Source organism: Bubalus kerabau, chromosome 6 (genome assembly GCF_029407905.1).
Source record: "Bubalus kerabau isolate K-KA32 ecotype Philippines breed swamp buffalo chromosome 6, PCC_UOA_SB_1v2, whole genome shotgun sequence".
Lineage (NCBI taxonomy): Eukaryota > Metazoa > Chordata > Mammalia > Artiodactyla > Bovidae > Bubalus > Bubalus kerabau.
The window spans coordinates 109431077-110007792 of NC_073629.1; the positions used below are offsets into that span (position 1 = coordinate 109431077).

Here is a 576716-nt window from a genome sequence, read left to right on the forward strand (position 1 = left end):
GTCAGAGGGAGTGGACAGCCTTTGCAATCATCCAGTGAGGAAGCCACCTCTCAGCTTTTGTGCGCACATCTCAGAACAGTTCCCTTCTCTGACAGCCCCTCCCCTCCCACCTCCAGAAAAGCAAAACTTTGAGAAATTTCAGGTTAAAAATCAGCCCTCAAATTCCACTGTAGGTTATTCAAAGGAGAAAAAGAATAAAAATCAATGCAGGCCCAGTCTCCGGTTCTGAGGGAGCAGTCGCATCTTGTTTGTAACCTGAAAGGATCAATAAGAGATGCTTCTTCTGGTCCATTTTTTTAAGCTCGATACCATAGATGCAATTTGGTTGACAATTATGAACAATCAGTAATCTTGTACAGTCCTGCTCCCGTCATCAGCCACCCTTCGGGCAATCATGAGCTATTACCAAGGGGGTGGCATTGGCGAGGGGCCAGTTCCTGTGATGCCCTCTCCAATGATCACTCAGAAGTAAACGAAATTTGCCGATCAATTGAGTCATTGGGATGGAGAAGTTATGAATGCTTTGAGGCAGAAGCCTGGCTTCTCGAGTTTTCAGACCATTAGCCAGGGCATAGATTACTATTGATTAAATTATACATCTCCCTGGCATTGGCAGTCTCAGGGGCCAAGAGTCTAGGTTAGAACTTGTAGGAGGTCAGAAAATCAAATGCCTCTTATTATCATAGAGAATGCAGAGGGACAATTGTCTTCACAACACGGATATCTAAGTTGGGTGGATAAAACTCTGTGAGCTGCCCCTGGGTGTTTAGGTGCCCCAGACACAGACCTAGGCTAGAGCTTGGCAATCCCTTGAGGGGAACATTCCTCCAATGTTCTTGGCATGTGGTCACTTGGCTGCAGGAATCCACAGGAGCAGCCCTATGTGTGGTGGCTGACCACTGAGGATTTCACCCTCTTTCGGGTTGCTATCATTGTTGTTGCGGAGAAGGCAATGGCACCCCACTCCAGTACTCTTGCCTGGAAAATCCCATGGATGGAGGAGCCTGGTAGGCTGCAGTCCTTGGTGTCGCTAAGAGTCGGGGACGACTGAGCGACTTCATTTTCACTTTTCACTTTCATGCATTGGAGAAGGAAATGGCAACCCACTCCAGTATTCTTGCCTGGAGAATCCCAGGGACAGAGGAGCCTAGTGGGCTGCCGTCTATGGGGTTGCACAGAGTCGGACACGACTGAAGTGACTTAGCAGCAGCAGTCATTGTTGTTGAGTTGCTAAGTCCTGTTGGACTCTTTGAGATCTCATGGACTGTAGCACACCAGGCTTCTCTGTCCTTCGCTATCTCTCAGAGTTTGCTCAAACTCATGTCCATTGAGTCAGTGATGCTATCCAACCATCTCATCATCTACGGCCCCCTTCTCCTCCTGCCCTCAATCTTTCTCAGCATCAGAGTCTTTTCCAATGAGTTGACTCTTTGCATCCGGTGGCTGAAGTACTGGAGCTTCAGCTTCAACATCAGTCCTTCCAATGAATATTCAGGGTTTATTTCCTTTAGGACTGACTGGCTTGATGTCCTTGCTGTCCAAGGGACTCTTTGGAAAACTGATGCAGGCTCTTCATCTTTTCTCTAGAAAACTAATCAGATACTATGAAACCTGGGATACAAACGTAAAGCCAAGGGTTTGGGCTTTTGCAGAGAAATCTTAATATTTTACTTAGCAAACTGTGATACTGGGCAAGAACCTTAGTTCTCTAACCTGGAGTTTCCTCTTTATCATGGGAATGGTAATTGTATTAACCTATAAGACAATCCAGGTAAAGCAGTAATCTATATGCCTAGTGTATCAGTTCAGTTCAGTCGCTCAGTCGTGTCCGACTCTTTGTGACCCCATGAATCGCAGCATGCCAGGCATCCCTGTCCATCACCATCTCCCAGAGTTCACTCAGACTCACGTCCATCGAGTCAGTGATGCCATCCAGCCATCTCATACTCTGTCATCCCCTTCTCCTCCTGCCCCCAATCCCTCCCAGCATCAGAGTCTTTTCCAATGAGTCAACTCTTTGCATAAGGTGGCCAAAGTACTGGAGTTTCAGCCTTAGCATCATTCCTTCCAAAGATATCCCAGGGCTGATCTCATTCAGAATGGACTGGCCGGATCTCCTTGCAGTCCAAGGGACTCTCAAGAGTCTTCTCCAACACCACAGTTCAAAAGCATCAATTCTTCGGTGCTCAGCCTTCTTCACAGTCCAACTCTCACATCCATACATGACCATAGGAAAAACCATAGCCTTGACCAGACGGACCTTTGTTGGCAAAGTAATGTCTCTGCTTTTCAATACGCTATCTAGGTTGGTCATAACTTTCCTTCCAAGGAATAAGCGTCTTTTAATTTCATGGCCGCAGTCACCATCTGCAGTGATTTTGGAGCCCCCAAAAATAAAGTCTGACACTGTTTCCACTGTTTCCCCATCTATTTCCCATGAAGTGATGGGACCGGATGCCATGATCTTCATTTTCTGAATGTTGAGCTTTAAGCCAACTTTTTCACTCTCCACTTTCACTTTCATCAAGAGGCTTTTGAGTTCCTCTTCACTTTCTGCCATAAGGATGGTGTCATCTGCATATCTGAGGTTATTGACATTTCTCCCAGCAATCTCGATTCCAGCTTGTGCTTCTTCCAGTCCAGCATTTCTCATGATGTACTCTGCATGTAAGTTAAATAAGCAGGGTGACAATATACAGCCTTGACGTACTCCTTTTCCTATTTGGAACCACTCTGTTGTTCTATGTCCAGTTCTAACTGCTGCTTCCTGACCTGCATACAAATTTCTCAAGAGGCAGATCAGGTGGTCTGGTATTCCCATCTCTTTCAGAATTTTCCACAGTTTATTGTGGTCCACACAGTCAAAGGCTTTGGCCTAGTCAATAAAGCAGAAACCTAGTGTATAGTAAGTGCTTAATAAACATTACCAGTGGCACTATTAACATGAATGGTAACTATTAGTGGTAAATAGCTATAAACCATGTAATCTCTCTATGCTGTGTCTGTAAAACGAGGATATAAGAAAACCAACCTCACAGACACATTTAAGAAAGTGTTACTTAAACGGATGTGTGCAAAGCACTTAGCCCAGACCTGGCACATTTTAGGTTCTCAATAAATAGTAGCTGTTTATTGTATTATCTGGGGCTTCCTGGTGGCTCAAATGGTAAAGAATCTTCCCACAATGTAGGACACCTGGTTTTGATCACTGAGTTGGGAAGATCCCCTGGAGAAGGGGATGGCTACCCACTCCAGTATTCACGGGCTTCCCTGGTGGCTCAGATGGTAAAGAATCTGCCTGCAATGCAGGAGACCTGGGTTTGATCCCTGGGTTGGGAAGATCCCCTGGAGGAGGGCTTGGCAACCCACTCCAATATTCTTGCCTGGAGAATTCCATGGACAGACGCTATGGTCCATGGGGTCACAAAGAGTCGAACACGACTGAGCAACTAACACTTTCACTTTTCATTGTGATTATGCTCATTCATAGTTTTTTACTAGTAAATATTTCATTATTTCCTGGGTGCCTCCTATCTGCCAAGGACTATGCTGGGCCTGAGGGGGAGTCTGATGAAAGCCTTGGCCAATGACAAAGATCATGGAGTTCATGTTGGACTCTGGCAGGGTAGCAGGGGCTGGGGAGGCAACAAAGCAACCACATGATGCAAGCTACCCAGTCCCAACTCTGTAATGGATATGCTGTGTGATCTTAGCTAAGTCTCTTTCTCTCTCTGGGCAGCACTTCTCCAGATATATGGTAGAAATCGAACTTGATGATTTCCAGTGGTGTAGACTCTACATGGTTCAACCCAGTTGAACTAGTCAGCTAGTCAGTTGCTGGAGAGATTTCCTGTAGCTGACATTGGGTCTGGATGAGTGTGGTTTGATGCTGAGGCTGGACCAGGAGGAGACAACCTGGGCAAACCCATAGAATCCTCTTCTCTTACTCTCTCCTTTCCCTTGGGAAAGTTAGGCTCACGGACTATAGATGTTTCCCAAAACATCTGGGAATGTTTTCCTGGCCTCTGTGGATCATCTCTTTCCATCACATGCAAAAGCTTCGTGTTGGGCCAAGAATGCTGAGTATTGCTGGCCCAGCAGGCCAGGCAGCCAGGTCCATCTCTCCATCCTTCCCCACCCTTACCTGAGATCAGGAACTGTGGCTGCCTCATGCCTGATGCTTTGGCTGGGGTAGTGGGAAGCCCAGCCTGTCCCGCCGTCACCATTTGCTTACTGGTGAGGCCTTACTTTGCTTACTCTCCAAGCCTTAATTTCTCCTTCTACGGAATAGGATGGACAGCCCTTGCCTCCCCACCTATGATGAAGCAGGGCAGGACCTCTCCATGTAGAGCAGGAACAGCAATGGGCCGCCCACAAAGCCATTGTCCCTTTCCCCAGCCCTTTGAGCAAGCTGGTTCACTCAGCAATGTATCCTCAAGACCCTTATGGAGGAACTGCTGATGCCTGGGGTGGGAGGTGGGCAGGTGGAAGCTGCTGTTTCTCATTCTAGATTTGCACCCCCCCTCCAATGCAGAGCCTCCTTCACTTGAGTGTTTCTCCCCAGTTCCAAATTCCTGATGCCATATACCTGTCTCTCTCCTCCAGCAGTTGATCTGATGTTCATGTGGACTCTTTCTTGGTGCTGTCTGAGCTGCACATGGCTGCAGTTGGCCAGCTCCTGGCTGATCTTGCCCCTTCATCCCTGGACCCCTGGATCTTTCTCTGGCACCGTTTTCATTCTGATTCACAGGCAGTCACAGCCATCTTCCCAGGGGAAGTGGGAGTAAGAGGGACTGGGTGACTCCTAAAACCCGGGGCTGCAGGATTAAAGGCATGCTATTGAGGAAAAGGGAGGGGATAGTCCTGCCTATGGCCCTGCCACGTCACCCAGGGGTTGTATTCAAATCAGTTCTGTTATCAGTTCTCAGAGAACTGAGTGATCTTCCTTTAGGTCTCAAGGTTTGTAATGACTCATTTATTTATGTGATTATTTGTTCATGTCTAACCTCCTCACCAGACTGCATGCTCCCTGAGGCCAGGGGTCGTATGAACCGATTTAGTTCATCCTTGGTATTTACAGCTGCCACATTGTAGGTACTAAATATTGATTTACTGAATATATACATGGATGAATGTATGCTTGGATGGATGGAGGGAGAGTTTAAGAGGGAAAGCAGACTTTTATAGAACCTGCCCCTCACAGGTTTGAGTTCAAAGGACGTTAGGAGGGGGAACAGCCCAATATGCAGAGGATGGTGTTCTGTGCATGTCTATGAGGCCTCCAGCCTCTGAGTTAGAGCCCAGGTCTCCTCCAGGGTCAGGGCATCGACAGTAGGAACAGGATGGACCCAGGGGTCCTGGACACGCCCCTGCCCCTCCCCCAACCCCTACCCTTCTTTCCACTGGATGGCAACCTTGTACTCTTGTATGTCTTGTCCCAAACCATCTTGCTTTCAGGAAATGATGTGATCCTTTCAGGAGCACCTGAGATTTAACTGGATTCCATTCTTGGGGTTACTTGCATTTTAATAACCAGGGGAAAAATATGCAAACATGGCGAGACAGCCGAGGCTCTTCCAGGTGTTTAGAGAGAAGGTCTCTGGGTGCGAAGGCCTTAGGCCCTGCCACTCGACGTCCTACGGGCAGGTTTGTGGGCCATGCAGCTTTTATTCCTGCCTCCTACCCCCAACACCTCCTGTTCCAAAACTGTTGTTTATTTCCAGGATAGGACTGGGCTCTCAGTGGTGGGCATCATGGCAGGCTTTCAGAACCGGCTGCAGTCTTTTCTTACCCTCTCCTCCCCAGCCAAAGGTCCCGCTCCCTGCTCAGGCACCCAGCCTACCTGGAAGCTCCCAGTTCAGCACCTCCCAGAGACGCAGCTTCTATGTAAGCACTGGAGCTTCTGCAGGGGTGGGACTGAAAGAGCCAGGCTGCTAAGAAGCCAGAACCGGGTTTGCAGGCAAGCCCCACCCCGCCCTGTAATTAGGCAGGTGCTGGTGAGGAAGGGGAGGGGGAGGGGAGAGAGAACAGGCCTGCGGCACCAGAAAAACCGCTGCATGAAGTGCCTGCCTGCAGGATTCTGGGTTCAGACGGTCTCCCGACCCAGCCATGGTATCCCGAGCCATCCACGACCCAGATGGCTATCCGTGACCTCAGAGAGAACCCTGAGGGGGTAGGGAATGGGTTGAGATGGGCTGAGTGGAAAGGGGCCTTTTCCCAGCCTCCCCGGTGGGGAATTGCTCCCTTGATGAAAAGTAGGCCCACTTTAGAGTGAGTGGCTGGTCTACGCAGTGGCGCGTTCATCTGGTATTCATAAGCCTGGCGTGTTAGCTCTAATGGCAAGGCACCGCGGGCTCTGGCTGAGACACTCAGCACGGCTTTGCAGCTAGCTCCCTTTCCCGGCCCACTCTGTGATTTCCCGTTAGTGAAATGAACATGCAGAACTCAGATGACAGTAGCTTGGACTGCCAGGGGTACACACACGTGCACACATGTCTACGCACGCAGGCACACGGGGCTGGGTTCTGACCCAACGTCTGGGTGAAGGTGGCAGGACAGCTACTTCCCAACACAGCCGCACATCCTCGAAGGTCGGCTTGCGAGCCTCTGCATCACAGATTGCTAGAGCGTCGGAGACGAGGAGCACAGGCTGGAAGCCGAGAGACCAAGATGCAAGTCCCAGCTAAGAGCTGGTTGCCTGCGTGTTCCCATCCTCCTGGCACTGTGCGGTGTGCAGGGTACACCTCACAGCCTTGAGTTGCCACAAAAATGCTCAAGTGGTTATCATCACCCCATTCTGTGGATTAGGAAACCAAGGTGAGATAACTTGCTTGACGTCGTACAGCTAAGAGGCAAAGCTGGAATTCGAGCCAGACCCGCCAGAGCACAGGGAAACACAGACTGTCGCTGTCGCTCCATTTCTTACTAACTTCATGACCTTCTTGGAGCTCAGTTTCCTCATCTGCAAAATGGAAGCTCATACATCTTCTACCTCCTACACAGGATCGTGATGAGGCTACAGATTACGTACATACTTACTCATGAGATTTTTTTTTTAAGTCTTTATTGAATTTGTTACAACATCACTTCTCTGCTATGTTTTGGCTTTTTAGCTGCAAGGCATGTGGGATCTTAGTCCCCTGACTGACCAAGGATCAAACCCTCATTGCCTGCATTCGAAGGTTGAAGTCTTAACCACTGGACTGCCAGGACAGTTCTCAATGAGATTTTTATGTTGCTTGGTCAGCACTGAAAAATTGATGCTTTTGAACTGTGGCGTTGGAGAAGACTCTTGAGAGTCCCTTGGACTGCAAGAAGATCAAACCAGTCAATCCTAAAGGAAACCAGTCCTAAATATTCATTGGAAGGATTGATGCTGAAACTCAAGCTCTGGTACTTTGGTCACCTGATATGAACAGCTGACTCATTGGAAAAGACCTTGGTGCTGGGAAAGATTGAAGGCAGGAGGAAAAGGGGACAACAGAGGATGAGATGGTTGAATGGCATCACCAACTCGATGGACACGAGTTTGAGCAAGCTCCAGGAGTTGGTGATGGACAGGGAAACCAGGCGTGCTGCAGTCCATGGGGTCGCAAAGAGTCAGACATGACTGAGTGACTGAACTGACTGGTCCATGTTAAATTCCGGACCAGAGATTCAGACAGTCTTAGATAGCTGAGAGCATTCTGAATATCCCTTGTAAGAAAACCCCACTCCAACAACTTGGAAAATGTTCTTTTCATTTTCAGAAAGAGTGGAACTGATAGATCGTGGAAGAAGCACCCTAGCCAGAATTGGCAATGCCTATAAAGGACTCAAGGTGATACATTTCTCAGGACTTTCACCTTGACCACCACCCCCCCCCCCCGACTCATTGCCTTGAACTCAGAGAAAAGGACCAGTGATGATATCTAAGGCATCTGATGCTTCGGCCTCAGGGCTCTTGCTCGCTCAGCAAACACCAGAGCCACCCCACACTTTCTGCCTCTGACTGTCTTTGTCTGTTAACTATCTCCTAGGTCAGTTTTCTGGGTCTTAGACTAAAGGAAGACATTTACTTTTGTTTGTACTTGAGTCAGAGACCACCAGGAAAGCATGAGTTGGCAGTCAGAAGGCTGATTTCCCTGTGTCTTGAGGCCTGAACACAGGATGGATGAAGCCACTGGGTCAGACCTGGTCACATCGAGGTCACCGAATTTCTATTCCAGACAGCGGCCTTCTCCTTCCACCATCCTGCGTGTGAGCCAAGCCGCAGCCACTGGCATGGGGGGGTTGGAAGGCTGTCTGACTTGCCACTCTGTCACCTCCACACTGAGGTGTCCCAGCTATGGGCACACGGGGACAGGCGCATTCCACGTGAGCAAGGAGTCAGCAGGTGGTGTTCTGGGGTGAAGTGATCTGAGCCCTTCGTCCCAGACCCCGGGTGTGGGCACTGGAGAGCCGGGGGGAGAACCACAGGAGAGATGCTTGCAGGCCCCGGAGAAAGCTGCGCTTGCAGGGAGCCACCTTTTGGTTGAAGCTCCCTCACTCTCACCTTTTCCTGCTCAGGCCCCAGGAGCAAAGGAGCCAAGAGCCTCCTCTCCTCACTTTACCTGCAAGATTCTTCTCCCCACTCTGGGAGAGCTTCTGGTCACATGTGCTTGTGTGAGTTAGTGCACTTTTCTCAAGATGGATGTGTGTGTGTGTGTGTGTATACATGTACTCGAATAGTTGCATACATAGGCATTTGCATATGTGAACATGTTGATGTGTGTGTGCATATACGTGTTCAGTACAAGCACAAGCCCTCGTGTTTGCACGTACATGTGCATTCTGAGCCGCCTTGCCCCTGACTCCTTTCCCTGCCTGGGTAGGACACCTCCTGGGCCCCTGCTCGTGGCTTCTTGTCTCCTGAGTCTACACACTCCCAGGGGATCTCATTCTTGTTCATAGCTTCTTTTCTTCCCTCATGAAGACAAAACTCCCAGATCTATGCCTCCGACCTCTGACCTCTTTTTCAAGCTCTAAGGCTTTATTTTCAGTTGATAATCTGTGTACATCTCACCCAATGGTCCCAAATTGCCCCTTATCACCCTTTCCCCAAAACCAGGTCTCCCTCCAGCCCTAAGGGTGCCTGAGATGGGCACAGCTGCCCTCCCAGCCTCCTTCGCTCTCACACCTCACCCCACAGAGGCCGGGTGGCTTCTCCTTGTGAAACACGACTCTCTACTTCACCCCTGCTGTCCTGGGCCAAGCCCTTCCCATCACACACCTGTGACCTGGTCTCCCCGCATCCAGGCCCTCTGGCCCCAATACATCCAATTCAGAGGACTTGGGTTCTTTTTATAAGCATGAACCAGACCTTATCATTTCCCATTCCCAACCTGTGATTGGGTTCCTGTGGCCTTTGGAGTCAACTGTATCTCTTTTTTTGAAGTATATTTGATTTACAATGTTGTGTTAGTTTCAGTTGTATAGCAAGTGATTCAGTTATATACATATATGTGTATATATATAAAACTTTTAGATTGCTTTTCCATTAGAGGTTACTAGAAGATGTTATACAGTATACAATGCTGTACAGTAGGTTCTTGTTATTTATCTGTTTACTATACACTAGTATTTATCTGTTGATCTCAAACTCCTAATTTATCCTTCTCCCTCTTCTCCTTAGGTAACCAGAAGTTTGTTTTCTGGTCTGAGTCTGTTTCTGTTTTGTAAATGAATTCACTCATGTCATTTCCTTTCTAAATTCCACATATAAGTGATAGCAGATGACATTTATCTTTCTCTGACTTACTTAGTATGATAATCTCTAGATAATCCATGTTGCAGCAAATGACATTATTTCATCCTTTTTTATGGCTGAGTAGTATTCCATTTCACATTCTTCTTGATCCACTCCTCCTCTGATGGACACTTAGGGGTGCTTGCAAGTCTTGGAAGCCAACTATCCCTTAATCTGATTCTCTCCTCTGGTGCTCACTGCCTGTGGGTTCCTGGCCATGCTACTTGAACTCTGAGCCACACCAGGGTTTTCATGGTAGCAGGATGACAGCTGGGCAAACCAACATTTGAAAGTACCGCCAGTTGTCTTGTATGTAATATATATGCTTTTATGTGTTGTATAAATATGTATAAGTATTATATAAAATATGTATTTTCTTCAAGTTCCTTGGTTTGCAGGGAGAAGCAGTATGTATTTATGTATGTGCAAATTTGCAAATATGAAGGGAAATGAGTGTTGCATATAACTGCATACACTGAAATACTTTTATCTTTCTCATTCTTTCATTCAGCAAGCAGTCAAGTAAGTATCTGTTGATCCAACCATGGACCATGTGTTGGTTCAAATGCATAGAAAGACCCAAGTTCTAGTCCTTAGGAACCTGGCATCATATATGAACCTCCTCTCAAGTCAGAAGCCCCGAGAAAAGTCCAGATTTCAGCAGTCAAATCCTAACTCCCTTGCTCAGTCAGAGTTCATGGTGGTGTAATAATGTTTACAGTGTTTACACGAATGCCCGGCTGGCCCTCTCCCTCCATTGCTGAGGGGCCTCTCACCTGGAGTTACTTGCCCTGGAAATCACCAGGCTCCATGGAGTCCTCCCGCAACACAGCATGTCTGTCCTCTGCCCGGCTTTTTTCTGCTGAGCGTGAGTCCCTGGCCAGTGCAGACAGTGGCCTGGGCAGAGCTGGGGCAAGGCCCCAGCACACACACCCTAGGAAAGAAAGCCACACTTGCTTTTGTGGGGGGCAGGGAAGTGGAGGTCGCCGAGACTCCATCAAACTGAAGTCTCTCCAATTTACTTTCAGGAAGGAGCTCCATTAACACGAGCGTTTGGGGAAAAAAACAAAAACACTAATCACCATCCAAAATGTACATGCTATTTCCCATCTGGTGTGCAGAATTGGATCGTCTCAGGAGTCTCGGGAAAATGCAGCAGATGGGCTGGGTTTGGAGCGCATCTCCCCACAGGCAGTGAGGAGAGGAGGAAGAGACTTGGCACGGCAGCCAGCCTGAGTGAGGGATGCTGGGCCCCGCCGGGCCCCCTTCAACTGGTCCTGCAGGAACCCTCCCCACTGTCAAATGCCTGATGCCGCCAGAGCAGCTGTGTTGGCTGCCCCTGTGGCTTCCGGTCCATCCTGGGAAGCAGTGGCTCATGCTCTCGGTTTGCAGCAACTCTGCTGCAACTCAGGCCTCAGTGGTGCCAAGGAAAGATTCGAGGACATTTGCTGCTACTGCTTCTCTGTGCACCAAGGGCCAGCCTCTCAGCAAGGATCGTCGTTAGGGCTCCCAGAGTCACCAAGCGGGACCATTGCTGATTAGTGGGGTCAATGGGAAGCATCGAGTACTCTGCCTGCACATAGTATTGTTTGGTTTGGATGCCTCCAGGGAGGGAATTTAGGGGTGCTCCAGGGAGGATGGGGGCAGACAGATGAGGCATTGTCCTCAAGCTTCTGGCCAGCCAGACCAGGGCAATAGGTGACCGGGGTCTACAGGCTGCACCACTGCAAAAGGGGCTGTGTGTCCTTGACAGCAGCTTAGTCTGTGACCTTCGAGTGGACTCAGAAAGGAGAGAGGTGTGTGCAGCAGGCAGGAGGCTGGATCAGCTCCCAGAACATGGAAACAGAAACTGGGAGGGAAAGCACTGGGTGCAGAAACAGGGCCTCTGGAGAGAGGGACCATGGAGATGGCAGGGAGTGAACAAAGCTCTCCATTCCCTATTTACAGGGGCCTCTAGAAAGGGGATGGCCCCCTCCTCCTTCATCTGATCCTGCACATGACTGTTGTCCTATCAAATAGCAGGATGCCACCAACACCTTTCATCTCTGCTGTGAATTTAGATCCCACTCCCTGGGACAGCCCTACCCACCCACCTCCCCACCATCTAATTAAAGGGAAGAAAGTAATTAAGGAAGGACATGTAACGTTCCCTGTAACACTGAACTTAATAACGGCCCTCGGCCCCTCCCCCTTCTGATCCATAAATATGACATGGAGAACAACTCTCCACAACACCAAATTGTTTATTGCTTGCTAAGCTGGAAAGCACTTGAATTAACCTCCTGCATAAGTGGAGTTAGGAAAGATCCAGGCGTCTTTAAGTGGAAAGAGCCAGACAGCGTCCTTGTCAGAGAACCCAGAGGATGGGGCCTCTCTCACTCACACACTCACTCATTCATATAAGCATTCACTGAATGCCCACTATGTAACGGACCATTTGGTAGCGCTCAGGATGCAGAGGAGAATAAACAACATCGCCTTGGCCGTTGGAGTCATATAGTGTTTCCAATTTCAAAAGTGGCAGCTGTGACCCAGGAAGAGGAGGCCTTGATGCCCCAGGATGAGACCCTTGGAGCTGGTGGCTAAAATGAGATGGGAGGGCAGCACCCCAGGGCCCCACCTCCCAGTCCTGGCTGAACCATTGCTGATCAACACCAGGCACTACAGATATGCAGTGGATGGAGATAAAGCAGACACTGCCCACCCACTCCACCTAGAGAAGTTCACAGTTAAGGTGGGGAGACAGACTAGGACCCAGCATGAACTATAGCATAAGAAGAGCCACTCCTTAAACAAGATGTGCGCAAAGTGCAGGAAAAACACAGCGACAGCAACAGTTAACTCTGGGCGAGTTCTAGAAAGGATCACAAAGAAGCTGACCTTGAAGTTGGGTTTGAAGCATAGCTAGGAATTCCCAGGGGGGAAAAAGGCACAGGAAAATCTAGGTATTAGGAAAAGTTCGTGCAAAGACTCAAAGGCATGGAAAGGGAGGTGGCCTGTTTGGGCTGAAGTGGAGAGGGGTTGGGGGCAGGTGAGGGTGGGGAGGGGAGCCATGGAGACGGCTGAAGAGAGGAAAATAACCCACAGTCCATGAAAGGTGATGTAGTCTAGAGGTTAAGAGACCTGGAGAAGGTGGCCTGGATTCAAAACCTGGCCTCACTACTTCTACCGGCACCTCATGCAGTTTCCTCATCGGTAGAGCGGAGTGAATAATAGTACCTACTTTTCAGGGAAGTTGTGTGGATCAAAAAAGTGAAAAACCATAGAGTGCCTGGCACACAGCAGGAACCAATAAATGTATCTGATTACCACTGAATTCATATCACCATTCCATCTAACATACTTCTCCCTGAGCCACGGGGAGGGTTTGAGCAGAAGAGCAACACCCTATTTGCAGGGTGCACTTGGACTGATCCCTCCAACAGTGGTTTAGACTCAGTACGTTCCCAAACATCACCACAGTCCCAGAATGCTCCAGGATGCTTGTTCAAATACATATTCCCAGGCCTGCCCCAGAATCACTGAGTCCAAGTCCCCCAGATCAGAAGGGATATTTTGGAGAGGATAAAAAATATTCTAAAACTGGATCATGGGGATGATTGCACCACTAAGTTTACTCAAAAAATCATTACACTTACAACAGATGAAATTTAGGGCACGTAAACGGACCTCAACAAAACCATCATTTAAAAAATCCCCCAGGTGATTCTGTAAGACAGCTCAGCCTTGGAGGTCAGGGCAGGCTCAGGCAGGGAACTCAGAACCACAGGGCTGGTGGGCAAGCTGGGGGGAAAGAAGGACAGTGATGGTGGAGTAAATCCTGCAGCAGCCTGTGCCAGATCGCCTGGATTTGAGGCCGCTTCGCTGGGCTTAAACTGCTCTCTCATCTTTATCAAGGAGGCCATTGGATTTCGCTGAGGGCTCTCCCTTCTCCGTGGCTCCCTCGGGCACCAGCCCTGCCCACCTGCTATTGTAGGGCTTGGACCCATCGTCGAGTGTGCTGCTTCCAGGCCTGGCTCTCCAGGGGCCCTGAGAGCTCCTCCAAGGCAGGCAGACAGAGGGGCACAGATACATGGTCATCCAGCACACAGTGGGTGCCCCGTGCATGCACTGCCCAGGCTTCCTTTCTGTGTGGGGTGTGGATGGCGCTTTAGCACCTAGGTGGGGTCCCAGGCGCCTGGCTTTGCAAAGATCTTCCCAGGAGCTGATGCTAAGCTTGGCCTTCTGCTCCTAGTGGCTCCGAAGCTACTTTCGCTAAGATACTGCGTGTGTGCATGCACACTCAATCGTTTCTGACTCTGCAACCCCATGGACTGTAGCAGCCCACTAGGCTCCTCTGTCCATGGGATTTCCCAGGCAAGAATACTGGAGCAGATTGCCGTTTCCTTCTCTAGATCTTCCCGACCCAGGGATCAAACCTGCGTCTCTTTTTTGTGTCTGCTGCGTTCTCAGGCAGGTTCTGTACCAGCTAAGCCACCAGGGGAGCCTCTGCTAAGAGATGTCAGGTTTTCCTGTAACATCTGATGGAAAAATTGGAAAGAGCTTTTTGGCCAACCGCAAATTTATTCATCTCCTCCCTCTCCTTCCTCTCTGTCCCTCTCCCTGCTCCTGACATCAGTCTTCATCTGTGTTTCTTCTCCTCTTCAAGGCTGGGGGTGGCTTCTAGGGGAGGGTCTGCCTCCCAACCCCCAACCTCGCCCTTCTTCTCTTCCCTGGGTCACCACACCTCCTACCCATCTTTCTTGGCTGAGTCCCAGGAGCTCTTACTTTAGATGACCCCTCGTTTGTCCCTTCTGGGGGTTCTAAAGTTCTCATCTGTCTCCTCAAACTCTCTGTGTATTCCTCTGTCCTTTGCTGTGACCCCCACAATCCCTTCCTGCATCTCCTCATCACGCCCTGTGCCCCTTGACCTCCATCATTTATCCCATGGACCCCACCTGTGATCATGTGGTCCTCCCACGTCACCTCAGCCTCCTGGTCTCCCCATGCCAATAATGCTCGTTGAAAAAGAACAAACGAATGAATGAGGGAAGCAGCTGTGCAGATATTCAGAACTAGCTTGAAGTGTGATTGGTGCAAAGTGCTTTTCCTTGAATTGTCTGGAAAATTGTTTCTATTTTTTGCTCACTGGTATGTAACTCCCCACCAGAAACTGTGGAATTCTTGTCCATACTCCTGTCCTTCTGTCCTGGTCTCTGGCCACGGGATCGAAAATCAGGAAGATAATAACTCTCTGCCTAAGGGCTCCTGACTTCCTAGGTTACATCCCACACACTGGCTCTCTCAGGGGGCACCCAAGAGAGCCACATAAACAGCCAGCCAGGGTCCCATCCTAGCTGCTTTGTTGTGGGACCACCATCCAAGACCCCAGTGACCTAATGTGCAGGGAACCTCCTGCCCTCGGCAGGGAGAACCAGAGGGCCATCCAGAGTCCCCAGTGTCTGAATCTTGTTCTCTGTCCCCATCCCCTGGTTCTCATCTGTCCTCAAGCTGCTCAGAGCTTTGGGCTTCTCTGAGTATCTTTGAGCATCCTGGTACTTGGAAGGGATGGACATACATGTTAAGAGCAAAGGGACTCAGCCAGCTGAGTCAATAGAATAAAATGAAGCCGAATCAGAGAAATGAGGCTGTGGCCACTGGCACCTGTCCTGTTTACTCAACCCAACGCAACCCAGGTGGAAGAGGGGAGCCTGGGATTAATTGACTGGCAGAACCTGCTTCCCCATGGCTCTGTCTTCCTGGTGTCTGAGAGAGAGCACAGAGCGGGGTCTGGCTCCTGCAGCCTGGCCTCCTCCCTGCCCAGGCCAGGGCTCCCACCTGAGCCTCCTCTCCCTACTCTCATCTGCAGCTGCCTTCCTCTGTCCACAGGGAGCACAGAAGTGTTCACAGCTTGGGGCCTGGGCCCCCAGCCCTCCCTGAAGTCTCTGAAGGCTCCCTGCTCTGAATGGGGTGGGAAGGGTGTGTTCTCTTTTTAAATGGAATCTTCTGAATTATGTCTCTTACAGGCTGGGAAGTACTCCTGGGGATCAGAAGATCCTGGATTGAGATCAGAGACGGGTCAGGCACATCACCAAGGACAGGACCAGCAGGAAGCCCAGGTGAGTAGGGGTGGGGGCTTGCTGGGGAGGAGGGAGCCTGGAGAGTTTTCCAAACCTGACAGCAGGTTTGGGGATCAAGCTCTAGGCTTCCGTTTCCCCTGGCAGCCAGCCTGCCCATTGCATGAACACAGAGACTCACTCCCAGTGCACACACAGCTTCTGTGGGTGCTGTCCTCATAGTGGGAATGAGTGGGGGGAGGGGAGCAGAGGAATGGCCCGACCTGCATCATTCCTCTGAGCCCCTCCCACTCACACACATCCAGTGAACCCTGGGGGCCTGGAGCGAGGTGTGTGCGTATGTACTGTAGGCTTGCAGGAAAGAGGGTTATTTTTTCCCCCAGGGTGGACTCAGGAGTCTGGCATGTCCATGAAGAAGGGAGAGTTCATCACTAAGTATAACACGCCCTGACCGTGTGCTGGGTACATTTCTGAGGACATCACATGTATTAACTCATTTAATGCTGACAACAACCCTGCTGGGCAGATACTATTATTATCCCCATTTTATAGACAGGAAAGAGAGGCACGAAAAGTAAGGTAAACTGCCCAGGGGTACTCATCTGGCAAGAGACAGGGCACATGTGAAGCCAGCTGCCTGGCTCCAGTTCCCACTTTCGTTGGTACTAGGTAGATGCCAGCAGCTGAGCGTGCCGGTCTGTGCTTGCCTAGAGTAGTACAGGCACCTTTTTGTGCTCAAGTGTTTGTGTATGCAAAGCGCCAGGACAGGTGCGCTCTCGCGCTCGCCTGCCCAGCTTCGTTCAATGAAATCTTGAGGAATCTACCCCTTCTCCTTCCGCCAGAGGAGCCTATAGCTTTCCTCGTTCCAGGCTGCATCTGACCAGCCCCCTAAGGCTGGTGCTTTCCTTCTCCACGCCCTCCCTGCAGGGGACAAGACACTGGAAGGAAGACCAGCACAAAAGCAGAGCACACCCAGTGTTCAGATATGATGCCGGGTGAGCTGGATTTCCAGCACCGGCTGCAGCTGGAATTCTGGCCACCCCCAGCCCCATTCTGCACTCAAACAGGAGTACTTCCTTCCGCCTTTGACAGTTGCTGGAGGAAAATCTCTTCCTAGATCCAGGCAGGATAGGGGCTATATCCCCGGAGATCCTCTGTATTACGAGGTGGGGGCTGAGACTGTCTGGATCAGAGCCCAGATCTGACATCAATGGCAAGCTGGGGACCCAGTGGCCACACCCCTCTGGCCCTGGGGCAGGGAGGCAGCGTCTTGTCCCCACAGCCTGCTGTCCCCACCTTCCCTGGGGCCCTCCACCCAAGGGCATGTGCTCCTCTCCACTCCCAGCCTGGCTGCCTGCCGCCTCGCCTGTCTTGCGGGCAGAGCAGCGCCATACCTGCATGGTGGAGAAGCACAGGTGTGCCCGCGCCGCTCACACAGCGCACCACCTGCTGGAATCTTGGCGGAGGGCGGGCTTGGGATGGGATCCACGGGAGAGACAGTCTGTGGCATAATTAAGAGGGAGCAAAACACAAAACAGAACAATGTTTTCCTTCCTCTCTTTTCTACCACTTGCCCTAATTATTTTCCCACTTTAAAATTCTACATCAACTTTAATTAAGCTGGCCTCGGGCAGGGAAGTCTGGCAAACTTGGAGAAGTTCACTTGTTTATTTTCTTATCGCTCGGTGATTGGATTTTCGTGTTTCACTCTGTCGCTTTCTGAGGAGGGATGACGGCAGCCTCCTGCCCGTGGGGGCACAGGTGCAGACAGGACTGCCCACCACAGCCTCCAAAGAAGGTACTTCTCCAGAAAAATCTACTGATGGCTGACTTATGCTCTAGTTTTATCCCACCTCTTATTACACCCTACAAGGTCAGGGTGTGGGAGCAGGGTGTCAAGCAGCTGAGAGAGCACTGGACTTGAACTACAGAAACTTGAGTCAAAAGCTCAGTTTTGCTGCTTATCTGTTGGGCACAGGTCATTCATGTGTTCATTCATTCTTCATTCACTTGTTCATTCATCTGCTTTCTCTCACCTATTCATTCACGAACTCATTTGGTCTCCCGTCGTTCAGTTGACCATCTGCTCTCTAACACCGTGAGCCAAGTACATGCCTGCTTCTGCTCCACCCTCAACCCCAGCAAGCAATTTGTTCTCAAGTTATTTGGTTCCTTTAAGCTCATTTCTTCATCTTTTGGTTATTTCAAGGACAAAAAGATCATGTGAATGGAAGCCAGTGTGGCTTCTGGCTTGGTGTGGTGGCATCACAGTTGGGCTTCCCTGGTGGCTCAGATGTACAGAATCTGCCCACCATGCGGGAGACCCGGATTCAATCCCTGGATCAAGAAGATCCCCTGGAGAAAAGAATGGCAACCCACTCAAGTATTTCTGCCTGGAAAATTCCATGGATAGAGGAGCCTGGCAAGCTACAGTCATCAAGGGGCACCTCTAACGTTACATCCATCATCAGACCTTGGCTCTGGGGCATTCTGGACCTTGGTCTTCACTGGCAAGTCAAATGCCCAGACCATCTTCAGGGTTAGGTAGGTCAGGAATCCTGAAGGTTCCTGAATTTCATGATAAAGCAGGGAGCTAGGTGCTCTGAAGGAGTCACAAAGCTTGGGTAGCTAACTGGTGAGTTCAGCACAGTGCTGCGGCACCCTGGGCTGTACCATAAAGTTGGGTGGTATTTGATGCTCAGGCTGAAGGCTGAGGACAAGAGAAGCAGGCAGTGGCTGCCCAGGCTGGTGGGGAGGCAGCACATGAATGGCAGTTAATGAGCGAGTGACTGAGTGGATGAATGTGTGAGTATTTAAGGAAGTGGGTGATTGAGCAAAGGACTGAATACATGAATAGAGGAGTGAACAACGGAATGCCTGATGAGTGCCTGAATGAAAGAGTAGATGACTAAATGAAGGCATGAATACGTGAGTGAGTGGGTAAAGTGAATGAATGAATGAGTGAGGGCTGAAAGAGCAAATGAGTGAGGGATTAGTGAAGGAGTCCTTAGGTGACTGACTGAATGAATTAGGAACGACTGAATGGATGAGAGGATGAATGTATAAGGGGCTGAGTAAATGAATCAATGAACGAGTGAACGAGTGGATGATCCTACACATGGATGAATTAGTGTGACTGTATGAATGTCTAGTGGTGACCAAGGGATCTCACGCATAGATTAATTAGGGAATGACTGAGTGACTCTCCTCCCCACCTTTGGTAACGGGGCCTGGAAGGGGATGGTTTCTGATGGGCAATTCTCCTCTCCTCCTCTCCCGCTGTGCAGCAGAATCCCCCCTCAGCTTTGGAACCACTTGGAGACTGTTCCATTATGCATAGATACAAACAGGATTGCCTTAGCATTTACTTCGCCCCCAGAACTGCACCCAAACTATTGAAATGCAGGTGTCAGGAAAATAACAGATCTCTGGTGGCTTGCTTACCTGTCCCCCTGACTGCTGAGAAATAACTCGCAGCAGCAGGTTAAACTGACAATAAACATAGGAATTGACTTCAGTGGGAATGAACTTGCTTGACTGTTGACAAAAATTTAAGGTGATGCAACTGTCACAGGGCTTGCTGCTTGCTCAGATGGCAGCTGGCCGCTCTGTGCTTTTTCCTTCTCGGAGCAGGGACAAAGGACCCAGGATGACAAAAGGGTGCCCATCCCTGAACCAAAAGGCAGGTCACAGCATCTTGAGAAGCGCTGAGGCTTAGCTCTGGAAGTTGGCACAGGTGGACTTTGCCGAGGAGAGGATGCTGTTAAGTGAAGAGTGGGGATGAGGAAGGCCTCCCCTTCCTCCTGCCTCCCATTCAGGAAGGTGACAAAGATCAGGCGAGGGCTGGCAGCTTTCTGTCCTGGCCACCCTCCAGGTTGAGATGGGGGTGAGGTTAATTTCTCCCCGCATTCTCATCAGGGCTCCCTGAACACGCACCAGGCTAGTGGCTGCCACTTTAGAGAGTGGCCAGAGTCTGCCTGCAGCCTGCCCACCGGGCAGTCTGAAGGGAGATGAAGGTAGGCAGGCTTCGGCAGAGGGCACTCACGTCCTAGGAATCTGCACTCAGCAACCACACGCCTGTGTTCCATGGTTTCCTGGGGAAGCGGAGATCATGAATCTCGGTAACTCGAGCCCAGGGCCCCATCACTCACCGTGATTGTGGGGGGATTGAGAGCTGGAGTGGATCAGTCTAAACAAAACATGCACACAGGGGACTCTTCCAATGGGCCCGCTTGGCCATCACTGGGGGAGCCCTCCCGCCGCTGGGGGGAAGCAGGGGAGGCGCTCGGGAGGGGCCCTGCAGCTTAGGGTTTCCTCGTCCCCCATCCCCACCTGTGAGCCGGTGGGAGACATGAATCTTGCTGGCAGCAACTTGGGCCAGCTCAGCCGTTTTCAGGGATGTTAATGAAATGCAGGAGCACTTGTCCTTTCAGACAGCGGCCCCTTTTATTTTGGAATGAAAAGCTGCATTAGTCTGAATGAGGTTGGGAGGCCTCATAAATCCGCTCTGCCTGCCTCGTGGGGGAGCGAGGAGCGGAGGCCTGGCTGGTGGGATAGACTTGTTTACCAACAATTCAAGAAGCCAGGATTGGTGGCTCCCAATCCCCGGAGATGCCGCTTGAGATCATGCCAGCCTTGGTGCCTGCTGGTGGCAAGGCAGCCGGGAGAGGTGCACGACGGCAGAGACAGGGGGCTGCAGGTTCCTCCCGACGCGTGCTGGGGACAGTGGAGCTCCCCAGTTTGCTCAACTGAAGGACTCAAATCCTAGTCCCTCCTCAGCCTTTCTATAAGCAGCCAGAAGCCTAGTAGGTCTGCATAGGCGGTGATGAAGGTCCTCTGCTAGAGCCTGTCCCCTGCTCGGTCCAGGCGGGACAGGACAAGGGTCAGGCCTGCAAGCTTAGGATAGAGATGGGCCCCGGTGGGGGTCCTGGCTCCCCACCCACAAAGCCTGGCAGTGATGGCCAATACAATTAGAGGGAGGGAAGAAATTAGGAGTGAGGAGGAAGGAAGGGAAAGAGGGAGATTGGGAGGGGACGAGGGGAGGGGCAGGAGAAGGGTCACACACTAGCTGTGTGACATTGGACCTCCCCGACTTCTCTGAGGCTCGGAGTCTTCAACAGAAAAATGCAAAAATCAACCAGATCCTATCACAGAGGGCTGGGAGATGGTTAGACGAATGATGCACAGAAGGGTCGCTGAGTGGTACATCGTCTGGAACACAGAGAACATGTAATAAATACTAGCGGTCATTATTATCATTGCTGTTGTTTTTGTTGTAGTACATCCCAACCTCCCCTGACTGAGAGGGAGCTGGCTGCTGTCAGTTTGGGGAGACCTCTGCGTAACAAAATGGCTTGCAGCTAGGTCCAGAATAAGGCCTGGTCCCCCTCTGGGGGCAGCCGGCTTCCCGCTGACCCACGGTTCCAGCAGGATTTCCAGGCCCATGGACTGAGTCCCACAGCCTCTGCAGCTGGAGGCTTTTCCCAACACAGCCAACGTGGCAGCAGAGGAGAGCCTCCCTCTGCTGCGCTGGCTGACTCCCGCCCACTCTGGGATGCGGCAGGAGCAAGGCCTGGCGGATGCTGCTTCCCTGGGGGTGCTGAGGGGGCTGCAGGGCCACACCCTCGAGCCCCAGGGTCCTCAGATTGCCCCTCTGCCTTCCCCCACGTGCTTCTCCAGGGCCAATCTCTTTCTTGGGAGCTACTGCTTCTCCTCCTCCTGCTCCTCACCCTTCATCCCTCTGTCACCACTGGCCTTTCCCAGAGTTCTGGTCCAGGGCACATACCTACCCATTGCCTGCAGTCACACCTCTACAAGTTCCGCTCTTCAGTTTTCCAGCCAGGTCACTTGTTCCCTGCCCCTCTCATGGCAAGAGGCTGCCTGCAGGATAACCAATACAGACCTAGCATCCCAGCTCACCCCTCCTCCCCCAGCCCCTAGCCATTTCAGGGCCCAGCTGAAATTTTACCAAAAACATCCAAGGAAGATAAGTACCAAGCAGCTTGCAAAGGTTTTTGGGTTAGCTTGCCTTCTTGTTTTTTCTTTTTTCTTCTTGGACACTGTTGGCAATGCCTTTTTAGCCTTACATCCTTTGCCTTGAGTTCAGATCCTGCCATTGCCTTTTCCATTTCCCTCGCAGGGCACTGGAATTTCCTTCTTTAGTCATCAGCCAGGACTTTCTGGTTCCTTGGAACAACTAAACCAGCTGTGGAAGCTGCTAAGTGCTGGCAATGGGGTGTCTACTCTTGAAGAGGCGCCTTCAGCTTTACCCTAGAGGCTGGGGCCTTCTGCTTCCTTCTCTTGCACGTCCTCCTTGCTGGTGCCCACTGGGGCCCATAACTCTCTATCAAGAGGTGGCAGCTGCTGCTTCTCTGGCTCTGGTCTGCATGTCCTTCCCTCTGGTCCCTTGGGCCACATTTTTCAGTGGCTGCTTGGCAAACCAGCCACTCCTGCTGGAGGGTGAGGAAGGCCCAAAGTCTGGCAAAAAAAAAAAAAAAAAAAGGTAACCTTCATTTGCTGGCAGATCTTTGAGGATGTCCTCAAGACCTGCACACCTCTTTCCCTTCTGGAGAGGAAATCCTTGGGAATCTCCCTTCTTGCTCCTTCCAGGGTTGCCTCCATTTCAAGAGGGAGAGAGTACCTCCCCCGCATCCCCCAGTCATCAGGATTGGCCATGCAGTAATACTCACGTCCCCACACAATGCTTCCTATGCCTGGACAGGGAGGCAAAGAAAAGACCGGGAAATTAACAAGCCAGATAGAGCCCGACTCATAGTCTATTTGTAAGAAAATTAAAGATTTGTTTTTCAGATGTTGGGGGCCATGCTGTTACCAGACAGCTGGCAAATGGGAGAGATTGGAATGATGGAATAGATCAAATTATTTAAATGAGAAAAATAAATTCACACACAGCCTAGCCGCTGCCCGGTGACAGATTCGTTTATTTATCTACTGTATCGGCACCGCTTTGTCTCTGTCAAAAAGGTCATTAAACTCGCCTAACTGCGTATTTCGCAGCCTCCTGCTCCAGACTCGCTCCACAGCTCTTCTCTTCCCTCGACACCCAGCGCCACTTGAAAAAAAATTTATTATTGCTAATAAACAAGGTTTTTTTTTGTTTTGTTTTTTTTTTTTTTTTGTTAACCCTTTCTAGCATGCTCCCCCTCGGGTTCTGCTCCACCCCCAAGGAAAATTACAGTTTCTCTTTATTCTTTCTCAGGAGAAATGGGGAAGGGGGCCCGTCCTCCTGCAGGGTTGGAGAAGAGAGATGCGAAGTACCAGGGTGCATCTCAGCCGCCCCTCCGTATCTAAGGATTTAAGCCATCTTCCTCCGAAAACCCCGTAGTGGCTGTGCACGGTCAAGTCCGGCTTTCCACAGCAGAGGGTCTGGCTTGGGCTCTCCCACCCCCACCAGCTCCTGCAGCTCCCCTAGAGCAGCGCTGGACGATCCTCTTGGAATTTCGTCTCCCTCGAGTCCCGGGCCCAACTCTAACTCTGCTTCCACGAGGGATGGGGGTTAGGGAGGGAAACCGGTTCCTGGGTCAGTCCCCGGCCGCTGCCGTCCAGCCAGTGCCGGTTGCGTGGGAGCTGAAAGGCGCGACTCCGCCGACGGCGGGCTCCGGGTCCCTCTGCTCCCGGCGGGCGCGTCTCCTCCAGCTGGTCGGGCCGCTAGGCTGCCGCCGTCTCCCAGCTCGCGGTGCCAGCTCTCGTGCTCCACGCCCGGCTCCCGGGCTCCGTGCCCTCGTAGTCGAAGGGGACCGGGGGCCGCAGGGCGGATGGGGACGTCTGAGAAGCGAGGAGAGTCCTCGTTCTCCGGGCGTCCCCCTAAAGCGGGTCTCGGGCCCCCTTCCCCGCCCCCTGCGCAGGTGTGAGCTCGCGAGTGTACGCCTCGGCGGGTGTGAGTGTGAAATGTGTGTGCGCGGGGGAGTGCGCGGAGGGAGCGCGGGCGGCGCGGGAGGCGGGAGGCAGGGCGCGAGGGAGGGGGCTGGGAGGGAGTGTGTGCGCGCGTGCAACTCCACTCCGGGGCTTTGTGCGAGCCCGGGCGATAGCATCCGCCGCGGCTGGAGGAGGAGCGGCCGGAGACGCGCGTGCAGCCCGCCCGCCAGCGCCCGGCAGCCGGGGCAGGTGGGAGCCCGCGCGGTAGCAGAGCCGACGCGAGCCGCAGCTGAGTCCGAGCGGAGCCCGGGCGGAGCCCAGGAGCATTGCTCGCGGGCGGCCCGTGGGCGGCAGCCGGGCGGGGCGGGCGCCGGCGGGGCGGCCCCCCAGTAAGATGTGCGCGGCGCCGCGGGGCGCCCCCCACTCGCAGCGGCGCTCGGGAGCCAGGCTGCTGGGCCAGGCGGCGCCTCGGGGGCTGCTGCGCGCCCGCGCCTAGAGCTGCCGCCCCAGGGAGCCCGCCACGGCCGCGCCCCGGGCACGCTTGGCGGCGCCCAACGATGACCGCTCCCTGGCGGCGCCTCGGGAGTCTGGTTTGGGAATACTGGGCCGGGCTCCTCGTGTGCGCCTTCTGGATCCCAGACTCGCGCGGGATGCCCCACGTCATCCGGATCGGTAAGGGCTCCCGGGAGCCGAGGGTCTCCGTGCGCCCGGGCGGGGGCGGGAACGGGGGCCACTGAACGCGATCCCAAGAGATTTCCTAACGTCTCTGCGGTCTGCCGGGGCCGGGTGACCATCAGAAGCTCGACCCAGTGAGGACAAAGTTCCAAGCCGGGGTCACGGGCCTTACTTATTGGGAAGGAAGCAGCTGGGCTGCGGCGGGCGAGGGGCCCTTGGCGCACTCCTGGACCGCCAGACCTGGCGGAGTGTAGCGAAGCGTTCGGGTCCCAGCCTGAGTCGCGGGCGCATTTGCCCGCGACTGCCAGCAGGACCGGCCGCAGACCGAGGTCTGGGACCTGGCTCCTCTGCGAAGCGGGAACCCTGGGGAAGGCGCCAACTTCTCTTGTTTCTCCCCGCTTCCCGCGGGCCCCTAGCCTCGACCTGGGGCAGGGCTCGAGCGGCCGCGGCGGGGAAGCAGGGTCCGGCTTCGCCAGACGAGGACGGCCGGTCTCCTCTCCCGGTGGCCGCCCTCGGCCTCAGTGGCCCCCGTTCAGCCCCGCTGCGCGGGGCAGGGGAGGGTCGTCCCCTCCCCCGGTCGCTCCAGCCATCCATCGCGGCAGAGGCCTCTCCCCCGCCTGGGGCAGGGCAGAGCCTGACCGGCGCAAGCAGGGAAGGCGAGGAGAGGGATGCCAGCGGTTTTGTAAAGTTAGCCGAAATCCCTCAGCAGCTGGCGGCGGCTGGCGGGTCTGCGCGCGGCTCTGAGGCTCTCGCGTCTCCGCGTCTCTTCTCGCCAGGGACTCTTACTCCGGGCTTTAACTTTGTTGTGGCCGCCCCAGGCATCCCGTAGGCAGCGCTCAGGCCTGTGCGGGGAGGGAGAGTGGTGGCGGGGGAGAGGGTGGAGGGGCGCGTGTCCCAGGCCCGAGACCGCCAGGGCTGGGCCCGGCCTGGCCAGGCGGGAGCCTCGGCCACGCAGGCCCTGCGCCCGCCGCCAGACGGGAGACCTGGGCCGCCTGGGTTCGCGAGGCGCCCCCACCAGCATCTGGCTCCGGCGAGCCAGGGCCGCCTTCCTCCCCTGTGGCTCTAATCCAGGCGCGGACTCTGGGCTGCCCGCGGCGTGACCGGGTGCAGGCAACCAATATCGAGCTTGGCTTCCGTACTTGAGGTTTTCCTAGGAGGCAATCAGAAATCCCTTCTCTCTCCTCCCTGCTCTCCCCTGGATTCCAGGTCCTCTTGAACTGGACATCTGGACGAGGGTAGAACACAGTCCTCAGCTCTGCCCACGCTGGGGTCTTCCTGTTCCTGCCCAGGACCCCAGCAGGCAGATATTTGAGGCAGAGGAATCCAGGCACCCGACTCTGGGGACAGCCCTCACGACCAGGCTTAACCCTTTGCAGCCCAGACTGCTCCAGGCAAGCCAAAAACATTGTTTCTACCTCTGCACCTTTGCCTGTCCCACTGCCCGGTTTGGTCACCGTTCCAGGAGCAGGCAGCCCCTTAGTAGTGGGCCAGGACTTCCTTTATTCTGTTTGTTTGTTTGTTTTTGGGGTGTGTGTGTGTGTGTGTGTGTGTGTGTGTGTATAGGGGCCTGATTGATAGGGTGCCCTTGGGAGAAGAGAGGGGGACCCAAAAGGTGCTATGCACCCAGCCCACGCATTGCAGTTCCCTCTTCTGTGTTCCTTCCCCTGCAGGGGTGGGAGGGGCACTCTCAAAGCCCAGAGTCAGGGGGTGGTGGTCTTTGGGGGCCCAGGAAGACAAGAGCAGGTGAGGGAAGCCAGGCAAGGATGCACTGAGGAGGGGCGGGATGATGTATCCTCACCCGCTTCCTCTTACCGTGAAATTGACTTTCACCGGGGGACTCCTCACTGCCCTGAGGGGAAGCCCCAAGCTTGCCCGCCCTTTCTTGGGTTCAGCGTGTAATAATGCAATTAAGGATGGCAAAGCCCTCCTCTCTTCTAATCTTCTTCGTATTAAGCCCCAGGATTAATTAGCGTGTCGGCCCAAGCCATTTATATCCAAGAGCCCTGCCCCATTTGATTCCCAGCCCGAGGACTGGGGTGCTGTGCCAATGCCAAACGTGACCGCCGGAGCTCTGCCAGCTTGGATGGAGGATGGGTAGGCTCTGAGATCCCTGGGTTTCTCTGGAGCTCCCTGGGGAGCTGAATTTGCCTCCTTCTGAGCCCAGGCTGGAGTCTCAGCAGGAGCCAAGGGCAGTGGACGTGGTGTGTTGAGAGAGAGACACACACAGAGAACCGTGTGTTGAAACCCAAACACAACACCTTGGCTGGGCCCAATGCCCTCTCCTTTTTCTCTCTCTCTCCAGCCCTGAGATCTCAGGGCTCTGGCTGGGGCCACAGGAATTGAGGCCCTGGAAATTGGGTGTGCTGGATGGTTCTGGTTCCCAAGACGGGTGCCTGTGCTGGCTGTGTTGGGAGCCGAATCCTTCTCCAGTAGGCAGGCGTCGCCTAGCACCAGCCCAGGAGAGGGTTTTCCTGCAGGTGTGCAAGGGGCTCTCTGGACTGGGGAGCAGCGTACCCGCCCCCTCTCTTTGTGCCTTTTTGGGGGGCTTAAATTTCCTCTTAGACAAGGAGATGGATAGCTCAGCAGTGTGACAGAGTGTCCAAACAATCCGTCTTGAATAGATGAATTGCATTGCTCTGTCTTTTTGTAATTGTGTCTATCAGAGGGAGAGGTCAAGGCATTGATTGCTTGGATGGTTTGCAAGTAACAAAGGAGAGTGAGGGAGAGAGCGAGGGAGAGAGAGTAATTGGATTGTAGTCTGCAGGAAAAAAATGATCATTGATTATTTTATTTGAATATGTGGAAGATGTATTCTGTGTGTTGTTATCAAGTGTTGCTCATTGAAGATTTTCAAGACATATTGTTCAGCATTTTGTTATTATTATTATCATCGTTATTATTGTTCAGATGGATCCTAGTCTTAACTCACGGAAAGCAGCTTAATGCGTGGGTCCTTCCAGTGCTTCTGTGGCCTCATGTGGGGACCTGATTTCCTGGCTACTAGACCTAGACACTGATGCGGAGGGACCTTGGGCTGGGAACCAGGAGGCCTGGGTTTTCTACTCTGCCTTCCACCAATTTCCTGAGCCATCTTGGTCAATTCACACTCTCCCACCAACCCGGAGCCTCAGTTTCCTCATCTGTAAACTATTGAGCTGGCCATGATGCTTGGGATATTCTGTGATTTTAGGTTTCCTTTTAGTGTGGGCTGATGGGGACTGTCAATGCCTTGGTAGGTTTCATGTCTAGATCTCCCCTTGTTTTACATACATGTAGAATCGAGGGCCGCCTAGCATTTGAGAAGGGAACCAGACAGTGGTGGCGTTAGCTGGAGGGGTTCCAGCGGATGGTGGTGATCTCTAGCCAGCCGGGGGGAGGTTCAGAGCCAAATGACTGCAGAGACATAAAGCAGGTGTATGTGGCAGGGTGGAAAGTGGGCAGATCGGGCAGACTCGCGGAGCATCTACACTGGGAGCAAAACAGAGTTGCGAGACTCTGAGCCTGGACTGGGGGCGGGGAAGCCCAGCGGACGCTGTAGTCAGTCCCAGGGGCATGAGGTCCCCTCCCCAAGTCAGCCCTGTCTGCATCCCCTGTCATCAGTTCACCCAAATGGTCCTGAACGTTCATCTCCTGAGTTTCAGAGCCGCTGTGTGTAAAACAATGAGAAATTTCTCGCAGTGACTGGTGATGCGCTGAAACATCGCGGCCGTGTTGGAGCAGACAGGCACTGAATGAAGATCAATAGGGTTTCCCCCCCTGGAAGTAAATAGCTTCAGACAAGACCTGGGAGTGGCCCGAGGGGCCTTAGAAAGCATTAACTTGAGGAATTTCTGTCTCCACTTTCCAGCCCAGCTGCTCCTGTCAGCCCGGGCTTCCCTCCTTCTCGAGCTGGAGTTTATAATTTCTTCTTGATGCCTGCTTCGCACTGCGCTAAACCGTCTTTTGACGTCAGGATGATCCGGGGTTTTTAGAGGTGGCTGATGCGGGGTGAGCCAGCACAGCGTCCCGACTAGGCCCTCCCAAGGTCACTCGGGTCCCCCTGCCGCCAGCATGATAGCTGACTTCAGAAGTCCAATCCACTGCTTTCTTTTGGGCTTTGAGGAGCGACTCTTCGTTCCCACCCTTCCAAATGCAAAGCTGCTTGGTTGCTTCCTTTGTGGGGTCTGTGAGGGCCCCTGAGCCCCCGTTCCCACAGGCCCCTTGTCCTGTCCCCAGGAAACAGAGCCCACTTGGTGGGGGTCGGGGGAAGAGGCACAGATGCACTGTGGGTTCTAGGACGACCGCATCCTCAGTGGCAGGGGGTGCAAGGTCATATGCAGGGGAGGCTCAGGGCTTAGGGCTGCTTGGGATATCCATGCAGGGCAGCACCTGGCTGTGCTCCACCACTGGGACCGTTTCTGATCTGCCGAAGCCAGGCTTCCTCCAGGCTGTTACAGTCACCTGCCCCTGCCTTAGCCCCACACTGCTTCAGCCTGCACATCCCCATCCCCACCCTCCCCCTACCTGCCCCCCCCCCGCCTCCCGCCCAAGCCCCCGCCTTTTTGCTCAGGACCTTCCAGAGGGAACCGAGGGGCTCCCCAGGCCCTGCCTGGCAGCAGAGAGAACTGAAAGTCCAGAAGCAGAGCCCTCCCTTTAGGGCTGACACCCAGCAGGCCCTGGCGTGTCCTTGCCAAGGTGCTTTGATGGACAGACGGGCCAAGGGTGGGCCTGGAGCAGACGCAGACCGGCCTTGGGCTTGTTGGCTGGCAGCTCTTCTTGCAGGCGCCGATTCCCCCGCGTGAGCACCAGGGGGCAGTGTGCCTGTGCTGAGGTGGCTGCACCATCTCCTGCCTGGGACCCCACCTGGGTCTGGAACAACACACAATCGAAATATAATGGCTCTGGTTTACTGAGCACTTACTAGCTGCCAAGCACCGTGCTTTTCAAAGAATGACTAGTAGTGTGACTAGTAACTGCTTGAGACCAGTAGCTGTTGCATATTTTTTTTCCTTCGCCATCTGGTTTAGGCTTCACCAATCCTGCCTGCAGACATTGTCCTCATTTTGCAGATGAGGAAACTAAGCTTAGTGAAGTCACTTGCCCAAGATCACGTGGCCAGTAAGTGGTGAATGCAGGATAAGAACTCTCACCAGCCAGACCCCAGATCCTGCGCTTTTACTGTGTAGTCTGTGTAGTTGGAAGACAGGAGGCACTGATACTCAGGGGTGCTGAGTGTAGCGCCCCACCACTGTGCTTCTGGGTGCTGAGTGTGGCCTCAGAGTCCTGGGCTGTTAGGCTTTCTCTGGGGATGATTGCATGGGCTCTGTGACACTGAAACCTACCAGTAACTGGTGTTCAGCATCAAACTGTCCTTGTAGATGGACCAAGTGGTAGATAAGCTTTCCCGAGAGGAAAGGGATGTTTGGTCTTTCCCACCCCTTCTGCACATGCGATGTACATCCTTACATGTCTACACCCCACCTCGTCTGGGCTTCTGGACTCTGCTTAATTCTTTAATCCGAGTCCGAAATAAAGGTGGGACACTCCTTTGGGTGTGGCCAGTCCACCCACAGGAATCCCTCTGCTCTCCGGGAGCTCCAGCCTACAGTTCACCCTGGCAGCCCGCAGGCTGTCCTCAAAGACATCATCAGAGCCTTGAGGAAAGCCCAGGGCTCTGCGTTTGTGTCTCCCTCCCTGCTCTTCAGCTGGTGGCCTGGCCAGAAAAGGGGGTCAGCGAATTTGCTCTTGTCCTCCCTTCCTTCCCCACCCTGTCTCCCCTCCAACATCCTTTCCAGGCTGATAGGTTGTTTGGTCATTTTGTTTTTAAGCAAGAGTCACATTTTGACCTTCTAAATAGAGCCTGCCTTGCTGTGAGCTGAGATTGGTGGACCATCAGAGGGTAAGGTCCACTGATGCTGGACCCTGGAACATGTTGCTGTTCCATGGACACTGGGTGGGGTGCAGGGACCTGGGTGCAAGAGCTGCCCATTCCCCTTACCATGCCACCTCTGACAGAGCACAGGCAAATCCATGCTTACTCTTCTCCTGCACCATGTTCCTTCTTCCGGGGGCACAGCGAGATTGGGATGATGGTGGCTGCCGGGGACTGACCTGTTCTGGAAGTATGGGAAAATGCCCTGCTTAGAGTCCCCACAGAAATGACAGATGTGGAACAAGCACGATAGGAGGGGTCATGTTATTTTCCAGGGTCTCAGTTTCCCCATCTGTAAAATGGGATGAGACTGCTTGCTTCATAGAGTTAGACAGATGGGATATCATTTCAAAAAAGCTTGAATTCTGTTCCATTCCAAGATCAGCATTTCTTCTTGTTTTTGTTGGAGGAGAGGAGTCTAATACCAACAAACTGGGTGGGACTGGGGTCAGGGGAGTGTGGCCGCCAGGAAGCAGGATTTAAGGAGGCTCTCAAATGGTGGCCATACTCTTGGCGTGACTGACCGTGACAGTGAGCGCCTCCTTAAATTTTGTGCTCCAGATGCCTTGCTGGCCTATGCTTATTAGCACCTGTGCTTCCTCTGAAGTCCCTGTTTTCTTTGGCTTCTCTTTGTGCTCCAGAAACCAAACCTTGATTGAGTGTGATTGGGAGATCAGAGAAGACTGGACTGAGGGCAGGGGACCCGAGGACAGCAGATCATTCTGATTTTGCTTTGTTTCCCTTCAGCCACACTTCAAAGGTGCTGCACCCCAGAGCTCTCCACCCTCACCGCACTTTGGTTTATTTCCAGTTACCTCCAGAGTCCACACTACCTAACCTCCAGCCAGGCTTTCTGCTCCCCACAGAGCTTGCGTTCCCCTGTTCCTCTCCTTGTTTCCTTTGACCTTTGCAGTTTCTTCACTAATGCTCACTGACCTTGATTATAGCTATGTTTGTGGGTTTGTCTAGGGCTTTCTCTCACAGAGAAGTTCTGTGAGTCACTTAATATATCTCACTGATTCTAACATCAACTCTTCCCCTGACATTTTCACATTTCTGAAATCAGTCTGGATCTCACATCAGGTTTGAGTTTACTTGCAGGATTTTTTCTTTATTGGCACCTTTAAACATGATGGTATGTCTCAGGTTTGATGAAATATGGTGGATCTGAGCTTGAGTGGGAGTCTAAGGTGCTAGCTGTGAGACCTTGGGTGAGTCACTTCACCTCCAAGCCTCCATTTCCTCATCAACGAGGTAGATTTATTAATATTGAATTAAACCATTTTCAGCTGGTTTTGACCCATAAAAATTTCATATTGTTGAAACTCCTAGGGTCTTCACAGGGCTGTTGTGAGGATTAAAAGAAATAAAGTATATAAAGCTCTTTGCATAGGGCTTGGTGCTTAATAAATGTTAAGGAGAAAAAGATTCCCCAAGGATGGAGGCTCTGTCTCCACCCTCAGACTCTGAGCTGTGAGGTTATCTGCTTCTTATCTGCCCTCTGCCTGTGCCAACCATGTGCCTTGTGCCAACCATGTAACTAGTACCCCCTGCAGCTCAATATGTGGGTATTTGCCCATTTCTCACATACCCAGCAATGGAATGGATGTCTCCGGCAGCCTGTGATAGTTACCTGCCATGCTAGGGAGCAAAAGGGGTACTCTTCCTAGCATGCTCCTGTATGCCCAAAGCTCCCAGACACCTCCTGGCCTGTTATTTATCACACACGCAAAGCCCATGAGGTTCTGGTTCTTCCCTACATTTGCAGTGTTTTGATTGAAATGTCATTTGCACATATTCAGAGCTGGGAAGACCCTGGCTATGGGATGCCCTTGAGGGATTGGTCTGGGAGTCCTGATCAGTTCTTCTGGGATGGGGAGTCCAAGCTCGCTCCTGAAGCAAGCTGGTGAATCCTAGAGAGGATCTGTGGCTGGAGGCTGGGCCCCAGGGCATAGGCACTGCTGGTTCTGCTGGGAGACTCCAGGTAATGAAGCCATGGAGCGAATCCCACGGTGATCTTACAGATGGGAGACAATGAATGGGGTGAAGTCGGGGAGAGTGGAAGCTTCCACGCCAAATCCTTTGGTGCTATACTGAATGGGGGTTAAGGAAGACAGAGGGAAAAAGATGAGGGAGAAGGAGCTGAGACCCCAGTTTGTGTGAAGAGGGTTCCCATCCATGGGAGACAATGAAATCTTATGCTTTTAAAGGGACCGATGCAGACACGCTGTGTTGGAAGGGGGTTAAGAGTATTCTCAGAACTGCTGCAGAGATGAGCTCTTTAAATATAGGAATGAGGGAGACTTCTGCAAAGCCTTCCTGCATCTGCTTTGCAGAACTGAAATATGCTATTCCAAAAAGCCTGCCCAATTGGGCGGAAAAGCAGGAGCAGGGAGCCAGGGCCTTCCCAGGGCTCCAGGCATCACATTTCCTGTTTACAGTGAAGAATCACAGAATCCAGGCTGAAAAGAACCCCAGGGGTCAGTCTAGGCCTCTGCTTCTCCAATCTTAACATGCATCTGAGTCACCTGGAGAGCTCAATAAACTACAGACTGCTGGGTCCCACCCCCAGAGCTTCTGATTCAGTGGGTCTGGGGTGAGGCCTGAGAATTTGCATTTTAATGGATTCCCAGATGAAGCTGATGCTGCTCATCAGCCTACACTTTCAGAACCACTGTTCTAAGTCACTGGAGGACCCCTCCCCCATCCCTAGTAAGTGGATATCTAGTCTCTGATTGAATACCACCCATAACAGGAAACTCACCACTTTTTGATTGTGCTTTGTTCTTTCTCGCAAACATATTGGCCCACTCCAATCTTTGTTGCAAAATTTGCCCTAAAATTGGTTTTCCTGCAGTTCCAGGGAAGGTAGTGTGACTTACACGTCAACAGTGTAGGTTCTGAAATCCATCTGTCTTGAGTTTGAACCCTCATTCCTTCATTCCTTCCTTCCATGCTGTGTCACTTTGGGTAAGTCATTTAACTGCTCTAAGCCTCGACTTCCTCACCTGTAAAATGCGGATAGCAACAGATCTGACCTCCAGGGATCATTGTGAAAATTAACATGGCCCGAAGGAAGCTCTCTGTAGAAAGTAGAAAGTGAAGTCGTTCAGCCATGTCCGACTCTGCGACCAGTGCTCTTCTGTCCATGGGATTTTCCAGGCAAGAATACTGGGGTGGGTTGCCATTTCCATCTCCAGGGGATCTTCCTGGGTCTCCTGCACTGCAGGCAGACTCTTTACCATCTGAGCCACCAGAGAAGCAAACTCTCTATAGATTTTAGCAATCTAACATTGTGGATAAACTCACAGGGTCTGGAATCTGACAGCCTGAGTTTAAGGACTGCCTCCATCACTTCCCACCTGAGTGATCTGGGACAAATTATTTAATCTCTCATAATAATAATAGTAACACGTGCCTTACGGGGTTTTTATAAATCCTCATTTATAAGGATTAAATGAGTTAATGCACATAATGTGTTTAGACCATAGCGTTGTAAGCTCTCAATAAATGTTACCCATCATTCTTACTATTATGCTCACCCTGCCTGCCTGCATCTGGTTTGGATTTATACCCTGGTGCACAGTGCAACCCCACAGAAATGTAAAGGCATTTCTCCAGACCAACGACGCCCAGTTCTTTCAGTGTGGTGTCCAGAGCCAACCACAGTCCTGCTTATGTACCGAAAACAGTAAGCTCATCCCCTCCTTGCATCTCAGCATTGACGCAAGGTGTCTGCTTATACACCCCCAGACTATTTCAGCCTTTTCTGCAGCCATTTCACTCTGTTGATTTATACTGAGCTGGTGGTCTCATGAGATCACAAGGTCTTTTCCGCAGGTATGGCTGCTGATCTACCACTCCCCTCATCCTCTCTTTGGCAGTTGATCTTTTGAGCCTAAAGGCAGGACCTGTCATTTATCCCTGGTAAATCCTATCTTGAACCTTCAGGCAGTTTTTCTTGCTCGCTGTTTCTGGACCACCAAAGCCTGTTCCCATCTCTCTATCCTTAGGAGGTAGGCAGGGATTTCATGCTCTTCTTCCTCCTTGACCTCCCACCCACTGCCCCCCAGGGGTCTGTGGTAGAGAAGTAAGTGGTTATGGGCCTGCAATGTGGTTGTGGTTGAGAACCATGGGTCTGGACAGTGAAGCTTTTGTGCCTCCTTTTCTGTTGTCTGGCATGCTTCATGCCCTCTGAGCCTTGGATGAGCATGCTTGCCTTCACTTCATCTATCCATGCCATCAACGCATTAGGCAGGAAATGACCAGTGTCAGAGTTTGTCAACTTTATTCAGTGGTCTTGAATCCACCACCCACACTTTAACCAGAGTTGAAATCCTACTGGCTTCTTCATGCTTTCAGGCCCTTTACGACTGCTGGGGTTGATATCTGCAGGCTCATGCGCTGTCCCTCCTTGCCTCACACACTCCTTGCTCCTCTGAACTGAACATCCAAGTCCCTAGAAGTCACTATGTTTTCCCTTAAACTTGACCTCTGCTCTTGCTCTTCTTTCTGGCTAACTTCTTAGTCATCCTTTCAGTTCAGTTCAGTTCAGTTCAGTTCAGTCACTCAGTCATGTCCGACTCTCTGCGACCCCATGATTCACAGCACGCCAGGCCTCCCTGTCCATCACCAACTCCCGGAGTTCACTGAGACTCACTTCCATTGAGCCAGTGATGCCATCCAGCCATCTCATCCTCTGTCGTCCCCTTCTCCTCCTGCCCCCAATCCCTCCCAGCATCAGAGTCTTTTCCAATGAGTCAACTCTTCGCATGAGGTGGCCAAAGTACTGGAGTTTCAGCTTCAGCATCATTCCTTCCAAAGAAATCCCAGGACTGATCTCCTTCAGAATGGACTGGTTGGATCTCCTTGCAGTCCAAGGGACTCTCAAGAGTCTTCTTCAACACCACAGTTCAAAAGCATCAGTTCTTCGGTGCTCAGCTTTCTTCACAGTCGAACTCTCACATCCATACATGACCACAGGAAAAACCATAGCCTTGACTAGACGGACCTTTGTTGGCAAAGTAATGTCTCTGCTTTTCAATATGCTATCTAGGGTTGGTCATAACTTTAGGTCTCAGCAAACATATATTTTCTTCCAGGAAGCCTTTCTTGACTTCCATCTCCTTTTATGAGTCCCCACAGCATCCTGAACTTTCCTTGTCATAGCACTTACTGGATTGTAATTCATGGTTACCTCACAGAGAAGCTTTCTTAGAAAATCTTAGAGACAAGTGTGGACTGCAACTGACTTATTCACCACTTTGCCCAATTCACCTAGTACCACGTGTGGTACGTAGTAGGTGATTAATAACTATCTGTTAAATAAATGAATGCCTTGATACATACAGGTTGAATATAAGTCTATCTAGCAGCCTTGTCATTCAGCTCAACCCTTTTTCCATGTTGCCAGCAAGGATTTCATGAAAGACATTGTTAGATTCTTCCGTGAAGTCAGTGTTCTAATGCTGTCCATGGTGGTCTTCTGCCCTATCAATTCAGCACCTTCTACGCCAAGACCTTTCCTATGGGGTCTATTGGGCAGAGCTGGAGTGTTTAGGGGAATGGATCTTTCTTTTTTGGGCCTAGGATTGGTCCTTACATCCATTTTCTGGCTCCTATAGTGATGATTCTCCTCTTGAGAAAGGCACAAGCTGTCAACTTTAAGAAGAGGCAAAAGAAAAGGCCATGACCCTCCTGTCTTTTCTGACCTCAGCCCTCTCCTCTTCCCATCTGTCCCTCAGCATCTCTGCTGCTCCCTCTGGGAGCTGAACCGTAAAAGAGAACTTCTGCGGTTCCAGCCTCACCAGGCAGGTTACTCAGGGCAGCTGCCCGGCAGAACTGTGGCTGGACCACTTGCGCTGTCGCCAGCCATAGGTCAGGCTTCCCCTTTTCCTGTTTATGCCACATCACAGGATCCTGCTAGGATGTGTAGACAGCAGGTCTACATGACAGCTTTGTGTAAAGTGAGGTGTTGACGGTTAAACCTGGAGATTCAGGCTCTATAGACAGTCAGCTTGGGCCATTTAGCTTTGAGAGTATAAATGCCATCCACCCTGAGTCTGGTGAGCAAGAGTGTGTGCATATGTGTGTGTGTGTGTTTGTGTACTTGTAAGAGATGACCAATCGAAGATTCGCTTCTCTAGCATAGGCTTCCCAAACTGGGGTTCAACAGCCATTCTTTACCCAAGTCTGATGAGTGAATACAGTGACTTTACTTTGGATCACGGGGGAAACAGAGTAGTTTCCCACTGGCTGGCCTGACCTGTCTACCATGTAGCTGAGAGTGGGGGTGGGACAGGTTGCAGGGCAACCCTGAGCTTCCCCCATGAAAGTGACAGGACTGGGCTCTCCTATTAGACTAGGACCTCCCCTTTCTTGCTTCCCTCCCCCAAGGAAACAGATGACACATTATAAGCAGAAATAGCCTGTTGCCTACATGGCCGTTTTTCCTGCCCAGTTTAATAGAGGTGACAGCCGTCTATTTTACTTGTCTCGTAACATCGAATCAGTAAATAAAATATGGGTGAACTCTCAGGTTTAGCTGAATTATGGCTGGTCCATGGGGAGTGAGGGCTGGGGGGAGAGTTGAGCAGAGAGAGATTGAATCCCTGGCTTCTTACAAGAGAAGCTAAGCCTTGTCTCTTCCTCTGGATCCAGAAAATCTTCTGTGCTGGAGGAGGCTAGGCAAGGTCATCCTGTTTGACAGTCTCTGAGTCCCTGAAAGAGCCAGAACACAGGTGTAGGCACTCTGAATGTCAGAGCTACAGTACAGTACCTGCCCCAATCTTTTCTACCACAGATTGAGAGATGAAAAAGGGAAATGACTTGTGCCACATCCTTGGTGAGCCATGGAAAAATCAGATGAAAACATGGATCTCTGATCAGCACCCCCAGTCCATTAAGAAAATCCCATCCATTTTCCTGTCATACACACACAAACAAGCACACATTTGAAGCTTTAAATTTACAGTCTTAAGAGAGAGGAGACTAGATTTTTCCAGTGTTGCAAAACAGACCTACGAAACCGTTTTCACATTGAGGGAGAAATACAAATCAGATGCATGTGTGTTTATAAAAGCTCCTAGACAGTGAGAACAGTCTGTGTTGTCCGGGGAGCAGCAGGGAAATTAAGGTTCACCCCAGCCTCTGTGTTCAGCACCATGGAGAGCAGCCAAGCCCTGGGGGTGGTGAGTGGGCACCATTTGCATGCTGATTCTTATAGTAGGGGCAAAGTGGTTATTGTAAGGTCTTGCTTAACAGGCATTCTTTTTCCTAATGCTATTCCTCTAGGACTCTGGTGTTCATAAACCAGACTGAGGTGTTTAGCAGGTACACAGTAGGCTAGTAAGAACTATTATTTGTGGTCGTTCAAATAGAGTAGCTCACAGTAAAAGAAAATGGAGCGAATGGATAGAATTTTCTCCTTTTTTTTCTCTCTCTCACGTAAATTGTTCTTAAACCTTTGGTGCCTTGTACGGCTTGTATGCTCAGGAGCAGTAGCAGATGACAAAATGAATGAACATTCCATTGTCAAATATCACACCCGATACCGAGCATCTTTGCTCAGCTTGTCAGCATCATCTTTCACATTGCATTTGGTAAGTAGGCTTGTGTTATGTATTTTTATCCCACTAAATGTGATTTCTTTAAAGTATTTTGTGTGTTATTATTTCTTGAATCGTGGAGCCCTGCATACCTATAATAGAGCCGTATTTTCTTCTAGTAAATAAAATTACTCCTTGTTCAGGTGACAGGAATTAAATGTGTCACAGCTTTGTGGCATTCCCCAAAGAACCCCAGCCATACCAAGTGCTCCACCACCTGGATGTGTCTGAGAAGACTTGTGATCAGACTGGGTATTGACAAAGGTCTCCCCAGCTAGGAAAATTATGACATGGGTGACCTCAGCAGGCCTCAGAGAAAGGGAGAGTTTGCCCATCACTGGGGTACTGAGCGTGGCCAAAACACCTGGACTTGAAGCCAAGGGCATAGGAGGCTAAGAGTGTTAGAAAGATAGAGTCTGAAGAATTGGCTTTGGCCTCTGAACAAGGAGGGAAGCTTGGGTAAATGGGCTTCCAGGATTTAGGAGGCAAGATGGCACCTTGAAGTCATATTGAAGATAGAAAGGTCAGGAAAGACATGAGCTATGGTTTGTACAGAGTAAGGCTACTCCAGGGACCCTGGATTGAGATATTTTAGTGAAAGGGGATTGGAGGTTTTGCTGCTCCTGCTTGGATTCGCAGAATCAGAAGAATCTGCTTTGGAAATGGGGCTATTTTTATGCTGCTTGTAATTTAGTGTTTATTTCCTGTCTTTTTCGCATCGTCTCTGGGCTGACTCATTGATTCAGCAAACATTTCTGGATCACCCACTCTGGGTACTGCAGAGTACACAGGGCAAGGGATTGAGGGAGTCTGAGAGGTGGCACAGCATCTGAATGGCCTCATGGTAGGTCCAAGTGGGTGACCATAAGTAATAGCCACAGTTCCTTGAACATTTAGGGACGTGCAGTTCAGGCTAGAACCTTATGCTTAGATTGTTCTTTGTTCCTTGTTCTCCTGTGTTCTGGGGAGGAGTATGGAGGCTTAGAGAAGAAAAGAAACAAGGTGACCATCTCACAGAAGAGCCAGCTGGGAAGCCACGTCTCATCTTTCACGCTTCACTCCCCCCCCCCCAACCTTGTTCTTGCCTTTGCTCCTAAATCATTTCTTCACTTATATTGTTCTGAGAGTTCCCCCATGCCTGAGCTGTTACACCTCATCCTCAAGCCCCACCCAAGGTTCATTTTGGCCAGTTCTCTGTGTCTTGGTAGAACTGAGCCTTAACTTTCCTCAATGGAGTGGTGCATGTGTAAGTAGGAAGGAAAAGGTAGGGACAGGAGTAAGTATTCAATTTTTTTATGTCTCCAAGAGCTATAATTCTGTCTCCTTGGTGAGAAAGTTCTTCTTTCTGGCCAATTCAGATTCTTTCTGCTGCTATGTAAATCCATCTCATCCATGGTGTGATGTGGCCATTCATAAGGCTTGAGAGAAACCTCTAGATTGGTAAGTAGTAGCTTCAGGGACTCTTTCCCTGGGGCTGTAGCAAAGAAGGTCTCAGACAATTAAATTGAAATGGCTACACTTTCACTCACATGGGTTCAGACAGATTTATAATATTTTCTTTTTAAAAAAATTGGGATTGTTTTTCATGGAGAAAATGATTTATGGAATAATCAATTTCTTTATCTACCTAATCCATAGGAGTGATCTATCAGTGTATGCATCAATCTCCCCTAGAGGCTGGAGAGAGTGGACAGCCTTTAAGCCTGAGTCACCCAGCGGAAGGCAGCTTTTACCAGGAGCTACTAGAGAAAGGAATGGCAACCCACTCCAGTATTCTTGCCTGGAGAATTCCATGGACAGAGGATCCTGGCAGGCTACAGTCCATGGGGTCGCAAAGAGTTGGACACGACTGAGCGACTCACACACACACACACATACACACATACACTGTGATCCCAGATCTGGATCTGAGGCCTGTAGGAAGGAAGGGGTGGAGCTCCTGCAGCCTCCCTCTCTGAGCCAAGATGCTCATTCTCTCTCCTCATCAGTCTTATCCCCCCCAAAGAGGAGTAAGGTGCATCACGTGCTATTCCCACTGTACAGGCGTGGAGACTGAGTGCCAGAAAGGATGCTCAAAGACCAGATGTTGGAGACCTGACATCAAGAGGGGCTAGCTCTCTATCTCTGAGGACTGCAGCATAGAAGAGAGGGCAAACCTGAAAATTGGGACCAGTTGGGTGGTGGTCCCAGAAGGCAGAATTTGGTTCAACACCAGCTATCTTCTAGTCAGTGTTCTTTGAAGATTAAGTGAGATACCTTAGGAGTAGTGAGCTTCTTGCCATGGGGTATGTTCAAGAACAGATTGGCCTGGGATGTTTCAGAGGAGCTCTGAATCCCTTTCACTATGAAATTCTAGGCATCCTCAACTATGCAATTAGAGATGCCATAAAAATTCCAGCTTTCTGAGTTTCCTAAAAGACCAAGCTTGTGCCTGCTCTGGGTTACACAAAGTCCATGAAGGCTGAGCTCAGTGTGGTGGTTACAAGGAATATTCTTAAAGTCAGACGCTTCCCTGTCTGTCTTCTAATAGCAGTTCATCCCTTGGCAGTGCCCTTGGGTCAGAAAGGAGCCTGGTGGCTGCAGCCAGCTCCAGGCAGGGCCCATCAACATTTCTGAGCAGTATAATGCCAAACACACTGGCATGCCAGATGCCACTTAATTTGCACATCCCTCTCGTATAGGGATGGTGACCATCCTTTGCAGATGTAGAAAACCCATGTCTGAGGGAGGTGGCTGGTTCGAGGTCACATAGCTGGTTGGGGTAGAGCTTTGTCTATTCATTCATATGTACAGGTGGTTGTCCAGTGAGCCTTTACTGGGCACATGCTGTATGAGGCATTTAAATTGAAATGGCTACACTTTCACTCACACGGGTTCAGACAGATTTATAATATTTTCTTTTTAAAAAAATTGGGATTGTTTTTCATGGAGACAATGATTTATGGAATAATCAATTTCTTTATCTACCTAATCCATAGGAGTGATCTATCAGTTCTCCATGAGGTGCCAAGACTAAAGGGTGAGCAAGACAGACATGATCCTGGCCTCATGGAGCTTTCAATCTAGCAAAAAACAGACAGCAAAGAATCACTACAAACTCCACGCATGTCACAGAGGGACTTGCAGGCTACCAGGGGAACATCAGGAAAGGCTGCCCCAAGGAAGTGACACTTGGGGAGGAGAAAAGGAGTGGTTAGGTGATGGTGATGGTGGGGAGCAAGGGATACATTCTAGGTGGAGGGTACAAATGCCCAAGGCACAGGTGGTTGTGTTAAGTTGATGCCCTATAAGCTTTGGAGGTCAGTTCAGTTCAGTTCAGTCGCTCAGTTGTGTCTGACTCTTTGTGAGCCCATGAATCACAGCACGCCAGCCTCCCTGTCCATCATCAACTCCTGGAGTCCACCCAAACTCATGTCCATCGAGTCGGTGATGCCATCCAGCCATTTCATCCTCTGTCGTCCCCTTCTCCTCCTGCCCCCAATCCCTCCCAGCATCAGGGTCTTTTCAAATGAGTCAACTCTTCGCATGAGGTGGCCAAAGTATTGGAGTTTCAGCTTCAGCATCAGTCCTTCTGATGAACACCCAGGACTGATCTCCTTCAGAATGGACTGGTTGGATCTCCTTGCAGTCCAAGGGACTCTCAAGAGTCTTCTCCAACACCACAGTTCAAAAGCATCAATTCTTCGGCATTCAGCTTTCTTTACAGTCCAACTCTTACATCCATACATGACCACCGAAAAAACCATAGCCTTGACTAGACGGACCTTTGTTGGCAAAGTAATGTCTCTGCTTTTGAATATGCTATCTAGGTTGGTCATAACTTTCCTTCCAAGGAGTAAGCGTCTTTTAATTTCATGGCTGCAATCACTATCGGCAGTGATTTTGGTCAAATATCAGCAATTTCATATGTTTCAAACCAGTGTTTAAAAAGAACTCAAGCAAGTCTGCTGTGAATGGAGCAAACAGAAGGGATTGTGAAAAAAAAAGTAAGGTTTGAGTAGTGAGAATATGGAAGACTGAATAAGCAAGGTAAGGAGGCAGGACTTTAACCCCAGGGCACTGGGGAACCACTGAGGACTTTATGAAGGGGAGCAGCAAAACCACATTGTAGCTTTGAAAAGTCGACCTAGTGGCTGTGTGATGTGACTGCAGGAGGGGCAGGGGGGTGTTGGGGACAGGCATCAGGAAGCTGTTTAAGTAGTCTAGGTAGGAAAGGACAGGAAGATATAGTGTGGAAGGTTGTTATAGAACAAATGTCCTGATTCCTGGTCCAGGGCTCTCCCCAGAAGCCTGGCCATCCCCTTTGCCCCAGGTTTGAGCACTGGAGGCCGGACTGCATTGTGCATGAGTGGACCCTTCCTGGGGCCACCCATCTGTTTCCCGAATCAGCCATCAGTGGATGCCACATCCGCTGTCTGTGAGCTCAGCTGGGCCTCCAGTCCCATTTCATGGTTCCCTGGTTGGGCCGGAAAGCCCTAGGTGTGTTCCAAGGCAGCAAGCATTTCTTGAGGCGGGGAGGATGGGATGGGGTGGGATTAGTTGGGTGGTTGCTCCCCTGATAGACTCACCCAGCTAGGACTTCTGTGAGTCTTCAGTATCTATGACAACCCAGCAGGCAGACCCAAAAAATGGGCATTGTCTGGTCTCGACTTTTCCCTTAGAAGCCTCCACAGGGCCAGGAGCTTCCCTGTGGCTGAGCTGCAACCTCTTCTCCCAGTGAGGGTGGAGCCATCTTCCTGTTCCTTGGCAGATGTGGTGGGAGGGGGGAGACCTCAGCCTGTAGGACAGATGCAAGGGTCCCTGATACCTAGGACTGTGGCAGCAGGGGTAGGATGGCAGCCCCACACACATGTGGCTGGGCTCTGCTTCCAGTACCCTGAGCTAACCCAGTGTTACTATATTCGTGAAAATAATAATAGCGAACCCTGGATCCCTCGAAGGCTAACAATGTGCCAGATACGCTGTGCTAAGCAGCTTCCAGACATTCAGTCACTTAATGCAGCCAATCTAAGAGGTGAGGACTCTATTGCTGCTTTTTAGATGAGGAAGCAAAGCCTGGAGTGATGAACACAGAGGGAGCATTCCATAGAAAGGTGGCCATATCCTCAACACATCATCATGATTGCTGTTGTTTAGTCACTCAGTCATGTCCAACTCTTTGTGACTGCGTGGACTGTAACCCACCAGGCTCCTTTGTCCATGGGATTCTCCAGGCAAGATACTGAAGTGGGCTGCCATTTTCTACCCCAGGGGGTCTTCCCGACCCAGGGATCAAACTCACATCTCCTGCATTGCAGGTGCATTCTTTACCACTCAACCTGGGAAGCCCTATGATTGCTGATGTTATTTTAAATAATGGACATAGACACCTATCAGTGCCAGCACATAGTAGGTGCTCAGGAGTGTAGGTTGAATCTGTTTATTCAGATTTGGGCAGAAAATGGGGTGAGTCGGCTGGGCCTGGAAACCAGCACAGGACAAGGCTCTTCCCAGCCCTCTCAATATTCGTGGATCTCTAGTTCCCATTCCTCTAGCACAGGATTTTCTTAGCCCAGTCCCTCCTCTTTCTTTTGCACATAGCCTGTCTCCCATTTCTCTAGCCAGGACACCTGATTCTCTGGGCTCCCTGGGTACCCTTTCCTGGCAGCTGCAAGGAATGAAGGTTCAGCCCTCAGTACCCCTGATTTGGGTGGGGAGTGAGGGTTATAAAGAAAGCTGAGCACCGAAGAATTGATGCTTTTGAACTGTGGTGTTGGAGAAGGCTCTTTAGAGTCCCTTGGGCTGCAAGGAGATCAAAACAGTCCATCCTAAAGGAGATCAGTCCTGAATATTCATTGGAAGGACTGATGCTGGAGCTGAAACTCCAATACTTTGGCCACCTGATGCAAAGAACTGACTTATTTGAAAGGACCCTGATGCTGGGAGGGATTGGGGGCAGGAGGAGAAGGGGACGACAGAGGATGACATGGCTGGATGGCGTCACCGACTCAATGGGCTTGAGTTTGGGTGGACTCCGGGAGTTGGTGATGGACAGGGAGGCCTGGTGTGCTGCGATTCATGGGGTCACAGAGTCGGACAAGACTGAGCGACTGAACTGAACTGAGGGTTATAAGACCTCCATCCTTCAGGTCTTCCCACTGTGGTTAGCTCTGTCCAGCCATCAACTACTGGCAACTCCTCCCTTGCCCTGGCCCAGCCAGGACTCTACAGAAACCACTTCACCTACAGATCCGTTATCAACTCAAGGCAGGTAGGGCTATTTCTGACTCGAGTGCATCAGTATTCTGTGCTTCCCACCTGGAATGCCCTCCCCTCTTCGGCTTCTTGCCTAATTCCTTCTTCCTTTTTTCTATCGTACTTCATGTGCTATCCTAAGACTCACCTCTTCCAGGAAGCCTTCTCTGATGCACCCAGGCAGTGGTCACAACCTTCCCTGAGCCTCCCTGGGGCCTTGCTGTAGCCGCCTTTATTGATGCAGAAATGTCTCCTTCCCCACTCCTCTTCATCGTGACCCCCAGGGCTTATAATACTGAGGCTTGTAGATCTTTTGTATTCGCCTCAGATTGGTATATTTTTGTTTGTTTTCTTTCTTTCTTTCTTTTTGGCTGCATGGCATGTGAGATCTTAGTTCCCCAACCAGGGATTGAACCTGAGCCCCTTATAGTGCCGTGTCTTAACCACTGGACCACTAGGGAAGTCCCTAGACTGTTTTTAAAATCTTGTCATTAAAATAACAACAGTTTCTGATAGTTTATCCTCTTGAAAGACAAACTCCTTAGCCTGGAATTCAGGGAATTCTTTTTCTGAACTCTTTGGGGCTTTGCCCTTAACGTTCATCAATTTAATTTTAAGTTGCATTCATTGTTTTGAGTTAGCCGACATTCAAAAATGGGGATGTTTTATATAAAACTCTGGATTTCCAAGTTCTTTTCCCGCCATATCGCAGTCCCCACCTCTCCTTATCATGCCTCCCTTGTGGCAACACCGCTGACTGACGTGTGTGCCCTTTTACTTGCAGTGGAGTTAAGACAGAAAAGTAAAATGTTTTGTGTACCTGTGTTTTTATTATCAGGAATAAACAGAAGACAAAGAGGGCTGTTTATTTAGAACATTTCTCTCTCACCAGCCTTGCTTCTCTTTATGTTTCCTGTTGGAACTTCTCAGAGACAAGGACCTTATCGCATTCTTGTTTATCATGCTAAAAACAGCTAGTGTTCATTGAACCCCTTTCTGTCTCTTTTTTATTTTCTTTTTTCCCCAATTTCTTTTTAACCCTCCTGAGCCCCAGCCGGGTGAATGTACCCCTTTAATAAGTGATGGTGTGCCCAGGATTTGAACGTCCACCCACCTGGCTCCCACTCTGTTCCCTGTGTATTCCCAGCATCTGCCCCAAGTGATGCCCACAGTGAGTGATTAAAAAGTGCCGGACAAATCTAATTGAATTCCAGAGTCACAGATGGGATGGAGACGGGTGGGGAACCTCCACCCTTTTGAGAAGGGACACCTTCAGGATGCTCCAGTATCTTCCTTCTTTCTGTTGGCACCTGGCTCCGAGCTCTTGCTGTGTACCTCTAGGGTAGCATCACCCAAGTTGACACGTGCTGGGTGGAAAATCTGCTGTGGTCCATTTGCTTCACTATGTCTTTGAGGTACCAGAACCTGGTGCAGGCGTCAGAGCTCTGTGGGAGGATTTAACAAACCTCTATCCTTGTTCGCTCCCTGTAGGGCTCACAGTGGTCGCAGGCCCAACACTCTGACACAGACCCAGGGACTAATTGGGCCTGGATAATGGGCCATGGGCAAATATGCCCTTTCCCATCTTCCTCATACTCCGAGATGGGGGCTGCAAAGTAGGAGGCTCTGCGAAGCTACTGAGCTACTGATTCTGCTTGGTGGGGGTTGAGGGAGAATGGGGAGGGAGGAGGAGAATGTGCCCCCAACCAGGAAAGCATGAGGTGCTGGGCACCCTTGCCCTAGCCAGGTCTTGGGCAGGGCCCCCTACAGTGAGCATGCGGGCTGTCTGGTGCCCAGCATCCCCTGTGGATGTTGTCAGGAGGTGCCTGTAGGAGGAAGAGTTAAAACAGTGTCTGTAAAAACCCCCTCACAGAGATCCTGAGATCTCATTATGCCATCGGTCCCCTGGAGCCAAGTGGCAATGGGAAGCCTCAGGTTCATTTGGGAGATGTTTTCTTTGCAGAACCTCCAGCTTTCTGTACAAGTGGATTAAGTTCTGGACGCAGTGGGGGTGCTTACTGTCTTAGTATTTGGGGCTGGCTTTACCTTCTGTCTGCTGGGATGTGCTTTGGGCATATGGATTATCCCCCCAAATCCAGACTCAGGGATCCTGGGACTCAGACACACTTCTGGTATGAGATTCTAGACATCTAGTCGTCCTGGGCCTGGAAGTAGGCCCCTTTCCAGGGAGAAAGTATCCTTGGTTGAAGGTGTTGGGTGCAGTGTCTTGGCAGGGATGGGTGTTGTGGCAGGGATGAGGAGGGACTTGGTCCTGACACCACCCGGGGGGATGCCAGAGACCACTTCCTTGGGCCAAGTTCAGGCCTGCCCATGGGGGAAATTGAAAGGTCTTGACCTCCTGGAGATTGCAGTGGCCTGGAGGTCAGATGGGGGCTCAGCTTCTGTGAAAGTCTGTCTGCCTTCCTTCTTCCCAGCACCAAGTAGGTCATGCTGGGGTCAGCAGACCTGTCATGGGTCAGCAGCTCTTGTGTCTCTACTTCCTGGGATTTAGAACAAAAAGAAGACCATGAAACATACAACCACTCTCAGGCTCTGTGCTTCCTGAACCTGCTCAAAGTATCTCCATCATGGGCCAGGATGAGGCTCAGGTACCCTTGCAGGGTTTAGAGGAGAGAGTCCAAGCAGGGCTTCTCAGAAGACCGCAAGCTCTGTCTCTCCCTTAGGGGGTCTTTGCTTTAGCATGTGACCTTCAGGGAGATAGGGCTTTTCCTACTCAAGGTGGACCGCACTGCCTTTCCTCATTGTTCCAACCCAGAGGATGGGCTGGCACTGCAAACAAACAAATGAGAGCTAGCAGACTAAAGGCAGGAAAGCATTATTGTAAGGTGAGTGCAGAGAAAAAGGGAGTGAGCCGGGCAGTCAGGCAAGAAAAGGGAAATTTATTAGAGGGAAACGAGAGGGTGACTGGCCCTTGAGGAGAACCAGCGTCCTCCCTTTCTGACGAGGTCTTTCTTATAGCCCACCAATGAAGAATTCTCTGAAGAGATGGTTAAATTTTAGCTTGTAGTTGAGTCCTGTGGTCACGTAGCCGGAGGTCTGGAATCTGGTGGTCTCGTAGCTTTGAGAAGGTAGGCGCCAGTGATAAAACAGAATGCCATTTGGACAATTTGGTCAGTCTCAAGGATCACTGTGATTTTATTCTTTGTTTGTAAGGTCAACATAATGAGCCATCTTAACAATGAGATCCCATGTGGGCCTCATCAATTATAGCCAGTACTTACTGGACACTTACTATGCCAGATACTCTCTGCACATCTCTGTAGTCTTCTTTAATCCTCGCGATGCCCCTTATCCCCGTTTTGCAGATGAAGAGATTGTGGCTCAGAGCAATGGAAGGACATGCCTGAGGTCACACCGCCAGTAGGTGGCAGATCCTGGATTCCAACCTAGATGGCAGGCTCCAAGCCCTGGCCATTAGCCATCTCGCTCTAGGAAGGCTCTGTTTACTTAGAGAAAACCTACATTATTGTTTAATAGTAATTTTTTCCCACACGGACACAGAGATCAGACTTGTGGTTGCCAAGGGGGAGGGGAGGTGGGGGAGGGAAGGACTGGGAGCCTGGGATTAGCAGATGCGAACTGTCACATGTAGATGGATAAACGACAAGGCCCTACTGTATAGCGCAGGGAACTATGTTCAGTATCCTGTGACAGATCATAATGGAAAAGAATTGGTGACGTTTATGTATAACTCAATCACTTTGCTGTACAGCAGAAATTAACGCAACATTGTAAATCAACTGTATTTCAATCATTTTTTTTTAAATAGTATTTTTTTCCAGATTTCTGAACCCAGAGTCCTAAGAGAATGTGGGTAGGAGTTTCTTGGGTTTCAGGATCCCTTGATGCTAAGATGGAAATGGGATGTTTAGACTCTGTTTTGACTCCACTGTTTTCACACCCCTGAATGAGCCAATGTGGTTGAATTCTTACTGAGAGATAAATGGTGGGTCAGAAAGAGGAAGCCAGCGACTGAGACAGAGACACTCAGAGACAAGGAAATAGAAACAAAGAGTTGAGAGAGCGACAGGAGAAGAAAAGGAGACTAAATGGGTTGTGGTATGGGATGTTCAGGCTCCCTGGTGGGGTCAGAAGATCCCTGAAGTCCAAGCAGCAGGTCAGGTGCCCCTGACCCAGATGTCCACTTGGGATCACTTCATCCTGATCCCACCAGTGTTTCTGTACCCTCTGCCCACCTCCAAGTTCTTAGCAAATATGCCACTGGGTGTGGTCTATCTATTGGGGGGTGAGTACCATATGTAAAATACCTAAATTGTGCCAGCCTGGCACAGAGTGGGGTTCAATAAGTTATCTGAGACAGTTTTCCTGGAAGAACCAGATCATGTAAATGGGATCAATGTGAAGAAATGTCTGAGAAACTGCGAGAAAAATAACTCTATAGGTGGACACACCCATCCCTGTTGGCCTGCAGTTCATCTTGCCGGGTTTCTTTCCCCTCCTCCCTCCTCAAGTCTCTTCTTCCTTTAATAAATTCTGGTTGAGCACCTACTGTGCACCGGGTGGACTAGGAGCTGGGTCTAAAATGATGACCAAAGAGACGAGGTTCCTTTCTTCATGAGATCTTGTCTACTCTACTTGGGGTGACAATAAACAAGTAAGCAGACAAGGAGACACATAGTTGCGAATTGCAGCAAATGCTGCGCATGAGGACAGTGGGGAGGCCACTCTGGCTTGGGAGCAGGGAGGGCCTCTTGGAGGAGGTGACATTTAGGTTGAGGCTTGGAGAATGGGAAGAATTCAGCAGGGTGCATTCCAGGCAGACAGAAAGCGTGTGTGAGGGTGTTGAGGTGGGAAAGAGTGCAGAGTTGTCAAAGAACAGAAAGAAGGCCCCTGTGGCTGGGGCTTGGTGAGCAAGATGAGAGGCATGGCATAAGATGGCATGGGGGAGGTGTGTTTTCAGAAGCTCGGGGTCATTCCAGGGCTCTTACTCCAACCTCAACCTGCGTTTCACTCCCACCACAGACCATTGGCTCCTTTGGTGCTCAGCCACACTCTCCCTTCCCTGCATCCTTCCTTGAAGCTGCTCTTGGTGAATGACATCCCCTCCCAGCAAGGGGCCTCACACAAAGCCTGTCCTAAGCACATATGACCCAATGGTGGAGAAGCCATATTGCATCACTGGGGAGCAGAGCTCTCTGCAGGGTTGGGGGGGGTAACCCTCTCTTCCAGGGAGGTTTATGTCTCCTGGCAAATCTTTACCATCCAGGTAAGTGAACCCATGGAAGCCTGCAGGTGCTGATCATGCTGGGAGCAGGTGGGGAGTTAAGAAGCAAAGGTTCTGATTGGCTCTGTCCATGAAGCCCATGCCCAAATTTGTAGCTAGGCGTGGCCCACACATCTGGAGGAAGAGTACACAGCCATCACCCAGGTGTTTCAAGGATGGGATACCAGGCTGTCCAATGATGCTTCAATCCATCGATGAATTACTCGACATGTATTAGCATCTGGGCTCAGGCTAGGAGTTTTGGAGGGCTCTTGGAGGAGAGACCACTGACTGGAGGAGTAGAATTCTCTTCCATTTGTCAAGTGCATTCACCTCTGTGTGTAGTTCCATGCTCCCAGTTGTGAGCTCTGCAGACAGGGCAGGACGAGGCTCCCCCACATGCACGTACAGAAACTGAGGTTCACTGAAGCCAAGTCACTCATTCAGAGTCACACTAGTATGAGCTGGATCAGGCAAGTTCTGAAGTCAGATCTGAATGTGAATCGTTCCTTCACCCTTTAGTTACTCTGTGACTGTGGAAACACAAAGTTGTTTAGCTGCCAAATTGTGTCCAACTCCTTGTGACCTCATGGACTATAGACCGCCAGACCTCTGTCCAATGGATTTCCCAGGCAAGAATCCTGGAGCCGATTGTCATTTCCTAGTGCGGGGGATCTTCCCAGCCCAGGGACTGAATCCGTGTCTCCTACATTGGCAGGCAGATTCTTTACCGCTGAGCCACCAGGGAAGCCCTGGGAACACAGTTCCAGCCTCATTTTTCTCATGTTTCTCTCAAATACAGAGAAGCATGGTAAGTGCTACAGCATTTAGCTCTGGGTCTGGCAAACAGTGGGTACTTAATAAATGCACAGCTCCATTTGCTTCTGGCCTTCACCCTGACCCTGGGCTGGCGTTTCCTAACCCATCACCTTCTTCCAGGCTCATCATGGTGACCTTGCACGGAGACATCTTCAGGTAGACAGAACCTCTGAAAGATTGGCCCATCTTTTCCCTCCCCATCCCAGTGTTGTGATGTCATGAAGATAAAGCCACAGAGATGTAACTGCCAGGGCTCAGTTCCCAGAAGGCCATAAAACACGGGCGACTCTGCCCAGGCCTGCTCACCGCAATCCAGCAAAGTGCTCCTTGCCTCCAGCACTTGGTTATTTTTTACAAAATCGCTGAACTAGCCATGTTAGCTACATTGATCAATAAATTACTTTGATGAAAACTCAATAGGCATTGCCCCCCTTCCCCTGGCACTCATTCGCACACAAAGGAAGGATTTTACACTCTTCATATCTCAAAAACCTTGGTGCTAGGTCCTGTCCTACTTTTCTCCTCTACGTACCACTCCCAGGGGCCACTGCCCTGGCCAACACGGCCTGGACAGGGCTTGGAGATTTCTGGACCCACAGGCAGGGATTCTTTTGGGCCAGGGCACAGGGGACCCATGGAAGGAGTTGGTCCATCTACCCCAGCCTCAAAGAAGCATTTCACTTTCCAGGGCAGTGTGGACACCCAGCCACCACTGCTGCTGGGCATCCCCCATAATTAGCTGGCCTGCTGGGGGAGTGACAGCCAGTCGCCACACTGGCTTCCCTGCTGGAAAGAGCCAGGAGCCACAACAAGCTGACGGTCTTCGCTTAACTTACCTCCTTCGTTTATTCACTTGGCATTTTCTGAGACCCTGCTCTGTGCTGGGAGCTTTCTGTGTGTAATATTGAATCTATACCAAAAAGCAGGCTTTTGAAGTTAACTTTTCACCCCCTTAGACCTAACAATAGCCTGCATTGCATGCTTATTAGAAAAGGCCGGTGTGGGCCAAGGCATGGGCGTCGGATGAAGCAGAGGAGCCATGCTGGTTATGAGCCCAGACACTGAGACCTCACTGCTTGAGTTCACGTCCTGGCTCTTGACCTTGAGTGCAGATTTTGAACTTCTTTGAGCTTCAGTTTCTCCATCTGTAAATTGGGCATGCAATAGTGTTTTCCTCACAGATAGACTAGATGGAGTTACTGTGGCTATGCTCCATATGCCTGGCACATATAAGCACCAAGTAAGTGTTGGATGCTTTTAGCTGGTGAGGGTCAAACGAACTTGCTGCTGCTGCTGCTGCCAAGTCGCTTCAGTCATGTCTAACTCTGTGCGACCCTATAGATGGCAGCCCACTAGGCTCCTCTGTCCCTGGGATTCTCCAGGCAAGAACACTGGAGTGGGTTTCCATTTCCTTCTCCAATGCATGAAAGTGAAAAGTGAAAGTGAAGTCGCTCAGTCGTGCCCGACTCTTAGCGACCCCATGGACTGCAGCCTACCAGGCTCCTCCATCCATGGGATGGAGGCAAGACTACTGGAGTGGGTTGCCATTGCCTTCTATATGTGTGCAAAGTGTGTAGAACAGTGTCTGATACCTAGAGCTCAACATGCATAAGCACAGATCATCATCACCATGTATTATCTTCACAGCAGTGCGGTGAGGCAAGAACTGTTCCCCTCCCCATGTAACTGATGAGAAAGTGGAGGTTAAGCAGATCACCCAGCATTTCAGAACAGACAGTTAAATAGAGCTGGTCTGACTCCAGCCTCAGACGTCTTTCTATAGTGCTAGACTGCATGGTGCCATCCTAGCGCTTTGGAGTTGGAAAGCACCTAGAAGATGCCTGGACCAGCAGAATAAACATGGTATAGATGTGAAAAACTGATGCCCAGAAAGGTGCGGTGACCTGCTGAGAACACACAGACATTTGGGTTAGTGACTCTTGGGTGCTTCCTGCGTGCATTGCAGCTGGTGCTCACGTGTCCTGGGGTTGTCGGGCTGTCCTGGGGGATGAGGAATAGCATCTCCTTCAGTCCAGGAGTGTCTTTCAGAGCTGTCAGACTTGCTGGGTTGGAATCCTGCATCCACCACTTCCCATTGGTCATACTTCCTGTGCCTCAGTTTCCCAGCCTATAGAAAGGGTCGAGTGGGACAAGATGCCTGGTACTCAGAAAGCGCTTGGTTGACTTTACCCCCTATTTATTCTTCTCAAGAATAAGCACTAAAATGAAAAGAATAGATATTGATATGTAGAGCTCTAAATGTATGTACAGCTTGTTTGGGCCCTCTGGGAGATGGAAAGGGTAGAGTTCGTCTCTCCTAATTTGAGGCTGAGAGAAGAGAGGTCCAGCTCTCTTTTGGGGACTTGTCCAGGTCACACAGCTGGCTGGTAAGAGAGGCAAGACCCAGACTCACACCCGTGGATCTGCCAAGTGGCCTGCTCCCCTGCCCTACACCTGACCCCTTTGTAAAGACCTGGCTGCAGGGAAACCCAGCCACCTGCGAAGCAGCTAGCATATGGCAGCACAGGCCTCTCACACAGCTTCTTCCCTCTTCCAGGTGTAGGTGAACGCTCAGCAAGCATTAAGGGTGGTCTGCCCAGCTTAGCGCTTACCTTGTCTTCTTTATTATCGAGACATTATCCTAACTCTGCCTCCTGCCAGACCCTGACCTCTGGCCCCTCCCATCAGCCTTCTTGGGACTGTGGCTGCAGGCCAGGGGACATTTTTCCCAATTAGGGCGATCGCCCAAGTTCCTGATTCAGCCTGGCCGGGCCCAGCCCCATTTGCATACCATTAGCTATGATGCTATGCATTATGGATTCATATTTAATTTTAGTATTTTTTTAGAGGCAACTCTAACCTAATTAAATCTTCTCCAAGAACCTGACATTTCTCTGAACTCTGGTAACATGGGTTGTGCATGAGTGGACCACACACACACACACACCCACATCCTTCCAGCCATAGACACGTACTGCCATTTCAGCCCCAGTTCCATAGATTCTTTTTTAAATGAAAGGGGAAAAAAAAAAAAAAAAAAAAAAAAAGTCTTTTTTTCTCCAAGGTGATTTGTATGCAGACTTGGCTCTATGAGCCCCGTGGGGCTTGTGCCTAGAGAGGCTGCCGGAGCCAGGCTCCCTGAGAATCTGGGATAGCAGAGTAGTGGAGACCCAGGCTCTAGCTCAGCCTCAACGCATCTCCCTCTGGGAGTCATTGAGCCTGCCCTGGCCTCCGTTTCCCTTTTCTTGAGATTATTGAGTTAAAATTCTCAAGTCCCACACCAACCTATTTCCACTCAGGCAACATGAAATGAAGTATGTGAATTTTTTTTTTCCTTAATCAAATGAAAATAAAATAGCCGGGCGAGAAAGGGATGAATAGATGAGAGTACAGGGGATTTTATGGGGGTGAAACTCTTCAGTGTCATATGACAGTGGTGGATACATGTCATTGTATGTCAAATCCCATGGAACATACAACACCAAGAGTGAACCCTAATGTAAACTCTGGGTGATAATAATGCGTCAATGTAGATTCATCGATTGTAACAAATGTCCCACTCTAGTGGGGGATATTGATAGTAGGGGAGCTTGTGTGTGGAGGGGTAGGGCATATATGGGAATCTCCAAGCTTTCTGCTCATTTTTTTCTGTAAAAGCAAAACTTTTCTAAAAAAATAATGTCTTATTAAAATTAATAAATAACTTTCTTTAAGTGTGCACCATTTTACACGTGTCGAGTATTTTACACGCATTAACTAATTCCAGTTGATCCTTGAACAACGTCGGGGCTGGCGGCCCCCCACACACTTGAAAATCCTTGTACTGCTGTCTCTGCTTCAAGAACAAAGGATGTGATAAATGAGTCACCCAGGGGCAGGAAGTGGAAACACTTTGGATAGAATCGGAACTCAAACCCTAGTTCTCTTGATTCCACACATTGTGATCTCTAATCAAATACAAACATTCCCCCACATTTAATTTAAAGATCTCGGAAATGAAAAATACAGGTTTTACTTTGTTTATTGAGAAACAGCCACATATAACGTGGACCGATGCAGTTCAAACCCATATTGTCCAGGGGTCGACTGTAATTCTCACAACAACAATTTGAGGTTGGTGTTATTATTATAATTATTACATCTCCAGTTTACAGATGAGGTTCAGAGGCCCCATCGCTTGCTCAGGGTCACACAGTGGGAAGATGGTAGAGACTGGATTTGGACCCAGACAATCTGACTCCAGAGCCCAGAATGATAACACAGCTGCCTCATCCTTTTTACCAAAGGAGGAACCAGGAGTGATGTGCTGGAATTATTTCATTGTTCTAATTCTATGATAATGACTTAATTCTTACCTGACTCGGGGGCAAGATGTGGGCCACCAGTCATCTCCCTGACATTTCTCAGAAATCAGCAGGGCGAGCTTTCTGACCAGGCTCTACTGGATGCAGTGGAGCTCAGACCAAACCTGGGAGCTGGGCCATGATCAGCCAGGAGGTCAGGTGTGTTGGGTGGGTGGGGTATGGTGAAAGTGCAGAGCTCCTCAGGGAGCAAGGACCCTGGCCCAGTGCCGTCAAAGGCCCTCACCATCACCTATCCAATCCCTTTGTCGTTCCACACGTGGAACAACCAGAAAGATGCGTCTAGGTGGGTTGCTTTGTTTGGGTTTGGTGCTGGGTTTGCAGCATCCAGGGAAGAAAATGCAGTATTTTTTTGCTCCAGCATTTAATTATGAGACATTTGAAATGTACAGAAAAGTTGCGAGAACTTTGCAGTGATTGCCGCTGTGCTCACGTGGTATTTCTCTAGTTCTCATCTGCCTTGTGCTCTGGCACCATCCCGGATGCCCGTACAGTCATTTCAGTCCCCACACAGACCCCGTGGAGTTCCCCACATCACCCCCATGGTACAGATGAAGACACTGAGGCTCAGATAGAGGAAGAAATCTGCCTAGGGCCCCAGCTTTGCCGGGGTGGGAACACGAATTGCACTTAGAATTTTCTGACCCTAAGGCTGTTCTTTTTTCTACTCTGTCCTCTATTATCCCCACAAGATTTGGGAAGTCCTCTTGACAGTGGCAGGCAAAGCCCTCCCCACCCAGAGTGCTCTGGGTGCTGGGATGAGATGTGCATTGTGGTCAGATGGAGGAATGAGAGATGGAAGTGAGATACGGGGTATTACTCTCAGGCAAGCTTGCACCAGGCACATTAACAGCTCCCACTTCTGGGGCTGCTGGCCCACCAGGGACCCAGGGCTCTGAGGAGCAACTGAGCCCCTGTTGCAAGCTGGGTGGTTCCCAGGCTCCAGGGTCCTCCCTGCCAGAGGTCCACTCCCACCCTTCCATGGCCACCTGCTATGTCTGCTACTCCGTGAAGGCTGGGTGAGGGCTGTGTCCCATCACTGCCTTCTTCAGAAGACTTGCCTGGCTCCGGCCATGCTCAGCCCCCTTAGCTGGGTCTCTTCGGACAAGTCACTTCACCTCTTTTGCGGGACCACCATACTTCAACTGTGAAGCAAAGAGGTAATCATTGAACCAACTGCGTATGGTTGACAGTGTTTAGAAAATGCCTGGCAAGTGCTTACTCTGGCCCTGGTACACAGTAGGCATGTAGTGTCATGATGTTCTCGTGTTCTCCATCTGCAGCTTCCCAGTGAGATTTGTACCCTTGTCCCCAGCAGACCCAATGGCTCCCAAATGCCACCACACACTCGGTCCTTTATCATTTGGTCCTCTTGGCCTGGGATGCCCTTGCCAACATCCGTCTGGGTCAGCTCCCACCTCCTCCAGAAGGTCCTCCAGGTAGGAACTACTCCCCTCCTCAGACTCTCCCTGGCACCTGAGGTCTGTGGTTAGAGGCACAGAGTCTGGCACCAGCCTGTCTGGTTTGATTCTCACCTCTGTCACTTACTGGTTGCATGATCTTGGGTTAAGTTGCTTCTCTGTTCTAGGCCTCAGTTTCCTCATCTGCAAAATGGGCATGATGATAGTCCCTTCCTTGTTGGGAGATCTTAATGGGTTACAACATGAACGAGCATTCACACAGTGCCAGCATTCACACGGTGCCAGCACGTAGCATCTCGGAGCCCTGTGCATGGTGGGGTCGCCTGTGCTTGTCTGCCGAGTCAAGATGACTAAGGTCAACCCGCATGTGTGAGACTCAGCGAGGAGGAGGCGCTGCATTGACAGGAAGCTCTGAGAGGCAGAGCTCAGGGCAGCTGGCAGGCTGGGTGGGGAGCGGGCACATGGCAGGGCAGAGGCAGGGGCCTCTTTCCTGCCTGGGAGGTACCTCGGTGAGAAAGGCGCTTGCAGGGCCACTCTGCTAGTGGTTCAGGGCTGTAGAGCAGAGTCTTGGTCCAAGAAGTGGCTCTGGGGACACATAGCCCTGAGTTCCATTCCTGGCCACCCCAGGCCTGCAACATGACCTTGGCCAAGTTCCTTAGGCCCTCTCAGGCCTCAGTTTTCCTTCCTGTAAAGTGGAGACAGCGCTCGTCCCCACCTCCTGAGGCTCTTAGCATGGCGAAGCTGCAGCCCTTCCAGTATTTGTGCTGTGACTGCAGATGGTTTGTCTCAGGCCTGGTCTTGGCGGCCTGCCTCATCACACAGCCCCGCCAGTGATGGCGAACAGAGCTCTGACCGAACCCACATGCCTGGTTTGTATGGAGACTGCCTGCCCTTTGTCCAGAGGAGTTTAGGTTCTTAACAAATCAGTTCACCTGGGTCCTGCAGAGCATTGACCAGGAAGGTCTTTGACTCCAATCTCCCATTAGCTGTCTCCTCCTCTCCTGCCGAGGCTTTTGCAGAAAATCATTTAATGTTTTCTCTGTGTTTAAAGAAAGCTCCGAGGGGCCATCGGGCTCAGCCTGGCTGGCTTGATCTTGAAACAAAGTGTAGTTCCCAGTGGAACACGCCAACCTCTGCTCTTAAGTAAATTCAGGGGAGCATTTCTGCACATGGCCTGGCTGGCTATATTTAGGCCTTGCGAGGGCTTTGAGTTCCTCCCTCACTGCATTATTAAGGTGTCTGGCTGCCTGAAAGGGCTGAGGCCCCCAGGGCAGCGGGAGAAGCCCCACCTCGGTGAACACAGCTGGAGTTTGCCTTGCAAGGTGTGGAATTCATCTTCCATCTGCCAGTTGTGTGTTTAGAGACAAGCATCTCACTCCATCTCACTCCAGCCCCTCCCCCACCAACTCACATCCACGCCCTTCTCTGTTGCTTCCTCTTCGTTCCCATCTTTCTTGTCAGTGATTCTCAGTCTTTGGCATGTATTCACAAGTCACGAACCTCGCTCAGAAACCCTCGAGGGCTCCCCAGTTCCTGCGTGATAAAGCATAACCTCCTCAGCCTGGCCGTCAAGGCCTTCCACGATCTGGCCTTCACCTACCTTTTCATCCTCACCTGCAACCGTAACCCCTTTGAGAGTGAGCTCCGTGGAGATCAGGCCTTTTATCTTTTTTATGTACCACAATATGCCCAGGGCTTTGGAGGGTGTCTAGAAAGTTGCAGGTATTCAGTGAATATTTGCTGAATGAATGATTGAATGACTAAGCCAATGAATGAACGATACCATGATCTGCAGTTCCCCAACCTCGTGTTTTTGCTTTGACGGCTATTTGCCAACCTGTGTTCTACCCCTTACAGCCCAGATCCTGCCTGCTTCTTCTGTGTACCTCCCTGGTGGCCCAGCCCCTGTGATTCCTGCTGCTAACTTTGACATCTGTTGTCAGATACCCAATGCCTGCCCTGGTATCTGACTTTCCAGAGGCCACACCTGCATGCGCCCCTCTGAGGTCTAGAACGGGTGAGACTGCCTTTACCCCCAGCCTCCCAATACAGGAGACCTTGGGGACATTGTTGGTTGGGTTCCAGGCCAACCAGTATCACAGTAAAGGGAGTCACACAGGTTTTTGGTTTCCCAGTGCATATAGAAGCTACATTCACACTGTATTGTCGTCAGTTAAATGTGCAGTAGCATTATGCCTAAAAAAACTATGTACGTACCTTAATTAAACAATAGTTTATTGCTAAAAAATGCTAACCATCATCTGAGCCTTCAGCAAGTCATAATCTTTTTGCAGTAGTTACATCAAAGATCACTGATTACAGATCACCATGACACATACAATAATGAAAAAGTGTGGTATATTGTGAGAATTACCAAAAAGTGACACAGAAACACAAAAGTAAGCAAATGAGTTTGGAACACCGTGCTCATAGACTTTCTCGACGCTGGGTTGCCGCAAACCTTCAATTTTTAAAAATTGCAGTGTCTGCAAAGCACAGTCAATTGAAGCACAGTAAAATGAGGTCTGTCTGTACCTTGGAGAGTCCCTCTGTGGCCTTTAGTGGATGTAGGAGGGCAGAGTGGTCAGCTAGGAGGGGACTTGGACTGTCTGGGAGGGCAGAGCCACCCCTGGTGGGTTGGAGGCTGGGGCAGAGACGCAGCCACGAGTAGGGGGTGGGGTCCTCTCAGGACAGAGCATGACGGCCACAGAGGCTGCCAGCCAAGGTCAGGTGGGGATCCAGGCAACAAGGCCACCAGTGAGGTAGAACATGGGCCAGGGGAGTGGCCAGAAAGTGACAGAGCCCAGAGCAGGAATCCCAGGTGCAGGTCAGCTTTGGTGGTCCAATAGACAGCAGACAGAAGTGGGCCAGGACTGCAGGCCCTGTCATTGGATTAACTGTCCTTAAAGGGAAAAGGCTATGAGACAGGTATCTGAGACCAGCACTCCAGCCCAGGAAACAAGCAGGGGCCCTCACTACACCCAGGAACTAAGACTGGGGCTCCAGCCAGCCAAGGGGGCTCTTGATGGTGGGCCCACTCTCCGTAGTACAGAGTTGACTGGTTAAGTACTTTCTGTCCCTACCCCTACTGGGGTAGGGTCCAGAGATCTGAAGGGCCTGGACCTATAGGAAGATTCCAGGGGTCTAGAGGGAAGGAGATGAGGCTGCCCCGGTTACACTCAGTAGGTGTTTTGTAAACATAGGCTTCAGCCACTGCAGATAATGATGGTTCCTCTCTGTGGTCACCAAGCTTAAGTCATGCCTGTGAAATCTCCCCTATTGGAAAGCTTTAGAGGACACAAACATGCACACATACACAGGCACACATGTGCACCCAGACACAGAAATACACACAGACACACACACAGTTAAGTAACAACAAAGGAACACCCGGCCTGGCACCTGGGGAGGGACCAGATGACCTCCCGATGGCCCCTGGAGACTCCTGCTCTGAGCACTCAAGCCTGTTGATTCAAGGGGATAAATGAAAACAGGGTGTTTCCATTTGGGCAGTGGGTGCAGAGGCAGGGACCTCAGGCTACGCCCCGCCCAGATCTTGAAGCTCACTTTCTCCCTGGTTCTTCTGGGGTCACTTAGCTCTCAGAGGGAACAATTGCAGTAGCAATTCTCTACTTCTTTGTGTGGTCCTTTATCCTTTTCAAAGTCCTTTTGTGCAGCGTTTTCAATTTGATTCACCCTCTGTGAGATAGGCTGGGATCCTTATCTCTGCTTTAAAGATAAGGAAATCGAGGCTCAGAGAAGGTGCGGAGGCTTGTCCGAGTCCCGTTGGTGGGTGGGCTGTGAAACAGGGGATTAGAACCAGGAGCATATGACATTCTACCCTGTCACATTCTCCTCTTCCCTCTGATATGTGATTTTTTTTTTTTTTGGAGAGTAGTTTCCTCCAGTCATTCTGCCCTGGTGTTTCCTGGTGTGTGTGTGTGTGTGCATGTACTTGTGTGGATGTGTGTGTGCATGTACATGTGTGGATGTGTGTGTGTGCATGTACATGTGTGGATGTGTGTGTGTGCATGTACATGTGTGGATGTGTGTGTGTGCATGTACATGTGTGGATGTGTGTGTGTCTGTACATGTGTGGACGTGTGTGTGTGCATGTACATGTGTGGATGTGTGTGTGTGTGTCTGTACATGTGTGGATGTGTGTGTGTGCATGTACCTGTGTGGATGTGTGTGTGTGTGTCTGTACATGTGTGGATGTGTGTGTGTGCATGTACATGTGTGGATGTGTCTGTGTGTCTGTACATGTGTGGATGTGTGTGTGTGTGTCTGTACATGTGTGGATGTGTGTGTGTGCATGTACATGTGTGGATGTGTCTGTGTGTCTGTACATGTGTGGATGTGTGTGTGTGTGTCTGTACATGTGTGGATGTGTGTGTGTGCATGTACATGTGTGGATGTGTGTGTGTGTGTCTGTACATGTGTGGATGTGTGTGTGTCCATGTACATGTGTGGATGTGTCTGTGTGTCTGTACATGTGTGGATGTGTGTGTGTGTGTCTGTACATGTGTGGATGTGTGTGTGTGCATGTACATGTGTGGATGTGTGTGTGTGCATGTACATGTGTAGATGTGTGTGTGTCTGTACATGTGTGGATGTGTGTGTGTGCATGTACATGTGTGGATGTGTCTGTGTGTCTGTACATGTGTGGATGTGTGTGTGTGCATGTACCTGTGTGGACGTGTGTGTGTGCATGTACATGTGTGGACGTGTGTGTGTGCCTGTACATGTGTGGACGTGTGTGTGTGCATGTACATGTGTGGATGTGTGTGTGTGTGCCTGTACATGTGTGGATGTGTGTGTGCATGTACATGTGTGGATGTGTGTGTGTGTACCTGTACATGTGTGGATGTGTGTGTGTGCATGTACATGTGTGGATGTGTGTGTGCATGTACATGTGTGGATGTGTGTGTGTGCATGTACATGTGTGGATGTGTGTGTGTGCCTGTGTGTCGGATGTGGCTTTGCCTCTGTGCATGTCTGAGGGGTGCTGAAGCCCTGAGTCTGAAATCTGAGGCTGGCCAAGTGCTGCTTAAAGAATTCCATCCTCCCCTCTTTAGTGCTCCCTCAGGTTGACTTTGGGCTTCCTGATGGGCAGCAGGAGCCATTCCCAGCTCCCTCCCTCCTCACCCCTCCTCTGCCCAGCTGGGGAAGCATCCGCAGAAAAGTGGGGGAGCTTGGAAGCCAATAGGGTGGCAGTGTGGGGAGGAGGAGACTAGAAATGGCTTACTCAGTCCAGAAGGGTGGCAGCTGATGGGCCTGGGTTCAGAGTTTGTAAAGACAGAGGGACTAGAGAAGGAGAAAGCCTAACTCTCTAGTACCCACTGAAGGGGTCTGTCCTGGGACCAGAAGGGACACATTTTAAGAAACGTTCAAAGGAGACGTTCAAAGGAATTTGGAGAGAGATGTGGATTTATTGTCAGTTGTTCAGAAAGGCCAGGAGTTGATTCAGGGGACAAATGATAACAAAAAAAGTGGTGATTCCACTTGGGCGAGGGGCAGGGAGGTGTGGGGGCTGGGAGCCTATTGGCTGGACCCCAGACAGACTCCACCCCCATCTAGATCCTGAATCTCAAGCACCTTCACCTTGTGAGACTGGCATCATGAGGTAGAGCAGAGGACCTTTCTCTTTCTCGTGTCCAAGGCAGACTCAGCAGCTGAACTATCATGGCACTAACCCAGGAGGGCATCATTGATGTTTCCTCTTTGTGTCCAGAAGTGCTATTTGCACTCTCATTGGCTGGGCTTAATTTTTAATTGATGAGTTAGTAACTACTTCATCTCATTCCATGAAAGTAATTTGAAGTTGTTTACAAGAATTGCATAGTTCTTGTACGTCATATATCATAAGATAGCTAACTTATCGTTCAAAGAATTCAGGGCCAGGAAAAAAAAAATATATATATATATATAATAAATTAGAAACACCATGTTTCCTAGGAGGAAAAAGAAAATGCTATACTGAAGTCATGACATCCATAACAGTTGCTGTAATTGGCCCGAACATTTGACTCTGTGCTCCCTGGTGGCCAAAAGGAAAAGAGAAATACTACTAGTTATATACGTGTACGTTTTCTATGTGAAAAAAAAAAAAATCACCCTAGTATCTCTGAGACAAAATTAAGCTTTCATTAACCCTTCACTTGAAAATAACTATTTCATCTGGGGTTTTAAGAGGAAGATGCTGAGAAAGACAGTATCTTTCTAAAAAAATGGCAGTAGCAGATTTCCTAAGACGGTGCCTGGCATTCTGTCTGCTCTACTTCTCTGCCAAAGGCATAATGACAGAAGACACAATGAGAAAACGCCAGGAGCCTAGGCACACGGTTCGAGTGCACAGCTTCATCAAGGATGCATCTGAGAATAATTGGAGATATCAGCGGCCAGTCCGCTCTTCTGCCGGTTCTCCAAAACAGACTTTGGATTTGTGCTGGGCAAGAAGTAACCGTCTCTGGCAAGACCTGGCATCTGGGCTGCTGTTTGGTTGGATGGAGGCAGCTCCCGTTTAATTTCAAGCAGTGATTTCCAGGCTTCCCTGATTGATAATGATCACCCCTTAGTAACAAAATTTAGCATGTATCCCGATAAAGGTGATTTATCCCCTATAGATTGTCTACAAGTACACCCAGGTCAGTCTACTATGTATGTAATAAATCATACACCAGTATGTGTGATTAAAAAGGATGAGATGCAAATCAATGTAGGTAGAAGTTAATAATTTCCTACTTTCCCCAGTGGGTTGTCTTGAGTACTCCTTAACTGAGCGCATATACCTTTAGATCCTTCTGCAAGCCCAGGCTGCTCACTGAGAATTCCTGCAGTTCTTTCCATACAGGAGAGAACAAGAGTGGATCCACCAGGATCCCAGTTTCCTCTTCCGTCTGTTGGGATCACTCTGCAGCAGGCTCCACACCACCTCCCAGAGGTCCTCAGCAGTAGGCAGTGGCCAGACTGAGCTCCAGCTGCCCAAGTGCCGTTTGCTTGGTGAGCCACCCATCTATCAGCTGCCTTTCTTTCCCCGGCTCACTCTCCTCTTCCCTCTCAGATACCCTCAGATCTGTTGTTGTTTAGTCACTCAGTTATATCTGACTCTTCTGCAACCCAATGGACTATAGCCTGCCAGGCTCCTCTGTCCGTGGGATTTCCCAGGCAAGAATACAAGAGTGGATTGCCATTTCCTTCTCCAGGGCATCTTCCTGACCCAAGGACTGAACCCACATCTCTTAATTGGCAGATAGATTTTTTTACCACTGAGTCACCTGGGAAGCCCCAAACCTTGAGGTCACCTCCAAATAAACTACCAACAGTCAACTCTTGGTCTAGAGTACTGTCCCCAGGGAAATGCAAATTCCCTCAAAGTTTTCTTTTGAAGGATATTGAAACTTCTTTCTTTTCACTTCAACATGGAAAAGGGCCCTGGGTTTTTTCTTCAAAACCAGTCCTGTGTCTCTTCCTACAAATGATCAAACGGACAGATTTATTCCTGGTGTGATGATTCTGGGCTGAAATTTCCCTATCAGACATCATGGGCCTCCCTCTAGGAGCAGGGAGAAATTCCATAAGGTCCTCCAAGAGGGCAGGCTGGTAGAGCCCTGGGGCTTTCTGCCTGGGGATCAGGTGCAGAACATTCCCCATGTAACTAAGTTAAGCTCCCTGCTGTATAGAGTTATTGAACATAAACATGTTAAATTTAAGAGGACAACTGCCAAATGCAATTGATTTTTGCTTTAGAACAATTGATCTCAGGCAATTCTTTCTGACAATAGGCAGATGAAGGACCACTTGTCTATTTCAGTCACTCCTGGTCTGTGACAATAAAATGAAACCATTGGTTCATGGAAGCTCATCTTTCTGAGTGCAGTGGGCAGCAGGGGTGGGGGACATCATTCACAGCATCTAAAGGCATTTCAATTCTGTAAATCTGAATGAAGATTACTGGGTGGTGATCCCAGGAATATCCTTGTTATTTTTTGACAGATATTGAAAGTAGGATGTTACTTAGGCATTTTACTCCCTGACCTCTGCAGCCAGGTACCGCTGCCAGCTTTCCTGGCTGACGATTAGGTGAAATCAGGGCCCAGCACACTACTTTGTTATATATCAGTGGATATGTGTTACATGTGGATTTCAGAGATGGAAGACTCCCCACAGGCATTTTGACCCAAGAAAGGAATTGGGATCTAGACCACCCTTTTCAAGGCTCACCTTCCCTCCCACTCTGATTGCAGGTCCCTCTGAATGTCCACTGCTGATAGGAAGTTCCCTGTCCACGTGGCCACAGGGGGAAGGAGGCTGGGTTTAAATTCAGACAGATGTGGGGTTGAATCTAGCCACACATCTTGCTGCCTGTGTGATCTTTGTCAGACAGTTGCATCTCCCTGAGCCTCAGTTTCCTTTTGCACAAAATAGAATGATTGCCTTACAAGACAGGTATAAGCATTAAATGATAGGGTCCACGTAAATCACTCAGCTGTGCGACCTTGTGCAACTTACCTTACTTCTCTGAACTCCATTTTCCTCATCTGTCAAATGGGGTTAACAGCACTTACCTCCTAGGGTTGTTGTGAAGACTGAATTGATTAGATTTATGGGAGTGGACCATTTATCACAGGATCTGGCACATAGGGAGTGCTCAATAAAGTTGGCTGTTAGTACCGTAATTATTATTCACTCATATATATGGGCGAGATAATAAAAGTAACATCTGTCTTGTCAACCTTACTGACTGAAGGGCTGAAAGATCCAGTGAGACAGTGGATTTCTGAAGGTCATTCATTGATCTATTCAGCAAGTATTTCTTGGGAGTCCACTGTGTGCCAGGTACCGTTCCGACAAACACTGGGGAGTGAGCAGAGAGTAAGACAGCAGCAGTCCTCACCCTCAGAGAGCCTGCGTTCTAGCGGGACACTAACCATGAGCATTATCGTTAAAGTAAAATGTAGTGGGTGCTTGATAATATTGAGTTTTTAAAAGACAAAATGAACAGGGATGAGGAATAGGAGGGGGAAGGAGAAGTGGTGTGAGATTGTGGTTGGGTCCCCAGGGCCTCAGTGAGAAGCATGTTTGAACAAGATCTGAAACAGCACTTTGAACGTGTCAAAGGGACGTTTAAGGGACAGTGATTGGTCCCTGCTCTGCAGAGACCTTTTGCAGGCAGTGGACTGCGTGTGCTGCCCCGAGTCAGAGCCAGAGAACCCACCTGCACTGTGATGAGCCCGAGCTGCTGCGGGGAGAGCTGAAAACCCTGGGCTGTTGCAGGCTTGATTAGGTGACCTTTCCTTAAAGCCGCTTCCCAGCTGCTGCAGCCTCTTCAGGTGGGAGCAGGGAGATAGACTTAGGGCCTCAGGGTGCTTCCCGGAAAAGACCTTTTCAGAAGGCAATCCTGCAGATCAGATGCTGATACTGCGCTGTCTCCCTGCCCTGGTGCTCACCTGGCTCCCCATACCTGCGACCTGACTTTAGTTTTCTTCCTTCTGAGAAAGCAACATCCAGCCCTGGCCTGGAGAGATGATCTGCTTCTCCACTAGCCCCTGAAGCCGCCTCTCCCACCTTGGTGCACCTGGGCCGCTTCCCCATGCCATGCACCTCTGTTCCTGAACTCTGTGCTCTGATTATTCATACAAGTGTGAAAGTTGCTCAGTCATATCCGACTCTTTACAACCCCACGGACTATGCAGTCCATGGAATTCTCCAGGCCAGAATACTGGAGTGTGTAGCTGTTCCCTTCTCCAGGGGATCTTCCCAACCCAGGGATCAAGCCCAGGTCTCCTGCATTGCAGGCAGATTCTTTACCAGCTGAGCTGGTAAAAAAAAAAAAAGCCCCTGATTATTCCTGGGTTGTCCTAATACGTGGGCCTGGCTCACTTTCCCCTGCCCTTATGCAGTCAAGTCTCCAGCCTTGGGCACCTGAGCCTTCCACTCTGCATCCCACATCTCAGCAGGTCACCTGAGCTGCCCTCTGGGTCTGGTATCTGTGGGGTCCTCACCCCTCCTTTGTTCCCATCCCTAATACATACCACCCCACCCCTGCTTACTTCTGAAGTTCAGCAGAGCAGGGTTAGAGGGGATGTGATGGGAACTGCAGACCGTACAGACGGCTGTCAAAGGACGTAGCAGGAGCCTCAGAAGCCCCTTGGACTTGAGCCCCTGGGAAGGGTCCTTCAGTGGTTCTGGGGGCCCCAAACCTTGCCTTGCTTCCCTTACTGCCTAGAACTGAAATCCTAACTGCTACTCACAGACCGGGAAAGGGGGTCCCTTCAACACTAGGATGTTAGGGAGCTGTGGGAGGCTTCTCTGAGCTTCAGACTCCTCTCCTGTAAAATGGAGTTGATAACCCCACATCATAAAGACATTGGGAGGGTGGGGTGAGATGGTGCAAGTGAAGTGCTGAGGACAGCACTTGGCAAGTGATGGGGAGGGAGTCCAATAAATGACAGACAAGATGAAGAAGATGCTGCTGGTACTTGCCCATCAGTCATCTGCTTGTTCATGAATCATCCCAACAGACACTTATTAAGTGTCTTCTGTGTGTAGGCCTTGGCCAAGGGTGGAGACACACAGAACACTAGTTATGGGGCTTATCTTGGGGAGGCCATGGTCTTAACTGGTGAGGTGGTGTTAACTTACAAGGCCTTGTGGTCAAGCCTTAACAGCTGTGAGATGGGGTGCCTGGGAGACCAGCATGAGGGCACAGTCAGAGAAGGGTGCCCCCTAATGGTGGGGTTTTAGGCCATTTTCCAGCAGGAGGCAACATTTTTGACTCCATCCTCCCATTCCCCAAACCTGGATCAGGTTAAGAACTGCTTGTTTTACTGGTATCCTCCAATCAGAAACTTGGGCTTGAGGGAGTGGCATGGCCAGCTTTGGCCCTTGTAACCCCACGGCCTGGACCCCACTGCCTCTTCCCACTCATTCATTCAGCTATGCCTACTATGTGCCAGGCATTCTATGCTCTGAATTTACACCAGGGAGCAAAACAGATCCCAGTCCCTGGATTAATAGAGCTTCAGGTTTATCTTGGGAAGAGATGACCAATAAAAAGAAGCCAATTACCCCAAGCTCCTCCCAGGCTGGGCGTGGCCATCCCTGGCTCCTCTTAGCCTGGATTTGGTCATGTCCTTTCCAAGACTCAAGTCTTCCCTGGTGGCTTAGATGGTAAAGCGTCTGCCCGCAATGCGGGCGACCTGGGTTCGATTCCTGGGTTGGGAAGATCTCCTGGAGAAGGAAACGGCAACCCACTCCAGTACTCTTGCCTGGAGAATCCCACGGACGAAGGAACCTGGTAGGCTACAGTCCATGGGCTTGCAGAGTCAGACACAACTGAGCGACTTCACGTGCACTTTCTTTTTCAAGACTCAGGCTTGTTTTCCGCCCTTAATCCCACCCAGGTTAGGTCTGGTAATTCCTGGTCTTTCTTCGGACCTGACCTTCATGGTACCGCTCAGGCTAAGTTTGGTCATCCTGGCCCCTCCCATGCTGGGCCCGGCCACTCTTATTTTCCCCAGAAGCAGCCTGAGTAGCAGGAGTTGGCAAGGGCTTTGGACTGAGTCCCTCTACTGCCCCGGGCTCCTTTACTGTCAAGGTTGCAGCCTGCCGCCCCCCAGCCAGTGCTGTGGAGGGGGACCCTGGCTCTCCCTCACTGTGTGTGGTGTTGAGCTCTGGAATTATATTTCCTGATTTAACAACTGCGAGTGTTTGCTGCAGCTTTACTGCCTTAAAAATGTTTTCTAATAATCCCCAGGTGTTTCTCTCACATACAATAGTCTGGCTTGTTACAGCCCAATTAAATTCTTATTTGAGACGCTTAATTAAAACTCTGAACAGAACAAGCCATAAAGCTCTCTCCTTCCCAGCCTCATACCTGTCCCTTCCCCTATTTGCCGCCACCCCGTCCCACCCCCACCCCCCACCCCCGCTCTTTTTGGCGCCTACCCCTGGCATTTTCTATTTCCCGTAACTTGGTAGGGTGGGAATATCCAGTTTCCTGTCTGGGGGTTGGGTTGGGGCATGGATGCTAGGCTTTGTTCAGACACAGGGAGGGGGCTCCTTGAGCCCTTGGTTCCCACCCAGAATTAGCTTCTTCTGGGTCCCTGGAATGGAGTTCTGCAGCCTTTGCACTCTTGACATTGTGTGCCAGATAAGTCTTTGCTGTGGGAACTGTGGGAACTGCTGTGGGAACTGCTGTGTGTTGTAGGATGTTTAGCAGAATCCCTAGCCTCTGCTCACTGGACCCCAATAACATCCAACCCCTGAGTTACGATGACCAAAAATGTCTCCAGACGTTGCTAAATATCCCCCAGACCAGGGAGGGTTGTGAACCACTGTCTCAGAGGAAGGCACCATCTCAACACATCCCAACACCATGGTTCCAGGAGCCAGGACACAGCAGGGCAGCCCCTGGATGCTAATTCTCACCTCCTACCTCCTACCCATGGGGAAACAGTGGAAACAGTGTCAGACTTTATTTTTTAGGGCTCCAAAATCATTGCAGATGGTGATTGTAGCCATGAAATTAAAAGACACTTACTCCTTGGAAGGAAAGTTATAACCAACCTAGATAGCATATTCAAAAGCAGAGACATTACTTTGCCAGCAAAGGTCCGTCTAGTCAAGGCTATGGCTTTTCCAGTGGTCATGTATGGATGTGAGAGTTGGACTGTGAAGAAAGCTGAGTAACAAAGAATTGATGCTTTTGAACTGTGGTGTTGGAGAAGGCTCTTGAGAGTCCCTTGGACTGCAAGGAGATCCAACCAGTCCATTCTGAAGGAGATCAGTCCTGTGTGTTCATTGGAAGGACTGATGTTGAAGCTGAAACTCCAATACTTTGGCCACCTGATGCGAAGAGTTGACTCATTGGAAAAGACTCTGATGCTGAGAGGGACTGGGGGCAGGAGGAGAAGGGGATGACAGAGGATGAGATAGGTGGATGGCATCACTGACTCGATGGACATGAGTTTGGGTAAACTCCGGGAGTTGGTGATGGACAGGGAGGCCTGGCGTGCTGCGATTCATGGGGTCGCAAAGAGTCGGACATGACTGAGCGACTGAACTGACTGACTGACTGACTGACTGACCTCCTACCCCCAGCTGAGTTCTAACTGTTGTTCAGTCTCTAAGAGGTGTCTGACTCTTTGCCCACCCCTCCTCCCCACCAGGGACTGGAGCACGCCAGGCTTCCCTGTCCTTCACCATCTCTCAGAGATTGCTCATACTCATGTCCAATGAGTCAGTGATGCCACTGAACCATTTCATCCTCTGTCATCCCCTTCTCCTCCTGCCTTCAATCTTTCCCAGCATCAGGGTCTTTTTTGATGAGTTGGCTCTTCGCATAAGGTGGCCGAAGTATTGAAGCTTCCACTTCAGCATCAGTCCTTCCAATGAATATTCAGGGTTGATTTCCTTCAGGATTGACTAGTTTGATCTCTTTGCAGTGAAGGGACTCTCAAGAGTCTTCTCCAGCACCACAATTTGTAAGCATGAATTCTTCAGCACTCTGCCTTCTTTATGGTCCAACTCTCATATTTGTATACAACTACTGTAAAAACCATAGCTTTGACTATATGGACCTTTGTCAGCAAAGTGATGTCTCTGCTGTCTAGGTTTGTCCTAGCTTTTCTTCCAGGAGCAATCATCTTTTAATTTCATGGCTGCCGTCACCGTCCATGGTGATTTTGAGCCCAAGAAAATAAAATCTGCCACTGTTTCCACTTTTTCCCCATCTATTTGCCATGAAGTGATGGGACAAGATGCCGTGATCTTAGTTTTTTGAATGTTGAGTTTTAATCACAAGCTGGAGTCAAGATGGTGGGGAAAAATATCAACAACCTCAGATATGCAGATGATACCACGATAATGACAGAAAGTGAAGAGAAACTAAAGAGCCTTTTGATGAGGGTGAAAGAGAAGCATGCTAACTGAATGGGGAGTTATAGGTGACAGAGACACCTCTGTTCCCCTCCAGGAGTGGGGATGCCCTGATACCAGGAAAGTGACGGGGGAGAGGGGGGAGCTGAGAGGAGCCCTGCCTTGAATGCAGTCACAGACCTCTGCCTGAAGTACCTTCTTTGCTTCCCGTCTTCTTGGTCTTCCCCTCTCCTTGCACTAGTACCTCAGCTTCGGACCTAATGTAGCCAGGTTCCTTTGAGTAGACTTTCCCTCCAGGTAGAAGCTCAAGGTAGGGTGACCAGCTTCTCCCAGTTTGCTGGAGGCTTTTCCAGTTTTAGCACTGAAAACCTCACGTGCTTGGAGATTCCTTCTGAGAAAATCAGGATGATGGGGAAGGACTGTCCATTGCTCATGCCACCGAGTGGTCCTTGGAGCACCTGCCCTGGAATAATGAGTTGTTAGTTATAAGCCATGTGCCCTGCGTGCATCATCTCATTGCATCTTGCAGCCGGGAGAGTCTGGTGGTATGAGCTTCATCTTATGGGTGAAGGAAGTAGAACACAGAGAGACTTGCCCATGGTAACCCAGCAAGTGGAGAGAGGATTCAGCCAGCCCCACCTCTCCCCATTCTGCTCTCAGAGGCTTTTCCCACAAGATCCCAGAAAATGGGGAACCAGGACACCTGGGTTCCCATCTTCAAAGAGTCTGTCTTTGACCTTGGCTGTGGAGGAAAAGGGTCCGTTTTCCCGGTGCTGATTGTAGGCTGATGCAGAAGTAGAGTTGGCGGTGACAGGAGAGCCAGACCCCCAGACAGCAGCTGGGAGTATCCTTGGAGCTACACAGATCCTCCAGTGAGTTCTTGACTTGCCTGGTGACAGTTCCAACTTCCAGAACAAAGAATGTGATTGGAGGAGCTGCCTGGGACCTAATTCTGACCAGCAAGAAGGTGGCTGGTGAAGGGGCACAGTGGGGTCCAGCTCTTGTGTGATGTCAGAGCGGGTGTATAGCCTGAGCTTTAGCAACTGATGTATTAAAGCTCAGAGGAGACATCATGAGCAGCCTTCTGTGGCAGGAGACAGGGCTCAGAAACTAGGAGAAATTTCAGGTTTCTGTTTCCAAAGGTACAGTTGCCAGTTGATCCCAGGAAATAGAAGGCTGTGGGGTGATTCCTAAGGAAAACTTCCTGGTTGTATAAGGGAGCTCTCTGGAGAGACTGGATTTATGGGGGTCATTTTCCAAGGTTGGAAAGAAGGGAGGTTAATCGAGAAAGCACATCAGAAGGGGTGTGATTCCTGGAGCCCGTCATTCCCCAGGAGGAATTTCGAATGCTGAGACTTGATGGCAGCATACAGAATATGCCTAGAGAAAATAACCATATGTCATAATAATGGCTGTTATTTACTGAGTGCTTACTATGTGCCAGATACAGTGCTAAACATCCTTCTTATAATGCCAGGAATAATCCCCCCAACAGGCCAGGACTTAAGCAGTATTGGTTGCCCTGTTTTTTTCAGATGAGAAACTGAAACAGGCTATGGCACTTGCCCAAGTCAGACTGGTAGTTAGTGCTGGAGGCAGGGTTCAAGTTCAACAGACCAGGGTTGAAGTTGTGGTTTGGCTACTCTCTTCCTTGCTGTGTGGCCTTAGACCGGTTATAAAACTTCCCTTTTCTTAGAATGGAGGTTGTGAGACTTGAAGAATTCATCCATGTGAATGTTGATATGTTGACAATGATGGGTGTATCGCTCATGTCCAATACGTAGGAGTGCCCTTCTTTTTAAGAGACAAGGAACACTAGCCCTTGAATGGGCTGTGGTATGGAGGCAGAAGGGAGCAAATGGTAGGCCAGAAGAGAGGGAAAAGTCTCTTCAATTTCTATTGAGAATGAGAAAAGGGTTTCACGTTGATGGGTGATGAGGGACACAGGTGACACGTCACTCCTGTTTTGCTTTTGCTATTGAAGGGAAGTATTGTCAGCCTACAGGGGCAGCCCAGGCCTCAGGGAGAGAAACAGCCCCAGAGGAAGCTTTCCCAAATTCCCCCTGCCTGGGTACTGGGAGAATTTGCCACCGAGATTACTAAATCGCTGCTGGTGACTTCTGGCGCACAGAGGATGGGAGAGGCCTGGGAGCCCAGGATGGGCAGATTTCAAAAGGGAGAGTAGTTTTCAGAAACTACCAATCAGGGATCTTGCTTGAGGCTGATGTTGGTGAACACAGGTTCACCGTAAACAAAAACCAGGTTTTCTTGAAGCCCTATCACGTGTCACATGCTGTTAGGTGTAAGCCCGAGTTCTGCCAGCTGAAATTTTCTTGGAGGGGTCAGCAGACTTTAGATCAGGGGAAGGCATATGCCTGAATTCAGAAGGAGAAGCTTCTCAAGCTCTCCATACAGTGGAGAAGTGCAGATATCAAGGTGGGTCATACCTGCTCACTGATGGTGTTCTGTCTACAGGGAGGGGTCTCTGCTAGAGTGCCACTGGGCTCTGTCCTTGGCTCATAGGTCGAGTGTGTGGGTGGCTGCAAGCAGATTCCCTCTCATGATCTCAGGTCATCAGGGTTTATTGCCATGGCACGTGTGTGGCTGCTGCTGCTGCTAAGTCACTTCAGTCGTGTCTGACTCTGTGTGATCCCACAGACGGCAGCCACCAGGCTCCCCTGTCCCTGGGATTCTCCAGGCAAGAACACTGGAGTAGGTTGCCATTTCCTTCTCCAATGCATGAAAGTGAAAAGTGAAAGGGAAGTCACTCAGTCGGGGGACCCAGTAAATGTGAAAGAACCAGGACTCCAAACGCTGAAGGGTGCTTGGGGTCTGGAATGGCCCTGGGGACCTTCCGGAGCACCCCATAGACTGGGCTCAGGTTCCCCGGTGTCTGCCCCGCTTTCCTGACTGCCCATTGCCTTTTCATCCTGTTCTCTGCCTCGCCAGCCATGTCCATACATTGCACCTGTCCTCTGTGCCTGTCACTTGAGTGTGGTCTGTCATGACCTCTCCTTCCTCCTCCCTAACCTTGTGGCCTTTCAGCTTCTGCTACCCATGGCTTCATGCTTAGCCTGGCCTCGTTCAGATTCCCATGAGAATGGTCTCACGGGGCCATCGGTTTTTCACATGAGGCCACTCTCGTGGGCTTTGGGCAACCTGTGGATAGCTGCCAGTCTCAGCCAGTCATTTGAAGCCCAGGGGGAAGAGGGTTGCAGGGTCACAAGATACAAAACAGAGGTGCTCGAGGGCTGCACAGACGTGGTGGATGGAACGTGACCACCATGAACAATAGTGATAATTGTTATTATTGATGGTGTGGCTGATGTGTGGTTATTAATTTCACATGTAATGTGAAATTGTGGGAAATTGCAGTTACGTTGGACAGCAGCAACATTTCTAAGGATCTTGATGGCTCTCTGATCTTCATGAAACCACTCCCTCCCCTTACTGGGCACCTGCCCAGCTCCAGTCTTTGGAGGCTCCCTCTCTGTCCCCACTGCTCTGCAGAGGTCACTGGCAGGGTCTCTCTGTCTCATTTGTGAGCTCTCTCTGCTCTTCTATTTGTGAAGGGCTTTCCCCAGACTAGACGAAATCAAAGAAGGTTAACTGTCGCAGAGATAAAGCTGGTGCCTAGCACACAGATTGAATCCAGCAATAGTCAAAAGACAAAGACATGCTATGAAAGTATGCGTGAAAGAGTTTTAGAGGTGGGTTTCCCTCCCAGGAATCTGAGAATGACGCTTGGTGTGGTGTGGCAACTAGTGGCTAGAAAGAATCACCCTCCAAAAATTCTGGGCAGCATGATTAGAAATAAAAGAGCCAAATTGGGAGGTGGTAGCACCATATTTTCCCCAGTGGCTCAGCAGTAAAGAATCCACTGCCTGTTCAGGAGACGCAGGAGATGTGGGTTTGATCCCAGGGTTGGGAAGATCCCCTGGAGAAAGAAACAGCAAAAGAGACCATAGCCAATAGCATTGCATTTTAGCTCTCAGAACCGACTGATAAAAGAGTTCTGAAGACAACAGCCAACATCTATTGAAAACCTACTTCAGGTAAGGCACTGTTCCCCAAGTGTTCTGAGGATGAAGTACTCAATTTTATAATAACTCTATGGGACTGGAGCCATTTTTGTAGATAATAGAACTGAGGAAGAGAGAGATTAAGTAACTTGCTAAAGGTTGCTCAGCTTAAAGTAACTTGAAACTTAGTCGTTTATATAATTATTGGGGAAATTGGGAATGAAAAAAATTTAAGTCAAATGGTGTGAAGGCAGAGCCCATGTTACATAACCAAGGAGCACATGAATATCTTAAGAAATATTTTTTAGTCTAACACAATTCTTGTGTGAAGTGAGGGTTCCTATGCCCATTTGATGAAGGAAGAGACCAAGGCACAGGGAGGTGATTTAACTTGTCCTAGGTCACAGTGTTAAGTAACAGAAGAGGGGATAGCCCCGACTGTGGAACGCATGCTGGATGCTGTGTGGGATCCTCAGAGAGGTCAATGCAGCTCCCTGGAGGGAGAACCAGATAATGGCCAGCACTGTCCATCGATGGGCTTCCCAGGTGGCTCAGGGGGAAAGAATCCACCTGCCAATGCAGATGCCACAGGAGACTTGGGTTCAATCCCTGGGTCGGGAAGATCCCCTGGAGGACGAAATGGAAACCCACTTCCATATTCTTGCCTGGATCATCCCATGGACAGAGGAGCCCATGGCTTCATGCTCAGCCTGGTCCCATTCATATTCCCATGAGAATGGATCTTCTGGGGCCATCAATTTTGGCCTGACTGCAAAGAGCCTCTGCAAAGGGTCAGACATGACTACGCAACTGCACACACATGCACGCACGCATGTCCACTGATGGTCTGGGTGACACGTGGGCTCAATGACCTCCTGGCAGGCTATTTATTAGGGAATGCTCTCAAGACCCACCGCTGTGAAGGATGGGACAGGAAGCAGGTTTAGTAGAGAGAAACGTTGCTACAACTCAGTGGCACATGGGGCCCCTGCAATCCCATAAGAAGCTCTGGAGCTGGAATGGCCTTTCCGAACTGAACTGCACCGGGATGAGAGCGCCAGGCTGGTACATCCCTGGGCTGGTCAGTTCTATGTGGGCCACCCCTGGTAGGAGGCATGACCTTGGCTGAGGCAGTCCCCAGAGTGGGCTGCTGTCTAGGGAGTGGGGGGAAGTGAGAACAACCTTTCTTCCTAAAGGGGATTTGGGCAGCATGTCTCAGCGTCCACCATACCCCCTCCCCGACTTCCGTGTGTTATCTACACAGAGCTTGCCCAGGCTCACATCACATAACCAAAACTGTGAGGGTGCTTACAGATAGCCATCAGGTTTCCTGTTAACAAAAGGCTTTTGAAAGTTCAGTCACATTTTATCCTCCCAAATACCCTCTGAACAGAGAATTATTAATGTCCCCACTTGATAGAAAATGGGCTCGCATGCTCAGAGTTAAGATATTGGTTTAAGGATGTACAACAGCAAGAGGCAACATGGGGACTCATCAAATCCGGCCTCTTGAGCCCAGCCAAGTGCTTCTCACATAAGGTCCCCAGGGCTCTCTCACAGCATGTGCAGATGGCACCCTAGGTTTGCCACACTCCATCAGCCTTCCCAGCTCTTTCTCTGCAGCTGATCCATTAGACATCCCCCATGATCCCACCCCTAGGGCTTCATCACCCATGTCCCCACTGATGCCTCCAGAACTCCCATCTCCCCCCCGCCCCGAGATTCAGGTCCATGTTTGCTCCCTATTAGCCCACCCAGATGTCCTGAGTCACCTCGGACTTGCCATGTCCAGCCTTGACTTTCTCATCTGACCCCAGGGCTGCAGGGCAGGAAGGTAGCATGAGCTCAGGCCTCGAGCTCAGACTGGGTTCTAATCCTGGCTCGCCACTTCCTAGCTGTGGCCTTGGGAAGTGGCTTAGCCCTTTGTGCCTCAGCATTCTCATCTGTAAAATGGGGATAAAGATGGTGTGCCCACCTCCTTAGAGATGCTGTGAGGATCAACTGAGCAAATGCACATGAAGTGCTGACAACAGGGCCTGGCGCGCCGTCAGTGGTCCAGAGACTTGAGCTGCTTTGACAGCTCAAGATACAAAACATATTCATGGTGGTGCTTAAAGGTACCACCCGCCACCGAGTCCCAGGTTGAAACACGTGCTCCCTCAGCCCCCTCTCCTGATTGGTCTCTGCCTCCCCATATGCTGGGCATGTGCCCCCTCCTGGCCTTCCCCATTGCCACTGCCTCAGTCGTGGTCAGTTTCCCTTCCACCAGGACCCACTATTTCCTGGGATCCAGCCTGTTATTCAGCCACAAGAATTGGACTTCTCTGACATGACTATTTGATCATGGCCTTCTTCTGCGGCCATTCCTTCTATGACTCCCTGTCCCCCTCAGTTTATGGTCTGGCTTCCCAAGGAGGGTTTCTGAGGCCCCCTGCCAGTCCACTCACGCCTTCCTCCCCACCTCTCCCCGAGGCCTGCACATCCTGGGATCTTGCCTCACTCAACACCTAATATCTCCCTTGCACGTCCTGCCTTGTGACCTGTCTCCCTTGAGTGACCTTCCTTCCTTGAAGTCACCCTGCCTTACTTCCCCAAACTCTGCATGGGACAGAAGATGGCATCTTGTCCCTCTCTAGGCCCCAGTAACACCATTACTGTTCAGTGAACTTGACCACGAGGAGAGGCACACAGTGGGAGGTTTCTAGCTCCATTGGAAAGCAGGAGTCAGCTTTCCTTTGGGGGCCGTCCCAGTCAGTCCTCTGTTTTCCCACCAGACATTGGCCTACCCTGACTCCCAGATGCACTGCAGCCCCGCCTGCCCTCCCCGCCAAGCCACACCTGCTGTGCTGGAAGCGGCTGGGCCCCGGCTGCCCCAGCTCCAACCAGCCCGGGGCCTCTTCCACCAGGTGTGCCTCTCAGCCCACAGCAGGACACAAGTCCCCCTGGACCGAGTCTCTTGTGCTGGCCCCAGGCCCTCCCCACCACCTGGCTGAGAAGCTTCACCATTACTGTCACAGTTTTCCTGGGCTGGCCAAGGGCTGAACTCAGAAGCGGCAAACCACCTGAGGCTGCAGCCCCCAAGGATCTCAGTGCTCAGCTGCAGAAAGGCAGATTCCCGAAAGAGCGCCTTTGGACCTGAGCACCCTGAGACCTGGGTTCAAGCCCCCGCCTCTCCCCTTGTGTGGCCCACACTCCTTCCCCTCCATCGTGGTTTTTCCCCTGTAAAATGAGGGTTCTTGCTGGAAAGTTCATAAATCAGCCTCTTGTGCAGGTGAGCTGATGGGAGCAGCTGGGGCACCACGGGAAGGACCTCTGCCACTGCTCTGCCGTGTGTTTGGGGTTGCCCACTTCCTCTCCCTGGTCCTGTAAAGCTCAGGAGATAAAGAAGATGGTTTCTGTGGCCGCTTCGGGCTCTGGCCTCCGATAGTCTAGGACTCCTGTGAAAGGGAGTCTAGGAGAGTTGAGAGAAGGAGTAAAAGAAGTATGCTTACTAAGCGCTCCAAGGTATACAGCACTGTATTAGGCAAGCCTTGCCTGTGTGAGCTCACTGAATCCTCCCAGACTCTGGAGCGGTGAGGGCTTCTATCCTTAGTCTTAAGACGGGCTCAGAGAGGTAAGGTGACCTGCCTAAGGTGACACAGCAAGGGCATTGTATTGCTGACTCTGAAACCCATGTGCTTCTCTCAGGCAGCTCAGGGTAATCTACAAACCCCACTCTACTTTTCTCCCACACACACCAAGGACGGGGCAGCTGGGGAGCAGGGGATGGACAGGTGGGTGGGGGCCTAGCCTCCACAGCCACACGGACTATGGAGGCAAAGTCATTTCCCCTTTCCAGGAGGCACATGGCCCCAGCAGAGCCTGGATTTGAGTCTAGACCTAAGCAAGTCTCCATCTCATCTGGCCCCAGTGGCCCCCAGGGCCCACTCTCCCCACTCCCTGAAACTCTGGCTCTCACCAGCAGCCCGGGCCCTGGGCTCAGCGGTTTGTAACTGCCCAGTTGCTCCAGACCCCAAAACAGTCCCCTTTGATGCCCTCCATAAATGCCCTCCATTTGATGTTCACGTCCACACTTACAAAGGAATTGTGGCATCTATTCCTCCAACAGATCTCAAGATCCTGTTAGTGCCTTCATTTGCCGCTAGAGGAAACAAGTATTGTTCTTCTTTGTAAGCTGGGCCCCAGCCTGGGCAGCTCCCTGGAATTCAAATATTAAAAATAGTCAATTAATGGGAGTGTGCCTGGGTAGAGCCCTCCGGCCGTCCAAATGCTTCTCCAGAACTTCTGGCCTGTCCGCCCTACAGCCTCCGAGGCTGTCCAGAGCCTGCCCCAGTTCTCCCAGTCCGCAGGGATGCACGGACGTCACTGGTTCTTCCGTGCTGATAGGTAAACGAAGCAGGATCTCAGGATGTGGGACGGGATGATGTGGACCTGGCTTTGTGGGGAAAGCCTTGCCCAGTGGACACAGCCGACTGCGGTGAGGACAGATGGTGCCCAGGCAAATGGGGCATCATGATTGTCAGCGCCGGCTTATATTTCAGAACCAGGACACCAGGCCTAGGCTGGGCAGCTGGGAGGGCTAGGCAGGAGCTCAGGGCTCAGCCTGGCAAGTCTGAGGGCTGTGGTCAGGCCAGGGACCTGGAGGGCAAGCTGAGAAAGCCTCATTATAGTGTTGGGGTTAAGGTGTGTGCGCTGAAGCTGTGCTGCTGGAGTTCAAACCCTACTGCCCTGTTACCTGGTGTAACGTCTTAGACGAGTTCCTTGACCTCCCTGTGTCAGTTCCCCTCTCTGAAAATTGAAGATGAAAATAATGGTATGTAGTCTGCAGGATGCCAGTGAGGCTCAAAGGGGATACTGTCTGAAAGAGGCTTAGCATGGTGCCTGGGATGAAGCAGTTGCTCCAAAAGGGGGGTGTGGTTGCCCCCACACTATGGGTGCTAGGTGGGCCAGGCGAGGCTGTGAGTTAGGACTACTTCACCTGAGGCTGGGGAGAGGACAAACTCTGGCCCCAGAGGACATTCAGGAAGAAGACCCTACAGACCCCAAAGTGGGTGAACACAAAGGGCAGCCAAGCTTTTCTGGGCTGAGTGGGGACCTGGTCTGTGTCCACTGCGTGGTGGGCAAGGCTGTGCCGGGAAGCGGTGAAGGACTGGGCTTGGTCTCCCCAGAAAGATCCCAACGATCAGAGCATGTGATTCACAGGGGCCATTCTGCGGACAGCTCTCTCCGTCACACCAGACTCCAAGCAATTAACCAGCCAGGCCCCTGGGAGGAGCGCTCCGCGGCAACCAGAGAGTAACCTTGACCTCCTTTGTGCGCTGCCACAGCCGCCTCCTGCCTCCTGTCTCCAAGGTGCTCCGTGCTGTTGAAGGGCAACTCCTCCCCTGCCAGCCAGAGCGGTGAGCAAGGGCGCCTGGGCCCGGCCACAAACGCTGCACTCGGGTCTCCCACCTGGGACAGGTGGCCTCATTTGACCTTTACACGCTGATACACTGTTCACGTTCTGGGTATCTTTCTTAGAGATGTGCCATGTCCTCATCTTGTGTGTGTGCGTGCATGTGTGCATGGCCCCACATGTGTGCAAAGCAGAGAAGGGATGCAGGGCGTGTGTGTGCATAGGTGTGCAGAGGTGTTGACACCTGTTTGCCTGTGTGAGGGGAGAGGACGTGGGTGCTTGTGCTGGTGTAGGAAGATGGACCAGGGGTGCAGGAGCTGGGAGGGAGTCGGGTGTGTCTGGTGGGCAGGGGAGGAGGTGGGGCGTGTGTGGAAGGGGAGGAGGAACTGTGCTGGAGGGGCAGGGGGAGTGTGTCTGAGGATCACGTGAGACAGAGGCGTTGGAGGTGGGGGAGATGTTGCGAGGGGCGTGTGTGGCTTCGGTTTTAGGATGTAGTGACTGTACGCTCCCGCCACCCCCTCTCCACCAGCTCGGGCCTGTACGTTTCAAATACTTCATTGTCAGCCCTGGTAAAGCCTTTATTTATAAAGCGCGGGTGTTTCATTCAGCTTAACTGAAAAGGCCTTTAAATCACCGCAGCTGGGAGGGCTAATTACAGTTAGAGTTGTCAAGGACTCTCTTGTCTGCTTTTGCCATCTGTGACATAGTGAATGCAAAGATCATTTTAAACATAGGCAGTTAATGTAGAGAATAATTTGAGAGCTTTAGATATTTATGGTAAATTATTTAACTTTATAGTTGAGTTTTATTGCCTCATTATTCCATGTGTGAAGAATCTTGGCATTTTCTGTGACTCGGCACTTTGTGGAGTTTCACTTTGCAACACTCAGGAGTAAAGTTACTCCGCACTTAACAGGAGCTCTGGATCCATTACTAGTCCTCCCACATAAGGGACTCTGATCTTTGCCCGTCTGGCTGACAGCCACAGCTTCTCCTCGCCTCGCCATCAGGGTCTCTGGGTGGACTTGGGTGCTTAGCAGAGCTTTCTGGTGCTTGTTACCATTAAACCAACCCCTGCTTCCTGCTGCCCCATAGGTGGGAGGCGACTCTGCCCTCTGACCTCAGCCCTGCGCCACCCCCATCCCTGCCGGGGACTCCACAGTGATGCCCCTGGGGCCAGGAGGATGGTGCCCAGGCATGGGTTTTTATTTGCATTAAAGCTCTTTGGAACCTCTGTCCTGGCACATTTTGTATCCTACCCGAGTCCTATTAGGCAAGCACTTGTCATCTGGATGTCATCTATCTGAGTTGTCACTGATCACTGTTCAGAATTGAACCTTCCCAATTACTTAGATTTCTCTTGAGTGGCTGAAACTTAACACTTCCCTCACAGAAGATCGCCAGTCTCTCTCTCTGCCACGGTCCAGAGCAGAGGTGGTCCTGCCCTGGACACTGTAGCAGAAGCAATTGGTGCTGTGCCCATAGGCCCTTGGCACCCATCATTCTGTTTATGTTAGTAGGATTTTACTGCAAGTACCCAAGACTGCTTCCCCAGACCATAGAGCCGGAGTGCTGATGCTCCGGGAACAGCCCTTGGCCAATGGTGGATAGAAACTGGAGAAGTACCCTGGCTTCCTAGCAGCTCTGGTGGTTTAGTCGCTAAGTCAAGCCCGACTCTTGCAACCCCATGGACTGTAACTCGCCAGGCTCCTCTGTCCATGGAATTCTCCAGGCAGGAATACTGCAGTAGGTTACTATTTCCTTTTCCAGGCGATCTTCCCAACCCAGGAATCGAACCCGAGTCTCCTGCATTGCAGACAGATTCTTTACCAACTGAGCCATGAGGGAAGCCCTCCTAGTTCCTCTAGAGGGATCTTTCTGGGGCACTGTCTGCACGTCTCACAGAATGACCCAGCGAGCCTGAGCCCAAGTGGTCCTTGGTGGTATATACTCATCTACACTCTCATTTTTGGGCTTCCTTCCCTTCCCTGCCTCACATCCCCTTTCTTCACCAGTGTTTATTGGCATCACATTGCAATTAAATACTTGAATGCAAATCCTTGTCTCAGGTGAGATGTACAATTGAATCCCAGCCCTGCCTACCTGCTGGGCTTGGAGCTGTGACCCCTGAGCTCTGTGAGCTCTTCAAATCCCTGGCTTGACTTTGACTTTGGACAAGACATATCCACTGTTTGGGGCTCTGCTCTTGACGGTTCAACTTTGATCAGGATTTCTGTGAGAGGAACGGGGACTGCTCAGCTAGCCAGAGCTACAGTAGAGCCCCCTAAATGCATAGGCTGGGATTTCTAGGGAAAGGTTTTGCCCTTGGGAGGGGCCAGTGACTATTTTCTGTGAGGCTCCGATTCTTAGTTCAAGGTCTAAAATGACTGTGTCAAGTTTGAGCTCCGTGGCCGGGGAGGATTTAGTTGGAACCCTAAAGTTATTAGTTGTGGAGCTAAACCTGTCACAGGACACCTGAGAGATGTCAGGCCGAGCTCTCCCCCTCGTCTCCGGCTGGGAGCCTGCCACTCATTCTACAAGCGCAGTTGAATGTCACCTCTGCCAAGCCTTCCCCAGCTCCTCCAGGCTTTGGCCGGTGTGTTTGCACAGCTGTGTGTGTGTCGCCCGATAGTTGCAATTATCACACTGTCCTGTCACATGTCCGTGTCCACATCTGGTCCTGAGCCAGACCGGGAGTTCATCGAGGGCAGGGACTGTGTTGGTTCATCCTCTCTGTCCACAGGGCCCAGGGCCGGGCGCAGCTATAGCTGAGGGAACATGACCTGAACTAATGGAGGGATGAGTAGATGGGTGGATGGATGGGTGGGGAGGTGGGTGGATGGATGGACAGACTTGAGGAGAGGATGGATGAAAGGGAAAGGATGGGCTAGGTGGGTTTGTGAATTGATGGATGGATAGATGGACGGATGGACAGAAGACTTGTGGCATTCTGTGTTCGAGCTTCGGAATCAGTAAACATCCACTTTCGCCAGTGACTCCTTAGGGTCCTCCCTGGAAGCTCAGAGAGGAGGCCATAGTGAGTCTGAGTCTCTGGGGGTGTGGTGTGGGGTCCTCGAAGCAAACTGAAGGGTGAGGTCCCTTCCTCTTGCCTGGGTAAGGAATGGTTGGGATGGGAGCTGTGATCCAGGGAAACTTCTTTCCCAGCCTTCTTCTGGAGTCAGCATCTTCTACCATCTCGGCCCCCACAACTTTATGAAGACCCCACAGCAAGGAAAGGGGAGGGAAGTCACGGGGAGAGGGTCTGCCAACGCCCTCCATTGCGGGTCCTATTTTGGGAGAGAGGGGGCAGAGAAAGGTCCCAGGTGTGACATGCCTGGGGGGCGGGGGTGGGGAGGAGAAGCCCCACATACAACTCCAGCTCTGCAACACAAGGTCTGGGAGTGGCAGAAGCCGGCAGCAGCCCAGAGGGCAGGAAGCAGGAGTGTCTAACGACAGTAGCTGGGGGCTCAGGGTGCAGCCTCTGAAAAGCCACTGTCTGCCATTCAACAATTGCTGTCATGTGGGAGGAAGGCTGAGGTCCCAAAGCCTTTCCTCTGCCCTGAGATGCCGCAGGAGGAAAGGTTGCCCCATCACCACACTGAGACCATCCCAGCCATCCTGGGAATGGGCAGCACCCACACTTTTTGCCCAGGATGACACAGGAGGCCAGCAGGATCAGAGGCGTGTGTGCCCATGTGCATGCCAGTCTGCACACACGTCTCTGTGCAGGACGTAGTGCATTCAGGTATGGTGTTCACCCTGCCTGCTCTTGCTGCCCCACTCCGGACATCCACATGAGCTGCATGAAGATTGTGCTCGGGGCCCGAGTCCCAAAGTGATGGCAGCCCCTGGGGAGGCAGGTGGTCTGATGGGGTGTGGCTGGTAGAGAGGGTACATCAGGGGCCCTCGCTGCAGGGTGGCCCTAGCTTCCAGCAGCTTTATTAGGGGTGGACAGGGACATCCTGGCCTGCCTTGGAGCCTAAGGAGGGGGATGGGCAGAGCAAGGGCAACCCCTCCCCCACCCCTCCTCCCAGAGCTCAAAAGCCAGGTTCTTCCTGCTGCCACCCTGAGCCTCTGTCCTTTCCCCATTCCCTCCTTGTTGATCCCAGGCTTCTTCCTGAGCCCTCTGGCCTGCTTCATGGTCTCCAGGGCTAGACGCTGCCCCTGTCCCCCACATCCTGGACACCCACCGAGGGGGTTATCCTGTTTTGGGAGGCACTGTCAGTGCCCAGCATGTTCTTTCTGCTTCTGCCCTTGCTTCCAGGAGCCTGTGACCATCATACTGCTCCCTGCCTGATTGTAGCCCGTGTCCCAGCCTCCTTGTCCAGCCAGGTCCCTCCTCTATCCACTCTGCCTGCTCCGTGCTCTGCCTGAGATGTCCCTGAGGCCTGGCTCACCCTGATTCATCCTTAGCCTGCTCTCTGTGTTCACTGCGGCCCCGCTGACCTGGGCCCCACGCCCTCGCTGCCCACACGGCCACATGATTCTGGTGTGGAGGTCCTGCCCCATCAGCTGGGCTAGAGGGGGCCACGTAGAAGGGAGGGGGTTTGGTCCTCACCCCAGGTCAAGCCCCCGAAACCCAGTCACTGCCTCTGTCTCCCTTCCCTCCTGGCCACCACCTCCCACCCTTCCCACCCTGAAAGCACCCCGTTATCCACTGACCCCACCTTCCAGTTGCCTAGAACCCTTCAGTCCCAGAGCTTAGACAAGCAGGGAGTAGCCTCTTAGGGAGCTGGGGGCGGGAGCTCTGCTGTCCTCTGTCTCCTGCTGGAGCTCCTGGGTTCACCCGTCCCCACCAGTGGGGTGGGTGCTGTCAGTGTGCACGGGTGCGAACGTGCAATGAGAGGGTCGTCGGGAGAGTGTGTGTGTCTGTGTAAGCATCTGTAAGGCTGGGGACCCAGGGCTCCCTGCGGGTGGGCATGCAGGTGTGTGCAGACGTGGGAATGAGTTGTGGCAGTGTTGTCTGTCTTTTCCACACATCTGTTAATTCAGTCTAGACTCTTACTGAGGGCCTGCTCTGTGTCACAGGTGCCCCGGGGGCAGTGTGGACAGAACCCCCAGCGCCATGGGGGTGGACAGCAGTGGGAGAGACAGACCGGAACAGGCCTCAGCAGCCAGCACAGTGCCCGGGACCCGGGAAACACTCCACCAGCACTTGTTGAATGAATGAGTGCAAGTTAGACAAACTCATAAATATGTCATTAACTCTGGTAACTGACTTCAAGGAAAAGCCCAGCGTACCCCAAGACCATATGTCAGAGGAACTAATTTAAACCTGGGGAGGGGCATCAAGGAGGGCCTCAGCTTTGAAAGTTTCTTGTCGTGAGCTGAAACATGGGATGGAGCCAGGAAGAGTCCTGATCAAGAGCTCCAATTTGAGGCCTAGCTCTGCTGCTTATTAGCTGTGTGATCTGAGCCAGTGCCTTGACCTCTCTGTGCCTCCATGCATGTGAAATGAAAATGACCGTGGCTCCTACCTCCTAGGATGGCAGTGAGGAGTAAAGCCATGAAGAGCATTAAGACATGGCATGAGTGAGTGTTCCCCCACCCCGGGTGCTGAAAGAGGTGTGCACGCGTGTACCACCGGCACACGGGGATGTGAGAAGCACGCACACGGGAGAGTGTGGGTGACTGAGCAGGTGTGGGGATGTGGGCCCATCCATGCCAGAGTGTGTTTGTGTGACTCCCATGTGCGTGGAACAGGGCAAGTACACTGCGGCTGGGGAGGAGGCGGAGGTGCATGTATTTGGGTGTGCACCAGGCCTAGACAGGCCATCCCCAGAACTCTGGAACCCCCGGTGTGCAAGTAGGGAGGAATATGCCAGTCGCTTGGTGTGCGTGGCCATGGGTGCATACCAGCATGCGAGATTGGAGGGAATGAGTGATGCTGTAACTGGGAAAGTGCCAGCGTGTGTGTGTGTGTGTGTGTGTGTATGAGAGAGAGAGAGAGAGAAGAGGAAAAAGAGAGGGAGAAGGAGAGAGATACAAGCCGGGGTGGTGGGGGAGAGTGAGAGAGACAAGGAGAGAGGGAGAAAGAGAAGGGGAGAGAGAGAGAGAAGGGGAGAGAGAGAGAGAAGGGGAGAGAGGGGGCTGGACCTAGAGCCGCAGCAGCAGGCTGGCCCTGGACCGCCAGGGCTCACTCGAGACAGCCGGGTTTTAATTGTCCGTGGAGATGATGGGGCTCTGGGGAGATGTCAGCTCACTCTGAGGCTCTGAGAGCTGCAGTCGGCTCCTTGCCCTACTTGTTGGCCAGCAGCCTTCAGCTCGCCTGCCTGGCAGCGGCTGCGCCCCGGCTCCCTTCCTCCTTCCTCCTCCCGTACTTCCTGCTCGCCTCCCTCCCCGTCCAACCTCAGAGCTCCTTGTTTGACCCTTCACCCTCCTCCATGCTAATGGACACCCCGACACCCCAGCTCCTGGCTGCCTCTTCCATCCTCCCTGAGCAGTGACTTGCCAGGAACCTCCCTCCAGCAGCTCAACTCCATCCCCACAGACCCACTGGACAGCCGTCCTGAGGCAGCGCTCCTCCAACCTGAACACGAGGATCGTTTCTTCTGCAGATCTGATTCCGGGGCCTGGGGTGGAGCCTGAGACTCTGTATTTCTAACAAGCCCCCCTAGATCTGGTCTGAGTACCGTAGCAAGGTCTTGAGTAGCAAGGACTCGAGGCCTTCGGGGTCAGCTGTGAACCAAGGGCCCTTTCTCAGGAACTCCGTGTCCTCCCCACCCCTCCTCTCGGGTGATGGGCTGAGCCAGGCCGCCTCCTCTGGCAGCTGTAGAATCTGTAGCTGCACGTGAGAGCGCCCAGCTCTACATGGCCACAGCCCACGGCAGTGCTTCTGGCCGGCTGGTCTGGGCATCTGGCCACTGGTGTCCTCTTGGGGAGCTGCCTCTCACCAGCACCACTGACGCATTCCACGTGCCCCACCCGGTTCAGCTGGACAAACTGAGATGTTGCCCTGAGAGTCTGCAGGACACATGTCTTCTGGGGCTTCCTCACCTGAGCTGGCTGAAGGAGGGACTGCAGGGAGTGGGATTCAGGAGCTGGGGGCCTGGGGATGACTTGGCAACAAGGTCAGGAAGAACCCTGGGGAGGACTCCTTCCCACACACAGTGCCTCCTCTGGGCACGCTTGCCACTTCACATTCCTTTGCAGGCACAACCCAGAGAGCCTCAGACGCGTGGCTCCCTTGTAACTGGACTTGATGTTACGAGTTCATTCACTGGTTTGTGGTCTGATTTTCTCAATAGGACTCTAGGCTCCAGGACGGACTTTTTTCGGTGTCATATCCTCACTATGAGCACACTGCCCGGTATATAGTAAGGGCTTGAAAATATTAACTGCATGGATGCCCTAGGCCACCTGTATACCCTGCTAGAAAGAATAAATAGGAGTAATAAAGCAGAGGGACAAGTTGCCCCTCATCCTTATCCTTCCTGGAGGAACAACCAGGCTGGCTTCTGGGTGGTAAAATGGAGCGGATGACAAGCAGAGGCTGATCAGACAGGCCTGGCTGTGCTCCCTGCTTTGGCCACTATGAACTGTGTGAGTCTCCTAGGCTTAGTTTTCTCAACTGCAAAAGGGAAACAACAATCTCCATCTCACCGTAGCGATAAGGAGTCCGAGAACATCGTCCAAATGGAGCTCCAGTGATAGTCCCCTTTACTTTTCCTTTCTTCACCTCTGATCCTGGCTGGCTGCCTTACCACCCCACCTGCCTGGTCACTAGGCAACCAACAAAGGGGGTGTGGTGATGCCTGACTCACTCCCCCTCCTGGAGACCTAGCTCAGAGTCCCATGGTCAAGGCAGGTGAGCACCTTCTAGCCCCGTCTCTCTCCATGTACGCTTTTGCCACTTGCTTCCATTGAGAAGCCCCAAATTAGCCTGAGTTGCCTGAGACAGCTCAGGTTAGTGGAGCAGGCATTAGTTCTGGAGCTAGATTGCCTGGGTTTAAATTCAACCCTCACTTGCTAAGTGAGGGACTCTTAAAGCCTCCCTGAGCCCCAGTTTCTTCATCTGGTTAATGTGTTGTAAGAATGAAATAAAATCACCCATGTCAGATACTTAGCACAGTGCCTGGTGTACGGTCAGCACTCAATAGATTGCAGCTGGGGTTATTATCTTTGGATATAGCTCATTGTTCTTATGGCCAAGCCAATGGGACAGAAATGGGGGGTAAGGTGGAACGATGGTGGGAGCTTTAGTTTCCTCATCTAAAATTAAAAGAGCAAGACAATCTTTCCTATCATTTCCTGCTGCTATGGACCTTAAACTTAGTGTTCATATCCCTTGCTAGCTATAGTTTATACTGTCTTCTCTGGGGGGATGAAGGCTGGGGATGGAGGAGAGAAGAGCCAACTCCACAGAGGGAAGCCAGACCTTCCAGAACTGGGGTGGGCGGGGCTGGCCTCAGGTTGGCGGGGCCTGGAGCTGCCTGTTATTAGCTCCTGCAGATGTGGTGAGGTCAGTCCCTGAGTGTATGTGAGCAAGGCTTGTCCTTGAGGATGTCCAGGCAGGTCCAGTGTCCAAACCATATGAACTGATCCTAGGAGCCACGGGGCAAATGGCACCCCAGGAGGAGGGAGAGTGACCCAGGCAGAAGGAGCAGCAGGGGCAAAAATCCCATGTGAAAAGAAGCAAGGCCCATTCATGTCTACATGGAACCCAGCTAGTAGGGTAGGGGAGTGTGGTAGGAGATGGGCTGGAAGCCTGGCCACAGGCCAGACCACACAGAGCTCTGTAGGCCTTGGGAGGATTTGCAGTTTATCTTAAGAGCAATGGGAAGTGTCCAAGGGTTTTAAGGAGGGCTATAGCCAGATTTAAATTTTTAAAATATCCCTCTGGCTCCTGCATAGAGAACGGATTGGAGGTCCACGGTTTGGTCCTGCTGGTTCTGCTACAATGAAGTTGTATTCTTTAAAACGGAGCTTTCCTAGGAAACTGAGAAGGACATGAGAAGACCCAGACATGCTGGAGCTTGTGAGTTTGTAGAGTGTTGTGGTTAATAGGTTTTTCGAGTTGCAGGGAATAAAAGCCCACTTAGGAGAACTCACTGTCAAGAAGCACGTGGATTGGAACTGCAACTGGAAAGCCTTCGGGATCCAGGGGACCCTGGAGAGCAGCCTCTCTTTATCTCAGTTCGCCCCTCTGCCGCCACCCTGTCTCAGGGGCGATGTGGCTTGAAGCTTGTGAAGTCTGAGGCCCCCTGTTCTCCTCCTCCACCCTCTGTACCTCATGGCTTCTCCGTGCCATCACTTGGGGTCCTTTCTGGCCTGATGAAAACCTTATCCTCTTTCAGCTGCAGCTCCTGCCACTGACCAGCAAATTGTTTCTATTTCTTAGTTCAAATACTCAAGAGAAGAAATCTAATTGGATCAACTCTTCTTTATGAGCCAGGTCATAGATTATTTGTCTTTGGTTCAAGTGTCTGCCCTTTTGTCTAATCAACTGTGTCCAAGGAAGATGTGATCCAAAGCATGGCCTCCAAGGTAGCAAGCGCTTTGTAGGGGGAGCCCCGCTGCTCCCCTTGGAGAGGGTGCACATACTTGCTTATTCCAGACCTAAAGCATTACCATGTTATGCCTTCTATATCTGACTGCTCAACCGGTTGAGCTGGAAGACCAAACCCAGGCCTTTGAACTCTGGGTGAACCAGAACCAGACATGAATCTCCAGCTATAGGTTAAGACCTAACTCTGACCTGTTGGTTCGTGTGTCTATGCCATTGGTTCCAACAAGGGAGTGTGAATGGTTCTTGGCAGTCCAGTGCTACCATCAGACCACAAGTTGTAGTGAGGACTGGCAGATCTGGGGTCCCCTTCTGTCTCAGTGCCTAGCCTATTAGACTGGGGTTGGATACCACACTTAGAGGCACAATTCAGTTTATAGAGGTTATCATAACCAGTAGCAACCTATCTGTCCCTGACCCCCCCACCCACCCACCTCACTGGGCTACACTGCTCCATCATCATGAAATGGCACCTGAGCATGGCCAATCCAGCCTCTCTTGCTCTTCAAGTATGTATAGTTCAACATCTCCAGTAGTAGGGTGATGGCAAATGGCTATAGGTTTTCATCCCTCCCTGCATCCAAGATACAAGCAGTATAACTGCAGCATCTCTTATCAAGAGGTGAGGTCTATTTTAGCCAATAGAATTTGCAGAAGGGACATTGTGCCAGTTCTAAACCAGACATTAAGACTCTTCGCCTGCTTTTACAATCTCTCTCTTTCTCTCTGAATCCAGCTACTGCCATATGAATAAACCTGGTATGCCTGCTGGGTGATGAGAGATGGGATGGATGGCTAAGTCACCCCATCACCCCAGTTGATAGTCAGTCAATTGCTAGACATTAAATGAGCTCATCCTAGACCAGCTAGCCCCTGTAGACCACTGACACACTAGTGAGTTCTGCCTAGGTCTCCCTAGCCTGGCCCACATCAGTAGAGCCATTAAGTTGATCTGTAGACTGCTGAGTGAGTGAAGTCACTCAGTCATGTCTGACTCTTTGCAACCCCGTGGAGTGTAGCCTACCAGGCTTCACTGTCCATGGGATTTTCCAGGCAAGAATACTGGAGTGGGTTGCCATTTCCTTCTCCAGGGGATCTTCCTGATCCAGGGATCAGACCTGGATCTCCTGCATTGTAGGCAGATGCTTTACCATCTGAGCCACCAGGGAAGTGCTCAGTTCAGTTCAGTCGCTTGGTCGTGTCCAACTCTTTGTGATACCATGGACCACAGCACGCCAGGCCTCCCTGTCCATCACCAACTCATGGAGTTTACCCAAACTCATGTTCATTGAATCGGTGATGCCATCCAACTGTCTCATCTGTCATCCCCTTCTCCTCCTGCCCTCAATCTTTCCCAGCATCAGGGTGTTTTCAAATGAGTCAGCTCTTCGTATCAGATGGCCAAAGTACTGGAGTTTCATCTTCAACATCAGTCCTTCCAATGAACACTCAGGACTGATCTCCTTTAGGATGGACTGGTTGCATCTCCTTGCAGATCAAGGGACTCTCAAGAGTCTTCTCCAACACCACAGTTCAAAAGCATCAATTCTTCAACGCTCAGCTTTCTTCACCGTCCAACTCTCACATCCATACATGACCACAGGAAAAACCATAGCCTTGACTAGACAGACCTTTGTTGGCAAAGTAATGTCTCTGCTTTTTAATATGCTATCTAGGTTGGTCATAACTTTCCTTCCAAGGAGTAAGCGTATTTTAATTTCATGGCTGCAGTTACCATCTGCAATGATTTTGGAGCCCAGAAAAATAAAGTCTGACACTATTTCCACTGTTTCCCCATCTATTGGCCATGAAGTTATGGGATCAGATGCCATGATCTTTGTTTTCTGAATGTTGAGTTTTAAGGCAACTTTTTCACTCTCCTCTTTCATTTTCATCAAGAGGCTCTTTAGTTCTTCCTCACTTTCTGCCATAAGGGTGGTGTCATCTGCATATCTGAGGTTATTGATATTTCTTCCAGCAATCTTGATTCTAGCTTGTGCTTCTTCCAGCCCAGCATTTCTCATGATGTACTCTGCATATAAGTTCATTAAGCAGGGTGACAATATCTCAGCCTTGACATACTCCTTTTCCTATTTGGAACTAGTCTGTTGTTCCATGTCCAATTTTAACTGTTGCTTCTTGACCTGCATACAGATTTCTCAGGAGGCAGTTCAGGTGGTCTGGTATTCCCATCTCTTTCAGAATTTTCCACAGTTTATTGTGATCCACACAGTCAAAGGCTTTGGCATAGTCAATAAAGCAGAAATAGATGTTTTTCTGCTCTCTGCTTTTTTGATGATCCAGTGGATGTTGGCAATTTGATCTCTGGTTCCTCTGCCTTTTCTAAAACCAGCTTGAACATCTGGAAGTTCACAGTTCATGTATTGCTGAAGCCTGGCTTGGAGAATTTTGAGCATTACTTTACTAGTGTGTGAGATGAGTGCAATTGTGCGGTAGTTTGAGCACTCTTTGGCATTGTCTTTCTTTAGGATTGGAATGAAAACAGACCTTTTCCAGTCCTGTGGCCACTGCTGAGTTTTCCAAATTTGCTGGCATATTGAGTGCAGCACTTTCACAGCATCATCTTTTAGGATTTGAAATAGCTCAACTGGAATTCCATCACCTCCACTAGCTTTGTTCCTAGTGATGCTTCCTAAGGGAAGTGCTCAGTTCAGTTCAGTTCAGTCACTCAGTGGTGTCAGACTCTTTGCGACCCCATGAATTGCAGCACGCCAGGCCTCCCTGTCCATCACCAACTCCTGAAGCAGTAGCAAATGCTTATTGCTTTAAGCCACTGAATTTTACAGTGGTTGTTACACAGCAATAGCTAATTGATACACCTCCCTGCTGGGAGACCTCCAGGAATGTGTTAATTTACCCTTTTTAATTTATTCCCTGAGCCTGGGAGGTCCACTCCTAGAAGGCAGGACTTGAAACATAGTCAGTCTCAAGTTGCCATGATGACTCTGTATATTGATAGATGCTCCGTAATCTGGGTGCGGTGTGTGCCAGGCAGCTGCACTTCCTGCCACTTACAGAGAATTTGCTGTAATGCATTGTGATGCATTAGCATAATAATTGCTAAGCATTCGCAAATGAATAGCTCACTGACTGATGGATTTTGTACAGAATCTGTGAAGGTTACATCGAGGGTGAAAACATTTCACTGTGTCAATGAACATACTTAATTTTTCTGGAAGTGCTATTTAAATTGCGTCGTGCTATGACATTAGCATAACAAAGACATAATGCATTCGTTTACTCTGTAGTAGGGAACACTGCCTTAATCAGGGGACACAATGCGGGGGGAGGTGGGGGTGGGATCTGTAGAGAGTGGCCTGGGAGCTTAAGAGAGCAGCCCCATTGGTTCCCTGTGACCATGTAGGGGAGGTCCCAGCCCTGCAAACTCCGCCCCCAGCTTGGCTCCAAGGGCCCTGGGGGCTCTGGCAGTGGGTGGACTCTTTATTGGCTTGTTTTCCTTTCACCGATTTTCTCTTCTCACAGCACTGGCCACCAAATCCTGCTAATGGGTGGGTGGGTCTTGGCTGTCAGTGAAGAAATCCTCAGGAGAATTAGGAAGCATTCAAATCTGGCAGGATTCACCCACCCCCTTCAGCAGGGCAAGGCAGCCTCCCCAGAATCAACCAGCCGGTCCCAGGAAGCTGGGTCTTGGGCCCTTGGTCTCTCCATCCTCCTCTCCAAAAAGGGCCATCAGAGCTGCTGTAGAAATAGAAAGCCTCATGAGGAGGCTGGAGGATGGCTCTATTATGGTGTCTTAATTTCCTACATTTTCTGTGTATCTGGCTCTTCAAAGGGGAAGTGTTTGGGGGAAGAGACAGCCTGCTAATAGTATATGTTGCTCGGCAGGCCCTGAGCTCCCAACTTCTCAGCCAGCTGTGCACAGATGCTGGGTTTCATGGTCCAGCCCTGGGTTAAAGAGATTTTTGCACAACTTTCTAGAACCTTTAGTATAATAATGAATCTTATGTGTCTTGAAGAGGGAGACATAAAGGTATCAAAGCTTTAAAATAGTGGAATATGGTTTGGGAGAGGCAGGCATGATTTCATTTGTTGCTTTATAAGGACTCAGTGAGGTAAAGATTATCAACCCTATTTCAAAGCTAAGGAAATGGAAGCTTCACTGGGAGGTAATTTGTACCGAGCTGGCAAATGGCCCAGGTGGGATTTTAATCCACATCTCCCTGGTTCTGACACCAGAGGGATAATGTAAACTGGCTTCTTGAGGGGAAAGGAGATGATTGTCAGCCAACCTGTTGGAGGGACAGACCAAATTGAGGACCACCCACAACTGCTGCTGGTCACACCCCATTTGGACTCCTATGTATGACCCTGATTGTCTGAGGGAGCCGTTCTGGGGATGCTCAACTGAGGTCCAGGCTGAGAGAGGAGTAACTGTCTCTGTCCCATGGCCAGGGGCCCTTCTGGCAGAAAGCATGTGGCTCAGAAGTGTAACTTGGGAGGGGTCAATCAGTCCTCCCTGACCCCTGGGTTGTGGTTCACAGAGGAGGTCACTTGAGTGTCACTTGGGCTGGTGTGGAGTGGAGGGGGTGCAAGGAGGTTGCAACTCAGACCCAGGTGGTGACTCAGAGTCCTGGAAGGAGTGAAGAACCAGCAGATTCAAGACCCAAGGGGAGGGGATGGAATCAGCCCCAGCTCGAGCATAGCAGACCCTTGAAATACAGTTGATTTCACACCCCTGAGTCCCAGCTATCAATTCAGGTGGTTTTGAGGTTTGCACAGTGGCTGAGCTTCCTGGGTGGGCACCTCCACTTTCACCTGCCAAGGTCTAAGGCCCATGGGGAAGGGGGGACAATTTGAGTGGGTCCCACAGGCTTTTTCCTTGGAGCCAGGAATTTCTCACTCTTTAAGGGAGCACAGGTCCTTCTGGAATCTGATGAAAGTTATGGAGTCTTTCCCCAGAAAAACGCACATTCATATAATAAGTTATATACAATATGAAGGATCACAAGTATCATAAAGACCAACCCCCAGTAAGGCCTCCTGTCTTGGGGTGAAAGAATCTGAGACTTAAGACCCTGCCAAAGGGAAGAGGCAGGGAGCCTTCCCATTGGCTTACCAGGACTCAGCCAGTTGCCCTAGGTTGGCATTCCAGGGCTCATTTCACCTTCCATCTTCCTCTCTAACCACACATACCTGCCCACACCCCACATTCCTGTCCTCTGCTCCAGCCTGGCATGACAGATCACTGTCTCCAGAACATGCCATGGGTCTCTACTTTAGGTTCCCGCTTGGGCTGCTCTTCTATTAATCCTTCTGCTGCCAGAACAAAACTTGTCCACTTTTCCTGATAGCTTCTGATTCAATCCTGTTCAATGGAGCATGTATTTATGGAGTACTTTCCACATCCTCTGTGCTGGGATGCAGAGAGGAACAGGTAAGATGAGTCACTGATTCCATGTGACCAATAGGCCAGTGGGCAACCAGACAAGGAAATAAGCATTTACCGATGTGATGAGTTTATAAAAAGGCAAAAGTGGAGGGTGTTCTGGGAGCAATGGGGGGGCTTCATTTCATGTAGGGTGAGGTTTCCCAAATTCTGATCATTTAAATTCCATCCTCACAATTTTTGCTACATCAGCATATCATCTGTACTATTTTTTTTTTTTCCTTTAAACTCTAAATGGGCTCACTCATCTTCTTAGTCTTGTCCTAAGCAATATTATCTGTGAGGTCTTGGATGTTAATGTACTATTTATATATACATATATATGTATATTTAAAGTTTGAAGTTTTATTTATTGTGGTAAAATAGAAACTTCAGTAAAATATAAATGAATATAAATTTTAAGCATTTTATAATGTGTGATTTGGGGGCATTAAGTACATTCATGATGTTGCACAATGATCATTGCTATCCATTTCTGGGTTTTTTTCATCGTCCCAAACAGACTATACCCATTAAACAATAATTCCATTATCTCCTCCTTCCAGTCCCTAGTGACCTCGGTTCTACTTTGTGTCTCTATGGATTTGCTTATTCTAGATAACCCATAAGGGCAGAATCATAGAATATTGTCCTTTTGTGCCTGGCTTGTTTCACTTAGCATAATGTCCTCAAGATTCATTCATTTTTGTAGCCTGTATCTGAATTCCATTCTGTGGTGGTGCAGGGCTTAGGACTCCACATTTCCACTGCTAGGGGCCTGGGTTTAATCCTTCACTGGGGAATAAGACCCTGAAGGCTGTGTGGAGTGACCAAAAACAAGACAGACAAACAAATTCCTTTTTAAGGCTGAGTAAACGAAGATCATGGCATCTGGCCCTGTCACTTCATGGGAAATAGATGGGGAAACAGTGGAAACAGTGTCAGACTTTATTTTGGGGGGGCTCCAAAATCAGTGCAGATGGTGACTGCAGCCATGAAATTAAAAGACGCTTACTCCTTGGAAGGAAAGTTATGACCAACCTAGATAGCATATTCAAAAGCAGAGACATTACTTTGCCAAAAAGGTCCGTCTAGTCAAGGCTATGGTTTTTCCAGTGGTCATGTATGGATGTGAGAGTTGGACTGTGAAGAAAGCTGAGCGTTGAAGAATTGATGCTTTTGAACTGTGGTGTTGGAGAAGACTCTTGAGAGTCCCTTGGACTGCAAGGAGATCCAACCAGTCCATTCTGAAGGAGATCAGCCCTGGGATTTCTTTGGAAGGAATGATGCTAAAGCTGAAACTCCAGTACTTTGGCCACCTCATGCGAAGAGTTGACTCATTGGAAAAGACTCTGATGCTGGGAGGGATTGGGGGCAGGAGGAGAAGGGGATTACAGAGGATGAGACGGCTGGATGGCATCACCAACTTGATGGATGTGAGTTTGAAATGGTGATGGACAGGGAGGCCTGGCGTGCTGCGATTCATGGGGTCGTAGAGTCAGACACGACTGAGCAACTGAACTGAACTGAATATTCCATAGCTCAGTCGGTAAAGAATCTGCCTGCAACGCAGGAGACCTGGGTTCAATCCCTAGGTTGGGATGACCCCCTGGAGAAGGAAATGGCAACCCACTCCAGTGTTCTTGCCTGGAGAATCCCATGGACAGAGGATCCTGGCAGGCTGCAGTCCATGGGGTCGTAAGAGTCAGACACTACTTACCAACTAAACCTCCACCACCAATATTCCATTGAGTATATATAACACATTGTTCATCCAGTCTTCACTGATAGACATTCAGATCATTTCCACCCTTGGGTTATTATGTGTGCTATTTATATTTTAGTGTATGTTAAAACATATACATAGCTATTAAAGTAAGAAGATAGTTTCTTTGTGATCATTTGTCCTGAGAGCAGAGCCCAAGATAAGGTCTTCTAGGAAAGAACTTGAGTACAAATGGTTTATTTGTACTCAAGATAAGGACTTGAGTAGAAAGAAAGAAAGAAAGAAAGAAAGTGAAGTCACTCAGTCGTGTCAGACTTTTTGCGACCCCATGGACTGTAGGCTACCAGGTTCCACCATACATGGGATTTTCCAGGCAAGAATACTGGAGTGGGTTGCCATTTCCTCCTCCAGAAGATCTTCTTGATGCAGGAATTGAACCTGGGTCCCCCACATGGTAGGCATTGTAGGCAGATGCTTTACCATCTGAGCCACCATTTGGGATTGCTTGAAGTGGATCGTGGGTGGGAAACTGTCCAGTACAGCTGTGCTGAAATCAGGTGAGCAGAAAGGATGTGGTATACTATATCATAAAGACTGCTACCTCATCTAAAGACATTTCTTATACCTGATTCTATACTTTGGGAAGCTTGGCCCTAAAGAAAGTGATGTCTAAGCATCACCTGAAGAAAGAGTAAGAGCTAGTCAGGCAGAGAGTATGAGAAGGGTGTCCTTGGTGGAAGGAATGGCTCAGGCAAAGACCTGGAGTACAGACAAAGCAAGGTGTGTTTCCAGACCAGAGCTGCTGAAGCAAGGAGGAGGAGCAGAAAGATGGCTCGGTGGAGGTGAGCAGAGGACAGGCTATGGAGGGCCCTGAGTGCTGCAGTGATGTCTGTATGTTAAGAGCCATGGGAAGCCTAGGAAGGATTTAAACAAGGTTTGTGTGATGTGACCACCTGGTGCCTTGCCTTTCTTCCATTCTCCTGGGGCAGAGAGTAGATTGTCATGGGTCACTCATAATACCTATCTTTCCAAGGAACTACAATGGGAACCAGTCAGGGTTTTGCATTCCCAGGGTCCTTTAGCATCTGGTACATGATGAGAGTTGATAGTGATGATGGTGGAAGCCCTAAGCCTGAGACCACCTTGGCAGGCCACCAAGCCCCTATGTGTCTGGCCAGTTTCTTCAGTGTTAGAGAATCCTCCTGTGGACACACACATTCAACCCCATCCTCTGGCCTCCAGTGTAGTAGAGAGGAAAGGGTCCCATGGACCTGGGTCCCACTTCTGCCACCAGCTATCCAAAGAACCTTGAGCAAGTCATTTTCTTCCTGGGGTCTTAGTTCAGGGCTGTTAAGCAGGAGTAATAGTGTTTTTCTTGCCTGGTTTCAGGACAAGTTCCATGAGAAAAATTTACTAAGGGCACAGCAAGCCTAAGTGCTCAATTGCTCAAGACATGGGGATTTCTTTTGTCAGTACCCTTCAGTCATCTTGACTCCCTGAACATAACAGCCCAGCCTACCTGAGGGAAAGGCCACATAACAATGGCAGAAGGAATGTCTCAAGATAGTAAGATCCCTTATTAGGACAGGTCCCACCTCTCATTTCTCCAAAGTCTGCTTCTACCCCTTCCATTCTCTCTGCAGTGTACCCTCATCCAGGGGCTGACTAGGGTGGTACCCCGCTTCCAAGGTGTTGAAGCCAGGCAGAGCTGGGCCATTCCAGCAGGATCTGTCCACTTCCAGTCTGGGCTGGCTCTTTGGACGTAGACGGAGTGGAGTCCTTGGGGGCTCCAAAGCAGCTCCAGCCCCAGGGAGGTTCTGACAGGCAATTCCCAGGGGTCCCAGGCCCTGTGGATTTCCCTTCAGAAATAATGGCCTTGTTGGGATGCTGAGCACGTGGCAAAGCCCACGCCAAAGATGGATCGGGAGACTCCACGTGTGGCCCGGCTGGGATGATTATAGCCGCTAAGTATATTGCCAGAGCCTCCTCAAGCCCCATTCTGCCTGATTTTGTGATTCATTTCCGTTCAGAGAAGTTTAATAATTAGCAAAGGGGATTTCTAACAACAGATGGCGCCTGGCCCTGGGGAGTGGTTCTGCTGCAGACGTACTTCACAAAGAGGTAAGCTGGAGATGTTCTCTGCTCCCTCCAAACAGGTGTCTCCAGGGTTCTGTGACTGTTAGGTCTATTTGCATAATGTGGCTGCAGGATGAGTAGGAGGAAGGGAGGATATCATCTGGGCGCACATGGGAGTTCGTGGCTCTGCTGGAAAGGGGATGCCAGGCAGGGGTCTCCTTCACTCTGTTATTCATCTGAAGGTCTTCAAACATAGAAGGTCAGAGCAAGAGCCTTGAGAGACCACTCAAGAGCCCACTGGGATTGAAGCAAGATAGCACAAATGGGCTAGGAGCCTCCAGGAACCTGTAAGAGGCTTCTGATGTCCAAGCAGAAACTTTTCCTCCAACTGCTTCTGAAAGCAGAGCAATTTGCTCATCTCCCATCCTCTTCATGGTACAGAGGAACAGCTTAGACCTTGGTCTCAATTTTGGAAACCCAACTCAAAGTAGCTTAAATAAAAGGGGAATTGGCAGGCCCTCTGAATTGGACAACTGAGGGGTAGGCTGGCTTCAGACTTAACTATACCTACAAGACCAGGCTATGCCATCTTTGGCTTTGCTTCTGAAAGGCCTAGATGTTGCCCCATTCTCTTCTCTAGCATAGATTTTCTTCCACTGGTGTGGGAAAGACGTTTCCCCTGGTAGCTCTGTCATAAACCCTCTGATGGGTCTGGACTTGGTCATGTGCCCATCCTAGAGTTGATCTCTGTGGCAATGAACATGATTATGCTGACTGGCTAGCTTGAACATTTGCCCACCCTTGTGGCTGAAAGCGAAAACACTGTGATCGACAGTCCCACCAGAACCATAGGGGTGAAGGTTTTCCAAAGGAAGGGCTGCAGAAGAGCCAGACCAAACATGTTCTGGAGGTCCAAAAAGAAGTGAGCAGCCATGGTCACACAGCACAGAGCTGAGTAGAGAAATCAGGCTTTACTTGGCTAGTAGCGTCTCATGCCTTGGCATATCTCCCCACTGAGGGCTTGTTGTGATCCCATCATCACCTAGTGAGTGTCTCCTGGGACTTGTCCAATGAGCCAGGACTGTGTTGGAACAAAACACAGGGTGTTTATTTTTGTGGTAGTTGTAGGCTACTTGAAGAACAGATGTGAAAAATTAGTTGCAAAAACCAAGAGGAATTAAGAGATGTTGCAGGGTAGTTTGTGGAATTAAGGCATGATTCATTTCCTGGTGAGCACAGCAGATCCATTACCAGGAATTAAGATGAACAAATAATCACTGTGCGATGGAATGGGTTTGGGGGTGGGGGGAGGGGTCCTGGAGGGCTTGAGAGAGAGAGGTCTTACGAGTCAAATTTTCAAAGGTGAGCTGGACTTAGATAGGGTATTCCAGACAAAGCAAATGGCATGATGTAGGACCTATCCAACCATTAATCCACCCACTCACCCCTTTATTCATTCTACAAGATACTTATTGAGTACAATTTATATGCTAAGAATTGAAGTTACAATGGTGATCAAAACAATAGAGCATGTAAGGTGAACGATGAGTAGAATGACCCAGCTGGCTTAGAGTATTGTGAAAGAAAAGGCTGAAAATGTAGTTTGGGTCAGACTATGGGAGCCTCAAATACCAGACATAGGCATTTGAGAATTTTTCTGGGGCAGCCAGGTCTGGCATGATGAGGTGACCTTACTCAACACCCAAGGATGCCATGGGAACAGCCTCTTAGGTCAGACTAGAGGTTTCAGGAGCGTAGAGACCCTCCGCTGCTCTGACCATAGAGTGATCTTTTTCCAGATCACAGAAACTGTGCAGTCAGTTGATAGGATTTTCTCAATCACCCCAACCCTAAGGCATTTTAATTAATCATTTGGTGCCTGCTAAAACTGGTTCCCAGGAGTCAGTAGCAGATGACATGACCAATGACTATTCAGTTTTCAGATATCACACCTGACACCAAGCATCCTTGCCAGCCTGTTGACCTTACCCTTCACACTGTCATTGGTGAGACAACTTGTGTTATGTATCTTCTCCCTGCCAAAATGGGATTTCTTTACAGTACTTCATATTGTTTTGACACAATCATAATTTCCGTTGGCTGAATTGTTCTTAGCTTATGTGATAGAGTTCTGTCCAGCTACATTTTCTCAGTGTTCCACAGAGAGCACTGTGATTTCTGGGTATGCCATACCCAGAGGCACTTGGAAAGACTTGTGTTGCAGCCTGAAGCCAGGACCCCGTGACTTTATTGAGCTCTCTGAGCTCCCTGTCAGCCCTTGATGAATTCCTACTTATCCTTCTAGTACCTATGCCAGTGTTCTCTTGAATTTGAAACCTTTTCTGATGCCCTTAGAAAATAAGGAATCTTTCCCCACCACATGCTCATGGGGCACCTTGCACATAGCTCTACCCTAGTACTAATTTCATTATCAGGGTTTTCATATCTGTACCTCCGAGGCCTAGGTACCGGCCTGGTACATGGTTGGTGCCAACAGATGTTGAATGAGTGAATGAATGATTCTATCAGTGATTGTGTGTGGAGGAGGTTAAATTTTCAAGACCAAAACTCTGAAAACTCTATTCCTTAAAATCCCCAACAGCACAAAACCCAACTCCTGTTCCCATATGGCAGACTCAAAATAAAACAGATCCCACTCACCTGGTTAGCTCCTGCCACTGGTCTCACAGGGGACATACAGAATGTGGATGACCAGATGTAGCCCCCATGCTGGTTGCCAGGGTGGGGTGACCTCCCTGTATGAGTCCATTCCTTCCCCTTCTCCCTCCCTGGTCCCCTGACAATGTCAGGGACCTGCTCAGCCTTCAAGGAGGCTCTTTGCAAGAGAACCTCCAGGGCTGATTGAGGAGACGAGCTGGAGGATACTTGCCTGGCCTTCTGGAAAGTTTGCTTTGTCTTGGAAGCCAGAGTAATTTGGGGAAGAGAGGGTGGCATTTGCAGTCATTCCATTAATCTGGTTTCCCCATAGGAAGCAGAGGAGAATGGGGGCTGGCTCTGCAGTGGGCACTCTGGTGAGGCCACTTAATTAGTTTGCCTCCCTTGAGAGAGGATTGGAAAGGCTCGCTGCCTTGGTTTTGTCTCCAGGACGAGTCATTCTCTTTCAAATTGTCAATTGTCAAACCACAGTCAAGAGTGTGTCCTGGGTGAAGGGTCAGTGCCGTCCTGACAGGCATATCTGTTCCCAAGACACCTGCAGCTGGGAACTGAGGGCCATGCTGCTACCAAGTTACTGGCCTGGATGTCTCAGCAAGGGCTGCATGGAGACCAGGCTGGCCCCATATGGAGCTGTTTCTGGAAGATGGGAGGTGGGGGTTCCAGGCTGAGAGGAGGAGGAAGCTATTGAGACTGTGTCCCAGTGTTGGTGGACTGGTGAGATGTCTGTGTGTATATAAGAGAGTGAAAGTGAAAGTCACTTGGTTGTGTCCAACTCTTTGTGACCCCATGGACTATACGGTCCGTGGAATTCTCCAGGCCAGAATATTGGAGTGGATAGCTTTTCCGTTCTCCAGGGGATCTTCCCAACCCAGGGATCAAACCCAGGTCTCCCGTATTGCAGATGGATTCTTTACCAACTGAGCCACCAGGGAAGCCCAAGAATGCTGCAGTGGGTGGCCTGTCCCTTTTTCAAGGGATCTTCCTTACCCAGGAATCGAACCGGGATCTCCTGCATTGCAGGTGGATTCTTAATCAGCTGAGCTACCAGGGAAGCCCATATAAGACAGGGGTAGATAAGTCAGAGGCCTTTGAAAAGGCAAGTGAAGCTAGTGTCTGAGCTGCCCAAAGCTTGACTGGAAATAGGTTAAAATATTCCTTGTTCTTGGGGAGCCTCAATACCTGGGGGAAGGATACTTAATCAACCCCCTTAACAAAGAACTTCTCACTTACCTTTTGGGAACATGTGCTATTCTCAAGGACCACCGGTTATCTTTCCCTGCAGGGCAGTGGTAATGATGGAGGGGGCAGAGACAGAGAAGGAGAAAAATAATGCTAGAGAGAGAACATGACCAGAAGGAGACAATATGAAGAGACATAGATAGAGAGGCAGAAAGGGAAAGATGTATCAGCAGGTGAAACTGTGGGGAAGTGAATAGAGGTGCTCCCATAACCCATGATGAAAGTTCCTACCTTCAAGAGACAGATATAGATGGGGCAGGGTGGTGGGGAGTGGGGGGTCTGTACCATCACAGAACACCTGCCCTCTGCTCTCAGTGGAGTAAAGGGCCTGGAGCTGAATCTGGGTTTCTGTTCCCAGGAGCTTGGAAGCCAGGTCTTTCAGAACAGGCTCAGTTGATGAGTATATGTCATTCATATACTGACTCTTATTGATTGAGTGGTTACTATGGATCACAGATCCATTATCTCAATTAATTCTCACAACAAGGATATATTTTTGCCATTATTAGCCCCATTCTACAGATGAGGAAACTGAGCCTTGAAGAGTTGAAATAACCTTCCTATCAGTGGCAAAGTTGGGCTCTAACTCAAGCCTGTCTCCAAAGTGTATCTTCTTTGCCCTCCTGTCATTCACCTCTCATCATACGCCTTCCATGGGCACTGCCTAAAGACTCCTCTTGCCCATACCCCTCTGTGTCTGTCTGGCTGGATTTTCTCCTTGGTTTTCCCTCCTACTTCCTCTTTACCTCCTGTTCTGTCACCTCCCACACTGCCATACCACAGTCTGTGGTTCTGAGTCCTGGTGTTGTCTTTTCTCAGCTAGCCACAGATGACCCAGGGGTCTCTGCTTCCTTAGGTCCAATGTTAGGCCCCTCAAAGGCCTATAGCATGTACATGGTGTGACCCCCTAGGTGGGGGGCCAATCAGCTCCTGCTGGGCATGGAGATGGGAACAGAAAGCCAGAACAGGCTGGGCGAAAGCAACAGTCAGAAGCACTACTCAGGGCTTCGTGGTGCCCAGTAGAAGGGGCCCAGGACTGAGCACATGGCCCCTGGTATCTCAGCTTTCAGTAGAGAAGACACGACCAGGGGCTAGGAAAGGGAATTGAGGACCAGAAAGCTCTCCTATGCACCCAAAGACCTCTCTGACTCCATGACACTGCAGCTCAAACTGTACTATCATTTTCAACTCCTGCAAATTGGGTCTGTGCACAGGTGATTGGAGTGATAGAGGAAAGTTCACTGGTTTTCCTCGGTCTTTTATCCTTAATACTTCTGACACCAGTTACTCTCCACCCCCTCCCCCCACACCAAGTAATTATCCAGTTTTCTGCAGACACTGACTGGGTATCCTACAATTTAACTCAATTTTGACCCTATCTACTGGAGTTAGTATCAGATTTCGTGGGTTAAGGTGCTCAGTTCCAAAGACTGCCTCCACTTCAAACACCAGTCACAAGCAGCAGGTCCCCAGGATACCCACACTTCTGTTTGACTTGGCTATAAATTGGGGGTGCTCACAACCTCCTCCTCAGGTTAGATAGTTAGTTCTAACAGTTCACAGAACTCAAAGAAACTTACTTATGTTTAGCAGTTTACTATAAATTAAAGGATATGAGAAAGGATATAGATGAACAACCACAGGTACAGAGGACGAGAGCTTCTGTCCCTGTGGAGCTGAAGTGAACCACTCTGCTGGCTTATGGATGTGTTCACCAGCCTGGAATTTCTGTGAACCCACACTGATCCAGAGATTTTTATGGAGGCATCATCACACAGACATGATCAATTATTACTCAGTCTCTGGTGTTTTTCCCCTCCCAGGGCTGACCACTAGTGGGGCTGACCACTCCAAGTTTCTGATCATGGCTTGGGCTTTCTGGTGACCAGCCCCTATCCAGAAGCCCACCAAGAGTCATCTCTTTAGAACAAAAGACATTTCCATTGCCCAGGAAATTCCAAAGGATGTATAAGGTCTGTGTAAAATACTCCTATCACCTCCATCACTGAGGAAATTACAAGGATGTTAGGAATTTTGTCAGGAACTGGGGTCAAAGATCAAATATTAGTAGGAGGTGGGGGGCAGAGACCAAATAAATCTTATAAAGTCACAGGTGACCCCTCAGGACAAAAGATAATTACATTAATACACAGCTGGCTGGACCTGCACTCTTGCTGGGTGCCTCTCACCAGCCAGCATCCCCTATGGCCCAGCATCTATTGGGATCATGGGCCATATTTCTCTTTCAGAGCAAAACTTGTGTTTCGGGTGGGATTGAGAAGTGCCGTCTCAGCACGATGCTTCCCCGGCTAATATAGCAGTGTGAAGGCTCATCCCTGGAAGGGCAGATTAATCATTTCCGCCTGGAGTCACCATCCGGGCCAGATTTACGGTGGCGGGAGCAGGGGAGCCCCCGACTTTATGGTCTTGTAAATTACAGAGCTGCTTGTGCAAGAAGCAGGCTGGGCTGTAAATCATGTGTAAGTGCTTGTAAATTGGGAAACAAATAGTATTTTTGCTTAAATTACCCTCTTTGCCATGTTTCTTAGGGAATTGAGGTTCCATAAAGGACCTTTAACCTCACTGGGACCAAAATTCCCACTGGGACTCAATATAAACCATCTCAAAGTCTTTCAAAGCCACATCCCAGCTGGTCCGGAGGCCTTAGGGTCAAATGGAGAAGAATTGACTGCGGTTGTCATAAATCCCTCTTTTAGGCAGGCTTAATCCACATTCTCCTGGGACCTCCTCCCCACCCCCACTCGCCCCTGGCTTTGTTTCAAATGAACCCCAATCCCAGCTGGCCCCTCACTACAGCCGGTCCTCCCCAAGGCTCTGGGAGGACAAGCTCACGCGAGCTGCAGAGAATCCAATTTCATTCCTCTTTCTCCCCCACGCAAAGGCCGTGGCTCACCATGCACCGGTAAGCGTGGCCTCTGTGTTACGACGCTATCTTCTGGCTTTTCCTCATCTTTTCCTATTTCAAAGAAATTACATTTATAATCTTTTTGCCTGCTTTGGTCAACTTTGAAGAGTCATTAAATTTGCTGATAGGCAGCCTGGGAAACTTTAATTGAATCAGGAATCATGGGCTCCTAGAAGGTTCAGCCTTCAGGGGACCTTGGGGGCCACATAATTCAACTGTTTCATTTGACAGATGAGGAAATAGAAGCCTGGGGTGGTTAAGTGACTTGCCCAAGGTCGTACTCTGAGGGAGGGCAGCTCTGGGAGGAGAACTGAGCCTCCCGTCTCAGGTGTGGCTCGCTTTCCACTCGCAGGGCGGGGCCCCTTGGGAGGGGAACTGCGCCTCCGTCTCAGGTGTGGCTCGCTTTCCACTCCGCAGGGCGGGGCCCCTTGCATTTAGCTGTCGCTGGTACAGCTCTGCTGTGTGATGAACCCTCACAGGATCAACAGGCCTTTGTCTTATTACTGGGAGGATTAGCTCATTTCAAATCCTTCCCCAGGAGACTGGGGCTGTGATGGGGACCCCTGGCAGCTCGGGAGCTTCCTTATGGGCTCTGGCATATGATTTTTGTCAGATGCCTTGGAAACTCCACTTTGCGAAGAAGTGGCACCTGAGGCTTGACTTTGATGAGCTCTGTTATGGCTGCACCGATCACATCGTGTGGGGTAGTTGCAGGGAGAGGAGCGGAAAGGACATGAATAGCCTTGGATCCAGGTGCGGCTACTCACCATGGATGTGGTCTTGCCCAAGTCACCCCCTTGAGCCTTGGTCTCCTCAGCTGTCAAATGGGCCTCAGGAGCTTTTCCTGGCAGTGTTACTGTGAAGACAACAGATACAGCATGAGAAATCATCTAGGCACATGGAGAGCCCTCGTCCACGCTGGTTGTATCAGAAGGGCAGAGATATGGAAAGTGAAAGTGAAGGTCACTCAGCCGCGTCTGACTCTTTGCAACCCCATGGACTATATAGTCCATGGAATTCTCCAGGCCAGAATACTGGAGTGGCTAGCCTTTCCGTTCTCCAGAGGATCTTCCCAACCCAGGGATCGAACCCAGGTCTCCCACATTGCAGGCAGATTCTTTACCAGCTGAGTCACAAGGAAAGCCCAAGAATACTGGAGTGGGTAGCCTATCCCTTCTCCAGCGGATCTTCCCAACCCAGGAATCAAACCGGGGTCTCCTGCATTGCCGGTGGATTCTTTACCAACTGAGCTATGAGGGAAGCCCCCTGAGATGTGGAGCTTTGGGTTTTAAATGACCTGAACTTGTCGGCAGAGGCTGTATATGTAAGAAGAGGGAGAGGAATAGCTGTGTGGAGGGCATACATGCTCATGTGGAGCCTGGGGGCTGACTTCCTGTCTTTCGATCCTCATCAGCCATGCTAGTCGAGGTGCCAGGCCAGAGGTCATGAGCCCTCTCCACAGGAGGTCGCCTGAGCTCTGACAAACCCTGAACCTTCAGCAGGTACCTCTCTGGGCAAAACAAGGAGAGGGGGAATACTGTCTAGAGAAGGACTACGGGGTCATCCAGAGGGCCGACCCACCATGGTAGATGAGAAGCTCCCACAAAGGACGGCATTCTCCCACTGCTCTTTATACATCACAAGGACTAGAAATTTAAAGCAGAGGTTCAAATCCCGGCTCCACCACTTACCAGCTGAGCCACTTTGGGCAAGCTCCCGAACCTCTCTGAGCCTCAGATGTTCAAAGGGAGTGAGTCCCAGTACACAGCTCAGAGTGGCTGTGAGGCTCATTGAGATAATGCCAAGAAAGAGCTTAAAACGGTGTCTGCCACGGAGAAAGATTTCCTCGACATTGTGGTTATTCATGGAACTCCCAAGCCTCCTTCCAGGCCGGCAGGAAACCACTGGGAAGCGTGACGGGTGTGACTTTCATGTTCAGCCTGGCGTCCTGAGTGTCCTGGTCTCAGGAGGCTGAGCAGGAGGATTGTTTATTCCTGGAGCTGTTTTCTCCACCGCCTGCCTCCCCCAGACATACTTAAGGAGCCAAGTGGGCAGGAGGCACGAGGGAGCCCTGCCAGCCTGATGGAGTGGAAGACTGCGGACAGCTCCTGTGGACAGACAGATGGACCAGCGAACACTGGGCAGGCAGCCCCCTGCCCAGCGCCTTGACCCCAGGCCTGGCCTGGCCTGGATTGAGGCCCTCCTCCTCCTCCTCCTCTCCCCGTTCCTGCATCTCTCTCCTCCCTGACCCTGGCTGCTTCTGTCTCTTCTACCCTTCCTGTCCTTGCCTTTGCTCCCCGTCGCCTCCACCCACCCCACATAATTGTTGACTGTTTATCTGCTTCTATGCGTTTTTCCTCTTTCCTCCCTTCTGTTCCTTCCCTTTGTACAGTCTTTGTCTGTTTTGATCCTCCTCTCTGGCTCTCCATCTCTCTCTCTCTCTGATCTTCTCTTCTCTGCTGTCTCTCTGTCTCTTAGCCTCTCTCTGCTCATCAGTTGTCTCACTCGTCAATTGTCTGGCTCATTCTTTCTCTCTGTGTGTCTCTTTCTCGAATGTGTTTGTTTTCCCTCCTGCCTCCCCCCACCTGTCCCTTTGCATGAACTCCCTCTCCAGCCTTCGACCTGCTCCCCTCAGGGTTGATCAGCCTGCACTGCGGACATGCCTGGCTCTGTTCGGGTCTCCCAGGTTTTCTTTACCTGCTGGGTGGCTCAGCTCTCTTTCTCCTTCCCTGGGCTTTCCCCCAGAAGCCAGAAACATCACTTCAATTCTTTCCTAAGTGGATTCTGGGCTGTATCCTCCTAGAGCATGTATCTGGGGGAGACCTTGAATCCTTTGGAGCAGAAAAAACAGGGACGTGAACTTAGTACACTCTGCCCATGGCCGTTTTCTGAGCACAGACAAAGCTTCCATTTGATGAGGATTTGTGGGGCCCACTGTGTGCCTAGGACTGTGGGAGAGAGAAGAGAAATGGCGGAGTGCCCACTTGCAAGGATCTTTCTACTTAGTTGTGGCTGAGAAACTAATACATCCTTGTGGAATTGTTCAGAGGCAGGTACTGGGCAGTTAGGGAAAAGAGCCATCCACCAGGGGGTCTGGAGTTGTCAGGGCCAGCTCCAGCCCCTCCCCAGTACTTCCTTGGGTCTCCCTTCCTTTAGAAACCCTTTCATGTCTTCCCTGACAACCTGGATCCAGTATCCTTCATCCTCATTTAAAGTGCACCTGTACTCAGGCTCTGAGACCAGTGGTCCCAGCATATTGAAATCCCCTGGCTGGATTTCTCTGTCCTCTCCCACCAGGCTGGGAACTCCCCAAGAGCAAGGACAGTTGGCTTTTCTGGTCCCTGCCAGAGTCCCCTGTGCTTAGCACAGTGCCTGGTACAGAGAAGGGACACGTTCTGAGCTCTTCATGAGAAAAGCTGGGGAAATAAGGAAATGTGACTTGAAATACAGCAGGACAACCTTGTTGCAAGGGTCTTTGCATCCTTTGGCAAAGTGATTTTGTCTAGTACATCCCAGCTCTGCCATCTCCAGGCATTAGTGTCGGAGTGGCAGGACCTTGAGCTCGCTTGGTCCAGCCCTCCCAGGTAACAGAGGGGCATCTGATGCCCATGCTGGGCCTGGTGTAGAGGGAGTGGAGGAAGAAGGGCTCCCTCAGGGCTCTGCCTGGGGCCAGCATCCCTGCTTCCTCTTTTGTATGGCTGCTTCCCTGAAGATGCCACCTCTCACCATGCCTGTTGCTGTCTTTGTCTCTGCCTCTGGCTATCTCTCTGTCTGCCACTGTCCTCGTCCTCTCCTGGTTTTTTTTTTTCCCTCTCTGATGGGATAATTATGCTAATCAGCCTGTCAGAACAAAGATAATTTGTGGTGGGCTATTATTTCAGACTTTGGAATTCAGGCCGAGGCCCCTTTCCTGCCTGCCTCTGCATGCTCTTTGACCCGCGGCTCAGGGTGTGAGCCGGGCAGGTCTGTTGAGGGAGGGTGGTGGGCACTCGGGGGCAGATGGCAGGGTAAGGGTGTGGATGAGTGCGTCGGTGTGCACATGCAGCGTACGGGGCCCACTTCTGCACAGGCACACGCTGCATGAGATGCCTGCAGACACCAGCAGAACGTGGAGAGGCTGATCAGAGCCAGTGGCCCTGTACGCTGCATGAGTGCATCTACGCACTCATGTGCTTCTGGCTTCCGGCTTCCCCTCTGGGGTGGGTGACCACTGACTGCCCCAAAGCTGATAGTACTGACATGCACATGGTGGTCCCCTGATACAGGCCAAATCAATACCCTTTCTTCTCTGGGGCTTTGAACCCCATCCTCCACTCTAGCCAGTCCTGGGCTAGAAGGGGCCTTGGCATATTCACTCACTGGGTGCAATCGGTCATGACTGTGGGGAAACAGGGCTGGTATGCCAGGCAGCAGGGCCAGAGGGGTAGTTCTGTGTCCCTGGGAACTCCAGGGTCTAAAGATACAGATTCACAAGGACCCAGGTTTAGCAGCGGGAGTCCTGGAGGTGCCAATGGGGCGAGCCCAGAGACTGGACACAGAATTCTGGGCCACCCTGCCTGCTCCTGTTTCTCTGAGATTCTGAAATGGGTCAGGGGAGCATGTCCTCCACTGAGTATGGAATGAGAACCCCAGAGGCCATACATACCGCATTCTTGCCTTCAGTGTCCCCCTCCTTCTCCAGGGGCCACCAGTCCCCTCACCTTCCTCTCACATTCCTCCACTTGACAATATTTATTGAGCATCATGAGTTTGAGTAAGCTCTGGGCGTTGGTGATGGACAGGGAAGCCTGGCGTACTGCAGTCCATGGGGTCTCAAAGAGTCAGACACGACTGAGCGACTGAGCTGAACTGAGCAGGGGCCAAGAACTGTGTCAAGCGCTGGAGTTACAGAGGATGCTTGCCTGATGGAGCACAGTGCAGACTCACAGAGCTTCTCACAGCCACGCCACTCCCTGCCCCAACCTAGGAGTTCCCTGCAGCGTAAATGTCTCCTTCTTTTTTTTAATTTTTTTTATTTTATCTTTTAACTTTACAATATTGTATTGGTTTTGCCATACATCAACATGAATCCGCCACAGGTATACACGTGTTCCCCATCCTGAACCCTCCTCCCTCCTCCCTCCCCGTACCATCCCTCCAGGTCGTCCCAGTGCACCAGCCCCAAGCATCCAGCATCGTGCATCGAACCTGCACTGGCGACTCGCCTCATATATGATATTATACATGTTTCAATGCCATTCTCCCAAATCATCCCACCCTCTCCCTCTCCCACAGAGTCCAAAAGACTGTTCTATACATCAGTGTCTCTTTTGCTGTCTCGTATACAGGGTTATTGTTACCATCTTTCTAAACACCAATACAGTATACTAATGCATATATAAGAATTTATAAATGTCTCCTTCTGTCTGTCTTAGTAAGAGTGCAGGCCCCTGACCAGTCTTATTCAGGGGCTGGTTTGTTTGAGCCTCAGCTTCTATACCTGTCATGAGGGCATCGTGCTCCTTGCCTCCCAGAAATGTCAATGAGGCGGCAGAGGGATGGTGTCTGGTACTCTATGGGGCTCAAAGCATGGTGGCCCCACCCCACCCCACCACCATCACTCTCTTTCTCCTACCACCACCCCCAATACACCCAGCCTCCTCTCTGCCCTGTCCTGGCACTTGGATGTTATAAAAAACTCATCCAGCCCATCTATAAATTCACCTTTAAGGCTGGCCTCCTCTGCACCAGCCCAGCCCCTGTCCACTAGGCTCTTGGCTCCAAAGGGCTGATCCATGCTGGCCCCTCTGGGTGGAGTGCTACCCCCATCCATCCTTCTCCAAGCATCTTCCTGCTCATCACTCCAGACCAGCCTGAGTCCTCCTGCTCTGCAGCGGGTGGGGGATGGGTCTTGCCTCTCATACCCTCATAGGTGCTCAGCCTCACCCAGAGAGATGCAGATGAGTCCACTGGATAGTGAGTGCTCTCAGGGCAGGGCCTCCGAGAAAGGAATGGTTTGAATGACCGCATGATGGAGTAACTGAGAGATGGATGAGTGTTATCTCTAAGAAAGGGAATCCAGAACTTAAAAACAAACAAATGAACAAAAACTCTTTTATTTCAGAACACTTCAAACTATGCCAAAGGAGAGAGACTGGGCCAGTGAGTCCTCATGTGCTCATCACCTCAATTGTCAGCTCAGGGCCAGTCCTGTCTCGTCAATTCCCCACCTGCCTCTGAGAGACAGGAGCATCTGCAGGAGCTTTCGCTCTGTGCTCCCTGTCCCTTCCTAAGGATGCTGGGGCTCTGGGTCAGGCTCATTTTAGGAGTCTTCCATGACTGCCTAGGCAGTGGTGATGGGGTGCGCAGGCCGAGGGAGGGTGGCGGACGTGACCCCGGCAGCCCTCCTCTCAAAGACAGAAACCCGCCGGCCACCGGCCAGCATGGAAAGAGTTAGTGGCAGTCTTCCCTTTCTCTGGTGTGCAATTGGAATGCCGCCGTCCTGGTAAATTGTGGCGGTTTTGCAATTGAGGCTTTGAGTCATTTAAATGGCTGTGGGTGAGATGCTACACTGACTCATTTCATCTTCCTAAGTAACTTTCCTCTCTTGTGCTTGTGCTTACGCAGCACCGGGCGGTCTCATCAAGGCGGCTGCCAGACCCTGCTGCTCCCGGCCGCCAGCCTGCACCCCCAGCTCCCTCCTCCAAGGGCTTCCTCCCCCTCTGCTGCCCTGGCTCAGCGCAAGCTGGCTTAGCTGGAAAGGGGAGAGGTTGCTGTTGGAAAGGCGGGTGTCAGAGCTCCCAGTGCTCCACGCCCCAGGCTGAGGACCGAGACGGATGAGCAGGACGCCTTGACTCCTGCCCAGGGGTCTTCCACAGGACACGCTAGCTGGCGAGGGAGTCTGGGGGCCTGGGAGGGGAGGCAGCACCCAGACTCTGTGTCTGAGCCCTGTCGCCTAGCAGTCCTGAGAATCCTGCCCAGACGCCGGGCCTTGGCTGTGACAGCCTCGGTCATATCAGTCCCCCAGGGGTGACCAGCCGCAACCCCAGACCCTGGCCCTGCTGGCAATGAGGGGACCCTCGTGTGGAAGGCCTGCAGACACTCTGAGGTTGTGTGTGTGAATGTACGCGTGTGCACCGTGTGTCTGCCCGTGTGTGTCCTGGTCCTAAATGCCTTGGTGCTCTGGATGCGTCCACATCTGTACGGCATGTAGCAGGGTGTTCTGAGCCTTCTGCTGTTGTGTCCGCATATACGTGTGCTTCAGCATGTGTGTGTGTGTTGTGTGCTCTGGGTATATCTGACGTCTTTGAGCATGCGCGCGTGTGTGTGTGTGCTCTGTGTGACTGCTGGAGTCTGTGTTTGTCCTAATATGCCTGTGTGTGGTCGTATGTGTGGGTGACCCGAGTCTCTCTGTATCTAGGCAGTGTGTGTGGTGTGTGTGTGTGAGTGTGCACTCTGGGGTGTGTCTGTTGTGAGTCTGTGCCGTGTGTCTCTGCCTCTGTGTTTGGATGACGTGAGGGTCTGTGATGACTCAGTATGCTTGAGTTTCTGTGTGTGTCAGTGCCACGCGTGTGTTCACGCCTCCGTCAGCCTCTCTGCTTCTGTGTACGTTTGCATGCTTGCCCACATGTGCGTGTGTGGCCCTGCTTTTCGGGGTGAATGGGGGTGGGGAAGCACAGTCAGGGCAGTGACTGGTCAGGCCCAGCCCGGGTGTCCCGCGCCTGCCCCTTCCCATCCTGCTGTTGGGTTGAGGACAGGCCAGCCAGGTCCTGCCGTCCAGCCAGGTGGGCTGTCACTCAGCCACAGCCTCTACTTAGGAGGGGAAGCAGCTGACTGGCAGGCAGCTGGCTCACCCCGAGCTTCAGTGAATCTGTGAGCTCGAGGCCCATTCTGGGCACCCCTGCCTCTGCGGAGGGCTGTTGAGGGCTCCCCAGAGCTGGGGGCCCACGTGCGCCTCTGCCCATATGGCCTGAAACACCACCATCTAACAGAGAGCCAGCTTGGGCTTTCCTGCCTACTCTTGAAAGAATAGGGCCTTGCCCAGGGCTCCTATGGGCCCCTGCACACACACGTGTGTGTGTGTGTGTGTGTGTGTGTGTGTGCGCGTGTGTGTACACATAGGAGTGTGTCCCTCTAGGCATACCTGCAGGCCCTTGTCCATTCTCCCCTGTGTGCTGAAGCACCTTCATGTGGCCTGAACTTGTGTGTCCCTGCGTGTCTGTGCTTGGTGTTACCCGTGACATGTATGTGTATGTGTTTGTCCTCATGTGTATGCAGGATAGGCGTGTGCCTCTGCAAACGTGTGTGCATGGATCCGTCTATGTGTGTGTGGCTGGCGGGGTGGTTTGTTGTATATCCTCTTTTCCCCAGCTTCCTTATACTAGCCAGTCTGCCTTTCGGAACTTTGCTGTGGTTTCCTCCCCTGGGCCCTGGGAGATACAGGCAGGAGCGAGCACAGCTTGGGTTCCCAGGCCTCTCAGGCCAGCGCAGTGGCAGCATCCCCGGCCTGGGACGTAAGGCATGCTCGAGAGACAGGGGTTTTCTGCCAGGTCTGGGTCCTCTGTGCCTCTGGCCCTCTGTCTCCACCTGGAGAAGCCACCTCTGTCTTCAAGGATTCCTTCCTGAGCCCCCTTTTCAGGACTTCTCTTCTGATGGCCCAACTAAAGACACAGCCTTTGCCCTCCTCACGCCTACATGGCAGCATCGACATCGTGCTCCTGGGAGATCCCTTTCCTTCAGGGACAGTAGGTTCCCCGAGCCAGGGCTGGGGCCAGCAGTCAGCTCAGAAGACAGGGGCCAAGGGCCCTCTGACTGCAGGGGCAGCACTCTGTGGAGAGGGGGGCCTGGCTGTGGCTCCCTGGTGCCCGCAGTGCCATCCTGGGAGTCCTCTTGTTGCTCCCTGGCTGCACTTTCCTGCAGCTTTCCCATTCAGACTATTCATTCTCAGGGTCCCTCTTTGCATCGTCTCCAGGGAGCTCCTCCAGGTCCACACTTTGATTGTTGTTGAGCCAACAAAGCCCTCATGAGTATCTCCTTTGAGCTTGGAGCCCCAAGTCTCCCACAACTTGCTCCATGTCTCCACATGGAGACCACAGATGTGCCCAACCCCCAGCTCCATTTGCACAGACTGGGAAACCATAGTTTCACTGCTGACTCCTTCCCATCCATCTCCGCTCCCCCCACCTGGCCCATCACTGTCTCGTAGGTTTCACTTTCTAAGGGTGCCTGGGACAATTTTCTTCTCTCCATCCTTTCTGCCACCTCCTGCCCTGGGCCACTGTGATAGCCATCTCTGCTGCTCTCCTGCATCTGCTCTGGTCCCACCCCTTCATCTGTTCCACCTGTGGTATCTACACATTTCATGATGGAGACCCCCTGCTTAAAGCCATCAACGGCTCCCCATTGGTCTTACAATAAGACCCTAGTTCTGTGCTAGGCCCCCTAGTCCCTTCAGTCCAGTAATTTCTCTTCATCCTGCAGATCTCTTCTCAGCATCACACATCACACATCAGAGAGGACTCCTCTGACCTCTCCTCCTTCCCAACTTGTGCCAGGCCAGGTCATCCTGCCACCTGCTCTGACCACACTGAGCACCTCTTAGCACTTGCAGGAACCAGAGTGAGATGCTTATTGGGGATTATCTATTTCATCAGCTTCCGACTCCTCCTCTAAGGGCTCTAAGGCCAGGGCTGTGTCGGGGTTTGCCCAGTGCCAGCAGGGAGGTTCACAGTCTGCAGACTGAGAGCTTGGCAGACGTGTCTTGATGCATGGGTGAGTAGAAGGAAAAATGAGTGGAGTGAGCCCCATCTCTTCCTCCTTTCTCCTCCTCCTCCTCCAAGCAGTCCTGGGTCAGCCTGTAGAGCCCTTCAGTGGACAGTGTGGACACCTAATGGTTCACTGATGCTCCTGTCATCTTTCTCTACCTGGAGAGCTTTCCCTTGTCACCTGGCAAGGGAAAGCTCCCTTTGAAAATTCCCTTCCTGGGGAGGCCTTCCCTGGTACCACAGGTAAGTTAGACCCCTCCTACCATTCTCTATCGTGGTACCTTGTCTTCTTCCTCCTAGCACTTATGCAGTTGAATGTCATTCATGTTTTAATTGTCTGTTCGTCCCACCAAACCATAAGCTCTGTGAGGACACAGATCACATCTGTTTATTCCCCACTGGTTACCCAGAGCCTTGTTGGTACACAGTAGATGCTCAATAAGTGCACACATGAATGAATGAGAGATTGTGTTATATAATTTATTTTCCATCTCTGCAAGGGATCCATTTTAGAGATGAGAAAACTGAGGGCCAGAGAGGCTGAGAAGCTCACCAGTGGTCCGGAGCTCATGAGAGGTAGAGTAGGGATTCAAACGAATTTGTCCCATTCATTCATTCAGGGCCTGGCCTGTGCCGGGGACTGGGGCACAGAGGTGAATCATCAGACTTGCTGCTTGGGAGATGTCTTGGGCCAGCTGAGGGTCTGACCCAGATCATGGCCATTGGGAAGGACAGACAGCAGGAGGTTGTGGGGGCCCTGCAGAGACTTCTTGGAGGAGGTGTCTTTGAGTGGGGTTTTGAGGGATGTGTAGGCATCTGTCACTGCCTGGTACATATTGCACAGCAAAAAGAGCACCAGACGGGTCAGGAGGCCTAGGCTTCACTCATCTACCATGCCTCCCACCTGTGACTTTGGGAAACTCACTTTCTGCCCCAAACTGTTTCCATATCTATAAAGCAAGGTGGTTGGTCCTGTCTGCCAGTGAAAGGCTCAAGTGGCTGATTGGCAGGACATTGGTTTTTCTTCACTCCTCCCCTTACACAGGTCCTGGAGGGAGGGGCTGTTTGGTGGTGAGAAGCATGGGGCAGCGGCTGGGCTCTCTTCCTTCCCTCTGCCCTCTGCCCTCTGCCTCCCAGCCCCGCCACTGCCCGCTCTTCCTCCCTCCTGCTTCCCTGTTCCTACCCCCTCCTCTTCTTCCTCGTGCCCCTCCTCCTGTCCTCTCCTCCCTCCCCCCATCCTCCTTTTCCTCCCCTCTGGGCCTCCTCCCTTTCCTCTCCTTCTGCCCTGCCCTAGGGGGAGAGCACAAAGGGTAGTCATAGTTAATTTAGGCTCAAGTAGCTGGTCACCTGGAAACAAGGCCAGTCCCCCGGCACAGGGCCTCAGCCGTGGCCTCATTAATCTGCGCAAGACCAGCCTTGTCAGTGCTGATCTAAGTAGGGCAGAAGCCACGCTGCCGTGGAGAAGGGACCTGGCACTCCAGCCGCTTGGCCCCCAGTGGTCACATGGCCAGCCCCAGGTGTGCGGTGGAGGAAGACAAAGAAGAAGCAAGGAGAAATGAAGACCCAGGGGTGTCTGCTGTCCCTTCCTCCTTGTGTCCTTGCTGCTAGCTTGAGGGCTCCTGGGCTTCTACCGTGCCTTCCTTGTATGTGTCCGTGACCACAGTCCACTCCTCCCCACCCTCCCCTCCTCCCCGAATGCAGGGCTATGTTGTCCCCCCTTCAGAGGGTGCTGCGGAGCTTGGGGTCCCCAGTTCCCACCTCTGCTCGAGTGCACGGACCCTCAGACAACTCCTGTGTCCAGCCTCGCGGCTGCGAGCCTCTGCCACGGGAGTGCTGGGTGACCCCAAGCAGCTTGGCTCCCTCCACAGAGCCACTTCCTCCCAACTCCAGACCTTCTTCTCTGCTGGGTGCTACTCTGGGACATTTTCCCTGCAGGGCTGAGTATATTGCCTCTGTCCTGCCTTGGCTACTATGTTTAGAAGAACCTCTGACCCCAGCCTGCAGCGGAGGCTCTGCCATGCCCCACCTTAGGCTTCAACTGGCTTATTCACAGTAGCATCACAGGCCCCAGCATTCAGCATTCAGAGGAGGAGGGGAGTGGAGGTGGGGGGGAGTGTGTAATTGGTAGGTGAGAGCGCATGATCACTTGTGACATCAGCTTCCACAGATTGTGACCCCCCAAAGCCCTAGTTCGGCTCTGCAGTGGGGGAAACAGCAGGTTTTCATTCAGACAGCCCCTGAGGATAAACAGGCAAAGGTCGTGAAGGCTCTTGCCTTTCCCAAAGCCAACTGTGCAGCAGGCTGGAGGGTACCAGCTGGGCCACCATGTCCATCACACGTTCCTCTGCTCTGCGCAGCCCGCCAGCCACACAGCCTGCCCAGTCCAGCCCAGTCCAGAAGCAGATTGCTGAGTCTATTCTAGCTTTGCTTCTGAAAATCTGATCCATTCAGTGTGCAGGAAGATGGATGTAAACACTGGCCACAACCTGACTGCCCAACTGTTGGGATTTGTCAAGGGAATTATGAAGCATCTACATTTTTTTATGGGAAAATATTTTATTGAATGGAAAAATGTTATTTTATACATGGAGAAATGACTTGAAAGGACCTGCACCACAATACAGACAGTGATCTTTCTGGATGGTGCAGTTATAAGTGCTATTAATTTTTTTTCTATTATTCAGTGGATGTGTATTTTGTAAGGAGAGATGAGTATATTTCAGAGTCTGAGTTTGAATGCCAACTGATCTAGTCTCAGCTGTGCTGTCTTTGGCAAGCCAGCTCTCCTTTCAGAGTTCCAATTTCTACACCTCTAGGACTGGGTAATAAAAATCATTTCATATTAGCATTGTCCCGAGAAAGAAAATGAGACTCTGTGTGTGTGTGTGTGTGTGTGTGTGTGTGTGTGTGTGTGTGTACATACTGAAGCAGAAGCTGGTACATATTTAGAGCAACTCCAGTGTGATGGGCACATAGGTAGCCTGGATTCAAATCCTGACTGATACTTACCAGGTGTGTGAGTCTGGAAACGCTACTGAACCACTCTGCGCCAGTTTCTTGTCTGTAAAAGGGTTGTTATAAGGGACAACCCAATAGTAGCACAGTCATGTCGGACTCTTTGTGACCCCATGGCCTGTGGCCTGCCAGACTCCTCTGTCCATGGAGTTTTCCAGGCAAGAATACTGGAGTGGTTTGCGATTTTCTACTCTAGGAGATCTTCCTGACCCAGTGATTGAACCTATGTCTCCTCTGTCTCCTACATTGCAGGCAGATTATTTACCATCTGAGTCACATAAAGGGATTAATATATGAAAGCACTTAATATGGTGCTTGTATACAGCAGGTGCTCAATAAAGCCTCGCTGTTATTCTGGTTCTTATCATTTTATTATTGAATATGTATTCTTTCACTTTCTTTTCAGGCCATTAGGATTTAGAGGCTCGAGGAGCCATGGGGGTCACCTTTTTCAGAGAAGGTTCTTCCCACCAGTTTCAGAGTCAAGGAGACAGGGGTTAGGAACTTTAGTCAAGGGCCTGGAGGCCACCAGGAAAATTGGGGTTCTCTGTAATAGCTGGGGTCAGAGGCCAGATTGGGGTGATAGGGTTCAGTCTGGGCTCAGGATCAGGACTAATTTGGGGCCCAGATCTGTCTCGTGCTCTCCAGTGGAACCAGACAGTCTGGGGTCTGATCCGTGCTGCTGGCTGGACATCCAGAAAGGACCTTGCCGTGGGTCCCAGCCTCACTCTTCGAGTGAATCCATCCTTTAACTTGTTTCAGCCTCCCCACAGGCCCCGTGATACCTCCCTTCCCAGGCAGACTGAATCCCCCAGCAGTGCCCTTGACCTGTCCTCCCCAGGAGTTGCCCACTGGGTCCTGGCCTCTGAGCATCCTCCAGCGCAAGGAGCAGCCAGCTCAGCTTGGGCGGGGGGGAGGAGCATACCCGCCCGCACCCAACCCCATACCTGGGCCCCCAACCTCAGCTGTAGTTTTAGAATCGTTCCTGCCTGTCCACCTGGTGGGCAGTGGGCTGGAGACAGGGAGGTTGGCCGCCCCTTTCCCCAGGCAATGACAAGTTGATGGAAGGCCCAGATGCTCCCTAGAGCCGAGCTGGGCTCCTGCACTGGCCCTGGCTGGTGATGACAGGCACGGAGCTGTGTGCACAGATGGCCCTACATGCGCTCATAATTTGCCAGAATAAATAGTTATTATTAATCTCCCCTGTGCTTTCCTTCTTCCCCTTCCTCTCCTATTTACTGTTCATCCCAGGCTGATGAGGAAGCGCTTGAAGGCAGGGCCTGACTTGTACTCTTCTTGTTGCCCCAGAGCCTGGTTTAGGACTGGCACACAGTAGGTGTACTCTCAGCATGAAGCCAGGCACACAACTGCTCCTTCCTCATCCCTCCATCATAAGAGTTCTTCAAACAAGATCTGTACACGCTAGGGTTTTGGCCAACTCAGGTTGGCACATAGGAGATGCTTTCTTGGCCTGGAGCCTGGCATAGAGTAGGGCCTTTCCCAGCATGGGACCTGGCTCATAGTAGAAATTCATCCAGCATGATATTGGACACACAGTAGGGCCTCAGCCAACCCAGAGTTTGGTTGGGAACGGGTAGGTTTCAGACAAATATTTACCAAATCAAGTTTTCATTCTCTCTGCTATGCTCAGTAAATACTTACTAAGCACTTAGTATGTGCCCAGTTTTGTACCAGGTATTATGAGGATTGCTTCTTGAGAGAAAAGCTATGTCAAATCTGTGCTGGGCTAAGTTGCTTCAATCATGCCTGACTCTTTGTGACCCTATGGACTATAACTCAGGCTCATCTGTCCAGGGGATTCTCCAGGCAAGAATACTGGAGTGGGTGGCCAGGCCATTCTCCAGGGGATCTTCCCAATTCCGGAATCAAACCCACATCTCTTATGTCTCCTGCATTGGCAGCTGGGTTCTTTACCACTAGCACCTCCTGGGCAGCCCTATGACAAACCTAGACAGCGTATTAAAAAGCAAAGACATCAGACATCACTTTGCCGGCATATTAAAAAGCAGAGACATCAGACATCACTTTGCCGACAAAGGTGCATGCAGTCAAAGCTGTGGTTTTTCCAGAAGTCATGTCAGTATGTGAGAGGTAGACCATAAAGAAAGCTGAGAGGCAAAGAATTGATGCTTTCAAACTGTGGTGTTGGGGAAGACTCTTGAGAGTCTCCTGGACAGCAAGGAGCTCAAACCAGTCAATTCTGAAGGAAATCAACCCTGAATATTCATTGGAAGGACTGACGCTGACACTCCAATACTTTGGCCACCTGATGTGCAGAGCCGACTCATTGGAGAAGACCCTGATTCTGGGAAAGATTGAAGGCAGGAGAAGGAAGTGACAGAGGATAAGATGGTTGGATGGCATCGCTGACTCAATGGATGCGAGTTTGAGCAAACTCTGGGAGATGGTGAAGGATAGGGAAGCCGGGCCTGCTGCAGTCCATTGGGTTGCAAAGAATCAGACACAACTTAGCGACAGAACAGTGACAGCAAATTATGAGCGGAGCAGGGTAGGTTAAGACAGGGACCATTCATTCTTTTTTAAGGAACCTACAGCCGAATGATGAAGCACTAGCCCTATACAAAAACCCCATCACAAGGTGGACTGAGTTGGGTGTAAGAAGGGGGAGCTGCCTGGAGGAGGAGGTGCTGGAGATGGGTCACGTTTCCTGTGTCCTCTAAAGAGCAGAGGTGAGTGATAGAGTGGGTGGGGCCTGTTAGAAGAGCTGTTAACTGCCACAGCTGTAGGTTGGCAGGGTGGTCATTCATTTATTCAACAAGTGTCAAGTGCCAGTGATATGCTGGCCCTGCTCTGAGCCCTGACGGCATGGCTCAGAATAAAAGCCTCCCTGCCTGCGTGGGGACAGCGGATCGAAAATCCAGTGTATTAGATGTCAGCTGGTGATCGTGCTTTGAGGAAACATAAAGGAGGGAAAGGGGACGGAAGACGGGAGGGGGTGAGCTCTTTTGCAAGGTTTGACATGGTGTGATATGATGACACTTGAGCTGGAAGCTGATCCAGTGAGGGACAGAGCATGTGGGTTAACGGGGAGAGCCTGGCAGACATCGGGAAGGGGTGTCGGGGGGAGGCTGCTGATTAAGAAGGGCCTTGAACACCAGGGTGAAGAATCTGGACCTGATTTTGTCATGGCAGCCAGCATTTGAAGGCCTTTGAACAGAGGAGGGATGTGATCAGAGCCTTAGGAAGAAGAACTGGCAGAACTGGAGGCTGAGGCCAGGCAGGGGGTGCGTGGGCACGGTCTAGGTGGGAGATGACAGGCCAGGTGGTGATGGGGAAGGGGAGGGGCAGATGCCATAGGTTTTTTAATGGTGGGATTGGTTGTGTGAGATCAAGGGAAGGGGAAAAACAAAAAGGCAGTGAGAGTGAACTCTCACTGTGAACCCCTCCAGAGCCTCCCCTACAGCCTAGAAACTCCACAGTCTAGGTCCCCTTACCTCGCCTCTTCTTTCATCTCCCTGTATCTTTCTCCATCTCCTCTGTCCTTCACACCCCTTCTGAGCCAACCTCCTTGGAGAAATATTAAAAATCAAATTGTCAAGGTCTTTGCGGGGATCCCGGTGGCCTGATGGGGAATGACCACATCAGAAGTAGTTAGGGCTCTGTTTTTTGTGTCAGACAATAAAGGGTTTGCATCCCAGCTCTGCTGTTGACAAGCCACACGATGGTGGTTGAGTTAATATCCCTGAACCACTGATTCCTCAGCTGTAAGATGAGAAGATACCAGTGCTAGCCCAGAGCCCGGCACAAAATCCGAGTTCCGCGAGTGTGGCTGTTGCTCTTATTGTTGTTATTCATTAACCAAATGGGAGGCTGTTAACATAGGTGGGTCCTTCAGACACTACAGCCACCTTCAGGGAGGTATGACTGATTCGGAATCGGGCCGGTCTGCCCAGGTCGCTCCTGATGCTTGGGCTCACCCAAGCGTCCAAAGTCCCCACTCCAGGCAGGCTACCTGGAAGCCACTCAGGATGGCCTTTCTGCAGCCCCCAGCAGGCACCCGACCATCAGTCTCCCTGTAGAAGGCCCGGAGGACACTGCAGACCCTTTGATGCCCACTGGAGCTGCAAACTCTGGGTTGCCCCAAGGCCTGGACCTCAGCTTGTGCTGTGATGCCCCTGGGACCTGTGTTCCCTCAGTTCTCCTAGGGTTTGGCCCTGCCTCCCAGCCTGACATCTCAGTCGTCAGGGCTTCCGTGGAGGGTCTGGCTGCAGAACTCACTTCTGGTCTGGCCTGGGCTGGGCCCCGGGGCCAAAGCTTTAATGGTGGAACTTTTGGCATCTGTGCTATCCACTGACCACAGGCCCATGAATCCCTGGCTCTTTACCTTTACCCCTAGGCTGGAACTTCTTGGGGGCCAGGAATTTGTCACCCTGGAAACCAGGATACCCCAGATGGTAAGACTCTTTGGGGCACAACAAGGGTTCACAAGGACCCAAGGGAATGACAGAAGCATCCCCATCAAGCATGGGCTGGTAAGAGCAGAACATCCAGTGCTGCCACGCATCAGCTGTGTGACCTCGGGCAAGTCACATAACCTCTCTGAATTTCTTTTTCTTTATCTCTGAAGTTAAGACAAGTAATTCCATCCTTTCAGGGCCAGTGTACTGATTAAATGAGATTATAAACAGCAAAAGCACATTATGTACTGGGGAATATTGGTTGTGGATCAATACCTGAGTCAGTAGACTCAAGCCCTGCCTCTGACTTGATGGACAACTTTGAACCATCGATACACTCTCGGGTCCCCAGTGTCCCCCTGTCTGTTGTGTGAAGGATCCATTTAAATGATGTTGCAAGATGAGTCTTAATCATGTGACAAGTCCCTGCCAGTTCTGAAAGTCGGTGATGGACACCTGGACGTTTCCATCCCCAGTGGAAACCCCGATTCCTGGGAGCCCCTCCCTGCCCAGACCTGGTCCTCAAGACTGGTTCAGGCCCCTCTCTAGCTGGCCGGCCTCATCCACTCCCCAACTAGCCTCTCTCCACGCCTCTGCCCCTTTCCCCCTAAACGGATGTGTTGTCCAGAAAACTAATTGCTGTGACTCCAGTGTTTATTTGGAGACAATACAAGCCAATTGAAGCTGCCGCATCAGGAGAAATATGTTCCACTTAGATCTTTAAATTAGCTCGGCACCGGCCTTTGATGAGGCTGGCCTGGGAGAGGCATCTGCCCTCGTGCTCCGCTGATCATTGGCCACTGCGGACCATTTGCTTAATGAACAGTGTGGCCAGCGGCCAGGGGGCAGGACCAGCTGGGCACACCTGCTGCCCACGGGCTGCATTGGCTGGAGTGGCCTCGCTGTGCCCTTGCCTTGGACTTCTGCTCAGCATCCTGCCCTTCTGATCGAGGAGGACACTGAAGTCAGCTCAGTCAGTGCTAATGGCCCTGATATAAAGATGGTCCCATTACTGGGTGCTTCCTGCATCCCCTGCCACGTAGGCTGAGCTCTCTGCAGACATTACCTCGTTAAAGATTAGAGCAGTCTGTAGAGGTTGGGGCTGTTGTTCATCCATTTTGCAGATGTGGAGACTGATTTAGAAGTGCGTGGCAGTCACGGGGAAAGGACAGGAGGAAGGGGACTGAAGTGGAGGATGAGGAACCATATACTTCCTGCCAGAAATGCAAGGTCACAAGGACTGTTCCCTTAATGTCTCCAAGGCCCCCTCCTCTTCCCTTCTCTTCCTGTGGCCTCCTTCCTGGGAGCAGTCTCTGCTTCCCGACAGCATGCTCCGCTGCCTCTCCTCATCCCTGTCCTCCTCTGCCTTCCTCTTTTCTCCTTCCCACCTTCCATACCTTCCCCTGCCCTGATATCCCGCAGTCCTCAATTTCCTGCTCCCTCCCCCCAGATTCCTGTACTTGCAGACTATGGAAGGCAATGGAAGGCTGCGACCCTTTCAACCTGAAGGGCCTTCCAGCAAGATGCCCCTTTGCCATCTCCCATATCCATCTCCCGGGAACGACGAGCTCAGATGTTGGGGATTCACCTTGCCTCCCAGCTGTTCTGTTTACTAGCAGCCCGCTAGCCCTGGGAGTTGCTCTTGTCCTACCTCTCCTTGTTTCCTTCCGTGGTTATTCCCAGGGATGGGGGATGGGGGGAGATGTATGCATTAGGGCAGTAGCCCTTCAAGGGGCCCCCTGGTCTGGGCCAGCTGTGCGCCTCCCTAGGGGAAGGGGGTGGGGTTGTAAGTCCTGAGAGTCAGTCACGCAGTTCTGCGGATTCCTCTGATGCCTGTGTGAGATGCAGGTCCTGGGCTGGCCTTTGGCCTGATGAGAAGGTGTTAAGGGGGCAGAACTCTCAACTCTCCCAGAAATGCTGCACCTGCAGACCTAGCTGAGGTCTCTGTCTGAGAGTCAAGCCTTCACCTGCAGCCACTACCTGGCAGGTACCTGTGAGTCCCTCCAGCAGGTTGGGGCCAACACCTGAACCAGCCCAGCCCAGCTTTGCAGGGCTTCCTCCTAGACTGTGAGCTCCTCCAAGGCAGGGCACATGCCTCGTCTTCCTAAACCCCTTGACTGCTGTCCTGCACATGGTGTAGCAGTAGACCAAGAATGAATGAACGGGAGCTGACTATCATTCATTCAGCCACTCTTCATTCATTTTTCTTTCTTCATTTGCTCATTTATTGTCTACTCTTGCCAGGAAGTTTCTGGTCTGGATTCTTAACATGTAATTACCTCCAGGACCAGACTAGGGAAAGACTAATGAGGTGCCTCAGGCACAAAATTTAAGGAGACACTTACTCTCAGGGTCATGCGAGTACCTGATTAGCTCAGTTCCTGAAAATGACCTTGCTGGTAGGTATTGTAATTTCCATTTTAGAGATGAGGAAATGGAAGTCAGAGAAAGGCTAATTACTTCCGTGGTCACCTGGCTGGTAAATATTTGTTCCCAGGTCTGTGTGATTCTAATGCCTTTGTTTTTTCTTCTGAATGGCCCTCAGTTTCCTTGCCCTGCGTGACCTCTGGGGGGCAGGGGCAGCATTAGGGAGGAGGGCTGAGTTACAGCCCCTTCCCTCCCTGTTTTATGCTCACCTCCAGCCCGTCTTCTGAACAGACTGTCTGCCTGGAGTCTAGTCCCATCTCCTCTGCTTAGGGATGACAGTGACCTTGGGCAAGTTACTTAAACTCTCAGTGCCTCAGTGTCCTTCTCTGTAAAAAGGGACAAAATAGTAGAGCCTGTTTCATGGGTTGCAGCGAGGATGCAAATGAGTAGGGCTAAAGATATGCACAGCACTTAAGACGCTGCCTCCCACATAGCACGCTCCGTGGACATGCGAGCTGTTATTTTCAATAGCTGAGGAATCTATTATCACCTGGAAGTGGGTAGAGTCTGCAATGAGCCCCAAACTGTCTGCAAACTGAGCCCTCGGGGTTCAGTCCCCATTTCCCCAGGGTCAGCAGCTCTCAGGGTGTTACCTCAACTCTTTGGGAGGTGGAGCCAGTTTGGTCCCTGACACCCCAGTTCCCCTTCAGCTCTGGGAGAGCAAGCAGCTTGCCTGGCTCCTTCCAGCTTGAGCTCTCCTGGAATTCACAGAAGGTTTGAAGAGAGAGAATTCACACTTCACTGAAAATGTGTTTCAAACAATTAGCAGGTCTTTACCAGAGGAGCCTTTGAAGTAGAAGCCCAGACCCATCTCTGTGAAGGATTTCCCCAGAATTGACAGGCTGGCAGACAGCACCACCAGCTCAGCCCTTCCCTGGGTGCCAGGAGCTCCTGTGAGTCCCTCTGTGTGGCAGCTCCAGTGTCCTCTTCAGCACAGAGGCTGCTGCTGCTATAGGTTGTACCACGGGGTTGGACTCCCACTCGTGTCCTGTGTTAAATCCATGGGATTTTTCCCTTCTCCAGATCTTCCAACGTATAGGCCAGGGCAGCTGAAGCCTTTGACTGTGAACTCAGACCTCCTGCATCCTTAAACGATGCCTAAAACCATATGTAATTATTATTGAATAAATGTGTGCATTCCTCCAGTGATTGGCCCCGTGGCCTGGGGCCAGCCTCCATCTCCCCATCTGCAAGCTAGAGACAGGTGGGGTGGGAAAGGAACGGGCTAACTGACCTCTAGAACTCTCAGCTAAACCTCGGTGTCCTTAGAAGGGCCCTGGTGGCAGTGGAATGAAGGTTGGATCCTAATTCTGCTCCCTAAACTTTTAGCTGCATGAACTTGAGCAAGTCAGTGAATGTGTCTCAGTTTTCCCATCTATGGAAAGGGTAAAATAATCCCCTTTATTTTGTAGAGCCGTCTTGAAGATGAAATGAAGAAACACCTAGAAATTTCCTGGTACAATAAGTGCTCTGGATTTATTGAATACAGCTATGATTCTCATTGTGCCTTTTCTGACCTCTTCTTTCTGAGCCAAAGTGACCGGTTAACTATGGTGGGAGGGACCCTTTATGCAGTATCCCTCCCCCATAAAACTGAGGGGAGGAAGGGCAGAACGAGCCAGCATAATGGGAGCTGAAAGGGCCTGTCCGCATTCTCATGGCCCACGAAGATGCCCACCTCCTCCCCCCACTCCCCCACCGCCCCCCAAGCCTGGGTCTCTAGGCTGCTGTTTGATTCCCTCTCCCTGACATTCCATCCATCATCATAATTGCTTCTCCTGAAAAATGAATTTGTAGTTGATTTCTTCAAAAGAGGGAATCAGCCAACAGATAAAAGGCTTGTTTTATTTAATTTGCATGAAGAGGCTGCCTGCTGCTGCCCAGCTGTGCCAACGGGGCTTGTGGGGAGGGCGCCCGGCAGCGTGCAGTGGGTGTGCACAGGTAGGTATGGCCGTTCCCTGGCTTGGAGCCTGCCTCCCACGTTGTTGGGATCCTGGCCCCAGAGATCAGATCCTTGGTGGTCACTCTGAGCTGAAATCATTCTATTTTAGTAGGTCCCTCGCCTGCCCCACATCTGTTGTTCAGGGGCAGGACAGGGCTTCTAGTCCAGGAGGCTGAAGGTCGTGAAGCTAGATACTCATGAGGGCAAAACTCAGGAGGTCAAGGGCTCTGAAAGGCCAGGGGCTTGGTACACAGGACAAACATCAGTAAGCTTTCTCAGGAGGAAGGAGTATTTACATAGCATGTGTGTTCAGATCAAACTGGGGACCCCGGGCTCCCCTCTGAGATAGATTTCCTCTACAAGGGTGTTGTGTTTCCTCTCTAACTCAGCAAACACCCAGTGATTCTCCCTTGTGTCCAGGGCATGGCTGATTCTCTCCAGAAGCTTCTCAGGTAGTGAATATGAGCTCCATGTTCAGGAGAAACTCTTGGCAGGGGGTGGAATTTAATGACTAAGGCAGAGCCACCAAGGGATAGAAGTGGGAGCAGGCAGGGAAGGCATCTGAAGAGATGCTTTCTCCTCTGCCAAAGCACCTCAAGGGTGGAACAATGATCAGGGAGGTGGGCCCCGAGGTCTTCTGGGGCAGAATGTGGTAGGACCCCTCGTGTTGTTCCACATCTGGAGAAGATGTGAAACATCCATTCTGGCATCAGGATGCTCCAGGAATCCAGAGGCTTGGGTACTTCACAGATGGGGGATGGCGCGGAGCATATAACTATCTAAACCTGGACACTTCTGCAAGTGGAGATGGGTTCTATTTACAAGCATTTACAACAAGGACAACAAGTGTAAACTAGAATTGTCCCCAGTGAAGCAGACATATGATTACTCTAACCATGTGCTGAATGTGATGGGGACTTAGGCCAATAGGGCATCCTCCCAGGAGTTGCCAAAAAGAGCATCGTATATTTCTGGATAGAACCACAGCACATTCTTAGGGCCACAGACTGGAGGTAGAGAAGCAGCTGGGGTAGAGCAAGCAGGAGTTGAGTTTCATCTCCTGGGGCTGCTGATTAGAGCAAGTCACTTACTCTCCCTGGACCCCCGTCTCCTCTCCATGAGATGCTGAGGATCTTTTATGTTGATTACATCCTGTAATTGTCTGTTCCTTCATTTGTTTACTTGCTTCTGTCCCCAACTACCAGGTAAGTCTCTGAGGACGGAGACCTTGTCTGTCTTATTCACTGCCATGTCCCCAACTTCTAGAATAAGTAGACACTCAGTAAGGGGGACACAGATTTAAGGAGCCTGTGAGGGGGTCTCATCTGTACATTTTCAGGTTCAGGAAGATGACTGTGTCAGGGTGGTCCAGGACAACTTTGGTGAAGGCAAGTGGTAGACCAGTTGTCTTCTGGGAGCTCCTTCTTGGCCTCTGCTGCTATTTCCTTGTCCCCTTCTCTGACTCACATGGAATTCCTCTGCCTGTCTGTAATATTCTGTATATCCTCTGTAATATTCCAGATACAGAATCTTGGTTATAATTATTAAGGCAGGTTTAGGGGTGGGACAGAGCAGAAGGGTCCCTGACTTAAAACTGTGAAGATGACAACAGGGTTATCAACAATGACTAAATACTACCAGCAAACTTAAACAGCATTGTGAACAGCCGCTGTAACTCACCCTGGTAGGCTTCTAATACTCATTTCTACTTCTTTCTCCTTGAAGGCTTGGTGAGAACCCCTGCCTGAGATCTGCAATTGTACCATCCGAACTGCTCCTCTACCGGAGTCAACCCCCAATCTCTTTGTTCTCTGAGTGGTTCTTGTCCCCTGCGCTCTAAGCTGGGATGTGCAGCCTTGTGTCAGCTTAGACCTCTTAGTGTTTGCAGAACAGATTGGTCTTCCACTGGCAAAATGCACAAACCCAAGTGTGGGGTCGTTCTCTATTGTTCTTCTTGGGAGAGTTTCTTCCTTGGCGGCAATCCCCCAGGAGAAAGGCTGCTGTTCTGACCGTGTCAATCCCCATTGGGGTTGCGTTATTCCGCAGGCACTGGGCCTCTCCCACCGGCTCCCTCTCTGGCTGCACCATCAGCTTTGAGTGTCTGGCTTCTGTGTGGCGTGTGTTAGAGGGACATTAGGCCTTGATTACGAGTGGTGGGAGCCTTGTATCAAGCAGCTGACATATCAGTAGAGGCCATTATTGGCTCATGCAGCCAAATGCAGGGAGGCAGGGGCAAGTCAGTCCCCCCGCCTTTGTCTCTTTCTTTCTCTGTCTCTCTCTGCCTCCATCTCTCTGTCTCTATGTGTTTCTGTCTCTCCCTCTTTCTTTGTCTCTCTGTCTTCCTCTGTCTCTATCTCCCTTTATCTCTGTCTCTCTTTTTATTATGATTTTATTTACTTATTTATGTATATATTGGCTGCACTGGGTCTTCGTGGCTGGCGTGGGCTTTCTCTAGTTGTGGCAAGTGGGGGCTACTCTCTAGCTGCAATGCAAAGGCTTCTCGTTGCAGTGGCTTTTGTTGCAGAGCATGGGTTCTAGAGCACAAGCTACTCAGTAGTTGTGGTGCATGGGCTTAGTTGCTCTTTGGCATGTGAGATCTTCCTGGACCAGGAAGTGAACCCGTGTCTCCTGCATTGGCAGGTGGATGCTTTACCACTGGGCCACCAGGGAGGCCCTCTCTCTGTCCTTGTCTCTCTCTCTCTTTATCTCTCTCTGCGTCTCTCTCTCTCTCTCTCCGTCTCCTTCTGTCCCTGTATCTTCCTCTTTCTTTGTCTCTCTCTGTCTCCCTCCGTCTCTGACTCTCCCTGTGAGTCAACTTCATTCTTTCTAGCTGGTGTCTCCAGGAGGAGATAAATCACAGCTTCAGGGAACTCCAGGCTTTCAGCTGTTATGGTGTTATGTCAAAAAAAAAAAAAAAAAAAAAAGTCTCTTCTCTCCCTTCTCCTGTTTGAAAGACACCAGGAAAGGACTCAGTTGATTCACCTTGGAGCCGCTGACCCTATAACCAATGACTGTGGCCAGGGAGTTGACTCAAGAAAGAGGATAATAGCCCCCATCCAGAATGCTGGCCAAGAGTCAGGGGCAGGAGGCCGCTGCCTGAAGGAGGCACCAGAGTGTGGAGTGACACAGACGTTGCTACTGGGGGGATGGAGTGAGCTGGGCAAAATCACTCCAGTTTATGACTGACACACGAGTGGCGTTTCATCTCCTGGCCTCTCAGCAGGAAGAACGTGGAGAGTCAGTCCAGACTGCAAACACATTTCTGCAGTAAACAGAAATGCAGGCACCACGGAGTTCCCGACTAACACCATCGATGCCCTCCCCGGCAGCAGCGAGGCGAGGCTTCACTGTTTAATCAAGGCAACCCCTGCTCCTTGGTTCGTGATTCAGCTCTGGGCTCCATCGGGCCTGCCTGGGGCAGAAACACCCCAGCGCCTTTGAGGGAGAGGAAGTCAGGTCTGTACCCCCTTGTCTGGCCCAGAATGGGGGCTGTCTCCACCCACTCTCGGCCTAGGCTAGGTGAGAGCCAAACGCGGTGAACCCAGGAGGCACTGTCCATCACCCCTCTCTCATGCCCCACCCTCCAGACCCAGCCCTCCGTCTCTCTGCTGCTTTGCCTGGGATTGCAGCCTGCCTTGAAATGGTGTGTGTTTTTCTCTCCTGCTAGTCCTTGAGCACCTAAAGGCCATGGACTAGGTCTTGTTTATTGGTTTGTCCTAACGTGACATAGGGCAGGGCACCCCACATATCCTTAAGGGGATGCTTGGTTATTATTTATGAATAAAAGAACGTGTACAGGCTCGGAAGGTGTGCAGGCAGATGGGGTTAGCAGAGGGCGAGGTGTTCAGCAGAGACCACTCCGTGCGGCCTGACTAGCATTTATCTGAGGGCCTTCCAGGCTGCCTGCACAGTGCGTTGCCCTCCAGCTGGGTCGGCTCATGACTGTAATGGCCCTTGGACCGTTGTGAGTAGCTGTGAAACTTGACTGTTCATTATAAACCTGAAACGATCATAGTTGGAAAGCCTGTTTGTAAGAGCTAGTTTTGCCCTCCCTCCCTTCCTCTCTCTTTCTCTTCCTTCCTTGGAGCCTGACTCGTCTCCTCAGCTGGATCGTCAATTCCACAAGGCAGGAGCTAGGCCTTAGCTGTGTCTGCTCCCCACCTCCACCCCGACTCTAATCACATGGGGATGTGAGGGGTTAGGCATGACTCTGGGGTCATTTTTCTCCACAAGATTTCCCTTTCATTGAATCACAGTGAACTCAGGCTGAGTTTATTTATCTAGGGGATCTGAGACAGTCATCCCATGATGAAGAATAGCACACAAAGCCTGATAACAGCTCCATCTTCCAGCATCAAATGTTGGACCTCAAAATTGAGTCCAGTTCCATCTATGCCCCAGAGTGAAGTAACATCTCATCCTCCTCCTCCTAGGTATTCTGCTGATCTCCATAGCTTTCTGGGAAACTGATTCAAACTGGGCTGGTTGATCACTGAACGGGGTGTCGCTAAGGTACATCACCCCATCCTGCACTGTGGTCCAAGGATGGGCTTCAGTATCCTCCTGGGACAGCTCATCCCGCAGGGCTGGTCCATTGTTCCGGCTCTCCAAGATTCTTCTATCCTGATTCCTAGCCATCCCTCTGGCTTTGTGACATGTTTCTCATTTGATGACAAGTTGGGGGAAGAAACAGAAAGTCCACCTTGGTCTTTTGGCATAAGTTATATTTTCCAGTACAACCCTTCTAGGGAAGATACAGAAAGGGGAAAGAATGGAGGCGTCCGGGACACTGGAGCAGCTCCTCACTGGCTAAGCAGTGCCTCCTCTCCCGTACCCTTCCTTGATCAGAAGTTCAAGGCACCCCCAAACCCAAGGCCCCTTCGGTTCTATCACCCAGTTTTGTGGATTCTGGCTTTTTCTCGTCCTCCAGGCCTGTACGCCTCTCTCTTACAACCATTCAATATGGTGAGGAAGCAAGACTCTTTCATCCCAGGCTTCCTGGGGAAGGGTGTGTATCCAGCCTGTACAACCGCCCCTCCACTCCCCTCTCTGGGGCTTCCCTGGGTCTTCCCTGGCACACAGCCCAGACAAATGTCCAGGAGGCCTCTCTGTCCACTGTGACCCAGAGCCCCTGCTCTCCTGTTTGCCAAGTCCAACGATGTCACTCTTTCCCTGGTCACCTGAATACCTTTCTGAATCTCATCTGCTCCCTGATCCTGGCCCCACAGGTTTTCCTGCCCTGGCCATGGTGACTCTGTTTCAGGTTTTGAACAAACCAGGCTCTTCCCTGGCTCAGAGACTTCACAGTGCTGTTCCCTCCAATGCAAGGCTCTTCCAGCCATCCATTTTGGCTAACTTTTTTTTTTTTTTTTTAATTTAGCTGTGCTGGATCTTTAGTCATAGCATGCAGAATCTTCATTGCCACATGCAGGTTCTTAGTTGTGCATTCAGGATCTACTTCCTCAACAGGGATAGTTACCTCCTGCATTGGTTACTGGCCCACCAGGGAAGTCCCTTGGTTAACTTATGTCCCAACTCAAACATCACATCTTCAGATAAGCCTTCTCCTCCCTGCCACTTTTTGTTCTTTTCCTTCAGAGAATTTGTAACAAATTGAAATTATACGTGAATGCTGCAAAAGTAACAGATCTCCCCAGATCTCACCAGGTGATTCAGCCTCACCTGTGAGCCCCTCTCCAGTTTCCCTTTCCTGGTGTCTGTGCCTCCTTTTCTTCTCCTTATTTGGTCTTGATTTCCTACTGTATTTGGAGTAATTTTGCCTCTTGGTTCATAAATCCCTTCCTCCTCCCCACCAGCCAAAGAAACGGTGTAAAAGAAGCAAGAGAATATCTAATAAATGCATTTGTGTTGAATACATACATGAAAGTGTATTTGTTTGATGACATCCTACTACTATATTGCAAGTTTAATGACACTTTCATGTCTTCAGGGACACTTCATCACCACTGTATACCCAGGCCTAACATGGTGCCTGGCACACAGTACAGGGGTTGATAAATATTGTCAGGATGAATGAATATCATATTTCTGTAACAAAACTCATACTGACCTCAATTTGAATGTTGAGAACCCCTGGATATCTAAATCTGGGTGAGTGCCTATATACCAATTAGAATGTTCCTGTGGTATAATAACAAAGATATATGTGGTCTTTGTCCCCAGTTCTTGACACAGAGCTCCAACAAATCTTGGAATTTCCAGAGTGGTTAGGGTGTTGAGGGGCTTCCTTGGTGGCTCGGTGATAAAGAATCTGCTTGTAATGCAGGAGACTGGGGTTCGATCCCTGTGTCAGGAAGATCCCCTGGAGGGCATGGCAACCCACTCCAGTACTCTTACCTGGAGAATGCCATGGGCTGAGGAGCCTGGCGGGCTGTGGTCCATAGGGTCACAAAAAGTTGGACATGACTGAGCATACATGCATGCTAGGGTGATAGGAGCATCTTTCGTTCCAAAGAGGTAATTCTTGGGGGCCCCCTTGTAGCTTCAGGACGAGGGGTGATTGCCAGAAAGACCACCTTGATTAGAACCTTGATTAGAAGCTTGGAGCTTTCTGTCCCACCCCACCAACCTCCTCTGGGAAGGGAGAGGAGCTAGAGATTAAGCTAAATCACCAGCGGCCAGTGAGTCAATCAACCATGCCTGCATAATGAAACCTTTATAAAACCCCTGAACCATGAGGTCTAAAGAAATTCTGGGCTGGTTAATATAAGGAGGTACACTTTCTGAGTAGTATCCTTTGTAATAAACCAGTGACAGTAAGTCAAGAGTGTTCCTGAGTTCTGTAGCTGTTCTAGTAAATCACTGACCTTAAGGAGGCGATTGTGGGAACCCCTGATGTATAAGCAGTGTGTCAGAAGTCCAGGTAGCCCAGGATTTGCAGCTGCCATCTGAAGTAAAGCTTGAAGTAGGGAGAGACTTGTGGGAACCCTTAACCTGTGGGGTCTGCACTAATTCCGGGCAGTCAGTGTCAGAATTGTACTGAATTGTTGGACACCCAGTGGGTATGGGAGAATCAGAGAATTGGTTAGGTAGAAGAAAAAACCTTCAGAGTCACCACAGCCAGCAGACATTTCTAGTCTTCTTAACCTCTTGGGACAGGCATTAGCGTCCAGAACTCTCAACCACGTTTGGATTACACTCATCCCATTTAGGTAGGGGCTCCTCTGAATCTGGAATAACGGGAAAAACCATCTCCTCTCCTCCTCCCCTCCCCTATGGTCTCTCCCCCACCCTGCCCCCATTCCAAGTAAAGATAAAGAGATGACTGAACAAGCATGAAAGATATGGAAACTTCCCCCCTGAATGATCCTGCTAATGGTAAATTGATGGGATTGAATACATTCGAGTCGGAAATGATCCAAATATATGCTAATGAAGCTGAATATGCATTATTTAGACTAAAACAAACTAACTGCGAGTCAGGAAATAAAGTAGGTGAATTATTAGTTTGGCAACCCAAAGAATCGGAAAACTCAAGCACTATTCCAGAGACAGGCAGAGGCAGGCAGGAAAATGTGGTTAATGAATTCTAAACCAATTAACCGCAAATTGATGGCACACTCGAAGACTCGCCACCCCCGACTCAACTCCCTCAGATTACTTTCTGAAAATTTAAAAAGGAAACACTGTTGCCGCGTACTTTCCTTGTTTCACCTACCTACATGTGCTCCCCTGGAAACTTGAGTGAAACCAAAAAAAGAAGAAATGTAGGAAACTACAAACAGATTCCAGAGATGGAGAATAGGGCTATTTTGGCTACAGGGGTAGATAAATAATGCAAGGAGGATTTTCTCAATTCTTCTTTGTCAAAGATAGCTATCCTCAGACTGAAGAAAGGAAAGCAAGTCTTGATGCAGGAGAGCTAAAGTCCCAGATGGAGAAGAAAATATGAGAGCACACCTTGCTTGTCCAGACTAGACTGCCCTGGCTGAATTCTACCCTGGGGAACAAAAGATACACACGTTAGGTCCTGGTGAGACTGAGGAAGTCACAGGAAGAGGTTAGAACACAGAAGGTGGCAAAGATGGAGTCCATAAGTTTCAAAGCATTGGATGATCATCATCAAAAAATCTCAGGTTCAGTTCTTAAAAAGGTGTAGGTTGTGAGGTCTTAGGAAATTGAGCAGTGGTTAGCTGGAACCAGCATGGGTTCCTCAGGTACGAGATCTTGCCGAAAGGGCACCTTTCTTGGTGAAAGCTCTCCTGATCTCTATAGAAAATAGCCCTCCTCACCAGCCCCAACCCCTCATCTTGCTCATCTCCCATTGATTGCTTTATTTTTCTCCATAGCACTGCATGTCATCTAATCCACATAGATAGTTGGCCCTTGATGTGCTTGAGGGGCTGGTTCCAGGACCTGCTGCAGACACCAAACTCCAAAGATGCTCAAGTCCCAAAATCAGCCCTTTGTATCTGCAGTTCCACATCTAGGGATTCAATCAGCAGCAGGTCACATTATACTATATGTATTTATTGGTGGAAAAAAATCCATATATGAGTGTCCCGCACAGTTCAAACCCTTGTTGTTCAAGAGTCAACTGTATTTACTTGTTTATTTTCTTCTCCTCCCACTGGACTGAAAGTTCCATGAGGACCAAGACTTTGCCTGGCACCTGTTAGGGGCTCAATAAATATCTGTTGGATGAGTGAGACTTCTCCCTCATTTCACACTCACCCATATTGGCCACACCCTCAAGGCAGACCGGTCCCTACCCACCTACCCTCTCACAGACAGAAATTCTGGAACTGAGCTGGAGGGCAGCCCTGGTGCCCTCTAAGGCACATAGCCTGTCCACTAAGAAATATGGCTCAGTGGACTCTGAATACTCAGACTGACTATTCATCCTCATCCTATGTAGGGCATGGGGAGGGGGCAGAGGAGGACAAGAAGCCCCTGGGGAAGCTCTTTCTTCCTCTAGAAAGAAGCAGAAGCTTGAGAAGAGGGGCAAGGATTCTCTCTTCCCCTGCACTCCATCTAACCAATCGAGGAAATGGAGGAGAAGGCATAGCTAGTGAGTTCTGACTCTCAGCCCTGTGCCCCTTCTATACTCTGCTGTTCTGAACTTGGAAGTAATGTTGGAGAAAAGTGTGTAAGACATATGAAGGACTTCTGCTGCCTCAAGCCAGCCAGAGCAACTGGAGATATTCTGCCTTTGATTAGGAGAGAGTCACTCAGTTATCTGTGGGTAGATTAACTGGCTTGCAGGTAAACCATGGAAAAACACATCATAATACAGAAAATAATGGGGCAGGGGGCAGACATGGAAAAAAAAGTCAAATTGATTACCGATCAGTAACAACCTCCTTCTTTCAGAAGATGCCAACTGTGTGGAACACATGCTTACACGGAGGTCCACATTGTGCCCTTGGCAACATGGAAACCTCCCCTGCATCAGCAGTCCATTTCAGCAGCACATGGGTGAAGACAGAGAAGTGAGGACTCCATGAGTGACTCTCTGTGACATGTGTGGACTGAGGTCTGAAACCTTGAGCCCAGTGGGGTCACCTGGCAGAGGTGGGGGTTGGCATGGGTGGGGGAGGGGCTGCTTACTAAACCAAGCCCCCGAAACTGCTGGGCTTTGTCACCTTGGCCTGGGCAGGCTGCCAGAATGTTTAGAAAGCAAAGAGCTCAGCCTGCTCAGTGACAGACCGTGTTAGTGTAAGCTTTGTTCTCAATTCACACACAAAAAAGATAGCTCAGATAGAAGCAGACAGTGTAACAGACTGCACAATGAACGGTAAATGTGTTTGTACATATTGGATGTGACTGTAACGGAATCAGCTGACATCAAATGTGTCTTGGGCATGTTTTGGGTTTTAGTGTTAACAGTGACTTGGGGTTCTTTCTGGTCTCTTTCCCCCTCCATTATCCCAGGACATTCATTCAACATACATGTATGTGCCCGGCACTGGGCTAGATGCCCGGGTCCAGCCCCGGTGGATCCAGGGAATTCAAAGCGGGGATGGCATCAGCGAGGATCAGGAAACAACTGCTTAATTAAACGTTAATTAAGGATATAAAGAGTGGTTAAATAAGGATAGCTCAGTGAGGAAATTCAGTGGAGAAAAGAGGCTGAATAATTCAGCCAGAAGGTGAGAGAAAGAACGACATGGGGAGACCAAGTTTCGGTGAACAAGGCCCGCACTTTATTTTCCAAAGTAGTTTTTATACCTTAAGTTATGCATAGAGGATAATGGGGGAAGGGGTAGAGTCACGCAGTAAGCCAGGCTTTCTTCCTGCAAACTTATCATATGCAAAAGTTTAGGTGATTTGCATCATCTTCTGGCCCGGAGGCCTGTTAACATTTTAAGACCTTTTCTTCAGAAAACTTATTTTTCTCTAAAGGTGATTAGTCAGGCTACCCTCCAAAAGCATTAAAGTTGCATTCCTATAAGGCAAAGGTGTGGTGGGCTATAATAAGAAAAAGAATCAACTCAAGAGTCCAAGGTTACAAACATTAAAGCTACTACTTACACCAATCATATTAATCAATACACTGCCAGGGACACAGCAGGTAAGGGATATGGAGACTTAGCGGCAAACATTGGCCCAACAAGTGAAAAATCCTTCACCAATACAATTTCTAATCAATCTTTTAACTGCTCAAAGGAATCTGTATTTGACAGTTTAGAACATCTCATGCCTCTCACAGTTGGGAGGCTCTGAGCAATCACATGTGGCCGGAAAAACCTATTCAGGCAGGCTAGAGGACTTCCAAAGGAGTTTGTAGGTTGAAATACTCTTGTCACGCCCAGGAACTTTATTAACTGGAGCTGTAAGTTAACTCTTTTTTTCAGAGAGAGGTAGTGGGGGACAGCCCCCCATAAAGTCAGAGGTGTAGGTGAGAGCACAAAGCAGAAAGTAGGCAGACTCTGGTTTTGGGGGTAGATGCTCAAGAATTTCCAGGGGGACTGCTGAGGCTCGATCCTGCCTTTGTGTATGCCGAGCCTCCTTCCTCATGACCTTTGCCACGAATGGAGCTCCTCACCGCCGGCTCCCAGCAGCTAGAGATGCCACCGTGAGCAAACAGATATGGTACCTGGCCCTGGAGTGCTTACAGGCAAAACCTGATGACAGATGTGCCTGGCAGAGTGACCACGTGTGACCACCTCTCTGTTGTTTAGTCACTAAATCATGTCTGACTCTTTGTGACGCCTTGGACTCTAGCCCTCCAGGCTCCTCTGTCCATGGGATTTCCCAGGCAAGATTACTGGAGTGGGTTGCCATTTCCTTCTCCAGGGACTGCCTCTCTACTCTTGTGCAAAATGAAAGGAAAAGGGAGACTTCACTTAGGAAGTGGAGTGGATGGACGTGAATTGGCAGTTTGGAAAACAGCATGGATCTTATTTTAGCCAAGAAGCTTCTTAATGGAGGAGGTACCCCTGGCTGTAAAGTGGCCATCATGGTGACTGAACATTTGTTGAAGATCAAGGCCCTGAGAATATTGCCTCCATGTCCTCTGACTTCAGATTCCAGAAGCGAAAGGAGGCTGAACTCCAAGTGTCTGTGGTAGCAATGGGCAAAGAAAGGCAGGGAAGGCCTTTGAGGTGCTCAGGTATCTCCTAAACCCCCCTCTTGGGTGGAAGAGGGAACTTGTGACACATCTGAGTCCCAAGGGCCAGAACTGACTGCAGGTATCACTTGCTTGGGAGTGGCATTCACCGAGTTTCCAGAGATTGGGTGCAAACCACAACTCCGGGTTGGCTTTCTATGCCTGGAAGATCTATAGCATGATAAAAATTAAAATGAGGATTAGATTAAGTCACGTAGAAACTAATTCAGTCAAATTAGAGTTAAGGTCAGTCATTAGGAAATTGCCAGCATCGGAATCCTAGTCTGAAGATCCTTCATCTTTGCCCTGGAGAAGGAGGAACAAGCCGAGAGGCCAGTAGGTAAATGGGATGCTGGCCCCCAAAGAAGCCCCAAGCATAAACTGGGTTTACCCAGGAAGAGGAGAGAGCAATGAAGCCAGGCTGTCCCAGCAAACACTGAGGCCCAAGATGGGTCTTATCTCTGGTGGGGCTGGACAGGGTGGAGAGAGAGAAGTGGGCTGGCAGAAGGGCTGATGCCAAGCTTCTGAAAGATCCAACCAGAACCAGACAGGATGAAGGGGCAATGGACAGTCTACTCCTGAGAAGTAGGGGCTGACAAGAGTGGGGTCAGCCCCAGCCAGCCAGCTGAGGAGCAGGCAAGACTCCTTGCTGGATGCCAGAGATACAGCATCTGAAACCCAGACAGAAGGGGATGTGCATGCCTCTCTGTGGGAGTGGGTTGGAGAAGCTCTCATCTGGTCCTGCTGCCAAAATTAGGAAGGCGGACTCTCCTCCAGATGTCTCTACTCTTGGGCATATGGCAAAGGAAAACCCTCTCCTATTAAGGCGAGAACAATCATTCACAGAGTGAATGGGCACTGGGCTGGGCACTGGGGACAGAGCAGGGAATCAAACTGTTATTATCCACATCCTCATGAAACTTGCGGTCTACAAAGGGAGATAGTGAACAAGCAAACAGCACGTGGATAAGTAAATTAAGTGCTGTGAAAGAAACAAACAGGATTCAGAATGAAGATGATCAGAGTGACTAAACCTTTAAGAAGGTGATCAGAGAGGGCTCTTGGAGGAGGGTGATATTTAAGCTGAGGCCTGCAGAATAATGAAGACTCACTCTTGCCTCTCTTTAGGGGACACTGGGTCCGAGATGGAGCTTACTTCAGCAGTATGAGCAGGGTGGTGGTGTTTCTATTTCTATTCAGTCTTGCTCCTTATTGAATTCCCCGTTTATCTTGATTTTATCATCATCTCAGGTTTACTGTAATAATTTGACAAATTTAGTTTGTAGCGAGAAAACATGCTTATGGAAACTTGCGACAGTTTGAGTCCTAAAGACTGAGTGCAGGTGAGACCTTGAAACTGGCTCCACCAGCCACTCGTGACTGACCAGAAAGGCAGCCCCTGTGTCTCGAAGGACATAGTCCCTGTGAGTGCTTTGTATAGATTCAAGCTGGGCCAGAGATACAGGGTCAGCAGGCAGCCCAGTGTCCACAGCTCTCCCATCCACAGGGGCAATGGTTCCACTGCTGTGTGAGTGGCTGAGCTCCTGTTTGGAGAGGGGGGTGGGTCTCCAAATCAGGTTTTGAGAAGAATGCTCCTAGGGGTCCCAACCACAAGAACTTAAGAAGCCCTGAAATAAAGGAGCCTCTTTAGTTTTGTTGAACCCAGAGTTCTCTAAACTCACTTGACTATGGATACTTTTTTGTGCCTAATGTTTCCAGGAATTCATGCCCCATATCATACATTTGGGGAACTACTGTTCTAGGACAAATAGAAGATTTGAAATTTACTAATGCACTGTAATCTTAAACCTGTGTTACCCCAGGATCTGTTTGGGTTCAAAATATATCTAAATTCATTCATCTATCCATTTAACCACATTCCTGCCTCATCGCTGCAGGAACCCATCCTGGGTCCCAGGAGTACAGAAATGAATCAGGCAGTCCCTATCTTCAAAGGCTCACAGTCCAGTGGGATTTAGCAGGGTAGTTAGGATGAAGGCTCAGATGTTATAATGCCTGATTCTGAAGCCCAGTTCTGTCCCTTACAAGCTGTGTGACCTGGGGCAAATTCCTTCACCTCTCTGGTTTAGTCCTCCCATCTCTAAGTTGGCACTAATAACAGTGATATCTGGCCCACAGGGAAGGTTTTAGGATTCAGTGAAACAACAGAGGTAAAGCACTGATTGTGTGCCTGGCACATAGTAAGTATCGAATAAACACCAGCTATTCTCTTTACGTTTGTTGTCCTTTCTGCAGAGTTTAACATAGGTGCCATTTTCTCCAGGAATTGTTCTCTAGAAGCTGTGTCTTCAGGCTGATTAAGGTGCCCCTATTCTCTCCTTCTTTGAGAATATCATAACTTTACCTCCATCAAGAGCATTTTCCTGCTGCATAACTGGGGACAGCGAGGGGCCAAAGCAGAGAGTATAAGAGGATGAATGAAGAGGTAGGGGTGGGGGTTTAATTTTTTTAATTTTTATTTTTTGGCCAGGCTGAAGTCTCTGCTAGATTTGCTGGGAGATGGGAAGCCAGGGAGGGTTGCAAGTAAGGATGTAGACAGCCAGCCCTCCACCCCAAGCCTGGCTCAGCCTGTCATCAAAATGATGTCCCACAGGCAGTCCTTACCCACCGTGAGTAGGGTCCTGTTCTAAGCCCTGTGTTGGCAGCCAGTGGTTTTGCATAGCAAGGAGGGTAACATCATCGCTTTCACCGCCCCATGGCACGCCACTTTTGTTCAGACATGTCCAGTTTACCAGGTAACACACTTCTTTGTTCACCTGGGCATCCACAGTGAAAGGTTTGAGTGATGGTATGGAAACCACTGTGGTTCCTCAGGCCTGCATCCCTGGGGTGGAGGGAGCGGGCACTAAACCCTGGCTGTAGGAGTTCCTTGTCTTGTTACAGCTGCAGAGCACACTCAGAGGGGCTTTGCAGAGAACAGCTGGTAAATTCTCTTCGGTGTCTGCCTCCCCCAGCCCTTCCCTGCGCCCTGTGTGGGTGGCTGACTCTCCAGCAAGACAGTGAGCCTCCAGATGACTCTGAGGCCCTCCCACCTCCCCAGGGGCAGCTCCCAACCAGCAGGCCTGGCTCTGAGGCTCCCTAACCTCCCTCCCAGCCCATTCTCTTTGATCAGAAGCAGCAGCCCCATGCCAGCAGCTCCAGGGGGGTCCAGGCGAGGCCTGGTGTCTCCACCTCTGCTCTCTTTCCCTCACACACAATTCTGCAGGTGGAATTCTAGACAATCTCTTTTTCTTCTTAAATCTGTGAAATCAGGAACCAGAGGGCAAACTAGGGCTCTGGGTCTCCAATTATCTCTCTCCCCCTGCCTCTCGGGGAGCCTCACACTCTCCCGCTCAGCTCCAAGCAGTCAACAGCCTCTCGGAACCTGTTGAAATCTATTACCGACCTTTGGTCTCATCACCACAAAGGAGCTTTCTGCAGCGCGGAGATGGATTAAACAGAAATGATTTGGCCGACGAAGGCTTTACGACCCTCTTCAGTTCTTGCCTTCCTTTTTCCCCCCTTCTCTCCCTGTATCTCACTTTTATTTTTTATAGAAAGCCAGCTGGGCAGAGCTAAGATAAGGCAACGTGGCCTGCATGGACTGAGGTCACAGATACCTGAATGAAATTCACTTTGTTCATTTTGCAAACTAGGACACTGGCAGTTCCACGGCACGGGGCCTGTTAGTGCTAAATTCATCATGTCTGGCAAAAAAGAAAATAAAACAAAATGAAAAGCCCATAAAGTTGAACCGTTAAATATTTAGGGCTCGTGATGAACAGCATGTCATAATATTTGTTGAATTGCATTTGCTATTCAATGCATCTTTTCCACTTATGGCCCCAGTTTGGGGAGGTAGATGAAGGAAAACTAGAAGAATTGGGTTGCGTCAAAAATGAAACGTGGGCTTTAATTTAACCTCAAAAGACAAATCTCTCTGTCTGCACATCCTGAGCTGCACGGCTGTTAGCGCTCTTGAATGGGGGTCTTCGCCCCCCCTGAAGCCTGTCTCTTGGTGTTCACACACAGCTCCTCGTGTAATTAAGCAGATGCTCCTAGACGTTCGACTTAAATTATCAAATGTCAGGACATGACGCTTTATTTGTGTATGTTTTCCTTGCTTAGCAAATCAGGCAGTACCTGGGGAAGGGGGATGTGTTTGCTCAGCTCTAGGAAGGAACCTATTCCTGTCGCTCTGTGTCTGAAATTCTACCCTTAGAGTTTTACTTCTTGGCTTATTAACTCCTTTCAGGCACATTCCCCAGGAGAACCCAGGCAGACTCAGTTTCTTACCTGGTCAGAGGATGGGTTAATAAGATCTTTTCTTGACAGCAAAAAATAAGAGTGTATATGAGAACTTGGGGGAATCTAAGAGGTGATGGGGGGGCTGGCTCTGGCCCAGAGACAATGAAAGTGAAAATGTTAGCTGCTCAGTCATGTCCAGCTCTTTCTGACCCTACGGACTTTGGTCTGCTAGGCTCCTCTGTCCCTGGAATTCTCCAGGCCAGACAAAATAGTAGATTCCTTTTCAACAGGCCTGGGAGATCTTGCTGAAGAAGTTGGGGTGGTGACAGGAGAAGGAAGGAAGGGAAAGAGAGGGAGGAAGGAGGAGCCCTTCCTCTTCAAGCATGTAACTTGTATGTCAATTACCAAATTCCCTGGAAGCACACACCACCCCTCCCTGCCAGCACCATCCCTGCTCTGTGGTACTCACCATCTAGTTGGGAAGTTTGACTGCTCCGGACTTGCCTTTTTGTCAGGAGCCCAAAGGGCCAAGGCTGAGGACAGAGTCAGATCTTCCTCAAATAGAAGATTCGCAGCCTCAGAAATGCTTGGCCCTGACCCTAGGAACCACTCTGATCTCAGGAGTCAATCAGAAATGGTCTTAAGTGTCTATTTCCAATCACTACCCAAATCATCGTGCATGACCTTGGGAGTCAGTGAGGAATGACCTTGAAAATCACTGAGAAGTTGGTTGAGGGCATCAATTTTTAGTGACCTTGGGAACCAGGAAGTAGTGACCTTGAAAATCAGTGAGTAGAGATCTGGTGACTCAATGAGTGATGACGCCCAGTGGAGGGTGCTCAGGGAGGCCTAGAGGCAGTGGGTCAGGCCAGGTGTCCAAATGAGCAAGGCCAGTGGGGGCTGAGATATGGCTGATGCTTAGGGTTCCCTAGCCAGACTCCTACCACATGAGCACTGAAAGCCTCTCTGTCCCCTGCGTTGCCTAGACCCAAGTAGCTTTTTTGCTGAGCTGCCCAGGGCTCTGGAGAAGTCCAGGCACCGGAGCTGAGCCCTCCCTCTCTGTTGCCAGGCTGTTGTGCCAGGCTTGACTCATGGTGGGGGCCATACTGACTGCACTATGAGCAGAGCCCCAGCCTTTGGGAGGGCCACTCAGCAGGGCCTGGCTGTAGCTGAGCTCCCAATTTCAGCAGACTTGTTTGTTTCCATACAGCATCTGGGGCTTACTGCCACCATCTGGACTTGCTCCCTGTCAAAGCCCACTTTATCTTGCCGGCTGCCAGTGCTGTTATCAACAGCAGCCAGGTAGCCTGCTCCGAACCTGGGGAGGTTGCAGGGAAAGGACTCAGAGCACATGGACTGGCTCCCTGGGGGCAGTGTGTCCAGGCGCCTGGGGGCACTGAGGCAGAGGGTACATGGGTGGGGAGGGAAGTGCTTGTGCTATGTGTGTGTGCATACAAATGTGTTTCTGTGAATAAACGTGTGTGTGAGTCCAACTTTGTCTCTATGTGTTTGTTCACGTCTGTGTGTGTCTGAGTGTACACATGTATGTGTGTGTGGGGGCAGGTGTGTGATGGTGTAGTGAATGGTAAGAACTCTAGCTGTGGAGTCAGCCTGTTGGAGACTCAATTTTATCTGAAAAATGGGACCATGATAACACCTCTCATCTAGAGTTGTCAGGAGAGTTGGACTATATAACACCAATTAATCGTTTGGAAATAACACACATGGTAAGCGCTCAGTGTATATGACATATGGGTTTGTGTGTGCCTGTCTGCGTGTGCGCATCTGTTTGTGTATCGACGGTACTTGTGTCTCTGGGTCTGTGTGTCTGGGGAGTAAGTCTGCGTGGATGTTTGTATGAGTGTCGGCATGCTGTGCCGCATGTGAGCAGGTGTGTGCGCGTGTGCTGGAGGGCCCGGCGCCTGCTAAATATTTGCTTTGTTGGGCCCTAGGGAGCACAGTTGGCAGAGCTGCCAGCACTGCGTGCAGTGCTTCTGACAGCTCGAGCGCGGCCTCCCGAAGTGTGAACTTTCTCAGGGTAAACAGCTAATGATACTGTGATGTTAGTGCTGACCCCCTCTAGGGCCTCCTCGCAGGCTGGGAGTGATTGGGAGGCTCCTGGCTGGCGCCTCCCTCCCAGTCCTTCAGTGTGTGAGAGAGAATGGTGGGGCTCAGTAGTGAGCCCAAACCCCTGCCGCTCCCCACCCTGCCTACGGCTGGTAGCCTAGTGATGGAAGAGGATAGCGTCTCCTAGCCAATCTCTCCCTGCCCTCAGCCAGTCAGCACCTTGGAGAGCTCCTGAGCCACGTTGGGGGCGAGTGGGAAGGATACAGCACCAACCCCTGCTGGTAGTCCAGGCGCCGTCAAGACTGGGGTTGTGGGACTGCAGCCACTTCAGGTCTCTGGATCAAGGGAAGCCCTGGTGAGGATGTGATTACTTTTAATTTATTCAAAACTTCACTCTTGTCTAAATTGGGTCACAGCCTCTGGGAGCTCCTGAAACCCTGGCAAGAAACCTATTTCGTTGGTGAGAAAAGTGGCCCTTGATCCTCTGCCCTATAGCAGCACCCTCCCTGCCCCTCACTCTGCTGCTATCTCCTGCCTGCGCCTGGCCAGGACAGGGCTTCCTCTTCTACGCAACCGCGTGTGCACTCATATGGGAACTCTGAGTACATGTGTATGTGTGCACAGGCTTGCTTGTGTGCGTGGGTCCCTGGATGCAGATGTGTGCCGGTAGGGGTCAGCCAGTGCATAACAGCAGAGACATGTGAACACATTTTTGTGCTTGTGTGTCACAACAGGGGTTTTCTATAAGTCGTGCAAGGGCAGGGGATGTCTGGGGCTCAGCTCTTACTAGGTTATCTGCTAAGAGTAAGGACAGGGTAAACACCAGCATTTATCCTAGAAGCCGGTGATGTGGGAGAAGCAAAAACTGGGAGGAGAGTGTTGAGGATTGTTTCATTCTCTTCCCCAATTTACAGATGAGAAAACGGAGGCCCTGCCAGGCAATTGACGTGCGTAAAGTCTGCAGGAGCAGAGCCAGAGCCATTTCGATGATCCTACTTCCTGCACAGTGTCCTCTCCCCACAACCCCAGTGCCACCCCACCTCATGACTGGTCAACCACCTGGCCTTGAACCTCCCCCACAAGACTCCAGAAAATCAGGGTCAAAGACTCCAGAATTCTCAGGTCTCCAGTCAGGCCCAAAGAAGCCCCCTTAGGTCTCTCTTCCCTGCCTTGCCCCATGCCAAGCAGCTGAGGTCCCTCTAACAGATGGGTCAGGCCCCTACCCCAACCCCCTGCCGCTGCTGCTGAAGAGAGAGAACCTTTCCAGACAGCCCCTGTCTGTGTTTCATTATAAAGACGCAGCTATATTCCATTAATTCCTCATTTGCTATGGGCTGAGCGCTGATACGTACATTTTTACCTGGGGTGGTTTTAATCAGTTAATTTAACCAGAAGCATTAATAATGTATTTCTTTGCCACCCGACTGCCCATCTGTTGAACAACTTACCTGTTGGAGAGCAATGTCACCTCCTGTGACTCGGAGCCCTCGGCTTCCCAGGAACAAGATGAGATCCTGCATATTTAATGGTTTTGCAGACCAAGGGTGAGAGCTGGGAGTGCCTCTCCCTGCTCGGCATGGGCCCCAGGCTGCAGCTAGCAGCATGGCCTGCTTTTACCCCAAGGTCCGGATAAACACCATCTTCCCGCCTTTAATCATGCTTTGTGGATAGATTTAAGATTGCAGGAGAGGTTAAGGAGTGGAGGGGGCTATGTGAGCCAGGAGATACCAGCAGACAGATCCAGCACTCTGAGTGCCTCCTGGCCTCTGCTTGGGCAGGCAGCTGCACCCCTGAGCCTCAGTTTCCTCCTTCACCTCTTGGATCTGTTGGAAGGACTCAGGGAGGAAGTCTGTGTGAAGTCCAGGCTACAGGGCCAGGCACAGAGTGGTCCCCAGATAAGGTTTACTTCCTTGAGGCTGAGTAAGCCATGGCCCCATAGAGTCAGGACTGATCCCAAGGAAGCTGAAAGCTGGAATTACCTTAGGGGAGGCAGGGGTGATACTCTGTATAAGTAACTGCCAGTCTGGGAGGAGGAGCAGCAGCCAGTCAAAGTTCCTTTTAGGATTAGGCATGGTGGCTCAAACGGTAAGAAATCTGGCTGCAATGCAGGAGACCCAGGTTCAATCCCTGGGTTAGGAAGATCCCCTGGAGAAGGAAACGACAACCCACTCCAGAATTCTTGCCTGGAGAATCCCATGGACAGAGGAGCCTGGCAGGCTGCAGTCCACAAAGAGTAGGACACAACTGAGGGACTTTCACTTTCATTAACCATTTAGCTGCTGGTAAAGGATCCCAGGGAGGGGGTTGAAGCAGTTGAGGCTGCAGCGGCACTTTCAGAGGTTTGGGGGTGCTGTGTTGGCTGAGGAGGTCAGGGGGTGCCAGCCATAGGACAGAAAGTGTGACCTGGCCTCCCTTAAATCTCGCCTTTCCTGGGCTTCTCAGCTTCATGTTCCTTCCATTGAAACCAGGAAGCAGCCAGAGCTCTGGGTGCGCCACCCACTTCGGAACCCACCCCTCTGGGCTTGACACGCAGCCAGCTCAGGTCTGTGTCCTGTTCTCCTGCAGTCCTGGGGTCACTGGAGGGGGGTGAAGATGCTGTGTTCCCACCTGGTGGCTCAGGACCCCAGCGCACACTCACTGCCTGGCCATCAGCTCTCAGCCACCTTCACCTCTCGGGGCCCTCACGAGCAACATAAAAGCAGAGCAGATGCTTCTCTGTTTAAGAGCTTCCCTGTCCTGAAGGACATTGACCTCACTCCCGGAAGAAAGAGCAGGCAGGTGACGGAGAGGCAGGTGGGTTAGGAGGGGACATTGGGCCCCAGGTGGCCAGAAGAACTTGTTCCCGAGGGGGCCAGGGATGGGGGGCAAAACCAGTTGGATACCCTCAGGACACAGCAGGGCCAGGTCCTTGGTGAGACTCTCCTTGCCTTGGTCTGTTTTGATTTCATAAATACTGAAACACCACTGACGGTAAGATGCGTAATTTGATGTACTTCCCTAAGAAAGAAAAAAATGCCACCAATTAAACTATGACACAGTGCTTTCTTATCATCTATTGCAAGACTCATCTCCATTTCAGGGATGTTAAAATGCGGAGGAAAAAAAAAGTGTGATTTTGAATCAGTGAAATACGGTCATAGAAACAACACTCACTGCAGTTTATCAAGTTCTCTGCTGAGGGCTATCCGTGCAGCATCTCTTTCAATCCTCCCAAACCCTGTGAGTCGAGATATCGTTCAGAGAGGTTAAGCAACGTTACAAGGTCACATAGACAATCCTAATAATACTTAGTGTATGACTAAACTCAAATACCAGCATGATCGCTCTGCAAATCTGTAGTTAAGGAGTTTGAGACACCCAGAGCTTGACAAGCTTATCTGAGTGCCTGTGGCCTGTAGGTGGCGGAGGAGTTGGGGCTGGCTGACCTCCCTACCATCCTGTGAGCAGCTAGCAGGGGTGGAACTGGGCCTCAAATCCCGCCCCCTGGAACTCCAGGCTGTGCTCCTAGCCACTGGGCATCACCACCTCTTTTCAAGAGAAAAGGGCACCAAAGAGGATGGGTCTGCATAGGCGTCTACCTGCAGGACTCACCCTCTCTCTGGCCCTCCCAGGCCCCTGCGGGCTGCTCCTCACTGTCCACCCCCCTCCTCTGGATGGGCATTTGCTTTCCCTTCTGACTGGCCGGTAGAGGGTGATTCCCACCTCTCTGGCCTCCTTCAGAATCCTAAAAGCCAGTGGAATGAGAGGGAGCAGCAGGCAGGCAGAGATGAGGCAGAAACAGAGAGCAAGAGCAGCCTTCGAAAACTCACAAATTGGTCCCAGAGAGAAATGGAGTCTCTTTTTTGCCCATCAGCTCACTCCCCCAACCATTACCCAGCAAGCAGAGTGAGGGCCTTGGCTGGAGCAAAACCCCGGCATGGGTGTGGGGAATGGCATTTTAGGGCAGTCATGGCTCCCTCTCAGAGGGGCAGGGACACCCTGGGAGCCAGCCTGGGCCCAGCCTCCTCAGAGGAGAATTGGGCAGGAACACACAGCTGGTACCTGGGGAAGACTTGACCCTGCTAACTTCAGGTGGATGGGAGAGGCCAGGACCGGTTTGATGCAGGGAGCAGGGGCAGGTGCTGGAGAGACAGACACAGGGGGCTGGGGCCCCAAAATCCACCCCAAAGCAGACAGTGGCTTCTGGGGATCAGGCATGAGCAAGAGGTGGGGCTTGGAATTATAGATTCAGGAATCAGAGCCTTATCCCAAGCTACAGGCAGAGAGCAGCGAGAAAGGAGAATCAGAGGAACATTCACTATGTGCCCAGCACTGGGCCAAGAGCTTTAGGTGTATCATTTGCTCTAACCCATCCAGCAGCACTGGGGAGGTGAAATTTCCATTTCACAGATGCGAAAACTGACATTCAGAGCAGATGAGTAATGGCTAGTCAGTGGCTGAGCCTGGATGTGAACTGTACCAAAGCAGTCTGGCTCCAGACCACCGTGCTCTGGTGCTTCTAGAGAAATGAGGCGTTAGATAAGCAAGCCAGGCCGGACAAGATGAGCTCTCAGAGCTGGACACACAGTCAGTACAGACTAACCTTCAGGGGCTAGTACACCGTGGCTCCTGAATTCCCTCCCAGCCCTGCTCAGCTGTGGTCCTTAGTCCTCAGTTCAGGGTAGGGCTGAGTGTGGGGGAGGTAGGGGTGGGGACATAGGCCTTGCTTCTAAGAACTAGGAGCCAAGCAGGTTTCCACAACTGCAGCCTGCACACTTCTGCTGACAGCCTGGATCGAACTGGCTGTCCAGCTAGGAGGGGTGTTCCATCCTTTCTCCTGCATCACGTGCCTCTCTTCTGAAAATGAGGATGCTCGCCAGCCTGGGAGGCACTCCCACTGTGCTTCCCCACAAGACTCTCCACTCCCCAACGCTGGCCTCGCTGGCAGCCCCAGTGCCTGCTGAAAGATGCTATGGAGATGCAGTCACAGGGTGTCTGCTGTGAGCCGAGCATAGTGCTGGAGAAAGGAGCAGCAGTTCCTAGAGGCAGCATGTCTTTCTGAGTCAGGGACTGAGAAAACTGATACCTGGGCAGAGATGGCCTGGCAGGCGGGGCCATGACCACACCTGGTCCCTGCCTGCTTGCTACAATCACCAGACCCTTTCATGCTTCACTCCTGCTGTTCCTCTGCCCATTCAGTGCTTTTACTATGCTGCTTGATCAGCTTCTACTCACTCTTCGAGGCCTTGCTTAAAGATCACATCCTCTAAGAAGCCTTATAGGATTTCTCCTGGCCATTTTCATTCCTAAAGCACTTCATATTAATCACAACAGAACAGCCATCACCCTTATTGTTAATTATTTCTTTGACTCTACCCCTTCAATCTGTGAGCAACCAAAGGAGACAACTACTCTTATCCAATTTTTTTTTATCCCCCTGCACTGAGAAGGTAGCAATAAATGTTTGTTGCATTCAACTTCCCTTGGGAAAATCATTAAAAAAAAAAAACAAAAAACAGCCCTCTGTAGATACTTGTTATCATCTTACCTGTTAATTCTTCTCATAGCTTTTTATAACAAGAAGGTTAGTACTTAAAAGGCAGGAAGATTATTTGCTTCAGTTCAGTTCAGTCACTCAGTCATGTCCGACTCTTTGTGACCCCATGAATCACAGCACGCCAGACCTCCCTGTCCATCACCAACTCCCGGAGTCTACCCAAACCTGTGTCCATCGAGTGGGTGATGCCATCCAGCCATCTCATCTTCTGTCGTCCCCTTCTCCTCCTGCCCCCAATCCTTCCCAGCATTAGGGTCTTTTCCAATGAGTCAACTCTTCACATGAGGTGGCCAAAGTATTGGAATTTCAGCTTCAACATCAGTCCTTCCAATGAACACCCAAGACTGATCTCCTTTAGGATGGACTGGTTGCATCTCCTTGCAGTCCAAGGGACTCTCAAGAGTCTTCTCCAACACCACAGTTCAAAAGCATCAATTCTTCGGCACTCAGCCTTCTTCACAGTCCAACTCTCACATCCATACATGACCACTGGAAAAACCATAACCTTGACTAGACGAACCTTTGTTGACAACGTAATGTCTCTGCTTTTGAATATGCTATCTAGGTTGGTCATAACTTTCCTTCCAAGGAGTAAGCGTCTTTTAATTTCATGGCTGCAATCACCATCTACAGTGATTTTGGAGCCCCAAAAAACAAAGTCTGACACTGTTTCCCCATCTATTTTCCATGAAGTGATGGGACCACATGCCATGATCTTAGTTTTATGAATGTTGAGCTTTAAGCCAACTTTTTCACTCTCTTCATTCAATTTCATCAAGAGGCTTTTTAGTTCCTCTTCACTTTCTGCCATAAGGGTGGTGTCGTGTGCATATGTGAGGTTACTGATATTTCTCCCAGTAATCTTGATTCCAGCTTGTGCTTCTTCCAGCCCAGTGTTTCTCATGATGTACTCTGCATATAATTTAAATAAGCAGGGTGACAATATACAGCCTTGACATACTCCTTGCGTAGATCAACACTATCTCCCCAACTCTAGAAACAATCCTTTAATGGGGTCACAAAGAGTCAGACACGACTGAGCAACTTCACTTTTACTTTTCACTTTCATGCACTGGAGAAGGAAATGGCAACCCACTCCAGTGTTCTTGCCTGGAGAATCCCAGGGATGGCAGAGCCTGGTGGGCTGCCATCTATGGGGTCGCACAGAGTCGGACACGACTGAAGTGACTTAGCAGCAGCAGCAGCAGCAGATGTTCAGTAAACATTTGTTGAATTAATGCATGAATTAGAAAAAGGCTGCTCTGAGAGTTCAGACACACAGGGACTGATGTCGGTTGTATTCCCACCTGCTCCCTGGTAGCTCAGCTGGTAAAGAATCTGCCTGCAATATAGGAGACCCCAGTTAGATTCCTGGGTTGGGAAGATCCCCTGGAGAAGGGATAGGTCACCCACTCCAGTATTCTTGGGCTTCCTTGGTGGCTCACATGGTAAAGAATCTGCCTGCAATGCGGGAGACCTGGGTTCGATCTCTGGGTTGGGAAGATCCCCTGGAGGAGGGCATGGCAACCCACTTCAGTATTCTTGCTGGAGGATCCCCATGGACAGAGGAGCCTGGTGGGCTGCAGTCCATGGGGTCACAAATTGGACACGAATGAGTCACTAAGCATGGCATAGCACTGTACTGGACACAGGATGATACTTTCCTTACAGGTCCTGTAGTCTAGTTGGGGGACCAACATGGAAACAGTGACAGGTAAGTGTCAAGCCAAAGACTGAGCTGTAGTCAGGACATACCTGGGCACACCTGGGATCCAGATGTGAATGGAGAAGTTACTACCCTAAGTCTCAGTTTCCTCATTCATAATATAGTGAGAATCTGATATTTAGGGATATTGTAAAGATTAAACAAGATGATGCTCATAAAGCATTTGGCACAGTACCTAATGCCTGAGAAGGCATCAAATACTTTGTCACCGTTAATAAGGAACATAATGTCATGAGCAAATGCATAAAAGTGTGGAAGTTAATGGAGTAGTTGAGAAACTGATGGGGAGACATGTACATGGATAGACTCAAAGATAAGGCTGAAAAGTCGATGCGAGCCAGATTTATGAAGATGTTGAAAACCAGAAAGAAAACTAGGCCCTGATCCTCTGGGCAGGAGGGAGTCAGGGACACTGAAACTGAGCACTGGCATTGCTGAGTTTGTACTTTGGGCGTCCCTGGGGCTGATGTGTGGAGGGTGGACTGGGAAAAGAGAGGGTGGAGGGAGCAGGAAGGAGCTGGTGCCACAGTGCAGGGCATGGGCTGGAGGGTGACGATGGAGATGGCAAAGACAGATCCCAGAGTCTTCTGGGGGACAAAAGGTGATGCAAGAGATGGGGCTGGGAGGTGAAAATGATACCAAGGTTTCTAGTCTGGATCACTGAAGGGCATTGGTATCCTTCCCTGAGATGGGAAGCCCAGAGAAATCATAGTTTTGGGGAGAAGATGCTATGTTTGATTTCAGAAATGTTGGGTTGTAGATATCAGTGAGAACTTGAAGGTAGATCTTAAGACAGAGATCCTTAATGAGACAAAAGTCCATTTCTTACCCACAGCCTGGAGTCTGCCAACCTCTCATCAAAGGCCATGTGGAGGTAAGGGTGGTGGAGAAGAACCCTCTCCTGGACAAGGATGACAAGCAGCCCACTCAGGCATGAAGGGCCCATGCTAGAAGCGGGCACTGACTTGGTCTGTTTTTGTGGAAAATAAGCTCTCATCTATCTTCTTCTTCTTCTTCTTTTTTTAATTTTATTTTATTTTTAAACTTTACATAATTGTATTAGTTTTGCCAAATATCAAAATGAATCTGCCACAGGTATACATGTGTTCCCCATCCTGAACCCTCCTCCCTCCTCCCTCCCCATACCATCCCTCTGGGTAGTCCCAGTGCACCAGCCCCTAGCATCCAGTATTGTACATCGAACCTGGACTGGCAACTCGTTTCATACATGATATTTTACATGTTTCAATGCCATTCTCCCAAATCTTCTCACCCTCTCCCTCTCCTACAGAGTCCATAAGACTGTTCTATACATCAGTGTCTCTTTTGCTGTCTCATACACAGGGTTATTGTTACCATCTTTCTAAATTCCATATATATGCGTTAGTATACTGTATTGGTGTTTCTCTTTCTGGCTTACTTCACTCTGTATAATAGGCTCCAGTTTCATCCACCTCATTAGAACTGATTCAAATGTATTCTTTTTAATGGCTGAGTAATACTCCATTGTGTATATGTACCACAGCTTTCTTATCCATTCATCTGCTGATGGACATCTAGGTTGCTTCCATGTCCTGGCTATTATAAACAGTGCTGCGATGAACATTGGGGTACACGTGTCTCTTTCCCTTCTGGTTTCCTCAGTGTGTATGCCCAGCAGTGGGATTGCTGGATCATAAGGCAGTTCTATTTCCAGTTTGTTAAGGAATTTCCACACTGTTCTCCATAGTGGCTGTACTAGTTTGCATTCCCACCAACAGTGTAAGAGGGTTCCCTTTTCTCCACACCCTCTCCAGCATTTATTACTTGTAGACTTTTGGATCGCAGCCATTCTGACTGGTGTGAAATGGTACCTCATAGTGGTTTTGATTTGCATTTCTCTGATAATGAGTGATGTTGAGCATCTTTTCATGTGTTTGTTAGCCATCTGGATGTCTTCTTTGGAGAAATGTCTATTTAGTTCTTTGGCCCATTTTTTGATTGGGTCATTTATTTTTCTGGAGTTGAGCTGTAGGAGTTGCTTGTATATTCTCGAGATTAGTTGTTTGTCAGTTGCTTCATTTGCTATTATCTTCTCCCATTCTGAAGGCTGTCTTTTCACCTTGCTAATAGTTTCCTTTGATGTGCAGAAGCTTTTAAGGTTAATTAGGTCCCATTTGTTTATTTTTGCTTTTATTTCCAATATTCTGGGAGGTGGGTCATAGAGGATCCTGCTGTGATGTATGTCAGAGAGTGTTTTGCCTATGTTCTCCTCTAGGAGTTTTATAGTTTCTGGTCTTACGTTTAGATCTTTAATCCATTTTGAGTTTATTTTTGTGTATGGTGTTAGAAAGTGTTCTAGTTTCATTCTTTTACAAGTGGTTGACCAGAGTTCCCAGCACCACTTGTTAAAGAGATTGTCTTTAATCCATTGTATATTCTTGCCTCCTTTGTCAAAGATAAGGTGTCCATACGTGCGTGGATTTATCTCTGGGCTTTCTATTTTGTTCCATTGATCTATATTTCTGTCTTTGTGCCAGTACCATACTGTCTTGATAACTGTGGCTTTGTAGTAGAGCCTGAAGTCAGGTAGGTTGATTCCTCCAGTTCCATTCTTCTTTCTCAAGATCACTTTGGCTATTCGAGGTTTTTTGTATTTCCATACAAATTGTGAAATTATTTGTTCTAGCTCTGTGAAGAATACTGTTGGTAGCTTGATAGGGATTGCATTGAATCTATAAATTGCTTTGGGTAGTATACTCATTTTCACTATATTGATTCTTCCAATCCATGAACATGGTATATTTCTCCATCTGTTAGTGTCCTCTTTGATTTCTTTCACCAGTGTTTTATAGTTTTCTATATATAGGTCTTTAGTTTCTTTAGGTAGATATATTCCTAAGTATTTTATTCTTTAGAGCAGAAATAAATGCAAAAGAAACAAAAGAGATCATAGCAAAAATCAACAAAACCAAAAGCTGGTTTTTTGAAAGGATAAATAAAATTGACAAACCATTAGCCAGACTCATCAAGAAACAAAGGGAGAAAAATCAAATCAATAAAATTAGAAATGAAAATGGAGAGATCACAACAGACAACACAGAAATTCAAAGGATCATAAGAGAGTACTATCAACAATTATATGCCAATAAAATGGACAACGTGGAAGAAATGGACAAATTCTTAGAAAAGTACAACTTTCCAAAACTTGACCAGGAAGAAATAGAAAATCTTAACAGACGCATCACAAGCACGGAAATTGAAACTGTAATCAAAAATCTTCCAGCAAACAAAAGCCCAGGTCCAGATGGCTTCACAGCTGAATTCTACCAAAAATTTAGAGAAGAGCTAACACCTATCCTGCTCAAACTCTTCCAGAAAATTGCAGAGGATGGTAAACTTCCAAACTCATTCTATGAGGCCACCATCATCTATCTTATTCTCATGGCCTAATTCCCTCTGCTTGTAAATACTCAAATGTTTTTGTTTTTGTTGTTGTTAAATTATAACCTTTAAGGCAATGAAAGAATTAGTTGGAAAAGATTGAACCCAGACATAGAATGAGAACCCCACACCATAAATCTAGCAGTGCTAATTTGTGAATAACCTACAGACTTAAGGCCTCTCTGGATGCTGGTGTTAATTACCAGGTGAGATCCTTTCCCAGTTGAGGCTTAGGAAGGACATTCTTTCCTGGTTCTGGGCTAAATGCTCATTCAGTTCAGTTCAGTTCAGTCACTCAGTCGTGTCCGACTCTTTGCGACCCCATGAATCCCAGCATGCCAGGCCTCCGTGTCCATCACCAACTCCCGGAGTTTACTCAGACTCACGTCCATCGAGTCAGTGATGCCATCCAGCCATCTCATCCTCTGTCATCCCCTTCTCCTCCTACCCCCTATCCCTCCCAGCATCAGAGTCTTTTCCAATGAGTCAACTCTTCGCATGAGGTGGCCAAAGTACTGGAGTTTCAGCTTTAGCATCATTCCTTCCAAAGAACACCTAGGGCTGATCTCCTTTAGAATGGACTGCTTGGATCTCCTTGCAGTCCAAAAAAAAAAAAAAATGCTCATTACCAGTATGCTATTTACAATCTCTTCTTTTCACAGCTATTTGTAAGGCCTCCCCAGACAGCCATTTTGCTTTTTTGCATTTCTTTTCCATGGGAATGGTCTTGATCCCTGTCTCCTGTACAATGTCACGAACCTCATTCCATAGTTCATCAGGCACTCTATCTATCAGATCTAGGCCCTTAAATCTATTTCTCACTTCCACTGTATAATCAGAAGGGATTTGATTTAGGTCATACCTGAATGGTCTAGTGGTTTTCCCTACTTTCTTCAATTTAAGTCTGCATTTGGCAATAAGGAGTTCATGGTCTGAGCCACAGTCAGCTCCCGGTCTTGTTTTTGCTGACTGTATAGAGCTTCTCCATCTTTGGCTGCAAAGAATATAATCAATCTGATTTCGGTGTTGACCATCTGGTGATGTCCATGTATAGAGTCTTCTCTTGTGTTGTTGGAAGAGGGTGTTTACTATGACCAGTGCATTTTCTTGGCAAAACTCTATTAGTCTTTGCCCTGCTTCATTCTGTATTCCAAGGCCAAATTTGCCTGTTACTCCAGGTGTTTCTTGACTTCCTACTTTTGCATTCCAGTCCCCTATAATGAAAAGGACATCTTTTTTGGGTGTTAGTTCTAAAAGGTCTTGTAGGTCTTCATAGAACCGTTCAACTTCAGCTTCTTCAGTGTTACTGGTTGGGGCATAGACTTGGATTACTGTGATACTGAACGGTTTGCCTTGGAAATGAACAGAGATCATTCTGTCGTTTTTGAGATTGCATCCAAGTACTGCATTTCGGACTCTTATGTCTGAAAACAGAATGGGAAAGACTAGGGATCTCTTCAAGAAAATCAGAGATACCAAAGGAACATTTCATGCAAAGATGAGCTCGATAAAGAACAGAAATGGTATGGACCTAACAGAAGCAGAAGATATTAAGAAAAGATGGCAAGAATACACAGAAGAACTGTTCAAAAAAGATCTTCACGACCCAGATAATCACGATGGTGTGATCACTGACCTAGAGCCAGACATCCTGGAATGTGAAGTCAAGTGGGCCTTAGAAAGAATCACTATGAACAAAGCTAGTGGAGGTGACAGAATTCCAGTTGAGCTATTCCAAATCCTGAAAGATGATGCTGTGAAAGTGCTACACTCAATATGCCAGCAAATTTGGAAAACTCAGCAGTGGCCACAGGACTGGAAAAGGTCAGTTTTCATTCCAATCCCAAAGAAAGGCAATGCCAAAGAATGCTCAAACTACCACACAATTGCACTCATCTCACACACTAGTAAAGTAATGCTCAAAATTCTCCAAGCCAGGCTTCAGCAATATGTGAACCGTGAACTTCCAGATGTTCAAGCTGGTTTTAGAAAAGGCAGAGGAACCAGAGATCAAATTGCCAACATCTGCTGGATCATGGAAGAAGCAAGAGAGTTCCAGAAAAGCATCTATTTCTGCTTTATTGAGTATGCCAAAGCCTTTGACTGTGTGGATCACAATAAACTGTGGAAAATTCTGAAAGAGATGGGAATACCAGACCACCTGATCTGACTCTTGAGAAATTTGTATGCAGGTCAGGAAGCAACAGTTAGAAGTGGACATGGAACAACGGACTGGTTCCAAATAGGAAAAGGAGTACGTCAAGGCTGTATATTGTCACTGTGCTTATTTAACTTCTATGCTGAGTACATCATGAGAAACGCTGGACTGGAAGAAACACAAGCTGGAATCAAGATTGCCGGGAGAAATATCAATAACCTCAGATATGCAGATGACACCACCCTTATGGCAGAAAGTGAAGAGGAACTAAAAAGCCTCTTGATGAAAGTGAAAGTGGAGAGTGAAAAAGTTGGCTTAAAGCTCAACATTCAGAAAACGAAGATCATGGCATCCGGTCCCATCACTTCATGGTAAATGATGGGGAGACAGTGGAAACAGTGTCAGACTTTATTTTTCTGGGCTCCAAAATCACTACAGATGGTGACTGCAGCCATGAAATTAAAAGACGCTTACTCCTTGGAAGGAAAGTTATGACCAACCTAGATAGCATATTCAAAAGCAAAGACATTACTTTGCCAACAAAGGTCCGTCTAGTCAAGGCTATGGTTTTTCCTGTGGTCATGTATGGATGTGAGAGTTGGACTGTGAAGAAGGCTGAGTGCCGAAGAATTGATGCTTTTGAACTGTAGTTTTGAAGAAGACTCTTGAGAGTCCCTTGGACTGCAAGGAGATGCAACCAGTCCATTCTGAAGGAGATCAGCCCTGGGATTTCTTTGGAAGGAATGATGCTAAAGCTGAAACTGCAGTACTTTGGCCACCTCATGTGAAGAGTTGACTCATTGGAAAAGACTCTGATGCTGGGAGGGATTGGGGGCAAGAGGAGAAGCGGACGACAGAGGATGAGATGGCTGGATGGCATCACAGACTCGATGGACATGAGTCTGAGTGAACTCCAGGAGTTGGTGATGGACAGGGAGGCCTGGCATGCTGTGATTCATGGGGTCGCAAAGAGTCAGACACGACTGAGCGACTGATCTGATCTGATCTGATTTACAATCTTAGTATGTATTCTTTGAAAAATCAGAGCAGAGCATGATTCCTGGATCTGCAGAAATGTGCAGTTTTGGACAAATCACTAACTTCTCTGAGCCCCCATTTCCTCCTCTGAAAAAATTAGAGTAACAGTAGAATGCCCTCATCGAGTTGTTCCGAGGATTAAATGAGTTAATGAGTGGAGAAGGCTTAGAACATAGACTCAGTAGGTATTAGTGATTCTTGTTACTGTTATTATGACCCCTGCGCTGCTTTTGGTTCCCCTGCTAATTCACACCAGATGGTGATGCAGAAAACTCTGTCTTTGTGTTTGTTCAAAGTGCAGGGTTTAGAGGAGGATGTCTTTAAGTCTGTATTTTTTCTTCCAGTTTTATTGAGACATAATTGATATACAACACTTGTATACAAGTTTAAGGTGTACAACATAGTGATTTGACTTATTGTACATATGTCAAGAATTGTTTACCACAATAAGTTTTGCAAACATCCATAATCTCATATACATGTAAAAGAAATGAAAAAGTATTTTCTCCTTGTGATGAGAATTCAGTTTACTGTTTCAACAACTTTAATAGATAAAACTTTCTGCAGTGTTAATTATATGTCATGTTTTATGTTACATCACTAGTACTTACTTATTTTATAACTGAAAGTTTGTACCTTTTGACCACCTTCATCCAATTCTGCCTTCCCCAAACCCCTTGCTCAGGTAACCACATATCTGATCTATTCTTCCTTCTTTCTTTCTTTCTTTAAAAAGCTGAAGTATTGTTGGTTTACAATCTTTTATTAGTTTCAGGTGTATAGTAAAGTGACCCAGCTATTTTTTTCAGATTATTTTCCATGATAGGTTATTACAAGATACTGAATATTGTACCCTGTGCTATACAGCAAATCCTTGTTGCTTATCTATTTTATGTATAGTAGTTTGTCTCTGTTAATCCTATACTGTTATTTATCCTTCCTCTCCTCCCTTTCCCCTTTGGTAACCATAAGTTTGTTTTCTGTCTGTGAGTCTATTTCTGTTTTGTATTATATATCATTTTGTATTATATATCAATAATTCATTTGTATTATTTTTTAGATTCCACATAAAGTGATATCATATGATATTTCTCTTTCTCTGTCTGACTTAACAACACTTAGTATGATTTTCTCTCTGTTTTCTTTATGCAGTCTATCCATATTGCTACAAATGGCAATGTTTTATTCTTTTTATGGCTGAGTAATTTTCCATTGTGTATATCTACCTCATCTTAAACTAATTATCTGTTGATGGACACTTGGGTTGCTTTCATGTCTTGGCTATTATAAATCATGCTGCTATGAACATTGAGGTATATATATCTTTTTGAATTAGAGGTTTTTAATCTTTTCAGCGTATATGCCCAGGAGTGGGATTGCTGGATTACATCTTGGCTCTAGTTTTTGTTTTTTAAAGAACATGAACACTATTTTTCATAGTTTCTCCACCAATCTACATTCCCACCAACAGTGTAGGAGGGTTCCCTTTTCTCCAGCATTTATTATTTGTAGATTTTTTTTGATGGTAGCCATTCTGACTAATGTGAGGTAATACTTCATTGTGGTTTTAACGTGCATTTCTCTAATAATTAGCAGAGTTGAGCATGTTTTCATGTGTCCATTGATCATCCGTATGTCTGCTTTTGAGAAATGTCTATTTAGGCCTTCTTCCCATTTTTTTATTTTAACATTGAGTTTTATGAGTTGCTAGTATATTTTGGTGGAGAAGGCAATGGCACCCCACTCCAGTACTGTTGCCTGTAAAATCCCATGGACGGAGGAGTCTGGGAGGCTGCAGTCCATGGGGTCGCTAAGAATCGGACACGACTGAGCGACTTCACTTTCACTTTTCACTTTCATGCATTGGAGAAGGATGGCAACCCACTCCAGTGTTCTTGCCTGGAGAATCACGGGGATGGGGGAGCCTGGTGGGCTGCCATCTATGGGATTGCACAGAGTCAGACACGACTGAAGCGACTTAGCAGCAGTATATTTTGGATATTAATCCCTTGTTGGTAGAATCATTTGCAAATATTTTCTCCCATTCCATAGGTTGTCTTTTCATTCTAATGATTTCCTTTGCTTTGAAAAAGCTTTTAAGTTTGATTAGGTCCCATTTGTTTATTTTTGCTTTTTCTTTGCCTTGGGAAACTGATCTAAAAAAATGCTATGATTTATGTCAGAGAATTTTTTTTCCTGTGTTCTCTTTTAGGATTTTTATGCTGTTGTGTCTTATATTTCAAGTCATTTTCAGTTTATTTTTGTATGTGGCGTGAGGGGGTGTTCTAATTGCATTGGTTTACAAGTAGCTGTCCAGATTTTCCAACACAACTTGTTGAAGAGATTGCCTTTTCTTCATCGAATATTCTTTGCGTCTTTTGTTGTAGATTAATTGACCATAGGTGTGTGGGTTTATTTATGGCCTCTTTATTCTGTCCCATTGACCCATATGTTTATTTCTGAGCCAACACCATGCTGTTTTGATTATTGTAACTTTGTAGTATTGTCTAAGATCTGGGAGGATTATGCCTCCAGCTTTGTTCTTTTTAGGATTGCTTTGTCAATTCTGGGTCTTTTGTGGTTCTATATAAATTCTAGTATTATTTGAAAATTTTTAAGAATATCTTGATAAGGATCACATTAAATATGAAGATTACTTTGAGTAGTTTGACAAGTTTAACAGTATTAATTCTTCTAATCCAAGAGTATGGAATATCTTTCCATTCCTTTGAATCAGCCTTGGTTTCCTTTACCAGTGTTTCATAGATGTCAGTGTATAGGTCTTTAACTTCTTTGGTTAAATTTATCCCTAGGTATCTTTTTTTGGACATGATTTTGAGTGGGACTTTTTTTTAATCTTTATCTTTCTGATATTTCATTATTAGTGTAAAAAATGCAACAAATTTCAATATGTTAATCTTGTATCCTGCTGCCTTGCTGAATTCATTTATTAGTTCTAATAGCTTTTGTGTGCAGCCTTAGGGTTCTCTACATAAAGTGTCAATGTCATCTGCAACTGATCTCTTTCTCTATGAGCTTATTTTTGAAATACAGTTGACCTACAAGATGGTGTTAGTACCTGATGCATAAAATAGTGATTCAATATTTCTATATATTACAAAATTATCACCATGATAAGTCTAGTTAACATCCATCACCATATAGGGATATTACAGAATTATTGACTGTTATTTCCCATGCTGTACATTTCAGCCCCATGACTCATTTGTTTTGTAGCTGGAAGTTTGTACCTCTTAATTTCCTTCACCTGTTTCATTCATTTCTCAACCCCTCTCTCTGTCTGGCAACCACCTGTTTGCTCTCTATGACTATTTTGTTCTGTTTGTTGATTTGATTTGTGTTTTAGAGTCCACATATAAGTGAAATCACCTGGTATTTGTTTTTCTCTGTCTGACTTACTTTGCTTAGTATAATACCTTCTAGGTCCATCCATGTTGTCACAAATGTCAAGATTTCATTCTTTTTATGGCTGAGTAATATTCTATTATAAACACACATCACAACATTTTTACACATTCAACTATCAGTGGGCACTTAGATTGCTTCCATATATTGGCTATTGTGAATAATGCTCCACTGAATATTGGGGTGCACATATGCTTTTGAATTGGTGTCTTTATTTTCTTTATAAAAATACTCAGAAGCGGAATTGCTAGACAATATGGTAGTTCTATTTTTAATTTTCTGAGAAATGTCCACACTGTTTTCCACAGTGGCTGCACCAGTTTACATTCTCACCATCTATGCACAAGTGTTCCCTTTTCTTCACATTCCTGGTAACACTTATTTGTTGTCTTTTTTGATAACAGCCTTTCTGACAAGTGTGAAATGATAGCTCATTCAAGTCCTGATTTGCATTTCCCTGATGATGAGTGATATTGGGTTTCTTTTCATGTACCTGTTGGCCCATTTTTCAATTGAGTTTTTTGTTTTTGTGATGTTGAGTTGTATGAGTTCTTTGTATATTTTGGATATTAAGTCTGTGAATATTTTCTCCTGTTCAATAGGCTACCTTTTCATTTTGTTGATTGTTTCCTACACTGTGCAAAATCTTTTTGGTTTGGTGTAGTACTATTTGTTTACTTTTGCATTTGTTTCCTTTGCCTGAGGACACATATCCAGAAAAATGTTCTTAAGACCAATGTTAAAGAATGTACTGCCTATGTTTTCTTCTAAGAGTTTTATGGTTTCAGGTCTTATATTCAAGTCTTTAATCCATTTTGAGTTTACTTTTGTATATGGTCTGAGAATGCAGTCCAGTTTGATTCTTTTGCAAGTGGCTCTCTAGTTTTTCCAGCACCACTTATTGAAGAGGCTGTCTCTTCCTCCATTGCATATTCTTGCCTCCTTTTTTGTAGATTAATTGACCATATAATTGTTGGCTTATTTCTGGGCTCTCTATTCTACTCCATTGAGCTATATGTCTTTTGTGTCATTGCCATACTGTTTTGATTACTGTAACTTTGTAGTATAGTTTGAAACCAGGGAGTGTGATACCTCAAGCTTTTGTTTTTCTTTCTCAAAGTTGTTTTGGCTATTTGGTCTTCTGTGTTTCCATACAAATCTTTGAATTATTTTTTATAGTTGTGTGAAAAAAATACCATTTGTATTTTGATAGGAATTGCATTTGCTTTGGTTAGTATGGTTATTTTAATAATATTAACTCTTCCATTCCATGAGAATGGTATATCTTTCCATCTGTTTGTGCCATCTTCAATTTTTTTTATTAACGTCTTCTAATTTTCTGAATACAGGCCTTTTGCCTCCTTAGTTAGATTTATCCCAAGGTATTTTGTTCTTTTTTGATGTAATTGTAAGTGAGACTATTTTCTTAATTTCTCTTTTTGATACTTTGTTGTTAGTGTTTAGAAATGCAATATATTTCTATATATTAATTTTATATTCTGCAACTTAACTGAATTCATTTATTAGTTCTAATAGTTTTTTAGTATCATCTTTATGATTTTCTATATATAGTATCACGTCATCTGCAAACAGCAACAGTTTCACTTCTTCCTTTCTAATATGAATTCCTTTTTTTCTTTTTCTTGTCCGATTGCTGTGACTAAGACTTTCAATACTGAATTGAATAGAAGTGGTGAGGGTGGTCAGCCTTGTCGTCTTCCTGATCTTAGGGGAAATGCTTTCAGCTTTTCACCTTTGAGTATGTTGTCTGTTCATTTGTCAGATATGGCCTTTATTGTGCTGAGGTATGTTCCCTCTATACCCCCTTTGTTGAGAGGTTTTTTTTTTTCTTCTTTTTTATCATAAGAGGATGTTGAATTGCGTCAAACGCTTTTTCCACATTGATTGAGATGATCATGATTTTATTCTTCAGTTTGTTAATATGGTGTAGCACATTGACTGATTTGTGGATATTGGACCATTCTTGCATTCCTGGAATAAATCCTACTTGATCATGGTATATGAACCTTTTACTGTATGTTGAATTTGCTTTGCTCACGTTTTGTAGAAGATTTTTGCATCCATGTTTATCAGTGAAGTTAGACAGTAATTTCCCCCTTTTTGTGGTATCTTTTCCTGGTTTTGGTATCGGGTGATGCTGGTACTGTAGAATAACTTTAGGAGCATGCCTTCCTCTTCAGTCTTTTGGAATCATTTGAGAAGGATTGGTGTTAGCACTTCTTTAAGCATTTGGTAGAATTAACCTGTGGAGTTGTCTGGGCCTGGACTTTTGTTTTTTGGGGAGTTTTAAAATTACTTGTTCAGTATCATTACTGATATCTGGTCTAGTTCTATTTTTTATTTCTTCCTGATTCAGTCTTGGGAGATTGTACATTTTCAGGAATTTACCCATTTCTTCTAGGTTATCTATTTTATTGGCATATAATTGTTCGTGGTAATCTCATATGATTATATTTCTCTTTTAACTTCTCTTTCTGATTTTATTTATTTGGGCATTCTCTCTTTTTTCCTTGATGAGTTCGGCTAAAGCTTTATCAATTGTATTTATCTTTTCAAAGAACCATCTCTTATTTTCATTGGTCTTTTTCTATTGTTTTTTAGTCTCTATTTCAACAACAACAACATGATTAAAGACAGGGACTAAAATAACAATAGGAATATAGATAGCCTCACCAACACAATGGACATGAATCTCAGCAAGCTCCAGGAGATAGTGAAGGACAGGAGAGGCTGGCATGCGGCAGTCCATGGAGTTGCAAAGAATGTGACACGACTTAGCAACTGAACAACAACATGATCATTATTATTTCTTTTATTTTATTAACTTTGGTGTTAGTTTGTTCTTTTTATATTTCCTTTAGGTGTAAGCTTAAATTGTTTATTAAACCTGAATTTTAAAATAAATTTTAAAGTATTTCACCATGGCTGTTGACAGTCTATGCAGATTTTAGGATTGCAACTTTGTGTATGATGTGAAATAGAGGCCTAGTTCTATACTTTTGCATGTGGCTGTCTAGTATTTCCAAGACCATTTATTCAAGAGACTATCTTTTCTCGATTGTATGTTCTTTGCTTCTTTGTCATAAATTAATTGTCCATATATGTGTGGGTTTATTTCTGAGATTTCAGTTCTGTTCCATTGATCTATGTGTCTTTCTGGCCAATACTGGGCTATTTTGATTACTATACTTTTGTACTATAATCTGAAATCAGGGAATGTGATACCTTCAGCTTTGATTTTTTTCTCAGAATTGCTCTAGGTAATTGGCCTTTTGCAGTTCCATATAAATTTTAGAAATTTTGTTCTATTTTTTGTGGAAAATGTCACTGAGACTTTGATAGGGTTTACATTGAGACTATGTTTTGCTCTAGGTACTATGGGCATTTTAATTACCAATGGTAATTCTTTCAGCTCATGAGCATGAAATATCTTTCCATTTCTTGGTGTTTCTTTACTTTTATTCAAAAATGGCTTATATTTTTCACAGTACAAGTCTTTCCCTCCTGGTTAAATTTATTCCTAGATATTTTAGTTTTTGCAGTTGCAATCATAAATGGGATTGTTTTCCTAACTTCTCTTTCTGCTAGTAAATCAAAATGGATCAAAGAGCTGAATGTAAGACCTGAAACCATAAAACTCCTAGAAAAAAAAGTGGTTTGCCCTTTGACATCACTCTTATCAATCTTTCTGGATACCTTTCCTTAGGCAAGGGAAACCAAAGCAAAAATAAACACAAGGAGCTATATCAAACTAAAAATTTCTGCACAGCAAAAGAAATCGACAAAACAAAAAGATGTCTACCAAATGGTAAAAGATATTTGCAAATCACAGATCCAATAAGAGATTAATATCCAAAATACATAAAGAACTCAATGATTAAAAAAAAAAAAACTTGATTGAAAAATTGGCAGATTTGCACATGAAAAGATGTTCAACATCACTAATCATCAGGGAAATGCAAATCAAAACAATTAGATGTCACCACGTGCCTGTTAGGATGGCTGTGGATGAAAAAGTCAAGAAAAAAGCACTGGAGAGGATGTGAAGAAAGGGAATCCTCGTGCATGGTTGGTGGGAATGTAAATAGGTGGAGCCACTATGGAAAACAGTATGGAGGTTCCTCAAATTATTAAGAATAGAATTACTGGGGCTTCCTTAGAAGTCCAGTGGCTAAAATTCCATGCTTCTGCTATAGTGGGTAAGGGTTTGATCCTTGGTTGGGGAACTAAGATCCTGCATGCCACACATCATGTCCACAAAAGTGATTTTTAATTAAAAAAAAATAGAACTACCATATTGTCCATCATTTCCACTTCTGGGTATTTAACTGAAGAATAAAAAACCACTACTTTGGAAAGATATGAATGTTCAGTCACTCAGTTGTGTCCGACTCTTTGCAACCCCATGGACTGTGTGTAGCCCACCAGGCTCCTCTGTCCATGGAATTTTCCAGGCAAGAGTGCTGGAATGGGTTATCATTTCCTACTTACTCCAGAGGATCTTCCCAACCTAGGGCTCAAGCCCACAACTCTTGCATCTCCTGCATTGGCAGGTGGATTCTTTACCACTTACCACCTGAGAAGCCCATGGAGAGATCTATGTATTTCTATACTTGCCACAGCATTCATTACAATAGCCAAGATGTGGAAGCAACCCAAGTGCCCCTCAGCTGGTGAGTGGATAAAGAAGGTATGGTATATGTGATTGACCCTTGAACAAAGAGGAGACTAGGGACACAGTTGAAAATCCAAATATAACTTATAATCTACCCTCCATATAGATGGGTCCTCTGTATCTGCAGTTCCACGTCCACTGATTCAACAAACTGCAGATGCTGTATGTATGAGATGTACTATTGAAAACAATCTGAAAAAGAAAAAAGAAAACAATCTGCATGTCAGTGAATTCACACAGTCCAAACTCATGTTGTTCAAGGGTCAACAGTGTATAGAATGGAATATGACTCAGCCATAAAAAAAGATGAAGTCTTGCCATTTGTAACAACATTGAGGGTAAAAAGTAAGTGAGGTAAGTGAGACAGAGAAAGACAAACACTGTATGGTTTCACTCGAGTGTAGAATAAAATAAAATGCATAAGCCAAATCAAACAAGAACAAGTACATAGATAACAGAGTAGCAGTTACTAGAGGAGAAGGAGGGTTAGGGGGAGAGCAAAGTGGGTAAAGAAGGTCAACTGTGTGGTTATGAATGGAAACTAAATTTTTAGTGGTGAGCACACTGTAGCTTCCCAGTTTGCTCAGTGGTAAAGAATCTGCCTGCCAATGCAGGAGACACAGGAGATGCAGGTTTGACCCCTGGGTTGGGAAGATCCCCCGGAACAGGAAATGGCAACCCACTTCAGTATTCTTGCCTGGAAAATCTCATGGACAGAGGAGCCTGGGGGGTTACAGTCCACGGGGTCACAAAGAGTCAGACATGACTGAGCATGCATGTGCACACACATGAAACTTATATAAAGTTATAAACCAATAAAATGAAAGAGATTGCAATTTTTCTCTAGTCCTGGGAATGCACCTGCTGTCCTGCCTGTTACAAACTGCCTTGGGCTTTTCTGAATGCTGTAACTAGAAGGGATTATGAGTCTTTCTGGCTTTTGGCAAGAAGTGTTCAGCTTTCCGATCTCAATGCTTCCTATAAGGAATCTCCCCCCACCACTTAAAAGCCCCAGATTATGTTCTTACTTTTTGTGCTGTCCCCTTCTATCATTTGTTGTTCAGTCACTCAGTCATGTCCGACTCTTTGCAACCCCATGGACTGCAGCATGCCAGGCTTCCCTGTCCTTCACCACCTCCCAGAACTTGCTCAAACTCGTGTCCATTGAGTTGGTGATGCCATCCAACCATCTCGTCCTCCATCATCCCCTCCTTCTCTTGCCCTCAATTTTTCCCAGCATCAGGGTCTTTTCCAGTGGGTCAGTTCTTCGCATCAAGTGACCAAAGTATTGGAGTTTCAGCTTCAGCATCAGTCCTTCCAATGAATATTCAGGACTGATTTCTTTTAGGATTGACTGGTTTGATCTCCCTGCAGTCCAAGGGACTCCCAAGAGTCTTCTCCAACATCACAGTTCAAAAGCACCAATTCTTTGGTGCATAAAGAAAGCTCAGTCTTCTTTATGGTCCAATTCTCATATCCATACATGGACTACTAGAAAAACCATAGCTTTGACTATACAGACCTCTGTCTGCAAAGTAGTATCTCTGCTTTTTAATATGCTGTCTAGGTTTGTAATATCTTTTCTTCCAAGGAGCAAGCATCTTTTAATTTCATGGCTGTACTCACTATCTGCATTGATTTTGGAGCCTGGAAGTAAAGTCTCTCACTATTTCCATTATTTCCCCATCTATTTGCCATGAAGTAATGAACTCCGGGAGTTGGTGATGGACAGGGAGGCCTGGCATGCTGCAATTCATGGGGTCGCAAAGAGTCGGACATGACTGAGCGACTGAACTGAACTGAACTGAATGAGACTGGATGCCATGATCTTCGCTTTTTGAATGTTGAGTTTTAAGCCAACTTTTTCACTCTTCTCTTTCATCTTCATCAAGAGGCTTTTTAATTCCTCTTCACTTTCTGCCATAAGGGTGGTGTCATCTGCATATCTGAGGTGGTTATTGATATTTTTCCTGGCATTCTTGATTCCAGCTTATGCTTCATCCTGCCCAGCATTTCACATGATGTACTCTGCATAAAAGTTAAATAAGCAGTTTGACATACTTGACAATAAACAGTATTGACGACATACAACCCTGACATACTCCCTTCCCAACTTGGAATCAGTCCATCATTCCATGTCCAGTTCTAACTGTTGCTTCTTGACCTGCATCCATTTTTCTCAGGTGCAGGTAAGGTGGTCTGGCATTCCCGTCTCTTTAAGAATTTTCCAGTTTGGTATGGTCCACCCTTGCCTTCTATCTTGTCAAGGCGTAAAAGACACCATCCATGTGTCACCTCCTTGGAGTTTTGTTGTTTAGCCATTTCATGCTTGCTTCTGTCTGTTCCATACATCTTCCTTTACAGTTGAGAAGTACTAAGTGCTTGCTATGTGCCAGGCACTAGAAAGAAAATAATGAACAAGCTGTTCATGCTCAAAGAGCTTATATTATAGTGGTAGGGGTGGGGGACACAGGCAGACTCTAAGCTAGATAACAGATATTTGAGATCATGGATGGAGGAGCCTGGTAGGCTGCAGTCCATGGGGTCGCTGAGGGTCGGACACAACTGAGCGACTTCACTTTCACTTTTCACTTTCATGCATTGGAGAAAGAAATGGCAACCCACTCCAGTGTTCTTGCCTGGAGAATCCCAGGGACAGAGGAGCCTGGTGGGCTGCCGTCTATGAGGTCGCACAGAGTCAGACATGACTGAAGTGACTTAGCAGCATTAAGAGCTTTGGGAAATAAACAGGGTGTTTCAGGGGTAGAGGTCTCCCCTATTGTTTATCTGCTGTGTGCCTGGTGTGTGACACATGGGAGGTGCCCTCTGAGTATTTGGAGAAGGAAAGAAGGGCTGAGCAGATGACCCTCTCCATCAGTGGTGTCTGTGGGAGGTAAGGTCGCTTGGAATTCCTTTGTAGGATCTGAGAGCTTATGAAGATGCAAGCAGTCTCATTTTCTAATGATCATAATTAAGTCAGAATCTCTTAGTTCAACCCAGTGCCTTGGGGAGAGAGGCACAAAGCATTGGGCTGATGAATTGGCTCCCCATGCTTCCCTCCCTGCTGTGCTCCCCCAAGTTGTGTGCCCACACCTGCTCAGGTGCACACAAACACACATAGACACGTGCTAATGAGAGCCCAGCAGAGTAATCACACCCCTACGCTGTGTTAAAACAACCTGTCCCTGACGTCCGGAATCAATCCAGTGAAAAACCTAACCCATCACACTGGGCCCCTGGTGTTAAATAGATTGAATACTTTCACCATCATACTTTGTCATACAGTCTTCATTCTTTCTGGTGTGTCTCTGGTTCTCAGTGCTGGGGACCAGCTTCTGTGGGGCAGACTGACCTATGAAGGCTTTAGTCCTGAACATCAAATAGCTCACTCCTCGGAAGCGGGGAAAAAAAACTTTTGCCCAAATCACTGTAATGTAGCGATTCCCAAAGCATGTTTTCAGTGAGATGCTCTGCCAAAAAGGGTTTCCACGATTGTCAAGTAAGTTTGGGAGATGTCACTCACGCTCCCCACCTCTCAGAGGCAGCGCGCAAGCACAGTACAAGCCCAGAGAAGTTCTGCAGAGAAGAAACTGCTCAATCTTGTTTAACTTGTAGTTTCCCAAACATCAGGAGGATGGTGACCTCCCTGCACACTGACTGCAGTTTCCCTAAAACAGCAACGACACTCTTTCCCCTCCAGCCAAGGTAGAGGTGCCCATGCCCTGTTCTACCCGAGGCAGCCTGGTAGATGGAGCCAGAGCCTGGACAGGGAGGGAAGAGAAAGCAACAGGGCACGTCTCCTGAGTGGGAGAGAGGAAGTCACGGTTCCTTGGCTGAGGAACCCTGGCTCCCTCAGCTGTGGTCCAGGCACCACGGGGCCACAGCCCGGGATGATAAAGAGGGAGCTACGGGAGGGTCCAGAAGAGTGCCAAGGAGACCTGAACTGTACTGCCCAAATCCAGGAGGCCAGTCCAAAATCACGAGCTGAGACCCCAGAGGTCAAAATATGTGAGCGGAAAGTGGACTTGGAGCAACTTGGGCTGCATTTGTGGTTTTGGGGTTTTTTAAGCAGGGACAGCCACAGTGTGGGTAGGGTGAGAGCAGACAACAGTACTAATATTTTCAGCATCTTGCAGTTCTGCCTTTAAGAGCTTCCACCTGGGAAAGCTGTGCCCAGGAGGCCCACCTGGGAGAGCTCATCCCAGTCAGGGGTCTGGTGGGGGTTTGAAGGCGGGTGGGCAGGGCCTGCGGGGCCATGTTAGTGCTGCTTCCGAATCAAAACAACACGTGTTTTGCTCCACCAGACCCCTTTCTGTCACTCCAGCAGCATTGTCAGAGAAGAAACAAAACAAAATAGAGAAATGGAGGTTGATTCCATAATTAGTGCAGTTTCTTCACTGTTCATTCAGGATCTCCAGAGATCAATTAGCTTGCTTTTAAGCTAAAAGGCATCTGAATAAGTATTTAACCTGCATAGCAATTGATATTTAAAACAGATGAGGATGGGAGTAATAATGCAGAACGGACTGGCTCCTTCCTCCTCCACTAATTTCCCAGGTTCTGCTCCCCCTGCCCCTTGCCCCTGCCCACTCTGCATCCCAGTGGCCTTAGATTGGCCTGCTGGCATTCTCAGGGCCGGGCTGTGGGTGGGCAGGCTGGCACTAGGGGGCTGCTGGAGGCAGGGCGATCTTCCAGACGCTGACACCGCTGTGGAACAGGGTCCAGGGTTTGGAGAGAAGCTTCAGTTGGGGCTACATGTAGGGTTCACGCCCAGCCAGGGAGAATCAGGTCCTTTCTCTACAGCAATCCAGCCATGTCACTGGGCACATGACACCCTATCTACCCCTGCAAGGGGCAGGCACCTGGAAGTGTGCCTACTGAGGACACCTCAGCCTCAGCTTCCACCTCTAGTAAGAGCCAATCATGGCCAGAGCTGGGGAGGGAGGAGCTTGAAAACTGCAGGACTTGGGTGCCTGCCCTGCTGGGCATCTCCATGGCAGGTGGTCTGGAGGATGTTTGTGTGTTTTTTGCTTTGTCACTTAAGTATCAAAGTCCTGAATAGGAATTAGCTTTTAACAGCAAGTAGTGGGCTTCCCTTGTGGCTCAGCTGGTAAAGAATCTGCCTGCAGTGTTCGAGGCCTGGGTTCAGTCCCTGGGTTGGGAAGATCCCCTGGAGAAGGGAACAGCTACCCACTCCAGTAGTCAGGCCTGGAGAATTCCATGGACTGTATAGTCCGTGGGGTCGCGAAGAGTCGGACACGACTGAGCGACTCTCACTTTCAGTGCATCCCATGCAACATTTTGGATACACACTCAACAGTTACTCATCTTGGGCTTCCCTGGTGGCTCAGACAGTTAAGAATCTGCCCGAAATATGGGAGACCTGGGTTTGACCCCTGGATTGGGAAGATCCCCTGGAGGAGGGCATGGCAACCCAGAGGCAACCCACTCTAGTATTCTTGCCTGGAGAATCCCCATGGACAGAGAAGCCTGGCAGGCTACAGTCTGTGGGGTCGCAAAGAGTCGGACATGACTGAGCGACAAAGCACGGCACAGTGTGTGTGTGTGTGTGTGTGTGTGTGTGTGTGTGTGTGTACAGGCACACACTCATGTACTTATGTATGTATTTATTTAACAAATGTATCTTGACATCCTCTCTGTGCTAGATGGTGTTCGACATTGGGGGGCGGGAAAGAGATATCTGGCCAACTAAGCTGTGCCCCCCCACCACAGATGACCACAACCTGATGGGGAGGGAGTAGGGCACAGGATACTCAGCACGCGTGAAGGTAGAGAGGGATGCATTTGGACCTCAGGGAAGGCATCTTAGTTGGGAACCCCTGAGAGCAGGCTGGCAACAAGAGTTAGGATGCGAGTAGTTTATCTGGGAGATGATTCCAGGAAGCATGGTGGTGGAGCAGGGAAGAGAGACAGGGTAGGAGAAAAGCCAGTGAAGGAGTGTCAGCAGGGGGCATGTGCTGTGGGCGATGGGCTCAGCCTAGCTGTGGACCTTTGAAAAACTGCGTGGGTCATGCCCCGGAATTGCACTCTGAGGGGTGAGGATGCCAGGGTCCATTCACCCGCTCTGTGCGTCCTCCGCCAAGGCTCTGCTGAGCTCAGCTCCCTGGCTCTTGTGTGCTGCCCTTGCTGGTCTCACCTGCGCCATCGCCAGAGAATGTCCAGGACACAGAAAGCCCGGGGTGGGGGGGCAGAGGAAATGTCTTCAGGTGGCCCCTGGGGGTGGAAGGAGGACATAAAGGACAGTGCCTGTGACACCAGGCTCAGGAGAGAGATATGGAAGCCAGGTTTAGAAGGAGGAAATAGCAGGAAAGGCGAGCCAGGCAGAGAAGGAACACACTCGAAGGCAGAGTGGCATGAAGAGGTGGGTGACAAGTGCGGTGACAAGTGTGGTGGACGGAGGTGTCCTGGTGGAAGAGCTGAGGCTGGAGGAGGCCGGGCTGGACCAGGAAGGGCCTCAAATGCCAGGCTTATGGTGGGCCTTTCTGCTGTGGGCAGGCATGCAAGGGGCGGGGCGTGTGACGGCTCCGCCTGTCCAGGAAGTGAGAGAGCCCCACCAGGGCCTCGGAATTCAGGATCATCGTTCCTTCAGCCCCTCCAGCAAGGGCGCTCACGGCCCCTTGGGCCCCTCCACCGCAGCCCCGTTCCCAGCAACCCTGCTCCAGCTCCTCCGCCTGATGACAGCCCATCGGTCATCAGGGTCTCTGGGCAGCACGGGAGCCTCCGGCCATCCTCCCGACATGGTCCATCCTCCAGTATTTGACTTGTGCGTCCCCGAGTTGTACAGACAAAGCTCGGCATATCGCCAGATCAATTAAAACAACTGCCACCGGGCCCCAGGACTCCATCAGGCGCCCTCCCCTGGGCCCCCCACCAGGGTTGCAATCCTCTCCTCTCATCTGCTGTTTTTCTGGATACCTCCATCTCAGTTTTAAAGGCCTACCTCCCACAGCTTCCTTGTCACTACATAATAATAATTTCTTGTCTTTATGAGGGCTTACAATATGCCTAAGGTGATTTATGCCATTTAAGCCTTAAAGTAGAGCTATATTGTAAGTGCTATTAATATCCCTGTGTTCAGTTGATCAGACAGAGGCATGGGGCAGGGAGGGACTTGCACAAGGTCACACAGCTCAGAAGTGATGAGATCAATTCCAATCCAGGCAGGCTGGCTGTGGAGTCTGCAGGCTTGACTGCACTCCCACCCTGGTTCAGGATCCGGGGTCTTCTCTGATGCTCCCTCTGCCAGGCCCCCACCTCCCTTCATCACCTAATCCCTGACCAGTCCTGGTGACAGACAAGCAAACCCAGCAGCTCCCCTCCTGTCTGGCCCCCTGCTTCACTCCCTCCTCCCGGCCTGCCTGAGCCCAAGTCCTCATCCCGGGAACCCACCCAAGGCCATTCTCCCCCTCGCTGGTGCCACATTCCTTCCACAGCTCAGCTCTGAGCGGAGAGGATGCTGCCTCTTGCATGGAGACATCCAGGACTCCCTCTTCTGTTAGCTTCCCCAGCTTTCTGTTCACATGGACAGTTTTTACCCTTTTACTCCACAAATCAAAAAATGCTTTGATTTATGCCCCTCTTCTTATTTCTTCTTCTGAGCTGTGAGTTCCTGAAGACCTGGGAGTGTTGCTTAATCTCTCTCTGACTCATCTAGTGCCCAGTGGGGTTCCTTGTGAATGGCTGTAGCCTGTAAACTGTTTGGGGAATGAATGAATGAGTCAACAAACACACAGGAGGGAAGACATTCATACTCCTTGTCTCCCTTCCCTTGCCTAGGACCTCAGAAAGCCCATCCCTGGCCCTTTTCCACTGGGCACTGCTTACCTTCTATAAACCACCTACTATGCCCACCAGGGAAAGCCAGCCAATGTGTTCCCCAGCTCCTTCCGCTGAGACCACGAAACAGCCCCAGAAGCAAGTCCCCTGGCAATGCCGGGGCCCCAGGAGCTGGTGCAGCAGAGAGCAGAGCCTTGTTCTTCCAACCCACAAGCTGCACAGAGCTTCAGGGGCCCCGGCAGGGAGAAGAGAGAACCCTGATCAGAACAGACAGGGAGGCGGCCCCGGGAAGAAGCTGTTAGCAACCACCTTGCTGATCAGTGTCTCAATTAATCTCTATGACACCTTGGAAACTTCAGAAAGAGAACAAAGCAGATTAGGAAAAAAAAAAAAGAACAGACTCAGGCCCTGGAGGACAGATGCCTGGACAGGTGCCTGGGCCCAGTGCTGGGAATGTGAGTGTCTCCTGGGACTCAGCTGCCAGACAGTGGCAGCACGTTGCAGACCGTGCCTGAGTCTCACTGTGCCAGGGGCTGGGCTGGCTGGGCCAGCCTTTGCTTTGGCAAGGGCCAAATTCAAAAGCACAAAGCTGTTCAAGAGAAAGGAAAATCTCAAGATTCCAGACTGGCCCTAAACAGTCCTGATGCCGTGAGCTTAAGTCGGGGGCTCAGTCTTCTGCCTACATCTTCCCTGGGACCTGTGTGTTGGAGACTCTCCAGGGCCATCTGCCCAGAGGGAGTGTGTGTTGGGACAGAAGGGGGTGTGGGGTGCCTCCTGGCCCTTCACGATGAGACGTGGCAGGACAGCACCGGGTTGTGAAGGTCACACTCAGCTTAACACAGGCCTCCATAGCTCATCCGAGAGGCGATGATGCTACCATTTGGGCACATTTCCAGGGACAGAAAAAGCCATCTTAACAATAAGGGTCTTTATGCTCAGGGCAGTCAGAATGTTTCTCGAAACGTCTGACAACATGTCATGATATAGAAGGCGAAGTGTTGGTTGAGCTGGCCCAGCTAGTTCGAGTCCTCTGCTCCCACCCGGCTCTATGTTTCGCTGTCTGCATATGAGGTTAGTTTGGAGTGGTGGTTTTCATAATGTCCCTGGTGGAACCCTGGGAAGGGCTATGGAGCCTTCTCGATACCTGTGGCATCCAGCCTTTAAGAGCCCAGAGGACAGAAATGGGTTCGGGCAGGGTGGGCTGGTAATCAAGCTCTCCAGGAAAATGAAGCCCTCCTTTGTAGAACCTGCTTGTTCCTGCGGTGTAAACACACTCACCATGCCTGATTTCAAGCTGCCAATGGCTTAGTGACTTGCTTTCAAAACTCCTGAAAAGTTAACAATTGTCCCTAACAAGCTGCCTTTGGTTGCAGAAGAGAATTTACTGCATGGTAATTGTCACAACGTCTTTAACCTCCCTGGGCCTCCGTTTTCTCTTGTGTGAAATGGGAGGATAATAGTGTCTATGCAATGGGGTTGTAGGGGTTGTGGAGGCTCTTGTGAGTGTTAATGAAGGGGTTGGAATGCACTCAGCATCATGCCTGGCACATGATCAGTTGTGTTGCTGTTATTATTATAGTTGGTGTTATTTGTTTTACCCACTGGGCTTCCACTCAAGGTTTTCTTGGAAGAAAATGATCCAGCTGCACCCATGCTCCCCATGCTAACATCTTCTGGGACCCATGCACGCGCGCACGCACACATACACACACCCCATCCCATTTCCTCAGCAGCCCTGGTGTCTGCTCCATTTTATTAAAGCAGAAAGCAGTGACAATTATTTTCATAATGAACTGGCTCTTCAAATTAATGCCAATTACACTATGCAATCATGATTAAGATTATGCATTAATCAACGGTGCCAACCTACTTATTAGCCTCTTTAAATAACGATCGTGAGGAATGTATAACGATCGTGAGGAATGTATGGGAAGGAAGAGAATGGAGAGGAGCCAATTGGATGGGGGAGCTGCCTCAAAGCAGGACGGGGTGCTCTCTCCAGAAGCCAAGAGCCAGAGCAGACTTTCTTCCATGGGGTGGAGCCTGAGTCAGAACCCGAGCCCATCAGACCCTGAGCTTCCAGACTTCCTGCTCTCCAGAGCCCCCTGCATAAGCAAGAAAGATCAAGAAGACCAGAAAGGAGAAGGGAGAGGAACCCTCAACAGATGAGAGTTTTTCAATAGATGAGGTTCGGTGCCCCTGTCCCTTCCTCCTAAAGCACTGAAGAGTGAGTGTGGTTGATACTTGCCTTGGATCGATGTCACCCGTGTCTTTGGTCAGGTGTCTCAGATGCAGAGCCTGAGTCAAGGATTCAGGTGCCTAGGCTTGATCCGGGAAGGGTGTGCTTTAGGAAAACCCTGTAGGGGAGCGAGCACAGCAAAATAGAGAAGGGGACAGAGCTGGGCAGCCTTGGATAAGCTCTGGTCTCTGTCTGATATAAGGTGGCAGTGTTGGAAAGGTCTCGGAAGCATACACGCACCACAGTTATACCCACCCTGAGACAAGGGGACCACCCTTTATAGTGATACTGCACCCCAGTATCACTCAGTTAGGGCTTCCCTGGTGGCTTAGTGGGAAAGAATCCACCTGTAATGCAGAAGATGCTGGACACTCAGGTTCGATCCCGGGGTCGGGAAGATCCCCTGGAGGAAGGCATGGCAACCCACTCTAGGGTTCCTGCCAGGAGAATCCCATGGACAGAGGAGCCTGGCGGGCTACAGTCCACAGGGTCGCAAAGAGTCAGACATGACTGAGTGATTGAGCACATCATTCAGTTATTGCCTGCGTTCTGCCCCCAGGGCAGAGGTAAGAGCAATTCTCTAGAGAGAGGACAGCCTGTGAACAGAACTAAGATTCAAAACCAGGTCTTCTGCATCCAGAACCCACCCTCTGAACCTCTGTGCTGTATCTAAATATTTGCTCTCTGGGTACCCCAAGACATTCAAACTTTAGGGGCACTTTGCCCCTAATGTTCAAGCGGGATGACCCAAGCTTACACTGTGTTTGGGGGATAGACGTTGGAGGGCAGCCTCTCCCTAGCATCTCTGAGATGCCCTAGGGCTTAAGTTTCTCATCTCCTCTTGTTCCAACTTCCTTCTCTGCTGAATTTTCCATGGCCTCTCTTGTCCCAGCTCCTGCACCTCTTTTCCTCTTTCTGCCCCAATTCACCCTGTGCCAGGCTTTGCCCACCTTCCTTCACTGTCCCCAAAGAACACAAGCCAGGGGTAGTTTTCTGTGACTGGCTTTGGTAAACTATGAGGCTCCTGTAAGTAAGGAGATAACACCACAGCTCAGGCTAAATGGGCACTAAAGTGTTAGCATGGCCTTTCCTGCCGTGAGGTCACTTGCCTTTGCTCCTGGGATATACTGTCCTTTCCTTTCTCCCTTTTTGGGCACACTTCCTATCTACCCTCTTTCTCTTGGGCCCTTCTCACCTATCCTCCCCACACAAACAATCAACAGTCTACCTTTGCTTCTTTCACACAGCAATTCAGTACTATAAATGTCTTTTCTTCTCCATCCAGGTCTTAAGGTGCTTTTACCTCTAAGATAAAGACTGCCCTTCACTTGGAAGAGGGGACAAATTGCAGCCCCCACTGGCCAAATCCAGCCTACCACCTGTTTTTGTAAATAAAGTTTTATTGAAACACAACTGCATCATTATTTACATATTGGCTACCTCTCTCATGCTGCAGTGGAAGAGTCCAGGAGACCTTCTGGTCCACAAAGCCAAAAATATTTACTGCTGTTTCTTTACAGAAAATGTTTGTCAACTCTTGACCTAGAATGTAGAAGTTCAGAATTTGTTTTGTTTTTTCTAAATAGCATGGTTTCACCCCTCCTTTAACAACTACTAAGTCCTGGCCACATCCCATGCATTTAGCTACATTGTTTTCTTTCTTCCTCGCGGCAATCAACGTTGGAAGTATGTACCCCATTTTGCAGATGGAAAAACTGATTCTTGGAGAGTGTAACTTCCTCCTGTGACTAGAGCTGGGGTTTGCACTGAGGTCTGGCTGTCTCTGGAGCCTAAGTTGAGAACCACTCCACTCTTGGTTCTAACAGCTGACTACCACATGTATGTGCTCCTTATGGTCATCTGTTTATTGTCAGCTGAGTCCTCCTTGAGAGCAGCGGCCCAGGACTGACTTCTCTCATTCCAGCACCCAGTCACAGGTGGGCACATGGCAGAGACCAATGGGTATTCATGGAACCAAATGGTGTAGTCTCTGGGCTTGGGTCTCAGTGACTTGAGACCCCCTCTCTCCTTTCCCCCCCTCAACCTGCCACTGTCTGAGAGGCAGGCAAGGAAATGTGAAGCCCTAGGAAATGGCCCTTTCTCCCGTGACCTTTGACTTTCATTTGAGATAGGACTCCATAATGGCTAGTTTTCTCCCTAGACTTTCTTGGGAAAAGATTTTTTAATGTTTATGTTTTAAAATATTAAAAATAATACTTATTCACTGGAAGTAATTTGGAAAAATCAAGAAACTACAAACAGCAAGATTAAAAGTATCTATAAATCTCTCTTCCCAGAGAAGCTCACTGGTACCATGATACAAATCCTTCCAGTCTTTTTTCTATAACTGTAGTTACGTGCTTTTTATTTGATAAATAGGTTTCATACTGTAATATTACTTTGTTGCCTTTCGGAGGAAGCAGAATGAGCATTTCCGGTATCATTAAGTATTTTTTAAGAGCATTTTTTAAAAGCTTTTTTCCTTATTACCAAAGCTCTTCTTCATTGCAGAACACTTGAGGGAGAAAAGCACTAAAGCAAAAGGAATCCATTATCTTTTTACTTTCTAGAAAGAACTTCTGTTAACATTTTGGTGTATGCCCTTCTGGTATGTCCTTTTTGATTTTAATTGGAATTGCATTAAATTTATAAATTAATTTGAGGAGAACTGACATCTTTACAATATTGAGCCTTCCCTTCCAGGAGAAAGTTATGTCTCTCCATTTATTCAAGTCTTTTATGTCCCCCAGTAAAGTTTTGTAGTTTTCTTGATATAGGAATTGCACGTTTATTGTAAAGTATTTTATTTTTTTGCGGTTGCTTTTGTGAATAGGGTCTCTTTTTTCCCTTGTAATTCCTCACTGTTTATTGCTGATTTATAGGAAGGCTATACATTTTTCTATATACGTTTTTATGTGCTGGCCCCTTGATGAGCTTTCTGTTTACTTTCTACTAGGTTTTGATATGATTCTCTTGAGTTTTTAAGAAAATGGTAATAAGCATCTTCAAATGATACTGTGTCTCTTCTCTGATTGCATGACTGTGATTTGCTATTTTTACCTTATATATCACGATTTTGAAGGCAATTTTATCATGGAAGATATGCTTATATAAGCTTGTGCTTAGGAAGAATGGGATAGTGAATCCCTGTGTACTTACCACCTGGACCAACAACTCATGACTTTTCCTATCCTATCTGCATTCCCTTCACTTCTACTCCGCCCATATTATTTTGAAGCAAATCCCGGACATCACATCCTGCCATCCTATACCCTGACTGTTAATGCCTGCAAGTTGTTCTGCCATATGGGTGGATTTTAATACATTGAGCAGTCTTCTGCTTTTGAACATCGAGTTGTTTCTATTTTTTCAATATTATGTCAAAAATATCCTTATACATAAATGTTTATGTGTCTCTAACTCTCTAACTTTTTCTAAATTTGTATCTGTAGAAAGTGGAATTACTGGATCAGATGGTATTTTGATCACTTATTTTCCTTTAAACACATACACACCATCACATGATGGCTTTTCTGATTAGAAATATAACACATGTTCACTGCAGAACTTTTTGAAAATACAGAAAAACACAAAGAAGGAAATTAAAGTCATCCATAATCCTTCCCCTCAGAGAGACCTACTCAACATTTGAGGAGGTGTTCTTGTCTTGTTTTATGGATGTGCTGCACCCCCACACAGACTCACGTGCATGCACACTCTGTGTTACGACTGTACCCTGGTGGCATACCAGCATGGGGGTGGGGAGAACAACAGATTTATTTGTTCACTTTTTTAAACATTCAAAAAAATCATTTTTCAAAACAGTGAAACAACCTGGATACCCATCAACTGGTGGTGAATGGGTAAATAAAATATGGTACAGCCATAGAAAGTAGTACTGTTTAACCATAAAGAGAGATGAAGTACTGATACGTGCTACAACAGAGATGAGCCTCAGAAACATTATGCTCAGTGAAAGAAGCCAGATGCAGAAGACCACCCATGATATGATTCCATTTAAACGAAGTGGCCAGAAAAGACAAATCTCTAGAAACAGAAAGTAAATTAATGGTTGCCTGAGGCTGGAGCATGGAGGGGACTGAAAACAATGATTGACTGTTAAGTGGACACCGGGGATCTTATAGGGTTGCTGGAAATGTTCTGAAACTGGATTGTGGTGCTGGTCAGGAAATTTAGTAAATTTACTAAAAATCATTGTATACCTAAAATGGTGAATTTTGAGGAATTTCTCTATGTAAATAATACTTCAATGAAGTTAATGTTTTTTTACAAATAGAGGTTTATATGGGGAAAGTCAGCAGAAAGAACAAACTAAGAAATCTATTACCTAGGAGTGTTTACTGGTGTTGCTTTAAAATGTCTTCTTTTCTTTTGTCACTGACATAAATCCCTCCTCATCTTCCTTTTTATTCCTCCTTCTCTAACGTGGGGTCACACTGCATCTCTGCTTTATAACTTTTGTTTTTCACTTAAAGCTATATCATGGATATTGCCCAATCATTAAATGTTAGCTATTATATGGAAATATATAGCTATTTCCATGTAATAGTAAATGAATGGCAAAAAAAATTGCCACTCATTTACTATTTCTTTGGTGTTGAGTGTCTTTAGATCCACCTCCTTTCACATGATCTGTGTACCCATTGTTGAATTCAGTTACTAGAAACGGAGGTGTTGAGTCAAAGATCTGCAAGTTTTTAAGGCTTTTTATATATTTCTAACAGCCATCAAGGAAGGAGGATGTACTGGCTCCTACTTCTACCAACAGTTAAGCAAATGTCCATTTCCGAACGCCCTGGGCAGAGTTGAGTGCTGCCGTGTACTTCATGCTTGTCAGTGAGACAGTCAGAAAACAGCATTTCACTGTTGGGTCAAACTGCGTTTATTTGATTATTAGTGGGAATGTACATTTCATCATGTATGAACGGTTCCTTTGTATTGTTCTTTCTTTTTGTGCAAAGCCCATGCTTACTCTTTGCATATTTTTCATTTGAGTATTTGAGTATTTTCATTCGAGTATGTTCATTTCATTTGAGTATTTGTCTTTTTAAAGAATTTTAAGTGGTTTTTGTAAAATTAGAGCATCAACCTTTACATGTTACTGATATTATTTCCAAGTTTGTTTACCATTTAATTTTGTTTATGGGGGTTTTGAAATCTACACATTTTATATTGTCTCTATGAAGTTATCAGTCATTCTCGTACGATTTCTGACCTTATTGGAAGGCCTCCACCACTTCAATATTATATAATATTCACCTATATTTATTGTCTTTTTGGTTCTTTTATAGTGTTTCTTCCCCTTCCTTCCCTTACTTCCTTGCTATTTAATCTTACTCCATCTGAAACTTTTTTTTTAACTTATTTTATTTTATTTTTTAACTTTACAATATTGTATTGGTTTTGCCATATATCAACATGAATCCGCCACACGTATACACGTGTTCCCCATCCTAAACCCTCCTCCCTCCTCCCTCCCCGTACCATCCCTCTGGGTTGTCCCAGTGCATGAAACTTTTTTTGATATATGGCTTAAGATTGGAATCTTACATTTCTCCCAAATAATTGAATAATTGTCTCAGCACAATTAATGAATAATTCATCTTCTGCCTTCTGATTGGAAATAGCCATCTTTATCATGTCTTAAATATTTATCTCTACTAGAGCCTCTTTCTGGGGATTTTATCTCATTCTATTGACTTATCTGTGTTTTCATATGCCGTTAGGGCTTGGTTTTAATTATTTTGGCATCATGATATATTTTAAATCTGGCAGTGCAAGTCATCTCTCATCTCTGTGTAGGCTGTCTCCTGTTTAGTCTTCCAGATGTATTTTAGAGCTGTTTTGTCAAGTAAAAAAAAAGTGTGTATATATAAGTGTATGTGTGTGTGTGTGTGTGTGTGTACGTATATATTCTATGATTCTGATTGGAATCACATTAAACTGAAAAAGTAATTTAGACACCTCTATCCTTGACCCTGTCTACCCACCATGACATGGTTCCTCATTTAACATGCCTCCTATTTTTATGTCTCTCACCCAAAGTCTTTTATTTTGTTGCCATTTTTAATACTGGAGTTGGTTCGTGATTAGTTATTTAATATTTGCTGATATTGCAAAGGAAATCCTTTGGCCATTAAGGTTTTGCTGGTTGTTGTTTATTTAAAGTAACACTTAATTTGTGCTCACTGGTCACTGAACTTGAATCTCCTGCTAGTTCTTATTGGTTTTCGGGTTAAGGGATTATTTTAAGAGTTTTTAGGAAGGCATTTATATCATTTGCAAATAAGAGTGTTTTTCTTCCTAAGAGGTGTGCCTCCAAGTTATATTTCTTCTTATCTCAGTGGTTAATGGTGTAATGTAACTCTCCGCACACCTCCTCTTTTTTCCCTTTAATGAGCATGCCTCTTGTGTTTCACCATTAGTTGCTATTAAAGGCCAATTTGAGCTGAAGATGCTTCAAGTGAGTATCTTTTCTAGAGCTAGATTATTAAGCATTCTTAACAGCATTAGATATTGAATTTTATCAAATGCCTTCCTGCATTTTGTGAGTTGATCATGTTTTTCCCCTTTGAACTACTGATGCAATGGAATGATATTCATAGATTTCTTTATATTGAACCACACTTTACATTCCTGAAATACAACTCTATGATCATGGTATGCTATCCTTGTAATAATATTCTGGTAGATTCTACTTGCCAGCATTCTACTGAGAATTTTCATAGCAACATTCATAAGTTGGTCAGTTTTATTTGGCTCCGTTTGTCAGTGTCTGTTATCAGGAATTTGCCAGCTGAGTGAAATGAACTAGGAGAATTTTCATATTTCTTATGCTCCGGCACAATTTCTACATAGGGGGATTACCTGGCATCTTATTGAACATTTGGGGGAAGAATCTTGCCCATAAAACCTTCTGAGCCAAGCATATTTCTTCGCATACCTCTTCCTTCACCAGCACACACAGTTTTCCCCATCTCTCGCAGGAGGAATCTTTGAGTATGCAGATGGCCCCAATGCCCAGGTCATGAACGCCGAGGAGCATGCCTTTCGATTTTCTGCCAACATCATCAACAGAAACAGGACTCTGCTGCCCAACACAACCTTGACCTATGACATCCAGAGGATCCACTTCCACGACAGCTTCGAGGCCACCAAGAAGGGTGAGTGTGCTGCCCCCACCGTCCTCTTTCTGGCCTTGTGGGGCATGGGTCTGTGTTTGTTGTCCAAGGTCCTTAAAACATACCCAGTCTCTGGCTGGGTTTGGGGATTAGAGCCTTTTCTGCCTGGTTTTTGGACCAGCCTCAGGCCCAGTTAGGCTTAAGTTGAGTCACCTCCCAGGAGGAGTGGTTTGCCCATCAGGAGTTCCCAGGCCACAGGCAAAGGCCATGAAGAGCCTTGGGAAGGGGTGGGGTATTGAGGGATGGAGTCCGAGATGGGTGAGGAGGCAGCCCAGGTCTTCACAGCCTCTGAACCAAAGCCAGCATTTTCACATTTACTTTTTCTTTCATTGAAATCCTGCCCAGTAAATCAGTATTTAAAATATATATAAAACAGATTATGTAGAGATTCAAACATGCAACATTTACTTGCCATAAAAGGACTTGCTAAAAACAAAAACAGCTGTGTCTGTGGCTGCAACAATTTGACCCCAGTGATGGATGACACTTGAAGTCTGACAGTGACCTCAGCTTAAGTATGTTTCCTTTTTTTTTTTTTTTTGCTACATAATAACAATAAAACCATAATTCACAAAAATAATTGTAGTAAATCCAATCAAACAATTTTCACCATACCTGAGTTTTAAAAAATCAAAACTAAAATATTGGGCTATCTTCTTTCACGGTAGTGACATGTTTACAGTAAACTCTAATGTCTGTACAGAAAGGACTGGAGAAATTTATTCCAAGATCCTCAAGGAAAAATCATGGTAATTTGTCAATACATGAATGAGCTACCAGTTTCCAATGTGGCAAATAGCACATCTGAGTATACAAGTATGCTCTTTTGTTACTGTCTTTTAAAAATACCACATACATATATTTAAGTGGAATTTAACTTAAAGGCCTAAATAACTTTGGGAATAACTTCCATAGAACCCTAGAGGTCCATGGAACTCCATTAAAAAAAACCCTCAGACCTAAGGAGTCTTGGTTCCCAGAGATAGCTAGGTCATTCGTCCCATAATATGTTTTTATAGACCCTCGCTTTTCTTCTTCAAGGCCCTTATCACAATTTGTAGTTAAATCATTGTGGATATTTAATGTCTTTCCCCTCCTCGCCAACACCACTGAAAAGAAGTTTCTCTCTTGTTACCTGATATAGCCTGGCACCTAAAAGGCTGGCATATAGTAAGTGCTCAATGAAATGGCCATTGAATGAATCCGTGAATGAGAGGTATGAGGATAGGGCACGGGAGGCTGAGCATCACTGCCCAGGGCCACTGCCCAGGCTGAGCTGACTGTGATATCCGTGCATCTTGGGAAGACAGCCCATCCACACGATCCCCTTGGTCTTTCTAAGGGCTTCCCAGTAGCTAATCAAGGTCTCCTGGGCTCTCAAGTGCAGACTTGCCAAGGTGCTGCCTGCTCCCAGCTCTTTTGCAAAGCCCCATTGTAAAGTAAACCTCTCCGTACAGAAAGGCAGAGCAGCATGGGCTTGGAGCCAGACAGCCCAGAGTTGCACCCTGTCCACTCTTAGTTGTGTGACCGTGCACAAAATACACAGTGACTCCGTTTTTTTCATCTACAAAACGGGCACACCTCTGTGATTAGAGCAGTGCCTGGTTCATACAAAGTACCATCAGACTTTGTTCCTTTTACATTGGTTGCCTTGCTGTCCACCCACTGAACCATCAGGTCAGGGGCTTCACACCTTCAGGCACTTTCCCGTTGGTGGTCCCTGTCTCACCCACCCTGCTCCTCCTTGCCTTGTGCACTGAAGATCGAGGGGTCTCTGACATTGAACACAGCTGTCACTGAGATTTTTGAGGCCACTGCCTCAGGGCCAACCTGCACACAAACTACAGGCACCCACCCTGCTAGCCTTGAAGAGTGGTCCCTCCCCATCGCTCCATCACTCACCTTCTTTGGTGCTGGCGTGCTCTCCTCCCTACCTCCATCCTCCTAGCCATCTCCCAGCAAGCATTGCAGCCAACACCGTGTAGTCAGGTCTCCATCTCCCTGCTGAGAGTCCATGCTGGCACCCTCTGCCTGGCCTTGTCCAGCTGGAAAATGGTTGACCTCAATCAAAACTGCTCAGTGAAAAGGTCAAAACACAAAACCGATGCCTGGAGACAGAACACAGAGGCCTGTAAGCACACAACCACCCCAGAGCACCAGGCTGTGCCTTCTGTCCATTTTCCCTAAAATTCACTAAAAGGCTATGATGACTCTCTAGTGGTGTGCAAACCATTCAGTGCAGAGACCTTGCCCAGCAGTGAGCCAGGAGCAGAGTTTCAGAGCCTGCCGAGGAGCTTCCTCCAGTGGGAACTCAACAGTCCCACACTATGTGGAATTGCCTGGTGGCGGGTGAGCAGACCCGAGATGGAGACACTCAGCTACGAAAGTCCAATCAGATTGGTCCAAGTGACCAAAGCCACAGCCCCTCCCCATCCTACAGGAGGTCACATGACTTGTTTGCGGGCCTGTCTAGTCTACCACCAACATGGCCCACCAGCCACATCTGCGCCGCTTGCCCCTCAGTCTCTGGGTTCTAGTCGTCCCTGCTGTCCTCGGGACACCATGCTTACTCCCACCTCAGGGCTTTTGCACATGCTTTTTCCCTCTGCTTATAACTCCCTTTCCCCATCCCACCTCCTTGTCTAAATAACTCCTCCCTCTCCTCTTAGCCTCCTGGTCCTCAGGGAGCCCTCCCCAATCCCGTAGACAAGGTCAGATCTCCCTGCTTCCATCTCGTAACACCCTGGACCTTTCTATCATATCTCTGACCCCTGGCTGTGTGGATATGGGTGTGTGGGTATATTCTGTGATTGCTGTCCATTGCTTCCACTCAGTGGCACATCAATTTGCCTCCTCAGTGACGTAAATACAGAATCATGGTTCTGATGCCATACACTAGCTTTGCTTGTTTTCGAACTTTCCCTAAGTAGAATACCAATATATACTTTTCTGAGTCTCGCTTCCTTCACCCTTCAATAGATCTTGAGATTCATCTCTGTTGTCAGATGTAACAGTAGTCTCTTGTTATTCATTGTCACGTAGTATTCCATTATATGAATAGGCCACAATTTTTAAAAAGCAAATTTACTGTTGAGCATTTGAGCTGTTTCCATGTGAGGCCACAGAGTGGTCCTGCTGTGAACATTCTTGCTGATGTCTTTTGGGCACAAAAGCGCACATTTCTCACTGGATGCATGCCTTGTAGTTGTTCAGTCACTCAGTCATGTCTGACTCTTTGAGACCCCATGGAATGCAGCGTGCCAGGCTTCCCTGTCCTTCACTATCCCTCAGAGTTTGTTCAAACTCATGTCCTTTGATTTGGTGATGCCAACCAACCATCTCATCCTCTGTCGTCCCCTTCCCCTCCTGCCTTCAATCTTTCCCAGCATCAGGATCTTTTCCAATGAGTCAGTTCTTCGCATCAGGTGGCCAAAGTATTGGAGCTTCAGCTTCAGTATCAGTCCTTCCAATGAATATTCAGGGTTGATTTCCTAGGATGCATACCTAAGTGGAAATGTGAGGTCACCCAATGTGCATCTGTTTAGCCTAACAGTTTTTCAACTAATTGCTGTACCAATTAGCACCCCATGCCCCTGCAGTAAAGCAGGACAGTCATGGTTGCTGTATGTCTTTGCTAACTTGTGGTGAAGTATGTTTTATTTTTGGTGGTTTATGTGGTGGATGTCTCACTGTGGTTTTACTTTGTATTTCCCTGATGACCAGAGTTATTGAGCATCTTTTCATATGCTAATAGATCATTTGGAGCTTCTCTTTCCTGGAGTGTCTTTTGGAGGCTTTCAACCACTTTTGAAAATTGAATTGCTTGTCATTTTCTTATTGATTTGTAGGAGTCTTTATACATTCTGGATACGTGTCCTTTGTTGCATATACGTATTGCATATATCTATTGCCAATGAGCTTGCCTTCTCACTCTCTTAGTAGTATCTTTTGAGGAGCAAAGTTTTTCATTTAAAGGAGTCCAATTTATCAAGGTTTGCCATTATGGCTAATGCCTTTTGTGTTCTGTTTTTTTTCTATCCTAAGGTCATGAAGATATTCTCCTATGTTCTCTTCTAGAAGTTCGATTGTTTTATCTTTCAGAGTTAGCTTTATGATCTGTCTCAAATTGATTTTCTGGGTAGGGTGGGAGGTATGAGTTGAGGTATATTTTTTCTACATAATGCTGGTGGGAGTGAAAACTGGTTCAACTTCTCAGGAGAACTGTGTGAAAATATTTACTAAAGCGGAATATATGTGTGTAAGGATATTCCTAGCCACTTTCTTGATAATAGCCAAAGTTGGAAATAAAGGAAAGGTCCATCAACAGCAGAATGGAAAATGGGGGAGGGTACAGTTATACAATGGAATTGAATCAGCAATAAAAACAGAAGCAACTCTTGCTATGCATACCGTCATGGATGAGGCTCATAGACATTGTTGAGTGAAAGGACAGTGATTACTTTTGGAGGAGGGAGTCCAGTGGATATAAACTGGAAAGGGGAAGACAGAACCTTGTTAGGTGTTGCAAATGTTCTGTATTTTGATCTAAGTGGTAGTTATGTGAGTACAGTTATATGTAAAAATTCACAGAAGTCTGTGCTTAAAATTAATGCACTCCACTGCATTATATTATATCTCAATAAAAAAATTAAGTGGCTCCTGTCTACCATCACTCTCCCTTAATGTCCTTCTGATAACACACCTAAGACAGACCCCTGCTGTGGTTAGAGTCATCGCCGTCTGACCCCGAAGGCATTTCTGCTGTTGGATCATACTCCCCATTGGGTACCCTCTATCCCTCGGGGAACCCCGTGTTCTGTGATCTTTATTTTTCCTTTTGATCTTTGGTTTTTGAAAATGTATTTCTTGGGAGCATCATTAGGACTCTTCCAGGGGGGTGAACTTGGGCCTCATTCTAATTAACCCAATGATAATTCATTTTTTCTAGGCAGAGGTTCTCATCACAGCTGGACCCACCCAGCCACCTCAGGCCCTGTGGGTTGAGGGGATGCAGAGGCACAGAGCCTGGTACCGCCTGCCCGGCCAGCCCTGGTTGAATCAGTCCTTCCCTCCACATGAGGCCCAGAAGGTCTTTTCCCATTAACAGGGACATTCACTTATTGTCTTTATTTTTAAATGTTTTGTGGAAAATTAAAAGAAGAGTGACTGCCAGGCAGTGCCTGAGCCAACAACTCAGAGAGTGTCTGTGTTTTCTTCCAAGCCTGAGCGGAGTGAGCCTGGAATCGACCCAGCCCTCCCCAGGCTCCTCTGCCTTCATTTATTCTCTGGGCAGCTCAGTTCCTTTTAAGACACAAATTGATTGGGATAATTTTTGCTATAACTACAATTGCCACGGAAAGGGGGCGGGGGAACTGCATTCAGGCTGTGGACTCCTGCAATGACTGTGAAGCACTGAGTTACTGTAAAATGACCAGAAAATGGATTCAAAATTGAAGTCACAAATAATGTAATTACTGCTGTGTGTGTTCAGAGCTGCCAGAACAAGAGTTGGCTGCCGCCCTGGAAACATCTGGAGAGAAAGCTGCTGCTGCTATAACCCTACTCTCGTCCCTTTGGGGCAGCAGTATTCTTCCAGGCCGGAAGCCCCTCAGAGGGTGGAAGGAACGTGAAGGGGATGGGAGAAGGGATGTGGAGAGAGGCCACAGAGAAGGAATAGGTGAAAGGCAGGGCTTATACCTCCTGTAACCCAACAGGGGGATGCAGTCATTGCGTCTCGGGCAGAATGAAACCCAGTGTGGTCGCTGTCATCCTATCACACCGTCATCACCGCTATCAACACCTCCACACCAGTGCACACCGCCACGGTCAGTATTACCACCGTAGTCGTGGCATCACCTCCACTCCTGAAGCATCAGCACTGCCAGCAGCATCGCTGCCGTGACATCAGCGTCTTCATCAGCACCAGTCTCATCCACGCCAGCATCATCGCCACCATGGCTATCACCTCCTCTCTCATCAGCACTTGCATCACCATCTTCATCCCTACCATCGCCATCACCATTACTTGCGTGACATTGGCATATTTATCATCATCAATCCCCTCATCACCATCCCACCATTGTTACAGCATCATCACCGCTCCACCCCCACCATCACCATCATCATCAACAGCCTCACAACGTGGTCTGAAGACACCATCATGACTGTCGTAACTGTCAGGGCAGTTACCTTTACCATCGCACAGTCAAGATCAAAATCATTTCCTTCAAGATCCCTCTTACAGTCCTCTGCCCAGTTGGCTCTGTGCTAGCCTCCAGGCCTACATGTGCCATCCTCTGGAGGTACAGCCACGCTGCCATGGTCATACTCCTAGGCTCTGTCTAGGGGTAACCAATAGATAGCTCCTTGTAAGGGGTGTGGACAGAGCTTGGACCTAAGAAGTAGGCTGTCCATATGATGAGTTCAAGGCCCTTTATGGTTCAGTATGAAACCAGTGGTCAAAGAGGAGGGGGCGGGGAGTGGGGGAGCTGGTGCCACTCCTCCCCACATCACTGAGGAGGAGAAGTCTCCATTCTCACATGACTTTCCAGGTTGTTTTGAGCATATTTGCCAAGGTAGAAGGAAAGGGCATGTTTTATAAAACAGTTTGTTAGCTTGACTTAAAGTATTTAAATATTTAGCCACTTGGTACATGGGCCTCTATTTGATCTCTGGCCCTGGGCTTTGCAAACCTTAGGGGTGGGTCAGAGCCCAGAAGGTCTTTCCCAGAGGCCCTTGAGGCAGCCAGGACATGTGTGAATCCACTATTCATCCATGTCTTGCCTCCTCCCACATGCATCATGTGTTCATATATGTGCACACTGTGTCATTCCCATGGCCACAAGCTGGTGGGTGTGCTCATGCTGCATTGAGGGTTGCAAGTGACAGAAAGCCAATCCTAACTGGCTTAAGCAAAAAGAGCACGTATTGGTTCAGGTAACGGAAGTCCAGGGTGCCACTTGATCATGGGGCCCACATTTCTTTGTCTCTTAGCTCTGCTCTCCTCCACAATGACTCCATTCACAGAAAAGCACCGGGGTTTTTCTGTGAGCACTAGAGGCTACACTACCTCCAGGTCTTACCTCCTCCCTGGTCCAGTTATAGCAGGAAGTTTCCCCTTTTCAGTGAGAGGTCTCATGCCATCCCATTGGCTCCAACTAGTCACATGACCAGCCTCCAAACCAATGACTGGCCTGGGGGTGGTGAGTGAACAGTCCAGCTAGAGCCTGTAGCCCTACCGCTCAGAGGCTGGAAGTGGGAAAGGCAGTGGAGCCCAAAGGAAAACTAGAGATAGTTGCCAGAAAAAGGGCAGTGGCTCCTGGGGAGCCCTCCCCATGACTGCCCCTGAGGTCCCACTTTATGGCTTTTTTAGGCATGGTCCCTGCATGAGCCTATGCCCTGCTTTGAGTCCCAGCTGCTCTGGTTCCTGCTCATTTCATGCTTCTGCTTTCATGCTTCTGCTGTGCCCACTGTTTCTTGCCCTTCCCAGAAGCATCTGCCTTCTGACCTGCCTAAGCCCTTGGGCCTCCCCCAGGATGAGTAGCTGTTTGAAGGCAGGGATTCAGCCTCCATTCACTCAGCAGTTGTCAGTTAAGCACCAGATACTGTGTTAAGCACTGTTGATACAGCGATCATCATTTCTGTTTCATGAGTGCTGTGCTGTCTTTTTTTTTAACTGAAGTATTACAGTGGGGTTTACAATCTTGTGTTAGTTTCAGGTGCACAGCAAAGTGACTGAACTACACACACACACACACACACACACACACGCACACATACACACACACATATACACACACACATATAATATTGAGTATAGTTCCCTGTGCTGTACAATAGGTCCTTTTTGATTATCTGTTTTACATATGGCAGAGTATATCTGTTAATCCCAAACTCCTAGTTCATCCCTATGCCTCTTTCCCCTTTAGTAATCATAAATGTGTTTTCTGTGTCTGTGAGTCTATTTCTGTTTTGTAAATAAGTTTATTTGTATCTTTTTTTTTTCAGATTTCATATATAAGTGGTATCATGATATTTGTCTTTCTCTGTCTGACTTACTTCAGTTAGTATGATAATCTCTGGCAATTGGCATTATTTGCAATTGGCATAATCTCCACAAGTGGCATTATTTCATTATTTACGGCTGAGTAATATTCCAGTGTGTGCGTGTGTGTGCGTGCGCATGTGCATGCATGCATGTGCCTCTGTATGCCACGTGTTCTTTATCCATTCCTCTGTTGATAGACTTTTAGCTTGTTTCCATGTCTTGTTGTAAACAGTGCTGTGATGAACAATGGGGTACATATATCTTTTTGAATTAGAGTTCTCTCCAGATGCATGTCCAGGAGTGGGATTGCAGGGTCCTTTGGTGACTCTACTTCTAGCCTTTTAAGGAACCTCCATATTGTTTTCCACAGTGGCTACACCAACTGACATTCCCCTCAACGGTGTACACTCATTATCTCATCCAACTTGCCTATGATTCTCTAAGGCCAGGATTATTACAACCCCAGTGTTGAGATGCAGAAACTGAGATTCAGAGAGCTCATCAGTGACGCAGCCTCAGAGGGGTCAGTAGGATCACAGCCGCTCGTGCTCACAGTGCCCGGCTGCCTGGCGAGACAGCACTGACCCCTGTACTGTCCTTCCCTCCCTCCTCCTGCTGCAGCCTGTGACCAGCTGGCGCTGGGCGTGGTGGCCATCTTCGGGCCGTCCCAGGGCTCCTGCACCAATGCCGTCCAATCCATCTGCAACGCGCTGGAGGTGCCCCACATCCAGCTGCGCTGGAAGCACCACCCACTGGACAACAAAGACACCTTCTACGTGAACCTGTACCCGGACTACGCCTCTCTCAGCCACGCCATCCTCGACCTGGTGCAGTACCTCAAGTGGCGGTCGGCCACTGTGGTCTATGACGACAGCACGGGTGAGTAGCCACGCCTGGCTGCACCAAGAGCAGGAGGTGAGGGTGGCAGAGCCCCGCGATCGGGTTCTTGGCTGCTTGTTCAGCTCAGCCGCCCTGTCCACACTTACACCCAAGTCTCATCCAGTCACACTGATGCTCGCCCTGCACTCACCCACAACCCCGTGTGCACCAGCCACACTCACCCAAGCTGCCTCACACCTGCCCTGAACAGCTCCCACCCCAACCCTGGCAGCATGCTCCGATCTGCACTCACACCTGCATGGCCATGCCCACACCTGCCTACACCCTCACATTCACACATTCTCACCAGAGCACACACATCCAGCTCTGTGCTATGGGGCTGTGAGCACAGACTCTGGATTCAAACCAAACAGAGCATGATGTGGGCTGACCCTGCACTTAATAGCTGAGCAGCACAGAGCAATTTCCTCTCTGCCTCATTCTTTCCAAAGACTCAAGTCCCAAGACGTTTCTTAGCCCTGGCTCTTAGAGAGTGACCTTGGCAAATCACTTAACCCATCTGGCCCTGCTCTGCCATGTGACAAGTCAAGAACTATAGCAGCCAGTTTGGAGAGAGCCCTCCAGCTCTCAGCTCCCTGTGATTCGATGTCAGCTCTTGATTACCTCCTAATGGGGAGTCAGGGTATGGGGAGAGATTCCCTCAGAAGAGATGCTCAGAAGTTGTTTCATTAACTGGGATTCAACAAGCATCTCTTGAGTTCCTGCTCTATCCGAAGTGCCAAACGGTAGATCCTGGATGGCAGAGATCCCCCCGACCCCTGCTCACTGCCCCCAGCCATCGAGAGGCACTGCTGCCCAGCTCCAAGTCTCGGCCTGCATTGCCGCAGCCCTGTATTTTTGTCTGTCTTCATGCACCACTATGAATGATTGTCTGTCTTGAAGCCTGTTTCTGCCTCCAGACCATGAACCTTCTGTGCCTCCGGCGTTTACCGCAGCACCTGGTACAATGAATACTGTTTAAATATTTGTTGAGTTGAATTGAGCTGAAAATAAAATGGAAATAAACTATAATTAAATATGGCAGGAAACGGCATGTTGGGCCCTGGTAAGGAAGAAGAAATAAAGATGAAGTTATCCCATCTTCTTTTGAGAAGTTAGTCATACTGAAGGGGAGTGAGTGCCCACCCAGAGCTCACTGGTCTTTTCCAGGCCATCAGAGCTAAGAACCAAGTGACATGTTCATACAGTCAGAGCTAGAAGCACTTGGGGAGGGGAGGCTCCATGACCTTGGCTAGTGTGGCCTGACACCAGAGGAACAGCGACATGAGCCTGGCCTTAAGGATGGGTGGACAGGAAGAGGAGTCATGAGGCATTATACGAGGGAGGAACAGCAAGGGGTCCCAGTATGGTAGGTGGGAGGAAAAGGTCAGATACACGGTGTGTGTCAGGCTGTGGGCAAGGTCTCTGCAATCTAGCTTCAGAGTTCAGACTTTATCTTGTAAGTGGCTGAGGATCATTGTGTGTTGTTGAACAAAGACATAGAATAATAAAAGCAGAGTTTTAGAGGGTGGCACTAACAGCTAGGCAATTTGGCCACCTGATGCGAAGAACTGACTCATTGGAAAAGAGCTTGATGTTGGGAAAGATTTAAGGCAGGAGGAGAAGGGGACGACAGAGGATAAGGTGGTTGGATGGCATCACTGACTCAATGGACACGAGTTTGAGCAAGCTCCAGGAGTTTCTGATAGACAGGGAAGCCTGGCGTGCTACAGTCCATGGGGTTGCAAAGGGTTGGACACGACTGAGTGACTGAACTGAACTGATAGCAATGTGCAGAGAGTTAGAGGGAGAACGTGGAGCAAGAAGACTGGGACAGAGGTGGCCATTTTGGTCCAGGCAGGCACAACAGGGTTGCTTGGAAGAGAACTTGGGGCCAGCATGGGAGAGAAGTAGATATGAACAGATCATATTGAAATTATGTAGGAGTGTCATGGGCACGGAGTAGCCACAGTAGACACTCACATAAACTGCTGCCCAGCAGGAATGGGGCCTCCATAGGCTGGATGCAGGTAGAGAGAGAGGCTTTGCAGAGGAAGATCCTGTGGCATCAAGGTGGTCCTGGTGAGACTGGTCCCGGCAGATGCTGAGATCTGGAACCTCCTCTCCCTGTGGATATCTAGTTCTGACTGTACACTTGCCTCTGATGACCAGTGGCTTCTGGGTGGGCACTCACTCCCCTACAATATGATTAACTTCTTAAAAGAAGATGGGGTAGCATCTTCATTTCTTCACCTTTCCCAATGCCCAACACACTTTTCCCTTCAGTATTTATCATTTAATTCAATTTTGATATTTAATTCAATTCAGCAAACATTTTAAAACGTAGGGTAGTCAGTAATGGCGCTGGTTTAGTTAAGAAGACAGTACTAGGTATTCAGTGTTGGATTCAGTCAAACAGTAATATGGCTTTGATGAAGAATAGTATTAGTAGGAAGTGTGCTCCCAGAATCAGGATATTTCAAGGGGACAGCTTGCGGGTCATCAAGCCCATGAAGTGGGAAGCACTTAATAGCAGGCTTTGACCGTGTTTGCTTTGGGGGTTGTTTCCATTAGGGTATTTTGGCTGTAAGTAACAGACAGCCCAACTCAAACTGACTGGAGCAGTAGCCACTTAGTTATCTCACTGACAAGAAGTCTAGAGATGGGCCTTTGCAGGACAAGTTTAGCAGTTCATCAGAGTCAGGATGCTGGATTAGTATCACACTGCAGTTCCCTTGACTTCCCCCCTCATGGTCACAATAAAGATATTCCAGCTCCAAATATCAGATCCACACATGGTGATACCCCAGGAAGTGGGAAGGAAAGAGGTAGAAGACAAAGGGATTTTTCTTAATGTGATTTGTGCCTGTTCAGGGAGGAAAATCTGTCTCAGAACCTTCCAGCATACCACCCTATACAGTTCATTGAGTCTGTGTCCACCACCCTAAACATCCCATTCAGATACGAATGGGACTCCTACTGATTGATTTTGCCCGCTGCTGCTGCTGCTGCTAAGTCACTTCAGTCATGTCCGACTCTGTGTGACCCCATGGACGGCAGCCTACCAGGCTCCTCCGTCCCTGGGATTCTCCAGGCAAGAACACTGGAGTGGGTTGCCATTTCCTTCTCCAATGCATGAAAGTGAAAAGTGGAAGTGAAGTTGCTCAGTCATGTCTGACTCTCAGCAACCCCATGGACTGGAGCCTACCAGGCTCCTCCATCCATGGGATTTTCCAGGCAAGAGCACTGGAGTGGTGTGCCATTGCCTTCTCCGTGATTTTGCCTACCATGAGTCATTTCTTAGGGCTGGCACACAGCCACCAAAATCAATGGTTCTCTTAATATGCTAGAAGAGGGGACATCAGTTATCTATTTCGATAATAATTCTGTATAGCAAACCACCCCAAAACAATGTGGCTTGAAATAATAAGCATTTGTTTAGCTCACAAGTCTGTAGAGTCAGTGACTGAATGAGATTGGCCAGGCAGTTATTCTGGTCTCAGCTGGATTGCTCACCTGCCCGGGGGTCGGCTGAGTGTTGGCTGAAATAGGCCAGCTTTAGCTGAGATGATGGGGTAGCTGGGCTCTCATTCTCCAGCAGGCTAACCCGTGCATGTGGTCATGATGATGGCAGAGGTGAAAAGAACAAAACCAGTGTACAATTCCACTTCAAGCATTTGATTTCATCATGCCTGCTGATACCCCACTGGCCAAAACAGTTCACACAGTTGAGCCCAGCATCGTGGGTGGAGCAAGTCACCTGCCGCAGTTAGCGGGCACTGCAAAGTCACGCAGCAAAGGACGGGGTGTAGGGAGGGGTGAAAACTGGAGTCATCACTGCAGCCCACTACAGGTAGAACTGCTTTAAAATGCACCTGGGATCTAAGGAGTAGATATGACTAATTGATGACACAGAGAGGTCAATGGCATGAAAAGATGGGTTGTTACTTACAGTTCCCTAAAAGCTGAAGGGGGCACATCATGGCACCTAGGGCCACATGCAAGGCTGGTCAGGAAGTAGCAGCAAGGGGAAGACACAGGCAAGAGCCTTTATTACTTTAGAGCCTTTATTACTTATTCCCTGGTGGCTCAAGTGATAAAGAATTCTCCTGCCAATGCAGGAGATGTGGGTCTGATCCTTGGTCCAGGAAGATCCCATGGAGAAGGAAATGGCAACACACTCCAGTATTCTTGCATGGAAAATCCTGTGGACAGAGGAGCCTGGTGGGCTACAGTCCATGGGGTCGCAAAAGAGTCAGACATGACTGAGTGACTGAACAGCTATAAGATTGCCCCTATTACTACTAGGTGGAATTTGTTAGGTGCCAACATCCCATATGGGGTAGGAAGCAAAACCCAGATTTGGGAGTTTGTGACTGAAGAGTTTATAATATGATTTTGGTGTGCCCAGGAAAACACAGGTACTACAGATACAAACAACTTTGGTCATTAGCTTGGCCCGTGATTTCAGGATGCCAAGTCATCAGTTACAGAATATCAAGAATGATTATTCCAGGGACCAACGGTGTTTGCCCTTTGAGTTTTGCCATGCAAACCTAATCTGTGCACAAGCCAAATTTATATCAAGAATGAAAGGAAGGGGTCTAGAAAAAGCTGGGGTTAAAAAAAAAAAGGCCCAGCCTAAGAGCCCAAAAGATTGGGTCTTGAATTTGGATCCCATTGCTAACATTCTGCAGAATCTCGGGAGGATCACTTAACCTTTATGGGCCTCAGTTTCTTTATCTGAATATTGGAACCAAAGCAACTACTCTGTATGTCTTCTAGGACAGGGAGATGGTTAAATAGGGTAATGAATGCACAAGTGCTTTGTAAGTGAAAACCATGACTTCAACAACCATGATTCACTGCAGATATTTTGAGAGAGATTGATTAGGGAAGCAGCCAGGAAGGAGTGCTCATCTCAGGCAAACGAAGAACCTAGTCCTCTGCTGGGATGGGCTAGGATGAGCCTCTGGTCTCCTTCGGGAATACGCTGACGGGAAGGAGTTCTGACACTTGCTGTGAGAGAATGTGGGTCACTGTGTATCACACGCGGCGATGAACTTGGCTGACGAGAAGGCTCTGATGGCTGTCCTCCAGCATCCACACTGTCCCTGTCCTCATGTCCTGGGTCCCCAAAGCCCACGTGCCTACTGATGCTGTGCCTGAAAACTGAGCCAGTAGGAGCAAAGTGTGCGCTCAGAGCCTTGCAGGGTAACAGGTGTGAGCAGCAGCATTCAGCCAAACCAAGGACTTCCGGGATTCGTTGAGGAGGGAGGGTAAGGATGGAGGTGTGTGTTTGGGGGGAGCTTGTGGCCCTTCCCTCCTCTGCTAAGATTACCTGATATCCCCTTCCTGCCCCCATCAAGTCTGGTATTAGGAGGTACTGGGGCCCCTGTTTGGTCCAGATCCCTCCAGGACTCCAGAGCCCTCTCCCAGCCACACACCTGGATCTGAGACTATCCAGGGGGCCAGGGGTTCCTGATGCCCACAGTCATGGCAAAGCTTGTTTGGAAGCTCTTTGGGAGGCTTAGGTCCCAGAGAAATATCTCTGTCCTCCCCAGCAGAGATAACTCCCTGGTAGTTCAGGTGGTAAAGAATCTGCCTGCAAAGCAAGAAACCCAGGTTTGATCCCTGGGTTGGGAAGATCCCCTGAAGAAGGAAATGGCTACCCACTCCAGTATTCTTGCCTGGAGAATTCCACAGACAGAGGAGCCTGGCAGTCTACAATCACAGAGTCGGACACGAGTGAGTGACTAACACACACCCCAGCAGAGTGTAATGAAGGATACCAATCAGCTTGCTTTCCTGATGTCCAGCCTTCAGGAATGGGAGTAAGGGGCTCATCAGACCCAGGTGTGTGTGCCAGAAGTGGCTTTGGAAGCCCAGACTCTTTGTTGGAAGGCTGGCAGTGTGGGCTGTCTGTATATGAGGACTCTGTCCAGATAGGAACACTGAGACTGCTGATCGTGAACTTTAATCCATCGCAAACTAGCTTAAGCTAAAAAAAAAAAAAAAAAAAGCAGGGGATGGGGTTGAGGGGTGGATTCTGTTGATTTCCTTTACTGGAAAGTTCAGGAATGATTTTAGCTTTAGAGTTGCAAACAAGTATCTTTAGGGCTTAGGCCTCCCAAGTGGCACTATTGGTAAAGAACCCTCCTCCCAATGCAGGAAACATAAGAGATGTGGGTTCAATCCCTGGGTTGGGAAGACCCCCTGGAGACGGGAATGGCAACCCACTACTTGCCTAGAGAATCCCACGGACAGAGGAGCCTGGCAGGCTACAGTCCATAGGGTCGCACGGAGTTGGACCCGACCGAAGCGACTTAGCACACACACACACATCTATAGGGCTTAATTTCTTTCTGTGTCCTGACTTCTGCCCTGTTGGAATCCTTCTCAGGTTCTAAGTGGTGACCCCCAGACTCACTCCCCCCACCCCAATTTGAAGTTAAATTTAAAGAGAGTTATCTCTTACCAGTTGCCCTGGCACAACTCCTAGGAGTCATCTGATAAGACCAACTGGCATCTCACATCCGTCTTGTACCTATGCCTCAAGCAATGTGTGTGCTGATTGACTGGGGTGGGGTGGTGGGACAGATTCTGTGTCCCTAGAGTGGGAACAGATCCCTTCTGAGTCACGTGGACTGAGCATGAGGGAGGAGTTGTTCCCCGAAGGAAAACCAGAGTGCTGTTAGCAGGGAAATGGAGCATGGCTGAGTGGACAGGGCAGCCAGGATGCAGACACCAAGCCCTGCGTATGGGCAGTGAGCCCAGCAGGTGGGAGGGGCCGGCCTGCCTGGGACCCTGGCCGGATACTGCCACAGGTCTCCTTGAGGTGGGCGTGGCTGTAGAGACCAGCAAGCAGGCTTGTTTCCAGGCTAAGCACAGAGGAGTCAGCAAGAAGGGACCTCGAAACAGACGGAAATGAACTTAATTAGGCCTAAGCAAGCCATTTGTCTCCAGGAAGTGACATTCAGTTTTCCCTGGAAGTCCCCAGATTAAGTGGTTTTGCAAAATGCCAAGGTGGAGGATGGATTTTTCAGTGTAGAGAGAGGAAAAACAGTAGCCAGTCCAATTATGGAAATTGGTGCTGAGTACAACCAAAGGGCCAGGCCCTGTGCTGTGGGAGTGTGGAGACCTAGCCCCCCTGATGTTGAAGAGCTTGTGACAGGACAAGGAAAGTGAGATGAGGTCTGAGGAGGCGAGCACTGAGGGACGAGGCCCCCGAGTTGGTGGGGGGAGGGGCAGGATGGGAGTTGGGTAGAGAGATCTTCTCCAGGCAGAGCAGTAGGGGTAGGCTTCGTGGAGGAGGCGGTTGCGTTGAGCCTGGAAGAATGGGAAACGTTTACAGAGGAGCCTGCTCTTGGGGCTGGGGGTGGGGGCGGTGACTCAGCACGAATACCCTCTGGCCTTACCTGGTCCAGCAGTTGGTACAGCTGAGGCTGAGCTGCCACTTTTGCCGCATTCTGGCAGCCGGTTGCTGAGGCTGTTTCAGGAGATTATGTCCCGTGCTTTACAGTGTTGTAGGGGGCGGGGAAGGAGGAGGGGGTGGCCTCTAATTCAGGCTCCATAAGCCTCTACACCCACTGGACGAGAGAGGAGCAGGGGGGTGGAGTCAGTGGGGGTTTGCTAGCTGTCTGTGCCTGCTTTTGAATCTACAGGTGTGTACACGTTATCTGTGTGTGCGCACACCTTTACATGTGTAGGCATGTCTATCAACCCAAGCATATGTCCTGTCTGTGTCAACATGCATGTGTATGTGTAAGCATGTGTTTGTGTGTGCACACGTGTGTGTGCATATGCGGGCCTGCACAGCTGGGTGCACGGGTCTGTGCCCCAGTGTGCCAGGGCCTGTGTCTGCACACATGTGGCTGTGTCCATGCACAAATCTCTGGGGGCCACACATCGGTGTCTATGTGTGGTTGTAGACCTGTGACCACCCAAGTCTGTGGTGTCTGCAGCTGTGTGTCCATGCGCTCACGTGTGTCTTTTGTGCCCCGGGACCTCTCAGGGCTCATCCGACTGCAGGAGCTCATCATGGCCCCGTCGAGGTACAACATCCGCCTCAAGATCCGCCAGCTCCCCCTTGATTCTGACGACTCGCGCCCGCTGCTCAAGGAGATGAAGCGAGGCCGGGAATTCCGCATTATCTTCGACTGCAGCCACACCATGGCTGCCCAGATCCTCAAGCAGGTGTGTGGGCGCCGGCCAACGGGAGGGAAGGCTGGGATCTGCCTGCCATTTCTCCCAGCCACCCTCATTTCCCAAACACAGCCCTGACGTCAGCCAGATCAGAGTTCAATCCCTAGTCTGCCTCTTTCTGGCTGTGTGACCTTGGGTGGTCACTTTACCCCTATGAGCCTCAGTTTCACCAGCAGCAAAATGGGCACAGTGGTCTTGACACTCCGACTTGCTGTGGGGATGGGATGAGACAATGGATCAGCTGCCCAGCCAGGCCTGGAGCACAGAGGGTGCTGAGTAAATGATAGTTTCCACATCACCCTGATGCAAGTGGGAGGCAGGGGCTACTGAGGAGGCATAGAACACTTGAGGAAGCACAGAGACCTGGGGGTATCACAGCCTCCAGACTGCCTCTTCCAGCCACTAATTCCCTGCAGCCTGTGGCACTCAGTGTTACTCTCCGATCACTGGGAGGTTTATCGAGGCTCCGCATCCCATCTGCTCAGCTCTGCAGTGATGGTGGGGGAGGAGAGTGGCTTGCAGTCCTGGCCACGCCTCCATTCCCGGACGAGCCCAGCATGGCGTGCTGGGAACCAGACCAAGCTCTGCCAGCCACCCAAGAAATCAACAATGAAATTGCTCACAGCCCCCTCTGGGGGTGTCACAGCTGAAACCAAAACCACTCTGATTCGAGCCAGTGCTTTGTGTAAAAGGCAATTATATGGTCTCAGAAAGCGTCCCTGGTGATTGGAGGAGGCATTCTGTGGGGCCTTGATACATGACCCCGAGAGAGGCAGGTGGCAGGGAGGGGACGCAGGGAAGCCGAGGGAGAGGTGCCGAGCTGGGGCCAGAAATCTATTCAAGGCCTGACGCCCCCCACCCAATCCTACAAGGGGTGCCAAGAGGGATAGCAGCCTGTGTCTTCCCCAAGGAAGCCTCCCACCAGGCACCTTCACACAGCAGCTAAAAACTCGGTTGAGGGCATGAATCCTGTTCCTGCCCTGGGGCATGGTGTACCTGAGAGCGAGTGGCCCCGGGGTCATCCCCTGCTCTATAGATGGAGTAAACGATCGCTCCTTTATCTGGTTCTGGAGGATTTGGTGAGACGAGTGAAGGAAGGAGTTCATCCTTGTGCCCAGGGCACAGTCAGCACTGGATGTGGCACAGCTTTAAACTCAAAGTGGGAGACTCAAAGCTCCCGGAAGTCCCTTAGTCCTCGTTCTCTGGCCCATGGCGCCCAGCGCTCTCTCCTTTTTCAGGCACGTGGAACCAAGTAATAAAGACCACCACTGCTCATGTTCACTGAGGAGTGACTCTGTGCAGTGTACACACACCCCTGGGAAGTGGGGCGATTATCCTGCTTGATTTACCAGCAGGGAAACTGAGGCTCCAGGGGAAAGTCCTAGGCCTGACGTCACCCAGCCAGAAAGTCAGAATTGACTCCCTGGTCTGCTGAGTTGGAAACCCCTAGAACTGAAAGTGGAGATTCTGTGTTCAGCCTGACACTGAACTAAACCAAGATGAGCGTGACTGCTGACCGAGGACTGCTCCAGCCTTTCACCTGCGGATGCGGGCTGTGAATCCCCTCCAAGACCGGGAAGAGATGAGAGGCGTTTTCAAAGTATACTTGACCTCGTGACATTTCCCCCTGAGCACTATGTGGGCCCACATTCTGAAGAACTCTGTAGAAAATGCATTATGGTCATTAGTATTATAGATTATAGGCTTCTAATAAAATACATAATATAAAATGTAGACTTCACGATGGTGGGTGATAATAATTCACACAGCCACGTGGCCTGCTGTGTGGTCAGCCAGCACCCAGGAAGCAGGGATATCTCACTGCTTCCCATTGGGGAGCCTCAGACCAAGGATAGACCCTGCTCTTTAGGTCTGGCTGGGTTGGCGGGGCTCGGGCTCCCACAGACATCTTTCCAGAGCTAGGACAGTGGATTCAGCTGAGTGGAGTCAGGGGACTAGAGAAGCCAGTGTTCGGTGGATTCCATCAGCATTTCTCCGAGTGCACAGACCTGGAGATGCTTCCTAAAAACTCAGACACCTGGCCCCCACCTGGGCCTGCAGAATTTGGCATCTTTGGAGAGTGCGGCCCAAGATTCTGCAGTTTAACATGTCCCCTGTGATTTTGCCGCACACTCTGGTGTGAAGTCCTCTGCTGTCTGCCAGCCGGCCACTGTCATGGTCACAAGGTCTCACAGGACATCCCACTCTGAGCATCCAGCCTCCCCCAACCCACCACCAGCCAGCCTGTGATGCCCCCATCCTCATCCTGGCCCCCCACTGGGGTAGAGAGAAGGAGGGGCTTCTTGGATGTTCCCTGCAGGGCACTAACGCTTTGCTCTCCCACAGGCCATGGCCATGGGCATGATGACCGAGTACTACCACTTCATCTTCACCACACTGGTAACGTACCTTCGGGTCCTGGCATGGGTCAGGGTGGGGCTCCCTCAGAACAAGGTCAGCCTCGGGGGGTGGGGGGAGGACAGTTGCTACAGGAGATTCAGACTGGACTTGCTTCCTAAGGCTGTAGGCGTAACCCCAGACAAGGGCACAATTTGTCTCTGTGGCCCACCCACTTTGAGAAGGGGCATCATGTTGTGAGTAAGGGTAGGGACTCTAGAACCTGCCGGTGTGAACACAAGCCCCTCTGCCTGCTGGCAGAGAGACCTTGCAGAAGTCAGTTCTTCCTCTGCAAAATGGGCACAGTCGTGGCTCCTGCCTCCTAGGACTGCTGTGGGAACTGAGTGGGTTCACGCACTGATGCACTGAGGGCAGTGTCTGGCTCGTGTGAAGCGCTGTTATTAGGACAATGACCCCTGGCCCCTGGCCCACGCACCTCCACACAGGTCTCAGGCCTCATGCAACAGTAGAAGCCGCCACTTTGGATTCCTGCAGCATCCACGCCTAAGTCTGACCACTCACCGTCAGCCAGGCCAGCCCACCTGCAGGCTCCAGATGGGTCTTGTCCAAACCGTGAGAACATTTAGGACCATTTAAACCCATTAGGATAATTAGCTGTGGTCTGAGATCAGCAGAATAAAGAGATCCCTGTGCCAAACGGGCACCAACTCCCAGCCACCCTGTCTTGGAGCCAGATGCCCTCAGATGTCACTGGGCCCCAGGTGGACTCTTCTGCCCAGCCCAGGTCTGGGGCAGGTGACAGCATCTTTAACCATCCTGGTGATGCAACCATCTCCTGAAACCTACATCAGACTTGCTGCTGCAGTCCTGCAGGCCTCTAGCTGTGTTCATTCATTCATCCAGCACCTGGCTAACATTCCTTACCCAGGGCCTGTGCTCGGCTAGGTGTCTCAGGATGCCTGATCCTGAGGCCTGCCCTCAAGGAACTCCCATCCTGTCCAATCTGCATTTGTACGTCTAACTCATTCAGCAGACTTGTGCTGTTACACGCCTGGACAGATTGCCGTGGGGCACAGTAGAAGGAGGCATCAGATGCCACAGGGCTGGTGGAAGGTGGGGAATTTCAGACTGCCTTTATAGGAAAAAAAAATGCTTGAACTGGGCCTTGAAAGGTCAGAGGGAATTCACTAAGGAGAGAAAGGAATGATATTCCACAGAGAAGTTACAGCATAAGCAAAGGTCAAAGACAGGTTAGCTCTTCGAGGTTCATTCTGGTTGAGTCAAAGTGTCAGTTGCTCAGTCGTGTCTGACTCTTTGCGACCTCATGGACTGTAACCCGCCATGTTCCTCCATCCATGGGATATTCCAGGCAAGAATACTGGAGTGGGTAGCCATTCCCTTCTCTAGGGGATCTTTCTGACTCAGGGGTCTCCTGCATTGCAGGCAGATTCTTTACCATCTGAGCCATGCTCCTTTATGTACTAGTTGATTGCCAGCACCAATTGTGTTCATCTCTTCCCAACTCCATATTCAATGACATCACTCAGGTAGCTTGAAATTAGCCATGGCAGGAGTATTCATACTACAGAAGTTGGCAGATGCTACAAATAAAAGACACTTTCCTACCATCCCCTGACAGCTGGTTATTAAGCATTTCCCAGCGCACCAATGCCTCTCTGCACCCCCAGCCACTATACCCTGTACTCATGTCTGAGTCACCTTGCTCCCTCTCCTGATCCAGTGCTCAGATCTGGGGACCTGCCAGGAGCCATGGTGGGAGAAAGGGATTCTGGAAGCTGGTGACTGAGACCAGGCATCTTCTTTCCCAATTCCCTTTTGGAATTCTATTCACCCAAGCTGGCTTCTCTCCTGGGAAAGTCATCGGAGGCTGGGGATAAAGCCATCAGATCCCCAACATTCCATCTGAAGCTAGAAGCAGGGAAAAGGAGCAAGTCTGGGAAGGTGGGCACATTCCAGGGATCCCAGGCTCTCTCTCCAGGTGTGGCAGCCCTAGCATTCCCCGACTGCGCTCCTTGGGTGCTGAGACCTCTGCACCCATAGAGGTCCTCCCTAGCCCTGTGCTAGCTCAACACATTCTTCCCACACTTCCATCCTGCTGGCTCACCTCCCTGAGTCCTTGCCGCTCTGAGTTGCTCTAACAGAGCCTTGGAGTCCCCGTAAGAAAATACAAGGGAGGAACAGGCAGACCTCCCAAGGTGGCCATGGCCCCCCTACAGACCATGCCCATCCCCGCTTCACATTACTGTCCAGCGCAGTGATGGGAGAGCAGGCCTCAGAGGCACAGATAAGGATGAGAGTTGCTGTTCCACCACCTCTTGGCTGTGCCCGTGGGCAGATTGCTTAACTTCTCTGGACCTCAGTTTCCTTGCCTTTAAAATGGGAATAATTCTGATGCCTCTAGGCCTCAGGGGTTTCTTTGGTGGCTCAGACAGTAAAGAATCCACCTGCAATGTGGAAGACCAAGGTTCAGTCCCTGGGTTGGGAAGATCCCCTGTATTATTCTTGCTGCCTGGAGAATCCCCATGGATAGAGGAGTCTGGCAGGCTACAGTCCATGGGGTCGCAAAGAATTGGACATGACTGAGGGACTAAGCACAGCGCACAGTTAAGCCTGAGATCCCACATTTAGCCTCTTTTGGTCTCACTCAAGTAACCTCAAGTCACTAGGAACTCAGGAATGAAATATGAGGCCGAAGAGCAGACATGGAGAGTCGTTCTGGATCCAGAGCAACTCTGAACATCATGGGGTTTATGCTCCAAACCTCTGCCCTGAGGCTCAACCAAGCTTCTCCATTCCCCTCTCTCTGCCTGTTGCTCCCTCCCTCCTCTCTGAGCCTCAGCTCCTTTCTTGTGATCTCTGTTCCCTGGAAACTTCAGCTCATCTCAGCTGCCCTGGGATTGTCACATCCCAACAGACCATCCATTCGGTCTCTGTCACTTTTCAGCATCTCTTTCTCTGAGTGTTATCTGCCTTCCCCAGGTCAAATTTCAGACTGGCCAGGTGCCAGTCAGGGCAGTATATAGGCATTTGGGGCTGGACAGTTCCTTCTGGAATATCCTGCCCAGGATACAGAGTTTAGAATCCCTTCCCCACTTATTGATTTCCAGGCTTGATGACAAATAAATGCCATCCCCACAGTTTCTAAAGCCCCCAGGATAGGGACTGAGTCATCAGCCAGATTGTAGCAACCCCCCAGGAGGTGACCCCCTTGGCTGGTCAGCTGAGGTCTGACGGTGGGAGGCAGAGTGCGGTGGATTCACAGAATCCAAGGCTTGGCCACCAAGCAGAAGGACTGGGACACTGAGCAGTCCCTTTCAAAGTGGCAGGAACAAAATCCACAGATCTCATTCCCCGGCACTGAGTACTGCCCCCTCATCCACTGTGTCCACACAGGACCTGTGCTTAAGTCCTCTCTGGGCCTTGCTCCCAATCCTGGCTCCAGAGAGTCTATTAAAGGCATCTCCACCTGGCTCACGCCCTCATTCCAAGACCAGAGATGTGTCCCCTCAGGGAGCTGAAGCTTTGAACTCTCAGCCCCATGGTCTGACCTGACCTTCTAGGCAAGACTCTGGGGAAGGTACAACCCTGGTGACTCGGGTGGCTCCTCACATCAACCGCACTGCGAGCATGGGGTCAAGGTTGGAGGTCCCAGAGGGAAGGGCAGGGCCAACGTATCCTTGCACCCTGGGGCAGTATCCTGTTCGCAGAGAGTGTCTGCTTTCCCTAAATTTTTATGTTTTTGTTTGTTTTGGGGGGTTCGGGGGGTCTTTGCCTCAAAGCATGTGAGATCTCAGTTCTCAACTAGGGATCAAACCCACATACCCGGTAGCGGAAGCTGGAGTATGACCACTTGACCACCAGCGAAGTCCCTGCTTTCCCTGCTCTTACATATCCTCCGTTCAATCTTTCATTTACTCACTATCCAGCAGCCGTATACCTACGCTCTCAAGGCCCCAGGTACCGAGCTAGACTCTTAGGTGAGGGGTGGGGGTTGTCTAGAGGCGGATCCAACACAAAGTTCAGCAGCTGGTGGGCTCCCTTTGTGCATATGAGAATCAAGGATAGTGCCCAGTCTGCCTCTGTATCGCCAGTGATCAAACAGAGCCTGGAATACAGTAGGCGCTCACTGATGCCTGAATGAATGAATACAATACAAAGTAGAAAGTAATCGGTGAAATCAGCATCCTCATCATAGCAAGAGTGAAGACCATGCACTCTGGGGCCCATCTGCCTGAGTTAGAATCGAGATTCTTCCACTTACATGGGCAAGTTACTTCACTTCACTGTGCCTCATCCCCATCTGTAAAATGGCCACAGCAACAGTACCGCCTCGTACAACTGTTAGGCTGAGCATTAAGCAGGTATGTTGACATCAGTAAAGCCCTATGGAAAGTGCGTGGCATTTAGCACTACTGCTGCTGCTAAGTCGCTTCAGTCGTGGCCGACTCTGTGCGACCCCATAGACAGCAGCCCACTAGGCTCCTCTGTCCCTGGGATTCTCCAGGCAAGAACACTGGAGTGGGTTGCCATTTCCTTCTCCAATGCATGAAAGTGAAAAGTGAAAGTGAAGTTGCTCAGTCGTGCCTGACTCTTAGCAACCCCATGGACTGCAGCCTACCAGGCTCCTCTGTCCATGGATTTTCCAGGCAAGAGTACTGGAGTGGGGTGCCATTGCCTTCTCCATTTAGCACTATGTAAGAGTTAAATAGATCATTAAAATAACTCCTGCTTATATTTTTTATGTGCATACCCCATTTCATCCAAAATTCAGAACAACTAGGAAGGTATGACTTTTCCAGTTTTACAGACAAGTAGAAACTGCGACTCAAGGAGTCTACTCAGTAAGAAAGGGGAAGAGCAAGGATTTTGACCAGCTGGGGGCTGTCCGACTCCAAAGCCCTCTGCTAGGCTTGTAGCAAGAGCCTTCAGGCAGTGTTGCCTGGCTTCCTCTGGCTGGCTCAGGCTCAGATTCCACAGGCCATGATGGTCCAAGCATTACGTGATTAACACTAATGGGGGGGACAAAGCCTCCACAAATCCCTGCAGCACCCACACTTCACAGGTTCTAAAGCCCTTTCTCCATGTTGCTGATTTTCCTTTTCACAGGGCAGTTTGTGATTGATGGGGAAACCTGGGACCAGAGAGATTGAGTGAGCTGCCCCGAGCCCCACAGCAGATCAATGACAGAAACCTTGGCTCCTAACTTCTTTTCCAGCCCACTGCCCTCCCTCCCCTGACCTCTCTGAGGGTCAGGGAGAGCCGATCCTTCTAGAGACACAGTTGCTACAATATAAACAGTTCTGCAGTGGAATATGCATGTGTGTTGGAGGGGGCAGGTACCAGGGCATCTCCCAGAAGCTCCCCATATGCCAGGGCATCAGCTATGTTCCCTGGGTCCCCACGTTCTGCTTCTAGTTCCAGGTCCAAGGTCCTCCTTCCAGCTTCATTGGCTTAGGAGCCTACCTCGTGATTCTGCCTCTTGGTGCTCATTGGTCAGTCCTGGCTGGATTTGGGAGGGCAATGGCATTTGACATTTATCTTCTTTGCTTTAGGAAACCCATGTCACCAATTCCTCGCCTCAAAATAATTCTCCAAACTTGCTTCTCCCACGCAGAAGACATTTTAATTACCCCAGCTGCCATTATCTGTGCCAGCCAGCTTTGAGCCATTCCCAGATAACCCCACGTTAATCAGCCCCAGCTGAGCCCCTGGTCCATGTCATGTGTAGGTAAAAGCCTGGAGGTGAAAAAAGAATTATAATAAATTAATAGATAAGCAATCACAATTAATGCCACTTCCCGGCAATAACAGTTATATCATGGGAAAGATATTTTCATCTGTCATTCCTTAAGGCGATGTTTTCCGAGCTTCAGCTTCTACCCAGTCAGACCCATGGGGTGCTAATGAATTAGTCTATTATGTTATGCTGAATGTTTCTAAAAGGTCCCTCGTCGATACTGAATTCAATGTGTCAACATTTGGCATGGAGAACAGCAACTTTTTGCCAAGCAGCAAGGTTGTGCACAGTTCACTGTGTACAGCACATGGGGTCTCAGCCCAGGGCAGTTTGGACAAAAAATTGTAGCCAGACAAAGAGGCTTCTTTTCCAGCTCCCCGTTGTCACTGCCCTCATGTCACATGGATGGTGGCACTCGGTGCCACAAGCCTTGCAACACTTTGCAGCTGAGCCCAGGCTCAGAGTGACGGATGAAGATGACCCCAGCAGCGACACCCCATCATGCCCCCTCCCAGGCTGTGATTGGCCACAGCCACTGTGTGACTGTCAGCCAACCCAGCGCTGCATCTGGAAACTGGAAGGGCTGACGTCACCAGCACCCGAGCCCCACCAAAGCCAGAGATGCTGCCCTCCCCACTAAGTCCAGAGGGCCTCTGGTCCTCAGGGAGGTGAGCCAAGTCAGGGAGGCCCTAGGTAGACTCGTGATGGGCATCTTTCAGGCTTTGGGTATCAGCACTGAGTTGGAGAAGAGGCTGAGCCTCATTACAGGGGCAGAGGGAGAAGGGCGCCCCCTGGGGGCAGAGCTCAGCTTTTCTTCTGTGTCCCAGGCAATTCAGCTCTGGCCTCAAACTTGCATTCACCACTCTACAAAGCAAAATCCCTCCATCTCCCCAGACCCACCTTCTTCAAAGGCAGTTTAGGGAAGATCTGTCATTTCTAAAGCAGTCCCTTGAGGGACTCATCCACCACCCCAGGGAATTTACCAAATCACCCCTAACTTCTAGCCCCATAGAAAACTCCCTCTGAGAGTAGGTTATAAAATTCTACTCTCTCATTTCCAGGCTCTTCCCAGAGAGCTACCCAGCCAGCTGATCCTTCTATCCACTTTGACTGATGGGAGTATTTGGTATGGGAGCTTCTAGGGGAGACAGATGCAGACATAGAGAGTTCTCATGAGTGGGATGAAAGCCAAAATGTCCCAAGATAAGAGCAGAAGCACCTTTGACCCACCTGATCATGTGTATCTAGAGTAGTAATCACGGGAGGCTTCACAGAAGAGGTGACACTTGAGCTGAATCTCAGAGTGAACCCACTCAAGAAGGGTTGAGAAGACAGATGTTCCAGCCCAGAGATAGACAGAGCACACACAAAGACACTGGCACAGAGAAGCTGCATGATGGGGAAAGGGGCCACGAGGAATGGGGAAGGGAGGCGAAAATGGTTTGGTGCTCCTGGGGCAAAAAACTGAGAGGCGGTGGGAAGAAAAGCGAGGCTGGAGGGGTGCAGAGCCTGGCAAACTACACTAAGGAATTTGTGCTTTATTCTGAGAAGGCAAGAAGAAGCCATTGAAATATGCCAAGCAAGGGAGTGGCAGGGTTGGGTTTATCCTTCAGAAAGACCCCTCTGAATGCCATGTAGAGGGTGACTGGAATACCCAGTGGGTGGGAACTGAAGGCTGGTCATGGGACAGAGGGAGGGCTTGGGAGCTGGCAGACTCGTTTTGACACTGTTGCTCGCAAGTGTATAACCGTGAGCAAAAGACCTAACCTCTCTGTGACTGAGTTCCTTCCTCTAAAATGGAGTGATAATAACACCTTTCTTGTAAGGCGGAAATGTACATTTAGTGAGTTAGTATACATAAGGCACTTAGAAACTGTTCTGAGGTTTGTAGGTGCTCAGTAAATGTTAGTTCAATGTGATTGTTTTTATATTGCCAAGAGGGGTAAGGCAGGAAGGATGCAACTCAGGTCTGCTCCTCTCCTCCAAGAACCCAGTTGTGTCCTGGGGGGCAAGTCAATTAGCTTTCACAACCTGCTGCCAGAGAAGGCAGAATATGAATATTTATCAGCACTTGTGCGATGTCTGCCATGCACCAGACATGTTCTAAGTATGTCTATTAGCCCATTTCTTCTTCAGGATGACCCTATGTGGCAGGTACTATTTTCATACCCATTTTGCAGATGAGGCAGGTGAAGTAAGGAGAGTAGATGGCCTGGCCTCACAATCTATGCTCATAACCATCACCTGGGGCTGCCCAGTGAACCATTCTCAGGGAGCAGCTGTGGGAAGAGAGGCCTCTTTCCTGTGTGTCCCCTGCCTTGCTCTCCATCTCTGACTCCACAGGTCTCCGCTTCTAAGCCCAGAGCCATCTCTGTGTGTTTCCCGGTCAGGAGTAATAGCTTAGATGAGCGGCTTCTCAAAACACATGTTGCAGCCCCACCCCACATTCTCAGTGGCCCGTACTTTCCAAAACAAGTTCTCCAAAAGCAATTCTGATGCGTGTCTTGTGTTTGACAACCACTGGGGACATAAACACAGGAAGTTTTAAATAGAACAGATACTATGTACTGGTAAATGCATACTACCAGCTATCCAAAAGTGGGGAAAACCCAGGTTTGTAATGCTTGCCAATTTTCATTGTGTGCATTCTTGTACTATGGCCAATGTCAAGCTACCAACGAATGTCACTGAACATAGTTGGGAAGTGTTGATGATTAGCTCTTACAAGCCGATGGGAGCCAGCTCCAACACCCCACTGAGCTGGACCTGGGAACAATTTCTGCACTGCTTCCGTGAGCAGTGTGACCTTAAGGCGAGCCACGTCACCCCCTCTGGTCCGTGTTTCCTCTGCAAAAAGGGAATACTATTGAATACCTACTTTACAGGGGATCGTGAGAATCAGATGACACACTCCACTTGAAGGGCTGAGCACAGTGCTCACCCTCCACTCACTCCCCACTGAGACTGGGGCCACACAGACACCCTCTGGCCAATTCCATGGGGACTCCTCCATCTACTTCCGCCCAGCCCCTCCCCCATCCCAAATCCTGGTCTTGAATCAGGGCCCCATTTGAGCAAGGCTGGGACTAAACTTTCTTTCCTGGGCTCAAAACTGCCCCCAGCCTCTCCCCTAATCCCTAAACTCTTAAAGGGGAAACCAATACTGTGTATTTCAGAAGGAGGCCAATTGGAATTACAGGAGGAGTTCTGCATGAATTAGGAACATTTTGCCTGGAAAATCCCATGGATGGAGGTGCCTGGTAGGCTGCAGTCCATGGGGTCACAAAGAGTCGGACACGACTGAGCGACTTCACTTTCACTTTTCACTCTCATGCATTGGAGAAGGAGATGGCAACCCACTCCAGTGTTCTTGCCTGGAGAATCCCAGGGACAGGGGAGCCTGGTAGGCTGCTGTCTATGGGGTCGCACAGAGTCGGACATGACTGAAGCGACTTAGCAGCAGCAGCAGCAGCAGAGACCAGAGAAGACCAGCTCTGTGGGCTCCAGGTTTTATCCCTCATTATTTTTCCATGAACCATCATGGATTTAACTGAAGCTGGGACTGTGATGGGGCCAGATGTTTCTCCTGATGACTGCAGCCACGGACCATTCTGACCCAGCATTGGATGGATTGACTGAGTTGAGGGACCTGGGAAAGATGATGGGCCAGGTTGCGGGGGTGGGGGGTGAGAGCGGAGGAGAGAGAAGAACAGTGGAAGGCAGCTGGATGGGAGGAGAGTGTGGAAAAGAGCAGACAACAGATGAGGAGGACCTCAGACTAAGACCTTAAGACTCATTTTCCCTACTAGTGGAATGAGGCCCATCTAGATTATCAGCGTATATGTTTCAAAAAGTAACATGACTCTTATGCAAATATAGAATGAACAGGAGTCCAAGATGTATTCAAGTCATGAACAAAGGAGCCAGTAGGATGACAACACCTGCTCAAAGAGCATTTGAAGGATTGAGTATTTATAGGTATTCGGTGTAGGGAGAACATCAGATAAGTCAGCTAAGTTAGGTACAAAATGAATTAATGTCCTACAGGGCAATAAAACCACCAGCTTGGGGATTATCTTTTCTATGGGCAAAAGTCTACACATTAACTCAGGATCTGGGCCTTTAACCAGCGGCTGACAGTGCAGTCAAACCCAGGTGAATTCTCCCAGAGAATCGCACAGTCCCCGGAGGGCCTGGCGAGCGATGTGTCCACGTGACATTGGAAGGACGTGCTGGTCTCCATCTTCCTTATCTCCAAGTTTGGGAAGTTTTTCTTTCTTTTCTTCTTTCTTTTTTTAAAATTGGAGGATAACTGCTTTACAATGTTGTGTTAGTTTCTGTTGTACAACAACATGAATTAGCTATGCTGCTGCTGCTGCTGAGTCACTTCAGTCGTGTCCGACTCTGTGCAACCCCATAGATGGCAGCCCACCAGGCTCCCCCGTCCCTGGGATTCTCCAGGCAAGAACACTGGAGTGGGTTGCCATTTCCTTCTCCAATGCATGAGAGTGAAAAGTGAAAGTGAAGTTGCTCAGTCGTGTCTGACCCTCAGCGACCCCATGGACTGCAGCCTACCAGGCACCTCCGTCCATGGGATTTTCCAGGCAAGAGTACTGGAGTGGGATGCCTGAATTAGCTATATGCATACATAAATCCCCTTCCTCTTGGACCTCCCTCTCACTACCCCCATCACCCCTCGAGGTCATCTCAGAGGACTGAGCTGAGCTCCCCACACCACCCACCTCCTGCCATCCCTTCTCAGCCTAGCATCTGGCTCCGCCCTCTGCAGCCAACCCCCTTCTTCCCCCCTGCCCCCTCCCCTCACCAGCTCATGATGTCCCAGAGCTGAAGCTAGGTTGCCCCCATGCATTAAGACCTGTCTTCCCAGCTTTTAGACCCCTGCACCAAACAGGATGTGACTTGGCCAACATGCTGACTGCTCCTAGGATGCAGGGTGTCAGGGGGCCTGGCTGGTGATGTGAGGTCGAGGAGAGAGAAGAGGGCCCTGTACTCCTTCAGTCCCAGGCACAAGAGTCAATTTTAATTCTTTTTATTGAAGTATGGTTAATTTACAACATTGTATAAGTTTCAGGTGTACAACAGATGATTCAGTTATGCGTGTGTGTGTGTGTGTGTGTGTGTGTTTGTGTGTGTGAATCACTCAGTCGTGTCAGACCCCATGACCCCATGGACCCGTCAGGCTCCTCTATCCAGAGAATTCTCCAGGCAAGAATACGGGAGTGGGCTGGAGATCTCCAGGGGATCTTCCTGAGCCAGGGATCAAACCCTGATCTCCTGTGTTACAGGCAGATTCTTTACCATCTGAGCCACAGGGAAGCCACCTCAGTTATGCATATACACCTATATATCTATCCTTTTTCAGCTTCTTTTCCATTATAAACTATAAGACAATGAATACAGTTCCCTGTGCTATGCAGTAGATCCTTGTTGCTTATCCGTTTTATATATAGTAGTATGTATCTGTTAATCCCAAACTCCTAATCTATCCCTCCCCCGCTCCCCATTTGGTAATCATAAATTTTTTTTCAGAATAGACTATTTTAAAATATCCTCTTTGGGGAAATAAAATCTTCCCTCAGCTTCCCTCTGGGTAACTTGGAGATGCCCAGACCCAGTGCCCTTTGTCTTCCCAAAGGAGGCCTCCCCCATCAGAGGAAGTGACGGTCATGACCATTATCACGCTTCTTTGCTGTTCCAGGCTGGGCATTTCATATGAACTGCTTCACTGGGGCCTATAAAGGAGGCACAATCCCCGTTTTGTAGATGAAGAAACAGGCTGAGCCGTGTGTCTGAGGTCCGGCAGTAAGTCCGTGGGGTCAGCCACCAGGCAGCTAGGTCTGGCTAACTCCAAGAGCAGAGCCCCCATGAGTGCTCCATCAGCGCCCCCTGAGCCTCCACCCCCAGAACTCTGCAGGGAGCTACAGCTGCTCTGGGGCCCCAGTAGGGAGTGTGGGAGGTAGGGCTGGAGCTCACAGCTGTGTCACATCTCTGTTTATTGAAACTCTCTCTGTCAAGGATCTTTACGCTTTAGACCTGGAGCCCTACCGCTACTCGGGCGTGAACCTGACGGGATTCCGCATCCTCAACGTGGACAACCCTCATGTCTCGGCCATCGTGGAGAAGTGGTCCATGGAGCGGCTGCAGGCGGCTCCCCGGGCAGAGTCCGGCCTGCTGGATGGGGTGATGATGGTACTGACGCTGGATGCGCCAGACCCGGGGGCTCCCCTCCCTCCCTCCCTTCCTTCCCTTCTCTCCTTCCTCCCTGTTTCTTTTTTTCCCTCCCACCACTTCCCTTCTTAAGACTTACACTGCATCTGCTAGACCTGAGGCCAGGGGCCAGGGACACTCAGGAATCAGACGCAGGCCCCCTCCCCCCACCCAAGTACGGGAGTGCAGGCATATAAACAGGTGGTCACAGAGAGTGGGGACAATGTCCTGGATGCAGAGGACTTTTAGCTGTGGTGGGCAGGAAGCTGGGGAGGCTGGAAAGGTGAGCGTGTGGACAAGGCCAGGCAACAGAGAGACGCCGGGGGTGGAGGGCCTGGCAGAGAAGATCTGAGCTGCAGAGGGAGGGAGTCAGGTGTCTGCAGAGCTGCAGAGACACCCCAAGCCTGGCCTCTCATCAGGAGCCAGGACAGGGCCTTTCCCTCTCCAAGACACCATGCTTTTGGCGAGGGAGATAAAGGGAGACAGGGAAAGGTGGGCTGAGGACTCTCAGGGCCCGAGCCACTCTCAGGCAGCCCTGGGCTTCCCCTCCAGACGGACGCGGCCTTGCTGTACGATGCCGTCCACATCGTGTCTGTATGCTACCAGCGGGCACCCCAGATGACCGTGAACTCCCTGCAGTGCCACCGGCACAAGGCCTGGCGCTTCGGCGGCCGCTTCATGAACTTCATCAAGGAGGTGAGTGGCCCCTGCACTCACCCCCACCAGGGCCATCTGCTGGGGCCACAGAGCAGTCAAGGGCCCAAGTTTGGGAGTCTAGTCCATGTGAACTTGGGCCAGAGCTGTTTCCTCAGGTGCAAATGGGCTCAGCAGGGACCAGTCTTACAAAGTGACAGAGAGGTTGCGTCCTTGGCACACAGTAGGTGCTCAGTGGGTGGTTGGCATTGTCGGCAGGACACAGCCTGGGCCTTAAACAGCTGAGCGTCTTTGCCTCCAGCTGTGTGGCCTCAGGCAAGCTAGTGTACCTTGCTGAGCCGGGTATGAAGCATGCCCATCTCCTGCAGATGCTGTGAGGACAAAATGAGACATCATGTGGATGAGGCTTAGTGCTGAGGGCAGAGGCGGCTCAGTAACTCGTAATCAGCCCCACAAACTCCTCTTCACATCATGGGCCCATCAGCCTGTGGTCCCTAGTGGGACCTGGCTCTCCTGGCACCATGGCAACTGTGAAGTCCCATCCGGCTCAAAAAACCAGAGAACATGTCCTGCTGCTGAGAGGATGAGCATGGAGACGCACAGTGCCCACGTTTCCTTTCAGACTCTCCATCACTGTTGTCCTTACAAATGCAGAGTGTATTGTTCCCATTTTACAGATGGGGGCACACAGGTCTGGGTCTGTGCCCTGGCTCCAGGACAACAAGCTGTGTGACTTTGGGGAAGATGATTAACTCTTTGATCCTCAGTCTCCTCAACTAGTAAGAGTCCCTGCCTCAAAGCATTGTTGGAAAAACAGTGTAAAAAACTGTAAGCAAAGCACATAGCCCAGGACTGGGCAGAGTCAAGTCCCAGTAATGGTAGATGAGGAAGGCACATAGGGGTGAGATCTAGGTGTGTAGGGGCGAGATCTCTGGGTCAGAAGGAGCGACCTGTCCAGGGCAATGTCAAGTGCACTTAGGAAAAGCCCCCTAGGAGGGCTTTGCATAGACCACGTCTTTGTAGCCATCACAATGAACCAGGAATGAAGCAGACTGCCTTGAGAGTTCATTCAATTCATTTATTCACTAACTATGTGTGTGGGTCTGCTGAGTGGCCAGCACTGAGCCTGTGCTGGGGATCCAGCGGGGTTAAAACAGACTGGCAACTGCATGCACAGAGCTCACCGCCTAGGGAAACGTCAATCAAGGTATTCCATTAGTGAATGCAATCCCTTGACAAATGAAGGCAGCACAATGAGGGGAAATAACAAAGAAGTTCACCACTCAGCAGACAGGATTGCTCCCCTAGAGATCCCAGTTCACCATCACTGTTTGGGACAAGGGCAGTAACACCTCCTGTATTTTAGAACGACACTAAAAGGCATATGGCCTTAGAGTCTGATACACATGCCTTTGGGCTTGTCTCTGCCTCTTCCCAGCTGTGTGGTTTTATACAAACTCCTGGACATTCCCAAGTGTCAGTTTCCTCACCTGGCAAACCATGTCCTAGTCCCAGTGAGGGAGCAGTTAAGTCCTTGGCACGGGTTCCCTCACACCTAGAAGAGACTCCGGTGTCAGCTGTTTCGGTAGAAGAGGACCATGAGGGTTCCTTCTCATCCAACGCCTCAAAACTGTGGAGGCAGTCTGATGGTCCAATGCCCTGAGCGAGGCCTGGCTGGCCTGCACAGTCGTCAGCTTGTTCTTGGGGAGCACGGAGGCCTCACACCCCACCCCCTGAGCCTCCTACCTCTGCAGGCCTCCAACCCAGTAGCCAGAGACTGACGTGGGTTTCTCAGTGACCGGGGCCACAACTCTAAGACCCTTAGGAGCCACACATAAGTGACTCTGAAACTTAACCACTTTTCAGCGGTGTGATCTTAGACAAGCTACTGAACCTCTCTGTGCCGCTCCGGCACAATGGAGACAACAGCAGTGTGGTCGTAGGTGAGTCATGATGTGTGAAGCGCTTAGGGCAGTGCCTGGCACAGAGCAGATGCTGAGCGGATTGGCTGCTGTTACTATTTCTATCATCACGACTGTCTTCGCAGAGGCTTCTTGCTCCCCGGTGGGTTTCCAGCTACAGAGGATCTCCAGGCCACAGAGCTTCAGAGAACCCCCTGGAGTGCTCGAGGCTCAGTCCTGAAGCCCCAAAGGGAGCAGATGGCTTGCAGAGCAGAAAGGCGCCTCCCACCCCAGGACTGACGGGCCCTGCTGGAGTGTCCGCTCTCCTGTTTCCTGGCCCCAGCGCAGTGAACAGCCCTCACCACACACTCTCCTTCACACAGTACTTTCAGAAACATCTTTGTCTCAACTCCATGTGGGGGAAGTGGAGACTGAGGCCCAGAGCAGCTGTGAGGCTCCCCGATGGCCCTACAGCTGGCCACCCCCAAGACCCAAGCCCGCTGCCTGAGCCCAGCACCCGGTCTTCCTCAGACCATTTCCAAGTCTCCCGTCTCCCCATCTGACTGCGTGACAGTAAATCATTTTAAAGACTTGGCATTTCCGAGAGGAGCTGGAAAATACCAGGCCGGAGTTCAGAGCTTGTGAAGCATCTTTCATTTAGGGAGTCCTGCGCGGCAGCTGAAAGGGGCGGGAGGGCTGGGAAATGTCACAGGGCGGAGCTCCCGCGGCCCCCTGGCCTGGCCCTGCCCCTGCCTGCCCGCCCACAGACAGGCCGCACACCTGCTGACATTTAAGTCCTCTGGAGCTGACAGGGAGGAAGGCTTCCCTCCCGCGCAGGTCTGAAGACCTGCCATGATTTCCCCAGGGGCCCGGGGAGATAGCCTCAGGGGGCGGGGCCCAGGCAGAGAAGGGGGGAGGCGGAGGGACTGGGAAGCCTCAAGGGAGCGGAGCTTCCCTGTGAGGTCATACACAGTGGCCTTCACCTTCTCTGATGCATTTTTAACTGAAGTAAAATAGTGTATGCCCTTCCTGGTAGCTCAGAGGTAAAGAATCCGCCTACCAATGTAGGAGACGAGGGTTTGATCCCTGGGTCGGGAAGATCCCCTGGAGGAAGGCCCGGCAGCCCACTCTAGTATTCCTGCCAGGAGAATCCCATGGACAGAGGAGCCTGGCAGGCTATAGTTCATGGGATTGCAAAGAGTAGGACAGGACTGAGTGACTAAACAAGAACAAAACGGTGTATAACATGTAAGTTTCAGGCGTAGGACATTATAGCTCCACATCTGTGTATGTTACAAAGTAGTCCCCGCTGAAGGTCTGGTTACCATCCATTATATACAGTTGACCCTCCACACTTTATGCCCACCCCCAACCCGGTGCCTCACTGTTAACCACCAATCTGTTCTCTGAATCAGATGCATCTCTAAATCTCCATCCCCAAGTCCAGTCGGCAGTTTCCTGGGCTTCATAAACTGCCCCCACTCAGCTTGGACACAGTGACCCCAGCCCTTCAGCTCTGCTCAGCACAGAGGGGATCTGCCTGGCACCACCATTACTTGGGACCTGCAGAGCTCAGCCTGTCTTTGAGCCTCAGTGGCCATGACTGTAAAATGGGGACAATCATGACACCCACCTGATAGGACTGTGATGCGAACCAGATGAGCTCATGCAGGGAAGTTAATCATGGACGAGCCTTCTGTGATAGGTGTCTACGGAGGTGGCCCACGTGATCATCCTCCCCTCTGCCCCCAGCCAAGGGCCAGCCCTAATCCAAGGGAGCCCCACAGGAGGAAGGGACAAAGGAGAAATCATAGCTGGGGCTTTGTGTTCCAGGCACTGTGCTAAGCCCTTGATACACCTTTGTCACCGCCTGTGAAATAGGTTATTGTCCTCTTCCTGAAGCTCAGAGAGGTTGGATGCCTTATGCAAAGTCCATGTTCCACCCACTTTTGATTTCCAGCCCCCTGGAGCCCTTCGAGGTGCACCCCTCTGCCTGAGCTAGCAAAACACATGCCATCTACACCCTTATAAGACTTTACAGTGCCAGACGGCTGCCCAAGTGCTCGGAGATTCCCATGGATTTTAGCTTCGGTCTACAGATGGGCCTTCAGGGATCCAGGAACCCATAAACTTGTGTATTATATTCTGTAAGCTTGGGTGCTGGGGAAACTTCAGCCATGGAGAGGCTATGGAGCCTTCTTCAGAATCTGCAGGGATCATGACCCCAGTGGGGTGAGGCACCTACTGAGCCTGTCTCCCAGGGCTTCTGCAGAGGCTGCATGGGGTGAGTGGCAGGAAGGTCCTTATAGCACTAATGCTCTAGGCCCACAGAAGAGGTATTGGCTAGAAGGGCCGATGGCAAACTTTCTGTACAAAGGGCCAGATACTGAATATTTTGGACTTTGCAGACCAGGGCTTCCCAGGTGGCTCAGTGATAAATAATCCGCCTGCCAATACAGGAGACGTAGGTTCGATCCCTGAATCAGGAAGATACTCTGCAGTAGGAAATGGCAACCTACTCCAGTATTCTTGTCTGGAGAATTCCATAGACAGAGGAGCCTGACGGGCTACAGTCCATGGTGGTGGCATACGTACCATCTAATGGGTGTCACAAAGAGTCAGACACAACTTAGGAACTAAATAAAAGCAACAACAGACTAGACAGTCTCTACTGCAGCTATTCAACTCTGAAGCTACAGCACAAAAGCAGCCAGAGACAACAGGTAGATACACGGGTGTGAGTTTAACAGGAAATGGATCCATGTGTATCACCAGACATCATTTCCCAATCCTGGCTTTAGAAGACGGAGCCTTTCTCAGTTTAGACCCGTTCCTTCTCTGAACCTCTGCCTGCCTCTCTGTTAATGATGCTAAAAGCAAGAAAAAGTAGAGAAAGCTACCATTTATTCAGGGCTCAGGTTGTACCTATGGACATGAATCTGAACCAACTCTGGGAGACAGTGAGGGACAAGAAGTCTGGCATGCTGCAGTTCATGGGGTTGTGGAGAGTCGGACACGACTTAGCTACTGAACAACAAAAACAACAGGTTGTACCAAGCACCATTCTCAGTTTTTCATGAGACTTACTTCATTCTGCCCTCATAGTGTTTTGGTGAAATGGGTACTGTTATTAGTTCCATTTTACAGATGAGGAAACTGAGGCAGCAAGGCAGAATTAAATCCCCAGGTCACACAGCTAACTGAGGTTGGACCCTGTATTCTGACCCCAGTTTTTAACTGGGACATGAGTGGAGTTGAGGTGAGAGACCTGCTCTGTCACCCCTGGCTCTCTGGGGGTTATTCTGTCTGGTCCTACAGCCAGAGCTGGCTTGGCCTCTTGACTTTCTGCCCCTCGGTAGGTCTCACCTGCCACAGTCTACCCACTTGCCTCTTTGCCCCTCCTTGGGGACCTGACATGGACTGGACTACCCCCTTCTCATGGCTTCGAGGCGGGGGCTCATCTGAGCGCATCTGAGATCGATGTTGTACACGAGAAGGTGCAAGTGTAAAGCTGGCTAAAGAACATAATAGAATTTATGGAAATCGCTGGCTCGCACCACAGCCCTAGCAATGATGGAGGTGATTATTAATTAATCATGGTCTTGGGGGAACAGTATCAGTGCAAGGAGTAATTAAAATGAAGCATTATACAGTTGTACCGAATGATGATTTATGAGCCCGAGGAATTGCCGCTCTGCCCTCTCCCCTCCGGCAGGCTCAATGGGAAGGATTAACTGGACGGATTGTTTTCAACAAAACCAGTGGCTTACGGACGGATTTCGATCTGGACATCATCAGCTTGAAGGAAGACGGCTTGGAGAAGGTGTGTGAGCTCAGCAGTGGGGGGGCGGGCCAAGGAGCAGGGGCTGTTAAATCCCCCACGACAGATCCCAGGCAGAGACCCTGAGAAAGAGGGCAAGACCCCATCCAGCTGCCCCCTCGGGGCTCAATACGACCCGGTGTGGCCACTGCCTTGGCCCCTCTTGGCCTTCTCAGCCTGGAGGGGTGCAGAACCCAGTAGCCTGGCCGTGGCAGATATTCAAACGATCACCCTGTCAGCAAGGGCCATCAAAGAGATGCTTAACCTGGGAAAGGTTCATGGGACAGATGGATTGTCTCTAAGTCCTCTGTCATGGGGCAGAGGGACAGACGTGTCCTTGGGTAAGAGAAACTCTCTAATGACTTATGGATGCCTGCCTGGGGAGTAGTGAGCTCACTGTCCCTGGAGACATTTCAGCAAAATTGAACAAAGGGATTGCTTGTCTGGGAGACTGGAGGTGATTCTTATCCTTGGATAGAGGTTGAAGCACATGGATTCTGAACTCCCCATGCTAAGCTTCTAAGGCCTCTGTGATTCTGGGAATTACAAGGAAAGCAAGCCCACAGGGCTGGCCTCCCATCCGGCTACCATAGAAATATTCGTAATGGGGCCAGTTCTGACCCTTGGGAGACATAAGCAATATTGTGACAAAGTCAGGCTGCTGGGCTGAGAAGGAGATTTAACATCAGCCCTGATTCTCAGCATTTCCTTGGACCTCAGGGCCAAGGGCTCAGCCACACCCCCTGGTCCCTGGGAGCCACCAGGGCACATCTCCAACCCTGGGAGAGGGGGTGTATAAAATGCAGAAGTGGAGGGGCCGCCCCTGGTGCCTGTGATCCTTCAGGGGCCCTTGATTCCTCTCCTATCTTCCCCTGCCCTCCCTGGTCCAGGTCTCTTCTGTGGATTTTTTTAACACCCCAACCTGGCTTGCCACTTCCACTCCTGGACCCTCCATCCATCCCAAATGCACACAGAGATGAAGCTACCCGATGCACAGCTCCACTCTGCCCTGGGACTGTGCGTGGCTGCCCAGTGCCGAGGCATTCAGCATCTGCCTCTCACCCCAGCCTTGAAGACTCTCCAGGAAATGCCCCGATTTCCTCTCCAGGACAAGTCTCCACTGCCCCCCAAATATTCCTCAAGGCCCAGCCACATCCCTCCCTCCCGCACCTCCAGGCCTTTGCCCATGCCATCTCTCCGGTTATAGGAATGGCCTTTGTCTCCTTGGTTCGTTCCCACAGGCACAAACCCAGCTCTGCCTGGGTTGTACTTTGTGGCCAAGGTGATGCCATTTAGTCCTGAGTTTCCCACGGACTCGTGGGGCCACTGTCCTGGGGCCAGGTGGCCGGGACAACCTCACCACTCCCCTTATAGCAACAGTCCCCTAAGGACAAGGTGCTATACCCCCTCTTCCTAAGATGATCCAGCCCTGTTGGTCTAACTCTATTCACACTATAGCTTATCAAGCGCTCTGCCAGCTCCTATTTAGACTCCTGCAGTGCTGGGAGCCCGCTTCCCCCTCTGGCAGGACCACTGTAATAGTTCTCACTCGAGCAGCTGTCTCATTTTTGCTCTCTCAACTCTCCATCTCTGGGGATAGCCTAAAATTCTAAGGATGGCAATTAGATGGCATGTATGCCACCACCTCCCACTCTCGTATCTATGGCAGGCATCAGTAATCGCCCATCAGAGCACTTTTGCCATCTGAGCCTACCCGCAGCTCCTACCAGCCCTCCAGCAACTGCAGACAGACCACAGCTAATACTCAAGAAAACCTCTCTACTATACCTAGACACCGGCTGACCTGCAGAGGCCCCACCAGAGGCTCCTGGTCACAGCCTCCCAGATAGTGGGCAGAGAGTCTCTGAAAGCTGGGTCCTCCTCAGTCTTAACTGTTCTCCGATGTCCATGGGAGATAGGGTAGGAGTTCAATAGCTGCTTGCTGGAGCAAGGGTTCCTGCTGGTCACCAGGCTGCCAGCCAGCTGTTTGTTGACAGCTTTCTGCACCCAGACCTGCCACTAGGGTCCCTCATGCTGGGGCTGGGCTCTGCGCTTGGCCCCCTTGAGAGAAGAGCCTGTTTGATGCTGTCTGATTGTTTTCTCTCCTCTGGGCTCTGGGGGTCTGCACAGAGAAAGATGCTGCCCAGAGAGGGTGCTGAGCCCCCAAACACAGCCATTCTGCCTCTCGTCACTTCTCTCTCATCACTTCTATTTACTAAGCCGGGTCATAGCTGATCCAGCCAGCTCCAGCCAGTGGCTTTGGGGGGATTAAAGCAGAATTACCCAAGCATAATTACATGTCTCTCTGCTATCTGCTTTGCACAGCTCTCTTAATGGGATGTTTGCATTCGGCCTCCCTGTTTAATTGATTAGGTTTCCTGAGTGCCGTCCCCCGAGCCCCCAAGCAACTGGGCCAAGGACAGGATGGTCAGGCCAGAACCTTCCTTGAGAGGTGCTGATATGGGCACAGAGAGGGGCAGAGTTGGATCCCAAAGGCTCTTCAAGAGACCCAGGGCTTGAGAACCATTTGTAAACTTGATCTTCCCTTGCCTCCTTCCAGCCCCAGGCCTGACATCCACAAAGGCACTATGGGAACAGAGATTAGGCCACCTCAGCCAGAACATCTGCCAACTTTAGGTGTAAAACTACAAAACAAATTGCCTTCAAATCCAATGGCATCCACTGCCCTCTGTGAGGGTGTTCCATTCTGTCTGCCACCCCCTGAAATAGCCACAAAGACCAGCATCCTGCCCAGACTGAGTTCCTGCGCAAAACACATCTCCTTGTCCTTCCACACATGCCTAGGGAACATCTCCCTCGCTCCAGGCCCTGTCCTGGGCTCTGGAGGGCATCTGGCCCCAGAGCTGGCACAGGCTGAGACCCAGTGAGTGAGCAGCTGGTTCCCAACTCTTCCCTAGGAGGCGGGAGGCCGCCCCCCACCCCCAGGCTTGGAATGACTCTGACCCAGGGCAGGATCTGACCCTAACACTAACTTGACTTCATGGCATCCGCTCCACCCCAGGCTGACTTCCACTGTGCTTCCTGGGCTCTCCTTATATTCCTCTTCTCCCTCTGCATTTCCCTTCCATCTGGGATGGGTTTGCCAGCAAATGGGGAGGGAGGAGAATTCAGGAGACTCAACATCTCGGGGGCTTCCTCTGGGAAGGAGGAAGGCAGCAGGGCTGTCAGAAAAGTTGGCTCAAAACTTGTCAGCAATGACGATGCTCCTAAAAGGTGGGAACAAGATGAGTTGCTTGCTGATGTGAAGAGAGGGTGGAGACACTGTGGACTCAGCCCCTGTACTGCATCGTCTGTCCATCCAGGTGGGAGTGTGGAGTCCCGCCGAGGGGCTCAATATCACGGAGGTCGCCAAAGGCCGAGGCCCTAATGTCACCGACTCTCTGACCAACAGGTCTCTCATCGTCACCACCGTGCTGGTAAGAGCTGCAGCCCTGCAGGAGGCCCCCTGTGAGCTGGGAGATGGGCTGGCCGTTGGGGCTAGAGGGACCCCTCCATCACCCCGCCCCGCATAGACCAGCTGCCTCTTATGGGGCTGCTGAGAGGCTGGAAGATGAGGGAGGGGAGCTGAAGGAAGCTGGAAACACTGAGGGTCCCTCAGAAAGCCCCCAGAGAGAAGTTGAAACATAGCAATACTGCTCACAGTCACAGGTCAGAGACACCAGGAGGTAACTGGGCTGTCTCTTCCCAAAGGTAGAGCGGGCCAGCCCTCCTGCCTGGACCTGCTTGGCCAGCCCCTGCTCCAGAGGCCTGCCTGTTTGTATCCCAGCCCCACCTGCTCCCTGAGCCCCTGATGCCTGTGCGGGAGCTGTGGGAAGGAAGGAGGGGTGACCTGCTCTCTGCACCAGGACCTGAGTCTGCTTCTTCCAACCCAGTTCCCAGGAAAAAGGGCCTTCCCAGCAGTCCCCCACCCCAGCCTGGGAGGTGCTATGGTCATACCCAGGGAGCCCAGTGGGTGCGGTGGGCCCTCACACATGCCACCCCCACAGGGTCCTGACCCAAGTGCTCCTGGCCATGGCCATGACCATTCTCCCTGTCCTCCTCCTTCCACTGCCCGGGACTAAATAGTGTGTCCTTCTTCTGACCATTTCAACCCAAGGAATTGCTCCAGGGGTCTCCTGAGCTCCGTGCATCTTAGAGCTCAGGGTGAGCAGGATGCCCAGGCAGTTGGCCTCATTTGGCCACCACTGTGCCCACTCCATGTGCACCAGCCCCTCCTGGAAGGCCTCCAGGGTGTCCACAGGTTCAGGATGCACAGTCTCAGAGGCACAGCACTGCTCCTGGGACCCAAGCTGGACCAGGGGGCAGCCCGGTCACAGCCCAGTGGATTCTGACCAAAGACCCTTTGAGGACAGTCTGGCCCCAGTCAGCTTCTCCGTGTAATGAAGCAAATATGTTTGTCAGGACCACGTGCTGAGGATATTCTCAACCAAAAAGAAAGGAGCTCAACCCGGTTTGGAGCACTTAGAGTAAGGCTGTCACAGGATGGAGCCTGGGAGCAGGGCTGGGCCTCATGGCACTCAGACAAGGCTTGTCCCGCCTGCCTCCCACCAGCGGCAGCCCAGCCAGGCCCTGTGCCCTCTCTCTAGTGCTGGGTATATGCTCAGTGACTGGGTGTTGGACACCATGGACAAAGAAGGGATATCACATTCCATTCTCCCAAGAATCCAGTGAGCAGCAGACTCCAGGGGCACTATCAGCATCTGAGGAGCGATTTTAACCTCTGAATCTCATCCTCAGTCTCCAGGCTTATGACTATTAAGACGATCCACGTTAAAGGTGATGGAGACCTAAGAGTTCTGAACATGTTGCTGATGGGGCCAGAAGGAGAAGGCTGGGGAGACACCTCCCCACCCCCACCTTTTGGGAGTGAGACCCCCCACAGTATCTTCCCCAAAACCATACATCCTGCCTGCCTTTATTGATTGACTTTTGGTTAACTAAATAAAATACAAATATCAAACTATAAAACCAGTAAGTCAAAAGATCTCATCAGGAACAGGGGAAAAAGTATAAAAAATAAATTAAAGACTAAAAATAAAATAAGCTATAAAGATATATTGGACAGCACAGGGAATATAGCCAATATTTTATAATAACTATAAATCGGGTTTAACCTTTAAAAATTGTGAATCATCATATTGTACACTTATAAGTTATATAAAAATAAAAAAGAATAAAGCAAAAAAGATTAAAAATAAAAAGACATAAATAAAAGGAGCAAAAGGGATAGAAGGAAGAGTGATGAGCAATTAAAGGAATATTGATGTGGATAAAAATAGAAAGGATAAAAGGAGAGTTGAAAGAGGACAAAATAAAGGTTAAAAGGAAGGTAATAAAGAGAGAAATGAAAATAAGGGACGAGATTAAAAGGAAAGCTACCCAGAGAGAGGAAAAATTAAAATAAATAATTAACAGCTCCAGCTAGAGAAGGTGAAAAATGTAAAACCGAAATGTCAGAAAGCAAAAGGATAAAAGTGTGACAAAGCTAAAATATAAAAGGGTAAAAATAAAATAATAAAAAGGTGGTAAAAGATTAAAAGTGGAGCTGCATAAAATGTGAGATATAAATAAAACACTTTTCAGAAGACAAGATTAAAAAAAGGTAGAACTGGTATTCTTGGAGAGATTAGGAGAGATGATTAAATGAACAGAGATGATTCAGCCACAAAACAATACTCTCACGTAACAGGAGAGCTAAAGATAATACAGCAGAAGGATGCAAAATACACACCTTTCAAAGACCACAGGTTAAATTTTATTAAAGTAGCAGGAGCCTGGTTTAAAGGGTGTAAGACCCTTCCGCAGAGCCGCAGGACATTTATGTACACCCGCAGGGGCAGAATCCCGCAGACTTCCTGTGCTCTTCTCACAGCTTTTTAGCCAATACTATGGGGGAGCCTGGTGGGCTGCCGTCTCTGGGGTCGCACAGAGTCGGACACGACTGAAGCGACTTAGCAGCAGCAGCAGCAGAAGCTTCCTTGATAGATCAGTTGGTAAAGAATCCGCCTGCAGTGCAGGAGATTCCAGTTCGATTCCTGGGTTGGGAAGATCCCCTGGAGAAGGGATAAGTCTACCCACTCCAGTATTCTGGCCTGGAGAATTCCATGGACTGTATAGTCCATGGGGTCGCGAAGAGTTGGACATGACTAAGCGAATTTCACTTTGACTTTCAGAAGCTTCTTTCAGGGCTTCCCAGGTGGCACTAGTGGTCAAGAACCCCCCTGCCAATGCAGGAGACATGAGACAAGGGTTCCACCCCTGGGTTGGGAAGATCCCCTGGAGAGCGGCATGGCAACCTACTCCAGCATTCTTGCCTAGAAAATTTCATGGACAGAGGAGCCTGGTGGATTACAGTCCATAGGGTTGCAAAGAGTCAGACACGACTGAAGCAACTTAGCACACACATGGAAGCTTCTTGCAGAGGTCCCAACCTACTGCATTCAGTTGCTCACTGAGGGTCCCACCTGCAGCATCCTGCTGGCTCCCAGCACCCTCCAGAGAAGGAGAGAAGCCCCCTTGGCCGGCAGCCTGGACACAGCTCCATCTGTCCCCCTGCCCCTCATCTGGGCAAACATGAGCCCAGCAGTTCCTGGGGACATGCAAGAGTGACCAGAACACAGCAGTCAGACTGCGAGGTGCTTAAGAGACTCAGACCTTTGCATTTGAGTGCTGGCTGTACTGTTCTCTAGCTCTACGATCCTGAGAAATTGCTTAGTCGATCTGTGCCTCTCTTTCCTCATCTGCAAAGTGAAAGTGAAAGTGAAGTCGCTCAGTCGTGTCCGACTCTTCGCGACCCCATGGACTGCAGCCCACCAGGCTCCTCCGTCCATGGGATTTTCCAGGCAAGAGTACTGGAGTGGGGCACCATTGCCTTCTCCGTCATCTGCAAAAGAGAGGTGATAATAATTGTATCTACTTCATGGAGTTGAAAGAATGAATGATTAAATAGCATACATGGCCCAGGGGACTTCCCTGGCAGTCCCGTGGTTAAGATTTCACCTTCCCGTGCAGGAGATATGGGTTCGATCACTGATCGGGGAGCTAATATCCACATGACTCATGGCCAAAAAACCAAAACAGAAAACAGAAACAATATTATAACAATATTCAGTGAAAACTTTAAAAAATGGTGCACATCAAAAAAAAAAAAAAACCTTAAAAAAATAAAGAAAAATAAATAAATGGTACAGAGTGGATGCTGTCAAGTAATGGCTGCTGTTGGTATTATTGATTACAGATCCAGTCCCCAGTAAGCCCAGGTTTAATACAGTAAGCACAGTGAGTGTTCTAGAGAAAACCTCTGCTTCCGTCCACAAGCAGCGTCCTGAACGTCCCTGAAGATTGAGCCCTGACTGTGGTCACAGAGGTTATCTCTGTCTAACACAGGATGCATCATACACGTTGAGCTAGGGTTTAAATGACTTTGAGACCTGGATCACTGCAGACCCCACCACTCCCTCTTGCTTACTCTTGGCTGCTTCTTATACAGGCAATTCCTGACTGGTCCCTGAAAGCCCTAGGGTGTGAGCCACTCTCTAGGCTCTCATCTCCTGCTGATACATAAAACTCCGCATTCCAACCACCACCTCATCCCCTGCCCCGGAGGAGTTCTGAGCCCCTAGCACTGACATTGTGATAATCCCCTCCCTCAAACTCCTTTGCCTTGACCCGAGACGTGGCTACTGACCCACTTGAAACAGATATCCCACCATCTTAACCACATTATGCAGTGTCAGATATTCACATGGCCTGGGAGTGAGCCATGATCCAGCTGTCTCCAGCCCCACTGCCCAGAGATCATGGGGAATTGGGTCTGCTTCTTCCCTGAGAGAAGCCCAGTCTTTCCTGGAGGCAGGAGGGGGACAGAGGATGTGACACACAGCCTTCAACTGGTCTCCAAGAAACTCTCTGTGTCCAGCTGAAAATGTCCTCGGGGTCCCCTGAAAGTCTCAGCATGGTCTGCATGTCCCAGAGCCGGGGGTGGGGTGGGTGGGGCTGTGATGCTCTCAGCCTAGGCTTTGGAGGACAACACTACCAGTTGTGTGGAGTGGCCCAGGCTGGCCCAGCCCAGCTGCTCTGGGAAAAACCCCAACCCCAAGCTTGGCAGCCTCAAAGCAGGGCCAGCACCTTCCACAGAGAGTACTGGCCCCTGCCTCTCTGGAAGTGTGTTGTCAGGGCAACGGTGCTTTGAGTGACAGGCCGATACCAAGCCTGAGTAAAGGAACATCCGCCAGCTTTGCCCCAGAGAACATGGCTGTACCTGCACCCACGCTGAGGGGGTCTCTCCTCCTCTTCTGGTGCCTAAAATCTGGATGTGGCAAAAAACACAGGGAGATGTAGGGGCTGCCCCCAAGCTCCATCTTTTCTCTCCCATCCCGAATCCCGGGGTTAGGTGCTAAGGGCTCATTACCCTGGAAACACAGATGGACAGAGCCTGGATCCTGCCCTCTCTGGCTCAGCAGAGCCACAGGCTCTTCCCCCTTCTTGGGGCTGAAGCAGCAGCAGCAAGAGGCTGGAAGCCTGCCCTCCCCGCCCTCTCCTTGCCAGGCCCCAGCTTCTGCTCAGGTTTCCCTCTTCCATGAGCTCATGAAAAATTCATCTGCCCAAACCTCAGCTCACACACCTAGAAAACACACTCAGCTCTCTCCTGGGGGCCCTGCTTTGGAAGGTTCAGGGTTCTTGGGACCACTGAAGTGAGCAGCTGTGTCGGCATGTGTGCGGATACCTGTGCGGGTGTGGGGTTGGCCATACATAGGGGTGTCTGGATACAAACCGATGGGTAACGTGTTTGTGCCGTGTGTGCATTGTGACCATTTAGACTCAACTGCCAGGCAGGCCAGACCTGTGCATCTGGTGCAGGAGAGGGGAAGCTACGGAGACCAGAATATGGGCTGGGAGAACCATTCCGGGCCAGGCCAGGGACCTTTCTGGGCCCCACCTGCTGGGAAGACTGGCCGGACTCCTAATGCTCTGCCCTGGTTCTAACTGACAGAAGCCAAGGCCTGAGGGCCAGGGTCCTTAACCTCTGTCTCTGAGCAGGGCAGAGCATCCGAGAAAGTGGTGTCTTCATGCCCGTGGCATTGTGTGTGTACAGAGCGCATGTGCGTGCAGATGTGTGTTGAGATGGCCTAAGCCAGAAGGACTTAGGAACGCAGCTCTTAGGTAGCTAACCCTTGGCTCCCCGCCCCCCAAAACCCCTTCTTCCAACTCCACAGGTCCCATCACTGGGAGAATCTTAGCACCGGGCCTGGCTCTCATGATGGTGAAGCTCGACTAAGAAACTGAGAGCCCTAGCGATGAAAAGTCAGAAAAGGTTATTTTTCAGGACCCTTGTTTCCTGTGACTTGTTGCAGAGAAATATTACCCCTGTTCTTACTGCTGTTCTCCCAGAGCAATAGGAGAGCGTGAAGTTATGAAATTGAGGGCACCTTCACTGAGCAATCGATTAGCAGCCGAGAGAGCTTGTGAATTGGCTGTCTGGACATTTCCAGTAATAAATTGTGAAATAGTCCATGAATAAGTAGTTGGCGGAGTTCAGAATTACCCCCTAGGAAATGTTGCAGGTCTGGAGACATTACTAAGGCGAGCACCATTTTAATGCTCTGGGCTTTGGCTGTTAAATATGTATGCCATCCGCAAAGCACTTCCAGAAATTAATGGCATTTTACAGCTGCTCCGAAGGCAGTGTATTTATATGGAGATGTATAGATTCTGGGGCTTGGTGGCTCCACAAATGAAGTGCTAATTTTAGAGGATAGGGCCAGGGAGGGGCTGGGAGATAGGGTCAGGAAGTGAGCCATCTCAGGGACCTTTCCGGAAATAGTTTTCCGCCGCTAGCTATGATTTTTAACCTTTGGTGGCTTTGGGCATGGTCTCGAGGCTGGAGAGGTCACTGCAGTAAGAGGCCACGCAGTGCACAGAAAGACAATAATGATACTCATCATCATCATAATATTGCAGTTTATATTTGCCAGGCACTAAGTGCTTTTCACAGATTAACCCATGTAATCCTCCCAACAATTCTGTAAGGTAGGTTCTGTTATTATTCCCATTTTACAGAAGGAGGTCGATTTCACTTAGGAGTCTACGTGTGGCTGGTGATTCTCCTGGCAGAGGAGTTGCCTTCTCTTTAATTCGCTCCTGAGCTAACAGCAGGGCCAGCTAGTGCAGCCGTGTAGGGTGTTCACTGCGCAAGAGCATCTGACCTACAGTTGAGACAGGATTGAAATCTCCACCCTGGCCCTCTCACCAGGCCCCATGCTGGGGTTCCAGGCAGCAGGGTCCACTGTAGCCTAAGTCCCCTTCTCTCCAGGCAGTCCCAGCCCCTTCCCCGGCACCTCCTAGACTCTTTTCTCCAACCTTGTGAGCTGCCTACTTGGTTGGAGGCAGGGATGGGGGGCACTGAGCCTTAGTATGGAGTCTAGTCAAAGGACCCAGATTTCCACCCAGCTAGACTGCAAAGTGGTTTTCTCAGAACCCCTTAGGGGTACAGACACTCCCTTGCCCTTTCTCTGTAGCATCCCCAAGGGCTGTTGAAACTCTAGAGTAAATCAATCATGGGGTGGGATGGGATTTTGAGAACTAGTGTTGCTGGGGAAACAGGGCCAGACAATCAGCCCATCTTCTGGAGTAGGAGCCTGGCAAGAGGCTGCTGGTGGGTTTCTGCACCTGAGGACCCCTGATGAAGGTCCTTCAGGCTCAGCCAGTTCCAGGGGTCCACAGTGGCAAAGGAATGGCCCCATTTTCTCATCACCACTTGAGAGAATGATGTGCTTAGCCGTTCATCCGTGTCCAACTCTCTTGCAACTCCACGGACTGTAGACCACCAGGCTCCACTGTCCATGGGGATTCTCCAGGCAAGGATACTGGAGTGGGTTGCCATACCCTCCTCCAGGGGATCTTCCCACCCCTGGGATCGAACTTAAGTCTCCCACACTGCAGGCCGATTCTTTACCATCTGAGCCACCAGGGAGGTGCCTCCAAATGAGGTATGTGCTCTTCTTGTGGGTCCAAGGACATGAGCTTCCCAGAACAAGTGTGTTCTGTCAGCTAATGATTGTCACCCATCAGCTGAAGGCTTGAGGCATTCCGACAGATGAGGGTGCAGAGGTGGCTGAGGGGAGGGTTAAGGTCCAGAAAGGCCAAGAAGCTACAAGCAGGAAGGACTGAACCTGGACTCCATCTGATTATAGTTCAACTCCTGTGTGACCTTGAGCAACTTACTGACCTTCTCCTAGCCTCAGTTTGCTCATCTATCAAATAGGGATAATGTCACCTGTCTTACATGCTTCAATCAAACAGCTTATGAAAATGTTTGTCAGTGCCTGATGCATAGTAGGAACTCAATAAATGATTAGTTTGCTGAGTTCAGCCCATACATTGCAGTTCCTCACTCTGTGTATCTCATGCTAGACAAGGTCAACAGCTTTTTTCACCATTTTCCTGTCTCTGTTCCTAGTTATTGGGTTTCCTGGGTGGCTCAGCTGGTGAATTCGATTCCTAGGTTGGAAAGTTCCCCTGGAGAAGGGATCGGCTACCTACTTCAGTATTCTTGGGCTTCCCTAGTGGCTCAGACAGTAAAGAATCCTCCTGCAATGCAGGAGACCTGGGTTCAATCCCTGGGTTGGGAAGATCCCTGGAGGAGGGCATGGCAACCCATTCTTGACTGGAGAATCTCCAAGGACAGAGCAGCTTGACAGGCTATAGTCCATGGGGTCTCAAAGAGTCAGACGTGACTGAGCAACTAAACACAGCACATCCCTAATTATTCTTTACAGGGTTGTCAGTGTTTGTTTCTAAATGAGAAATCAGACAGAGGTGGGCCCTTTGAGAATCCATTAGTGGCTCCCCATCACCTTGGAGGGAGGGAACCTGACATGGGACGGCTGTCAGGTGTACTGTAGAACACAAGCCACCTCCTGAGGACCCCCCTGTCCACTAGGGAGAGGCACCATGTGACTCAGGGCCTCTGGCACAGTGAGCTGGTTAACAGCTCCCAGTCTGGGATCACACCAACCTGAGGCCAGATCCTCTCTCTATGGCAGCTGAGTGACCTCTCACAAGGCACCTTGTCTTCACCAATTTACTCTCTGCATCTATAGGATGGGGTTATTAGTATCTATCCCAGAAGGTTGAAATTAAGACTAACAAAGTGATACCAGCACTTCCACTGAACCCCACTGCTCCGCTGGGCTCTGCACTGGGCCCTCCACAGGAGCCACTTCATCTGCTGACTTCCTGGTGCCTGGTCCGTCCACATGTAAATGCAAACTGCCATAGTTGTCAGGAATCACCAGCAGATCCTAATGCTGGGGACTAGACCCTTGGAAAGAGAGAAAGGGAGCAGGTAGGTCTAGTCTTTTTATGCAGGAGTTGGGGGAGATGGGACAGGCTTCCCCTGGTGGCTCAGATGGTAAAGAATCTGCCTGCGATGCAGGAGTCCTGGGTTCAATTCCTAGGTGGGGAAGATCCCCTGGAGAAGGGAATGGCAACCCGCTCCAGTATTCTTGCCTGGAGAATCCCATGGACAGAGGAGCCTGGCAGGCTACAGTCCATGGGGTTGCAATGAGTCAGTCGGACATGATTGAGTGAATAACACTTTCATTTACTTTCTTGGGAGTCGGAAGAAACTTGATGAAGGCCTTCTGGAGCAGTGTGCTCACCCTTGAGCAGACATCAGAATCCTCTGGAGGGCTTCTCAAAGCACACATTTCCAGGCCCCACCTAAGGGTTTCTGGTTCATTATTTCTGGATGGGGCCTGAGAATGTGCAATTCTGACAAGTTCCCAGGAGACGCTGCTGGTCTGGGGGCCACACTGTGAGAACCATCAGCCTGTGCTGATGGTGCAACAGAGAGAAGGTGAGATTCAGAATCACAGTCTTGAGTTCAAATTCCAGTTCCACTGGCTTCTAGCTCTGTGAACACTGGGACAATCAAATCCATAAGGACCTACTAAGTTCTGCATGCATGTCAGTAGGTGGCCATCTGTGAGGCACTAACTTGGCTTTCCCTCTCCTGACTTAGTGGGCCATTCTTCTGAGCCACCCCCAAAGATGGCTTAGAACACCCTTGCCGAGGCCTGGGCGCAGGCCCTCTGACCCCAGGCGGCCCTGTCCCACCCACTCAGCCTCCATCAGCCCCTGTCCTATCTGTCCCCACAGGAGGAGCCCTTTGTCATGTTCCGGAAGTCTGACAGGACCCTGTTTGGGAATGACCGGTTTGAGGGCTACTGCATCGACCTGCTTAAGGAACTGGCCCACATCCTGGGCTTCTCCTACGAGATCCGGCTGGTGGAGGACGGGAAATATGGGGCACAGGACGACAAGGGCCAGTGGAACGGCATGATCAAGGAGCTCATCGATCACGTAAGTGGGGTGGGAGCGCCATGGACAGGGCCATCCGGGAGGTTTGGCCAAGTCCTCTATGCACATCAGGATGGGGCATCCTGGCAGACCGCAGCCCTGGGGCAGGGGAGATGGAGACAAAGGAGCCATTGGTACAGGCCCACCCAGCACATTCGAAACATTACCTGCCCTCCAGCTCAGGGCCTTTGCTTTCCAGAAGCATTTTTCTATCTGGGGCCTGCTAATGAATGCAAGAACACGATCTGTACCCCTTATTTCTTCTCTCGTTTATCCTTACAACAACCCAATGAGATGGGTACTGTTATTACCACCCATTTAACAGATGAGGAGGCTGAGGCAGAGAAAGACGAAGGCTCCCAGCTAGTAAGAAGTGGAGCTGGGACTGAGAGAGTCTTTTGGAGGCTCTCTGCTTCTGAAAGCCCTGGGCTCTGACGTCTGCAAAGAAGCCATCTGATCACCGGACCCAGGGTTCATGCAGTCAGTCTTTGCAACCTGAAAAGCATCAGCCAAAAGAATTATTGTCACTTTGCCTCTCCAAGTGCAGACAGCTAGCCTCAGGACCTTCTTCGGTTAGCCCTCTTGCCCCTGTCAGAGGGGAGCCAGGAAGAGAAGGAGGCTGGAGCTCAGAGCTAGAAGGCTCAAGTAGAGCCTCAGTGATGGAGTGATTTCCTCGGTCCTAGAAAATCAGTCCCCCAGGGAAGGCTGGTGGGAGAGGCTAATGGTCAAGAGAGTGAACCCAGTCTGGACTTGATTCCTACTCTCCCACTTACTAGCTGTGTGCTTCTGGACAAGTTTCTTAACCTCTCTGTTCCTCAGTTTCCTCATCTGTAAAGTGGGAATGATAATAATGGCCCCCTCCCCCACAGGCTGTGGTGAGGACTAAGTTCACACGTGCGCACTACACAGTCAGCACCGTGTCAGTCCTTGCTTGTATTACTTTTATCATTATGGCTGCTCCTTTGAGGCGGGGAGAGGGGTTTCAGGAAGTTTCTTTTTCTCCCTAAGCTCATTTCCTACCTCAACAGTGAGAATAACGATGCCTGCCCTGCGTTCTTCCCCGCTTGTTGGCGGAGGTGACGACTGCTGGGGAAGCAGCTCCCAGACTGTGGAATTCAGTCTAACCGGGAGGGAGGGGTGTTGTCAGCATTATTAGTAATAACTGTAATTATTATGGAAATTAGTCAGCAGGCCCCAGAGACATCTCCATTTATCGGCTCCCCCCTGAGCTTTATGAGTGGGGCTCTGGAGCGTGGGGCTCTGGGTGGGATATGAGCATGTCATTTGCAGAGGTGAGCTGGGCTGGGGAGGAGGGTGGGATCCCATGGACAGTGGAGGCCACATGTGGAGGGGAATAAGGCTAGTGACGCTCTTGCCATCCACAGCATCCCCAGCAGTCCAAGAGCTCTACTGAGCCATTTGCAAGGGGGAAGACCAGAAAACCCAGCAGCTTCTGAGGCTGACCCTCAGCTGGAGGAAAGAGGGGGTCTTGTTCGTGGCCTGCATGCAGCCCAGTATCCATCAAGACCATAGGCCCTGACGGCTCATGAGGGGACCTTGTTAAACCCAATTCCCTACAATTGATGAGCCTATTAATCCTAGCTTGGTGCCATTTTTAATAACATCATAACCATTTATTAGTGTCGTCAGATAATTAGTCTTCTCACTAGCTCATAGAAAGCGTGGCAAAGGCTTGGCAATATTATTACTTCCTTATTAGGGATCTGAACGCAGATGTAAAAATGATGAATGCCCACCTTTACAAGAATCTGCCCCCTGAGGGCCATTTGGAGTCCCTGGGTCGAGCCTCTGACCAGCAGGACTTAAAAAGTCCTTCACTGATACTCTCTGCTCGTCTCTGTCCATGCCACGGGCCATCAAAGGAGACAAGATTATGAGGGAAGGTGGGGGATCTAAAGGGTGTGTCCCCCTCCTGCTCACATCCTCGGCCTTCCTCCAAGTTGTCTCCAACTATGGGAGCAAAACAGATGATTGGACAGAGCAGTGGTTTCTCCCTCCATCTCCTGGTCTCTCAGATCATCACTGTTCCCACCTCTACTGCCCGCTCTCTCTCACTCCCGCCCCCCGCCCACCTTTGGAAGTCTCCTGCTGGAATCCATGCCTTAAATCACTCCCATGTGTTTTAATGTCTTTGGAATGCAAGAGAGATGGGTTCAAATTCAGGGTCCAGCACATTTTAGCTGACAGTAGGAAAGCTATTCAACCTCTCTGGCCTCTATTTCCACATCTAGGAAGTGGGAATAATAAAATAAGTCTTCTGCCCAGGGTTCATGGGAAGATTTAATGAGCTACAGTACAAAAATGCTTAGCCAAGTGCCTGGTGCTCAGTAATTGTGCAGTGCACAGGGCTGTCTTACTCCTCACCATTTCCTCCTGTCTTAAGTATGCACATGTCCTGTCTAAAGTATGTATGTGGGTGGCCATGATGATAATGAGGGAGTCCGCCCCTCAGCCATGGTCACCCTGGTGGGCCAGAGTGACCCGGGATCTGGATCTTGCCCCTCTGAATCTAAAAAGGAGACTCAGGGAACCGACTCACGTTGATCAGAGTCACAGGGAATTGAGGCACACATGAGACATCACCCGCTTATTGCGCTAGAGACCTTTCCCAACACCTGCTGTCCAGAGCTCCTGTTCTGGCACCGGGTACCTGGGACCTTGCTGGGGAGTATGGAGACAGAGCTCTAAGTGTGGAAAGCCTGGAAGCAAGCGGAGACGCTGCTGCTGGAGAAGGGGGCAAGAGATGGGCCTTGAAGGACCTTGGCTGCTAAAATGAGGCATTTCGTTTTAACCCCAAGAGCTACAAGGCACGGTTGAAAGATGTAGAGCAAGGGGGTGACATCAAATTGGGACTTGTGCTGCCAGGCTAAAATGGAGCCAGTCTGGAGGCCATCCCTGGGACCTGGGTGGAGGAGAGCATGGTGGCCTCCGAGGACTGTGGTCAGAAAAGAAAGTTGATGGCACAGGATGGAGCCATGAAGGTAGAATCGATGAGGTTGGCAGTTGACTGGATGAAGGAGGAGAAGGGCAGGGAGGAATCAAGGACATGGTGTGAAATCCTAGCTTGGATGGCTGGGGAGGGAGTGGCATCATCCCCAGAGACAGAGCCTCCTGGGAAAGCAGAGGATCCAGGAGAGGTTCTGAATCATGTTGAAATTGGGGTTCCTAGAGGCTGGGGTTCAGGCTGGACACTCAGAGGGGGGATTGATGGGGAGAAAAGAGAGGAGGACTGGGTGCAGGACCCTGAATGGTGACAGAATGGGATGAAAAGGAGGCCTCCACAGAATGCTGGCTCCTGCAAGGCCAGAGCAGAGGGAGGAGAGGCAGGGAGGGTGGGCTATGGAGCCAAAGGAGCAAAGAGGCTGCGGGAAGGTGTGGGCACAGGGTGTGAAGCAGCAGGTGGGGAGGTGGAGGCAGGTGAGGATGGACCTGCATCCATGGGTTAGCATGAGTGCCATCTCCCAGGGGTACAGGTCAGTCCCAACACGGGTTTTGTGACCACCCTAGCCTGGCCTCCCCAAGCTTTGTGCTCAGAGGCCAAGGAGTCCTGTCCTGGCTGCTCTCCCAGGCCCTTGAACAGTAGGGGAAGGAGAGGGAGCAGGAGCCTGGCCTCAAGGGGAGGCCTGAATGCCCTCTGGCCAAAGGAAGCTGTTCATTCTTTTTTCTTGAAATTGTTACATCTCACTATAGCATATAAGGCAGTTTCCCTGGTTCATGGAAGAGGCTGGACCAAAATGGGTTTGGACCAAGATGGATAGGAGTGATCCTGGGTAACCCTGATGTCATCCCTTCCCCTGTGAAAGAAGTAGCACTGCCCAGATGTGATTCCCCATAGGACGGAGAGCAGAGCAGGGGAGTGGCACAGCTCCACGGACCCATGTCCCAGCCTTACTCTTCTGGACAGACAGTGCCTTTGGATTATACTGGCACTTCCCGCACCTGGCGTGGGGCTGGGCTTGCAGAGCAGGCGTTGATGGGTGAGGGGCGTGTGAATGAGCACGTGGACTGGCACACCTTCCCCAGAGACAAGGCCGTGGGATCATGACTACTGAGCTTCCCATCCAAAGTGTGCGAGCGGGGGTGGGGGGGGCGGGTCTAGTGTCAAGGTCGTGACCCCATCATGCACTGTGTCCCCTGCCTCCGAAGCAGGAACCAGATCTTGGTTCTGGCCAGCATGCACTGGTGTTAGAAGGAGCCCCAGACTCCTGTTTGGGTGGCCAGGAAAGTCTATGCCAAGCCACCTCCTTCAGACTGGCCAGTGCACTTTGAAGCAAGGCATGCTGGGAGCTCGCCTGGGGCAGGTAAGAATCCTGAATGAGACAGAGCAGGTGAGGGCAAGGAAGCAAATGGATGAAAAGGTAGCCTCTTATCAGGGCATCCAGGTTGCCCAGAGCAATGACTGAGGCGCTCTGAGGAAGCTCAGGATCTACCTGGGGACAACCGGATAAGCAGATGAGGGAGGCAAGAATGACTTGGGTTCCGTTGAGATGCACCCCAGGGCTGTCAGCTGGACTCAGCAAGCAGAGACCAGCCTGGAAAGATGTGGAAAGAGCCTGGCAGGAGGTCAGGGTCTAGACAACCAGGTGTGAGAGAGGACAAGAAGCAAGGTAGCAATAGAGCTGCAGGAGCGAGGTGGGTGTTGAAGAGAAAGTGAGGTCACAGGGAGCAACGGGAACAAGCTAACCCTCCTGCTGAGGATTGTTCCTTCATTCTTTCCACAAAGCTTTATGGAGCCCTGTCTCAGCCTGGGCTCCTGGGGGCGGGGTCTGGGCTCCTGGGGGCGGGGCCTGGGCTCCTGGGGGCAGGGCCTGGGCTCCTGAGGGGCGGGGCTTGAGGAGGAGGCTTCGATGCCACTGCTGACTGAGTTCAAGGGTGTGATGCCAGGGAGAGTCAGGGCAGGGAAGTGGAGCAGAGGGGAGGGAAGGCCAATACAAGGATGTCATATTGAGCTGGTCACCACTGAGTGAGACTAATCCAAGTCGGCACCCCAGAAAAGCCTGACAAAGTGTGTCTCAGAGCCATCTCTTGGGGTGAAGGGAGAAGAGGAACAGGTGCATCCACTGGCTCATGACTTCCATGCATTTCTGGGTTTGGCAGGGCACGCATGGGAACCAACAGGACCTGCCGGAGCATCAACAGAAAGTTGTGGGGGCAGGGGGTGTCTGTGTGCAAGGAGTGCCCAGGTAGACAGGAGGCGAGATGCTGCCAGTTTGTACCTGTGTGAGGCTGGTGGTGGCCAGAGGGTCTGACCTGGTGCATGAGAGGGGTGAGCCAAGCACAAGGGACGCACCAGACCCAGGGCGGTGACAGGAAATGTAGGAGCAACCAAGGTCAACGTGATTCCTGCCCCTCTAGGAAAAAGCAATGAATCAGCCGAGTTAAATTTCATTAAAATTTTGATCAGTGCTGCAAGGGGGAATATGTATAGGGGACTTTGGGAGTATAAAGCAGGAAAATGACTCAGACTTCCCTGCAGAGGTGACTCTTGGAGCTGAAACTTGAAAAATGAAGGAGAGATATTCAGGGCTTGGATGTGGGTACTGACCTGGATGGGGGCACCTAGATTGCTGAAGTCTCTGCCCTCGTGGGGTCCTGTGGGGTGAGCAGTAAGGTTCCCCGGGCGGACCCTGGGCAGACACCAGCCTTGCAGATATGCAGGGCGTAGGGGAGGGAGTATATTCTACAGATGGGAATGGAGGTGTGGTGTATCCCCATAGTGTGCCACAAAGTGGGGAACGCCATCTGAGCCGTCCTGAAAGACAGCCCTGCAGGGATTCAGGAGCGGGCCGTTCTCCCAGGCCTGGAAAGGCACAGGCTTCAGGTCTCACTCTCAGGCGTCCATCAGCTCAGGAGACCTATGTGTGAATCATGGGTACACAACTCCTCGGTCAACACTTAGGAATTTTCTAGCACCTGTCCCATTTCTTTAGATATATACAAGCTTTCTGAGGTTATCGGTAGCTACATTGCTGATTGATAAGTGTGGCGCTGGCTGGCTGGAGGGACATCAGTGGACACTGCTCATGACTCAGTGCTCTTGCTTCCACAAGAATGGCGGTGCACCAGGCCCCAAGAGAAGGCTCACTGGGTGACCTCTTCTAAACCTCAGAGGGGGAATCCAGCCAATGCCTCCTTTGATCAGGTTATTCATTTATTTGTTCATTCAATTTATTCAGTTAAGTCCCATGCTAGGTGCCGTGGATACAGTGTGAACAAAAGTCAGGATCCTTTCCCTGAGCCTCAGGATCTTATGTTCTAGGGGAGGAAACAGGCAGTAATCTATGACTGTGTGAATAGATGTCACTGTTCTGTGAGAGGAGTGTGGTAAGTGAAAGAGCTTCCCTGGCTCCCAGGCTGGGGCCCGGGCTGAGAGATCCCGCCAATCAGAAACCAGTGGAAAGCTGCTGATGATCCATCCCAGGAAAGCCTGGAGGAAGGTACTGGAGACTTGTGAGAGGTGAGAGTAACTCAGGAAATGCCTTTCCCATGCCCTTGGCTGGCAGCATTCAGAGAGATCCAGGGAGGGGGTCTGGGTCATTTCTAACTACCTGGCATGCAGCAGAAGATGGTACGTGAGGGGCAGAGGGAGGAGGGGCATGGACTTGAGAAGATGTCCCCCAGTAACAGCCACGGCCTTAAGACTACGCCCTCGGGTCTCCCAGCCTCCAGGTAGGCTGGCATATGTGCCGGGAAGATCTGGTCTCACAGACACACCACTATCGCCCTGCTGTGTCCCATCTTCCTCCTAACTGGGACAGAGACCTTGTTTCTGTCCTGTATGCGTTGGACCCAACCCCTGTTTGCAAGGCCGGGGCTGTCACTGAGGGTGCCATGGAGCTGAAAATGTCGCTAGGACCTGACTGAAGAGGGCCGTGAGGACAAGTGAGGGCTATCAGTGAATGCTCGGGACCACTGATGGTCATCAGAAAGGTTGCCATTAGGGCAAGGATGCAGCACAGCATCCAAACTCTGGAGGGAGGCTGGTGAGAGACAGTCAGGACCTGGCAGACTGGCAGGGGTCAGCAGCGGATGCTGAACAGGGAAACAGGCCAGAGCTCAGCCCACAGGCTGGAGTAGGGGTTGATCAGAACTCTTGGGGGTACTTTGATGCTCAGTCTTCCATCAAAACTATACTGAGCCCCTTCTTTTTGCCTGCCTTGGTACTAATCCTAAAGAAGCATCAGAGAGTGAAATAAATGTAGTCCCTGCCCACCTCCCCCCACCACCACCAGAACTTATATACCAGCAGAAGAGCTAGATATTAAGCAGTGACTTACAAATCAACATTCAGCTGTGTGAGGACCAGGGCAGGGGCTATGGGAATGTACAACTCAGACCTCACAGCCTGTAGAGGGAGTGGCCTCCCTGTCCCCAGGTCCTAGGGCTTGACTGGGCAGGGCCTGTCTGGGCGGACACCACCTTTAGGGCCCTGTGGGATGGGGAAAGAGAACCACTAGAGATAGGAGACAGAGCCGTAGCTCATCTGTCCCCAGGGTCCCTGTGGCTACGAAGCAGGAGGACCTGCTCATGCTTCCTGGAGACAGAGGTGCAGCATGGTGCCTGCTGGGACTCAGGAATCAGCTCCTCTCCCAGGCCAGGGAGAAACACAGCATCATTCCGCACTGTCAGGCCCTGAGGCTGCCGTCAGCTCAGGAAGTTGGCGTGTGAATCAGAGGTGTTGGCAGCTGACCCGTCCGCTAACATTCATGAATTTACTAGCACTCCTTTCCCCTCTGTTCAGATGTGTGGGTTATTGAGGTTGCTGGCTGTCGGGTTAATGTCTAGGGCTTTTCAGGGGGCTCTGTGTTTTCTTCAGCTCAGAGTCGGGGGTTCATCAGCAGACACTGTCTGTGACTTGCTCTTAGAAACTGTGAGGTGCCCAGCCAGCTGGCTCTGAGAGCATGCTAGCCGATTTTCTCTTCTAAACCAGCAACATCCCATTCATTCAGTCCCCAAGTCTCTACTTGAAGGCCTGCTATGAGCTGGACACTGTGTTAGGTGGAGGGCATACCATAGTGAAAAGACACTGACTCAGGCCAGCTCTCAGGAGCTTATGGGCCAGTAGAGAGGAAATTACTCAAAACCTCTGAAATCACAACTGTGATCAGTGCTAAGAGAGCAAGTACCTGGTGCTGTGAGAGTCATCACTGGGGAGGCTTGATTTCATCTGAGGATTTTGTCTATGGAAGTCATGTTTGAGCTGAGATCTGAAGAAGCAAATATTAGCTAAACAAAGGTTCAGGGAGGAAGAAGTTCCAGGTAGAGAAGAGTATTGTGCAAAGGTCCTGAGGTGAGCATGGACTGGAGGGTCTGAAAGAAGCCAGTGGGAAGAGAACCAGGGGGAACAAGATGGGAGGTGAGACCATAGAGGCAGGCAGGACTGGGACTACACTTTCTAATGCAGGAGCCACCAGCCACATGGGGTTATTTAAATCTGAACTTTAATTAAAATCAACTGGTTACATTAATTTAAACTACTTAATTTAAAATGAATGAAATCAAAGTATAAATTCAGTTCCTTGATTATGCAAGCCACATTTCAAATTCTACTTGTGGCCAGTGGCTACCATACTGGACAGTGAAGATACAAAGCATTTCCATCATTGCAGAAAGTTCTGCTGGACAGCACCACCTAGATTGTGAATGGCTTCATGAACCCATAATAAGAATTTTCTGGAGGGCAGAGGGAAAAGTCTTAACATAGACTAAGCAGCATTGGGAATCAGAAAAGATTCTATTTGGAGAAATAACACTTTGGGAAAAGAATGGAAGGTGAATTCCATGGATCCCACACACTAGAGATGTGGGCAGAGAGCCGGCAAACAGAGGCCTGGATTCAAACCCTGCCTGTGTGGCAAAAGTGAGCCTTGTCTTCTTGGGTGGCTTTGGAAGTAGAAGTACAAGGACCTGGTGGAAAGTAGGGGCAAATCAGCGTGTTCCTGCAGCCACAGGCTTCCCAAGCATGATCAGGTGTCGCAAAGTGTATTCTGGGGAGGCCCAGGCAGTCATGGCCAGGAGCCAGAAGCAAGTTCAGGTCTCTGGGAATGCAACGTGGGCTCAGGAAGGGCAGTGCGGGCCCAGCCCTAAAACTTGCCTACCAGAATGGGTCCGGTGCAGGGGCGGGGCTGGCAGCAGGTGGCACAGGGAGTTGCATGCGTCCTCCCCAGAATCTAAGTAATATGTGTATGAGTGTCCTTGGCCTGTCACAAACCTGGAGACTTAAAACAGCAGAAGTTTATTCTGTCTCAGTTCTGGAGGCCAGAAATCAGAAATCAAGGTGTCTGCAGAGTTGGTCCCTTTGGAGGGAGCATTTGTTCATTGACTCGCCTAGCATCTGGTGTGGCTGGCAATCCTTGGCATCCTTGGCTCAAAGCTACATCGCTCCAGTCTCTACCTCCATTATCACATGGTCTCCTCTGTGTGTATCTGTGTATCCTCTCCTCTTTTATAAGAACATCCGTCATTGGATTTAGAGCTCAGCCTAATCCAGTATGACTTCATTTTAATTTGGTGACTTCCACAAGAGCCTAATTTACAGAGCTTCTGAGTTGGTGAACATGTGAAGATGTGAGGAGGATGGGACGCTCAGTGAAAGAGAGAAAGCATGGAAGCACCACACCCACTCCTGTATAACTTGCCCTATGTATCTCCTCCATCTAGCTGTTCCTGAGTTCTGTCCTTTTATAGTAACCAGTAACTTCAGTGGCTTCACCATTATACATCCCCACCAACCACCTATGAGGGATCCAGTTGCTCTGCATCCTCATTGCCATTTGGTATTATTAACATTGTTTTATTTTGGCTCTTCTGATAATTTGGCAGTAGTATTAGGGGGATTTTAAACCACGTGGGGTGTGTTGCTGGGGGACATATGAGGGAACTACTGTAATACAGAGAGTCTGAATAAAAAAACAGCCTTGTGCCAGGAGACTTCACAAGGCTGCACACTCAGGAGAGGCTGTTTTGCACACCAGTGGATTTAGGGGCACTTGGCAGGAGCCAGAGAGAAACAGATCTTTGGGGAAGTGAACAATCCCACTGAAGACAAAGAAAGTGAGTCCTTCCTTAGCAAAGTCCCAGTTACTCTACCCAGGAATTTCTCCAAGATTATTTAATCATAGTGGCAACAATGAGACACTGTTTTAGTGGGGAGTAGGCAAGGGGAATGGCACCCCATTCCAGAACTCTTGCCTGGAAAATCCCATGGATGGAGGTGCCTGGTAGGCTGCAGTCCATGGGGTCGCTGAGAGTCGGACACGACTGAGCGACTTCACTTTCACTTTTCACTTTCATGCACTGGAGAAGGAAATGGCAACCCACTCCAGTGTTCTTGCCTGGAGAATCCCAGGGACAGGGGAGCCTGGTGGGCTGCCAGACATCTATGGGGTCACACAAAGTCAGACACGACTGAAGCGACTTAGCAGCAGCAGCAGCAACAGGCAAGGGGAGGAGGAGCCTATTTCCTGGTAATGTCACATTCATAGGTACCAAGAGTTAGGACTTGAACATATTTGGAAGAGGATGCACAATTCAACTCATTGAATATGGCTGGTATGGTAGAGTGATAAAACATTTGAGTTTGAGGTCATGGTCAACGGGTCCATGCACTGGCTCAGCCACTCACCAGCTTGGAAGGCAGCTCTGCTCATTTCTGTATCACCAATGTCACTGACCACTCACAAACTTGACCAAATCTCCTAGCCTAATTGAATCACATTACCCTTACCTGGGATGTGGTGATCCTGTTTACTGCATCATGGGACTGCTGGGAGGGTCACATAAGGTAATATATATAGTACACATAGCAGTGCTTGGTATATAAGTGAAAGTAAAATTTGCTCAGCCATGTCTGACTCTTTGCGACCCCAGGGACTATAAAGTCCATGGGATTCTCCAGGCCAGAATACTGGAGTGGGTAGCCATTCCCTCCTCTAGGGGATCTTTCCAACCCAGGGATTGAGCCCAGGTCTCCCACATTATAGGCAATTCTTTACCAACTGAGCCCCTAGGGGAACCCAAGAATACTGGAGTGGGTAACCTATCCCTTCTGCAGCAGATCTTCCTGACCTAGGATTCAAACTGGGGTCTCCTGCTTTGCAGGCAGATTCTTGACCAGCTGAGCTACCAGAAGTATCCACAAAAGATAGTAGTTCTTTCCACAGAAGGTATACATAAACTATGACAGGTCACAGTCAGCAAGCTGATGCCCAGGGGAACCCCAATCAAGAGGCAGAGCACATAGATGGGGAATCTGGTTGAGATCATACCTAGGAATTAAAGTAGGCAGGTGCCAACAGGGACACCAGACACAGGTAGCAAGCTGAGGCTTTCCAGGTTTCACTCTCAGGTATGAGGCTAGTGTCTGACCAGCAGCCAAGGAGCCTGGATACTAATGGCAAAAATGTGGAGCTGTAGCTAGTTAAGCATTCTTTCCTTCAGTTTTGGTTGTGGACACGTGGTAAAGCAAGTGGTGCCAATCAACCCCATGTAAGCTTGGAGGAGAGTAGGACAGCTTCTTTGTAAATAGAAAGCTGCTTATGGTGATGGAGTCCTCGAAGTGCTATCCTGTCTGGTCCAGAGGTTTATAGAAAAAGGCATGGAAGGTCTTTGGTGAGGCAGATGGAGCTAACAAACCACCCATAAGACCAATGAATATGTCGGAGGAGTCAGAGGTTTGTTTTGTTCAAGGACATGATTACTGACAGCAAAGTCTTCGGACCATCTGTGAGCCTCAGTTTCCCTCCATAAATAATACAGGTTGGAATAGATGCGCTGAAGGTCTCTTGTCCAGCTCTGACAGCCTATGATTTTATGAATCATCCTCAAAGAAAACTTGCACAAGTAGGAAGAGCCTGCCAAGATTGGGCCTTTCATTCTGAGTAATGAGCTGAAACAGCAAAGGCTTGACATCTGTTTGGCTCTTTCAAGGGAAGTTGGACAAAATAATGCCTTTTTCAAAGAAATCGTAACCAACGGTGAAATGTAGTATTTCCTGCCTAAACCAAGTGGAGAACTCCAGCCTTGCTGAAGCCCAAGGGAGAACACACATCAAAACTTCTCATAAAGAAAGTCAGGTTGACCAGCTGTCTTGCTGCTGTAGACACAGAATGCCCAGACACCCCTGCCTTCTAACACCATTAAAACCAGAGAGCAGAAAGGCTGGTGGAGAGATTCTGAAGATTCTGAGACCATCTGGGGAAAGGAAGAGGGCCTGTGGTTGGCTTTCTGGCTAGCCCGGGAATACTGCTAGTTGAGATAAGCATTGGCCACAAACACCTTGATCCTCGAGTTACTGACATTCTCATCCAACCTGCTATCAAAAGCCAAAGGAAGACTTGCCACTGCTGACTTTGAGATTCTTCCCAAGAATCCATTCCAAGCCCCAGAAGCCAATCCCAGAGACCAGTTCCAAATGCATTCTGAGCAGTGATGATGACTTTGGAGTCAGAACAGAACCTCCCAAAGTGATGTGCTTTGAAAGGACAGGGCTAGGGGAAGCCAAGTTCTAGAATCATGACATGCCAACATTATAAGGGATCCTAGAACTTCAGGGCTTAAAGAGATCCTCCAGAATGTCCCACTGAAGTTCCCACTCCACTTGGAATCTTATCCAGTCTTCAATAGGGATTCCCTTGCCTGGAAGCTGCATGAGAGCAGAGCTGGGTCTCTTGCTCGCCTCTCTACCCAGACTGTTCCACAGTAGGTCTTGACCAAATACACACTAGTCACCGGGCACCTTCCCTGACAGTTCTCTCTCCTTTTGTTGCTTTCCTTTGAACACACCCCGAGATGAGAGTACTCCAGGGAGCCAAGGTAGCAGCAGCTGCCCATTTCTTCTCCCTTGCCTTCAAAGCTAGACAAGTTCCAACACACACGTTTAGAAATTTGCCAAAGAAAGATCCCAGTATCAAACAGCCTTTCTAATAGGCTCCCCTTCCTTGATGTTCCCAAGTAGTCCTAAGTTTCATTAAAGCCTTGGGCTCCTAATGTCAATAATCAGCCATGGGGGCTGGTGTTAGAAGGAGAAACATTGGGATGAGCAACACCAGGGTTATGCGTTTGCCAACGTCCCCCAGCCTGGGGCACCAACAGAGTCGTTTCAGAGCTGGGGTTCTACCCATAACAATCCTCCTTGCCTTGAAGTCTCATTTCAACTTGGTTGCTGGTTTCTATTCTAGGATTGGTGGAGTCAGAGGTGTGTTAACAGCTACCACTTAGAAAAGAATTTGATTAATGTCCATTTTCCCTACTAGACTGTAAGCCCCATAAAGGCAGAAACCACGTCTGTTTGGCTCCGCTGTGTATCCCTAGTGCCTAGTGGATCTCACAAAATAATTAATTAACTGTTTAATTAATCAACTAATTAAGCTAGGCAAAGTCAGAGGGTGACTGCCTAGGGACTGTTGTTTGGAAGGGGGTTCTCAGAGGCAGCTGCTGCCACCCTTAGCAAAAGGGTCTTTAGTGCTGATCTTTAGGACTCAGTCTCCCTTTCTGTTCTGCCCCATCTGAGGAAGGGAATTGATTATTTTGTTCACATTCTGGTAGATATCCACAGGAGCCTCTGAGAGGGAAACATTATTAATCAACAAACACTGCATAGGCTGAGATGGGGCTTGGTGGTAGAAAAACAGAGCAGTGAATCAGCCACAGTCCCAACTGTGCTTAGGAACTTACAGGTAAGTAGGCAGATATGACGAAAGGACATATGCCCGCACATACTGCCATTTCAACGGCGCAGGTTAGGGCCTTACCACAGGACAGAAGGAGCTTCACGGGCGTTTAGAATTGGAGGCTATCAGGGAGGACTTCTTGGAAGAGGATGCATGTGCAAAGGAATATTTAAGGCCGTGAAAGTTAGACAGCAGGGAGAGGCATTCTCAACAGGGCACAGTGTATGTAAAACACAGAGGTCAAGAAGGGAATGTGGTAAACAAAAAGCAGTTAAGCGGGACCTTGTGCTGGAGGAGAGCAGTGGGGCAAGCCTGCAAAGGTGGGAAGGAGAGATTGCAGATGTTTAATCAGAAAAAGCTCAGACTAGAGATATGAAACTTTAATTACTCCCCTCGTTAGAAGTGTGATGGGGTGAGCTCTATCGGCATGTGAACATCCCTAGCTTTCTCCAACCCCTTCCCTGCCTCCTCTGCTCTGTCCTCTTCCTGACCCTCTGCTACTAAAGAGGGCTCAAAATTTGTCTGTTTCATTTCTCCTCCTGCCCTTTCCCACCAAATAGAGTTTTATTTTTGCCCAACAGGTTTCGGGGGCTTTGAGGATATATAGAATATCCAAAATGGGGTAAAGCATGCGAGAAGTAGATAGGAAAGGAAAACGGATATAAATAAGGGGTGCTGTGGATTGTGTCCTCTTCATGACATTTGAAAGTCACAAAGAAAGAACACAAGCTATTTTTAAATGTTTGTAGATTGCTGAACTATATTTGACAAGGCACCGTTTTGAGAATGGACCACATGGGTTATAGCTGTAATAGTGTTCCTTTCTCCACATGTTGATACCACTGTCCTCTTCCTCAAGGCCATCAGCTCTTGGATAACAGGGGTTAAGTCTAATTCACCATTATCTCCCAGCACCCTGGGCATTGCCTGGCCCAGAAGAAGAATTAGTAAACAGTTCCAGGGTTCAGGCAACAAATTCCACTTCACTCCCTCATCTCTCCTCCTTTCAAGAAGGGATGTTCTGTCCCCTGCTAGTCTTAGGCTTTGCTCATAGTCTGTCTATGTCTCTCTCACTGCAGAAGGCAGATCTGGCTGTGGCCCCCCTGACCATCACCCACGTCCGTGAGAAGGCCATCGATTTCTCCAAGCCCTTCATGACCCTCGGCGTGAGCATCCTCTATCGCAAGCCCAATGGCACCAACCCTAGTGTCTTCTCCTTCCTCAACCCCCTGTCCCCAGACATCTGGATGTATGTGCTTCTCGCCTACCTGGGTGTCAGCTGTGTCCTCTTTGTCATCGCCAGGTAAGGGCAATGCCCTGGTCAGAGCTCTGGCCCAGGGTTAGGAGCTCAGGGAGCCAGGCAAGTCTCCCCATCCTCTGTGCAGTTGGCACAGAAGACCCAGGTTCAGACCACTGCTTACCTTCTCCTGTCTCTTTCCCTGAGGCTCAGATCCTTTCATATCCCCCAAGGAACATTTCATGGCCCTCTAACTTGAATCCCCCAGTCCTCACCCTGGTCTGTGTCCATGACTTTAAGAGGTATCAGTTGTATCCTAGGTCCTATGAGCAGGCTTGGAGAGGTTCAATCACTCCCCAGAGCTGGACCACTTGGACCAGGCACCCAGTACAGCAGACCCAGGTGGCCCAGCAGGTAACTTAAAACTCAGAAAACAGACTGTGTCCATCCACTCCACAACAACAGGAGGAACAATGCCACATAAACTCACTTGCACGCACACATGCAGAAACTTGACTTGCACACAGCCTTACCTGCCTCTGCCACATGCTAGCAATACTCTTGCATATTCAGCTGTTCACGTGAAGTAGGCGTAGCACATCCTTACTGGTGGGTCATACTAGAGGCCACTGGGAAACGGATTTAGCCCAGTGCTTACTGAGCACCTACTCTGTGCCAAGCACCATGCTCTGTCCTTTATAGCCAGTTATCTTATTTGATTCTCGTGGCCTCGCATGAAGGGGAGACAGCCGACACTCAGAAAGGCTCATACTCTCCCAGGCCACCCTAGCAATGAGGGACACATCCAGCTCGTTGAACTCAGGTCACCAAGTGTTTCATCTGCAGCCCACATCTCTGCCACCTGAACACCTGTGTTCTACTTCCGCCCCAAGTTGGTAGCTCCTGGCCCCCCGCCCTCTGCCGCCTCCCTCCAGGCTCCAGCCCCAGCCCTTGCCCTGCTTCTTTTTTCTCTAAATTCTTACAAGGTGTGATGCGAGACTTCTCCGGAGAAGCAATCTGAGATCCAAGGACTTGGTGTGTCGGCCTTTTTCTCTGCTGAGTCTTCTTTGAAAGCTTTCTCCCCACCCTGCTCCTTTTCACTCCCTCCTCCCACACAGACACAGACCAAAGGGAAGGATGTGAGAGAGGAAATTGTCCTGCCTGCTCGCCCAGCCGGCAGCCCAGCCTGCCACAGAGAGACCTTCATTATGCCTCTTGTCTCTAATGGTCTAACAAGCCTTTGAAAGCCAGGAGCCATTCTCCAGAGCTCTCACCATAATTTTAGCAGCGCCAGCCGGCCTCTTGGCTCCCCACCCCCTCGAAAACAGCTCGAGCTTTCCCAGCATCAGCTTTGCTCATTTGATGTGTATCCCATCCCCCTCCAATTCCTGGCCTTTCATCCCCTGCAGCCGAGCCTGCTTTCCACCCCTTACCTTCTGGCCAGGCAGGTAGGAGCCCCTCCTCCCAAGGTCAGGATGAGAAGATTTTCTGGAAGAGAAGGGATTTCTGGAGCTGCTGGAATGACACAGAATGCCTGGAGAGAGAGGAGAGGGCCAAGGGTCTTGATCACAGAGCCATGGATAGCATCACAGGACGATCATCAGTGTACCACTCACACAACACAATTCACACCCATCCTGTCAAATCCTTACAGCAGTCCTGGTAAGGTCAGTATAATTATCCCCACTCTACAGAAGCAGAAACTGAGGCTCAGAGGGGGTAAGTCTTTGCCCAAAGCCAGAAAGCCTTTTGTCGCAGAGTTGGGCTTCAAATCAAGACTTGCCGGACTTTGAATCAGGGGTGGCACACACAGGAAGCATGAGGGAGTGAAGCACGCTGGGTGGTAGGCAGCAGGGGGTGGTGGGGACTGAGGCAAACTCGAGCACACACCTGGAGAAAAGGGTCATTACCACTCAACTCCAACAGACCATGCCAAGCAGGAATGCAGGCCAGCGCTGTGGGGGTTCATGATTTTAGAGAGAGTTTCAGATCTTCATGTGATGCCTCATGGCTTTTATAAATAGCCACTAATTAGATTTTTTAGAATGCCGTTGAGGTCAAGCACAGCCCATCTGTAGTGTGGAAGTGGCCCTCTGTCCCCTCCCTGTGTATGCCCTGTGTCCTTTGGACCTCTGCTTGCTGGTTACCAGAGAGCTAGACACAACTGTGCAAGAGATAGGGTCTGCAAAGGGTGAGTAGGTGTCTAGATTCTTTCTGGGCAGCTCCAGCAAGACACAGGACTGTCCATCCTACAAACTGGCCAGCCTATGCCTGGCTAGCATTGGAGTCTAGGCATTGACCAAGGCCTTTCTCTATGAGAAGAAAAGGGAGGGAGGGAGGGAGGGAAAGAAGGAGGAAGGGAGGGAAGGCGTGGGGAGGGACGATGCTTGCCATCATGGAGACCAGGCCAGTTGGCACTCACAACAAGGAGATAATCCTAAGTGCTTGACCCTGGAAACAGGACTGAGGGAGAGCCGCCAGTCCAGCCCCCCAGGAGTCACATTCCAGCCAAATCCAGTACAGATGAGAGCCCCAGGGAAGAGGTGATCCCAGCCACAGTTGGTGCTCTGTCTACACCTGTCATCTGGGGCTGGAGTTTAGCCTTCACCCTTCAGGGGAGACAGAGTATCTCCAAGTCAGTCTCTCCCACTGACTTGCAAAACTTGGAGAACCTCTTGTAGCCACAAGCCATAAATCCAAGATCCATCATTCACTTCAGTGGCACCCTCCTTACTGTCCAGCAGCCATCCCACCCCTCTGTCCTCCTGGGGCACTGGAGTGGGAATCTGGGCCCCTCCACCCCCTGACTGCAGGACCACCGCCAGCTGGAGGGCCCAAGCTGCCTCCCCGCCTGTGAAGTGGGCATCTGCTGCGCTGTCTGCCCTCAAGGGGTAGTGAGGACCCAGGTCTACAACAAGACTTAATAACCCGGAGATCCATTCTAGACCAGTTATTTTTATCATGGTAAGAAATTCCACCTCCGGGAATGTATCCTGTTGAAAGCCACCACTGAGCCTCACTTTACATGCATGTGCGTGCTTGGTTGCTTCGGTCATGTCTGACTCTGTGTGAGCTACCCATGGACTGTAGCCTATCAGGCTCCTCTGTCCATGAGATTCTCCAGGCAAGAATACTGGAATGAGTTGTCATGCCCTCCTCCAGGGGATCTTCCCGACCCAAGGATCAAACCCATGTCTCCTGCGGCTCCCGCACTACGGGCGGATTCTTTACTGCTGAACCACCGGGGAAGCCCTGCCTCACTTTACAGTCCTCCATGAATCTAGAAAGCCTTCTCAGCAAGGCCCTAGACAAGGCTGCCCTTTGGCCTGGGGACTCATAGAAGTGTGGGCAAGGATGTTTCTTTCAGCAGAGTGTATCACAATGGGAAAAAGGGCCAGGCTGTGTCAACAAAAGAGGAGTGGTTAAAAACACCCATTAACTGAAAAATTATACAAACGAACTTATTCACAAAACAGAAAGAGATTCACAGGCATAGAAAACAAACTTATGGCTACCAAAGGGGATGGTGGGAAACTGGGGGGAGGGGAGGGTAAAAATTAGGAGTTTTGGATTAATACATACACACTACTGTACAGAAAGTAGAACAACAGGGACCTACTGTATAATAGCAAATGCTATACTGTAACACATGCTATACTCAATAGCTTATGATAACCTATAATGGAAAAGAATCTGAAAAAGAATATACATATAGAACTAAAGCACTGTGCTGTGTGCCTGAAACTGGCATAACATTGTAAATCAACTATACTTCAGTGTTAAAAATATTTTTTTAAAAAATCCTATTAAGTAGTTATAGAGAATAAAGGGCATTAGGAGTAAAGGTTCTAGAAAGAGGGTGGTGGCTTATTAAGTGACAAATCAAGACCTTAGACATTATTATGGTATGATGTGATTTTTTTCTATGTAAAAGGATGATTACATGTATCATATCTATCTATCTATATTCATATATATTGTGTGTATGTACATGAAAAAAGCAGGGCTCATGAGATCTCATCAGAAATCACCTTTGCTTTGTCCCTCACCCACTTTTCACCCACCTGCCAAAAGAAGGAACTGGCAACCCACTCCAGTACTCTTGCCTGGAGAATCCCATGGACAGAGGAGCCTGGTGGGCTAGAGTCCTCGGGGTCGCAAAGAGTCGGGCACGACTGAGTGACTAACTCACACACCTTTCAGTGTGTACAGAGGAGAAGTTCTTTGCCCCAGTGAAAGCTCTGCTAGGACCTGTCACTTTTTGGATCACTTCCAGAGCACAGAAACCCTAGGTCTCTCTCTGTAGCACAAACACACTTTCAACTCAGAAGTTAGAAGGCTGAGTCCGGTATAGTCCTCCACGTTTCTATCGTCATGCACAGTTCAGACTCCTCCCCTTGCCCCCTTGCGGGTCTGCTTTGGCAGTACCTCCTTAGTCTGCCCACGCCCTGTTCAATGCCTGGTCCTTCAGCAGCCCCCGCCCTATGGCTTCTCTCTGTTGGAGTCTCATTGCCTTTCTTGGATACGAGTCGCGATGGGTCTCTCTTCTGTATAAGCCCATCTGGTCCAGGAAAACAACCTCAGCCCTGACTGTGCCAGGCCTGCAGGCCAGTCCTGTGCAGCAAGGACTTACTCTCGTAGAAAACATGCATCAGCCCGACCCCTGCCCTCCAGATTTCCCAGCTAGTGTCCACCACATCCTTACAGAGCCATTTTCAGGCTCTCCCAGCCATCCTGTGGAAGCCACTCTCCCTAGACTTCACTGTGGGAATGCAGGGGCCCCTGAGTGCACAGCTCTCCAAAGGCTTTCTCTAAAACCCTTCTCACAACAGCCTCTCATCTCCGCTCTCTTCATTCTCTATCTCTTCCTTGTGGATTTTTAGAGCCTCTAGCCAGATCGTGGTCATTCCCTTTGAAAATCCCCATCTTGATTTGAAGCCTCACTTTGGAATTTCCTATTTGCAGGATCTTTCCACTTCATGAAAACCAAATTCTTTTCATGTGAGCATTTTGGTGATCAATGTTTAATTTACTAAAGCTTTTAGAAGAGAGATGGAAAGTCACAGCCTCACTCTTAAAACGCATCACACTTTACAAAACAAAAGAAAATTCCATCAGACATGTGTCTCCTTCCCGGTCTCTCATCTCAGCATCTGACCCTACACCAGCCACTCTGAACACACCGACATCAGCCACTTCAGCCACGTCAACCACACCAGTCACACCAACCACACTAGACTGGGGGGGACTTTCTCCAGAGTCTCTCAGTCTCTCCAGAGTGTTCCAGCTTCCTCCAACTTACATTTTCTCAACTGGAATTCACCCAATAAACAAAGACCCCTCCAGTTATCAGGTCTTCTCTTCCTTAGAAGGCAATGGGGCCGGGGAGGCTTAAATAACAGTTTTTTTTCTGTCATGCATGTATTTGTATATTCAGAGAGAAAAATCTGAAAAAAACGATAGAACACATTGTTCTTCCCAAGAGGTGGGATCATGGAGTACTTTCACTTTCTCAGTGTGTTTTATACCGTCTGAATATTTTATGAAGAGTGTATTTTACTATTTTTCTATTTCAAGGTTTTCAAAGTACACAAGTAATTTAAAAGCCTATTTTCATTTTTCAAAGTTCATGCAATACACACAAAGCAACAGGCTTCCATGAAATTTCTTCTGTGTTTCCCCTCCCCAGAGGTCAATAGTGGTTTTTTTTTTAGATCTGGATCCTTCCAGACTGTATATGCATTTGTATTCAAATGTATATAAGTAGGTACGCAACTATGTCTTCAGGAATCTATTTATGTAAATGTGATCATATTGTTCTTATTTTTATCACTTAAAAAAAAACAAACAATATGTGTTGAAGATCCTCCCTGTTGGTGCATCTCTTCTAACAGCTGCATGCGGTTTCAGAGTGTGATGGTGGCGTAGTCTATTTAATCATTCCTCTATTGAAGGACATTTAGCTTGTTTCCAGTTTTTTGCTATTACAAACAATGCTTTGATAAACACCCCCATGCACTTCTCTTTATGCTCCTGGAAGACTCTTTTTTCTACGATGGATAATGAGTCACAGAATTGCTAGGTTGAAGGGCATGTGCACTTTTAATTTCAAGAGATACTGCTGAATTACTTTTATCACCAGAAAAGGGCACTAACAATAAAAAATGAGAAGCAAAATGACTCTGGTTTCCCATTCCCTGACTCCTTAGCAGAACAATGAAGGAATTGATGCTAAAGTGGTCGGCACATCAATGTTTGCTAAACCACCAGCTTGTTAAGGCGTGAACACCCCTTCCTCCCATCTCCCCAAAGATTTGCCTCATTGCTCCCCTCTTCCTGCTGCAGGTTCAGCCCTTACGAGTGGTATGACGCTCACCCCTGCAACCCAGGCTCCGAGGTGGTGGAAAATAACTTCACTCTGCTGAACAGCTTCTGGTTCGGAATGGGGTCCCTGATGCAACAAGGTATGTGTGCCCTTAGAAGGGTGCAGACACCTTTCCCAGGTCCCCAAGCTCCACCTCTGCTGGAGCTAGCTGGACTGGCTCACCGTCTGAGGCTGAAGCGTATGCCAACACCTGCGGTGGGCAGGGCTCATCCCCAGCCCCTCCTGCCCCAGCTGGGACGGACATACAGCATCCTGCCTCCTGCAGTCAACCCCCTGATTCTCACCACCGCAGAATCTGCCTGAGCAAAGTTGGGCTGAGGATGGAGGGAGACTGGAGGCAGGGAGGCTGGATGGAAGGCCACTGCAGAAATGAGACAGTGAGACCTGAGCCAGGGTAGTGGCTGTGGGAGTTGAGGCCAGAGATGGACTTTAAGAACTTCAGGATGTAGCAGGGACTGGACTTGGTGACTGCCTAGCTCTGGGGAGCCCAGTAGAAGGAAGGGGGCACATTTGTGTTGGGGCCACTAGCCTGAGTGCATCAGACCTGGTATACCCAGAAGGATGCCATTTTTCTCACATCCTCCTGAGGGAGGTTTGGGATAGGGTACCTGCCCCACCCACCACCACCATTCCCCCCTTCCACTCCACCGCTGGTAGCCTAGCTTCTGGAAAGATTTGCATCTTTCCAGATTTGCATCTATCTCAGAAAGCAGAGCACCTGCAAGGAGCAGAGGCTGGAAGACAAGCAGAGCGGGAGGGGACCCCAGCCAGGAAAGACCCCCAGAAGAACCCTACCCCCACAGTCCCTGATGACCAGGAGCCAAATGCGGATTGCCTCTGTCTATGGAATCACTGTCAGAGCCTCTTATCTCAGGGAATGAGGAGGGAGGCAAGGACCAAAGTCTCTGCCTGGGTTAGGGCCCCACAAAGGGACAAAAGGGGGGCCAGGGAGGGAAGGAGATCCAAGAGGCAAAGAATGTCCCTGTCCCTCTCTCATGTGTGTATCCTCAAGGCCTGGCACAAACCCTGGTCCTCAGTGATATCTACCAGCAAGCGCCACAGGCGTGCACAACTGATGTTATCTCAGAGTGTCCTGAGTGCCCACGACCTGCCAGGCCCTGTGAATGAAGAACCCTGGACCCGAGCAAACTCTCAGCCATAACAGAGGCCAGGGGTGGGGTCCGACAGAGCCTGACCGAGCTCACCAAGCAAACAACTAAAATAAGTCCTTCTCCCTTTGGGGGTACCTCCAGCCCCTTGTTTGGGGGAGGGCCAGGCAGATGAGGCTGAGGTGGGGGTGGGGGAGTGGTCTCCAGCAGCTGGGAAGTGACAGGCAGCTTGAGGGGGAAGCGCCTCATTCTGTCCCCACGACTAATGAGCGTCCTGAAGCCTCACCTTGCTGCTCTGTCCATCATCTCTGCTCAGTGACAGTTAGGAAAGAACCTGAAGGCCCCTCCACGCAGTAATAGCTTCTCTTCCACCTCCTGCTGCTATTCAAAGCATTGGCCCCTGATGTATTCCCCGTGAGGTTTTGATTAGGAGGGAGAAAAATGGTTATGTATTTGAAAAACTCTCCCTTGAGTGATTTCTTTGAGAAAAAAAAAATCATCCATATCAAAGCAGACGCTTTTCAGATGCAGGTCCAAATATTCTGGAAAGTTCAGGAGTCACTTGCTATTTAAATCTCTTGAAAGCCGCCTAGTTAATTACTTCAGTTAGAAGGTTTCAGCTAAACTGTGCTCCGCACCCAAGGTCGGGAAGGAAGAGTGATCGGCACTCTTTCTATTTCAGCAGAGAGCTTCGAAAAATGTTGATTTTTCTCCGCCTGCAAAGCATCGTATAGCAATCTTATATTTGTATACCACTCGCATATCCAACACACTTTCCTCCTCAACTTATGTCATCGCAGCAGCACCGTGGTATTTTTGTGAGGCTGGGACAGAGGAAGGACGATGCTTTGCTGAGTTCCAAAGAGAGAAAATGACGGGCACAAGACCACACAGAGAGCTAAGAGCAGGATTTACTCAAGAACCCAGGGGTTCTTGAACCTGGGACATATTCAGGTGCTCAGAACCTGGGACCACACGTGTGGTTCACAGATACGCATCAGAGGGTCTGACATGCCTGTGAAATAAATATTCTGCTTGTGTGTGTTTTTGTCAAGCAGTGGTTCTTGAATTTTAGCCCAGATCAGAATCACCTAGAGGGCTTACTGAACCCAGATTGCTGGGCCTCATCCCTAAAGTTACTGATTCAGTAGGTCCTGGGTGGGACCTGAGAGTGTGCCTTTCTAACAAGTTCCCAGGTGATGCTGTCAGTCCAGGAGCTACACTTCGAGAACCACTGGTCTAAGGAAGAGGTCTCAGCTGTTACTAGATTATCAGTGGAGTCTGTGACCCAGAGGACCGAGCAGCCCTGGTTTGGGCATTTTCAGGGACTATTTGTCTCCTCCTTCCTCCCAGGGTCTGAACTGATGCCCAAAGCCCTGTCCACACGCATCATTGGTGGCATCTGGTGGTTCTTCACGCTGATCATCATCTCCTCCTACACGGCCAACCTGGCTGCCTTTCTGACCGTGGAGCGCATGGAATCACCCATAGACTCTGCGGATGACCTGGCCAAGCAAACCAAAATCGAGTATGGGGCAGTCAAAGACGGGGCCACCATGACCTTCTTCAAGGTGAGACCCTCTCCCTCCCTTCACTGTCCTTCCTTAGTCACACAGAGCCAGAAATCCCAAGGGCTCAGCCCCTCCCTATTTAGGAACAATTGACTTTGGGGAGCTGTAGTGATTTGACCAACTGGATGGTCCCAGCACAGATCCTAGAAGTTTCCATACCTGGGACAAGCAGCATGAACATGCTGTGTTTCCCCTAAATCATCAGAGGAGAACATCAAAGGAAGCTGGAGAAGGGGGAAGGAGAAGCATGGCCCAGAAAACACACAAACAGGCCCTGGGGCCAGTAGGCTCCCTGCCCTTGGCTTTGCATCTCAGGGGCTTTCATCTCCAGGAGGCTGACCTAAGCTTGGGGTGAGCTGGGAAACACCGAGGGGGCAGCAGGGGTGCATCCTCCAAGGAAGGCTTAGAACTTGAGCAAGCGTTTACGAATGTTTACCAGCATGTTACACTCGTGGAATGCTGGTGTCCAGGTAAAGCCTGTCACCTGCTCAGGTGCCTGCTTTCATGGGGATCTGGCCATGACTTCGTTGCGTCTCCTGTTTTGTAAAGCACTGGCTTGCTTCCTTACATTTTTTAACCTTCTACGAGCGTAGCTGAGGGTTTAGGACAGCGGCTGACCCTGGCTACCGGTAGCTATAAATGTTCCCCAGGAAATTAAAGTAATCATAACTGTAGCTGGCGCCACTAAGAGCTCACCGTGGGCCCGGCACTGCGCTGGGCTTCATTTAATCTTCGTGACAAATCCCGTGAAGTAGGTATTGCAGTTATTTCACACGTGTGGCAACTAAGGATCGGAGCCATTAAGCGAGTTGTCCCAAGGACTCACAGCTGAAGCAGCCTGGGTCTGGCCCAGGTCTGCCTTCCTCCAGAGCCCATGTCCTAAGCCGTGGTTCTCAGACTCAGTGTGTGTCCAGATCACCTGGAAGGCTCAGGGAACCCCAGGTTGCCGGGTCCCAGCCTCTGCAGTTACTGATTCAGCAGATCCTGGGGCAGGGCCTGGAAATGTCCCTTTCTAATGAGTTCCCAGATGATGCTGATGCTGCTGGTCCGGGGACCACACTTTGAGAATCACTACTCTAATGATTTCTCAGAAATGGTCAGGATTGGGACCTCTGTGGCTCTGAGTCCATTCATTCATGTATTTATTTAGTAGTCAATTGCACTCAGTCAGTGTGAAAGCCTAGGGTGTTTTCCCTTCCACTGGGCCCTGGTTCCCCATCCACTAGCCCTTGCCTCCTTCCAGGCTGAACCTCTGAGTGATGGATTGAGCTTCCAGTGAGGCCTGAGTGAGAAGAGAAGGAAAGGGTTGGGTGGAAAGCCTTCTACCTCCTGGGCATGGCCACTCTCCTCCCCCTCCCCTGCACCCGATTCCCCTCCTCTACATGCTACCCTGACCTCGCCTGTTATGGGCTCTCCCTGGTGGCTGAGGTGGTAAAGAATCTGCCTGCAATGCAGGAGAGCCTGGTTCAATCCCTGGGTCGGGAAGATCCCCTTGAGAAGGGAATGGCAACCCACTCCAGTATTCTTGCCTGGTGAATTCCATGGACAGAGGAGCCTGGCAGGGTACAGTCCACAGGGCTCCCTTCTCAAAAGTAGAAGCAGTTCCATGCTTAGTGAGGAGGAACAAGAGGAAACAGACTCCCCTCTGGAATGCTGCTACTGGCAAAGGCAGTGTTCCTGTGAGGTCCCCCCCATGTATTTATTTATAGTGAAGGGGAGATAAAGCATTGTCATAAGCGCACTGGGGGCTCTCTGGGACCCTGTGTATGTATTCATGAGGGTGAGCAAGCATGTGAGTATATGACTGCATGCACGGTGCATGTAGCAGTATATAATGTGTATACGTATATGCACATGTGTGCCTATGCACGAGTCAGCCTGTCTGGATGCTCGTGTGTCTTTCTGCTGGACCACAAGTGTCTGCATATATGCACTGGTGGGCACATGTGTGCCTGTGTCCCTGTGATCTGGGCATGTGGACACGTGACTATGACTGTGTGAAGTATGAGCTCGAGGGTCCACATGTATATGTATGTGGAGAGTACACTCATGTCTGTCTGCTTAAATGTCCCCATGGGTGTGCTTGCATAAGTGTGAGTGGGAGGATGGGCCCATGTATGTGTGTGTGTGTGTGTGCACATGCATGCACACGCCTGTTCCTGCCAATCCCCAGGCTGCGGCCCAGCCCTTTGACTATGCCAGAGCATCCCTCATGCATTACACATGAGCCCGTCTCTAAGCAGGGCTCCCGATCAAAGAGAAGCAGCATAAATAAGCCCAGTGCAGGCTCATTGGCGCTGATTGGATGCCCTTGCCTCCCTCCATGCTAAGATGCTCAGATTGGCTTCCAAGAGCCCAGTCCCTGCTCCCCACCGAGCTGCTGTCCTCGGCATCAAGCAGCACCTCCCGCAGCCCGCGCCGCCCTCACCCACCTTCCCTGCAAATGGTGCAGCGAGGAGGGCAGGGGAGGGACGCAGATGCTACCACCCAGCTGGGATGCTGGGGCGGAAGGGCCCAGGCTCACTGGGGCCTTGGGCCAGGAAGAACAACTGCACAGCCCCTGAAGAACCAGCTCCCCTTCCTCACTCTCCTGATCGCCAGTGAATTCTGCTTGCTGTCTGACCACCTTGTCTCCTGCTTTAATTCAAATGAAGTGCTTCTTGCCCAGCCTCCCTACCAATGGCACCAGCCATGGAACTGTTATGTAGGCAGAGAGGAACCTGAGTGTGGCTACATTAACCACACCTCGGATGATAAGCTAGAAGCAAAGATCCTCCCAGAAGGTCCCTGGACAAACTTACTTCCTCCCTGCCCCACCCCACCCTGCCTCACTTAGTCCAAGCCCTCCGCCTCCCCCACACCTGTACCGGGCCTGGGGGTAGCCTCCTTATGGTAGCTTTCAAATTAGAGCTGAAAGGAAACCTGAGCTAAACCTAGAGAATCAGAGGCCCAGAGGGGCTGGGTGAATTGATCAAGGCTCAGAGGAGCTGATGTACGGTCCGTTACTCTGTCTGCACACACACTGCCCTCTCCCTCAGCCCCTCTAGGGTCTTCTCCTGGAGGGGTGGGCCTCTCCCCTGCCCATGAGTGTGTACTGCAAGGTTGGCACTAGGGTTGAACAGGAATTGGCTCCAGAGGTTGCCGTTAGATGTCCTGGAGACACTGGCAAAGTCCACAATTACAGTAACATTTATTGAGCACTTCCTGTGTGCTAGGCAACGTTCTGAGCACTTTATCTGTATTCACACCTATCATCCTCATGACTCCCTAGAAGGCAGACACTATTACCACCCCCACATCGAACATACGGTGAAAGGAAGGCGCTGAAAGTAACCTGAGTTCATACTTCTTGCCTCATATCTAACAGCTGGTGAAACGCAGCATTGGGGTTTGAGCCCAAGTAGTCTGGCTCAAAGGCCTGTGCTCTTTGTCCCTGTGTCCATAGCATTTCTCCAAGGAGCCAACTACCATCCAGGAATTCCTTGGGGGAAGAATGAGGCCGTATCCTCCATAGCCTAGAACAGTCCTGGTACATCGTAGTTGCTTAAATACTGCATGTTGAGCGGATGCCGTTGTTGGATTAAAGGGTGGAATGAAAAGACGGCAGGAAGCAAGTAAAGCAAACACAGGAGACTGTGTTGAGGCTAGGAGCCCAGCAGGGAGCACCCCTGAAGGTTCCAGAGCCCAGGGCAGATGAACTTTGGTTCTGCGGTTAGCCTGTTTCCAGGTTAAGCTGCAAACCGTCTTAAAAAGCACCCCCTGATGGAGAGGAGCACTCGAGGGAGAGAATGCATCCCCATCCAAAGATGGCAACTGCAGGAAGTGGGGTGCCAGTCTCTTGGCGGTGGAGGGGGGTGGTGCTCCGCTCCAGATCCCTTGCCCCCTACTCTGTAGCCTGGGAGACACGTGGCTGGAGGCAGCCCGTCATTCCAAAGGAAATTTCATTTGAAGAGTTGTCAGGGAGCAGCAAGCATCACAAACAGCGTCTCCTGTGTTGTGCTCCCTCCGTCTTGGAAGATAAAAATTAATTAGGAGATAAAAAAGGAGGCCTTTGAAAGCACTGTTTGGCTGTAAAAATATGTAGGCAAAAATGTAAAGGAGGATGTGGGGAAAGCGTGTTCTCGGCAGGGCGGGCTGGGGAGCTTTGAAGAGAGAGGGTGTCGGAAGGCAGCTTCTCCAAGGATTTAGCCCTCTTTGGTCTTGCGGTAGGAGAGACATCACGCGTGGGAGAGACTGTGTGTGAAGCCACAGCTGCTTAGGAAAGCGACAGAGCTGGGGACCAAGACTTCCAGGCTCCCAGGGTCCCTGGCACCATCAGGCCCCACTGAGGGCATGGTGTCGCCCCATCCTAGCAACTGAGTCTGGAAGGTGCCTGGAGAGGCCATCCAGTCCAACTCCCACCTTCCAGCTGCTCAACAGACTCTGCCCTGGGCTGGAAGTCTCAGGAGGGTGCTCCCGAGCTCTGCCTCTAATTCCTCCTGAGCTGACTGCTGGCCTCTCTGATGGCACTTAGCAGAAGCAGAATAGGACAGAAATGCAGTGACCAGGCAGAATTGGGTGTGGTGCAGCCTGGCACAGTCAAGTCACATCAGTCTTAGAGTCAGACAGGCCAGGACTAGGGTCTTGGCTGTTGTCTCTGCTGGGTGACCATGGGGAAGTCACTTTATTCCTCTGAGCCTCAGTCTGCTCACCTGGATGACGGATTCTGAGTCCCACTGTGCCGCAATTAGCAAGGAGATTCAATGAACTACCGTGTATACAGTGGTTAGACCAGAGCCAGGCACACAGAGGCAAAGGCTTTCTTCTCTGATGTCCCTCCGTATGGCTGACCCAGAAGATGGGCAAACTGGCTGGCTCCTTTTCTCCTTTTTCCCTGTAGTCCCCTCCTGAGGCAAACAGGAGCCCCATGGAGAAACCACAGCCAGTAGACACCTGGAGAACCTCTCATCTTCCAGGTCCCTCCAGATTAGGTCCGGGGGGCATTGTGGAGGAGATTGGTGCCTCTGTCACAGGATGGCTGTCTACCTCTGCACAGAGCCGAGCACTTCAGGGGAGCCCAGAGGCCCTCAGAATAGAAGAGACACCGAGCAGGCGGCCCGAGGGGCAGCAACAGGTGCAGGGTCGGCCCGGGGATGATGGGATGTTATTGAGAATGACTCAGTTATGGTGAGCTCTCTGTGCCTCGGTTTTCTCACTTATGAAATGAGTATAATAATGATACTCCCCCCTGCCATAGAGGTGATTTTTGAGACGATTAAATGGGATAATTTATATAAGCAACTTCGAACCATACCTGACACAGGATATACATGCAATGAATGTCAGCTCTTTTTGTTGTTTATTTTCGGTGATACACAGCCCTGTTGAGCCCACAGATATAATTTTAGGGGCCAGATATTTCTTATATATATTATTTAGTGATCAGCATTTTAAAAAGGGAGATTTTTGCATTAAAAAGTCACATATCCAGCTTCTTGAAAACATGAAAGATGGAGTATCACTGAACCAGCGCTCATGCAGAGAGAGAGATTGTTGGGAGCCAAGAGGGCACTCGCCCTCTCAGCTTACCAGAACTCCATCCAGCCATCTTGACGTATTTACAGTATCCCTGCCTGGACCCTGTCAGCCCTGGAGTTTTCTACCACTGAGTCTTAAGTCATTTCATTTCTTTAGGAACTCTGCACTCTAGAAATTATTATCCCCAATTTCTGGATGAGAAAACCGAGCCTTAAAGAGAATTAAGGAGGCTTAAAAAGATAGAATGATGCCAGCCATTTATCAAGCACATCCTAGGAACTTAGCTCTATGCTAAATGTATCCCTATTTTACCCATGTGGAAAGAGAGGCTCAGAGATGTAACATCACTTGCCTGTGGTCACAGAAGGAGTTGGCATTTGAACCCAGGTAAGTGTGACACCAGAGTCCATGCAGTGGGGCCAACCTCTACCATTACCTCCATCCCCCGTCTGCAGCCCTCACCTCCTCACTTTCCCTACAGGGGCCAGTCTGCAACCCTTACCTCCTGACTCTCCCCTGCACGGGCCAGCCTCAGGGGATCATGCAGTCTGTAGAAGCAGCTGCTAGGCCAAAGGATCGGCAAGTCTGTGCTGGGAAGGTGGGCAGAGGTGGGGGCCTCAAGGAGCCCCCTGATCCCCATGAAAATAACCCAAGAGACATGATTAACTGCTCGAGTATGTGGATCCAATAAGGCCAAAGACTCCACATCCAGGGATAAGAAAGCCAATTAATCTGGGAAAAGGTCTCCTCTCCAGTATGGAAAATACCCGAGGTCTCGCATGGAATCACATTGCCACTGCCTCCCCGCATACATTGCCTGAGATTCAGCTCCCTTTGGAATTGATTTATGTTTATATATATATATATATATATATATATATATACACCTATATACATTTTCTTGTACAGAAATGTTAAATTCTCAAGATTAAATATCTTCAGTTGGGGAAAATCAATTTACTTCTTTGAGAAGGCTAGAATTGAAAGTCGTGAGCCTGAAACTTACTTTCTTGCCAATTTCACTGATAAAAAAAGCCTCTCCGTCCTGGCGTGTCGCCCTGTATCAGCTGCTCCAAACGATTCCATTAATTGATTGGGTGACTGGCCCTGAAACAGCGCTTCTTAAGGTTTCCACTGGAGCTGGGGGACAGGCAGGATTGCATTGGAGCCATAGTGATGTGGGACCATCTGCTGGGGTGGTGACTACTCGGGCCAGTGATGGAACTCGGACCGCTGGTGACCCGGCCCAGGAAGGTGGGAGAGGGGCTGAGATTCCAGGAAGGGCCCTGGCTGTAACCCTCCCTGCCTCAGAGGTACCAGAAGGAAGTTTCTCAGGGATGTACTCGGAATCATGGAATATCACTTAAGGACGGGACAGAATCTAAGGGGAATTAGAAACCATGAGTGGGTTTTGTGGAAAATGGGGATCCCAAGATATGAGACAACACAGGGGCTGGCCTTTCTGGGGAGGCAGGTTTCAGGCTCATCTGCCTGCAGGTGATGGAGATAGTGAATTTGTTGACACTGGAGCCAGGAGAGCAGAAACTATTGAAATCAGTATCACAGCCAGCTTCACGCTTTATTGTTACTTTTCACCTGAACTGGCCCAAGTTCTCTGGTGTCCTTTCCCATCTTCCTCATCCTGGCCCTTTATCTGCTGCGGTGTCTCTCCTCAAAGCCCATCAGCCCCAATACCAGTCCCTCCCCACTCCAGCCTCCAATGGAAATTCCTGTCTACATTTGTGATGGGGTGTTCCTGGGAAGAGCATATGTTTTGATGTCTGGCAGGCCTATGTATAGGAGGAACTAGGTGTTGGGGTGTTAAGGAAGAGAATTCAGGGAAGGGTTTCCAGAAACAGGAGAAGTTCTCCCCTTCTGACACAGAGGGAATGGGACAAGGCTCCCTGAGTGGTTCATTGTCAAGTTACTGATGGCTAGTTGTGGGGAGAATGAGTGGGTAAGCTGGGTGAGGAGCAGAGATGGCGGGATGGTTGGTGATGGGTAGGTGGACAAGAGAATGGGTGGGTATTGGATGGATGGATAAATAGGTAAAAGACTGGCTGGATAGTTGCATAGTTAGTAGAATGAATTGGCGTGTAGATAGTGTGAGAGGATAGGTGAGAATACAAACATGACGAAAAAGAGAATAGATGGGTGGTGGATGGGTGGGTGGATGGATATGTAGATGGAAGGATAGATAGTTGGATGGATGGACACATTAGGAGATAGAAGGGGAGCCCTGATGGGCTCAGCCACTCCTAATTCCCACCTCTAGGAGAAGAAGGAGAATTTGAAAGCAGGAGGGACTGGGATGGAAAAGGAGTTGAGGTGCTAAAATCACTGATGAGAGAATAGTATTTAGTTTTTATATATCTCCGGCTTCCCTGGTAGCTCAGGTGGTAAAGAATCTGCCTGCAACGTGGGAGACCTGGGTTCAATCCCTGGGTTGGGAAGATCCCCTGGAAGAGGCCATAGCAACCCACTCTAGTATTCTTGCCTGGAGAATCCCATGGACAGAAGAGCCCAATGGGCTACAGTCTATGGGATTGGAAAAGAGCTGGACACGACTTAGCAACTAGACAACAACAACAAACCAAGAAAGCAGAGTGCCTGAGGCTGTGTGTCCCTGGGAAGCAGGGATGACTGGACTTGGATAATCTTATTAGAGGAATAATTGCAACTGATTATCTGAGAAGCGACTATATTGGGAATAAAAGCAGCTTCTGTCAGCATGTGTGTAAGAGAGTATATCAGTTACCTGCTGCTACATAACAAATTACCCCAAACTTAGTGTCTTAAAACAACAATATTATGACCTCTCAGTCTGTGGGTCAGGAATCAGCACAGCATAGCTGGGTCGTCTGCAAAGGGCCTCTCACAGGCCAGGATCCATGTGGTGGCTAACGCTGCACCTCCAGGTCCAGCTTTCAGACTCACTCAAGTAATAGTTGGCAGCCTTCAGTTCCCCCTAGGCTGTTGGACTGAGGGCTTCCGTCTCCCCACTGACTGTTGGCTAGAGGCTGCCCTCTGATCCTTGTCATGTGGACCTCTCCACGGGGCAGCTCACAGCATAGCAGTGAGCTTCCATCAGAGCAGCAAGCCAGAGAGAGTACAAGCAAGGCAGAAGTCAGCCTCTCCTGTAACTTAATCTCAGATGTGAGATTTCCCATCACTCGTGGAAAAAGCGAAAGTGAAAGTCGCTCAGTCGTGTCTAACTCTTTGCGACCCCATGGACTATAAAGTCCATGGAATTCTCCAGGCCAGAATACTGCATTGGGTAACCTTTCCCTTCTCCAGGGAATCTTCCCAACCCAGGGATGGAAACCCGGTCTCCCGCATTGCAGGCAGATTCTTTACCAGCTGAGCCACAAGGGATGCCCAAGAATAGGGGAGTGGTAGCCTATCCCTTCTCAGCAAACCTTCCTGACCCAGGAATCAAACCAAGGTCTCCTGCATTACAGGCGGATTCTTTACCAGCTGAGCTATCAGGGAAGCCCATCACTCCTGGGGACAGGGGTTAAAAGCAAGTCACTGGGCCCAGCCCACACTGCAGGGGAAGGGATCTCACCAGGGTGTGAATCCCAGGGACAGGGATCATTGGAGCCAGTTTGAAGCTTCAGACTATGAGAATCCGGGCAGGAAAAGGGACAGAGTGAGAGCGGACCCGAGGGAGAAGCTGGAGGGGGCAGAGTCTGGGTAGCAGAAGTTATCTAGAAAATAAGAGACGTCTGGAGAGTCCGAAGAGCTGAAAATCAGGAATGTTCTTAAGGGCAAGAGCAGTTAAGTGTGGGGTTGGGGTGGGGAGCATCTGGGGCTACAGGAGGATGAAAAAGTTGAGAAGCAGGAATAGCTGATCATGGGACAGGCTGAGGATAGGCAGGAGTGGGATCAGCCAGCTTGCTGCTCCAGTGGAACCCACTGAGGGGCTCCAGGCATCTGAGCCCTCCCAGACCTTCGGCTTCAGGGCAGATAAACTCGCAGGAGGAGAGTGTCTGTGAGGTGCCCTCAGACCCTATGCCCAAAGGCGGCATCACTGGCACTCAAGAGATTCTGGGCTCAGGTGGAATCTCGAGTGAGGCACTGCCCGCTGCTCTGGGGCTCCCTCCTCCCCAGGCCCTTTTGGAGGGACAGCCCTTAAAACTAGGAGGCACCTGGAGAGTCGAAGGTCCACTGTCCTCCCAGCCCCCTCCCCCGCCACTCCTGACAGTCACAGCTTCTCCCTTCTCCTCCAGCCCCACACCAGCCTCTTGGAGCACACCCATGCCATCACGCACCCCGGAAATGGGCCAGGTGCCAGTCAGACAGGCCGATATCACAGACGGGCACAGCCAGACTCAGAAAAAGCCAGGGACAGTGGGGACTGCAGAGCCACCTGCTCCCCTGGGATGCATGGAGGTGGGGCTGATCCCTGCTGGGAGCAGGCAGCCGGCAGACATTAAGATCCCGAGAAATCTCATGAAGGCATGCTCCTTGTTCTGCCCAGTCCTTTCCAGCAGCAAGAGACACTGAACCTCTCCTGGCCCCCAGGCCCTCCCTGAGTTCCCCCAGCTGGGGATCAAGCACAACAGCCCGCTCACCAGCCTGTTCTCAAGGATGCTGGTTCCACCCAGGCAGCAGCATCCAGCCTGGGACACTCTGGAACCAGAGGGTGAAGGGGCCTCTGGACCACCTGCTCTGACTACCCCTACTCTCCTGCCCTCTCAGCAATTCTCACCCTGCTTCTCTTTCACTATATTGATGGAGAACAGACAGGAACCCTTGCCTGAGACAAACGTTCCCCAGGAACATGGTGCATAAGAGGGAATGCTTGAAGTGGGAGTAGGGGGCCCAGAATCCACCGAGCTTTGCCCTCCTCAGCATCCACCCACCTTTCCGGCCACCCTCACAGCGGTTTCTAAGAGGCAGGGACGCTCAGTGGTTAGGAGCATGGACTCTGGAGTCAGATAGCTCGGTTTTGCCAGTTTGTGTCTGAGTAAATCAGGCAAATTGAGGCACAGCTAAACTCCATTCTCTTATCTGTAAACTGGAGCTAGTAATAGTACTGGGTTGGCCGAAAAGTTCATTTGGGTTTTTCCATAAGATGCCATGGAAAAACCAAAACAAAATTTTGGCCAACCCATACCTGCCCCCTTTGACTATGGGGAAGAATCAGTGAGTTCATGCAGGCAAAACACTTGGAACATGACCTGCATGTGTTTAATTGTTTAATAAATCTTAGAGAAATAAAAAAGTTTTTAAAGAAAAGCCTGAAGACCTCTTGTGCCACGGCAAAGAGTCAAGGGTTTCCATGTGGGTGGGCCTGAGTCTGACTCTCAGCTTTACTATCAGATGCCACGTGTTTGAGGACATACCCTCCCAGGGCCTTAGTTTCCACATCTGAGCAGTGGGTGGAACTCACTCACTCTAAGGACTGTGCACAGGATTCAGTGACCCAGGCCCTGCTGAGAGTGAGCAGTGCTTGGCCCCTGTGTGGTCAGTAACTGTGTGTGCATCACCCCCACTGCTTCCCCGTGGCCCAGAAATCCAAGATCTCCACCTTCGAGAAGATGTGGGCCTTCATGAGCAGCAAACCTTCGGCGCTGGTGAAGAACAACGAGGAGGGCATCCAGCGGACGCTGACGGCTGACTACGCACTGCTCATGGAATCGACCACCATCGAGTACGTCACCCAGAGGAACTGCAACCTCACCCAGATCGGGGGCCTCATCGACTCCAAGGGCTATGGCATCGGCACGCCCATGGGTGAGCACAGGGGCTGCAGACAGGAGGGCGGCGGGGGACAGAGGTGGGCAAGACCCCCAGGTTCACTCTTGTGCACACGTGGTTTCCCACTCCCTCTCTCAGATCACCCCCTGAGCCTTGAAAGGGCTCAGCCCAGAAACAAAACGGCAGAGTCATAACCCTCCTGTGGTCAGCGCCGGCCTGAGCAGAGGAGACCCGGGGGCAGACACAGAGATGGGGGTCAGTTCAAGGTCTTGCCTCCTCTCTCTCACCTCATCCCTGCTGAGGCAGCTCAGATACACTGGGCCTTCCAGAGGCCTGCGGGGACAGGGATTCATAGGCAAGACTCTCCACCCTGGATCCGTGGAGACACCACTGATGAATTAAAAGAGGGGCCTCCTGGCACTGGGGGCCCCCTTCGGAAGAGTGTGCTGAGAGGGCTAGTGGCAGTGGCTAGCCCCTGCCAGGGTGTTGGCGGGGGCGCACAGATGGGCTGAAGGCCGCTGATGGCCAGGGCCCCCTCTCCCCCACCCAGGCTCCCCGTACCGGGACAAGATCACCATTGCCATCCTGCAGCTCCAGGAGGAGGACAAGCTGCACATCATGAAGGAGAAGTGGTGGCGGGGCAGCGGGTGTCCCGAGGAGGAAAACAAAGAGGCCAGCGCCCTGGGCATCCAGAAGATCGGGGGCATCTTCATCGTCCTCGCCGCCGGGCTGGTCCTGTCTGTGCTGGTGGCTGTGGGCGAGTTTGTGTACAAGCTCCGCAAGACCGCAGAGCGAGAGCAGGTAAACCTCCAAGAACTGGAGCAGGCATGGGGAACGGACAGAACAGATCAGGGACCACACTGGCTTCACCCTCCTTAGGTGCCAGGTGCAAGGTGGTGTCCGATCCCACCCCTCCACCCATAGCCCACTCTGCGTCCCATTCTCCAGGAAGCCCTACCAGCCCCATTCTGCATGCTTTCCCATCATGCTGGCTCCACGCCAGGCCATGCCCATCATCCCCAGCTGGACCACGCACTAGCCTCTGGTCGGGTCTTCCTGCCTCCTCTCTTCCTCTCCACCAGCTGCTCTCCATACAGCAGCCAGTGCCCTGTTTAAAACTTAATTCGAACCATGTCGTTCCCCTGCATAAACCCCTCCAGGGTAATTGTGGATGCTTCGTGATGCTTACATAGGGGTTCATTATACTGTTCTCTTTACTTCTGCATATATTTGGAAATTTCCATAATCAAAAGTTTAACAGAGAAAAAGAGTTAAGAGGGCTAGCCCAAGCTTGCTAGGTTCACCCCCTCTGATTAATTCACGTGTGGTTGGACAGTGGTTCTGGGTCCCAGTAGCAAATTGGAATCACAGGGAGAAAGTGTTTTAAGTGCTAATACCCTGGCCTCACTCCCAGAGACTGTGTTTTAATCAGTCTGTGGTGGCCCCTGGGATTGGCTTCTTAAGAAAGTGTACGGAGTGATTTGAATGTGTACCTTGAGTGGAGGGCCAGTGGTCTGTGGGGAAGCTCTTCTCACAAGGAAGTTGAAAGGGAGACAGGACAAGTGTAGAAGGAGATTGCAGTTAAGTCTTCTGTATAAGATGCACTTATACATCCAACCAAAATTCAGTGGAGTCGTTTCTAATCAGTAAGCTGGAGTGAGGAAAGAGGAAGGGCAAAGATAATTCTTGGTGTTCAAGTTCTCACAGGTGTGAGAAAAGGGACATGTTACCACATTGCTCAGGGGGAGTCCAAGAGGTTAAGTTTCTGGAAGGTAACTCTGCAGTATGGCCAGAGTCTTTAAAGGAGGCTACATGTTTTGATCAGTCAATTTCTACTTTTAGAAATGTACCCAGTAGAAGTGGCCAAAACATGTGCAATTTTATTGACAAGAATGTTCATTGACGTGTTCATTGTAATGTGAAAAAAAAATGTGAGAAAACCTAAATGTTCAATAATTGGGAATGGTTTTAAAAATTATGATTCATCTAAGAAGAACAATCAAATCCTTTAGGTTACATTAGAATTACATTACAATTGAAATGCGCTCCAAATTCCACTAAAAAGCCTACAGGATCTAGTCCTTACCCACCTCTCCAGCCTCCTCCTTCCCACTCTCCCCTCTCTTACTCTGCTCCACACACACTGGCCACGTTTTTAGTCCCTAACCAGCCAAGCACATTTCTGCCTTAGGGCCTTTGCACATGCTGTTCCAGCACCCTGCACTGTGCTTCTCCCAGAGCCCCATATTCTTAGAGTCTTCTGGTCATCAGCTGAAGCTCAAGTAGTCTTTCCCTCCTATCCCCACTCCCCACCCAACTCTATCCCATTTCAATGCTTTATTCTCTTAATAGTTATCTCTTTCTGAAACTATTTATTTGTTCACATGTTTATTATCTGTTTCTATCCCATCATCAGCGTTCCCTGAGCACTAGGACCTTGTCTGTATTTTTCACTGCTCTGTGCCTAACACCTAGAACATCAGTGCCTGGCACAGAATTCAGCTCAGTTCAGTTCAGTCGCTCAGTCGTGTCCGACTCTTTGTGACCCCATGGACTGCAGCACACCAGGCCTCCCTGTCCTTCACCAACCCCAGAGTTTACTCAAACTCATGGCCATTGAGTCAGTGATGCCATCCGGCCATCTCATCCTCTGTCATCCCCTTCTCCTCCCGCCTTCAATCTTTCCCAGCATCAGGGTCTTTTCAAATGAGTCAGTTCTTCACATCAGGTGGCCAAAGCATTGGAGTTTCAGCTTCAACATCAATCCTTCCAATGACTATTCAGGACTGATTTCCTTTAGGATGGACTGGTTGGATCTCCTTGCAGTCCAAGGGACTCTCAAGAGTCCAACAGTTCAAAAACATCAATTCTTCGGCGCTCAGCTTTCTTTATAGTCCAACTCTCACATCCATACATGACCACTGGAAAAACCATAGCTTTGACTAGACGGACCTTTGTTGGCAAAGTAATGTCTCTGCTTTTTAATATATTGTCCAGGTTGGTCATAACTTTTCTTTCAAGGAGCAAGTGTCTTTTAATTTCATGGCTGCAGACACCATCTGCAGTGATTTTGGAGCCCAAAAAGAAAAGTCTGACACTGTTTCCACTGTTTCCCCATCTATTTCCTATGAAGTGATGGGACCAGATGCCATGATCTTCGTTTTCTGAATGTTGAGCTTTAAGCCAACTTTTTCACTCTCCTCTTTCACTTTCATCAAGAAGCTCTTTAGTTCTTCTTCACTTTCTGCCATAAGGGTGGTGCTATCTGCATATCTGAGGTTCTTGATATTTCTCCTGGCAATCTTGATTCCAGCTTGTGCTTCATCCAGCCCAGAAATTCTCATGATGTACTCTGCATATAAGTTAAATAAGCAGGGTGACAATATACAGCCTTGACGTACTCCTTTTCCTATTTGGAACCAGTCTGTTGTTCCATGTCCAGTTCTAACTGTTGCTTCCTGACCTGCATACAAATTTCTCAAGAAGCAGGTTGGGTGGTCTGGTATTCCCATCTCTTTAAGAATCTTCCACAGTTTGTTGCGATCCACACAGTCAAAGGCTTTGGTGTAGTCAATAAAGCAGAAATAGATGTTTTTCTGGAATCCTCTTGCTTTTTCAATGATCCAACAGATGTTGGCAATTTGATCTCTGGTTCCTCTGTCTTTTCTAAATCCAGCTTGAACATCTGGAAGTTCATGGTTCACATACTGTTGAAGCCTGGCTTGGAGAATTTTAAGCATTTCTTTACTAGTGTGTGAGATGAGTACAATTGTGTGGTAGTTTGAACATTCTTTGGTATTGCCTTTCTTTGGGATTGGAATGAAAACTGACCTTTTCCAGTCCTGTGGCCACTGCTGAGTTTTCCAAATTTGCTGGCATATTGAGTGCAGCACTTTCACAGCATCATCTTTCAGGATTTGAAATAGCTCAACTGGAATTCCAACACCTCCACTAGCTTTGTTCGTAGTGATGCTTCCTAAGGCCCACTTGACTTTGCACTCCAGGATGTCAGGCTCTAGGTGAGTGATCACACCATCGTGGTTATCTGGGTCATGAAGATCTTTTTTGTACAGTTCTTCTGTGTATTCTTGTCACCTCTTCTTAATATCTTCTGCTTCTGTTAGGTCCATACCATTTCTGTCCTTTATCGAGCCCATCTTTGCATGAAATGTTCCCTTGGTATCCCTAATTTTCTTGAAGAGATCTCTAGTCTTTCCCATTCTATTGTTTTCCTCTATTTCTTTGCATTGATCACTGAGGAAGACTTTCTTATCTTTCCTTGTTATTCTTTGGAACTCTGCATTCAAATTGGTATATCTTTCCTTTTCTCCTTTGTTTTTCATTTCTCTTCTATTCACAGCTATTTGTAAGGCCTCATCAGACAACCATTGCCTTTTTGCATTTCTTTTTCTTGGGGATGGTCTTGATCCCTGTCTCCTGTACAATGTCATGAACCTCCGTCCATAGTTCTTCAGGTACTCTGTCTATCAGATCTAATTCCTTGAATCTATTTCTCACTTCCACTGTATAATCATTAAGGGATTTGACTTAGGTCATACCTGAATGGTCTAGTGGTTTTCCCTACTTTCTTCAATTTAAGTCTGAATTTGGCAATAAGAAGCTCATGATCTGAGCCACAGTCAGCTCCTGGTCTTGTTTTTGCTGACTGTATAGGGCTTCTCCATCTTTGGCTGCAAAGAATATAATCAATCTGATTTCAGTGTTGACCATCTGGTGATGTCCATGTGCAGAGTCTTCTGTTGTGTTGTTGGAAGAGGGTGTTTGCTATGACCAGTGCATTTTCTTGGCAAAACTCTATTAGCCTTTGCCCTGCTTCATTCTGTATTCCAAGGCCAAATTTGCCTGTTACTCCAGGTGTTTCTTGACTTCCTACTTTTGCATTCCAGTCCCCTATAATGAAAAGGACATCTTTTGGGGGTGTTAGTTCTAGAAGGTCTTGTAGGTCTTCATAGAACTGTTCAACTTCAGCTTCTTAAGCATTACTGGTCAGGGCTTGGATTACCGTGATACTGAATGCTTTGCCTTGGAAATGAACAGAGATCATTCTGTCGTTTTTGATACTGCATCCAAGTACTTCATTGGACTCTTTTGTTGATCATGATGGCTACTCCATTTCTTTGAAGGGATTCTTGCCCACAGTAGGAGATATGATGGTCATCTAGGTTAAATTCACCCATTCCAGTCCATCTTAGTTCACTGATTCCTAGAATGTCAACATTCACTCTTGCCATCTCCTGTTTGACCACTTCCAATTTGCCTTGATTCATGGACCTAACATTCCAGGTTCCTATGCAATCTTGCTCTTTACAGCATCGGACTTTACTTCTGTCATCAGTCACATCCACAACTGGGTGTTGTGTTTGCTTTGGCTCCATCTCTTCGTTGTTTCTGGAATTATTTCTCCACTGATCTGCAGTAGAATATTGGGCACCTACTGACCTGGGGAGTTCATCTTTCAGTGTCACATGGACTACAGCCTTGTATAACTCAATGAAACTATGAGCCATGCTGTGTAGGGCCACCCAAAACAGACAGATCAGGGTGGAGAGTTCTGACAAAACATGATCCCCTGGAGAAGGGAATGGCAAACCACTTCAGTATTCTTGCCTTGAGAACCCCATGAACAGTATGAACAGTATGAAAATGGCACAGAGTAGGTCTCAGTAAATAGTTGCAGAATGAAGAGGGGACGTAAGGAGGGAAGACATCCTGCATTTAGTGGAGGAGCAAGAGGAAGCTTGGTGAGGTCACACAGAGGGTAAGAGACAGAATTCAAAGCCTAAGTCCTCGTTCCCCAGTACCATATGACCTAACTACAACCTATCTGAGTGCTGATGCCCAGGCCTCCCCGGGCAAGTTGAGACATTGACAGCCTGCTGCCTTCTCAGCAAGCCATGGGACAGCCTCTGGCAGCTGGTCTCGTAGAAGCCACTGCCATCAGATACCTGTGGGCAGTGCTGCACTTGAGCTGTCCCTCTTGGATACCCACAGGGACCCAAGCCAGCAAAAGCCCTACAGGGATGTGCCTTCCCATTGAGAAATCTGTACTAGGCTTTCCTGAATGGGAGCAAAGTGACTCCTCCCTTCAATGGGAACCCCTTTCACAGAGGTCATCCATATATTCATTAAGTGTTTCTTAAGCCCTGACTCTGAGCCAGGCCTAGAGCTGGAGGCTGGGCTCATAGGATGAAACTGCTGGTTCCTGCCCTCAGAAGCTAGTGGAGAGAAGTCAAGCAGGTGAACTACTCAGACTTTAATGTGCATGCCAGTCAGAACCACAGTTTGTTCATCAGTAAAATGGGGCTAAGATGATATCACCTTAGATTCCAAACAAGGACGTGATGCTTTCTGGGGTGCTCTCCAAACTACCTGGGCTTCCCTAGTGGTTCAGTGGTAAAGAACCCACCTGCCAATGCAAGAAATGTGGTTCAGTCCCTGGGTTGGAAAGATCCCCTGGAGAAGGAAATGGCAACCCACTCCAGTATTCTTGCCCAGGAAATCCCATGGACAGAGGAGCCTGGCAGTCTACAATCCATGCGGTTGCAAAAGAGTTGGACACAACTTAGTGACTAAACAACAACAACCCACACTAATCACCTTGCAGGGGGCAGAGGGTGGGTGGCGTAAAGCTGTGAAGGAAACCCAGAGGCCTTAGCACAGGCTCTGGGAGGAAGGGGAGGAGTTGGCTGGAGTTCCATGGCCGGGCCTCACCCCTGTGCTCCTTTCCCTCCCACCCCCGACCCCAGCGTTCCTTCTGCAGCACCGTGGCTGACGAGATCCGCTTCTCCCTTACCTGCCAGCGTCGGGTCAAGCACAAGCCGCAGCCTCCCATGATGGTGAAGACTGACGCCGTCATCAACATGCACACATTCAATGATCGCCGGCTTCCAGGCAAAGACAGCATGACCTGCAGCACATCATTGGCCCCCGTATTCCCCTAGGCACAGGTGGGGTGGGGACTGCCAGCCTGGGGGCAAGGTGGAGGAAAGCAAAGGAGACTGGAAGAACATCCCCAAGCCCCACACTGGACTTGGGGACTAGAGCTGCTGCCTGCCTGTTGGGCCAAGAGCCCTCTGCCCTTACCTACCAGGAAACCAGCAGGCCCCCAGGCCAGCTGCTTGGTCTTCACCCTCCTCTTGTTTCTTCTATGGGTTTCTAAAGCTGCCAGCCAAGACAGCCAAGGCCAAAGGAAGCACATGCCTCTCTCAGGCCAAATTCACCTGCCCCTCAACTCTCTTCTATAGTCAGAAGTTTCTACCATGGCCCTGCAGGGGCCAAAGAAAACAGGAAACAGCTCTCATGTTGCCGCTCCTTCCCCACGAGGGCAGGCCTCCTGGAACTTGACTATGAGACCAGAGACACAGACCTTGGGTACCGAAAAGGATGTTATCGTTTGGCTGCCCATGTTGCCGCTCCTTCCCCACGAGGGCAGGCCTCCTGGAACTTGACTATGAGACCAGAGACACAGACCTTGGGTACCGAAAAGGATGTTATCGTTTGGCTGCCGATGGGAGCTGAAGCTGGAGGACAGCCACCCCACATGCCTGGTCAGAAGGAAGAACTCATCCCCCAGGGGCTGCTCACATGGTCCTCATCTCCTGGACTTGACACCACCCATGGTGGAGCCCCTGTTTGGGCAAAGTTAAAGGCAGGAGCCCCGCAGGGAAAAAGAGGAGTTTGGAGTCTGGGAGAGAGGAGGATGCACAGAGAATGCCAATTTGAATTCTTCCAGACAATGTCCCAAAGGGTCCTGCTCCTTTAGAAGGTCTCTAGGAGTGGGAGAGTGGTCAGAGCAAATTCTCCTCCCCATTGTGACTGGAGGAGAAAGGACCCGTGGGATCTCTCGCAAAGGATGCCCAGAGACTCGGCCAGAGGAACAGTGGATTCCATGGAAATCCCACAGGCCCTCAAGCCATTGGATTTTATTTTGCTGGTTTCCAAGCTGTTTTCTAAACCCCAGTGGCATTAGGACGCTTGAGCTCTTTGCCATCTACTCTTCAGCAACTCCCCATTCCTGGCCAGTTGACCTTGACCGTCTTCTGTCATCATGGAAGGAGAAAAGTAGCCTAGATTGAAGTGAACATTGTCACCTTCCTCCAAGGAGGATCAAGTCCACGGCACAGGCTCACTTTGGGGTAGATGGGGAAAGCTGGACTGGGGGGCGCTTAAAGAACTCCATGCCTCCTGGACTTGTCAAACCTGAAGATGCCCCCCAGAGAAAGAAAATTTCCAGGGAGCAGAATAGCCTCCCTGGTAGAGGCCTCTGGAGTGGGGAGGCTGAAGCTGCCTCCTGGAGGATTAACCAAAGACCCCACACAGAGATACAAGGTTGTGGTGGCCCCTGGTCTCTTGTCCAGAGGAGCTGGGACCTTGTGGGGTTTGGGGGTTCAGCAGAGGAGGTGCAGCGAGGGGTGGGCCAGGTGATATGTGGGTTCCAGCCAGCTGGGACAGATACTCTAGGTCTGAGACATAAGATTCTGGGAGGAGAATGAGACGTGGAGGGATTAGGAACAAAGTGTCCTTAAAGAGAGCATGATGAGGCCAGCAAGGCTGCCCATGGCCAAGGACAGAGGGCAGGCTTTGTGCCAGGGAAAGGGGGCTGGAAATCTGTACAGAGACCAGGAGACACCAGACACCCACCCCCTGCCACTCTTCTGCTTCTGCTTGGGACCCTGGTTAAGAAAAGAGCCACATTTAGGTCTCAAGAACCTTCTCAGCTGGGGTGAAGGGTAATCTCTAACTCTCCTCAGGAGTCCCAGAGCAGGAGAGCACAGTGGACGCATGTGATAACTATCGTCCCTTCTCCAAACTGGGCCAAACCAGCTGGTTCCCAGGGCCACAGCAGTTCCGACAGGCTGTGAGCACTGGAGGTGGGAGAAGAGGGATGGAAGGCCACGTGGCCAGCACGCATCATGATAGGAAAAGCCATGCTGTTGTGAGCTCCTGGATGTAGGAATGTATGTGTGTGTGTGTGTGCGTGCGCATATATGTGTATCTTCGTATGTCTGATCTTTGGGGGCTGGGCATGAAGGATAAATGAGGGCATGTAACAGAGTCCTGGGCATGCAATAATAGAAGAATCCTTTGGGTTCTGATGTGTGTGTGTGTGTGCACGTGTGTGTGAATTTGGGGTGAAGGAGATAAATCTGGACAAGCAGCAGGACCCCATACATGTAAAAACAGGAGAAGCCATGCCATATTGGGGTTCTGGTGAGTATACATATGTACACATACGTGAACAACTGTGTATGCTTATGTGTGTGTGTGTGTGTGTGTGTGCGCGTGCACGCTTTTGTGCACCTAATGGCAGAGGGTGGAGGACAAGATAAAATATGTTTTAATGGAGAAGCTACTGCTGCTGCTAAGTTGCTTGAGTCATGTCCGACTCTGTGCGACCCCATAGATGGCAGCCCACCAGGCTCCCCCATCCCTGGGATTCTCCAGGCAAGAACACTGGAGTGGGTTGCCATTTCCTTCTCCAATGCATGAAAGTGAAAAGTGAAAGTGAAGTCGCTCAGTTGTGTCCGACTCTTTGCGACCCCATGGACTGCAGCCCACCAGGCTCCTCTGTCCATGGGATTTTCCAGGCAAGAGTACTGGAGTGGGGTGCCATTGCCTTCTCCAATGGAGAAGCTAAATGTTTAAATGGAGAAGCCATGTCATCCAGGTGTCTGTTTGTGAGCACGTGTGCATGTGTGTGTGCAGTGGAGGGAACTAGACTGGTGCACAGCACAAGGGAGTGCATGTTGTATGTGAGGAGCCACGTGGGCCTGGAGTTCATGTGTGTGTTCACATATGTGTGTTCAAACGTGCACATATGTTCCAGCTCACAATAGGAGCAGAGATGGACAATCAGGAAGGGAACTAGAGTCTGGGTACACTTCTGCCATGGAGAGAGGTCATTTGTCACAAAGATTTGCTGAGATTACATTGGCCTGGGGAGACTGGGCCAAGTGGGGAGGAAACCCTGCAGGGACCCACAGCTCGTGACTTCTTTGCTCTCTGTGGAGTGTCCTATTTGAAGGGAAAATGACTGTTTTGGGCAATTTCCAGATAGCCAGATTCTGATGAAGGTATTTGCCAACTTTTTCTCACCAATCACAGACATGAGCCACTCTCTTTATCTGGTCTACTTTCATAGCACATGCCCACGTCCATGTTCGTATCACACACTCGACCGTGTGTGTGCTTTTGTGTGTGACACGCCATGAACGTGTCATTTCTTCTGAGGCTATGCACATATATAGACTGTGATGGCAGGAAGAGTAGGAGGTGGTGGGGTAGAAAGAACTTCATCAAAGGAGGGGAGGAAGGTGGAACTCAGTGGCACAATTCCATTAGGGAAATTCCCTGAAAGGGACTGAAATTATTTCTCAAGTCCTACATGGAGATGGGAGGACACACAGCCTGGTATCGCCTTCCATTCAAGCCTTATGTCCATGTGTGGATAATGGCTCCAACTCCGCCTGATGATCTGTGTTTCTCCAAGACCAGCCCAGCATTCAGAGTGCAGCGGAGGTCGCTTCCCTCCGAATGTGAGCTCTGTCCCAGGGGACGAAGGTGCTGCTGCATCTTGGGGTGGGAGCCAGGGAACTATTCCCAGCAAGGTGGGTCAAGTGGAAATAACGTTCAGGGCCACCTGCCTGTGGGCGTGGATCTGAGCCATGGCAAGTGTGCATGTGCACACACGGAGGCACTGAGGTCATGGCAGCTCAACACTGGTTTGGATAGAGAGGATGGGACTGGCCCAAGCAGGCACTGGACTGTTCCTGTCCAGCACATATCGGCCCTGAAGAGAAGAGCACCCCTACCTTCCACCTCCATCCCCCACCCCAAAACGCCAGTGCCTCCCCTCAGCCTGCTCCAACTGGCCAGATTGAGGGGCAGCACTGGATACATACACACCCTGCCAAGGCCCTGGGGGTGGGGCCACGAGGCCTCATTTTCTCTCTCCCCTTGACCTGTTACTGGTCCATCTTCTGTGGACAGATAAGAAAAACCTGAGAACTTTGTCACCATTCAGTGGGCCCCACGCTGGGCTTGTGTCTCAAGACAGGTAAGGCCCCCTTGGCCAAGGGGCTGACTCTGAGTCTCTGAAGGGTGGGAGTACCTCCCCTGCTCACAGCCAAGACTCTGTCTCCACTAGCCGAGCCCACAGGTTCCCCACAAGGCCCCAGGCATGGGCAGAGGGCAAGTCCAGCCCTGGATGGAGGAGGGCTGTGGCAGTGGAGAGAAGGCTCCACGTGGTTAGAAGGCACTCCTCCCTAAGCCCCAGGAAAGCAGAAGTCAGACACAGGCACCCGCTCAACCCAGAACAGTGGGAAGCTCCCTCCCCGACATCTCCCAGGTGGGCATGCCATGTGTGGGCTGGCGGCTGCGGCTTCATCACTCAGCATGAAGCCCATCCCTTCCCAGACCCTTCCCAGCTCTCTGCTCCGGCCCACATCTCTGGTCACATGTGGACAGTCATCTGGGAAGGCCTTAGCAATCTGGACAAACAGCTGTATGGACTTAACCTCTGAGATGGGCCCAGCCCCGTGGACAGACTCAAGAAGTGCGCCCAGCTCTGTAGACGGGCCTCTGGACTAGACCCATCAGGAAAAGCCCCGGGCTGGGAGGACCCATCTGGAACGGGCCCCAGTAGAAGGGTCCTGCCATCGGTCCCCCGGCCAGCCTGAATGGAGCCTTCCTCTCTGTCCTGGCTTTGCCCAGGAGTTAGAAGTTCAGAGCTGAGGCCATACATGAAAGTCACAAAACTGTTTCTGGTAGAAGGTTAAAGTTCTGTACAGTATATATATGAATGTAAAAAGATATATATATATGCTGTATATATATATATATATATATGCACAGTGTATATATGACCTGTAGCCCATGTGTATATGCACCCCTCCCCGCACGTCTGCACACAGAGTGTACATTACCCAGCCAGTGTGGGTGGGGACCAGGTGAGCGGCGGGGGCTGCAGCTGCAGAGTCTGGGATGGAGGCTGCTTGGGGCAGGGGCTGTGAAGAGCCCTGTGGGGGACGGGAAGGGCCCATGCACGTCAGAGCTGCAGAACCTGAGCAGGAAGGGAGAACCGAGGGGCTGGTGGATAGGCCTCCTGAGGACGACAGGAGTGGTCCAAGGGCCTTGTCTGCATCTGAGAGGCTCTGAGGATTGTCGGGCCCCTGTCTGGGGGGCAGTGCCGTACAGTACTGGGCTCCTGGGCCAATATGACAGCCGAAGCCCCCGGGCAGTTAGCAGGGAGCTGGAAGGGCTGGGAAAGAGGGGGCCACTCGCTGGACCAGCTCTCAATACCTGTCTGCCCAGCTGCCAGGGATGCTCCACCTGGAATACCCTAGAAGGCTGGAGTATGGCAGAGGCCATTGACTCACATTCTCAACTATACACAAAGACAACCCAGCTCCCAGCTAAGAAAAACCCTTTTTCAGGAGAACGGCCCCCTGGGTACTGCCAGCATGCCAGTCCGATGTCCCCAGCCCCTGTCTTATAGAACAGACTTCAAATCACCCTGCAGCGTCTCTATTTTACAGATCAAAACTCTGAGGCCTCCAGATGTAAGAAAACAGCTGTGGACCCAGCAATTCCAGCCATGAGTTTGTCCCACCCCAGACAATCTCCCCAGCCCCATTTAACGGCAAGGTCAGCTGTCAGGGAGTGACTGGGGAGCCAGAGATGTGAGCAGAGCAGTGACAGGAGGTGAAAGCGGGGAAGCCCAGAAGGCAGTCTGAGCACAACCTCGTGCCATCTGTCTACTCCCTCTCCCCTGCCACACCTCCCCTGCAGGGCAGTTGGCATAGAGCCTGGCCCCGCCCCTGCGGTACCTGCAAACCTCCATCCCTACCACACTCGGATCCGTCTGTTCTTTCCCTTCTAACCCTTCAGTGAGTGGTTCGGCTCCATCACCGGCGAGAGCATCTCTGGACCACGTGGGAAAGGGTCTGGAGTGGGCTTCCGTATGGTCAGCAGTCTGCCTTCTGCTTCAGCCCCATGCGTCAGACTGGTCTGCACTTAACTCTGGGTCTGCCTCTGTTTGGGGTCCTGACCGGAGCATACCTGAACCCAGCCTCCTGAGGATGGGCCTGTCCTGACTCCAGGACAGGAACAAGAGGCTCCAGGGGCCCCCTTGCCACTGTGCTCCAAGCCCCCAGCCCACCTCTGCATGGGCCAGCTTCCTGGCTGTGCCTCCCACGATGGGGACTTGGGTTCCCAGCCCCTTGGTGAAGCCCCAAAACAGCACCATGTGAGACCCCTGGCCTGTCCCACCACCCAGACCAGAGTGCCTGGACGCCCTCCCAATCCCACTCAACATAGTTCCCACACACTGGTCTCTGGGCCATTCAGGGGATGCCCTTTGTGGACATGCAGAATTTCTATGAATATAGTTTTTTGTAAACATTTTGTAACAATTTGGGTTTCATAGTAACTGTGTTACTTGCCAATCATTCTAGGCTGATGTAAATAAATTTCCAAACAAATCTGATTATTTTCCTTTTTAAGACACTGTGATATATCAAAGTGCACAGTTTGCTGTATGAAGTAATATGGTTTTAAATTTTAAATAAAGAAATGTTTCTAGAAAACAGGGCTCTCTTCAGATGCATTTTCTGCTTCTCTTGTCTCTTTAGAACCAGAGGGTCCTGAAGTTGTGCCATCTTCACCCAAGGTTGACTGTGTCCTGGGCAGGGGCCCCTGGTGGTGAGCAGGTGGGTGACTCCAGCCCAGGCTCCTGGTCCCCGTTTCAGACGTTTACATGGGACATCAGTATTGATATCATCTGACCTCCATCTTCCCTTCTCTTGGGCACATTCCTCTCCGTCTCCTCTCCATCCCATAGCTGCCTTCAAAGTCGCCACGACCCTGTGTAATCCTGTCCCTTTGGCAACAGCTGAGGAAGCGAGGTAAGCCTCTTATCCAGAGTTGGCCAATCAGAGGTCTTGCCTGAGCTTTTTCAAACTAGAAATTAGAGAGTGCTCCGTCGGTTACTCTTGGGTGATGGAAACTGTACACATAATAAAGGGTTCGGGGCAGGACACTTTAAGCAGGAAGAGGTTGAATACAGATGTTTACAAAACCAGTGAAAGATAAGGGAGCAAGGACATGCTGGGCTTCCAGTGGCTCTCAGAATACAGAAGTGACCCACCAGAGGAGCGACCCCTCCAAGACTGGGAGGCAAAACACACCAGACAACTATGCCCTCAATGCCAAGGCCTCCTTTCCCTTTGACCTTGGTCATCTCACCCTACCCAGAACCCTCCTGCTCCAAGCTCTGAAGACCCAGGCCCAATACAACAGCAGCAAGAGCTGGACCTGTCCCCATTTAACCCTTCACCTGCCCTATCTGAAATGCTTATGAATTCCACCTCTCACTGCACTGCCCTATTCCTCTGTCTTATCCAGCCCCAGAATGTGTAGGTTGGAGTGGACACAGATCACTCAGCATCCCTCTGCTTAGGCCTGATGACAAGCCCCACCAAGCAGTACAATCAAGGAGGCCGGGTTGAACTTGCTAAGCTCTGCCCACCCCCACCCCACCACCGCTGTGTCTTCTTCAAGCTTCAGTCTCCTTCCCTGCAGAGAGGAGAGGCTAAGATCCGCCTCCTGAGGTTGTCATAGGGATTCGATAACATTGTAGCTGCCTGGCACTGCTACAGCTCCTCATTTTCTCATGGAGGGAAAGTAACAAATGACCGGACCCCTCCCCAAATATTCCAAGAGTCAGAGTAGCCCAGGAACAGAGAAATAAAAGATGGCCAAATACTCACGTTTGAGTAACTTCAAAGAGGTGGGTTCTTGTCTCAAATACAAAACATCTGGAAGGACACATGATCCATCACCCCTCCACCACTTCCTCAATTAGGCCCAAGAGTCACAGGCTGGAGGAGGGAAATGGGGGAGGGACGGCCAGACAGAAACAGAGTCACGTGTGGAGGGCTCCCCAGATCGCCGGCGCTAGCCAGCTCCAGGGGGTGGACCCTAGTCTCCACCTGCACAAAGCCGGTGCAGACCTGGGGACATGTGCCAGGCTAGAACATCCTTCTCAGCACCGCCATAAAGACAGCTTCCTAAGCAGCCAGATGATGCCCCCTGGCCATCTTGCATGAGTGAAGAGCCATTTGTAGCCTGAGAGCTCCCCAGCCCACGTGGCTGAGTCCTCTTTTATTGAATCAGGAAATCAGAGCTTTGTCCTGAATACTTAGAGGGAGGGTGGCGGTGTGTTGCGGCACCTCCGCACTTCCAGCCAAGTGAGACTGGACTAGAGGCTTCCCTCTGAGTCGTGGAAAAGTCCCTCTCCACTGTTTTATTCATCACCGTCATCATTATTGTGGTGGTGGTTGTCACTTCTGCTTCCCAGGCGGTCGTCAGGAAGCCCTGGTGTCTTGGAGTTGATAGGCCAGGATGGTTCTGGAGCAGGTTCTGGTTAGGCTCCTTTTGGGCCTCTAGGTCTGGGGAAGTCCCATCCCAGATAACTATACCCTCGGTGTCAAGGGCTCCCTTCCTTTGACTCTGGTCATTTCACTCTGCCCAGAACACAGAGGTCTGAGACCCCTCGAGCTGGCTTTCACCTCAGGTCCCTACCATCCTCCAGGTCAGGGACACACCCTCCCCCCTGACATTTCCCATGGCAAGGGCCTCCAATCACTCATGTCCAGAATCAGGGACGAGCTTCAAGGCCCTTCTGCCACCTTAATTCGAGCAGGTGATCTTGGACCATTCACAAACCTTAGCTTCTCTCCTATACAGTGTGAATGCCCATTTTGACTGCCTCAGGGAGCTCATGTAAGAATGAAAGAAAAAGCTCCCACAAAAGCACATGTTAAGTGTGAGGCATCGGGCTCACTCTCTGTGAGGGTCCTCCGCTCCTCTGTCAGTTTCCCCTTCTCCCACAGCTGCCCCAGCGCCCAGGTCCAGCTGAAGTGAGCAGGAAGGGTTCAGGGACCAGGCACTCTTGGGGCTGCAGGTTGCCATTCCAAGAATCAGGCTGGGGCCAGGGCATGCAGCTCCCCCAGGGCCTTGATGGCACTTCCTTGGGAAACAGAAGCTGAGTGTTTAAGAAGCATCTGTCATTATGGAAACAAAGTTGCCAGGCCATTTTTTCTTTTACTATTTTTACTGCGGTTTCATTATCTTATGCAAATGAGGCCGCTGATGAAGCCTTTCTGCAGGGTGGCCCATGCTGGGACCAGCTCCACCGAGGGGATTTATTGCCTGCCTCAGCCTCCAGACTGGATCTGGGATGAGGAAGCCCTGTGGAGATGGCTTCCAGAGCAGCTGCCCCACCCTGGAACACACGACTTCCTGCCAGACAAGCCCCCAGGTCCTGCCTCTGTCCTAGGAGAGCCCTGGTCCTTTATTTCCAAAGACGTAAGTGTCAGCTCAGCCTGGCCCAGGACCCTGTCCCCACTTCTTCAATAGCTGGGGCTCCTTGAAGACAGAGTTGCCAGTACCCAGCAGGATGTAAGGGAAATGATGGGAAGCAACTGGGGCTCCATCCCTCTAGGAGCTCTGGGAACAGCATATAATAAGCAACTCAGTCTCCCATTCAAGGAGAAGAGAGCTGGGCGAGGTACACCCCCACCTGGGCTCGGCTGGTCTCTGGAGGCTGGCATCGCACACGTTTCTGGCACGCCCCAGGTGTAAGGTGGGCTCTGGGGTAGGATAAAGTCTCAGAGAAAGCAATCAGGTGGTGGCAACTGATAACTGGGTGGTAACTGTGCAATAATTGTGCAGACGTGGTAAGGGCAGGAGACATGTGGAAGACAGTGCCAGCATCTGCTATGACCCCATTTTAGAGACGAAAGGCCCAAGGCTCAAAGCATCCAGATAACTTGCCCACACTCCAGGGCTGTCTGCCTCCCCAGCTCTAGGATCCACAGTCGCTTACTATCTCCTGACTCTTTGCCCCTCCCTCACACATTTCCTCCCAGCTTGAAGTGTGCTGGCCAAGCTCACGTTCTTCCCGGTGAGTCCAGAGGCTCCCGGGTGTGGGGAGAATTTCCCCTGAGAGTGCCCATCCTCTGTCCAGTCCCTCTGGCCCCAAACTTTCCCTTGTAGTGTACCATGAGGACCAGCCTCCCCTCCTTTTGCCTAATTTAGTCCTGGAGACTCTCTCAAGTCTAATAAGGCATGTTCAGGCACCAGAGCAGGTCAAGCCTTCAATAAGAGCCTTCTGAACCATGTGGGCACTTCCCTTTATGAGGTGGTCTAACTCAGCCCATATTTCTTTCCCAAGAGTTGTGCATCAATGAAATGATGTGAAAAGTCAGAAGTTTCTCAGCCTCGCTCACCTGAAGTGCGTGTGGAGGGAATAAAGTCACAGCAGTTGCCGTAACCCAAATGTCCCTGGCTCTGTGCCCTCTTGCATTACCTTGACTTCCAGTCCCCACAAAATCTAAAGGAAAGGTGCCCCCTGCACTCAGAATCATCTCTCATCTGAGGACCAGAGGTTAAGAGCTCTTAGTGCTCAGCTCTTTCTTTTCCAGGAGAAGCTGTCATTAATAATAAAATAATAATAATAATAACACATTCTAGCTACCTGAGCAACAACTCCAGACCTGGGACAGTGTTCAGCAGTTTGCTTATCTCATCTTATAGAATTCTCACCATAACCCTATGAGCTAGGAGTTATTGTCCCCATTTTACAGATGTGGAAACTGAGGCCAAGAGAAGTAGGGTAACTCACCCACAATTACCCAGTCAGTACCAGAATGAGACTTTTCAGCTGGGACCTTCACATCATAGATTTAATAAATGAGTGAATAACTAAATGAATGAGTGAATCAGAAAGCAGTCAATAATCAATGGTGTTTAGAGACACTGGGGAACTTTCCTACTTATAGAAAAATAATCCAAACTTGATTGGGCCAAAAATGAGAATTACTAATTACAGCCGCTCACAGGAACGACCTACCATTTATGCCTAATTGCAGTGCAGTCCAATAACAATTATGCACATCAATAAATGTGTCAGATTAACTTGGGTTTAAGCTTTATTTGATTGCAATGCTAAAGCTGGTGGTGGCTCAGACTTGGGAGGCTGTGGCCCATCCTTGGAAGCCCATGGTCCCTTCTGGAAGCAAGGTTGGTGATAGAGGGGAAGTGGGAGGTGGGGGCAGAGAGGAACAGATCTCTTCTCTGCCGTGGCAGGTCTGTTCTGGCAAGCTCGGGAAAAATATTTGGCAGGGGGTCTTTGTGGGGTACACAACATCACAAAGCCTCCCCTCCCTCCCTCAATGCCAAAGGCAGCTTCCTAATTAGAACATCCATAACCCTCAGCATCTGCTCCAAGAGAATTCAGCTGCTCTAAGATGGAGAAGTCCATTAACTTTATTGCAAAAACGTCGGACGTGCTTTTAGACAGAGGATCACTGCCAAGTGAGATAAACTGCCAGGACCTGCCAGGGGACAGGCCAGAACTTCCTGCGGTCCCCAGTTGGGTCCTCCTGACTGCCTCCTCTCCCTAGCCAATGCCCTGGGTGGGACCGCGGCCTCCTGGGAGGCTGGAGCTGGGGAAACTGTGAATTTCAAATGCAGGTGCAGTCTGGGCATGCTGGCTTTCCCCGTGCAACTCACAGCCTGCTGGATGGCAGCGCCAGAATTGGCACCATCTAACTCCCAGAATGCACCAGGAGCCCACTCCATGGTCCGGCCCCTCATTCCTGCGTCAGCAGGAGTTGGATTTGTTGGTGTCCTTGGGAGCAGTGGAGCAAGGTGGCTAAGAACGGGCTTTGGAATTAGATATTCCTGGGGCTGAATCTCGATTTTGCCACTTAGGAGTCGCTGTGTGACCTTGCAACAGTGGCTTAATGTTCTGAGACTCCATAGTCACCTCTCAGAGGGTTAGACAAAATGACTCTGGGAACCTTCAACTCAGTGCCTGTCACGCAGCAAGGGCTCTACAAACAAGAGTATCCCTGCCAGGTCTGCAGTGTGGAAATGGAGAGGAAACCAAAACCCTGAAAGCGTGTCAGGGAAGGGAGTAAACACCAGGTTGGAGTCAGATGGTCCTGGCGTCTAATCCCAGCTCTGCCCTATGCTTTGTTAGCCTAGACCCTCAGTTTCCTCATCTGTAAAATGGGATTGATGGTCCCTGCCCTCCTTTCCCCAAAGGAGAATTAGAAAGATGTGAAAGTACTTGGAGGCCGCTAAAGGGATATTCAAAAGTGCCACTTTATTGCTCCTGTTACTCTGGTTGTCAACCTCATGTCTAGCACTCTCCCCAGACCCACCAGGCCTGAGGCTGGCTGTGCCCCAGCCTGGAATTCATCTCTGCCCCAGCACCCCATGCCACAGCCCTCCTGCCTTGTCCTGGGCGGCACAGTTCTCCACAGGGAACAACCACAGAGCTCCCAGGCTTTGCAAACGTCTTGCCAAGTAGGCCTCCTGGGTGTCCTTTCTCAGATTCGGATCGTTCTTAATATGAATAATTAGCAGAAACAATCCGAGGGAGAGGCGGCAGCCATAGCAATCGACCCCCATGATTTCCGAGCCACGGGGAGAGCCCAATTTCGCTCCAATCCGGATGCTGTAAATTCCCATCAAGCTAAGAAAATATAGTGCAATTTAGAAACACTGATACGGCAATAAAACACAGATCTCCGGCAAATGGAATTCGGCAACATCTAAAAATGGAGCCATACATTACTCCGCCTGCAAACTCCCTCTGGGGACACGCTGCTGGGAGAAGTTGGGGGAGTTTTAGGTCTAAGCTGATCTTTCCTTTCTGGATGAAGGCAGGACCACCCATGGCTGCATCCCAGGCAACCGTCTCAGGCAGGCCTCCTCCGTGGGCCCGGAGAAGGATCCCAGCAGAGTTCCCCAGCCAGAGGCCCTGTGGCCTGGCCTCTATCATCCAGGGGCCGCTGGAAGAAGCATTTCTGAAAGGGAGGGAGGGGAAGGAGGGAGAGAAACTTACCTCTGTTTAGTCCTCACATGTGGCCTTCAAGGGAAATGTGATTGTTCTATTTATCAGATGAAGATCCTGACATTTGGAAGTAAAGCGACATGTTCAAGGTCATTCGGGGACAAGTGGTAAAAGCTGGATTTGAACCCACATCTGTCAGCCTCTTTCTCTTCTATGTACCATCCCATTAAGCTCAGGACTCAGTTCATGACTCTACAAAAGCCAGAATTGAGCCAAGCATCACTGCTCACTGCCTTCTGGGACTGTAGATAGGAACACAGCCCACAAACGGGCTCACCACTCTGCTTCCTGGTGTTACTAGCCCCACTCTATAGCTCCTGAGCGCACGCTGGCACATATAACACGAGAGGCAGGAAGAGGCACACTGGCACAGTCCTCTCTCTGTCTCCTAAACATGTCAGGGAGACCTGACTTCCCTGGGAAGGATCGATGGACAGAGGGCAGACTCACAGCCCCTAGTAAACCCAGTATTTCACTTCCCCCCGGTAGGGGCTCAGGGGCTCAGCACACTGTCCTCTCTGAGCCAGGCCAGCCTCCTCGCTAAACCCATTCCATCTCACCCTCAATGATACTCATGCACACATGCATGCACGTGCGCGCACACACACACACACACAACATTCATTCTCACCTCCACACTGATCCCCATCAGACTGTGAGCTCCATGGCAGCAGAGTGGGCTTTCGGTCCTTGACTGACTCCACTCAGGAATTCCACCAATACCTGGGTCTCTCTGGAGACAGCTTTCAAATGCTCCCCTGGGTCCCACTACATCCTGGTGCCTAGATCCCAATAAGGGCAGAAAAACTAAGGTGGCCTTTCTGGAATATGTGTGTTAAGAATCCCAGCTCTGGAATCAGACAGACCTAGGCTTGCCTTCCAGCTCTGCCACCTACTAGCTGTGGGATAACTTGTGGAAATTACTTAATCCCTCTTAGCCTCAGTTTCCTCTCCTGTAAAACAGTTAATAATAGGCCCTGCCTGGAAGTACGGCTGCAAAGATTTCATGAGATTATGTGTATAAAGCACTTACCACAATACTTAACCCACAGTAGGTGAATAAGAAACTGCAGTTAGTTAGGCTAGCCTAGGTTAAGCTACAACAAATATCCCCACATCTTCATGGTTTAATACTATTCTGTTTATCTGTGGATCTGGCAACCACCTGGGACAATTGTCCTCCACTGTGAAAATCGGTGGTCCAGGCTGCTGCTTCTCCAACACCACAGTTCAAAAGCATTAATTCTTCGGCACTCAGCTTTCTTCACAGTCCAACTCTCACATCTATACATGACCACTGGAAAAACCATAGCCTTGACTAGACGGACCTTTGTTGGCAATGTCTCTGCTTTTCAATATGCTATCTAGGTTGGTCATAACTTTCCTTCCAAGGAGTAAGCATCTTTTAATTTCACGGCTGCAGTCACCATCTGCAGTGATTTTGGAGCCCCCAAAAATAAAGTCTGACACTGTTTCCACTGTTTCCCCATCTATTTCCCATGAAGTGATGGGACCAGATGCCACGATCTTCGTTTTCTGAATGTTGAGCTTTAAGCCAACTTTTTCACTCTCCTCTTTCACTTTCATCAAGAGGCTTTTGAGTTCCTCTTCACTTTCTGCCATAAGGGTGGTGTCATCTGCATATCTGAGGTTATTGATATTTCTCCCAGCAATCTTGATTCCAGCTTGTGTTTCTTCCAGTCCAGCGTTTCTCATGATGTACTCTGCATATAAGTTAAATAAGCAGGGTGACAATATACAGCCTTGACGTACTCCTTTTCCTATTTGGAACCAGTCTGTTGTTCCATGTCCAGTTCTAACTGTTGCTTCCTGACCTGCATATAGGTTTCTCAAGAGGCAGGTCAGGTGGTCTGGTATTCCCATCTCTTTCAGAATTTTCCACAGTTTATTGTGATCCACACAGTCAAAGGCTTTGGCATAGTCAATAAGGCAGAAATAGATGTTTTTCTGGAACTCTCTTGCTTTTTTGATGATCCAGCAGATGTTGGCAATTTGGTCTCTGATTCCTCTGTCTTTTCTAAAACCAGCTTAAACATCTGGAGGTTCACGGTTCATGTATTGCTGAAGCCTGGCTTGGAGAATTTTGAGCATTACTTTACTAGCGTGTGAGATGAGTGCAGTTGTGCGGTAGTTTGAGCATTCTTTGGCATTGCCTTTCTTTGGGATTGGGATGAAAACTGACCTTTTCCAGACCTGTGGCCACTGCTGAGTTTTCCAAATTTGCTGGCATATTGAGTGCAGCACTTTCACAGCATCATCTTTCAGGATTTGAAATAGCTCAACTGGAATTCCATCACCTCCACTAGCTTTGTTCGTAGTGATGCTTTCTAAGGCCCACTTGACTTCACATTCCAGGATGTCTGGCTCTAGGTGAGTGATCACACCATCATGATTATCTTGGTCATGAAGATCTTTTTCGTACAGAAAAAGCCAAAGAATTGATGCTTTTGAACTGTGGTGTTGGAGAAGACTCTTGAGAGTCCCTTGGACTGCAAAGAGATCCAACCAGTCCATTCTGAAGGAGATCAGTCCTGGGATTCTTTGGAAGGAATGATGCTAAAGCTGAAACTCCAGTACTTTGGCCACCTCATGTGAAGAGTTGACTCATTGGAAAAGACTCTGATGCTGGGAGGGATTGGGGGCAGGAGGAGAAGGGGATGACAGATGATGAGATGGCTGGATGGCATCACAGACTCGATGGACGTGAGTCTGAGTGAACTCTGGGAGTTGGTGATGGACAGGGAGGCCTGGCATGCTGCGATTCATGGGGTCACAAAGAGTCGGACACGACTGAGTGAGTGAACTGAAGTGAGGCTGCTTCTACCATGTGGCTCCAGCATCTCAACAGGAGGCCTTCTCTGTAATCACCTCAACAAAGAAATAAATGGACTGAAGCATCATATGAGTGCTTTTTACTGCCTCTGCCCAGAAGAATGGTATGATGTCCACTCACATTTCATAGCCCTGGTGGTTCAGATGGTGAAGAATCTACCTGTGATATGGGAGACCCAGGTTCTATCCCTGGATCCGGAAGATCCCCTGAAGAAGGGAATGGCTACCCACTGTACTATTTTTGCCTGGAGAATTCCATGGACAGAGGATCCTGGCAGGCTACAGTCCATGGGGTCACAAAGAGTCAGACACAACACTTCCACCCTTTTCATGTTTCATAGACCAGAACAGCCAGACCTAGACTCGGCCTAACTGCCATCAGCAGTTGGAGTGTGTCTCCCACGTACCCCAGATGGAGAAAAGAACTGGATGCCAGTGAGTCCCTGTAACTTCTTCCACCATCCTTAGCTGTTATTGTCCTTCTCCTGCATCTGTACCCAAGTTTTTTTTCTAGACCCAGAACCAGCCCTACTGCCCAAGAGTTTCTTCTTCCCCCTTTTCATTTCTGCCACGTGTGCTGCAGGCCACCCTGAGCCCCACTGGCTAAAGGCCAGCCCTGGCCCAGGGGAGGTGATTCTTGCAGAGGAAGGGCTATTTCTGAAGCCCTCCCTGACCCTCTCCCCGGCCCCTCTTCTGCTGACTGAAGAGCCCTCGTCAATTTGTTGACAACCCAGAATCAGGCCTCCGGCATCTGATTATGGCGGTGACTCTGACTGTCAGGGATAAATGTCTGTTGTCTTTAGGAAGATCTATGTTGATGGAGGTGTCAGCAGAGACAGTGGTGATGGAACCAGATCCCTCCCCAGTGAGATGTCATTTGTGGCAAGTCAGATATTTCCAGTTCCTGGCAGAACTCGGGCCTCTGAAGAGAGTGGAGGTAGGATGGCTGGCAGATATGTGAGGCTGCCTGGGGTGAAGGGCGGGGAACCAGAAGCCAGAAGTGAGCAGATCATGTGTGAAGTGGCATCAGCGGCCCAGAGGGGAAACTACTTGAAAGAAGCTAATATTCTGGGCTGCAGGAGACCACGAAGATCCCCCAAGCGGAATCCAGCAGGCCTGACAAACAGGAACCAGAACACGGTGCCGGTATGGTCTCTGGAAATTAGATCTGACTCCTGGTCCTATCACCAGACAGCTGTACGCCCTTGGAACAATGGCTCAGCCTCTCTGTGTCTCCTTGGTAAATGAGGCTCAAAAGCCCTGCCTTGTGAGCTTCTCATAAAACTGCAGTGAGCTGGATGCAATGTGTTCAGCACAGGGCTTGGCCACAGCAAGACCTCCACCAGGGGTGAATGGAAGCTCAGGGAGAGGGAAATGGGCCTATTCTGGAGATGCTGGGCCACTGTAGCATGTTCTTCACCCAGACTGCCTTCGCCTGGACGATGCACCCCTCCTCTCTGAGTGTTGGCTGCTAATGGCTCCCAGCTGTCCCCTTCCCAAGCGCCTCCTTACCACTAGCCTAGGTTTCCCATTTCCTGGCACCTGGGTCAGCTCACAGCCTAAGACCTGCAATGTGGATGTACAAAAGACCTCCTTGTTTCCTTAAGATGGGACTGACTCCATGTGCTCCAGAGCTCGGCAACAGGACCACCATGAAGCTAGACTTCTGCTGAGACCATAAGCTTGCCCTTATCTTATCCTGCTGCTCTCTGGAGAGCATCTTCTCAACACATTATGGGTTCTCAAGTCCCCATCTCAAGCTCTGCTTCTAGAGAATCTGATCAAGACAGACATCAAACAGAAGGCCAAAAAATGAGATCTAAGGTGGTCTCAGGTGGCCTAGAGCTGGTCATGACCTGGGTCTGACCCCAGCTGAGCAGCCAGACTGGGCTCCTGCACAGACACTGAGTTATGTGGCCTCTGGTGAACTTTGATCCCTTGCCTGGGGGCACTGGCCCAGAGCTGGTGTGGCATTTGGTCAGGGCATTTAGGATAAGCTTTAGGGAGATAGGGAGGCAAAGCAGGGAAGAAGAGCGAACTCCCAGCCCTTCAGATTTCTCTATTTATTGCCTCATTCATGGACGCCTTATCCCTATGTACTTAAACAGGATTTGAGGAGCTTAAAACTAAATGCACTTAAAAGGGAATGATCGTAAAAGCAAAACAGCACAAAAACCATGTCAAAGGAGTGAAATATTTTTATTTCCTTGGAGGTTAACTGGGATAATGAAGTCAGAGCTTCTTACTTAGATCACCAGGAAAGCGAGTTATTGCACACAGCGCCCCTGAAGAATCAACAGAGCCCTTACTTCCCTGGTAAGTTCCTCCAGGAGTTCTGGGACCCACACAGGTATCCTCCCTGTCCAACTCTGGAGCAACGCCTCTTGACTTCAACAGAGGAGGCAGAGGCTCCCACCCCATCCCCAGCACTTTGCAGGGCCTGGGGAACATCCCTCCCCTGTCCAGGCACTTGCCCCCTCTGCACAATGAGGGGGTTGAGCCTGATGATCTCAGGGAGGGAGTGCTCTCTAGCTCTGGGGCTCAAGAACCCCATCTAAGAAAACCAGAGGCCAGAGTTACCAGGTCTCAAGCAGGTGGAATGTGAATCTCACACTCCCAGGTGGTGGGAGATGCTGAGAACCCAGCGCTGGGTCTGAAGTGAAGTGAAAGTCACTCAGTCATGTCCGACTCTTTCTGACCCTATGGACTGTAGCCCTCCAGGCTCCTCTGTCCATGGAATTCTCCAAGCAAGAATACTGGAGTGGGTAGCCATCCCCTTCTCCTGGGCATCTTCCCAATTCGGGGATCAAACCTGGGTTTCCCATATTGCAGGCAAATTTTTTACCACCTAAGCCACCAGAGAAACCCATTGAGTCTGAAGCTGATGGACAAAAGTAAGGAGATTGGATACAAGGTCAAGCTAAACCCAAGACAGAGAAAGTACAGGAGAGGGACATGGAGGCGGGAGACCAGGACAACCTGCAAGCTCAGAAAAGGGCTGGAACAACAAGGGAAGTCTCTGTCCCACTGGGGAGGTTTGATATGAGCTAGGGTTAGAACCAAGAGAAACGAGCAGAGACAGACAGGAGACCCTGCCCTGGCTGAGGGGACCTGGGGGCAGGCAGGAGAGAACTTGGGAGCCCTGGACCAGGGGTCTTCAGAGTCTCCACTCGTCATTGGCCACTGTGCTAAGCCCTGGATGTGCGCTCCCTTTCCTATTTCATCTTTCCAATTCTCTTTGAGATGGATTCCACGGCAAGCTCCATCTTGGAGGTGAGGCCAATGTTAAGACTCTGCCTCAGGTCATCACCTGGTAAGAAGCAGAGTCAGGTTTTGCCTCAGTTACCTTTGACTCAGAGTCAGTGTTCTTCTGCCATAATGCCTCTCTCAGTGGGACTCAGGGCATTCTAGGTCCTGGGAGGACCCAAAAGAAGTCAGGTCCTGCTTTGCTAATCACATCACTTTCTAGTACCACATGTGTTCTCACTTGCCTTCAGGAGCTAAGCCCTTCACAGTACAGGCACTGATGGAGAGGGAGGGTGGCTATCAGGCACTGGATCAGAAGAGGATGGAAGAAGAATCTTAGCAAGTGGGGCCTTTCCATGTCCATAGACGTCAGATGGTCAGCCAGACCCCTATCTGATCTAGCACCTGACTGCACCCCACCTCAAGATCTCTGCCCTAAGCATTTGCATTTCCCAGGACCAAGGAGGTACAGACCTCCCAGGACCTGTGAGTTTCAGGGCACCTAGTGGTGTTGGCTTCAAGCACTCCTGGTGCCCTGCTGGCACAGGGGAGACGTCAGGGGCATCTGCCACCTAAAGAGCATTTCTGTGCACCAAGGTGCCAGGAGTGCACAGAACTGTTTGGCACAGTGGAGATTAGTGAGCTGAGCCTCTCATTTTGCAGGCAGCCCTGCTCCTCGGTGCTCAGAGACCAGCATTTCATGAGGAGCATCATCCAGGCGCAGAGCAGCTCTTGAAAGAACACCAGGGCAGGCAGTGAGAGATGTGAATGGTGTGTTCCAGGCAGGCTCCCTGAGCAGGGACCCTGAGGATCCAGAGGCAACCAGGCTCAGGTCTGGCATCGGCGGCCAAGAGAGCATCACCCCGATTTCCTGGCACTTCCAGGGCCCCAGAGAAATTCCACAGTTACCACCGTGCTGGGCATGAGGTTGATACTGTCATTATCCCCCTTCTATAGCTGGGGAAACTGAGGCTCAAATGAGAGGAGCTAGTTGAGAGTGAGGTTAAGAATGCGTTGGACCACACCGGTTGGTTAAATCCTGACTCTACCATCTTCCAGCTGTGTCCTTGGACAAGTTCCTTGACCTCTCTGAACCTCAACTTTTCCAGCCACAATGTGAAAGAAATACCAGTACTTCTCCTAGATGTCATCATCGAAATTGGATTAAAGGTGAGAGCATGAAGATCAGCACCCAAAGTCCAGACGTTTCAGGGAGAAGTGAGCAGGAGGAGATCAGAGCTGGGAAGTGAACCTCAGAAGGTAAGACATTAGGGGTGGGTTTAGGGGGAGCTACATAGGTAATCACGCCCGACCTAAGCTGCTCCAGCCTCTGCCTCACCCACCCTCTCCTGGCACCAGGAACAGACCGTCTGCTCAAGAATCTGCTGCTGGTCCTAGAGTGCTCAGCCAGCTTGGCTGAGGGTGGGTGGTCCTGTGGATCCAGGGGCAGCACAGACCCCTTCTTTACCACTTACTGCCACACCCTGGTGGTGTCTTCAGGATACTATGAACATAGAATGTAAGATCTAAGCATCTGGGAACTCTTCTCTTTCTATTCTGCCTAGCATCCCCAGTTCCCAGAAAAGGCTTTACCTGCAGTCAGCGACCAAGGAAGCTGCCCATGTGGTCCAGAAATTTGGCTTTCTTGGACAGTTCCTGAGCTGAATTACAATAAACTCTCTCTTTCCCTGTGTCTCCACTTCTCGATCTCTCTCCCTTTTCTTCTCCTTTCCCCCTCTCTCCTTCCCACCTTCCTTCCCTAATTTTTCCTACCACATTCAAGTCAAGAATCCAAGGCACCTTAAAACAATAGATGCATTAAACAAACATCAAGGGAAGAGGAAATGAAAGCAAGCAAATTCAGAGCATGGGGTCAAGACAGAAAATACAAACCAGAAGTTACTACAAGGAATTTGGCTCCAGGCCAAAGCAGAAGGAGCTGGGATCTGTCACTGGATCTGGGGGTCCACAGGGTAAAAGCAAACAGGCTGCGCATGTGTCCTGGGTCTAGAGACCACAGAACCATTTGATTGCCCTTGCCAACAGCTGATGCAAAGAGCTGACTCATTGAAAAAGACCCCGATGCTGGGAAAGACTGACAGCAGGAGGAAAAGGGGGTGGCAGAGAATGAGATGGTTGGATAGCATCGGCAACTCGATGGACATGAGTCTGAGCAAACTCCAGGAGATAGCGAAGGACAGGGAAGCCTGGCACAATGCATTCCATGGGTTCACAAAGAGTCAGACACACTTAGGGACTGAACAACAACACCTGACAACTGACTTAAAAATCCTGCCCTAAAATCTTGCCCAGGGCCTGTGAATTGGCAGTGCCCTCTGGGGCTGCAACCTGACCCCCTGGGAGGACAGATGGCAGGGATCCAGGCTCTGCATCCCAGCCTGAGGGACCTAAGCACACAGGGACAGCCTACTTCACCGGTCCTTCCAACTGGTGCCCAACTACTGGCTGGGGCCTCTTATCCAGGGCAACTGCCATCCTGCCTCCTCGGATTCACAGAGAATCAGAGGGGCTGGGGAGAGAAAGGCACATTTACTGAGCTCCTACTGTATGCCAGGCACTTGCTCACCCCTTTACACCTCCCACGGGCTCTTTCCCATCTGGGTCTTGGTTAATCCCTGTGCTTGAAATGTTCTTTCTCCCCTTTGCCATTGGACAAATCCCTCCCAACCTACACAGCATCTCTCCATTACAGGTCCTTTGCCATCCCTGCATCATGCTTCCTGTCATCCTCTCTCATAGCCATTTCCTCTCCCCTCGCAGCACGCATCACAATTTATGCTGCTTCCTAAATGCTTGTTAAACGTACACGTCTGCCTTCTTTTGTGCTGTGTTCTCCTGTGTGTCTGCGGCATTTATGACACCGCCCAGTGCCTAGTAGGTGCTCAATAAATATTTGTTGAAGGAGGAAGAGATTATTTCTACTTATCTGATGTGTCTGGGGTGGGGGGATTTAAATAATCTGCTCAAGGTCACACAGCAAGGAGGAGCTGGAGCCAGGATCTGAGCCCAGATGGTCTGGCTCTGAAGTCCACTCTCTTTTCTCAGCATTAGCTAGCAGACTCCAGCTAAGGATGTGGGTGAGGGGACAGTAGAGGGAATGGCTTTGGGGTCTCCAGCAGCTTGGGTGGTAGGAGGCAAGAGGTATTTGGCTTTGAATCAGTCATGCCACAGGAAAACGCGTTGCAAGGAACATTTCCTGCCACCTGTTATTCATAAATTCTAGAAACATTTACTGAGTCCCAAACGCTGAGCTCGGTGGCAAAGATTCAACAGTGAACAAGACAGAGGTGGCCCTGCTTCTGCAGACCTTGCAGCCTAGCAGGATCACCCAGACCTGTTCCCAGTGGGATGCTGGTACAGACTCAAACCAGCTCTCAAGGACCGATCGTTCATTTTTCAAGAATTTTCAAGCTGGCTGATAAACACTGGCATTGTTAAAAATTAAATGATGCAAATGTACAAACAAATAAACTCTAAACAAGTGTGATAAATGTTCAAAACCCATCGTGTGTGCGTGTGAGCTCAGTCATGTCTGACTCTGTGCTACCCCATGGACTGTAGCCCACCAGGCTCCTCTGTCCCTGGGATTCTCAGTGGAGCAGGTTGCCCTTTTCTCCTCCAGGAGGTCTTCCCCAACCAGAGATCAAACTCCAGTCTCCTTCATCTCCTGCACTGCAGGCGGATTCTTTACAGATGAGCCATCAGGGAAGCCCCAAAACCCATCTGGTCTTGGTTATTATCTATGACCCAGAGATTATTTTTATCTGTTGAATCTGGAAATACCAAATTTCCAGTGATGTCATATTGTACTTGGAAACTGGAAGTATTTACATCAGCTTACCTGGCAAACACTACATATCAGGGTGTGTTACGTTGTGTTGTGGTTGTTTGAGAGCCAGTGGCTAAGCACTCAGAGTTCCCCACTGCCGGGCCCCCATTACACAATCCAGATCATCTTAGACCACCTTGGCTCCTCATTGGAAGTTGCTGGGCCAGGATTCAGGCTGCAAGGTGAGGACCTTGGCGGGGGCACATTCTGCACCCCTCGTTCCCTCCTCATTGGCCTCTGGGTGAGTTTACATATGCAGGGCCCCGGCTCACCACCTCTTCACCTCCTCAGAAAAATATCTAAGCCTGGTCATTCCATCAGAAAACAGCTGTTCCCACAAAGCTTTCAGGCTTATTTCTGATCACAGACACAGCTGGACCGCAGCTCCCAGGCCGATATGTAACTAACTTTCACTTTACTCACATTCACAGGAAAATTGACGATTTTCTGCCGTTTTATTACACTTGACGATAATTTAAAAGGCAGGTTTAGTGCATCCATAAAACCAACTTTGCAACAAGCTTGTGATGATAGAAAAATATATGCAGCTGGGACCTATTGTTTGGAGTTCTAAAACCGAGGCCAGGGAGAGCCCTCTGGAGGGGCCGTGTCTACCTACGGCTTCTGCTTCCAGAACCTTGGCCCACCTCTGTCCTACTTCTGGAGGGGCCAGGCCAGCCTGGGGCTCTTTCCTGCACGTCCCCATGCCAGCCTGAGCAGAACGCTCCCAGCCTCCATCCCTGAGTGGCCGCTCGCTGACCACCGACGCCGGAAAACTTTACCCAAGTTCTGGGCCACACACACACCAAGTGCTCTGCTGAGGCCTCCAAGGGCAACACTGGCTTCCGAAAGGAAATTTATAGCCAGCTAATCAAAGCTTAATTACAGTAGCTCAGCGGGCTCCAGCAGGAACTCAGGCCAGAATGGTTTTGCTAGGAAACTTTTTACGAGCTTAAGCAGAAGCAGCAAATTAGCAGGAATGAGAGGAAAATTGTCCTGCCTTTGCCGTGTCCCCGAGCTGGGGATCTGCAGAGTCACCCGTAGAACGTGGCTCTGGGTGGGCCCGGGAGGGGGAGTGGGGGGTGGCGGCTGCCTGAGTGTGGTCCCCTGGGGTCAGCAGGTGGGATCCACGTGTCACACACACTCCTGCCACCCTGGTGGTGAAAAATACATGGTGACTGCACACCTCTCCACGCCACCGCCCACTAGCCCCCACCCTGTTCCATCTCCGTGGCCGCTGGACGTGGCTGAAGGTCACCCACAACCATGTGACCTGGAGTCTCCTCCTTCCCTGGCATACCCTTCATCTCAATCCTCAATTCCTTATAAGTGCTTCTGATCAATAAACTCTCCCACCTTCCCTCTCTCTCCATATTTCAAAATTCCTCTGCTCTCTCTCCAAAAGCCTCCAATCCGCCACTTAACTAACTCCTTCTCTCCTGCTCAAAGACCTGCCTCCAAGTTCCCAGAAAAACCAAAGCTATGAGTCAGGACTGTTTCCAAACCCTGACCTCTCTACACCTGGCACCCACACATTCCTTCATGCTCACCCCTCCTTTCTTCCTCCCTCACTTCTCTAAGGAAAGGCCACTTTAGAGCAAAGAGCCACACCTGGGTTTGACTCTTGTCCCCGCCACCAACCAAAATGTACTTCCTTAGGCAGATAATTTAGTGTCTCAGAACCGCAGTGTCCTTGTCTATAAAATGGGAAAAATAAAATCTTCAACGCGAGCTGAGGCACTACATTGAAAAATTCACGCACCATAGAACTCCACACCTGCGCATTGTAACATTCATAAGTGATGGTTATTATATTTAATTACAACATGGACAGCAGATATCCGAAGAAACTATAGTTGCCCCCTAAATCAAGGGTCTGGGGTTTGAGAGCTTCCAGATCCCTGTGTCTGTTATCAATGGTCAGACCCAAAAGACGCTGTCTCTGCAACTGAACTGGGGAGAGGGTGCCCCAAGAGAGGTGTGCACAACACTAAAGACAAGTAAATTGGAAGGATGGAGACCTCAGGATAGAGAAAAGCAGGGGCCCTGGAGCTGGGCAGGGGTTTCTGCCTGGATGAGTTGACCACGTGTAACTCCCAGGGGCACAGAGCAGGAGGGAGGAGGGTATACTGGGTTTTATTTCAATTTCTCAGCTGAAGCAGCCTTCGGGGATTAATCATTTCATTTACAAATTAAGAAAGGACTGAAATATGCCTGGTGCTGCTCTAGCCCATGTAGACGCTTGCTTTCGACTTTATGAACTTCTTTAACAATGAATAAAACCACTCTGGCATGACAGGCGCCTGTATTATTCTGTGCGGATTCCTTATTCCTAATGTCATCAATTACAATAATCAGAAAACTGTAACACCAGGTTGGAACAGGGATGTTGCTGGGGAGCGGAGCAGACGTGCGAGACCACGGCTCTTCAGAACCGCTCACTCGTGCTTTTAAAGCACCATAAGGTGGTGGGAAATGTGATTGCCCTTAAGTTTTAAATTACCTGCAATCATTAAAATAATCTAGTTCTTATTCATAAAGCTGTGATTATATTTTACATACCCAGTAAACACTTTATGAGACAAACCCACAATTCTGCAATGAAATAAAGAAACTCAGTCTGGTGGTGTCAAAATGCTAAGACATGTTGGTGTGAAATTAGCCCAACACACTAAGTATGGAGGGTGAACACTATTCATGGCCCACACTCTGTGTCTCTCTCTCTGGTGGGCGGTAGGGTGGGTTTTTGAAAGGATATTAAGCAGATGAGGAAGAGAAAGGACAGGAGAGGAGGAGGCAGCCCGTTTCTGAGCTTCTGGAATTGTCTTCAGTCCATGTCTCTGGGCGACCTCTGTCCCTCCGACCCCTCTGGTGCCAGTGGGGAAGGTCATTACCCATCATGCAGCTTGCCTGGCACTACAAAAGGCATATTGGGAATCCTTGAAGGAGAAACTCTTGTTTCTCTCATTTGATAGTTGAGGAACCTGAGGCTCAGAGAGGTCAGCTGATTTTCCTAAGATCACACAGTAAGTGGCAACGCCACACTCGAGCTGCAGGTCTGTGTGATGCCAAAGCCTACACTCCACACTTTTTTGTGGGTGCCTTGACCCAGGTCACATGGCAGTGAATGCAGACTGGCACCCTGCTGGCTGAGTGACTGGTCTGGCCTGACCCCACTCAGGCATTTTTTATTATGCTGAGTCATACTGTAATGTGGTCCAGGCAGCCTCAGCATTCAGTGAGATGTCAAGGACATCTGCCCCAGGGGGCACTGGATCTGAAGCCAAATGTTATGAAAAAAAAATCCCTGACTTATTAAAGAAAATTATCCATGTGCTTCCCAATTTTTAACAAGACATTTTTTGGATACTATTCATGCTTCGGAAAAGCCAATAAATAGCATCCTTCTTTTCCCACCAGAATTAGACAAGTGGAGATCAGAGTACCAGCCTTAGTACATACGAGAACGTGGTTTAGGTATAAGAGTCATGTGGCCCTGTCAAGTTGAGATCCTTACATTGAGCTTCCTCCCCTTGACTGCTGACCTGCTTCTGTGGGCAAAGCCCACCCCACCAGTGGACGGAAAGAGATGGGGAAACCTCTCTGCAAGCCAGCAGAACCCAGGGAGGAGGGGCCTGAGCTGAGCATGCTCAGTGAAGTTAGGTGACGTCAAAGTCGCTCAAAAAGTCGTGTCCAACTCTTTGCGACCCCATGGACTACACAGTCCATGGAATTCTCTAGGACAGAATACTGGAGTGGGTAACCTTTCCTTTCTCCAGGGGATCTTCCCAACTCAGGAATTGAACCCAGGTCTCCCGCACGGCAGGCGGATTCTTCACCAGCTGAGCCACGCATGCTCAGTGCCTTTGCCCAAACCACCAATCAGAAGAGTTCCTCCTCTTCCCAAAGGGATCAGAGGCTGAGCAAATGCAAAGTTAGGTCTTAAGCGTTGTTCCAAAGGAAGTGCCTCTACTTGCAACCCCAAGTTGTGATAAATGCGAGTTGCCCTTACCCCAAACAATAAAGGTAAAGAGAGTGAAAACCATTTCTAATCCCCTCTCTCCAGACCTTCTCTTTTGCAAGTTCCCTTGGGTGCTCTGCACAGTCACATGACTGCAGTCACTGGGCACATCCATGGCACTTCAGTGTCAGCTATCTCAGGGATTACTAAGGCTGCTCAGAATCATCACAGCCACGTCCACAGGCTGGGAGTGTTTCCATGGGGCAGGAGCCCACCATTGAAGCACCCTCCGCTTCTCAGTGATGGGAGAGGGGCTGCTTCCAGAAGGGGCATTACAAATAGCTCCTGGTGGTACTGAGCTTTCAGTCTGGCCTTGGCCATTCTTTCATGCATGTGCTGGCCACCCAGACCCCCACCAAGTCCCAGCATGACTTTGGTTGGGAAGTAGCTAAAGGGCTAAAGGAAGTCCCATCCCCTTACAGTTCCAGCGAGAGACATGTCTTTTCCAGGTGTGCACACACCTGGGGTCTTAGCAAACAGTGGTCATTAGTGAGAAGGGCTGGAGCCCCACTAGGCAAAAAATGGTTGAGCCTTAGCACAATCGCTGTAGTTCAAGAGCCACTCCGTGGTCTCATTTGTTAGTATCAACACCCAGTGTACATCGTAGACAGGTGCCTGACACTTCCCTGCACATCAGCCTCAGAAGCAAGTTTGACACAGCTCAAGAGCAACAGTCCAGCAACCATCTGCCCATAGGCTGTGTTAAGAAGCATTCTGAGACTACCTAAGGAACAAAGCAAGGCCCAGGTTCTCAGAAGTGTGCTATTTGAGAGCAAGGCCAAGATGCCAAGGAGCCTGAGCCTTCTGTACTCCCCTCTGTCCCTTACCTCCCTTAGCTCCTCACAGTCCACCACCAGATCCTTATGAGTCCACCTCCTAACATCACTCTCGGATTGGCTGCTTCTCCCCATCCCCGTGGCTGCCCCCTGCCCATCCCTCCACCCTCATCTCCATCACCTGCCCTTCAACACTAGGACAGCTCCTTGAACACACCACTGAGGCATGAGGGAAAAATGAATAGCTCTCTCTTTCTTTATATGTTCAGGCTCAGACTCCAATGGGAGTCTGGTGAGAGAAAAGGGGAGAATTGAGCAAAGTCACACTCTTAAACTCACAGATGACTTGAGTCTCTCCTTTTCCCTCAGGGAAGGCCAAGGAGGAGCAAGGGGACAGAAGAACAAGGTTCCTCTCCCTGGAGGAGACATCTTCTCCTGGAAACATGAAGACAGGAGACTCGGATTCTCCCTGACATGTTTCCACCCCAGGGCCCTCACACATGCTCTTCCCACAGTCACCAATGTGCTTCCGCTGCGAACATTTACCTCCCTAATCCCCTCCCCACACCCCCGCATCCTGTACACCCAGCTCAAGCACCTCTTGCTCAGAGGAGCCTTCCTGATACCCCTGTAAGGTGCTCTCATGGCTCTTCACACTCTTCCTCAGATCACTCGTCACAATTCCATTTAGACACATAGTTGAGGAAACTATTGTTTAATGTGTGGGTCCCTCTTACAGTGGAGGTGCCCTGAGTGGAAGATCCCTATTTGCTTGCATCTCCAGGCTCTTGGCCACAGGAGGCACTCATTCAATATCACTGAATGATGGAGCAGTGGAGTACTACCACCCCACCTATGCCAACGAGGATTGACCATGTTGCACTGCAGCAACAAACAACCCCAGGATTTCAGGGGGTTTAACAAGACCTAGCCATGAAATTAAAAGACACTTTCTCCTTGGAAGGAACGTTATGACCAACCTAGGTAGCATATTGAAAAGCAGAGACATTACTTTGCCAACCAAGGTCCGTCTAGTCAAGGCTATGGTTTTTCCTGTGGTCATGTATGGATGTGAGAGTTGGACTGTGAAGAAAGCTGAGTGCCAAAGAACTGATGCTTTTGAACTGTGGTGTTGGAGAAGACTCTTGAGAGTCCCTTGGACTGCAAGGAGATCCAACTAGTCCTTTCTGACGGAGATCAGCCCTGGGTGTTCTTTGGAAGGAATGATGCTAAAGCTGAAACTCCAGTACTTTGGCCACCTCATGAGAAGAGTTGACTCATTGGAAAAGACTCTGATGCCAGAAGAGATTGGGGGCAGGAGGAGAAGGGGACGACAGAGGATGAGATGGCTGGATGGCATCACCAACTCGATGGACATGAGTCTGAGTGAACTCCAGGAGTTGGTGATGGACAGGGAGGCCTGGCGTGCTGCGATTCATGGGGTTGCAAAGAGTTGGACACAACTGAGCGACTGAACTGAACTGAACTGAACTCTTGTTAAACCCACAGGTTCATCACAGACCATCTGGGTTACTGCACTCTCACTCATGTTGGCAGAGCAGCCACTGTCTGGAACACTGCTGGTCCCTGGCAGAGGAAAAGAGAGCGCAGTGACTTCCACCCTGGCTTGTTAAAGCTTCTCCCTGGAATCACACATCCACTCAGCATTACTGGTCAAAGTGAGTCATGCATTCACCTCCACCCTCGGGACTGGACAAGTAATAATCCTATCCTGTGCCTGAGAGAATGGTAACCTTTGACGTGCAACTGTATTGACCTCCACACCACCCGTTCAGTCCCTGATGCCACCCTGGGCTTGGCCCTATGCTGGTACTGGGTGGAGACATGAGTCCCAGACACTGAGATGTCCAATATAGTGACGGCATATGACTGTCAAGCACTTGAACTGTGATTAGTCTGGATTTAGACATGCTCCAATTATAAAGTACACACCCAATTTCAAGACCTGGCATCATGGAAAGATTTTTAAGTGTCTCATGAATAATTTTTAATTCTGATTACATATTGAAATGATGCCACTTGGGTTAAATAAAAGATATTATCAAACCTAATTTCACCTCTTTATTTTTTACCTTTTTAATGTGTCTATAGAAAACTTTAAATTATATATGAGGCTGGCATGTGTGGCTCACATTCTGTTTCTATCAGCCAGCACTGCTCTAGAACCTCTAATTCTAGATGTGGCCAAAAGTAGGACTGAGACTGCAAATGAAGTCAAGTGGGCCCACCTGTGGGAGGGAAGGGAGCAGAGCGGGGTGTGAGGGAGCCGGCAGGTGGGGTAGCTATAGCTTTCACTTCGTTTGAAACCTCACCAGCCCTCGGTGAAGATGAAGCCACTGCTCCATCCCCGGGTGGGGACCTCATTTACTGGTCTGCCTGGGGCTCCCTTAACACAGGCAAGCCCTGGGGTGTGGCACAGAGCATCGCTGCTACAGTCTGATGCCCCAGGAGCTGCAGCCAAGAAGGCGCTCTCGCCTGCAGAGGAGTGTTAATAAATATTTACCGAGCCCTTTGACAGCGCCAAGGGAGAATACAAATCAGCCCCAGCAGGCGCTGAAATGAGCCTCCCGGGGCTGGCAGCCAGAGCCGCTGGCCACACAGGGCCAGGCAGCGCACTGACCTTCGCCCGCCTGCCCCTACCCTGGAGTGGCCCAGCCATCCCCGTTTACAGAAGCCGTGAAATAGAACAATCTCTCACTATTGATTTTGTGCCTCTCCCTGTGACCGCCGCCCTGGATAACTCACAGCATATGGATTTTTCTATAAACCCCCGAATTAATATCTGCAGCGGGAGGGAATATACTGCTGTTGGATGTGGCAAAACCTCCTGGCCCCGCTGGGCTGGAGATTGGAGGACACGTGGCCTATGGTTAATTCTCATGGGTCTGGGTCCACAGCCTGACCTCTGCTTGCAGAAGTCAGCAGGCCAGGGGCATGGAAACTGCCCTGCTGGCCTATCCACCTAACCGCCAGGGGCTCTTGGTGTTCTCTGTGTTTGAATGAGGTTGGGCGTTGAAGAGTGTCATCTCAAGATCCTACAATTTTTAAACAGAGGAATAGAGAGGAAAGAGCAGTTTTTGTGTTCATTGAACTTTGGTTTACTCTCAGCTTCACCACCAACCTGCTGCGTGACTTTTGAAAGTTACTTAACCTCTCTGTGCCTCCATCTCCTAATCAGTAAAATGGGAATGATATGATATGAACATTACAGAGTTGTTGCGATGATAATTTACTCATTTAACAAGTGCAAAACAATAGAATTTCCACTTGGATAAAAGCTATAAGGAAATAAGCAGGGGGCTGATCTAAATAGTAACGGGAAGGTCTCTTGAGGTAGGGTTGTCAGGGAGGGTTTCTCTGAAGAGGTGACATCTGAGTTTAGACCTGAAGGGTGAGAAGAAGCCATGCAAAGAACTGGGGAAGAAAATTTCAGGCAGAGGGGACACAAGTGCAAAAGCCCAGAGAAGAAGGTGTGGTTAGTACACAGCACATTTCCCTGCAGGGAGAAGGAACCCAGGGATGTGAAGTCTTCTCTTTGCTTCAAGGGAAGGGACCTTTGTTAGGGCGGTGAGTGGGAGTTGGAGACAGTGGAGAGAGAGTTGGGCCCTGCTTACCTCCACCTCCCTGCTTCTGAGTTCAACGCTCCCTCCTGGTTATTGGGAACAGGAGAGTCAGGGCGCTGTCCTGGGTGCTGAAGTGGAAAGGCAGTGGCAGGTAAGATAAGAATGTAGGAGAGAGGCAGCCAGGGTGTGCATCCAGCCAGACAAGTGCTCCAAGGGCCAACAATTGACAGAAAGAGCAGACACATTAGTGAAAAATGAATAAACTCCCCCAGCTAAAGTCAAGTAAACGTTTGCTGCAGAGGCGTCTAATCCAATTGTCTTTAATAAAACCGTTAATCGGGTTTGGGAGTCTCCTCAGGGCCTGGCCAAGCCGGTTGGTTGCAGAGCCGCCCCTCAATTCCTCCCCATTCAAGGTCCCTCCTTTGCTTTCATGAATTAATTTGACTTGACACTTCAGGGCATAAAGATGTGGAGGTAAGTTAGGGCCAAAGGAACTCTCATGGCTAGGGCAGGCACGGGCACGTGCTTGGGTTTAGGTGTGCATGTGTGTGTGCTTCTGGATACAGGCATGTGCCACTGAGAAGAAAGTGGTTAAGGATGCCAGCTCTGGAGTCAGGCTGTCTGAGTTCCAATCTCAGCTCTCTACAACTTACTCAACCTCTGAGGTCTCGGTTTTGGCATCTGTAAAATGGAGATTAAAACAAGACTGGAAACCTCAAACTACTGCTGTGAGGATTTGATGAGATAACCCATGTAAAGTGCTCAGTGAGCACCTGCTCCCTGGCCCGCACTACTAACCGTGCCCCAGGCTGGGTCTTGGGCCTCAGTTTTCCCATCAAGTACTTTGGTGCCTCCTCTGCTGATTTTGAGGTATCCTGCTTGATCACATCCCTGAAGCCTGCAGAGCCTGTGCCTGTATCCTTGCTGGAAGCTAGATCCTGCTCCCAGTTCCTCACTGCTCTCCTGGGACAAACCATGTCCTCATCCTCTCACTTCTCAGACCAGGGGCTATAACTACATCAGGTCTTATCAGTCATACAACCTCCTCCATTAGACTGGTTCCCATGGCCTCAGCAGCTGGCTTTGTGCTTCCTGGCTCTTGGGCCAGTCTAGACTTCTTTCTCTTACAGGGTGGCAGGACCCTGAGCCCCTGAGCTGCCAGCCTCTGACTCCACTCTCTCCTGCCTGTGAGAGGGGGTGTCCCAAGTGTCCCAGGCCCAAAACTGTTCCCATTAATATCTCATACACTTATATGTGAGTGTGCATGTCTGTGCAAGAGAGAGTATATGGATGTGGGTCCATGTGTGGGAATGTAAGAGGGGAGTGAAAACGTGCTTTAGAGGTGAATTTAGTGGCAGATCCAGAGGAGAAAGGAAGCAAAGACCATACAATACAGGCTGGATGGGGTGGCCCAGGACAGGGAGGTAGGGCACAGAGGAGGGCCCAGTCCTACTGCAGAGGAGGCGATGCCTGAGCTGAAGCAGGAGACACATGCAGAATTAGGTGAAGGGCTGCCGGGGCAGGGACACAGTGAGCACACCAGGTGGTTGTTGGAACCACTATGCAAGCCACCACCAACGCTGGGGTTTTGCTGGAGCTGAGGACAGGTGAGTGGGATCAACAGCATCTGGGGTGCTGCTAGTCACAGGGAGGGATGAGGGGGATAGCTGGGCAGAGTCTGAAGAGAAGCGCAAGGAAGAGGAGTCTCCCCTCACCTGTGGAGGCAAGAAGGGGAGGCTGTATGTGGAGAGAGGACTGGAGCTGGGGCAGATACAGGAAGATGGACTGATGCTTGCCCACCGATGAGCCAGTCCAGCAGGCAGAGAGCTGGACTGAATGCAGTGAGGGGCAGGATCCATGGAACAGAGAGGAGACTGGGGATCAGAACTGACTCCTGTGGCCCCAGTGAGACCCGGGACCAAGAATCAGCAGAGTGCTTGGGCTCTACTGTGTGGTCTTGTCCAGGTGGCAGAGCCCCTGAGTAAAAGTGGTGGAAGAGAAGTGGGGAAGAATCCATGCAAGGCTGGGCCCTACCCAGCAGACAGAACATGGGCAAGGGGTAAAGGTACAAGCAGATGGTCCAGGTGGCTCTCTACCTGGTCTCAGGCTGAGCAGAACAAAAGTGGGGTCAGAAGAGGGTGGGGGAAAGAGGGGATGAGGAGGAGGCAGAATGGAGAGCCACCATGTAGGAGATCTACTAAGTGCCAGGCACTGGGCTAAGCACTTGATATACATCAACACTCAGAGCTCACAGCAGCCCTGCAAGGCAGGATTAGTAAACTCATCTTAGAGATGAGGAAGCAGAAGCTCAGAGGGATTCAGTGACCTTCCTGGAATCATACAGCTAATTACTTCCATGGAGTAACTTAAAAGGACACTGAAAAGATAGGAGGTTACAGTCAGAGAGAGCAGTTAAGATTGCAAAGCTGCATATGACTTAAGTGATGAGACAGTCCAAGGTGTGGCACCTCTGACAGAGAGGCCAGAGTGCTGGACAGCCTGTCCACAGGGCCAGTGAAACCCCGAGGATGGTGGCTGTTGAAAACAGCCAAGTATTTTACCAGCAAAATGGGCTTATTTGAATACAGGAGAGAATTGTGATCAGGGACAAGCATACTATAGCAAAAACTATAGGCAAACAAAGGAGAGGGACATTACATTATAGACAAATGAGAAAGTTGGGATGCGTGCTTTGAATGAAAGACCGTCATAGGGAATGAGAATTCAGGGTGGTGAAGGCTTCCCACGGCCTGACTTGCAATGGTTCCCATTGGCTGGGTTTGTTGCTGGGTAAGGAGAAATCTTTCTTTCTCCTGCTGGAATGGTAAAGTAGACACTTTCTGCTGGGAATGCAGGGTAGGTGTCTTCCTGTTGGGGTCTCTGGCTGGAGTGGTAGTGTGTGGGAGCTCCCTCTTCTGGCCTCCTGGTTCCATTTTGAATGAAGTTTCCTTTATTCAGTTTCACATTGCAGGACTTGGGGTGGGTCAGGTGCCAAAGTCATCATGAGATCTTCCTCCCATCCTTCTTCCCTTGCCTTCTTCCCTCCCTCCTTCCCTCTTCTCTTTCTTCCTTCCTTTCTCCCTTCCTTTCGTTCATTCCTTCAATAATTCAATATTTCTTGAGCACTGGGATTCAAGGTATGAACTAGATAAATTGGTCCCTCCCCTTTGAAGGAATTCTATTTCAGTAGGGGAAAGACAGGGGTTTCCCTGGCAGCTCAAGGGCAAAGAATCCACCTGCAATTCAGGAAACACAGGAGACTCGGGTTTGATCCCTGGGTCGGGAGGATCCCCTGGAGGAGGAAATGGCAACCCGCTCCAGTATTCTTGCTGGGAAAATCCAATGGACTGAGGGGCCTAGCAGGCTACAGTCCATAGGGTCACAAAGAATCAGGCATGACTGAGCTACTGAGCCTGCATACACAGGGAAGAGACAATTTTAAAATGCAAATAAATAAAATAATTCCATTAGTGATAAGTGTTAGTTGCTCAGTCGGGTCTGACTCTTCGTGATCCCATGGACTGTAGCCCACTAGGCTCCTCTGTTCATGGGATTCTCTAGGCAAGAATACTGGAGTGAGTTGCCATTCCTTTCTCCAGGGGATCTTCCTGACCCAGGGACGGAACCTGGGTCTCCCACATTGCAGGCGGATCCTTTACCATCTGAGCCACTAGGGAAGACCCATTAGTGATAAGTTCATAAAGAAAGTAAGAAGGTGATTGAACTGAGTGCCCAGGAAAGGTTTCCCTACAGAGAAACCCAAGGATGGGAAAGAGTCAGCTATGTAGGGGTCTCGGGGCAGAGCATTCCAGGCAGAGGGGCATCCATGAGTAGGGGACAACCAGTGGATTAGAGGCACAGCAAGAAGGTGTGGTGGGGTGGGAGTGCTGTGTGAGGGGGAGCAGAAAGGAGAGGACTTGAAAGGTTGCCAGGGCTTGAGCTGGAAGGGACTAGAAAGGGTTAGAATCTATTCTAGTTACAATGAGAATCTTCTGGAGGCTTTTAGCCAGGGGGAAAATATCCCTTATTCACATTTTAAGAAATCTACCTCTTCTCTGTGGACCATGGACTGTAAAGAGGAAGCAGAGTGGGCAGTGGGGAGACTCTGGTGGAGCCCAGGAGAGGGAGATGCTGGTGGTCTGCAGGAGCGGGCAGGGAGGAGTTGACATCAAATCTGGGAGATACGGGAACAAAGAGGGATCACCAAGAAGCGGGCAGTTCCAGTAGCTCCCTGTGTGCTGCGTGTCTATATCCACCCTTTACTCCTTTATGGTTATATTTAGTGAGCATCTGCTTGAACCAGATGCTGTCCTGGGAGCCAGGGGTACAGCCACAAACCAAGGAGACAAAGTTCCCTGTTCTCAGGCAGCACCCATTCTAGTGCGAATGAGACAACCAGCACCTTATAACATGGACTGTCAGGCAGGGGCATGTGCCGGGAGGAAAACAAACCGCGAGGCGGGCTGGGGAGTGAGCATGGAAGGGGTTGTCATTTCAGATCAGGGGCTGAGAAAGGCCGCACAGAGGTGAAGATCTGCATCAGCAGGAGGAGATCTGTGGAAGGACTTTCCGGGAAGAGGGAAAGGCAAGTGCAAAGGCTGGAGAGGAGAGTTAACTTGCCAGGACTGAGGAATAGTGAGGAGGCCCGTAGGAGTGGAGCAACGAATAGGAGGAGAGAAAAGGCAATGACGTGGGAGAGGAGACGGTGTCTCGTGGGGTCCCCTGTGCAACACTGAAGGCACTCACCGTGAGCTCCACTTCACAGATAGGGCGAGGGAGGGGTGGAGGGCCGAAGCTGGTGGCCAGCGGCCAGGACACAGCACGCCCCAGAGTCAGGATTTAAACCTGGCTGGCTCCATGGCCAGTGCACTGAGTACCTGCCTCTGCCAGCACTGGTTGGCATAATCAGGGAAGACAAGGTGCAGGATTGTGGTGTGGTCACTCAGCACCACAGAATATCAGCCAAATGCTATTATTCTAGTATTAGACCCATTTTACAGATGAGGAGATAGAGGCAGCTATCAGTTGCCTGAGGCCATGCTGCTAGGGAAGGGTGGAACTGGGCTTCAAACCGGATCAGTCTGACCCCAGTGCCATGCACACACCAGCTGCTTTAGCTGTTGATCCCTGAGCTTGGACAAGGGTGGCCCTGAGCCCAGGAAGAGGGGCCCGCTGGGACAGAATGAAGCAGACTCTGCCCACCCGTCCCTCTGTCCATCCGTCCTTCCATCCGCCAACACGTCCACTGGCTCTGCACTTGGACTCTGCTCCTGGGCTTCCCTCTGGCTCAGGGGCTGGCACCAGGGCTGACCCCAGGGTCACCTCCCTGCCATAGTCCACCCACCAGCTGCCCATCAGCGTGACACATCCTGGAACTTCTTGTCATTTGCCATCCAAGATTCCATCCCGAGGTGTGATTGCTGAACTAATAGACAGATAAGGGATCTGTCCAGGCCCTGCCTGGCGCACCGGGCAGCTGCCGGGTTTTTCCCATTAGCCACAGGGCTTGACGGACAGTAATGGATTTCATACTGATGCCAGAGCCTGCGGCGGATAATTCCATGATAACGGTTTATCAGGCGCTGACGGGAGGTAATGGGTAATCACCAGGCAGAAAGCGAACCCGTCAGGGAGCCCTGGCTTCCGCCCAGTCTGGCCCCACTTTTGATGCACCAACTGCCACCTTCCAACTCACGGGCCACCTCCCCTCTGTGTCCTGAAGGACAGCAGAGCACTGGTCCCGGCTGGGGTCCGTGGAACCGTTTGCAGACATGATTCTCATGGATGACGTCCTCCCAACAAGCCTCAGACACCTTGCCCTCTGGGACTTGAAGCAAACTCAGGAAAAGAAACATTAGGGGTTTCAAGGACAAAGTAACCCAGTGCAGCCCGCAGGTTCCAGTCCTCCTGGCACACAGAGCCCTGTCCCAGCTCAGCATTTCAAAAGGGGGACCATGCCCAAGTCAGACTCTGGCCACTCTTTGCATCCCCCGTGGAGTTAACCAACATCTATGCCTCCTTGGTGGCTCAACAGTAAAGAATCTTCCTGCCAATACAGGAGACGATGAGGGTTTGATCCCTGGGTTGGGAAGATCCCCTGAAAAAGGAAATGGCAACCCATTCTAGTATTCTTGCCTGGGAAATTCCATGGACGGAGGAGCCTGGCTGGAGGCAAGGGGTCGCAAGGAGTTGGACTACTGAAGCAACTAAACAGCAACTGCAGCCTGGAAACTACCCCCCCAACCCCAGACCCTGGGGACCCAGGAGTGTCAAGAGCCCCCTGCCACAACCTTGACAGCCCCCACACCCCATCCACACCTTTGCAAACATCTGAGAATGCCACCTGTTTCTCACCCTATAGCATCTGTCTTTTCCAGATCTGTAGAAGAAGAACAAAATGAAATGAATGGATACAATTTCCCCTACTTTAAAGTTTTCTGCCTTTTAATTATTTTTTAAACATCCAGCTTCTCCTTATCTCCCTGTGACTCCTGGAAGCAAAAGAAACAAATAGGGAATAATGGTCACTAATGAGAAAGCCCACGGCAGGCTTTTCATACCTTGGTCCACCTGGGTTTCCTTAACATGGTTAGGATTTTCCGGAGTGTTTTTTAAATGTATAGCTTATTATATTTAACATTTCTAAGCTCCGCCAACAAAAGATGCCTGAATTAAAACTCAGTGCAAAATCCCAGTCCCCTGACAGAATGTCAGTCACTAGAACGTGATCTGTGTCTGGGGATTCCCAAGACCCTCCTCACAAACGACCAGGTCTGGGATTCCTGATCTGAGCACAGGGAGGCGGAGAGCTCCAGCCACAGGCTGCAAATACCGGCCACAGAGAAGAGGAAGACCAAGAGTTCAAGAGGGTCCCTTCTAAAGACCGCAGGAGGAGCCTGGGGAGAGCAAAGGCATCATTCATTCATTCGTTCATTGCACTTGTGTATATAGCCTAAAGGTAGGCTCTGAGAAGACAGACCAAGTGCAAGGGGAGATGTAGACGTGGGAACAGACAGTAGCAGTGAGGGGTAAGGATGGGGGAGAGAAGCCCAAGCTGGCCCTGAATGAGCTCCTTCTTAAATTGTGAGCTGATCACACAGCCTGCCTGATCACACAGGCTTCCTGCTGCTCTGCGAGCCAAGACTGAGATGGACGCCCTGCCTCCTGCCCCAGTATCCTCTCAGCCTGATGCCCCTCTGCACCCCCAGACACAGGGGCCTTTCTTTAGGGTGCATTGTCCCTGGGGCTCAGGGCTCCCTTTGCTTGGAAATCACACATACACACAAACTCATCTCCCCTCACCTGGCGGATGTCCCCCCACCCTTCAGATGTCAGCTCAATGCCATTTCCTCAAGAGCCTCTAGACCACTCTGGGCCCCTCACCCCCACCAACTGCATCCAGCCCCCCACCCACATCTCTCTCTGAGCACATCCCACACCCAAGAATGAAATATGCTTTTGTATGATTATTTGGCCAATGTCTGCTGTCCACCTCCAGACTAAAACTGCAGAGACAGAGCCTTCACCTTTTCTGTGCCCAGAACAGGGGCCAGCAAACAGTAGGTGATCCATCACCACTTGATGGGCAGGTGAATGAGTGAATGAATGGAGGATGCAGGCACAGGTAAAGCCGGGAGGCGTGTGAAGGAGCCTCAGGTGGTTCCCTGCAGCTGGAGCCCCAAATGCAGTGAGAAGCAGGGGGTTCTGGGCTGTCCTTTGGGGGAGAGAGACAGCATGAATTCTCTCCACCCCTTAGCAACCCTGTAACTCTCGAGGGCTCAGCACAGTGGGCAGAAGGGCTAGGGTGGACAGACACACAAACAGGGACTGGCCTGGCTGCCCCAGAGAGGCCAACAGCTGAGCCAAGAGAAGCTGCCACCCTACCCGATCCGTCCCCGCCCCACCGGCTGGGCACCAGAGCTAATTAAACTGGGTTTGCTCAGCCAGGCCCTGGAGGGGCCCAGCTCCAAGCACTCCAGATGGGCTTTATTTGTCAATTTGAAAACTAATCTCTGACTATTTAAACAGCAGCTTATCCAGGCCCAGACCAGGATTAGCATTTGACACCTTGGCTGAAAAGAATAGGTGGCACTCCCCCAGGTGCGAGGGAAGGATTTGAGGGTGGATTTCCACGCAGAAAGAGGAAGAGCCCAGAGCACCCGTAACCTCCAGCCCCCAACCCCAAGCTGGTCAGTTACTTGCTCTGTGGAGCCTTCCAGCTCCGCCAACCACACCTTGTGCCTCCAGGGCGCACCCCTGACCTGGATCCTAGGGAGCCTGTGATTGTCTCTATCCTCACCTGGGGAGGAGGGGAGGGCAGGTAGAGGTTGTCTCCATTCACATCTTAGAGCCCCAGCTTCACTCCAAGAGAGCTAGGAAAGCCAACATCTGGGGTCCCTGGGGAACCCCAGATACCCCTTGACTATTCCTTGGGGGCTGTCACCCTTTACTCTCACCCCTGGGAGCAGGTTCCATAGGTCAGATGGTCACTTGGAAATGGGCGGGCATCTTGCAAAACATTGGTCTGGCCTCCTGGGTCCCACTCTCCCTTGGTGCGTCGGCCCTGCTGTCCCTCCCAGCAAGCCTTGACCTCCACTTGGGGAATTCATTGAAATGATTACAGAGACTGTCACGTTCCAGGCACTGAACTAGGTCCTGGGAATCCAGGGCTGACCAAGACAGACACGGCTCCCGCCCTCTGGGGGTCTCAGTCTGGAAAGGCAGGTAAGTATTTACAAATAGCTCTCTAGTTCCAGGACTGAAAAAAGGAACAGTGAGGGCTGCTTTGTGAGCTGTATCAGGGCCCCAGCTGACCTCTGTGAGGCCAAATCTAATGGTCAGTTCTTGGGCTCATCTTGACCTCTCTGTGGCATTGAACCTGGTCAAACCACTGCCCCCTTCCCCCAAAACATCTTCTCTGCTTGCTTCTAGGCCATTACTGGCCTCCCCTTATCTAACCACCCCCATCTCCATGCCTGTACCCCAGTAGTGAGTTGAATGGTGACTCTAAAGATAATGTACTCACATTCTAGAACCTGTGGATGGGACCTTATTTGGGAAAAATATCTTTGTAGATGTAATCAAGCAAATGATCTCAAAATGAAATAATCCTAAATTATCCTGTGGGCCCTAAATATAATGACAACTGTCCTCAGAAGAGACAGAAAGGGAGAAGAGACTGCCGTGTAAAGATGGAAGGAGAGATTGGAGCAATGTGGCCACAAGCCAAGGGATGTCTGGGCCCCCAGAAGCTGAAAGAGGCAGGGACGGAGTCTCCTCAAAACCCACTGTTAGGAGCTCAGCCCTGCAGACCCTTGATTTCAGGCCCATTCCCTCTAGAACCATCAGGGAGTATAGTGATTTAGGCAGTGTGTGGTACTTTGTTCCTACAGCTCTAGAAACCATACGGTAATACAAGCCCCTACTCGTCCTGGCCTCCAAATGCTGGCGGGCCCCAGGGCTCTCCTCTCTCCACCCTCTCTCCTTCAGTGATCTCGTCCAAGGACATGGCCCTAGAAGCCTTCTATAAACTGAGGACACCTGAATGTGTTGTCCAGCCCTAACCCCTTCCCTGATCTCTTGGGCTTCCCCATAAACCCACCTCCCCAAGGCTTCTGCATCTGAATACGCGTTACCCAGTTGCTCAGGCCAGAACCACTGCCGGCCTGCTTTCACACCCTGGATCCAGCTCATGGGCAAAGCCTGTGGACTCTGCCTTGAAACCATGTCCTTCAGAATCCACCCCCTGCCTCCACCATGACAGCTGCTGTCCCTGTTCCAACAACCACCACGTCTACTGGACCATTGCCTGGCCCTCGCCAGCCTCCCTGCTTCCAGGCTCTGCTACCACACAGCAGCCAGAAGGGGCCTGCAAAAATGAGGATCAGATCATCAAATCACCCCCACTGAAAACCCTTGGTGGCTTCTCACTGCAAAAGCAAGTAAAACCCCAAGTCCCTACTGGGACTCAAAAGGCCCTCCCTGACCTGAATCCCTGTCAACACCTGTGACCTCCATCCCTGCCTCTCCCTCAGCTCCCTGCTCTCCACCCTCTGGGCTCCTCCAAGCTCCTTCCAGCCAACTCCCTGACCCAGACCCACAGCTCCTTCGCCTGGAACTCTCCACCTTTAGATCCCAGTGGCTCATCCCTTCATTTGCTTCAAGCTTGTGCTCAGATGTAACCTCCTCAGAGAGTCATCTGAGCAGACGGCCTGAAACTCCTCATCCCCAGGCATCCAACACCCTGTACCTGTTTCACTTCTTTCCTTAGTTTGTATGTGTGTGTGAGTGTATGTCTGTGTGTACGTGTGTACATATATGTCTGTGTATGTGTGTATATCTGTGTGTGTGTGTGTGAGTGTCTCTGTGTATATCTGTGTATGTGTGTCTAGCTGTGTGTCTGAGTGTGTATGTCTCTGTGTGTGTGTGTATGCTCCACCTCCGCTTCAGGGGCAATATAATACAAGCTCCAATTTGTTTCCTCCACCAGTGGCCTCTAGAAAAGTAGCTGACATGTATTAGGGGTTCAAAAATATTTACTGAACTATTGAGGTCAGATAAGAACAGGTTTCCCTGAGAAAAGTGATATTTAAGCCAAGGCCTGAAAAATAAGAAAGAGATAGCAAAGCAAAGTAGGGGAGGGTGAACAGAGCTTTCCATGAAGATGAAACAGAATATGCAAAGTCCCTGTTGCAAAATGGCTGGCACATTCCAGAATCAGAGCATGCTAGTGTGGATGGAATACAGTGAGCTAACCAGGAAAACACAGTGTCCACCATGCTTAACTGGGCCTCAGCCTGTGGCCCTCCAACATCCTATGCTGACCAGTCCCACTGCCTCAGGATGCAGGTCCAGGTCTAGAATTTCCTCCCTGAGAGGCAGGCATCTCAGTGGTAGAAGGACCATTGTACTAAAGTCCAGAGATCTCATTCCTTGCATGTGTGACCTCACCTCTGGACCTCAGGTTCACCATTTATACAGTGAGGAGCTGGGGCCTTTCCATCAAGAGCTCTCTGCTCTTTCCCCCGAAGAGAGAGGCATTACCATTACCCAGGGCTGAATATCCAGGCTGAGTCTCAGCAAACCCACCATCAGTGGGGTTCTTTCATTTCAAACACAAACAGAAACACCAACCAAGACTGGCTTAAACATATAGAGAATACATTAGCTGATGTGTCAAAGAGTTGCAAAAATCTGATAAAGCTTTAGGTACGGTTTGATCCAGGTCTCAAACAATTCTTCAAGATATAATCTCCTCTCTTCTCTTGTCTTCTTTCTATAATACAGCTCTCTCTAGTTCTACTATCTTACTGGTAGCTCCCCTCATAGGCCTCTTGTGTTTTCAAAATGGTTACAGTATCTCCAACCCCTCCATCCTCCCTATAAAAGGAAGTGTGGAAAAGAGAGGAAAGAACAAGGTGGGGAGTGCTGAGAGAGGAGGCAGAATCAGATTAAGCAGGACTTCAGCCTGAGAGCAACCAGAGCCATGGAAAGTTTCCACAGGGGGATGGCAATGACCCAACATAGCTGAGTTTCCCAAGACCAGCCCTCCCACTCCTACCCCAACCCCAGGGCAGCAGCCGTAGCTGCAGGTTTATCCTCTGACCCACTGTGCTGCCCCATGGGTCTGTCCGACCTCTGCCAGGGCTCACCAAGACCAAACTGAGTCAGCTGGTCACCATACTGCAGGTCCATCCCAGGTCCATGGCTCCCCCATGAGCTAAGGCCTTTGTTGCATCTGCACCACTATTCAACCCCTTCCTCTGCCTAAGCCTGTATCCTTCCTGCCCCCACACCTCGCCAAACTTCCTGCCCACAACTCCCCATCTCAGAGTGTGCCTCCTCAGGAGCCCGACCTCAGCTAGCACCTCTCCTGTGCCCTGCTCCAGGCTGGCACGTGCCTTGCCCTGTTCACTCCTCAGCAGCAGCACTGGAGGCGGGCAGTGCTGTCCCCTAAGAAAACCAAGGTTCATGGATGCCAACTAACTTGTCCAAGTTCACAGAGCATGTCCACACCCTTGCCTCCGCCACACTGCAGCCCCGGCGCCTTGGCTATCTACTTGCTTTTCTGCAGATATCTCTCTACTGTGTCTTATCTGTTTTGAAAATAAATCCAACCACTTTGGGGATTAAATTCCTTTCTTTTAGCCAGGACGAGCAAGAAAAGCCAGAATGTGTACCTGGTGTGCAGAAGAAAGTGATGCGTCTGCCTGGTGTCACCTGCAGCAGGTAGAGCTGCTGGGGAAGAACAGCTGCAGACTGGTGGCCGACTTGCTTGCTTGCAAGGCTCCTGTAAACTCAGACCCTCCTCATCGCCTCCTGAGTTGTGTTCCTTTCTTCCTTTCTGTGAAAAGATGATGATGCTCTCAGGCTTCATTTGTAAACAAGCTCCCTGCTTTTCAATTTCTCTAAGAGGCAGCTGCCTCCATAGCTAGAAACAGTTCCCATTTGTTCATGGGCTGTCCCTGCTGCTGCTGCTAAGTCGCTTCAGTTGTGTCCGACTCTATGCGACCCCATAGATGGCAGCCCACCAGGCTCCCCCGTCCCTGGGATTCTCCATGCGAGAGCACTGGAGCGGGTTGCCATTTCCTTCTCCAATGCATGAAAGTGAAAAGTGAAAGTGAAGTTGCTCAGTCATGTCCGACTTTTAGCAACCCCATGGACTGTAGCCCACCAGGCTCCTCCATCCATGGGATTTTCCAGGCAAGAGTACTGGAGTGGGGTGCCATTGCCTTCTCCGGCTGTCCCTGCAGTAGCTCTCACATCACTGTCTAATTCTCATCTCCCCTGAAGATGGAGGGGCAGCTAACTCTTAGGATGAGAGAGAAGTGCCCCTGCCTCCCTTCTCCTCCCCTCTTCTCTTCCCACCTTCCTTTGCTCTGTTCCCCTCCTCCCTGTCCCCTCTTCCAATCTTCCTGTCCCATCTGCCTCTCGCTGCCCTCCCATCTCCTCCCCTTTTCTCTCTCCCCCTCCCTTCCTCACGCCCTTCTAGGCTCATGTCCTTCCTTCCTTCCTGGACTTGTACTATTTAAGACCATGGCACCCTGGAAATACCTGAGGCTTACAAATCAAACACACTCGGGCTCAAATATTAGTTTTGGTTTTCTCACCTATTGTTATTGCTGTTTAGTCACTAAGTCATGTCCCACCAGGCTCCTCTGTCCATGGGATTTCCCAGGCAAGAATATTCGAGTGGATTGCCATCCCCTTCCCTGGGGGATCTTCCAAACCCAGGGATCAAACCTGCATCTCCTGCATTGGCAAGTGGATTCTTTACCACTGAGCCAGCAAGGAAGCCCTTTCTCACTATGCTGCTGCTGCTGCTGCTAAGTCACTTCAGTCGTGTCCAACTCTGTGTGACCCCATAGATGGCAGCCCACCAGGCTCCGCCTTCCCTGGGATTCTCCAGACAAGAATACTGGAGTGGGTTGCCATTTCCTTCTCCACTTTCTCACTATACAAGACAACAAATGAGACCTACTTCTCATGGTGGTTGTGGAAATCAGTGTGATCACATAGGACATGGCACACAGGAGGGGCACCATCTATTTTTATTCCAACCTCCTCAAGGGACATAATACAGATTGGAGTTTCTTCCAAGAGGGAGAAGAAGATGGATGAGGGAGGTGACCCGGGAAGCCCTCCTCTTCTCGTTAGCAATTGGCAATTTGTTAGCAAACTTTGCAATTTGCTGAAAGGGAGGCTGCCCCCAAGACTCAATGCGACGCTTCCTCAGCACCCCCCACAATCCTCTCCTGGGGTTGAGAGCTACGTCTGGCATGGGCTCCTCAAGCACAAGCCATCAAATTGCCACCAGCACCATCTGGCCTGCCAACATCCTCATGCGGGATTTATTACCTATTCCTTTCCATTAGCATAAATAATATGGAGCTTGAGTTTCGTGATGGTTTACATAATAAATAAAACAGGTCAATTGCCCACAAAACTAGTCTCTGTGAACAGTAGCAGATTTAATTAGATTTATTTTACCCTGGGTTTTCTGGAGTGAAGCGGATGTCTCTCATGCCAGAGATATACTTCCCCATAAACTTCTATTTCTGGGAAGGCAGCTCCCCATCCTCCAAGAAGACAAAAGGGAAGAGAGATGAAAAGGGAGGAGAGGGAGTGAGAGAGAGAGAGAGGGAGTGAGAGAGGTCAGAGACAGGAGGGGAAGGAGGGAAAGGAAGACAGAGGGGGGCCTATATCACCCCATAGATGGCACCCTCCCCAGGCCATCTGGTCCCTTCCACTGCCTCTGTGCCTATCCGAATCACCTATAATGGACTGAATGTTTTTATCCCCCTAAAATGTATATGTTGAAGCCCTACTCCCCAGCGTGATGGTGCTCGAAGATGGGGCCTTTGGGACGGAATAGGGTTAGATGAGGTCATGAGGGTGAGGCCCTCCTGATGGGATTAGTGGCTTTATAAGAAAATGGCCTTGCACAGGCACCAAGGAGAGAGTATGTGAGGACACAGTCAGAAGACAGCTGCTTACGAGCTGAGAGCAGGGCTCCATCAAAAACAGGATCAGCGGACACCTTGGTCTTAAGCTTCCTAGACTCTTTCTGTTTTGTTTTTTTCAAGGTAAAGACAAACAATGTACTTTTATTTATGTCTAAATCAGCGAAACAAAGTGTTTTGTACTGCAAGGTACACATTTTTTAACTTGAAAAGTACCAAATCTTCTTATATTTGAACATAAAATATCTTGCTGAATTTGAAAAAATATGTTTTTAAGTGAAATTTATTCTTAATTGACAGTTATTCTGAAACACGCCCGAGGCCAGGGGCAGCGGCCGGGAGGAGCTACCCCATGTCCAAGGAGCAGTGGCTGCATGGGCACAGGAGGGCCTAGAGGAGCTATTCCACGTTCAAGGTTAGGAGGGGTGGCAGTGAGGAGATACCCCTCATCCAAGGTAAGGAGCAGCGGCTGCACTTTGCTGGAGCAGCTGTGAACAGACACCCCACGTCCAAGGTAAGAGAAACCCAAGTAAGATGGTAGGTATTGCAAGAGGGCATCAGAGGGCAGACACACTGAAACCATACTCACAGAAACTAGTCAATCTAATCACACTAGGACCACAGCCTTGTCTAACTCAATGAAACTAAGCCATGCCCATGGGGCAACCCAAGACGGGTGGGTCATGGTGGAGAGATCTGACAGAATGTGGTCCACTGGAGAAGGAAATGGAAAACCACTTCAGTATTCTTGCCTTGAGAACCCCCATGAACAGTATGAAAAGGCAAAATGATAGGATACTGAAAAAGGAACTCCCCAGGTTGGTGGGTGCCCAATATGCTACTGGAGATCAGTTGAGAAATAACTCCAGAAAGAATGAAGGGATCGAGCCAAAGCAAAAACAATACCCAGTTGTGGACATGACTGGTAATAGAAGCAAGGTCCGATGCTGTAAAGAGCAATATTGCATAGGAACCTGGAATGTCAGGTCCATGAATCAAGGCAAATTGGAAGTGGTCAAACAAGAGATGAGAAGACTCTATACATGGACATCACCAGATGGTCAACACCGAAATCAGATTGATTATATTCTTTGCAGCCAAAGATGGAGAAGCTCTATACAGTCAACAAAAACAAGACCAGGAGCTGACTGTGGCTCAGATCATGAACTCCTTATTGCCAAATTCAGACTTAAATTGAAGAAAGTAGGGAAAACCACTACACCATTCAGGTATGACCTAAATCAAATCCCTTATGATTATACAGTGGAAGTGAGAAATAGATTTAGATCTGATAGATAGAGTGCCTGATGAACTATGGAATGAGGTTCATGACATTGTACAGAAGACAGGGATCAAGACCATCCTCATGGAAAAGAAATGCAAAAAAACAAAATGGCTGTCTGGGGAGGCCTTACAAATAGCTGTGAAAAGAAGAGAAGTGAAAAGCAAAGGAAAAAAGGAAAGATATAAGCATCTGAAGGCAGAGTTCCAAAGAATAGCAAGGAGAGATAAGAAAGCCTTCCTCAGTGATCAATGCAAAGAAATAGAGGAAAACAACAGAATGGGAACGACTAGAGATCTCTTCAAGAAAATTAGAGATACCAAGGGAACATTTCAGGCAAAGATGGGCACAATAAAGGACAGAAATGGTATAGACCTAACAGAAGCTGAAGATATTAAGAAGAGATGGCAAGAATAAACAGGAGAACTGTACAAAAAAGATCTTCATGATCAAGATAATCACGATGGTGTGATCACTGACCTACAGCCAGACATCCTGGAATGTGAAGTCAAGTGGGCCTTAGAAAGCATCACTATGAACAAAGCTAGTGGAGGTGATGGAATTCCAGTTGAACTATTTCAAATCCTGAAAGATGATGCTGTGAAAGTGCTGCACTCAATATGCCAGCAAATTTGGAAAACTCAGCAGTGGCCACAGGACTGGAAAAGGTCAGTTTTCATCCCAATCCCAAAGAAAGGCAATGCCAAAGAATGCTCAAACTACCGCACAATTGCACTCATCTCACACACTAGTAAAGTAATGCTCAAAATTCTCCAAGCCAGGCTTCAGCAATACGTGAACCGTGAACTTCCAGATGTTCAAGCTGGATTTAGAAAAGGCAGAGGAACCAGAGGTCAAATTGCCAACATCTGCTGGATCATGGAAAAAGCAAGAGAGTTCCAGAAAAACATCTATTTCTGCTTTATTGACTATGCCAAAGCCTTTGACTGTGTGGATCACAATGAACTGTGGAAAATTCTTCAAGAGATAGGCATACCAGACCACCTGATCTGCCTCTTGAGAAATTTGTATGCAGGTCAGGAAGCAACAGTTAGAACTGGACATGGAACAACAGACTGGTTCCAAATAGGAAAAGGAGTACGTCAAGGCTGTATATTGTCACCCTGCTTATTTAACTTCTATGCAGAGCACATCATGAGAAACGCTGGGCTGGAAGAAGCACAAGCTGGAATCAAGATTGCCAGGAGAAATATCAATAACCTCAGATGTGCAGATGACACCACCCTTATGGCAGAAAGTGAAGAGGAACTAAAAAGCCTCTTGATGAAAGTGAAAGAGGAGAGTGAAAAAGTTGGCTTAAAGCTCAACATTCAGAAAATGAAGATCATGGTATCTGGTCCCATCACTTCATGGGAAATAGATGGGGAAACAGTGGAAACAGTGTCAGACTTTATTTTTTGGGGCTCCAAAATCACTGCAGATGGTGATTGCAGCCATGAAATTAAAAGATGCTTACTCTTTGGAAGGAAAGTTATGACCAACCTAGATAGCTTATTGAAAAGCAGAGACATTACTTTGCCAACAAATGTTCATCTAGTCAAGGCTATGGTTTTTCCAGTGGTCATGTATGGATGTGAGAGTTGGACTGTGAAGAAAGCTGAGCACTGAAGAATTGATGCTTTTGAACTGTGGTGTTGGAGAAGACTCTTGAGAGTCCCTTGGACTGCAAGGAGATCCAACCAGTCCATTCTGAAGGAGATCAGCCCTGGGATTTCTTTGGAAGGAATGATGCTAAAGCTGAAACTCCAGTACTTTGACCACCTCATGTGAAGAGTTGACTCATTGGAAAAGACTCTGATGCTGGGAGGGATTGGGGACAGGAGGAGAAAGGGACGAGAGGATGAGATGGCTGGATGGCATCACTGACTTGATGGACGTGAGTCTGAGTGAACTCCAGGAGTTGGTGATGGACAGGGAGGCCTGGCGTGCTGCAATTCATGGGGTCGCAAAGAGTCGGACGCGACTGAGTGACTGAACTGAACTGAACTGAACTGAAACTATGGAACAAAGAAAATAAAATTATGTTAATTAGGGCTGCTTAAATTGTATCTTTTGCAGATTTTTTTTCTTTTTTTAATTTTTATATACATATATATTTTTTCATTGAAATATAGTTGATTTACAATGCTGTGTTAGTTTCAGGTGTACAAAACTTCCGAGTTTCTAGAACTGAGAAATTCAAGTCTATTGTTTAAGCCACCCATCCTACGTATTTGTTATGGCGGCCCGAGGAGACTAAGACACGGCCCCAGCTACCTCAAGCCTCACATGCCTGAGGGAACTTCTCTCTTGCTCAGAACCCTCTACTGGCTCCAGATTGCCTGAGATCAAGTCCAAGCCCCTTGGCAGGACCTCCCTCCCCACCATTCTCCTTTAACTTGGCCTCATCTCTCACCACCTCTGCTCACAGCCGGTCCCCACATCAACCCTCCAGTCACAGGCGTCCACCTGCAGTTACTATTAATAAATTCTCTTTCCCCTCCCAGGTCTCCACACCTTTGCTTGGGCTGTTCATCTATCTGGAACACACCCCCTCTTCCAGGCCCCTCCTGTCTTTAACAGTCATCCTTTAAGTCTCAAAGCCCTGCACGTCTCATTCCCCTCTCCCCCTACCCCATCCTCTGATTTTCAGGGCACCTGTGACCTGCTGACTCTGAATGTCTGTTATTTCTGCACATGTGTCCCCTAAAAAGGATGAAAGCTCTCTGAAGGCAGTAACCACAGCGTTTACTCTTAGTCTCCTTGGCCCAGAACAGTGCCCAGCCCACAGACTCACTCTTTACCCAGAGTGCCCAGCCATTTCTGACCCACAGTGGTTTTCAGTCCATGCACAGCAGATAGATGATTCTCTCAAGGACTTCTGGCCTTCCTTGATCCTCTGCTCCAACAGCTTCTCTGCAGCCCTTGAGTGGGTGCTTAAGGTAAAGTTGGATGAAATAGAGTTGGCAAGGTGCCTTCTAGTAATGAGCATCTATGGGGCTTGCTATGCAGCGTCGTTTGATAAAAGGACCCCTTTAGCCCTTGAGAAGTCCCCTTCTCTCACTCTCTACCCACCGGTTTGGGAGGATAATACCTCCAGTTTCCAGGAGTAGGCATGTGGCCCAGGACTGACTGATACTGAGTCACTGCATCTCCCAGCCTTGGTGCCTGATTCAAGGACACCAGCTAGTCCAATGAGACTCAGCCCAGGGCTTGTGTGGACCAAAGAGGAGAGAGAGATGCTCCTTCTGGGCAGATAGCTGAATGGGCAGAATATAAGGTTGGAGTGCCCAGGGGCTGTGCAAGGAGAGAGTTGGGTTAGAATTGAAGGACATGAGAACAGTTCCCAATGACATTGACAGAGTTCTGGATCCCACCTGGAAGGAAGCCGAGTCTACTCTACCCTACACCATGGGCTTTTCCATTTTAGGTGAGCCAAGAAAACCCCCACTCAAATTTGTTTAGTCTTGATAAGCCAGCTTAAGGGGGTTTCTGTGCTACAGCCAAAAGACTTGATTGATGCCCTTACACTTTGGCACAGAAATTTCACTTCTAGGAATTTGTCCTAAAGAAATAGACTGACACAGACAAAGGTTTATTAACAAAGATGTTCACTGATGGTGTGCCTTCTGAGACCCACTCAGACCACAACCTCCCATCCAGAAAACCTCCCTCCAAACCCTAGACTGGACGAGACTCTCCCAGTTACCCTATGTTCAACCTCCTGCCCAGAGCTCCATGTGGTGAACAGCATCCTCTGCAGCCAGAATGTCCCCACGCCCTCAGCTTGCTAAAGGAGGTCACATTCCCAGGCATTCTTAAATGACAATAACTTGGACCATCCACCATCTCCTGCCCTCACAAGAACCTAGCTCACCTCAAAGTGCCCCCAGTGAGCTGCCCAATATTTCTACAGGAACACACCCCAGCATCTTCCCCTGACCCGCTTCCACAAGCAGCAACACCATCTCATGTCACCACTGCTGGGGGGCTGGGCAGCCGCTTCTAGCCACTCATACCAGCTCTACAAAAGCAGTCTCCAGCCTCCCCTTCGCCGTTCGGTCCTAACCAGGAGGCTCTTTTGTCCCAGCTGAGAGCAGATCACGGTGAGTTCTTTGCTGTTTCTTTGTTAGCTCAGATGGTAAAGAATCCGCCTGCAATGCAGGAGACCCGGGTTGGATCCTAGGTTAGGAAGATCCCCTGGAGGAAGAAATGGCAAGTCACTCTAGTATTCTTGCCTGGGAAATCCCATGGAGAGAGGAGCCTGGCAGGCTACAGTCCATGGGGTCACAAAGACCTGGACATGACTGAGCAACTAACAAAGTTGATTTACAGTGTTGTGTTAGTTTCAGGTATACAGCACAGTGAATATATATTTTTTTTAATTTTTCAAATTCCCTTCCCTTATATTTTATTACAAAATATTAAATATAGTTCCCTGTGCTATATGGTAGGTCCTTGCTGGTTATCTATTTTATATAGTTTTTTGTGTGTATAGTGATTAACAGAACTTGATGTTTAATGAAGCTCTGCTGAAGGTTCGAGGATACAGAAGGGAAGCTCCACACAGAGTAGCATACAGGTTGGATCTGCGGGATCAGTACACACATCCCTTAATGGATGTTTTCTGCCCGGCTTCTTCCTGTCTCCACCAGGCAGAGGTCAGCTCAACTCAGTCCGGACCCAACTGACATAAGGCCCAGAGGAAAAGGTAACCCTCTTTCCTTCTCTTCAAGACCCACCACCCCAGTCCTCATTTTCCCTCCTGGGGCCAGTCACTTCCCCAGTGGTTGACAGAGGAATGCTGAGCCTAGAAGAAGGTCCTTTTCCAAGATCACACCATCCAGGCCAAGCTGGATGCTTGGTCCAGAAAAGTGAGTGTTGTGATGGGTAAGGGAATCACAGCTGCAGCTGGGTGGACGGGAGGCTCTTTATCCAGGATAAGACGGCTGACAGCAGGCCCTGCTCTGGCCCTGGCTGGGCCCTGATGCTGCCACTACCCCATGGAGGCATCAGAGCCAAAGGTCAGCCCAAGGAGATCAGCAGGCTGCCTGCACACCCAGAGCAGACCATGGGCTGGAAGGAAGTCACTGATTGTCCAGGGATCATTTCAGGAACGAGTGGAGGAAGCCAGAAGAAGCAGCCCAGCCCATCAGCTGCCTTTGGAGAGCTCATCTCTGCAGAATTATGCAGCCTTCTCAGGCACACATCTGTTAATTATTAATGCGTTCTCTGCCTGCTGGGGACCCATGCTGGGGATGACAAAGAAGGGCAAGGAGTGTTTCAGTTAACAAGGAAATTGGGCAGAATGGGGATCCAAAAACTGGCAAGCCTATATAATACCTCCTTTACCCCCACCTTTGCCACACTCCTGGTTCCTCTCTGGGACAAGGCCAGGGGATGGGATGTCCCTGTCTGAACTCCTTCAGCCCTATCCCTTCAAGCCCTATGATTTCTTCAGGCTTGGTGGTCACCTAGCGTAGCCATATGGAGGCCTGAGTCCCCAGTGTCCTAGGCCCCTCTCCCCATGGAGTTCGTTCCAGTCTCTGGCACCCAGGTGGTATCTCTTGGACACTGTTCCTGGTGCCAGCAGAGCCTGCAGAGGTGTTAGCTGGGCCAGACCCAGCCATGACTGACAAAAAAACCAGTGTTGAAGACTGACCTTGTTTATAATCAGATAGAAAAATTACAAGCAGGTAGGCCCAAAATTTCCAAATATATTGTCACCTTGCTTATTTAACTTATATACAGAGTACATCATGAGAAACGCTGGGCTGGAAGAAGCACAAGCTGGAATCAAGATTGCCGGGAGAAATATCAATAACCTCAGATATGCAGATGATACCACCCTTATGGCAGAAAGTGAAGAGGAGCTAAAGAGACTCTTGATGAAAGTGAAAGTGGAGAGTGAAAAAGTTGGCTCAAAGCTCAACATTCAGAAAACTAAGATCATGGCATCTGGTCCCATCACTTCATGGGAAATAGATGGGGAAACAGGGGAAACAGTGGCTGACTTTATTTTGGGGGGCTCCAGAATCACTGCAGATGGTGATTGCAGCCATGAAATTAAAAGATGCTTACTCCTTGGAAGGAAAGTTATGACCAACCTAGAAAGCATATTAAAAAGCAGAGACATTACCTTGTCCACAAAGATCCATCTAGTCAAGGCTATGGTTTTTCCAGTGGTCGTGTGTGGATGTGAGAGTTGGACTGTGAAGAAAGCTGAGCGCCAAAGAATTGATGCTTTTGAACTGTGGTGTTGGAGAAGACTCTTGAGAGTCCCTTGGACTGCAAGGAGATCCAACCAGTCCTTCCTAAAGGAGATCAGTCCTGGGTGTTCTTTGGAAGGACTGATGCTGAAGCTGTAACTCCAATACTTTGGCCACCTCATGCGAAGAGTTGACTCATTTGAAAAGACCCTGATGCTGGGAAAGATTGAGGGCAGGAGAAGGGGACGACAGAGGATGAGATGGTTGGATGGCATCACTGACTCAATGGACATGGGTTTGGGTGGACTCCGGGAGTTGGTGCTGTGATTCATGGAGTTGCAAAAAGTCGGACACGACTGAGCGACTGAATTGAACTGAGGTCAAAAAGAACCAAGGAGGAGCCACTCTCTCTGTGTTTAAACACTAGATTGAGACACAAATTTTTTTTCTTACTATAAAGGAGAAAAACCCAGCAGTATAGGCTATGAAATACATTGCAATATAAAAAAGTGGTCATATCATGCTATACTATTAATAATAGTGTGATACGAAAGAGGACTCATATGAAAACGATTTACTAAGGGAAACAGAAGGTGATTTTAGAAAGGCTTGAGCTCTTGTTTTGAATCATTTTTTTTTAATTGACTCTCTCCTTTCTGTTCCTAGAGTCTTACTTTTTCCAGTGTGTCTTATAAATGAAATGAAATAGTTTGTAGTCTTTGAATCTGTATTCTTTAACTTAGCATAAGAATCTTCATTAGGAGACTATCAAGACCAAAAAAAAAAATCTGAAAATGGAATTGGTGATGTGACAAGCAGATTTTAAGGAAAAGACAACAGGGTTTAAAAAGTATTACAAAAGAGAAATGACAGATAAGGAAGATAAATAACTAAGATTTGATATATAAATCATTAGTATTTCTAAAATACATACAAAAACAGAACCAAAGCAATGATCAAAGACACAATAGATGATATGTGTTTTGTTAGAAAACTGAGTCTATAGTTTAAAATCTCTAAATAGTAATAAAAATATTGAAAAAAATCAAAGCCTACACATATCCTCATTAAATTTCATTTTTTACCATAAAAATATTATCCACAAAGCTGGCCTAAACAAAACAAAGTCGGTTCCTGCAAAGAAAAAATAAAATCAAGTTTTTATGCTCTAGAACTATGCTGTTCAATGCAGGGGTCTCTATCCACACACCTACTGAACACTTAAAATGTGGCTGATCTGAATTTAAATATGTTAAACGTATAAAATCACACAATGTTTGAATACATATTACAAAATGAAATACTGTAAAGTATCTCAAGAACTTTATTTTTATTACATGCTGAAATAACTGTATTTGGGATATGCTGAATTCAATAAAATAAATTAATTTTACCTGTATCTTTTCACTTTTTAAATATGTATACCAGAAAATTTTTAATTACATATATGGTTGCTCTAAAGCAGTGGCTGGCAAGCTATGGCCTGTCGTAAATATAGTTTTATTGCAACACTGTCACACTCATCTGTTTCCCTATTTCTGTGCTCTTCTAGATTATAGTAAGGTTGAGCAGTTGCAGCAGAGATCAGATAGCCTGCAAAGCATAAAGTATTTGTAATCGAGTCATTTTCAGAAAGTTTGGCAATCTCTGCACCAAAATATCGTGTGAAAATTTCAAACAAGTTTTGAGATTAAAAGGTAGTGTAATGTCTAGAGAGAGTCAAATTCTCATTTAAATGTGTTTTTCCTCTTTCAAATTGGCAGAGATCTATTTTCCTCCTTTTGTCTTTTTTCTTTTTCTTTCTTTCCTTTATTACTTTTTTTGTTATAAAACCTAGTATAGGTGACAGCTTTGGGGAAATGGATACCCTTATAGCTTATTGAAAACAGTATAAATTTAATCTCTACCTTTCTGGATGGCACTTTGTTAATAGGTATCAATACTGTAGATCTAGGATTCATGGGTGGAATTCAGGAAGATCTTTTATGAACCTGAGCAGGAAAGTTTTGCATCTTTATTTTTACCATATATGCGGGTCAAGAAGCAACAGTTAAAACCCTATATGGAACAACTGACTAGTTCAAAACTGGGAAAGGAGTACATCAAGGCTGTATGTTGTCACCCTGCTTATTTAACTTATATGCAGAATATATCATGTGAAAAGCCAGGCTGGATGAAGCACGATCTGGAATCAAGATTGCCAGGAGAAATATCAACAACCTCAGATATGCAGATGATACCACTCTAATGGCAGAAAGTGAAAAGGAACCAAAGAGCTTCTTGATTAGAGTGAAAGAGGAGAGTGAAAACTTTGCTTAAAACTCAACATTTAAAAAATTAAGATCATGGCATCCAGTTCCATCACTTCAAGGCAAATAGAAGGGGGAAAGGTGGAAGAAGTGACAGATTTTATTTTCTTGGGCTCCAAAATCACTGCGGACAGTGACTGCAGCCATGAAATTAAAAGACACTTGCTCCTTGGAAGGAAAGCTATGGTAAGCCTAAACAGAGTATTAAAAAGCCGAGACATCATTTTGCCAACAAAGGACCATATAATCAAAGCTATGGCTTTTCCCATAGTCTTATACGGATGTGAGAGTTGGACCATAGAGAAGACTGAGTGCCAAAGAATTGATGCTTTTGAATTGTGGTGCTGGAGAAGACTCCTGAGAATCCTTTGGACTGAAAAGAGATCAAACCAGTCAATCCTAAAGGAAATCAACCCTGTATATTCATTGGAAGGACTGATGCTGAAGCTGAAGCTCCAATACTTTGGCCACCTGATGCGAACATCCAACTCATTGGAAAACACTTTGGTGCTGGGAAAGACTGAAGGCAAAAGGAGAAGGGGTCGGCAAAGGATGAGATGGTTAGATAGCATCATTGACTCAATGGACAGGAATCTGAGCAAACTCTGGGAGATAGTGGGAAGCCTGGAGTGCTGCAGTCCATAGGATCACAGAGTCAGACACAACTTAGTGACTGAACAACAACAACATTTTTTACCAAACTCTAATTGAAATATATTAAATAGAATTTCCTTTAGTTAGGAATGTAGGCATGGTACACAGGGAAATAGCCCTGCCATTACCTTACAAGGTAAAAGGAACGTTGCAAAAGTGATTGAATCGAAGGTCAAGATGGAGAGATTATCCTGTATTATTTCAATGGACCCAATGTAATCACAAGGATCCCTATACGTGGGAGGCTGGGGAGGTACAATAAGAGAAGATGTGCTGAGGGAAGAAGAAGTCAGTGATGCAGGGCACAAGCCAAAGAATGGGAAGCCCCTAGAAGACAGGAAAGACAAGGAAACAGATTCTCCCCCAGGACCTCCAAAGGAAAACAGCCCCAGACACCTCGATTTTAGCCCACTGACACCAACTTTGGACTCTGACCTCCATCACATAAGAAAATAAACCTACATTGGTGGTCATCTGTCATAGCAACAATGCTGCGAGGCTTTGCAACGGCAAATACAGGAAACAAAGCAACAGTAGGATTAGCACCTTGTTACTGATAAACATCGGGGATTTTCTTGGCTCATTTGTAGAGATATAAATGGACCGAGAGTTTATCATCAGAGTGAAGTTGGTCAGAAAAAGAAAAACAAATATCATGTATTAACAGCATACACTGCTGTTGTTTAGTCACTAAGTCGGGTCTTTTGTGACCCCATGGACTGTAGCTCACCAGGCTCCTCTGTCCATGGGATTTCCCAGGCAAGAATACTGGAGTGGGTGCCATTTTTTCTCCAGGAGATCTTCTCAACCCAGGAATCAAATGTGCATCTGCTACATTGGCGTGTGGATTCTTTACCACTGAGCCACCTGGGAAGCCCCATTAATGCATAAATATGGAATCTAGAAAAAGGGTTAAGAGGCAAGGAAGGAACAGAGACACAGACGTAGAGAACAGATGTGGACACAGTAGGGTAGGGGGAGGGTGTGCAAATTGGGAGCAAAGCAGTGACACATATACTACTATGTCAATATGCATGTGTGTCAGTATGTGCCATGTCTCTCTATATACGTATATATATACACGTATACTGCTATGTCAATATGCATGTGTGTCAGTATGTGCCATGTCTCTCTATATACGTATATATATACACGTATACTGCTATGTCAATATGCATGTGTGTCAGTATGTGCCATGTCTCTCTATATACGTATATATATACACGTATACTGCTATGTCAATATGCATGTGTGTCAGTATGTGCCATGTCTCTCTATATACGTATATATATACACGTATACTACTATGTCAATATGCATGTGTGTCAGTATGTGCCATGTCTCTCTATATACGTATATATATACACATATACTACTATGTCAATATACATGTATGTCAGTATGTGCCATGTCTCTCTATATATGTATATATATACATATATACTACTATGTGTAAAATAGAGAGCTGTGGGAAGCTGCTGTATAGCCCAGGAAGCTCAGCTAGGTGCTCTGTGACAACCTAGAGGGGTGGAATGGGGGGGCAGGGGTGGTAGGAGGAAGGCTAAAGAGGAAGGGGATATATGTATACTTACAGCTGATTCACTTTGTTGTACAGTAGAAACCAACACAACATTGTAAAGCAATTATACTCCAATAATAAAATAAATAAAAATTAAAAATCAGATAAAAAGTCAGTTTTCCTTCCAATCCTAAAGAAAGGCAATGCCAAAGAATGTTCAAACTACCAGACAATTGCACTCATCTCACATGATAGTAAAGTAATGCTTAAAATTCTCCAAGCCAGGCTTCAGCAATACGTGAACCATGAACTTCCAGATGTTCGAGCTGGTTTTAGAAAAGGCAGAGGAGCCAGAGATCAAATTGCCAACATCCGCTGGATCATCGAAAAAGCAAGAGAGTTCCAGAAAAACATCTATTTCTGCTTTATTGACTATGCCAAAGCCTTTGACTGTGTGGATCATAATAAACTGTGGAAAATTCTGAAAGAGATGGGAATACCAGACCACCTGACCTGCCTCTTGAGAAACCTATATGCAGGTCAGGAAGCAACAGTTAGAACTGGACATGGAACAACGGACTGGTTCCAAATAGGAAAAAGAGTACGTCAAGGCTGTATATTGTCACCCTGCTTATTTAACTTATATGCAGAGTACATCATGAGAAATGCTGGGCTGGAAGAAGCACAAGCTGGAATCAAGATTGCTGGGAGAAATATCAATAACCTCAGATGTGCAGATGACACCACCCTTATGGCAGAAAGTGAAGAGGAACCAAAAAGCCTCTTGATAAAAGTGAAAGAGGAGAGTGAAAAAGTTGGCTTAAAGCTCAACATTCAGAAAACTAAGATCATGGCATCTGTCCCGTCACTTCATAGCAGATAGATGGGGAAACAGTGGAAACAGTGTCAGACTTTATTTTTGGGGGCTCCAAAATCACTGCAGATGGTGATTGCAGCAATGAAATTAAAAGATGCTTACTCCTTGAAAGGAAAGTTATGACCAACCTAGACAGCATATTAAAAAGCAGAGACATTACTTTGCCAGCAAAGGTCCATCTAGTCAAGGCTAAGGTTTTTCCAGTCGTCATGTATGGATGTGAGAGTTGGACTATAAAGAAAGCTGGGCACCAAAGAATTGATGCTTTTGAACTGTGGTGTTGGAAAAGATGCTTGAGAGTCCCTTGGACTACAAGGAGATCCAACCAGTCCATCCTAAAGATTAGTCCTGGGTGTTCATTGGAAAGACTGATGTTGAAGCTGAAACTCCAATATTTTGGCCACCTGATGCGAAGAGCTGACTCATTGGAGAAGACCCTGATGCTGGGAAAGATTGAAGGCAGGAGGAGAAGGGGACGACAGAGGATGACATAGTTGGATGGTATCATCGACTCAATGGACATGGGTTTGGGTGGACTCTGAGAGTTGGTGATGGACAGGGAGGCCTGGCGTGCTGCGGTTCATGAGGTCTCAGAGTCATCAGACATGACTGAGCAACTGAACTGAACTGAACTGAAATTTTCATGTCAGATCATAGTTATTGCAAGTATCTCAAAATATTGTTTACTCTTATCTTAACTTCAAACTGTCAATAGTTACAGACCTGCTTCTAGATCTTGATATAAAATACATTTCTCCCAGTCTATTTCTCCCAGCCTATTGTTTTACTTAGTTTGGTATAAGGTATTTTTGTCTTATAGAAATTTTAAATTTTGATATAACTAGAATAATCAGTCTTTTCTTTTGTGGCTTTTGCATTTTGTATCTTTCTTAAGAGACTCTCACCTGTATCACTGTCATAATCACACCTTCCTACATTTTTTCTAACATTTGTTTGATTTATTTTAAAGGTTGTTTTTAATTTACCTGAAATTTGTTTTTGTGTATGATATGAGGTAAGAGTCTCCATTTATTTATTTTCCCAATGGTGATCCAGTTGATTCAACACTGCTTATATTTTATTTGCTTATTTAAATGGCCATCTTTATCGTATACAAAATTCACATATCCCTTAACTTAATAAGCATTTATTGAATTCCTACTCTGCCAGGCACTGCTCTAGGCAGAAGAACAGCAATGGACAAGATAGACAAAGGAAAGCAGAAAAATAAAAGTGTAAAATAAGATGACAGTGCAGAATTACATGATCAGTTTTGACAACAAGTACAACTGGATTAAATTTCCCTAATTTAAAAGAAGGACTCTTGTTTTAGGTCAAAAAAACATAAATTCAATTGTACTCTAGTTCAAAAATAGTCAAATAAATCAGAGGGATCTAACAGAGAGCCTAGAAACAGATCCTAGCAGTGGGTCATAAGGTGGGTGCCCTTTCAAACCGTGAAGTAAAGGAATGGAAAAGAATTAGCTAACACAAAACATTGAGGGAACCGGTAGACTTCTTGTAGGGGAAAAAAGCTAGATCCTTATCTCACCCTCATCAAAATAAATTCTCAATTGCCAAATGAGTTTAAACTACTAAGTTTTAGAAGAACCAGAAGGACCTATGGGCAAACACTTATCTGATTTTGTGGCAAGGAAGGTATTTCTATGCACAATTTTTTTAGAAGAGAACACAGAGGGAGAGAATGACAAATCTGAAAACATAAAAATGAAACCATTATGTAAATCAAAATATCATAAATAAAATTAAGAATCAATCTGCAATCTAGGAAACTAAGAAATAGTGTTTGTACCATACCCAACAAAGTGCACGCATAAGTCTACAAATCAATAACAAAACCTGAAAATCCCATTAGAAAAATGAGCAGGGAACATAAAAATGAAGTTTATGATAGAAAACTACAACAGCAAATAAATACTTGGAACATTTCGGCATCACTAGTAATCAAAGAAATTCAAATTAAAACAATGAAACATGTATTTTGCTTGTCATCTTAGCCAAGCTTTTAAAAAATCACAGTGCTTAGAGTTGGCAAATGCTGAGTGCAAAGGAACCTCTTTAGCTCTATGAGGGTAGTGAGAATTGTCACAACCACTCTGTAAGGCAATTTATTTATATGGATCAAAGGCTGTAAAATGTCCATACCCTTTGATGTAGCAATTCCATTTATAACAATTTCTCTTAAGGAAATAATTAGAGATGTGCGCAAAGATTTATTTCCAAGGAGGTTCCTAGAAGTGTTGTACACAATAACAAAGAAATAAAAGCCAACCAAAAATGGAGACAATTTTTTACAATCCTCTACACTGCGATTTGTTGAATAAATCATATTAAACTCATATGATGGAATGCATTGAGGTCATTAAAAATCACATCTCCGATCATATTTCATTTTTAGGGATGATGCCCAAGGTGTAAAGTCAAGTAAAAATAAAAAGAACACTAGACTGCATTGATCATGTGATAAATCACAAATAAGTCTGTTCAATTATATGACACGTACCTACTTCCACCCACCTCCAACTTTCTGCTGCTTCTACCAGGTCTCTCCAGCTCTGCCTTCTCTCCTGGTGTCTCTAAGGATATCCCTACTTTTGCTGGTCACTGCCCCTCTCAGCAGGCACCCCTCTCAGCAGGCACCTTGGAAGCCGGGGCTTCCAATATCTCCAGCCAGATCCATTGTCAATGCACTGAAATGTTCTATACCAAAGTGTAGTTGGGACTTGGCAATTTGAAGTAGCCAGCTGAAAAGAAGAGTTTATGGGTTCACATGATCAAACCATTGGAAGCAGAGAGGTGTACGTGGATGGCAGAAATGACCAGAACCAGGACTGTGACTGCCCTCCAAGCCCTCCCTTACCCCACTTCTCACCTCTGCTTCTCTTGATGCCTGGTCTCTGCTCTCTCCTACACAGACTGAGCTCTCCCACAGCGGGGGAGAGGTTATCGCCAGTCATTTAAAGGATCATGTCGCATGCCTTTGCCTTCAAAGAACAATTGACTCCTTCCCCTTAGTTCCAAATTCTCAGGGAAGCTTCCTGAGGCTGGACCTATGTGGCTATCAGGTTGAACCCTGTGACTGGCAGTTTCCACATGAACTGTAGGGCTGGACGCAGAGATGAAGCAGTTTTCCAGAAGGAGGAAAGGCTGGAAGGCAGGCCAAACTCATCTCTCTCAGTGAAGTGCCAACAGAATGCTGCTGTGTCCCCAAGGTCTTATGGGAATTTTAGTGAAATGCTCCTTTTTATTTTTGCTGAAGTCCCCTGTATCCTTCCCAGGTATATACACAGGAGTGCATGGGGCTGGGCCATGAGAAAATCTGAGTTAGAACCTAGGAGATGCTCAGCCTCATCTCTTCCATGTGGCCCCAAGGCTTTGTAACTAGCTATCATTCATTGCATGCCTCCTGTATGCCAAGCACTCCCCAAGTATTTAAGGTGTCCACAACCAGCCTGGCCAGCTCAGCAAGTGGGGGGTGGGGTACAAAGGCAGACACACCTGTCAGTACGTTCCCTATTATTTAAGTGTCCACCAGTCTCAACAATAGGATCTGGTGGCTCCATCTTAAGGCCTCTATCCCCATCCCTTCTGAATTATTCAGAAGTCCTAGTTGCTCATGGAGTCAAAAGAGGTCAAACTTACTTCCAAGCACCAATAGAGAAAGAAACAGGATGCCCCTTCCAGCTGAAGGCTGGTCCTGCCTGCAGAGTGTAAACCTGTCTACCAGCAGGTCTGAATACTGCCAGCATCACCTGGGCATCCAGGGACCCAGGGCTTTTATTACACATATGTGCCTGACACGTGCTTCTGTGCATGCTAAGTTGCTTCAGTCGTGCCCGGCTCTTTGTGACCCTATGGACCATAGCCCACCAGGCTCCTCTGTCCACAGGATTCTCCTGGCAAGAATACTGGAGTGGGTTGCTATGCCCTTCTCCAGGGGATCTTCCCAACTCAGGGATCAAACCTGTATGTTTCATGTCCCCTGCATTGGCAGGCAAATTCCTTACCACTAGCACCACCTGGGAAGACCTGTGCCCCCCGCACACACACACACACACACACACACACACACACAAAATGTCTCGCTACCTCTCAGTAAGCTTACTCACTTGCCATGTATATACCTCATTATGTGTATTGTTATCTCACTTCATTCTCTCCACAACTGATGAGTTGGACCCCACTATTATCCCCCACCTTCTAGATTAGGAAGCCGGGGAATGGACCCAAGTTCACTCACATGTCTGTGGTGGAGCCAGTATTCAGACCAAGCCCTGTCTGTCTTGGAGGTCACACATGCTGAGCTGTCCCTACCTCGCTGCCTCTTCTGTCAGGGTGAGTTTTCTTCCAGGAGGCATTCAAGTGCTGGGAGAAATGGTGATGGCCCTATGCCACCAGTTCATCAGATATGCTAGAGCATGGCTGGATCCCAGTGCTGGACACAGCTCAATCCTAAGCCAGGAAGCCCTCGGAATGCCGCATATTAACTTAAAGGAAAAAAGCTTGGAAGAACCAGTACAGTGCTAATACTATTCATTGCTCGATGTTGAGGTCGTGGATCATTTTAATTTTCTTCTTTATGCTTTTCTGTATTTTCCTGGTTTCCAACAATAAACTCGGATTACTTTTATTGTTCAAATAACACTAAAGAACATATCAATATATGCATATGTTTAATTTTAGCTAAAGTGTCTGCACCCTAATATTAATGCTAGTGATTTTCTGTATCTTCCACATCTCAACAGTGTCCTTGAAAAGAACCTACATGTCATTCTGTCTCATTGTCTGTCTGCCTGCCTCAGAGACAACATATTTATATCAAACGCTCTAACTTAGTCTCTGCCTTCCTCGTGTTGGAATGATGGCCTGGACCCTCAGCCAATGAGAGCCAAGCAGCCTCTCAGCCAGGCAGCACTGCCCTTCCGTGGACTGTTTTCACAGACCCGATGGGGCAGGTGTCATCATTTCCTTTTTACGGATGAGAAAACAGGTTGAGGGACATTGTCACCTGCTCAGCTTCAACTTGTGAGCTCTGGCTTTCTATTACTCCTGACATGCGAGGCGGAATCGGCCATCAGTGAAGGTGGGACACACCACAGCCCCGTGATGAGGGGCCTTGACGTTGGAGTCAGCACACCTGAGTCCAAATTCTGATGCTGTCATACAAGTTGCGTGACCTTCCCCAAGTCTCCACTTTCTCAGCTGTGCAACGCAGTAGTGAAGGTACCTGCGTCATGGGACCACTGCGAGGAATAAAAGAGACAATAGCCTTCACGCCTCTGGGATAGCTGTAATTTTTTAAATTTTTATTGAGGTATAATTGACCCATAACATAATAGTTTTGGTTATATGGTGTAATGATTTGCTGTTTGTAAGTATAATGAAATGTTCGCCATGGTGTGCTTTGCGCTTAGAGCTCAGTCGTGTCCAACTCTTTGCGACCCCATGGACTGTAGTCCACCAGCCTCTTCTGTCCATGGGATTTTCCAGGCAAGAATACTGGAGTGGGTTGCCATTTCCTATTCCGGGGGCTCTTCCCAACCCAGAGATTGAAACTGTGTCTCTTAGATCTCCTGCATTGGAAAGCAGATTCTTTACTGCTGTGCCACTTGATCACCATAGTAAGTCTAGTTAATATCTGTCAGCACACAAAGTTATGAAATGATTTCATTTTTTTCTTATAATGAAGACTTTTAAGATCTATTCTCTTGGCAACTTTCGAATGTGCAACACAGCTTTACTAACTATAGCTACCAAGCTGTACGTTACGTCCCCAGAACTTATCTATTTTGTAACTGAGAGTTAGTCCCTTTCGATGCCCTTCATGTAATTTTTTCTTCATGAAAATAACAAGTGAAAAGGATGTACCCTGAACTTCTGAGGGTTCAGGAGTCTGAACCCTCACACACTGCTGGTGGGAATGTAAAATGGTGTAGAGCTGCTTTGGAAAACAATTTGACCATTCCTCAAAAATTTAAACATAGTATTACCACAAAACCCACAATTCCATTCTAGGATATGTATCAAAAGAATTGAAAATGGATGTTCAAACAAAACCATGTACACCCATGTTCATAGCAGCATTATTCATAATAGCCCAAAGCTAGAAATACCCCAAATGTTCATCAACTGATGAATGGATAAAGAAAATGTGGTATATCCATATATGAGTGAAAGTTGCTCAGTTGTGTCCAGCTCTTTGTGACCCCATGAACTATACAGTCAATAGAAATCTCCAGGCCAGAATACTGGAGCGGGTAACCTTTCCCTTCTCCAGGGGATCTTCCTCACCCAGGGATCGAACCCAGGTCTCCCGCATTGCAGGCAGATTCTTTACCAGCTGAGCCACAAGAGAAGCCCAAGAATACTGGAGTGGGTAGCCTATCCCTTCTCCAGTGGATCTTCCCAACCCAGGAATCGAACCAGGGTCTCCTGCATTGCATGCAGATTCTTTACCAACTGAGCTATCAGGGAAGCCCATATATCCATATGATGAAATACTATTTGGCCATAAAAAATGAAGTGTCATTTATGCTACACTATGAATGAGCCTTGAAACCACAGTAAGTTGAAAAAGTCAGAACATAGGAGCTTATATATTGTATGATTCATTTCCATGAAATAGCTAGGATGGGTAAGACCACGGAGACAGAAAGCAAAGTGGTTGCCAGGGGCTGAGGTGGGGGTGGGGTGCAGGGAATGGAGAGTGTCTACTTAATGGATATGGGGTTTCCTTTTGGAGTGATGGAATATCTTAGAATCTGACCTAGGTAATGGTTTCACATTATAAATGTACCAAATGCCACGGTACTGTACACTTGAAAACAATTTTATGCTGTGGGAATTTTTTCTCAATAAAAAGCAAGAGGGAAAAAGTGAGGTTTGTAGTATTGAACCCGGCATGTAGTCAGTGCTCATGTATTAGGTTGGCCAAGAAGTTCCTTTGGTTTTTAAGTAAAAATAAAAGACACATTTTTCATTTTCACCAAGAACTTTATTGGACAACGTACGCACTGTTTTGTTCCACCACCTTCTGCCATTTTTCGGGCAACTTCATAATTCCATCTTCCCCAGAATTTTTATTTTTTTGAGCAAAGAACTGTTCCAGGTGACTTTTACAGTCTTACAGGGAATTGAAATTTTTTTCATTAAAAGAATTTTGTAAACACCAAAATAAATGGAAATTCGAAGGTGTGTTGTCTGATGAATACGGCAGATGAATCAGAATTTCCCAGCCAAGCTGTGAGTTTTTGCCTGGTCATCAAAGAAACATCGGTCTTGCATAATCCTGATGGAAGATTATGTGTTTTCCGTTGACTAATTCTGAATGCTTTTTGCTGAGTGCTGCTTTCAAGGGGTCTAATTGGGAGCGGTACTTGTAGGAACTAATCATTTGGTTTTCCAGAAGGAGCTCATAATAGAGGACTCCTTTCCAATCCCACCATATAAACAACATCACCTTCTTTGGATGAAGACCAGCATTTGGTGTGGTTTTCGGTGGTTCCTTTTGCTTGCGCCATGATCTCTTCCATTTCACATTATTGTACAGCATCCACTTTTCATCACCTGTCACAATTTGCTTTAAAAATGGAACATTTTCACTACTTTAAGTAAAGAATTGTATGCAAGAATATGGTCAAGAAGGTTTTTTTAGTTAAATTTATGTGGAACCCAAACATCAAAGTGATTAACATAACCAGCTGGTGCAAATGATTTTCAGGGCTTGATTTGGATATTCTGAGTATGTCAGCTATCTCCCACATGGTATAACGTTGATTGTTCTCAGTGTCTCAATTTGATCACTATCAGCTTCAACTGGTCTACCCGACCGTGGAGCATCATCCAGTGCGAAATCTCCAACATGAAACTCAGCAAAACACTTTTTTTTTTTTTATTGAAAGACAATTGCTTTACAGAATTTTGTTGTTTTCTATCAAACCTCAACATGAATCAGCCATAGGTATACATATATCCTCTCCCTTTTGAACCTCCCTCCCATCTCCAACCCCATCCCACCTCTCTAGATTGATACAGTGCCCCTATTTGAATTTCCTGAGCCATACAGCAAATTCCCGTTGGCTATCTATTTTATATATGGTGGAGATCCAACCAGTCCATTTTGAAGATCAGCCCTGGGATTTCTTTGGAAGGAATGATGCTAAAGCTGAAACTCCAGTACTTTGGCCACCTCATGTGAAGAGTTGACTCATTGGAAAAGACTCTGATGCTGGGAGGGATTGGGGGCAGGAGGAGAAGGGGATGACAGAGGATGAGATGACTGGATGGCATCACTGACTTGATGCACATGAGTCTGAGTGAACTCCGGGAGTTGGTGATGGACAGGGAGGCCTGGTGTGCTGCGATTCATGGGGTCGCAAAGAGTCGGACACAACTGAGCGACTGATCTGATCTGATCTGAATGTAAGTTTCCATGTTACTCTTTCCATACCTCTCACCCTCTCCTCCCCCTCCCCATGTCCATAAGTCTATTCTCTATGTCTGTTTCTCCATTGCTGCCCTGTAAATAAATTCTTCAGCACCAATTTTCTAGATTCCATATATATGCATTAGAATACGATATTTATCTTTCTCTTTCTGAGTCCCTTCACTCTGTATATGATTCTAGGTTCATCCACCTCATCAGAACGGACTCAAATGTGTTCCTTTTATGGCTGAGTAATATTCCATTGTGTATATGTACCTCAACTTTTTTATCCATTCATCTATTGATGGATAGCTAGGTTGCTTCCATGTTCTAGCTATTGTAAATAGTGCTGCAATGAACAATGGGATACATGTGTATTTTTCAGTTTTGGTTTCCTCAGGGTATATGCCTAGGAGTGGGATTGCTGGGTCATATGGTGGTTTTATTCCTAGTTTTTTAAGGAATCACCATACCATCTTCCATAGCGGCTGTATCAATTTACATTCCCACCAACAATACAAGAGCATTCCCTTTTCTCCACATCCTCTCCAGCATTTATTGTTTGTAGACCTTTTGATGATGGCCATTCTGACTGATGTGAGGTGACATCTCACTGTAGTTTTGATTTGTATTTCTCTAATAATGAGCAATGTTGAGCATCTTTTCATGTGTTTGCTAGCCATCAGTATGTCTTCTTTGGGTTTATTTCTGGGCTTTCTTCTATGTCCTCTTGTTTAGGTCTTTTTCCCACTTTTTGATTGGGTTGTCTGTTTTTCTGGCATTGAGTTGTATGAGTTGCTTGTACATTTTGGAAATTAATGCTTTGTCAGTTGTTTCATTTGCTATTATTTTCTCCCATTGTGTGGGCTGTCTTTTCACCTTGCTTATAGTTTCCTTTGCTGTGCAAAAGCTTTTAAGTTTAATCAGGTCCCACTTGTTTACTTTTGCTTTTATTTTCATTACTCTAGGAAGTGAGTCATAGAGGATCTTGCTTTGATTTATGTCATCGAGTGTTATGCCTATGTTTTCCTTTGAGAGTTTTATAGTTTATGATCTTACATTTAGGTCTTTAACCCATTTTGAGTTTATCTTTGTATATGGTGTTAAGAAGTGTTCTAATTTCATTCTTTTACATGTAGCTGTCCAGTTTTCCCAGTGCCATTTACTGAAGAGGCTGTCTTTGCCCCATTCTATATTCTTGCCTCCTTTGTCAAAAATAAGGTACCCATAGGTGCATGGGTTTATTTCTGGGCTTTCTATCTTGTTCCATTGGCCTATATTTCTGTTTTCGTGCCAGTACCATACTGTCTTGATGACTGTAGCTTTGTAGTATAATCTGAAGTCAGGAAGGTTGATTCCCCCAGCTCCATTCTTCTTTCTCAGGACTGCTTTGGCTATTTGGGGTCTTTTGTGTTTCCATATGAATTGTGAATTTTTTTGTTCTAGTTCTGTGAAAAATGCCATTGGTAATTTGATAGAGATCACATTGAATCTGTAGATTGCATTTGGTAGTATAGTCATTTTCACAAAATTGATTCTTCCGACCCAGGAACAAGGAATATCTCTCCATCTGTTTATGTCATCTTTGATTTCTTTCATTAGTGTCCTATGATTTTCTGTGTGCAGTTCTTTTGTCTCCTTGGGTAAGTTTATTCCTAGGTATTTAATTCTTTTTATTGCAATGGTGAATGGGACTGATTCCTTAATTTCTCTTTCTGATTTTTCATTGTTAGTATATAAAAATGCAAGTGATTTTTGTGTATTGATTTTGTTTCCTGCAACTTTGCTAAATTCACTGGTTAGCTTTAGTAACTTTCTGATACTATTTTTAGGGCTTTCTATGTACAATATCATGTCATCTGCAAACAGTGAGAGCTTTACTTCTTCTTTTCTGATCTGGAGTCCTTTTATTTCTTTTTCTTCTCTGATTGCTGTAGCTGGGACTTCCAGAACTATGTTGAATAACAGTGGTGAAAGTGGACACTCTTGTCTTGTTCCTGATCTTAGGGGGAATGCTTTCAGTTTTTCACATTGAGAAAAATGAGCAAACCACTTTTGACACATTTGATCAGTCCCAACACCTTCTCCATACACTGCACAAAATCTATTTTTGCATTTCAGTTGCGTTTTTACCTTTCTTGAAGTAATAAAGCCTAATATGCTAAAAATTGTTGCGTTTTTCCCATCTTCAATGTTAAAACAGCTATACAAAAATTGACCGATTTTGATGTTTTTTTAAAAAAAAAACACACACGGATATGACAGGTGTCACAATACAATCTAACAAAATTGTTTCGAATGAAGTGAAAGACAGCTAAGCTCTACTACCGGCATCTTATGGAAAAAACTGAACGAACCTTTTGGCCAACCCAGTAATAGGCATGAATGTTTCAGATTTGGAGACACAAACACTGAGCCCTGAGCAGCCTGCTAACACCAGAGACTGGACCAGAGAGAGTGCAAAGGGGCTTCTCCAAGCACAAAGGCTCCAACCCCAAACCCCAGCTGGACCATAAGGACCTCAGAGGCTCAGTCTGCATCCCAGGCCAGCCCGAGGCTGACAACAGTGAACAGGCCCAGCAGTATCTTTGCCACCTTCTGTCACATTCTCCTAGCAAAACCCTGCCCCTGTAAATCTCACCCACGGCAGGAAAGAACTCAAGGAAAGAAGCAGGGCCTTGTCCCAATGGTCCCAGTACCTGAATCAGAGCCAGCCTGACGAGTCACCTGCACTCTGCTGGGAGAGGCAACACCTAAGCAAGAGGTCACCCCAGGCTTGTCTCACTATGTCAGATGCTCTAGAGATGCTTATCCAAGAGAAGCCCAAGAGTCTGTGCTCCCAAGAGGAGCACAGGGGGAGGAGCCTAGGAGAGGGAGACGGAGAGGGGCAAAAGGGGAACTTGGTGGAGGACTTGAAGCTTTGTTCCCGGCGTGGCCAAACTCCACACCTCGGCACTGTTGCTCTTTGTTGTCCAGGCACTAAGTCGTGTCTGACTCTTTGCGGCCCCATGGACTATAGGACACCAGGCTTTCCTGTCCTTCACCATCTCCCAGAGTTTGCTCAAACTCATGTCCATTGCTTCAGGGTCTTTATATCTGAGCATGGTGATGATAAAATCTCTCAGTCTTCCATCCCATCCCACTCTAGGATAATGGGAAGGTGATGTAGAGGGGGAAATGAAGTGAACCATACAACCAAGGTCATCTTTCACTGCCCCTTCAGTTCACTTCAGTCACTCAGTCATGTCCGACTCTTTGTGACCCCATGGACTGCAACATGCCAGGCTTCCCTGTCCATCACCAACTCCCAGAGCTTGCTCAAACTCAGGTCCATCGAGTGATGCCATCCAACCATCTCATCCTCTGTCGTCCCCTTCTCCTCCTGCCCTCCCTAAACAGAACTGAGCATTAAGTGAGGACCCATTAGAAACTAGTTTATCCAGAGGGTGGTCCCCTCCCCTCCCAGGACCTTGAAGCCCAGGCAGCCTACAGTTAATTGGAGGCTGAGCTTGCCTCCTTCCTTCCTTCCAGGCCCACTGCCCCTTTCTGCAAAGAGAAATTTAAGATATTAAAATGGAAGTATCCCCTCCCTCACCCCTACCCGCACTACAGAGCTCCTAAGCCCTGCCTGAAAACACGTGAGGAGGAATCTTGTCCTCAGGAAGCTGGTCCAACACTCACCCACCTTGAAAAGGACTAGGTTTCTTTCTGTTCAATTAACCTGCACATGGGAGGCAGAGGTGGTGGGGGCATCAGGGAGTAAGGAATAGAAAAACCCTGCGTGATTTCCTCCTTGGCTCTAAGATGAGGGAGAGCTTGCAATTCTGCCCCCAGGAGCCAGAAGCCCTTTTCCTACCTGTGATAATCGTGAGGATGTGTTTTCTTTCATTTAAACTCTCCCAAACTTAATTTAAAGTTTCTCTCTCCTTTAAATAAGTCCTGGCTGCAGAGTGAACAGCGATAAGCTGCCAAAGGGAAGTGGAAGGGGAGAGAGGATTGCCTGTGAGGATATTGCTGCTGCTTAAATGAAAAACTGTGTCCCTTGAGAGGACAAAGGTTGAGAGGCCGGGTGGGGAGCAGCCCTGGGACTTGGAGAGGGAGCACAGTGGTGGTGGTGGGGAGGGCGGGCGTTCTCAAGGGACTAGGCAGGCCCAAGGATTCTGATCAGTGCCCCCCACTCCCCTCCCAGCTCCCTCCTCTGCGAGGGGCAGCCACCTCCATGGGGCCATGTGCTCCACGGTGGGGCATGCCTGCTACCCCTGCTGCCACCACCTCTCGCCCATTCAAGACATCACACTGGAGGGTCCAGATTCTGCCCTAGCCACCCAGTCCCTATGAAGAAAGGACTTCTTCCAGGTAAACCAGGAGAGGAGGGGAAGGGAGGGCCAGTGCCAGGGTGTCTGCAGGGCCTCACACCCCACCTGTGCTCTCTCAGATGCCTCCAATGTGCAGATGTATCCGTCCTTGGAAGGGAAACATGATTAGACCATCAGCAGGGCCGAGGCATGAGGTTACTACGTGAGGGTGGGCAGGTGCCATCCCTCTCTGGGTCTCAGTTGCATCTAAATAAGAGGCCACCGTGAGTATCTGTTGGCTTTTGATTTCCCCAGACCCATTTTCCACCATCGTCTGGGTTGGGGCGGCTGAAAGCACTTCTCCCACTGGAGGACCGTGTCGTGTCGTTGTTGTTCAGTCGCTCAGTCATGTCAGACTCTTTGCAACCCCACGGACTGCAGCATGCCAGGCTTCCCTGTCCTTCACTGTTTCCCAGAGCTTGCTCGAACTCACATCCATTGAGTTGGAGATGCCATCCAACCATCTTGTCCTCTGTCGCCCCTTCTCCTCCTGACCTTCTGTCTTGGCAGGAAGAAAATCCAGGTGACTGCCTTCTGGTCAGGAAGATGAGCTTGTCTTCCTCCTCCTGAGACCAGCCTGGTGGCGTGGGACCCCCCACTCACCCTCCCCTGTGATTCTTGGAAGGCTGCCACTGCTGAGGGGACAGTGGAGGTCAGTCCTGACCCCAGCTGCACACCCCGCACTGTGGGGACACCATATTCCCCTCAGCTTGACCCCCCGCAACATCCTTCATCCCCTTCTGTTCCTGCGGCCAATTCTCACGTCCCTCTTGAGTCAGAGAACCTCAGAGACTTGCGGCCTATGCCCCTCTGCCATGTCTGTTCCTTTCAAACAAGAACCAGATTGGTCCCATATGCCCTGGGTGTTCCATCTTCGTATGAGGGTCTTTAGCTCTCACGGCTCGTGCGTTGACGAGATGAGTGGAGGTCAAGAGGCGGGGGCCAAGGCGCTTGCGTCAGGCTTGCTTTGAGAGAGGCTGGGCTGTGTCCTCCCCACCGTCACCCCGCAAACACCCCCACCGCCGCTAATTGCCGCTCACCCCGCCTCTCATAGAAGCGGCGCTCTCTGTGTCCTTGACTGCTCAGCTGTGTCTTCCCTTTGCAGTCCTTCAAAGGCCTCCTCCAGCTTTGTTGTGTCCTGCAGAGATCTCATTAGTTTCTGCTGTCTCCCTCGGAGCGCAATCGGAAGGCTTCACTCACCTTCGCGTCCTCGCGTCTTCTCCTCCTGACTCTGATGCGCTGGCGATACTGTCCCGGTCTGGGGAGGGCCGCGGTGGCATGGAGAGCCTCAGCAGGGCTCCAGGAGCCCCAGCTTTTTCGTGGGCAAGCCCCTGTCTCCCCAGCCTCTGTTTCTCCATCTGTAAAAACATGGGGCAGCGTCTCATCCAGATCTCATCCTTGGGAGTGGGGGGAGCAGGGGTGTGTGCCCTCCAGCAGAGAGACTGAGGAGCAGGCTGGGTCCAGGAACGGGGTTTTCCCGGGACTGTTGACTACAGCCTCCTAAAGGCCTGCCTGCCTCCAGTCTTACCAGGTTCCGCTCAGTCGTCCAGTTTCCACACCTAGTGGGTTTTGTTGTTGTTGTTTTTTTCCCTCTCTTTTCCTTCAGATCTCCCAGGAGCTTCACGTTGCTCCAGTCTGTTTCTGTTGTGGCTCCATTCACCCAGATGAGGAGTGCCGTCCAAACAGGGAAAAATCATTCATTGGAAGTGACACACACCAATCAGAAAGATGCCCTGGAGGGGACCCTGGAGGCTCCCTGCTGTGCCCACAAGTTATCCTTTTAGTGTGGAGGAGGGGGGGACAGAAAGGAGGGGCCAGGGGAGCACTTGCGGGCTGGGACAGCGGCTCTTGATCGAATGTCTTTCTGTATGTCTTGCGCTGGTGCTGCTTGGCTCCTCCACCCATTCTTCATCTGTGTAACCAAGCCCTGCATTAAATCTCTTCTGTCCAATAGGTTTCCCTTTGCCTGGCTGGATCCTGACTGATACAACATCTGACATCAGAATTCCTCTTAGGCAAGCACATGTCTTTGTATGAGAAAATACCTTGATAAGGCACTTGAGGGGAGGTGGCATCCTGGGGGTATGATTTGACAGGAGACAAGGAACCAAAAGCCATAGTCAAACTGCTCTGCATGGAAAATAAGTGAGAATTCAGAGGTAGGGGAGAGGAAGAGCGCAAAAGGGAAAATAATAAAACAATGTAGCGGGAGGTTGCCGCTCAGGTGGTGGAAATGGCTGAGGGCTTTTAGGAATGGAAATATCAAAGACAGGCTTTTATGTTGCTGGCATTCTAGCAACCTGTAAATCCCTTCTTCTCGCCATCCTTTGGAAATGTCTGCTACCCACAGAGACTTTGTGTGCCCAGCCATGCTTTGTTTTACGGGTTGGGTTTTTTTTTAATGGAACATTTTTTTAAAAAAAAGGATTGAGGTCCATGTCTGGGCTGACTCAGGGTGAAACTGACAGCAGCAGCAGGGGGGTGAGAAGATGCACAAACTGAATTAATTCCGTGCAAGCAGGAGCTCAGAGCTAGAAGTGACAATAAGAATAAAGCACTAATCTTTCGTAGTGTTCACCATGTGTCAGCCTCTGCTCTAAGCACTTGCGCTGAACTAACTCATGCAATTTTCACAACAACCCTAAGCAGTAGGTACTATTGCTATGTGCCTTCTAAGGATGTGAAAACGGAGGCACAGAGCAGTTGAGGAAGGCAGCTTCTTTCAGCAGATGGGTTGAGTTAGGATTCGAACTCGGGACAGTCTGAACTCCTAAGCAGTCCACGTGGAGAAGCCCTCTAGGAACATGTGCGAAGCTTGGGAGGCTTTCAGCCAGCAGTCTGCTGAATGGGAGGCTGAATCTGTCTGACCTGGATTTTAAGGAACAAGACGAGCCTACCTGGCACCTGGGTTCCTCTGTGTTTGCATCATATTTTTGTCTAGCTCTGAGCTCCCCCTGAGGCAGGGACAGTATTTCATTCCTCATCATCCTCAGATCTAGCACGGGGCCTTGCATAAAGCAGGACAAGGCTCAGTGGAAGCGAGGGAGGGAAGGAAAGACCCAAAGGAAGCTGGCACATTCGTCTAGACCAGACTGGGGCTGAATCCAGGGCCAAGGGAGACATTTGTTGCCTCCCCTCCCCTCCCTTCCTCGCTTCCCTCCTCCCCCTGCCCCCCAGTGCTAATTCCAGCTCTGCCACCTCCCATGCAGGGCGAGAAGCTGCGGATTTTTTCTAATTGAGAAGGAAAACATCTTCTGTCTAGTCAAGGCAGCTACATCAAGGCAGGACTGTGGCAGCAAGCAGCACGAGCTGGCAGCAAACACTCAAGGCGATTCGGAACCGCTTTTCCTGCCGCTGTGGCACGTTTAACTCTCCCTGTGTTTTAAACCACGACACCCTCTTTGAAAGCCCCAAAGAGAGAGAACGCTGACATTTCAACAGGGACAGTTCTTCGGGGAGGTGCAGAGGGGACGAGGGGACTGTACAGCAAAGGCATAGTCGCTCTCTGCAGTATTGTCTCTTCGGGTTTATTCCAGCATTCTTTATTTCATTTTCATGTGATAAAAATTGAGATGTACAACTCTTGTCTCAGCAAACATGAGCGGCAGTCAGCTGGAAAGAGCTTTGTTCTCCCGCGTGGGTGGGTGACGGGCAGGAGACAGGCTCTTGGGAAACATTCTAGGCACCGCGGGGAAAGAATTCCCTCCTTGATCACCCCAGGCAGCAGGCTGACACACAAGCATGCGATGCACACACACATGCACACAAAATACCCACATGCAGGCACACACACACGCACATATCTCTTCTCCCCAAAGCCAGGCCCCAATTCACAAGGAACCAGAACTCCAGATCTGCCCCAAGTTCAAGAGACCTCTCTCAGGGACACCTGTGGACACCTCCCGAGGACAGAGCACTGCTGATGTTGCTGGGATCAGGGAAGTAGAAGCTGGGATGCCACAGCGGGCTGCGTCAATGATCAAGGCAAGAGATACTACTGTCCAGGACTAGAGTGGTGGTGTCCACAAACAGAAGGAAAGAGCAGATTTCAAAGATGCTCGGAAGGGAGAGCTGACAGGACACTAGTGACTGAATGGGAAGTGTCTGTGCATGCTAAGTCACTTCAGTCATGTCCGACTCTTTGAGACCCCACGGACTGTAACAGCCCACCAGACTCCTCTGTCCAGGAGGACTCTCCAGGGAAGAATACTGGAGCTAGTTGCCATGCTCTCCTCCAGGGCATCTTCCCAACTCAAGGATCGAACCCGTGTCTCTTATGTTTGCTGCACTGGCAGGCTGGTTCTTTACCACTAGCACCACCTGGAATGGAAGCGGAAGAGTAAAAGAGATGAAGGAGTCCAAGTGTGGGGAGGAGTCACAGGTTTCTGGTTTGGGTGCCTGAGTCGCTAGTGTTGACAGAGAGCCCTGGGGAGGAAAACGGTGACCTCTGTGTTGGCCTCTGTGAGCTTGAAAGACATCCCAATAGAAATGGCCAGCGGGCAGTAGGATAAGCAGGCCTGGTGTGCAAGAGAGAGGCCAGCCTGGAGACACAGATTCAAGAGTCCCCGCACACAGGTGGCAATTGTAGTCACCCAGGGAGAGTGTAGAAGTGGAGAGCGAACAAGGTCAAGTGCAGAGCCATGAGGCTCGACAATACTAAACAGCCTAATAAGGAAGATGAGGTTGAGAACCTGGAGCCACGTGATGGGCAGAAAAGCAGGAGAGCACGTGTCTTCCGAGACAAAAGCATGTCCCAAGAAAGTGGGTGTGATCCTCAGCCCCAAGGCTGCTGTCATAAGGACTGAGGGGTGTCCACAAGGTCCACCATCGGGGTGCCACTGATGACCTTGGAGAGCTCTTTGTGGAAGCATGACACTAACTACCCTTGAAGCCTGGCTTCAAGGCAAGAAGGAGCGACAGGGTCAGAGCCATCAGGACTCTCAAGAGGGGTATTGTTATTGTTGTTTTCTTGTCTTTTTGGTGGTTGATCTTTACAATGGAAGAGCCTTCAGGGGGGTTGTAGGCTAAAGGGGGGGATGCAGTACAGAGGAAGAGGTTGTGAGTGCAGGAAACAGGAGTTACTGGTGGAGAAAAGTGCCAGGAGAGAATGTGGAAGGGATAGCTTCAAGGGCACAGACGGAAATTGGCAAAACAGTAAGAGGAACAGCTCCTAATCTGGGGGTCAGGGTGGGAATGGGGATAACAGAGGGAGAGGCTCCATCCGAGGAATGCTTCCAAGAGGGAGAAGGAGAGACTTCAGCCTTGAGAACCTGGGCAGCCCCAGGGGCCAGGAGCAGTGAAGAGAAGTGGAAAGCCCCCAAGCGGGGATGGAGGGGCCACTGGGGGCCCAGCAGTGGCCCTTCTTTCATTCCAGTCGTTTGCTGCTCTGGCACCCAATCTCCCCAAGGGTAGCAGGTTCTTAAACCTTGCCAAGCTTCTCTGTGGCCAGGGAAGCTGATGGAACTGCGGAGACAGAAGACCCCAGTCTAACTGAAGAACTCCCAGCAGAGCCTCTGGCAACGCCTTGGGCTACTGTGGGAGGCGGTGTGTTCCCCATCCATCAAGAAGTCTAAGCCAGGAATCTCAGCTGGAGTCTGCAGAGGGGATCCCCAAATGGGAGGGAAGCTAGGCGCCAGGCCTCCTATTCTATCCACCCCTGGGTTCTACAGGCATGGGGACAGGGTCCATTTCTCCCTCTGCTGTCCCCAGATTGGGAGGATGATGCTGAATCTGGGATTGTCCCCATGTCAACACTCTCCTCAACCCCCATGGCCCCACATAGCTGTTGGGAGTTCCTATGCTCCCCCCATCTTGGTATTCTGACAAGCCCTGCCCATTTAGGTTCATTTCCTATTAAACTTAAGTCTGTTAATGCCTCCCTCATCTTTAGAACATCCCAAGAGGCTCTGAATGTTTGTTTTCTATAATTTTCAGATGAAGAGACTAAGGGTCAGAGAAGTTAGGACTTTTTTCCAAGATCACAAAGCCAGCAGGGAGCAGAACTACACCCTATGGCTCTGGCTTGTGTCCCAACTATTACACTCCACACAGCTGGGCCCGCGGCCCCCACCATGAAGGCCTCCTGCCTAGCCCTGAGAAGATGCATCAGTGCTCCAGCCTCATGGCTGAGCACTGAAGTTGCCCCCTCCCCAAGCCTTCTCCATAGCAATCACTGAAACCGACCATGACTGGAGCCTCCAAGGATGGACCCCAGATGCTCAAGCACCCTCAAATCTCAGTTCTCCCCTCCCTCTGCGTCGAGTTGATCCAGGGAATCCACCACCTCGCTGAGTGTCCTGGTCCATCCAGCCAGGGAAACTGTTTTTCCTGACTCTTTAACCTCATGGGATCCTTGTAGAAGAGGTGTCTCTGCCTTGCAGATGAAGGAACTGAGGTTCAGAAAAGTGAAGTGACTTCCTCCAGGTCCCACACTCCAGGAGCATCCAGGCTGGCTCAGGGCTCCTGATTCTGAGACTAGTGCTGCTTGCCTTTATTCTGCTCCCTATCTGGTTCCCGGAAAATCAGACGTGACCCCCTCTCCAGCTAGCTGGCAGATCCCAGACATAAGGACTGACTCTCCTGGACTGTACAGGTACAAATCATCAGACGCAAGCTCTCCCTGCCTCTCTCTTGAGGTCTCTGTGGCAGCGCCTTAAGAAAGTTCTGGCCAAATGCCAAGGGAGCTAAGGACTGCCTAACATGGAGCTAGGAAGACATGATTACTTGCTGAACATCCCTAAGAGCTTTCAGGGGACACAGAATAGCCGCATCCTGAGTAATCCCAGGGACCAGAGCTAGAATCGCTGGGGGTTGGGGGTGGGGGGAGAGACGGAGATAGTGATAGAGATTTTAGCTCACTCTAAAGAAAAATTCCCTATAGCAAGGGTTGTTGCCCCAAGATGGGAAACCTGGCTTTAGTATTAGCATCCTGTCTGGTGGGGAGAGTAACCTTCTCCCAAACCAGGATGACCTAAAGAAATTCCTGTCACAGTTAAAGGTTAGACTGCTACCGCTAGGTCACTTCAGTCGTGTCTGACTCTGTGCGACCCCATAGACAGCAGCCAACCAGGCTCCCCCGTCCCTGGGATTCTCCAGGCAAGAACACCAGAGTGGGTAAAGGTCAGACTAAATGATCCCAAATGCCCTTTCTCACTCTGAGATCCTGTGGTTCCATTAAACATGGCAGGTGGATCCCAGTCTCTCTCTTTCTCTCCCTCCCCCACCCCTGGCCTACCAGTCTCACATCACATCTGCATCCTTTTTTTAATGAATATTTAAATATCATCTGATTGCATTATGCGTCACAAGTAGGAAAAAACTGGTCCTGAAAGGCCCTCCTCTGCCTGTCCCCCCTTCCTCACTGCCGTGTAGGAGCCAGAAAAAGAAATTCGTCCCTAATTACAGCTTCTGTAGCTCCTTTCTCCCCGCTTCCCACCCCACCTCACTCTCCTGGCAGGTCCACCTGGTCCCGAGCTGCGGGGTGCGGCGGGGGGGTGGGGGGGGGAGGGATGGGAGGGGAGGGCGGAGGCCAAGGAGAGTGGGAGGACCAGGGCTTGTGGGAGAGGGGCGGGGAGGTCTAGTCACAGGCGGCATGGCTTTGCTACTCCTCTCTGTTTTCTCACACAGAAGGCCCCACTTCAGTGTCATATGCCTCCTTCTTCTGACCTGTCTCCCAGCACATGACCTGAACATGATTCCCATCACCATCCATCCACCAGCCCTCCCTCTCTGCCTTAATCAACTCAGGCTGCTATAGCAAAGTACCACAGCCAGAGTGGCTTACAAACCACAGGCACTTATTTCTCACAGTTCTGGAAGCTAGAGTTCCGACACTAGGGTACCAGCTTTGCAGGACTTCTTTGACAAAGATCCTCATAGTCAAAGCTACTGTTTTTTCAGGAGTCATGTACGGATGTGAGACTTGGACCTTCAAGAAGGTTGAGTGTTGAAGAATTGATGCTTTTGAATCATGGTGCTGGAGAAGACTCTTGAGAGTCCCTTGGACCGCAAGGAGATCAAACCAGTCAATCCTAAAGGAAATCAAGGCTGAATATTCATTGGAAGGACTGATGCTGAAGCTGAAGCTCCAATACGTTAGCCACCTGATTGGAAGAGCTGACTCACTGGAAAAGATCCTAATGCTGGGAAAGATTGAAGGCAGGAAGAGAAGGGGATAGCAGAGGATGAGACAGTTAGATAGCATCACTGACTCAGTGGACGTGAACTTGAGCAAACTCTGAGATGTAGTGGAAGACAGAGGAGCCTGACGTGCTGCAGTCCATGGGGTCGCAAAGAGTCAGACATGACCTAGCAACTGAACAACCCCAGTGTTTGGGTTCTGGCAAAGGTCTTCCTCCGGTTTGCAAACTGAGAACTTCTCACCCTCACGTGATAGAAGAGGTGAGGAGCCCTGTGGGTCTCCTGATAAGGGCACTAATGCCATCCACAAGGGCTCCACCCTCAAGACCTGGTCACCTCCTAAATGTCCTACCTCCTAAGACCATCTCATTAAGGGTTAGGATTTCAACACAGGGATTTAGGGGGACACGACATTCCTTCTCTAACATTCTCTTTGTGGTGATTCCACACTAGAAGCAAACAGGAGCATCCTGTCCCCAAGTCTCACCCCAGCTGTAGTGAAGTCATCCCAGCATTGCAGTAAGCAGGTATGGCTGAGCTGGGAAGAAAGAAGCAGGACTGTATGTGGAGCCACAAAGCAGGGCCCCCCCACCCAAAGCACCTGGGACTTTGGGTAGAAATAGAAAAGGAGCCAGGAGAGTAAATACTCTCCTCCCGCTCTCAGATTTCCCATCAGGGTTTCCCATTGGCCGAACCCAATGGGAGGCCGAGGCAGAGGAGCCTGGTGGCGGGGTCAGGCTAGTATGGGGAGGGGTGTGAAGGAGGGAACAGACAGGATGTGGAGGGCAAGGGAACAGAGCAGATCCAGCCTGGCCTTCCTCCAACTGCCCCCTGCCTCCCCTGCCCCGCCCCCATGTCTTTCTCCTCTCCTTTCCTCTCAGGACAAAAACTAATTCCTCTAACTTTCTCATGCAGAACACTTTAGCCATCTTATTGCCTTGGCTCCTGCCATCATCCTGCCCTCAGCAGCTCACCCTCTTGCCCAAGCAGCTTATTAAAATATTTCCCTAAACAAAGAGCTTAAAAGAAATTGTGCTGTCAAGCTGTTAAGCAATCATTTTTTTCCCCATTCTTTTCACCTTAACTATTTAAAAAGGAGAGGAAGGAGGGAGAGGAGCATTCCCAAAGGCAAGAGTTAATAGTCCATCCCAGAAACCTCTCTGCCCAAGTGTGGAAGCAGAGGGATGGGCTTTTTGGGTCCTGCCAGGCCCCCATGGTCCTAGAGTGCTGACTGAGGTCCTGCTTTCTCCCATATGCTACTCAGAAAAAAAGTGGGGCGCTCCATTGGGTCCCCCATCCCTGGGATCTCTACCTAAAGGGCTGCTATTTCTGCCCACCCAGAGCTGGCTGGGGGCTTCCCTAGTGGCTCAGTCAGTAAAGAATCCACCTGCAATGCACGACACCTGAGTTGGATCCCTGGTTTGGGAAGATCCCCTGGAGAAGGGAACAACTACCCACTGCAGTATTCTTGGGCTTCCTGGAGGCTCAGTCGGCAAAGAATCCACCTGCAATGCGGGACACCTGGGTTCAACCCCTGGGTTGGGACGATCCACTGGAGAAGGGAACGGCTACCCACTCCAGTATTCTGGCCTGGAGAATTCCATGGACAGAGAAGCCCGGCCGGCTACAGTCCATGGGGTCGCAAAGAGTCGGACATGACTGAGCGACTTTCACTTTCACTCTTCAGAGCTGGCTGTGACCTAGCCTAGCCCACTGCTGCCCCTGGAGGTCTGTCCCCCAGCCCAGGAGACAGCCCCACCCCAGACGGAGTTGGCTGCTTCTCCACACCTCCCTCTCTTCTCCAGCCCCTGGGACCCAGGACAGCAAATGGGGCTGTTAACAAAGGCTCCCCACTGGGGGCTGAGTTTCCCCCTCCAGGAGCCACTTCCTTGCTAAATATCACCCTCTCGATATTTGGTAATGACCTTTTTAAGTCTCTACTTTCCTGCTTTGGTATTTAGAAAGCAGCTTGGTCTCTGGGGAGGGAAGGGAACCGAATACTTATTCATGGCACTTCAGAAGCTGGCTCCAAAAAGAGAGAAGAGAACAGCCTCCTCCTTCCCCACTGGAGGCTGGTGCTGCAGCCCCGGCCAGCCGCAGGGACTTGGCAGATGCCCAGCAAGGTTGTGGACTCACAGCTGTCACTCAGGCTTCAATACTAGCATGCCCAGGGTGAGCTCACACCAGCACGTTAGAACGTCGAGTGTCTGCCCGCATGTTTTCTGTAGGTACCAGCAGGAAGATGGGCACAGTGGATGGGGGTGGTGAGTGTGGGCCCTGGGCAGTGGGTGTGCATGGGGTTGTGGCATTCCAATCCATGTATGTACATACATGGGAGTGTGGACGTGCTTACTGCACACGAGTGGGGAATTGGAGGCTTGGTTCTGGGTCTGCGCACTAGGGGCACGGGTCTGTGGACACACATGTGTGTGCATAGGATCTGAGTATGATTCTGACTTTTACAGAGCCATCAGGGACTACAGGCCAATTCCCACAGCAGGAGAGCTGGCCCAGCAGGTAGGTGCCTGTGGGTTTCCCAGGAAGCAAAGCAGGGGTTATATGGGGTGGGGGTGTCCTGCTCCACTTTCCCCAAGGCCTACAAACACCTGGCCTGTCATCTGAGCCTCTGGCTGCCCCATCTCCCTGGGGCTCACTCCTGCCACCATCCCCTTGGGGCTTGACTAGGAGGCACTCCCAGGGTAGGTGAGCGTGGCTCTGCCCAGGTATGCTACATGCTACCCATCCTTCCACCAGCCGGGCTCCCCAGTCAGACTCCATGGACCAGGCAGGTTGATTCCAGGCCCAAAACTAACTTCCAACAAGCCCCTTACCGGTGCCCGGGTCCCACAGTGCCTTGCACAGAGTGCACACTCAGCAAACGTGTGTGGAATTAATGAACACAGACACAGACAGCACGCGAGAGGCAGAAGGGTCAGTGGTGGACACAGCTTGCAGCCTTCGGGGAACTGTACTGTATGAGAGCACACACTCAGCAGTGGTCGACTTCGTAAGTGTGGTCTTTGCACAGAAAAGGGAAGGGCTATAAATTCAGACTTGGTACTGTGCCAAGTTCCCCCAACTTCCGGACTGAGATGCTCACTTCCCTGCTGTCTGCTCCCACTGGACTGTTCTTCATGAATTGCCTTTTAGAAGGAGGCTACCTCAGCCACTCAAGGGGCACGGACCCTCCCAAGTGCAGGACACAAAGGCTGGTCTCCCTGGCTTCAACTCAGCAGTTCAGTTCTCCATCTTAGAGCCTGTTTTCTGATTACTTGATCTAAGATAGGCGTAATAGGCAAATAGTGTTAGGTAAGTGTAGGGGGACTGAATCCAAGTCTGCCTGCAAAGCAGGAGACACTGGTTCCATCCCTGGGTCGGGAAGAATCCCATGGACAGAGGAGTCTGGTGGGCTACAGTCCGTGGGGTCGCAAAGAGTCAGACACAACTGAGTGAGTAACATAACTACTACTAATTGTAGGGTGGAAAGAGGAGTGGAGAAAGAGCAAGAGCCTCGGGAGAGTGAGGCAAGAGAGGAAGAGAAGTAGAGAGGAGGATAAGGGGGGACCAAAGATGGACCTTCCAGAAACAAGGATTTTTTTTTTCCAAAATAATTAAGATATATACAGTTTTCTCACAAGAGTAAGATACAAATTGAAGTTCCCATCAACTGTAAACTGGGAGACATTGGAACATATCCAGGGACATAAAACAAGGTGGAAAAACAAAGATTGGTTTTAACCAAAACTGAAGAAAGTTTGGTCTGAGAGGTAGAGGGAAAAACCAAAAGATCATATTGTCAGAAGATCAAAAGAGGAGACAATTTAGAATATTTTAAGGAGAAAGTGACTGAGAAAGTGACTGATGGTATCAAACTCCAGAGAGAGGTCCAATCAAATAATAACTTCTTTTAAAGTCGTTGAATCAGGAACAGGAGACAACTGATGACTTTAACCAGAATAGTCCTCAGAAGGTGACCAGGGCGAGAGCAGGTCCCCTTGGGATGAGCAGTAAGAGGAAGCGGACATAATGAAGGGAGGGTTTAGACCTCTCATAGAAGAAATGAAAGCAAGGGATATCATTATCACCGTTGTCATTGTTTTTAAGACTGAACACACAAACCTTGAGAATTTTCCAGGCTGTATCCATTCATGGCCCCCAGAGAAGTCTTCACTATCTGACCATGTGGGGTTCTCTTTTCCGAAGGCAAAATAAATCCCAACCGCTCGAATGAGAGGAATCCATTACTTTGAACAGAAAAGACACTTTTCAATACAGGAATACACTTCACGTGAGTAAAAATTGGGTGCCAGCTGGTAACGGCCTTGGCAAACTTTTGGGGTCTCCCTGAGAAGCCCCTCCATTTGGTCATTGTTGCAGGCATTGTTTATCCATCCCTGGGTCTTGGAGGGCAGCCCAGAGAAGACACTCAGAGGCTACTGTTCTTATAGCGAGGTGACATATGTTAGTTCCCCAACCAAGAGACTTCCAGATTGCCCTTGCTTGGGTCAGTTTTGTCATTTCTGTGGAACTGGAAGATGGCCACTTGCTTAATTAGCCAGTCCAAGCATGTGCTCCAGTTGCTCATCCAGTGCCAAGAGGCCAGAAGGGAGTGAGGAAGCCAGCTTCAGGCGATATGGAAAGCTTTTACTGCAGCACAGACTAGAAGGCTGGGTGGGGGAATACACCCTGGCCTCAACACTGTATCAGCTACAGAAGCAGAGAACCATCAAAAAAGGGGTCTAATGGAATGTGGGTCAGGACTGGTGTGGTGGATCTACACAGTCATCTCAAAACCCACTTCCCATCTCCATCCCAACATGCTCGGTTTTCATCCTCAACATTTCCTCATGGCCCAATATGCATGAAAGAGCTCCAGCCATTACATCTGCATTCCAGATGTCAGGAATGAGGATAAGCAAGAGAAAAAAGGACTTGCCCCTCCATTTTAAGAATGTTCTTAAACGATCTGTCTGACACTGCTCACATGTTTTTGGCCAGAACTTATTCACACAGCCACACCTAACTGCAAAGGAACCTACGAAGTGTACTCTTTTACCTCGACACACTCTAGCCCAAATGAAATAGGGTTCTGTTTGCAAAGAAGAAGAGGAGAATGGATGATAGGATAATCAACTAGCAGTCCCTCCCCCAACCTGTGACTTTAAAGCAACTTGCTTGAGCCCTCTGGGTCTCAGTCTTCTTACTTGTAAAACAGCAATAATGGCCATTTTTTATTGTTGTTGATTGATATCACCAATAAGGGTTCAAACCTTAAATTTCTACTGAGCTCAAGAAAGTAATTTAAACAAGATGCAAAAGAGAATGGTAGGGACTAGTGCTAGCTGGAGTGGCCAGCTAGGTCTTGAAGGAGAAATTCCTATTCAACCCCAGCCTTCCATAACAACGGAAATACTAGCTCAGCACTTCCAAATCTTCTCATTTAAAAAAAAAAAAAAAAAAAGAACTGAAAATCAGGATTATACATTAAAGGTCTCTAACTTTAAACTTTACAATAATTCACACTTTTTACCCTCCTAGCACGAGAACACACAGAGGCACACACGTATCTACTGACTAAATACAGGCCTGGTTGCTCTGGCCAGGGCACAATACCATCCCTCTGCTCCTCCCTTTTCTCAAGACACCTTGATTTCCTTCTGGTACAATATACACCCTTTTCCTGGACAAAGGACAGTGTGGACGTGGCACACAAAATTCTACAAGGACAGAATCCAGGTGTTGTGGGTCTGAGAGTGTGTTCTCACTGAGTAATTGAAGCAAGCCTTGCAGGTCACGACACTCCATCTCTTGCTTTTTACAAACACTGAGCACCACTAAATAAACATCCTTTTTAAAAAAGTGAAAGTGCTAGTCACTCAGTCGTGTCCAACTTTTTGTGACTCTACGGACCATAGCTCACCAGGTTCCACTGTCCATGGACTTCTCCAGGTAAGAATACTGGACTGGGTAGCCATTCCCTTCTCCAGAGGATCTTCCCAACCCAAAGACTGAACCCAGGTCTCCTGCATTGCAAGTAGATTCTTTACCATCTGAGCCACCAGGGATTTCTCTTCAAATCATATAAAACATCCTAAAGAATAGTGCAATTCTACATGCACTCTCATCCTTTAAGCAAACCATTGGAGCAAGTCAACAAAAATGTGGACTGGAGATCTGGTTGCTGACCACAGTGTGTGAACCTCTGGCCATGTGACTTGATCCACATCTCTCTGTAAACCGTGCTGAAATTGCATGCATGCCAACGTCCCTGATGGGGGTAAAGGAGGTTCTCTTTGAGCTGGCCTCTGTGCACATTTCAATTTTCCCACAGGCATCTCTGAAAGCATCATTGCCTTCCAACCTCAAGATCCAGCACAGTTATCCTTCAGGGAATCCCTGCTTCCTTTCAGTACAAGGTGATTTGAAAAACTAACCCACAGTCCCCGTGGCTGCATGATTCTATCACAATACCTGGGGAAGGTGCATCAGCCCAGAGGCAGCTGGGGCTATTTCAGTGATGGAGCAGAATGTGAGTCACAAGTTCATGCTGTTCTTTGCAATTCAATTCCAGGGCTTCTAAATTCTTTCCTATCATGCTCTAATACGCTTTTCTCAATTTCCATTCTCCCTTCCCTTTCTAGCATCTAGCCCTCCTCCTCTCTTTTATGTATGACATGCTCATCTCAGATTCAACATATCGCACTAAATGTTGTCACACCAAACCATGTTTTGAATTACGACGCTGCCCAAAGCTTCAGGAACATCAACACTTAAATGCCAATCTGTTAATATCCCTTTGGGCCAATGGGCCCACACTTTTAAGGCGCCTACATTTAACTTCCCTGCATTATTCAATTTATTAAGAGCAGTCCTTGTAACTGATGGACTTAGGATGGTTTGTAATGGTGCCAATTTTACTCAAGGCTCTGTATCTTTCTTGGCTAGGATTGAACCTTGCCCACATGTCTTAAAACAAAATACATATGAGGTATGTGTCTGGGTATAATGACACTATTACCAAACTTTATGCATTTAAAATCATCTTAGACACAATGCGTCTGATACGGTCAGAACGGCTCCAGGATAAATGGCATTGGATATTCTGGGCAGGCTGTGTGTGTTGGCAGCTGGAGAAACGTGGCAAGTTTGGATTTTGCTAGTGGCATCTGCTCTCACGCAACCAGAGTAATCACCTCAAAACATAAATCAGAGCGCGACTCTCCCCTACTTTAAACCACAGTAGCATCCCATCCCACTTAGGATAAAAGCCAAGCTCCTTGTGCTGACTTAAAGAAGCAGCAGCCCTCGGTCTGCCTCGCCAGCCTCTGTCCCCTGCCACATCCCCACCACTCGCTCTGCTCCAGCTGGGGCAGCCCGTCTGTGTTGCTCCAGCGCCCTGAGCTCAGGCCCGCCTTAGGCATTCTGCACCTGCTGCTCTGTCTGCCTAGGGCTCTCCCCAGAGATGGCACCTGGCCAGCACTGTCTCTTCACACAGTGTCACCTCCTAAGAGACACTTTGCATGTTATGCTAAGTTGCTTCAGTCATGTCCAACTCTTTGCGACCCTATGGACCACCATTCCCCTCTGTCCATGCAATTCTCGAGGTGAAAATACTGGAGTGGGCTGCCATTTCCTTCTCCAAAGAAATACTTTCTTGACCACCTAAAGTGTCCCCTTGTTCACTCTCTCTTCATCTGAATTCCTTTCTTAGCCCCTCATCACTCCTGGGCTTTCTCTTGTTTCTTTATTGAATTTGTTGGTTTCTGCCTCTCACTTGCGGCTCCATAATGATGGGCACCTTGGGGGGTCTTCTATGCTCTCTTTCCCCAGCACAGTGCCTGCTAATAATGGATGCTCCATAAATGTTTGTTGGGTGGGTAGATCGGTTGAAAGAAGCAAGCAGGAAAGAGAGAACATTAAGACAAGTTGTGCCTGGACATTGTGCCTTGTGCAGAGATGGCATGCAGACGGTCAGGAGGGTGGGGAGTGATGGACATCAGGTTCCCAACCACCATGTCCCTTCTTCCAGTCTGGCCAGGGTCATGGCACCCATGCCCAGCCCTGCCCACTGACCAAGTTTCCCCAAAGACCTATAGCAGACATGTCCCGCCATCCACGGCACTTTCCACAGACTCACCTGCTCTGACAGCAGTCGGTGGAGCAGAGACTCAAGGAGCCAGTCCATCCATCACTCAGAGAGAAGAGCCACAAATTCTGAGATCTCTGTCTGCACCTGTCAGGCTCAAGGGTAAACTTGCCATGGTCGCGGCGCAGAGCCACTCCTCCCTCTGACAGCTGTGCTGGACCAGGACTCAGCCAGTGGCGACGCTGTTGTCAGCTCAGCAGCGCCCACGGACCGAGGCCAGGGCCAGGGCTGGATGGCCACGGAGTTGGGGAAATTTACAGCCAAGTTCTCCTTGGATAAACTTTGCTGAGGACGAGTCGGGGAAGTCCCACTGTGAATGCCAACCAAGGACAAGGGCTACCCAGCAGCAAGCAGCAGAAAGCGCTCCCCAGCAGTGCCACCCCGTCTCCCCCAGACAGACCAGGGGCTCCCCCTGGTCTCCTATCCCCCACCCAGCTGGGTCCAGGACCCCCAGGGCTTCCTCCTGCACACTCCCCTGTTGACTTAATTAAGGGATGGACCACTTCCACTTTATTTGACCTCGAGAGGTGTTCAAGAGCATCCACTTGAAGTGAGACCTGCATGTGCATTCCCCATCCTTTCTAGGCTCACCACATGACCCTGAACAAGCCGCGCCTCCATCTCCTCATTGGTAAAATGCGGTACTTGTGGGACCTTTGTGAGGATTACATGCAGCGCCTGTAAAGTGCCGACCAGCACCTGGTGGGAAATAAGCACTTAAAATGGCATTTGTTGCTGTCACTGTCGAGATGTTATTGTCCTTGTCACTGTTTTGCTACAGTCTATCTTCTCAGCCCAAAATGCATTAACCGGAAGGAGAGGGTACAGTTACCTTTGATGTTGCCAGTGGGGAAAAGACACCAAGAGGCGGGACTCACTCTCCTACATCATAAGCTTCTGTTGCAAGGGACAGTGGCTCTGAGGGAAGGTAAAGGGGGCACAGCCCAGGTCCAAGAGGACTCTGCCAGAGCCCCAGAGTGCAGCCCCAGGGCAGCATCTGAAGGTCTCAGGAGCACATAAACTTCATAAGGTGCATGCGGGATTCTGAAAACTGCAGACAAAAAGGATGCCTTCAGGCCACTCCTACCCTGCCCTCCTCCAGAGCCTGTACCCCTGCCCCAGAGGTCCCACAATGAGTCTGCTTCCCCACCTGTGTCATGCCTGACCACCCCCCGACACACACACACACACACCATCCTGACATAGCGGGACCACACCTTTTGCTCAGACCAATCCATCTCCCACTCATCCCTCCTCCACTCATCAACCCTCTCCTCTCTTATACTTAGGTACTCTCTAAGTGGCAGCAGCCAGTTTAATCAAATCACACACAATGACCTGCCCTCCCCAGGTAATATATACAGGGCTCTTCTAGAGTCAAAGCTTTAATCAAAGGAGAGACCCTGATGGTGGAATTCCAGGTCCGTGGCAGAGCAGGGAGTGAGAAGTAGGGCGGGTAGATTACGGTGTGGCTACCATCATGGATGGCGGGCGCCTGCCTCCTTGACCAAGGTATATGTGACCCTGAACTTCTTGAACAGAGGTTTTCTCTGCCGTTCCCTTCTCCTTTCATGAGTGCTTTAGCTGTAAGTCAGAGAGAGACACCCCCAACCCCTGTAAAAGCTGAGATGGGAACGAAGACATACCCTCCCCATCACACGAGGTAATCATTGGTCCTTCCCGACTTGGCCCCCAGAACCCGGGGCCACGGTCCTTTCCCGGGGTCCAGTCCCGGTGGAGTCAGAGGATTCGAAGGGGAGACGGCTTTGGCAATCAGGATATGATAGAATTAAAGATATAAAGAGTGGTTAAATAAGGATAGCTCAGTGAAGAAATTCAGTGAAGAAAAGAGGCTGAATAACTTGGTTTACGTGGAAAGCCAATAAAATTCCAAGACAAGGAATTTGCATCACCTACATAGGCCGCAGGCGTCCTCCCTTTCTCCCGAAGGAGAGGAGACACTAAGCCCTCCCCGGTCAGATCTTAGAAGCCCAGGCAAAATTAGTAGGCTTGACGAGCCTCCACGCTCCAGATGGGAATTCAGCCAGAAGGTGAGAGAAAGAACGACATGGGGACACCAAGCTTCGGTGAACAAGGCCTGCACTTTATTTTCCAAAGTAGTTTTTATACCTTAAGTTGTGCATAGAGGATAATGGGGAAAGGAGTAGAGTCATGCAAGGACAACAGTCCTTGATCGAAGCCAGGCTTTCTTCCTGCAAACTTATCATATGCAAAAGTTTAGGTGATTTACATCATCTCCTGACCAGGGGGCCTGTTAACATTTTATGACCCTTTCTTCAGAAAACTTATTTTTCTCTAAAGGTGATTATTCTAAAGTCAGGCGCCACCCTCCAAAAGCATTAGATAAAGTTGCATTCCTATAGGGCAAATGTGTGGTGGGCTATAACAAGAAAAGAATTAACTCAAGGGTCCAAGGTTACAAACATTAAAGCTACTACTTACATTCCTATACAACAAATATATTAATCAATACACTCCCAGGGACACAGTAGGTAAGGGATATGGAAACTTAGCAGCAAACATTGGCCCAACAAGTGAAAAACCCTTCACCAATACAATTTCTAATCAATCTTTTAACTGCTCAAAGGAATCTGTATTTAGACAGTTTAGAACATCTCATGCCTCTCACGGTTGGGAGGCTGTGAACAATCACATGTGGCCGGAAGAACCTGTTCAGGCAGGCTAGAGGACTTCCAAAGGAGTTTGTAGGTTGAAACACTCTTGTCACGCCCAGGAACTTTATTAACTGGAGCTGTAAGTTAACTCTTTTTCAGAGAGAGGTGGTGGGGGACAGCCCCCCGTAAAGTCAGAGGTGTAGGTGAGAGCACAAAGCAGTAAAGTAGGCAGACTCTGGTTTTGGGGGTAGATGCTCAAGAATTTCCAGGGGGACTCCTGAGGCTCGATCCCGCCTTTGCATATGCCGAGCCTCCTTCCTCATGACCTTTGCCACGGGAGGAGTTCCTCACGCTGGCTCCCAGCAGTCCATCCGCTCAGCCCTGATTCCCCGCAGTTTTCACTGAGGTTCAGACACAGGGGGGGCTGTGGGAGCTGGCTGTGCCGCAGTCATCCTGGGGGAGCGATAGCTTGGGTTCCCTTTGGGACAGGCCTAGTGGCTTTCATGCAGATTCAGAGCCCTCAAAGACTCCAGGGCTGTCACCCATGGTCACACAAAAGCAGGCGAATGGCCCACTCTTCATGCAACAAGGTCAATGAATATCTGCAGGATGGACATTTGCGACTCATCCCAACTCTGCACTCTGCCCCCCTTTTTCCACAGTAAGCACGGGGTCCCACCAGGCCAGGCAATGCCACACAGAACTGGCTCTGAGTCCTGCCTGTCACCAAGAACCCAACTCAAAGGACCCGAGAAAGATCAGCTGGTGCCCCCACTACCTCCAGTTCAAGCACAGCCATCTATCCCAGCCCCGGAGGAATCGGAGGAAGAAAGTTCCTTTGGTCATTCACCCATTTACCGAGACACTGCTGTGTGTCCTGTCACTGGGCAAGTTCCTTCCTCTGCATCCAGACCTGGGTCTCCTCACAGGCACGGTGGACGATAACCCAGGGTGACATCTGAAGTCCTTCACAGCCCTGACAGCCCTTCCGCTCTCCCAGGTCCACCACCAGCTTGTCTTAAAACAGTCCCCTCCAACACTCACAGGAACCCCCCACCCCAACCCCCACTTTGACCACTGTTCTAGGGTCCTGCTCACTACAGCAAGCCTTTTTCTGACTTTTGCAGCCACTAAGCACCATTTTGGTTTAAACGGTAAAGATTCCACCTGCAGTGCAGGAGGACCAGGTTCAATCCCTGGGTCAAAAATATCCCCTGGAGAAGGGAATGGCAACCCACTCCAGTCTTCTTGCCTGGAGAATTCCATGCACAGAGGAGCCTGGTGGGCTACAGTGCAAAGGGTCGCATACAGCTGGACACGACTGAGCAACTAACACACGTGCAAACACCATGTACTAAAATTTTCAGTTAAGACTCCATGCTTGGGCTGCACATCTGTTAGAAAGGCAAGAGTAGAAAATACTGGCAACCGCCAAGTGCTGGGAAGGCTGTGGAGGAACCGGAATTTTCCACATTGTTAGTAGAAACGCAAAGTGGCACAGCTACCCCAGAGAACAGTCTGGCAGTTTCTTGTAAAGTTCATCATATGACTCAGCAAACTTAGTTTTAAGTATTTATTTACAAAGAAATAAAAACTTATGTTCACACAAAAACCTGTGAACAGATGTTTATAGCAGCACTATTCATGATTACCAAAAACTGGAAACAATGCAAATGGCCTTTAACAGGTAAATAGATAAACAAAACATGTTATAACCCAGCTATGGAATATTACTCAGTAATAAACAGGAACCAACTATTGATTCACAAAACATCACAGGTGCATCTCAAATGCATTATATTCAGTGAAAGAAGGCAATCTCAGAAGACGACAGGCCAATGGTTATATTTATAGAACCTTCTGGAAAAGGCAAAACTGTAAGGCCGGAGAACAGATTTGTGGTTACCATGGGTCTGGGGTAGGAGAGGGACTGATTACAATAGGTCAGCATCACGGAATTCTCAGTGGTGTTGGAATCGTTCTGTACCCTGTTTACGGCCGTGGTTCCAAGACCCCATGCTGGCATTAAAATGCACAGAATTGAACAGAACATTTTAAAGTTAACTTTTCTGTGTATAAGTTAATTTTTTAAATAAATGGAAAACTACTTTTCTTTCTTAATTTTTATTGAAATATATATGTCTGAAATTATCTTTATAAAGAATCCATGCTTGCATTCTTGGGAGGTGAACTATTAATACCTGGGTTCGTGTCCATGGTCACCTTTCAGTTCGTGCCCATTCAGCATGCACACCTCTCCAGTGACACTCTGTGACTTTCCTCTGGCAGGTCAACCATCACCACACTTGGTCCATGGTGCTGGGAGGACTGGCCGTCTCTGTGCTCCGGGGTGGGCATGTGATCAGGCCTAATTAGCATATTCCCTTCCCTGGCCACAGGCGTTGGTTTAGCAGACAGCACAGGACCCAAGTCAGTCTGATATTAGTCAAACATGGGCCTTTTTCAGACTGCAGGGTAGGGAGGCTCTCTCCCCACTGGGAACTTTTAAAGGTAGCAGCAGCAGTGCACACACACTGAAGGTCAAGTCCATTTCCTAGCACTTGCTACTCATCTAAGCTGCCAACAACCCCACAAGGTAAGTACAGCTCTTATCCCCATTTCACACACAAGGAAACTGAGCCAAACAGGCTGACCCATTTGTCCAGGGTCACACAGCCAGGCTAGAGCTTGACCCAGGTACTCAGACTTCAGAAATGGAGCCTTTAACATCTACACTATTTTTCTTCTTGGAGTGGGCATTCCCCATGACACTGGTCATGTTGAAGTGATCAGGAGAAAGGAGAATTCCTGAAACTGTGATTTGGGCTCTTGGGTCAGGTCATCCTGGACTTTACAGATATGGAAACAATACCTTCTCTTTTATCCTCAAGGCTATGAGTTGCATTTCTGCCCCACGCAGCTGAAAGAGTTCTGAGTAATATCACCATTCTGTCTGTGGGGCAGAGCAATCCTCTGTGCCTCAATTTTCTCATCTGTGAAATGGGAACAATAACAGCACCTGTATCGTTGAGTGGTCACGAAGATTTAATCAGGAAACAAATGGGAAGCGCTCAGTACAATGTCAGGCACAGAGTAAACAGCCCATGAATGTTCAACTTTTTGTTAACTCTGCAGGTTGAAACAGCCTCATATGATAGATTTTTAAAAGTTATATATATATATATATATATATATATATATATGGAATATTACTCAGTCACAAAAGAGAATTAAATCATGCCATTTGCAGCAATATGGGTGGACCTAGAGATTATCACACTAAGTGAAGTAAGTTAGAGAAAAACAAATATCACAGATATCACTTTCATGGTGAATCTAAAAAATCATACAGATGAACTTATTTATAAACGAAAATAGACTCAGAGACATAGAAAGCAAACTTGTGGTTACCAAAGGGGGAAGTGAAGGAGGGATAAGTTAGGAGTTTGTGATTAACAGATACACACTACTATATATGGCTTCCCTGATAGCTCAGTTGGTAAAGAATCCGCCTGCAATGCAGGAGACCACAGTTCAATCCCTGGGTCAGGAAGATCCCTTGGAGAAGGGAAAGGCTACCCACTCCAGTATGCTGGCCTGGAGAATTCCATGGGTCTCAAAGAGTCGGACGCAACTGAGCGACTTTCACTTCACTCACTGTGCTTAGTCACTAAGCATTTCCGACTCTGTGTGACTCCATGGACTGTAGCCCACCAGGCTCCTCCGTCCATGAGATTCTCCAGGCAAGAATACTGGAGTGGGTTGCCATTCCCTTCTCCAGGGGATGTTCCCAACCCAAGGATCAAACCCTGGTCTCCTGCATTGCAGGCAGATTCCTTATCATCTGAGCCACCAGGGAAGCCCTAATAAGCAAACAACAAGGTCTTATTGTATAGCACAGGGAACTGTATTCAACATCTTGCAATAACCTATAATGGAAAAGAATCTGTAAAGGAATATATATATATATACACACACACACATATATATATATAACAGAATCACTTTCCTGTACACTTTATATAGCATTGTAAATCAACTCTACTTCAATAAAATGTTTAAAAAAAACAGCCTCACTTGTCTTTCAAAAGTCATCTGCCTAGATCCTGTCATCAACGTGGAACCACATTGACTCCCTCATTTACTCAACAAATATTGATTAGTTGTCTGCTGGTTACAGTCACCATCAGAGCAAGGAGCGACCTCAGAGGTCATCAAATGCAATCTCCCCACTATACAGATGGGAAGACTGGAGCCCAGAGAGAAGATGGGACCCTTCTTCTCTCACAGTTGTTCGGTGATGGAGCTCCCAGGCCAGGCTCCCCTCCCTATAGCAGTCTGTCTCTTTAAGTGGCAGTGCCCGTATTTACAGTCAGAGCTGCCAGTGGAGGCCACCAGGTTCTTTCCAGGAGACAAAGCGCAGCCTTCAGGGACATCCACTGCCCCACCTGAAGCGCAGGTCTCTGGGTACAGAAGACAGTGAGGGTGTCATCATCACCAGGATGCACTGGCTGTGTCAGGGACCTCTGAGAGAGGCCACCCCCGTGTAGGAAGCACCCTCCACCCTTCTTCTGATCAGCCCAGTAATAGGCCAGCAGGCTTTGCTCACTATCCCCGCCCCCCCCCAGCTTCCCAGGACCTCTGGACCACCTGTCAGCCATCTCCCATCCCACTCTGCCACCACACACCATGGAAGGCACACTAGAGTCACGCTGGGAGGGCCAGGAATATTCCTCCCCCACCGCCCCCGCTGAGGCCCGTGCCTGCATCTTATCATCTCTGCCTTCTCCCCATCTATTGGCTGCCTCCACACACTGTGGGAGGGTGTTCTCCCATCCTCTCTCTCTGATATTCTAGCTCCCTGCCCTGATGCTGCACTTTGAGGGTGTATGGAGCTGTCACACTGGGCCCCAGAGTAGGGGTCCACTCAAGGCCCTTTCCCCGGGTGGGAGCAAGAGGGTAGATGCTTCAGGACTGAGTAGAGCTGGCCACCCAGTTGGGAAAGCCTGGGTCACGCTCCTGGTCGACAGCAAAGAGAAAAAGACTTGGAGTCAAACCCAGGTTTTTCACTGGCCACCCCATGTGGCTTAGCAAGTCCCTTCTCCTCTGGGAGTCCCATGTTCCTTCTCTGTAAAGTGGAACTCACAATCCCAATGCCATAGGATCATTTAGTGGCCTAACATCACTTATTTATTGGGCACCTGCAGTGTGCCAGGTGGTGATGGGCACTTGGAATTCAAAGATGAACAAGTTGGACTTCCTTGTTGGTCCAGTGGTCAGGGCTCTGTACTTTCCACTGCAGGGGCCACAGGTTCAAGCCCTGGTTGGGAACTAAGATCCTGCATGCTACACAGCCAAAAAATAAATAAAATGAGGTGAAATTTTTTAAAAAGATGAACAAGCCATCGTCCCTTCCCTCTGAAACACCCATTCTCTCATGGGGGTTTGGAGGAGGAGATTGGGAGCCCAGAACCCCTTGGCACTGCTTCCATGAGGACTCAGGCTTTGTCACAATTATAACTAACAATCGTTTCCCTGATAGCTCAGCATGTAAGAATCTGTCTGCAATGCAGGAGACACAGGAGATGCAAGTTCAATCCCTGGGTTGGGAAAATCTCCTGGAGAAGGAAATGGCAACCCACTCAAATATTCTTGCCTGGAAAATCCCGTGGACAGAGGAGACTTACAGGCTACAAGTCATGGGGTTGCAAAGAGTCGGACACAACTGAGAGACTATGTATGCACACACGCAAACACTTCATACATGCCAGGCACCATTCTAACCTCACAGCAGCCATCTGAGGAAAGCTACTGTGGTTACCCCAGATGAGGGGTATGATTATTACAGATGAGGAAGCTGAGGTCCAGAGAGCTTAGGAGCCTGCCAAGTGGTCCAGTCCCAGAGTCCGTGCTTGGGTCCCTCTGCCATTCTGTGTCCACGATGAGGTTTGTGTCCTCTGTAGGAGGATCTTCATGATCATTTCCCTTTGCACTGAGCTGAGCTCTTTTGGAAAATAGCCTGCCTCTGTTCTGTTGAAGAAGACAAGGAGTAGAGCCACAATGGCAGGACTGGTATAGTGCCCATCCCCATCCTGGAAGGGCGAGGCTCCGGGAGCAGGACCAGAGTGAGGAGCCCCAAGGGGGCCCTTCTCTGCTATCATCGCCTGCGGTGTTTCCCTCTGGACCCTCAAGTCCTCAGAGCTGGGAGAGAGGGGTCCTCTGTGCGTGGTAAGGAAGCTGCTATTATTTCCTTGTGATGTTTGGAAAGTTTGCTCCCTAATGCTGCTAACTGGGCAAAGCTAATGACTGCTACCATTTGTGGGGGATTGCCAGGAGCTAGGCAGGGGCTATGCATGGGGCTAATCTCCAGTCCCCTCCACGTGGCTTGGAATGGCAGAGCAGGGATGGAAACCCAGGTTCCCCTGGCTGCAAAGCTCCCATCATCCCCCCTCCTCTGCCAGCGCTCTCTTCCATCATCCCAGAGACTTGGCCACGCCCCCATCAGCACTGGGAAGCCTAAGCATGTTCAGAGACCCAGGCCTGCGGTCCTGTGACCTCATAATGGTCCAGGTTCATCAAAAACTGCCACTTAGGGAGGTGGGCATTGGAATAAACATGCAAAACAAGCACCTGAGTACGTTGATTCAATGTTTGCCATCAGGTTGCTTTACAGACCAAAAAATCATTTCAACCAACTCCACAGTGTAAAACATCAGCAATGTGGAGCATGTTTTAAATATTAATGCCTAATTTTACTTCAATTATTCATGAGATTATATATGTATTAGATGATATGAGAAACAGATTCAGAAATACAATGCCTGGCTCTCAGACACACGTGAGCACAGATGTACATGTCCATGTATAGCCCACATGTCCGACTGTAAAAACATTTCTTGAGAGTTTATTCTGTATCAGGCATTGTGCTAAGTGCTTTGCATGTATTATCTCATTGAGTCTCCTCAAAGCCCTCTTTGAGGTAGGGTCTGTTATTATTCCTATTTTATAGAAGAAGAAACTGAGGACAAAGTTTCCTTAGGGCCCATAGGAAGTCAATAGCAAAGTGGAAACTGAGGTCAAAACCCTTTGCTGTTATCTTCATGTGCCAAAGCCAGGCCCTTACTTTAAAGGACATGAGTTTTCCTCTCATTTAACCTCAAAGGATCGTCAAACAGAGCATTTTCCAGAAAGATCAGAAAACTCCCTTCAGAAGCAGTGCCAAGGGATAGCTTTGGCCCCATTGACATCTTCGCCAGCTCCTACCTCCAGAGCTACTGCAAAAAAAAAAAAAAAAAAAAACAATAACAACAGTGTTCTTAAATATGAGCATGTGATGTTTTCTCTGTGTTGCATAAATTATAAATAAAGTCATCTTAATAAAATGTTTGCTGGTTGATTTGATCTGGGATATGCAACCTAAGTTAAAGTTGCCCGCTTTCTAGGCTTCAATACAAATCCCCCTTCCCCTCCCCAAACTGATTTCAACCCCTTCTTACCTCAAATCCCTCCCACTTGGGACCCAGGAGACTCAGAGCCATCCATGAGGGGTTTCTGCCTGAGATGGAAGCCTGCCAAGGAAGAACCAGTCTAGACTTACAAATGTTCATTAACCCAGACTTTGTACATCTGAAGCCTCCCACAGGGGTTTTCTGTCCTACCCAAGCAGGACTGATACAAAAGACTGGGAAAAACCCCAGCCATGAGCAAAAGTGAGGCAAGATCAAGGAGCTGGGTGGGGATTGGGGAAGACCTGGCAGCCATATCCAGAGGAGTCCCCAGCAACGACTTGAGTTCAGAGATGGTTTGCTACTTTCTCTGCTTTACTTGGTCTCTTGGCAGTAACTGGGAGCCCCTAGGAAAGCTCAAAAGAGGGGTGTGCTGTCCCCAGGAGCAGTGTCTTAGGTCTCCGGGTTTTCCAAGGACTCACCCAGGACTGGACACCTCGCAGATCCCCAGATCAGTGCAGGCTGGGTTGAGCTGAGCAAGGAGGGAAGTGAGACTGTAGCAGCCTTTCTCAACCTGGCTACGCATTGGGAAACACATTGGCAGTTTTTAAATCACCTCTGCCCAGATCCCACCCCCAGAAATTCTTATTCAATTGTTTGGCTGGAGCCTGAACCAGGTTCCTTAAAAAATAATTCCCCTGAGTAATTCAAGTGGGCAGCCAGGATCGAGAACCCCTGGGCTAGAGGAACGAGGTGGAGCTGCCAAGAACAACAAGAGGCTGGTACAGTTAAGCCCTAGAATCCACAGTAGAGGGGACCATCCGGGGCTTAATACAGAAACTGTGTGCTGGCCACCGTGCCAAGGACCTGGGGTCAATCAGGGAAATCTTCTGATGGGGAAGGGAGACATTAGTCAAATAAACTCTGGATGTGTGTGTGTGTACACAAACTCACAAACAGGGGGGAAAGCTCAGAAGGAAAAGAACAAGGACTATATGAGCCTTGACATGGTGTGGAAGATCATGGGAGGTTCCATGAGAGATGCAGAGGGTGAAACAAGAGGTTTTTAAGCCAAAGGAACAGTCTGTACAAAGGCCCTGTGGGAGGTGGGAAACTTGGCACATCCCCTTAGGGGACAGAGGGAAAGAGGACTGGAATCTAAAGGCAAAAACGCCAAGAGTCCCAAAATGAGACTGAAGAAATGGCAGTGAGCAGCTCAGACGGGCCTCAGGAGTGATAGGAAACCTGTAAAGGGATTTTAAGCTGGGAATTAACATGATCAGGTTTGTATTTTTCTTTGCAATTTTTTTGTTGTGGTAAAACGCATGTAACATAAAGCTCACCATTCTGAGATGCATAATTCAGTGGTGTTTAGTGAGTTCAGGAAGATCCCCTGGAGGAAGACACGGCAATTCACTCCAGTATTCTTGCCTGAAAAATCCCATGGACAAGGGAGCCTGGCTGGCTACAGTCCATGGGTTCGCCAAGAGTCAGACACGACTGCGCGACTAAGCATGCGCGTGCACACACACACACACACACACATCTGATTCCAGAACACATCCATCGTCCCATAAAGAATCCCTGTACTTGTTAGCAGTCACTCCTAATTTCCCCCTTCCCCTTGTCCTCTGACAACCACTAATCTGCTTTCTGTCTCTATGAATTTACCTACTCTGGGCATTGCACATCAGTGGAAACAGACTACCTGTAGCCTTTTTTGTCTGGCCTCTTCCACTTAATTTCAAAGTTAATCCATGTTGCAGCATGATCAGTGCTTTTTATTAATGGCCAGAGAGTGACCCACTGTGTGGATAGACCCCATTTTGTTGATCCACTCATCAGGTGATGGACGCTGGGTCGTCTCCACTTTTTGTCTACTATGAGTCTTGCTGCTTTGAACACTTCTGTACAAGTTTTCGTGGAAACATGCTCTCAATTCCCTTGGGTCTATACCTAGTAATGGAATTACTGGGTCATATGGCAGCTCTTTTTACCTTTGTGAGTAATTGCCAAACTATTTTCACAGTGGCCACACCATTTTCATATTCCCATCAGCAATGCACAAGGGTTCCAATATCTCCACATCCTTGCCAACACTTGTTATTTTCCATTTTGGCTTTTATAGCCCCCCTATAATATATATATTATATATAAGAGTTATTTCATTGTGCTTTTAATTTTCATTTCCCTAACGACTAATGATGCTGAGCATCTTTTCATATAATTATTGGCGATTATTTTATCTGAAATGTCTACGCAAATCCTTTGCCCATTTTCAAACTGGATTGTTTGTCATTTTGTTATTGAGTTGTAAGAGTTCTTCATATATTCTGAATGCTAGGCCTTTATCAGATATATGATTTGCAAACATCTTCTTGTATTCTGTAAGTTGTATATTCTCTCTCCTGACAGTGTCCTTTGCTGCTCAAATGTTTTAATTTTGTTGAAGTCTAATATATGTGAACCGTGAACTTCCAGATGTTCAAGCTGGTTTTAGAAAAGGCAGAGGAACCAGAGATCAAATTGCCAACATCCCCTGGATCATCAAAAAAGCAAGAGATTTCCAGAAAAACATCTATTTCTGCTTTATTGACTATGCCAAAGCTTTTGACTGTATGGATCACAATAAACTGTGGAAATTTCTGAAAGAGATGGGAATACCAGACCACTTGACCTGCCTCTTGAGAAACGCAGGTCAGGAAGCAACAGTTAGAACTGGACATGGAACAACAGACTGAACTTATATGCAGAGTGCATCATGAGAAATGCTAGGCTGGAAGAAGCACAAGCTGGAATCAAGATTGCCGGGAGAAATATCAATAACCTCAGATATGCAGATGACACCACTTTTATGGCAGAAAGTGAAGAAGAACTAAAGAGCCTCTTGATGAAAGTGAAAGAGGAGAGCGAAAAAGTTGGCTTAAAGCTCAACATTCAGAAAACAAAGATCATGGCATCTGATCCCATCACTTCATGGGAAATAGATGGGCAAACAGTGGAAATAGTGTCAGACTTTATTTTGGGGGGCTCCAAAATCACTGCAGATGGTGACTGCAGCCATGAAATTAAAAGACGTTTACTCCTTAGAAGGAAAGTTATGACCAACCTAGATAGCATATTCAAAAGCAGAGACATTACTTCGCCAACAAAGGTCCGTCTAGTCAAGGGTATGGTTTTTCCTGTGGTCATCTATGGATGTGAGAGTTGGACTGTGAAGAAAGCTGAGCACCGAAGAATTGATGCTTTTGAACTGTGGTGTTGGAGAAGACTCTTGAGAGTCCCTTGGACAGCAAGGAGATCCAACCAGTCCATTCTGAAGGAGATCAGCCCTGGGTGTTCTTTGGAAGGAATGATGCTGAAACTGAAACTCCAGTACTTTGGCCACCTCATGCGAAGAGTTGACTCATTGGAAAAGACTCTGATGCTGGGAGGGATTGGGGGCAGGAGGAGAAGGGGATGACAGAGGATGAGATGGCTGGATGGCATCACCGATTTGATGGACGTAAGTTTGAGTGAACTCCAGGAGATGGTGATGGACAGGGAGGCCTGGGGTGCTGCGATTCATGGGGCCGCAAAGAGTCGGACACGACTGAGCAACTGAACTGAACTGAATTTACCTATTTTTTCTTTTGTTGCTTGTTACTTTTGGTGTCATATTTAAGAAACCAAGATTACTAAGATTTACACCTTTGTATCCTTCTAAGAGTTTTATAGTTTTAATTCTTATAATTAGGTCTTTGGTTCATTTGTAATTCTTTTTTTTTAATTGTGTGATAGAGGGGTCTGAATTGATCCTTTCATATGTTGATTACCAGTTGTCCCAGCACCATTTATTAAAAATACTATTCTTTCCCCTTGAATGATCTGGACACCCTTGTCAAAAATAATAGATCTATGGAAATATATCCGGACTTTCAATTCTATCCTGTCAATCTATATGTCTATCCTTATGCCAGTACCACAACATTTTGACTACTATATCTTTGCAGTAAGTTTTGAAATTAGGAGCTGTGAGTCCTCCAATTTTGTTCTTTTTTTACAAGATTGTTTTAGGCTATTTGGGGTCCCTTGCGTTTCCATTAGAGTTTTAGCATAAGTTTATACATTTCTGGAAAAAAAGAAAGGAAAGAAGGATGGAGGAAGAGGAGAGAAAGAGATGGAAGGCAGTTGAAATTTTAATAGGAACTGCATTGAACCTGTAGATTAGTTTGTAATGTCATTTTAACAATATTATGTTTTCCAATCAATGAATTACATTTCATTTATTTAGGTTTTAGTGTACAATTCTTGCATTTCTTTGGTTAAATTTACTACAAACTACTTTTTGATGCTATTGTAAACCAAATCACTTTCTTAATCTCGTTTTCAGATTGCTCATTGCTACTACATAGAAATACAACTGATTTTTATGTTGATTCTATATCATTCAACTTTGCTGAATCCATTTATTTGCTCTAATACTTTTTCTCTGGATTATTCAGGGTTTTCTACATACAGTATCATGTCATCTGCAAATAGAGATGGTTTTACTATTCTCTAATCCAAATGCCTTTTATTTCATTTTTTCATTTCCTTGCCTAATTGCCCTGGCTAGAACTTCTACACAATGTTGAATAGAAGTAGTAAGAGCAGACACCCTTGTCTTGCTTCTGATTTTAGAGAGAAAATATACAGCCCTTCAACATTGAGTATGAAGTTCGCTGTGGGCTTTTAATAGATACTCTTTATCAGGTTAAGAAAGGTCTCTTCTATTCCTAGTTAGTTGATCTTTTTATATAATGAAAGGGTGTTGGATTTTGTCAAATGCTTTTTCTGTTTCTATTGAGATGATCTTTTAGCTTTTCCTCTTTATTCTGTTAATATGATGTATTACATTGATTGATAAGGCTTGCATTTTGAAAAGACCATTCAATTGTACAATAGTGCCATGTGGAGTTAGACACAACTGAGCAAATAACACACACACACACACATATATGTATATATATATATATATATATATACACTTTAGGGGTATATTGTTTAGAGATCATCTTTAAAGCAAGAAAGCAAGAAAATGACAAAGAGAAATTTCATAAGAGTAGGGTTTTTATGGGGGTAGAGGCTAGAGAATGAGCCTTGAGAAAAATTCAGAGGTAATTAAAGTGATATTGATCATGTCTCATTTTTAAAAACTCTCTGGGTAATCCAACTGGGCAAACATATCCCTGCTCAGATAGACTAAATATCCTTAGATTGATCATATCCAGAGTGAGTTACTGTCTTTATCCATGAAATGCTTCCTCTTCTTGTATGCTCCATCACTGAGCGTGTGTTAAGAAAAAGACTTACTATTTTACAGAACTCAAATTCTAGATTTAAGGAAATCTCAGAGTAGAGACAGAGAAGGCAATGGCACCCCACTCCAGTACTCTTGCCTGGAAAATCCCATGCGCAGAGGAGCCTGGTAGGCTATAGTCCATGGGGTCGCTAAGAGTCAGACAGGACTGAGCAACTTCACTTTCACTTTTCACTTTCATGCATTGGAGAAGGAAATGGCAACCCACTCCAGTGTTCTTGCCTGGAGAATCCCAGGGACAGAGGAGCCTGGTGGGCTGCCGTCTTTGGGGTCGCACAGAGTCCGCACAACTGAAGCGACTTAGCAGCAGCAGCAGCAGCAGCAAGGTAGAGAATTGCATATGGTGACATCTACTGGCAGAATACAACACTACACCCCAGCTCTCTTAGACACTAAATACTCCAGGAAAAATAAGTGAGGCAAAAGTTTGCAAGGTCCTGCTAAGAGTGTCATTAGGGAAAGTTCATTTGACCTGAGCAAAGCAAGGGAGTGTACTTGAGGGAAATCGCAATGACACTCCAGAAGTCTTCTGCACACCCACTGCAGTGATCTAAAGGAATCTAAGGGCTGGCTATCATTTGCTTGACCAACATTGATGGGATGCTTTGTAGAAAGATTTCCTTGAGTTCATTTACTCTAGAAGGACAACCTGAATGGCCTTCATAGAAAGACCAGGGGTCCTCTGCTCCCAAGTTTGAGCTCTGGGATGATTTCTAGAGAAACAATTGTGGTTGTGCTCTTTGATGTTCTCCCAGAGTTAAAGCACCAAGTCACAACCAGTGCATGGCTTACTGATTGGGGTTACAGAAGTTGGAGCCAGGCTGTCTGAGCTTTCATCCTAGTTCTATCACTTACTCTCTGTATGATCTTGGGCTTAACCTTTCTGTGTCTCATTTCCTTCATATAAAATGAGGGTAAATATTTAATATTGTACCAACCTTCTAAGATTCTGTGATGATAAAATGAGATAATGTATGTGAAGTACTTAGACCTGTGCCTGGTCTTAAGCTCACTCTGGCATCAGATCCCACAGGTCTAGATCTAACAGTCACCAATGACTCCATGGGAGACCCTGGGACAGTCTCTTCTTAACTGGGAGTATCTGAGCCTATTGACTCATCTCTCTCACAATTTTTTCTATCCTAGGCTTTCATGATCAGTCAGTTCAGTTCAGTTGCTCAGTCGTGTCTGACTCTTTGCAACCCCATGAATCGTAGCACACCAGGCCTCCCTGTCCATCACCAACTCCTGGAGTTCACTCAAACTCACGTCCATTGAGTTGGTGATGCCATCCAGCCATCTCATCCTCTGGCTTTCATGATACCACACAGCAAATGATCAATAAGTGTTAACTATTGGTTTCTTCCAGTTTCCTTTTCTATAGTAAGAGCAAAGCACTTATATAGTGTTTATTTTGTGGCAGGCGCAGTTCAAAGAAATTTACCCTTATTTATTCAATCCTCATTACAACCCTCTCAGGAGCCACTATTACGATCTCATTTTACAGAGGAGAAAACCGAGGCACACCAAGTCACATAGCTAAGACATAGCAGAGCCAAGATTCAAACCCAGGCAGTCTGGCCACAGAGTCTACTATGCATTAATAGCTGCACAATGGAGAGCTCTAATCCAAGTTGGGGGCATATAACAGGAGCCACCAGACTCCCCTGTCAGTCTCAAATCAAGCATGAGCTGCTTCTCCTGTATTTCTCCAACTCTCTGCCCATGGGCTGGACATTCTGCAGCTATCCACGCCCTCTCTGTGACACCACAGTTCTTCCCAAGACATCTTCCTCTCTGGCTGCTCTCAGTAAGCAAAAGCCACTCCAGAAAGTGTGGGGCCACCTCGCCCAGCTGGGATGAGCCCCCAAACTGTGTCCCCTGGAATTACAGAAAGAGGAAGGAGACAAAGAGGAGGGAGGGCAATGATGTCAAAGTGGTCACAGACACCCAGGACAGACAAACTGTGTGAAGCCCTTGAAATAAAACCTCAGGGGACTTTATCTCCTGGCTCATGGTTGATTTGAGACTGCTAGGGAGAATCTGGGGACCCTCCAACATTTACCTCAAATTCTGGGCAGAATTATTAGAAATGATGAGAGAATTTGAAACAGTTCTCAGCCTTGGAAAGCAAATGTTTCATCATAAGTAAAAACTCGAGAAGGACTCCAAGCACTTCTTGACTCCCATTTCCAGGCCTGACTCTCCACCCCAGACACTGCAGTGACGCCTCTGCTGGTCAACCCAGTTAGGACAGACAGTTGGAACTGCATGTCAGGAGCAGTTCTTCAATGCTGAAGGACATGATGGCTGAGATCCCTGCTCCACTGGACTCCAGGGAGTGGGGAGGGTGCTTTTTGACACTGCCACTGTCTGACTCAGAGGTTAAAGCATCTGCCTGCAATACAGGAGACCTGGGATCGATCCCTGGGTCAGGAAGATCCCCTGGAGAAGGGAATGGCAACCCACTCCAGTATTCTTGCCTGGAGAATCCCATGATGGACAGAGGAGCCTGGCGGGCTACAGTCCATGGGGTCACAAAGAGAGCAACGTGACTGAACGACTAACACTTTCACTTTTTTCACTTTTCACTGTCATTTCCATTACAGGACTCTGATTTAATTTCTCCTCTGTCTTTCTTCACCCAAAACTCCAAGTCCTTTCTTGTCTCTCTTTTTCCTTTTTTTTTTTTTTTTAAAGATAACTTTGTCGTTTCAGTAGGCAACTTGGGAGAATTCGCCAAATTGATAGCAATTCCTGGTGCTAATAAAGTGTCAATTAAGATTGATTGTGCTGCCGAGGGCTCGGGGGAGGCTGGTGGTTTATGCTAATGTTTTAAAAGTCTATTTCATATGCCTTTATGTTGAGTTGTTTCATTAGGTTTATTAAGAGCCCAATTGATACAACTCTTGTTGACTCCAAATATTCCTGAGGTGATTAATTCTGAACAATGGGGTTAATTAGTCTGCAGACTTTGAAACACTTCTTCAGGCTGGAGCTCAAGAAACCAGTTTCCAGGGAATGTAATCTCCAAAAGAATTACTTTCCTTTCTTCTAAAGGAAAGGGGGAGGAATTCTCCCTAGGGAAGAAAGGATGGCTGTGATCTCAGGAAGCGCATTAAATGAGTGTTCAGCCCTAATGGGACGCTGGGTTTTTTTGTTAACTTCTGCCTACTTTTACTTTCTGACTAGTAGGTAAATAGCTTGTATTGGGGAGGATGTATTGCAGGTGGATACGGGGATAGGATGCATGGACCCATAGGAAGAGACCAGTCTGGGGAAAGAAAAGGGTTTCCTCCTTCCTGTTTCCCGAATAGACGTGTAACCGCACCCCCAGCAGAGTCTGCAGCCTCTGGGGCTTTCCTTCATCCATAAAATGGGGACAATGACAAAACTGCCCTCCCCCAACACCCCAAGCTGCTGTGAGGGTGAAGTGAGATCATAACAGTAAAAAAACGCTTTGAGAATAAAACCCTTTTCTTTTCTTTTTTTAACCTTTGAGAGGTTAAAAAAAAAAAAGAGAGAGAGAGAGAGAAAGGATCCATTTTAGAAGTGGGCTTTTTTAAACTCCTTTTTTATATTATTATTCCCTCATAAAAGGGTTCCTTCTTGTAGCTGGGATTTTTCATCTCGTGTTAAAGAGAGAGAGGGAGAGGGAGAGAGTTTTAAAAATAGCTATTTTAATGAAAAGAACAGCTCCCCTGAAGAACTGGGCAGTCCTTTCTGCAGGCTTTGCTGCCGAAACTCACGGTCCAAATTGATTTTTTCCCCCTCTTCTTTAAAGGTAAGTGATGAAATACTGTGGGTTTGAAAGGGCTGACATTTTGGGTAGCAATTAAACTCAGTCCCATCTAGCCGCGCGGCAGCTGGTGGCGGGCAGGCTCGTTATGGCGGAAAGGCAGGCAGAGGATTACGCGGTGGGCCAAACTCAGGCCCACTGCCTGCAGCCAGGTAATTAGATCTAACAAGCTGGCCTGTCCCCCTTTCTCCCCCACCCACTCAGGGCAGGGCGGCCAGGCCCCGGGGACCCACTTCACATCCCTCGGCCGGTGAGATGGCAGGCAAGTCTAGGATCGTCATCGCTGCGGTGACGGATACGGGAGATATTAATGTTGAGTGACTAACGACCATACCGGAGGCAGTGATAGTTAGGAATTCAAGGCAAATGGAGATGGCAGGGCCCTCGGCGTCATTAGAATCAGCCACAGGGCGAGGCTCCTCCGACAGGTCAGTGGGATGTGACTGGAACCATGCACCAGGGAAGGACCAGCAGGGCCATGGGACACGTGTTTCCCGTCCCTGCCCTGATCCTGTTCCCATGGAAATACAGCTGTAACAAGTCACACTCCCAGCCTGCTCTGCTCCAGAAAACCCATTCCCCAAGCCTTACTCTGACAGGGAGTTTGTGATCTCCCCACGGAGCCTCAAACCACCTGTAGAGAGGGCTTCCCAGAGCCCGGTGGGCTGAGCACCTTTCTTTTGTTGGACCCTCCAGGGACTCTAATATGCAGCAAAGGCTGAGAACCTGCTGTCTGGCTCAGCCTAGCATCCAGACCCAGATGGTGCAATGCCTGGCAGACCCTGGCAAGACCATGTCATTGGCTGGAAGCTCCCAGCTTCACCCCAGTAGCTAAAAGCTTCAAGGGAAAGAAATCCAATATTAGCTACACTCCCCAACCCAAAAGGCAGCAGTGACTTCTGAGGCAGCAAGACTGAGCCACGGCTTTAGTTGGACATTCAAGGCCTCCAGAAGAATTAGAGGAACCTAGAGACATGGTCTCAGTGCTGAGCGGCCCTAATTCCCTTTACAGCACAGATGCCCTTGCCTGTCCTTCTGCAAGCCTCAGCTTGCCCATCTGTGGAAAGGGTGAATTGGCCCATTTGAGTTCTTCATCCTCCCTAGCCTGAAATGCCACTGGTTCTGCAAATCTACCCACCTTGCTGACTTCCCCTGAGTTTTAAACACACACGCCCACACCAGCAGTTTCCTGGAGAGGGAATCATTGCCCAGATTCCAGCCAACCCAGGCAAAGGGTGAGAACCATCCCCAATCCCGGTGGGGGTATGCAAGAATGAGGTAGGGAGCTGAGGCAAGGAAAGAAAGGAAGCCCAGGGAGGAGGTTGGGGTGGGGGGCATGGATTCAACCCTACCATTTGCTGGGTCCTTTATAGACATAACCTCCAGTGTTCCTGACTGTGGGGAAAGAGAAGATGGGGGCATCGTCTTCCCCCATGCTCCCCTCCCCTGGCTTAAGAGGGACAATAGATTCAGTTTGTTTCAGAGGACTCCAGGAGATTGGGTGGGAGTCAGAGGAAGGGGCAGTGCAGAGCAGCCTCTCAATAATTAGAGGAATTAAAGACAGGTTCCATCCTCCCCAGCCCACCAGCATGTGTTCAATGAATTGAGTGCTCACATCAGGCACTCCAAAAGGAGGTTATTTCTCATTTTCTTATTTCCTTGTAAGATCTCATCAGTGATGTGGGAGTCTGATCACTGTTCTATTTCACCTGGGCCAGGGCAGAGGGGAGAGCAGGCTGATAATTAAAAATCATTTACATTTCTGCTTTCACAGGCAGGTCTGGCTCAACTGTGAGGGGCCAAGAAGTGCAATCCTACCATGTCCCCAGGGCCGCTGAACTTATACAGCCTGTTGGCTCCTTCGGGAATGATTCATCTGGTGGGAGTTGGGGAGAAGGAATAAGGAACGTATACCCACCCCTGGGGCACCCCAAGAAGAAGCACCTGTGATAGTCCAGTTGTGCCTGTGCCTGGAGGGTGGGCTTGGAGAAGGGGCCTGGGCAGGGGGCAGTCGTGGCTGTTTCCAAGCCACATTCTCTGGGACTATGTGCCCAACTCTTGAGTTATTAACCAGTTGATTCCATGTCAACCTGGGGGGCTGAATGTGATGATTGCCTCAAGCATCCCCCCTCCATCATAAACAAATTAAACTCATTCTCTTGTCGTCTCCTCCACTTTGAGAGAAAAACAAACAAAACTTGAAGAAACACCCTGTGCTGATGAGTAAGGGATGGGATAAGATGGTGGAGGATTTGGAAATAGGAAAGGTGATGAGAATGGAATAGAGAGGAGACAGGCCGGGAATACAAAGGTGTCAAGTGATATTAGGATTGGATTGTTTGGGATGGGATGGAATGGAGTGGAGTGAGAGAGCCAAAAACCCAAAGCAGAGAGGCCCTCTGAGCAAAGCTAGGCTCCCATCTCAGGACACACCCTCTACAGCCCGTGTTCCTGGCCAACCCCCTCCCCAGTTGCTCAGCAGGTACCAGCACCAGGGGAGAGGGAGCAGACAGCTCCTCAGGAGGCTGGCACCGGTCCCGTGCAATCTGTTCCCAACTTCCTCCTGCGTGGGTGGTGGCGGCACGTCCCCAGCCAGCCCCCACGCCTCTCACCAGCCGTCAACGCGCCCTCACTCTCTCCTTGTGTGTGTTGTCAAATCTTCCCGATATAGCAGCCTGGAGTCTGTCAACAGTTCTGTTCCATGCCTGCTTCTCCTCCCCAGAGGACGCCAAGTCTGCCGTCCCCTCCCTCAATGGATGCCTCTCCCGTCATGCTTCACTTGCAGTGCTGGCAAGCAGAGGCTCCCCACCTCCCCAGAGGAAGTGCGCTTGGGAGAGCTATTCCAGCCCCCAGGGTCTGGGTTACCTGGCATGGGATGGCAGCTGTGCCAGGACATACTTGAATGACATTAAGGAAGAGGACAGGGAAGCCTGGTGTGCTGCAGTCCATGGGGTCGCCGAGTCGGACACGACTGAGCAACCGAACAAGGAAGAGGAGTCCGGGGGACTTGAGTGTGGATCAGATGTGGGGAGGACAGAGAGTCAAGTTGAAGGTGATGCTTAGATGTCTGACCCGAAGTGATTCAGGTAAGATGGTCCTAGTCACTGCAATGGGGGGCCCTGGAGAAGGAGCAGTTTGGGGATGGAGATCTAGGGAGTTGAGATGGCTGTGAGCTCCAAATGGGGCTGTCCTATATGCATATGCAAACTGGTAGCTCAAGAGAGGTCTGGGCCTGCAGAAGTTTCCAGAAAGTGGAATCCCATCTTCCACAGGAAAGGTCAACACATACCCATTTGCTCCAACAGCCTTCAGCAGCAGTGTGTTATCAGTAAGGCCACCCAATGACTCCCTTTACAGAATTCCCCTTGTGCAGCCTGTGGGCTTAGGTCTGGTGCTGCCTGCTGCCCTGTGGGTGGGCCTCCATCCCCGGAGGTAGGTGACTGTGTCTCGTCAGCTGCCTCCGCCCCACCCTCTGGGCATCAGTAGCCCTGGGCCCCAGTTCAAGCTCTACCCACTAACTTTAGGAATTAAACAAGTCACTTTCTCTTTCTCACCCTCAGTCTTCTCAGCTGTAAAATGGGACCAAAGACCATCAGGGTCAAACAAGACAGTGCAGGTAGATACTTTACACCAGTAAGGAATCTGGGTGAAAACTGCCCAGTCCTGTCTGCCCACCCCCACCCCACCACAGGATCCGCAGCAGCACCTGTGCCAGGCATGTGTGGTGGCTGCCTCCATCCTTGTTGCTTCCTCCTCCATGGGACTCAAGGATGCTGTTCTGGTCTCCTAAAGCCTCCATGAGACCCTGTCATCTATGCTTCACTGGATGGCCCCACAGGTCAGAAGACACCACTAATAAGGCTTTAATACTGACATTTATCACAGCACCAGGCACCCCCTGCTTAGCTTTCAGGGCTAGCAAGAAACGCCAGACACAGAGAGAACCACTGTTAGCCAGGCATCTTGGGTAGAAGACCTGAAATGATCCTTTATTTGCTGATCTTAACTGAGACCTCACTGAGGTAGTCAGATCCCTCCTCTCCTCTCCTGCCCTCCAGCTCAGAACTACTCATGATGACCCCTTCATCAAGCCCACCTGAGTGAATCTTCACCAAGGAGCCAGGAAGAGGAGAATTTTAGGTGGGGAAATAGCTGCCATCCTCCTGGGACATCTATCTTTTCATTTAGGAAGGAGCAGAGCGGATGAGAGCTGCTAACCCGAGTCCTGAAGGTTAACTCGTGAATCTGAGAAAGTGGTTGGTGCCTGTGTGTCAGACGGGGAAGTGTCACACACACACACACCACCAGTGGTAGGTGCATGTTGGGTCTGCTCAGCTCCCATCTACCCCTCCCCAAGAGAAAGCCCTTTATCTGGAGAACACTCCTTCCCCCATACCAGGCAGTCCTTGCTGCCAATCAGAGGACTCCACCCCACCCCTCCTTGACCTCTCCCCGACCCCCCAACCACACAGAAGGGCATAAACCACAAGGCAGGAGTTGCTGGTGCCATGGTTCTTCCAGTCCCTAGAAGGATCAATCTGTAGGAGAACTGAAAAATAAAAAAGAATAAAGCCAACGCACAAGAGAGGATCAACAGAGGAAGGGGATGGTCCTGATGGCTTTTGAGTTCCTAGTTGCAACTGTGCCTGAAAGCCAGGTCCGGGGAGCTGCCGTATGATAAAGTCCTCTTTTTGCCTTAACCTGTTCCCACTGAGTCTCTATCACGTGCAACCAGCATCCGATGACACTGTGGCAGATGGCAGGTTCTCTCCACCGGCCTTCTGAAGACAGTTCCCACATCTTTACTATCTACTCCAGACCACTCCAGACAATGTGGCCTAGAGACTCAGCAGGGCGGACTCCGTGACCAGACCTTCCTATCCGCGGCCCCTTTGCCCAACAGCTGCAGAGCCACCTGCCCTCCGCCTGCCCCTTCTGGTTCACACTCTGCTGCCCTCTGCTGCCCCCCGCTGGCCACAGACCACCAGGTGCTCAACTCCTTAGGCCCAGGACGGATTGGGGGCTACATGACAGGCACCCAAATGAGGAACCAAAGAATGCATAGATGTGAACAGAGACCGTCTCTCACAGCTCCATCCTCCAAAGAAACCTATCTCTGGAGGTGGGAGCTCAAGAAAACCTTTACCATTACGTGTGGGCTAAAAATACTCCCTCCTTCCCTGGGGTGAGAATAATGTAGTAACATAAATTGGGAGTTGGATATGCAGGTATTTTCTTCGGAGTGAGAAACTTTAGGCAATTTTCCCAGGAAGCTAGAAGAGTGGAATATAAAGACAGTGTTGAGAAGGACTTCCCTGGCAGTCCAGTGGCTAGGATGCTACACATGCACTGCTGAGGACCTGGGTTTATTCCCTGGTTAAAAAAGTAAAATCCTACAAGCTGCGTGAGGCAGCACCCCCACCAAAAATAACCGAGCTGAGGTTGGAGTCTGAGGAGCCTGAGGGAGAAAACGCTACGAGGAGATGCAGCCGGGGTTAACATTGAGGATGAGGCCAGGCAGGATGCCCTAGTAATTCCAGGTGCCTGAGAGGGCTCCAGAAAACTAGGACTGAGCCCCCAAGAGCAGAGCAGCCCCTCCGGAACCATCTTGACCACAAAGACGGAGGAAGGAAAGAATAATTCATTGCTTGCAGTTTGCAGATCATCTTAGCCCACAATATTGCATTTGATTTCGCACCACCTGATGCGGTAACTGCTATTGTCTTGATGGCTTTTTCTTCACAAGGTAATAGATTCTGAGAGATTTCATGGCTTGATGGAGGCAACCTCTCTGAACAGCAGACTATTCAACTCAACAGCAGACTATTAGACTCAAACCCGAGGCCAAGCCCCAGGCAGGGAGTTCTCTGCTGTGGATGGGGCTATATCTGTGCTGCCGTAACCACACAGTGAAAGCACAGGCTTCCTTGGAGTCAAGGAACAGAACCAAGGTTCAAAATGCTGACCCTGCTGTTATTTATAAGCTGCATGCCTTTGGACAAGTTACTTAACTACTCTGAGTCTCCTGCATAGGTGTATCTTATGGGTTTCTTTTAAATATCACACATATGGTTTAGTTACTAAGTCCTGCCCAACACTTTTACAACCCCATGGACTATAATAGCTCACCAGGCCCCTCAGTCTGTGGGATTCTCCAGGCAAGAATACTGGAGTGGGTTGCTATTTCCTTCTCCAGGGACTCTTCCCAACACAGGGATTGAACCCACATCTCTTGCATTGCAGGCAGGTTCTTTACCACTGAGCCACTAAGGAAGCCTAAATATCATACACACACAGACACACACACACACGTATGTAAATCACCAAAAGCAGAACTTGATACATAGTAGATTGTCACAAAACTTAGCATGTGCATATTTCTGAATGCAAGTTTTCCAAGATATTGAGTCTAATTTTGTGTTTTCCTGGTAAAATCAAATCCAAGGGGTCTACCACTTAGTCATCCTTTTAACCATGGGAGAGAAAACCCTGGAGACATCTCATCTCCAAAGCAAATTGAGTGCTTTAATCCTATTCTGCAGATAAGAAGTTAAGGCTCAGAGAAGTTAAGTCATCCCTCTAAGGTCACACAGATAATATCAATATGCAGTAGAACCAGGAGATAAAGCCACATTCATCTGACTTCGAAGCCCTTACCCTTCTAATAACCCTCGCAAGTTTGGTCTGTGGCAGTGGGGAGGCATGTAGGGGGCAAGGGAGAAAGTGGAGATGGTATTGCAATGGTCCAGGCGAGAGATCAGAGTGGCATGACAGCACAGGAGATGGCCACAAAGAGGTAGCTGTAGGCATCTGTAGGAATAAGCAGGACCTCCTGGTGGCTTGACTTGCAGAAGGATTTGGCTTGAGCAACTAAGGGCATAATAGTGCCATTTTCTGAAAGGGGAGATTAGAGAAGAAACAGGTTGAGGGGCAGGGAGAATCAAGGACCCTACTTTGCCCTTGTTAGGACTGGATGTCTATTAACCATCCAGGTGGAGCTTCTGGGTAAATGCGTGCAGATATCAGTAATGAGGGTGGGACAGGGGATAAAGCACAGAGATGATACTTAAGCCCAGTGGCTTAGATGAGCTCTCCCAGGGGGACAATAGCTGTAGAGAAGAGGCCCAGCACTGCGATTCAGCCTGAAAGGGGGGAGGACCAGTGAGCTGAATGTGGTGTCCTGGAGGCCAAGGGGAGATGGTGTTTCAATGAAGAGAGAGTGGATACCTCTGTCCAATGTCCATGAGAGGTCAAGTGAGATGAGGACCCCAAAGTGACCATGAGCGTGATGAGGGCAAATGCTCCGTGCAGCATCTACCCCGAGCCTCACCCACTCCCCCTGTTCACCCCATCCCTCATCCTCTCATGCCCTCTTTATTGGTAAGATAAAGAAAGCCAAGCAGGTAGTTGATTTTTGAGAATCAAAACCCACCAGAATGTCATCTATCACTTCCAGCCACTCTGGATGGGTTGGACCACAAAAGCAGAAGACAAGATTGGAAGGATGGAGATTTTCACTTCAGGTCTTGGCAAGGGAGCCTGGACCATCTCTTTCACTACAATTTTTTTAAATTTTGTATTACATTTTTAATTCATTGATTTATTTTAATTGGAGGATAATTACTTTACAATGTTGTGATGGGTTTTGCTATACATTAACATGAATCAGGCACAGGTTATAATTTTTTAATTTAATTTTTTTAATTGGAGGATAATTGCTTTACAATATTGTATTGGTTTCTGCCATATGTCAGCATGAATCTGCCATGGGTATACATATGTCCCCTCCCTCCCGCCTCCCACCCTCCCCCACCTCTAGGTTGTCACAGAGCACCAAATTTTAGTGTCCTGAGCCATACAGCAAATTTCCACTGGCTGTCTAGTCTTACATCTGGTAATGTATATGTTTCAGTGATACTCTCTCAATTCATCCCACTCTCTCCTTCCCTTCATTACAATTTTTAAGACTAGAAACACTTCCACTTCAACCCTCATTCATGCCCTTATTCAGCAAATAAATACGTATGCTCTTCCACTCTGTGCTAGGTCCTGCTTCGATCACTGAGGACGTGGCCATGAAGTGAATTTGACCTTGACCTTGGGACGTTTAAAGGGAAAAGAGGCACATCAGCAGCTCCGTGCCAGTATCTTTACTGTAAGTGAAAAAGTGAAAGTGTTAGTGGCTGACTCTTTGTGACCCCATGGACTGTAGACCGCCAGTCTCCTCTGTCCATGGAATTCTTCTGGCAAGAATACTAGCGTGGGTTGCCATTTCCTTCTCCAGGGGATATTCCCAACCCTTGGGATCGAACCCAGGTCCCCTGCATTACAAGTAGATTCTTTATCTCTGAGCCACCATAAGGCAGTTCAAATTGGGAATCATCAGGTTTCGCTATTTGGCGAAAATAACCCAGAGGAAAGAATTATTTGAAGAAAAATACTATATTAAAGATATTTTATTCATAACAATAGCTCCTTACAGCAGATCGTGGTCATGTCCTGGTAGAAGGATATATCAGGAGCTCTGGGAACGCAGTTGAAAGGTCAAGGAGAGCTTCAAAGAGGAAGCAATTAGTGGGTCTTGGCCTTGAAGAATGAACAGGAGCTCAGTCAGCAGACAGTAGGTTTACCTATGTCCAGACAGAGGGGGTGAGGCATGAGAGAGTACCTGGTGATTAGAAGACCGTTCTTCACTAGTTGGCTTGAGCAGAGAGTAGGGGTAGGGCATTGAGAGGGGCAGGGCCCATGTCTTTAAGGACCTTAAACATGAAGCTAAGAAATTTAGACTTTATTCTCTACGTCAGCACTCCTCCAAGAATTTCCTAGGAAGCGCAAATCCCAATTTTGCTTCTCCAAATCAATGAATCAATTAATTCTGGAATCAAATGCATTTGGGACCTACTGCAGAGTAGAACCTTCCTCCTGAAGCTTCTGCCATGTTCATTAGCATTTGAAAGTTCTGAGAGAACCTACAGAAGAAAGAAAAGAAAAGAGAGAGGGAGAGTGAGGGAGAGAGGAAGAATGAGAGGAATGCAGGGAGGGAGGAAGAGAGGGAAAGGAAAAAAACAAAGGAAACTTCCCTTTCAACTTCCTGAGTGTGCGTTCCACATTACCTTTCGTCCACTAATGTATTCCGGCATCCGCACACAATTACTACTCCTCAGTCACAGTGGGAAACGCTGAGCCAGAAAATGGGACTCTCTGCATTTTAAGCAGGTGAATGATTCACCTGGAGGCAGGAGGTAGAGATATGGCTGTTAAGGGAGCATCTCATAAATGCGATCCAAGTTTAGCCCTTTACCCTGGAACAAAAAATATCTTCCCTTATTTCTTCAGCAAATATCTAGTGAGCACCTTCTCAGGGCGAGCTGTGCTGATGCTGGCAGTACAGTGAGGGGCGTCGGGGGTGGGGATCAAATACGCTGCCCTCCTCAAAGTACTTACTGGCTAACAGACACTATTCACATAATCGCAGAGATTGAGATTTGAAGGAAAAGAAGCACAAACTGTAAGAAAGGAACCTGGAATGGAGAAGGATTTTCCTTAGCAAGCCACACTTGGGCTGAGATTCAAAAGACAAGTAGAAATTAATTAGGCAAGGAGGGGCAGTGTTGGGGGGTTGGCATTCTGAGCAGCAGGGGCATCATGTGCAAAGGTCCTGTGGCAGGAAAGGGAAGCCCTGTAGCTGGGGGCTTCACACATATAACCTCACGTTGCCAGGCACCTGGATGTCCCCCCCACCTGTCCAGTCTTGTGAGGTCACCCATCTTTTAATATATAAGTAAATGGCCCCAGCTTGCATCCCACATGGTAGAACACCCTGCAACCCCAACAATACCTACAGGGACTTGTGTTTCTCCTGAATGTCACTGGCTGAGTGCTCCGTCTCAGCTGGGTCTCGCCTCCTGCCATTAGAGTCTTCTCTGCACTTTGAACTAACCCAAAGGACCCTGCAACCTTTCCTTGGATTCCCCAAAGCATCCAGCAACACAATGTGGTTCCGCATGAGTGAGTTTTACTGTAGGTCTGAGGGTAATGACAGTGTTTAGACAGCCAAGTACATGACTTAGATCTGAGCTAACAGTCTTGAGCCTCAGCCATTCCCAGTAATGTTTCATTGCCATCATTTCTCTTCAAGCCCATGGGTTCTTGCCATGTTCTTCCAATTCCCTGTCTCTCAAAACCCTCCTTCCATCTCTTCCTTTATATCCTGGGAATGCACCCTTCAATTTGGATGTCTGGAGCTGGACTCACTGAGAAGCAGAGCTGAGATGAGAACTTAGGTGCAAGTGGTTCATTTGAGAGGAAGTGGAGGGAGGGGATGGGGAAGATGGGGATGGAGATGGGCTGGAGGAGGCCAATACAGAGCGTGATAACGAGCAGGTGACCACTGTGAGCACCAGTGACTCTGTCCCACTGGGGACCTCTAGGAAGTGGTGTGGGACACGCCTCACAGGTGGCCCACCTGAAGGTCAAAGAAGTATATTTAGCCTCCAACTTCTGCCCATTACTGGTTGAGGGCAAGGCAAGAGAAAGCCCTTATTTGGAGGGTCAAGGGACTACAGAAGGATGGCCCCGACCACTGGGCACATGGGTAGGGCAGCAGCAGCACCCACTATGATGAAACAGGCAAGGTAGCACACAGCACATTGACTCCATACCCTGGGTGGGGGTGGGGGTGGGGGGGCTGCCTGCAGGCAACTTTCACTCCAAAAACAGCCATCAGGTTATGTTGCTAAATATCATGGTCCATTGTTCCATCTACTCTGGATCAAAATGATGCCTCTGTCTCAAAAGATGGAAGAGTCTGTACACAGCTGTGGTTTGAAAACAGCGGTTGCTTCTTTATACCAGAAGGGAGGCACTATCACGACCTGCCTCTTATGAATCAGGGGCTGAGCTGGGCGGTGAGGGAATAACAGAGCCAAGGCTCACACTCTTCCCTCCTGCCGGGACCGCACACACTCCTAGCTGCTATGTTGTGTGGTCTCTAAGAGCCGCCTGGTGTAGCACCTGGGTTAACCTTGAAGAAGGACAAACACATCAACAAAACTTGGTACATTCACAATTACAACCCTCGCACCACCACCTGTGTGTTCAGGGTGGGATGCTTTCCTTGGACTCATCTTACTAGTGAGGAACCAGAGGCCCGAACAGCTTTAAGCCATGTGCCCGAGCTCCCACAGACTTAAACAACAAATTCCAGGTCCTGTAACTGACCCCCTTTAGTCCAGTGAAAACACCAAGGGTTGGAGGCAAATCCATTGCCGTCAAAGGCTGCAGCTATCTCAGAAGAGGAATCAGAGGCGTGACCTTCAGAGACAAAGGGCAGCCTGTCTTCCTAACTGTCCCCATCACCAGTGGGAGCACAATGAGGAGGTGCTGCCCAGCCTTGTGGTGTTGAGGGATCAGAACACTCGCAGAAGGAATTAGGATCTAAAGAGGAGATGGTCCCAGGCTAAGAGGAGAGGCTTCACGGTGATCAAGCTCAGAAGGGTTAAGAGCACAGGCTGCTTGGGCTTGAATCCCAGTTCTGACACTTGCCAGCTTGGGTAAGGTATTTCAGTTCTCAATGCCTCGGTTTCCCCATCTGTAAAATGGGGAGAATAATAACATCTCCCTCCAGGGTTGCTAGGAGAATTAAGTAAACCAAAGTGCAGAGAGACAGGAATGTAGAAAGTGCCTCGGAAATGTTAGCAGTTATGAGGCTGGTTGTCAGGGTAGACTCCTATCCCTTTAGCAGCTCAAGGGTTAAGCAGGGAAACTGAGGCAGGGTCATATGGGGTCACCAGGAGCCTGTAGGTGACCAGCCTAGTGGGGAAGAGAGCAGCATACTGAGAAGACGGCTTTGGCATCCGATGAACCCAGCTCTGAACTGCGCTGTGCCCTGGGTGAGGCATTTTATTGCTGTTGCCTGTGAAGTGAGAGGAGCACGCGCTTTCTCTGAGGGTGGACGAGGGGGTGGCCCTGGTGCCCACTGCCCCCCTGAAGCCCCCTCTCTGATGACCCCTTGTCTGACTCCTGCATGGCCTCTGCCTTGTGCCTGCCTCTTGGTGCCTGCAACTCTGATGGGGCCCTCCAGGGCCCTCCCCCTTCTCAGGCTACACGCTGCCCCTTGGAAACCACATCCACACTCAGGAGGGTTCACAGTGCGAGCAGCATGTGCCGCATCTTCTCTCCCTGCACAGACCTCCCACTGGCACCCCACACCCCCTTTCCAGCCTCTCCCTGCCCCTCTCGATCTCCCAGGAGCCTCCAACTCAGTACATCCACGACCAAGGCACCATGTATCCCAGCCTGCCCCTCCCAGTACACAGCACCGCTTCCCACCTAGCGTCCAAAGCCAAGTCTGCAGCTCCTGCCTCACTCCACTCTCTCCCTCAGCCCAGCAAACTCTCAAATCCACCCACTGCCCTAGACCAGCTGCCATCCTCTCCTGCCTCCTCCTGCATCTGTCCTTCATTCCAGAGCCACAATGATCTTTCTAAGACACAAATACAACCAACTTCTCCCTAAAGCCTTCAGTAAGTAACTTACCATGTTGGTCAGGACCAAGCACGGGGAATGAGATTCTCACCTCCCTTCCACCTCCCTTACCTGCCTCATCACTTGCTACCCCTGCAGACACACCCTGGAACCAGGGTTTCAGGGGAGCTGTGCTTGCATACACCCTCCCGGGGACCCTGCCAGATAGGGCTGGGATCTGAGTCATCCTTGTCTTCGATGAGCTGTAGGGAAAATGAACAAGTGAATGAGGCAGTTTCCGAGCTGTGTGTTTCTAGATAAGAGGGTTTACATCGACTGGAAGGCTGGCGGCGAGCCTCTTGAAGGTGGTGACTGGTGGGGACACAAGCACTTTGTGTCGAAGGAGAGCGTGCTGGTGTGGGAGGGACAGGCACTATCAGCAAGAATGCCACTTCCCTCTAGTGACCTTTACCGGAGACATTTTCCCTGAATGTCAGGTTCATTAGACACAGGACTGGGGGTGGAGGAATCTCTTTAAAACTGAATGAAAGACAGGACAGACAGACAGACATCATCTAGGCTGGCAACAACCAGTCCATCAGGAGGATGGGGAGACACACACTATCCATGAGCTAGGTTCGTCCTTCTTAGACCTGGGTTCTCCTGGCTGGGGCCACTATTCTCCTTCTGAGTGGGGTTCCCCTCCCCAGGGCAAGCTGTACCCAGAAAGCACCCTCAGTCCACAGAGCTCACCAACTGACACCAAGATCCAAGCCCTGGGAGGCCCCTGGGCTTGGACCCATGTTGCCTGCCCAGTCCCACCCCTCGGACCCTGTCAAGGATCTACATGGCTCAGAACCCACTCTGTCTCCACCCCAAGCTGGATACTCGGAACACAGAGGTAAATCAGACTTCTGCCCTACTCTCAAGGAGCTCCAAGTTTCATGAAGAAGACACAAATGCACAAATGTTACCAAAGGGTAGGCTCACTGCTGGGACAGCTTCAAGGTAGACGCGTGCCCCAGAAAAGACTCGTGAAGCACTTTCTGTTAGAAGGAACATCTGAGGTGGGCTTTGAGGGATGGATGGGAGTGCATCACCTCGTTTGTTCTTTCTGGGAGACACTGGTTTTCAGAAACAGAACAGGCTGCTTCTTTGAGCTGCGGGCTCCCTGCCATGGAAGAGGGGGAGGCGACTCTGAGTCCTTGACCCTCAGGTCACCATCAGTGGCCTGCAGCATGGTCAGGGCACGGGAGCGAGGAGAGCATCTCACTCCTGCTTACTTCCAGCTATCCTCCCAGCCCCTCTGGCATTACTGATGGTGCAGGAAGACGGGCAAATGCACCTGCTGCTCTCAAACTGGCAAGCTTCTCCCAGGCTCTGCCACTGCAGCTCACTGCAGTTAGGCTCCTATGCCATCTGCTATGACTCTGGGTGTCAGTGTCCTGACCCCTGTTGGATGAAAGTGGGCAGGATAAGACCCAGAAAACCAGTTTTTCCTTTCCTTCCAGACTCCACTCCTCCCCACTGTCCCTCTCCCGCACACACACACTCTTGCCATCCTCAGAACCTCACCCCCTCCAGCCGCTCTCCAGCTCCATACAGGCCTCAGTCCCCTCCTAGCGCTGGCCTCACATGACCCACAGCTCTCCCTGGTTCTCCCTGAAGCGCCCCCACCCTGAGCGCTGAGCACCTCCACCCAGGCTCCCAGCTCTCAGCCTCCACAGCTCCTCAGCTGCCAGCTCTGTCTTCACACCTCCCCAGGGGGCAGCTGTCAGCCCGCTCTGGTGGCCAGGGACTGGAGAGACAGAGACAGAGAGACACCAAGCAAGGGAGGGGGAGAGACAGAGAGGGGAAGCAGGGCAGAGGCCAGGGGACAGGGCCAGAGCCACTGTGAAGGGCTAGAGCGGAGGGAGACAGAGCAGGGAGAGGCCAGGACGAGAGGCGCCGCAAATCTGAGAAGGGAGAGCAGCTTCATCTGCCCAAGCGAAGCAAAGCCCATTCCTGCCACTCCAGGAAGCAGCGAGAAACCGAAGAGCCGAAACGTGGGCTTTTTCACACTATACTGAGGAGTCGAGGAAAGAGGGGACTAGAGTGTGTGCCAGAGGAGGCGCTAAGCCCATGCTGGGTTTCCAGGGTCTCAGGGCCAGGGAAGTGGGAAGGCAGGAAGAAGCATTCAGCTTAGTACATGGGCCGCACAGACATACACAGATGGACACACGTTAACACAGACAGACACATACATGCACACAGAGATGTCCCAGACATGTGTACAAGCACAGACACAAATGCAAACATACACCCTTCAGGGGCTGAGTGGGTGGGTGGTCCATGGCGTGTCAGGGGAGATGGGTTCCTTCTCTCCCACAGTCCCGCAGAAATCACAGAGGCAGGTCAGTTCAGGTCCCCTCATCCCTGAGGGAGTGAGAGTGTCTACACAGGGGCCATGGGGTGCCCTCAAGTTGACAATTTCACATCAATCTGAGGCAAAGCACCCGTTATGTTGTCATGACCCCCAAGCCCTCCTGCAGAGGCCAGGGAGGCCCAGACCGGGAGGACACCTGCCCCGGCCCCCTGGCCGAGCTGCATGGGTCTGGGACTAGAATCCAGGCCTCCTGGCTCTGCCCCCATCTGGTTCTGCAGCTCCACCCAGGGAGGCAGCCTTGGGGAGGGCAGTGGGAACTGGGATGATCCTGGGCATGAGAGCCTTTCCCTTCCTCTCACGCCAGCAGGACAAACCACTATGTCCAGCCAGGCTGCTTGATGCTTTGGCCCAGACCCAGCACAGCTCCCACAGACGAGCCCAGGCTCCCTGCAGCCTTGCTGTCTCCTCTTGGCCTGAGGCAGGCTGGGCCAGGCACTCCCGGGGCTGGGTGAGGTTGCCACCACTGGCAAGAGTGGATGAGCAGGAAGAACACCCATCCACCCAGGGATTGTCCCCCACAAGCCTGGATTAGTTCCGTCCTAAAACTGACTTTAGGTCCTCTGTCCCTGGAGATGCCAAAGATAGGAAGAGAGGGCTTTTAGGTAGGAAAGGACTCAACCAGAGGCAGAAACATGAACAGGAGGGAATGAAGAAAGACTGCACCTTAGGCCAGATGTGCAGACAAAAGTCACCCCTGAAGACAGAGAAATGCAACCCAACAAACCCTTTCTGGTGATACCAGCTGGGCCCCATGTCAGGGGGCTGGGGACAGAGATGCTGATCATAGTGGCCACCCGACACTGACCATCACTGACCCTCCCGACACCTTGTGTACTGTTACTAAGTCATTTCACAGGAGAGAAAACGGAGCCTCAGAGAAGTGAAGTGTCTGACCCAAGTGTCGGGCCCGGAATGCCAGTCTGAGCAGTATTGAGGCCCTCTTTCTTCCACACCCCCCTGCTTCCCTGTGGTACAGAGAGACAAATAAAGAGGGACACCTTAGCGCAGGGATTCTTTGTAAGGTGAGATCCCTGTTGTTGGGAAAAGACTTGTTTATAATCTCACGTAGATCTCAGTTGAGCCCCCAGAGCCTGGAGCTAAGGTTTCAGAAAAGCCAAGCAGCGTGGTGGATAGTGGAACTCTGGGCTCCGGGCCAGATCGCCTGATCGAATGTGTCACCCATTTCCTTGTCCCCACAGTGGGGACAGTAAAAGCACATACTCACAGATTTGCATGAGGTGACTCGGCAAAGTGCTTAGAACAGATCCTGGCCCCTAACAAGTGCTCCATAAATGGCAGCTCCTGGCGTGATTCAGGGAGAAGTCTCTCTGCTGAACAGAGGGAGAAACAGTTGGGAGACTCCAGGAAAGCAGGAGGATGAGCGACAGGGAGAGGAGCAGGGAGCCAGCTCCACGTGGCAAGCTGTACCGCATGACACCCATCACCATCACCATCGTTCCTGAGATGCTTGGTGAGACGGGATTTGTCGTGAAAATCAGCAAAAATAAAATCTGAATTCTCCAACCAAGTGGACTCGAAGTGAGATGGTGGAGACCAGAGATCTCAAGTCCCTCGAGATGTCACAGGAATCCTGGGGAAGGCACTGCGTTTCTCAAGTCATAGGAATTGGGACGCCCTCCCCCTCCAGATTTTAACAAAGGCAAGAACAGCGAGGGTTCCTGCTGACATCTGCGTTGAACAAACCTGAGGTTTGAACAGGGCCAAGGGGTTGGTGGTAATATTAAAGGAGCTGATGCTCATCAAGCATTCACTATATCCAGACATTGGGCAAAGCCTTTTACACACATGAGCTAATTTAATCCTCAAAAGAGTTCTACAGTGTTGGTACTATTGTTAGTCCCATTTAACAGACGAGAAAACTTGGGAACAGAGAGGTTAAACAACCTACCTGTAGTTGCACAGCTAATCAGTGGTGAGGCTGGGAGACAGGCCCAGAAATTCAGGCTCCAGAGTCCACATTTTCAGCCTCTACTCTTATTGTCTCACACAGCATGAGAGGTGGGTGATGAAGGATACCAATGAGAGCCTGGCCTCAGGTCTGCAGACAGGGTCAGAGCCTGAAGGTGAAGATCTGGCCTGGGGCCCTCATATGCCTGACTCCAGGGTCAGCATCTCTTAGGAGCTTAGCAAGCTCAGAGTCTACCCCACTTCCTGCCAGGCATTCATCCCGGATCCACATGAAATGTTAAGTACCCGGGTGGCAGCACTGGTACCAACTCAGTCCAACCTGTCCTGGGCCGGCAGCTCTGAACCTGCATGGCACCATCTCTCTGGCCTGGGCCATGCTCTTCATTGAACATTTGGTCAACCAAGCCTGGTCCCCACCCTCTCCAACAACCCCTCCCCTGGCTCCATCCCACTGCTCAGATAATGCCACCATCTGGGACCCATCTGGAGGGAGCCTGCCTGCTTGTTAGAGATGGGGTATCTTCTATCTGCATCCCACAGGAATGTCCTGGGACTCCATAAATACCAGGATGGACAGGGCAGCGCCTGTCAGCAAGAGATGAGGGCATAAAACACAGTCCAGGGAAGACGCAGGCTACACACTCAGGACCACTCCAGAAAGGTCTGTGCCAAGAAGCAACTCCATGTGGTGGAAGGATTATGGGATTTGGAATGATGTGGGGTTGAATTGTGAATTCACCCTCTTTGGTCAGGGGCTTTAGACCAGTTGATTCAGCTCTTTGAGCTGATTTTCTTATTCATAAGATGGAGGTAACATAGGAGAGTCACTAGAACTCCAGCTTAATCATTCATAAATACCTTGCACTTAGAACAGAGCATAGGAAGATGTTTGTGGAGTGTGCAGCCAACATGATAGCCATTCTGCCTTCTTACTTGCCTACAGAGCCCCATTTCAAGTCAGACAATTGGGCCTGATCACCCTAAAGAACTCATGGAAACCCTGTTCCTCTTTATGGTGACTGGTGAAGGGGTGAACATGTGACCCAGTTCTAGCCAATGAGATGTGAGTGGAAGTCAGTGGGGATTCTGGGAAAGGTTTCCATCCCTGATAAAAGGCAGGAGATGTTTTAGGAGAGCACCCTGCTCCTGTACTTTCTCCCTCATGCTTTCCAGGAGTGCTTTGGGACAGTAAGGTGTTTGGAGATGGCAACCAATCATCACCCATGGAAATGTCACCATTATCTGAGAATGGCAGGAAAGAAAGAGGAGGGCATGGATCCTAACAATACCTCTCAGCTGCCAAATCAATCCTGGGACCTCCCACCATGGGATTTTTTATTAACTAACAATAAATATCCACTAAATTCAAGCCACTTCTAGTTTGGTGTGTAGAATCTTGCAGCTATAAACATTCCTATCCAATACAGTGACCGGTGAGTGAGTGAATGAATGAGTGTGTCTCATTGCCTGAAAATAATTGTGCAAATGCTTGTCATTATCAATGATATTAATGCAGTAACACCTCATTTATTCAGCATTATCAGCAATGGGCTTTTGCTCAGAAGGAAATTTTCAAGATAATTGAAGTCTACCCCTTTCATCACCAAAATATTATTTTTATTTTAACTTGTTTTGATTTTTTTAAAAAATCATCTGAAATGGATCACACCTCATCTATCCTTTTTCTCTCTACACCCTCTCAACACACACACACACACACACACATACACACATGCTCACATGCTCACACTGACATGCAAACGCTCAGAGGATGCTGGGGAGAATTAATTAATTCTGGCTAAGATAATGTGCTCACTCATGAACACACATTGCTGAAATGAGGCACCACCCAACATTGCCCTGAAGCTGGCAGACATGGGGGTGACCAGATCTTCCTCCAATTTTTAGAGTCATCATCCCTCCCAGCCACTGCCCATCAAGCTGCCAGCTGTCACAAAGTGGCAACTCTTGCAGCCCTCCCCAGGCTGGACAGATTTCTCAATTCTGGGCTATGAAGCCAGATTTCAGATTAACTAGATTTTTGTGTGCAAAATGGATTCTTGGAAAGACCCTTGACCAAGACCCTGCTGTAAGGGTGCTAGATCCCAGAGGAGAAAGGTCAGGCTCCCAACTTAAAGAAAGAATCATTCATTTATTTGGCAAATATTTATTTACTGAGCTCTCACTAACTGAAGGCTTCCCTGGTGGCTCAGACAGTAATGAATCTGCATGCAATGCAGGAGACCTCAGTTCAGTCCCTGGGTCAGGAAGATACCTTGGAGAAGGGAATGACTACCCACTCCAGTATTCTAGCCAGGAGAATTCCACGGATGAAGAAGCCTAGAAGGCTACAGCCCATGGGGTCACAAAGAGTTGGACATGAATGAGTGATTAGCACTAACACTTTACTATTTGAGTCAGTAGAAGCTAAGAATGCAAGCTTTGGAGCCAAAGACCTGAGTTCAAATCATGACTCTTTTTACAAGTGGTGTGAACTTGTGCACGTTGCATCACTTGTCTGAGCCTCAGTTACCCTCGTCTATATAATGGAACTAATCATAGTACCTTCCACAAAGGGATGATGCAAGGAATAAATAAGATACTGTACTTAATGCTCCTGGAATATTGCCTTTTACTTTGCAAACCATCAACAGATGTGAACTATTGTCATCAGGCACTGGACTTTTTTCTGGGCACCAGAGAACAATGTTTAATAAGATGTCTTAGCCTCCGCCCCACAGGAAAGTAACAGCTAATCAGGTGGACCAGCCATATTCTAATACACAGGAATAAGTGCTAATAAGAGGGCCAACACGGGGAGGAATCAGAAGCCCAAAGAAGGGACTAGAACCCAAACTGGAGAAGCCAGAGGAGGCTTCCCAGATGTCCAAGATGGGTCTAAAATATCAGAGAGTGTCTTGGTTTCTTGGGGTTGCCATAACAAGTTACCACAAACTGGGTGACTTATGACAGCAGAAATGTATCCTCTTCCAGTTGTGCAGACCAGAAATTCAAGGTCAAGATGTCAGAGAGTTGTCCCTCTGAAGGCTCTAGGAGACAATCCATTCCTTGCCTCTTGCAGATGCTGGTGGCTCTTGGCTTTCCTTGAGTCTGCATCGATCCAGTCTCTGCCTCCATCTTCTCGTGGTCTTTGCCTCTCCTCTGTGTACATATGTCTCCTCCTCTTCTGACTCCTATAAGGAATACTCTCATTGGATATAGGGTCTACCTGGGCAATCCAGGATGATCTCAACTCAAAATCCTTTATTATAGCTGCAAGGACCTTTTGTCCAAATAAGGCCACATTCTTGTATTGTTGGGGTTAGGATGTAGACATATGTTTTTAAGGGCTACCATTCAACTCACTACAGTTAGGCAAAAGGGAGCAAGACATAGTCCCAAATGACAGAGATCTCCACATTCAGTGTGGATAGAACCCTCCTGGGAAATGCCATGTGAAATGGTATTCAGGGTGAGAGAAGAGCCCACCTGGCCTGGGTAGGCATAGAGACAAGCAACCTGAGGTTCCCCAGAGAAGCCATTGGGTGTTGTTGCCAAAATCAGTAGGGAAATCCCCCCTCCCGCCGCGTCCAGACTGGTTATGAGAAGTGGGGTTGTGGGGACTGCAACTTGGTAGGCACAGAAGTCCCAGGGATTTCTTTGAACACTGGTTTAGAGCAGCAGGCTAACTCCTAGACTCTTTTCCCCTTCATGAAACTGGAATGAAATTGGGTCAACAGTCTGACAGCAGTCCTGGCTACCTCCTTGGCACAGAGTCTGATATCTGGCTCCTGCCATAGGAGCCTGGTGGCTCTGACCACTTGTATCTTAGGCAGCTGCTCCAAGCCTCCATAGAGCTGCTGCCTACTCAGCACCCACCAGACACCATCTGTGGGTGTCACCATCCCAGACTGTCTTATCCAGCCGCCCCACCTATGCTTTTTAAATGAGCACATGCTGACACGCGGCAGTGCTCTAATACGTTACATCCACTGTAAAACGTAATTTACATTAAGATTAAAAACGATAAGACAAGATAAAATATTTTAAATCATTTAATTGTATTTATAATGGTTCAAAGCATTTTTGCTCTCACCCAAAATTTTAATGAGAGCCGTGTGATTGAAAATGTTTCATCTTTTAAAAGCAAGTCTTTATGATACAGAAGCTCAAAGGTCTGGTTTTTAATTCAGATTATTTTGATACTTGATTTTAATTGCTGTTATGGCTGGGGAAAGGAAGAGATACCATGGAAAGACGCATCGATCCAAATGGGAAAACTGTTAGGCTGGCTGTACTTACTAAATCCTATCGTTATTTTTCATTCCCATCCACCAATTATGCAAAGTTTTTTGTTGAAATTCAGCAAGCAAATTTCCATCTTCTCTAATGTCAATCAGTGGTTCTTGCAAACTAATCAAAAGGTGTTACATTTTTATATTTTTAGCAAATAGGTTCTGAAACACTTTGTTTGAAAGGTTTTTTTTCTAACAGGTTAAAAAATTCCTTTTCCAAGTTTTTTAAGCTTACATACAAAGAGGTTGTTTAGGTGATGTAGGGACATCATTTCCTATCACAAAAATCACAAAACAATGGAAATATTTCCAAATGTTTGTTTTTAAAAATGCTCTCTTGATAGCACTTGTTCCTTTCAGGAAGTAATTTATCTTTCAGTCATTGTTTATATATCAAACATACCCTGGAGAATCAGAGAAAATATGTTTGTGTGTTGCTTTCAAAATATCTGTTAAATGATGCTGAAGCTGAAACTCCAGTACTTTGGCCACCTCATGCGACACGTTGACTCATTGGAAAAGACTCTGATGCTGGGAGGGATTGGGGACAGGAGGAGAAGGGGAGACAGAGGATGAGACGGCTGGATGGTATCACGGACTCAATGGACGTGAGTCTGAGTGAACTCCGGGAGTTGGTGATGGACAGGGAGGCCTGGCGTGCTGCGATTCATGGGGTCGCAAAGAGTCGGACACGACTGAGTGACTGAACTGAACTGAACTGAAGAATGGAGACACAGACATAGAGAACAGGGTTCTGGACATGGGCAGGGAGGAGGAAGGAGAGGGTGGGACGAATGGAGACAGTAGCGTGGAAGCATATACACTACCATATGTAAAATAGATACATACATAAAATAGATATATATGTAAAATAGACAGCTGATGGAAATTTGCTGTATGACTCAGGGAACTCAAACTGGGGCTCTATCACAACCTAGAGGGATGGGAAAGTGGGGGAGGTGGGAGGGAGGTTCAAGAGGGAGGGGACATATGTACACCTATGGCTAATTCATGATGTATGGCAGAAACCAAAGCAAAATTGTAAAGCAATTATCCTTCAGTTAAAAATAAACTAATTAAATATATCTATCTGCTGCCTAAATGTAATATGGTATCCTGAAGTCTAGAACAGAAAAAAAAAAAAAATTAGGGGACTTCCCTGGTGGTCAATATTTAAGACTCTTCACTTGCAGTATAAGGGACGTGGGTTCAATCCCTAGTCCGGGAACTAAGATCCCACACACCTCAAGGTGCAGCCAAAAGATTTTTTTTTTTTTTAAGAAAGAAAAAAAGGACATTAGTGGGAAAAGTGATAAAATCTGAATAGAGTCTGGAGCCTTATTAATAGTAATAGCGTCCCAGTGTTAACCTTTTAGTTGGGACAAATGCACCTTGGTTATGTAAAAAGTTACATTATGGGAAACTGGGAAAATAGTATACAGGAACTCTCTGGACTATCTTTGAAACTCTTCTTTAAACCTAAAATTATTTCAAAATGAAACATTTTTTTAAAATCGGTTGTATAGCATACTGTTGACAGCCAGTTGTCATTATAAAAATAGAAAGTTTGAAATATTTCCTTTTTTAAAATATGAATAATTTATCTTTAAGTTCCCCCACATTATTAAAATAGTTTGCCATAAGATAGCCATCAAATCTCTATATCTCATTACAAAATAATTACATCTCTATATGCTTATTGCAAAATACTAAAAGGATTTTACTAGATATTAAAGGTCTTATTTTTATAATACAAGCCACATCAATGACATCCTGCATCATTTTGTGAACTTCTTGACTTAATTTCTTTGCTTCAACAGCTCATCTTTGGGTGAATTTCATGTTTGGAGTAATCTCTATAACCCTAACCTGCAATCCTTTGTGTATTGCACTTAAAGCATCCACTCTATCAGTGGTTGTGTTTATATATTTTCCCATAAAACATTGTTTTTATTACATAAATCATTGGTTTTTGAAATGATCTCTTCCCCAGTATATCTCATAAAAAAGTAATTCTTTGTGTACTTCATTTCTGGAACTTAAACCTGGCACATACCATAAGCTAAGACATGTTAGAAACATCTGTATTTTCATCCAGTTGAAGAGCAAAGCTCCCAAGTTGCATAATTTGTTCTAGTACTTGTTAACTCACATCTTCAGTGGTACTCTCTTTGCATCTTCTGACCACGTTTGCTGACAAAGGAATACATTTTAGTTTTTCCATGAATTGTTTTCTGTTGGATTATTTCATCCATGTCACCTGAGGAAAGAAGTACAAGCATTTTCTTGATGGTATGTGGCTTTTTAACTTTCACGATTAAGTGAGAAAATCTCAAAAGAGCCATCTAAATATTTGTCACAAAATATCAGAAGTAATATAAAGAACCAGAGGGAGCATCACATAACTTTAGACATCACTGGGGGGTGGTGCGGAGAAGGCAATGGCACCCCACTCCAGTACTCTTGCCTGGAAAATCCCATGGATAGAGGAGCCTGGTAGGCTGCAGTCCACAGGGTTGCTAAGAGTCGGACACGACTGAGCGACTTCACTTTCACTTTTCACTTTCATGCATTGGAGAAGGAAATGGCAACCCACTCCAGTGTTCTTGCCTGGAGAATCCCAGGGACGGGGGAGCCTGGTGGGCTGCCGTCTATGGGGTCGCACAGAGTCGGACACGACTGAAGCAACTTAGCAGCAGCAGCAGCAGCAGGGGGGTGGTGGGGAAGGACAGCTTTGTATCTGTGTTCTGAGTCTTTGTTTTTTTAAAGGCTGTTATTGTATCAGTAAGAAGAGGCTAGGTTACGCTATGGTAACAAATATCCCCATATCTGTGGATTAAAGAAATACAGGGTTTTTTGCATGTGGCAGGTACTTCACAGGTCAGCTGTGGCTCTGAGTCATGGTGTCCTTACTCTGAGACCCACACTGACCAAGCAGTTTCTTTCCAGAACATTCTCAGCCATTGTGACAAAAGGGAAAGACACTGTGATGAATCACACACTAGCTCTTAAAGCCTCTGCCTGACAGTGCCATCCGTCACTTCTGCTTACATTTCACTGGCCAAAACAAGTCACATGGTGGAACTGAACCCCAACCAGGCCAAGAAGTCAATTCCATCATATGCTTGTGAAAAGAATCAGAAATGGCTGGTGCATGGCACCAGTGACGTCCATCCTTGATAACTGCAAACCCTTCACACTCACTATCAAATATCTCAAGGTTTATCATTAATAGTCATGTGAATAAATCTGCACACCAGAATCTTCTTACACTTTTCTTCCTTTTCTGTCTAATTTCTTGTTGGATCTTATTGAATCATCCTTATTAACTCCGAACGTTTCCGTGTTCTAGCCATTTGCTTGTGCTTGCATTCATTAGCATTATCTTCAATTCATGGTATCCTTGCAAGAAGTTTTAAAGTCATGTGATCATCTTGTAAGGGCTACTTTAGTTAAAACTGAATTATCTCATAAAAAGACACATATAAAAATGTTCTTAGCTGCATTACTTATTATATTCAAACAATGGAGGCACCAAAAATGTCCGTAACAGGAAAATGGACATATGCATGCAATGAAATGTTATATAGCAGTGAGGATGGATGAACTACAATCGCAATGTGACATGAAGGAGCCTCACAAATGTGACACTGAAGGAAGGAAGTCTTTCAAATATACAATTTCACTTTATACAAAGTTCAAAAACATGCAAAACTCATGTGTGGTGCTAAAAATCAGGATGGGGTTACCAAGCGGCTGGTAGCGACTAGGAGGCATGAATGTGGTCTCTGGAGAGCTGACAACTTTATGTTTCTTAATCTGAGTGCTGGTTATATGAATGTGCTCACTTCATAAAAACCCACTGCCCTGTACCCTTGTAATGTGTACACTCTTTCTGTATATAAATGATACTTTGATTAAAACTTTACTTAAAATCAAACTGGGCGGCATAATCCATAGATCCCTTAACCAGCCACACATAAACTGGAAATATACAGCCGGAAGTGACAAATGAGGCCAAGCACCATCATTAACCCGGTTGCTTTATGGAGCTCCACTCTTCCCTCAGCGTACGTTGGCTCCTCCATGTCCTGTGGCTGTCTGACATATGACCGGACACTAGTGCCAATCCATATATTAATTATTAGTAAAGATGAACTTGGTTCTTATATTTAAATAGATTAACCAAGGTAAATTGCAGTTCTAATCTCTTCTTCCCACTTTCAAAACATCATCTTGAAAACCCCGCCTTGAAGATAGCTGTTTCTTGGTTCTAAGCCCATGTCAGGACCATGGACAGGTCCTACAGCGCCAGGTGACACAAGGCACGTTCTCTAAAATTCAGATCCTCCCCACCCCTGCCCAGTCAGCATATGATCACCACCTCCTACCTGACAAGAATTTCAGAGGCCTATGCACAGATGCTCTAATCATTTTAAATATGGGGAAACCATGGGCTTTAATAATGCAAAACTAGGGATTCTCATTAAACAAGATATACACCCTGGTAATGGCAACCCACTCTAGTACTCTGGCCTGGAAAATCCCATGGACGGAGGAGTCTGGTGGGCTGCAGTCCATGGGGTCACTAAGAGTCAGACCTGACTGAGCGACTTCACTTTCACTTTTCACTTTCATGCATTGGAGAAGGAAATGGCAACCCACTCCAGTGTTCTTGCCTGGAGAATCCCAGGGATGGGGGAGCCTGGTGGGCTGCTGTCTGTGGGGTCGCACAGAGTTGGACACGACTGAAGTGACTTAGCACACCCTGGTAAATATCTGGTGTCCCATTGATCATTAAATAAATGCTCTGATGAAGCAAATATCCTGCACACTAGAGCATATATACATGGGTTATCAATTTTAGAGCAATTGTATTAACATGAAATGCACTTTGCTCCAATAACACACTAATTAGAGGGTGGGGAGGGGACTGAATTTTATATGGTTCATAGGACACTTTGGAGACTTGTAATGTTTAAAACATGCAATTCATAAGAAATTGAGTTAGCATTTGAACCTGTATCTTTCTAGCTCCAAAGTTCCTGTTTTTACCACATTATGCTGGGTTTTTTAAAAAAAATAATACAACGGTTAAAAATAAGAAATTCAGAGGAATGCAAAGAAGGAGGATGAAGCAATTATACCAATACATCTAGGCTGATAGGTTTCCTATTTCAGATTGGGTTTCCTCCAAAACAGACACTGAAACAAAGGTTTAGATGCAAGGAATTTACTTGAGAGGTGATCCCAGGGCTCATCTGAGGAAGTGAGAACACAAAAGACTAGAGAACTAATAAAGATGTATCCATGAGTGGGTTACTGCTGGGAGTAACTGGATTAACCCTCCTGGGGATTCTCTGTAAGGCTATAAAGCATGCCTCAGAATGTCCCATCACAGGGGCAGGGAAGCTGAGGTGTGTATATATATATATATATATATATATATATATATAGTAGTAGGCTGAATCCCAGGGACGGGAGAGCCTGGTGGGCTGCCGTCTATGGGGTTGCACAGAGTCGGACACAACTGAAGCGACTTAGCAGCAGCAGTAGCAGGCTGAATAATGCCCTCCCATAATTATGTCCATCGAGTCAGTGATGCCATCCAGCCATCTCGTCCTCTGTTGGTGATGGAAAGGGAGGCCTGGTGTGCTGCGATTCATGGGGTCACAAAGAGTAGGACACGACTGAATGACTGAACTGAACTGAACTGATAATTATGTCCACATCCTCATCCCCAGAACCTGTGCATATGTTACCTTATATGGCAAAAGGGGACCTTATACTGCAAAAGAGACTTTGAAGATGTGATTAAGCTAAGGCCCTTGAGACAGGGAGATTATTCTGTGTTATCTTGGTGAGCCCAGTATAATCACAAACATTCTTAAGGGAGGGAGGCAAGGGGGTCAGAGTCAGAGAGAGATTGGAAGATACTACATTGTTGACTCTGAGGGCAGAGGAGGGCACCTGGAGCCAAGGAAAGTAAATTCTAGAAGCTGAAGAAGCATGAAAACAGATTCTCCCCCAGAACCTCCAGAAGGAATAAAGTTCTGCAAACACCTTCATTAGCCCTTAAGACTCAGTTCAGATTTTTGACCTCCAGAATGATAAAATAATAAATTTCTGTTATTTTAAGCTACTAAGTCTCTGGCAATATATTACAACAGCAATAGGAAATATATACACATGTAATTAAATATGTATGTGTATTGCTTTTGTTCAGTCACTAAGTCATATTCGACTTTTTGTGACCCCATGGACTGCAGCACATCAGGCTTCCCTGTCCTTCACTATCTCCCAGATTTTGCTCAAATTTATGTCCATTGCATCAGTGATGCTATCCAACCATCTCATTCTGTGCCACCCTCTTCTCCTTTTGCCTTCATTCTTCTCCAGTATCAGGGTCTTTTCCAATGAGTCAGCTCTTCGCATCAGATGGCCAAGGTATTGTACCTTCAACTTCAGCACATTTCAATGAATATTTCAGGTTGATTTCCTTTAGGGTTCACTGGTTTGATCTCCTTGCAGTCCAAGGGACTCTCAAGAGTCTTCTCCAGTACCACAATTCAAAAGCATCAGTTCTTCGGCACTCAGCCTTCTTTTATGGTCCAACTCTCACAACTATACGTGACTACTGAAGAAATCATAGCTTTGACTCTATGGACCTTTGTCAGCAAAGCAGTGACGTCTTTGCTTTTTAATATGCTGTATACACCGTCTAGGTTTGTCATTCACCATCTCACACATGACACCATTTGGTGATGTCCATGTCTGGAGTTGTTTCTTAGAAAAGGTGTTTTTTATGAAAAGTGTGTTCTCTTAACAAAATTCTGCTAGCCTTTTCCCTGCCTTATTGTGTGTGTGTGTGTGTGTGTGTGTGTGTGTGTGTGTGTATTTCTAGTCTATCAACTCTCATCCTTCACTGATTGAAGATTGCAAAGCACATTTCCACAGCCAAAGAACATTTCAGACAGAGAGACGTTGAAAACTATTGGGAACTTTCTGCAAGTGATTGTGTGGTAAATCTGGGTGTGAGCTTCCTGGCAACCATGGCAAAAAGAGAAAAAAAAATGGATCTCTCACTTATTACGAAAATGTTCTTCATAACTTTTATCTATTATTGAATTCTTAAAGAAATTGATCACATAGGACTTTATATAGAGAATATGTAACTGACAATGCTCTCTGTGGGAGTTTAAAAAGTGTAGAAATTATTTTCAGGTGTCAGTCCCATATAAAGGTAAAAGGAACAATATCCAAACCCTAGTTTGGAAAATCATCTTCGTGGTTAGTGAGTTATGTGGCTCTCTCCCTAAGGTAAAGTTCATAGTACATTCAGAAACGAGTATCAATGACCCTCTTACCAACTCTCTCTTAGATTTCAATTGTTTTTCTCATTTGGGACAGAAGGTAGATATAAAGAGTTCTTTCAAGACTGTGCTCTCAGTGAGACCCAGGAAGGTAGATGCTCTGGCATCTAGAAGAGATTACCTGTGAGCTGGGAGCTCCACCTGGGTGGTCTCCAGGTGTGCACTTTGCCAAAGAAGCTGTCTGGCCTGTCTTCTCTCCCAAAGGGTCCCATCATCAGTATGTTGGGTTGCAAAAAAAGTAGAACTTGCATCAGGTGAAAATGAGGAATGTTTTATAAGGAAATAGAGGTTTTACTGGCTTCAAAGACAGAAAACAATATTCACCCAAGCTTTATGGAAGCAGAACAACAAAGGACAGGGCTGCTTCTACCCCTCCACCTCCTTTCTGCTTCACGTGGCTCTCTCCTCTCTCAGAGAGAAGAGTCTGCTCTGTTCTCTCCCCCCAGTCCTGGCTCTACATCATGAGCTTCCACTCACCACTGCCTGTTCCAAGACCTCTGAGTCCAGATTTCAAATCTCCAGTAGGGAAGCATGGTCCAGACCGCTGTTCGGGGAAAAGCCTTCAAGGTGCAGGTCACTAGAAGCCAGTGGAGACACCCCTTTGTGTCTGAGTGGGGTAACCTAGGGCAAATCAGCCAAAGGAAGGAGATGCTTCTGAGGGGTAAGGACCAGATAATGCACCCTGCTGCCCACACAGAACAGGCATCAGGCATACAAGGTTGGAAATCTCTCCCAAAATGCAGTTTTGGCTCTGCTCAAGGATCCAAAGGAGGTCTTGCAGGGTTCCCAGCAATCATCCCTGAAAAGCAATGGCTCAGCCATGACAAAAATGTCTCCCACCCACGATTCCTCTCTATATCAATACCCTTGCCTTGTGATTTTTTCAGCTCCCTCCATCAAGTGGAATCTGTTTTCTCACTCCTTGAATATGGGCTAGCCTAGTGCCTTGCCGTGACCAACAGAAAGCGGGAGAAGGGACAGTGTACTTCTCTCTCCCTCGCCCCCTACTTCCCCTGTTCACCCCTCCCCTCTCTTCCCCTGTCTCTCATAATCCTGCCACTGCCATGTGAATAAACCTACTGGAATAACGTGAAAGACACATTGAAAGAGCCTCCACTTGGTCCAGTTCCCCTAGCCAAGCCTATCTAAGACAAGCCAGTTGAACAGAACAGATGGCTTGGCCCTGGTCAGAATAACTACCCACCTGACCTGTAAACACATGAGCAATGATGAATTTGCTTTCAACAAAACTTAGAGATATTTTGTTATGTAGCAATAGCTAGCTGACACAGCAAGTCAGAACTTGGGCTGCCAAACTGGTCCAGGTAAGTATAATTAGGAAGAAGAATATCACTTTGACTCCAATGGACAATAAGTAGTTACTCATCTTCCAACACTGCCCTATGCACCAGGAGCTGCCAACATCGCCATACAAAAGAAACAACTGGCTGTGCACAGGCTACTTGGAACTGCCCTTGGGGCTTTATAAGATATTGGTCAAAAGAGACTTTTGCTCAGACAAAGGTGATCTCCTCAGCAGAGGTAAGATTAGCAAACAAGAGTATCTGGATTTCAAAACTGTTATCAGTGTGAAAGAGAAATAGGTCTGTTTCCTCCAGTAGGTCAGAAGTCTGGGTCAAATCAATGCCAAATCAAATCAGAGTCGAGCAAGCAGGAAGAGGGCTAAGATACTAGCCTGAATTATACCTGCCTGTGGACTAAAGCCTGATCTATGGAGAGATTATTTCTCTTTGCTCTGATTCTCAAGCATTTGAATCCAGGACAACTAAATATTAGATATCAGACTAGAGCACAGAATTTTGCTATTTATAAGAGCATTTGGGAATGTTTAGGTTTGTTTGGGGGTTTTTTTCATGAGAATAATGGATTCTCAGAAAATCTCTGACCCAAAAAGTGTAAGAACCCCAACAGCAGAGAAAATGCTGGATACAACACTGCCCATCTGTATCAGTGTTCCTACAAGTCTCTAACTGTGTATTACTCTGTCTACATGTTACTGTATTTATACATTGCAATTCCTAGAAGATATTGGAACTATATTATAGGATTCATGTATTACTGTAGCTGTCTATCCCTTATAAGGAATTTCACTCTAGGTGTGACTTAAATGTAGCTACTTTTATCTAACTTAGTATGTCTATACACTACTGTAACACACATATTGCTGCAGTTGTGTAATGTTATATCTTGATTTTGTAGCTCTGTTACTTAAATAAAGTAATAAATAATCTACTTTAGTGTTGCTGAAAGTTATTATGTGTATACAAAACTGTGGCTGGGTTACTGCAGTTATATGACTACACCTATATGTTACTATATCCATGTAACTGCTTCTGTTATTGTGTGTAGAGTTTAATTGTATTGCTGTATCTATGTGTTACTGTATTTATATTATTGGTCTAGATGTCACTACATTTATTATTGAAGTCATGCTTTACTGCAACTAAATGTTACTGTGAATTTGTATTTACTCCAATAATAAAATAATAATAGCTACCATTTGTTAAGCAACTTCTGTGTGTGAGGCCCTCCTCTGCTGTGTGGTTTATACACAATTACCTTACTCAATCAATACAGCAGCCCTCAAAGATAGATCTTATCATACCCATTTTACAGATGAGGAAACTGAAGTACAGGTAGGTTAAAGCACATGCCTGAGGCCACTCAATCAGTATGCAGCAATGGAGGGCAAGGGAAGAACCTTGAACCCAGGTCTGTCTGTCTAGCGGAACCATTTGTGACAGCAGCCGTATAACACTCTAGACGACGTCTTTTACTGGTATGTTTAGAGCCTTAGTGTAGAAAATGCTTATTGTCTAAAGATGTGAAAAGGGACTTGCTGGGTATAAAAAGTTTTTTAAGCTATCAACTTCATTTTCTGACACTTTTGTTGAGTTAAGTGTTCCTGAATTCAGAAACAATTAAGTTACTAAAAGAACCATGATTGAGTTAGCAGACAATAAATTTAAAGAACAATGGAATTCATTCTTCTAACTTTCAATGAATTTATAAAGAGAGAGATGGTTACATGAGCTTAATTGTTGATGAGCTCTGTGCTTATGAACTTTATGGATTCAAAAATTGCCTGCAGGCTAGGAATCCCTTGGGAGCATGACAGATGTCCTCCAACAAAACCACAACTGCCAGGAATGGAGCCCTTTACTCACACCATTTGACTCTCCCCTCCTCCAAACCTTGCAACCTGTAACGACCTCAGGCTTCTATGGAGGCTCCAGGAAATCCCCCTCTACCCTCAGAGTTTTCCATCTTGAGTCTGCAACTCCCAATTCCAGTCAATTCTTCTTGGCTTTTGCTTCCCACTCAATTCATCTGTCCAGGAGTGAATTCTGTTAGTGTTGGTCACCCAGTCATATCTGACTCTTTGCGACCCCATGGACTGTAGCTCACCAGGCTCCTCTGTTTGTGGAATTCTCCAGGCAAGAACCCTAGAGTAGGTTGTCATTCCCTTCTCCAGGGGATCTTCCTGACCCAGGGGTTGAACCCAGGTCTCCTGAATTGCAGATTCTTTACCATCTGAGCCACCAGAGAAGCCCTCAAGTTCTGTTAAGATAAAGGCAATATGGCCACAGTCTGGAGCTGAAGTAAACAGGAAGAAGTTCCCAGAGAGGCCTACTATGTTCCAGCCCTACGTTGGCCCTGCTTTGAGAAGAACTAGTCCCAGGAGAAGGCAATGGCACCCCACCCCAGTACTCTTGCCTGGCAAATCCCATGGACGGAGGAGCCTGGTGGGCTACAGTCCATGGGGTCGCGAAGAGTTGGACACGACTGAGCAACTTCCCTTTCACTTTCCACTTTCGTGCATTAGAGAAGGAAATGGCGACCCACTCCAGTGTTCTTGCCTGGAGAATCCCAGGGATGGGGGAGCCTGGTGGGCTGCTGTCTATGGGGTCACACAGAGTCAGACACGACTGAAGTGACTTAGCAGTAGCAGCAGTCCCAGGAGACAAGGTTGGCTCCCTTGTCTCGTTGACTATGCTCCCTCTGACCCCAGGCTTTAAAACACCAATAACTTTCTCAGGCCTGCCTGCTCCCTGGAATTCCATGATGCTTGCCACCCGAACCCCTCCCAGGCTAGTCACAGCCCACTCACATGATTCTGCAGCCCCTGTATGGGTTCCATTCCCTAGAGTCAAAGTCTCTCTTCTCTTCATGGTGACCACCAGCTGTATTTATGGGTAACTGGGACAGGGCTATAGAAAACTCCTTTTCCCTCTCAAACTTGAATAATATGGACACATAGTGATGAGGGCTTCGTAGGACTAATGTCTAGATTATATCTAGACGTTAATGAGTCTCATTTTCAACATCTGTAACACTGAAAGCTTTAGATCAAGAAGACGGACCCTTAAGAAATCAAGCATGTAGCTTAAGGATGGTAAATACAAGGCACACAGAGCCCTGCTCCTCCTTCCTGTGTCCATTCCAGACATCACTAATCAGTCACAGATACTCTTTCCTACAGAACCTGGGCACACTTTCAGAATTCTTCTCAATCCAAGTATCCAGCCACCACCAGTTGACCTGAAGTGGCATATGAGTCAAATTCATTTCTCTTTGAGGCTGTGCCTTCATTGTACAAATGGAGAAACTGAGACCCAGAGGGAAAGCTGACTCACACAAGCCAGGTTCATACAAGCCAAAAGCAATACCAGCATGAGAACCCAGAGTTCCTGGCCTCTAATCCAAGCAATGAAGTTGCAAGATGCAGCTGCTCAGTGTGGCAGAGCTGGTGCGATTTGAGTCTCCCTTCCAAGGAGGCTCCAAAAGCACCAGCCAAAGAGGAGTCCATGAGAGCCTTGCTCTCCACCCCCATGGTTTTCATAGCAAGCCTCTGGCCCCTAGTTTGTGATGGAGAGAAGGAGAAGATGACTTCTCTGGATAAAAGATGACTTAAAGCAAGACTTCATGTATATTAACTTACCTGATCTCATGTGAGGAGGCACTACTATTATCTGCATTTATAAAATGAGAGAACTGAGGCACGGAGATGGCAAGGGACTTGTCCAAGCTCACATGGCTGCCAAATGTCAGTGCTGAAATTCTAACTCAGACTGGCTCCAAAACTTATGAACTTAATCACTCATACTACCCAACTGTACACCTGTGCACATGAATGCACACACACACACACACACCTACACACATCCACCCCACTGCTCACGGTGCATGTGGGTACCCATTTCCCTGGCAGCATCTCATATTATCCAACTTTTCAGTTTTTCCTTCTGACAGGTGAGCAGTGGCTGTCCCTGTAGGACTGGTCCTGGTCTCAGTCCAGGTCTCACCTGAGCCCCACCAGGGGTACCGTATCTGAGGCTTAACTGCAAGAAGGAAGGGGGCACATTCCTGCCCATGGGACTTTCTGCAAAGGAAGGCCAGACCGCCAGAAACCTGAGCTGGAAACAATAGATCATCTGTTCACCGGGATTAATGAGGCTTTCCCATGTTTGTGGAGAGCTGATTAAGGAGCTTGTAGCTGTTTCACCTCCTGTCAATAGAACAACAGGCTCAGGAGCAGTGTTTCCAGAGGCCTTGGAGAGGAACTCAGGCGAAGGGGTCAGGAGGCGGCATTTTGCTCTACTCTGTACTTTTCTAGGGAGGCACCCGATCCCTAGACATTTGTCCCACCCCTCCCCAGCCTAGAGTCCCTGCTTGCTGCCCATGCCCTCCACACGTAGTACTGAACCCCCAACATAGACCAGGCACCAGATACTGGGATATAGAAACAACCAAAACAGAAACAGCCCTGTCCTCACGGTCTGGGAGGAAAACAGATACTAAACAACTATATATATGCTGTGGAGAAGGCGATGGCACCCCACTCCAGTACTCTTGGAAAATCCCATGGATGGAGGAGCCTGGTAGGCTGCAGTCCATGGGGTCGCTAAGAGTCGGACACGACTGAGCGGCTTCACTTTCACTTTTCACTTTCATGCATTGGAGAAGGAAATGGCAACCCACTCCAGTGTTCTTGCCTGGAGAATCCCAGGGACAGGGGAGCCTGATGGGCTGCTGTCTATGGGGTCACACAGAGTCGGACACAACTGAAGCAACTTAGCAGCAGCAGCAGCATATATATGCTGATTTATTTAACTGCATGACTAAGTGCTGTCCAGGAGAAGAACAGAACTATAAATGCATGTGATAAGGGCTCTAGCTCTCTAGAGGGTCAGATAAGTTTCCTGGGAGATGTAGGAGGGGGAGATCAGGTCTCAACCCACTTAGGATATCAACTTGATAAGACTTGGCAACCGATTACATGCTGGAGGCAGAGAATATATTTCTGACCCAAGGAAAACGTGGAATGCACCACTAACTTATGTACAGAGTGCAAATGGTCGGACAGGTTTGGAGAGGGCAGAACAATGAGCTGGGCACTCATGAGGTGCCAGTGGGCAGTGACTGGATGGGCCTGAGGCACAGGAGCAAGGCTGGAGCTGAAGACATAGATTTGGAAGACAACAAAGAAGCCATGCAGTAGTTAATGTCATGCAGCCGGATGCCACCTCCCAGGAGGGAGACAAAGGGGGCTAAGGACTGATCCCTGAGAGGACCTGTAGGAATCAGAGGAAGGATCCAATGAGGGGGAGGGGAGACACCGGGAAAAGTAGATGTCCCGAAACAGAGGAAGAGAGAATTTGCAGAAAGCAAAGGACCTGACTGTCCTTTGCTGCCAAGAGATCTAGTAAGATAAGGGCTAGGATACATCACTGGATTCGGTAAGTAGGTCACTGGTGGCTTTGGCAAGAGTCGCTTAGCTAGAGACAGAAGCCAGAAGAGAGTAGGTGAGGAGAGTGTGTGGATGGTGAGGAAGCAGGAAATGTGGACAATAAGAGTGTTGCTGTGAAAGGAGGTGAGAAATGAGACTTCTTAGTTGGGAAAAGCTTGAGCAAATGTGCCAGCTGAGGTTTAATCCAGACTTGGAGAAAGAGGGGGAGATTCCAAATAAACCAACATGTGGACAAAGAAATAAAGACTTAAGGAGCTAATTGACAGAGGAGAGCCTTGGAGCTGGTTGGAGCCTTGGAACTCTGATCAAAGGCGCTCGGGGAGAGGATCAAGGGGACCTGACCAAGAGAAGGACCCCTTCCTTCTGAGACAAGGTGGGGGTGAGGACATTGAGTGGGAATGTGGAAATAGAGGGAGTCCATATTGATGACCTTGACCTATACAGTAAAGGTCCAGTTGAGGTTGTCTACAGTGATAGAAGTAATAGAAGAGAAAGGCGATGGAAAAGCTTGTGAGCAGCTGGGGGCAGGTGACAAGAAGACAGAGCTGGGTGTGATGATGACTATAGGCCCAGATGACACTGGAAACCATTCTCGTTACCCACATCAACTGCACTCATTATTTGTTGAGTGCTTCTATATAGATTATTTTACTCTTATGAGAGCCTAGTGAGGGAGGCCTCATTATCCCATAGGAACAGACAAAGTAACTGAGGCCCAGAGAAACTGAGTAACTTGTCCAAGGTCACACAGCTGCTGAGTAGCAGAGCTGAGGTTTAAACTTGAGGCAGTTAGATGCCGAGTCCCATGCTCTTTTTACTGACCTGTGAATCAAACTCTGGCATTATCCTCAGCACCACTTGGCAGCCAGGAGTGGAAGGGGAGACAACAGGTGTGGAGTCTGCTCAGGGCTGAGGTCTGTGCTGGCCAGGGGTGTCACGGGGCCGTGAGACCAGATAGGTAGAAGGTGAAGGAAAAAATGTCTGCCCAGGGGTCTGGGTCAGTGGGGAGGTGGGGCAGAGCTGGTGGTCTGCTAGGGACTGTGAGGGCAGAGACGAGCAGAGGGCTGGCCTGTAGTCACATGGACAGTCATGGGAAAGGAGGGAAGGAAGAATAGTCAGCACCAAAGAGCTTGGAGATGATCAGAGAACGTCAGACTGTGAAACTTGGGTAAGTGAACTCAACCCAAAGGGGAGGAATTCAGACAACAATTTAGTGTCTCAGACAGACCTGGGCATGATATACCCTGTCACTTTACTGTCTCTGTGATATTGGTCAACTTGCTTAAATTCTCTGGGCCTTATTTTCTCCCATCTGTACAATGGCATCAATAACCCCATCTACACCCAATATCTATAAAAGCAAAATTCTGCAGGGTTTCCCATCCAAGCTCCCTCCCATGCCTTGAAAGATGCTGCATCCACTCACCCTCCCCACCTCTCCAGCCTCATCCCAGCCCACTGTCCACATCATTCACTCTGTTTCAGGGAATCAGTTAGTGCCACAATAATGCAGCCTGACAAACCAGCCCCAAACTCAATGGCAACGGACATACAACAAGTATGTCAATGGGTTAGCTGGAGTTTTTCTGATCTAGTCTGGGCTTGTCAGTTTTCATTCCAATCCCAAAGAAAGGCAATGCCAAAGAATGCTCAAACTACCACACAATTGCACTCATCTCATCCACTAGTAAAGTAATGCTCAAAATTCTCCAAGCCAGGCTTCAGAAATACATGAACCATGAACTTCCAGATGTTACAGCTGGTTTTAGAAAATGCAGAGGAACCAGAGATCAAATTGCCAACATCCACCGGATCATAGAAAAAGCAAGAGAGTTCCAGAAAAACATCTATTTCTGCTTTATTGACTATTCCAAAGCCTTTGACTGTGTGGATCACAATAAACTGAAAGAGATGGGAATACCAGACCACCTGACCTGCCTCTTGAGAAACCTGTATGCAGGTCAGGAAGCAACAGTTAGAAATGGACATGGAACAACGGACTGGTTCCAAATAGGAAAAGGAGCACGTCAAGGCTTTATATTGTTACCCTGCTTATTTAACTTATATGCAGAGTACATCATGAGAAACGCTGGGCTGGAAGAAGCACAAGCTGGAATCAAGATTGCCGGGAGAAATATCAATAACCTCACATCACAAGATTGAAGGCAGGAGGAGAAGGGGACAACAGAAGATGAGATGGCTGGATGGCATCACCGACTCGATGGACATGAGTTTGAATAAGCTCTGGGAGTTGGTGATGAACAGGGAGGCCTGGCGTGCTGTGATTCATGAGGCCGCAAAGAGTCAGACACGACTGAGTGACTGAACTGAACTGAACTGGGCTTGTCTGAGCTTGACTCCAGGCCGTGAATTGAGCTCCTACACACATTTCTCATTCTTCTGGGGTATTCTGATGCAGCTCCTTTTCTTAGAAATCACAGAGCACAAGCCCAGCCTCAGGAGCACAATTCAAACTGCAACTTGTATCATGTCTACTGGCATCCCATTGGCCGAAGCAAGTCACGTGATCAAGCCCTAAATTAAAACAGTGGAGAAACATTCTTCAGCCATGAGGTCACGGCAAGTGTGTGGATGTATAAAACAATACAGGGGAGTGAGGAATTGAGACCGGTAATTCTGTCTACCAAATCCAGTCACTGGGCCTCTGGCAGTCCCAGGTCCAGCTGCTGTCCCCTTAGAGCCTTTTTCTCAGCTGTTCCCTCTGCCTGGGCTGCTCTCTCCCACCCTCTCCCATTCATCACATGGCTGGCTTTCGTTCATCTCTTGAGCCTCAACTTAATGTTATCCCTTTTAAGAGTCTTCCAGTTTGCCCAGGGAGAGAATAATATAGGATTTGGTGAACATGTGACATTATCTCTGCTATAGCCTTCTGATAACACAGAATAGAGGCTCCATCAGCTGATAAGACAGCTACCAAAAGAACAGAAGCCCCCCAAAGAACAAGATCTGGGGGGTTAGGGACAAGGAAACACCAAGAAGAAGCCAAAGGAGGGGGGCGGTGGGGAGACCAAGGAAGGATGCCTAAAATGCGGACAGACAGATACAGGCCAACAGGGCCCAGAAAGAAACAATGGCAAAGAAAGTTCACTGAGCCTGTGGCAGAGGCTGATGCAGAAAAATAAGGCCCAGAGGGGCTGCGGAGAGAGGATAAGCCCGCGCATCCTCAAGCAATCGCGGCGTCTGCAGTTTCCTCTCGCTGGTTCATTGCTCTCAGCCTGTCATCCACATAGTGGCATCTGAAATCTAATTTGGCCTTTGTCAGCTCCATGAATGTTGTTCTTTAGAGGTGATTCCCTTGTAAATGGACGAAAGTTCTAAACTGGAAGTTCACATTGGCCGTCAGGGACCCGTTCTCCCGAACTCTGGGCAGGTCACCGTGGGAGCGCCCAAGCTGGTGACAAATGGAAAGACACGAGGCTGCTTAGGCAGCGGCTTGAAAACCTGACCCACCAACGCTGGCTCAGGAGGTATAATCAGTCCAGGCCTGGCCCCTGATCACTGTAGCGGCTAAGGAAATAACTAGGTCTCGGGAGGATCAGAGCCTGGAGCTAATTATTAGAGCCGGGGAGGGGAGGGGCTTGGGGGTGAAAACAAGTCAGCTCCTGCCCTATCTTCCTGGGGTGATCTCTCCAGTCCTCACCAGCTGCCAGAGGGAAATCAGCGTGCAGAGTGACCCGACCCTCCCCTGCTCCGAAGTCTTCATGGCAGGTACCTCTCAACCTAGGGTCCCCTCCTCTCAGCCACCTCTGGTCACGGCCACATCTGTGTGACCAATGAACCACAAGGACCGCAAGACCCATCAGGCACGTGAAAGCCCCACCTCAAAGGGGCCATTCCTCGAGTCTCCCTGCTTCCACCCCAGAACCTTCTCAAACATTCCACAAGCTTGGGGGCTCACTTGGTTGCTGGAAAAACTCAGTTCAGACATGGGAGAAAGCCACTGTCTCCAGGTTCACCCTTTAGCCAGTGAGATGGAGACACGCCTCAGTGCCCCCCTATCTTGCAAACAGAGGCTTTGGGGGCACTCTCAGGGAGCCTATTGGGGTCGTGCTCCCACAGCCCCCAGAAGCCATCTTGCTAACTTAGCCTTTGGCTTCTCCTCCTTCCCTGCCTCCATCTCCCTGCTCTCTCACTCCTGCTCCCTGGGACTGTCCCCTGAATAAACCTCTTGCACCCAGGTCCTCACCTAAGGCTTCACTTTCAGTGTTTTTCAGGCTGTGTTCCTCGAGACCTCAAGGTACCTTAGGATGTGCCTAGCCCCTCTTTGGCCCACATTCAGTTGGATGCTCCATTGTCACCATTTTGAAATTTTTAATAATTTTTAAACAAAGAATTCTGCACTTTCATTTTGCACCGCACCCTGCAATTATATGGCTGATCACACTCTGAATTTCTAGTACTTTGCACTAGGACTGGCACTTATTAGGTGCTTCGAACTAAATTGAATTGAACTGAGCTTTGGGGCCTCTGTCCCTCCTTCTCTCCTCTCTTGCTCCCAGCTCCATCCCTTCTTCCCTCATGACCTAGGGTGTGAATGTTGCCAGAGGCCCAGAAGCAACAAGGGCAGTGTATGTGGGTTTTCCCTGGGGCAGAAAAAAGTGGGGTCTATGGCCCCCATCCTCAGCCCTCCTAAGATCCCCTCGTCTACAGCACACCCTCTCTCAGATCAGAGATTCCCTATGGTCACAGCTACCTATGAGAAAACCATGCGTTTTCATTTATAAATGTCATTACACAGTTTTCATCATGTTCCCAAAAAGCTAAGTCTGAAATAATTTGGAATTGCCCTAACTCTAAGCCATGGTAACAGAGAGCAGCATTCTACAAAGAAGAGGTTATATGCGCCAAAGCACTTCAAAGACACGAGGTTAATGGTTGACCTCAAGAATTAGAAGCAGGCTGGAATTGGATACAAGAGGCATCACCAAAGGTTGAGAAGTTTGACCAGGGGAAGGGATCAGGATGAGGAAATGCTTTTCTTAATTGGAAAAAAGACAGCCAGGGAAAATACAGCACATGTGTAGTCTGATCCCCTTCTCTCTCTTTCCCTCTGTGAAAGGGAGATGAGGAGGGGCTGTGAGCCCAGACAAAGGAGACCAAGGCCTTTCCAGGGATTTGCAGAAAGCAATCACAGATAAGGCTCTTTCACCAGGGCAGTTAAAGCCACAGAAAGCAAGGCGTGGGAGGCGTAGGGGTTTAACGTCTTGTCTGGCTGACCTGAGGCCTCAGGGGCTCAGACAAACTTCACAGAGGCCAAAACTAAATTGCCCTGAGCATGAGAGAAGTTAAAAATCAAAGTAAAATTAAGCTTATTTATTAGCAATTAAGGGCTAATGAGGATCCCTGATTCACCTAAATGGCTATTTCTACATCTTGTTCTAAACTAGCTATCACTTTTCGTATGCGATCATTAGAGATTAGTTAGTTGTTATGCTGTGTTATTTAATAAATTCGACTACACGTACACAGTTCCGGCTTTTTGTTTTCTTTTGCTTTGTTACTGCAACGGGTAGGTTTGGGAAAGCATTAAATGGCCACAGTGATTCACAACCCCAGAGAGGCTTTCTATTCAAGGTGACTCTTGCCCCGACTCCACAGCCCACCTAGTGGTAGCTATCCGAATTGCAGCACACTGTCCTGAAGGCCTGAAAAACGTTAGATGGGGCGAGTGCACTTAGCAATCGGAAAAGGGGGAAGGCAGGCGATAAGGCAATGGCATCCCACTCCAGTACTCTTGCCTGGAAAATCCCATGGACAGAGGAGCCTGGTGGGCTGTATAGTCCATGGGGTCGCTAAGAGTCGGACAGGACTGAGCGACTTCACTTTCACTTTTCACTTTCATGCACTGGAGAAGGAAATGGCAACCCACTCCAGAATTCTTGCCTGGAGAATCCCAGGGACAGGGGAGCCTGGTGGGCTGCCGTCTAGGGGTCGCACAGAGTCGGACACGACTGAAGCGACTTAGCAACAGCAGCAGCAGGCGATAAGTGCTATGGGGTGAGGTGGGGCCATGGGTGGGGACATAAGGCTGTCACCAGGGCCCCAGGGATAACTGCTTTGGGAGTGGGGAAAGGGGTTGTGGAGGCCAGGGAGGTCCCAGGGACAGGAAGAGATCAGAGGCCAAGAAGTGACCCAGAAACACAGGCAAAGGAAGGAAGTGGGCAGCCGTTAGAGCCCAGAGCCAGGGCAAGGGAATTTTATGTCCAGGAGGACTGCTGAGGAGCTCAGGGCATGAGGAGAGATACAAGAGGGGCAGAAACAGGGTCTGAGCAAGGTCAGGAGGAAGTGGATGGTGGAGGGAACCAACTTCCTCTGACCTCAATCACTCACACCATGTGCCCCAGCTCACCACACAGGTGAATGGGGAGACCCCACAGCCATCAGAAGAGAGCCAATAACACAGCTGAGCAGCCTCGGCTTCTGCTCAGAGCATGCAGCCTCCTGCATCTCACCTCATCCAGCAGGTGAACCCTGGCAAAGAGCAACATTTCAGGGGTACCTGGAAAGGCCTTCCTGGGTGGATGTCACTAACCAGCCCAAGCCTATCCTCACTTGGTGGCTCTTTTTCTTTTTCTTTTTTTTTTTTTTATTTCAATGAAGATATCATCTCTTGACTTGACTCCTGAACTGGGTCCAAAGCAGAAAAAAATCACCATTGGCAACCTGGGATGCAGCATGGGAGCTTAATGCGAGATTACACACACACACACACACACACACACACACACAGAAGTCACTCAGTCATGTCCGACTCTTTGCGACCCCATGGAGTGTAGTCCACCAGGCTCCTCGGTCCATGGGATTTTCCAGGCATGAATACTGGAGTGGGTTGCCGTTTCCTTCTCCAGGGGATCTTCCTGACCCAGGGATTGAACCTGGGTCTCCCGCATTGTAGGTAGACGCTTTACCGTCTGAGCTACCAGGGAAGCCCATCAAAAACACAGAAGAGTAGTAGCAAGCTTCAAAAGGATGTCAGTTGAGATCTTATATAGATGAAATCTACTTCCTAGAAGTCAACTTGCCAATTATATGCACAGCTGGAAACAAGAGGCTGAAAAAAAAGTCCAACTGGAAAATACTCAGGTACCCAATTAGATCCAGTTATTCTGAGTCTGTGGATTTAAAATGATCATCATCCACAGTGGAACAGATGTGTCCCTTGTTGCTTAGAAAATCCACAGATAGCTTGATTGAGGCTACGGACATATGTTGAAGTTGGTTCTTGAGATACTGAAAGTTCAATCCTTTAGGTCTTGGGCAATCCTTGATCAAAGTACCAACAATATAAGGAACTTGGAGCAGGGCAAGGATAATAAACCCCAGAGCCTGGTCCCACCAGAAATTCTAGCACATAAGCTCACAGAGAGATCTCTGGTTACAGGAAACCCTACCAACTAGATGGAAGATTTCCATGTGTTTGGGTTAAATTGAACGTGCCAGGGAAAGAACAGCCCCTTCTTGGCCTCCGAGCATGACATGTCAGCCTGGACCATAGAGCCCAGTCTCTGAGGGACCACAGCCCTTAGACCCCTCACAAGAACCCGGGAACCTCAGGGTCACACTTGGGTTGCTGAAGCACCGCTGCCTCCTCCCAGGACCACCTTAAGCCCACCACTGGGCCTCCACAGCTGCCGCCAGCTCAGGTCACAACTCCTTTGGCCCTTTCCAGGTCTCCCCTGGGGTCCCACTAAGCCCCTCTGTTCTCTTCTTGAGCAGCCTTTACCCTAGTACCAGGACCCCCACTTAGAACTGCCAGGGTGCAAGGGAGATAGGCCTGCGGGCTCCCAGTGACACATATAGGCCCATCTGCTCCTCTGAAAGATGAGGTGACCATAGCAGAAGCCCTCTAAGAACCTCTGCTCTGGCTAGACCTGCAGACAGCTCTGGGAATCCTGGGCCCAGGTCCCTGGGTAGAGTGTGGGCCACTCTGAGTTCAAGCAGGAGATTCCACAGCCAACATGAACCACCTCTGCAGGGCCTTCCCTCCATCCAATACCCTCTCACCAGCTCCCAAGACAGCTTCAGGGCAGACTCAAGGGAATCCTCTCCAAGGCTCCAAGAGCCATTTCAAGACCCAAGCCACTTCAAGAACACAGGCTCTGGGGCCAATCCAAGTTTAAATTCTGTCTCTGCCACTTCATAACTGCATTATTTCACCTACCTGAGTATCAGTTTGCACATCTGTTTACTTAGCTCAGTAGTTGGTATAGAGGAGAAAGAGAAGGAGTAAATAGTAGGAAATCAGGAGAGAGACATTCAAAGATATCCAGAGACAAGCCTCCTGAGGATAGAAGCTAAGTCAGGGGTTTAAGCCCCCAAGTCGGAGGCAGAGGTGGGCTGAAAGAAGAAGAGAAAACTGGAAGGCTTCAGAAGAAGGCAGAGTAGGGGGGTGAGTCAGTTCTCACAGCCGCTGAATAATTCACAGGGCAGCCGGGATAGCATATGTTTCCTCTAAGCCCTCACCAGTAGGAGCACCAGTCTCCCTCCTCCCCAACTCCCATCAGTCGTCGCCCAGGAAACCAGCTCCCTCCTCCTAGAGGAAGAGCTGCCCAGGGCCCAGAAACAGGGCGGGCAGGGTGGAGGGGACACAGGAAGGGAGTCATGGGGCTGGGGCAGGTGCAGACAGCCCAGAAGAAAGTTGGCTGTGCCAGTCACACCAGGTGAGAGAGTAAGAAACCTAGGGGAAGAGGAGGCAGGGTCCTGGGGACCCACCCTCCTCGGAAGCCCCTGGAGATGCTACAAAATACATAACAAAGGTACAGAAGCAGAAACTGTGGACAGTGATGGATCAGAAATGAGACTGGTTTAGACAATGTGTCTGGGGACCAAGGTGTGATCAGGACTTGGGTGTGCTTTGCCTCAGTTTCTTGGCTAACTTTTCTGTCGGATTTCCTTGGGAGTCCCTACTCTCTGCCTTCTCCTCTGCCTGGCTTTGTCCCTAGTGAGAGCCTGGGCATCTCCTAAGCTTGGAGTGGACTTTCAGGAGGAACTCCTGTCCAGCTCACCTCTGGTACACGTTCCAGCATCATCTTTAGCCTTGTATAGACCAACACAAAGAGACCCTGGGCCAGGTACGCCAGCATCTCCTGGGTCACTCCCTTCCAGCTACCTTTCTGGTGGGTACCTGCCCTTAGCACCCTGCCCATCACCTGAACCTGGCTTCTCTTGTCTTTCATCCTCAAACTGGCCCACAATGCCCAAGATCCTTGCCTTATCCCTGCACTAGCTCCTGGGGGCGAGGACGGGGGAGGGGGGTCCCAAGATGCCCTCATGTTCTCAAGTTACTTCCTAATGCAGAAGCCATCCATATCTGACTCACACACTAGACACACTGATCCAAGACATAGAAACTTCTGTGGCTTGGCCAGGGCAGATGACTTTATGTGTCAACAGAGAAAGTCTTTACTGATAATTGAACTGAGTGAGGCTCCACTCCTGATGCATCTGAAACCACAACAACCAATTACGGGTTGCAGAACCTTGTGCAAGTGGCTTAGCCTCTCTGAACCTCAGTTTCCTCATCCCTAAAACAGGGAGAGGCCTGGCTCATTGGATCAAGTGAAATGAGAGCATATAGTTTACCCTTAGGAAGTCATAGTTGTTGTTGTTATTACTGTTGTTTTTTATTCTTTTTTTTTTTTAATTTTGTTGGAGTACAGTTGATTTACAGTGTTATGTGAGTTTCAGGAGTACAACGAAGTGAATCAGTTACATACATACATGTTTCTTTTCCCATAAATGTTATTATAGAATATTGAGTAGGTTTCCCTGTGCTATACAGTAAGTCTTTATTTAGTTATCTATTTTATTTTATTTTTCTTCATTTTAAGAAGTTTATTGGCATATAGTTGATTTGCAGTGTTGTAAAGCTGATTTACAATGTTAATTTCAGGTATACAGCAAAGGGACTCAGTTGTACCTATACATTTGTCCATTCTTTTTTAAATTCTTTTCCCATTTAGGTTATTACAAACTACTGAGTTGAGTTTAATAGTATTGATACCATATTATATATTGCATGTGTATATACGTGTTGTGTTGTCCTTCTTCCAATCACACAGATTTTTTTTTTTTTTTTTTTTTGCTCACCTCAGAACAACTCATGCTTGGAGCTCAGCTGCACAGAGTTCCATTTGTCACAAAGTCTAAAACACTGAAAACTTGACTCAACAAATTTGTCATTATTGTCTGAGCAAGTTATAGCCTTTGATTGAATTTGTCAAACATGATAATTTTATTGAGCAAGCCAAATTACGTAAGGTTGCATTTGCACTCCTAAATTAAGAGAGTGACTTTAGATATGAAAAGGGTGCTACAAAAATAAGAACTGCATATGTTTCGAATTTTCCCGAAATTCCTATTTTTCCCCATACAGAAAAATTAAAGGTTTTGGTTAATTTTTTTTAACCTAAGCTTTCCAAGTTTCCAAAAATGTTATATCTCAGCCCCATAAGGTGAGGGAAACATGCCAGAAGCACAGCTCTGCATTTCTAGGACACCCTCAAGCTTGACAGCCCCATCTCTGAGTCACTCCACCTATAGCCCAGCTAGGTAGGATTGAGTCGGAAGCCCTATCACACTCCCCTCCCCAGGCTCTGAGCCAGAAGCTTCAGTCCCTTCCCCAGGTTCAAGCCCTCAAAACAAGATGCCAGATCTCATCTGGCCCCAGTCCCAGACGGATCTAGTGTTTCCTCCCTGTTTTCAGCTCCAAGCATTTTCCTGTCTGTTCTCCCTTCTCCTCCACCAGCTGGATAGTAGGTTGAACTGTATCCCCTCAAAAGACATTTTGAAGTCCTCCCCCTACTCCCCCCACCACTGAACCTGTGAACGCGACCTTATTTGGGAACAATAAGCTTGCAGATGTAAGATAAGATGGGGTGGATGGTGGGTCCTTAACCCAAGAGGACAGGTGTCCTTATAAGAGGAGAAGAGACATGAGGAGAAGGCCATGTGACGACACCGGCAGAGACTGGGTGAAGCAGCCACAAGCCACGGATGTCAGGGATTGCCAAGGGTGACCAGAGCCTAGGGGAGAGGCGATGGAATATTCCAGAATCTTCAGAGAGAGCAAGGCCCGGCTGACACTTTGATTTTGGACTTCCAGCCTCCGGAACTATGAGAGAATAAATATCTGTTTCGTTAAGCCACCCAGGGTGTGGTCATTCGTTATGGCAGCCCTAGAACAGTAATACAGCCACCAACTCCAACCCCAAGGGCGGCAGGCCAGTGTGACATCCCTCCTTCACTGATGGGCCATCAGAGGCTAGAGAGGTGGCCCAGGTCACATACTCCAGAGGAGCGGACAACCAGGATCTACTAACCACCTACGGGGGAGGGAAAACGAGCAATAGACTTCAATCAGAACTGAGTTCAAGTTCCATTGTTTTCTGCTCGTTTGCTGTGACCTGGGAAAAGTCGCATAGCGCTTGCCTCTCTTTAATGTCATCTTTTGGCTTATTTACTGTCTCCCTTCATCCCATGCTAGGATGTAAGTTAGGAGGGCAGAGATTTTTATCTGCTTCTGTTCACCCCTGTACCCTAGTGCCTCATCCTAGAACAATGGTTTGCTTATAGGCAGCCCCAGTAATTTTTTTTTTTTAATGAATGAATGACTGTCTCTGCCAGAGCTAGTCCTGAGCCCTTGGACTACAAAGAACATTAGACATGATCTCAGGCTCCTGAACAGTGGGAGAAACTGATGTAGAAAGATCCTTGTGGTACCTTGTCATGTGTGCTCTGGCAGAGAAAAGAGAAAGGGGACGTTGGGGCTCAGAGGAATGAATGGAAATTACTGGGAATGGGAGTCAAGACAGCAGCACTGAGACCAGTGAATGGGCCTTGAGGTATAAATAGGAGTCCCTGGGACCACATTCTGCCACACTAAATATGTTTGGCCTTTGCACTGGTAGGTGATAGAGACTCACCAAGGCTTTCAAACAGAGGGGTGATAACAGAATCAGAATTGGACTTCAGAACAATCTCTCTGGCTGCTGCAAGCAGAGGATAGGTTGAAGGCAATGTCGGAAAGCAAGAGGAGTTGTATCGAGTCTCTAGTAACAGGCCAGGTAGAAGCCAGAACCAGGCTGTGTTGAGATGTGTGTGTAGGATGGACAGGGGCTGATCCAATCACGTGTATGGCCTGTTAGACTTTGGAGAAACATATGCTCAAGTGGGCAGGAACAAAAGTCCATACAACAGATAATAGCTAGTGACATCATGTCCAGAAGCCTGGTGGGATGAAGGTGGGCTTCGGGTAGAGATGTCTGCTGATGGGCCCAGTGATTCTGACTGATCCATACAGGCATGTCAAGGCGACATCACATCTCAGTTCACATTTCCAGCGTCCAAGGTCCAAAGCCCCTTATGCTGGGCCCCTTATGCTGGGAAACAATCTCTACACTGGCCTAGTAAAGAGGAAAGGTGGTTTGCTTTGGGTGATCCTTCAACTGGGAACCCATCTGAAATGGATCCTCTGGGGCTGTCATCATGGAAATCATTGGTGAGCTACCAAGAGAAGTCTCCTGTTCAGGGGTGGGCACAGAAAAGCTGAAGAATCAGAGAAAGTGAGCACAGAAGGCTGATCAAGAAGTTTGCTTACAAAGGAGAAGAGGATGGAGGGGAGGAGGGAGAAGTAAGTACATGTCTTTAGGCTGAAGGGAGACGATAGAAGGGAGGCTACCACAGTGGAGTCCCTGGAGAAAGTGGATGGGAAAGGATACTGGGCAAAGATGAGGATGGTGGCCTGGGACAGAAGGATTCAGAAATTATGGTTCTCCCGCCACCAAAATGAGCCGTGAGAAAGGGCATGGTAATGAAGAGCATTCCCAAAATGACAGGCTCTTTTTTTTAATGAAGCTGCAGCTGAGTGTTACTGTAGAGAGTGAGGGGGCCAGTGAGGACCAGGAGCTCCAGGAAGGTCAAAGTGGTTGATATAGCCAGTGAGGAGAAGGGGCTGCTGGAGAGGAGGAGGCAGAAGGACTGACTGCGGAGGTCCTGAGTGCGCGAACCCTCCACCAGTGTTGGCACCCGGGATGCAGGACAGAGCAGCGATGCTGGCTTGATGGGCGCTGGGTCCTGCCTCCTACACTCACACTTGGACTTGTCAGCCCGTGTGTCCTAATTTTCAAGTGGGAAAATATGTTGCCTGCTGTACCAGTTAGGGTCTCAGCAGGAAACAGATGGCATGCTCAAATTGGGTAATTTAAAGAGAGTTTATGAAGGAAGGGTCTATTTACACAGGTGTGGGCGGAGCATAGGGGTACCACAGGAGTAAGACAATTTCCTCAGGCTTGTCCGGGAGACAATGGTACTGTTTCCACTGTAAGGCTACAGGGGCAAGGAGAAAGATGACAGAGAGAGAGCCTTGAGGCGGGCTAGCTGGCAGAGGCCGGAATCAGGGAGGAGTTAGGCAAAGACATACCCCAACCTCACTCTCCTCACCACATCCAATCTCCTGCTGAGGGTCCCCACTGGCTGAATCCAACAGGAAGCCAGAGAGTGAAGGAGCCCATTTATGGGTTCATAGGGGTCAGCAGAAGGCTAGTGGTAAAGAATTCGCCAGCCAGTGCAAGAGACATAAGGGACACCAATTCGATCCCTGGGTCCTGACAATCCCCTGGAGGAGGGCACAGCAGCCCACTCCAGTATTCCTGCCTGGAGTAACCCGTGGACAGAGGAGCCTAGCAGGCTACAATCTATGGGGTCAAAAAGAATCAGACGCGACTGAAGCAACTTAGCAACATGCCCAGATCAGCAGAGTGGTGAAGGGCAGAGTGGTGATGGGTCTGGAGGGGCAAATGGAAGACAATGAACCTAGCTATAGGGATCCCCCTCTTCAGAAATGCTGGGCTACCTATGAAACAGAAGCAGACTCTCAAGGGACTCAGATAATGAAGGTATAAGGACTTCCCTTAAGCGTGGCTAAGATTCCTCGCTCAGAACGCAGAGGGAACGGTTCGATCACTGGTCAGGGAACTAGGATCCTGCATGTGGCACGACCAAGGCCCAAAAGAGGAAAAGGCCATGAAGGTGTGTTTTTCTATGTGTCAGGAGGGGAGAGCGTCGGGGGAGAGGAGACACTTCTCATCAGGTTTGCAGCCTGTCCCCGTTCCTCTTCCTCCTGCAGCCCCTGATTTCTCTGGGTGACACTCCTGTTTAGAAAGAATTAGTGATCAGATTCTGAGATTAGGAGAAAAAGGGTGGGAGAGAAGTGGTGGGAAGAGAAATAGAGGGAGAGAGAATTCTACAGGGGCTTGGAACCTCTGGACTCAGCATACATCCAGATGGACAGGCAGACGTATCAGGGACCACACCCCCACCCCCATTGATCTGTGTCCTGCTTCTTGTCCTATGAAGTACAATTGAGTCAAAGGTGCTAATAGATCCCTGAGAAAGATAGATGGAGTAATCAGGGTAAATGAAATTAACATGCACAGGGTAATCAACACTCATTAAGCCAATTTAGTCAAGTGATGACCTCAGTCAGCTTTTATTTAATCATATACTTAAATGTCAAATCAATATGCAAATCTCACCCAGGCCTTTTCCAATTATAGCCCATTAAAAACTTTCAAGTAAATCAATGCAGCCAGGCAAGGCGGGCAAGGCAGGAAGAGACACGCTGGTCCCCAGATGACTGGACAGGGGGCCTTTTGTCTATAGCAGCACCTCTGCCCCTACTCCCATGGCCCTTGCTGGTCCACCCTGCCCTTATCACCATTGACCATCACAGCTTACCCCTCCTGGGTCCCATTCCAGGCCCCCCAAACAGCTGTAAGGAAAGGAAAGGAAAGATGCTGAACTGGCTCTCCCCTAAGAGTCACAGGACAACCACATTCACATCTCCATGCACTCAGCACTTTGTCTTTTGCAGGGAATATCTGTGCCCATCATCTTGTTGGAGCTTGGAGCCCCCAAAACCCTGATGGGGTAGACATTAATATCCCCACTTACCAATGACCAAATGGAAGCTCCAAAAAAAACTAGGGGCTTCTCCCAAGACACTAGCCCACCAATAGAAAAGGGAGACTCTTGACAGCATCCTGAGGCCAAGCCTAGCCCCTAGGTTGGTGAGCCACCCCAAGAATCAGGCAAAGAAGGGAGAAGGGGAAGGGGGTGTGAAACAGGTCTCTCTCCCTCCCAGGACTCTCAGCAGTCTTCACGCCCCACCACCATTACCCTAGTGAATGTGGTGTGAGTGATTCCCATTTAAAAGGCTGTGTCATGGGGGTGGGGAGGGAAGAATGAATTAAGAGAGTGGCATTGACATATATACACTGCTATGTGTAAAACAGACAGTTAGTGGGAGGCTGATATATAACAGGGAGCTCAGCTCAGTGCTCTGTGATGACCCAGCAGGATGGGATGGGGAGGGTAGGAGAGAGGCTCAAGAGTGAAGGGATATATGTATGTATATGGCTGATTCACATTGTTGTTCAGCAGAAACTAACATAACACTGTAAGGCAATTATCCTCCAACAAAAAAATAAATAAAACTAAAAATAATTTGTATTGAAAATAAAAGACTGTGTCAAATTTGGCTAACTTGTCCCAGGCCTGTGAAAAAGGAAGTCAAATCATGACCGTCTTTGCTTATTATCATCCCATCGGCCACTGACGCTGGCAGGGCCGGTAACACCAGTGAACACAGACAGACAGACCGTGTTCCCAAGGGAAAGAAGGAAGAAAGGACCAGTCCTCACTGGATTCTCGCTGGGTACTGCTCATGTCCTGTGCTGACTCATCTTCCTTCAGCGGTTTTGTGTGCAAGGTATTGCCTCATTCCCTCTATAGATAAAGAAGGGAGAAAGATCAGAGAGGGTGGTTAATGGTTCTGAGGTTGCACAGTGAATAAATGGTGGACTTGGGAATGAAAACCAGGACCTTCTGAGTCACAGGCAGAGTCCACAGGTCATCCACGCCCAGGGGAACCTTGGGACCTGTTCACATGGGCCCTTTATCGGCTGGCATAGTCCAGGTTGCTAGGCTATAGGCCTGGCTTTATGTTGCTGATATGAAGGATTCAGAGAAGCAGTATGAACTCCTACCCCTGGCCCAGGAAGCCCACCTCCAGCTGGTGCAGCAGAAATGACAGCTGCTTCTCAGAAACCTGCTTCTCAGGGTCAGCCAAGAACTGACAGGTAAGCTCTGGAAGAGTCTTGATAACCCCACAGCAGAGCCAGATTGAAGATGCGTTCCTGGGGAGATGCTTGGTAATTGACTTGCATATGGCACAGTGGAGTCGGGCAACGACCCGGAAAGTGATTGGAAGTGTCAGTGACCACTGGTATGAAGGAACCAACGCTGGTGCCTCCGATAGTTCCAGGGCCAGTACCCAGAGCTCGGAGCCATTCCCAAGGGGATGAAGATAGAGGCCCCTGACTGAGTAGGGGGAGAGAGGAGAACACAGGAACCCAGCTGGCAGAGCCAAGAACTGGAGCCTCTGGCCAAGGCTGGAACCATGAGGTTTAGAAAGGGGCCAGCCCTGCACTCCTCATCCAAGACGGGGTTGGAATAGACAGTGCCTGTTTCTGGGGTTGGCACTGAAGTCCCATGTCTCAGAAACCCCTTGGTTCTGAGCAAACCTGGACGATTCGTCCTGCTGTAGATGAGCCAGCTTCTCTCCCTGGCTGTCTGCGGGGAGGGAAGATCACCCATCTCCCACCCACCACCCAGCAGAATCTGGGGTGGTTTAAGTGATTGCTGACAGTGTCAGAACCTGAAGGCCAAGGAAGAGGAGCAAGGGAATTAGAAGAACAGAAGGGAGGACCCGATGAACCCTACTCAACGTCTGCAAGTATCGGGAACTGTGCTCTGAGCATCCACCTCTTCGGGCCCATTTAATCCTCGAAATAACCCTAGCAGGTAAGTGTTATTATTCCCACTGTATAAACGAAGAAGCTCAGATCAAAGACCTGACAAAATATATAAATATAAATCAACGTGTTGTACGCCTTAAACTTACCAGGTGTTATATGTCAAATCTATTTCAATATTTTTTAAGAAGGAACTATTTCTCTGGACAGAATATAACCAATAAATCATTGCCAGAAGAGTGAGAGACAAAAAGGGCTCGGCTTTCCCAGGCCCTGTGGGTCCACGAGGGAGAAAGCAGAATTCAGTCTGAAAAACGCCCCTCCTCTAGGAAAAGAGGCAGGTTTTAAAGCATTTTCCTTGTAGAGAGATGCAAGCTCGCTTCTGAGTCTTCAAAGGAGAAGATGGTTCCAGGAGGGGCAGATGGGACTGTGAGGGTGAATCAGGACCTGGAGTGACCCTGGTAAAGAAGGGCGAGGAGGTCCAAAGGTGTCTAGGGAGACAGCCTCCGGGCAAGCCTTGGTTTAAAGGGGATTTTGCAGAAGGGAGGGGAGCAGGGCTGAAAACCCCACAGACCCACAGCAACTGCCAAAGCACTGAATCGCCATGGCCGCCAAATGCTAAGGGGGCTGACACAGACCAGGAAAGAGCTTAAGATGCATTTTCAAACCCCAGAAAAATTCCCATCTAGGAGGATGAGAAAGCCCAAGAAATCCTGGAGAGCAGAAGGGTGGAAAAGGACTTCCCTGGTTGTCCAGCAGTTAAGACTCTGCACTTCCATTGCAGGGGGCACAGGTTTGAATTCCTAGTCTGGGGACTAAGATCCCATGTGCCACACACAGCACAGCCAAAAAAATTCTAAAAAAGAAGAGAGGTGAGAAAACTCCATGCTGCACGTGGCATGGCCAAAAAAAATTTTTTTTAAAGAAGAGAGATGAGAAAATGTTTGCTCCAAACGAGCAAAATGTCTTTGCTTTTGCCAAATGATAAGCAGGTATGCTTTTCCAATTTGACCTCCCTCTCAGCCAGGATCTAGGCTTGTGTGCACATGGAAGGCAAGTCAGGTGCGTGACCACAGGGCCCAGCACAGGTTTCCCCACAATGACACGTGCCAGATGCGCCTCGCTTCCCACCCTGCCAGTGACCCACCAACCTAGTCAAACTCCAGGGGCTTGAAGAAGGCTGTCAGCCTCCCTGTGGACAAGAATGTTAAAAAGAGCTGGCTGGCAGAGCTGCTCAGGAGGTTCGGACCAGCTCAGAAGGAAGGAGGAGCAGGACTGCCCATTCGGGTCTGGGGTTTGGGGGTGCAGCAGGGAATTCCAAGCAGAGGAAATGGAAGGTACAAAGGCACTGTGGTGGGAACCCAGAAAGGGCCAGAGAGCATTCCTTCCTGGACAGTAACCAGGTAACTTCCTCCCCACACTCTCACCTCTGCCTCTCTTGACCTAAGCAACCCCTACAACACTTGTTTATCTCATTCCTCAAATGAGCATTTATGGAGCACCTACTGTATCCCAGGCACTGTCCTAGGTGCTGGTTCCCAGCCATGCATGAGGCAGACAAGGGCCCCCGCAATCATGACATCTTGAGCCCAACAGAGAGGACCACGCTGGGCAAGCATCTCCAGCTCCATCCTCCTGGGAATGCTCACCCGGACACCAGGATGTAGATGCTCCGAGTTCACGGATGACTCCTGAGTGAATATCTCCAGCCCAAACCTTTCCCCCTGAACACCCAGATGCATGGTTTCCACTGTTTCCTTGATAGCGACATTTGCATTTCTACCAAGTATTTAAATTCAACGTCTCTGAGACAAAATCATTCCACACCTTCCCCTCCACAAAACCTGTTCTTGCTTCTCCAGTCTTCCCACTTACTCAGGCAAAAATCTGGAAATCATGCTGCACCCCCATCATGGTGTGTGTGTGTGTGTGTGTGCACACATGCGTGCGCACACACACAGTCACACATAATCCAATCCATAGCCAAGTCTTTCGGGTCCTGATGTCACTAAAAGAAAATTCCTGAACGTGATGACTTCTTCCCTACATACACAGCTACCACCCTGCTCCCTGTCATTGTCTCCCTCCTGAACCATTAAACTAAGCCTCACGAGTCTCCCACCTCCCACTACTCACCACCCTACAATCTACTCTTGCCCAGAGGAACATTTTTAAAAGATAAATCAGACCCTTTCTCTCCCCAGCTCAGAACCCTGAACTACAAATCATGCTCCGGTTTGTCTTAATAAAAAGCAATGTCCCAGTCCCATGGCCCCTTCTCTGCTCCCCTCTACATCAGGCGTCTTGAAAAGATGTCCCTTAATTCATTCTATCCACTGCCTCGCCCCTCATCTCACCTCAAGCCATTTCCATCTGCCTGTGAAACTACTCTCACCAAGGAGACTCAATACCCACCCTAGGCTCACACTACAGTCTCCTTGGTCCTCGTCATCCTTGGCATTCTGGCCCTGACCCTGCTGCCAGTACATTCCCTCCTCCCCCAAGCGATGCCCTCCTCCCCCGGGGTTCTGGACACCAGCAATGCTCTGGTTCTCCTCTTTCTGCTCTGACTTCTCTTTCATTGTCTCTGGGACTCTTCCTCCAGCTGGTGGGGTTCCCAGAGTTCAAAACTTGACACTCCTTTATATTTGCTGTAAACAGCCTCAACCTCTTTCACTAACTCATAGCTAATTCACTATCACTAATTCTCCCAGGCTTCCAAGTCTAGCCCAGACTCTAGCCCCAGACTTGTAATCAAGCTTTGTCCTGGCCGCAGCCCTGCAAACCAACACATCAAAGCTAGTCAATACTTATCACTTTATCCATATGCAGACCTTATTCCAATCCAATTTCTCAAGTCAGAAATTTTGGCATCATCCAAATCTCCTCTCTCTCTCGACCCGTGTCTAATTTATAACTTAGTTTTGTGGTCCAATCTGCCTCTTCATAGCGCTTGGATCTGTCTCTTCCTCCTACCACTCCTGCCTTGGGGAAGGCCCTCATGACCTTCAGGCTCACCTCCTCCACTACATCCTTCTCAGTCCCAATGCTGAAGAGGTTTTTCTAAAATGCAAGAGGTTTTTCTAATCTGGCCCGGTCTCGCTCTTTCTTTGAACGCTTCACTGGCATATCAACTAGCTAATGCTGCATAACAAATCACCCCAAAATTTGGTGGCTTAAAATAACTGTCATTTGTTATAACTCATGCATCTGTGGGCTGGCTGGGGTCACTCGACCTTGGCTGGGGCCACTTGTGGTCTATGAGTAAGCTAAGTGCTCACTCAGTCTTGCTTCTCTGGGGCACATACACTCCTGGGGCCAGGAGAAATGTGCAAGGTTCATAATTGACGCATGGTCAATTTATTTTAATTCTACTGTCCAAAACAAGATACATGGCTGAACTTATGTCAAGAGGTGGGAAAACAAACTCTGTGCTTGGTGAATGGATATACAAAGTCACCTAGCAAGGGGCATAGGTACAGGGAGGGGTGAGGAACTGGTTGCATTAATATGCAACTCATCAAAGAGCTTCCCATTGCCCTCAGGGTCACATTCCCACTCCCTGACGTGCAGACCCTCCAAGAGCTGACCCATCTACCTCACCAGCCACATCTCCTATTGCCCTGAACTTCTAACCACTTCCCACCTTCCACAGCTCTGCAAATGAGTCATTTCACACTCCAGGTTTGTCTGTGCATGTGCTCTTTTTCATGCTGATTTTTTGAATCCCTACCCATTCTTCAAGATCAGGATCTAGCTCAGCAAGCAGTTCCTCCTGGGCTTACCTTCCCATCCCAAGGCTGGGTAACAGCCTCTGTTACACCCCTCCCCCTTCTATTATATCCCTTTATTGAACTTATCCCTGTGCAAAGGTGTCCATTTCCACCCCTAGATATTGAATGCATTAGGGTAGTATATTACTTTGCTATTACCACTGTGGGATTCCCAGGTGGTGCAGCGGTCAAGAATCTACCTACCAATGCAGGAGAAGCAAGAGACTCAGGTTCGAACCCTGGGTCAGGAAGATCCCCTGGAGTAGGAAATGGACCCCTACTCCAGTTTTCTTGCCTGGAGAATCCCATGGACAGAGGAGCCTGGCAGGCTACAGTCCATGGAGCCACACAGAGTTGGACACGACTGAGCACGCCAGGCCATGCATTACCACTGTAACAAGTTGCCACAAACTGAGTGGTTTAAACAACATAAATTTATTCTCTTACTGTTCCGGAGGTCAGAAGTCCAAAATCAGTTTCACTGAGCCAAATCTGGTTTTTTCTGGAGCCTCTGAGGGGAGAATCTATTTCCTCGCCTTATTCATCTTCTATTGGCCAATTGGATTCCTTGGCTTATGGCCCCCTCCTCTGTCTTCAAAGAGGGAGAGCATCACTTCAATCTCTGCTCACATCACCTTCTCTTCTTGCCAAATTTCTGTCTGCCTCTATCTATGAGGACACTTATGATTACCCTTAGGGTTCACCTGGATAATCCAGGATAAACTCCCAGCTTAGAATCCTTAACTTAATCACATCTGCAAAGTTCATTTTGCCATATAAGATGACACTCACAGGTTCTGAGGGCTGTTGTTCAGTTGCTAATTTATGTCTGACTCTTTGCGACTCCATGGACTGCAGAATGCCAGGCTTCCCTGTCCTTCACTATCTCCCGGAGTTTGCTCAAATTTATGTCCACTGAGTCAGTAATTCATCCAATCATTTCATCCTCTGTCATCCCCTTCTCCTCCTGCCCTCAATCTTTCCCAGCATCAGGATCTATTCCAATGAATCAGCTCTTCTCATCAGGTGGCCGAAGTAGTGGAGCTTCAGCTTTAGCATCAGTCCTTCCAGTGAATATTCACGGTTGATTTCCTTCAGGATTGACTGGTTTGATCTCCTTGCTGTCCAAGGGACTCTCAAGAGTCTTCCCCAGCAGCGCAATTCAAAAGCATCAATTCTTTGGTGCTCAGCTTTCTTTATGGTCCAGCTCTCACATCCATACATGACTACTGGAAAAACCATAGCTTTAACTAGATGGATGGGGGCTAATATTTAGCCTACCATAGACAATTCTCATGATTCTTCTTCTTGCCTCCCTTCCACCTGACTCAGGACCTGGCCCATGATGGGCCACTGGAGGAAGGAAAGAATGAATGAGTTAGAGAATGAATGCAGTACCAGAGGGGCCATGGAGGTGCCAGGGTTCCCAACAGGCTGGCAAAATCAGTGAAAACTCAAGCTCCTAAAATTCCCTATCCCCTGTGCTCACCATAACAGAGAATATTCTCTATAATAAATAAGAGATCAAACCAGGCCCTCTATGCAATGCAGGAGCCAGGCTGCCTGAGCTAAAAAGGAAGAAGATTCCTCCCCAGAACTGCAGAGCCAGAGCTATGAGCTCACCCCACAGAAGCATTAACCCCCTGTTCCTTGTCATAACTGCACAGACTAGGCTGTGTGCGGGTTCCATGGGAACCATTCACTCCCATTCCTGTGTATTTAACAGAAACTTGTGGATACTACTCTGTGCTGCTGCTGCTGCTGCTGCTAAGTCGCTTCAGTCGTGTCCAACTCTGTGCGACCCCACAGACAGCAGCCCACCAGGCTCCCCCGTCCCTGGGATTCTCCAGGCAAGAACACTGGAGTGGGTTGCCATTTCCTTCTCCAATGCATGAAAGTGAAAAGTGAAAGTGAAGTCACTCGGTCGTGTCCAACTCTTAGCGACTGCATGGACTGCAGCCTTCCAGGCTCCTCCATCCATGGGATTTTCCAGGCAAGAGTACTGGAATGGGGTGCCATTGCCTTCTCCGCTACTCTGTCACCTAAAACATGATGCCTGCCCTCAAGGAGCTGCCAGTCCAAATTTTTTAGAGCACCTTTGAAATGACTGACCCTCCACCCTGCACAATTTCCAAACACTCTGGAGCTCATGAAATCTTGTTCCTTACACTTTCAGAGCCCCTCCTGGGAGAGGGGCTCTATTCATTCAACAAACATTGACACCAAGGATATGGCAAGCCCTATATCAGCCCTTCCATTCATTGTGGGGCTACCCTGAGTTTCCTACTGGCTGCAGGTTGACATTCCTCTGTAGGACTTTTGGAGCCTTCCACCTGGCCCTGATAATTCCCACACAGTGCCAAAGACTGCAGAGAAGTTGGGAGGCTGCCTGGGATGGGAAGTGGGGAATGGCTATTGCAAAATCACTGGTGATTCAACCCAGAGAGGGTTTTGTTCAGGTAGGGGAGGGAGTCAAGCTGTAGCTTGGCTACATGGATAATGTGGGAAACGGGACTATCAAAACCACCACAAAAATAGCCACTAATTATTTAATTAGCTCTAACTGTGCACCGGACTGCACTGGGTACTCAATGCAGATTATCTCACTTGACCCTCCTAACATTCCTGTAAGGTAAATATTCTTAGCCCTTTTTACAGATGAGGAAACTGAGGCACGGAGAAATACAGGAACTTGGCCTAGGCATACAACTGCAAGCAGAGCCAGGATTGGAGTTCACTATGCTTAGACTATTCCTTCCAAAAGTTGACCATGAAAGGGAAGGTAAGCCATGTGTGAAGAGGGAAGTGCCATGATCAAGTGACCTCATGGTTAGGGGAAGTTGTTTTTAAGCAGAAAAACATAAACAGGTTTGTGCGTAAAATAACAGACTGGAACATGCAGTGACGGATGGGGACTCAACTGATGGAGGAGGCAGGATCCAGGACCTGGATGAGGACGGTGCCAGGTCCAAGAGAGAAGGAGGAGAAGGTGGCCAGAGGCCAGTACGGTGTCAGAGGGCCTGGGGCAAGCGTCAGGTTGGAGGCAAATGGCTCCAATATTCACTGTCTCCAAACATGCCTCGTCATCTCTCTGGTAGATGGAGCCTCACGATGAGCTAAGTACGAGTTTAAGTGAAGCAACAGAGGTTTGGGGAGGTGATACAATTTGCCCAAGATCAAAAAGTTGGTGGAAGAGCTGGAATGCAAACCTACTTGTCCACAAATACAACTCTGACCATGTGAGGCCATGTGTGGGGATTCAACCTCACAATGTGGGTAGATAAGGAGACTAGACCTCAAGCCCAGACACCCCAGAGGGACACAGAAATCAGGACTAGCCGGCATCAACAGGCGAGGCTGCAGAGTCTCTGCAGTCAACTCCACCCCAAGCACCGCAGTGGTGCTTAGAACATGCACTGTGCTCAAATTTTCAATTCAAGACTGAAAGGTGGAACCAAGGCCCCCAGAGACTTCCTCCCACCCCTAGACACTTCTAGGAAGACAGAGCCCTACTGGAGAACATCTGAAGTCAGATGATTAAGCAGAAGAAGGTGGGCAAGGAAAGCAGGAAGAGAGCCCAGAACGAGGGGCATGAGGAGAGGCCAGCTTAGGATGAAAGAGACCGTCTGCCACCCATGCAGAGCTGAAAGCGCTGATGTGGGGAATCTTCCTGGAGGCGCTGCTTCTGGCCTGCATGTTTCTCTGTGAGTCCTGTTTGCTCCTCTGGCTCTCTTCCCATCTTTGGAGCTCAGTTCAGCTCAGTTCAGTCGCTTAGTCATGTTAGAGACTGGACTGAAGGCCCAGCTCCCATGCAGACACCAAGCAGAGGGAGCCCAACCAAGGGGCTGAGGAACGAAAGGAGGAAGAAGGTGGCACCAGACCTCCAGGCATTCAGTCATTCATTCATTTACTGAATCTTTCAATCAACAAATATGTATTGGGTGCCTACAAAGTATCAGCACAGAAAGCAAAAAGATGAGCAAAGGGACAGACACATCCGTGATCTCAGGGAGTTTATGGTCAAGAAAGGAGAGAGACTTGAATCAGACAATCACAGAAACAGAGGTAAAGTGATTATAATCAGTGCAATGTGCATAAGGCACGTGATCTCACGAGTGCGTGTAACAGGGACTGGCTTATCAAGGGCTCAGAGTGGCTTCCCTAAGGCAGTAGGCTGTGGCCTGCCACCAGAAACATGTGGAGGACTATCCAGGTGACAACAGGTAGAGCGCCCAGGCAGAGGGGACAAGGGCCACGTGGAACACTACGGCAGGACAGTGGCTCTGGCATCGACAGAGGAACAGAGCATGTGCGAGCCGTAATGAGTAAAGGATTCCAGCAACATGGTGTCACCTGGAGGGAGCCCAAGCAGCAGTAGCTAACACTCGAGCAACTATAACCAGTAATATATGCGATGGCAATATAACTAATAATAATAGGACCAATCATAGCTAAAAGCTGTACAGAATCTACATCATTCACAATAACCAAGATACGCAAACGGCCTAAAGATCTGTCAACAGATGGATGGATAGAGGCTGGACACACTCATACACACACACAATGGAATATTATTCAGCCACAAAGAGGAAAGTCCTGACATTTGTGACAACATGGATGAGCTTGGAGGGCATTATGCTAAGCGAAACAAGCCAGACAAAGACAAACTCTGTATGGTATCATTTACATGTGTAATATCTAAAAAAGAAAAAAAAACTAATTTATAGAAACAGAGAATAGAAGGTGGTTTCCAGGGGCTAGGAGGGAGGGAGAATGGGGAGATAAAGGTCAAAGCATATAAAATGCCAGTTACACGATGAGTAAGTTCTGAGAATCTACTGTACTACATGGTGATGATAATTAATCAAGTTTGAAAGTAGCTGAGAGAAAAAAAATTAAACCTTGTGTAGAATGTACTCCATGACAGACACTGATCCAAGCCCTTTTCACATTAAGCCATTTAATTCTCACAGTAATTCTGGGAGGTAAATACCATCGATATATCCATTTTACATAAAACACCCAGAGATATTAAGCAACTTCTCCAGGGTCACACAGCTAGTAAGCGGTGGTACCTAGATGTAAACCCAGGGAGTCGAGCTGCAGCATCTGACTGCAGGGCCTGAACCAGCACCCTGATTACTGAGCACCTACCCTATGCCATGTCCCTGCTTTACACACATGTCCAGTTGGCCCCTCAAGGCAACGCTGTGGAGTGAGTACCATTAGTACCATCTTGTGGATGAGGAAACTGAGACTCAGAAACAGGTGGGGCTTCCCCAAAGTCACACGATTAGTACACGAACAGTGAGTTCAGAACCCAGGACTCCAGAGTCGTAGGGATGGGTAGAGGGAATAAAAAAGGGTTAAGGATGTCAGCACAAGAAAAGGGGCCACTTGGGGATCTTTCAGCAGCAACAGACAGACTCATTCACTATTTTAGGGAAAAAGGGTATTTGTTGAAATTGCTCGTGTGCATGGGTATGAGGGGTATGATACAATACAAAATAAATATTTGCCTCTGTGTCCTGGTTCCTTGCACACAACTCTTCAAGCCATTGGCGTCTCCAGAGTATTAGGAGTGGCTTTTGTATGGTAATGAGGTGATTGGTGGCTGGGGGTCCCTAGAGAGTTGCAGGAGAGGGGCTGGCTGCTGAAAGACCTAGGCAGGATTGGGGGGCTGGAATTTTCAGCCCCACCTCCACACAGACTCCTATCTTGGCCCCTCCAGGGAGGGGAGACTGGCTAGAGACCACCAACGGCCTGTGATTTAATCAACCACATCTACATAATGACATGGAGGTTACCAACTGGTTTTGGAGAGCTTCTGAGTTGCTAAATCAAGATGCTGGGAAGGTGACAAGACCAGAGAAGGTACTGAAGCTTCGAGCCCCTTCCCCATATCTTGCCCTGGGCATCTCTTCCATTTGGCTGTTCCTGCATTGTGTCCTTTGTAAGAAATCAGTAAATGTAAATAAAGTGGTTTTCTGAGTTCGTGAGCTGTTCTAGCAAATTATCAGACCTGATGAGGGATTACAGGAACCCCTAATTTATAGCCAGTCAGTCAGAAGTACAGGAAGCCCGGAACTGGCAACTAGTATCTGAAGAAGGCCTGGCGTGCTGCAGTCCATGGGATCGCAAAGAGTCAGACACGACTGGGCAACTGAACAACAGCAACAGCAATCTGTAGGAGAGGGGACAAGTCTTGTGGGATGAGCCCTTGAACTTGTGGGGTCTGATGCTAATTCTGGGTATTTAGTGTTAGAATCAAATTGAATGGTCGGACACACAGCTGGTGCTGGAGAATCAGAGATTTGGTTTTGGTGTTGGAAGACCCCACATACTGGGTATCAGTAATGCTGCGAGTAAAAACAGTTCAACAGGTGGGTCATGGCCGAACCGCGGAATGGCCTCCCTTATAGCCAGGGGCGGCTCACATGGCCCTCGGCGCACTCAACAGGGGCTTATATATCAGTATACCACAGGAAGCCAGTGCCTCCCCAGAAGGTGGTGAGGTTGGCCTGAAATTTGTCTAGTTTAATCTGGGTTAAACGGAAGCTGTTAGTATTGGACATCAGTGGGGAGAAAGTGGGGGTCAGGGGTCTGATCGGGGGGAGGTTGCGTGGGGCAAGGTCAGTGCTCAGGGTTACAGGTGAGGATGAACAGAATAAAGTCAGGGGGTGGAGGGCGGAGGGGAGACTCACGTTCATGATACAGAGAAAGAAAGAAATACACAGAATTCTCATTAGCTGCTGGACGAAGAAGGCTGACCAGCTCTGACATTTTGACAGGAAGGAAGGTCAGGACACTGAGGGGTCGGTTTAACCAAGCACCGCAAATGTCCACGGGGCCAGCTGTCAGCGCGGCAGAACGTGGCCAGGGAGGAGCAGGACTGAGGCCAATCTATGCCTCTGAGTGTCAGTTCCGTGGACTTTCTCAGGGGCAAAATGTAAGCGAGGCGGACAGCCGACAGCTCAGAATGACAGGGTAGCGGGGTGCCTGTGTGTCAGAAGGGCAGCGTGGCGGAAGAGCTGCATATTGCAGTGTCAGTTGTGGGAAAGGTTGCTTTGACGGGCTGTCTGTGAATGGGAATGTCAGCGTGGCCTGCGGCTGAGGCTAGCTAGCAATCTCGACCTCTATTCCCTGGGATCCAGGCCACGAAATACCAGGTGGTGGGAGCTTGGCACTCTCCTGGCAGGGCAGAGGCACTGCTCTCCCATCCACATCGTGAATTACAAAAGGGGAAGGAGGTGTGTTAGTCTGCTAGAGCTGCTATAACAAAGTACCACAGACTAACTTAAACAACAGAAAATTTTTTTAATTTTTATCTGTTTATTTCATTGCTGTGCACGGGCTTTCTCTAGTTGCATCAAGCAGGGACTACTCTTCACTGCAGGGCTTCTCATTGCTGTCGCTTCTCTTGCTGCAGAACACAAGGTCTAGGTGTGTGGGCTCAGTGGTTGCGGCTCCGAGGCTCTAAAATGCAGGTTCACAGTCGTGGCGCACAGGCTTAATTGCTTTTTGGCATGTGGAATCTTTCCAGACCAGGAATCGAACCCGTGTACCCTGCACTGACAGGTGGATTCTTAGCCACTGGACCACCAGGGAAGCCCAAGAGCAGAAATTCTTTATGTCACAGTTGTGGAAGCTAGAAGTCCAAGATTAAGGTGTCAGCTGGTTTGGTTTCTTCTAAGTCCTATTTCCTTGACTGATACATGACTGTTTCCTCCCTGTGTCTCCACGTGGTCTTCCTTCTGTGTATGTCCCTGTCCTAGTCTCTTCTTACAAGGACACCAGTCATATTGGATTAGGGACACCCACATGACCTCATTTTACCTTAACAACCTCTTAAAGGCCCTGTCTCCAAATCCAATCACATTCTGCAGTACCGGGGACTTGAGACTTCAACATATGAATTGCAAGGTGGGAGAGACACAATCCAGCCCATTACAGGAGACAGTTAGGGAAATGAGACTAAGGAGCTACTCAGTGTCAGGACTGGGCAGAGAAAGAGACAGCCACCAGATGTCAAGGGCTCAATCAGGGAAGTCTTCTTGGTGGAGGAAGAACAGTAGACAGAACTTGATGCAGACTCATGGAGACTTCAAGCAGCCCACAGGTATCTAGTTCTGTGGAAAACTAGGGTAGAGACAAGGAAAATTCAGGAAGGAGAAATCTCCCAGAAAGCTCTGATCCAGAGGTTACCTTCTAGAGGAAACCCCGGAAGACTGAATTCAAGTCTCCCCAAAGTAGGGCCAGGTTTAATAGCTAATAGGCACTTTGTTCCCATTTTTTGAGAGACTTTGGAGTTTCAAGAGTATGCCATTTGAGGTGTGACCAGTCTGGGCTCCAATCAAGGCTCTGTCATGATGTGCGTCACCTCGGATACTCACATGACTTTCCTGAGCCTCCACTTGCTCATCCGTTCATTGGGAATGATCCTAATGCCAACATCCCATGCTTATTGTGAGACAGTTAAAATGCAATGTGGAAGCACCTAGAACTTGGCCAGTAACAGGGCTCCACAAACAGCAGTGATAGAACTCCCCTTAGTCCTGTGGCTAAGACTCTGAACTCCCAATACAGGGGCCTGGGTTCGATCCCTGGTCAGGGAACTAGATCACGCATGCTGTGACTAAGACCTAGCACAGTCAAATAAATAAATATTTTTTTAAAAAAATAATAATAAGCAGCAGTGAGATGACGAATCTGCAGGTCTTTGATTTTATAATGCCCTCCTCAGACACCAGCCCCTGATGGAAGGGGCTCCCCTCACCATGTGCCCTTGAATCCGGGGAAACTGCCAGTTCCTACCCGGTCGGTCCTCCCCTCCCCGCACAAGTCATGCTTTCCTCTCCTTCAGGTTTTGGCTCATGTATCTCCTCCCTGGACCAAGCTAATTAAAATCACAGCCCTTCCCACTCTCTGCCCTTTGTCGCAGCTTCATTTTTCTCATGGAACTCATCACATCTAACACACTCTCTATTTGACTCATTAACATTTGTGGTCCATCTCCCCGGTCTTGAGAATGATAGTTCCAGGAGTGCAAGAATTCTTATGTGGTATTCTCCAACTCCTAGAAAGACACCTAAATCAAAGGAAATGCTTAATATATGCTTGTCGCCTGAGTGCGTCAAAGCCATGTGCCAATGCCATGGAGCAGGGGCTGCAGGTCCAGCCAGCTCTGCGAAGGGGCTGAGTCCTTAGGTTTGTGGGAACTAGATGAGGTGGGGTGGCACTTCCGCCCTGTCTTTTCCTGGGGTTAAGGATGACCTAGAGGTTGTGACCCCCAACCCTGCCCAGATCTCCTGGGATCAAGCCAGCCAGCTTTCCAGAGAGGACGGGAGAAGTGGCCGCTCAGGTATAAAGCCTCCAGCTGGAGCAGCTGTATCTGAAAAGTAAATCGCTCTCTCTGCAGTTTGCCCATTTCTGGCTCAGGAAACTGAAACACCTCATTTCACGGCCTCTGATTACCAGGGGGAAGCCCAGGGGTGGGGGTGGGGTGGGGGGGAGGCTGCAGTGGTCTCTGTCCAAGACACACACACACACACACACCTTCCCCCGACTCCTGAGCTAGGTAGAGTACTACCCTCTGCACACAGAGCTAGTGACCACTAGGCCTGCTGTCCATGGTGCTGAGCATCTTCCCCAGGCCCGTCCATCAGATGTACACTCCTCTGGGCACACTCCAGGTTGTGCATGTCCTTCCTGCAGCCAGGGCTCAGGAGTAGACATAACCCCGGGTGTGCTCCAAGCAGTGCAGATTCAGGGGCACACTTGAAAACACCTGTGCAGATATACATGTATATGCACACATTTAGGTTTGCACATATGTATGTAGAGTCACACCAAGGCCCATATGCTACACTGGTCCTCAGCAATATCAAAGGGCAGGCTTCTGCAGAGGAGGGCTGGCCCTCACAACAGAAGGATGCTTGGAGCAGCTCCAGGCCCTGGGCTCCCAGGGAAGGCTGGGACTCTGAGAGTCCCCTAGTAGAGCTGGCTAGACACAGTCTCAGTGTTCCCAGACAGGCCCTTCGAAGGATGACCCAGGACTCCCCTGTTTGCAGGCATGGCTACTGTGCTTATGGGGCTGAGGAGAGAAGCCAGTACTCAGGTGAACCCAGAGAAAGCTAAATCTGAGCCCAGGGCCCCTAGGGGACTTTCCTCGTACCTTCAGACTCTAGAGCCTGGGGAGGGATGGGCTAGGGCTGGGGCTGGGACTAGGATGGAGCTGGGCAGGGGCTGAGGTTGGGGCTGGAGAAGGAGCTGGCCTGAGTCGACACTGGTTCAGGGACTGAGGTTGACACTGGGGCTGAATCAGGTAGGTGGCTGCCCCGGGGAGCAGACATAAGCTCCCGAGGGTCTTCAGCTCCAACAGAGCTGGAAAGTCAAGAGACAAGGACTTGGTTGCAATTGGTCCAGGTCTACATTAAGCAGCAGCTGATGGATGACTTGCTTTTTTGGTTAATGAGGTGAAATAGGAGTGAGGCGGTGGCAACCTGAGCCTGGGGTCTGCCCTAAAACATTGACAGCAAGAGTGCCAACCCTCCAACCAGCTTCTTGCCTATCCTAGCAGAGTGGTCTTCCCTGAAGCAGGGGAGGGACAGGATGGTCCCTAGAGTGTCTGTGACTGAGATGTCAGCCTAAGGTCCTCAGACCCCCTCCACCTATGCCTATGATAAGGGCCTCCATTTCTCCCCTCCCCACCCACCTCCTGCCCAAGACTCAGCCCTCTCACCAGAAGGGCTCTGTGTAAGCTGGAATCCACAGTCCCAGCATGGGCCAGGGGAGGCGGGGAGGAACTAGATAGAACTGGAGTCAGAAAGAACTGACTCAAGTTGTGAAAAACCTCTTTGAAACATGAACAAACCAGCTATGTGGCCTCTGGCAAGTCACCTAGCCCACTGAACCTCAGTTTCCTCATCTGTAAAATAGGAACAGTACACTTTTCTTCACAGACTCTGAGGCTGAGGTGGAATAACCACATTCAGCTCAGGGACTCTGGGTCCTGCCATCCCACTTGGTCCTCCAAGGGTGGTCTTGAGTCTCAGAAGCAGGCAGACAGAGCTAGAGCATGGATCAGGGCAGAAGAGAGGAGAACCCAACTGCTCTTCATATCCTCTCTCCAAAGCGCCCAAGGTCTACTCAGAAAGGAGGCAGGACCAAGTTTAGCAGAAACTTCCCAGAGTCTTGCCTGGGGATAACAATTAGTGTCCGTACCATACCAAGTGGCATTTTCTGAGCACCTTCTGAGCCTAGTGTGGCATGTATATAAGCAACAATGCAAAAGTCTGCCCTGTATGCAAGAGCATCCCCCAAAGACAGGAGAGACACAGACTTAAACCACTACCATACAAAAGAAACCAAGAGATGTGGGCCACAGCGTTGCCAGGTAAAATACAGGAGGCCCAGTTAAATTCAAATTTCAGATAAATAACAAATAACATTTACTACAAGTCTGTCCCATACAATATTTGGGACACATTTATACCCATTAGTAATAGTTTATCTGAAATTCACAATAAATTGGGTATACTATACTTTTATTTGCTAAATCTGACCACCCTAGTCATAGGTGAGGCAGCTGTGAAATGTGCACTTGGGTCAGACGATCTCAAGTTCAAATTCCAGTTCTCCCAACTATGGACTGGGTGAGCAGGGGATAATAGTTTAACCTCTCTGGGCCATGTGGCCTCATCAATGAAATAAATTCTATTTCTTGACCTGGGTGGTATTTACATGCTGGATGCTTTATAATTACTTGTTGTACTGTACATTCATACTTTACATACTTTTCTGTGTGTTTGTTGTATTGCTCAATAACAATAACAAAATATTAAAATTTTAATATATACATTCAGTTCAATCGCTCAGTCGTGTCTGACTCTTTGCAAACCCATGAACCGCAGCATGCCAGGCCTCCCTGTCCATCAACAACTCCCGGAGTCCACCCAAACCCATCTCCATCGAGTTGCCATCCAACCATCTCATCCTCTGTCATCCCCTTTTCCTCCTGCCCTCAATCTTTCTCAGCATCAGGGTCTTATCAAATGAGTCAGCTCTTCGCATCAGGTGACCAAAGTATTGGAGTTTCAGCTTCAGCATCAGTCCTTCCAATGAACACCCAGCACAGATATCCTTTAGGATGGACTGGTTGCATCTCCTTGCAGTCCAAGGGACTCTCAAGAGTCTTCCCCAACACCACAGTTCAAAAGCATCAATTCTTCGGCGCTCAGCTTTCTTTATAGTCCAACTCTCACATCCATACATGACCACTGGAAAAACCATAGCCTTGACTAGATGGACCTTTGTTGGCAGGGTAATGTCTCTGCCTTTTAATATGCTCTTTAGGTTGGTCATAACTTTCCTTCCAAGGAGTAAGCGTCTTTTAATTTCATGGCTGCAATCACCATCTGCAGTGATCTTGGAGCCCAGAAAAATAAAGCCAGCCACTGTTTCCCCATCTATTTCCCATGAAGTGATGGGACCAGATGCCATGATCTTAGTGTTCTGAATGTTGAGCTTTCAGCCAACTTTTTCACTCTCCTCTTTCACTTTCATCAAGAGGCTCTTTAGTTCTTCTTCACTTTCTGCCTTATTAAATGAGATAAAGTATGTGGATGGCCCCTGGCATAGGGCCTGGTAAGTGGTCAGTTTTTTGTTTTTTTTCTGTTACAGAAACACAAATGTTACTAGAAGCTCCAAAGCTTGTGACAGCACAGAGTAGACCAAGAGTCCTTCCCGCTGGAAAAAGCCCCGCGGGCTTCACGGAGGAGGTGATATCTGGACTCCGAAGGAGGAGCTAGATTTCATGAGGGAAGGCAGAAGCAGGTAATGTCAACACATGACAATACTGTACTGTATGAAAAGTTCAGTGACGGGAGTTTAGAAAGCTCATGCCGGCAGCTGTGAAGGGAAAGACACAGACTGGGGCAAGCTGAGCCAGGAGTCAAGAAAACTGCTGGGAAGCCGGATGTAGAGGTGACATATGACAGCAACCTGGACTAGGGTGGGGCAGAAAGCCAGAGAGACGGGAACAGAGCTATGGGGGTAAAATCAGTGATATGGGGGGTGCTGAGGTAGAGAATGGCTGGTGCGCCTCCCAGGGTACCAGTGCCCTAAGAAGAAATGCAAAACAACAAAGGGATCGACTGTGCAATGGAATCCTGCCCACATTCCCCCAGCTTACTGCCAACATCTACAAGTCTCTTCCTGGATAAGGGAGTATGCTCAGACCGCACACAGGGCCGGCTGGAAATGTCCGAAGTTGCTGACAGCCAATGACTGATGGCAGTTGGTGGATAAACCACCCCTTTTCTTCATCCTTATTTGGGATAACTTGGAGACATGTTCTATGCTGTCTGCAGCAGAATTACACTCCAGTTGTAACAGCAGCCTGTTCACATCACATTCTGCATTGGCTCCTTTCCCTTCCCTGTCTCACTTCCCTTCCCTCTACCATTATTTTCCAGGTCACGTCCCCAATAAGCTAGGTGTGCTTGAATCCTTGCTTCAAGGTCAACTTCTAGAAAACCAAACTAAGATCTGAAACTTGATTGGGTAGTGACCTCCCCATCATAGGAACTATGCAAGATCACAAAGTACAGCGCACTCTAGCACTGAGTGAAAACCAGCTTTTATTCCTGCAAGTTCATCAGACATTTGCCTGAGCACCTAGTCAGGGCATGCTTGGCTCTGCAGAGAACGTGGTCCCTGCACCTTTGCCCAGGGCTCATGGCTGGGACAGGGTCAGGATGCTGGATTCCAGGCATTCCCTGGGTCAGGCAAGACAGAGTCCAGCAGGAGAAATGTTGGGTGCATCTGTCCAGTCTCTGCTCCCTTTGGCCCACCGGCCCTAGGGTCCCCATTTCTGAGTCCTGTTCCCCACTCCTAAGCCTCGGCTTTCATTAGAATGAGTGTGAGGAGGCAAATGTGATCTCGAGAGCTTCTGCTCAGTTCTACTTCCGGGAAGGTCACTCACAAAGTGGGTTGTGAGCATCTCAAAGCAGTTTCTGAGTCAGGAGATGTTGGGAACATCATGGCCCAGGGGGCTGGGGCCGCACTGGTCAGATCACTGACCGTGACCAGCTCAGATGCTCCCAGCCTCCTCAGGCTCTGCAGGAGGCCCATGGTGCTCTGTCCCACACTCAGCGGAGAGGGGCCAGGCCCCATCACCTGAGAGACCAAGGGTTGCCTCCTGGCACTGCTGCTGACACCAATGAGTCTCCTCCGCTCCAGGCTCGGGTTCTTCATGGAGACAGGCCTGGCTCTGCTGAGCTGGGAAGACTGGTGAGAAGGACCAATGTAAGAAAATTAAATCCCCTGGTGTATACTGAGAACCCACCACAGGCCAAAGTGTCTCTGGAGACTTGAACCCAGACATTAATGAGAGACCCCGGTCCTTTTGGCATCCCCCTTTGGTGAGAAATCAAGCCCCAAATGAACACAACACACAGGCCTTTTCTCTAACAGAGGTCTGAATGAGGTCCTCTGGGAACACAGAGGAGTGGGTGATCTCTTCAGTCCGACAGGCCAGGAGGGGGTTAGGGAAAGCTGAGTGAGTAGGAAGCTGGCATGACTTGTATATCCCACAAATGTTTTTTGCTTGTCTGTTGCATTCAAACACCACATTGGGTACATAGAAATAAAACAGAAAGCCCAGCAAAACATCCCTGCCTTCATGGAGCTTGTGGTCTGGTGGATAGAAAGCTAAAAATAAAATTATAAAACAAAATACACAAAATGTGTCGGTGATGCATGCTATGGAGAAAAATAAAGTGGAAAGAAGGAAGCAGGAAGTGCTAGAGGAAGAGAACGTTGGCAGCTTTAAAGAAGAAGGTCATGAAAGGTACTCCTGAGAAGGTACAGAGAACTGGGAGGGGGAGGGGTGCAGAGCAAGAGAAGAGCAAGTGCAAAGGCCCTGAGGCAGGAGCCTGCTTGGTGTGGTCAAGAAAAGGCCAGGAAGCCAGTGCAGCTAAAGCAGAGTGAGCATGGGGGGAGCAGCAGGGAGTGCAGTCAGGGAGGCCGAGGTGGGCCAGAGTGTGTAAGAGCCTCAAGGCCACAGTGAGGGCAGCAGTTTCTCTCTAAGTGAGATGGGAAGCCAGCAAAGGGGTTTTCATCAAAGGAACAGTGTGCTCGGACATGCGGATGATAGATGGGAATAGGGAGAGGAAGGACAGAGTCAGGGTGCCCCGTGATGAGCCCCCTGGGACGAGGCTGGTGGGAATGGTCAGATTCTTGCTATACTGGGAAATTAGAGGCAACAGATTTGGTGACAGATCAGATTTGGGGATGCTGGGTATGAGAGAGAGGAGAAAAAGATGAGGTTTAGGGTTGCACAGCCTGAAGGGCAGGGTACCACCCCCTGTGATAGGGAAAGCCACAGGGGCAGCTTGCTAGAGCAGGTCCGGATTTCCAAGGATGGAAGAATGGCAAGGGCTTTGGGCTTCCATGGTGAGTAAGGAAGTAAAGAATCTGCCTGCAATGCAGGAAACCAGGGTTCGATCCCTGGGTCAGGAAAATTCCCTGAAGAAGGGAATGGCTGCCCACTCCAGTAGTCTTGCCTGGAGAATTCCACGGATGGGCTACAGTCCTTGGGATTGCAAAGAGTCAGACATGACTGAGTGACTAACACTGTCACACTCTGCAGGCTGAGGGAACAGCACAGAAAACGGTGAACACACCCAGTGTGGCCTGGGGCCCCCGTGTGCTCCTGAGGACTGCAACAGCCTGGAATACATGGTGCGGCCAGGGTGGGGTGGCTGGAGGCGGAGCAGGAAAGGTCGACTGAGGCTGCCTTGGCATTTGGGACTTATCCCGGGAGAGCCCACCAAGACTCCAAGAAATAGAATGAAGAGGGTGCGAGTCACTGCTTAGAACAATCACTCCAGCCACACTGTGGACCCCTCATTGCAGAGGGAGAGGCTCGAGACAGGGACTTCACAGGGCAGCCAGCCGTGGCTTGGCTGAGTGGCAGGAGAGGGTGAGCCTGAGTTTGGGCAGCAGTCAGGGGAGGGGAGAGGAGACCTCTCTGGTAGAGACCCCTGGTGGGGAGCCTGGTGGCCAACTGGCGAGTAATGGAAAGAGGGTGTCAATGACAACAACCAGATTCCTAATCAGGGCACTGAGTGGTCTGAGACCATATAAAAGAAAGGAGGGATGGGCAGGCATCTGGGGGTCACAGACCATAGGTGTGACGAGGGCCAGGGACGGGCCCCAAGCTGAGCGATGCCAGCGCCCAGCTCAGGCCCAGGTACAACAGGCCTTTCCACTCTGTCCACCAGGGCAGGATGCAGCACGGGCCTCAGTCAAATGGACCCTCAGCCCCAGAGGGCCCCAGGCCTGTGGGAGATGCCAGACCGGGCACCCAAGTGGGGGAAGCAGCTCTATTTCCAAGGTCAAGCCCCGGGCCCGGCAGGACCCCGCTCCCCTCGCTCCCATTTCAGCTGATATAAAACTAAGCGGCACTGGGCCTGCATGCTCTTCACATCAGCACAACAAGATGCTTAGTCAATAAAATAGTTGAGCCAAGTGAACTCAGCATGCAACTCCAAGAGGAGTTTTTTTTCCAGGGGAAATGTTATCATTTTCCATTCCTGTTTAATGAATCATGGGAATTATAGCAACATTACAAATGGCTTTCTGTGCAGGCTATTACTTTGTTTCTGCAGGGTTCTAATGGCAGGCCCGCTTCACTGAAGGCTCAGCCTGCCCCCGGCTAAGAAGAATAATGGTATTATTATAAGCACTCCCCTTACAAGGCTCCAGCCCAGGAGGGGTGGTCACCCAGGACCTTATGAATTGGGTCTAAAGTGGGAAGCCCCGAGTGATTGATTTGGGAATTTCCCAGGGAGTCTGCACAGGGCACTGTCTGCTGAGACCGGGCACAGCTAAGCCGTGTCTCCCAGGGCTCAGGTCGAAAAATCGGTGAGGGGGTTGGAGAGGGGGAGGATGGGTGAGCGCTTTTCCTGAACTGAGTGTGGAATGGAGGGAATGGAGGTGAACAGGCTAAATTCAGTCTTCAAGGGATGTGGGGTGCTCAGAGATGGGGACCACAAGAGCCCACTAGCATGGGCCCTGTCCATGGAAGCTTCCAGACAAGGCAGGGACAGAGGAGAGAAGAAGGTGGGGTGGAGGGAGGCAGGCGTCCAGTCCTCACCCGTAACAGCCAGCTGAGTCAGGCACAGTGCACAGAGAAAGCTGTGGGTGCAGCTGGGCCTCCCCCAGCCTCCGGCCCCCTCCCACTCCCAAGCGAGCATGGGCCATAGCCGGTGGCCTCCTTGAGAACACCCAGTCTGCCCAGAGCAAAGGCTTGCTGCCTAGCTGTAAGAATAAGCTCCACAGTCTTGCTTCTTTTAAGCCCATCTCCTGCTATCTACAATGTCATTCTTTGTGTGTCTTAAAGGGCGATTTGACCACTGTAGTAGGATCCATTTGGGGTGGCCTCCTGGCTCACGAAAACCTGCCTGGCCACAGTTGATTGGCTTAGGATGGACCCCCAACCCAAACTGAGCCATCAGATTCTGCCCCCCACAATGTAAGGGAAGTTTCATTTGATCACTGCTGTCCCTTCAGCACCTTCCTGAATCCTGCCTGTTGCACAGGAGGGGCTTAATAAATATTTATGGAACAAATGAACCAACCAACGAATGAATGAATGAGCCTCTGTGAGGAATTTGGAATTCTTAACTGGGAAACAGAGGCTGGGACCTGTGGGACTGAGTCACATTAGTTCCAGGAGCTAGCTACTGAGCACATAAGCTGCTCCCTGGAAAGAAGAGCCACCTCTCCTGACTTCCAGGATCCTTAGGGCTCCTTTGGTCCTGACCTCTCAAAGCTGCCGGTTCTCCTCTGTCACCTCTTAAACTTTGAGGTGGCCCAACACCCGACCGTAAATTCTCTCTCTCTTTTTAAAAAATATTTATATATGCATGTGTTTATTTGGCGGCCTTGGGTCTTCGTTGTGTCAAGCAGGACCTTTCATCTTGATGCATGGCCTCGCTAGTCGCGGCTCGTGGGCTCTGGAGGGTGAGGACTCAGTAGTTCTAGCACACGGGTTTAGCTGTCTTGCCGTATGTGGGATCCTAGTTCCCTGACCAGGGATCGAATTCATGTCCCCTGCATTGCAAGGTGGATTCTGAATCACTGGACCACCAGGGAAGTCCCTAAATTCCCTCTCTTGAGTCAGTCTATTTCTGTTGCTTGCAACCAAAAAGCCTTGACCAACCTGATGGGAAATCTTGCTCCCTGACACGTCCTGTTCCCCACCTGGCTGCTTCTCTCAGAGTCATACCTATCCTAGCTGTGCCTGGGGCGGAACCCAGCTGTGCCCATGGTCACCATCACCAGCTCTTGATGGGCTCTGGCTCTGGGGCTGCAGGGACCCAGAGGCAGGGAGGGTCCACGGGGGGATGTGGGAGGTACTGATCTCTCCCTAAAGGGCCCTCACCGTGGCCCCCAGTCTCAGATGTGGGCTCTCAGGGGGCAGGGGAGCCTCACTCAGGTCAGAGACTCCCGCTGTGTACACCCAGGGCACAGCGGAGCAGTGCCTGACTCCTCGACCACCTCCCACCTTGCACACACAGAGGGGAGGGACGTGATGGAATCAGAGTCCTGAGAAAATCTGAGTTAGGAGCTGGAGCAGGAGGAAAGGCCGCCCCAGCCCCCAGAGGCTGCTGCTCTTCGCCTGGCTGGATCAAGTCTTTTCTTTCCTTTCTTCCGCCCTCGCCCCGGGCGCCGGGATACTAATTATAATGACCCGGTGAGTTACAAGACGGTGAAATTGCTTCCACCTGAGGTTGTCACGGGCTGGGGAGAAATACCAGGAATGGAAATTAAACTGTGCCAGCAGGCCTGAAGGGGCGGGAGGAGGGGGCGGAGGTGGGAGAAGCCCCCGCAGCTTATCAAGTAGTGCTTACGAAGTGTTGGGAAGATGCGTCCTTGACAGACACAGAAACGACTGGAGCCTGCCAGTCGGCTACTGGTCGCGGGACACAAGGTGCTGCAGCGGAGGGCAACCAGGGTCGGCAGAAGTACCACGGCCGCCTGGACCCCCAGGACAGAACAGCAGAGAGCTGCGGCGGAGGCTGGGTCGGGGAGTGACCCAGCTGCCCAAACAGACAACAGACACATACACTCCGACATGTGATCCTCCTCTCTGGCGGGCTCTGGGAGAGATGGAGGAGAGGCAAGGGGTAACCAGAGCCCAGCCTGACCTGGCAGCCACCCTGTCACAGAGCCCCGGCCTGAAGAAATTCTCCCTCTAAATCCAGCCCATCTCTCCCTGGGTCCTGTCTGCCCACCAGCTCCGCTGTGACCTTTCCAGGTGAAATTCTTACAGGCTCACCCAGCAAGAAGATCCAGGATGGAGGGAGGAAGAGTCCCACGGAGGGAGGAAGAGTCCCACGGAGGGAGAGTCCCACCCCAAGGACGTAGGAGTCTGCATCTCTGAGACTTATGGTCGGCTTCAGGGAAACTGTCCTGCTGGATCAATCATCTGAGTCACTGAGGCCTTCTTTCCAGATGCCAGCTGCAGGTTGAGGTTGGCCCCTTAGGCTCCACCAAACCTTTAAGGGAAGGATCACCCCAGTGCTGTTTAAACTGTGCCAGGATATAGAAAAAGAAGGAAAGTGTCTAGATTACTTTTATGAAATGAGCATAGCACTGATAGTAATACCAATACCCAAATGGAGAAACAGAAAAATGACAGGTCAATTTCACATTAATCTCTCTGTAAAAATTCTAAATAAAAGAGTGGCATGCAGAATCCAGCAACACAGGGAAAGAACAATATATTGTGATCAAGTGGGGTTTAAGAAACCCTAGGTCGTTAGTGTCAAGACATCTATTAACATAATTTACCACATTAGAGAATCTAAGCATAAATTATCTGCAAAAATCAGCAATCATTCTTAATTTTAAAAATTCTTAATGAAATAAGAACAGCTTCTTTTCTTTTTAAAATTTATTTTATGAAGTATAGTTAACTTATGATATTGTGTTCATTTCTGCTGTACAGCAAAGTGATTCAGTTATACATACATATATTCATTTTCATATTCTTTTCCACTATGGTTTATTACAGGATATTGATATGGTCCCCTATGCTATACAGTAGGGCCTTGTTGTTTATCCACTATGTATATAATTGTTTGCATATGCTAATCCCAATCCATCCCTCCCCCATTCCCCCACCCCCTTGGCAACCACAAGTCACACAGCTTCTTCTTAACATGATAAATTATTTCCATCTTAATCCCAAATGAGGAAATTCTAAAAGCATTCTCATTAAAGTCAGGAACAAGACTGGGACATCCAGTATCTTCACTATGACTGACTTTGTTCTGGAAACACCATCTAAAATGATTAAGAGAAATCACTTAACTATATGAAAATTGAAAAGGGCAGGTAAAATTATCATTATTTGCAGAAGACAAGCATTTATGACTGGTACAGCCAACAGAATCAACTGAAAAACTATTACCAACAATAAATTCAATAATGTGGCTAGCTACAAAATTAATGTGCAAATATCAACAGCCTTCGTGTTTAAAAATGAAAGCCAGTTAAGACATATAATGAAAGAGCATAGGGTATTTACAATTACAACAGAAAAGATAAAATGTCTAGGAGTATGAAGCAAACATTTATAAAGAAAACCCGAAAATGCCACCAAGGTATCCAAAAGATGACTTGAACAAAGAGAAAGGCGTATCATTCTTGGACAGGAAGAACAGACGTTATAAAGCCATACTGGCTTTCCCTTAGTTAACTTATAACATTTACGTGTTTCAGCGAAAGTACCAAGGGGAATTTTTAATGAAACAAAGTGACGTTGATGTTCATATGGGAAAATGAACATGCAAAATAGCCAGGAAAATTCTGAAAAGAAGAGTAATGAGGGGAGGCTAGTCCTATCAATTATGTAAGTACAGCCTAGAACAGCAGTCATTTGAATAATATGGTAGTGACTTATGAGCAGACAACCATGTCAACAGAACAGAAAGCACAAAAACAAATCCAAAAGCTTGGGAGCATTTAGTCTATGAGAAAGGTAGCCTTGAAGGCATTGAGGGGAAGATGAACTACTCAGTAATGTTACTGGGACAACTGTGAAGCCACTGAGAAAATGTTAAATTAGTTCCATACCACACACCTATACTAAAATCAACTCTGGATGGATCATAGATTGAAATATTTTTGAATGAAATAAGTAGCCTAGATGAAATAATAAGGGAATTTTTTTTTTAATGATGTTAATTCTGGTGCTGGAGAAGACTCTTGAGAGTCCCTTGGACAGCAAGAAGATCAAACCCAGTCAATCCTAAAGAAAATCAAATCCGATGAATATTCATTGGAAGGACTGATGTTGAAGCTGAAACTCCAATACTTTGGCCACCTGATGCGAAGAAACAACTCATTGGAAAAGACCCTGATGCTGGGAGGGATTGAGGGCAGGAGGACAAGGAGGCTGTCGAGATGGCTGGATGGCATCACTGACTCAGTGGACAGAGCTTGAGCAAACGCTGGGAGACAGTGAAGGACAGGGAAGCCTGGTGTGCTGCCGTCCATGGAGTCACAAAGAGCTGGACATGACAGCAACTGAACAACAACACGGGAAAGGCCTTTGACAAGACACCCAGAAGCCAAAGGAAATTCCTGATAAATCTGGCTATATATTAATAAAAATAGAATACTCCTTGCTGGCAGACAGCACCATTAGTGAAATCAAGACAAGCATCAAACGAGGAGAAATACCTGGTGCCAATCACAAACAAAGTGTTAATTTCCCACTTGTATAAAAAGCTCTTGTGAATCAATAAGAACAAGACCTATAACATGGTAGAAAAATAACACACACACACACACACACACAAAAAAAACCTCCCTGGTATACAAATGTGGAATCTAAAAAAAAAAGATACAAATGAACTTTTTTACAAAATAGAAATAGACCCATAGGCATAGAAAACAAACTCACGGTTACCAAAGTTGAAAGGGGCAAGGAGAGCAATAAATTAAGAGTTGGGGATTACCATATACACAGTACTGTCTAGAAAATAGATAACCAACAAGGACCTACTATATAGCACAGGGAACTGTATTCAATATTTTGTAATAACATATAAGGGGAAAGAATCTGAAAAAGAATGTATGTATATATATAAAACTCAATCACTGTTTTGTACACCTGAAATTAATACAACATTGTAAATCAACTATATTTAAACTAAAAAAAATGTTTGGACTTCCCTGGTGATCCAGTGGTTAAGAGTCCACCTGCCAATGCAGGGGGGCACAGGTTCAAACCCTGATCTGGGAAGATTCCATATGCCCTGGGGCACCTAAGCCCATGCACCACAACTACGGATACCCGCATAGTCTAGAGCCCATGCTCTGCAACCAGAGAAGCCACCAGAGTGAGAAGTCTGTACACCACAACGGAAGGTAGCCACCACTTGCCGCAACTAGAGAAAGCCTGTGCGCAGCAATGAAGAAGACCCAGCACAGTCAAAATAAACAAATAAGTTTTTAACTACCCGATACACTTTTTACCAATCATATGGGTGAAGATCAAAAGGCTTGCTAACACACTGTGTCAGTGAGATTGAGAGAAAATTAGTGTCTCATACATTCCTTCTGGTACAATCTCTGTGGGGGAGCAGACAATTTGGCAACATCTATCAAAATTACAAATGTATATGCCCTTTGGCACAGCAATTACACTTCTGGGAATGTTACAAAAAGATATATATGGACATGTGTGAATTGGAGAATGTACAAAATTATTCCCCATATCATTGCTAGAAAGAGCGAAAATGAATAAGTAAAAGGGGGAGGGGAACTAACAGTCCATCAACAGCTGATTGCTTAAATAAATTATGGTCTATGCTTACAATGAGATATTAGGTGGACATTGATGACAACAGGTGGCAAGCAATTCCACTCCTAAGTACACACCCCAGAGAACTGAAGACCTCTGTTCCCATAACAACTTGTACACAAAATTTCATAGCAGCGCCATTCATCATAGCCAAAAGGTAGAAACAACCCAAACATCCATCAACTGACAAATGGATAAACATAATATGGTAGAGCTTTAAGAATACTATTAGCAATAAAAATGAAGTAAATGAAGTACTGATGTCCATGCTATGGCATGGATGAACCTTGAAAACACTGTGCGGAGTGAAAGAATCCAGACCCAAAAGGCCACACATCATACAATTCCATTTACAATAACAGTCCAGAATAGGCAAACCCATAGAGACAGAAAGTCGATTAGTGGTTGCCAGGAGCTGGAAGGTAGAGGAAAAGTACTGAATAATGGGTTTGAGGTTTCTTTGGGGGATGATGGAAATGTCCCAGAATTAGATAGTCATGACAGTTGCCCAACTTTGTGAATATATTTAAAAATCACTGAATTTCATGGTCTGTGAAGTATATCCGCCCCCCGCCCCCGCAAGAAAAAAAAAAGGAATGAGGAAATTCTGTCTTGCTAGGGGGTGATCTCTGAGATACTGTGTAAAACAAAGCACGGAGCCCTGTGGATTACATGGTACCATTATTATTACTATATTATTATCATTATTATATGGTACCATGTGTGAACTAAAGAGGGGGAAAGTATAATTTATAAAAATATGCGTGAATGCCCATATATAATCTTTATATGCCAAGGCTGTCCCTGGAAGGACACAGGAGACACTGGTAATACTGCCTCCGTGGAAGGAGCTAGGAGGCTGGGCTGTGGTGGGAAGGAGGGTGATTTTTCACTGTAGCTACCCTTGAAATATGATAATTTATTACCTACTCAAATTTAAATTGAATTAATTTTTTTAAATGAAAGTGACCCCTCTGTCTGTCAGAAGTGGGACCAGAAGTCATTGTCATGACAATGGGGGTACCATCAGGGGCCTTAGGAAGACAAAGGCTGGGGCACAGGTACCTGTGTCCAGCTGTTTGGCTGCCTGAGTGGTGGCTTGCTCCAGGAAAGGTGAAGGGATGGGCAGGGACTCTGCAAGGCCCAACAGGGTTTATGAAGAAGGGAGCCAAGGACAGAGGGAGGGTTGAGGACCGGGAGGGTCCTTCTGCTTTTTTCCTGGAGATAGGAGCCAGCTGCTCAGAGCTGTAGGAATAGCAGTGGCCTGGATGAGGAGGGAGGGCGGGGAAGCGCAAAGAGAGAAACTGGTTAGTGGCCATGGTGGAACCAGCCGAGTCTCTGTCAGTGGCAGTAAAGTACACGTGTCCTCCCCATGCTGAGCATAGCGTATGGGGATGGGTCAGTCATGGTCCCTGCCTTCCAGGAGCCTCTAGTCCAGCGGTTCTGAGTGCTGTGACCTGCCTGTAATTTGTCCCTAAGTTCCCCCGTGGACAATGAACCAGGGCTGCCAGCAGTGAAACAACATCAAGCGAGGTTCCCGGCGGCAGCACGCAGTGCTGAGACAACCTGGTTGGTGAGGCGAAGGGAGATGACCTGGGGCAACCTGCGTTACACAGCCAGGGGCACTGGGGGCCCCAGTCACCCTTTCTCCCTTTTCCCGTGGGGCTGTTGGGAGGTAGGAGGGCCAGTGGGAAACCCCTGTACCATCTTGCTTTCGGCTCCATGTCTTCAGTGCCACGTTCAGCCTTTTCTGGGGGCAGCCAGAAAGAGGACCCCATTCATGGTTAGTCCAGGGATTTGAGGAGCCAGGGGAAATCCTCAGGGAAAAGATGCTGAGAATCCCAGGAGTGAGAGCCCCAGGGAGCCAGAAGAACTTTGTCTATGTATTGGGTGTAAGTAGAAACCATCCTGTCCTCACCTCCCTGTGACTGAAAGCCCAGATGTGGCCTGACACTGGTGGAGAAAGAGAGGGCTCAAAAGAAGAAATCTCCAAGATCCCAGAAATTAAAAGTCTTAAATAAATAACCATTTATTACTTTTCATGAGTCTGGGCTTGGCTGATCTCACCTGGCTTACATATCTTTGACAGATCCATTAAACACTGGCTGGTCTAAGAAGGTATCACCTGGGATGGCTTAACTCTGTTACACATAGTCCATCATCTCCCAGGAGGCCATCTCTGGACTGCTCTCATGGGGGTGGCAGGGATCCAAGAGAACACTTTATCAAACTACAGCTTACATCAAGTTGGTTACTGTCCCATTGTCTAAAGCTGGTCATATGGCCAAACCCAGAGTCACAGTAGGAAGGGCTGCAAATTTGCAAGACACCAATGTGGATACAGGTAGATGACTAGTTAGAGCCATGAAGGCAGTAGATCTCTCATAATGCAAAGCAAGGAAACAGTACCTCCACCCAGGTGAGAAACAGGGGGTCTGTGATACCCTCCCAAATTTACCTGTGTCTAGTTCTCTGTAGAGAGACAGGGAAGGGAAGGGAAATCAGCTCTACCACCTGGGCCTCTCCCCATGCTGAGTAACTGGTTTCATGAAAACTATCCTTTGCTGATTCCAAGGCCCCATGCTGGCTACTGGGCCTGACATTGCTTCAAATGCCCCATGAAGGCAGGCAGAGAAGATACAGGGATTAAGAGCATAGAGAAACCTGAGATTGAATTCCAGGCTGTCATGCTCAGACATGAACTTGAACAAGGCACTTCTCTCTGAGGCTCAATTTGCTCTTCCATCAAACAGGGATGCCAAGAGAAGTCACCCCACAGGGCTTCTGGGAAAGCTAATGATGCTGTGCACACACAGGTCTTAATACAGTGCCAGCAGTTGGTCGCTGCAGTTATCCTTACCCCCATATTACAGATGAGAACGCTGAGGCCTGAGAAGAAACAAGGAAAGGAAGGGTCTCCCGCCCCTGCTCTCTGACCCCCAGTAGTGAGTCTCTCCCTCTGCCCCAAGGTTGGCCCAACCTGCATAGGCAGAAAAGCAGCCTACGGAAACCCAGACAGCAAACCCCTTTCCATTGTCCCTGTCCTGATAGCCAGTTTGGGGAATATCCATGGGAGGGCTTTGTGAAGGGGGCTGAGGGGAGAGGGAAGGTGTCCATAAAAGACTTCATTGTTTCCATTTGGTCCATCGCTTGGGAGAGGGCTCCTGCGTGGTTAAAAAGCTGCCTAGTGGCTTTAGGAAGATGTTCAGGCAGAAGTCCTGACACCAGGGGCATGCAAGGGGTCCCCTCAGAGGCAGCTGGGCTGCAGGCGCCGAGCCCTTCTTGAGTTGAGGTTGACCCCTCAAAGGGACACTCGCCAGCCCAACGGCAGCCAGTCTGTCAGGTGGATGCCCAACTTCTTGCTGAGTTTCACCTCCTCATCTGTGAAGCGATTCTCCAGGACGTCACAGAGACAGGGGTCTGCACAGGCAGAACCAGGGTATGAAGATCCAAAAGGGCTTGGTTCAGGTTCTTCTCCATGACCACAGCAATGTCCACGGTGTCCAGGGTTCTACCTCACTCATCTTGGGACAGCTTCAGCCACCCTGGGAAAGGGCACACAACCCTCACCAGTTTTGCATCTTCAAGAGATTCTCGACACCCTCTCCTCCACCAACCTCCAGAACAAGCAGTCCATACCCTCCAGAGCCACATTGTCTGGGTTGAAACAGAAGCCCAGAGAGAGGTAGGTGTAGGAGGCCTGGAGATATGGGTTGATGAGCTTGTGGAATAATTCTGACAAACCAGGGAGCTCATGGTTGGTTGGCAATAAGAACGATGAAAGTGAAAGTCACTTAGTCGTGTCCAACTCTTTGCGACCCAATGGGCTATACAGTCCATGGAATTCTCCAGGCCAGAATACTGGAGTAGGTAGCCTTTCCCTTCTCCAGGGGATCTTCCCAACCCAGGTCTCCCATAGTGCAGGCGGATTCTTTACCAGCTGAGCCACAAGGGAAGCCCAAGAATACTGGAGTGGGTTCAGTTCAGTTCAGTTCAGTCGCTCAGTTGTGTCCGACACTTTGCGACCCCATGAACTGCAGCATGCCAGGCCTCCATGTCCATCACCAACTCCCGGAGTTCACCCAGACTCATGTCCATCGAGTCAGTGATGCCATCCAGCCATCTCATCCTCTGTTGTCCCCTTCTCCTCCTGCCCCCAATCCCTCCCAGCATCAGAGACTTTTCCAATGAGTCAACTCTTTGCATGAGGTGGCCAAAGTACTGGAGTTTCAGCTTCAGCATCATTTCCTCCAAAGAAATCCCAGGGCTGATCTCCTTCAGAATGGACTGGTTGGATCTCCTTGCAGTCCAAGGGACTCTCAAGAATCTTCTCCAACACCACAGTTCAAAAGTATCAATTCTTCAACGCTCAGCTTTCTTCACAATCCAACTCTCACATCCATACATGACCACAGGAAAAACCATAGCCTTGACTAGACGGACCTTTGTTGGCAAAGTAATATCTCTGCTTTTGAATATGCTATCTAGGTTGGTCATAACTTTCCTTCCAAGAGTAAGCGTCTTTTAATTTCATGGCTGCAGTCACCATCTGCAGTGATTTTGGAGCCCCAAAAAATAAAGTCTGACACTGTTTCCACTGTTTTCCCATCTATTTCCCATGAAGTGATGGGACCAGATGCCATGATCTTCATTTTCTGAATGTTGAGCTTTAAGCCAACTTTTTCACTCTCCTCTTTCACTTTCATCAAGTCCTCTTCACTTTCTGCCATAAGGGTGGTGTCATCTGCATATGTGAGGTTATTGATATTTCTCCTGGCAATCTTGATTCCAGCTTGTGTTTCTTCCAGTCCAGCATTTCTCATGATGTACTCTGCATATAAGTTAAATAAGCAGGGTGACAATATACAGTCTTGACGAACTCCTTTTCCTATCTGGAACCAGTCTTTTGTTCCATGTCCAGTTCTAACTGTTGCTTCCTGACCTGCATATAGGTTTCTCAAGAGGCAGGTCAGGTGGTCTGGTATTCCCATCTCTTGAAGAATTTTTTACAGTTTATTGTGATCCACACAGTTAAAGGCTTTGGCGTAGTCAATAAAGCAGAAATAGATGTTTTTCTGGAACTCTCTTGCTTTTTCCATGATCCAGCGGATGTTGGCAATTTGATCTCTGGTTCCTCTGCCTTTTCTAAAACCAGCTTGAACATCAGGAAGTTCACGGTTCACATATTGCTGAAGCCTGGCTTGGAGAATTTTGAGCATTACTTTACTAGTGTGTGAGATGAGTACAATTGTGTGGTAGTTTGAGCATTCTTTGGCATTGCCTTTCTTTGGGATTGGAATGAAAACTGACCTTTTCCAGTCCTGTGGCCACTGCTGAGTTTTCCAAATTTGCTGGCATATTGAGTGCAGCACTTTCACAGCATCATCTTTCAGGATTTGGAATAGCTCAACTGGAATTCCATCCCCTCCACTAGCTTTGTTCGTAGTGATGCTTTCTAAGGCCCACTTGACTTCACATTCCAGGATGTCTGGCTCTAGGTCAGTGATCACACCATCGTGATACCCCTCATCCAAGGTAAGGAGCAGCGGCTGCGCTTTGCTGGAACAGCCGTGAAGAGATACCCCACACCCAAGGTAAGAGAAACCCAAGTAAGACGGTAGGTGTTGCAAGAGGGCATCAGAGGGCAGACACACTGAAACCATACTCACAGAAAACTAGTCAATCTAATCACACTAGGACCACAGCCTTGTCTAACTCAATGAAACTAAGCCATGCCTGTGGGGCAACCCAAGACGGGCAGGTCATGGTGGAGAGATCTGACAGAATGTGGAGAAGAGAATGGCAAACCACTTCAGTATTCTTGCCTTGAGAACCCCATGAATAGTATGAAAAGGCAAAATGATAGGATACTGAAAGAGGAACTCCCCAGGTCAGTAGGTGCCCAATATGCTACTGGAGATCAGTGGAGAAATAATTCCAGAAAGAATGAAGGGATGGAGCCAAAGCAAAAACAATACCCAGCTGTTGATGTGACTGGTGATAGAAGCAAGGTCCAATACTGTAAAGAGCAATATTGCATAGGAACCTGGAATGTCAGGTCCATGAATCAAGGCAAATTGGAAGTGGTCAAACAAGAGATGGCAAGAGTGAGCATCGACATTCTAGGAATCAGCGAACTCAAATGGACTGGAATGGGTGAATTTAACTCAGATGACCATTATATCTACTACTGTGGGAAGGAATCCCTTAGAAGAAATGGAGTAGCCATCATGGTCAACAAATGAGTCCAAAATGCAGTACTTGGATGCAATCTCAAAAACGACAGAATGATCTCTGTTCGTTTCCAAGGCAAACCATTCAATATCACAGTAATCCAAGTCTATGCCCCAACCAGTAACGCTGAAGAAGCTGAAGTTGAACAGTTCTATGAAGACCTACAAAACCTTTTAGAACTAACACCCAAAAAAGATGTCCTTTTCATTATAGGGGACTGGAATGCAAAAGTAGGAAGTCAAGAAACACCTGGAGTAACAGTGGCCTTGGAATACGGAATGAAGCAGGGCAAAGGCTAATAGAGTTTTGCCAAGAAAATGCACTGGTCATAACAAACACCCTCTTCCAACAACACAAGAGAAGACTCTACACATGGACATCACCAGGTGGTCAACACCAAAATCAGATTGATTATATTCTTTGCAGCCAAAGATGGAGAAGCTCTATACAATCAACAAAAACAAGACCAGGAGCTGACTGTGGCTCAGATCATGAACTCCTTATTGCCAAATTCAGACTTAAATTGAAGAAAGTAGGGAAAACCACTAGACCATTCAGGTATGACCTAAATCAAATCTCTTATGATTATACAGTGGAAGTGAGAAATAGATTTAAGGGCCTAGATCTGATAGAAAGAGTGTCTGATGAACTATGGAATGAGGTTCATGACATTGTACAGGAGACAGGGATTAAGACCATCCCCATGGAAAAGAAATGCACAAAAGCAAAATGGCTGTCTGGGGAGGCCTTACAAATAGCTGTGAGAAGAAGAGAAGCGAAAAGCAAAGGAGAAAAGGAAAGATATAAGCATCTGAATGCAGAGTTCCAAAGAATAGCAAGGAGAGATAAGAAAACCTTCCTCAGCAATCAATGCAAAGAAATAGAGGAAAACAACAGAATGGGAACGACTAGAGATCTCTTCAAGAAAATTAGAGATACCAAGGGAACATTTCATGCAAAGACGGGCTCGATAAAGGACAGAAATGGTATGGACCTAACAGAAGCAGAAGATATTAAGAAGAGGTGGCAAGAATACACAGAAGAACTGTACTGGAGTGGGTAGCCTATCCCTTCTCCAGCGGATCTTCCCAACCCAGGAATCGAACTTGGGTCTCCTGCATTGCAGGCAGATTCTTTACCAACTGAGCTATCAAGGAAGCCCTTGGCAATAAGATGTAAACCCAAAAAATTGTGTGGACAAGTCTAGGAAGCAAGGTGGGGCCGAGAAGGTGGTTGCAGAAGTTGTAGCCGGAGAGAAGGTCGGAGGGTGGTCAGAGGCTAGAAGACAAGGCGGCCTTGGGTCTGTTCCTTCCACGTGGTGCTGAAGCAAGGGAGAGTCGCAGGACCACCAGGGAGCACCTTCTTCTCATCAAGGTTAACGGATCCACTAGGATCCCAAAAGGAAAGAGATGTTACATTTCAGTTACCCAAATTAATGAACAGACTGTGTACAGAGGTGAGGGCAGGATGGAGAGAAATCAATAAGGTGTGGGATAGGAACCTCAGGCTTGCAAGAATGGGAGCTGTTACTACCCCAGACCTGCAAGGGATGAGCATGGAAGATCAGTTGTAGGGAGAAGGCTGCATGGCGGGATCTGTGGCCTCATAGAGGGTTGCAACCCACTCCCAACTGCATGGCAGGGAAGGAGGGAAGGAAAGGGTGGGAGTAGGGGATGGAAGCCATGACCCCATTCTCCCTGCTTCCAATACCTCCGATTGACCAACCAACCAGCCAATGGAGAAAAGAGCCTGTTGAAGAATTGCACTGATCAGCCTCCTCCAGCACTGAGCAGGACAAGAGAGCAGAAAGTGGATCTGAAGATGCATGTGGAAGACAGCCAGTGGTCCAGCATGTTCAAGTCCCTTTGTCTGTGAGCACCAAGGAGTCAGACTTCTTCCCAGAACAGAAGCAAAGGCAAGCCCAAAAGCTTATCGTTGCTGGGGCTGATTCCAAAACACACCAGCCTGGGAACCCGGCCTTCTGCAGCAGCCTGGGCAAGGTGACCGCGGCACAGCCACCTCTCTCCTCCGGCACTAAGACCCAGTCTCCTGACTCATGGACTCTTCAAAGTCAGAAGGCAGAAAGCAAATGGCCCTCTCTGATCCTCCTGTCAATCCTGTATCTGGGCTCAGGACTTATTTTCAAACCAACCAAGCGTCAGAAAGTCACACATCAGGCTTATCTCTCCTGCCACTCATCTCCAGAAAGCCCTTCTCCCTGTCCCTGTCATTCCCAGACAAATAGACTCCCTCCCCCACCCCAGATCCTAATAAATGTCTGCACTTAGGGAGCAGTACCCAGCCCTGCAGAGGCCCCCGGCCGGCCCAGCTGTGCTCAGCTTTGATTGCAGATGAACCCTTGTCTGGCTCTCCCAGCCAGGAAGAAATGAGCAGCCCAGTCCATGGATGCAAGGAGGGTCACCATCCCTTGCCCAGACATCTCCCTCTGCCCCAGAGACTCGAAACCGGTTTCCATCTCTCTCCGCTATCCACAACAGCGGCTGGATGTAGCATCTATGACTTCTTCCTGGAATCAGGCTGAGACAGGTCTGCTGGGATCCCAGACCCAGGGCATCCACCCTCCCTCTACACATCACTTGCCCTTTGACAGTGACAGGTGGTGTTGGTGCAGGAACTCGCAGCAGGTAGTGATTTTGAACCCACTTCCTGATTGGAATCTTTGCTCTGCTGTAATTAGCCCTGGAGCATTCGTTCATTCACTCCCTCAATTGTTCACTCAATGAACACTCATCATTCAAAGCACAATTCTAGGTGCTGCTCTGGGCTTGGAGGGGAACAAGACAGATAAGGTTTCCTTTCCGCTTCTGTGGAATCCCCACTTTAATAGGGGAGGCAGGCAATAAACAAGGAGAAAATGAACTGACGAGATGGAAAGGACAAGGGGTGGTGGATGGGCCAGGGGGAGGGAGGAAAAGAACAAAATAGGTGATGGGGAAGAATTCTCTGAGGAGGTGACGTTTGAAAAAAGATCGTGAGCAATGATCTGGGCTCTTCGAGCCCATTTCCCAAAAAAATTGGGGTAATTTTAATCATGGCTGTCTCTCCAGTTTGATAAAGAATTCAACAAGTTAATATACATCAAGCACTTGGCCCAGGGCCTGGCATATAATAGTGCCCAATCAATTGTAGCTCTGTGTCTAGCTAAGGAAACGGGGACTTGGGGAGGCACAGCAGACCAGACAGGACGCCTGGCCCAAAGGTTTGCTCGCCTGGTCGCATGCAGGAGGGCTTCCTGGAGGAGGCTGTCAGCACTGGCCAGCTGTTTGCCTGAGGCTGGCCCACACATCTAAATCAAGAAAGCTCATGCCTTAGCTGAGAGGACCCCAGCATCTTGGACTCCTGAGCCAGGGGAGAGCCTGGACCTCCGTACTGCCTGAGTCACAGCCTCTACTCACCCCTACTGGGTCCCTAAGCCAGCACCTTAGTTTCCCATTGAGGCTGGAATCTACCACCAGCCCCCACATTTCTGCTCTGAGTCACTCAGAGCCCTAACATTGAATGAACCTGGAATATTGATGACCTACTTCAGGAAAGCCAGCCCACCCAAAACTCACTGCCCTTGTGACCGATGGTCCCCACTGTACTGCCACCTCTCCAGGCTCAGCTCCTCCAATTAGCCTAGCCCTGTTCTCTGCCCCAGGAAACAGAATCCCATTTCTCCTCCATCCTAAGGGTGGGAGAGCCTCGCTGGGGCCAGAGGGAGGAACAGACAGACCCGAGGAACAGAGGTCAGCCTGGGGCAGGCAGGACAGAACACTCAGCGCCAGAGCACCACGTGTTTCCCTTCCCCCCACCCCCAGGCCTCCACGCTGCCCTACAAATGCCACCAGTCCTGACTGATGGCAGGAAATTGGTCCCTGCTAAGCGCATCTCAGGAGAACTGATAAATCCTCATCGGAGAGGGGGAGAGAGACGGAGTGAGGGGAGAGCTGGGGGGGCTGATGGGAATGGTGGGGGAGCGGAGGGCTGCTGTTCTGCTGAGACAAGGCCCATCACTCTTAGCCCTGGGCCCCTCTTCTGCCTCTGGGGTACCTGTGGGCAGGGGGACAGTGATGAGCAGACAGCAGGCTTCTATGTCTCTCTCCATGTGAGGCCTTCCCGTGCCCTTTCCACTAACGAGAGTCCATCTCGTTCCTCCATCAAGGCCCAGCTGGGGCCTCCCCTCCCCCCAAGAAGCCTTCCAAGATCCTTCCAGTAAGATGCCAGTTCCACTGGTGGGCACTTCTGTATGCCAAGCCCAATGCTAAGCAAGTTATATGCAGTATCTCATCAATTTTCATAACTCCCTAAGAAGTAGGAACTGTTACAGCCATTCGGCAGGTGAGGAAAGTGGGGCTCAGAGAGGTTAAGTGACTCATCAAGGACACACAGCTGGTAAACGGTGGTAAACTGCTGGTGAGACTGGAGTTTGAAACAAGGTCCCACTGACTCCATGGCCTGCCTGCTTCACCACAGCGTTCTCCCACCTTTCTCTCCTCTCAGCACCTGATAGAGACTCTGCTCCGTTCCTAGACAGGCTACAGGTTGTCCTGTCTCTGTCTACCTCCCCCATCAGACTGTGAGGTTCTCCAGGGCAGGGCCATGTCACATGATCCCCCTTGAGTCTGCTCATCGCAGGCATTATACTCCTTTAAAGGACTCAATTCGACAAGACCCAGAGCAGAGACTGCCCACTGGCCCCTCCTCCTGCGTTTCTGCACCCTCACCTCACCAAGCAGGAGCATCCCCACCCACTGATTCTGCCAGGCTCCATCTCAGGGCCTCTAAACGTTCCTCCTGGCATCACTGAGCCTCTCCTTACAGTGTTTCCAAAATCTCGATGAGCCTTTGCATTTTAAGCAGCTGTGATTGTATCAGATTCCACCCCGCCTCCCCTGGTCTTTCCAGCCGCTCAGCTCTACCCAAGTTTGATGAACTGATCTCGGTTAGATAAATCCCCTCAGCTGTCGGCTTTGCTCAGACTCTGGGAATGACATTTCTCTGGTTTGTTCAGTTTTAATGCAAAGGAGACACTCGTTCCTACTGAAAACCTTCAAGGCCAGGTGAGACTAATAAAGAGTTTTATACAAACGGCCCCACTCCTCCAATCTGGGCCAAACGGCTGGCTTCTGGCTCCCTGTGGTTTCTGGAAGGCAGGAAGCCGGCAGACAGCAGACCACGGAGGGCGCCAGCGAGACAGCCTTTCTCTTGGCTTCATGGTAATTGGCAGCATTTCCATGCATTTCCATGTGGGATTATGCCATAAATTTACTTGGCTCCAAATGGGGATGCTCACAGCAGGGAATGCAGGAGGAGGCTGGGAGGGGGGCAGCAGTGAGAAGGGGTAGGAAGGGCCCCCAGAGTCTAGGCCCATCACCCCACAGCCAGTCCTCTCTCTGAACCCCACAGGCAGCCCTGTTGAGGGCTGACTCTCCCTGAGGGGGAGGCCTGAGAATCTGCAGCCAGGAACAGCTCCCCAGAAGCAGAGGAATCCAGGGGGGACAAGCAAGAATGGAAACCCTGGGCATCAGGGGACAGTGCAAGTGTAAGGGACACCCAGAAGCTATGTCACAGCCTCAGACTGGACACAAAGGACGGTCCCCACAGTGGGGACACTGCTGTCCCCCTCCTGCTCAGCTGACTAGCTGACCGTTAATCTTTGCCTCTGAAAGCTAGAGCTGGGGGCACTGGGGAAGCAAAAACAAGCAGGACCGAGGGGAGTTGAAGGCTTATGTTTCCCTAATACTTGGGTGTGTTAGGGACTCCTAAGCAGGGGAAGGATAACCTGCTTGGTGGGGGTCCCTGGAGATGAGGTGGCCATGTGGCCACAGACACCACAACACCACAGACGCACTCACTTGTGAGCTTTCTCACACGTGCACATTGGCTGAAACCTCTGTGCATGAGCACGCCCACCACTCACCATCACCCACAAGCTCACAAACATATTCTCACTCACGGCACAAAGACACACGCCTGTGTACCCACAGCCACAACCTTCACAGGGACCTGCATTTGCTATGTGATGAGTTTGGAGTTTTTTTCTTTTTTTGTGACTATCGTTTGCAAAACTAATTAAGAGGGATTGAAGCCCAGAGCAGAGCTAATGAGCTATTCAAATACCCTGGCGTCAGCCCCACTGGTGAGGTTCCGGGATGTCTTGAGTTAGCATCAGAAGGAAGAGATGCCCCCTCCAGGGTTCTCGTTTCAGCAGGGAGATTCAACTGTGGTCTTGCAGCCTCCTCTCCTCCAAGGGGCCTCCAGCTGGGATGGGGGGAGGGTGGGAAGGGGCACCCTGCAGAAGGGACACTGCCTTGGAGCAGCTGTTCCCAAACTTCAGCATCAGGATCATCTAGAGACTCAGGCCCTACTCCCTGAGATGGAATTGTCAGAGGAATGGGTAGTTTCCTCGGTTCTGTCTCATCACAACAAAAATTTGAAGCGATGGACATTAAAGCCCTCGGACAGACTGTGTCTCAGCTCTCGGACAGATCAATGTCACAGCTCCGTGTTACAGCTCAGTTTTATTTAGAAAATAAAGGAAAATACATCCCTGAGGCATGGAAGGGATTCCCCTTCCTGCATCAAGGGTATGCTGACTCAAAAGACGCGAAGAGAAGAGAGAGAAGAGAGAGCGCGCAAGAGAGCGATCCCTGGCCCTTTGGCTCCTCTTTTTGTTTTTCTCTCCGTGGGCCTGCCCTATGGAAACTGGGCCAGCCAGGAGTGCTGTTTGTTCTTACTGAGGTCCCCACTCCGGTGTTCGGACCTTCCTTTGTTCTATTTTCACGGGCTTTTCCCTTCTTTGTCTTTTAGCCACCGCCATTCTGGATTCCTTTTTCCTGTTCTAACTACCTAACAGATTCAACGGTCTGGGATGGAACCTGAGGATCTGCATTTCAACAGGCTCTCAGGTACGGCTGCTAGACCTTGGGAGCAGGTCCACACTTGGAGAACTTCTGCCTTTGAGGCCTCTGCTCTAAGAGGCATCTGCCTGGACTCCTGCAGTCACAGGGTTTGAGCTTACAAGGGGTTGTCAGGGAGACAAAAAAACCTCCAGATTCTGCCCTCAACCAAAGGTCCCATCGCACCAAGGGATAAAACCCCACCCAGGATTCCAGTGAGAACCAGACTCCCACCCTCACTGTGATCTCTTATCTCCACATAGCGGTCACAGCTCATCCACAGGCACTAGCCCACCTGTCCTTACCTGGCCCTGAAGCCTGACATTCCATTTCACAGGTGAGGAAACCAAAGCACAGAGAGTTGAAGTGATGCGCCCAACCCTAACCCAAAGAGAGCCAGGACCCTACCTCAGGCCTCCAGGCCCCTTTCCAAAAAGCATCCTGCTTTGTCCCACAGGAAGCAGACAAAGTACAATGAAGTCCTATGGAGGGTTCGGAGATTAATGATAAAACATGACTCACAGATAAAGTTGCACCAGCAGCATTAAGCCAGAGGAGCTTCCACTTCTTCCTACTTTGTCCCTCTAAGACAGAACTGACAAAAGCCCAAAAGGTGGCCCGCTCCCCACAAGCCCCCACTGTGCCTTGGAGTCACATGAAGCCAGGGAAGGAGGACATGCCGAGTCAGCACAGAACCTGCCCAGCAAACACAGGCAATTTCCCTTTGAACTCCCTGCCTCCTCTCTCAGCCCAGCCTCCAGAATGAGCCTGGCTGGGACCCAGGTTCTTCTGCTTGTAATTAACCATTATCAGCTGGTCGAGTCAATAATACAGTGAACTAAATCAGGCTAGGGCAAGAGACAGGAAGGAATTTTAGCCCCTTGAACATGAGGGAGCCCACATAGAATTTCCCTCTATACTCCAAACATGGCAGACCCTTCTGGGCCTCAGACTTTTCAACATGGATGCCCCCAAAGAAGAATTTTTTGCTTATTTATTGAACATCCAGTCTGCCAAGCAGCTCATAGGCCCTATCACCAATCTTCACAATAAGCCTGGTGCAGCTCTCACTATATTATCCCTAATTTATACATAAGGCGACCGACACAGAGAGAGGAAGTAACTTGCCTATGCTCACACAGCTGGCAACTGAGTCACAATTTTGACGCATTTCATTATGACTTCAAAGACTGTTGCTTTTCTCAGAATTCTCTTTCTCAAGAACTCCTATTTACCCATCAAAACCCAGTGTCACAGTGTTATTTCCTACGTGATGCCCTCCCTCATTCTCTCTGTTCACCTCCCCCAAGCAGGGTGAGCCATTCTTACCAGAATTCCGAATGAAGTTTTGACTTAGTGGCATTTGACTGGAGGGCCTAGGAGCTCCTGCATTTTGCTCTGCTAATTATCCCTTCTCCTTAAGCTACACATCCAAGGAATAACAGGGGAAAAAAATGGCACTTGTTATTAACTAGGTCAATGTCTGATATCCCCAGGGCATAACTGCTGTGCACAACCCTAAATCCAAGAGATAACTAAACCAGTGGCCAACCCCAAAGCAATGGACTCTAGAATTATTTGAAAAGAGAATGAGGCTTAATATCTGGCTCCAATCTTAGTTCCAGAATTTTTATGAGTTTGAAAACCCAATCAGAAGAGACAACCAGGGGACTTGTCTTAAAGGCATGTTGGAATCATAAGCCCAGTTTTCATTTCAGTTTTTGTTTCATGTCATTTGGAGGGTGAGTACTAATGGAGATGGGGGGTGGGAGCTAAAGTCCCCCAGAGCCACCCCTTCACACTGACCCGGGTGAGTACTAATGGAGACTGGGGGTGGGAGCTGAAGTCCCCCAGAGCCACCCCTTAACACTGACCCGGGTGAATACTAATGGAGACTGGAGGTGGGAGCTAAAGTCCCCCAGAGCCACCCCTTAACACTGACCCTGCTTGGCTTGGGTTTAGTTGCACCACAAGGACTGAGTGAGTGAGAACACAGCCCCCCTGGCAGCAGGTAAGCAGGACCCAGCCTCCTGAATCTGGCCTCCTTTGGGGGACGTGATCCTGGTGGATCAGACTTTTCCCTCCCCCACAGTGCTCTGCTCCCACAGCACCTGTTCATTATGCCCTCGCTCTGCCCATTTGCCTTGCCCTGGCCCAGCTCTAACCCGCCTGCAGGTCCTCAGGGTCTGGCCCAGGGGCTACTCCAGATGCAGAACAGACAGGTGAAGACAGGGTATGAAACACAGGAACAAAGGGTTCTGGGTAAGGGATCCTCCCAAGAAGTCAGAACCAGAATCTTCAAAAAAACACATGGAGAGAAGGAGCAGGGAAAGGCTGGAGACCAGTTGGAAAACAGAGAGCAAGACTGAAATGCCAGCAGGTGGACAGGTGAGCTGGCTAGGAGGTCAACAGGGCCTAGAAAGTAATAATGAGAATGTGATATTCATCCTGGAGCAAAGGGGAGTGACATGATCCGAGCCATGCTTGGAGAGATCTCTGTGGGCCTTGATGGGAAACAGATGGGGGGCAGCCAACACTGCAGGGAGCGCTTCTGAGGCCTCCTGCGTGTCCCCAGCCAAGGGCATGAGAATCACTTCCTGTGATGGTTCATTTTACGTGTCAATTTGACAGTGCCACAGGGTGCCCAGCTAGTTGGTCAGACATTATTCTGGATGTTTTTGTGACGGTGTTTTTGGATGACATTAACATTTAAATCCATGGGCTTGAATAAAGCAGGTTGCCCTCCATAATGTGGGTGGGCCTCATCCAGACAGCTGAAGACCTGAATAGAACAAAAAACCCTCCTCATAGAGCAAACAGGAGTTCAGCAGGCCGCCTTTGGACAGGAACTGCACCATCGGCTCTCCCGGGTCTATAGCCCACATTGTAGATTTAGACTTGCCAGTCTCTGTAATCATGTGGGCCAATTTTTATACTAAATGCCTTTATATGTGTGTGTATGCGCACACACATACACACACACACATACACACACATCCTATTGGTTCTGTTTCTCAGGAAAACCCTAACTAATAGAGTTCCCATCACAGAAGCTCACCCAGATTGGCTGTCCAGCCATAGTGCATAATAGGAGTGCTAAGTTGCTTCAGACTCTTGGCGACCCTGTGGACTATAGTCCAGCAGGCTCCTCTGTCCATGGGATACTGAAGGCAAGAATACTGGAGTGGCACATGAGGGACAAGACACAAAAGCAAAGTCAAGTCTGGTCCATTCTACCTGCCCCAAGGCATTGGCCCCGCTTCTCACCCCAAGGTTCTGGTCTGCTGCTAAAGGTAATAATAGCCACATAAAGTGTATACTAAGTTGATAACATATCACACATATTAACTCATGTAATCCTTCAACAACCCTGAAGATAGGTATTATTATGATATCCATTTTATAAATGAGATAACCAGGTCACAGACAGGCTCGGTAGCTAGCCCAAAGTTACAAAGCTTGTAAGTGAGACAGCTGGAACTCAAACCCAGCACTCTAGCTGGCTCCATAGTCTGGGATACTTTCTTTCATTGTAGGAAAATATACATAGCCTACAATTTACCATTATAAGCATTTTAAAGTGAACACTTAAGTGGCATTAAGGGCGTTCACATTGTTGCACAACCATCAGCACCATCCATCTCCCGAGACGTTTCATCATCCCAAACTGGAACTCCATACCCCTTAAACAATAACCCTGCATGTCCTCCTCCCTCAACTGGTAATCTCTATTCTATTTTCTGTCTCAGTGAACTCCAGCTTCTTCACATAAATGAAGTCATACAGTTTTTGTCTTTTTGTGTCTGTCTGATTTCACTCAGCAGAATGTCCTCAAACTTCATTCGTGTTGTTCTAAGTGTCAGAATCTCTTTCCTTTTTGAGACTGAATAACATTCCATCATACATGTATATTACATTTTGTTTATCCACTCATCCATTGATGAATGAACATTCTCCCTTTGGGCTATTGTGAATAGTGCTTCTGTGAACACTGATGTACAAATATCTGTTCGAGCCCCTTCTTTCAAATCTTTTGGGTATATACCCAGAAGCAAAGTCTGGAATCTTGAGTACTATGCAGAACTGTCCCTAAACAGTTTTAGACTTCTCTACAAAGGCAAAGAAAGCCACCTCCCTCCCTGGCTCTTCCCACCCTAGCTGCTTTCCCTCCCACTGTTGGTCTCCACTCTCCATATATCCCTGTCTCCAGCATAAGCCTTCCCTAACTCCAGGCTTTTATCTATCCTTCCACCCCTGTGTCTCTCAGGCATCTCAAACTCAACACATCCAAATTAGAATTTTCAGTTCATCCTCCCCCAGGTGTCACCATCTAGTCACTGGCACCTACAGCAAGCCTGAAACTGGAACCAAAATCCTGGGTGTCATCCCAGACACCTCCTTCTCCTGCCCTCACTTAACACGCACCATCCACTGCCAAGGCTTGTCAACCCTAACCTCCAAACAGCCCTGGAATCTCTTCACTTCTCTCCATCTTCAGTCTCAGCAGTCTCACCTCCCAGGCCAATGCCATTCTTTGCCTGGACCACTGCATCAAACCTCCCCTCCAATTTCTTTGCATCCACTCTCTGCAGACTAGCAATCAATTCTTGACACGGCAGGCATGCCCACAGGCAAACTTTCCCTGGTCTTCTGTTGCTTGTAGGATGAAGTCCAAAGCCTTTAAGATGGCCCAAAGCCCCAAAGATCCACTGCCTGCCACTTTTCCAGCCTCCTTTTATGCACCCCCAGCCCTGGAGGAACTTGCAATTCCTCCAAGGAACTTGCTCTGTAATACCCCAGAGTCTTTGCACCCACTGTTCCCTCTGCCTGTAACACTCTTCCTCCCCAACACGTCTTTGCCTGGACCAGTTCATACTCACTCTTTAGGCTTCAGCCAAAATGTCACTTCCTCAAAGAATCCTCCCCTTAACCTTGAGCCCCAGGATGAATCAGGACCCCTTGTTGGTCTCACACAGCCTGAGTTGTTTGCCTTCATAGCAACTAGTTTTAAAATTATGATATAATTATTAGAATAATTATTTCTCCCCTCTCCATCTCTTCCACATGACCATGAGCTCCATGGGTGCAGGGTCTTTGCCCATCTAGTTCCTCATTGTATGTGCAACACCATTGCTCAAAATATTATGTTTCAGATGAGTGTTATTGAACATCAAAGTACCTGACATCAGAAATGACCTTCAACTATTGGTAAATCCCACCGCCACCCATCCTGCCTCTACCGAGGTATGGCTATTCACCAAAACACACACCAGCAGTTCCACACAGGTGCCTGGTGACACACACAGGCACTTTCATAGGCACCTGAGACACACTGACACCCACAGCCACCACACACGGGCTTATGTGTGTGACACAAGCAGTACACGCACCCCCAGGCCACACACTCACACACTCACAGACATGCACATAGGTAGACGTGTGACACCACCCCCAGGTTTCACATGTGCACGCTGCCATACGTTGTCACACGGATGGTCACGCACCCACAGCCTTGGTCACAGACTCATATGCAAACTCTAGCACACACATGGCCTTGCACGCAGCCCATAGTGTCACTCACAGCCTCACACCCACACAACCCCACACTCCTACACTCTCAGCCAGCTTCCAGGTGACAACTGGGGTGGCTTCTAAGAGCCCCAGGGCTGGGACAGCCCTTCTCAGCTCCTGGATGTGACTCTCTCCCCAAAGCCCCCCAGAAGCCTTCGAGCCCTTTCCAGCTCATTCCAGCCTCTCTCTCAGTCATCTGCCCACCAGCCCAGTCCATCTCGGGTCCCAGACTGCAGGTTCAAGGCTGGAGCAGATGTGAGAGGCAGGGCTGAGGGGATAGGACCCACGCAGCAGAACTGATCACTACTCCAGCACCGCTGGGAATGATTTGCTCTCACATTTTTTATATATTTCCATATAAAATTGCTCGCTCTGATTCTTGGGAAGAATGCAAATGAGAAAAGTCCCGCAAACAATGAAAGCGGCTGGGTAATAAGGAGCCATTGTCATTTCTTGGGCTTTGAGCACTTCTCATCCCAGAAAACAGGAACTTAATTACATACAGGAGCTTGGTGTTGCTATAGGGGGTGATGGAAGAACTGGACTCAAAAAGGGATCTACATGGATGTGAATGTGTGTGTGTGTGAGCAGGTGCGTTTGTATCGTGTGTGTGCGCTGATGTGAATGTGTGTCTATTCCACTTTCCTATATCTACCTAGCAAACTACCCTCGAAACCTAGTGACTTGAAGGGGAAAGGTGGAGGAGGGATGGACTAGGAATTTGGGGTTAGCAGATGCAAAGTGTTACACATAGAATGAATAAACAACAAGGTCCTAGGTATAACACAGGGAACTCTATTCAATATCCTGGGGTAAATCATAATGAAAGGAATATAAAAAAAGAACATATGTATGTGTATAACTGAATCACTTTGCTTGACAACAGAAATTAACACAAAATTGTCAATCAACTACACATCAATTAAAAATAAATTTTAAAAATTCGTGGCTTAAAATAACAATCATTTTATCATAGCTCACAATTTTGTGGATCAAAATTCAGGCTAGGCTTGGCTGGGTAATTCTCCTGGTCCCTGGAGTGGGAACAGAAATAGTGATTTTCAGCTGGAGAGCAAGATGGTCTTCTCCAAGATGGCTTCATTCACGTGTGCGGTACCTCAGCAAGGGGATGAAGGCTGGGCTCCACCAGAACTTTTGACTAGAGCTCTTCACCAGGCCTCTCCAGCAGGACGGTCAGGGTGTCAGACTTCATATGGTGGCTCAGAGCTCTGAGGGGGTCCCTGAGGTAGGGGGAGGCGGCAAGGGTTCTTATGGACTTGATTTGGAAGTCTCAGAGCCTCACGTCCACCACATTCCTTTGGTCAAGTAAGTCTCCAGGCCTGGCCAGATCCTCAAGGAAGGGAATCAGCCTCCATATGTCTCAGTAGGAAAAAAATGGGACTGTAGTCCATGGAATTCTCCGGGCCAGAATATTAGAGTGGCTAGCCTTTCCCTTCTCCGGGGGATATTCTCAACTCAGAGATCGAACCCAGGTCTCCCACATTGCAGGCGGATTCTTTACCAGCTAATCCACCAGGGAAGCCCAAGAATACTGGAGTGGGTAGCCTATCCCTTCCCCAGCAGGTCTTCCCAACCCAGGAATCGAACTGGGGTCTCCTGCATTGCAGGCGGATTCTTTACCAGCTGAGCTCCCGGGGAAGCCCCAGGAAAAGTCGCAGTGCATCTCTAATGCACCGCTGTGTCTATCACACTCCGAGAAGCCATCATAGAGTAGTGAGAAGACCCTGCATTTACATGCGCATTAGTGGGACCTCTCTGGTGGTCCAGCAGTTAAGACACTATGCACCCACTGCAAGGGGCACAGGTTTGATCCCTGGTTGGGGAACTAAGATGGCACGGGTTCCATCCCTGGTCAGGGAACTAAGATCCCTCGTGCCACACAGTGTGGCCAAAAAATAGGACACAAATGAACTAAAGAGTGCATTAGAGGTGGTATGCTGCAGTCCATGGGTTCACAGAGAGTCGGACACGACTGAACAACTCAACAACAAGAGGTGGGTTTGAATCCCAGTGCCTCTGCTCACAAGCTGCATGGCCTTGAGCAACCTAAATAATTCCTCGCGGGCTCAGTCTCCTGATCTGTCAAAGGCTGTTGTTGTGAGGACTCATATGCAAGATTCAGGCAACAGCATTTAGTGAGCACCTACTGTATGCTAGATGGCCAGTGCCTGCGCCTTTCCCCTTGCTTTCCTCCCCCACTCTCCTGCCCCAGCACGCGCCTAAGGGGACTCTAGAGATGAGGGGGAAGGGTAGGAGAGAGTCCAACAGCCTCTGAGGTCACATTAGAAGCTGACCAGCAGCAGCCTGGCTCCTGCCAGCCTCCTGATGGTCCTGTCTGCTCCCGTGCCAAGGCCCAAGGTGAGCCCAGGAGCATCAGCCATCTGGTCCAGCTGGGCCAGCGAGAGGCAGCTTTGCCAGCTCAGGGGCGGCCCTGGCTAACAATGGTGTTAATTTTTCATTTGTTTGTTTGATTTTCTGCAGTGAATGAGGAATGCTGCAACAACATCTGGAGCCGCCCCCAGCGGAAGCCTGCAGAGCGGCGGTGGCAGCGGTGACAGCTCAGAACGCAGCCTCTCACCGTGTGGACATCCACGCATACAGCAGCACACGCAGACTACGTGCACGTGGCCATGTCTGCATGTCCACACGTACACATGAACATGCATGTATGTTTGTACACCACACAAGCATGCCCTGTACATGTGTGCTTGTGTGTGCATGTATGTTCTGACATGTGCATTCACACCTATGACCCATACACATACGGTCATGCCTGCGTGCACGGATGCACATGCTCAGATGCACAGGCCTGGCCACAGACACAACCACGGCACAGCACTGGGACTGAGATAAGGGATCCCAGTTCTGGGCTGGAGCTTGGGAAGGCCACAGCCCCAGGGAGGCCCCAGGAATCTGCGCTCTCTGTGCCCCATTCAAGTCAGCGAAAGCCAACCCTGTCCTTCGATCTGGAACTGGAGCCCAGCTTCCCAGCCCCTCTCCTTGGCGACACAAATTTCCCTGCCCCTGCCCTGCTGCCTCCCCAGACCTGGCCCTGCCCCAGCCTGATCACAGCTCCCCATCCCTATCCTGGAGGCTGATGTGAACAGCTTCCCCCTCTGCTCCCAGCAGCCTGCTCACCACACCCCCTCCCAGTGCTTAGAGACTGGTGCTTGCGGACAGTCACCTCCCCTCCTTGAATGATGCGTTCTCTGGTTGTGAAATTGGAGGGTTATCTAGTCAATTTATTGACTAGACTACCACAGCCCAGGGGCACATCTGCATGGAGCCGCAGGGCTGTGTGCCTACACGTGTCTGTGCCTGGGTGGATCTACACACGTGCTTACGTTCATGTATTTGTGCCGCCAAGTCTACCTTTGCATGTCAGCGAGTATCTACACGTCTGTCTGCACACATCTGTGAATGTCTGTGTCTGTGACTCTGTGTGTAACCCTGCATTTGTAAGTGTGTCTGTGTGTTTGTATATCTGTGCTTGTGTGCTTCTGGGTCATTGTCTGGTCATTGCGTGTCCTTATGTCATGAATGCCCTTACATATATGTGAATCTGCAGAGCTGTGTGTGTTGATGTACAGGTGTGCATACTTACGTCTCCGTGCTTTTACACATATGTCAGTGTGCCTGTGTGTCAGTATGTCGGGCTTCCCGGGTGTCACCAGTGGTAAAGAACCCGCCTGCCAACGCAGGAGATGTAAGAGATGCGGATTCGATCCCTGGGTCGGGACGATCCCCTGGAGGAGGAAATGATAACCCACTCCAGTATTCTTGCCTGGAGAATCCCATGGACAGAGGAGCCTGGCCGGCTATAATCCACAGGGTTATAAAGAGTCAAACATGACTGAAGCAACTTAGCACGTGTGCAAGACAGAGCATGGCTGTGTGTATGTCAGTGTGTGCCTGTGTCTGCATGTATGTGTTGGAAGCCGGGATGAAAGCAGGAAGCAGGTCAGTGTCAGGACATGATCCTTGGTTTCTTTCAAGCTCCGGCTCCATCCGGACTCAGCCATCCAGCTGGGTGGGAAGCAGGCAGCGAGAGAGAACAGAGCTCCCCAGACCAGAAGCAGGCGTCTGCCCAATGGTGCAGTGTGGTCACAGAGGCCAGAAGGCACAGGGGCAAGTCTGTGTCCCTGAGGCCCCTCGCCCCTCACCTGGCAGCAGGCCGAGGATCTTCAGAACCAAAGGACAATGGGGAAACCTCGCAGTTTGTTCCCTGTGTGCCCCTGCGTCTCCTGTGGGTCTCCGTGCGGGCTCCTCCCCTGGACCCTCTCCCTGCACACAGGTGTGTGTCACTGATCAGCTTTATCCTTTCTCTCATTCATCCCTTCCCAGGCAGAGTGTCCACATCTCTCTCTCTCTCACACACACACACACACTCACAGTGCACAGGCCTTGGTCTCCATCCTACTCACACTCCTTGTGAAACACTCTGGCACACATTTCCCTGGGTCTCCATGATTCTTTCCTTCTCTATCCCCTCATGCCCTTCTCCCAGTGTTGGTAAGAACAAGGTCTTTGTCCTAACTGCTGGAGTAAGGTTCTTGGGTTGCTAATAATAGAACCCAATGAACAGCATGGGATTTTTAAAGTGGGATGTTATGAGGATACAGGGGTGTCTTGTGAAACTCAATGGCAGAACCAGAGCCCAGCATCCAAAGGACTATAAATCTAATGGGAACACAGAACCTTCTGTCTTCATCTTCTCTCCCCTCTTCCTTCTCTTTCAGCTTCTCCATGTACTTGAGTAACCAAGGATGGCTGCTACCCCACTCCTGAGCTCAAGGTACCTCATTTCCAAAGACTAGCCAGGACTGGCCAGCACCAATGGTTCCATGACTGTGAGAGAGGAAATATGAGTGGCGAAGCTTGCGTCAGTTATCGACTGGTGGTCCAATCAGTAATGACTGGGAGAGGAGTCACATAGAAACATGGCTGCCAAGCCCCACCCCCTGGGGATGCCCAGCAGTTCTCAGACAGAAGATCTCAAGTTCAGTGCCCCGCAGGGTGAATGAGGCACCCAGGGTCAGTAGGTAAGGAGTCCTACGGTACTGGATGTGCAGGCCTGGGTCTCAAGAATGCAGATGGCAATGGGTGCTATGGATTGAACTGTATTCTTGTCCAACTCATGTACTGAATTCATCGAGTGAATGCTGACTCTCAGTGTGGCTATATGTAGAGATGGGAAGTAATTAAAGTTAAATGAAGTCTTTAGGGCGGGACCCCCATAGACCAGAAACTTGATCTGGGACTTCTAGCCTCCTTAACTATGAGAAAATTAATTTCTGGGGTTTAAGCCACGCAGTCTGTGGTGTTTTGTTATGGCAGCCTGAGCTGACTGATATGGTGGGTTTATCCATTTCCGAGTCTTCAAAAGGTAGTGATGTGAAATCTACAGGACACCATGAGATCTCCCGGGGCCAAGGATAGGACCTGGGAGTAGCCCACACTACGATCTGTTCCCCAAGAGCACCCTGTCTTTCTGATTGGATCTGCACTGCCCACAACCCTCCGAGCCCCAGCTTAGGGGCAGCACCCAGCAGCAGCCCCTCCTCTGTCTCCCTTCTAGGTATACAGCTCCACCCTCCCACCACACCCGCAAGCTGGCAGTGACACTTTGCATGCCGTGTCACCTCTTCCTGGCTTTATTCTTACCTCTACCTATCCTGGTCCTGCCCTCCTGCACATCACCAACTAAGAAATCCCCCAGGTTGGGGTCGCGGACAGTGGTGCTCATATAAGCATCAGCACCTCCCCCTTCCCGAGGCAGGTGACCCTGTTAATGGAACCAGAGCTCCAAACCATGGTGAGAATGGGAAGAAAGGCTTCTCTCACTCATCGATCCAGTTATTGTGTGTCCTTTCTTTAGATAAAGCAAAGACACTGAGAGACTCCAGGTCCTGCTCATGGGCAGGAGCACAAACTCATCAGTCCGGGCTCCTCCATCACTTTTGCTCCGAGACACAACAAAGGCCTCTCAGCCTCAGAATAGCTAAACCAGCTGGCTGACAGTGTGCTTTCAAGGCATGCCTGAGAGCACTCATTTCAAAGCACGTGGTCTACCCAGCCTCAGGTTAAGAACTGGGTTCACAGTCTGCTGGGAATCTGCTGGCAGCTGACAATAATCATTCTTTTCTCTGACATTTAATGAGCACTTACTATGTGCCAAGTACTATGCTAAGCACTCTACAGACATCATCTTGTTGAATTCTCAGCCTCTCTGTTCAGATAGGTCTTATGATACCCATTTTTTTAGACAAGAAAATGAAGCCTCAAAGGTTAGATAACTTGCCCAAGAATCACTAGCTAATTAGTGGCAGAGCCAGGATTCCAATATAGTCTGTCCAACTTAAAAGCCAGAACTCTGAGCCTCTGTGTCCTGTTCTCACTACCAGGACAGGCATGTGTGGCTGGGGCAGTGGTCAAGGGGTAACTGTGTGTGACTGAGCGGCCTACCCTTGCCTGCAGCTGACAACTACAGAGACCAAAAAGACAAAAGCTGACCAACCCCTATGAGAACAAAAAATTCTGAGATTCTTCCAGCGTCTGTCCTCACATACCCAATAATTCTGCACTGCCTGGTTTCCTGCTTCAAGTGCGTGTTCTCACTTCAACTGTACACCTCTGGAGGGCGGGACCTGGGTCCCCCTCTTACCCACATTCCCCAGGGCTGCACAAAGTGGAAATTCAGTACCAGCTTTCCCTATGGTTGTCTTCTGGTTGGTTAAGTGGGTGGTGGATTTGGTTGTTTGAATTGTCAGGTGGTTGCTTAGATGGTGGGAGGGTCAATTAGTCAAATGTTGATACAGTTGGATGATGTCAACATGTGGGGTGAGTCTAGGGGAATTTTCTGAGTGGGCCACTTACCATTTGATCCCAACGGGAGTTTCCTTGGGGCTCAAAAAACTCTCCCCAGGAGGAAATACAAAATCTTCTAATGCTTCTCGCTTCCTTTTTCCCCTCCCCCTGCCCAATCCCAGGCTTGCAACAAGGATCGGGGTGGTCTTCCTTCCTCTCATCAGCTCCAAATTGTCAACTAAAGAGGACCCGGTCCCTGGGAGGGGCACTGAGTAGCCCGGCATGGTCACCCCTGGAAGCACATGGGTAACTGGACTTCCTTGGTTGACTGCGTGGGCCATGGGGTGGCTTCCTGAAGTCTGGAATGCTGCAGCGTAGAGAACAAGGGGCCCAGCACTTGGGAGAAGCTCTGCTCCTCCTGCCCAGGAAAAAGGTCATGTGCTCCGATATGAGTAATTAATTTTCTCCGAGCCATGTTGAAAAGGTTAACCTGATTTATGGCACGCAATTGAGTGTAGAATGGGTTGTGTATCTTGTAAAAGGTCCGTTCTGGTGTCTGAGTCTATAGATTCGCCCGCAGCTAGGCATCAGCTGGGAGCTGGCCCTTCTTTTATGCCTTTATGCGGAATTCACAGGAAAATCCCAGAGAGAGCCCCACTTGGCCAGAAAGTTGCTTCCTGGACTCCAAAGCCTAGGGAGGGGTCATTGGCAGGTACAAAGGAGGGAGTCTTCTGCTCCTGTCACAACCCGCAACTCAGCTTCAGCCTCAGCCTTAATTTTCATGCAACCCAGGGTTCAGAAAGAAAAGCCCATCTCTGGGCTTGAGTTCTGAGTTCAAAACTAGGTTCCTCCACTGACCTGATTCTGAAATGGGGTGAAGACTTCTTGCCCTCTGACCTTTCTTCTTGCCATTTACTAGCTATGTGAGCCTAGGCAAGTTACCTAACCTCTCTGCACCTCCGTTTCCTAATCTGCAATAATAATAGTACCTATCTCATAAGGTTGTTATGAGGATTGCTTGAGTTGACATTTACCAGGTCATAGTATATGGAGCACAGTGTCTGTTAAATAAACAAAATGTGAAGATGAAAGAGGCTCCCTTCTCAGGGAGGTGTCAGGCAAGCACCATCACCTGAGTCTTGGCTCCAGCTGAGAAGGGTGCCAGTAGTCCTAGGGCTTCAAGGACAGATGGGACTATGTTGAACAAAAAGGGAGCTGATGGAGATGGAACACAGTGGCAAGAAAAGTTTTCTGCCTGGTGTCTTTGTCTTCTCACCCAACATGTAAACTTTGCTCTCCAAAGCCAAAGATGCAGGTCAAACCCAAAGATGCTAGTCTAGCACCACCTAGTGGAAAGACTGAAGTCAGCATAGGGGTGGCTTCTGGGCCCCTTCTTGGGGCGGAAAAGAAGTTGCTAGGAGGGGAGAAACACTCCACCAGAACCCTCCCTAAGAAGCCGATCCAGCTGAGAGCTTTTCACTTTGTGCCCCTGTGGAATATGTTGTCGTTGCTCTTGTTTAGTCACTAAGTTGTGTCTGACACTTTTACAGTCCCAAAGACTGTAGCCCACCAGGCTCCTCTGTCCATAGGATTTCCCAGGCAAGAATACTAGAGTGGGTTTCCCTTTCTTCTCCAGGGATCTTCCTGACCCAAGGATCGAACCTGCGTCTCCTGAGGTTCCTACATTGCAGGCAGATTCTTTACCGCTGAGCCACAAGGGAAGGCCCCTGTTGAATATAGTTGTATAGTATTTTACAGAAGATAGGTGGTCTGGTATGTAGGTCTGCATGGATATATCATGTGCATGCTTCAGTCTGTCTATGTAATTATTGATTAAATGGGTTAATAGGTATGAAGAACTTAGACCACTGCCTGCACATAGAAAGCATTCAATAAATGTTGATTATCATTATTATTCATGTACATGTGACTATACTGTCTGAATGTTCACGTAAACATGGATGCCTATATCTTTGTTTACAGATGCAAGCATGTATATATACATTTAACTCAAAATGCATATGTGCTTATGCATGTGCATATGTTTATGGATATGAATATGCTTGTATGTCTGTAAGCATGGTATGCACGTGAATGGAGATGTGGGAAGGTTTGTGCATCTGCATATTTGTCTGTGTACCTATGGATATCTTCTGGTATATTTGTGTACCTTCACTGAATGGAATTGCTGCATAGAAGTACCAATTACTACAAACTTAGTCACTTAACACAACACCCAATTCTTATCTCCTGATTTTTGTGGGTCAGGAATTCAGGCACAGCCTAGCTGGTCCTCCACATAAGGTCTCACAAAGCTGCACATAAGGTGTTGTCTGGGGCTGTGAGCTCGTCTAAGGCTCAGGGTCCTCTTCCAAGCTCATGTGGGTGTTGGCAGAATGTGTTTCCTTGTAGCTCATGGCAGCACGCATGGTCAAGCCAGCAGGAAAATCTCTCTCTCTCTGACCTCTAAATCTTCTTTTAAGGGCTCACCTGATTAGGTCAGTCTCACCTAGGATAATATTCCTTTGATTAACTCACAATCAACTGATTAGGGACCTTAATTACATGGGGGGGGGAGGGGAAATCCCTTCACTTCTGTCATAAAACATAAGCTAATCATGGGGTGATATCCAATCATATTCACAGGCTCCGCCCATACTTAAGGGGAGGGGATTATACAGGGCGTGTAGGCCAGAGGGTGGGGCTCTTAGGGGCCATCTTAGAATTCTTCCTACCATAAAGTATGAGTGTGTGTGTGTGGGCTCTATATACACATGACTGTATACAGGGGTCTGAATATGTATGCATCTATGAGTGCTTCTTCTGTGTGTTGTATCTTCCCAGTGGAATTACATATTTCTATAAGACTGGGAGACTTCTCAAGGCCAGAACTGCCTACTCCATCAGTCCAGGGACTTTGTCAGTGTTAGGATTTTAGCTCTTCTACTTGATGAGGAACTTCCCGAAGTGGGGTCTGTGTTATCTGCCCCACTCCCCACACCCCATACAGTGTCAGGTCCCTACCTTAGAGGTGCTGAATTATCATATTTGTGCCACTGGCTCACTCGCAAGCATGCACACGTATGCACCTTCACACACACACGCGTGCGCACATGCCTGAATCACTCTTTCAGGCAGGGCCCAGGAACAGCTCTCACTGCTCCTCCTTGAGGGAAGCCACCTCCCCTCCTTTCTCCTGCCTGCCATGTGATTACAAAGTCACTGCTCTTTACAAAATAAGACTGGGACAAATCACCCCCCACTACTCCAACCTGAGATCCTGCTTGGAACCCAAATGGTCCCGCAGTCAGATAATGGGCCTCATGTCCTTATACAATTACCGAGGGACCATCAGCCCCAGGGGATGCTGGAGCCCCAGTGAGCTGTAGCTAGAAAGTTGCCTGTGGCCAAGTAAGTTTGTGAAACTCCTGCTGGCTCCTACCCTCTCTTGGAATTTTCCACTAAAGATGAGCACAGGAAAGGCTCTGAAGGGCCTGCAAGAAAGAAACCTTTCTGCCTTGGTTTAACCAGCACTGCCTAAGCTTATTTATCCACACACCCATTTTTCTCCAAACACATTCAACAAAGCATACCTTGGATTATGATTGTAAGCCATTCTTCAGCTTCCTAGGAGGCTCATGTGGGCCCTTGGGGTGATGGTAAGGATTAGAAGGGTGCTGCTGTGCAGGGATCCCACCCAGACATGGACTGGCCTTCTGGGAGGGAAAGCAGGGAAACTATGGAGGTAATTTTGCTGCATGTGGAGGTCGGTGGTTAGTCCAGAGGCAATGGAGACTTGGACATGGGAACTCCTGGATCCCACAGAGACATTGGTTTGAGAAGACAAGTGGATGTTGGACTTCCCTGGTGGTCCAGTGGTTAAGAATCTGCCTGCCGGTGCAGGGGACACGGGTTTGATCCCTGGTCTGGGAAGATTTCATGTGTTGCAAGGCAACTGAGCCCATGTACCACAACTACTGACCCTGTGCCCTAAAACCATTGCTCCCCAACAAGAGAAGCCACTGCAGTGAGAATCCTGTGACTGCAACGAAGAGTAGCTCCTACTCACCGCAACTAGAGAAAGCCCACGTGCGCAGCAGTGAAGACCCAGAGCAGCCTAAATAAATAGACAAGTGGATGCTGACAAGGGAGGCTTGTCCCTGTAAACCCAGAGTGCAATCTGGAGGACACAGTCTGAGACCATGGGACTGGGGAGCACCCCCAAAGACATAGCTTAGCTGTCGGGACAAATTGTTAAACCTACGGACTTTGAATCTCAAATCACCTACTTATGAGCTGTGTGACCTTAGGCAAACCAGTTAAACTTGCTGAGGCTCAGCTCTTTCATCTTCAAGGCTATGACTCATGTGGAATAAGGATTAGAAAGGTAATAATAACTTATGTAGTGTTTTCTATATGCTAGGCACTGTCCTGAACATTCAATCCATGCTAATTCCTTTAATCCTAGCATCAACCCCATAAGGTCGGTACTATGAGTATCCCCATTCTACAGAGGAAGAACTTGGCTCAGAGAGGTGACGTGACTTGCCCGAGGTCATAGAGCTAGCAAATTGCAGAGCTGGCATTCAAACTCAGGTGGTCTGGCTCCGGCAAGGCTGGAATGGCATTCAGCACAGACCTGTTTAGTAAATAAGAGCCTATGGGTCTGCAGTGGGTGGAGGAGTTGGCTTTTCCAGATTCATTCCAACCAACAGTCTATGCCCAAATGAACAGCTAAGGTAAGATTACTTCCGCCAAGAAGGCATGGGGCAGGAGGACGTGGGACAGGAAGGTGAAGGGAGGGATGTGGAGGCTGCAGTGCACCATCAGAGACACTTAGGGTTAACTTGTGTGCAGAGAATAAATCTGGGAGTGGAGCTGTGAGCCAGAACAGGGGGTGCGTGGGGTCGGGAACGCAGCAACACATCTGTGCATCTCCCTGTCATCTCGAATTTCATATTTACTTCTGTTGATGAGATTTCGTCATGCTCGATTACAATTCATAGACTCGTGTTTCCAGATTTTATGCATCAAAATGCTCTGATTTACAGAGTCACCCTAAGCCTGACACTGCCCGCCCCCCCGCCTCCCCCCGCGCAGGTGCCGCTTCTGAGCGTGGGCACTGAGGCTTGTCCTGGGTCACAGAGAAGCCTTGTTTCTGGGTAACATGGCCTCTGGTGAGCCTCAGGAGGAAGGCAGTAGAATTGGAGAGGACATCAAAGATCTGTGTCTGGGCCATGCCGGGGGAGAGAGGAGCAACAGAGCTGTGGGGGCAGCCACCTGGCAGCCATGTACTGACTCTATATCTTGCCTTTCCTTCCTGCCCCTCCTTCAAACCCCTCCCATTTGGTTCTGAGACTCTCTCTCTTGCTGGTTTCACTCAAGTAAGCACTGCTTCTAACCAATACAGTATGGCAAAGGTGACAGGGTGTCACTTCTGTGATTATATTTCATAAGATGGTTCTATTGCTTAGAAGCAAGTCACAGGTCCCACCCACACTCATAGGGAAGAGTTTATGCAAGGGCATGAATTCCAAGAGGGTGGGATCTGGGGGGCTACCCATTGAGCATCTGCCACACAGTCAACAAAGCAGCCTATAACACTGGTAACACCATCCCCATTACACAGGAAAGGCGACTGAGTTTTATCAACACTAAGGACATGGTCCAAGGTCACCCAAGTAGAAAGAGACAGGTCTAGGACTTGAACCCTGGTCTGTTTGCTTCTACAACCTGAGCTCTTTACCACAGGACAATGTCATGAAAGGAAAACCAGGTAAGGGCAACATTACCTTCCTGATAGATTGGGGCTTTCACATGGGACTGTGCAGAAACCCTCCTCTAGGACACTGGGCCCTGGGTCTATTTGGGAAGCAAAAGAGGCACTCAGGTCCTTGGTCATTAATCTGATCTTGACACCAAATTTCTTTGGAGGAGCCAAGGTTGCAAAGGGCTAGAAAAGCCCAGAGCACCAGGGTTGGAGCTATAGAGGATGCCAAGTCCTCTGCATGGCAAGTCCCTGAAACCAGCAGGGACTTGTTTGGTGAGATGGGAGTATGTCACCCCATTCTCAGGCTGGTATCTTGACCATGGCCTCAAGAATGGGCTCCTGTTAATGGTGCTGACTGGGAGTTCTTCTTGCCAGCTCTTCCTAGAAACAAGATTAAGAGCCTGCCCCTTGGTTCCTGTGTCCCCGTCTGCATTTTGGGTCCTATAGCAGATCCCCTTTTCTCTCCTGTGCAGGTTTGAGCACACCTGGGAAGGAGGGTTGCCTTGGGGGAACTGAGGATAAGTCATCTCTTCTGGGCACCTGTTTTGCACTTTGACACACATTACCTTATTTAATCCTTTCAACATCCTTTCAAAGTAGGTATAATTTCCAGTCTGTGTGAAAGACAACCAAATCTCAGGATAAGTCACTTGCTTGGGGTCATGTAGCTGATGAGAATCAGGACTCACACACAGGTCTGTCTGGTTATCAAGCCTGTCCTCCTTCCAAGCTACCAGTCATCTCTTTGAGTTTCCTCTCATCTCTCTCTCGTGTCCTGTTCATCCAGGTTCAGAGCTGCTATTCTCTCTGACTTATTTAGGGCAGGGTTCAATGCTATTCTGATCTACAGAATCCCTGCCCCATACCCAACCAACACAGGGTTTGTACCCCAGCCATGGTCCCTATCCTTTATCATTGGTCTCTGTCCCATGGTGCTAATCTGTAGGTCTCCAATTCCCAAAGCCCAACTAGAATATCTTCTTGACCCCTGGATATGGTACCGAAGTCTGGCCTCCAGCACCCTGCACAACTGGCCTTTGAAATTCCTGCTTACCCGCCTATTACTGACCACTCTCCGTGCTTGGGTTCTTGGCAGCTAAGCAGTCTCTTTCGGGACCCAAGCCTACAGTATCACTTGGCTACTAGACGTGTGACCCTCTGCCTAACTTTGCAGACGGTCACACGTTTAGTAACTCTGCACCAGGTCTTCCCTGGTGGCTCAGTGATTAAAAAAAAAAAAAATCCGCCTGCAATGCAGGAGCCTCAGGAGACACAGGTTCGATCCTTGGATTGGGAAGATCCCCTGGAGGAGGAAATGACAGCCCACTCCAGTGTTCTTTCCTGGGAAATCCCATGGACAGAGGAGCCTGGCAGGCTATAGACCATAGGGTCGCACAGAGTTGGATACGACCGAAGCTACTGAGCACGCCTAACTTTAGCCAGTGGCACCATACCACATCTGCTCCCACTGCGGGCAGCTCACTTGGTTCAAATTGGCTCCCTCTTGACCATCACCCTCAGGCTGCATATCTTTCAATTCCCCCTCCTTTATCCCCTCAGCACCATTCTTATGAGTATTGCCCACACCCAGACTTCTAATTACTTTCTCAAAAGTCACTACCATCCTTTGTTACACTATCCATCACCAATATCAATCATAATTACCATCTCACCTCTCACAGCACCACCCTTACCACCACCACCTTAACCGTCACCACCAATAAAATTGCCACTCTCATCACAATCCCCCACACACACCATCAATGCCATCACCTCTCACTCCACCATGGCCATCACCACCTCCCTTTCCTCCTATCACCGCCCATGACAGCATAACCCTAACACCACCAGTCATCCCCTCATCGTCACCACTCTTCGGACTATATCCATCACCACCACCATCAACATCACCATTGTCAACCACGAAAGCCTGTATTTAGCACTGAATCAGGGCCCAGATATCTTAATTGGGAATGCAGTAGTTCCCAACTGAATTGAAGTTAGAAAGGCGGAGATCCCAATCTGCGACAAATCCTAATTTGTCACTGAACCAAGATTAGTTTGCCCACTCCTGTGCTGCCCTCACCACCATCCCGACCCTTTCCCACAGTCCCTCAAAGCCTTTCCTATGTCCTCAAGCTTAAAAAACGCCTGTCCCTTCTGATGCCACAGCCAACTCTGTCCGTGTGCATTTCTGGGAGGCAGTTGCTCGAGCACCAACCCTCTCCCTCCCAACTTCTCCCCTGTCTGAGTTGGAGGCTATTTCTAATCCAGGTCCCCCTGATCCCAGCTTTTGCTACCACTTCCAGTCTTTCCTGGAGCCCAGGGAAAGCTGGGCCTCTGCCACCCCCACCCTGGGCAGCTGAGAGTCTGGCATTGATTACCAGCCCCATAATTACCCTGCAGGCACTGGCAGGGATTTCAAGCCTGATTGACTTCAAATGAGAAATCCATGGGGATTCGGGAAGGGTGGGGGACCTTGGTTCAGGAGAGAAGCAGGGAGGAACTCGCCCTCACCTGCAAGGGCCTTTGTGTCTAGAAGCACAGCTTTGAATAGGGAGCTCTACCTGCCTAATTGATACCTGGAGGCCTCACCTGGAGGCCTCACCTGGAGGCTGTGAGCTCCAGCCAAGCAGGCCCCTTGCCCACAAACGTATCAACCCTCAGAGAAGACTGAGGGAGCCTAGATAGGCTTGGCAGAGAAGGCAATGGCACCCCACTCCAGTACTCTTGCCTAGAAAATCCCATGGATGGAGGAGCCTGGTGGGCTGCAGTCCATGGGGTCACTAGGAGTTGGACATGACTGAGTGACTTCACTTTCACTCTTCACTTTCATGCATTGGAGAAGGAAATGGCAACTCACTCCAGTGTTCTTGCCTTGAGAATCCCAGGGACGGGGGAGCCTGATGGGCTGCCATCTATGGGGTCGCACAGAGTCGGACACGACTGAAGCGACTTGGCGGCAGCAGCAGCAGATAGGCTTGGGGACGAGGAGGGATGCTGGAGACACATCTCCAGAGTAGACAAACTGAGGGCCTTTCCTTTCCCCTGGGGTGCGCAGAGAAAAGCTGGAGGGTTATGATGAAGATTTGGAGGGGTAAGTAGCAGTTCAGTAAGCTTCCCAGGTGCTCCAAGTGGTAAAGAATCTGCCTGCCAATGCAGGAAACTCAAGAGATGTGAGTTCAATCCCTAGGTCAGAAAGATCCCCTGGAAAAGAAAATGGCAACCCCACTCCAGGATTCCTGAGAAAACCCATGGACAGAGGAGCCTGGCAGGCCACAGTCCAAGGGTTGCAAAAGAGTCAGACACAGCTGAGCATACACATGCTGGATGCTAATGTCACCTGGGCGTTGAAATACACTGTCCCTGGGCCCAGGAGAGTCCAGAGGGGAAGACCACAGGGAAATGCCTTCTGAAAGGAGATGCATAAATATTGCATCCTCTGACCCCACACACATTTACAAGCCCGTGAGTTTACCCCGGGCACCGGTACACTCACACTTATGCTTGTGAACACACTCACCCATCTCTGACACGCATGCACTAGCAAGCCCAGAGGCAAAAATAAACACAAAAGGAAGGCGATCACCCTTGTGTCCAGTCACACACACACACGCACACACATCTTCCCGCATACTAACCCACACATACTAACACACTCCACACCATCACACTCTCACACATCCTCACACATATATACGCTCACACATCTTCAAGCACATTTTCACATACTCAGAAGCCAAATACCCAGAAAAAAGAGAGAGACATCGCCTCCACACTCGTATGCTCCTTGAGAAATTGCAGAGAGAGGTGAGGCACTTGTTCTTTCCTCTCTCTCCCCCCTCACAGAAGGGTTTTCATTTAAAAGTTGCCCGAGCCCAGGCTTTCAGATTACAGTCTAGACTATATAGGTTTCCTAAAGATAAGGCTGAGAAATTGATTTCAATTACCAAAGTGGAGAGGCAGCACTTCTCAGCCTTCTGAACGGAGCATTAACCCTGGAGATCCGGGAGCTGCAGGAGAAGAATCTGGCACGCCAGGCACACAGGGAGCCCGTGCACGTGCTCTTGGAACTCACACATGCACACTCCCATGCAAAAATCTCACTGGCGCCAGCTTGGGCAGAGTCCAGACCTTTGCGTTAGGAGCCTGGGTTCCAGCTTTCATTCTGCCAATATTTTGCAGTGTTTGAAGACCTGCCTTTCTCCTCTCTAGGCTTCTCCTCATAGACCCCATTTCTGCTCCCAAGGGCTCATGAAGCCTGTGCTTGCTCCTGGCTGAGCTCCTGTCTGTTGAGACTGGCTCCCCAGGAGATCTAAGCAGGTACTCAGATGCCCTAGAACCCAGTCTCTTATCCACGCTGCCTCCCAGCCAGTGTGGACAGCCCCACACACCAGAAGCTAATGGGCCTTGCATTAGTTAGAGTAAGCATCGTTAGCTGCTACAACCAGCAGGCTCTGCAATCAATGGCTTGCAGGATTTTTTCTTAGGCATACAAAGCCCTATGCAGATATATTAGTTTTCTATTAATACCATAGCAAATTGCTAGAAAATTAGCCACCTATTAAAAACATCATTAATTATCTCATAACAGGTGACTTGTCCAAGCTGGCATTTGGCTAGATCCGCTATTTGAGATAACACAAGGCCAAAATCGCGGTGTTGGCCAGCAAGGCTCTTATCAGAGGATTCTAGGGAGAGTTACTTCCAGGCTTACTGAGGTTGTTGGCAGTTTATAGGATTGAGGTCCCCATTTCCTCGCTTAGCTGTTGGTCTGGAGTCATTGTCAGTGTTTAGAAGCTGCCCACGTACCCTGGGTCATGATATCTTTCATCTTCAAAGCCAGCAATGGCACATCAAGTTCTTCTTACACGACAGATCTCTCTAGCTTCCTCTTCTGCTGTTAAAAGCCCACATGATGACATTCAGTTCAGTTCAGTTCAGTCGCTCAGTCATGTCCAACTCTTTGTGACCCCATGAATCGCAGTACACCAGGCCTCCGTGTCCATCACCAACTCCTGGAGTTGACTCAAACTCATGTCCATTGAGTCAGTGATGCCATCCAGCCATCTCATCCTCTGTCGTCCCCTTCTCCTCCTGCCCCCAATCCATCCCAGCATCAGGATCTTTTCCAATGAGTCAACTCTTCGCATGAGGTGGCCAAAGTACTGGAGTTTCAGCTTTAGCATCAGTCCTTCCAAAGAACACCCAGGACTGATCTCCTTTAGAATGGACTGGTTGGATCTCCTTGCAGTCCAAGGGACTCTCAAGAGTCTTCTCCAACACCACAGTTCAAAAGCATCAATTCTTCGGCGCTCAGCTTTCTTCACAGTCCAACTCTCACATCCATACATGATCACTGGAAAAACCATAGCCTTGACTAGACGAATCTTTGTTGGCAAAGTAATGTCTCTGCTTTTGAATATGCTCTCTAGGTTGGTCATAACTTTCCTTCTAAGGAGTAAGCATCTTTTAATTTCATGGCTGCAATCACCATCTGCAGTGATTTTGGAGCCCAAAAAAATAAAGTCTGACACTGTTTCCACTGTTTCCCCATCTATTTCCCATGAAGTGATGGGACCGGATGCCATGATCTTCGTTTTCTGAATGTTGAGCTTTAAGCCAACTTTTTCACTCTCCTCTTTCACAAGAGGCTTTTTAGCTCCTCTTCACTTTCTTCCATAAGGGTGGTGTCATCTGCATATCTGAGGTTATTGATATTTCTCCCGGCAATCTTGATTCCAGCTTCTGCTTCTTCCAGCCCAGCGTTTCTCATGATGTACTCTGCATAGAAGTTAAATAAACAGGGTGACAATATACAGCCTTGACATATTCCTTTTCCTATTTGGAACCAGTCTGTTGTTCCATGTCCAGTTCTAACTGTTGCTTCCTGACCTGCATATAGGTTTCTTAAGAGGCAGGTCAGGTGGTCTGGTATTCCCATCTCTTTCAGAATTTTCCACAGTTTATTGTGACCCACACAGTCAAAGGCTTTGGCATAGTCAATAAAGCAGAAATAGATGTTTTTCTGGAACTCTCTTGCTTTTTCGATGATGACATTGGGTTTGCCTAAATAATCCAGGACCATCTTTCTATTTAAGGTCATCTGATTGGTAATCTTAATTGTGCCTGTGAAGTCTCTTTTGCCATGTGATGTAATATATCCATGGGCATACCATGGGGCAAAGGGCATGGGGCCAAAATTCTGCCTGCCGCAGTGGGTCAAGTAGATGTCCTAAGTGCTTCTCCTGCAGTGGCAAGTCAGGGGCCCAGGCTCCTGTGCCAGGCAGTGCTGTCAACCTCAGGTTGGGCCCCCCATTGTTGCCACAGTTAATGCGGGATGGTTACATGGGGGTGTCTTCAAGTACCATCCTGGAGGTAACGTATATCAATTCTGCCCTCATCTCATTGGCTAGAACCAGCCACATGGCACCAACTTAACTGCAAGGGAGCCTGGGAAACACACAGGAATACATGGCTATTTGGAGCACACAGTTGATCTCTATCTCAGGGCCCAAGTTCTAAAGACTCAAAAGGCAGAGGACGAAGAGAGAGAGAAGAGCCTGCCATGTTGGTTCTTTACAAAAAGAAGCAACGGGAAACTGTGTCTCAGAACCTTGGAATGGGGTTCTCCTTTCCAGAGTCTCCCAATGGGCTCTGCAAAAGTGCACCAGTCTGCCAATGGCTGAAGATCCCTGAGATGAAGGGAAGGGAGCCACCCCACATACTGTTATCCTCTCCTGAGTTCACAGGATGGAATATGAGAGACTTGCAAACGCAGAGCCACATCCAGGTCACAAGCCAGAGCTGTGAGGACCTCTCCCTACTGTGGAGTATCTGGGAGGTATCTGACAGTACCAACCCCCTGGGGAGCCCAGTGGGATCTTTTCAGAGTCAGCCCGGCCCTGCTATGGAGGACTGTTCTGTTGACCATGACCATTCCTCTTCCCTGTGCCTTCCCCAGGGTCCCGATGATCATGACCTCTTCTCTCTCTTCATTCTTCCTACCACCCTACCCCCAACTGAGAACTGATGACGAGGGGCCCACATCTCACATAGCTGTGTAGACCAAATGGAACTGTCTTGGGCAAATGCTTCTGTACTTCTAGGGTTGACATTCTTTAGTAGATGGACAGGGAGGGACAGAATGCCCAGTCCTCCTTCATCCTGACATGACCTGGTTTTCTTGGGATGTGACTGTCTCAAGGAGACAAGCATGAGGATTGCCATAGCTTCTGTTCACGACCCAGTTCACAAGCAATCTCTCCAACCCTGACCCAACCTGCTCAGCTAAATACAACCCACACAATTCTGCTGAAACAACAGAAACCTGAGTCAGGGGTCAGACCATTCAATGATCAGCAGTGGGCTGATTTTGAGGCAAACTGGGGCAAATGATTTAGATTAGAAACCAGAAACAAAATTGTATGTGTGTGTACAGTTGTGACCAATTTTTTGTGATCCCATGGACTGTAGCCCACAGGCTCCTCAGTCCATGGGATTTTCCAAGCAAGAATACTGGAATGAGTTGCCATTTCCTCCTCCAGGGGATCTTCCTAACTCAGGGATCGAACAACTTATCTCTTGTGTCGCCTGCATTGACAGGCAGATTCTTTACCAACTGCGCCACCTGGGAAGCCTGGAAACAAAATTAAGACATATAAAACCCATTTGGGGAAGAACTGGGAAAATGATTTGAGGCTGAAACCCCCAGCTTTAAGGTTCCTGGACAGCTGTGATGGCGGAATATGATGGAGAAGTCTAATCATGAGGAGAAGACACAGGTGGTGGTTATTTTGCAAATGAAAACTGAAATCACTCACAGAGGAGAGTTAGAGAAACAGGCGAGAGACTTGCAGACAGCTCTCAGGCCAGACAATGTTCTTTTTGCTGCCTAAATCAACTGAATATTTTAAAAATCATTTCCACTGCTGCAGAAGATGTTCCAAGGCAAATCAGGAGTCGTTGCTCTGGGAAGACTCTGTACAATCACAGCTAGACATGGGAATAGAAACCACAGGGAAAAAAGTGCAGAAATGATACACTCCGGGCAGGGGAAGCAAACGGAGTCTGTACTTAAAGGAACAGTCTTAACTTCCACATCTCCCACCCCCAAACCCTACTCCCTCCCCGACAAAAGTAAAGTCTGACCTAAGGATTTACATGCAAGTAGTTTATTTTGAGAAGTATCCCAGGGAATAGGGGTGAGGGCTGGAGAGGAGGATGAAAATCCAAGATAAGGGTGCTTTTTCAGACTAGCCACTGCTGTGGGCAACTGGGACTCTACCCTGCTGGGACCTTCTAAGATACACTTCAAAGAGTTATCCATCTGCAGATGGATGGAGAGAGTATGTAACCACCAGCCCTCAAGCCTCACTGGCCAAGGGTTGCACCATGAGTGGCTATGAACCCCTTCTGGTAGTATGCGGTAAATCGGCTCTGGATAGGGTGGGGGTCGGGGAGATGCCCTGGTTTGCAGCATTCGGCAATTCCCATGGCATATATCCTCCCACCAAGGCTGATTTCAAGCTGCCAATGGCTAAACAGCTGGCTAGAAATTGTTCTGGTTATGTAACGATCAACTCTTGCAAACCAGTCCAAGGTACCGCTCACGGGTTTGCGCGTATGTTGGGTGCTGTGTCCCCACGGGAACTTCAGGGCCCTGGCAGTGAGTGAAAGATACGGGGTACACCCACACAAGGTGCAGTGGCTGGGGTAAAATTTGAGCCGGAAGTTTGTAGGAAAGGCACAGGAGCAGTCCAGCACAAGATTATACTATACCTGACCTAGAGCAGACACAGGAGCAGCAAAGCTGCTACGAGCTTCTGAGGAAGTGGCCAGGCCATGTCAGATGCGAGTAACCTGAAAAAAAAAAAAGAGAAACCCAGTCCCTGGGGGTAAGAGGAGGGGAGGTAAGATAGTCATCAGAGTAGATACTACTCTGGTGAGGAGAGGCCGGTGGTTAGAGCCAGACCCATCCTGTGGCTCTACCTGTGGGTGACCAGCAGGGGGTGCTAGGTCCCTGCACACTCAGTCCAGTTCAATTCTGTCGCTCAGTCATGTCCAACTCTGCGACCCCATGGACTGCAGCACGCCAGGCTCCCTGTCCGTCGCCAACTCCCGGAGTTTACCCAAACTCATGTCCATTGAGTCGGTGATGCCATCCAACCATCTCATCCTCTGTCTCATCCTGCACACTCAAATGAACTTAAAAACTCAACATGGCTCATGCCCTAGGTGGGATCAGTTCTCTACTCTTTTATTACCTCAGGAACAGTCACTGAATTATCCAGTCATCTCCAGAAAGTTCGCTTTCAGTGAGGCACCAGCCTGGGTCGCACTGAACAGAGCACTGAGTCCGCCCATCACCGGGTGGTGAGGAAACAGCGCCCCCTGCAGGTAGAGTCAACTTTTCCCCAAGCAGCCGCTCTCAGTTCCCTCAATTTCCATCCCTGAACCCGTTAGCACCAGAAACACCAGACCTCCGCAGGCCTCCCAGAGCAAAGCAGAACAGGATGGGTGTCTTAATCCATTCTGCTGTGATCCAGCCTGTTATTACAGGCTGCTGTAATACAGGATAGTAGATCGGTGGCTTATAAAAACAGACATTTATTTCTCACAGTCCTGGGCGCTGGCAAGTCCAAGATGAATGTGCCAGCAGGTTCAGTATCTGGTGACCACCCACTTCCTGGTCCATCGATGACTATCTTCTCACTGTGTCCTCACATCACCAAAGAGGCAAGGAATCTCTCCGGGGTGTCTTTTACAAGGGCACTAATGCAACTCACCTGGAGAAGGAAATGGCAACCCACTCCAGTATTCTTGCCTAGACAATCCTGTGGACAGAGGAGCCTGGTGGGCTGCTGTCCATAGGGTCGCACAGAGTCAGATATGACTGAAGCAACTTAGCATGCATGCATGCATTGGAGAAGGAAATGGCAGCCTACTCCAGTATTCTTGCCTGGAGAATCCCAGGGTCGGAGGAGCCTGGTGGGTTGCCGTCTATGGGGTCGCACAGAGTCAGACACGACTGAAGGGCCTTAGCAGCAGCAGAATGCAACTCACCAGGGCTCCATCCTCATGACCTATTCACCTCCCAAAGGCCCCAGCTCCAAACAGTGTACCTTGGGCGTTAGGTTTCAACATATGAATGAGGTGGGGTGGGTGGAGAGCTGTGGACACAGCTATTCAGTCTGCAGCAACTGCTCCTCCATCCAGGCCCAGGATCCTCTGAGAATGGCCTTTGCCTCATTTGTCCTCCCACTGTGGGTAGGGTCACACAACCTCGAAGGTGCCCCCTCCTGTCCCGGAACTGATTGTGAAAGACTGGAAGTGGAAGTGTGACAGGAGACGTACTGGGAAAAGCCAGAGGCAAGGGTCCCATCCAGGCCAGGAGGCACAGACAGAGTGAAAGTGGATGGTTTGACATTAATCGGGACAGAAGGTTCCAGGAGCACAGGGAACAAGACACATCCAAGTGTCAATAGCCAAGTTCATAAAGGACATGAGAAGCTCATGAGACAGCAGAGAAGAACCTCAGGGGGAAACTTCTGAATGGCCCAGAGAATTCTGGCAAATGGGTCTTCTAAGTGCACGGATGCTTTCATGTGTAGGCACTCACCTTCCCAATTGTTTCCTAGGGCTGTTTTCTAGGCACTTTCCGGGGCCCAAGAGAAGGGACAGTGTGGATAGTGAGGTCCAGCTCTACCTCCTGAAGCCTGTAAGCAGAGCTCCCTCTGAGAGCGCTGGTGATGGGGGTAGAGAGCCAGGAGTGTTCTCCTGACCTCAACGGATACACCTTAATGATAGAAATTCAGGCCCGGGGAGGAGGTTTTTCCGGCAGAGTCCTGGCCACTCACCACACTCCCCACTGCCCATGGCCAAGGCCATGCTGCTGGGGGCAGGGGGTTGGGGGAGGGGCGGGCAACAAACAAAGCTCCAGCTCAGGCCCAGCCTGCAGGGCCCCCTCTAGGGTCTTGCTCAGCTTCAACACGTCCTCCTCTGTCCCCTGAGCAGACCAGGTCTCGGTGGACTCTGCCCGCTGCCCTGGGAGGGAAGACAGGGAAGGCAAAGGGAGAGCTGGGAGCCAGGGAGGACGCAGTGTTCCCTTTCCGCTCCTCTGCGTCTTAATTAAGTGCTTTCATTTCCCTCCTTCCTCCCCACACAGGCCCGGCTGAGATAAGGCATTGATCCCCTCCCAGAGGAGGAAGAAGCCGGCAGGAGCCCTGCAGTTCTCTCTTCGTGGAACAAGATGGATGGTTTATTAGTGAGCCCTTAATTGTGTGGTTTGTAACTTGGGGAAGTTTAAAGAGAAAAGAAAAGAAGTCTGAACTAGGGGCTGCCTCGGGTCCATTTCTCCCCTCAAGGAGGGTTCTACCCAACATTCCTGTCCGAGAGCCCAGCCCAGATTAGCCCAGCCCAGCCCAGCCCCACCAAGGGCAGACTCAGGAATGTTCTCCACAGAAAGAACCAACAAGATTGCAAAGAGCCAGAATGATAGTCTGTGTTGCCCAATCTAGCCAAGGACAGGGCCCTGAGCTGAATGTAGAGACCAGCTCTGCCACTGGCTAGCTGAATGACTTTGATCAATCTTCCCACACTGGCCCTCAGTTTCTCTTTTCATCAAATGAGAGGGTTGGCCTGCATCCATGGTGTTTGACTATATGGGAGGACTATGTAGCAGAAAGTGGTGAGAGAGGAAGCCAGAGCCTCAGCCTCTTCTTCAAGGCCCGCTGACACCTTCTTTGTGTATTGGAATTTCATGTAAGCTCTGTGACATTGAGCATGTTAGTAACCTCCTTGTCTCAATAGCATCAGCTGTAAAATGGGCAGAGTAATAGAATAACAGGATTGTCAGCCCTAACATAGTTCCCAGCACATAGTAAGAATTCCATCATTATGACTTTTTTTTCTAAATGATTTGATTCAATCTCACAACAGCCCTGTGTCAGGTTCTTGTCCCTATTTTAGAGGTGAAGAGACCTGGCCTAGGCCAGTTGTCTTCACAACAGACACACAACTGCCCCCAACAGCCCAAGGTGAGACCCCTGGATCCTCCCCTTATGGAGCTCAGAACGGAGGGGTGGTGGTCTCTCACAGACTGGCTTCCACCACTCACCAAGATGAAACACTGATCACGTTATTGTTCAGTCGCTAAGTTGTGTCCAGCTCTTTGCAACCCCATGGACTGCAGCACGCCAGGCTTCCCTGCCCTTCACTATCTCCCAGAGTTTGCTCAAACTCATGTCCATTGAGTCGGTGGTGCCATCCAACCATCTCATCCTCTGTCACCTCCTTCTCCTGCCCTCAATCTTTCCCAGCATCAGGGTCTTTTTCAGCTAGAAAAAAGACACTTTCCAAAAGTAGATTTCAACTCACTGGGAAGCTAGGTCTATCCTTGACCTTTTCTTGTGCAGCAGGAGGGCAGGTGCCCTTGTCCAGTTTTAGTTAATGCCCATACCAGAAGGGGCCAAGCAGCATCTCAAATCTCTGTTTCAGTTTCAAAGAACTAGAATCCAAAGCTCCAAACTGCCTTCCCCCAAATGCAAATGTCAAAAATCAAGACAACAGAAGTTTACTGCAGAAGTTTTCAAGCAAGGCGCCATAGAACCCTAGGGTTCCTTAAAAGGAGTTTTAAGAGTCAACCTGGGTGTGGGAGGTTGCTAAACTGGGCTTCCACTCCCCCCACCCCCACCCCACCCCACCCCACTGCCCACTCTTCAACAAAAACAGAGTTCCTTGTTATCTATTTTACCTTTGGGGTTTCCATATGATTTCAGTTTCTAAAAGATTCTGGGGGTGGGGGTGGGGTTAAAGTTTAAAAAAATCCCCAGTTAGTGGAAAAAGCATGGAACAAAGAGCCAGAAAGCCTAGCTCTAGCTCCAGCTTCGTTCTATGAACTTGAGCACATCCCTTCCTCTACGTATACAGAGGATTGCACCAGGAGGTTTGTCTCCACGGGGCAATTTCAGCTGTGGCTCTCAAGTCCAGCTTGACTCCCTGGGCTGCTCTGAAGGGTGGGAGTGAGATCAGGGGGAGGGGAGCCACATCCCCCACGATCTTCACTGCATGACTCCCTGAAGCCACCAGACAACTAATAAAGACGGGTTGTTTTCATCCTCATATGACTCTGGAAATATTGATACTGGCTTGCCAAATAGAAAAAAAACAATTCTTCCCTCCTTATGGTGGGAGGAGAACAAGGAAAGTAAGCCTGCTCATTAGCGAGGCTGCCGAGATGTCTCCCCACCCCCCACCCCACCACGCTTCTGATCTTCAGGATGACTTGGAGACTTGGACTAAAACACAGATGAGAGCTTTGCGTCTGTTTGCATTTAATTTGAGGCTGAAGTTCACAGCTCTTGATGATGGAGAGCTGCATTCCAATATCCAGGACCAGGACAAGGGTAGTGTAGGAGTGATTATGCCTGTGAGGGGTAATAATTATAAGTCAAGGGCCTCTCAGTAATATCTGGGTCCCTTCAGTGTTTCCCCGGTGATTAAAGCAGCACAAGTAAGTCAGGGCAGAGCAGCTGATTGAAAGGGGCGTGGAGGGAGGGCTGGGGACTGGCACTTCATAGGCCTCCAGGGAAAGCTACCTCCATCATAATAGAAACAAGGCCACCCTTTATCAACCTCCTCAGTTCAGTTCAGTTCAGTTCAGTTGCTCAATCGTGTCCGAATCTGCGACCCCATGAATTGCAGCACGCCAGGCCTCCCTGTCCATCACCAGCTCCAGGAGTTCACCCAAACTTACGTCCATTGAGTCGGTGATGCCATCCAGCCATCTCATCCTCTGTCGTCCCCTTCTCCTCCTGCCCCCAATCCCTCCCAGCATCAGAGTCTTTTCCAATGAGGCAACTCTTCGCATGAGGTGGCCAAAGTATTGGAGTTTCAGATTTAGCATCAGTCCTTCCAAAGAACACCCAGGACTGATCTTTAGAATGGCCAACACCACAGTTCAAAAGCATCAATTCTTCGGCGCTCAGCTTTCTTCACAGTCCAACTCTCACATCCATACATGATCACTGGAAAAACCATAGCCTTGACTAGACGACCTTTGTTGGCAAAGTATTGTCTCTGCTTTTCAATATGCTATCTAGGTTGGTCATAACTTTCCTTCCAAGGAGTAAGCGTCTTTTAATTTCATAGCTGCAATCATCATCTGCAGTGATTTTGGAGCTCAAAAAAATAAAGTCTGACACTGTTTCCACTGTTTCCCCATCTATTACCCATGAAGTGATGGGACTGGATGCCATGATCTTCGTTTTCTGAATGTTGAGCTTTAAGCCAACTTTTTCACTCTCCACTTTCACTCTCATCAAGAGGCTTTTGAGTTCCTCTTCATTTTCTGCCATAAGGGTGGTGTCATCTGCATATCTGAGGTTATTGATATTTCTCCCGGCAATCTTGATTCCAGCTTCTGCTTCTTCCAGGCCAGCATTTCTCATGACGTACTCTGCACAGAAGTTAAATAAGCAGGCTGACAATATACAGCCTTGATGTACTCCTTTTCCTATTTGGAACCAGTCTGTTGTTCCATGTCCAGTTCTAACTGTTGCTTCCTGACCTGCATATAGGTTTCTCAAGAGGCAGGTCAGGTGGTCTGGTATTCCCATCTCTTTCAGAATTTTCCACAGTTTATTGTGAACCACACAGTCAAAGGCTTTGGCATAGTCAATAAAGCAGAAATAGATGTTTTTCTGGAACTCTCTTGCTTTTTCCACGATCCAGTGGATGTTGGCAATTTGATCTCTGGTTCTTCTGCCTTTTCTAAAACCAGCTTGAACATCTGCAAGTTCACAGTTCACATATTGCTGAAGCCTGGCTTGGAGAATTTTGAGCATTACTTTACTAGTGTGTGAGATGAGTGCAATTGTGCAGTAGTTTGAGCATTCTTTGGCATTGCCTTTCTTTGGGATTGGAATGAAAACTGACCTTTTCCAGTCCTGTGGCCACTGCTGAGTTTTCCAAATTTGCTGGCATGTTGAGTGCAGCACTTTCACAGCATCATCTTTTAGGATTTGAAATAGCTCAACTGGAATTCCATCACCTCCACTAGTTTTGTTCATAGTAATGCTTTCTAAGGCCCACTTGACTTCACATTCCAGGATGTCTCACTCTAGGTGAGTGATCACACCCATCATGATTATCTCGGTCATGAAGATATTTTTTTTTTTTTTTTTTTTAATTTTATTTTATTTTTAAACTTTACATAACTGTATTAGATTTGCCAGATATTTTTTGTACAGTTCTTCTGTGTCTTCTTGCCACCTCTTCTTAATATCTTCTGCTTCTGTTAGGTCCATACCATTTCTCTCTTTTATCGAGGCCATCTTTGCATGAAATGTTCCCTTGGTATCTCTAATTTTCTTGAAGAGATCTCTAGTCTTTCCCATTCTGTTGTTTTCCTCTATTTCTTTGTATTGATTGCTGAAGAAGGCTTTCTTATCTCTCCTTGCTATTCTTTGGAACACTGCATTCAGATGCTTATATCTTTCCTTTTCTCCTTTGCTTTTCGCTTCTCTTCTTTTCACAGCTATTTGTAAGGCCTCTCCAGACAGCCATTTTGCTTTTTTGCATTTCTTTTCCATGGGGATAGTCTTGATCCCTGTCTCCTGTACAATGTCACGAACCTCCGTCCATAGTTCATCAGGCACTCTATCTATCAGATCTAGGCCCTTAAATCTATTTCTCACTTCCACTGTATAATCATAAGGGATTTGATTTAGGTCATACTTGAATGGTCTAGTGGTTTTACCTACTTTCTTCAATTTAAGTCTGAATTTGGCAATAAGGAGTTCATGGTCTGAGCCACAGTCAGCTCCTGGTCTTGTTTTTGTTGATTGCATAGAGCTTCTCCATCTTTGGCTGCAAAGAATATAATCAATCTGATTTCGGTATTGACCATCTGGTTATGTCCATGTGTAGAGTCTTCTCTTGTGCTGTTGGAAGAGGGTGTTTGTTATGACCAGTGCATTTTCTTGGCAAAACTCTATTAGTCTTTGCCCTGCTTCATTCCGTATTTCAAGGCCAAATTTGCCTGTTACTCCAGGTGTTTCTTGACTTCCTACTTTTGCATTCCAGTCCCCTATAATGAAAAGGACATCTTTTCTGGGTGTTAGTTCTAAAAGGTCTTGTAGGTCTTCATAGAACCGTTCAACTTCAGCTTCTTCAGTGTTACTGGTTAGGGCATAGACTTGGATTACTGTGATATTGAATGGTTTGCCTTGGAAACAAACAGAGATCATTCTGTCGTTTTTGAGACTGCATCCGAGTACTGCATTTCGGACTCTTTTGTTGACCATGATGGCTACTCCATTTCTTCTAAGGGATTCCTTCCCACAGTAGTAGATATAATGGTCATCTGAGTTAAATTCACCCATTCCAGTCCATTTTAGTTCGCTGATTACTAGAATGTCAACGTTCACTCTTGCCATCTCCTGTTTGGCTACTTCCAATTTGCCTTGATTCATGGACCTGACATTCCAGGTTCCTATGCAATATTGCTCTTTACAGCATTGGACCTTGCTTCTATCACCAGTCACATCCACAACTGGGTATTGTTTTTGCTTTGGCTCCATCCCTTCATTTCTTCTGGAGTTATTTCTCCACTGATCTTCAGTAGCATATTGGGCACCTACTGACCTGGGGAGTTCCTCTTTCAGTATCCTATCATTTTGCCTTTTCATACTGTTCATGGGGTTCTCAAGGCAAGAATACTGAAGTGGTTTGCCATTCCCTTCTCCAGTGGACCACATTCTGTCAGACCTCTCCACCATGACCCCCCGCCCCCATCTTGGGTGGCCCCACACGGCATGTCTTAGTTTCATTGAGTCAGACAAGGCTGTGGTCCTAGTGTGATTAGATTGACTAGTTTTCTGTGATTATGGTTTGTGGATCTACCCTCTGATGCCTCTCGCAACACCTACCGTCTTACTTGGGTTTCTCTTACCTTGGACGTGGGGTATCTCTTCATGGCTGCTCCAGCAAAGCACAGCTGCTGCTCCTTACCTTGGACGAGGGTATCTCCTCACTGCCACCCCTCCTGATCTTGAACATGGAGTAGCTCCTCTTGGCCCTCCTGCGCCCGCCCAGCCTCCGCTCCTTGGACGCCTACCAATGCTACCATATGCTAAACCCTGAGCTCAGAGCATCAAAGACTTTATCTCAATAAAACCCCACAACAGCCCTGAAGCAAATGGGGACAGCGAAAGCTCCATTTTACAGCTGTGCAAACTGAGGCTCAGAGAAGGTTAGTAATTAGCTCAAAGTCACAAAACTTGAAACCCATTCTAACCAAATCTCACTCCAGGTTCCACACCCTTGCTCTTAACCATTCCCCATTGCCTCCCAAGTTTCAGAGTTCACAGATAATAATAATAATTTGTTGTTTCAGTTCAGTTGCTCTGTCCTGTCCGACTATTTGTGACACCATCATGGACTGCAGCATGCCAGGCCTCCCTGTCCATTACCAACTCCCAGAGCTTGCTCAAACTCATATCTGTTGAGTCAGTGATGCCATCCAACCATCTCATGCTCTGTCATCCCCTTCTGCTCTTAAATGTTTTCAGTTATCTCATTTTATTCTACAATATATGGGGTAAGGACTACTGTCCCCACTTTGCAGATGACAAAACTGAAGCATGAAGAAGTTAAATCAGCTACACAAGGCCACACACCTACTTAAGAATGGAGCTAAGATTCAATATTCTAGAGTTTCTCCAGATTGACTATTTCCCATCAGTCTGATGGCTGCTGAAAGGGGAAGGGCTGAAATGGAGCCTTGGGCAGATGGATCCAGCTAGCACTGCCCACCCTCTTGCTGATTTTCTTAGTGATGGGCCAGAAGCCGAACTGTCCTCTGACAGGTGCAATGGGGAATTTTAAAAGTTTTCACAGAAGTACCAAGATACAACAGACACTGCTTGCCAAGTGAGGGGCCAGACCAATACTCAGTCCATCCTGGTCAGGAGAGGGCAGGTGGAGGGGGAGGGGTCCTAACTCCCATCTGGGAAATCTAACCAGTGAAAGACTACAGTGGAGAGCTTCCCTGGTGGTCTAGTGGTTAAGAATCCACCTGCTAATGCAGGAGACACAGGTTTGATCCCTGATCCAGGAAGATCCCACATGCCAAGGGGCCACTAAGCCCATGTGCCCCAACTATCGAACCTGTGCTCTAGAGCTCATGGGCCACTACTAAAGACCATGTGCCTAGAGCCTGGGCTCCGTGACAAAAGAAGCCATCACAATGAGAAGCCCGTGCAATGCAACGAAGAGTAACCCCACTCACCTCAACTAGAGAAAGCCTAGTTGAAAAACAAAGACCCAGCACAGCCAAAAATAAATCCTAAAAAAGACTACAGTGGAGAGGAAGCTGCTGCCCTGGGAGTGGCTTTCACATCCAGAGCAGAGGGGGCCAAAGGCTATGCAAGGGTCTGCTGTAGACCTAGGGAAGGGGAAGGACCCAGGGCTACATTAAAGGCCGCCAGGTGGGAAGAGACCCGTAGAGCCCCAGGAGCTGAGAGAAAGCAGAGGAGATGGTCACCAGCCAGTCTCCCACAGAGCGAAGCTTTATTCAGACCAGAGAAATGAAGGCATTTCACTGCTCCTCCTTCTCTTCCTCCATCCTTTCCCCAACCCTGGGGGCAGGGCGGGTGGAGTTGGGGGTTGTCAGTTACAGCAGCCTACTACCTGTCAGTTGCCCTGGTTTGGGGAGGAAAAAGGTTGGACTTTGAATCAAAGTTGAAATGGATATTGGGCTCTTTTTCGTGGCGCCTCGGAGGCTGTCGGCGGCTTCAGAATGAAGCTGAACATCTCTTTCCCGGCCACTGGCTGCCAGAAGCTCATTGAAGTGGACGATGAACGAAAACTTCGTACCTTCTACGAGAAGCATATGGCCACAGAAGTTGCTGCTGACGCTCTGGGTGAAGAATGGAAAGGTTATGTGGTCCAAATCAGTGGCGGGAACGATAAGCAGGGTTTCCCCATGAAGCAGGGTGTCTTGACCCATGGCAGAGTTCGCCTGCTACTGAGTAAGGGGCATTCCTGTTACAGACCAAGGAGGACTGGAGAGAGAAAGTGCAAATCTGTACGGGGTTGCATTGTGGATGCCAATCTGAGTGTTCTCAATTTGGTCATTGTGAAAAAAGGGGAAAAGGATATTCCTGGACTCACTGATACTACAGTGCCTCGTTGCCTGGGTCCCAAAAGAGCCAGCAGAATCCGCAAACTTTTCAATCTCTCTAAAGAAGATGATGTCCGCCAATATGTTGTGCGAAAGCCCCTAAACAAAGACGGTAAGAAACCTAGGACTAAAGCACCCAAGATTCAGCGTCTCGTGACTCCACGAGTTCTGCAGCACAAATGCCGGCATATTGCTCTGAAGAAACAGCGTACTAAGAAGAATAAAGAAGAGGCTGCAGAATATGCTAAACTTTTGGCCAAGAGAATGAAGGAGGCCAAAGAAAAACGGCAGGAACAGATTGCCAAGAGATGGAGGCTGTCTTCTCTGAGAGCCTCTACTTCTGAGTCCAGTCAAAAATGAGATGTTCTAAGAGTAACAAATAAATAAGATCAGACATCAACTCTCAAAAAAAAAAAAAAAAGAAATGGATGTTGGTATCTGGGACTATACATTCCAATTTTAGAACTGAAATCTGTTTTATGCCTGAAAGTGACTTTTTAAAGTGGACTTATTACTTAAAAGTGAGCCAATAGGCCATGGGGGTAGAATTTATAAGGACGATGGGAGACACAAAGTTGCACTTGCCATTGGCCATTTTTCAATGTCTCCATCATACCTGCCAAATGCAGGCTTCTGTGGGATGAGGCAGCCAAAAGCACAGAGAGATTCTGAAGTCCAGCTCAGAGCAAAAATAAAACTAGGACTCATCCCTTAATGGAACCATGCAGATTAGTCACACTGTCTCACCCAGAACAGGTGTGTCAGGAGAAATAACAATGGAACCTTTGAATCGGATCCGTGTTAATAGCAACACTGTTCAGGGGCCCAGGGAGGCTGCACATCCACGGCCCTTGCCTGGTTCTTTGCTTGAGTCTGCTCAGACCTCTCAGGAGCAAACTTGGGAGTTTAGGGACTTCCCTGGCAGTCCAGTGGTTAATGGTCTGTGCTCCCACTGCAGGGGGTGCCAGTTCAAGACCTGATCAAGGAACTAAGACCCCTCGCAGCCAAAAAAAAAAAACAAAAAACACTTAGGAGTTTATAACAAAGCCTAAACTGAACCCGTTCTAAACATTGAAGGTAACTGCCTAGGACTTCAGATGCCTGAGAGCCCAAAGGTCAAGGAGCTGGAGAGGGCCCCAGGGCCTCTCAGGGAAACCGTTTCTGGCTGCTTCAGGGCGACAGCCGCCCAACCCCTGGCTCCAGGTCGGGAGCTTTTGTAGCTTCCCACAGCCCAACTTTAGATTCTATCTGGACCCCTGGACCCAGGAACATAGTACTGACAGGACCCCAGGAGTCCTATTCCTGTTGCAGCCGCCCTCACTGCTTCTACTCCTGAGACTTCCCTGGTCCAGCAGGAGAACCTCAGCCCAGACCGAGCATCTCCCCAAAAGCCCGAGACGTCTCTGCCTGGGCCTCGGGGCAGGGAGGGGACCAGTCATCCAGGCAGAAGTGAACCAGAAAGGGTGAAAGTGACACAACTCCCAGATCCCATATCCCTTGAGACTGCGAGAAGGAAAAAGTGACCCTGGCATCTTCCCCAGAGACCCACTGTTCACAAAGAGCCGAGAGCATCCTCTGCGGGCATGAGCTCCAGCTGGCTCCCAGCCACCCAGCTCCAGCCCAGCACTCAGCACGGCACCAGCTCCAGCCCAGCACTCAACATCAGCACCAGCTCCAGCCCAGAACTCAACATCAGCACCAGCTCCAGCCAAGAACTCAGCATCAACAACAGCTCCAGCCCAGAACTCAACATCAGCACTAGCTCCAGCCCAGCACTCAACATCAGCACCAGCTCCAGCCCAGCACTCAACATCAGCACCAGCACCAGCCTGGATCCACTGCCTACTCTAGAACCATGCTCTGGAGTTAAGCTGCCTGGATTTCTGACCTATCATTAGCAGCCATGTGACTTCGTGCAAGGTACTTAAGCTCTCTGTGTCACTTTTCCTCTTGGGTCCAATAGGCATGACCACAGGTCTGGCGAGGCTGAGTGAGTGAGAACTGTGGGGAGGTGGCCCCATTCACTCTGGGGAACTGATTACCCCCAGTCTTCTCACCAGATCCGGCCCTCACTGCTTTCCTGGCTTCCTGAGCTCCGAAGGCTGATTTAGTGCACTCACAGCCCGTCTCCCTCCAGGGTGGATCGGTTTGAATGCGATCTGTAATCTCCCGAAAGACCCCGGAGGGACCCATCGGCTCCTTCTAAGGAGCATTAACTCAAACCGTAACCAGCTCTCCGCGCCTGCCTGGAGGCCAGGTCCTTGGGGAGCCCTCCTGACTGTCACGGAGGAGCAGGCGGCCTCATTTTCCAGCTCAGGAGCGGGAATCCCAGGGCCGCAGCCCCCCATCCAGCCCCATGTGTGCCCAGGAGCCCACCACCCCCTAGAGGCCTTCGACTTCATCACCCACTGAGTCCACCTCGTAGCACTGGTTTCCAGGGCGAGGGGAGATGGCAGTGGGCCAGCTGGGCAGGGACCACAGGATGGCCCGAAGCTTCCTCTCTTCCAAGAGTTGGGAGCAGCCCTCAACCTCCCAGCAGATGATTCCCTAGCAGTTTGACTATAAACCCTAGCCCAAGAGGCCTCGCTTCTCCCGTCCTCCTGCTGGGTGAGACAAGGGGTTCCCTGGGAATGAACTCAGGGGGGCCTCATGAGCGGGAAGCAGAGAGAGGCTTACTGAGGAGTCTGGTCTGGGAAACGCTGCTGGAGCCGGGAGAGCCCCCTCGTGAGGACCAGCAGGAGCTGGGCATTGGGGGAGGGGAGAGGTCTGACCACAAGACCTGCCAGCGCTGACTTGAAATGAAAGTCCTCACTCTCAGCTGAGGACATCTTGTCCATAGCATCCCCTCCCTCACGTGTGAAATTGAACCTGGACTCCGAGAGATGTAAGGGACCATCCAGGTCAGAGGCCAAAGAGCAAGGCCTGGTGCCAGGAGAGGGAGAGAGAAGGAAAGTTTCTACCATGCCTCCCCTCAGACTGGGGCCCCTGAGGAAAGAGCTGGGTCTCCCCCTCAGACTGGGGCCCCTGAGGACAGAGCTGGGTCTCCCCACTCAGACTGGGGCCCCTGAGGACAGAGCTGGGTCCCCCCCCCCAGACTGGGGCCCCTGAGGACAGAGCTGGGTCTCCCTGCTCAGACTGGGGCCCCTGAGAGCAGAGCTGGGTCCCCCCCCTCCTCAGACTGGGGGCCCTGAGGACAGAGCTGGGTCTCCCCCTCAGACTGGGCCCCTGAGGACAGAGCTGGGTCTCCCTGCTCAGACTGGGGCCCCTGAGGACAGAGCTGGGTCCCCCCCCCCCTCAGACTGGGGCCCCTGAGGACAGAGCTGGGTCTCCCCCTCAGACTGGGGCCCCTGAGAGCAGAGCTAGCCTCTTCTCAAGCAGAGCCTCTCGCATCCTTTACTGGGCAGTCCTACCCCCTTCTCCATACCCAGACTGCTGTTCCAGACTTTCTCCACAATCCTCACCGACCCCAGCCTGGCGCCTCTCCCAGCCCCCCACCCCTGCCCCCTCTCTCAACTTGAACTGCCTTTCAAGTTCACTGGGAAGAAAGCAAGGCTGGCAGGCGTGATCTGCCCCACCTCCCACCCTATCCCAGTCTGCTCTCTGAAGCAAAGGGGACTGGGCTGCTCTGACTCCGTGCTCAGACCAGTTCTTGCCCCACTGAGGTCCACTCTTTGAGAAGCCCCTTCCCCTCTCTCTCAACTCCCCTCTCCTCTGCTTCCTTCCATCTGCACTTACCTGTGGGCAAGAAGTCTCCTGCATAAGAACATAGCAAATCTTCCTCCTCTAACAGTCACCCCCTCCTCCCTTTTATAGACCTGCAACTCAAAAAAAATGTTGTGTGGATTCTAATGGAGTTCAAAGAGGGGGACATGAGATAGCTGGTACCTACATCATTCGTTCAAAACCACTTACTGAGAGCCTAGTGGGCTGGACCTAGGATTTGGCCATGAGCAAGGCAGGCGTGGCCCCAGCCCTGGTGGACCATCCAGCGACAGACCAGTCACAGGGCTTAGGAATCCCCTCTCCTGGGCTCCTCCCTAAGACCAGCAGTCATGGGGGCAAAATAATGGCCAGTATCCCGGGGCCCTTACCATAGGCCAGTCTGGATTCCTACAATCCCCTCTAACAACCCTCTGAGATAATACTTCATTCCTGGTTTACAACCGAGGCAACTTCCCAAGGGCTCAGAGCACCAGGATGGGGGTGTGGGCCCCATCTGTGAACTCCTGACTAAGCCTTTCAGGGCTTTTCCGGCCTCAGCATCACTGATTCCTCAAACCTCCCCATGCCGTTCACTATTATGTTGCCATAAAACAATGAGAAAGTTGAGCTGAAGTTAAGAAACAAATTCCTATGTAAACTCCATGAAGGCAGATATCTCAAATTTAATTCACTCCTGTATCCCAGGCTCTAAAATCATAGCTAGTGGGAAACACTCCAAAAAAATGTCTTGTATGAATGAATGAGTGAATGAACAAAGAAACAAACGAATAATCACTTCTGGGGTCAGTAGTTGCCCCATTGCAATCACCCTGGTTGACAGATTATCTCCTGTCAGCCCCAACCGCACAGCTGGAACGCAGAGGCCCAGCCCATGGCCCCAGAGGGTCTAGCACATGAGGAAACCTATGCCAGCCGGGGCCTCGCTGGGATCTGATGCGTGTAGCTGAGATGGAAGAAAATGCAGTTGAATCAATGCCTGAAAGTCAGTCTAGCAGAGAAGCACTGAAAGCTGGGCCCCACCAGCTGGTTGGCCTGACCCCTGACTCCCTGGCCAGGGCCTGCTAGCCACGCCCTCGGCTCCCCTGGAGAAGCCCCACTCTAGTCGACCCTCAGCTCTGTCCAGAGCCCCCTACCTCTTACTCTAGGCCTGAGCTGGGATCCTGCTGGGCCTGGAAGGGACTGAGACCCAGGGAGGAGAGAGAATGGAGGAAAGTAAGTGATTCCCCGCCCCGCCCCCTCCTGATATGCACAGATGCAGGTTGCCACTCAAAAAGCAATCTCTCCCAACATTTAAAAACTGCCTGCAATTTATATCTTGTGCTTGACAGAGCATCTCCAAGTTATTTCCTGGCGCACAGAAGTGCGCCCTGAGCCCAGGGGGCCGCTCCGCCTCCAGTCTGGGTCAGTAAGTTGGGTACTCCCCCGTGGGGGAGGGGAGGGGACAAAGTGGGGAAATCCCCTTTGAGCCCCTTCCCACCTCGGAGGGGGCCAGAGGAACGTCCCTGAGGCCAACAGCCGCAACCACAACCAGGAGCCCCTGAAAGTTATTGAACGAGACCAAAAAGGGGCATGTTCGTTAACAGACATTTATGAGACATTTGTGAATAAGGCCCCTCCTCATTAGAAACAGGTAAATCGAACGCAGGGTGCCCTGTGCTCTCAGGCAGGAACCGAGAGACTCAGGGGAGGGGTGGCAGGCGTCTCTTGCCAAGCTGAAGCAGAGAGAGGAATTCCAAGTGGAGGGCACAGCTTGGGCAAAGGCTTCCCAGGCGGCTCAGTGGTAAAGTATCCGCCTGCCAAGGCAGGAGATGCAGGAGACTCAGGTTTGATGCCTGGGTCAGGAAGATCCCCTGGAGAAGGAAATGGCAACCCACTCCAGTATTCTTGCCTGGGAAATCCCATGAACAGAGGAGCCTGGTGGGCTACAGTCCATGGGGTCACAAAGAGTCATACTGAGCATGCACACACGTGGAAGTGTGGAGGAACCTGTGTTGTGTGTGTGTTGGGGGAGGAGAGTTGCAAAGCCAGAAAGGGCAGTCAGAGGGGGGCCGGCCAAGGGGATAGGCAGGGATGGGGGGTGCCCTGGCTCCAGAGTTAGCTGTGCTCTTCAAAGTATTTCCACAAGGCCTTCAAACAGGAAGGAACATTGATGGGGATGCAAAGAGAAGCAGAGAGGCCAACAAAGAGAGGAGAGAGGCCACTCAGAAGAGGTGGTCACCGTGGAGACCAAGACTGATCTCGCTCCTCTCCTCCCACCAGGGGCTGGAGCCTGCATTCCCCACCCATCTCCTTCTACCCTCCCCAGCTCGCCACCCCCTAGCCACACTCAACCTTGGTTCTGTTCCTATAACCTGCCAAGCTCTTTCCCTCCCCCAGAACATCTGTTCCTCACTGTTCCTGCAGATCTTCCAGTGGCTGGCTCCATCGTGTCACCATTCAATGTTACCCCCTCTGACCTGAGTATCTAACCACACCTCCCTCTGCCTCATCAGCCTTTGCCACCATCTTCAGAGCATTAACCCTCTGCAATAAAATTATTATGGCTTTATGTCATTATTCTTTGTCATCTGCTTAGAATGTAAAACTCCTTGGGAACTGAGCTTTCGTCTGACTTGTTCCCAGAGAGAGCTCCAAACACCTAGAACAGGGCCTGGCACATAGTAGGCACTCAATAAATACTACTCAATGCATGAATAAGCCCTTCATCATGGCCTCCAAGACTCTGGCTCTGTTCTGAGCGGGGCTCTCCCACCTGCAAACTCCAGCCTGGCTGTTGTCTGTGTAGTTCTTTCTGCAATTAATCATGTTCTTTCGCTGATACCCTTTGTGTTGTCACTGGAGGCTTCATCTCATTCATCTCTGTCTAGCCCCAGGACCTGGTGCATAGTAGGTGCTCAATCAGAAGTTCCCTGTCATTAGCTCTCCCCCCCACCCCGGGGTGAGTGATGGGCTGGCTCAGCAGCAAACCTTTCTGAGGGCAGAAGCAGAGGGAGTGAGCAGCTTACCCCTCCCTGCAGGTCCCTTTTGGCAGAGGGAAGGAGCGCAAAGAGGGGCAAATTGAGAGGGGAGGCTGCTGAGAGTGGCTCAGAGAGGGAAAAACTCCCATCTTGGGCAGGAAAGCAGCTGGTACAGCTGGAAAGACACAGGTCTTGGTCTTTAAAAGACCCAATTCCAGCTCAGGAAACAGCATCACCACTCAGGAGCTGGGTGACCTCCGGGAAGCCAATTCACTTCTCTGAGCCCCATATCTCTCATCAGAAAAAACAGTGTTGTTGGGAAGATCAAATGGATGAATGGAGAATGCTTAAGCACAGACCTAGCAGCTAGTGGGGGCTAGTGGGGGTGCAGTAAATACTAGCAATAAAAAGAATAGGAATTATTAATACTATTAGACATCTAATAGACATCTGGAACTCACTCAGTGTTAATCACTTCGCTTTCAGTGTTGTGTTTAATCTTCACAACAGTCCTCTATAGGCACTATAATTAATACCATTTTGCAGGTGAGGACGGGAGAATCCAGAGAGGTTAAGTAACTTGCCCAAGGACACAGAGCTGGAAAACAAGAGCCAAGATTCAAACCCAGGAAGTTTGGCCTTGGAGTCCACTCCCTTAAGTTTATTTTTATTATTATTATTGCTGCTGCTGCTGCTAAGTCACTTCAGTCGTGTCCGACTCTGTGTGACCCCATAGATGGCAGCCCACCAGGCTCCCCCGTCCCTGGGATTCTCCAGGCAAGAACACTGGAGTGGGTTGCCATTTCCTTCTCCAATGCATGAAAGTGAAAAGTGAAAGTGAAGTCGCTCAGTCATGTCCAACTCTTTTCGATCCCATGGACTGCAGCCTACCAGGCTCCTTCATCCATGGGATTTTCCAGGCAAGAGTACTGGAGTCCAGAACAATGCAAAATGAAAGCATAGCCTTAACTTCTTTAAGCCTCAGTTTGCCTGTCCATAAAGTAGCTGTCATAACACCGCCTGCCCACAGGGGTATTACGAGAATTCAGGAACCAGGAAGTGTCGAGGTGCAAACATATATTTAGGATGGATAAACAACAAGGCCCTACTATATAGCACAGGGAACTATATCCAATATCCTGTGATAAGCCATAACAGAAAGAATATTAAAAAGAATGTGTATGCATATATGTATATATACACGTATGTATGACTGAATCACTTTGCCATACAGCAGAAATTAACACAGCATTGTAAATCAACTATACTTTAATAAAATAAAATTTTAAAAAAGCATCGGGCACACAGTGGACACTTAGGAAATGTCAGGGGTCTCTCCTTCCTCTGCCCGAAAGGCCAGCAGCCCATTCGGAACACGCTGAGCAGAAAGCCGCATGGAGAACAGAGCCAGCTGATAAAACAAGTGTCGGCTGCTCATTTGGTAAATGGGATTTGGTTAGAAAGATGAACGCTGCCACTTCTGGCTAATGTGTCATGTAAATTCTAATGATAATACAGCTCCCGCGCCCGCGCCCGCCCCCTGCCCGCGCCTCTGCCGCCGCTGCTCAATTATCTCCCGAGGCTCCTGGCAGAATCCATGCTTCACTGGGATCCTCGCCCCAGCCTGCCTTCCCCAGCCGCAAATAATGAAAACCCGCCTCGTCCGCGAGATTGCTCACTTACATTTTCTATTAATTTTTTCCTTTCAGAGGAAAAATGAGAAGAGCTGAAAAAGGAGGAGGCAAGGTGGCGGGGCAGGGGCGAACTGCAGCCTTTCCAAGCCCAGTCGGCTCTGTTCCAGGGACCAGGCACACGGATGGTCTGGGAGGAATGGTCAGGGTGGGGAAGGTGTTCACATCATGGCCTCAGTCATCACATCCCTGAGACAGCAGAAGCTCCGCAAGTGAGACCCAGAGGTCAGAACCAGGACCCTTGGGTGGGAGAAGGAGGTCTGAACTAGGAATCCGGAGCATGGGTTCCAGTCTTCTATTCACTTGCTCTGTGACTTTGAGCAAGTCACTTAACTTCTCTGGAGACAGTTCCTTCATCTGTTAAAGGCAGGGTGAGCTGGTTGGCTGGACTGACTGGCTGTGATTCTCAGTCTCAGGGACAGATTTCAGCTCTTTGCAAGGAAGGCCTTCTCAACAAGCAGGAAGGAGCTTTGTGGGCAGTGGTGAGTTCCCCATCAGAAAAGGTATTCAAGCAGTAACAGAGATGTGCAGAGGCTCACCATACTCTCTGGCAAGGTTCTGAGTCCACCTTCAGATATCTATGCAGAATCTGGTGGTTGAGGCAGGATGCAGAGTGAGGGAGGGCAAGGAGAGCTATTCCCATCCTAGAGAAAGAGAAAGAAAAGCGGGGAAAAGCTCCCACCCCAGGTACCACCCAGGTTCCCGAGTCTACAGTAGCAAGCTGTAGTCATTTTTGGAGCCAGTGTTTTCCATGTGCTACTATAGAAATGGTAGTGAAGTGAAGTCGCTCAGTCGTGTCTGACTCTTTGCGACCCCATGGACACCAGGCTCCTCCGTCCGTGGGATTTTCTAGGCAAGAGTACTGGAGTGGGTTGCCATTTCCTTCTCCAGGGAACTTCCCGACCGAGGGATCGAACCCAGGTCTTCCACATTGTAGACAGACGCTTTATCGTAGAGACAGCCTTAAACCTGAGCAGTCTTTGCCCCAGGGAGCTGTTTATAGTTCTGTGTAGAGCAAGTCTCTCAGAGCCTGATACCACCAACTGCTGCTGCGCTAGCTGTTGTTATTCCACATTGTTATCTAATCTTTCCCAACAAGACTAATTATTTTTGGTGGTGGTTTAGTCACTAAGTCGTGTCCAATTCTTGTGAACCCCATGGACTGCAGGCTTCTCTGTCCGTGAGACTTCCCAGGCAAGAATACTGGAGCGGGTCGCCAGTTCCTTCTCCAAGGGATCGTCCTGATCCAGCAATTGAATCCGGGTCTCCTGCATTGCAGGTGGATTCTTTACCAAGTGAGCCACCAGGGAAGCCCCAGTGTGGAGGGGGGCACCCACAAACAGGTCACTTCTCTGAGGAGGACGGAAAAAAGCACAGGGGGTCAGAGCAGCGAAAGCGAGCCGCCAGGGAAGGTCTCCTGGAGCACTTAATCCAGGTACTCCTACAAGGGGCAAAGACAGCCTAGAGGATTGAACAGCACGTCAGAAAGCCTCTAATATACAGTGGGCACTCACTAAATGTTGTCACCCACCACCTGCCTAAACCAGAAACCCAGGACATCTGGTTTCAAGAATCCATGAAGCAGATTCCATCCTCATGACCAGAGAAGGGAACCTCCGGGCTGCCCCAGACCCCATCGGGCCTGGATCCTGTTTGCTACACACACGCTTCTGACTCGTATCAGAGAGACCAGCACCACCTCACTGCCCTGTGACGAGACCAGTACAGCCTCCTCACCCCTCATGTCGGCTTCAGACACTGCCTGCTGAGGCCACTCCTACAGTGCCCTGGTCGAGCAGCCTTCTCCAAACAACCAGCCCCTCCTAGAGTCAGCCGTGGCCTCCCCTTCAGTCACATCAGGGCATCCAGGCAGGGAGTCTGTGCGACAACCTGGGACCCCACACAGGGCCAGGCACACCGCAGGGGCACAGTACATGCGTGAGGAGCGAGTGCAGGTGAGCAGGTGACAGAGATGTATCTATAAGCCTACCACGATCCCGTTTTTGTAAAGAAGAATAATGAAACCTTATGCATTTGTTTGTATGTCTATGGGGAGAGGTCTGGAGAAATACACTCCCAAGTGCTGACTGTGACTTCCCCTTGAGTGTAGGCCTGCAAGAAGGAAGGATGTGTGTACACACACACACACACACACACACACACACACATCTTTTTTTTTTTTTTTTTTTTTTGGTCACAAGGCTTGCAGGACCTTAATTCCCCAACCAGGGACTGAACCAGGCCTGGAAGTCAAAGTGCAGAGTGCTAGCCACTGGATAGCCAAGGAATTCCCAAAGGAACAATGTTTACTCTGTACTCCATACTAGAGTGGGTTTCCACTTCCTCCTCCAGGGGATCTTCCTGACCCAAGGATCGAACCTGGGTTTCCTGCACTGCAGGCAGATTCTTTACCACTGAGCCACCAGGGAAACTCGTACTTTATAACTTTCTCTATTTTGTTTTTTTTTTATAGTAAGGATGTATTACTTTTTAACAACGACTTTAAAATGTAAGAAATGTTCAAGCTTGGTAGACTAATTAAAAATTAAATATATATCAGAGAAGATTCCTCGTTCTCCCTTACCCCATCCAGTAACTGGCCTTGCCAGGAAGTCCTTCCAGATGTCAAACCTAAATCCCTAAAGATACGAAGCTCATTTCTTGGGTGGTCTCCAGGTAGGTGGGAGAGGAGCTGGCAGAATTCTCTGCCCACAGCCACAGCCTGATGTGCTGGCCATCCCACCCCCAGCCCGTGGAAGTGAAGAGGAAAGAGACAGTCTAGGCCTGGCCCCTCTCTGGGGAGAGCTCCCCCCCTCCAAAAAGAGATTTTTCCTGGCAGAAGCAGCAGCCCCTTCAGCTCCCAGGACGCGTGGGATGTCTCCAGGCCCAACATATGTGGGATCTTCTAAAACAGGGACAGGAAAGAAGGAAAAATAAAGTCTGTTCCCCCAGGTCTGTTGTCTCAACACGCAGAGGCCTCCAGGAACGCTTCCCACAAGAGGCAGGGTGGTGGTGGGGGAGGGAGATGCTGAGATGCAGAATCCCAGCATACAGATGGGCAAACTGAGGCCCACTGGATGAGAAAGGGTTGACTTGGGATCACCATGCACAGTGGGTTATAGACAAAGCAGGATGGACTTTGAAACTCCTGGACTGAAACATAAGGAGGAGACTGTGAACCCAACAGGGGATGGGAGTAGAGAAGGAAGTGCTGGGGAGACCAGGAGTTTCAGGGACAGAGCTGGGGAGGCAGGGACTGGGTTGAGGCAGGGAATAAAAAGGGTAGCCCAAGGCCATCACTCGTAGGCCCCCATCCAAGGGCACGCCAGAGCTCCTGGGCCCATGTCACATGCAGTTGGCACAGCAGACACGATAGGCACTGTTCACCAAATATTTCCTATTCTCCCCACCTCCCCATCCCCGTACCCGCCGCTTCCGGGCAGATGGAAGGATTGCACTTCTGTAGTTGGGAGTGAGGCATACGACTAGTCCTGCCCACTTGTGTTAGTGGTGTGGTCACTCCTGGGCCAGAGCATTTAAATGCAACACGCCCTCCAGAGCTCCCTGTCCCTCTGCCCAGCAGCTGGCAAAATCCAAGATGGCAGCTGCTCCATCAACCAGGTGACTAAGATGAGCAGGTGGCCGTGATAAATGGAGGCTCCGTGGGTCCCTGTTGGACATGTAGCAGAAGTAAGATATGAGTTTCAGCCACTGAAACTTGGGGGTTGTTTGTTATGGCCCCTGCTGACCGATACACGAAACATGAGCTTTGAAACCTGATGGCCCAGGTTCAAAAACCACCAACTTCAGGGACTAGCTGAATGGCCTTGGGCAAGTCCTTTCATCTCTGGTTCTCCGTCTCCTCTTTTACAGAAATAGAGGACCCAATATATGAAAAAAAAAAAAAACCCACTAATTCAAAAAGATACATGCACCTCGGTATTCATAGCAGCACTTTTTACAATTTCCACGGTATGGAAGCAAACTAAGACTTAATTAATAGATGAAGGGATAAAGAAGATGTGCTGTATATCAGCCATAAAATATTGGACTATTACTCAGTCATAAAAAAGAATGAAATTTTGCCATTTGCAGCAACATGGATGGACTGGAGGGCATTACGCTAAGTGAAGCAAGTCAGAAAGAGAGAGGCAAATACGGTATGATATCATTTATACGTGTAATCTAAAAAAATGCAACAAACCGGTGAACAAAGAAAAAAGAAGCAGACTTCCAGATATACAGAACAAAGTAGAGGTCACCAATGGAGAGAGAGAAGGGGGAGGGGCAATACAGGGGTGGGAGGAAAAGGAAGGTCATGATGGGAGCATATGAAATCATGTGTGTGAAACTTTTGAAAACTGCAAAAATTCCAGGACTCTGTACCCTGGCCTTAGAAATCTCCCCACTTCTAGCCAAGATGGCACAGGGTCCTAAAGGCACCCGGGAGATAGCAAGTCTCCGGGGAGCCCAGAGAGAAACCTTTCTCCCGCAGTCCCTTGTCAGGGGCTCCAAACCTTGCTGCTTATCAGAATCACCTGGAGAACTTGAAAAATGCAGATTCCTCAACCTAACTCCTAGAGATTCAAATGCCGGAGATTTGACGTGGCACCAGTGAGGCCAGTTTCGGGAAACCCAGGGGGCACTAGTGGGAAAGAATCTGCCTTCCAATGCAAGAAATGCAAGAGATGTGGGTTTGATCCCTGAGTCCGAAGAAGCCCTGGAGTAGGAAATGACAACCCACTCCAGTATTCTTGCCTGGAAAATTCCCTGGGCAGAGAAGCCTGATGAGCAACAGTCCATGGGGCTTCAAAGAGTCAGACATGACTGAGTGACTGAGCACGCAGAGAGACCAGAGAACCCACAGTAGGTCTCCCTGAGTCTGGCAACCAGGAGGCAGGACAGAATAGGTTAAGCCCAGCCCTGGATCCCCACAGAGCCCACCGCCCCTTTTCCTTTGGGGAGTTGCTACCCCCACCTCCCTCCTGGAGCTCCAGAAGGGCGGTCTCCTCAGGCAGTCCTGGCTACATCTTAGATAAAAGCAGAACAGGGCACTCAGTAATGCAGTTGGAACCCAGCTCACCTGCACCGCCACCCGCCTCCCCAGCCGGGTGCCAGCTAAATGAATCTAGCCTGGAGGAGGTCTCCTGCCTCCAGGTCCCTCCCCATCCTCCCTCCTCCTCCCTCCATCGTCCTCCCCAACCGCCCGACTGGGCCGAGGAGAGGAAAGCACCAAAGTATGAATTTCTGATTTAAAAAAAACCACCTATGCTTATTGCCTTGGCTGTTCTCACAGGAGGTGGGGGGAAGGTTAATCTTGTGTGTGTGTGCATGCGTGTGCTCAGGCATATGTATGTGATGTGTGTGTATGTGAGTTACTGATTGGGCGCAGGGTGACTATGAATAAGAATGTATGAGCACCCTGTGCCCACTGGAGCCTGTGAGAGTAGGAGTATGTGTACTCATACATCAGTGCATATGTTCATGATTTAGGGGGAGAGTATGTATCTGTGTATATTTATATGTGTGCAGGACTGTGTGGTATGCAGGGGTGGGTGTGTGTGTACATGGATACACTTAGGAGGGTGGGGAACAGTCTCCAGATATGTCACTTAGCACACACAAGGAAAGCCTTCTGCTTAAACTAATACCATGAGTTTGGGATATTGAGTTAATGTAAGAAATTGGTTCTGGAGAAATCGTTTTAAAAACACACACTTTCACAACCCCATCATTTTATTTCAACTTACAGCATATAAGTTTTCTGCCTTTTTAATTTCCTTTAGTGCAGACTAAAGACTTTGCTTTGCCTACGGGTCTGCTTTGGGGAGCTGAGCCATCTTCCTTGGGTAAACTAAACTACGACACATCAGCCTCAATTTCCAATTTCAATTTCTCTAAAGTGGAGCCTGAACTTAAAAGACACTTGTAAAGTGATGTGAGTGTCGAATCTTTTGGATTTTTACAATTTTGTCCCCACCTTATCTTACAGTCGCTTATCCACACTTAATTTGACAGTAATTTTTTTTTTTCTGTAGCAATTACCTCGATGGAATCTTTCTAAAGACTTCAATTTAGTTTTACAAAAACAACAACTTTTTTGTGTGTTCACAATATTTTGGTTCACTTGTTCTTTCATTAAATCACCAACTTCAATAAGTGTCGCTGGCATAAGTGAATTGGGGAACAATGCAAGTGACTCATTAAATACGTGCAGTTCTTTGGGTATCAGTTACATCTCAGTAAAGCTGTTAAAAATTGACACTTGAACAAAAGGGAAGAAAGGCAAGTGACACTTTGTAAGCCTGTGACTCAGCCTCTGGGAGCAGAAGCCCGTAGACCAGGACATTGGAGGGAAGACTTGCTGATGGGCAAGGTCTGTGCTCGGTGGACATCAGGCTGTACCTTTTATGGAGAAAAAGTTGTGGGCTTCTGTAGACCAGGGGATGGGGTGGGCATGGAGGCTCACTGGTGGGTGCCCAGGAGATGGGGAGGTGCCTGGGGACAGACTGGTACCCACTACCAACCAGACCAGGGCTCATCCTGGCGAAGCGCTCTGGATTCTTCAAAGCCACCCACATCTGAGAACTTCTCTGTGGTCCAATGGCTAAGACTCTGCATTCCAAACACAGAGCTCCCTGGTCAGGGAACTAGATCCCACGTGCCTCAACTAAAGATCCTGCACACCGCAATAAAGAGCGAAGATACTGCATGCTGCAGCTAAGACCTGGCACCACCAAATAAATAAATAAATTTTTTTTTAAAAAAGCCACCTCCATCCTTCTGGCCATTGGATACTCCAGTTTGGAGGAGGACAGGGTTCTTCCTCCATCTTACAAATGAGAAACCAGAGCCCAAAGAAACACCCCTAGGAATGAATGAAACTTGGACATGGCCCCTACACCCCTCTGCTCCTCCCATTCAGACTCCTGATGTCAGGCAATAAGTGCCCAGTAAAATGCATTCTTCTGACTAGGGCTGTCAGATAAACAACAAATAATTTATTAATATAGGTATATTCCAAATATTGCATGGAATATACTTATACTTAAAATCTTAGTTGTTATTTTATATTCAAATTTAACTAGGCATCCTGTATTTTTATTGGCTGAATCTAGAAACCCCACAATGACACCCACACACACACACTCACCCACACACACACTCACCCACACACACACTCACCCACACACACACTCACCCACTCCTAAGCGTCCTGTGAGACATCAGAGAAGGAGTGGCAGCCCCCAACCCACCAGAGAAAGAGCTGACAACCAAAAACAAGGACTTGGGAGGGCTTGTTATTGAACTCAGACAGCTCTGGGTCTGATTTCTTGCTCCTTGGTCAAGTCACTAACCCCGTCTAAGTCTCCATGGGCTGGTGGTGGTGGTTTAGTCGCTCAGTCGTGTCCAACTCTTCGCAACCCTATGGACTGTAGCTCGCCAGGCTCCTCTGTCCATGGGATTTTTCAGGCAAGAGTACTGAAGTGGGTTGCCATCTCCTTCTCCATAGGCTGGTAATGAGCATTAAATAAAATAATACATATGAAGCACTGTGTCCGATGTAGATGGTCAATGGAAGGGAGTTATTTTATTATTATTATTTACCAGGTGGTGAAATTAAGGCTGAGAGAAGGACCTGTTCTAAGTCACCAGGAATCAGTAGCAGCCGATCAGATGGATGCCCATACTCGGGCCCCCTGCGTCCTGGGCCTGGGCACTGCCCAGCTGCTTTACTGCTTCACCGCCAAGACACTGGTACCTGGTTTGTGGGGGGGGCAATCAGGGCTCAGTGACTGTTCTTGAATGTTCTCCATCTCAAAGCAGCTCCTCTAGCACCCCGGGGGGCACAGCAAGCAACTCAGAGTCCCACTGCACTCTCCCCAGAGCACCCATGGACCGAGGATGGCCCTTCGTCCCCCCTCTCCCCTGTGATCTGAGGCTGCCTCCCAGCCCCCAACTCTGGGAAGCTCAGAGATGTGCTAGGGAGACAGGAGTGAGGAGCTACCTCCAGGAGGCCGCTCCTCAGCCCCCACCCTCACACCCACCTCCGAGGCTGGCACTTCTCCTGAGTCTTGCCTGGGGGTGGGACATCCCTGGGCCCTGCCTGAGGCTTCACAGGGCAGGGGGGGCCTGGCAAGAACTCTGCTCCCTCCAACTCCCTTCCTCCACCCAACTCCGCTCCACGCCCAGCTCCCCATATGTAACCCTAATGAGCTGCTGACAACTCCCATCTGCTCCTCTCTGGCTTCCTGGGGAAAGAGAGACAGGAGGGGATGCCAAGAAAGGTGGAGCCGAGTGAGGAGGGTGGGTTTTGATGCTCAGCCTTGGCCTATCTCATGGTGGGGGCCGCTGCTCTGCATCTCCGGCCTGCATGGGTAGACCCTGCCCTGCTGCCAGGGACCTCCTGTCACCCGCATCCCTGGAGGCCCCACTCCTGAGAGTGGAAAGGTCTCTGACAAAAGAGGCTGCAGCCACCTCCTGCCCTGCTTGGACCCCCAGACCTAAGCCCTGGAGATCTTTAGCTCCCAGAGGAGCTGTCTCAAGAAGAGAAGGAGCAAGCCTTCCTCCCTAATCCAGGAATTCCCAAAGGATCACCTCCCACACCACACTCAACCCCTATCACTCCGCTCTCAATGGGAAAGAGCGGGGTCTTGACCTGGGAACAGAGGCGCGCAGCCTTAGTCCCCCTGACTCAGCCCAGCCCCCTCCTGTCTCCTCCTACTTGGCTCCTGCTCGCCAATGCTGCCATCTAGAGGTAATGTGGGGTTCTGCAGAAACTAGTGCCTGGTCCAGGAGCCCCAGGGGTCCTTCGCTCCCAAGCCCACCACGGAAGGATGGACCAAGTGTGGGGACGCTCATACACCTTGCCCTGGAGGTGCTGGGGGAGGTCATCTCATCCATCCCTCTGCTTCCAACAGCCATATGGCCATGAACTATTTTCTGGCTTCTTGTGTGTTCAATAGCTCAGTTGTGTCTGACTCTGTGACCCCATAGACTATAGTCTGCCAAGCTCCTCTGTCCATAGAATTTTCCAGGCAAGAATACTGGGGTGGGTTGCCATTTCCGTCTCCAGGGGCTCGTCTCAACTCAGAGATCAAACCTTTGTCTCTTGCATCTCCTGCCTGACTTCTTGCTCACTGCATAACCCCCATTTGTGGAAACCCAGGGTCCACAAAAAGAGAAAACTATGTACCAGGCACTTCTTCAACAGAACCTCCTTTGAAATTCACATCAGCTGCCAGATGGATAAAGTGCTCCATTTTAAGAATGAGGACACAAGCACAGGCAGGTAGAAGGAACCATTCATTTAGAGCAATTGATGCTCACACTTGGATGTAAGCAGTTTTCTGGCTTTATTTTTTTCTGGTTCAGTACCTCAAAGATTCACCAACATGCTGGCCCTGTGCTGGAGGAGCACCTAGTGCCTGCCCGTCAGTGCCAGGTCCTGGGCAACCCAGAGACATAACAGACCTGCCCTCGCCCTGGGCAGGCTCATCATGGTGGGGTGGGGGGGATGAGCAAGACCCCTGGTCTGGCCCACTCACTCGGGAGTCACCTGCAGCATAAGCCACCATGGCCAGGGTGGACCCTTTGGCAGCTGGTGCGTCTTAGGAGTGCTGTGTCCTGGGATCTGCTTCCAAGCTGCCACCATCCACAGTTCTCTCCTTCGGAGGACCCGGCCTCTCCCACAGGCACCTGCGACCAATCCCCAGCCCTCAGCCAAGCAAGAGAACCCACGGGGCCTGACACACAGTAGGTGCTCAGTCTACGTTTAAAGAATGAGTAAGTGGGCTTCCCAGGTGGCTCCGTGGTAAAGAATCTGCCCGCTAATGCAGGAGACATGGGTTCCATCCCTGACCCAGGAAGACCGCTCATGACGCAGAGCAACTAAGCCCATGTGCCACAACTATTGAGCCTGTGCTCCAGAGCCTGGGAAACGCAACTACTGAGCCCACATGCTGTACCTACTGAAGCCTGAGCGCCCGAGAGCCCATGATCCGAAACAAGAGTAGCCACTGCAATGAGAAGCCTGCGTGCTGCACCATGGGAAAAGTCCACGTAGCAACAAAGACCCAGCACTGTCAAAAACAAGTAAACAAAATTATTTTTAGAAAAAAGAGTGAGTGAATTAGAGGTTGTTCACATGGGAGTTCCCAGCAATATAAGGTCAGCTCTATCCCCCTTCTCCATCCCTGGCTGCCCTCCTACAAATGACCAGTGATGTCCCTGGGGCAGAGGAAGCCCAGGAGACCAGAATTCTAGCCCCAGTTCTGCTTCTCATTTGCTGTGTGAGCCATGGCAAGACTCTACTCTCTGAGCCTCGATTTCACATATGTATAAAGGGGAGTTAGAGTAGCCAAGAGGCCCCTAAAGTAAGCAAGAGGAAGGCCTTGGTGGAAGAGAGGAGACCTAAGCCCACCTAGCCATCCTGACTCTCTTTCCCCTTCCACTCAGGGTCAAAAGTGAGGCCAAGAGCCAGTGCCCCATGGAGACACACTTTTGTGTGTGTCCCCCACATACACAAAACATGCACGTGTGTGTGTATAGATAGATATGAACATGCACCACGCATGTGCATCAAGTCCATGCACACACGCATGTGCAAGGGCCTTCGTACACACAGACCTGTGTCTGCACACTGCACTCTCCAGTGCACGCCCTCTGCTCGGCGCTGCAGAGCCTCAAGAGCAAACTTAGGGATGCACTGAAGTTATGAAATTGATTTCTCTGGGAACAGTTGGAATTAGTTTTAATTATCTTTATCTTTCTTCCAATTGTGCTCTCTGTCTTCTCCTCACTGTTTAATCCATTGCTATCGACTTCCCCGCGGGCGCTAGGGAGCAGAGATGCAGGGTGGGGTAGGCAGCGTGTTCACTTTCAGAAAAGATAAACAGCAACAACACCCCCCACCCACCTCTTCCGCATCGAAGAAACCAGCCTCTCCCAGGCAGTGGGCTTCCTGCAAGCACACACCACAGCCAGACCTCATTCTCCAAGGAAGCCTCGTCTGGAAGCCCTCCCTGCCTGGGATGGGGAGGAGCTGTTGTATTCAGATCTCAACATCTCACAAGTTTGGTTCTTCAAAGTGGTCCCCTTGGGAGGCTGAGCTTCATTCAGGCATCTCAAACTCCCTATTCAAAAGCCCTTTCCATTTCATTCTCTATATCCCCTTCCCACCACCAGCACCTGAAGCCTCCCTGACTACCACACTTACCCTGGTGAGGGCAGGGCTTGGGTCAAGTTCACCTCTGAGATCAGGCACACAGTAGGGGATCAGTAAACATTAGTATTTGTTGAATGAATGAATGAAAAGCCTCTGTAGGTAGGAAACCTACCTTCAGAGTCTAGCACAGTGACTCATCCATCCATTCAACCAATGATGCTCTGGGCACTGGCCAAGTGCTGAAGATACAGAAATGAATGCGACCTGGCCCCATCTTTGTGGACCACTCCACCTAGAGATATGACAATAGGCAGGAGTCCCCACACTGAGCTAGGGTGAAGGATGTACCTAGAAGAGGGAAAGAAGAGGGCAAAAACTTTTATTCTAAACATCCCTGATGAAGCCAAACCTCCTTTCTATGAGGATGAGTTGATTTCCTTCTGCTCTGCTTCTAGAACTGGAGGGACTGATAGTAGGGCGCTCTCTTCTCCAGCCTCTGCACTTAGTCACTCAGTCGTGTCCAACTCTTTTTGACCCCATGGACTGTAGACCACCAGGCTCCTGTCCATGGGATTCTCCAGGCAAGAATACTGGAATGGGTTGCCATGCCCTCCTCCAGGGGATCTTCCCAACCCAGGGGCTTCCCCAAATGTGCCTAAGTCTGGGCCAATCCCAGGGCAGGCTCCCAGAGACTCTGCTGTCCAGGGTGTATGTGTGTCCGTGTGCGTGTGTGTGCCTGTGTGTGTGTGTGTAGCAGGATACTGGCCCCTCCTCTTTGGGGCGCTCCCCTTGGAGCTGTGGAGGGGGGCGGGGGAGCCATCCCTCACCAGCGAGGTGCCAGTGCTAAGTACCCTGCGGCGCTAATATTTTATGATTAAAAACCATTAAGGTTTAGCCCGTGAAAATCCAAGGGACACAAAATCAATGACCCAATATTGCTTCCCCCAGTAAGTTGTGTAAATATTGTGTCTTTTATTGTTTGGCCGATGGCAAGAGCAGAGATACAGGTACAGATTACATCAACAAATCCCCTCCTGTCCCAGCCCTGATCTGGTAGAATTACCATCCTGGCCTGGATAGGCCTGGAGAGCTGGTCACAGGCAGGTCCTGGGCTGGCCGACTGTGGAAGGTCATCACATACCCTCTTCCCTCTTGCGAACTCCGCGCCAGCTCACCCCGCCTCGCCCCGCCCCGCCCATCTAGCCCCATTGGCCAGAGGCAGCGCCACGCCCCAGGCTCCTCCCCCTCCTTCACACAGTATTTTTTCCCCTCACTAATCACACAGAAACACATACACACAGGCACAGACACACATACACACAGGCACACACATCACATGGTGACATGCTCTCCTGACAGCCTGTCCATCACCATGTTCCGCCATCTGCTTGAATTTGCATATTTAATCAGGATCTGTCTTTTCTTCTCTGGGGTTCAGATTAAGGTGGGGAAGATGATTCCAGGGGTTGCTCCTGTCTCTATGCAGATGTGGATGATGAAGGTTTGTCTTTCCTATCCAGAGCTGGGGTGACTGTAGAATGCCTCAGCCTCCTCCTGCCTCTCTGGGGATAGGGTAATGCCAGGCACTCCCCCTGACTCTGGGAAGGGTTAGAGATGATGCTGAGGTCCCTCCTGTCAGTAGGGTGATGATTCTCTCCATCTTCTCCCAGTCTTGGGTGCCTCCTCCTCCCTACCCTGTGCCTCTCAGGGAAGAGCAGGGTATGAGCCCAGGATTAGACAGCCACAGGCCGTACCCCTGCTTACCACGTGGGTGAGGGAAGCTGGAACAGAGCAGGGGAAACCATCTAGCAACGTCAGAGAGACTGCCCTGGGGGGACCCAATATAGCCCTGCCACTCCCTGTGAAAGTGCCCAGAAAAGAGAACCACTGAACTGATACAAGAAGAGAAGAACCAGCTGATGGGGGGAACAGGGAAAAACAGTTGGGTTGATGTGCTGGGGGAAAAATGCTGAACAGATAAGAGGGGAACAGCTGGGGTGATCTGGGGAAGAAGAGCCAGCTAGATGTTGAGGGGAGACAGTTGAGCAGATGGGACAAAACACTTGGCCTGATGTGAGGGCAGAACCACTTGTCCAATATGTACAACAGCTGGGTGACATGGGCAACACCTGGACAGATATGGGGTAACGGGCAGTAGATATGAGAGAGCAACTGTGTTCATACTGTGAAGCACCTGGGCTGATACAAAGGTCATCTGGACTAAAGGAAAGAGTAGTAGCTTAGAGTAATATCTGATACTTGGAGAGTAGTTGACTGACTGGAGGAAGAGCTGGGCTAATCTGAGGGAACAGTTGTGCTGTTCAAAGGGACAGCTGGACTGATGTGGGGGAACAGCTGGGCTGAGGTGAGGGGTCAGCTGGGCTGAGGCGGGGAGACAGCTGGACTGATGTTGGAGATGCAGCTGGACTGAGGTGGAGGACAGCTAGCTGGCCTGAGGTGGAGGGACAGCTGGACTGATGTGGGGGAAGCAGCTGGGCTGAGGTGAGCTGGAGGACACCTTGGCTGGTGGGGACAAAAGAGAGCCCCAGGGCAGTGTCAGTGAGTTCCCAGGTCCCGGGGACCCTGGATGGAAACCATTGTCTTCAGTGTTCTGACCCACATCCTACTTTGCAGAAGTGCCTTGGGAAGGCCTGACCATGGTGTCGCCCTGATGCCCCCAGTCCACAGACAGGGAGGGTCATAGCGGGGAACATCCTCCCCACCCACTGACCCCACCTCCCACCACTGCAAAGCCACAGCTCCAAGAAATGGGGTGAGGGGAAGTAAGGTCTGCCTTCCACTACTCTCCTCCAGAGACTCACCAGGCAGCTGGGAAAGACTTTGATTCCAGACTCACATGGTGTCAACATGGGCCAGGTCTTTGGAGAGAGTCCAACCCAGGACCCCACTTTACAAGTGAGAAAGAGACATAAGACAAGTCCTGGGCTGCAGTTGGTCAGTGAGACCCAGGTCTCCATGCTGGTCTAGCTGCCTCCAGCAGCCTTCCATCCCAGTCCTGGTCAGCTCAGGCTGCCATAAAGAAATACCACAGACTGGCAGTGAGGGTGGGGCTTCAAAACAGAACTTTATTTTCTCACAGGTCTGGATGCTGAGAGTCCAAAATCAAGTCCAATGTGGTTTGGCTCTGGTGAGAACCCTCTTCCTGGCTTAGGCTGCTGCTATTTCGCTATATGCTAACATGACCTCTTCTGCATGCTAGGCAGAGGAAGGGAGACAAAGAGAGAACAAGTGCTCTGATGTGTTTTTTTATAAGGGCACTAATCCCATCATGGGGGCCCCACCCTCATGACTTCATCTAAACCTAATTACCTCCCAAAGGCCACACCTCCAAATACCACCAAACTGGGAATTAAGGCTTCAGTATATTAGTCTGGGGGTTGCCCTGGTGGCTCAGAGGGTAAAGAATCTGCTTGCAGTGCAGAAGACCCAGGTTTGATTCCTGGGTTGAGAAGATCTCCTGGAGAAGGGCATGGCAACCCACTCCAATATTCTTGCCTGGAGAATCCCATGGACAGAGGAGCCTGGAGGGCTATAGTCCATGGGATCGAAAAGAGTCAGACACAACTGAGCAACTAATACTTTCCCCAGGGTACTGGAGATTTTAAAAGTGTACCCCTGCAAAGTGCTGAGAACGGCAAGGGGCGTATGCTAACACTACAGAAACTAGCTTTACGTCTCTGGGTGTCGTCTCGCCGACTGGAGGCAAAACTCCTTGAGGAGAGGCACTGAGCCTCATCTTCCATCCAGCCCCAGCCCCTGACAAGGACACAGCAGGGACATTTCACGCTGACCAGGGGCCTGAACCAAGGGAGCTGCCGGTGGGCTTATGAGTGTGTGTGTGAGAGAGAGACTCTTGTGTATACGTGTGTACGTATTACATGCACGCGCATCATTAACTTGTGTGTCAGCAGTAGATGCAAACCCACGTGCCAGCATCATGCTGTGTTTGTGTCTGTCGATATCAGGCTATACGTGCAGCACAGACGTGTCACTTGGACGTGGATGCTGGTGCATACTGGGTGTGTCTGTGGAATGTAGGTCAGTGAGGGTGCGTTCGTGTGCGCATCCATGCTGGGCATGTGTCCGCACCATGAGCAGGAGCTTGTCGGCAAGTGATGTTAGCCTATGTGCCTAGCACCGTGTGGGTGTGTGCACCAGGGTTGTGTGCCTGTGTGTGTCGGCACTGAACATATGTATGTCAGGATTGTGCATTACTGTGTCAGCACATGGAGGATATGTGTGCAGTAATGAGTGTGCATGTATCAGCGTTGAGTATTTGTGTAAACATGTACCCCCGGTGTGTTCATGTGTGTGTCAGCAATGGATATCTGCTTGACAGTGTACTTGTGTGGCTCTATGTCAGCAGTGGGATGTGGGTGTGTCAGCATGCTGTGAGTGTCAGCCTTGTGTGTACATATGAGTGTCTATATGTGTCAGCACTGTGTGCATGTGTGTGTCAGTGCATGCATGAGTGCGCCCATAATTCATTGTTGGATGTATGCTTCAGCTTTGGGTGCACACATTTGACACTCACTCCCCCTTGCCACCTCGGGAGAGGGGATAAAGAGGAGCTCCCCGGGACCTGGGTCTGAGCCTGTATCCCCAGTGTCACCGGCATCTGCAGTACATCCCGCCCAGCACCTGCCCCCATTCCAGCCTCTCCCTGACTGGCACCCGAGTTAATAAGTGTTGCTTTTCTCCTAGTCTACTCAGGCCTGTGATGGAAAATCCTCGGGCTGGAAGTGAGCCCCGAATCGATAGTCCATTCCATTTAACAGGGTGGCTGTCACCATAACGAGATAAAAGTGGATTAGCTTCTGCGCTGCTGCAGCGTCCACGGGAAGCCCATCTGCTCCCTGCACACAGCCGGCCAGGCTCGCAGCAGCAGTTTGGCCAACAGGATGTGGCCGTGGGGTCTCCGGCCAGGGCCTGGCATGGGTCAGTGGGAGCCAGATGGTCAAGGGGAAGGCTAGAGAAGGTTCAGAACAGGGTTCAGGACAAGGCCCAGAAAGGATCCTGGTGGGCTCAGGACAAAGTAGCGGATGGGGAGGTAGAATGTGAGAGGAGGACCCGCTGTGGACACATGTGAACAGGCTGAAGAGCCAATGAACCCTCCAAGAAACCTGAGCTCTCCCAGACCTTGCCTGTGGCTGAACGACATCCCCCAGTAAAGGAAGGCCCTGAGGTCTCCTGGCCAGGACGCCCTGGAGCCACACGAGGTGCCTAAAGTCACTTCAAGGAGAGGCCCTAAGGACAGAAGGATGGTGGTGGTTTAGTCGCTAAGTCGTGTCCGACTCTTGCAACCCCATGGACTGTAGCCCATCAGGCTCCTCTGTCCATGAGATTTTCCAGGCAAGGATACTGGAGTGGATTGCCATTTCCTTCTCCAGGGGATCTTCCTGACCCAGGAATCAAACCCAGGTCTCCTGCATTGCAGGCAGATTCTTTACCGACTGAGCTACCAGGGAAGCCCCAAGGACAGAAGGATAGAAGAAGCTCTTGTTGCAGCAAGACGGATGCAGGTTGGACACCAGAAAGAACTTCCTGATCATGAGGGTCAGCAGGTTCACGAGCAGATGACCGAATGTAGGCCTTTTCAGGACTTACTTTAACTTCTGCTGATTTTTAATATTATGTGTCAGGAGCCAACTAAAATGGAGATGAATTCAATTCAACCTTACTCAGTTTCTTCTTTTTTCTTCTATAGTACACACTGCCAGTATATTTTCCCATTGGTCTGCTTTTTAACGGTGGGATTCTGTATTTTTGTTTTTTCACCTCTCACAGTTTCGTTTTTGGTTTCTTTCCTTGTTTCCTGGGGAAGGGCCACCTCATCCTGAGATCACCACCTTAGTTTCTTCCAGTTCTTTTATGATTTTATTTTTTCTATCAACATTTTCATCCATCAGGAATTTGCGTGAGGTAGGTGTCTCTTTCCCCCAAGTGATTAATTATCCATCTCCATTTCATGACTAACCCATCCTTTCTACACTAATTAGAACTGCCACTTTTATCATTTATTAGAGTCCTATTTTGGACATCTCTGTTAATTTGTTAATTCTTGTGCTAAACAAAACTAGCTTTATTTGGGATAGCTTTGTGATATATTTTGATATCTGGGAACATGTTTCTTGCTAACATTCATGGCCCTATAGTGGTATTATTAATGGCTATGTAAATGGAAAACTTATCTAATGAAAGTACCAGAAAAGCATACTATTTGAAGCCTGTGGCGATTGCTTTTGAAATGTAAATAGCAGCTCCAAACACTATGTACATTCAGATTTTCTGGATCTAGGCCACGGCATGGGGAAGGGCTCTCTTTACTGATGGAACAGGAAGTGAAGAACTGAGGACACCTCCTGCCACCCAGGGAAGGGAGTGTAAGAACTGGGCCTGCATGCCCCATGGCTCACCCTTGGGCGTGCAGGAGAGACAGACCAAGAGTCTGGTCTTGGTTTGGGTTCCCCTAGCACCCAACTCTGAGCAAGGTTTGAGTGCAAGCAGTTTCTTTGGAAGACTGTCCCCGGAAAGCAGGCTGCAACCTCAGAGAAATGCCACAGGCTTTCAGAAGTAGGTCGGGCCTGCACCACTTGGGAGGGCCTGTGGGATCTGGGGTGGGCACCAAAACTGGGGGGATGCGGGGGGTGGGCGGGGAGGCAGCAAAGAGGACGAAGCCTATCAAGCCAGTTACCACGATGAGGAAATGGAGCTTCATTCCACAGGGGACCTCAGGGCCTCATGTAAACCAGGTCTCAGCCATCGGCTTTATGCACCAACTCCCCTTGGCAATTGGCCAGAGGGGCCCTGAGAAGCAGGGAGGTCACTTCTCTGGCAATCCCTGCCTGCCTGGGTAGAGGCAGCACACTGCACCCCCAGGGAAATGCTTTTGGAAGATGGGCACACCCTACATGGGAGGGCCCAGGGGATCTGGGCAGGGCAGCGGCCAGTTTAGGTACAAGTGTGGAGACCCAGACTAGGGCAAAACAACAGCTTTGCCTCCTAGGGCAGGAGAGGGGAGAGTCGAGGATTTTAGGAAGCAGGATGGACAGAGCTTGGGGACCAGAGACTGTGGAGGTGTGTGAGGGAGAAGAGATTAGGACAACCCTCGGATTTCTGGCCTGGAAGATAAGATGGGTGATGAAGCACAGCATCTAGATGGGAGGAGCCAGGATGCTCCGAAGAGACTCTGGAGCATCTCCAAAGAGACTTTGGAGCATCAGAAAAGTGATGTCCAGCAGGGAGATGGTATGTGGGTCTGAGGCCGAGCTGGGAGGTAAATGGAACATTGGGAATCATCACTAAAACCACTGAAGCCAGGCATGTGGATGAGGAAAGATCTAGGTTAGGACACGGGGCCTCAGGAACATCCCAGAGACGGGTAGGAGCAATTGTGAGTGAGCTGTTTCCTCCTGGCTCCCCAGTGACTGGGGGCCCTTCCCATCCTCCTGCAGGAGGAGGGATGATGCCGAGGGGGAGAGAGGGAGGGAAGGGATGAGACAGGGGTGATGTGGATTCCAAAGGAGCCGACAGCTGTCAAATAATATAAAACCTCATATGTTAATAATTCTTACAATTTTGCCAAAGACTTAATGGCTGGCCTGTCAAGAGCGATGACAGAAGCTATTATGGAAACAAGACAGGAAGATTTTTGGAGGCAACATCGACAGCACAGCCTCGCCATCGGCTTCCAAGGACCAGGAGGAGGACAGCCTGGCCTCCCGCCATCCCCAGGAAGGCCACGTGCTCAGCTCGAGAGGAGCTGGGTCATTGCGGATTCAAGCCACTGACTATGGATTGATCACCTGTGAGGACATTTTAATTAACCGTCAGATCCCTGAGCTGCCCCATCGTTTCTGTCCCCATCCTCTCCGCGGTCTGCAGCCACCTCCAACCCCAACACATGAAAAAGAAGTAGTCAGCCAACAGCACCGAACAGCCAGAGGCACCCTGAAGGTTTCAGCTGTGGGAGGGGCAGAGGGGAGGTCCCGTGACCCCTGCAGGCTGGTCTGGTGGATCTGGGAGCTCCCAGCGGGGTCTTGCACTGCTCATGGCCTCAGGTCCTGAGGCTAGACCCAGTTCTATAGCTGATTCACTCAGTGAGCTTGGACCAATCACTTGGCTTCAAAGTGCCTCCATTTCTCATGTTTAAAATGGGAACAATAGCAGGAAAAGCAAATAAAACTTGTGCAAAAATGCTTTTAGAGCTTTGGTATCTCAGAATCTCTTTCCACGACTCTCTGAAGCACCTCTGCTTGATCCTATTTAACTCTCCAATCAGCACCAGGAGACAGCATCATAATCTCCGTTTCTGCCGGTAGGGGATGGGAGGCAGGGAGCAGGGCTGACATGGGCCCGCGATATAAATACACAGAGCCAGCACTGAGCCCCAGCCTTCTCTTCACACCAAAATCTGCCTTAATATCGGGACTCTTATTAGACTAACAACAATCAGGGCAGCTACCACTGTCCTGTGAGTGCGTCCCTTGTGCCAAGACTTGGGCTAAATCAGAGCTTCCCAAACTTGACTGTTGACAAGGAACCCTTGGGCATCCTGTTGAAATGCAGATTCAGGTTTGCAGGTCTGGGTGGGGCCTGAGACTCTGCATTTCAAACAAGCACCCAGGTCCAAAAATCATAACTCGAGTGCTGTGCTGTAAACACCAACCTTCTTTGTCCATGGGATTCTCCAGGCAAGAATCCTGCAGTGGGTTGCCATGTCCTCCTTATAACTTGAGTATCAAGGTGCAAAAGTGCTTTTTCTCATGTATTGGCATAGCACTCCTAGGAAATGGGTATTCTTATTATCATCCTTATTTTACAGAGGGAACTGAGTCTTGGGGAGATGGAATAAGTTGATCAGGTCACAGCTGGAACCCAGATTTCCCAACTTGAATCTGCCCACTCAGCCAGAGAGCTCTCCCATGTCCCCAGCAGTCGCCCGAAAAGTCAATGACCTGGAATCATACGAGCCACACCAGGGCCCAGGCTCTGTGGATGAGCAGGATAGTTCCCATGATGCAGGCGGTGTTAGAAAGGAGCTGGGATCTTTAGCTGGGGAGGAAGTTGCAGTTTGGAAAGCAGGTGTTGCTGTTTCCACCAAAAAAAAAAAAAGAAAAGAAAAGATGCTGATTCTGGAAAATTCTCCTGCTTTGGTGCTCAGGATGGTTTACCTTGAAAAGAGAACGTTTTAACAGGTCTGGGAAGAGGCCCTGAAGCCAGGGTGAGAAGGAAGAGTCCCCACCCTCAAGGATAAGAGTCTGGGAGGACTTACCCTGGTCTTGGGTTTAGGGGATGACCTTGCACGTGCCGAAAAGACACAAATGTGAGAATGCTCACCCCCTTTCTGCCTGCTCACCTGCCCAGAAGGGTCTTTGCCTAGCCAGTCCCTCAGGGTTCATGGTAGCAGTGACAGGGAGAGCTGAGAGGCCCCAGGAACTGGCTATCAGAGAGAACTTCCCAAAAGGGGCATGGGAAGACAAGAGCAAGGATCATGAGCTGAAACGTGGACAAAGCCAGGTGGGCGTCAGGGGGGAGAGGGGCAGACCAGGTGGGGAGCTGGAAAGCAGACAGCTTCATCAGGATTCAGTGCTGCCAGAGCTGATTTTTCCAGTAAAGCTGCAAATGAAGATCTTCTTGTGAAATCCCCACTTTTTTAAATGTTACCCACTATTGCAAAAAAAAAAATTTGTGTAATATTGTGCAGGCTTAATATTATCTTAATGAAAAAGATACACCCTTGGGTCACATTTTGCAACCTCGGGAGCAGAGTCAGCACAGACTGGGTTTAGGGGAGGGTTTGGGAGAGTCCTGAGAGAGGGTCAAGCCACAGCAGCCATGCCTGTCAAACAGATATATCGTGGTGATGAGAGAGAGAGAGTGCACAGAAACTCGGGTTTTAAGATGCAGGGCTGTTTGTCATGAATAGAATCTTCCTTAGTCTTCTTCAAAAGACTTTAATGAACATTCAAGTGGTTTTTCCGTTTTTGGCTCCCAGACTGGAGCGGCTTTGACTGTGACAACAGGCAGAGACTGTGCCATACGGCTTCCCAATACTAAGTGGTATTTCCCAATACTAAGTGTTTTTATATGGGCTAAACCCATAGGAGGCAGAGGGGAACTGCCAGGCAGGGGCTGAGGGCAGGACCAGGAAGAGGCTGCCAAGTGGGCTGAGCAAACAGACCTCCTGGGCTGAGCGGGTGAGACCGCATCCTGCCCATTAAACTTGGAGTGGAGGGTTTCCCGGGGAGCCGACAAGTACATCCTGTACCCTGAGCCACTAAAGACCCACAGGCACCAAGGGTAGAGAGGCCATTGGTACAGGATACAAGCAGCTGTATCCTGTACCAAGGCATACCGCCCAGGTGGTCCTGGGAGATTTCTGTTCACAGGTACAGGTCTAAGGCAAAGGGTCTGAACAGACAGAGGGGCAGGTACAGGTGGGACACCAGACTTCTGTACAGATGTAGAGGAAAAGAAGGAGAAAGGCGAACTGACGTTCCTGAACACCAGGCACTGTTCCCCACAGCAACCCTTTGAGGCCCTTCATCTTATTGGCCCCACTTCACAGATGAGGAAACTAAGTCCTGAGAAGATGAACATGAATGGTCTAAGGGCACCCTGCTAGGAAGGGGCCCAGCAGGACTGTCACTCCAGGCCTGTCTGGTTGCAGAGCCCAGGCTCAGACCAAGTTTGGGGGCCCTTTCCTGGTGTCATAGACTAGATGGCTTAAACCAGCAATCATTTCTCCTAGATCTGGAGGCTGGGAAGTCTGAGATCAACAGACCTCAGTGACTGGGCCAACAGATCCAGTGACTGGTGAGGACCTGCTTCCTGGTTTGCAGATGGCAGCCTGTATCCTCAAAGATGGAGAGCAGAGAGGGAGCGAGCTCTCGTGTACCTTTTCTTAGAAACACACTGATCCCATCATGAGGGCTCCATTCTCATGGCCTAATTACCTCCCAAAGGCCCCATTGCCAACCCCATCACCTGGGGGCTTAGGGCTTCCACATAGGAATTTGGGGGACATAAACATTCAGCCCAGAGCACCTGGAATGGGACAAAGGTGCCTCCCACTAGAGAGGCCCCCAGGATCCACTTTCCCACACAGAACAAAACCACGGAGCCCCACACAGTGCCCAGAGCTCTCTGTCCGGGGGCCAGGAAACACAGAGACCCTTTCCCTAGGTCCTCCTGGTCCCAACCCGCCTCTGCTCCCAGGCCACTGGGCTGCGAGCCCACACCGCCTGCAGCCACCCGCTCAGAAGCATTAATTGAAAATTAATCCGCTCGGTACGTGCCGATGTGCAAATCAAAGCTAAGTGTCTCAATTAGGAAGAGAAATGGAGTCGGGCGCTCTTCTCCGGCGCCAGCTTATTTATAGGGATAATATCATTTTTAATGAGGGGAGCTACTAAAAGGCACAACAAATGCAACATTTAATAGAAAAATATTACAGCATTCCATCAGCAGAACACTGCCGGGAGGGTGGATTCCAGAGATACACAAACCACCGGGAATCTACCTGTGGTTGTGTGGGTGCCTTGTACAAGCATCTGCGTGTGCACATGTGCCTGTGTCAGCATACATGTCCACAGCTGAACATGTGAGACTGTGTGTACATGTGAAGGAGCCTGGGGGAGGATGGGGAGGATGAAGCATTTTTGCTACTGAAGGTGAATTTCCCAGCTGTTGCTCCAAGTCCCCCCATTAGGGTCCTGGGCCAGGCAAATAGGAATTTAGGGTATTTCCCAATACTAAGTGGAGGGGGTGGTGGCGCAGAATCCGTCCAGTCCCTGGAGAATTGTAGGTCTCTGTCACCCACCTCCTTTTTTGTTGCTGTCGTTCAGTCACTAAGTCATGTCTGACTCTGCAACCCCATGGACTGCGTGTCGTTCAGTCACCAAGTCATGTCTGACTCTGCAACCCCTTGGACTGCAGCACGCCAGGCTTCCCTGTCCATCACCAACTCCCAGAGTTTGCTCAACCTCATGTCCATTGAGTCGGTGATGCCATCCAACCATCTCATTCTCTGTCACACCCTTTGGTGGTTCATAAAACGGAAAATTAGACCCCTAGGTTCCAACTGATTCTGAGCTCTCCTTGCCGACGTGGACGATGGTAGTCCCAGCCAGCCTCATCACCACCAACTGTAGGACAAGGCCCTCTGGGCACCAGCCCATGGCCCCACACTGGCACTTAGGTCCAGCTGCCCCCTTCAGCCTTGGTCTCAGGCTCAAGAGCCAAGGGCTCTGCTTGCTAGGCTCAAGTCCAAGTTCCCACCCCCACGGCCCCTGCCGCTACCCAAGTGCAGCACAGCCCCAGACCCAGGCTCTGCAGCCCCAGCTCAGAATGGGCTCAACTTTCCCATCTGTGGAATGGGGAAGCAGTTGAGACGGCCAGCTTGGAACCCAGCCGGCCCTCCCAGCCCCCCACACAGCCTGCACACATCCTCACCGCTGCACATGTGGGACCCCTCCTGAACGCAGGTACCAAATCCTGCTCTCACTTCCCTGCCCGGAGCCACACCCTGCTGTCCCCACCACACCCAATAGGCAGTATCTCTGACCACCCACCCTCCTAAGTCCGCTCACCCATCCGATGGGAATGACAAGAGGGCCCACCTCACAGGGAGGCAGCTTGCACAGGGAGTGAAGGAGACACACGGTACACGTGTACACACGCAGCGTGAGCCCATCAGCATGCGGTCCAGAGGGGCTCACCTTTAGAGTGGGCTTTCCCCTGTGATCAGGATCACAACATCTACCCCTGCCCCCTTGTTGCCACCCCATTCAAACCCTGGGCTGCTCAAAGTGGGGATTTTTATCCCTAATTCTCAAAAGAGGAACCTGAAGTTCAGAGAGGTGGAGAGACTTGCCTGAGGCCACACAGCAGGTGTAAAACATCAAAAGGTTTGCAGAGGTTCCAGAAGACACTGAAACCCAGGCCTCCTGGGGCCAAGACTGGGCTCTCCTGTCTCCAAAGAGCCTACAGGCTGTAAGCGGGGGGGAGGGGGGTGGGGGTGGTAACTCAGGTCTAACTTGGCTATGCTTCCAACAGCTGTGTGACTTTGGATTCCTTACTTAGCCTCTCTGTTTCTGCTTTTTCCATCAATAAAATGAGGTGATGATAGCTCTTACTTTGTGGGGTTTTGTCAGCGCTGAATGAATATGAATACCCATAAATGAGGTATTTAGAATGAGCCCTGCCATGTGATAAACGTTCAGTATGTATTGAGATGTTGTTACTAATAATAGGCTATCCTACTCCCAGATCATTCTCTCCCTGGTGAGGTAGCAAGACTCATCCATCAAGCAGTCTACCAAGGTCCTCCAGGCAGGGCCTTCCCCTCCTCCAAACACCCAGCATGAGAACTGACGTTGGATTCCTTGACCCGGGCAGCGTGCCTTCCTAGACATTGCCATCACTCATTGAGCTGCATGCTTACGTTTCGTGCATCATCCTGTGTGTGTATCACACTTGAATTTTTCTAAGTACAATGACAATAATAAAGTAAAACCAAGCAGGGGGCAGGAGGGTTTGTGCCCAGTAGACGGGTTCTAACAGGGCAGTGGTCGTGGTGGTTATTCATTTGATGTCTGTCTCCACATCGCCTTACTCTCCACATGAGGAGCATCTGTCTCCTTTCCCGTGGTACCCCAGCTCCAGAAAAATGTCTGGACGCGATAGATAATCAATTAGCATTGAAGAGAGCAAGGGGACTGAGGAGGTGCTCTGGCCTGAGTGGCCATCTGAGCCCGTGGGCCCTCAATCTCAGGATTGGAGACTCCCCACCCCAGATCAGGAGCCCAAACTGGGGGCTTCCCCCTCCCTCCCAGACCCCAGACACCTCCAGATTCACGACATCTGAAAGTTAACTTCCCGCAAAAGTCACTCTCCAAGATTAATATTTATTTCTTATGAAATTTAAATTTTTCAGTGTAATTAAATTTTTATTCCTAGTGAGTTATAGATAAAAATATTTATAACTTTCCCTTTCGCGCCACTGAGGATGAGGCTTAGATGAAACCAATTACCCAGGCCTCCTCCTGGTGACTGCTCGGGGGGTCAGGGGCAGGGAGGGGGTCAGAAGGGCTGGTGGGGTGAGAGCCAGCGTCTATCACCCCAGGTAACAGTGTCAGCCCTGCCTCCTGCATCTGAGCAGTAAGGGGTGATGGGTAAAACAGGAGGTCTCAGACCCACCCCACCCCCAATTTCCCGGCAGATAATTCTGCGGGCACTGAAAATTAGGGCCAGAGAGAGAGACCAGAGGAGACTGGAAGAGGACCGAAAAATAAGACCAGAGAATGAGCAGAAGAGAGGAAGGAGAAAGAGCAGAGAGAGAGGACCCACATCCTCCCACTCCAGCAAAGAACATGGTAGAACAGCCTATCAAAGGCAGCCCATGTTGCCAAGGAGATCGTGGTTCTGGGGCCTTTCATCATTTATGCCCAGAATCATCAAGAGTGTCCCTTAAGTGAGGAGCAGTCTGAAGGGCATATCTTTAGCAGAGAAGGGGAGGAGGGTAAGGCCGGGGAGCCACAGGTTCTGAAGCCAAGCAGGCCAGCATGTAAATCCTGCTTCCAAATGACCTGGGACGTGTTTCATAGCCCCTTTGAATGTCAGCTTCCTTGTCTGTAGGATGGAAGCCCAAAGATGGCATCAGATGATGTGTGAAGAGCCTAGCACACAGCTCAGGCTCCGTTACTGGCAGAGGATCCTGGACTATCTACTGACAGGAAGCTCACTACTTCACAAGAATAGTCAGCTTGGTTGGAAAAACCCATCTTCTCACTAAACCTGAGATGTACACTCTTAAAAATGGGCTCTTTGGACCCCCTCTGATTTCACATAATTCCCTTAGGTACCAGGAGGCCAAAATCTACCCTCCAAACCTCCCCTACCCACCACACAGGCTATCAACCCAGCGTCAGATCTGCCCACAAACGTGGTGTCTTGCCAGGAGACCCCTTGGGTCCCACATGGCTCTTGATGCAATATCGTTACCAGGGGCACACCATCCAGCAGCCTTCCCCGAACAGTGACACGCACTGGGACCCACCACCAATCAGGCTGCATTAACAAAGGAGATCAATCAGGCACTTGCCATGCCCTCCTTGCCCCTTCCCCACAAGTCAGAGCCCCAAGGTCCAGATGGGACAAGGGCTGGGTCTCATGTCCCTAACACCCCCAGGGTTAGGACCAGGCTAGCTCTTCCTCCTCACCTTGCCCGGGATGCAGTTTGTGTTCACTAATTAGACCTGTCGCCGGCCCTGAATCATTCCCAGACCGGGCCGAGGAGGTCATTAAGCCGGAGATGGATAAGTGCTAAGCCTGCCCTGCTCTGGAGATTTACAAGGCTCAGACTGGGGAGGATTTATAAGGTTTGTTAAATTTCTAATTGAGTTTAGAGTGCAGTGCCATGGTCTCAGTGACCAAGCCGCATGGGCAAGAATTAAAACAAGTGCACCCATCCCTCATGCTCTGGGAAGACAGTGGCCTCCCCCACCAGCCTGGTGACACAGGCCAAGGGCTGCCAAAAGACAGTGCGGTCGAGTGGGCAGCCCCAACCGAGCCACTCAGCACACCCCGCCCAGCTCCAGGCCCACAGACCTGCCTGGCAAAGAGCTGCAGGTCCAGCAGATGTTTGTGGTTGATTGCTGGTCTGGATTTGTTGTTTGTTTATTAGGAAGTTTTTTAATAGTTAATATACTCACATGGCTCAAAATTCAAAGAGTATAAAGGATACTGGAGGAAATTCTTCTCCGATCCTGTTTCCCATCACCCAATCCCCCTCCCTGGGAGAAAGCAGTGTTAGTTTCTGGCAAGTCCTTCAAGATTCACATACACAAGCAAATATATACATCCAAACATCCATATTCTTTTGTATGTGTGTTTACTCTTTTTTTCCTTTGATATACACCTTATGTACTTTGCTTTTTGTTCACGTAGGACCAGATTTTAGGACTCTAGAAGAAAATGCCTATTGGTCAGCCTCAAACAGGCCTAGGTTGGAATTTCAGCTTTGCCCCGTGATTACTGAAGCTGCCTCATACCTGCTCTCAAGAGCCAGTTGTGCATATCTCTTCCCACCTTCAAGTTCAGTGATGCATGCTGGTATTTTGAAATTCCATGGGAGTATCAACACCCATAGAAATTGGCAAGCACCACAAACTGAGGCTTTTCTTTTGTTTAGAGAGCTGGTGGTTTCATATTGACCAGCACACAACTACCAGCTTTGCCACTTGTGTGCCTTGTGACGTCAAGCAAGTCACTTGACCTCTCTGAACCTCAGTTTGTTTATGTCTAAAATGGGTATGAAATAGTACCAGAATGTGGCCACCAAATCTTTGGCCTGCCTGTCCCCACACTGGGCATGAGTGTTGCAGAAATGAACCTAGCCCCAGGCCTTTCCAGAAGGGGTTCTGGTCTAGTGGGAGGGGGACAGACATCTAAACAGACAATGCCATCATGCTACAGAAGCAGGCAGAACAGAGGGACTCCAGGACAAGAAGAACCTGAGTCCCCAGATGGGGATGGAGGCGGTTTCCCAGAGGAGGTACACTTTATGCTGGGCATTGAAATATGGCCAGATATATATATACACACAATGGAATATTACTCAACCATAAAAAGAATGAAATAATGCCATTTACAGCAAGATGGATGGACCTGGAGATTAATACAGTACATTAATACAGTACTGTACCAAATACAGTAAGTCAAAGACAAACATTATATATCATTTATATGTGGAATATAAAAAATAATACAAATAAATCTATATATAAAATATAAATAGACTTATAGAAAACAAATGTATGGCTACCCAAGGGGGAAGGGAGAAAGGGAGGGAGAAATTAGGAGTTTGGTATTAACAGATACACTACTATATATAAAATATATAAGCAACAGGATTTACTGTATACCACAGAGGAAAATATTCAATACCTTGTAATAAACTATAATGGGAATAACCTAATATATATATATATACATTTGGAGAAGGAAATGGCAACCCACTCCAGTACTCTTGCCTGGAAAATCCCACAGCCGGAGGAGCCTCGTAGCCTACAGTCCATGGGGTCACAAAGAGTTGGACACAACTGAGTGACTTCACTTTCCACTTTCATGCATTGGAGAAGGAAATGGCAACCCACTCCAGTGTTCTTGCCTGGAGAATCCCGGGGACGGGGGAGCCTGGTGGGGTGCCATCTGTGGGGTCGCACAGAGTCAGACAGGACTGAAGCGACTTAGCATATATACATATATATATGTATAAACACTTTGCTGTACACCTGAAACTAACACAGTGTTGTAATGCACCATAATTCAACTTAAAAGAAAGAAAGAAAGGTGGCCAGGAACCCCAGACACAAAAGGCTGGGCCTGGAGGGTAGAGTTCCAGGGTCGGTGACAGAAAGCAGGCTGCATTTGTCCCTAGCTCAGAGACAGGAAGTCACTCACCTAGAGCTGCACAGCATGGAAATGACCGAATCAGAACTCTAATTCAGATCTCCTTGACCTAAAGCAAGACTCAATCTCCTGCTACATTTTCTGCTCTGCACCCAGTCACTAGGCTCTCCTGCAAGATGGCACAGGTGGCACCGGGAGGGCTCTCAGGGGCATTTCATGCTCACATGGTAAAGGAAACACCCTCCGCAGCATCCTCACAGGGAACACACACCATGACCCAGCAGTCGGCATGCTCAGAAACCCACCCACTCACTTAGCTTAAGTTTGGAAAAGCAAAGGCAGCCAGCACCTCCACCATCCCGGGGTTCCCCTCCCCAGAACCAAGGGCTGGACCCCACCACAGATCCACTCTCTCCTTCCTCCTCCTCCCATTTCTTAAATCGAACCCTCCATGACTTAGTGGCTGAGGAGTGTTCCCACTCATGGGGAAACAGATGGGGTAATAAGAAGCCCAGAGAGGCATGGGCACATCAGCCCCAGAGCGTCCAGAGCCTGGCACCTCCAGGAAAGGGTCAGAGCGACTCTGCAGCGCTGTCCAGAGACCTGTGTGGGTGACAGGCAACTCTCCACCTCCTTGTTCACTCATCCAGCAATGCCCATGGGGCACCTCCCACTGTGTGCCATGTGAGAACCAGTCAAGCAGGGTCCCTGCTCTGGCACTTCATTCTGCCAGGGGAGACAAAGTGCAAACCATAAACCAGGAAACTGGCTAGTTTCAGACGGTCAGAAGTGCTCAGGAGAAATAAAACAAGCTGGCGAGATAGAGAGGGACCAGGTGTGGTCAGGGAAGCCCTCTCTGAGGAGGTGACATCTGGCCTGTCACCTGAGTGACAGGAAGGAATCAGGCCCGTGAATATCAGAGGGCAAGACATGCCAGGCAGAGGAACAGCAAGTGCGAAGGCACAGAGGCTGTGTTTGAGCTGGAGGAGAGAACTCTCTGGAAAGGGGATGGCCCGAGGGGCACTGGGCACACCCACAACAGAGGGTGCGATGGAACCGAGCACCCCAGATGCTGATGTGTGACCCCAAACTGTCCTTCCTACTCTCCGGGTCTCAGTTTCCCCACCCACCTGTGGGTCCACAGCCAAAACACTCCAACTTATTGAGAGAATGAAATGAGCTTGCATATGTGGGAGCCTCTCCGTTCAGACGGCACCTCCCCACTCTTCCTAGGATCACCCTGGAGCCTGGGGAACAATCTGAAGTCCAGGGTGGGGCCTTCCCTCCCTGACCTGAGGAGGGGCAGCAAAGGGCTCAGCACTGGAGGAGGTCAAGGGCTGGGCCAGGTTTGCCAAGTTTCTGGCTCCTTGGAGGGATCCCAAGAATAATAGGGTCACCCTGCTCAATGATGCCAAAGGGCTGACTTGTCCAAAGCCACAAGGTGATTTCTGGGTCCAGGACATGTGAGAAGCCACTGAACATCCACACCGAGTTTCCATCCTAGTGAGCCCACTTCTTTCTTTCCTTCCCCAGGAAGACACAGGTGAATCATTTTCTGGGGTCTGTCTCTAGGTGGAGAGCCATGAGAGAGTGATCAGCAAGAGCTGACTCCATACCCTGAGCCCCGGAGGCAGCGCTCCTGGAAATGTCTTCCTGCTCCCCACACACATTTACACCACCTACATACAGGGGTCCTAAATGATAGTCAATCACAGTGACTTCCACCAATCCAAACAGGAGCTGGAGTCCCTGGTCCAGAATCTAAGCATCGAGCGCCCCCTGGTGGTAATCATGGCAATCCAAAGCTTGGCGCCATAAAGCCTAGGCTGGAGAACACTTGGCCCAGAGCAGGAAGAGAAAAGCCCAAGGCTCATCTGGCACCGTGCACAATAGGAGATTTGAGGGGCTGACATTCATTTAGTGGGCCAGTGCCCACGAGAAAAGGTCATGCCATGAGATGGTACAGGACTTGTCCACAGTCACACAGCGAGTAGATTGTACCTAGTGGCCAGAAGAGCACTCATTCAGTCAGTCTGCTTCATTGAGTATATGCCATATGTCGGGCACTCCTCTAAGTATAGACAACCCGAGAGTGACCAGGAGGAAGTCCCTGACCTCATGAAGCCTGCATTCTACTGAGGGAAAGTGATGATCAGCCCATGAACAAACAGAGATGCAGGGTGTCAGGAGGGAATAAGGTCTATGATGGAAAATAAAGAATAAGAGGAGAAGCAGCAGGGTGCTCTCTTGGATCAGATATTCATGGAAGGGCTCTCTGAGGAGGCGATATTTGAGCTGAGATCCATGAAGAGATTGACACTAAATATCCAGGGGGAAGCATTCCAGGCAAAGAAAGAGTATTCTCCAAAGGAGGGGGGTCCTTGGCATGTTCTAGTAACTGAGGAGACAGGTGGCCAGAGTGTAGGGTGGAGTGAGCAAGGAAGAAAGGGGAGATGGGGTGAGAGAGGTGGTGGAGGTCATATCCTATAGGGTCCCGAGAACCACCATAAGGACTTTGGGCTTTATCCTAAGTCGTGTTAGAAAAACATTGGAGACTTTTGAACAGTCACGATGGGACTGGCATCTTTAAGGGCTCACTAGCTGCTGAAGGAAAAACAGACTGTAGAAGATGAGAAATGAAAGCAGTTAGTTTGGAGTTGGGAGGCTACTGCAAGATTCCAGATGAGTAATGACAGCGGCTTTAATCAGCAGTGGGGATAATGGAAGGGTCTCAGAAATGAGACACATTTTGGAGGTCAAGCCAAAATGAGTTTCTGAGGTACTGACAGAGGATGTGAGGGAAAGAGAAGGAAAAAGGATGAGATCAAGGCTTTTTTCCTGAACATCTGGGTGACTATTTGCTGGCATAAGGAAGTCAGGTAGGAGAGACTTGCGAGAGGAGAATCAAGAGTGCCATTTTGGACATGGTGAGTTTGAGTTGCTAACCATGACTATTTAAGACTCTGAAGTTCAGGAGGGGATGTGGGAGCCATCAGCATATAGATGGTGTTGAAAAGCAGGGAGAAACTTCTGCTTCCATCCGAGATGAAGAAATAGAGACCAGATTTATCCTTCTGCCTGAAACAACAAAAATAAATGATACAAAGTACATGGAACAATGGTTTTCAAGACACCAGACATCAGAAAACAAAGTGCAGTATCCCTGAGAGACAGGAAGCAAACAAGGCAAGCCCAAAATAATCTTATCTTACTGTTTTGGTAAGTTTCCAGATTGCAGCAGGAAATTTTAAAAAATGGAAATGAAGGTGGAGCCTGGAAAGCCCTAGGACTTGAGGAGACAGAGTTGAGAAACCAAGGAGACCGAGACAACCAGAGTTTGCAGGACAGAGTACTTGAGAGGAGAGACCTACTTAGAGAGAGAACCCTAGAGATGCGGAAAGGGTCCCCCTTAAGTATTCACGAGAGTACTGATCAGCATGTGTGTATAAGAAAAATAGCTAAGGTCAGGCCAACAACAATTCAAAGGTATTAAAAGGAATAGCATCCAAGACTCATACAGGACCTGGAATAACATCTGTTCTCACCAAGACCAGAAAACCTCAAAATTCATGCAGCATTGGGTAGAACACTTGAAGAATCTTCCCTCAACAATGAAGAATAATTATCCTTAGCCTACTCTGGTCCCATCTAACAAATCTTAGAAGCAAAACCCAAACAGATCAAACTTCCTGCAAATAAATTGCATTCCAGAATAGAGTTCAGAACATTTATAGGAATACACAAATAACCAGGAATACAAAAACACTTAATGTGTGTAATTGGAGTACCCAAAGGGATACAAAAATGCCCCCAAAAGTTAAAATCACAATGTCTGGCAACTAATCAAAGATTACCAAGCATGCCAAGAATGAAGAGAAAATTCGAATGAAGAGAAACTGACCCAGAACTCAAAGATATTAGAATTAGCAGACAGTGACATTAAAACTATTATTATAGCTGTGGTCCACAGATTTACATTGCTAAGTTGAGGCACTTAATATATTAAAAAGACCCAAATCAAACTTATAAACATGAAAACCACAATCTGAAGTAAAAAATACAGTGCGTGAGATTAATGGCAGATTAGACATTGCAGAAGAAAATAACGAATGAACTTGAAGACAGAAATAGAAACTACACAAAAGGAAACACAGAGAGAAAAACAAAAAAATGTTAAGGTGGCATCAATTACCTGGGAGACAACCTTAAGCAGCCTGACATGTGTGATTGTAGAGTTCAAAAGTAGGGATTAGCATGTGATTCTAAGTCCAGCAAAAATATCTTTCAAAATTAAGCGTATTTCAGACCTACAAGAGCTTAAACAGTTCATCAATAACAGACTTCCATTGTAAGAAATAATAAAGGAAGCCCTTCAGTCAGAAGAAAATGATACCAGATAGAAATATGGATTCAAGAAAAACACCAAGAATGGTAACTACACAGGGAAATACATGAGTTTCAGTATTATTTAAACCACTTTTTAAAATAATTGATTATTTAAACAGGAATAATAACAATGTATACTGTGTGATTTATAACATAAATAAGTTAAAGGTATGACAATAGAATAATGGCTGAGAGATGGGAAGGGCCGCACACCCCACTATAAGAGTCTTACACTTTATGTAAGTAGGACAATTCATGTGAAAGCAGACTGTTATGCTAAAGACATATACTATACACCCTAAAATAATGACTGAAATAATAATGAATAAAATGAAATTTCTAGCTAATAAATGAGATAAATTGGAATCATTAAAAAATTCCAAAAGAAGAAAGAAAAATATTAAAAAGGAGACAAAGAACAGATGGTACAAATATAAAACAAGTAGCAGGATGACAGACTTAAGCTTAACAACATGCAATCGCATTAAATGTAAATGACCCAAACACCCCCATTAAAAGGCAGAGACTGTTAAATTGGACAAGAAAGCAAGAACCAATTAAACACTGCCTCAAAAAAGACACATTCGATATAAAGACATAAATATGTTAAACGTAAAGGGATATTAAAAGGTATGCCATTTTTGTATAAACAAAAGAAAGTTGGAGTAGCTGTATTAACATCAGACAAAGTAAATATCAGATCAAAACTATTACCAGAGATAAATAAGTTCATTCCATAACAATAAAGGGATCAATTCATACAGAGGACATAAAAAATCTAAAATGTTTATGTATCTAATAACAGGGTTTCAAAATACACAGTGCACAAAGGGATAGAACTGCAAGGAGAAACAGACAGTCTACAATTATAGTTGGAGATTTCAACATTCTCTAAACATTTGATAGACCCAAGTAGACAGAAAATCACTAAGGAGATGGAAGACTTGAACAACACTATAAACAACTTGACCTAATTGACATTTATAGAACACTCCACTCAACAATATTAGATTAGGCATAAGTTTCAAGTGCCCATGGAAATTTTAAAAGATAGAGTCATAAAACAAGTCTGTATAAATTTAAAAGGATTCAAGTTATACAAAGAATGTTCTCTGACCATAATGAAATTAAATTACAATCAATAATAGAAAGATATGAGGAAAATTACCAAATACTTGGAAACTAAATAACACACTTTTTAATAACCCTTGAGTCAAAAAAAGTAATCAAAAGGGAAATTATGAAGTATTTTGAACTGAATAAAAATGAAAACATAACACAAAAGAAAAACACAAAATTAGTAGCACTCCACTGTAATCATACGTAGGAGAAAATTTATAGCAGTAAATGCTGATATTAGAAAAGAAGAAAGGTCTCAGATCCTTGGCTTTCTACCTTAAGAAACTGAGTGATAGAGGGAGACGTGAACGAAAAGAATCAAAAGGTACAAATTTCCAGCTATGAAATAAACAAGTCCTGGGGATGTCACATACTGCACGGTGACTATAGTTAATAAAACTGCTACATATTTGAAAGTTATTAAGAGAGTAAATCTTAAAAGTTATCAAAAAAAACTTATAACTGTATATGGTGACAGATGTTAACTAGACTTACTGTGGTGATCATTTTACAATATATGCAAAAACCTAATCATTGTGATGTACCCTTGAAACTTGTTATTGCTGTACAGTCATTAAGTCATGTCTGATGCAATCCCATGGACTGCAGCACACCAGGCTCCTCTGTCCTCCACTATCTCCCGGAGTTTGCTCAAATTCATGTCCATTGAAACTAATATAACATTATATATAAATTATACCTCAGTTTTTAAAAGAAATAAAATAAAGTAATGGAGGGTAGCAAATTAAGCCCAAAGTAAGCATTAGAAAGGAAATAAGATTAGAGCAGAAATAAATTTAAAAAACAGAAGAAAAACAGAGAAAGTCAATGAACCCAAAATGTGGTTCTTTAAAAAAAATTAATAAATTTGATAAATTTCTAGCTAGACTGATAAGAAAAAAAGAGAAAAGATACAAATTACTAACATCAGAAATGAGAGAAATGACATCATTACAGATTTTACAAATATTAAAAGAAATAAAGAAATATTATGAACACTTTTCTGCAAATAAATTTGACAACTCAGATGAAACGGAGAAATTCCTTGAAACACAAACTACCAAAGCTCACTTGAAAAGAAACAGATCACCTGAAGAGCCCTATATCTCTTAAATAAATCAAACTTATGACTAAAAACCCTTCAACAGAAAGACAACAGGACCAAATGATTTCAGTGGAGAATTCTAGCAAACATTTAAGGGAGCTGTAATATCAGCAAAAACTCTTCCAGAAAATTAAAGAGGAAAAAATGCTTCCCAACTTACTTTGAGTGGCCAGCATTACTCTGATAACAAAGCCAGTATGGTACTGGCACAAAGACAGAAATATTGATCAATGGAACAAAATAGAAAGCCCAGAGATAAATCCACGCACATATGGACACCTTATCTTTGACAAAGGAGGCAAGAATATACAATGGATTAAAGACAATCTCTTTAACAAGTGGTGCTGGGAAAACTGGTCAACCACTTGTAAAAGAATGAAACTAGAACACTTTCTAACACCGTACACAAAAATAAACTCAAAATGGATTAAAGATCTCAACGTAAGACCAAAAACTATAAAACTCCTAGAGGAGAACATAGGCAAAACACGCTCCGACATACATCACAGCAGGATCCTCTATGACCCACCTCCCAGAATATTGGAAATAAAAGCAAAAATAAACAAATGGGACCTAATTAACCTTAAAAGCTTCTGCACAACAAAGGAAACTATTAGCAAGGTGAAAAGGCAGCCTTCAGAATGGGAGAAAATAATAGCAAATGAAGCAACTGACAAACAACTAATCTCGAGAATATACAAGCAACTCCTACAGCTCAACTCCAGAAAAATAAATGACCCAATCAAAAAATGGGCCAAAGAACTAAATAGACATTTCTTCAAAGAAGACATACAGATGGCTAACAAACACATGAAAAGATACTCAACATCACTCATTATCAGAGAAATGCAAATCAAAACCACTATGAGGTACCATTTCACGCCAGTCAGAATGGCTGCGATCCAAAAGTCTACAAGTAATAAATGCTGGAGAGGGTGTGGAGAAAAGGGAACCCTCTTACACTGTTGGTGGGAATGCAAACTAGTACAGCCACTATGGAGAACAGTGAGGAGATTCCTTAAAAAACTGGAAATAGAACTGCCTTATGATCCAGCAATCCCACTGCTGGGCATACACACTGAGGAAACCAGAAGGGAAAGAGACACGTGTACCCCACTGTTCATCGCAGCACTGTTTATAATAGCCGGGACATGGAAGCAACCTAGATGCCCATCAGCAGATGAATGGATAAGAAAGCTGTGGTACATATACACAATGGAGTATTACTCAGCCATTAAAAAGAATACATTTGAATCAGTTCTAATGAGGTGGATGAAACTGGAGCCTATTATACAGAGTGAAGTAAGCCAGAAAGAAAAACACCAATACAGTATACTAACGCATATATATGGAATTTAGAAAGATGGTAACAATAACCCTGTGTATGAGACAGCAAAAGAGACACTGATGTATAGATCAGTCTTATGGACTCTGTGGGAGAGGGAGAGGGTGGGGAGATTTGGGAGAATGGCATTGAAACATGTATAATATCATGTATGAAACGAGTCGCCAGTCCAGGTTTGATGCACGATACTGGATGCTTGGGGGTGGTACACTGGGATGACCCAGAGGGAGGGTATGGGGAGGGAGGAGGGAAGAGGGTTCAGGATGGGGAACAAAGGTATACCTGTGGCGGATTCAGTTCGACATTTGGCAAAACTAATACAATATTGTAAAGTTTAAAAATAAAATAAAATTAAAAAAAAAAAAAAGCCAAAGACATGACAAGAGAAGAAAACGCCAATACAATATCCCTCGTAAATATAGATAAGAAATTCTAAACAAAATGTTAACAAATTCAAACTAACAATCCTTAAAATGACTAATCTATCACAACCAAATGAGGTTTAGTGCAGGAATACAAGTTGGTTAAACATTAAAAAAGAAGCCAGTGTATGGCATCATACTAATGAAAGCATTAGTGTTTTATTGCTGCTTTAACAAATTACCACAGCCTTTACGGCTTCCCCGGTGGCTCAGATGGTAAAGCGTCTGCCTGCAATGCGGGAGACCTGGGTTTGATCCATTGGTCGGGAAGATCCCCTGAAGAAGGCAATGGCAATCCACTACAGTACTCTTGCCTGGAAAATCCCATGGACAGCAGAGCCTGGTAGGCTACAGTCCATGGGGTAGCAAAGAGTTGGACACAACTGAGTTACTTCACTTCACTTCACTTTTGGTGGCTTAAGACAATACAAACTTGCTGTCTTGCAGTTCTGGAGGTCAGAAGTCAAAAATCGTTTCAGTAGACTAAAATCAAGATAACAGTAGGATTGCATTATTCTGCAGGCTCGAGGAAGAAAACACTTGCTTGCCTTCTATGGCTTCTGGAGCAGCAGGCATCCCTCGCTCCCTTTCTCCATCTTCAAAGTCAACAGCAACCTCTGTCTCTCAGGTCCTCACATCTCTGACTTTTCTAAGGATCCTGATGATTACACTGGGCTCACTTAGATAATCTAAAATAATCTTATCTTAATCCTATCTGCAAAATCCCCTTTTTATGTAGAATAACATATTCACATATTCATTCATATTCATATTCATGGGGCCAAAGCAAAAACAATACCCAGCTGTGGATGTGACTGGTGATAGAAGCAAGGTCCAATGCTGTAAAGAGCAATCTTGCATAGGAACCTGGAATGTCAGGTCCATGAATCAAGGCAAATTGGAAGTGGTCAAACAAGAGATGGCAAGAGTGAATGTCAACATTCTAGGAATCAGTGAACTAAAATGGACTGGAATGGGTGAATTTAACTCAGATGACCATTATATCTACTACTGCGGACAGGAATCCCTCAGAAGAAATGGAGTAGCCATCATGGTCAACAAAAGAGTCCGAAATGCAGTACTCGGATGCAGTCTCAAAAACGACAGAATGATCTCTGTTTGTTTCCAAGGCAAACCATTCAATATCACAGTAATCCAAGTCTATGCCCCAACCAGTAACGCTGAAGAAGCTGAAGTTGAACGATTCTATGAAGACCTACAAGACCTTTTAGAACTAACACCCAAAAAAGATGTCCTTTTCATTATAGGGGACTGGAATGCAAAAGTAGGAAGTCAAGAAACACCTGGAGTAACAGGCAAATTTGGCCTTGGAATACAGAATGAAGAAGGGCAAAGACTAATAGAGTTTTGCCAAGAAGATGCGCTGGTCATAGCAAACACCCTATTCCAACAACACAAGAGAAGACTCTACACATGGACATCACCAGATGGTCAACACCGAAATCAGATTGATTATATTCTTTGCAGCCAAAGATGGAGAAGCTCTATACAGTCAACAAAAACAAGACCGGGAGCTGACTGTGGCTCAGATCATGAACTCCTTATTGCCAAATTCAGACTTAAATTGAAGAAAGTAGGGAAAACCACTAGACCATTCAGGTATGACCTAAATCAAATCCCTTATGATTATACAGTGGCAGTGAGAAATAGATTTAAGGGCCTAGATCTGATAGATAGAGTGCCTGATGAACTATGGAATGAGGTTCGTGACATTGTACAGGAGACAGGGATCAAGATCATCCCCATGGAAAAGAAATGCAAAAAAGCAAAATGGCTGTCTGGGGAGGCCTTACAAATAGCTGTGAAAAGAAGAGAAGCGAAAAGCAAAGGAGAAAAGGAAAGATATAAGCATCTGAATGCAGAGTTCCAAAGAATAGCAAGAAGAGATAAGAAAGCCTTCTTCAGCAATCAATACAAAGAAATAGAGGAAAACAACAGAATGGGAAAGACTAGGGATCTCTTCAAGAAATTAGAGATACCAAGGGAACATTTCATGCAAAGATGGGCTCAATAGAGGACAGAAATGGTATGGACCTAACAGAAGCAGAAGATATTAAGAAGAGGTGGCAAGAAGACACAGAAGAACTGTACAAAAAAGATCTTCATGACCCAGATAATCACGATGTTGTGATCACTCATCTAGAGCCAGACATCCTGGAATGTGAAGTCAAGTAGGCCTTAGAAAGCATCTCCACGAACAAAGCTAGTGGAGGGGATGGAATTCCAGTTGAGCTATTCCAAATCCTGAAAGATGATGCTGTGAAAGTGCTGCACTCAATATGCCAGCAAATTTGGAAAACTCAGCAGTGGCCACAGGACTGGAAAAGGTCAGTTTTCATTCCAATCCCAAAGAAAGGCAATGCCAAAGAATGCTCAAACTACCACACAATTGCACTCATCTCACATGCTAGTAAAGTAATGCTCAAAATTCTCCAAGCCAGGCTTCAGCAATATGTGAACCGTGAACTTCCTGATGTTCAAGCTGGTTTTAGAAAAGGCAAAGGAACCAGAGATCAAATTGCCAACATCCGCTGGATCATGGAAAAAGCAAGAGAGTTCCAGAAAAACATCTATTTCTGCTTTATTGACTATGCCAAAGCCTTTGACTGTGTGGATCACAATAAACTGTGGAAAATTCTGAAAGAGATGGGGTTACCAGACCACCTGACCTGCCTCTTGAGAAATCTGTATGCAGGTCAGGAAGCAACAGTTAGAACTGGACATGGAACAACAGACTGGTTCCAAATAGGAAAAGGAGTACGTCAAGGCTGTATATTGTCACCCTGCTTATTTAACTTATATGCAGAGTACGTCATGAGAAACACTGGACTGGAAGAAGCACAAGCTGGAATCAAGATTGCCGGGAGAAACATCAATAACCTCAGATATGCAGATAACATCACCCTTATGGCAGAAAGTGAAGAGGAACTCAAAAGCCTCTTGATGAAAGTGAAAGTGGAGAGTGAAAAAGTTGGCGTAAAGCTCAACATTCAGAAAATGAAGATCATGCCATCCGGTCCCATCACTTCATTGGAAATAGATGGGGAAACAGTGGAAACAGTGTCAGACTTGATTTTTGGGGGGGGCTCCAAAATCACTGCAGATGGTGACTGCAGCCATGAAATTAAAAGACGCTTACTCCTTGGAAGGAAAGTTATGACCAACTTAGATAGCATATTCAAAAGCACAGACATTACTTTGCCAAAAAAGGTCCATCTAGTCAAGGCTATGGTTTTTCCTGTGGTCATGTATGGATGTGAGAGTTGGACTGTGAAGAAGGCTGAGCACCGAAGAATTCATGCTTTTGAACTGTGGTGTTGGAGAAGACGCTTGAGAGTCCCTTGGACTGAAAGGAAATCCATCCAGTCCATTCTGAAGGAGATCAGCCCTGGGATTTCTTTGGAGGAATGATGCTAAAGCTGAAACTCCAGTACTTTGGCCACCTCATGCGAAGAGTTGACTCATTGGAAAAAACTCTGATGCTGGGAGGGATTGGGGGCAGAAGGAGCAGGGGACGACAGAGGATGAGATGGCTGGATGGCATCACTGACTCGATGGACGTGAGTCTGAGTGAACTCCAGGAGTTGGTGATGGACAGGGAAGCCTGGCGTGCTGCGATTCATGGGGTTGCAAAGAGTCAGACACGACTGAGCGACTGAACTGAACTGAACATATTCACAAGTTTCAAGCAGTAACATAGCCCTGACAAGGATGGTGGAAGGAGAGATCAGCAGGTTTCAGGGCTGGGTCACACGGTGACAAATTATGGGGAGACCTAGAGGAGTGTTAAGTGTTTCCCTGCCCCAGAGGAACCCCAATGCCCCAGACACTGCTCAGAGCCCACTGTCCCTCACCCCACTCAGCCCCATCCCCACTCACCCTCTGGTGGAGCAGTAGAATGTCCTTTATAACTTTGCCCCCAGGGGCGGTGGGCTCCCATTGGACGCCGCCTGTGCAGAGAGAACTCCGGCTTCAGAGTCAACACACCTGGGCTCGAGGATCAGCTCCTTCTCTCAGTAGGTTCCTGGGCAAGTCCTATTGCTACCTTCAGCCTCCGTTTCCTCTTCTGTAAAGTGAGGGCCTAATCCCATCCCCCCAACATGGTGGTGAGGATGTCAGGAGATAACACACATGCAGCTCCGGGCACACAGCAGGGCCCAAGCACGGGCGATGGATGGCGGAGCCTTAGTCCTCTTCCTTACAGCCTCCCCAAGTTTCTCCTCCCCTACCTAACTCCCATCCTGGGTCCCCATTTGATCCCAGGGGTCTCCAGGCCCTCCCTGCTGCTGCCCTGATATGACAATGTCCCACCTTGCAGACCGGAACAGCAACCTCTGCCAAGGACATGCCTGAGAAAAGAAGTCTCCCAGCTCACCAGTGCCTCCAGGACCCCTGTAAGGGAGGGTGGGAGATGCAGGAGCCCCGCCCCGGGGGATGTTTAACAGAGTGGTTAAGACTCTCGCAGAACCCTCATTCGAATCTAGGTTTCCCATTTACTTGACCCTGGACAAGTGGCTTCACCTCCGTGAGCCTCGATTTCCTGTTCTGTAAAAGTGTCCACTTCAGAGCTTCAGGAGGATTCATTGAGATCATGCATGAAAGTGCTTCACCCCATGCCTGGCCCATCACTGTGGTTACTTGCTCCCTCCTAGCTCGTCAGGAAGGTGGGTGCCCCCACCCACCTGCAGCCTGGGTCCTGTGAGCCTGAGTTCAGAGAGCCAGGACAGCACGAGGGTCCGATAATGCCCCTTCCCCTAACAGTCACGCCCACCTCCCTCAGCTCAGCCATGGGCTTCACAATAGAGCCCCCTCATCCTGCTAATCCCTTCTCTAGTGCTGGGATTCACTCTGAGATCTCCAGCCCAGCAGCTGCTTCTCTCCCAGCAGGGCCCCTGGCTCCTTGGCCCTGCTGCGTCTGGCTTGTGAGCAGGCGGGGACCGAGCAGAGGAGCGGTGGGCTGAGTGCAGATTCTGGAGCCCAGCTGCCTGGCTCTGCCTTCTAGCTTTGTGACTTCAAGCAGGTCACTTGATCTGTCTGTGCCTTAGTTCCATGACCTATAAAACAGGGCTAAGAATGGTATCCCTTCAGAGGATTATTGTGTAGGTTAAACCAGTTAATAAACATGAAGTGCTTGCAATGGTGCCTGGCCCCACTAAGTGCCATGTAAGTATTTGCTATTCTTATTATCGTGGTTATCTTTTTCCAGCATGTAGCCACACACACAGTGGGTTTCAGGGCATGCTTATTGAATGAGTGGATAGATGGATGGATTAATTAATGAACCAACCAATCTCTAAGGGTCCTCAGCTCACAGATAATTGATAACAGCAGCTATGGGTTTTAAGCGCCTAGCAGGTGCCAGGCGCTTTGTAACACTTGATCTGACTGAATCTTCACAACCCAAGGAGGCAGGTACCCTGGTGCCTGCTTCATAGATAAGGAAATCATGAGCCTTAGAGGTTAATGTATCCAAGATCACACAGTCATTTCTTTTCCTCCCTTTAATTTTTAATTATACATAATACAAAATCACTGAATAAAAAATATAAATAGAGAGGCAAAATAAAACCAAGAAAGATTAAACCACCTGAGATTCCACACCCAGAAATTTCCATCGCTAAGTGCTTGCAGAGTATCATACAGACTTTTTTCATGCAAATATACATTTTTTTTTTAACAAAGATGGGCTTACATTATGCATCCCTCTGCACTGCAACAGAATGTAGCTCTCTTTCTGTGTCAATAAATCCGTGCCACCAGCAGCAGCTAGTGCTCTATTGTAGAGCTGGATCACAATTTATTTAACCAATTTGCTGTTGTGGGATATTTAGGCTGATCCAATTTCTCACCATTTTGTGTGATGAATATCCTCTTTATCCATACAACTTTCTGAACTTGTCCAATTATTTCCTTAGGATAAATTCCTAGAAGTGAAATTTCTGAGTCAAAGGCAATACACTTATTCAGGGCTTTTCATATATACACCCTGCCAAATTGTCTTCCAGAAAAGTTGTGTTAATTTACATTCCCACTGGTGGCGCATGAGATATGGGCCACAATATTGAAGATGTACAAAACAGATCAAAAATGGTGCATTAGTCAGGAAAAGCTAAGCCAAGCCGCGTAACAAATTAACCCCAAATCTCCGTGGCACAACACAACTAAGATTTACTGGTGGCCCACACTGCAGCCTTGGTCAGGATCAGCAGAATGCATGTGTTTGTTGCACAGTGAAATTCAGGGCCCCAGGCTGACAGATAGAGGACCCACCCCCACACCATCCTGTAGCTGCACCATTTTAAATACGTGGCCTCCACCATTGCTCCAGAATTGGAACAGTAATTATCCAGGTTCTTCAGTGCCTTGGCTCAGAAGTGATACACATCACCTCCAATCATATTGCATTGGCAAGAACTGTCATGTGGGATAGAGGGGCTGGAAAGGGTTGTTTTCCATGTGTCTAGGAAAGAGGGGCAAACCTCTCCTCCATAAACACTAGTAATATCTGCTACAGATTGAAGGAATAAAAGTCGTGGAAGGTTCCCTTTGACAAGAGAAATGTGAATCAATCCCCTTGTGATTTGAAAGAAGGAAATGAATCTCTCAGTCATGTCAGACTCTTTGCAACCCTATGGACTGTAGCCTGCCAGGCTCCTCTGTCAATGGGATTCTTCAGGCAAGAATACTAGAGTGGGTTGCCATGCCCTCCTCCAGGGATCTTCTCCACCCAGGGATCAAACCTGTGTCTCTTACGTCTCCTGCATTGTCAGCCAGGTTCTTTATCGCCAGTGCCACCTGGGAAACCCATGTGTCCAGGAAAAGAGAGGCAAACTTGATCTGTATAAACACTAGCAACATCTGCTACAGAAGGGAAGGGGCAAAGTCTTGGAAGTTTCCTTTAGCAGGAGAAATCTGAATTAAGTCCCCTTGTGATTTGCCCTGGGCCCAATTCCACCAGTCTGGTGTGGCTTTTCTTAGGAAAACATTGTTTCATCCCCTTGTAATCAAGGGGGTGGGGGGCAGGGCCAGGCTAGTGAGCCGGAGAGTAAGCTGGTAACAACTCCCCTCACCCCTGCAAAGAGGTCCACCTCCAGCTTCTCCTGGGTTCCTCACCCCGAGCCATGTAGACCCCAAGTCCCCTCCTCCTGCAAAGGCTATGGGAGACACAGGAGTGGGGTCCATGGGAAATTCTGCCCTTTGCAGCCCATTCAGCCAGCTTCTGACTTGTCAGCAAGAGCAAGCACCTTGGGGTCAGCCCACCCCCATAAGTCAGATGCAAACAGGAAATCAGGAGACAAAGGCAGTAAAAATGAGGGTTCTTCACTGAGATTGCCTGGGTTTGTAAACCAGCTAAATCATTGATCACTTCTGTGAACTTCAGCAAGTTACTTAATTTCTCTGTGCCTCTGTTTCCCTCTAAATTAAGAGTAGCTACCTCCTAGGGCTTAATAAGTCAATCTCTATTCCTTCAATTAACAAGCACACAGCAAAACCCCTGGTAGACACTGGGGATACAGAGATGGACAAAACAAAGCCCCCTCCTTAAAGGAGTTTATATTCTCTTAAGGAGACAGGCAACAAATACATCAATAAAAAATAACATTGCTTTTCAGGTGGTCATGAGTGCTATGAAGAAAAATTAAGCAGGGTAAGGCAAAGAGATGGTGATGGGGAATGCTATTTTATCCAAAGTAAATATCTCTGTAAAGTGACATTTGAGGAGAGATTTAAATGAGTAAAAGAGGGAGGCAGGTGGATATCGGGAGAGAATGTTCAGACAATAGGAAAGCAAGTGCAAAGGCCCTGGGGCAAGAATGTGCCAGCAAAAAGGCATGTATGGCTGGAGCAAGTGAGCAAGAAGCCAGGAGATAAAATTAGAGAGGTCCACTGGTCATGATAAGGACTTCCAATGACCAAGATGATGATAATGATGGTGACCAAGGAAAGGCAGGGTGAAGGGCAGATGCTGAACTCATATATACGAATAGAGATACAGTCAGGAATCTGGGAAAATACAAATACATAATTGTTTACATGAAATTAATCTCTCTCCTTCCCATCCCAGCCACACCCCCATACTGTCCTCCCTCCTAATCCCATTCCCCTAAAGTAAGCCTCAGGATGGAAGGAAAATAAAATTATCTTCCAGGTATTAAAGGCTACTTGTAATGGAGAATCAAACAGTATTGAGAGTAGAGGCAGCCTCAATCAATCCGGACACCAGGCAAGATGGAAGTTGTTGGCAATTCCATGCACCAGTTTCCCTTTGCCTTGTTTAGGGGATTTGAAGTGAGGGAGAAAGAAGAGGAAGTGGAGGGGTAAGAGGTGGAGAGAGAGGATGGGGTGAGCAGCGGTCTCGGGGAGGGAGCCCAACAGCCTGGGGGGAGTCACCTAGAAAGCACCCAAGCTCAGTGGAGAACCAAGGCTGTGTGACCTTCTCCAAGGTCATTCCGTTGATCTAAGCAGTCTCCTCCCAACCTCCCACCGCAGCTGTAGATGGGCGAGGGGGAGAGAAGGGCATTCCCTTCCATCTGCTCCTGCCCAACACCTGCATAGAAAACAGACCTAGGGGGTCTGGGGATAGGATGAGGGTGTCTCCTTAATAAAGGTTCCTGCCCCTTCCCGTCCCCAGTTCTCTTTGAGCTACACACAGACACACACACACACACAAGCGCAAAGCTCACACAGCCATACTTCACCTGAGAGACAATAGAGTCTGTTAGTGAAAGGCAAAGCCTCAGGAGCCAGACTGCCTGGGTTCACAGCCCAACTCTGCCTCTCACTGCTGCGTGATCTCGGACTAGTGACTTCCCTCTCTGACCCTCAGTTCCCTTGTCCTGGGGTGCTGTGAGGATTAAATGAGCTCCTCTTTATAGCAGCACCTAGAACTGTACCCAGCACATCGTAAGAAATGTTAGCTGCGAGTATCGCACATATTTACACAGGCTCCCTAACCCCTTCAGTCTCACAGGTCTGCGGCCATTCACACGACACACACACACAGAGCACCTGCACCCCCCAAAGCAAGAAGGAAGGGGGAGGCATTCCTCCAGGGCCCAGCAGCAATCATCCCCTATCAGCCCTGGGGAGCCCCAGGCCACAGAGCAGCTCTTCCACGGCCCCCCGCCACCAGCACCACTGCCCAACCGCCACCCAAGAGCCCGCCCACCCACTTCCCTTCCACCTGCAGAATGCCTCCAGCCCAGCCCTCACACACTGGTGAAGCGGCACCCCTGGGACCCCTATTCCAGCCTTGAGACCCTTGATCAAACTCTCCTCCACTCTTCCTGCAGCACCAGATGTGGCTTCTCCAGCTCTCCACTGCAACCCCATCACCTGCCTGCTCCAAAGCCTCCAGAAGCTCCCTAGAGAGTGGGGCGTACAAGCCCAAATCTTTAATCTGCTACTGAAGGCCCTTCAGATCTGATCCCAACCCATCTCACCGGCATCCGTGTCTTGGTACGTGTCATCATGACCAGCGGACCCCAACACCCACCACCACTCCCACCTCCTGTTCCGTCTGCCTGGAGTCACCTGTCATGTCTCCTCCCACCTTGATCAAACCAATCCCTTAAGTCAGGTTCAAAATCTGCTTGCTCTGTGGAGCTCTCTGTAAACGCCGCAGACAGAAGTGACCTTCTGATGCTCCACCCTGTAGACAGCTGCCTCTGTGCCCTGCCGGCCCAGCACATCACTTACTCCTCCACTGCCCACAGTCTGTCACAGGTCTGTAAGGACAGAGACCTAGCTCTCTTCATCCCAGGACATCCAGCTGACAGCAGAGAAAAGGTCCAGAATCATGATTATTAAATATTAGTATAAGGAAGGAAAGGAGAAAACAGGTGGAAAGAAGACAGTTCTGGATGTGGTCAGACCCATGCCTGAGCCTCTAGAGTGATAAATGATGCTTATTGAGAACGTACCTGCCAGGCACTGCTCACACTGCCAGTCCTATGAAGTGGGTGCTGCTATTCTCTCTAGAATATGGAGGAGGAAGCCAAGGCGCAGGCCTGTCTGAAATCACACAGCTGGGGAGAAACAGAATTCAAACAGGGAATCTGGCAGGAGACTATGCTGCCGTCATTGCTCTTGACCGCATCTGGAGAGGCAGGTTTCTTTCTAAAAGAGAAGTGAGACTTCCCAGCCCCTCAGGCAGCAGATCCATTCACTGGGGACCCACTCTGAGCTGAGCTGGTTCCCCAGAGGGATGCACGAATGAATGAGGGGCCTGAGCACAGAGCTGGAAGCTATGTCCCACCAGGCCCCAGAAGGCGGCGGTGCTCTGCCAGCCTGTCCCTCCTCCACCACAAAGTAGAAGCCGCTCAGCCTCTGTCTGGCTCACAGCTGTCCAATCTACAAGCGGGCAAACAGGGCAGAAAAATGCAGCCAGGAGGGAGGAGAGATGGGAGCACAGACAGGAGGCACAGCTGGGGATGAGCTGCTGTCCCTGGGGCTAGACGAATGATGTAGCCCCAGTGTCTGTGTGTGTGTGTGTGTGTGTGTGTGCACGCGCGCACTGTCAATAGGAAGCCTTGAGCTTGGAACGGGCAGCGGTGTCCACATGCGGGGCCACAAGTGCAGCTCCCCCATCCCAAAAGGATATGGATTCTAGAATCCACAGGCCAGGGCCCCCCTTCCTCAGCCCCGCCAGCAGAACCAAACCCCTGCACATCTGCCACCTGGCATTGACCCAGACCCTGTCTAGACCCATAAAATGTGCTGGGGCCTCCCAAGAGGAGAGCCCACGGGTGTGACAGAGACCCAAAGACAGTGCTGATGGCCTGTCAACCAGGACAAACCAAATCCAAACAAGGATACAGCCAAGGTGTAGACCAGGCCTGGGGATGGGAGGGGGTGGGGGGAACCACAGAACGAGGGCTTTCCTTTAGAAGCTTTCGAGATGGAGAGCTGGGCCTGTGCAATGGCCACTTCTGCCATCTGGCTGGGATGAGCGAGGGTCCTCCAACATGGAGGTACAAGAACTCAGCTAAAGAATCCCCAGCTGAAGCGAGCCAGCCATCATCTCATCTTCCCAGCTCCAGGCCAGGGATGGGACTCTAAAGTTTATGGTAAAAGGGCAGAGAATAAAATACGCAGCAAAAGATGATCCCACGGAGCCCTGTGGGAGCCTGGAAGAGAGAGAAGTTAATCCTGCAAAGCCCTAGTCAACTCCAGGGTGAATTATCAAAGTGCTGGACTGTGAGGACTGAGAGAAGGTTGATCCCATCTCAGTCAGACCTCCATTCGCTATTATGGAGTGACCCAGCCATCAAAGAAAGCTACAGTCTCTGGGTATGTGGATTGCAGAGAGCTTTTTACACGACACCTCATGCTCTCCTCTGGGAACTAGATACACAAAGCAGAGGTGATGGAGAAAGGGGATCTTTGGTGACTGTTGAGTCAAGTGCCCTATGCTTGGGTCAGGACGTGTGGCTGCAGCTTGAATACAGCCAGAGGAGGCACCCTGCTTCTATCTCCAGTTGAGAGGGAAAAGATGCAGAGACCAACGATACAGAGTGGCGGTGGCCTGAGCATCAGCGTCGGCTGTGATCGCCGTGTTCTAGGTGGGACCGCCAGTGTAGGACTCACAGAAGTCCCCATGGGCCACGTTATCCTGCATGGTGGGTTGAATTGTGGGCCCCCAAAGGATATGTCTGCCTAAGTCCTCAAGATGTGACCCTACTTAAAATAAGGGACTTTGCAGATATAATTGAGGTGAGGATCTCAAGATGAAATCATCCTGGATTAGTGGGCCTTAAAGCCAACAACAAGTATCCTCAGAAAAGGATGACAGACTTAAGAAACAAGTACATTTGGTGACCCTGTCAGTTATCTGCTGTTACATAACAAACTACACCCAAACCTTAGTGGTTTAAAACAATAACAATTTACTATTTCTGTCATTCTGTGGGCGAGAATTGGGACAGGAGTCATCTGGGTGGTTTCTCTGCTCTGTGCAGATTCAGCTGGAGTTCTGTACTGGCTGCATTCAGCTGGCAAACGGATCAGGCTGGAAAGCCCAAGATCTCACTCAGAGGTCTGGGGCCTCTGTGCTGCTCCACATGGTCTCTCCCAGCACCACCACCACCCACCACCCACCATACCCACCACCCACCACCATCACCGCCACCACCACCATTACCACCACCACCACCACCACCATCACCACTGCCACCATCACCACCACCATTATCACCACTACCATCACCACCAACACCACCATCACCACCACCACCACCACCACAATCTCACCACCACCCCACCACCACCACCACCATCACCACCATCACCACCCCACCACCACCATCACCACCGCAATCTCACCACCACCCCCCCACAACCACCATCACCACCACCATAACCACCACCACCATCACCACCACCATTATCACCACTACCACCACCACCACCACCATCACCACCCCACCACCACCACCCCACCACCACCACCACCCCCCCCACAACCACCATCACCACCACCATTATCACCACTACCATCACCACCACCACCACCACCACAATCTCACCACCACCCCACCACCACCACCATCACCACCACCACCACCCCCCCACAACCACCATCACCACCACCCCACCATCACCACCACCCCACCATCACCACCACCACGACCATCACCACCCCACCAGCATCACCACCACCAGCATCACCACCACCACCACCATCACCACCACCACCACCGTCACCACCACCACCACTGCCCCACCACCACCTCAACCCCACCACCACCATCACCACCGCAATCTCACCACCACCATCACCACCACAATCTCACCACCACCCCACCACCATCACCACCACACCACCATCACCATCACCACCATCACCACCACAATCTCACCACCACCACCCCACCAGCATCACCACCACCACCATCACCACCACCCCACAATCACCACCACCATGACCATCGCCACCATTACCATCACCACCACCCCACCATCACCACCACCACGACCATCACCACCCCACCAGCATCACCACCACCACCACCATCACCACCACCAGCATCACCACCACCACCACCATCACCACCACCACCACCGTCACCACCACCACCACTGCCCCACCACCACCTCAACCCCACCACCACCATCACCACCGCAATCTCACCACCACCCCACCACCATCACCAACACACCACCATCACCATCACCACCATCACCACCACATTCTCACCACCACCACCCCACCAACATCACCACCACCATCACTACCCCACCACCACCACCACAACCCCACCACCACCACCCCACCACCACCATTACCACTGCCACCATCACCACCACCATCACCACCACTACCATCATCACCACCACCACCATCACCACCACAATCTCACCACCACCCCACCAACACCACCATCACCACCACCACCACCCCACCACCATCACCACTACCACCATCACCACCATCACCATCACTACCATCACCACAACCCCACCAGAATCCCACCACCACCACCATCACCACCATCACCAATATCACCACCACCATCACCACCACAATCTCACCGCCACCATCACCACCAGCATTACCACCGCCACCATCACCACCACAAGCCCACCACCACCACCACCACCACCATCACCACCACCACAATCTCACCACCACCACCCCACCAACATCACCACCACCATCACCACCCCACCACCACCACCACTACCCCACCACCACCACCCCACCACCATCATCACTACCACCACCATCACCACTGCCATTACCACCACCACCATCACCACCACAAGCCCACCACCACCACCACCACCACCATCACCACCGCCACAATCTCACCACCACCATCACCATCACCACCAACATCACCACAAGCCCACCACCACCATCACCACCATCACCACCACCCCACCCCGTGTGGCTTGCTTGGGCTTCCTCACAATATGGCAGTCTCAGGATGTCAGGCTGTACATGGCAGCCTGTTTCCAAGAGAGAGTATTATAAGCAACAAAAGTGGAATTTTCAGACCTTTTTACATGGCCTTGGAAGTTAGACAGTCTCACTTTTGATATTGGTAAAAGCTGTCAGGTGCCAGCTTAAATTCAAAGAGAGAGAGAGAAAACATGCTCCAACTCTCAGTAGGAGGAATGGCAAAGAATGTGTGCTGCGGCCATATTTAACCACTATAGAGACCAAATCATTTGATGGAGCCACAGTCTAAGCCCCGAGTGGTTATTCAAAACCTCAGTCAGGGCTCTGGCAGGGAGGAGACTGCTCATTCAAATGACTCCAAGAGAAGGTTTAATGACTGGACTGTCTGCAGGGGTGCATGTAGGATTAAAGGAACCAACAGGCTGCCACCCAACAGAATTCTCCCATTGGCCAGACCCACTGGAAGTCTGAGGGGGTGAGCAGGTGATGCCCTCCAGAGAAGTTCTGCCTCCAGGGGGACTAAGGAGGGTGCAGGGTATTGGAGACAGGGTGGGAGGGGGGCAAACACCAGCAGGATCTAGAGAACCTCTGTTTGCAGAGCCCTCCTCCAGTCTCCCTATTACGTGTACTTTGTGTATGATGTTGCCTCCTCCTGAGCTTTCCTAGACAGGAGACTGAAGCAGGCCAGGGTGGGCAAGCCTGGCTGGGAGCTGAGGGGTAAAGGAGGGCTCAGACCGAAGCAGGGCATCAAGGACTGAGGTTGGGGAGGCTCCTGACCCTGATGCCCAGAGAAGGAGGTGGGATCCCTGCACCCCTACTCCTCTGATGCCCACCCCCCTACAGTCCTAGAACTCAGGACAGGGCACTCCTGCCCCTGGATACCTGGCTCCTTTCCTACCCTGGCCACACCCCACCCTCACTGCCTTAATGAAGTTCCCTGGCTGACACTTCCTAATTCCCCAGTGATTAACTTCCAGCGGATTAGAACCAGGACAGCTATTTAATTAACACGCATGTCTGAGATTACTCAGGACTCATTAAGACTCCATGATTGACTTGTTAACGTGCAGGAATTCAATTACTTGCCTGGCACTGAACTCCTGGCTAGGGCGGGAGAGGCAGGGGCAGCAGCAGGGGCTACAGTGCCCAGCCCAAGTGCCCTAGTCTGAAGGAAGAGTCAGACCCATCCAGGAGAGACCCAGCTGGAGGGGAGGAGACACAACTTGACCCGGGGGAGCCCCAATCCGAGCAGGAAATCACAACCCTTGTCCCTGGAGAGCCCCAGACTGAGAGGGAAGAGACAGGCTCTACTCTGAGCATCCCCAAAGTAAAGGGAGAGACACATTTCTGACCCCTAGGGAGCTTCCTGATGGGGAGACCCTACTCATGTCTGCAGAGGGCCCTGGTCTGGAGAGGCACAACTCTCTGGGCACCCCTATTCTTAGAGGGACAAGGCAACAGTCAGAACAGGGCAACCTCAACCCCTGTTCCAGCAGAGGGGAAAGACACCCATTACTGGGGGCCCCAGGCTGAAGGAAGAGATGTAGCCAAGGTGGGGGAAGGTGGGCACTGGTCTGAAGGAGGCCACGTGGTCCCTTCCCAGGAGAGCCCCTGATCTACGTAAGGACACAGGGCATAAAGCCAGTGTCTCCTCAGGAGAGGCCCAGAAACACAGGAACACTGAGCTGTCACAGGGTGAGGGAGCAGTGTGTCTGGAGCTACCCTCCTCCAGGAGGGACCAGGGAACCGGTGTCTCCTCGGGGGCTGATGGAAAGGAGTGGGCAGAGTGGGAGACAGGACAGAGCCAGGCCCCGGTTCCCCTTCTCCGGACCTGGCTGCTCCATCAAACCCTACACTGGAAGCCGCAAGGATGGGTACCAAAACTGTTGATCCTTCTAGCCACGGCACTGCCCTGCCCAGCCAAGGACCTGAACTGCTCCATCTGAGGAGGACTAATGGAGGAAACTGGGGCGAGAGAGGAGGATCCAGGGAACTGAAGTCTAACAAATGAGGTTGGAATGGCCACACTAATGAGGAATGGTAAATGTACTGAGTGTTCCACACGTGGGCTCAGTTATTCTCCCCACTTTACAGATGTGAAGACTGAGGTCCAGAGAGGTTAAGTAACTTGTCCAAGGTAATACGGCAGGAAGGCATAGAAACTGGTTGAAATCCTAGTGGTCTCATCCTTAATCTTTACCCTTAACCTCTCTGCCTTTAATCATTACTCTTTGCAACACTGTACCCAAGTCCTCACAAGGACAACCACATGGACAACCTTGGTTGTCCATGGTTGGCTCACATCTGCTGCTGCAGTTCCTATGAATTCCCACTCCACAAAGCTCCATTAAGGAAATTTACAAGGGTGGAGAAGCATGGGTGACCCATTGAGTAAATTCTCTGGAGCTGGTGAAAAAGAGATCCCACGAAGGAGCCTGGACCACTGTGCCAAGTAGGCCCAACAGGATAGCAATGGTGCAGGGGCATAAGATTGGTGCCAATCCTTGGCAAAATTCCTCAGCACATTATTCAGCAGACGTGATAACACTGGCAGTAAAGTGGGGAAGCCAAGAGTGGGCCCCGGAAGCAAATAGACCCAAACTTTAAGCAGGGTTCTGCCCCCTACAAGCTGTGTGACCTCAGGCAAATTACTTCGCCTCTCTGAGACTACTTTCTTACCTATAAGTTGGAGGTGGTAATAGTACCTTCCTTATAAGGTTATTTGGGGGAGCAAATGACCTAAGGTATGTAGAGTCCATAACCATACCCAGCGGGTAGGCTGCTCACTGTGGTTTGTGGTTAGTCATTTGTGAACATTTCAGGAAGAAAAGAGAAGTCACCAGGAGCCAACAATTCACTTAAAAACGTATGTCCTGCAAACCTCCACGTCGAATAGCAGTTCCAAGAGAAGACACTTTAGATCTTTCAGAAACACGTGCAATCCTCTCCTGGGAGAGCCGCATTGATTTCTGTAATATGTGGGCTGGGTAAAAATATTGTCGTAAGTTGATTGAAGCTGTGCTGAGTGTTGATTAAATGGTTCGGAGGCCACGTCACTGGGGAGGATCATTGCAAATACATCTGAAGATGACAAGATGTCATAAAGCTGGAAAGGCCAACAGAAGAATGTCGACTGACCCTTAAAGTCCAAAACAGTGCATTCGGGCCAAGAAAACAAAATGTAACAGGAAAAGGTAAAATATCTGCTCTTTGAAAACGGATTGGTAAAAAAAGAAAATGGATTGGTAAAGGGTTCCACTGTGTGCTGTTTAGCGAACAAAACGGGTAAACAGAAACGAGGGTGGGAGACTTCCCTGGTGGTCCCGTAGCTAAGAATTCACCTGCGATCCCTGGTCTGTAGGAAAATTCCACGTCCCACGGAGCAACTGAGTCCGTGTGCCATGAGTACTGACGCAGCACACCTAGAGCCCATGCCCCCTAACAAGAGAAGCCCACTGCAATGAGGAGCCTGCGCGCTGCAGCTAGAGAGTAGCCCCTGCTCACCACAAGTTGAGAAAGCCTGAGCACAGCCACAAAAACCCAGTGCAAACAAAAAAATAAAAATAAATCAACTACACTCCAATAAAAATTTTTTAAAAAATGAGGTTGGGGAGGGAAAAGCGTATGTGTGTGTGTATCTTTATAGAGCTTAAAATATCCTTTAAAATAGCCTGATATTATCTTAAAAAGATCTTAAAATAGCCTTCTATACCTTAAAATGTCCCTGGAAACTTGCATAAGAAATTAATAACTATTTTTCAGTCTGCGAGGAGGAGAACTAAGGTTAGAGGACAGGAGCGTGGGAGGGAAATTTTTCCCTGAATAATACTCTTTTATAATTTTTTAAATTTTGAGCCCTGTGAATGTATCACCTATTCAAAAATTAAATTAAAGGATGTTAACACTGGTTATCTCTGGTTGCTGGGGTGATGGGTGGTTTTACGTTCTTCTTTGTATTTTTCTGTATTGTCTGAATTTTTCTAACGACCATGTGTTACATTTTTAAATCAAGAAAAATAATAAAGCTATTAACATTTTCTTTAAAAGTCTGCCTTGCTTGTATAGGCTGAGGACCTGAATGCACCACAATTCAGCTAACAAAAGAAATATTGGAGGCTTGCTGTTCCCCAGGAAAACCATTTAGAAATGGAAGTGGGCTTGCTGACTCGCCATAGAGGGCAGAAGGAAGAAGCATGGGCAGAATGATACGCTACTACTCAGGGCAGCACTCAGAAAGAACTTCCTATCAAGGTTGCTCTGGGAGGAAATCAGCTCCCCGTCACTGAAGGTATGCAAGAAAAACTGACAAGTGTAGACACAATCTCCTCAGCC

General features: G+C 49.1%; 2 protein-coding genes and 5 long non-coding RNA genes across 8 annotated transcripts; 4 read left to right on the forward strand and 3 right to left on the reverse strand.

The window, feature by feature from the left end:
* Nucleotides 1–23834: 23834 nt before the first annotated feature.
* On the forward strand, nucleotides 23835–277169 carry GRIK3 (glutamate ionotropic receptor kainate type subunit 3). Its single transcript, XM_055586371.1, has 16 exons — nucleotides 23835–24369; nucleotides 183323–183499; nucleotides 192186–192443; nucleotides 200458–200639; nucleotides 202995–203048; nucleotides 214801–214974; nucleotides 215545–215688; nucleotides 221263–221370; nucleotides 224691–224804; nucleotides 234550–234753; nucleotides 249521–249744; nucleotides 256024–256142; nucleotides 258526–258743; nucleotides 269780–270002; nucleotides 270517–270767; nucleotides 276734–277169. Exons 1-16 carry the CDS (start codon nucleotides 24255–24257, stop codon nucleotides 276926–276928), a joined length of 2760 nt encoding a protein of 919 aa, XP_055442346.1. The 5' UTR covers nucleotides 23835–24254; the 3' UTR covers nucleotides 276929–277169.
* LOC129655681 (uncharacterized) lies at nucleotides 64702–66922 on the reverse strand. Its single transcript, XR_008716078.1, has 3 exons — nucleotides 66023–66922; nucleotides 65188–65353; nucleotides 64702–64826 (listed from the first exon to the last, which is right to left on the reverse strand). It is a non-coding gene; the product is annotated as an uncharacterized LOC129655681 (long non-coding RNA).
* Nucleotides 277170–453372: 176203 nt separating the features above from the next.
* On the reverse strand, nucleotides 453373–477282 carry LOC129655683 (uncharacterized). The gene is made up of 3 exons (XR_008716081.1): nucleotides 476274–477282; nucleotides 459079–459332; nucleotides 453373–454019 (listed from the first exon to the last, which is right to left on the reverse strand). It is a non-coding gene; the product is annotated as an uncharacterized LOC129655683 (long non-coding RNA).
* Nucleotides 469995–473911, reverse strand: LOC129655684 (uncharacterized). The gene is made up of 2 exons (XR_008716082.1): nucleotides 473577–473911; nucleotides 469995–470236 (listed from the first exon to the last, which is right to left on the reverse strand). It is a non-coding gene; the product is annotated as an uncharacterized LOC129655684 (long non-coding RNA).
* Nucleotides 473956–485994, forward strand: LOC129655682 (uncharacterized). Of its 2 annotated transcripts, XR_008716080.1 has the most exons (4): nucleotides 473956–474068; nucleotides 475663–475760; nucleotides 483825–484009; nucleotides 485340–485994. It is a non-coding gene; the product is annotated as an uncharacterized LOC129655682 (long non-coding RNA). The 2 variants fall into 2 exon arrangements; XR_008716079.1 differs by lacking the exon at nucleotides 485340–485994 and having other exon boundaries at nucleotides 483825–484340.
* A 6617-nt stretch (nucleotides 485995–492611) lies between these two features.
* Nucleotides 492612–505199, forward strand: LOC129656303 (uncharacterized). The gene is made up of 4 exons (XR_008716317.1): nucleotides 492612–492889; nucleotides 493780–493926; nucleotides 494518–494615; nucleotides 505088–505199. It is a non-coding gene; the product is annotated as an uncharacterized LOC129656303 (long non-coding RNA).
* A 7478-nt stretch (nucleotides 505200–512677) lies between these two features.
* On the forward strand, nucleotides 512678–513466 carry LOC129656304 (40S ribosomal protein S6-like). Its single transcript, XM_055587012.1, has one exon. The coding sequence runs from the start codon at nucleotides 512723–512725 to the stop codon at nucleotides 513464–513466; it is 744 nt and encodes a 247-aa protein (XP_055442987.1). The 5' UTR covers nucleotides 512678–512722.
* Nucleotides 513467–576716: the final 63250 nt, after the last annotated feature.

Bases quoted from the DNA above. Each gene is read 5' to 3' on its own strand.
- GRIK3 (XM_055586371.1), top strand. From the start codon at position 24,255: ATGACCGCTCCCTGGCGGCGCCTCGGGAGTCTGGTTTGGGAATACTGG. The intron at 234,754-249,520 runs GTAAGTGGGGTG...CTCTCACTGCAG, and splicing joins TCAAGGAGCTCATCGATCAC to AAGGCAGATCTGGCTGTGGC. The intron at 270,003-270,516 runs GTGAGCACAGGG...TCCCCCACCCAG, and splicing joins TGGCATCGGCACGCCCATGG to GCTCCCCGTACCGGGACAAG.
- LOC129656304 (XM_055587012.1), top strand. From the start codon at position 512,723: ATGAAGCTGAACATCTCTTTCCCGGCCACTGGCTGCCAGAAGCTCATT.